General features: G+C 41.8%; 2 protein-coding genes and 1 long non-coding RNA gene across 5 annotated transcripts; 2 read left to right on the top strand and 1 right to left on the bottom strand.

Moving 5' to 3' along the window:
* The first annotated feature begins 12356 nt into the window (after positions 1-12356).
* On the top strand, positions 12357-418677 carry LOC126251401 (probable chitinase 10). Of its 2 annotated transcripts, none has more exons than XM_049951803.1 (2): positions 12357-12687; positions 417503-418677. In XM_049951803.1, exons 1-2 carry the CDS (start codon positions 12660-12662, stop codon positions 418621-418623), a joined length of 1149 nt encoding a protein of 382 aa, XP_049807760.1. In that variant the 5' UTR covers positions 12357-12659; the 3' UTR covers positions 418624-418677. The 2 variants fall into 2 exon arrangements, with proteins under 2 accessions (XP_049807760.1, XP_049807761.1); XM_049951804.1 differs by lacking the exon at positions 12357-12687 and adding an exon at positions 412983-413049.
* LOC126251402 (uncharacterized) lies at positions 381379-382195 on the bottom strand. The gene is made up of 3 exons (XR_007545729.1): positions 381880-382195; positions 381596-381797; positions 381379-381487 (listed from the first exon to the last, which is right to left on the bottom strand). It is a non-coding gene; the product is annotated as an uncharacterized LOC126251402 (long non-coding RNA).
* A 116767-nt stretch (positions 418678-535444) lies between the features above and the next one.
* Positions 535445-543144, top strand: LOC126251403 (mucin-5AC-like). 2 transcript variants are annotated; one of them, XM_049951807.1, is made up of 3 exons: positions 535445-535522; positions 539380-541793; positions 542493-543144. In XM_049951807.1, exons 1-3 carry the CDS (start codon positions 535480-535482, stop codon positions 542964-542966), a joined length of 2931 nt encoding a protein of 976 aa, XP_049807764.1. In that variant the 5' UTR covers positions 535445-535479; the 3' UTR covers positions 542967-543144. The 2 variants fall into 2 exon arrangements, with proteins under 2 accessions (XP_049807764.1, XP_049807762.1); XM_049951805.1 differs by having other exon boundaries at positions 539380-543142.
* The last annotated feature ends 33572 nt before the right edge of the window (positions 543145-576716 follow it).

Consider the following 576716-nt stretch of genomic DNA (forward strand, 5'->3'; position numbering starts at 1 on the left):
GGTGATATATATTTTTATAAGATGTGCATTTGATAAGCTTTCTCCTTCATAGATCTTCCTGTTCTTCCTGATGCTATTACTTCATCCTCAAATAAGGGTATGAATGTCGTGTACGCTATTTTCCGACGATGCAGATAATTCTGTAACACAAGATCTGCGTGTGTGTTCCAGTCCGTTTTATGGAATTAGTGCAGCAATATGGGTAAAAATGAAATGATCGTGTGGCATTGATGGTGATGAGGATGAAATGATGATGAGGACAACACTGTGCCCAGTCCACAAGCAGAGAAAATCTCCAGCTCGCCCGGGAATCGAACCCGGGCCCCCTGTATGAGAGGAAAGTTTGTTATCACGCAGCTTAGCAGGCAGACAGCAGTATGTGTAAAGATCAGAACCACTTCGAGTACGGGGCTAATATTGCGGGTTGCATACTTCCCAAATCAAGGTATCGGTGCTACATCAGTGTAGCAGGCTTGTATCGTTTCAACTATAGTTCACTCAACTCGTATTCTCTTACTTCAGCTTCAGAAGTGTACGGCTAGTCGCGAATTATTGTAAGTACTGACTACACGAAATTGCTGGTGTAAAGTAGCACTGACAAGGCGAAATGACCGATTGTCAGTATATGATGGCCCTTAAAGAAGCAGTGTTTTGTGTGATAATGTAGGCTGTAAGACGACAATTAATTAATGGATAATACCCACCTGTAAATATGTTCCATTAGAGAAGGAGTGGTATCTGGAATAAGTTTCATGCTGTAGTCGACACTTCAGACGGAAAACGTACACATTCGTCATAAGCAAACAAAACGGCAGTACTCTTCTCTATTACACCTCCAGAATGAGAAAAAATATGTGCTGCATCAACCGAAACCTGGTCAAAAAGCATCGTCAGTGTTATATCCCCGCGACAAAAAAATTCGCTATTTATGTATTTATTTGGTCATGGCAAGCTACGACTATAGGCTAACAGCGAGTTATGTAGCTTATCATTTATTTCTGTAATTTATTTTTATATTTAATCTCCATTTAGAGACCGCACTTCATCTTCATGTCATGTTTTCAGGTGCTACGGTTACAGTTTCGGTAACGCCTGGAAACAGTGTATATGCTGACGCAATTGTTAGGCATTTCCTAATTAGAATTTAACTATAAAAACAAATTTATAGCTGCCTTCGAAAAAGTTTTATCTCTATAGATGTATGTAGGAACAGAACAATATTAACTGCTAACCTATCAGTCACTGTATTGGTATGTAATTCACGCTCAGCGGTTGCTTCTGTCATTTAAGGGGGCCGAGAATGGCTATAAAACCGAAATCATGAGTGTGTCAAATAAATGAATAATCATTTACAGTTTAATGGCGAAAGTATCTTTCGAAACGGTTGTGTATGGAGCGGGAATGCCGCGAGTCCGTGATTATACTTGTGAACTCGTGTGCTCGATTTCATTTTTGACCGAGTCGAGTCTACTTGTGACCGACAACTGACTCATGTGACGAGTGGGCTGCGGCGGAGACTCACAAGTCTAGTACGAGGGTTGGAACTTTAACAGTGGAAACTATTTATTTACAGCTCGTACAAAATAGATACGTGTTACAAAGTTTTACTGACCTTCAAAGTAGTTAGCAACATTGTGTATAACCCGTTGCCAGCGATGTGGAAGTCTTAGGACACTCTTAGCAGTGCCAGTTGTGTTGACAGGTCGAGCGACGCGGTCTATTGTCCGACGAATTTGTAGCAGTTCTTAAGTGAATGCCGTGAAGTGTTTCCTTCAGTTTAGAAATCGAGTTGAACTTACGAGGGCTTAAGTCAGTGGAGTGCAGTAGGTGGTATAGCACATAGCAGCTGTTCATTTTTGGAACACAACCTACGACCAGCTTAGAGACAGAAGTGATGGCACTTGCAGCAGGTCCTGACCATCATTTTGCAGGACAATGCTCAAGCATGTACAGTGCAAGCTGTTACTGATTTGTTTGACTGATGGGGCTGCTATGTGCTATACCAACCACTGCACCCCCCTGACTTAAGCCCTAGTGAGTTCAACTCGATTTCTAAACTGAAGGAAACACTTCACGGCATCCTCTTCAGAACTGCTACAAATTCTTCGGGCAGTAGACTGCGCCACTCGAACTGTCAAAACAACTGGCACTGATAAGGGTATCCTACGACTTCCACATCGCTAGCAACCGGATATACATAATGCTGGTGACTACTTTCAAGGTCAGTAAAACTTTGAAACACGTATCTATTTTGTATGAGCTGTAAATAAATAGTTGCCACTGTTTAAGTTCCAACCCTCGTATATGGACACACGGAGATCGCGAGTTTGGAGGTGATGTCACAGGACTCGCTGGCGAGTTTAAAGCGATTATATGGACGAATGTTGAAAGTTGGGTGGACTGAAAAGGTAAGGAATGAGGAGGTTCTGCACAGAATCGGCGAGGAAAAGAATATATGGAAAAGGAGACAAAGAGAAGGGTCAGGATGGTAGGACATCTGTTAAGACAGTGTCAGTTAGACCGTCAGCGAGAGCAGCACCGCTAGTTCCTGCTACTAATAAGGTGCGTGCACTGTTCGCGTGTTACATATTTTTACAAGCTTCAAACAGAAACGACTGCAGTAATGGATAGGAACTGTGATCGTTGTGTACAGATGCGAACTGAGTTGGCGGCCTTTCGCTCACAACTCCAGGTTGCTTTGGCTTCCATCACACAGCTTAAGGCTGCTGCCAAGGGGCGTCACTGTGGGGGATCGAACGCCAGGATGGGAGATCATTCCAAAGTCTGTCAGGCAGCGAAAAACTTTCTGAGAGGCAGATCGTAGTACCTCCCCAGTTCGTTTCAGGAACAGGTTTCGGGTGTTATCTGTGGCTGACGACGTCTCTGAGCTGGATGCAGTCGTCCACCCTGTTCCAGAGGAAGTTCTCGGCCCACAAGGTCTGGGCATTCACAGAGGGTGTGTTTGCTGGTGGTTGTGAGCTCCAACGTTAGGCATGTAATGGGGGCCCTTAGGAACATGCCTGCCAAGGAGGGGAAGGAAGCCAGTTTGCACTCCGTGTGCATTCCGGGGGGAGGAGTCATTCCAGACATGGAAAGGGTGTTTCCAGATGCCATGAAGAGTACAGGGTGCAGCCAACTGCAGGTGGTAGTTCATGTCAGTACCAATGTCGTGTGTCGCTTTGGATCGGAGCAGATTCTGTCTGGTTTCAGGCGGCTTGCAGAAATGGTAAAGACTGCCAGTCTTGCTTCCGAGATTGAGGCGGAGCTCACCATCTGCAGCATCGTCAATAGAACCGAGTGTGGTCCTTTGGTGCAGAGCCTAGTGGAGGGTCTGATTCAGAGGCTCAGGCGGTTCTGTGACCGTGTAGGCTGCAGATTCCATGACTTGCGCCATAGGATGGTGGGTTTCCACGTTCCACTTAATAGGTCAGGAGTCCACTACACACAGCAGGCAGCTACACGGGTAGTGGGTGCTGTGTGGAAGGGACTGGGCAGTTTTTTAGGTTAGAGGGTCTCAGGGAACCACAGAAAGGACATCCGTCTAAAACTGGGCAGATAAAACACAGTAAGGTAGTTGTACAAACGATTGGTATTGTAGTTGTAAATTGTCGTAAATGTGTTGGGAAACAACCAGAGTTCCAAGCCCTAATAGAAAGCACTGAAGCTCAAATAGTTGTAGGTACAGAGAGCTGGCTAAAGCCGGAAATAAGTTCAACTGAAATTTTTTCAAGCGATCTAACAGTGTTCAGGAAGGACAGATTAAATACAGTTTGTAGTGGAGTATTTATTGCTGTCAGAGGTAGTTTGCTTTGTAGCGAAATTGAAGTAGGTAGTTCGTGTGAAATAGTATGTGTAGAGGCTATACCTGACAATCGGATTAAACTATTAATTGGATCGTTTTACCGACCCTCGACTCAGAAGATAGAGTTGCTGAACAGTTCAAAGAAAACTTGAGTCTCATTTCAAACAAGTACCCCGCTCATACAATTATAGTCGGTAGTGACTTCTATCTACCCTCGATATGCTGGAAAAATTATTCGTTTAAAGCCGACGGCAGACATAAAACGTCATCCGAAATTGTACTGAATGCTTTCTCAGAAAATTATTTTGAGGAAATAGTTCATGAGCCCACTCCAAGCGTAAATGGTTGCGAAAGCATATGTGACCTTTTAGCACCAAATAATCCTGGACAAATAGTGAGTATTGTGAGGAATACAGGGATTAGCGACCACAAGCCAGTTGCTGCTACGCTGAATACCGTAACACCTACAACCATCAAAAAAAACGCAAAGTATATCTATTTAAAAAAGCTGATACAAATGCTCTTAACACCTTTTTGAGAGACAGTGTTCACTCCTTCCTATCTGATCATGTAAGTGTAGAAAAGTTGTGGAATGTTTTCAAAGAGATAGTATCGACAGCAATTGAGAGATATATACCACATAAATTAATAAGTGATGGTACTGATCCCCCATGGACTCGCCAGGGTAGCCGAGAGTGCTAACACGCTGCTTCTTGGACTCGGGTAGACGCACCGGCCCCGGATCGAATCCGCCCGGCGGGTTAACGACGAGGGCCGATGTGCCGGCGAGCCTGGATGTGGTTTTTAGGCGGTTTTACACATCTCGCTAGGTGAATACCAGGCTGGTCCCCATGTTACGCCTCACTTACACGGCTCGCAGACATCTGAACACATTCGCACTATTCCATGGATTACACTCGACGCAGACAGTTGGGGTACACTAATTCCGTCCTGGGGGGTATGGGATGGCGGCAGGAAGAGCATCCGGCCACCCCTTAACCATTAACATGCCAATTCCGATTCACTGCGTAACTGCGGGACAAGACTCAAGCGATAGAACTGATCCCCCATGGTACACAAAACGGGCCAGATCGATGTTGGAGAAGCAACGAAAAAAGCATGCCAAATTTAAAGAACGCAAAATCCCCAAGATTGGCAAAGTTTTGCAGAAGTTCGAAATATGGCGCCTACTTCAATGCGAGATGCTTTTAATAATTTCCACAACGAAATTCTGTCTCGAAACCTGGCAGAAAACCGAAAGAGATTCTGGTCATACATAAAGCACACGAGTGAGAAGACGCAATCAATACCTTCACTGCGCGATAACAACGGTGAAGTCACTGATGACAGTGCCACTAAAGCAGAGTTATTAAACACGGTTTTCCGAAACTCCTTCACCAAAGAAGACGAAGTAAATATTCCTGAATTCAAATCAAGAATAACTGCCAAGATGAGAAACATAGAAGTAGATATCCTCGGAGTAACGAAGCAGCTTAAATCATTTAATAAAGGCAAGGCCTCCGGTCCAGATTCTATACCACTCAGGTTTCTCTCAGAGCATGCTGATAAAATAGCTCCATATTTAGCAATTATATACAACCACTCGCACACAGAAAGACTGGAAAATTGCTCAAGTCGCATCAATACCCATAAAAGGAAGTAGGAGTAATCCGCTGAATTACAGGCTTTTATCACTAACGTTGATTTGCAGTAGGGTTTTGGAACATATACTGTATTCGAACATTATGAAGTATCTTGAAGAAAACTATTTATTGACACATAGTCAGCACGGTTTCAGAAAATATCATTCTTGTGAAACACAACTAGCTCTTTATACTCATGAAGTAATAAGTGCTATCGACAGGGGATGTCAAATTGATTCCATATTTTTAGATTTGCAGAAGGCTTTCGACACCGTTCCTAAAAAGCGACTTCTAACCAAACTGCGTTCCTACGGAGTATCGCCTCAGTTGTGCGACTGGATTCGTGATTTCCTGTCAGAAAGGTCACAGTTCGTAGCAATAGACGGAAAGTCATCGAGTAAAACAGAAGTAATATCCGGCGTTCCCCAAGGAAGTGTTATAGGCCCTCTATTGTTCTTGATATATATTAACGACATACGAGACAATCTGAGTAGCCGTATTAGATTGTTTGCAAAAAAAATTGTTCAAATGGCTCTGAGTTCTATGGAACTTAACATCTGTGGTCATCAGCCCCCTAGAACTTAGAACTACTTAAACCTAACTAACCTAAGGACATCATACACATCCGTGCCCGAGGCAGGATTCGAACCTGCGACCGTAGCGGTCACGCTGTTCCAGACTGAAGCGCCTAGAACCGCACGGCCACAACGGCCGGCGATTGTTTGCAGATGATGCTGTCATTTACCGTCTTGTAAAGTCATCAGATGATCAAAACGAAGTGCAAAATGATTTAGATAAGATATCTGTATGGTGCGAAAAGTGGCAATTGACTCTGAATAAAGAAAAGTGTGAAGTTATTCACATGAGTAGTAAAAGAAATCAGCTAAATTTCGATTACGCGATAAGTCACACAAATCTGAAGGCTGTAAATTCATCTAAATACTTAGGGTTTACAATTGCAAATAACCTAAATTGGAACGATCACATAGATAATATTGTGGGTAGAGCAAACCAAAGAATGCGATTCATTGGCAGGTCTACTAAAGGGACTGCTTACACCATGCTTGTCCGCCCTATTCTGGAGACTGACGGATGACATCGAAAAAGTACAAAGAAGGGCAGTTAGTTTAGTATTATCGCGGCATAGGGGAGATAGTGTCACGGACATGATACGTGAATTGGAGTGGCGATCATTAAGACAAAGGCGTTTTTCGTTGCGACGGGATCTTCTCATGAAATTTCAATCACCAGTTTTCTTCTCCGATTGCGAAAACATTCTGTTTGCAACCACCTACGTAAGGAGAAATGATCATCACGATAAAATAATAGAAATCAAGGCTCGCACAGAAAAATTTAAGTGCTCGTTTTTCCCGCGTGCCGTTCTAGAGTGGAACGGTAGAGAGACAGCTTGAAGGTGGTTCATTGCCCTCTGCCAGACACTTTATTGTGAATAGCAGAGTAATCACGTAGATGTAGATGTAGAAGATATCAGGGAATGACTTCCATGTTACTAGAGGGAGCTGTAGAGAGCAGAAATTGTAGAGCAAGACAGAGACTGGAATACGTCCAGCAAATAATCGGTGAGGTAGGTCGCAAATGCTACTCTGACATAAAGAGGTTAGTGGCACAGGAGAGGTTTTCGTGGCGGGCCGCATCAAACCAGCAAACCAGTCAGAAAACTGATGACTCAAAAAAAAATGGAGCTCATTCCTGATCTTCAAAGATTGGTAGACGTTGAGACGTGACACAATGGCAAAATGAATCTAATGTGTTTGAATGTGCTCATGACCATACCGTGAATGGCATTACCTAATTTTTTGGTGCTTCAACGTGTACTTCCCGACTTGTCTACAGTGAACGATTTACTACTCGCACCAATGTAACACGACGTAAGATCTTGACCAACAGGTGATACCCCTTGTCAGTGACAATCGCTTTCAAACTCTCAGCAGTTGCTGCTGTCAGTGAATGCTGTTCCTCATCAACCAGATCCCGAGCGAACACTGCGAAGGGAACTGAATACAGTGGGCATTTGGAGTCGTGTGCGTCGCTTCAATGAGGCAAACTGTACAGAAACGTGGCAATAAGTGACTGGAGGAGTGTAGTATGGTCCCACGAGTCTTGATTTCGCCTCTTTTGAAATGGAGCAAGCTGTCGTGTGCACCGAGTGTCCAATGAGCCAATAAACCACAGTCAGTGGAGTGTGTGGCTCAGGCCAGAGGTGGTTCTCTGATGTTTTGGGAGTGTTTCTCGCACCATTACTTGGGTTCTCTCGTTAAGGATAACGTAAACATGAACCAGGATCATTATTTCAGCGTTCTCGCTGACCAAGTGTTCTTTAACATCTTCATGATGAGTACATAGTGGACATTCACGTCTTCCAGGACGACAACAGCTTTGATCACAGGACTTTACGCGTACGTTACTGGATTGACGAACACTCAGGCACCCGGTTACTCCTAGACTGACCTACTGGGACTTTTTGGAATAGCATATGAAACGTAGCGGCCAACATCATCGAAATTTGGTAGGTCTGTGGGTTGTAATCATCAATAAGTGCTTTCAGCTACATATGGAATATGTGAAGGTTCTGTGGACTTTCTTGCTTGTCGAAATAATTCCACTGTTAAAACTAGATGGAATGTTACTTGTCAGTGGCGTGAGGTCTCCTTGGGATGATTAATTTTTTTGACTGGTGTGATTACCTGTCATGTGTCACTTTCATATACTGCTGTCTGGAGAGACACCTTCTTACCAAAAATTTATTCCTGCTTTAGTCTTTAGATATTGTAGATGGAGGTAAAGCAATGCAATTTTCAGTTTTTCTAATCATCAATGGGTGGTAGATTTTCCCCCTAATTCAAATTGAAGTCATAGGTTGTATTGTTACCAATAATCCATCCAAACTTCAGCTCTGTCTAACTATTAATTACAGAGAATTTTACAATTTAGTTAAAACAAAAACTGCGGGGATTTACCCAACACAATATCCAACAGAAATGTCTTGGGAATTTGAACATAGTGGTTGAAAATAAGCAGGGTAACCTGACAGTGTTCAATTAGTGAGGTTAAGCTATTTATGTAGTTAGTAAACAGCGTAGTTTGATAGGTTCCCTGATTCTTCCTTGAAATCCCAGGCTCCTGTTCTCTTCCTTTTCTTCTTCTTATTCCGAAACGTATTTGCCAAATAGTAAGTCTATATCTATATGTGAGCTACTATCATGATGTAAGAAGTCTGAAGCTGACTCTGAAGAATAATCGAGTGGCTGTTTGATCTGATTTTTTCCTTTTTTAAAACATATAGTTTACGTCGTTTTGTTTGTATAGCACGCTCTTTTCTTTATTTAGCACGTCTTTCCTTCTCAATACTAAGCTCTTCTTTTCCCATGCATTCTTCTTCCATTCGTTCTTTATTGAGTGTCGACATTGGTTGTGTTGAACGTCATCTTTTGCCTGAGCTATCACTGAAAATTTGTCATCACGTTGTTAGAGCTGTTGGGACTTAAGCCAAAACACCTGTGAGGATTTGCCTCATTTCATCATTTTCTGACATATGCGCCATTTTTTATTTTGGGGACTAACTTTAACAATTTTTTTACAAGTGAAATTGAATCTTGATGCTTGAATACAGTAGTGTCAACGAGTAAATCGTGGGCTCTTCTTTTCACACACTACGTTATGCATTGTTTAAGTACAACATTAGAAAATGTACGTGTAAGTAGTATAAAACCACCTTTCCTCATTTTCTCACCGCTGGAGCGATCTGCCAGAACGAATTTTCTTGGAACAATAAGTTACAATAAGATAAAACTGCCACCTGGTGGAGTGTTGGAACTCAGTTCTAAAACTCGGTGTGGGTTTTTACTCGACGCGGGGATTATCACCACTACCCTACCTGTTGATCATTCGACATTTATTGTGGTGACTTTAAGTTAAAAAACATAAGAGCGTCAAAGTACAGTTCCTTGCAGAACGAACTACCGATAAAACAGAGTGGTTCAGAAGCTAAATATCAAAAGATGTGCCGTATCTACTTTAATAATGGCACATGTGATCTTAAATGAAAGTAGCTTCTGATAAGAACGAATAGAACCGAAACACGGTACATCGTTGCCACAGTTTTTGTAAATTACATACGGACTGGGAAGCACATTCACAAGAGAGGTAACTAAGCTTAAGACAGAAAAAGTCACTTCATTGTCACGATCACACTGACATATCTGATTTTCAATTACGTACCTCAAGAAGCAGAACAGTGGATGAGCAATGAAGACGCGGAAGAGAATGCAGGAGTTCGCATCCAGAGAGTGGCGCGCCCTCTTCGATCATGGTTTGCCAGCGTTGTTACGCTGCCGGGCAGCACTTGTTCTACAGAAAAAGGCGACAGCCGCTGTGGCGCATATCCGAGCGGCGGGATGTGTACCACTGCCAATCAGCACGTGGCGCTACTTTGCGAAACCGACTTCCCAGCTGCAACGCACTGGAAGCGGACTGGAACTTAGTTATCGCTCCGAGAATAGAAACGCGTCCGTTTTTGTAGAAAAATTCTTCCCGTGTACTAATTTAAGAGTTAAAAATTGTCATTAAACAACAGACAGCTCATGATTTTGAAGAAATATAAGCTGGCAGACCATATGAAACTCATTATTAGCAGTTGAAGGTGAATCATTGTAAATGCATTTGCAAGTTTACAGCAGGAAACAAGACTTACAATTAATGTGAAGAGATGCGTGTAAGTGTTGAAAGAGTGACGTGTATAATGTGATAATGATGGAAATGACAGGTCGCATATAAAATATGTGTTACATGATATATACCATGCATCAGTCATCAGTTACCTGAACCTCTTAGTTGCTGTTCTATAATCCTATCATCTAGTTTCATCTGGCGTAAACTTTTTATTGCAATGTTCTTTTACCTCCCTACGCAGTAGCAAAACTCCATTCTCTCTTTGTTACTTGACAGTTACATAACTGAACTTGCCTAAATTTTCATGTAGAAAAGTGTGGTAACTGAAACAGCCAATAGAAAATCCCCTTTTTCTTGTCTAATAATCACTTAATACAGTGCTTTGGACGACCACAGTGTGAGGAATTATTTGAAACTGCGTGATTATTACGAAGTGACTCACTCGGACCGTCGTGCGTGTTAAAGCGCCGATTCCGGGACGGGGAGGTACGCAGGTGCAAACCGAATCCTCCCGCCGGATTAACGACGAGGACCAGACGGATGCGGTTTTCAATCGGTTTCACCCATCCGACAGGGCCTGGCACCCAAGTCAGACACCTCAGTTGCACGACCAGGAAACATTTATAAAACTCTCGTACACTTTCACATGAATAACACTAGACGTAGACAGTTGGGGTCTAAGAAATGAAAACACTATATTTTATTACCGTGTGTGCCAGTAGTGTGTCAGTCCTAATATGAATTTAAGTATGTACATGTAATTTATTTTCAGTTTATCCGTGTCTCGTTCCGGAATGTGGTAACTTCCAGATCTGCATTGCTCAGTGCTCAAAAGAACTGCCGCGCGGTGTAGCCCCCGGTCATGGCGGCTTGTGACGGTTCGCGCGGCTTCCCCGTCGGACGTTCGAGTCTTCCCTCGGGCATGGGTGTGTGTGTTGTCCTTAGCACAAGATAGTTTAAGTTATATTAGGTAGTGTGTAAGCTTAGGTACCGATGACCCCAGCAGTTCGGTCCCATAGGATCTTACCACAAATTTCCGTTTTCCAAGAGAACTGATCCAATGGCAGCAAAATTAAGGGTGAAAAACCAAGTAACAAAACTCGCTAGTACGAATATTTGGATTTGACTATTGTTACCCATTGCTTCGATTTTCCAGATAATTTTAAAGTGTAGAACATTTTGCTGAATGGAATTGCATCACTTAAAATAATCTCACAATTGTGACACTGCGGCGCAGCATATTGCTTAGTGTACTTGACACGCTTATCTTCCGAATAAGTTATAGTTTTAGTCTCAGCTGTTTTAAAAGGAAATTATTATATGAATTTTTGGTGTTGACCGAGTAACAATAGATTTGGCAAGCAGCGTAATTACTTCAACCGTCGCAAGTTCCATACGAGTTATTTCTACATGAACGTAGAATCTCGTTGAAATGTACAAAATAGATGTCTTAGTTTGGTACCGCATCAGGAAGGAAGCAAGGAATGTAGGGGTTTAGCGTCCCGTCAACGACGATGCCACTGAAGTTGTAGCACAGTCTCCGATTGGAGAATGATAGGGGCAGCAATCGATACCGATCAAACCAATTCCTGAATATTTAAATAATTAAATAAAGTGTGTCTTACCTTTTTGATAACCTTACTCCCGACTGATTGCGAGTAGAGACGACGTTCAGCTCTGTTAACACGTGAATACTGCAACAGAATTTGCGGTGAAGAACACGAGCAAAGTATTAGATTTTTATAAGTTTGCGGTTAGACTGTAGAGCTGAGTACACAAACATGAGCTGTGTAAACATAAGTTTTACGTTAGACACAGTGGAAATAAAACCGTATTTGAATGTAAAGGGACTTACAGGATTTTGCTATACTCTTACCGGCAGTAACATACATCAGGTCCGTTTGTTATTTATCTTTCCAAGACATGCCATATATGTGAACTGTTTCCATTTCGAGTATGTTTTTTGCGCATCTGCGAAAGTGAAAGTATTTACCAACCGGTACGCTGAAAGCCGTCAAAAGACATTATTATACTGGTATCATCTGTCTGTGTGGGCACAACGTCCGACTGTCACTTCAGTAACGAGATGCTCCCTGTCTCTGTTTCTCCCGTTCTGGTACCAACCAACGAAACGAGCCAAGGGAGCAGACAGAGTGAGCTGTGACGCGGGCACGATGCACGGCTGGCGTGCTATTTACTGTCTGGCAGTTGGCACCGGGTGGCCGCCACTGCCGTGGGAGCTAGCCGTACGTGTACAAGTCTGCGGTCGTGCTGAGCACTGTGGGCAGCAGTAGCAACTGCACGACCGCACTCCGCATCACGACCGCTGGTGCAGTCTGGTAGTGGCCCCGTGTCCACACCTGCCGCCTTCTCACACGGGGCACATCGTTCTCGTCCGTATGCAAAAGTTCGCGCCACAGCTGAGAATACAACGCGTTGCTACTGCACCAGCTTTGCTACAGCTTCACTCGTTCCACCGCCGACAAGGATTAATTTAAATTTATTCGTAATTTCTTCCTGTCTACATGGAGACGATTGCAGCGCATACATCAGGTGACGCTGCTTCCTGCGAATGTTGTTTCCGCAGTTCTGCTTAGGTGTTTTCTTAATTTACTGTAATGCACGGTTCTGAAAGCATGGACTTGTGTGATTGCGCTTCACTTACGTATGCAGAATCTGAATATATTTGTAGCTTATATGTTTACATAGAAAATCAGAGTATCTACAGTATACGGTACTGATATCATTTGAGGAATACGGCATATTGTACGCTGGCAAAGTTGTTTGGGAAGTGTTAGTGTGCTCACAAAATTATGGTCATTTCAATTACGTATAGTCTGCCTGTGTGATACACAAACAGCAAAACACTGGCTCACTGTCTAGTATTTGTAACTATTTGATACTAACTTAGCGAACGTTACCCTTCCCATCACCTGCCTGTAGTGATTAGATGCCTATCTCAGAAACTAGTGAGTGATCTGTGCAATGCATTCAGTTAATAAAAGAGTCAACCCATTTGCAGAATAATTTTATGTACTGCTCTACTTCACGTTATAACTGCAACAGATGTTTGTAATCTGCCTACTATTGACTGTTGGTAATATAGTACACGGGTAAAGCTCTGTCGATGGGGTAAGAAACTTGTTTGTTTCGAGAATGTTACAGTCTTCCAGTTCGCACACGATCCTGTAAGAAAAACAGAAAGACCTACAATTCTACATTTTTACTCCGTGATTTCTTGTGAAAGATTATAAATAACCATGTCAGTGTGGTTGCCTCACCGAAAATACATGCTGTAGACACAGACCCAGTAATAGAAACGAACACAGTCCACGTTCTCGAACAGTTGTCAATATGTCGATCAATAGTTATCTTTGTTGGTATGTAATGAGCACTTTACACGCACACATACGTTTGTCTATAAAGAAACCTCGTCCTGGTGTCCGAACTCCAGTCTTATGAATAAATGGTATAAATATTGAAGCAAAATGTAAGCAACGCAATTTAAAAATACGTCTCTTACAAATGCGTAGAAAAGGAAGCACTGAGCAGTGTGATATACTTCTGCGTCGTTTCTCAGCAGTTACCTGATTCTCAGCATGGACTCTTGAGAGAGAACTATGGTTCTGATTTGGCTAACCACATACCAAGCTTTGGTTTAAAGTTACTTTTTGACTCGTCAGCCTTCCGATTAGTCTGACGCGGTTTGCCAGGACTACCATGGCTCTGAGCACTACGGGACTTAACATCCTAGGTCATCAGTCCCATAGAACTTAGAACTACTGAAACCTAACTAATCTAAGGACATCACACATAACCATGCCCGAGGCAGGATTCGAACCTGCGACCGTAGCGGTCGCGCGGTTCCAGACTGAAGCGCCTAGAACCGCCATGACTATCACTCCCGCGCCCACCTCTTGATCTCAGAAAGACACTTGCATGCTACGCTCTCAATTATTTGCTGCATCTATTCCAGTTCCTATCCTCTCCTGCAATTTTCACTCTCTAAAACACCCTTTTGTGCCTTTGAAATTATTCCCTGGGGCTTTAAGTCCAGTCATCCTGTTCCTTCTTCTTGTCAACGTTTTCCACCTGTTATCACTTCAGCTATTATTCAACGTCCTTTCATAGAATCGCAAATGCTTCGTTTCTCTTTATCCGGTTTTACCACAGTCCATAATTCACTACCCTACAATGCTGTACTCCAAAAGTATGTACATACTTAAAAAATTGTTTTCTCTGATTAGGGCCGATGATTAATACTAATAGACTTCCTTTGGCCGGGAATGTTTCTTTACATGTCCTAGACTCCATTCTACGTCCTCCTTGCCTTCGTCATTTGTTATATGCTTCCAGGTTCCCAAAATTATTCAACTTGATCTACTTTGTGGTCACCAATTTTGATGTTAAGTTCATCGAGAATCTCATTACTGCCACTCCTCATTACTTTCGTCTTACATTGATTTATTCTCTACACTTATTCTTTACTCTATAGACTTTTCATTTCATTCAATAGCTCCTGCAATTGAACCGCATTTTCACTGAGAATAGCAATGTGTTTAGCGAATCTTATCATTTTGATACATTCGCTTTGAGTTTTAAACCATTCCGTGACTGCTTCTTCGATGTACAGAGGAAAAATAGTGGCGAAAGACTACATCTCTGTCTTACACCATTTTTAATGCAACCACTTCTTTCTTGGTCTTCCATTGTTTTTATTTCCTCTTGGTTCCTGCATATGTTGAATATTTCTTGTTTTTCCCAGTACTTTACTATTCTTTTTGATCAGGATTTCAGACACCTTGCACGGTTTTAAGCATCCAATGCTTTTTGTGGCTGGACAAATCATATGCATATGTCTTAATTTTTCGTAAGCCTTGCTTCAATCAACTAGTGCAACGTCAGAACCCATGTTGGTGCATTTACCTCTGCTTCTGTACGTTATTCTTCCAGCAGTTTGGTACATAATCTGTTACGTTGATTGTGTGGTAGTTCACACAATTAACTGCACTTGCTATCTTCAGAATTGAGAACCTGATATTATTCCGAAAATATGTTGGTACGTCTACAGGCTCCTAGATTCTAAACATCAAGCTGAATAGTCATTCGTCTGCTACTTCCCTGAATGATTTTAGAAATGCAGTAGGATTGTTATCTATGACTTCCGTCTTATCTGATCACAAATCTTGCAAACCTTTGTTATACTCTTATTCTGGTATGGGATGTAGGCCTACTCCATACAGACTAGCATTTCCTCTTCTGTCTCATCAGACAGGTCTTCCCCATACCCGTACAGACCTTCAGTGTAGTCTTTCTATCCATCCGCTCTCTCCCCTGCGTTAACAGTGGGATTACCATTGCGCGCTTGATTTTGTCGCGAAGTTTTCATTTCACGGAATGGCGTTTCGACTTTTCTAAATGCTCAATCAGGCCTTCCTAAGATCATTTCTTTTCCTATTTCTTCACGTCTTTCGTGCATCCATTTCGCTTTGCCTTCCCTGCACTTCCGAAGTATTTCATTCCTAAGTGACTTATATTGCTGAATTCCCGTCTTTGCCTGAAGATTTTGTTCTTTCTTCTCTCTTCGATCTGTTGAAATTTTCCTCTGTTTTCTTTGCCTTCTCCTTCTTCATTTCACCTACGTTTGCCCAACTTCTGTGATTGCCTTTTTCCGAGATGTGGTCATTCCTCAGTACTTCAGTATCATACTTCGTTCCACACTGATTCTTCCGGACAATTCATTTACACTTGAATCTACTGTTCATCATTACTAAACTATCATCTGAGTCTATATCTGTTCCTAGGTACAACTTACAATCCACTATCTAATTGCGGAATCTGTGTCTCACGAATCAATCTGACGTCTACCCGTGTCTCGGGGCCTTTTCCAAGCATAATTATTACCCTTGTGATTTTTGAATACTGTATTCGTTACGACTATATTGACATGTATTGCAAAGCTCAATAAGCTTCTCTCTCCTCTCATTTCCTCTACCAAGCCCACATTCTCTCGTAACCCTTTCTTCTACTCCTTCCCCTATGACCACATTCCAATCCATAATGATTGTTAGATTTTCATTTCCCTTTACATACTGGATTATCCGTTCAATGTTTTTGTATACATTCTGTCCTCATCACCTTAAACTTATAACGTCGGTATGTATGCGCGAAATATTTTTGTAGTCTGTAATATCACGCCACGCACACAACTAGTAACGCTTTTGTCCTTGTGCCACCTTCACACTTGGATTTCTGAATATGGAAATAGTTCCGAAATACGACATGCATACTTTGTAATCAATAAAGTCATTCTTCACCTGTTGTATGACCTTTTATGTGACATAGCGAGCTTAACTACAGATCTACGCATATATTTAAGAAAATGGTCGTTTGTCCCTACGTGGCTGTACGTAACACGTTCATTATTTTTGTAGGCACTGGTTTGCTGTTGATTCTGACAGACTCCCGTAACTGAAATGTTCACTGTAACTCACTCTCTGCCCTACTTACATATTTAAACAAATTCTGCCACACTTATACCATTTTCTGCTACTATTTACATTACCTTACATTCGTCTGACAAGAACTGCTTATCTTCTTTCCATGTCATTCCACTAACTCTTACTATATCCAGATTTTCTAGCTCCCCTGCCACGCTCCTACTCATAGAACGTTACTCTTTCATTGGTTATTCAGTCTTTCCCCTATGGGTCTCTCCTTCTTATCAGTTCCCTTCTTGAGATGCGGTATCTTTTGCCAATGGAAAGATCGCCATGGCGCTTTTCGATTAAAGGCCACATACCTTTGGTTGGTTGGTTGGTTGGTTTGGGGAAGGAGACCAGACAGCGTGGTCATCGGTCTCATCAGATTAGGGAAGGATTGGGAAGGAAGTCGGCCGTGCCCTTTCAGAGGAACCATCCCGGCATTTGCCTGGAGTGATTTAGGGAAATCACGGAAAACCTAAATCAGGAAGGCCGGACGCGGGATTGAACCGTCGTCCTCCCGAATGCGAGTCCAGTGTCTAACCACTCCACATACCTTTGATTATGCATTGTATCTCTTTAATACAGTGGTTTCGATTGCCTCCTGCATCCTCATGCCGTTGACCATTGTTAATTCTTCCGCATTTTAGGGGCAGTTTCCCATCCCAGGGACAAAAGGGTGCTCTAAAGCTTTGTCTGCTTCTCCACCCTCTTTGGCAGTGTCGCTCGCAAGATGAGGATGACTCCTTACACGGCAAGTCTTCAAGCTCATTATTGATGATTCTTATTCAAAATATATTCAGTGTCTGTGATCGAAAGTAAGACTCAGGGTCTAACACGGTGCACTTACACAACGGGTGTAAAGCTGCAGGCGACAATTTGAGTACACAGAAGGTACTTTGGGAATGTAATTCATCGGAAAGTGTAGTAGTTCAAAGAGAAAAAAGTTACAACATTAGATGTAGAGACGTGCAGATTGACCTAAGGGAAATGTCTGAATTTATTATGTTCCCAAAACTCAGTTTTGAATGAAAGTTATCATTTTTTCGGGAAGTATATTTCAGATTTAATAAACGAGCAAACGAAAAAAGTAAAAGAAAAATGATAACGAGATTGGTTACAGTGTGTTACAAGATGACTGTGCAGCCAACCTCCACGGGCAAGAAATGAACTAAACTGTCCAGTTACTTAATGTGATTACCTGCCAAAAGCCTGAATAACTACCTTTTGCAGCGATAGATGTGCAGGAACAGAGTCAAAGAGGTTGTGGAAGTTAACGATAGGGATGTGGAGGCATGCCGATTCCACTGCCATGGACAGCTGCGCTAGGTTCAGTGGCACGAACAGCCCGAACGAGGTGGGCCCATACATTTTCGAGTAGGTTTCAACCCGCGGAGATTAGTGGCCAGCGGAGTACGGCAAACTAATCCTGGTGTTCTTCGAACCATTCATGTACACTGCGTGCTGTGTAACACTTTACATTGTCCTAATGGTAGATTCCATAGTGTCTACGGAAAATAAATGGCATTCAGGGGTGTACATGGTTCCCTAGGGTAGCTACATACTTCTAATGATCCTATGTGCCTCTCTAAATGATAAGATCATCCAGGAAACGTTACGAAAACATTTTGAGCAGACCATAGTGCTCCCTCCGCCAGTCCGGACCCTTCCGACGGTTGTTGCAGGAAGTTTGCTTTCAGACGTTTCACACCGCACACGCATGCGGCCAACTGTCCGCTCTACGTCTACATTTACATCCATACACGGCAAACCACAGTACGGTGCGTTGCGGAAGAAACCCCATATCACTACTAGTCGCTTCCTTTATTGTACCTCTCGCATATAGGGTGAGAGATAAACGAGTATCTAAATGGCTCATAAGGAGAGAGAGCGGAGGAGAAGACAGAGGTTGAGCGCACTCTCTTGCCACTGGGATGGGAAACTGCCCTAAAGGCGGAAGAATCAGCAATGACCAACGGCATGATGATGCAGAAGACAATGGAAACCACTGCATTAAATATACATCACGTGTATCCACAAGACATGTGGTATGTGATTGAAGAGCGTCATGATGATCTCTCCATTGGCAAAAGATTCCAGAATAGTCCCACATTCACATCTCCGAGAGAGGACTGCCAAGGAGGAGGTGACCATAAGACAAAGGTTGAATAACCAAGGGAAGGATTACGTGCTACGAGGCGTGGAATGTTAGAGTTCAAAGGTGGTAGCGAAGCTAGAAAATCTGAAAACGGAAATGCAGAGTCTCATTAAGTGGTTCAAATGGCTCTGAGCACTATGGGACTTAAAATCTGAGGTCATCAGTCCCCTAGAACATCCATGCCCGAGGCAGGATTCGAACCTGCGACCGTAGCGGCCGCGCGGTTCCAGACTGAAGCGGCTAGAACCGCACGGCCACACCGGGCGGCCAGTGAAGTGAAATAGAAAGAATACAAGGACTTCTGGTCACATGAGTATAGCGTAATATCAAGAGCAGCAGAAAATAGTATAATGGAAGTAAGATTCATTTCGAATAGGGAGGTAAGGGAGAGAATATGTTACTGTAAACAGTTCTGTGATAGGGTTATTCTCATTCGAATAGACAGCAAACCAACACCGATATAGTAGTTCAGGTCGAGACAATAGTTCAGATACAAATGCCGACGTTGCAAGCTGAAGATGAAGATACAGCGAAATTATATGAGGATATTGAACGGGTAATTCGGTACGTAAAGGGAGATGAAAATCTAATAGTCATGCGGACTGCAGTGCGGTTGTAGCAGAAGGAGTAGATGAAATGGTTACAGGAGAACATGGACTTGGTACTAGGAATCACTGAGGAGTCAGTTCTGCAGTAAATATCAGCAAATAATAGGCAATTCTCTGTTCAAGAATCACCAGAGGAGGAGGAATACTTGGAAAAGGCCGGGAAACACGGGATGGTTTCAGTTAGATCACATCATGGTCAGGCAGAGATTCAGATATCAGATACTGGATTGCAAGGTGTACCCAGGAGCAAATGTAGATTCAGATCACAATTTAATAGTGATGAAGATTAGCCTTGAGTTTTAGAGAGTAGTCAGGAAGAATCATCTTCAAAGAAGTGGCATATGAAAGTACTAAGGAATGAAGAGAAGCACTTGAAATTCTAAGGCTATAGGTATCGCGATAGGGTAGGTAGTTCGGATGAAGCCGAAAGGACATCTCTAAGAAGGGCAGTTACAGAAGTTGGAAAGAGAAACATAAGTACAAAGAAGGTAGCTGCGAAGAAACCATGGGTAGCAGATCTATTTCAATATTTTCAACATTTCGCGGCCCTGCCAGCAACTGTATAAATATTAATTTTAAATTAACAACAGCCTTAGTTGCAATTTTTACCTAGATTTACCTAGGTTTCAGTTGGGATAACCCAAACTTCTTCAGAATAAAAAGAACTACGATTTGTCAATAATGGACAACGTCAAAAACTAAAAACTATAATATAGTAATACATCGTCATATTGCAATAACTAATCTGGGAAACAGCCTCGGCCCCACTTCGCGACTGCAGTACGGCAGCAACGGATGTTGTACTGGAACTGGATATAGCCTCGAGAGCCCATGCCCGACAGTGCGTCATGCGTACTTGTTAACATTGGTACCAACATGTACTCCTAAACAAAAATTTTATGAATAACCAGGTGCGGCTAACGAAATTGACGTTTACGTTATCCTGTAAGGAACAAAAATATATCGACTCTCTAAACATTTGTAATAATTTGTTGGACGTCAAAAGTGAAGGGAGCAATGCGTTTACTTTTTAAGCCAACCTAGCATATTCGGGCTAATCATCGAACTTGACCGCATGAGGATAACTACGGGTTTGAAATACCAGATAATCCCAGCTATTCAGCAAACGGGAGTGCTAAAAACATGTTGGCAAGGGGTATAATGATTACTCCCTAAAATTATGGCGGATGGAATAACGGTTGAAAACCTTCAAAAATGTTTTTTTTTCGCAGCTGCAGTTGATCGTTAAGAAGGTTATTTTTGTCTTATAGTAAGTTTTTAGTTTTTAGTTTTTGACGTTGTCCATTATAGACAAATCGTAGTTCCTTTTATTCTGAAGAAGGTTGGGTTATCCCAACTGGAACCTAGGTAAATCTAGCTAAACATTGCAACTGAATCTGTTGTTAATTTAAAATTAAGAATTATTTCAGTTGATCGATGGCCTGAGGCGTCTTGTCACGGTTCGCGCGGCTCCCCCTGTCGGAGGATCGAGTCCTCCCTCGGGCATGGGTGTGTGTTAGTTTAAGTTAGGTTAAGTAGTGTGTAAGCCTAGGGACTGATGACCTCAGCAGTTTATAGGAGCTTACCACCACTTTGTTGATCGATGAAAGAAGGAAGTACAAAAATATTTAGGGAAAATCAGTAATACGGAAATACAAATCGCTGAGGAATGAAACAAATAGTAAGTGCTTGGAATCGAAGTTTAAATGACTATGTGAAAAATGTGAAGAAACCTAAAAAGAAATGATTGTCTCAAGAACTGAATCAGCACATAGAGAAGTCAAAACAGCCTTCGGTGAAAATAACAGCAAGTTCGGTAACATTAAGAGTGCAACCAGGATCCCACTGTTAAATGCAGAGCAGAGAGCAGATAGGTGGAAAGAGTACATTGAAGACCTGTATCAGGGGAAAGATTTGGCTGATGTGATTAAAGAAGAAACAGCGGTCGCAAGGAAGAGATAGGGAATCCAGTATTAGAGTTATTTTTAAAAAATATTTGGAAGACTTAAGACCAAATAAGGCAGAAGAGATAGATAAAATTCTATCGGATTCCTAAAATTTTTGGGGGAAGTGACAACAAAACGACTATTCACGCTGGTGTGTAGAATGTATGAGGCTGGGAATATACAATCGAACTTTCGGAATAATATCATCGACACAATTCCAAAGGCTGCAAGAGCTGACAAGTCCGAGAATCAGCATACCAGTTCATGATCCAAGTTGCTAACAACAATAACATACAAAAGAATCGAAAAGAATATTGAGAATCTGTTAGATGGCCATAAGTTTGACTTTAGGAAAGGTAAAGCCACCAGAGAGGCAGTTCTGACGGTGCGGTTGAGAATGGAAGCAAGACTAAAGAGAAATCAAGTCACTTTCATGGGATTTGTCGACCGGTAAAAATTGTTCGACATTGTCAAATGATGCAAGATGTTCGAAAATATGAGGAAAACATGGGTAAGTTAAAGTGAGAGACGAGTAATATACAACAAGTACAAGAGCCAAGAGGGAATAATAAGAGTGGAAGACCTAGAACGAAGTGCTCGAATTATAAAGGATGTAAGACAGGGATGTTGCCTTCGCCCCTACTGTTCAATCTGTACCGAAAAAGCAATTATGGAAATAGAAGAAAGCTTCAAGAGTGAATTTAAATTTCAGGGTGAAAAAATATCGGTGATAACATTTGCTGGTGACATTGCTATACTCAGTGAAAGCGAAGAAGAATACAAGATCTTCTGAATGGAATGAGCAGTCTACTAGGTACTGAATTTGGACTGAGAGTAAACCGAAGAAACACGAAAGTAATGAGAAGTAGCAAAAATGAGAACAACAAGAAACTGAACATTAGGATTGATGGTCATGACGTACATGAAGTTAAGAAATGCTGCTACCTACGTAGCAAAATATTTCCCGACTGACAGAGCAAGGAAGACATCATAAGCAGACTAGCACTGGCAAAAACGTATTTCTCGTCTATTAGTATCAATCTTAGGCCTTAATTTGAAGAGGAAATTTCTGAGAATGTAATGAGCAAAGAATTGTGTGGTAGTGAAACATGGACTATAGGAAACCCCCGAAGAGAAGAGAATCGAAGCGTTTGAAATGATGTGTTACAGCCGAATGTTGAAAATTAGGTGGACTGATAAGGCAAGGAATGAGGAGGTTATGCGCAGAATCGAAGAAAGGAATGAATATATGGAAAACGCTGACAAGAAAAAGAGACAGGATGACACCATGTCTGTTAAGACATCAGGAATAACTTCCTTGGTACTAGAGGGAGCTATAGAGGGTAAAAGGTGCAGAGGAAGGCAGAGGTCGGAATACATCCAGCAAATAATTGAGGACGTAGGTTGCACCTGCTGTTCTGAGGTGAAGAGGTTGTCACGGGAAAGAAATTCGTGGTGGGTCGCTCTGCAGTGAGCTTCGAATATAGGTTTTCTAAATTTTCTCAGTAGTTCCTGAAAAAAAAACGTCGTTTTCCTTCCAGGGGTTCTCATTTCAGTTCCCAAACCACCTCCGTAGCACATGCACGTTGTTCGAACTTGCCGATAACAAATGTAGCATCCCGCTTCTGAGTTACTTCCATGCTCTGCTTTAATCCAACCTCGTGTGGATCCCAAACGCTAGAGTAGTATTAACGAAGAAGTCGAACTAGCGTGATATATGTGGTCTCCTTTACAGATGAACCACATTTCTCTAAATTCTCTCAATGAACCGAAATCAACCATTCGCCTTCGCTACCACAAACCTCACCTGTCTTTGCAACGTCACGCCCATATATTTGAACGACGTGACTGTGTCAAGCAGGACACTATTACTGCTGTATCCGAAGATTAAGGGTTTTTCTACTCATCCCCATAACTTAAATTTTTCTTCAGTCAGAGCTGTCATCCTTCACACCACGTACGAATTTGGTCTACGTTATCTTGTATCATACTACAGTCAGTCCATCTTCCACACCCTTCCGTACATCCCAGCATCACTAGCAAATAACCGCAGATTGCTGCCCACCCTGTTCGTCCGACAAGAAAATAATAGCAGTCCTATCAGACTTCCTTGGAGCTATCCTTACGATACCCTTGTCTTTTATGACCATTCGCCGTTGAGATCAACGTACTGGGTTGTATTACTTAAGAAGCCTGCGAACCTCTCACAAATCTGGGAAACTATTACGCATGCTTGTACCTTCGTTAACAGCCTGCAGTGGGGTGCCGTGTCAAATATAGAAATGTGGAATCCTCCTGTTGCTATTCATCCATAGTTCGGAGTATATAACTTGAAGAAAGGGTTATCTGAGTTTCAAAACCCTTCTAAAACCGCGCTAGTTCGTGGAAGTATGATTTACGGTCTCTGGGAAATTTAATATATATTCGAACTCAGAATACGTTGTAGAATTCTGCAGCAACCTGATGTTAAGGATATTGGTCTGTAATTTTGAGAACCGTTCTTTTACCTTCCTTATATACAGGGGTCACCTGCGCTTGGGTCCGCAGCTCGTGCTCTTGCGGTAGCGTTCTCGCTTCCCGCGCACGGGCCCCGGGTTCGATTGCCGGCGGGGTCGGGGATTTTCTCTGCCTCGTCATGACTGGGTGTTGTGTGTCTTTCATCATCATTTCATTATAATTGACTCGCAAGTCGCCGAAGTGGCGCTAAAGGACTTGCAGTACGGCGGCCGAACTTCGCCGCATGGGGCCTCCCGGCCAACAACGCCATACGCTCATTTCACCTGCGCTTTGGACTTCGCGCTGGGCGAGACATTCGTGATAAATGCAAGCCAGGTAAGGGGCTGATGGCGTAGAGTACTCGTTGTAAAGCCGACTGGGTTCCATACGGACCTGGCGACTTATTTCTTTCTGGTGGCCGAGCGGTTCTAGGCGCTTCAGTCTGGAACCACGCGACCGCTACGGTCGCAGGTTCGAATCCTGCTTCGGGCATGGATGTGTGTGATGTCCTTAGGTTAGTTAGGTTTAAGTAGTTCTAAGTTCTAGGGGACTGATGACCTGAGATGTTAAGTCCCATAGTGCTCAGAGCCATTTGAATCATTTTTGACTTATTTCTTTCAACTCTTTCAATTGTTTCTCTTCGCCAGGGACGCTTATTACTATGTCGTCCAGACGAGAGTTTGTGCGATGGTCAAACGGCGGTATGTCTGTATGAATCTACTGCGTAAACGATTTCTTAAGCTCAAAGTTTAAAACGTCCTCTTTTGTTCAGCTATCTTCATCTGCCACACCAGTGTGGTCAACAAGAGACTGTTTAGCAATTTTAAGTAGGACCAGAATTTTCACGTGTTCTCGGGCACATATTTTGCTAAAGTATGATGGTGGCAGTTGTTGTACGCTTCGAATATATCTTTGCAGAGACGCACGGATCTCAATTAACTTTCGCCTGTCGTCATTTGCGGGTTCCGATGGATCATAAAACGTGATTCATCTGAAAAGGCCGCCTGCCTCCATCTCGTGGACTTCCAGTTGCGGTACCGGCGTGCAAATTTCAGTCTTCGTCGCCTATAAAAAGCAGTCAGCATGGGTGCATGAAGGATGTGCCTGCTGCGAAGGGCCATACGCAGCAGCATACGCTGAACGGTCAATCAGGAGACACTGTTCGTATCCTCTTGGTTTTTGTGGGCGGTCAGTTGCTCAACAGTTGCACGTCTGTTCGCCCGTACACATGCCTGCAGCCGTCGCTCACCCCTATTTTGCTATATACAATATGCTTCAATCACTGTGGCACGCAACAAGTTTACAGACTTAGCCGTCTCGGAAATGCTTCCAACCCTTGGCCCGAAAGCCAATGTTCATGCCCTTTTGTACATGAGATAAATCGTTCCGTTTCTGCATTACGATAACGATGCAATGGTTCCTCCCTACACGCTTTATATCCCCTCCATTGCTAGTGGCGCCACTTGCCGTCTGCGAGTGATCATTGCACGTTGACTCTGAACGTAGGTCGTGGTCACATCAAGTGATTGGCCCATGTATTCTACATCACCTGTTCTGCTATTTATTCTGTAACCTGACGTTTCATTACGGGCACATCGCTACAGAATACAGCTACAGTGAAGGCAGCTAAGTATATAATAAGGAGCCACTGGCAGCAAGAACGTTTAAATAAGTATTGGCTTTAGACCGTGGCTGTTCTAAGGAAATGAGACATTGAGACCAGAGATCAAAGAGACACTATTTTGCACAGAGTATGTCGTAATCTACAATATTGTGATCCTGCAACTATGAGTCAGTTCTTGAAACATATCTTGGATATAAATTTATCTGCTTTTTTACTACTCATAAACTTATGTGTCAATAAGAAATAGCAAACACAAAAAGAATAGAAGATATCAGCAACGCTACGCCTACGAACATGGGTAGAAAATGGCACTCATATCTTTGAACTGTTCTATGTAAAATTAATTTATTTATTTTCAGTAGTTTATTCATAAATATAGAAAAATGAATACTCAGATATGTGTAGAAATTGGCACACGTATCTTTGAAGCGTTATACAGTAAAATTCATTTATTTACTTTCACCAGTTTATTCGTGAATATAGAAACACTAGCTGAGTACCCTGGTTTGTCTCGTATATGTTTATTCCAATCTCTTGTTAGTCCATCTACTTCTTTACCGTCGACCCCTATTCTCTGCACTTCTTCCTGTCCATAGGCTCCTCCTTCCTCTCTCTGACCATCAGCTGCTCCCCTCTCTTCGTCCGCCACCTCCTTCCCCCCTTTACGTTCATATCCTCTCCCCCCCCCCCCTCTGTAAGTTCATCTCTTCATCCCACCCCTCTCCGTCCATCTCCTCCTCTCCATCTCCTCACAACATCACCAAGTTACCACCTCTACCACAACAGTAGGCTGGTGTTCCTACCCCCACAGTATTTGATTCCGGGCAGTAAGTAATATATGTACCAAGTTGGGCTGAAATCGATCCAGGGGCTTAGGAGGAATTTTTATCCGCTACTTTCTCAAAGAAAGCACATGTCACATATATTCCACATACATGCAACACATCTCACACTTACTGGTACATACCTGTACATTTCACCTGTATCTGCAGCGAATTTGTCGTGCACTTTCGTTTTTACGCAGCTCAATGATTAAGGCGTCAAATCTCTTAAACAACGTGTCGTACAATAATATAATTTTGCAGGTACATTCAGTAGTATATGTGAATAATGTACGCATAATGTGTCGTGAATAAATTAAATACTAAAGAAGTAATGAATTAAAACGTCATGCCAGATGCGGCAGTTTCACTACATGAACAGCGAAAATGTAATAAGCGGTAAACGGTGTTCCTTTCAGCATGTTATATGGGTTGTCAGGGAGAAAAAATTTCATAAAGGTTTGAAATTGTGTCTGAAGTTTATTGCAAGTCACTAAGTGCTCTCATTCTCAAATAAAGGATAAGTGAAGTGTGGGGATTCGGGCTTCGTGGGTTACAGCCATTTTTCACCCTCACGCCGCCCCTTTGATAGGTACGTCTTTCTGATCCCCTTAGCGATTCTTTACAGACAGTAGGCGGTATGTGTACCTAGTTGACTGAAATCAGTCCAGTGGTTTAGGAGGAGATGTGGATCATACATACATACACACATGCATACATACATCCATTTTTATAAACTGTGTGGATGGATATGGATGTAAGAATGCGGATGAATGGATATGGATATATTGCGCTAAGACCAGATTATTTAAATAGCAACGCATCAGACATACATCAAATAACATATAATACCTACATCTTAATTCCCGTCAAGCGGCCCATTTTTCATACATATGCAGAAATTTATTAGTTCCCTAGTGACTGACTAGGCTAGGAAGAAACATAACACCAATACCTCTCAAAGCGCGAAAAATCTTTCAGGGAAAGATCAAATAAGAATCCTTCTACCTCACGTTTATGACGATTTAGTAATGTAGCGGACAGTTTGAATCAACAAGGTCGGCGCTTCCTCAGAAGACACAGTTGGCAGCAGCGCTGATGACGTATAACCAGCGTGCTGTAACACGTGAAACGGCGCCTGTCCAAATCACTCCGGAAATAGCGCCTGGCAAAGACACTGAGTTCGTCCGCTGGTAAAGAGTGCTAAGTAAGCCACATCGAAACCGCACTCACCTCTTACTTACAAACACACCGCAGAGAAAATATTACTACGAAGGTCGGTCTTAAACATACATTTCATGTAACTTCTGTTCCAAAACATGTGATGAATGTGCTTCATGCTTCAGTCAGTTTCGTAGCAACTAAAGATGTTTATCTACATCTACAGCATACTTCGCAAGCCACATAAAGTTTTATGGTGGAGGGTTCTTCTGGTACCACTAACTGATTCCCCACATCCCCTTTCCCTGTTGTACTCGTGAATGGTGCGTGGGAGGAATGATTGCCGGTAAACCTCTGTATTAGCTCAAATTTCTCGAATGTTCTCGGTGTGGTCATTACGCGAGATGAATGTGGGAGGAAGTAATATCCTATCTGCCGGTTCCCGGTAAGTCGTCTCGTGAAGTTTCAATAGTAAATCTCTCCGTGATGCACAACGACTCTCTTTTAACGTCTGCAACTGAAGTTCGTTGAGCATCTCTGTAAAACTCTCGTGCCGACTAAACGATCCCGTGAAAAAACGCGCCGCACTTTGAAGCGTCTTCTCTATCTCTACTATCAGTCGTAAGGATTCCATATTGATGAACAAAACTGAAGAATCTGTCTAACAAGTTTCTTCCGTAGTAGATGAGTTACATTTCCTTGAGATGCTTTTGAATCTCAGTCCGGTATCTGCTTTTTCTACTATTTATGTGATCACTCTGCTTAAAGTCGCTCTGGATATTTATTCCTAGATATTTTGCAGGAGATACTGTTTCCAGCATTTCTTCACCAGTTGTGTACGTGTGCAGTAGTGGATTTCTTTTCCTATGTATGCTCAATATACTCCATTTACTTTGGTTCATGGTCAACTGCCAGAGCCTGCACCATTCATCAGTCCTCTGCAGGTCATTCTGCAAATTAATATAGTCTTCTGGCGGTGCTACTTCGTTACAGACAATCGAATCATCTGCAATTAGCCTTAAAGAGATGTCGATGCTTTCTACTAGATCATTTATATAGATGTAAACATTAACGATTCTGTCACACTTCCTGGTGGTACTCCGTAAATTAATACTCGGTAAGTCACGGAAAATTCACGAGAAAATGGAACTCAACAAGTAATTAACGTACCCAAAGAAGAGATGACACGTCACAAGAAAATATGAAAAAACTGTTTCAGACAAAGAATTTGCACTAATTTGATATTTTTCTTCGTTGTGGCGCAGGTAGTGTAAATACGAAATACGATTTCCCTGAGTAACAGCAGCGCACGTAGAGCAATGTGAGATATCACGAGAATCTTGCAATAAATAACGACCCACAGTTTTTTTCAGAAAATATTTACCCATCAGAGTTAGAATTTGGTGACAGTTTCCATCAACATTTCTTTTACATGTACTATTTTCCTACACAGTCTCCATAACGTTTTATAGGCTCACGTCAGCGTTGTGTTGTCCTGTGTTCACAGCTATGTTTTCACTGGCTGAATTACGCTGTTATCGCCGTCAAATTGTCTCCATCTCAGAAAATCTTTAAGTGACCCGAACAGATGGAGCCTGAGGGCGCCAAGTCTGGCCGATAGAGTGAATGAGGCAATGACTCCGAACCCAGTTTGGCAGCGTGTTATGAGACTTGTATGTGGCCGGGCACTGTCGCGCTGGAGCATAATTTCTTTTGGATTCTTGTCACAGACACGAGGATGACACAATCACTATCCCAAAAGACCATCATAACTTCGCCTGCATAGGAAGCTGTCTTCAATTTCTTCATTTTGTGATTGCGGGTGGTGCCATCCAGTGACTACGTTTTTGTTTCCGGCTCAAAGTGATGCACCCAGTTTTTATGAGCCGTAACGATTCCTGACAGAAAGGCCTCTCCAATTGCCGCAAACTGCTTTAACAGTTCAGATGAAATGGCTTTTATTTTAATCTTTTGGTCTGCTGTAACAATTCGTGGAATCCATCTTCTGCAAACCCCTGAAAATCCAAGAGCCTTAGTCATTACACACCCACGTTCGATGCTCAACGGTAGCTGTAGAGGCAACTGTCGATTTGTGACGCGCTGGTCTGTAAGAATGCTGGACGGCACCCGCGCGACTCACCACTTGGGGAGCAGCGATCCTGACGAGAAGTTCCGAGCGTTGCCGATCATGGAATTCAGTTTCTGCACTTTCTGACGCCTTAACTCCTTAACCATCGACCGACAGCACTCCTGTTAAGTGCTTCATTACCACAGACTGTACACAAACGTTTATGGTTGTTCACCAATGTTTTTTTCCCGACAACCGAGAATTCAATTACAGCACGTTGCTTGTAACGAGCGACTTCCTTAGACACCAGTTTGATGGTTCACTACAGCTGTGGTACATGTCAGAATTGTTCTACAGAATTCACACGAGTGCAGAAGAAATATTCAATTTTGAAGCCCCAAAAAGACGTTTTCTTGCCTATACAGATATTGCTAAACGACTAACCTGGTTCATGGTTTACGGGAACAGTTGCAGGTCACGTAGTAACCGGCTTATAGTGACAACAAGAATTTGGTTTCCGATGTTAGGGGAGCGACGCGGGAGAACTGCGCCGCCTTACTAGGCAAGGTCCTAGTGGGGGTGGTTTCCCATTGCCTTCCTCCGACCGTAATGGGAATGAATGATGATGATGAAGACGACACAATAACACCCAGTTATCTCGAGGGAGGAAAAATTCCTGACCCCGCCGGGAATCGAACGCGGGACCCCATGCTTGGGAAGCGAGAACGCTACCGCGAGACCACGAGAGGCGGACCGGCACTGTAAAGAAGTATGGGACTCATCATCATCATCGTCATCATGTTTAATGCAATCACTGGCGCGGCTTTAAAAATTTAAAATGCTGTCGTAATCCACTCATTAAAGGTTTAATACAATAAGACAGGTATTCAATGTAATTCGAAACCTTTAAGGAAGTCTTGCTCGCTAAGATGCCTCCCCGTCTCCCTCACCCCCATCCCTCACGAACACACAAAATAATGAAAGGAGAAAAGTTTATCGCTTACCACTGTACAGTACTGCCGTTCTTGGAGTAGAACTTCACCGTCTTTCATGACCTTTTAATTTATAATTTATTTACTACTAACTTTATTCGCAAACCAGTTTACAGTCCATGCTGACAATCACCACTGAAAGTAGCTGTAAAACTGTATAAGTAGGAAACATGTAGCCCCCGGCTCGTGGTGTTGCGGAAGCGTTCTTGCTTCCCGCGCACGGGGTCCCGTGTTCGATTCCCGGTGGGGTCAGGGATTTTCTCTGCCTCGAGATTACTGGCTGTTGTGTGTCTGTCGTCATCATTTCGTCCTCATTCACTTTAAAGTCGCCGTAGTGGCGTAAAAGAAATTGTGGAGCAGCGGCCGAACCGCCCCGCGAGGGGTCTCCGGGCCACCAATGCCATACGCTCATTTTTTTTTTTTTTTTTCATGAGACATATAGTTCAAACACCTCTGAATGTAGCTATAAAATTATATAATTATGAGACACATAGGAGTAGTTCAGGAGACAGGAAGTCATAGACATTGAGATGTGTGAGAAACCAGCTTGTGCTTAAAATATAACGCAGATTACCTAGACTACACTCATCCACTGTTTGATAACGAGAGCACGTAGCGACTTCCAAATAATTACACATAATGCCAAACCTTTTCTAAACTTTATATCGCTCGTATACTCAACGCCAAATATTACCACATTAACTGATATGTAATCACACGTCTGTAGCTGTTTTATGCGTGGTAGTCCGATTCTTTGAAGAGTGGCATTTTACTGGTTTATATTAAAGGGTCCTCCCCCCATGAACCATGGACCTTGCCGTCGGTGCGTAGGCTTGCGTGCCTCAGCGATACAGATAGCCGTACCCTAGGTGCAACCACAACGGAGGGGTACCTGTTGAGAGGCCAGACAAACGTATGGTTCCTGAAGAGGAGCAGCAGCCTTTTCAGTAGTTGCAGGGGCAACAGTCTGGATGATTGACTGATCTGCCCTTGTAACGCTAACCAAAACGCCCTTGCTGTGCAGATACTGCGAACGGCTGAAAGCAAGGGGAAACTACGGCCGTAATTTTTCCCGAGGGCATGCAGCTTTACTGTATGGTTAAATGATGATGGCCTCCTCTTGGGTAAAATATTCCAGAGGTAAAATAGTCCCCCATTCGGATCTCCGGGCGGGGACTACTCAGGAGGACGTCGTTATCAGGAGAAAGAAAACTGGCGTTCTACGGATTGGAGCGTGGAATGTCAGATTACTTAATCGGGCAGGTAGGTTAGAAAATTTAAAAAGGGAAATGGATAGGTTAAAGTTAGATATAGTGGGAATTAGTGAAGTTCGATGGCAGGAGGAACAATACTTTTGGTCAGGCGAATACAGGGTTATAAATACAAAATCAAATAGGGGTGATGCAGGTGTAGGTTTAATGATGAATAAAAAAATAGGAGTGCGGGTAAGCCACTACAAACAGCGTGGTGAACGCATTATTGTGGCCAAGATAGACACGAAGCCCACGCCTACCACAGTAGTACAAGTTTATATGCCAACTAGCTCTGCAGATGACAAAGAAATTGAAAAAAATGTATGTTGAAATAAAAGAAATTATTCAGATAGTGAAGGGAGACGAAAATTTAATAGTCATGGGTGACTGGAAGTCGGTAGTAGGAAAAGGGAGAGAAGGAACCATAGTAGGTGAATATGGATTGGGGATAAGAAATGAAAGAGGAACCCGCCTGGTAGAATTTTGCACAGAGCACAACTTAATCATAGCTAACACTTGGTTCAAGAATCATAAAAGAAGGTTGTATACATGGAAGAAGCCTTGGGATACTGACAGGTTTCAGATAGATTATATAATGGTAAGACAGAGATTTAGAAACCAGGTTTTTAATTGTAAAACATTTCCAGGGGCAGATGTGGACTCTGACCACAATCTATTGGTTATGAACTGTAAATTAAAACTGAAGAAACTGCAAAACGGTGGGAATTTAAGGAGATGGGACCTGGATAAACTGACTAAACCAGAGGTTGTACAGAGTTTCAAGGAGAGCATAAGGGAACAAATGACAGGAATGGGGGAAAGAAATATAGTAGAAGAAGAATGGGTAGCTTTGAGGGATGAAGTAGTAAAGGCAGCAGAGGATAAAGTGCTGCTAGAAATCCTTGGGTAACAGATGAGATAATGAATTTAATTGATGAAAGGAGAAAATATAAAAATGCAGTGAATGAAGCAGGCAAAAAGGAATACAAACGTCTCAAAAATGAGATCGACAGGAAGTGCAAAATGGCTAAGCAGGGATGGCTAGAGGACAAATGTAAGGATGTAGAGGCTTATCTCACGAGGGGTAAGATAGATACTGCCTACAGGAAAATTAAAGAGACCTTTGGAGAAAAGAGAACCACTTGTATGAATATCAAATGGTTCAAATGGTTCTGATCACTATGGGACTTAACATCTGTGGTCATCAGTCCCCTAGAACTTAGAACTACTTAAACCTAACTAACCTTAGGACATCACACACATCCATGCCAGAGGCAGGATTCGAACCTGCGACCGTAGCAGTCGGTATGAATATCAAGAGCTCATAATGGAAACCCAGTTCTAAGCAAAGAAGGGAAAGCAGAAAGGTGGAAGGAGTATATAGAGAGTCTATACAAGGGCGATGTACTTGAGGACAATATTATGGAAATGGAAGAGGATGTAGATGAAGATGAAATGGGAGATATGATACTGCGTGAAGAGTCTGACAGAGCACTGAAAGACCTGAGTCGAAACAAGGCCCCGGGAGTAGACAACATTCCATTAGAACTACTGACGGCCTTGGGAGAGCCAGTCCTGACAAAACTCTACCATCTGGTGAGCAAGATACATGAGACAGGCGAAATACCCTCAGACTTCAAGAAGAATATAATAATTCCAATCCCAAAGAAAGCAGGTGTTGACAGATGTGAAAATTACCGAACTATCAGTTTAATAACGCAATCTGCAAAATACTAACGCGAATTCTTTACAGACGAATGGAAAAACTAGTAGAAGCCGACCTCGGGGAGGATCAGTTTGGAATCCGTAGAAATATTGGAACACGTGAGGCAATACTGACCCTACGACTCATCTTAGAAGCTAGATTAAGGAAAGGCAAACCTAAGTTTCTAGCATTTGTAGACTTAGAGAAAGCTTTTGACAATGTTGACTGGAATGCTCTCTTTCAAATTCTAAAGGTGGCAGGGGTAAAATACAGGGAGCGAAACGCTATTTACAATTTGTACAGAAACCAGATGGCAGTTATAAGAGTCGAGGGACATGAAAGGGAAGCAGTGGTTGGGAAGGGAGTGAGACAGGGTTGTAGCCTCTCCCCGATGTTATTCAATCTGTATATTGAGCAAGCAGTGAAGGAAACAAAAGAAAAATTCGGAGTAGGTATTAAAATCCATGGAGAAGAAATAAAAACTTTGAGGTTCGCCGATGACATTGTAATTCTGTCAGAACACCAAAGGACTTGGAAGAGCAGTTGAACGGAATGGATAGTGTCTTGAAAGGAGGATATAAGAGAATCGTAATTCACAAATGAAAGAAATTAGTAGGGGAACTATTAGAGATATTTACTGTTGACTGACTATGCTCATAATGCTAGAAAGATAATTCTGATAAGCGGAAGCTTCATCAGATATATACCTTTCCTTTTTTGAAATGTTTCGGGTGATCTAATTTTTTATTGTACAACATTTTATTGCAAAGTTTTATAATGTAATTTCAAAATATTCACTGTGTTGATCATTCTTCTATATTTTTAAGAACAGTGCACTTCGACACACTCACCTATCAAGATTTATTCTTGTAACATTAAAAACATAGCTAATAAATATAAGAATGAAAATACACTGACCTACAGAAAACTTGCGACTCAGTCATATACTTCCACCAGTTCCACTTTATGCTCTTTAAGTGCCCTGGCAGCTGTAACATGATATATGGGAACAGATGTGTCTTACTTCGGCAGTGAAAATAACCGTTTCACGGGGGAAACTGTTCTCGATAAGAAAAGCTCGCACAGTTTACCTGAGATAAAAGTGATATAGTGCAGGACAAGAATTTCCTGGTAACGCTCCGTCAGGTAGACTGCTTCACGTTGTTACCGAACAAACAAGAGTTTTGTTAGAGGAACATATAATTTGACCGTTTGTAGGATTCTTAATTAAGCTAAAAGAGATATTAATTTACACAGACCACTACTAATTTACACAGACCACAAAATCACGATTTTCAGGTATGAAATAGTCATTGTCACTATTCCAGAAGTGTAAACGATACTATCTACGTTTATTTTCGTAGCAAATGTTAACTTACCAGCAAATAAATTCTCGAGTATTACATTTATTCAGAGAAGAAAAAGTTTCCTATTATACTGAGACTACCTTCAGAAATGGTGATCACGTTACGTTAATAAAAACTTGTTTGCTTTGTAGTGATAGGAAGCCAGAACATTTCCAGCAATGAACGTATCTATGCACGGATTGTAACATTTCTGCGAACGGCGAGCGCTATGCACATGGTGCTAATTTATCAGTGTGTGCCGTGGCCAGTTGCTTGTTTTACTCTAGTATGATAAGCAACGGAGGAATGTCGACGCAATGGACTAAATGTCGACGCCTGGACTATGGTCAAACAGATTTAGAATTTCTTTAGTATATTAAAGCAAGTTCCGGAATGGATCCTTTAAAAAGGATACGGTCGGTTCCTCACCCGTCACTGTATATCTGACACTGAGTTCTCTTTCCGGTAACTTCGTCGTCGTTAGAGCGTTGACTCCTAACAAATTTTCCTTCTTCCTTTCAGCACCAAAATTATTTATTCCTCCCACTGCCCCCACCCTTTCCTCCCCACTCTGCCCCCCGTGCACTCATTGCTCGGCTGTGGAACACAGTTGTTGATCCCCTTACGTAAAGACGAAATTTTATAATTTAACTTTCGTCGTGATTACACAAGATGTGCGTAAACTGTTTCAATACATGTCCTGTAACGTGGACTCAGAATTTTAAGAATAAGGTTCTTTGAAGTGCACAATGTCTTGGAGTTTGCTGAGCATGTCAGTGAAACTTATGTGGCGCATAAACTAATCCGTGAATTTTTGTTCGCATCTTCTCTCTTCGAGTAATCACTCTTGTAACAATACTGGTTCAATGATCAACACCCACAAATAGATTGAACGAAGGTTTTGCATGCGGCGGGTAAACTTTACTTGTTGGGGATTTCTTCAATACGTCATCTGTTTCTCCCAGTGTCATATTCAAGTGTCGGTGCCACCATAAATTGCCCCAAATAGATTTCCCTGGCACGTGATTGTAACAAATACCAGTAACTGGTCACCTATCATGTAGTGAAATAGTGCTTGGTCCATACTTTGATTGACATTGGATTTCATTTGTTTATGTTCACGGTCACTCTATGTAACGACTGTTGTTCGTATGAAACTGTCTACATCTGTTAACTGTAATATCTTCCAGAGATCATAATGCCACGTCGGAGTCGTCAGCACGAATAGATACCACAGACATCAGAGAGGGTTCGTTGTATCCACAACGGCGTATGTGGGGCGCGCCAGAAGACCACACCTCCCTCTCAGGAACAACAGCGCCCTCGCTCTGAGGTCAATGCAGTTTCGGACTTGCAAGAGCTATGCCCCAGTTCGAGGCCTTAGCTACAGCAGTCAACATCGTAGTGTAGGATGAACTTGTTCATTTAAATGTGGAACATTGCACTGCAAGAGAACAATTAGTTACTTAGAGCACCAAGTGATGCTTCGCTGTCATGGACTGTGCGGCTGGTCCCTGCGGAGGTTCGAGTCCTCCCTCGGGCATGGGTGTGTGTGTGTTTGTCCTAAGGATAATTTAGGTTAAATAGCGTGCCAGCTTAGGGACTGATGTCCTTAGCAGTTAAGTCCCATAAGATTTCACACACATTTCAACTTTTTTTTTATGGTTCGCTAGTTAGTGAGAGGTGTAAACTGTCCAGTACTCTTGAGGCAAAGAAGTGCGTCAAAGTAAACCTTTTATTCATTTATGTAATAAAGTGAACTAATATTTAATGTGTCCTCGTTTGATGAACCTTCTCCCACATCAACTGAAGAACACATATTTGTGGCCGGACGAAATTTGTTACGCTTGGTCGCAACATTAAAAACATCCTGATGATGTCACCTGCGACTAACCGGAGAGCCACAAACGTTAACTGCCAAACCATTCATAAGGGTCTCTCCACGTGGCACTTCGTGTATCAGTAGGTAAGCGCCAGACCCCAGGGGTCCGAGAACTTTTCCTGCCTGTTCCCGCTTGTTTCAATTCTGATACTGTTAACGTGAAAAATACCACGTTTCACCGTAGTTTTAACTTGTTCCACGGTGAGCTGCAGGTGCCCTTACAATAGGCCTGGTAACTGGATTTAATGGTCGGAGGAAAGCAAAGGCATACCACTTCCAATAACACCGTGTCTACTATGGCACTTGTGTGTTCAAACGGAACTTCCATTTATGGACAGTGCAGTGGCTTTGCTGCATTCTAAATGTGTTATTCCTTAGAGATTCTTTATTTTTTTACCTGTTTATATCTTTCGACCGTGCCAACATAAAGACTATGACAGACTTCTACGCAGACTTCCCCGAAACTGCTGCTCGGAAAATTTAAAACTACCATTGTAATTACTCGTGAATGACATACTGACTCGTTTCAGGTTAATAAACGGCATATTGACATTAACGATACCCATCAACCAAAGTGTAACATCAAACTTCTATCAAACTTCAGAATGTATCTTCTACATGGAACGGATCAATCAACCGGAATGTAAAATTTAATTCGACGTTTTTCGAGCGATATTTGTGTTATTGAAATTAACAGTTTGCCGTCCGCATGTGTCGTACAAATTTATTTCCTTGGCGCCGGCAACGCTAATTCAGATTACTCGGCTTGTCGCCGGCCGTTGATGACATGATCGGGAGATTATAGATTGTTACGTTTTACTAATCTCATCGTTAGTTCTCATAAGTTCTCAACCCTGTTCCCCCACTTTCATGAAATTTCGAAGATATGCATACGTAAATAAATACAAATGGTTGAAATGGCTCTAAGCACTATGGGACTTAACATCTGAGGTCATCAGTCCCCTAGACTTAGAACTACTTAAACCTAACTAACCTAAGGATATCACACACATGCATGCCCGAGGCAGGATTCGAACCTGCAACCGTAGCAGCAGCGCGGTTCCGGAGTGAAGCGCCTAGAACCGCTCGGCCACAGCGGCCGGCAAATAAATATAAAATTTGTTTGTTTCTTATATTTGTTTATTTGCATTGTCTTTGGTACTTAATATTTCTCTTTCACATGATATGTAGTAAAACAATCTCCAAGATGTAACGCAACTCCACAAGACTTGCACATTAAGTTTATTGTTCTTTTTTGTTTTTGTAACAAACATCGCAGTTTCTTCGTTTTCGTTTATTGGTTTCAGAAATCGGAAAGTCTGTCAGCCGGATCATGATGAAATGTACGCCATGTAGTGGCAACCTCCAAGTTTTTCTCCGCGTCTTCATCGTAAATAATCGGATCGTCTCTTTCGTCTGCCATGATGAAAGCGCACAAGTACTTATAAAAACGAGAAAACTTGTTGACGTGTGTAACTTACTGTTACCTCAACAAAACACCAACAGAATGCAAAAGATATTTAAGTGCTGTCGCCGGCCACTGCGCGATACTATGCTCACGACATCACCGTGCTGTCGCCGGCCACTGTCGTGTCGTCGGCCGTTGACCGCTACTTCGCGCACGACACCACTGTGGTGTCGCCGGACGGCAGAGTGTAAAGTGCTTTGTTAGTGCTTACGCGCAACTTCAAATAGGTCGGGGATCGTCGGAACGTATGTATTCGCAACCCAAGAGGTACTTCCTCCTGAGAAGTTGCTGCGATCGACGTCTCGTGACGGAATTTTTGTACTTCATCTGTCTGCATCTGGTGTTAACTCATGTTTAAGAGTAAGAATATGTTCCAAATGTTTGTGCACCGGTTATCTGAGGCAATATGTAGGTACGAACCCGGCAGTTAGCAAGCACGTTATGGGAAATCATCTAAAAACAACATGTAACCTGGTAGGCACATCTGGTCCTTGTCGTTCCGTTGTGGCCGCGTGGTTTCGGGCGTCATGCAATGGTTCGCGGGGCAGCCCCAGTCGCAGGTTCAAGTCTTCCCTCGGGCATGGGTGTGTGTGTTGTTCTTAGCGTGAGTTAGTTTAAGGCAGATTAAGTAGTGCGTCAGCCTAGGGACCGATGACCTCAGCAGTTTCGTCCCATAGGAATTTACCACAAATCTCCTATTTTCCAGAGGCCAATACGCCTCATCTATCCGGACAGGTCAAATGACTATTGATGTGTAACAAATATTTAGAATAACTACTTTTTAAAAACAGGTGACGAAATTAGTACAGAAGTTGTGATCCTTTAGCAAGTGATGTTCATAGTTACTTATGAACTCAACCGGATAACCGCCAGTGTTAACATGCCGCTTCCGTGATACGGTGAGACGCGCCAATGCTGGACGCGATCCGCCCAGAGGATTAACGACGACGGGACGGTTTGCCACATCCAACAACGTGCATACTGGGCTGGTACACGATAAGCACACACACAGCCGGCCGAAGTGGCCGTGCGGTTAAAGGCGCTGCAGTCTGGAACCGCAAGACCGCTACGGTCGCACGTTCGAATCCTGCCTCGGGCATGGATGTTTGTGATGTCCTTAGGTTAGTTAGGTTTAACTAGTTCTAAGTTCTAGGGGACTAATGACCTCATCAGTTGAGTCCCATAGTGCTCAGAGCCATTTGATGAGCACACACTTCTCACGCTTTATCTCGTGCTAACACTAGACACTGACAGACGTATTACACAAATTGCGTCCCGGGCAGGAAAGCGTGGCAACAGCAAAGGCATTATCAAATCCAGGTTGAAATGGCGAACCTTTGAAGATACGGGATAAGGGCAGAAAATAAGTAGTTCATAGTTACGTAATGCATCATTAATTCAGTGCATCTTCCCGGATAAACTAAAATATATGCTCTTAGGCACCTGTATACGAATTATTACTCCACAAATGTCGCCGGCCGTGGTGGCCGAGCTGTTCTAGACGCTTTAGTCTGGAACCGCGCGACCGCTACAGTCGCAGGTTCGAATCCTGCCTCGGGTATGAATGTGTGTGATGTCCTTAGGTTAGTTAGGTTTAAGTAGTTCTAAGTTCTAGAAGACTGATGACCTCAGATGTGAAGTCCCATAGTGCTCTGAGCCATTTTTTTTAGACAAATGTCAATAACTACTGGCCAGTGTTACTCCTTACATCATTTTCTAAACTTTTTCAGAAAGTAATGTGCTTCAGTGTTTCATCCATCTGTGTAGTAATGCAATACTTAGCCGGGCACAGGGTTACTCTTCTGAAGGAACTATTAATACATTAACCGATATCGTAATAAAATCTTTAAGTGGAATAATGTGTGACTTAAACATTTGGTTATGTCACTCATAATATAGGGTAGCTATAAATAAACAGTCGCTAGTTGAGCACGTGTATACGAAAAACTATTTGCTGTGAAGGTACCCAACTTTACAGGAATGATATTCAGGCTGTATGCTGCTGGACTAGCGTAGCTAGTTGTGTTAGTTTCATGACTTACCGTTGGGCGCCGGTACTGGTGCGGCGACGTAGGTATCAAACACAAGCGTCAGTGTGCACTACAGGTTTTCCAGCACAGTAATTAATAAATTTTTCTAAGGGAATGTTTCATATGGCAACCCTTCCAGGATATATGAAACATCCCCTTAGAAAAACATATTAATTACTGTGCTGAAAAACCTCTATGTTATTTGATTTTCAAACAGCTGAGCAAAACTGAACGTACTCAGACATTTCTCCATTTACTTATTCCGATCAACAGTAAACTGACACACAATATTTTTTCTTTTTTTTTTAGCATATCGCAATCTCACTTTCAATAATCCCTACAAAAGGTTGGCACTCACAAACAATAACCTATACCTTTCATGAATTACTTACCTCACAAAAATCTTCGTTACTCAAACTACTGCAATACAGCGAGAGCTCCAGAACTACCAGCTAGATAAAAGATTCTAGCTACTGCAGGCACTAACTACTGATAGGCGTAGTTCGCAAACGAAAGATTCTCATAGAGAACAAACAATGTTTTTACCTAAATAGTCTTCAATAATATATGCGCTGGCACGTCGATAGACACACAAACAAACACAAACATACACACAAAATTCAAGCTTTCGCAACAAACTGTTGCCTCATCAGGAAAGAGGGAAGGAGAGGGAAAGACGAAAGGATGTGGGTTTTAAGGGAGAGGGTAAGGAGTCATTCCAATCCCGGGAGCGGAAAGACTTACCTTAGGGGGAAAAAAGGACGGGTATACACTCGCACACACACACATATCCATCCACACATATACAGACAGAAGCAGACATTATATATATATATATATATATATATATATATATATATCAGTTCATGACATCCAGTCTTATGAATTTCCTTTTTCTGACGGACACACGTCCAGATCGTCCGCTCTCAAAACACTGCCGTTTCTCTCCCCACATCCACTACTGCTGGCGGCTCACCTGCAACCGCACAGCGCTACGCGCTGTTCACATCCAACTGCCCAACACTACAATAGCAAATATTCCAACAATGCAAACCAGCCACAGACTGCACACAGCACAGTCAGTGATTTTCATACAAAGCGCTACGTGGCGTTACCAACATAAAAAACTCAACAACCTACTTACAACACTCTTCAGTACATGTCTGGTGCAGAAAGCTACCTTAGGCTGTTTGAGGAATACAAATAAGGACGGAAAGTCATATGTATGCAAAGAAATTAGAGTTAGATCGTGGGTGCATCATTGTGCTTGCTTCATGTTCATGATTTATCATTTTATTTGAATCAGCAGGAAGAATGACTACTGTCTATAAATGATACAATCATTGTTGTGAAGCCAAACAAAGAAATATTAACAAAGAAAACAGAAAACACTGGTTTTGTGGAAGTTACTGACTGTTTCGCACAAATGGGTTAGCTTTAAACTTTTAAGAAATGTATCTCATTTAACTTTGTACTGTCAAAAGAATCACCAACAAGAATAATAATCAGGATAGAAAGCTCAGAGTTTTTAGGTTGAAATGCTTCGGACAAATGGTTGTCTGATTTGTTTTTTGGAAATTTGTGGTTAATTCCTATGGGACCAAGCTGGTCAGCTCATCGGTCCCTAGGCTTGAACACTACTTAATCTAACTTAAACTAACTTACGCTAAGGATAACACACACACCCATGCCCTAAGGAGGACTCGAACCTCCGACGGGGGAGCCGCTAGAACCATGGCAAGGCGCCCTAGACCGCCCGGCTACCCCGTGCGACTCTGATGTGTTTCATATTTATCTTTTATTGCCCCGATTTAAAATGGATAATCATATGAACCATGGACCTTGCCGTTGGTGGGGAGGCTTGCGTGCCTCAGCGATACAAATGGCTCTACCGTAGGTGCAACCACAACGGAGGGGTATCTGTTGAGAGGCCAGACAAACGTGTGGTTCCTGAAGACGGACAGCAGCCTTTTCAGTAGTTGCAGGGGCAACAGTCTGGATGATTGACTGATCTGCCCTTGTAACACTAATCAAAACGGCCTTGCTGTTCTGGTACTGCGAACGGCTGAAAGCAAGGGGAAACTATGGCCGTTTTTTCCCGAGGGCATTCAGCTTTCCTGTATGGTTAAAATGGTATGTAGTAGAATTAAGTCGGGCGATGCTGAGGAAATTAGATTAGGAAATGAGACACTTAAAGAAGTAGATGAGTTTTGCTATTTGGGGAGCAAAAAACTGATGATGGTCGAGGTAGAGAGGATATAAAATGTAGACTGGCAATGGCAAAGAAAGCGTTTCTGACGAAGAGAAATTTGTTAACATCGAGTATAGATTTAAGTGTCAGGAAGTCGTTCCTGAAAGTATTTGTATGGAGTGTAGCCATGAATGTAAGTGAAACATGGACGATAAATAGTTTGGACCAGAAGAGAATAGAAGCTTTCGAAATGTGGTGCTACAGAAGGATGATGAAGATTAGATGGGTATATCACATAACTAATGAGGAGGTATTGACTAGAATTGGGGAGAAGAGGAGTTTGTAGCACAACTTGAAAGGAGAAGGGATCGGTTGGTAGGACATGTTCTGAGGCATCAAGGGATGACCAATTTAGTATTGGAGGGCAGCGTGGATGGTAAAAATGGTAGAGGGAGACCAAGAGATTAATACACCAAACAGGTTCAGAATGATGTAGGCTGCAGTAGGTACTGGGGGTTGAAGAAGCTTGCACAGGATAGAGTAGCCTGGAGAGCTGCATCAAACCAGTCTCAAGACTGAAGACCACAACAACAATAAATAACTGGGAAGACTGAGATGCCAAGGCACATATCTGTTTTTTCACCTAATAATTCAGTTGCATGTTCTTGATTTAATGAGTTGCATATCTCCATAGAGAAAGTGGAGGAAACCGATACCAGGTGGCGTGAGAAGCCATTTGTGGACGCAGGACGCTTCACGAGGAACAGATCGACTTCTGAAGTGAGGCCGCGCAAGGCAGAAGGCAGCGACCTGAGCGCTGGCCACCAAGTAGGATCTCTGGCCACACCGTTTTGTGCATGGCGGCAGGAAGACGTCACGTGCATCTGGAAATCTTTAAAATTGCGAACTTCGTCTTGCGCGGCTTGGGATGACTTCCTAAGGAACTCAGGCTGGGAGTAATGCAGCGCATTAACTGTCTTACGAGCCGTTATCTCTGTTAAGGTTCATCCAAATCAGTCCTTCTTTTCTTTTCAACTTTGCGAATGCGCATAAATTTCCAACAGCGCAACTACGCATCTTCAGTTTCTTGGAAATGGACCCCGTGCGAAAAGAACATTGCTTCCTGCCTTCGCAGGGAATTTTTGTTCTTTTTAGCAGACGACAGGCACTTGTAATCGCTTCTTGCCCACATGTGTGTTGTCTGTACTCTGTCTTGCTTTTTTATATGGGCGATAACGATGTCGATTGATTCTAAAGAGAGGATGCTGAGGTTTGTCGAAGATTATCGGCAAAAGGATATTTTATGGAACTTGTCATCAAAAGATTATTCTGATAAAACTATGAGGAACAAAGTAATTACCAAAACTTAGAAGGCTGACATCTGAACAAAGGAAATTATCAGGTAATTTATCGGTAGCTCCTCAATAAACTACCAGAAACTGCATTGTAGGACGTTCTCGCTTCCCGCGCCCGGGTTCCCGGGTTCGATTCCCGGCGTGGTCAGGGATTTTCTCTGCCTCGTGATGACTGGGTGTTGTGTGCTGTTCTTAGGTTAGTTAGGTTTAAGTAGTTCTAAGTTCTAGGGGACTGATGACCATAGATGTTAAGTCCCATAGTGCTCAGAGCCATTTGAACCCATTTTTTTGCATTCTAGGAAACTGATGATGAAAAAAAAAAATACAAAATTTAAATGCCACCCCGTGTGTTAGTGGATTCTGGCGTATATGACTTTCCCGAATTTGAAGAGTACTACAATGTTAATCTACAATAATCTTTCATTGTTAAAGTTGTGTAAAAATCTTTTTTATAAAATAAAATATAAATGGCGCATAGAAAGTAATTAAACGTCATATAACGACTAAGATCCTTCTTTCAGTGTTTCTATTTTAGGAATAAGCACCGAAATGTTTTGTTTTGAAATGTGAAATACATATTTCAAACTGGTCCATAAGTCACCGGTTAACAGTTGACGAAATGTTACTAGCAGCCTTATTGCTGCAGCTTGTCAAGCCGAAAACTAAAATATAGCTATGACCTACTTCCGAAATTAGCAAACAAAATGTTGTGGTGACTTTCTATTCTCGTTCCTCCGTTAGTTAGATACCGTTCTTGTTGCCGTTTCATCACATTAAACGCAGTACGATCTCCCAAGCAAAGACAGAAATCCATAGCAGTCTGCCTACGCATTGATGCCATGCGTGGACACGAGGACGTCCATTCGTACAGCCGTTCGTTACTTAACTTTTGTGAGTTCGCTTTTATTGCCGTGCCTCTGCGAATGCGTCGGGGAAAGAGGCATCCTGTGGACTGTTACATTTTCCTTTGCATACTGTGTGGTTCTTCAGTGGATAAAGGCGAGAAGTAGATGCTGTTCATGAACATACAATTAAGATATTAAATTATTCTACATCTAATACCAAATAGTAAAAATAATATATAACTTTGATGCAGTATTTCCAGCGTCAGTTGCTAACAGTACGAGATCTGAATGTATATCGATAGAAAAGATTTGTAAATCTGTCACTCTTTAATACAATATTTAGAAGATGTCGAGCCCTGGCCACTTGTAAATGTTATTCAAGTGGCAAACACACAAAATGGGGTCAGTACCTGAATGTTAGACCTTAAATATACCCGTCGTTGGAGCTCCGCAGAGGGGATGCTTGCATCTCTTTGACAACGGCGTACGGTCCGAACGAACAGATACCGTCTACATATAGATAACGATTACCGGCCAATGATCTTCTTCAGTGCGGATGCGCTTACATTGCCCGAACTCTTACGGGAATCGGTAGATTGACTGCCGCGAGTAATGAGTACAGTGGGCAGGGGCACTACAAATGTAGAGTGGTCGTGCGGTAGCGTTCTTGTTTCCCACGCCCGGGTTCCCGGGTTCGATTCCCAGCGGGGTCAGGGATTTTCTCTGCCTCGTGATGACTGGGTGTTGTGTGATGTCCGTAGGTTAGTTAGGTTGAAGTAGTTCTAGGGAACTGATGACCATAGATGTTGAGTCCCATAGTGCTCAGAGCCATTTGATTTTTTAAAAAAGTAGTGTGTGGACACTAAGTTGAGAATGTGGGTCTCACGGAGAGCGTGCAAGAGATAAGTCCCTGCAGTCGCACTGTTCTCTGTGTCCTCGGTGGCTTAGACGGATAGAGCGCCTGCCGTCTTAGCAGGAGATTCCGGATTCGAGTCCCGGTCGGGGCACACATTTTCAACTGTCTCCGTTGATATTTATCAATGCCTGTAGGTAGCTAAAGGTCTGGATTTCATTGTAATCAAAGTCTTCGAGAGGTGCAGGATCACCAATGGTATCTGTTGTTTCGGACATGTCGAAACGAAAAGATACCATCTTCATATATTAATGTTTAGTTTCCGCAAGGCAACAGTTCAGGCGTTGAAGTATGGACGCGTGGATGCAAAAAGGTTAGTCTATACTGTGAGGCATAGCCCACTTAGTTGGTCAGTTACGAGTGCACATAACATCAGCTAGCAAATGATGTGACGTGTTAGTGGGAAGATTGGCCGACACAGAAAAAAAACAGCCAGCACTGATGTGTGTACATATTAGGGCAATACATATAAAATGTGCATTTATACCCGTTAAACCTTATATATTTGGTGCCTGGTCGTTTTGACAGAAAACGCACACACTGCTCGTCTGCCGGTCGCGGTGGTCTAGCGGTTCTAGGCGCTCAGTCCGGAACCGCGCGACTGCTACAGTCGCAGGTTCGAATCCTGCCTCGGGCATGGATGTGTGTAATGTCCTTAGGTTAGTTAGGTTTAAGTAGTTCTAAGTTCTAGGGGACTGATGACCACAGATGTTAAGTCCCATAGTGCTCAGAGCCATTTGAACTGCTCGTCTCAACTGGGAGATCCGGGTTCGGGTCCAAGTGTGCTAGAAACTATCATCTGTTACCATTTATTCATTTCAGTACTCAAATGCGGCTAATGCCATTGAAAACCTTTAAAAACTCTGGAAGGAGTCATGAAGGACCATAGATAAAGGGATGCCGCTTTTCACGTTGAAAACCTATATGGCATTTGGAATAGTGTCGTCTGGATGCAAAACCACACAAATATAATTCTTTCTCTCCCAGCACGGGAAATCACCTCATCGGGTAGCTGAAAGAAATATCGGCTGGTGATCTATTGAAATTGCATTTGTTAAAATTTGATCGTGTAATCGTGGGCTGGGCTCTGTCATTGGCGGTGGGAAGTTTGGGCAGACTTATGGGGGGAATTCAGCAGGACAGAGCAATCACACAAGCTATCTTGAGGTCGGAGCTCGAGGAGAGACGCAGCAGAGACGCTTGGACAAGAGGGGCAGACCTGCATTACAGAGCGATCTCGCAGTTCATGACCGATGAGCCGCTGGTATCAGGAGGCCGCAGAGTATGCAGCTATCGTCGTTCTGGACCTTTCTTTGGTAGGAAAAGCTTGCAACGAGGGCTGTCGTGAGAGGAGAATGATAGGGTTCAGTTTCGTTTCCTTTAAACATCGTTAGATAACGCGACATGGCGCTTCATCTTACAGTATGGGGCTCATCCATGACAGAGTACGTTTAGGTAGTTGTTTGTAAAGATTGCTGGTACGATCAGCGCACTTATTATGCACCCAACAGCAGATTATGCGTTTTAGCGGCGGAACTATTGACACGATCGTCAGTCTTACCTCATCCATTTCTTGTGAACTTGTTTAATAGATTTCACGGCAATCACTGTCAGCATTTCCGTTTCATGTTTTGTATTTGTAACTCATATTAATGTGTGAATCCTGTTGGTGTGCGAGCCCACCAAAGACAAAATGAAAACCAGTTCAGTAGATAGATAACCCTTCCCATTCCTCAATGATTTTGTAAGAACCAACGGACAGTCTCATTTACGAGAGCCTTTCCCTTTCTTAGAAGACGTTCTGTTGCACGACGAATTTGATTACATATCTGAGTTTATGGGAGACAATCTCTCTCCCGGAATAGTTTACAGAAACAACCTTACGGCTTGTTAGCTCGAGCCAGCGACTTGTAAGGTGACCATACAAGTGAAAACTTAAACGCTAAATACTATATAGCACACCCACTAAAACGTTTAAGTTCAGCTACAACTGAAAGTATTTGTATGGGGTGCAGCCATGTGTGGAAGTGACGATAAATAGTTTGGCCAAGAAGAGAATAGAAGCTTTCGAAATGTGGTGCTACAGAATAAAGCTGAAGATTAGATGGGTAGATCACATAACTAATGAGGAGGTATTGACCAGAATTGGGGAGAAGAGAAATTTGTGGCACAACTATGACTAGAAGAAGGGATTTTTTGGTCGGACATGTCCTGAACCATCAAGGGATCACCAATTTAGTATTGGAGGGCAGCGTGGAGGGTAAGAATCGTAGAGGGAGACCAAGAGATGAATACACTAAGCAGATTCTGAAGGATGTAGGATGCAGTAGGTACTGGGAGATGAAGAAGCTTGCACAGGATAGAGTAGCATGGAGAGCTGCATCAAACCAGTCTCTGGACTGAAGACCACAACAACAACAACTTTTTCCACAAGAATACATGTCGACATTGGGGATATAGAAGTCAGTAAGTTAATATGTTTTGAATATTTTCATTCAGGGATGTTTTATGGGATAATGTTCTGTGGTAACTCCTCTCTTAGGGACATGCACTTCGGCTACATTTGGAAGTTTGGGTTTGGCCGTGCGTCGTGCACGGACTGCCAAAGCAATTAAGGCGACCGCTCGCGTAATGCGGGAAATCCGTTTTCGGGTCTCGGTCGGGCGCAAATTTTCATCGAGGTCATTCCGTTGTACACCTGATGGTTGTTCGTATTCGCAACTGGGAATACACATCATTTATTTAATAACGGCTGTAGTCCCCGCAGTGGTTGTCCCTTCAGATATGCATCCACGTCCGAAGAAACATTGCATCGTTTCTCTTAACAACACAAGCACTGCAACCTCGTATTTTACAACAGTGTTCTATTTTAATTCACTTGACATATTTCATGTCATAGTGTTTATTGTTGAGTATGACACTTACCTAATTAACTTCAAAAATATTCCCTCCACCAGAGATCAGCTGTGGATAGCAATCTGTATTACTTGACCAAACACGGAGAACTGAATATCAAACGGTAGTTGCCACAGATTGCATGTTGCTTCCAACAAAGTTGTTCAATTCCTAAAAAAGTCATCATATGTGAGCACAGAAAGTAATTACCAGTACTGCGACAAACTGACCTCAGTATGTTCAAATGTGTGTGAAATCGTATGGGACTTAACTGCTAAGGTCATCAGTCGCTAAGCTTACACACTACTTAACCTAAATTATCCTAAGGACAAACACACACACGCGTGCCCGAGGGAGGACTCGAACCTCCGCCGGGACCAGCCGCACAGTCCATGACTGCAGCGCCCCTCACCGCTCGGCTAATCCCGCGCGACTGACCTCAGTATGATACGTCTGAGTTCTGACACCATTTTAAAAACTGAACCGAACGGTAACTTATTCCTACCACTCCGGACGCTTCGTAGCTTCACCAACTCACAATAAAGAGGATGCCACTCTTTTTACTTAATGTATTATATTCAGATGAGCAAAACCCTGGTTCTCTCTCTCTCTTATCAACACACTGAAACAGTCTTGCCTACGATACATTCTAAATACCTTTTATTTGTCCTGATCTTCAAGCAGAACAGTGCTATCGACGTCGAAATGGTTGCAACGTTATCTGCACGCAAGTAGCTGACCCATCGAAGTGAACTAAAATTAATCATCAGATATTTCTGCCAGATTCCACTATAACAGTTGTAGAATCATGTGAAGAATGGTTACGCTCAGTGGCCTAGCAGGACCACGACTATAATATATTGGTTGGAGACGATTGTAACATACTGAGCATAAACTGGGACATCTATGCAATCGTTGGCTCTGGTGCGAACAGACAGTTTTGCTAAGTAGTTCTTAACGCTCGAAAACTGTCTTAAGCAGCTAGTACGACCATCCATACCAAATGGAAATATTTAGACCTCGTCGCCGCCAACGGGTCTTATTGGTAGTGTCAGTATAGAGACAGGTATTAGCGACTACGATGTTACTAAGGTTGTTAAAAAATCCATCACAAAGACCAATGTTGGAAAGAGCATTTCTTGGCACCCTGTAAATCACGCTCTGGAGAAGTTCAGTAATAACAAAATAAGTAAAATGCAAACAAAACAAAGATTATTGTTGCATTCTCTGTTCAAAAAGAGAGCAGAAACATCGAGAACCAAATTTTGTAGAAATTCGTGCGTCTATAAAAAGCGCGAAGCTTACCACAACTTCTACTGTCAAACGTTAGCGAAAGATCTTGCGAAGAATCCTAGAAATTCTAGTCCCACGTAAAATCGTTAAATGGGAGAAAGCTTCTAATCAGTCAGTAGTTAAGTAGTGTGGTTTGGCAATCGAGGACACTAAAAAGAAAGATAAAGTTTTGAATTTCGCGTTCAAAAGGCTACTACGCCATAGGAGCTTTGAGACATACTGGTATTTTCGTTTGACCGCTTCATAAACACAATGGAGGACATAGAAACAGGCATCCTGGCACTGAGTAGCATCTGAAAACAAACTAGTGATAGGCCCAGATGGGATCACAAGCCTGCTTTACAGACTCTTCGACTTTGTCCCCTTCCTTACCTCGCATGTGTCGCGAATCCTAAGCGAATGGAATACTGGAAGGGTAAAAGAACGCACCCGCAAAATTACAGACGAATATGCTTAAGGGGAGACGGAAGGCAATTTTTATCCCTATTCTGCCAATGCTATTTTAGCCTTTGAATAGGTACATTTGTCAAAAGAACTAAAAGTGATAAAACAATGAAATTTTTACTGCATATATGTAACATATATGCCTCAATTTTCAATAAAATGAACATAATACCTATAATGGTCTTGAAGAAAAAAATGTTATTCTTTCACTAGTAAAATTTAACTTTTTTGTACATTAATTATTATAAAACAGTTTCTGATTGTTGGTGGTTCTCAATTTACTTGTAATAACTTTTTGCCATCGGCAGTACATATTGACCAAATTTCATGTTTCTGTCCCCATTAGTTTATCAAATAATGGTACCTGAAAGTAAAAAATGTAGATTTGAGAAAAATCCATTTAAAGTTTAATATTGAAATTCTAATATAGTTATTGATGATAATTACTTACCACTAATATTTTCCTGCACCATACTGAGCATCATCTGAATCATAGTGATCTTTTCTTCTCTTGGTCCCTCTTCTTTTCTGTCTGGCTTCTTCTGTGCATTTCAAATTAATAATACCGGCTTTGCGGATATTGCAGTATTTCCACTAGATTTTATGCCCAATAATTCCAGAACATGCACTTTTCTAATTACACCAGCATTGAAGCATAAAATAGCATCATTAACACCAAATTTGAGGGTTGTAAGCTGAAAAAATACAGTTTTCGGGAATCGGTTCCAAATGTCAGAATTCACACATTCATTTAAATTTCGAGTTTTCCCACGAAGACATTTCTTCAACAAGGTATCTGTAGACAGGTCTCTAAAAATGGGTTTCATTTCATTCATTACTGATGCAGGTAAAGAATGTTTGTGGTCATATCTGACACTTCTCCTGTACTTGCACCAAGTGTCAGGATCATTCGGACGGAGACCGTGCTCTGGATTTTCATTTGTGGATAGCTTATGGAAAAAGATAGCCCATACAGATTTTTTCATGTTCTCTAAATTCCCTACATTTCTTCTTATGGCCAAGCCATAATAATTCTGTAATCTATCTCAACGTTTGTCAGGCGACCTTTACCACCTATCTTCTTACCATCATCTAATACTATTTTTGTGTTTTCTTTCAATAATCTTCTCAACATGGACCCCATTCTCTTCTCGACGTGCCCAATGCACTCTAATTTATAAATTGTGACATTAGGACCATACGGTTGTTCTGCACACACCCGATCATAAGCCTTCTTGTCACCGTCCCCAGATTGCACAGAGAGTCAGGAAAACCATCATATCTCACTAAAAAATTGTCGTATTTATATAAAACGAAAACTGTTTCACGTAAGAAAGACCAGGCATTTCAAATAAGCTAAAATCTAAAAATCGAATTTTTGAAGCCCACTTGCCTTCCGTCTCCCCTTAACGTCGGTTAGCTAGAGAATTATTTGGCATAATCTAAGTTCCAGTATAATAAATTTCCTTAAAACAGAAAAGCTTACATCTGTGGATTTAACACGAATATACTCTGACGGAAGGAAAACCACAACACAAAAAAATAATTTATGTAGAGTAACGGAATTTTGGGAATACAGTTGTCTTGGTAACATACTTAACTGATTAACATTATTGCTACATCAGAGTTTAGTGCAACCGCGAGACAAACCATTGAAAGATGAAATGCTGGTACATTAATAATCGGTGTACTCGCCAAGATGTCGAATGTAAGCAAGCAAACGCTTGAGTGCATTATGCCGTACAGGTGCCAGATGCCAGTTTGTGGTAGGTAGCTCCATGTCTGTTGCACTTGGTCAATACAGAAGCGGTTAATGCTGTTTGTGGATGACGCTGTAGTTGCCCTCCGATGATGTCACGTATGTGCCCGATTGGAGACAGACTTGGTGATCGAAAAGGCAAAGAAACATGAAGACAATCAGTAGAGCATGTTGGGTTACAACAGCGGTAGTGGGAAAAAGTTATCCCCTTGGAAATCACCACCTGGAATGCTGCTCGTGAATGGCAGCACAACAAGTCGAATCACCAGACTGACGAACTCGTTTTCAGTAAGGATGTATGGTATAAATATGACAGTGCTCCAGCTGTCATTCGAAATCGCATCACAGACCTTAACTCCAGGTATATGTCCAGTGCGTGTAGCACGCAGACAGGATGGTTTCAGGCTCTCAACTGGCCTCCTTCTAACCAACACAAGGCCATCTTTGGCACCGAGGCAGAACCAGACTTCATCAGAGAATACAACAGACCTCCACCCTACCCCCCAATGAGCTCTCGCTTGACACCACTGCAGTTGCAAATAGTGGTGGTTTGGGGACAGTGGAATGCACGCTACGGGGCTTTTGTTTCAAACATGTCCTTCAGGTAACCGATTTGCAACAGTTCGTTGTGTTTCTGTGATGATAACTGCAGCTCAAATTACTGCTGGACATGCACCATAGGTACATGCCAAATACGATTCTCGTTCGTCTTGGTAGCGCCACGTGGCCGTCCATAGCTCGATCTTACCGCGGCCGTACATTCTCGTACGGCCACTGCCAGCAGTCATGTACAGTGGCTACATTGCTGGCAAATCATTCTGCAGTATCACAGAAAAAACATCTAGCTTTCCGCAACCGTATTACACGACCTCGTTCAAACTCAGTGGAGTGTTGATAAAGGCGTCTATATCACCTTAAAGGCATTCTTGACTAATATCAACTCACCACGTCCAATCTGAAACGCAACTAATGCTCATCAACGTTACAGCGCGTATTTAAAGCAAACCTGATTTGCATCCTCGTAGAGGCGGTACTAGCTCCAATATTACGAAGCTGCCGCAAAATTGGAATGGACGTCATCTTTCAGATGTACACTCCCGGAAATTGAAATAAGAACACCGTGAATTCATTGTCCCAGGAAGGGGAAACTTTATTGACACATTCCTGGGGTCAGATACATCACATGATCACATTGACAGAACCACAGGCACATAGACACAGGCAACAGAGCATGCACAATGTCGGCACTAGTACAGTGTATATCCACCTTTCGCAGCAATGCAGGCTGCTATTCTCCCATGGAGACGATCGTAGAGATGCTGGATGTAGTCCTGTGGAACGGCTTGCCATACCATTTCCACCTGGCGCCTCAGTTGGACCAGCGTTCGTGCTGGACGTGCAGACCGCGTGAGACGACGCTTCATCCAGTCCCAAACATGCTCAATGGGGGACAGATCCGGAGATCTTGCTGGCCAGGGTAGTTGACGTACACCTTCTAGAGCACGTTGGGTGGCACGGGATACATGCGGACGTGCATTGTCCTGTTGGAACAGCAAGTTCCCTTGCCAGTCTAGGACTGGTAGAACGATGGGTTCGATGACGGTTTGGATGTACCGTGCACTATTCAGTGTCCCCTCGACGATCACCAGTGGTGTACGGCCAGTGTAGGAGATCGCTCCCCACACCATGATGCCGGGTGTTGGCTCTGTGTGCCTCGGTCGTATGCAGTCCTGATTGTGGCGCTCACCTGCACGGCGCCAAACACGCATACGACCATCATTGGCACCAAGGCAGAAGCGACTCTCATCGCTGAAGACGACACGTCTCCATTCGTCCCTCCATTCACGCCTATCGCGACACCACTGGAGGCGGGCTGCACGATGTTGGGGCGTGAGCGGAAGACGGCCTAACGGTGTGCGGGACCGTAGCCCAGCTTCATGGAGACGGTTGCGAATGGTCCTCGCCGATACCCCAGGAGCAACAGTGTCCCTAATTTGCTGGGAAGTGGCGGTGCGGTCCCCTACGGCACTGCGTAGGATCCTACGGTCTTGGCGTGCATCCGTGCGTCGCTGCGGTCCGGTCCCAGGTCGACGGGCACGTGCACCTTCCGCCGACCACTGGCGACAACATCGATGTACTGTGGAGACCTTACGCCCCACGTGTTGAGCAATTCGGCGGTACGTCCACCCGGCCTCCCGCATGCCCACTATACGCCCTCGCTCAAAGTCCGTCAACTGCACATACGGTTCACGTCCACGCTGTCGCGGCATGCTACCAGTGTTAAAGACTGCGATGGAGCTCCGTATGCCACGGCAAACTGGCTGACACTGACGGCGGCGGTGCACAAATGCTGCGCAGCTTGCGCCATTCGACGGCCAACACCGCGGTTCCTGGTGTGTCCGCTGTGCCGTGCGTGTGATCATTGCTTGTACAGCCCTCTCGCAGTGTCCGGAGGGTGGGTCTGACACACCGGTGTCAATGTGTTCTTTTTTCCATTTCCAGGAGTGTAGAAACATGTCTGACAACTATCGCTTATTTCGCACAACCCCTTTTTGGTGTCGCGATTATCTTTACGTCATTGTTGAAAGCTTCGCTCGTGCAAAAATCAGCCTGCACTTTTCTCGTACGATATCGTACTTACCATGGATGAAGATTAACAGGCAAGTTCCACATTTCTAGATTTGTGGAATGTGTTTGACACAGTGACACAATGCGGAGTTTGACGGAGGTCAGAGCATACGGAATGGATTTGTACAAGTGGTTGAAGGTTTTTATGTAACAGAATCTCGTATGATGTTGTGGACGGTGGGCGTTCATCAGACATAAAGGCGCCGTAAAGAATGTGCTGGAAAAGTGTGACAGAACCGCTCGTGTTCCCTATATTCATAAATCATGTGACAGACAGGATGTGCACGTTGGTGACGCTTAGCGTACGGGAAAATGTGGTCTTTCAATGACATTAGGAGAATACAAGATGATTTGAATAGCATTTCTATATGGTGTAGCGAATGGCAACTTTCTCCAAATGTGGAAGAATGCTGGTTAATGCAGATGAGTGGGAAAAACTATCCTGCAGTGTTTCAGGGTAGGCATACAAATGAGTTCATAGAAAACCACTTAGGTGTGACTAGATATCCATCTTGCCAGCAGGTCAACAGTTGTGTTCTAGCAAGCAGAATGTTCTGGTGTTAAGATATGACACTGATTTTACAGATACCGGTGATTCAAGTATCTACTATCGGACAATAAATGCCCATTTATCCACCTGCATCATTGCACTGGTGATCTGTACGTGAGCCGTGCGTGGCTCGTGTTCCTGCCATCTCTTATTTAACATCCTGTTTTTGCCGTACTGCCACCTCGTTACGTTATGCTCTTAAGCCATAAAATTGTGTGACATATTCAGTCGATACTTAAGCTCGGAAATTTGCACTGTAATGATTGGGCAACTAAGTAAACTTATATGTGTTCGAGTGTAACTGACAGCCGCTGATTTTTGGCCCCTTTCCAGAATTCCAACTAGCTGTTCTCTTCTGCGGATTTAACCAGGCGTCTCAGTACGTTCAGCAGAACGCTATACCAAGTAATCATCTGTGAACTGTGCTCAATTGGTTTTCCATGGAGGTTGCGAAGCCTGTGTGGCTGCTAACCTTGGTTAAATCCTATTGAGCAAGAAAGCTGCTATCCATAGGGATGTGAACTTCCTGTGGTCTGAACCAGCCAGTTTATGTTACCAGTCTCTTTCCCGTGGATGAGCTAGGTTTATCGACGTTTTGTGAGTGACATGGATAAAGATATACGGAGATGGTATCTGCTCTTTCAGACATGTCCGAAAGAACGGATACTATCTTCATGCAGTTAAGGCTAACCGGCCATTGACCTTCTTCTTCTGTACTGGATGCACACGAATTGTCCGAACACTTACGGGACTCCGTAAGATTGTCTGCCGCGAGTAATGAGTTAATGGGTAGGGGCAATACGAATGTAGTGTGTGGACATTAAGTTGGGAATGTGGTTCTCACGGGGAGCGTGCAAGGGATAAATCCCTGCAGTCGCAGTATGCTCTGTGCCTTCGGTGGCTCAGGTGGATAGAACGTCTGCCATGTAAGCAGGAGATCCCGGGTTCGAGTCCCGGTCGGGGCACGCATTTTCAACTGTCCCCCTTGATGTATATCAACGCCTGTCGATAGCTTAGGGTCTTGATTTAATTATTATTGTAACAGTTTTCGTGGTGTTGTTTGGCAAGAATCGCTGATAATACACTGTAGATTACACATTATTGCCGATGGCGGCTGTTTGGATATATACTGGCCGCATAACGTGTGAATATTTACGGTGTAGGAGTCGGTTTGATAACGAACATCATGTCCAAAACTAGTCACAACAAATAGCAGTTTTAATAAATGTTGTTGATCCATTTTTTCGTGCATAATGCTTAAGGTTCATACAATGTAACTGTTTCCGTGTCTGTCTTTCCCGCAATCAAGTCATTGTTACTGACGTGAAACCTGGATACTGGAGAGTGCTGGATGAATATGGGCAAAGAAATAACGAAGATAGCGGCTCGCGAAGACCTGTATTGTTTACTTAAGGCATCGATTCGTTGCCTCTGCGGCAAGCTGCCGACGCGGCGAAATGTAAACACGGCCCTGACGGCGCCTGATAAAGGGAGACCGGTTGCAGCAGGCGCCGACGGACGGGGCCTGAGGCTGGCGTAGTGCGTGAGCAATGAGTGCTCAAGCGGAATATCACTACCAAGTTACGACGTGTCGCGCCATACTGGCTCCTATACGTCACGCCGTGTATCCATTTTGATACAAACAATTAAGACATAATAATAAGTTCCGCCAGAGTTTGGGCAACGTACAGCTATTAACTTGGAGCGTGACTCGCTATCATCAATAGAAATTTTTTGGAAATTTGTGGTAAGTTCTATGGGGCCAATCTGCTGAGGTCATCGGTTCCTAGGCTTACACACTACTTAATCTAACTTGAAGTAACTTACGCTAAGGACAACACACACACCCATGCCCAAGGGAGGACAGGAAACTCTGACGGGGGAAGCCGCGAGAACCGTGGCAATGCGCCTAAGACCGCACGGCTACACCGTCAGTCGTCAACTGTTGATATACATCCTTTCTATTTTTCAGGAAAGCACGACGTATGCTAACAGCGGCCCCATGCAAATAACTGGTCAGTATCTACCAGCAGTCCAAAATTTGGAATTACATTGTGCAGACATGGCATTCATGCTCAGCAGCATGTGCCAAATAATGACGTACAAGTGCCGTTGCACGAAAATAACATTCGCGGTATACAGGGTGAGTCACCTAACGTTACCGCTGGATATATTTCGTAAACCACATCAAATACTGACAAATCGATTCCACAGACCGAACCTGAGGAGAGGGGCTAGTGTAATTGGTTAATATAAACCATAAAAAAATGCACGGAACTATGTTTCTTAACACAAACCTCCTTTTTTTAAAATGGAACCCCGTTAGTTTTGTTAGCACATCTGAACATATAAACAAATACGTAATCAGTGCCGTTTGTTGCATTGTAAAATGTTAATTACATCCAGAGATATTGTAACCTAAAGTTGACGCTTGAGTACCACTCCTCCGCTGTTCGATCGTGTGTATCGGAGAGCACCGAATTACGTAGGGATCCAAAGGGAACGGTGATGGACCTTAGGTACAGAAGAGACTGGAACAGCGCATTACGTCAACATACTAACACCTTTTTATTGGTCTTCTTCACTGACGCACATGTACATTACCATGAGGGGTGAGGTACACGTACACACGTGGTTCCCGTTTTCAATTACGGAGTGGAATAGAGTGTGTCCCGACATGTCAGGCCAATAGGTGTTCAATGTGGTGGCCATCATTTGCTGCACGCAATTGCAATCTCTGTCGTAATGAATGTCGTACACGCCGCAGTACATCTGGTGTAATGTCACCGCAGGTTGTCACAATACGTTGTTTCATATCCTCTGGGGTTGTAGACACATCACGGTACACATTCTCCTTTAACGTACCCCACAGAAAGAAGTCCAGAGGTGTAAGATCAGGAGAACGAGCTGGCCAATTTATGCGTCCTCCATGTCCTATGAAACGCCCGTCGAACGTGTACCTCACCCCTCATGGTAATGTACAAGTGCGTCAGTGACAACGACCAATAAAAAGGTGTTAGCATGTGAACGTAATGTGCTGTTCCAGTCTCTTCTGTACCTAAGGTCCATCGCCGTTCCCTTTGGATCCCAACGTAATTCGGTGCTCTCCGATACACACGATCGAACAGCGGAGGAGTGGTACTCAAGCGTCAACTTTAGGTTACAATATCTCCGGATGTAATTAACATTTTACAATACAACATACGGCACTGATTACGTATTTGTTAATATGTTCAGATGTGCTAACAAAACTAACGGGTTCCATTTAAAAAAACGTAGGTTTGTGTTAAAAAACATAATTCCGTGCATTTTTTAATGGTTTGTATTAACCAATTACACTAGCCCCTCTCCTCACGTTCGGTCAGTGGAATCGATTCGTCAGTATTTGATGTGGTTTACGAAATATATCCAGCGGTAACGTTAGGTGACTCACCCTGTATACAGCGCCCATTACATTACCGACCTCGGACGAAACAAAGACGAAAAATACCTCACCAAAACTCCAGACGCGGTACGAGAGACGAAAGACCAAAGAGGAAAAGCAGACTACCTCATCCCTGCATGCTTATTTAAAGGATTACTCATCTGACGACTCCTCGATTCAGTGCAGATATTTTCCTTATGACCACCATTTGTGATGTTCACAACAATTACATATAAATACTTACGATAAAACCTATAGATATATTTGATTCATTTTGCAACCTCGCAATAAACTCTCTTATACAGTTGTAAACAAATTTCAAACCATAGACCTTGCCGTTGGTGGGGAGGCTTGCGTGCCTCAGCGATTCAGATAGCCGTACCATAGGTGCAACCACAACGGAGGGGTATCTGTTGAGAGGCCAGACAAACGTGTGGTTCCTGAAGAGGGACAGCAGCCTTTTCAGTAGTTTCAGGGTCAACAGTCTGGATGATTGACTGATCTGCCGTTGTAAAACTAACCAAAACGGCCTGGCTGTGCTGGTACTGCGAACGGCTGAAAGCAAGGGGAAACTACAGCCGTAATTTTTCCCGAGGGCATGCAGCTTTACTCTATGGTTAAATGATGATGGCGTCCTCTTGGGTAAAATATTCCAGAGGTAAAATAGTCCCCCATTCAGATCTCCGGGCGGGGACAACTCAACAGGACGTCGTTATAAGGAAAAAGAAAACTGGCGTTCTACGGATCGCAGTGTGGAATGACAGATCCCTTAATCGGGCAGGTAGGTTAGAAAATTTAAAAAGGGAAATGGATAGGTTAAAGTTAGATATAGTGGGAATTAGCGAACTTCGGTGGCAGGGGGAACAAGACTTTTGGTCAAGTGAATACAGGGTTATAAATACAAAATCAAATAGGGGTAATGCAGGAGTAGGTTTAATAATGAATAAAACATAGGAGTTCGGGTAAGTTACTACAAACAGCATAGTGAACGCATTGTTATGGCCAAGATAGACACGAAGCCCACGCCTACCACAGTAGTACAAGTTTATATGCCAACTAGCTCTACAGATGACGAAGAAATTGAAGAAATGTATGATGAGAGAAAAGAAATCATACAGATAGTGAAGGGAGACGAAAAGTTAATAGTCATGGGTGACTGGAATTCGATAGTAGGAAAAGGAAGAGAAGGAAACGTAGTAGGTGAATATGGATTGGGGATAAGAAATGAAAGAGGAAGCCGCCTGGTAGAATTTTGTACAGAGCATAACTTAATCATAGCTAACACTTGGTTCAAGAATCATAAAAGAAGGTTGTATACATGGAAGAAGCCTGGAGGTACTGACAGGTTTCAGATAGATTATGTAATGGTAAGACAGAGATTTAGGAAACAGGTTTTAAAATGTAAGACAGTTCCAGGGGCAGATGTGGACTCTGACCACAATCTATTGGTTATGAACTGTAGATTAAAACTGAAGAAACTGCAAAACGGTGGGAATTTAAAGAGATGGGACCTGGATAAACTGAATTTAAGGGAAAGTGTAAGGGAACAACTGGCAAGATTGGGGGAAAGAAATACAGTAGAAGAAGAATGGGTAGCTTTGAGGGATGAAGTGGTGAAGGCAGCAGACGATCAAGTAGGTAAAAAGACGAGGACTAGTAGAAATCCTTGGGTGACAGAAGAAATATTGAATTTAATGGATGAAAGGAGAAAATATAAAAATGTAGTAAATGAAGTAGGCAAAAAGGAATACAGACGTCTCAAAAATGAGATCAATAGGAAGTGTAAGATGGCTAAGCAGGGATGGCTAGAGGACAAATGTAAGGATGTAGAGGCTTATCTCACTAGGGCTAAGAGTAGATACTGCCTACAGGAAAATTAGAGACCTTTGGAGAAAAGAGAACCACTTGTATGAATATCAAGAGCTCAGATGGAAACCCAGTTCTAAGCAAAGAAGGGAAAGCAGGAAGGTGGAAGGAGTATATAGAGGGTCTATACTAGGGCAATGTACTTGAGAGCAATATTATGCAATGGAAGAGTATGTAGATGAGGATGAAATGGGACATTTGACACTGCGTGAAGAGTTTGACAGAGCATTGAAAGACCTAAGTTGAAACAAGGCCCTGGGAGTAGTCAACATTCCATTAGAATTACTGACAGCCTTGGGAGAGCCAGTCCTGACAAAACTCTACCATCTGGTGAGCAAAATATATGAGATAGGCGAAATACCCTCAGACTTCAAGAAGAATAAAATAATTCCAATCCCAAATTGGTTCAAATGGCTCTAAGCACTATGGGACTTAACATCTGAGGTCATCAGTCTCCTAGAACTTAGAGCTACTTAAACCTAACTAATCTAAGGACATCACACACATCCATGCCTGAGGCAGGATTCGAACTTGCGACCGTAGCAGTCGCGCGGTTCCAGACTGAAGTGCCTAGAAGCGCTCGGCCACCGCTGCCGGCCCAATCCCAAAGAAAGCCGGTGTTGACAGATGTGAAAATTACCAAACTATCAGTATAATAAGTCACATCTGCAAAATACTACCGCTAAATCTGTACAGACGAGTGGAAAAACTGGTAGAAGCCGACATCGGGGAAGATCAGTTTGGATTCCGTAGAAATACTGGAACGCGTGAGGCAATACTGACCCTACGACTTATCTTAGAAGATAGATTAAGAAAAGGCAAACCTACGTTTCTAGCATTTGTAGACTTAGAGAAAGCTCTTGACAATGTTGACTGGAATACTCTCTTTCAAATTCTAAAGATGGCACGGGTAAAATACAGGGAGCGAAAGGCTATTTACAGTTTGTATAGAAACCAGATGGCAGTTATAAGAGTCGAGAGACATGAAAGGGAAGCAGTGGTTGGGAAGGGAGTGAGACAGGGTTGTAGCCTCTCCCCCATGTTATTCAATCTGTATATTGAGCAAGCAGTAAAGGAAACAAAGAAAACTTCAGAGTAGGTATTAAAATTCATGGAGAACAAATAAAAACTTTAAGGTTCACCGATGACATTGTAATTCTGTCAGAGACAGCAAAGGCCATGGAAGAGCAGTTGAACGGAATGGACAGTGTCTTGAAAGGAGGATATAAGATGAAAATCAACAAAAGGAAAACGAGGATAATGGAATGTAGTCGAGTTAACTCGGGTGATGCTGAGGGAATTAGATTAGGAAATGAGACTCTTAAAGTAGTAAATGAGTTTTGCTATTTGGGGAGCAAAATACCTGATGATGGTCGAAATAGAGAGGATATAAAATGTAGACTGGCAATGGCAAGGAAAGCCTTTCTGAAGAAGAGAAATTCGTTAACATCAAGTATAGATTTAAATGTTAGGAAGTCGTTTCTGAAAGTATTTGTATGGAGTGTAGCCTTCTATGGAAGTGAAACATGGACGATAAATAGTTTGGACAAGAAGAGAATAGAAGCTTTCGAAATGTGGTGCCACAGAAGAATGCTGAAGATTAGATGGGTAGATTGCAAGATTGCATAACTAACGAGGAGGTATTGAATAGAATTGGGGAGGAGTTTGTGGCACAACTTGACTAGAAGAAGGGATCGGTTGGTAGGACATGTTCTGAGGCATCAAGGGATCACCAATTTAGTACTGGAGGGCAGCGTGGAGGGTAAAAATCGTAGAGGGAGACCAAGAGACGAATACACAAAGCAGATTCAGAAGGATGTAGGCTGCAATACGTACTGGGAGATGAAGCAGCTTGTACAGGATACAGTAGCATGGAGAGTTGCATCAAACCAGTCTCAGGACTGAAGACCACAACAACAACAACAAATTGCCAGATTCGGCAAACGAGTCAAAATACTAAGCTGACCTGTATTACAAATCACAACTATAAATTCAACATACATCGAAAGTTATTGGAATATTAAAGAAGCAAACTGTTGCTGATAAGATCATTTGCGTCTCTGTGGAGGAGTCCATAATTATAGCACTATTTACGTAAATAAAATATTGTTTACAAATTTTTATATTTTGTTATCTAGAAAAGTAAACTGTTCATTATATTGCAGGCATTATCCTCTTTCATCTGGTGTATCGAAAGTGTGACATCCGTGATGGGTTCTGTTGTTAGAATTTATTGTAAACGATGATGGTAACAATGTTAATAACTTTTTAACTATTAGAGTTTATGGGAAGGATTTATGTTCAATAAGCTCGTCACCATTGCCGCAGTTCCAAAACTGTCACTGTTTTTCTCTAGCTTGCTTCTAAAGAAATTTACGTATTTTCTTTGAAATTACATTAGTGACGATATTCTGAGTTACAAGGACCCTCCATCCTAGCTCATCCAGCGACCTTCGTGGCTTGTCAGCCGCCTTTACTTGCGCTGAGCTCGCCTGTCACAGTCTATCTGACAGCTGCCCGCCCCAACAAACATTCACGCCGGTCCACAGCCGACCTGTCAGCTTCAGTCCGTCCTGCGGCAGTCGAGCCAGCTGTTTGTGACGTTACAAAGTACATCAGATACATTTTTTCCCAGTGACTACGTTTATGCTAGCCACATAAGATCATTTTTAGAAATTGTTTAATATGAACTGCGAAAGCACTTCCCGGATTTGAGGATATAGCCCAATAACATGACCTTGATGTTAAAAAATACGATATTTTTATTGTGATATTATAGTTTAAACAATAAATTTCACTACTCTGCTGGCGTATAGAACTTTATTTACTACATTATTAAACTTCTAGGTCATTTGGGAGTGTATGGTATCCAAAATTGGGTACACTAAGTTGTCACCTCTGGCATACTAGCTGTAACCAGATTGAGCATCGGGTGGAACTGGGCTCAGCTGACAGATCCAGGAACGTCATTTCACGTTGCTTTAACTCTGCGATAAAGTTCTTCGTGACTAGTGTCTGGTGCCGTGACCGTTTTTCTCTAACCCACTGTGATCTGGAGAACTTGCTGGCCACGGTATCAGTGGAAATTCTTTGTGTGTTGGTACATGGTAGATCATCTTACCCCTGCATAGTCTGTGTGGATGTGCTGATATGCTAGGCACTTCCTTTCCAAGCACATAGAATACTTCTCACACCAATTTGACATTTGTTGCATGCCGCGTTCCATGTGTTGCCAGCAGTGTCATTATCGTAATCTTAGTTACAGACCCGCCACTGCTTCTTTTTCCGATCCATACGCCCTCCATTTCCTGGTTTCCCCATGGTCCTTCATCCAGAGTCAGCTCATCCAGTGTGTATTTCCATTCTGGTGGTATATATTCATAATGCACCACACAGAGTCATACATACCACAGAGACTACAATGATGTGCCCTGCGGTTAATACAGACTTCACTTTTGCGTTATGGCCACAAAATAGTCTTATTATTTCTTACTGATATTGTCTCACGTTAGTTGACAAATATTCTCAAACAAATTAATTTAGCTGTATAGCGTGAAATTTTTTCCTCAAGTTTTGCCAAATAATGAATACGTTCGAAAGGCTACTCTGCTCTAAATCCGTTTTACAGAAAGTTTGAATATGCGAAGGTTTTATTACTGCTAGGAATTCTGGAGGACGTTCCAACTTTTTTGCATCAGTATCACACAGAAGGAAAAAATCCGAAACTGATTGCGTAACTGTAAGAGTCGGTGGGCTGTGAACCTTACTGATGCAGAACAAACTCTGGAGCATGGTGTTGAGGACCTATCGGATGCCCCGTGGGCATTAATGAGACAGCATTAGCGAGCTAGACATTCATCAAGTTTCGCTTACAATTGGATAACTTTCACCAGGGCAGCAGTGAGGAGGGGTATGGGCACAGCAAGCAGAGTGGAATGCGCTGACACACACATCTCAGAAATCTCTCGAGGGTATCGACAAGGTCACAGCAGGCGAAGCAGCATGAGCGGCGTAGTTTTGGGTCGTCGGCAGAGCTGATGGCAGGCGTCTCTTGTCCAGCAATGACTTCCAAAGGCTTGACGATGCTTTTGACTAGACCACATTCGTGGATCTCTCAGGGAGTGCTCCAGAAAGCTTCCAGCAACTTTGAACAGGACAGCGATGTTAGTGAAGAGTTATGGGATTCCCTTTCCACCAGAGTAAGGCCATAGACACCAGTGTCCACTAATGCTTAGGTGTTGTGGACAACAGCAGCTAATACGCCTCGCAAATACAGCGATAGTGTGGTAGTGTGTCAAGCACCATCAGTTTGGCACCCAGTAGTGGAAGACCCCAAATCCTCACATCCTTCATGCCAACCTCTCATCAGCAGGTGAAAATCTGGCAGCTCACAGTGGTTAAGTCCAGCAGTCCAGGTTGGATGCACTCTCGAAGGTAGTAGTCATCTGACGAACGGAAATCAGCACAAGTCTTGGTTGATGCTGCCTCATTGAAGCTGGAAGATAGAGAGGCTCAGGAATCTGAGTATTTATAGTTGTCTGTTGGAGGCAACTACGAAATGTTTTGGTGAGGTTGGCTGACTGTTGCCTGGATTTATGGGTTCGTCTGTACTCTTCAGTGCAGCCTGGTATCTAATGTGTGGATTTCAGCTCTTCAGCTGGGAGCTTTCCTGGAATATCAGTGGGCAGAAAGGCGTCATCATGTAACATTTACTTTTTCTTACGGCACCTTGAAGTGCTGTCAGAATGACATTATGTTCCTTCCACGGTGAGCTCATCTTGCTGAATTGACGATTCAGACCTTCGCTCAAATGATGTGTGGCAATGGCCTCAGTTGTGTGCCGTGATATTACACTGTCAGCTTTCCTGTCTGTTTTTCATTCCAGTTGCAACACTTTGAGCCTCCCTTTGCTTGGTATGATACTGGCCCGAGAAAACCACGAAAATTTATTCCTTGACCCAGTACATCTTCCCGTGGCGTTAAATAACTAATGGATATTTATATTTATTTTGGCAATTTCGTCTAATGAAAAAAAATGAAGTCCCATGCTTCTTTACAGAGCGTAGGGGAACGCTGCGGGAGACCCGCACCGCCATACTAGGCAAGGTCCTAATGGAGGTGGTATGCCGTGCCTTCCTCCGACCGTAATGGGGATGAATGATGATGATGAAGACGACACAACAACACCCAGTCATCTCGAGGCAGGAAAAATCCCTGACCCCGCCGGGAATCGAACCCGGGACCCCGTGCACGGGAAGTGAGAACGCTACCGCGAGACCACGAGGGGCAGACTAAATAACTAATGGATATTTATATTTATTTTGGCAATTTCGTGTAATAGCAACACGTTTTCTCAAACTCTTCAAAGCGACGGTCACCACACTCCAAGCATGAAATATTGCAATACTTCCTCAAATATAAAGTTTTCTTATGAATAATCAGGCCCATCGGCAGGACCCTACAAGGAAGTTCATTTTCAGTTTATACTAGGACAGCCCAAAATTTCTATGGAACTCCGGCTGTCGTGATGGTTCTGGGGCATGACATCTCCTTTCATCATAGATAAGGGTACTTATTGTTCAAATTCCTTGGGAATTCATATCGGACTGAGACAGTGCACCATCGTTTAGAAACCACAACAGTAAAACCCACACCACCAGTTCTTTAAAGAACAGAACTCTCATCTATATAGCGGATTCAAATGATTGGTTACAAATGAGGTGATGTATTGGAAAGTATGTAAGCAAGAAAGTTTGTTGGAAGTCGCCAAATGCTCTCACTATCAAAAACTGGACGAGTATAGGCTCGATAATTCTCGCTCAATTTAAAGCAAAAGCTAGTTTCACACGATTCTCAATGTTTATGACGTCACATCTCCTGAAATTTGTCTAGTAAAGTGAGGAAATTTTGCAGGCACATTCAGGTGTGTATCAGGATACCACCTGCAAAATTTGTTGTGAATAAAGTTCTTAGTAATGAATTAAAAAATCGTAACAACATGCCTCATGATAATGAAGTTTTATTGCGTGAACAGTGAAAATGCAGCAAACTATAAACTTTTTTCCTTCCATCGTTTTGTGGAGGGGCCAGCCGTGTTGGCCGAGCGGTTCTAGGCGCTACAGTCTGGAACCGCGCGACCACTACGGTCGCCGGTTCGAATCCTACCTCGGGCATGGATGTGTGTGATGTCCCTAGGTTAGTTAGGTTTAAGTAGTTCTAAGTTCTAGAGGACTGATGACCTTAGAAGTTAAGTCCCATAGTGCTCAGAGCCATTTGAACCGTTTCTTTTTTTTTTTTTTTTGTGGAGGGTGTCTGCGAGAAAAGCTTCGATAATTTTTAAATTATGTTTTAAGGTTGACGGCAGCCGGTAAGTGCTTTCATTCTCAAGTAGAGGATGAATACAGTGTGGGTAATCTGTAATTTTACTGTGTTAGACCTTTAACATCGGATTATACCTCTTAATGCGTAGGTTATGACAATATTTTAAATTTTTAAATTCGGCTGACAATTTCATTAAATAGACAAAATCAATTTTTTCTTGACCCTGGAATCATTTAGACAGCAAAACTGCAACTGGAGCTCTGCCCTGGGTTAGCCTATCATTAATACAGAACTCCTTGTGGACAGTTCATCAACAACTGTATCAGCACATTACGAATAAATACCAGATACCGTGCAAAATTCAGTTGAGCTGGCATCAAGTGAAGTCTCATAAAATGATCACGTGCAGTTTCAGCCTATTTACTAATAGAGAATGGAAACATCCCCCAGGCTGTGGCTAAGCCATGTCTCCGCAATATCCTTTCTTTCAGGAGTGCTAGTTCTGCAAGGTTCGCAGGAGAGCTTCTGTAAAGTTTGGAAGGTAGGAGGCGACGTACTGGCGGAAGTAAAGCTGTGAGGACGGGGCGTGAGTCGTGCTTGGGTGGCTCAGTTAGCAGAGCACTTGCATGCGAAAGGCAAAGGTCCCGAGTTCGAGTCTCCGTCCGGCGCACAGTTTTAATCTGCCAGGAAGTTTCATATCAACGCACACTCCGCTGCAGAGTGAAAATCTCATTCTGGAAACATCCATATGGATTGTACCAGTCGAGTTGGCCCTAGTCATACTAGACATACTAATTAAAATTGAATATGCCGTTTTTCTGTTAATCAGCGTTTTTACAGAGAGATGTTCGATATGGGCTTCTAACAGGTGTCAGCTGCGTGCAGAGCAGAGTTGGCAGTAGTGGAAGCGGCTGCGCCTGCCGGCCTCGTGGCGGCTGCCCGCAGCACAGCACGGGATCCGGCTTCCGTCCCTGGCACCGCGTGACATATCGCCACCATCTTTCTTACCGTCAGCGTTGCGTTGATCGCGAGAACTCCGCTCCGTGCCGTCCACTCTCCGCCCGGGCACATGACCGTTCGTAGAATTCTGTAGGGACTCACGATCATGTGAGGTAGTGAACGTTTTTTAGTTGTCTGGTTAATAACTCATGGAGAAAAAAAGAGAGAAAGGTGCGGGAACATATTTAGAAAGACAGTGTCTCCATCAATAGGCTGCTCGCAGAAGAATTACTTCACGTGGTGGATAGTATACAAATGGAGTTTGATGTTAACGCTATCGGTAATAATTAATGTCTTTAGCAGTCATACTATCCAAGTAATCTGCATCTTGCTAATTACTATGGTAAAGGTACTACATATTAAAAGTTAACAAGTAAATAATACTATATTCCTCCGTGTTCATAAAAAATGGGCACTTCGAAATAAACAAGACTGCTTGAGTCATTTTCTTGTTCCAGTTGTCTCTGTTATTCCTGTCCACAACTTTTAACACCTTCTGATCCACTGCTCGATCAGTATATCACATTATATCTTCTTGGGCCATCTGTCATTACTCATTCTTTTAACATACAAAAACGAATGAAGACTGTTATTCTCCAGTCTGCGCTTTATGGATTGTATAACTTCCATTTTTTCTCATATTTTGGATCGTTTTATCTTATTTTCAAGGGCAAGCTCGAGACATTCTTTCATGAAATCTGATTCCACTGTCCTGAACTTGTCCCCGTCTTTTACTCACAAGTGGTCACATTTCTGCACAATAAGTACCTATACTTTCAATAATACTACAGAATATCTCCATTTTTTGGTCTGTTGGCTAATACTATTGCTCCAAATTGGTCCATGTAGGGAGTTCACCGCTCTTTCACCCTTCACTAATCTGGTCTCAATACCTTTGTCCCATGTGCCGTCACTGGATGTAACAGAACCTAAATATTTAATATTTCCACCTTCTTAAATTCTTTCATTTTTGAGAAATAAATCTTTTCCCTGTTTACCAGTGCACCTGTTTTTTTTTCTTTTCCAAATTAATTTTTAGACCGTAGTTTGTGTATTCGTTCTGCAATTTACCCACCGGTGTTCCACATTTTGTCTGCCGTCCACTATTTGCTCATCTGCAAAAAGTAGTGAATGTATTTCATTTCACCCAACTAACATACCCGTTTATGAACACTGCCCATTATTTGGTCATCCGCAAACAGTAGTGAATGCATTTTGTCTTGCCCATCTAACATATCCATTCCTGAACATATTTTGTACCACGCTTCCAGCTTGGCTTTCGTATATTTTAAAAATTTATAGCGATAGCCCGCACCCTTACTTAAGGTCTTAGGTGGTTTTTAAGGTTTATGTTATTTCGTTTTCCATCTTTAGTTTTGGTTCGGTCACTTGTATACCCTCATAACTACATTAACCCGTTCATCCAGTTCTTTTAGTCTCTTCATGTCATCTCAGATGTTGGGATGCTGACGTATGCTTTTTCCTGATCCACAAAAGTCACGTGCTCTCTTCTTTAATAGCTCTCTTCTTCTCTGTTGCTAATCTAAGGCAGCAAATGTTAACCAGACATAGTCTACCAACCCTACAGACACTATGTTCATTTGACAAATTTATTAAATCTTCTCCTTAAGGATAGCAGAGAGAAGTTTTGCTACTGAAAGAATTACACTAATTGCCCTGTAATTCGGAAAAGACTTATCGTCCCCTTTTTTGTAAATGTAACAAATAAAAGCCATGTTCCAATCTCTAGGTATATTTTATCTCTCTATTTTGTTAAATATTAAGCACAAGTACTCTACAATATTTTCACCGCCGTATTTCAAGAGCTCCATTCAACACTTACTGGAGCAAGTGTCTTGTTACATCTTGAGGTGTCGGGTGTTCTGCCGGATATCTGTGTCGTCAATCCACAATATTTCGAGAACGTGACTCGTTGTCAACATTAAGTGCTACGTGAGAGCCAGGTAGCACCTGATTGAGACAACGAGTCACCTTGCCGAAACGTTGAGTATGGGAGACGCTGATATCCGGCAGAACACCCGGCACCTCAAGATGGTCGGGAAGTACTGAAGAAATACAGCCTTGTAACTTTTTCCTCTCCTCAGAGCATTCTTCACATTTTCCATTGTTATTTACGTCTCTGTCCACTCGAATTCGCAAATCATCTCCTTTGTCACGTACTGCTATCTTTATTCTTGTAACAGTCCAGTGTAATGTGTTATCAACTGACCTGGTGATATAACGTATATCGTACCTCTGTCTTTTGTATCCTTTGGATATGCCGTAGCCAGTGGTATTATCTCTTCGTGTAGACACCTTTTCCCCATGGTTTTATTTCTCCTTCCTCGCCAGTCCTTTTACCCTATTCCTTAAAACAACGTATGGTTTTCTGTACTGAACAATCTTATCTGATAACCATCTGAGGTAGGGTTTCTTCTCCTCCATAGTCCCGTGTTTCAAACCCTCTCTGAGTTTTTTCACATATTTCCTCCTTCTTGTCTTCTGTGGCGGTACAGCAGACAGTGTTCTTCAAATGATCATATTAATGTTCTGGTATACCCATTCCATCGAGAACCAACTTGTTCTTCAGCTTATTTTGATATAACATCTTAGTACTATAATGCGTCATAGGCCCTTTTTAAATATTAGTTCTTGCAGTATTGTTTCATTTCGTGTTTTCTTACAGTGGACCTCGTTATATTAAGCGATAAATAATTTTAGCCATTTTTGGAATGTAGATTGTGTTGACACTCCAGTCTGTAGCGTAATTCGAGGTGTAAGATTGACAGTCGATATTTTGCTTGTGAAGTGAAGTAGTCGACGAATGTGAATACGAAACCTTAGTAGTGGTGACATACTGATATGATCTGTAGAGTAGCCTAAAGTCCAGGTCAGAATGAATGGTGAGTATATATCAAATTAATATTAACCTGTTACCTGAATCATTCTGTAAATAACCAAAATACAATGTCTCATCTCAGTGACACTTATAAGTATACTGTATGAAAACTAATGACAAATATTTATGTATGATTTTATATTTACGAGGGCCGTTCAGAAAGTAACCTCCGGTTGATTTAAAAAAATACACCAAGTTAAATAAAAATATTTTAATATATACATCTTACAACTACATCTTTGCACTATTTTTCTACATAGTCTCCATAGCGATTGAGGCACTTATCGTATCTCTTCACAAGCTTTGAAATTCCTTCTGCATAAAAATCACCCGCTTGTGCCTGGAGCCAGCCTGTGACCGCATCTTCGAGCTCTTCGTCGTCATCAAACCGCTGTGACCCGAGCCATTTCTTCAAATGCATGAAGAGGTGATAATCACTTGGCGCCAGGTCTGGGCTGTAAGGTGGATGGTTGATAACGTCCCACTTGAAGGACTCAAGAAGGGCCGTTGTTCTGCGAGCAGAGTGAGGACGGGCGTTATCGTGCAAAAAAACGATACCGGAAGTCAGCATACCACGGCATTTGTTCTGTATAGCCCGTCGTAACTTTTTTATTGTTTCACAGTACACGTCTTGATTAATGGTCGTACCACGTTCCATGAATTCAAACAACAACACCCCTTTGGCATCCCAAAACACCGTTGCCATCAGTTTTCTGGCAGAAAAATCTTGCGAGGCTTTTCTTGGTTTGGTAGGCGAATTTGAATGTGCCCACATCTTTGATTGTTCTTTTGTCTCAGGGTTCACGTACTTAAACCAGGTTTCGTCACCAGTCACGATTCTGTTTAACAATGGTTCTCCTTCGTCCTCATAACGTGACAGAAAGTCTAATGCAGAGGCCATTCTTTGAGTTTTGTGGTGGTCGGTAAGAATTTTGGGCACCCATCGTGCACAGAACTTACGGTAACCCAATCTTGCTGTCACTATCTCGTACAAGAGAGTCTTAGAAATCTGTGGAAAACCAGTAGACAACTCCGACATTGAGAAACGTCGATTTTCACGAACTTTTGCATCAACTGTCTGAACGAGTTCGTCAGTCACCAATGATGGTCTACCACTCCTCTCTTCATCACGAACGTTTTCTCGTCCACTTTTAAATAAACGTACCCATTCACGGACAACTCCTTCACTCATAACTCTTGGTCCGTACACGGCACAAAGCTCACAATGAATAGCTGCTGCAGAATATCCTTTGGCTGTAAAAAACCTTATGACAGCACGCACTTCACATTTGGCGGGGTTTTCTATTGCAGCACACATTTTAAACTGCCACAAAAACTAAACTAGCGCAGGTACGACGTTCACTCGACCACGGCTTGATGCCGACTGACCTGTTGAGTGCGTGAACGCACAGATGGCGTCGCTACTCCCCCCACAACCCGCACTGTGACCAATCGGAGGTTACTTTCTGAACCGCCCTCGTATATTACGGTGTCTGTCCTTTCGGATGTGGCCAAAATAATGGACACCACACATATAAGGATATGCACCCTTGGTGGCAAATGATGATATCTTCAGTGCGGAAGCATTGTTCGTTCTTCGACCTCTTGTGAGCATCAGGCGAGGCTGCTAGCAATGAGGATTGTGGACAGGGGACACTATGTATGTAGCTTGCAAGGTGTGGGCATTAGAGCTGGACGGTAAGTGTGCTCGAATGGCCGAGGTTCTTAAGGCGATCGCTCGCGATAAGCGAAAAATCCAGACTCGAGCACCAGCACCACCTATAGTGGGTCGATTCACGGTCGAGGACAAATTTCCACTTGTCGCCATTCGATTTATTTCAAGCTTGGTGGCAGCTGATGACGGAATTTCTCTTTCGTCAAATAATGTCATATATTGACATCCAAGGATTGCAGCTTTTGTAAATATAAATAGTTCCGAGCCAAAATTCGTATTACCTACGTAAGAGGTTAACATGAAACAACAGTTTTTCGGAAAAAATTGACAAAGTAACTCACTCCAAATGTCTGGATTAAAAAGTACTATAGAACGTCTTGCACGAAGCAAATTCCTGTCCAGTTTTACGTAATTTAGTTAGAATAAATATAGCGCGTATTTCTCGCACATTGGATTGCCATGAGTAGTTTCTGCCGTCATTTCGATCGTCAAAGCATGCGGATTGTATCGGAAGGTTCAATATTTTCTACTTTGAAGAGGACTCCTGTCCACATTCATGATGGACAAGACACCATACTGACCGAGACATGTGGCTCCAGGTTGAAGACAAAGCATTTGACCATGTCATCGGAGCATACGGAGCAACATATCGGAGAATTTCAGAACGGAGATGTACGAGCCAGAGGCTGCAAAGAGGTCCGTTGCCAGAAAAGGCACTCATTCGACTTTTTCTGCCACTTATGGCAAGGTAACGACCTTGGGTTGTGTTGCAGCACAAGTTCGCTCCACAGCCTTGAATTGACGCAACACATGGAAAGTGACTTCCGGCCTACGATTCGCTGCATGTCTCTATTCCGCTGCTCTGCTTCTGCGCTAATATTGCACAAAAATACAGAAATGAGAGAAAACTGAACCGATAATTTCAAGAAACTTTTCCTTCCGAACTGTAGTAGGGACGCCATGTCAAATGCTGTTATTATAGCATCCACCCTCCAATCCTCCAACAGTTCGTAAAGTGTCGTCACGGGACAATGTTTTTCTGTTAGTCTCGAATATTCCGTAACAGATGTGTACCGGGTCATTCATAAGTACATCCGCTGGTTTAAAAAACAACTCCTCGAAAACTACAAGACATACAGAAACTTGACACTTATCTGTGGACAGAACTTCTCCAAGTTTCGATTCGTATTACGCGCCATAGCCTACTTGCTGTAGAGGCAGGCGAGTCAGAACATGTGAAAAAAACTTGTGCTCCATTTTGTCCCATCCAATTACTTCGAACCTACAGACAGGCAAACCAATTAGCAGATTTATAAAGCGGGCAGCTGTCGCGTCTTTCCAGGCAATTCGTGTCAAGGACTTCAATGAACTGCACGCAAGTATTGACGTTTGCCGCATCACAAACAGTGCCGATACTGAGCACCTGTAAAGCGAGTTAAAAACCTGAAAAGGCGCTCTATCCACTGATACTTGTGTGTGCTGAAGCCTCCTATTTTTTATGTGAAAATTCTTATAGCTTTTAAAATAAAACCAACGTTACTGACATTGTACATCTTTATTCTTCATGTCTACTTATTTACAAGCCTCTGTAGCTAGAGGGCTCCGTACTGTAACATGTAACACTGCGGCGTGTAACGTGGCTTCGTCGGTGCGTGAGAAACAGCATGCTGTAATCGAGTTTCGAATTCGAAGAGATCTTCCACACATGTAGCACCCTCACCTCTATCCAGCATCGCAATGCCAGGCCACTCACGAGCGCTGCGACATTTGCAACAATCCGACACCTTGGGTTCACTGTCATCGATCATTCTCCACCAGTCCCATCTTGACACCATCCGATTTTCATCTGTTTCCAAAATTTAAAGAACATCTTCACGGACTGCACTATGATAATGATGAAACGGCGCAAACAGAGGTGAGGTTGTGACTCCGCCATCAGTGTCAAACATTCCACAGTGACGGTATCAAGAAACCTGACTCTCTTTGGGAGATATGTGTTCGTCGCCAGAGTGACTATGTTGAGAAATAATTCTGTAAACATGAAGAAAAAAGATGTTGTTGTTGTGGTCTTCAGTCCTGAGACTGGTTTGATGCAGCTCTCCATGCTACTCTATCCTGTGCAAGCTTCTTCATCTCCCAGTACCTACTGCAACCTACATCCTTCTGAATCTGCTTAGTGTATTCATCTCTTGGTCTCCCTCTACGATTTTTACCCTCCACGATGCCCTCCAATGCTAAATTTGTGATCCCTTGATGCCTCAAAACATGTCCTACCAACCTATCCCTTCTTCTAGTCAAGTTGTGCCACAAACTTCTCTTCTCCCCAACCCTATTCAATACCTCCTCATTAGTTACGTGATCTACCCACCTTATCTTCAGCATTCTTCTGTAGCACCACGTTTCGAAAGCTTCTATTCTCTTCTTGTCCAAACTAGTTATCGTCCATGTTTCACTTCCATACATGGCTACACTCCATACAAATACTTTCAGAAACGACTTCCTGACACTTTAGTCTATAGTCGATGTTAACAAATTTCTCTTCTTCAGAAACGATTTCCTTGCCATTGCCAGTCTACATTTTATATCCTCTCTACTTCGACCATCATCAGTTATTTTACTCCCTAAATAGCAAAACTCCTTTACTACTTTAAGTGTCTCATTTCCTAATCTAATTCCCTCAGCATCACCTGATTTAATTTGACTACATTCCATTATCCTCGTTTTGCTTTTGTTGATGTTCATCTTATATCCTCCTTTCAAGACACTGTCCATTCCGTTCAACTACTCTTCCAAGTCCTTTGCTGTCTCTGACAGAATTACAATGTCTTCGGCGAACCTCAAAGTTTTTACTTCTTCTCCATGAATTTTAATACCTACTCCGAATTTTTCTTTTGTTTCCTTTACTGCTTGCTCAATATACAGATTGAATAACATTGGGGAGAGGCTACAACCCTGTCTCACTCCTTTCCCAACCACTGCTTCCCTTTCATGCCCCTCGACTCTTATAACTGCCATCTGCTTTCTGTACCAACTGTAAATAGCCTTTCGCTCCCTGTATTTTACCATGCCACCTTCAGATTTGAAAGAGAGTATTCCAGTTAACATTGTCAAAAGCTTTCTCTAAGTCTACAAAAGCTAGAAACGTAGGTTTGCCTTTTCTTAATCTTTCTTCTAAGATAAGTCGTAAGGTTAGTATTGCCTCAAGTGTTCCAACATTTCAACGGAATCCAAACTGATCTTCCCCGAGGTCGGCTTCTACCGGCTTTTCCATTCGTCTGTAAAGAATTCGCGTTAGTATTTTGCAGCTGTGACTTATTAAACTGATAGTTCGGTAATTTTCGCATCTGTCAAAACCTGCTTTCTTTGGGATTGGAATTATTATATTCTTCTTGAAGTCTGAGGGTATTTCGCCTGTCTCATACATCGAGCTCACCAGATGGTAGAGTTTTGTCATGACTGGCTCTCCCGAGGCCATTAGTAGTTCTAATGAAATGTTGCCTACTCCCGGGGCCTTGTTTCGACTCAGGTCTTTCAGTGCTCTGTCAAACACTTTACGCAGTATCTTATCTCCCATTTCGTCTTCATCTACATCCTCTTCCATTTCCATAATATTGTCCTCAAGTACATCGCCCTTGTATAAACCCTCTATATACTCCTTCCACCTTTCTGCCTTCCCTTCTTTGCTTAGAACTGGGTTGCCATCTGAGCTCTTGATATTCATACAAGTGGTTCTCTTCTCTCCAAAGGTCTCTTTAATTTTCCTGTAGGCAGTATCTATCTTACCACTAGTGAGACAAGCCTCTACATCCTTACATTTGTCCTCTAGCCATCCCTGCTTAGCAATCTTGCACTTCCTGTCGATCTCATTTTTGAGACGTTTGTATTCCTTTTTGCCTGCTTCATTTACTGCATTTTTATATCTTCTCCTTTCATCAATTAAATTCAATATTTCTTCTGTTAGCCAAGGATTTCTATTAGCCCTCGTCTTTTTACCTACTTGATCGTCTGCTGCCTTCACTACTTCATCCCTCAGAGCTACCCATTCTTCTTCTACTCTATTTCTTTCCCTCATTCCTGTCAATTGTTCCCTTATGCTCTCCCTGAAACTCTCTACAATCTCTCGATCTTTCAGTTTATCCATGTCCCATCTCCTTAAATTCCCATCTTTTTCCAGTTTCTTCAGTTTCAATCTGCAGTTCTATAACCAATAGATTGTGGTCAGAATCCACATCTGCCTCTGGAAAAGTCTTACAATTTAAAACCTGGTTCCTAAATCTCTGTCTTACCATTATATAATCTATCTGATGCCTTTTAGTATCTCCAGGATTCTTCCAGGTATACAACCTTCTTTTATGATTATTGAACCAAGTGTTAGCTATGATTAAGTTATGCTCTGTGCAAAATTCTATAAGGCGGCTTCCTCTTTCATTCCCTCCCCCCAATCCATATTCACCTACTATGTTTCCTTCTCTCCCTTTTCCTACTGACGAATTCCAGTCACCCATGACTATTAACTTTTCGTCTCCCTTCACTACCTGAATAATTTCTTTTATCTCGTCATACATTTCATCTATTTCTTCATCATCTGCAGAGCTATTTGGGATATAAACTTGTACTACTGTAGTAGGCATGGGCTTTGTGTCTATCTTGGCCACAATAATGCGTTCACTATGCTGTTTGTAGTAGCTAACCCGCACTCCTATTTGTTTATTTATTATTAAACCTACTCCTACATTACCCCTATTTGATTTTGTATTTATAACCCTGTAATCACCTGACCAAAAGTCTTGTTCCTCCTGCCACCGAACTTCACTAACTTTAACCTATCCATTTCCCTTTTTAAATTTTCTAACCTACCTGCCCGATTAAGGGATCTGACATTCCACGCTCGGATCCGTTGAACGCCAGTTTTCTTTCTCCTGATAACGAAGTCCTCCTGAGTAGTCCTCGCCCGGAGATCCGAATGGGGGACTATTTTACCTCCGGAATATTTTACCCAAGAGGACGCCATCATCATTTAATCATACAGTAAAGCTGCATGTCCTCGGGAAAAATTACGGCTGTATTTTCCCCTTGCTTTCAGCCGTTCGCAGTACCAGCACAGCAAGGCCGTTTTGGTTAATGTTACAAGGGCAGATCAGTCAATCATCCAGACTGTTGCCCCTGCAACTACTGAAAAGGCTGCTGCCCCTCTTCAGGAACCACATGTTTGTCTGGCCTCTCAACAGATACCCCTCCGTTGTGGTTGCACCTACGGTACGGCCATCTGTATCGCTGAGGCACGCAAGCCTCCCCACCAGCGGCAAGGTCCATGGTTCATGGGTGGAAGAATAAAGATGTAGAATGTTAATAATGGTCATGGACTGTGCGGCTGGTCCCGGAGGAGGTTCGAGTCCTCCCTCGGGCATGGATGTGTGTGTTTGTCCTAAGGATAATTTAGGTTAAGTAGTGTGTAAGCTTAGGGACTGATGACTTTAGCAGTTAAGTCCCATAAGATTTCACTCACATTTGAACATTTTGTCAATAATGTTTGTTTTATATATAAAAATTTTCACATAAATTCGGAGGCGTCACTTTTCCGGACTTACTCATATATTCTCTGTGCGTCTTTTATTTTTCACACACTCATTTTCCGAAACTTTGGAGGTACTTATAAACAGCCTGTATTTTTATGTCATTATTTGCAGTGCTTGCGTCAAAGAGGTGATATTGTGAGAACCGACAAAGAAACTGTTCGATATCCTACACAAATAACTAATGGTTATGTTGAGTCGTGGAAGTTTCCCTTCATTTGTTATTGCTTCAGCTTCCATTTTTGCTTCTACGTTTTTGGAATTATAGTTATGTCGGTAGACAGATCTCTTGCATACCCGGATTTCTACATTAGTTGTGAGTGTGAAAGTTTGATTGTGGGTTGTAACAAAAGTTGGGCTATAATGACTGATGTGTGAAACAGCATAGCAACGGTTACTGACGTCGTGTGAAAATGCTTGACTTGTTACTGAACAGTACGGAGTGTGTTTTGCCAACACTGCATGAGCCAAAAAATACTTTTGTTGTTCAGAGGAGTATATTGTGAACTTACGGGATTACGAGCTTTGTTACAGCGTATACATCATGGATTTCGAGACGCTCGTCAGCATTAGGCACAATTCACAGCAACAAAACTCATCGTCTGTCAGCCGCTGTGTCATTGGTAAGCACAAGCAGCCATGAGCGCTGGCACCATTGCATCTACAAACACATAGGGACCAACAATACCTATTCTAGAAGCTGGAGACAAAAGGCCAACGACCAACTCCCTCCACTAGTGTCTTGTCCAGGACTGAATATCATATGTCCTGCCTCCCTTTTCTCACACCCTTTCACATCCTCTCACCAACAGCCTTTATTAGAAGTAATGTATCAAGTAGTACATTTTAAAATGTTCTTGTATTTCCCAGAGTATTTCAGCGCATTCAACTAATAGCGATAACGTGTTCCACAAAGTGCAGTACGTAAGCAGACACACGGTACAGCTGTAGTCCACTACTGAAGTTAATGAGCCATTACGAAATAATTTTATGATATCTCATGGCAGATGGAAACGGCCATGACTAGCACTTACTTGAGGTTAAACATCAAGAAAATTTCTACCTGAATTGTGGTGCTCTGACTGGTGAAACTAAATAGACAACCAATCAGTCCGCAAATTTACGTAGTTGTTATTCTTCTTGCTTCCTCATCGTATGGAACGTGAGAAACCACATTTATGGTCTGAATGAACAGGAATATTTTGCAATGGATGTCCCTTTATAAATTGAATTCAGGTATCCTTGACATAGCGTTGCTTTCTAATTAATAATTAATAATTAATTTAACATTTTGGAGCAATTTAAAGTTTCATTTTTTCAGACCACTGTGTCAACAAATGTCCTCAAAACAGCTTCAGGATGCAGAACACCACAATGGTTTCATGCTTACACACTCCAAAATACGAGACCATATACTGAGCCCTGAGGGCAATTCATATTTCGTAACTGCTGCATCTTGGGACGAAAAGCTCACTACTCTCAACTTCCAGTAGTCATACATTGATACAGACCCACACACGGTGTATTTCCCTTCAAAGGCAGAATAGTGACGGGTCCTAGCAAATGACAAAGAACGTCTTCAAAATAAGTTTCTGTGTAATAATATACTTGTGTTAACCAGGTTATCAGTGAGTTTCGTCATAATTTTGCTATTCCCTCATGTTTCTAAATATTCAAGAATTTACCCAGCTTACGAAATTCATTGCAAAGATTATTTAAAGTAGGTGATAACTTTCCTGGTGATATTTGCATATCTAAAACAGGAAACTTACTTAACCGGAATCTTTTGTCTGTCTGCATCTCCATCTGCATCTATGCTCCGTAAACCACCTTACGGTGTGTAGCGGAGGCTACTTTGTGTATCAGTATCACTTCCCCCTTTTACTGTTCCTCTCACGCGTGGTTCCTCTGTGTGGGCTCGAACAGCACTAATTTTATCTTCATGGTCTTTTCGAGAGATATACATAGAAGGAAGCAATACAGTGGTTGACTCTTCTAGGAATGTACGCTCTAGGAATATTAACAGTAGACCATAACACGATGCAGAGCGCCTCTCTTGCAGCATCTGCCAATGTAGTTGGCCAAGCGTCTCCTTGAGGTTTTCGCGCTTTCTAAATGAACCTGTAGCGAAACGTGCTGCTCTTCTTTGGATTTTCTCTATTTCCTGTATCATCCTATCTGGTACAGATTCCATACTAACGAGCTATATTCAAGTATTGGTAGAACGAGTGTTTTGTAATAAACGTTGTTGACGGATTACATGTACTGATGATTCTTCTAATGACTCTCAGTCCGGCATCCTACTTACTTCCGATTAACTTTATGGGTCGTTTCACTTCGAATCGCTTCGTATGCATACTCCTAGATATTTTGTGGAAGGAACTGCTTCCAACGATTATTCTGAAATTTTGTTATCATACAATAAAGGCTCTTTCTGTCTGGATATTCGCAATATGTTTCTATTTTATGTTAAGGGCCAATTGCCACTCCATGCAACAAGCATTCTCAATTGCGTAAATTACTCCGTGGAAAATTTCTATTCTGGCTTATAATGATTTGTATGATATTCTTATTCATGTGAATAGGAACAATTTTTTAAAATAATTTTAGACGTGGTGTGATCCACCTGTCCTTGCTAGTCCATCCTGTATAAGTTCTTTTATATCTTTCTAAGTACTGCAAGCTACACCAGTTTGAGCTAGCTCCATACAATTAAACCTTTATATCCCTCCATAATTACTATTCCCAACGCTTCCCTTCATTAAGAAACTCACTAGTTCTTGTTGCCTCAGGATGTGTCCTATCAACTGATCACTTCTGTTTTAACGAATATCAGATAATTAGCATTGTCTGTATGTTAACTCTACAAGCTACATCTATGCGAAGATGTTCTGTTACTGTAAAGTGTAATATCAATGTTCTTTATAACACCTGCACAGTTATACAATGTGGGTGTACGGTACAGTAGATTTATCACATGAAACCGAAGCAACCGTATCTTTCTCTAAGGTAAGGATGCAGCACTTCCTCTGTCCTATATACCACTGCACCACAAGAAACACTGGCATTTTACATTCATTATTATAAGTACATGCTGTCTCAGTAATGAATCTACAATATACGTAATGTGACTGTAATTGTAAACTATATTATGAGGATACTGAGAGTGTGCATTAATGTGGTACCAAGGTAACCCACCAACGCATAGTTGTAAATTACATGATCACTGCGGCACTGAGTAAGTGACGCTGAGTGGCTAGTTAAATACAATTGGAGGCATTGAGTTAAACTTCTTTTAAAACTTTGACGTTGTTGATGTGCTAGTATACACACCGACACGCGAATATGGTTATTACAGATCCACGACTTTACTCTCATGTGCTCAGACCTGTTGAAGTTCTTGGTCCAATTAACTGGCTGTTTCACAGTTTTTCTTATTCAAGTAAAATAATCATTTGAAATCCATTTGCTCATTACAAACCATAAAATTTGTGTTGGATAAACACTTGTAACCAGAAGCAGTGTTTCGTTCGGAACCTGTGTTGATACATTTGTTACCCCTGAGATGGGGTCGGTGGCTATTCAGGATCCCTGCCCTACTACTGTAATTCTAATAACTCTCAGATAAACAACACAGTTCAATATATATTCCTAGTCTCGCAGCAGAACCAAATTCGACATTACCCGACAAACTGAAAAGACCACTGCCATTAATTTAGACATCATCACTATCACATCGATCAGTGTTTTAAAACTGTAGCAAATATATATTCGTGGTTGTTTAAAATTTATTAATATTCGTTTCTTAGCAGAAGAAGGCTTTATGATCTATTGCTTCCATGACTTGGGCTATTGGGAACTTGAGCTGTTGAGCTGCGAATTGTTTTGTTATGAGTCATAAAGAATACTTTTACCATTATTTGCAATACATTTCTAAGCCTTTAGCAGCAAAACTGTACATAAGTACTTGAAGATGCATCTGTATAAGGCTCTGAAGTCAACTGCAAATAAAGCAAACAACAAATACAGCTGAGTGGAAAATTGGCTTGGAAATAGCATTTGTGCTCCCATAATAGAAACTTTAATGGGTTAAGAGCAGATACCATCATTCCGCACTCATGCTGAGGAAGACAGCTTCACCTTGATTGCGTAAAAGAAACATAACAAAGAAGTTCTGAAATACATTTGTGGCAGAGGCTACCAGTCACTAGGTAAAATGTTGATATTAGAAACTTTTGCAATTCTATACCATTTTATAACTTCAAAGGTAGAATAAAAATAAAAGAAAGTGATTGATTTGCGTTTCTAAAACGAGGCTAGTATACCAAATTACTTGCGACTGTTTTTGCCTGTGTTTTCCCGATGCTCATCGAGGAATTCATTGTTCGGTACGTTAGAGCAAAATCACATTCTAATATGAATGGTGGCTGGTGATCAAAGAATGTTTCTAAACTGATTTTAGCGTGTAATACTTTGAAAAGTATTTATTGCAATTATCTCCATGCCATAATGTATACATCAGCGTGGAAATATGCTAGTTATGTTTCCAATTTATTAATATTACAATATTCCATTAGAATTAACTTGTTACTGCACTTAGGACACTACAATGAGTATCATTTTCCAACGACAAAACGTAATTTCTGCTAATTCAAAAGGTTACTCCCTTGTGTTTCTTCTGGTAACTCGGCTACTGTTGTCTTTCTAATGGCAAGAAATACTTGAAAGACAATGTAGTAAATACCTGGGGGTTTGTTCTTCACTGTTTCGTAATTTCGGTACATAACACAGAACTGGATAAACTATGTTTGTTTATTTCTATTTTATGTTGCCCTGCAAGTACGCTTACCATGCCACATTTAACCTTATCTCTTCTGATCTCTCTGTGTACCATTAGACATTAGTCGTGTATCGTATTTTGTCCTCTGTTTCAGTAGTTGCTTCCCTTGTAGTTGCCTGAGTCTGTATGTGAAATTCTCTACAGCCTCTCGTTCTTTTAACTTATCCAGGTCCAGTCTGTGTAGTTTCCTATCTTTCTGTAATTTCTCAATTTTAATCTTTAAATCATAATCAATACATTATGTTTAGAGTTCATACCTGCCCCACGATTTTTTTTTTTCAGTTTTAAATGTCGTTTCGAAATCTCTGTCGTATCGTTATCATTATTATTTTATTGTTATTATTATGTAATCTATCTAGTTCAGTGTCCGTCGGTCTCTTCAATATGTACAACTTCCTTTCATGTTCCTTAAATCGATAGTTCGTAGTGATTAAACTATGCTCTGTGTAAAATTCTACCAGGCGGCTGTCCGTTTCATACCTTTCCATCCAGTCCATGTTCTATTACTATTTTTCGATCTCTTCCTTTTGCTCCTGTCGAATGCCAGTCACTCAACAAATATTTTCGTCTTTCTTAATTATCTGAACAATCGTATAATTTTGCAATCTTTTGGTCAACCGAGGAATTGGAATCATATATAATTGTACTAACGTGCTGAGCGTTGGTTTCGTATCGGTACTGGCTACGATAATGCGTTCGCTATGCTGTTCATAGTAGTGTACCCGAATTCCTATTATCTTATTCATTGTTACTTACAGTTCTGTGTTACGTCTTCACGAATCTGTGTTGACATTTATGTACCCACCTGACCAGAAAACCTTTGTTTCTGCCATCGCACTTTATTAATTCTCATTATCTCTAACTTGATCCTATCTATTTACGGTCAAAGACATATAGATCTAGGTTCACAAGTATCAAATAGGTTGCCTGTCTGCCTCGTAGAGTGCTTATTAATTTACCTTAAAAGGGAGTAAGTTTTAAACAAATCGACACATTTTTGTAGGGGATTTTCTACCTCAAGTGACTAATAACAGTACCAATAGTATCTTCACCTGTGGTATATGCCCATTTTATGAGGTGTCCTAGATAATTCCCACATAACCAATATTTCACACGAGTTCTGAAGAAAACAGTGCACAGTTGGCCTTCACCAAGTAGTAATTTTAGTAAAACATCGGTGTAGCAAGTGCCTTCTCGTTTCGGTGAAAAGTCGATTTGATATCAATTTAATTAAGAAATATTTATGACCAATCGTATTATTTATTACTTCTATAAACACTTACAGAAATGTAGATTCAGTTGCATAATGCATCGAGTAGTGAAAATGTTATTCTCCAATCCTCGTAGTGTAAATACGCATAAACTGACTAGTTACTAGTGACTGTGTGTTTCATATGACAAGATGTTGCTGTTGTACTTATATTGCTTGTCGTTTTCATAAAGGGATAAGACATGAATGAAAAATAAAATAAAGTTTCTGTTGGATTTAGGTTAAAAATAAATGTGATTCATTGTATAGGAACATTAAAGTCAATGGAGCACAAGTTTAATATTTCGATACTGGCAGTCTTCTTCAACTTTGAAGTTGATAGGCCACTTGTCAGGGTACCGCAGGAGTCTTAGACTGTTTGCTGGATTCTGAAGTAGGAAACAATTTTCATCACAAGTGTTTCATCGACAGAGCGTCATAGCCGTAGCAGGACACAGCTTCTGAAAACCAGATCGTGAACCAGTAGTACGGGCTGCATTCCAAACAGCTTCGTGGCGTATGGTAGAGAGTATGACTGTTGAGGTTAATCACCTGCGGAATCTGGCCCCAAAGCGAGGAAACCTGGAAGTGATATGCAAGAGCTGACTGTTTATCGGCACTTTTGGGTATGGAAAGCAGTGTATGTCTGCGGTAGGAACGCGTTCTTCAGAGGTCAATGTGAGACGAGTGGACCATGCAAGCCTCGGAGCCAAGTATGAATAGAAATGTCATAGGCCAGTTACGTCTTTTAGTTACTGTTATAATGTGGTTTCACCCGTTTGACTTTTCTACAGTGTTCTTCCGATTGAATTATAAAGCGACTGTTACAATTAATGTAAGGTAAATGTATTGTTAATGAATCACCATTAGCACCAGTCACATAGCTAAAATATTAACAGACCAAATGAAGTAAATAGACAGCGTTACATCAACTGCGGAAACAGTGCCTTATGTGTAGATTGACCCACAAAAAACTACAAAGGAAAATTCGGTACTCGGTTCCGATGTTAGTAGAGTTAATGTTAGTAGAGTTACTTTGCATCACGTTCCGACAGTCTGATGACAGGCCATACCCGAAACACAGTCTTTATTATTTAGAGACCTGATGCAGTCTTAAGAGAGCGCTCAATTTAACTATTTAGCACTGCCGATAAACAGAGAATACATAGGTGATACTATTGACAGAAGGCGATAATGTAGAGGGTCAGCAGAGTACTTAATTTTGGTCCCTAAACACATTTCCATTTATTTCTCGTGGTTCATTTATAGGTCTACATGGAAATATTTACTTTGGTTATAGTTACCTTTTTTGACAGATCAGTGAAAGACTTGAGTCGAAACAAGGTGGACGACATTCCGTCAGAACTAGTGATAGCTTTGAGAGAACCAGCCATGACAAAATTCTTCCATCTGGTGTGCAAGATGTATGAGACAGGTGAAATACCCGTAGACTTCTAAAAGAATATAATAATTTCAGTTTCAAAGAAAGCAAGTGATGACAGGTATGAATGCTACCATACTATCAGTGTAATAAGTAATGGTTGGAAAATATCAACATAATTTTTTTAGAGAAGAAATGAAAAACTGGTAGAAGCAACATCGGGGAAGATCAGTTCGATTCCAGAGAAATGTATCAACATGCGAGGCAATACTGGCACTACGACGTTTTCTAGAACGTAGGTTAAGGAAAGGCAAACCTGCCTTTACAGCTTTTGTAGACTTAGAGAAAGCTTTCGACAGTGTTGACTGGAATGCTCTCTTTAAAATTCTGAAGGTAGCAGGGATAAAAGACAGGCAGCGAAATGCTACCTACAACTTGTAAAGAAACCAGACGGCGGTTATAAGAGTCGAGGGGCATGAAACGGATGCAGCGGTTGAGAAGGAAGCGAGACAGGGTTGTAGCCTATCCCCGATGTTATTCAATCTGTATATGGAACAAGCAGTAAACGAAACCAAATAAAAATTTGGAGTAGGAATTAAAGTCCAGGAAGAAGAAATAAAATCTCTGAGGTTTTCCGATCGCATTGTAATTCTGTCACAGGCAGCAAAGTATATGGAGACCAGCTGAACGGAATGGACAGTATGTTGAAGAAACACTATAAGGTTAACATCAACAAAAGCAAAACAAGGGTAATGGAACGTAGTCGATATAAATCAGTTAACGCGGAAGGAATTAGATTAGGAAACGAGACAGTTAAAGTAATACATGAATTTTGCTATTTGGGCAGTAAAATAACTAATGTCGGACGAGCTAGAGAGGATGTAAAATGTGGACTGAGAATGGCAAGAAAAGTATTTCTGAATAAGAGAAATTGTTTAACATCAAAAATAGACTTAAGTGTCAGAAAGTCTTTTCTGAAAGTGTTTGTTTGGAGTGTAGCAATGTGTGGAAATGAAACATGGATGATGAACAGCTTAGACAAGAAGAGAACAGAAGCTTTTGAAACGTAATGCTCCAAAAGAATGCTCAAGATCAGATGAGTAGATCACGTAACTAATGACATACTGAATAGAAATGGGGAGAAAAGAAATTTGTGACACTACTTGCCTGCAAGAAGGGACAGGTTGATAAGATACATTCTGAGACAACAATGGAGCACTAGTTTAGTACGGTAGGGAAGTGTGGGAGGGGCGGGGAGGGTTGGGGGGGGGGGGTAAAAATCGTAGAGGGAGACCAAGAGATGAATGTAGTAAGCAGATCCAGAAGGATGTAAGCTGCAGCAGTTATTCGGAGATGAGGAGTAGCATGGAGGGCTGCATCAAATTAGTTTTCGGACTGAAGACCACAACAACAGCAGAGTTACTTATCCATTTCACCGATCATTAGTACTGTTAGTTAGTTAGTTTCATGTTCATCATTCTTTAATCAATAGAGCCCTGCAAATAAGAGTGCAGTGAAAATTATCTTTTCTGATTACTGAAACGTTTGAATGATTTGAATTTAAGTTTCGCGGATATTAAAAACACGGAGCGGAACCACACATATGAGCAACTCGTCTATGTCACTGTGTATCCATACATAAAAACATAATCACGTACAAAACTCTATTAATTTTTTGTTTGATACATTTTGTATCAGAACTAAGTGGCATTTCCCATGCTCTGGTTCTCACCAAGGTCTTCAGGACATTTTCCCTGGTTGTAAGGCCAATCCCGGGGCTATTAAAATCCCTCCCAGATATTCTCAATTGGGACTCCCTCTGCGCCACTAACAGGTATCCCGCTATTTGGTTCAATACTCCCTTATTCGCTGTGGGTCATCATTTGTAGGGTCTATTCTACGCAGAAAACCGAAAGTATTAAAAAAAAGAGGAAGTCTAAAAGCGTAAAAAATATTTAGAGGAAAAGGTTCCCCGTAGATAGTGATGGGGTTCTGTCAGTCGACGGGAGGCAACAGCTAAGCCGCCAGCCGTGATACCTGTTGACTGCCTCCAGCGCCGATGCGGCAGGAGCGGCCGTCGCAGGGCAGGGCAGCGTGGCGAGGCGAAGCGTGGCGTCGCGAGAGGTGGCGGCGCGCGCGGAGCGGAGCCGAGCTACTGACCCCGCTGCGCTGCGGCCTGGCGTCGCGGCGCTTCGCGTCGCCTCCGAGGGCGCGCCGCCCGCCCGCGGCGCATGCGCCGTGCACAGTAGCCGGCCGCGGCCGCTCTCCCCGAGAAGGACGCCGCCCGCTCAACAATGGAAGTGCTCATTCTGTTGTACTGAGTCAGATCCTGGAAGCCGTATACAGCGCACTTCCAATAGGCAATGGCCCCTTATTGCATAATATCTACCCGAATGCCCGTTCGGCGTCAAATAAACTTCCAAATACACTGAAGGAAATGAAAATCGCAACATCAAGGAAGAATTGGCGACATAAACGAAAAGTTGGTAGGCGCGTTTCTACATCTAAAAGATGAACTCTATTAAAATTTCATTCCCGTCGCATAAGAGAGGCGTTAGTAGCGCCGCTATGAGGATGCAGATCATATTTGCTGTAAATACACCCTATGATGATCGTGAGCGTTAGTTACCTTTGAAATTGGACGTGGTGAGTGCATGTCAGACGAGAATGGCTTTAAGGCGACAAAGACGCTGAAACCCAGCACAAGGATCGGGATTAATTTAAAGAAAATACGTGAAAGGGTGTCCCAACTAGATGCGTCATTTATCATTCCCAAACAAATGCTGTTACTTAATAATAATTCTATCGTAAGCCTACTAACAGTTACCAAGATTCTTGCCAAATACATACAAATAGTTAAGATTTTCAAAATAAAATTGAGCCGTCGTTGGCTCGTGTTATGCTTTGCATTAAACATTGGTTGCTACTCTGTGTATAGTATCCCGCAATTAAGCTGTCATCCTCTCTCTCCGCGAGTCACAGCAGCAGCGTGTACCGATATTCGTGTCCTTGTACTATCTTTGGCCTCGCGCTTCTAGTTTCCGACTGTGCCGTTTGCGGGCAGTTGGTCGGTTGGCGTGGAGCAGCGAGGAAGTCTCCGTGGCACATGTCTGGCTGGGCCCGCTGGCGGCATCCACGCGCGGTCGGAGTGTGAGGGCTGTTCCCATTGCTATGAGGTCCTTGGCTCACCGATCATGGACACGAAAGTTAAGTCTTTACTTAATCTACCAGCCAGACCCATCTGTTCACATTGTGTCGTTTGAAATTCATTATGAGCTGTTGGGACATTCCTGCAAGCAACAACATCTGTTTCAAGTTGCCGAGTTCTAGCCGCCCTCCTGTGGAGTTTAACTTGATTATTTTTGAACTGAAGTGCACCAGAGGAATCTTCTGCCCTGTGGCCGTTAACGTTCCGGTTACCTGCCCTGGCCGTTGACGTAAATTCAGGCAGTGTATTTTCCTCGTCGTGTTGTGGCTGTCCAGCATGGCTTGCAGTTTGACAGCTGATTGTGTAATTCGTTGTGGGCGCCGATACCTTCTGCGTTGTTCCGTTGAACTCCCTGCTTTGCCCTGGTCGGGTGAAGCGGAAGTTATCCTGTCGCTTGGTCCGCTGACTGTCTCTCGGTTGGGTTGCCGTCGGATTGAGAATTGTTGGACCGACTGCCTGTCTCATCTAAGCGAGCGTTAGTGTTTGAATTCCAGGCCGACCCTTGGAAACTTCTGAGCACCATTTGATGTGCTGCCTTTACTTATTTGTTCTTGTTGTTTGTTTATGTATGGCTTCTAACTGATTTTAAATTACAGTTGTTTTGGCCTTCAGCCTAATTTAGAGAAATGTTTTAAGAAGAGGCCTTCTGCCTTTTAAAAGTCAAATTCTTGTTTTGAGAATTAAGTCATTGGCCTTCAGCCAGTTTTAAATTAAAGTTGTTTTACCCTTGAGACGTGAGATTGAATGGCGCATTTAGCTGGGAATTAAGTTCTAAAATTATTGTTTTGCTTGCTCTGTTCTTAATGTTTTCTTTACTCTTGTAATGTTTGTCACATGAATAAAGTAATATGTTCGAGTGCAACTGACAGCCACTCATTTTGGCCCCTTTCCACATATTAAACTATCTGTCCTCTCCTGCGAGTATAGCAGGGGATCTCAAAAATCACAATGCATATGGACATTCGCATTATACATAAATTTACAAATGGTACTCGAAAAACATGTCAGATGTTCAGTACAATAGTGACCCGATTACGAACAGTAAATTGATTAAATAAACCTGCGGCGCACAAGTGGCGCCAGTAGGATCGCGTCCTCCCCTTCACAGAAGCCGCCCCACGGCTCTGACGCCATTGTCAACAACCCACTGGGTTTCAACGGGATCGTCAAATAGGGCAACGAGGAGCTGGGTGTTCCTTCTGCGATGTTGAACAAAAACTTGGCAGGAATGTAGCCACTGTACATGACTGCTGGCAGCGGTTGTCACGAGAAGGTACACTCGCAACAATACTGAGCTCCGGACGGTCGCGTGGCACCGAGAGGGAAGACCGTTGTATTTGTCTCTGGCGCATTCTAATGCATCTGCAGCAGTAGTTTGAGCAGTAGGCTCCATCACAGTGACACACAGCATCACAGTGACACACAGAACTGTTACAAATCGGTTCTTCAAGGAGAGTTCCACTGACCCCAAACCACTACCATTTGCGACTTCAGTGGTATCAAGCGAGAGCTCATTGGAGGCCTTGTGTTGGAAGGAGGCCAGCTGAGGGCCTGCAACCAACTTGTCAGGGTGCTAGACACACTGGACCCACATCCGGAGTTATCACCTGGGTTGCCACTTCGTTTAACAGCAGGAGTATTCTCGGGTTATTCCAAACACCGTTACCAAAAATGCGTAGGTCAGTCTGGTGATTCGACCTGTTGTGCTGACATTCATGAACAATATTCCCTGAGTGTTGTCCTCAGGTTAACACTCGCCCACATACCTCTGTTTAAACACAACATGCTCCACAGAGTGTCAACATGGTGCCTTTGCCTGCTCGATCTCCAGATCTGTCTCCAATAGAGAACATATGGGACACGAACAGACGACAGTTCCAGCGTTGTCCACAACCAGCATTAACCGTCCCTGCATTGACTGACCAAGTGCAATATGCATGGAACTCAGTCCCATAAACTGTCATCCGGCACCTATACAACACAAAGCATGCACGTTTTCATGCTTGCATTCAATATTCTGGCGGTTACGCCGGTCAGTAATGTATCAGCGCTTCACATCTGCAATGGCTTATGTCCGCTTACATTAACCTATGATCTTACAATGTTAATAACTTGAATATATTACTGGGCAAATATACTCCCGAATTCTCATTACTCTACATTAAGTGTTTGTTGGTGTTGCGGCTTTTCTCCGTCAGCATAATTCAGCTCTTGATTGGTTGAATCCTTACATTTTTATCTGGCCCTATTAAGGAAGAGGGAGCAAACTGGAAGGGCAACTAGTCTGAGAAACAGAAGTAAAACTTTATATACCTTCTAGCTCCGAAGATGTTGAAGACATTCAAACAATATTTGATAAGTCCTGGTCAGAAGTCCGAAGACTGTTTCGGTGCAGCTCTCCACGCTTGTCTATCCTGTGAAAGCGTCTCCATCGCTCCATTACTACTAGAAGCTACATCCATTTCATCTTGCTTACTGTATTCGCCCTCCATGAACCATGGACCTTGCCGTTGGTGGGGAGGCTTGCGTGCCTCAGCAATACAGATGGCCGTACCGTAGGTGCAACCACAACGGAGGGGTATCTGTTGAGAGGCCAGACAAACATGTGGTTCCTGAAGAGGGGCAGCAGCCTTTTCAGTAGTTGCAGGGGCAACAGTCTGGATGATTGACTGATCTGCCCTTGTAACATTAACCAAAACGGCCTTGCTGTGCTGGTACTGCGAACGGCTGAAAGCAAGGGGAAACTACAGCCATAATTTTTCCCGAGGACATGCAGCTTTACTGTACGATTAAATGATGATGGCGTCCTCTTGGGTAAAATATTCCGGAGGTAAAATAGTCCCCCATTCGGATCTCCGGGCGGGGACTACTCAAGAGGACGTCGTTATCAGGAGAAAGAACACTGGCGTTCTACGGATAGGAGCGTGGAATGTCAGATCCCTTAATCGGGCAGGTAGATTAGAAAATTTAAAAAGGGAAATGGATAGGTTAAAGTTAGATATAATGGGAGTTAGTGAAGTCCGGTGGCAGGAGGAACAGGACTTTTGGTCAGGTGATTACAGGGTTATAAATACAAAATCAAATAGGGGTAATGCAGGAGTAGGTTTAATAATGAATAGGAAAATAGGAGTGCGGGTTAGCTACTACAAACAGCATAGTGAACGCATTATTGTGGCCAAGATAGACACAAAGCCCATGCCTACTACAGTAGTACAAGTTTATATGCCAACTAGCTCTGCAGATGATGAAGAAATTGATGAAATGTGTGACGAGATAAAAGAAATTATTCAGGTAGTGAAGGGAGACGAAAATTTAATAGTCATGGGTGACTGGAATTCGTCAGTAGGTATAGGGAGAGAAGGAAACATAGTAGGTGAATATGGATTGGGGGGAAGAAATGAAAGAGGAAGCCGCCTTTTAGAATTTTGCACAGAGCATAATTTAATCATAGCTAACACTGGGTTCAAGAACCATAAAAGAAGGTTGTATACCTGGAAGAATCCCGGAGATACTAAAAGCTATCAGATAGATTATATAATGGTAAGACAGAGATTTAGGAACCAGGTTTTAAATTGTAAGACTTTTCCAGGGGCAGATGTGGATTCTGACCACAATCTATTGGTTATGAACTGCAGATTGAAACTGAAGAAACTGCAAAAAGGTGGGAATTTAAGGAGATGGGACCTGGATAAACTGAAAGAACGAGAGGTTGTAGAGAGTTTCAGGGAGAGCATAAGGGAACAATTGACAGGAATTGGGGAAAGAAATAGAGTAGAAGAAGAATGGGTAGCTCTGAGGGATGAAGTAGTGAAGGCAGCAGACGATCAAGTAGGTAAAAAGACGAGGGCTAATAGAAATCCTTGGGTAACAGAATAAATATTGAATTTAACTGATGAAAGGAGAAGATATAAAAATGCAGTAAATGAAGCAGGCAAAAAGGAATACAAACGTCTCAAAAATGAGATCGACAGGAAGTGCAAAATGGCTAAGCAGGATGGCTAGAGGACAAATGTAAGGATGTAGAGGCCTGTTTCACTAGGGGTAAGATAGATACTGCCTACAGGAAAATTAAAGAGACCTTTGGAGAGAAGAGAACCACTTGTATGAATATCAAGAGCTCAGATGGCAACCCAGTTCTAAGCAAAGAAGGGAAGGCAGAAAGGTGGAAGGAGTATATAGAGGGTTTATTCGAGGGCGATGTACTTGAGGACAATATTATGGAAATGGAAGAGGATGTAGATGAAGACGAAATGGGAGATACGATACTGCGTGAAGAGTTTGACAGAGCACTGAAAGACCTGAGTCGAAACAAGGCCCTGGGAGTTGACAACATTTCATTAGAACTACTGATGGCCTCGGGAGAGCCAGTCATGACAAAACTCTACCATCTGGTGAGCACGATGTATGAGACAGGCGAAATACCCTCAGACTTCAAGAAGAATATAATAATTCCAATCCCAAAGAAAGCAGGTGTTGACAGATGTGAAAATTACCGAACTATCCGTTTAATAAGTCACAGCTGCAAAATACTAACGCGAATTCTTTACAGACGAATGGAAAAACTGGTAGAAGCGGACCTCGGGGAAGATCAGTTTGGATTCCGTAGAAATGTTGGAACACGTGAGGCAATACTAACCTTACGACTTATCTTAGAAGAAAGATTAAGAAAAGGCAAACCTACGTTTCTAGCATTTGTAGACTTAGAGAAAACTTTTGGCAATGTAAACTGGAATACTCTCTTTCAAATTCTGAAGGTGGCAGGGGTAAAATACAGGGAGCGAAAGGCTATTTACAATTTGTACAGAAAGCAGATGGCAGTTATAAGAGTCGAGGGGCATGAAAGGGAAGCAGTGGTTGGGAAAGGAGTGAGACAGGGTTGTAGCCTCTCCCCGACGTTATTCAATCTGTATATTGAGCAAGCAGTAAAGGAAACAAAAGAAAAATTCGGAGTAGGTATTAAAGTCCATGGAGAAGAAATAAAAACGTTGAGGTTCGCCGATGACATTGTAATTCTGTCAGAGACAGCAAAGGACTTGGAAGAGCAGTTGAACGGAATGGACAGTGTCTTGAAGGGAGGATATAAGATGAACATAAACAAAAGCAAAACGAGGATAATGGAATGTAGTCAAATTAAATCGGTTGATGCTGAGGGAATTCGATTAGGAAATGAGACACTTAAAGTAGTAAAGGAGTTTTGCTATTTAGGGAGAAAAATAACTGATGATGGTCGAAGTAGAGAGGATATAAAATGTAGACTGGCAATGGCAAGGAAATCGTTTCTGAAGAAGAGAAATTTGTTAACATCGAGTATAGATTTAAGTGTCAGGAAGTCGTTTCTGAAAGTATTTGTATGGAGTGTAGCCATGTATGGAAGTGAAACATGGACGATAACTAGTTTGGACAAGAAGAGGATAGAAGCCTTAGAAATGTGGTGCTACAGAAGAATGCTGAAGATAAGGTGGGTAGATCACGTAACTAATGAGGAGGTATTGAATAGGATTGGGGAGAAGAGAAGTTTGTGGCACAACTTGACTAGGAGAAGGGATCGGTTGGTAGGACATATTTTGAGGCATCAAGGGATCACAAATTTAGCATTGGAGGGCAGCGTGGAGGGTAAAAATCGTAGAGGGAGACCAAGAGATGAATACACTAAGCAGATTCAGAAGGATGTAGGTTGCAGTAGGTACTGGGAGATGAAGAAGCTTGCACAGGATAGAGTAGCATGGAGAGCTGCATCAAACCAGTCTCAGGACTAAAGACCACAACAACAACATACTGTATTGGAGTCTTGGTCTCCCTCTACAATGTTTACCTCCCAACACTTCCTTCGATTACCAAATTCATAGTTCCTTCTTGCTTCCAAATGTGTCCTGCCAACTGCAACAATCTTTTATTGAAGTTGTGGCATAAATTTCTTTCTTTCAAAATCCGATTCCATATCTCATTGTTATTTACTCAATCTACCCACTTACTATTAAGCATTTTCTGTATCACCACATTTCAAATGCTTCTGTTCTATTTTTGGGCTGAACTTCCCATCTTCCATGTTTCGCTTCCACCCAAGGCCACACTCCATGCAGATAGTTTCAGATCCTAACAAAATAATTGTATTATAAGTCAACAAATCCTTCTTTTGCAGAAATAATGCTTTGATATTGCCATTCGGCATTTTATATCCTCTCTACTTCGCCCATCCTCAATTATTTGGCTGCACAAATAGCAAAACTCATCTACTACTGTTAATATCTCATTTCCAAATCCAATTACTGATTTAAATCGACTACCTTCCATTCCTTTTGTCGATATTTACCTTATAAGGCCTTTTTAGGACAGTAACCATTCCGATTAACGACACTCTCGCACTCCCTTCAAAAAAATGCATTTCATGTCCTTCAACTCTTAGACTCGCAGTCTGGTTTTGTACAAGTTATAAATAACCTTTCCTCCATTTATTGTGTCCGTGCTACCTTCATAATTTCTTATAATCAACTGCAGATAACATTCTCAAAGTTTTTTCTAAATGCTATAAGCGCAGGTTTGTCTTTCTTTAAACCTCATTATAAGATATTCCTAAATCCAGTATTGTCTCATCTGTACCTACATTTCTCCAGAACCCAATCTCAACTTCCCTGATATAGACTTCTACCAATATTTCCATTGTTTTCTAAATACACTGCCTGACAAAAAGTCCGATGCTCGCATAAGACATTGATGAATATGTAAAGGATTAGAGTGGCAATTCTCTGTGACCAGTAGAATGGCCACAATACTGCATTTATGTGAGGAAGTATTGCAGGCCATAGGGAATAACAATAGTTCGAAACAGTTTAGACTTCGAACTTGTGGGATAATTCTTCCGAGCGCCTTGCAGGTGCCGACTTATTGTCAATATGGCCCTGAAAATGCGACATATGAATGAATATTGAATTGTGTTGAGCGAATTAAAGGGAGCTTTGAAACTGGTATACTATAGGCGGACTAAACTCTGAGAGTAGACAGCGAGTAATATTTTATCATGATCGAAAAACGGTGGCTCAGTTAGATGAGGTTGCTGTGCAAGTCCAAGCTGCAGAGCTGGTTGATTCGTGCAGTGGAAGCGGAATGCGCCTATAACGCAGATATCCATGGATCGTAACCATGCCCTGCTACCATTTTTATGTGCCATAGGGCCCTTAGTATGAAAAAGTGGAATCGATTGATTGAGTTTCACAGCAATATAAATATATTTATATACGACTTTAACAAAGAGCACCTTAGACATACAGATCCGTTTCATTGAACAACCTGCCAAAACATATGATTTAGTAATTTGGCACAGCAATGAAGTGTTAGTAAAAGCTCAAATTGAATAAAATTTAATTTAATTCAGGACCATAATAAAATAACAAGCATAAACAGCTAGGCTGAGGTAAACAACTACCAGTTCATACTGAGATTAAAGTTAACTGATTCAAAAGGATACTACAACCAACACTGACAATCATTTATTTGTTCAAAATAAAAATAATTACATTTTAAGTGAATTTAGCTCATGATTAAGAATCAAGAGATAAGTAGACAAGTTGGAGCAACACAACCTCATAAAGATCAGAGTTTGCATAAAACAAGAATCATCAATAAACTAGTAGATTACCGTATGTAGTCGTGGGACTCATTAGAGGGTCAGAGTATGTTCTGACCAGAAAAGTGCTGACATCAGCATCAGTGTTCCAGTAATTGTCATGTCAACACATTTGGACCACGGCCATGATTTCATCGTTTCCAGCCTTCTTACATCATCGCACCATGCCTGTGTCACTGCCCTGTAGAAATCATCCTCATCCTGCACCCCCCCCCCCCGCCCATCCCCCACGTCCCCCATGCCCCGGAACCCTCCGTTACCTAATACTCCCACTCGTCAAGGAATTCATTTGCATGCTGTGTATTTTACCACCGCCACCACTATATTGTAGAAAAGCTATGGGTTGAAGCCTAAGACTATGACATCACAAGAATAACTTGTACATATTTTACTTTAATATGTATGTAAAGACATAGATATTGTAAACACATAATGCTTGCATGCATGCAAGTTCGGCCGCTCCCCCCCCCCCCCTCCCCCAATGCGTTATCTAATCCTACAAGTGTAACAGTCAGCACAATGATCGAGTGGACGAAACAGCCTTGTCAAGAGGGTCTTATAGTAAGTGGCAGGCGATGCAATGACACTGAAACTGGGAGAAGAAGAGGAATGGCTTGCTACTTCCTGGTAATACACTTTGATGAGCCAAAACATTATGATCACCTGTCTTATAGGTTGTTTCTCCGTCTTTCGAACGAAATACGTCACTGATTGCGCGTATCAGAGTCCGACAGTTTGTTGGTAGTTTTGTGAAAGTATGTGACATTAGATGTCCACGCACAGATCATGTAATTCGCGTAAATAACGGGCCGCAGATTTGCGTACGCGGTGATGGAGTCCGATAGCGACTTAGATGGATTCCATTGGATTTACATTAGGCGAATTTGGTCGCCGATACACCAACGTGAGTTCACTATAATGCTCTTCAACCCATTTTAGCGTAGGTCTGGCTCCGAGACAAGGACAACTATACTGCTGAAAGATGGCTCTGCCGTCCAGAAAGACATCAAGCGTAAAGGGGTGCCGGTCAATCGCATCTGTCAGCATGTCTTAGATCACAACCACAGGTGCCCTGCAAGCGCAGCAGAATGCCTCCCATAGCACAATACCGCTCCCATTAGCCTGCGTCCGTGGCGTGTTGCACGTTTCGATCCACAGTTCACATCGATGACGGCGTTTGTGGAGATGACCAGCGACCTAGTGTAGCTAAAATGCGGTTCACCCAAAGAGCCGACATTTTCCACTGATTCATCGTCATATCCCAATGGCCCCGTGCCCACTGCAATCGTAACTGACGATGTTTGGAAAACATTTGAACACATAGCGGTGACCTGCTACGGAGCTCCATGTTCAGCAACCTATCGTGAATGAAGTGCTCCAAAACACTTGTGCGTGCACCAGGATTGGTAGAGATGAAAACGGATCACCATATATCCTACTGCAGAGCAGACAGGCCTCCGAATCTCACGTTCTGTGAAGAGTCGTGGACGTCCAACCATTTAGCGCCTAGTGGTAGTTCCACTGTCCTTCTTTCTGTAGATGCTCACGAGAGTAGCATGTGAACATTCGACCAGCTTCACTGTTTTCGAGACACTCATTCACAGGCTCTACGCAATAACAACATGTCCTCTATCAAAGTCGCTTACCTAAATGGATTTCCCCATTTGCAGCCCCTATCCTAGCTATGGTGATCCCCCATCCGTTCTGCTCCGCTTACATACTTTTACCATCGCGTCTCGTGCCCGCAACGCCAACAGGCGCCATCCAACGCCGCGGTGGGCAATGGTCATAATCTTTGGCTTATCAGTGTATATGCTTCGCATGTCGAGCCAGTTGATTATGGGAACACTAATCTTATTATTAACACATCCAGAGGGGATTTGTTTTGAGCATGTCTATATATTTTATAACTCCTATTTCAACTTAGATATCGACTGTCACAGGAAAGATGGCATGGCGTCAAGCGAGTAACCTACCAGAAAAAAACTTGCAATGAGAGTTGATGTTCTTTATGGCAAAAACATTTCAGTGTAAAAATAGCAAGGGAATTATTCTTTATGCACTAGGCAGTTGAATGTCATATCTGTGGGCCGCCATCATACAGAAAAGCGGGAAATCCACATAGTAATCACTGTCATACAACACAGAAATTCCACGCACCCAGCTTGAAGAACCAACTGCTATGACATGCACAGGTCATAATTTGAGCAGGTACATTGCTCACTTTATTGTTGAGCCCTTGGGTGATTTATGGATATAGAATGGTAAGGACAATGTCACACCTGACAATGGAGAGAAATACATACCATTCTCCAAGCGGATCACACCAAGAATATCGCTCCGCTTCCTGGATTCATTATTGTTCATGAATGCACCTCTTCAGAAACTTGCTGAGATAATGTAACGGAAGGTTATGCATATCACCAGAGCTGCATGTCCTGATAATGCAAAATTTCAGCTTGTGACGAAAAGGGGGTCTTCCCACATGTGTGTGTGGATTCGATAGAGAGACATTGCACTATATAACTGCATTCACCAGCAAACTCAAAGCCGTTGTCACAAAGGATGCGGAGTATAGGTATGGGGGGGGGGGGCGGCGTTTGGCAGGAGTTCAACATCTCTAATTTAGAAGTATATGATGGAATGAACATGAAGACATCTGCACTTTCTAACAGACATTTTGTGAGAAATTCCAGAGTGTGTGTCTGGACATGTACACTTTAAATTCTGCCTTCTATACATGGAGTCAAGACGTTCCTGGGAGGCGAAAGGTGGGAGGCAAAAGACATGTATCAAACTATTGACGGATTTGATTTGTTGCTTCTTTTTTAAACATGAGACTCGTGGCAGACTTTGCCAGTTTTTCGACAGTATGTCAAGGTGAATAACCTGTGAATGAACGTGGAATGCAGGTCATCTGACGATTTAAGTTAAATTCTTTACTTGGATGTACAAAATCTCTATGGGCATTCCATGCAACAGTTTGCTGTTTAGAAGATTGTGATGGCTGTCCAAAGATGAAATCGTCAGATTGGAAATAAAATATCCATCGTATGGCTGTTGATGCTGGTGTGCTGCAAACCTGGAATATACAGCTAGTTTGCATAACGTGCACAGTGGCTTATTGCTGTAATCAGAGCGCCTACTCCTGCAAAATGCTCCCGTCACCAAGCTGATGATAATGTTGGGGAATAGCAGAGATATAGTCTACATTACAGAACTGTCCAGCAATGTCTCAGGTAGGGGATCCGACTTATTAGAACACACGTTGCATTTTCTTTGGCCAGCGTCTCTAGTTGAAGGAGTACACTGATATTAATACAGAAAAGAGTGCTCTTGCAAATAACGATTTTCAAAAAAGAGTTTTATAAATTAATGAATAATTCAGTTTTTGATAAATAATGTTTGATACTATTGATAAATTAATTTTGTTTACCGTTGGAAAGGGTTTTACAGGTCAAAAGATTACATCGCCAGGTCATATTTCTAGCAGGCAATAATCTTTAAAGAAGGACTACTCCTTTGCAGATGCTGAGATTTAGCGTTGTTCACAAAGCCTGTCAGTATTGGTATGTGTATTCTGGACATCCAAAAACTCCACATGCATCAATTCCATTAAAAGTTTGCAAAACTAACTTCACTGATCTCAATTTATTTTATACAGAAACAGCCAGTTCCATCTGCTATGTGAAAAGGTGTGATCAGAATGAAGTAATCGGGTACAATCTCAATTTGTTCAACACATCTCTGCATGTGGCCAATAATCCTCACAATGTAACACCACAGAATATGAAGGTTGTCGGTCTGGTGAAAGACGAGGCGAATGGCCCACATAGTGTGTAATCTGTGGGGCTCAGATCAAAAATGTATGCATGCAATACATTGATCAGCCAGAACATTATGACCACGTACATAATAGCTGGTATGTCCTCTGGAACAGATGACAGTGGCGACGTATCACAGCATGGAAGCAATGAGGCCTCGGTAGGTCGCTGGATGGAGTTGGCACCACATGTGCACATTCAAGTCACCTAATTCCCATAAATATGGGAGGGGGGCGATGAGCTCTGACGCCACGTTCTGTCACATCCCAGATGTGTTTGATCTGGTGCAGATATGGCGAGTTGGGGGACAGCAAATCAATTGGACTGGCCACTGTGTTCCTCTAGCTACTCCACTACTTCCTGATCTTGTGATATGGCGCATTATCTTGTTGAAAAATACCACTGCCATCAGGAAACATGACACTCTTGAAGGGGTGTAGGTGGCCTGAATCCAATGTACGATACTCCTTGGTCGACATGGTGCCTTGCACGAGCTCCACCGGAACCATGGATGTCTACATGAATGTTCCTTAGAAGATAATGGAGCTGCTGCCAGCTTTTCTCTGTCCCAGAGCATAGGTGTCAAGGACCTGTCCCGTGGAAGACGACGGATTCGCGTCCTCCTATTGGCATGGTGGAGAAGGTATTGGGATTCCTCAGACAATCCAACACTCTGTCACTGTACCAACGTCCAGTGCCAATGGTCAGGTGCACATTTCAGTCGTAGTTGCCAATGTCGTGGTGTTAACATTGTCACATGCATGAGTTGTCAGTTGCGGAGCTCCATCGTTGTGTGTTCAGACACACTTGTACTCTGTCCAGCATTAAAGTCCGATGTTAGTTTCACCACAGTTCACCGCTCGTTCTCGCTCTGAACACTATAGGACTTAACATCTGAGGTCATCAGTCCGCTAGAAGTTAGAACTACTGAAACCTAACTAACCTAAGGACATCACACACATCCATGCCCGAGGCAGGATTCGAACCTGTGACCTTAGCGGTCGCGCGGTTCCAGACTGAAGTGCCTAGAGCCGCTCGGCCAAAGCGGCCGGCTCACCGCTCGTTCTGTTTTACCAGTCTGTGCAATGTCTGATATTTATAATGAGGGGTGGCTGTCCAACCCCACGACATCTGGATGTGGTTTCACATTGGTTTCGCGACGTATTGAAGACACTCGCCACAGCACTCTTCAAACACCCGAAAAGTCATGCAGTTTGCTAAATTCTCGTGCTGAGTTTCCAGGCCATTATAATCTGCCCTGAGTCAAGCTCAGATAGCTCGCATGCCTTCCTCATTCTACAGACGGCCAACATACTCACTGATGCTACATGCGCCATGCATGTGTCTGATTAGCAGTCATTCCTTGTCAGATGATGCTTCCATCGCCTTTACGGATTTATATCGATTGTTGGTCAGTGTTCGTAACATTCTGGCTGACCAGTGTATAGATGCAGGTGCTACTTAATGATGGGCTAAGGATGTGCAATGGGCAGCCTCACAGTTACTTATGATCAAAGAGTGCAATGAATGTCTGTGTGGTGGTGATGCATCTTCAAATACAATCATTTGATAGTGGGGACATGAAGTGCATACTGCACTGCAACTGAAAAATCTGTGTTTTGCACAGCAACTGAAAATCGATCTGTTGCACATGATGACCAATGCTTCATCTGAGTAGATGGAACTGACATCTTTCAATTCTCACACTATTTGCTCATGAGTGATTGTGTATGTGCATGTTTGTGGGGGAGTGAGGGCGGGGTGGATATGTGGATTAGATAGCTGAAACATTTGTCATTGCTGTGTGTTTGTATGTGAATCACTGTGTATTATGTATGCTTGCAAGTTGTATATTACTGTTATGTGTACTATGCGCACCTTTTTGTGCACTCTGTATGTATGTGTGGTTCTTTCTTTTTCACTTGTAGCTTCTGATTGTCAAATATTGTAAATACTTTACGTAAAAATCCATGGTAGTCCTATTAATATGATTATCTCAGCATTCAGCTGCTACTGTATAAGTATTGTTCAAAATAATGAACTGTATTAGTATAATATATGTCAGCATATAAGTAATCAGATGCTGCTAGTCACGTATAAAAATGAATGCATCTTATTACTATGAGTTATCTCTACATACAAGCAGCCTCTTCTTTTGAAAGAAAATAATTTTTACTAAATATTGTAAATAACTTTGAAAAATAGAATGTTAATGGTAATATACCATTAGTTAATTTGTCATGAGTTATAAAATGCCCACCCACGGCAGCTGAGTGGTCAGCACGACAGAATGTCAATCCTAAGGGTCTGGGTTCGATTCCCGGCTGGGTCGGAGATTTTCTCCGCTTAGGGTCTGGGTGTTGTGTTGTCCTAATCATCATCATTTCATCCCCATCGACGTGCAAGTCGCCGAAGTGGCGTCAAATCGAAAGACTTGCACCCGGCGTACGGTCTACCAGACGGGAGGACCTAGTCATATGACATTTACATTTTAGTTATAAAATATCTTAATCCATTCCTCATTGGACTTTTCATAGACTGGAAACAACTAAGAACATTTCGTTTTGTAGAACGTTTTTTGTTTACACATATACAGTGTATCTACACTCACCATCATTCAATTTTACAGCGTTGTCTAAAAACTCTTTTCTTCATGCCTAGAATACAGTATGAATTGTATTCAGGTCTAAAGATGCATTTACATACATGGGCATTCATTTAGTACATTCAGCCTCCACAGATTTAATGCTTAAAGGGTTTCAGATGTATATTTTGGTATTGGATGAACAATGTCATTTTTACACTGATCTAATTGATTTATATTCACATTGTGCAGGCACGAATATTAAAATGCCACCATACCAGTCTATCTGCCAGAGTCAGTAAAGCATTGTACAGGCTTTTTAAATTGAGTGTTAACTTGAATTCTAAGGTATACTTGTATGACTGTACCCTCAGATTTTATCTTAATCACCGCCTCTCCAAACATATTGACAAGTGACATCTCACTCCTTAACAGGCTAATGTTAACATCAGTTATGATGTGATCTATTCAGTTGCCATCTTTATTTCTATGAACTTCATCACGCTACACAGATAGTACTATTTGCACCGCACATACTGAACTCTAGCGTGAAGCTGAACATTCTCTATCTCAATCACAACATCAAATTCACTATGTGCTGCTAGAGCTACATCCACATTTTAAAAAAATGGTTCAAACGGGTCTGAGCAGTATGGGACTTAACATCGGAGATCACCAGTCTCCTAGACTTAGAACTACTTAAACCTAACTAACCTATGGACATCACACACATCCATGCCCGAGGCAGGATTCGAACCTGCGACCGTAGCAGCGGCACGATTCCGGACTGAAGCGCCAAGAACCACTCGACCACAACGGCTGGCTCACATTTTTAGATCCACTTGCAGCCAAATAGCATGCACTGGTGAATAGATGTATTCTGCTAGCACTTAGCTGAGACTCTAGTTCTGGGAGCTGTTATGGTTGTGCTATACTACAGTCGAACAAGACTAGGTACAAAAGGTTGGGAAGTGACTACTGTTGCTGTTGCTGTGGTGGTTCAGGAAGGAGCATATGTGTGTCCTCATCTGTATCAATAATCAAAACCTAGGTATAGCAGAAAACACACACAACTAATTGTAATAATTTGAGATGAATGGGCAAAAACCTGATAAAATTGTGTAGGCTTCCATGATCAGAGTCAGTTGACATTAAAGTTTTCTGAACACCATACCACATAATAATGTAAAAAAAAATCTATACTGGAAGAACGACTGTTTTGATCATAGTTACAGCGGCCTTTCTCTGGGTGTAGACGTTTCAACCCCTGTTACAGCGGTTTCCTAGGATAGTTTTTTACGCTATCACGTGGTAAAATATTCAGAAACCTTTTATGTTAAAATACTAACAGTCTTCTTCTTCCCAGCTGACTGCTGCTGCTGCTGCTGGTAGCACTTCACATTTCTTATAGAGAGCAAATGATGCCGTTCTCGCAATCCAATTATAAAAATTAAAAGTGGGGGCTGCACTTGCACACCATTGACGGACAACACATTGAAGTCGACGAGCGGTGGCGCGAGGTGGGGGTGAGGAAGGGAGCTTGAGGGTGGGGAAGTAGCTCTGGGCGTCGAGAGGGGGGTCCTCCACATGGCAGTGACTTGGCCTTGGAAATTGATCATGTCAGAATTCCAGGAGCAGTGACATCCCGGCCTTGTTGCAACTGTAAGAATCTGATGACGTCAGAACTGCAGGAAAGCTGATGTCCTGCTATCCTCTGCCATTGCATCCTCCCATATACTTGTACCTTGGTATTTGAACGTTTGTCCACCTTACAGAAGGAAATATGACACACCAATGTGAAACAGTTTAGCAATAGAGGCAGCAAACAACCTTTCATTATTCTACTTAAAGTTGCTTCTAGTGTTCACGACCAATTTTACAGCACCATTAATTGCAATGTACCAAATATCTAATCCGACAATCTACTTAATCACACTAACTCAGAACATGATCAGTATCATTATACAGCAAGCTTAAGACACTGCGGATAGCCAGCTTAATATCATCATTTCTAAATATTATCTAGAGAAGAAATGTTCATGGATAGCTACCGTATTGTACCAATTTCACAAGGAGTTGACTACTGACTCTTTAGAAGAGAATGTTTTAGTAGCAGATAAGTTTAGATGGTTCAAATGGCTCTAAGCACTATTGGACTTAACATCTGAGGTCATCAGCCTCTAGACTTAGAACTACTTATACCTAACTAACCTAAGGAGATCACACACGTCCATGCCCGAGGCAGGATTCGAACCTGCGACTGTAGCAGCAGCTTGGTTCCGGACTGAAGCGCCTAGAAACGCTTGGTCACAGCGGCCGGAGGATAAGTTTCGATTGTAAAGTTTTCTTCCCAGTTCATATAACATACACAGACTGTTGTAAATCTGCATTGTCTTTTGTAATATACTTACATCATAGGCATACAGCACAACATAGAGATGGTAGTTCCTCCTCAGCTATGTGCCTTCGTGGACTTCCTTCTTCTTATAAGGTATTCAATCTACATGTTAAAGAAAAAGAATTAGTGAAATTCTATATGCTTTTGTGACACCATGAATTATTACTATCTGATCTGTTTTTCAAATGCCTGTATTCATCAGTATTTTGGTGTCATCATATTTGATTTTGATTAGATGTTTATGGTATCTTCTCTTGTTCGTTAATTTGCACAGTGTATTAATAATCTATAACTATTATTTTTATTATTTTATTACAATTACTATTTTCTTTTCTAATAGTAGTGTTACCTGCGAACGAAAACTGTCGTTATCCGCACAATGACAGTTTCTAACAGCTCTTGAATGTACAATTTTAACAAGGAGTGATAACTTTAATCAGAATGAGATAACCTTTATTGTGTGAAGAACCATATTTTTACACAGCAGTCTTCTGAATGTTTTAATAACAATTAATTCATCTGACTAAATCAACGCATTTCCTGGGCGCAGTACTTTCTGACATGCAATGCATAAAATCACTAAAGCCGCTACCGATGAATGGAGTTACGGCGCTTATCATTTATACGAATTATAGTTTCCCGCATATTCCTTTACTTGACAGTTCTGTGTAGCATCCTTCTGTTCATTTCTCTTAATTTTCAACATCTTTCTGTAACACCACATCTTAAACGTTTCGATTATCTCCGTTTCTGAATTTTTCTACAGTCCACGATTGACTTACATACACTACTGTGCTCCAGACGTACATTCTCAGAAATATTTTCTTCAAATGAAATCTTACATTTGATACGAGCACACTTATCTGTGCCACTCTGTTTTTATGCCCTTTTTGCTTCGTCGGCGAAGTGTTAATTTGCTTCAAAGCCAGAAGAACTACTTCACTTAGTCCAATACGTGGGTCAAATTTTGCTGTTTAGTCTGTCGCTTATCTCAATTTTCCTGTTCCTCATTACTTTCATCAAAATGCTTTTTACTTAAGTCCATATTGAGAGCTCATTAGCCTGTTCACTCAGTTATCAAATACTTTAATTCTTCCTCACTTTCACTGAGGATAGCAATGTTGTCGTAGAATCTTATCGTTGACTTCATTTCACTCTAAAATTTAATCCTACTTTTGAGTCTTTCTTTTAGTTCCGTAACTGCTTCTTCGATGTGTAAGTTGAACAGTAACGTAGAAAGATCTCATACCTGGCTTGCACTCTCTTTAATCCGAGTACTGCACCACTGATCTTCCATTCTTATCGCTCCATTTGGGCTCTTGTACGTACTATGCTGTCCAACAGCTGATACTCTTTTTATCAGAATTTAGAACAATCGGCTCCAATTTACGCTGTAGAACGCTTTTCGTGGACAGAAAAGTCTTAAGAAGCACTCTTGAATTTACTTGAGTTTTGGTTCTCTTGTGTAGCACAACATCATAATAGCCTCTCTGGCTCCAGTACTTGTCCTGAAGCCAAAATGATAGTTATCCAACTTATTCTCGATTTCAGTTTTTTTCTTCTGTATATTATCCTCGGAAATTTGGATTATGAGTTATCAAGCGGAGTCGGCGTTAGTTTACGTATTTGTCTGTGATATCTTAGGGATTAGGGTCGATGATATTCCTCCGAAAGTCTGACAGTATTTTAGAAGTCTCATTGACCTTATGTGTGTCTTTTCGAATGTCACGAATGTGAAAAACTGTATCTCGCAGTATAATTGTACCAATGGTTATTAGTATTGTTGTTATTATTAAGGTAGTTCAAACTTCTTCGTTATTAATCTATGATCATCTAAGAAACATAAACACTAGTTGTTAAGATTAAGCTGGCGACGAGTAATCGAATAATCGCACAGAGTATGACGCTAGGACTAGTCAGTTGCTAATGAGCATTTCAGCCTCATTTTAAACGCGAAGAAATGTGAAAAACAAAACGATTTGCCAAGACTGAGAAACGGATAGATAGTGAGAGACCGGACGGTTCGAAGCTATGAAGGGTTGCATTTTCTGAATGTTCGAGAGCAGCAATAGTTGAAGTGTGCAAAGCCAACATGAGAATAGCGAAACGACGAATATTTGATAGCAATATGGGTGACAGCGAAATGTTAATAATTGGACCGGGGCACTGGATTTAGCGACAGGTGCATCATGTTAAAGAACGCAGTAGACACTGTGGAGCAGCTGAGTACCTATTACGACAGCACTCATTACGACAAAATATAATCATCTATATCTGCATACATACTCGGCAAGCCACTGTACGGTGTGTGGCGGAGGGTTCCCTGTACCACTACTAGTCATTTCCTTTCCTGTTCGACTCGCAAACAGAGCGAGGGAAGAATGACTGTGTATAAGCCCCAGTGTAAACCCTAATTCCGTTCTACAGTCAGCTTTAAATGCTGGCTCTCTAAATTTTCTCAATAGTGTTCCTCTAGAAGAATGTCTCCTCCTCTCCACCGATTCCCATTTGAATTTTCGAATAATCTCTGTAACACTTCCATGTTGTTCGAACCTACCCGTAATATGTCTAGCAACCTACCTATGAATTGCTTTGATATCTTCCTTTAATCTAAGCTGGTACGGATCCCAAACACTAGAGCAGTATTCAAGAATAAGTTATACTACCGTCCTACGCGTGTATCTCCTTTTCAGATGAACCGCATTTTCTCAAAATTCTCCCAATAAACCAGACCATTTGCCTTCCCTACTACAATCTTTGTATGCTCATTCCATTTCATATCGCTTTGCAATGTTACGCCTAGATATTTAAAGGTGACTGTGTCAAGCAACAAACTACTAATACTGTACTCGAACGTTACAGGTCTGTTTTTCCTAATCACTCACATGAACTTATATATATTTTTTTCATTTAGAGCTAATTGCGATTCGTCACACCAACTAGAAATTTTTTCTACGTCATCTAGTCTCATACTAAATTCACTCGACGATGACACCTTTCCGTACACCGCAACATCATCAGCAAACAATCGCAGATTGCTGCTCATCTTGGGGCCACTCACATATCTGAGGATATATTTCATATGCTCGCACCTTCGTCAACAATCTGTAGTGGGGATCTGTGTCAAATGCTTTCCTGAAATTCAGAAATATGGAATCTTCATGTTGCCCTTTCTCCACCGTGTGAGAAAAGGGCAAGCTGAGTTTCGCACAAGCGATGCTTTCGTAAACATAATCTTCTCGGTCTCAAGAAAATATTCATACCGAGAATATATTCAAGGATTCTGCAGCAAACCGATGTTACGGATATCGATCTGTATTTTGCGGTTCCGTTCTTTTACCCACGGAGTCACCTGAGCTCTTTTGCAGTCGCTTGGGGCTTTGCACTGGGCGAGAGACTCGCGATTTACGCAAGTAAGGGGCCAATGACGTTTAGTACTTTTTGTAAAACCGAACTGGAATTCCACCCGAACATGGCTACTTATTTGTTTGCAATTCTTCCAGCCGTTTCTTTACATCAGTGTTGCCTATTACTGCGCCGTCCATAAGGGAGTTTGTTCGATGTCAAAGGGCGGTATGTTTGTACTTGCGTGAACGATTTCTTAAACGTGAAATTTAAATCATCTTCAATTTTTGTACTCCTGTCTTCCTCAGTTGCGTGTAATATTACGGTATATTGATAACTTTTACGTTTTGGACCGTCTAACTACAACTGAATGAAACAAAATTTTCGTGCCATACGCGTTTCGCCTGCAAGACATCTTCAGTGGCCTGGAATATTACTACACCATAGCAAAAACCAACCACCAGATCTGTTTTGTAACCTATAGGTACAGTGCCTCAAAATGTAAACTAAATAGTCAAAATATGTACATATTCCAAGCCACTGAAGATGCCTTGCAGATAATAAAGGCGTAACGCGTATGCCACGAAAATTGTGTTTCTTTCACTTGTAGTAAGACGGTCCAAAAATTAAAAATTATCGGTACAGCGAAATTCACGACTTCGTCCTTGACTTTTGTGTTCTCAGCTGCCACACTAGACTGGTCAACGAGTGACTATGCGCAATCCTTAGATCCTCTTACCGATATTACGTACGACCAGAATTTTCACGAGTTCCTGGCCAGATCTGTCGCCAAGGTACAAGGTATGATGGTGGTAGTTGTATGCTTCGGGCGTAGATCTTTTCACAGACGCACGAATCTCTACTAGCATTTGCGTATCGTCATTTGCGCACTCTCTTTTAAGCCGAAAGCGCAACAGCCTTTGGTTCCTCAACATTTTTCGAACCAGAACAACTTGTCAGTTAAAAAAGTTTGGAACCTGGAAAAAAATACCTTATATCGATTATATGTATAAATGTGATGTTGTGGTGTCACCGCTAGACACCACACTTGCTAGGTGGTAGCTTAAATCGGCCGCGGTCCATTAGTACATGTCGGACCCGCGTGTCGCCACTGTCAGGATCGCAGACCGAGCGCCACCACAAGGCAGGTCTCGAGAGACGTACTAGCACTCGCCCCAGTTGTACGACGACATTGCTAGCGACTACACGTACGAAGCCTTTCTCTCATTTGCCGAGAGACAGAATAGCCTTCAGCTAAGTTAATGGCTACGACCTAGCAAGGCGCCATTAGCCATTTGTACCATTGCATGTATCTCAAGATAGTCTCACTTGTATCATCAAGAATGCTGTATACCAAAGGACGATATAAAAGTTAAGTGTTCTAGTAGCTACGTTCTTTTCTTTATCACATTCATTACGAATCCTGTTCCAGACTTAACGCCAGACGGCGTGAGTTGACGCGTGCCCTTTCGGCTACTTCACTGTGGACTGGCTGCCTTAACAGTCCACTACAGATGTGATTCTGAGGATGAGGCTGGTAGTCCCGAAACAGTTCATGACGAAAAAAAAAATTACAGTAAGAGTAATTTTTGCCAAATCTCAGCTTATCATACGACTGAGTTTCCGCGTTCCATAAACGATAGAAATTTGTAACATATATATACGTTGTCACTTACTGTTTCTTTCGTCTCTCGTCTCTGATTCCGATTGTTAATGTGAAAAGTCCACGTTTAACTGAAGCTGAATTAGCACAAGGGCCAGAGAAATGTAAGGACATATCACCTCACAAAAAAAAAAAAAAAAAAAAACATGCCTAGTAAAGCAGTCTGGAGTTCAAACCAGACACAGGGTTGACGACAACATTAACAAATGCCTACGCAATTCAGAAGTCACTTCATTAATGTTAAAGGACTACGGCAAAGTATTTGATAACGTTGGATTTGACATTCTACTTTGAAAAATGCCAGAGCTAAAATTTTGAGGTAAGTGCACTGAAGTGGCTAGAAAGCTATTTAAGAAAATGATGGCATATTATCTGTGGGAATGAAACGTTGCGGGGAAGCATGTTCTCTCAGCAGTGCCACAGAGGTCAGTCTGTGCCCACACATTTGCCTTCTTGTATGCCAGTGACAACTCATAGGTTCTGTCCCCAAGTAAATGTCATTTCTATGCACGCGACCTCGAGCTTTATTTAAATGCCTTACTGAAAATTTCAGTACGGCCATAGTGCAGATGAATAGTGATCTCTGTTCAATGTTCAGATGTGCTCGACACCTGAGAGCGTTCAGATGTGCCCTAAACCTGAGACTAAATGTGAAGAAGACACGGGTTATTTTAGTAACCCATCAGAAATATATTCTTGTGCCATGCTGAAGCAGACAACTCGCTGCTGACCAAAACATCGATATAAATGGAAATATTAAGAACCTGAAAATGTGCATGGTAGCTTGGAACCGGTTATGACACTGAAATAAAGCATTTTAAAAGTATTTGTCTGTAGTTGTATTATTCATCAACAGAAACCCAATTAGGTCTGAATTCCGTGACCAATTACCCCCTATTTTTATCAACGAAAATCGCAATACCATTTCAGAAAAAATGAAGAGCTGGGGTCTAACATTAGAAGATCACCTGAATAAAATAGTGCCGTCAGCTGCAGGAAGACTTGCACTTACTTCCATGCCCCCTCCTACTGTACATGTTAAATAATATATTTCCACGAGACGTGAAACGTAAACTTATGCAAGCACTCGTTCTGCTGTAACTCTATAACTGTGATGCAGAAAACAGGGCATGGCCGGTGGAAAGTCTAGACGATTACAACTAATAATGGTTGCATGCGTTACTTCTTCAACATCTGCGTATTTGACTATGTCTGTGTTTCATGCGTTAAGCGAGTATTATTACGGCTGGAGAAGTTCAGTGACTACCATACGGTACGCCGTGTCTGCTTGCATGTGCATGTTGACTCCTGTACCTCGTGTCACAGATCAGATACTCGTCGTATCACATTCGCAATGACATTGCTGTGACTATCCATAAAATAAAAAAGTTTGCAAACTCTTTCCCCGCTGCTGTTGGTTGGCACTGGAACTAGTTACCTTGCACTGTGCGCAGAATTCAGAGCCATGTTGCAATTTTTTTAACGAACTTCCTCTTGCGACCACACACGTTATCCTTTAAAGAATTAACGTGTATGTCAAGTTTATCTTTGTCAAACCGCAAAGCAAGTGCTCACATTTTTTCCCAGGTAAGCTTCCTTCTCTTTTCGGTTCTCAGCCACATACTTTTTTTCCCTCTCCATTCTATCACGTTCCTCTCCCTCTCAGATCATTTATTTTGCGTCCACTGCTGCCAGTACCCTCTGTTTAAAAACTATTTGCGTATAATCTGTTGTTCAATCTTTCATGGACTAATTCAGAGTGTGTTTTATCTACTATAGCTATTGATGTTTTCCATTATTTATGTTATCCCATATTTAACGTAAATCTTCTTATAAGTGAAGTAATAAACATAATGCAAAATATAAAGAATATTTGGTTACAGGTAAGAGAGGGCCTAATGGCAATCAGCTTGACAGGATAAATAAATAAATAACTGGCTGAGTAACTCAGTTTCGATATCGTAACAAGGAAAGTTCATATCACGATATGAACATAGCAGTAACGCAACGCGGTTTTCAAATTATCTTGGAGTTAAAGACCGTATTATTTTATCTTGCAAAGTCTAAATAGGCATGAAGGTGAACTAAAATGGAAACCTGCGGGCGCCCCTGCTGATAAGGTAATTACTGAATTGTTTAAAATTACCAACAAGTAATTCAGACACTTTAAACATAAGAATACTTTCCCTTAAAAGGATGTCTGTGCAGCAGAGTTAAATTACTTCAGAACTAGTAACTGACAAAATTACAATAATCAGAGTTAAATTACAATCCATAATTTAATTACAATGCCAAAACAGTAGACTGACGGCCAAAGAAGGACGTTAAAGTATCATCATGAAAGATTTCGTTCAGAAGCCGCTACTACAATTAGTCACATTCACCACAGGTGAATCTGATTTAGACAAGTCTAATAAATCAGTTAGGTATTAGAGCTCTGAAAGAGAAAAACCAATATCATCACACATGCCATAACATTTTAAAATAATAACATGCAATTTATGCGAAGGTACCAGAGTTGCACCTTACTCACAAATCAACAGCTTAAATTATTTTGTTATATCAGTGTTCCCTCAACTCGGTTGACTACACAGTCCCTTTGACCCAAACGAAGCCTGCGAGAAAAGTAATAACGCAGATTTTTTATCTACCAAAGCTTTAATTTTTCAAACAACAATGTTGTCTCCTTGAAAGTAGTTCACTTCGGCAACTCCACGCGAGCGGAGTCGTTGTTCCCAGTTCTGGTACCAGCGCTGAAAGGCTTCAACTGGTAGCGCGTTTTAACATGTCCGTCATATTCCTTTGATGTTCTCCAGAGGCCTAACGTGACGTCCCATTAAAACATTTTTCAGTTTCAGGAAAAGACAAAAGTAACAAGGATTCAGGTGTGTTGCATAGGGGGCTATGTAATAACAGCAATGCCTTTTAAGGTAAAACATTCAGTGATGTGTAGCATGAGGTACTGTCATGATGCAGTACCCACTTGTTTGGTCTGGTTTCACTTGATTCGCCTTTTTTATGAGCCTTTCAAGGAAATCTTCATAAAACACCTGGTTGACAGTTTGTTCTGGAGGAACAAAATTTTTTTGCACGATACCCCTACTGTCAAAAAAAAAAAAAAAAAAAAAAAACAAATCAGTATTCTTACTATCTTTGATTTGTATATTCGAGCTTCTTTCGATCGAGGAGATGTCTCAGTGTGCCACTCCTCACTTTGCCTCTTGCCTCAAGACTACACTAAAAAATCCAGGATTCATCACCTGTGATCACAGTACTGAGCCATTCGTGGTCATTTGCAGTCCTCTGAAGAAGATCAACGCACATATTCCTTCGATTGCCCTTCTGCTCAATTGTGAAGTTGTGAAGTTGCTCGGCACCATTCTGGCACAAACTTTCGCATGCGCAAAACTTTGGTCAAAGTGTTTAAGTTTAATAGGTTACCCAACATTCTTATTGTCAAACGTTGGTCTGATCTCACAAGAGCACACACACGTTCGACATTTTCGTCGGTGTTCGAAGCTGAGGGTCTCCCTGAGCGAGGTTCCTCTTCAACGTGTTCTCGGCTTTCCAAAAATGACTTATACCATCGAAAACTTGCGCTCTTGATAAGGAATGTTCCAGTAGTCCTGTTTCAATTCCTCAAGGGTCACACTCGCGGATTCCCAAAGTATAACGCAAGACTTGATCGCATAACATTGCTGTAAGTTCCGCCGTTCCATTTTCATAACACACAACAAAAACACATCACTGATGATTGATGATGCTCCCAAAGATCGCACTGAAACCCGGACGGGGCATCTTGAAGGGATGAACACCAGTATACACAAGTAAAACAACACAGCGATGCCAGATAGCTCGCAGTGTTGCCAGTCTCATTACTTCTTACGTTTAAACCCAGTGTCAGCTGATACCTCAGGTACCACGCCTGGAAAATGTACTCTTAACTGATGTATTTAAATAAATTCAACCCCAGTGACAATCCTTGCCCATAAAATAGGCGATAAGAAAAATCTCAACGTCCCCCTAAGGCATTTTAAAACAAAGCGAAGTTTGCAGTAAGATCCCACCCAAGGGTGCAATATTTACACATTAAATAAAATCATAGGAACCAATAAGATACTGTTGGTTCTTCCCTTGAAATATTAAATAAAAGGAACACATAAATTTAACATACTGAACTGCAGTAGTTAGCACCTGATTTTTAAGCATCAAACACAGAACCAATTTTCTTCGACACGCAAATGATGGCGTACCCGATTTCGCACGCGCACAGCCCGTTAATGGTAAATTACGCCGTACTGTCCAACGGTCCTACGGATACGTTTTTCGTACGTCCCACATTGACTTCCGCGGTTATTTCACGCAGAGTTGTCTTTTAGCACTGGCAACTCTACGCAAACGGCGGTGCCTTCGGTCGTTATGTGAAAGCCGTTGGCCACTGCATTGTCCGTGATGGGAGGTAATACCTGAAATTTGGTATTCTCGGTGCACTATTGACACTGTGGATCTCGAAATATTGAATTCCCTAGCGATTTCCAAAAAGAAATGTCCTGTGGATCTAGCTCCAATTACCATTCCTCGATCAAAGTCTGTTAATTCCCCTTGCGCTGAGTCCGCAGCTCGTGGTCGTGCGGTAGCGTTCTCGCTTCCCACGCCCGGGTTCCCGAGTTCGATTCCCGGCGGGGTCAGGGATTTTCTCTGCCTCGTGATGACTGGGTGTTGTGTGCTGGCCTTAGGTTAGTTAGGTTTAAGTAGTTCTAAGTTCTAGGGGACTGATGACCATAGATGTTAAGTCCCATAGTGCTCAGAGCAATTTGAACTATTTGAAGCCCTTGCGCGGGCGTCATCACCTCAGAAACCGTTTGACACAAAACACAAAAAATGGCACCTCCGCCAATGCACTGTTGCTTCATACCTTGTGTACGCGATACTGCCGCCATCAGGATACGAGTATGTGCACATCGCTACGTCATGTGAGTGTATAACGCTGCCACTGTGACAACATTTACTTGCCAGCCTGCGAGATATCGTTACTAGAGCACACATTGTTCCTATACTCAAACGGCAAGCAAACCAAAATACTATTTTTATGAAACCACCACGACCCCCTGATCGTAAAGCCGCAACGCCCCTGGGAGCCGCGAAGGCCTGAACCGCTGTTCATTTTATATCTCACTATACATGTGTTTTATGTCATTTTTACGTCGTTTTATCGATATTTTCATGTAATTTTAGTGATATTGTTCTTGCGGCAATGGGTCCTTTTCATATTCACTGTGAATTCTTTCCGATCACCCTGCTTACGAGTATTTCACTAATCAAGTGTTTGATGATGATGTTTGGCTTGTGGGGTGATGCTCAACTGCGCGACCGTCCCAATTTTTACACAGGCCAATCTAGCCACTGTCACGGATGATGATGATGATGATGATGATGTAGATGAAATTATGGACAACACAAGTACCCAGTCCCCGGGCAGAGAAAATCCCCAATCCGGTCGGGAACCGAACCCATGACGCAGTGATCCAGAGGCAGCAACGCTAGCCACTAGACCACGAGATGCGTACAATAACGAAGTGTGCTCAGGTTATCATCGTGTGACTCTTGTAAAATTATTGGTCTGATATAAATCGTGAAATTTTACTTTGCTGATGTGGGCTTTGTACCTTACCACACCAGGATCATTGCATTCTCAGCATTTCAAATTTCAGAGACTATTGTTACGAAGCACCATTCAAGGAATTCTGCTGGACAAGCCATTTCTCCTGTACTAAGTACAGGAGCCTCTTCACTACGCATTAGCTAAAAATTAAAATAAGAACTGCAAAATGACAATATTTTGTGAATTACGCCAGATTTTCGACGAGGATATACATCATCACGTACATTCGTGGATTAGGTTCGAGGAACCTGTTCCGTCTTCAGCGTCTTATCTCCAACGAATGCTGTTAGAAAACAGTTTAGGATATCTCTCTCTTGTTATATTCTGTCTACAGTCGTCTACATGTTGCTTGCATTTATATGTATCGATTTTTCCGTTATTGCAAATATTTTAAGCTCATTTCTAATAACTTCGTTTGTTATTCTAGCTTACATCCTTTAAATGATCTGAGGAATTTCATTTCTGACGTCTTATTCGATTCATGTCTCCCTTGTTTCTATCCAAGCCTCATATCCGTAAAGTAGCATTGCGACAGATAGCTTTTTATACAAATTCAGTTGCGTTTCTTTAGCTGTCTTTTCGTTTAATGTTCTTTTCATTGTTTTACAAATGCGCTGAAATATTGCTGTTTTATTCTTTATATCTTTGTCAAAAGTCCATGTAGTTCAAATGACCTATTTGCTTGTTTATGATCGTTATATAAAAATATTAATGTATGCCGACGTCCAGAATGTAATAGCCGCTACAGAATAAGAATTGCAGAGAAATATTTTTAAATTAAACCAAGTTAGCCAAAAACATAATTTCAAAATACCTACAGAAAAGACAAAATTAATGGCGTTCCGAGGTAATCAACAGGTGTGCTGAAAAGGAGTGACAAAAAAACAAGGATATACAGTACATCCTAAATAAATGAACGTCTCCTTCTCGGTTAGACTTCATTCGGAGAGCAGTCATAGGGACGTAAGTTGGGAACCCCCTTCTCTGTTTTCCGACGGTGCTGAGACGCACAGCGTCTGACGAGAAGACGTCATTGATTTTACTGGCACTTACCCTCGTGTCCCTGGCCCTTTGGGGCTCGTCGCCAACATAATTGCCCTTTTTTACGAGCAGCGAGGAAAACGTCGTTCGATCGATGGCTTCCCGTGGCGAAGGCATAAGCCTCAGTATAGAAGAGCGTTCTGGCGTCAGGCACGCCGCCAAATAACCCGTTAGCATGTCGGTCTCAGCACGTTCGTTTCAGCATGTGTCACCAACTTATTGCATTACTTATCATACGAACCTTTTAGTGATAACCCATGCTCCTTTCCTTAAGAAAACCTATGCACTTATGCTCTTTGGGTTCACAATGACCCAAGTGGAGTTCGACTGCATAATAGTCATAGGTTTTTGAAAGCTATAACAACTCTAAATTTACACACTGTTAGCTCATCTACGGTTATTTTTGTGCCAGGATTATATAGCTTCGAAAGTATTTTCACTTAATTTCCTACAGAAGTCCTAAATGCGCCAACTTGCCATTGCTATTTGTCAGACCTGTCATGGAAGTGTAACACTATATGCTCGAAGTGTAATTCGACCGAATTCTTCGCAACTGTCACCATAAAGGATCGGACCCTCAATATTAGTAGTCATTTCCACTACAATGACCTGAATATTATCGTTAATGAGCGCTTGGAAACAGAACTTTATATCACTTGCTCTGCATATAGTGTGTCTCGTTTGATCAGGAGTCAGTTTTATAGCCCTTGCACTTAATACTATTCCTATTTCCGGAAAAGGTTCTAAATTTCACACGTATTTCAGCCTTTTGACTGAACCACTTGTGACGCTTGTACGTTGCTATTCAATGTATCAGTGCCTGAAGTGTCTCCTGATTCAGATATAGGATGATGGTTTTTGTCACTATATGATTTGCGTCTTCAGAAATATTTTTCCCTGTGTCAGGTTATAAAATAAATAAATAAAATAAAATAAATAAATATTGTATATGTATGACAGTGATTGGTTGTAATTAATATTTGCTTATCTGGAACGTAGACGTTTAATTATTTGGTATCAGACGCTCGACAATGGCTTTTTCGTAAATGCAATGTTGTTCGTAGTTGACCGTGAAATGTGATTCAAATAATCGGACTTCGTATTTAAATCGTTTCCAAAGACTGCTGCGGTAGGTGCGGACTCAAATCTAAATCTCAATATTAGAATAATTTGCCAGCCATGTCAATACGTCGTACAGAGGTGACTGTCTACTAAACATAAAAAAGTTTACACAGTTAGTTAAATCAGATATATTCAACGAATAAGCCTACAGTTAAATAATTCTACTTACTTTCATAAATATAAATTCTTTACAGAATCGAGTGCCTAGTAAGATTGCAACTCGCAGTGTTCTTATATAACTTCAAATATGGCGGTGTGCCAGTTAATAAAATACACGTGCTTCCCGCACCAGTTGTTCTGCAAGACCTCCTTCTTCTTAATCAAACATAAGAGTGTCATAATTGTATTTTGTTTTATCAGCGGCATAGCGCTGTAGTTCTGTGTCATAGGCTTTATTTATTTGTCAGAGATTAATTATTTAATTAAGATTTCGCGTTTCCGAGGAAACTCACGCACGGCATGCAAATGTGCCTTTATAAGGTGCACACCAAGGTAGGAATTTTTTCTTAGACTAATTTTATAGGCTTAAAATTTTTTCAGAGAGTCTGTTTTTAAGATTCGTTCATATAAATTGTGCCATAAATGTTACAATAAGTTAAAACCGCAATTTACTTGAGGGTAGGCTGGTGTATCCGAGCGCTTGAATAGAACCGATGTTATACTCTAATGGTTACCGGCGGAATAAGGGTCCTGTTAGTTTCGGATAGTATCACAGAGGGCATTAATATCAATTAAAATGCTGTTCTAAAGACGTTTTCTCTTCGTAGCATGATTCATTTATCCTAAACGTTTTGAAAACACATGCTTATCTCGCATCTGCTCAATTTGTCATTTTGCTTGCTTTTCATACGAAGTAAAACGTGAATGTTTGAAAATGACAAACAAAATTATTTAAACGGACAGAAAAGGTTCCAAATGTAATCCTATAAAAACGCTTCGTTTGATAAGCGGAAGCCAGTTCATCGATATAACTTCGTCAAAATGAGAGTGTTTCGAAATCGGCGAAAAAAAGGCGAAAAGGTATTTTCATAAAAAACACAACTTGAAACTTCAAATGCTTGTTTATTTCAAAACAACGTTTTTGTAGTTGGCGCGGGCTACAAGTCATGAAATGTACTTCTAATTACATTATACCTTTTTAGTAACTTCTGAGTGGGTTTTTCTCTACTGTAGTACGAAAGATGTTTGCGGTATATTTTAATTTATATTTTAGATGCACGTCTTTACAACGAATTTTTTTATCGAAAACATTGACTTATTTTACAGTGCCAACATTTTAAAAATATCCCTACATACTACGTTAGGCAATATCATCAGTTTCAAAGTTTTTGAAATTTTGTTCTTGGCCGGAAATTGTGGCGTTCAGAGCTCGCACAGTATTCGCACTCGGCGGAGGCCTTTCGTCGATGACGGGTAGTGCCCTCCGGGTGCAAGTTTTTTACTTAAAAAATACATAACACAATACTAAGATCTAAATTAAGTTTTAATTTGTTTGTTATTTTATTTAAAAAATAGTGAATATCGGTTCCAAAATCGAGTGTCACCCTGGTCTACCCCCTTAAAGCGCCCAGCTGGTCGTCACAAAGAAATCGTCGGAACCATCGTTTCATGATGATAGCCACACATAAATTACTTCATTTGATACATTATGGGCGGCCGCAGAAAACAACTGATAGTGCATTATTGGTACCGAAAACGTACTGATAATTTCAACGTGCGTGACAAGCGACCTCCTTGTTGTGTAATTCCACACGTTTCAACAATAAGCAGGAAAGACCTGAATTGATATTTAAAAAATTATACATGTATATCGGACACGTAGATTATGGATTGTGAGTGTTTAATTCCTTGGGACATATGAATCCAAGTGTCGCAAATGTAGCAAAGTAATAACAATGGAAAGATAACCTCTTTTTTCACACGGTCTTTAAATTTAGAACGGTAGCGTTTACACATAAAAACATTATGGAAAAAGAAACTTCTTTCCGGGTCATATTCATCCCAGATAACAGCAGCGTTAAACGTTGAGAGCATTGTTTATACTCTTCAATAGCTATGTTACCGCTAGGAGAGATGGTTCTGTTCTCCACAACTCAGGAATGACATTACGTTTAACTGCCATAAAAGAAATATTTTAGTTAAAATCCTTCGATAAAACCTTTGTTACGTGACATGTTTAGAAGGAAGTAATTTTAGTAGTCATGAAGAGTAAGCTGAAGTTTAAGAGAATATACAGGAAGAATCAGGGCGCAAAGAAGTGAGACACGAAAGTACTAAGGAACGAAAGGGTGTGCTTGAAAATCTCTTTGGCTATACTGCGATAAGGAATGGCTCAATAGGCAGTTCAGATGAAGAGGAATGGACATCTCTGAAAAAAAACTATTACAAAAGATGAAAAGATAAACACCGGTACAAAGAAGATAACTGCGAAAAAACCATGGGTAAAAGATGAAATAGTATAGCTGATCGATGAAAGAAGGAACTACATAAATGTTCAAGGAAATTCAGAAATACAAGATACCTAGGGATGAAATAAATAGGAAGTGCTAGGAAGCTAATTCGAAATGGCTGCAGGAAAATTGTGAAGAAATCGAAACAGAAATGATTATCGGAAGGACTGACTCAACATAGGTAAGCCAAACCAACCTTCGGTGAAATTAAAAGCAAGGGTGGTAACTTTAAGAGTGCAATGGGAATTCCACTGGTAAATGCAGAGGAGAGAGCGGATAGGTGGAAAGGGTACATAGAATGCCTCTGAGTGGAATTCCTCTATTAAATGCAGAGGAGAAAGCGGATAGGTGGAAAGAGTACATTGAATGCATCTATGAGGAGTGGAGATTCGTTTTATGTGGTAAAAGAAGAAACAGGAGTCGATTTAGAAGAGATAGGGGTTAAAGTATTAGAATCAGAATTCAAGAGGGCTTTGGAGAACTTAAGGTCAAATAAGGCAGAAGGGATAGATAAAAGTTCAGCAGAATTTCTAAAATCATTGGGGGACATGGCATCAAAACAACTATTCATGTTGGCGTGTAGAATGTATGAGTCTGGCGACATAAATCTGACTTTCGGAAAAAAACATCATCCGCACAATTCCAAAGATAGCAATAGCAGACAAGTGCGAAAATTATCACACAATCAGCGTAACAGCTCGGCCATCTAAGATGCTGACAAGAATAATATACAGAAGAATGGAAAAGAAAATTGAGAATCTGTTAGATGATGATCAATTTGGGTTTTGGAAAGGTAAAGACACGAGAGGGACAGTTCTGATGTTGCGGTTGATAATGAAAGCAAGACTAAGGAAAAGTCAGGTCTCGCTCATAGGATTTGTCGACCTGGAAAAAGCGTTCGACAGTGTAAAATGGTGTAAGATATTGGAAATTCTGAGAAAAATAGGGTGAGCTACAGAGAAAGACGGGTAATATACAATTTCTACAGGAGCCTAGAGGGAACTATAAGACTGAACGACCAAAACGAAGTGCTCAGAACAGAAAGGATATAAGACAGATATGTATTCATTCGCCCCTATTGCTCAGCCTCTACATCGAAGAAGCAATCACGGAAATAAAAGAGTGGTATTAAAATTCAAGGTGAAAGGATATCAAGATTCGCTGATGACACTGCAGTCCTCAATGAAAGTGAAGAACAATAATTACAGGCTCTGCTGAATGGAACGAATAGTCTAATGGGTATAGAATATAGGTTGAGAGTAAATCTAAGGATGACGGAACTAATGGGAATTAACAGAAGCGAGACCAGCGAGAAACTTTTTGTAGTTGTTGTTGTGGTCTTCAGTCCTGAGACTGGTTTGATGCAGCTCTCCATGCTACTCTATCCTGTGCAAGCTTCTTCATCTCCCAGTACTTACTGCAACCTACATCCTTCTGAACCTGCTTAATGTATTCATCTCTTGGTCTCCCTATACGATTTTTATCCTCCACGCTGCCCTCCAATGCTAAATTTGTGATCCCTTGATGCCTCAGAACATGCCATACCAACCGGTTCCTTCTTCTTCTCAAGTTGTGCCACAAACTCCTCTTCTCGCCAATTCCAGTCAATACCTCCTCATTAGTTACGTGATCTACCCATCTAATCTTCACCATTCTTCTGTAGCACCAAATTTCGAAAGCTTCTATTCTCTTCTTGTCCAAACTATTTATCGTCCATGTTTCACTTCCATACATGGCTACACTCCATACAAATACTTTCAGAAACGACTTCCTGACACTTAAAGCTATACTCGATGTTAACAAATTCCTCTTCTTCAGAAACGCTTTAGTTGCCAATGCCAGCCTACATTTTATATCCTCTCTACTTCGACCATCATCAGTTATTTTGCTCCCCAAATAGCAAAACTCATTTACAACTTTAAGCGTCTCATTTCCGAATCTAATTCCCTCAGCATCACCCGACTTAATTCGACTACATTCCATTATCCTCGTTTTCCTTTTGTTGATGTTCATCTAATATCCTCCTCTCAAGACACTGTCCATTCCGTTCAACTGCTCTTCCAGGTCCTTTGCTGTCTCTGACAGATTTACAATGCCATCGGCGAACCTCAAAGTTTTTATTTCTTCTCCATGGATTTTAATACCTACTCAGAATTTTTCTTTTGTTTCCTTTACTGCTTGCTCAATATACAGATTGAATAACATCGGGGAGAGGCTAAAACCCTATCTCACTCCCTTCCCAACCACTGCTTCCCATTCATGCCCCTCGACTCTTATAGCTGCCATCTGGTTTCTGTACAAATTGTAAATAGCCTTTCGCTCCCTGTATTTTACCCCTGCCACGTTTAGAATTTGAAAGAGAGTATTCCAGTCAACATTGTCAAAAACTTTCTCTGAGTCTACAAATGCTAGAAACGTAGGTTTGCCTTTTCTTAATCTATCTTCTAAGATAAGTCGTAGGGTCAGTATTGCCTCACGCGTTCCAGTATTTCTACGGAATCCAAACTGATCTTCCCCGATGTCGGCTTCTACCAGTTTTTCCATTCGTCTGTAAAGAATTCGCGTTAGTATTTTGCAGCTGTGACTTTTTAAACTGATAGTTCGGTAATTTTCACATCTGTCAACACCTCCTTTCTTTGGGATAGGAATTATTAGATTTTTCTTGAAGTCTGAGGGTACTACGCCTGTCTCATACATCTAGCTCACCAGATGGTAGAGTTTTGTCATGACTGGCTCTCCCAAGGCCGTCAGTAGTTCTAATGGAATGTTGTCTACTCCTGGGGCCTTGTTTCGACTCAGGTCTTTCAGTGCTCTGTCAAACTCTTCACGCAGTATCGTATCTTTCATTTCATCTTCATCTACATCCTCTTTCATTTCCATAATATTGTCCTCAAATACATCGCCCCTGTATATATCCTAAATATACTTCTTCCACCATTTTGCTTTCCCTTCTTTGCTTTGAACTGGGTTTCCATCTGAACTCTTGATATTCATACAAATGGTTCTCTTTTCTCCAAAGGTCTCTTTAATTTTCCTGTAGGCAGTATCTATCTTACCCCTAGTGAGAGAAGCCTCTACATCCTTACATTTGTCCTCTAGCCATCCCTGCTTAGCAGTTTTGCACTTCCTATCGATCTCATTTTAGAGACGTTTGTATTCCTTTTGCCTGCTTCATTTACTGCATTTTTCTATTCTCTCCTTTCATCAATTAAATTCAATATTTCTTCTGTTACCCAAGGATTTCTACCAGCCCTCGTCTTTTTTCATACTTGATCGTCTGCTGCCTTCACTACTTCATCCCTCAGAGCTACCCATTCTTCTTCTACTGTATTTCGTTCCTCCATTCCTGTCAATTGTTTCCTTGTGATCCCCCTCAAACTCTGTACAACCTCTGGTTCTTTCAGTTTATCAAGGTCCCATCTCCTTAAATTCCCACCTTTTTGCAGTTTCTTCAGTTATAATCTACAGTTCATACCCAATAGAGTCCAGAGTCCACACCTGCCCCTGGAAATGTCTTAAAATTTAAAACCAGGTTCCTAAATCTCTGTCTTACAATTATATAATCTGTCTGATACCTTTTAGTATCTCCAGGGTTCTTCCATGTATACAACCTTCTTTCATGATTCTTGAACCAAGTGTTAGCTATGATTAATTTATGCTCTGTGCAAAATTCTACCAGACGGCTTCCTCTTTCATTTCTTACCACCAATCCATATTCACCTACTATGTTTCCTTCTCTCCCTTTTCCGACACTCGAATTCCAGTCACCCATGACTAGTAAATTTTCGTCTCCCTGCACTACCTGAATAATTTCTTTTATCTCATCATACATTTCATCAATTTCTTCATCATCTGCAGAGCTAGTTGGCATATAGACTTGTACTACTGTAGTAGGCGTGGGCTTCGTGTCTATCTTGGCCACAATAATGCGTTCACTATGCTGTTTGTAGTAGCTTACCCGCGCTCCTATTTTTTTATTCATTATTAAACCTACTCCTGCATTACCCTTATTTGATTTTGTATTTATAATCCTGTATTCACCTGACCAAACGTCTTGTTCCTCCTGCCACCGAACTTCACTAATTCCCACTATATCTAACTTTAACCTATCCATTTCCCTTTTCAAAATTTTCTAACCTACCTGCCCGATTAAGGGATCTGACATTCCACGCTCCGATCCGTAGAACGCCAGTTTTCTTTCTCCTGATAACGACGGCCTCCTGAGTAGTCCCCGCCCGGAGATCCGAATGGGCGACTATTTTACCTCCAGAATATTTTACCCAAGAGGACGCCATCATCATTTAACCATACAGTAAAGCTGCATGCCCTCGGGAAAAATTACGACCGTAGTTTCCCCTTGCTTTCAGCCGTTCGCAGTACCAGCACAGCAAGGCCGTTTTGGTTAATGTTACAAGGCCAGATCAGTCAATCATCCAGACTGTTGCCCCTGCAACTACTGAAAAGGCTACTGCCCCTATTCAGGAACCACACGTTTGTCTGGCCTCTCAACAGATACCCCTCTGTTGTGGTTGCACCTACGGTACGGCCATCTGTACCACTGAGGCACGCAAGCCTCCCCACCAACGGCTAGGAAAGGTAAGGAATTCTGGTACCTAGGCAGCAAAATAACTGTGACTGACGGAGAAGGAGGTCATAATAAGCAGACTAGTACTGGCAAAAAGGGCATTCCTGGGCAAGAGAAGTTTGATAATACCAAACATAGGCCCTAATTTGAGGAAGGAACTTCTGAAATAATACGTTTGTCGCACAACATTGTATGGTAGTGAAACATGGATTGTGTGAAAACCAGAAAAGAAGAGAATCTAAGTATTTGAGATGTGATGTTACATAATAAATTTGAAAATTTGGTGGACTGATAAGCTAAAGAATGAAGAGATTCTTTTAGAGAATCGGCGAGGAAAGAAGTATATGGAAAACACTGACAAGAAAAAGGGGCAGGATGATAGGACATACGTGAAGACATCAAGGAATAACTTCTATGATACTAGAGGGAGCTGCAGAGTGTAAAAACTATAGAGAAAGACAAAGATTGGAATACATCCAGCAAATAATTGAGGATGTAGGTTGCAAGTGCTACTCTTATATTGGATCGTACGGGAGCTCCCAGAATTGTATGAGTGTGTACCCCACCATATTCCGTATTGCCTCGCCCACTGGGCTTTATTCAACATTTATGCAAAGCTACCGATAGCGAATCGAACAGCAAATTTTTGAATTATGATGATCTTTGTGTCGCAGTGCGTATGGTCTAGTGTAGACTGCATCTTTCTAAGGTTCATATGTGGAAATTATTATACATCATGAAGAAGCCTAATAGTGTTGATGTAAAAGCTTCAACTAGCGCTACTTGTGTAACCCCCATTTACATACGATTTATACACGCCTGGAAATGGAAAAAAGAACACATTGACACCGGTGTGTCAGACCCACCATACTTGCTCCGGACACTGCGAGAGGGCTGTACAAACAATGATCACACGCACGACACAGCGGACACACCAGGAACCGCGGTGTTGGCCGTCGAATGGCGCTAGCTGCGCAGCATTTGTGCACCGCCGCCGTCAGTGTCAGCCAGTTTGCCGTGGCATACGGAGCTCCATCGCAGTCTTTAACACTGGTAGCATGCCGCGACAGCGTGGACGTGAATCGTATGTGCATTTGACGGACTTTGAGCGAGGGCGTATAGTGGGCATGCGGGAGGCCGGGTGGACGTACCGCAGAATTGCTCAACACGTGGGGCGTGAGGTCTCCACAGTACATCGATGTTGTCGCCAGTGGTCGGCGGAAGGTGCACGTGCCCGTCGACCTGGGACCGGACCGCAGCGACGCACGGATGCACGCCAAGACCGTAGGATCCTACGCAGTGCCGTAGGGGACCGCACCGCCACTTCCCAGCAAATTAGGGACGCTGTTGCTCATGGGGTATCGGGGAGGACCATTCGCAACCGTCTCCATGAAGCTGGGCTACGGTCCCGCACACCGTTAGGCCGTCTTCCGCTCACGCCCCAACATCGTGCAGCCCGCCTCCAGTGGTGTCGCGACAGGCGTGAATGGAGGGACGAATGGAGACGTGTCGTCTTCAGCGATGAGAGTCGCTTCTGCCTTGGTGCCAATGATGGTCGTATGCGTGTTTGGCGCCGTGCAGGTGAGCGCCACAATCAGGACTGCATACGACCGAGGCACACAGGGCCAACACCCGGCATCATGGTGTGGGGAGCGATCTCCTACACTGGCCGTACACCACTGGTGATCGTCGAGGGGACACTGAATAGTGCACGGTACATCCAAACCGTCATCGAACCCATCGTTCTACCATTCCTAGACCGGCAAGGGAACTTGCTGTTCCAACAGGACAATGCACGTCCGCATGTATCCCGTGCCACCCAACGTGCTCTAGAAGGTGTAAGTCAACTACCCTGGCCAGCAAGATCTCCGGATCTGTCCCCCATTGAGCATGTTTGGGACTGGATGAAGCGTCGTCTCACGCGGTCTGCACGTCCAGCACGAACGCTGGTCCAACTGAGGCGCCAGGTGGAAATGGCATGGCAAGCCGTTCCACAGGACTACATCCAGTATCTCTACGATCGTCTCCATGGGAGAATAGCAGCCTGCATTGCTGCGAAAGGTGGATATACACTGTACTAGTGCCGACATTGTGCATGCTCTGTTGCCTGTGTCTATGTGCCTGTGGTTCTGTCAGTGTGATCATGTGATGTATCTGACTCCAGGAATGTGTCAATAAAGTTTCCCCTTCCTGGAACAATGAATTCACGGTGTTCTTATTTCAATTTCCAGGAGTGTATATTTGCATTTTAATGTGCGTAATATATGTATGTTTTCTGAACTGAATAGTACGTTTCGCTGAACCACTCTGAATATACTTCTGTAACGGTCTATATTCCTAAATGTACTCATCTTGAGCTAACTATTCAGTAGCTACAATATAAAAAAGAGGTTTCCTTATAATAATTAAATAGATTATCTCGTGAAAGATGTCTGTTTTCAGATTTGTGGTAGCCTATACAAAGAAATAAAATCGATTAACGTCAACCTTATTGTTTCTCAAGGGTTCAAATTTTGTAAGTTCTGTCATCTATCAATGATTTATAATCTAATGATACTCATTGCAGCAAAATACTTCAAAGCTAGAAAAAAGCCCTTCTGCGGTTGAAATTAACTGCAATTAATTGTAAACCTAAAGCTTGTGAGTTTTCCAAGGTTGGCAGGTTGCTCTAGTGTCCCTCACATGTAGTTACGTCTTCTACGCTGTCTGCGCCGGCGTAGCTCCGTCCACTGTGGGTTTGAATTGTGCAGCACAGACAGATCACATTGTATTCAGCGTCCTTTAAATTGTGTGTAGTTTGTCTTTGGAAATGTAGGCTGATTTGAAAATTTCATGAAAATTCAAATTGCTTACTACTGAAAAATTTCGTTTTATGCTATTTATCTAGGGCACCAAGTCCTGCGTAAAGACGTAATATTTATTACTCTGATAGTGCTCAATCTATAGTGGACACCAGAAGATTCTGAAGAAGATCGCAGCAGACGGGTCGAAACGTCGATTGTATGAAGAGATATTACGTGGCCTAACAACCCAGAAGATTTCAACTTCGGCTTCAACATTTATTACAACTCATAGATGTCGCCTTACTAAGAGTTATACTTCCCGGAATTGGAGGTGAGTAGGCACAAGTGGTAAATGAAGTACATTGCACTTGCGGAGTATGTATGCAGTTGGAAAAGTATGTTCACAGATTTCCGTTATTAACATGATGTTCGTTAATGGTTAAGCCCAGTGAAATCATCCATTACCTCATTTTGGAGCGGTCAGCTTTGTTCACTAAATGTTTTTACAGCTAACTCTCAATTTAGAAAGTAGGTGGCTGTGCAAGTCAGTCTCACAACCAAGCCACGTTTCTAATAATGTCGGTGGTTGCCACAATCTAATATGATAATTCGATATACAACGAAACAATGGTCCAGGGTCCTGCCGTTCTGCACACCTTCTTACTCTCATGTTCTGAGGTGCTATTTCCGGTTCTCTGGTAACGTTCAGTTCGTAGTCTCTGACACTGACTGTGGAAATAGCTTTACAACGCTGAGTAAACTCTGTATAATAATTCTCGTATCAGATGGAACATGCCGAAGTCGGACCTCTACATATCATGAAAGCGCACTGCTTATAATTACTGCAAATCCATAGCTGTACCTACCAGAGCCTCTGTACCACATATGCACGGCTCCCTGAAAAGGTAATGTAATGGTAGTAGGTAAATTCTTTCCCTTTAAGATCTTTCTGTTTGTTTGTTGCGTAATAAGTAACGCAGCTATATAACCTTTGGAACGTGCCAGTTTTGAATCGTCTCAAAAGTCTTGGTCGCATTTGAGCAGTTTAGTCCTAGGTTATGTATAATGTGCCAGTTTTGTCCCGATGTACTCTATTTTGTAGAGTCCACAGCCGAGTGTTCTACGTATCCGTAGCCACACCTCTGTATTCCTCTTGTCACCTGGTCTTGATGATCCGGTTACTTACGAGGATTGCCCAGAAAGTAATGCACTGCATTCTTTTCTTCAAAATTCTTTATTGAATATAATGAGAATTACACACACAAAAGAATGGCGTTCTACCTACAAACCCTATATTTCCACGTAATCTTCATCTTGTTCTATGTCCTTCCTCCAGCGCGAAACAAGGGTATGTATGGCCATCTTGCACACGCTTTTGAATATCCAAGAATGCAGATAATTGCATCCAAACTTCCTTTGCTGACTGACAGCTGCAGGGCCAACCGCGGAGTCGTAATGCGTATGTTCTCGCGAACGACAACATCAGCTCGCTGCAACATGTCATGTATGACAGCCGAGGACGGTCTCCCCGACCGCTGCAAATAGTGGAGCTCCGCCAAACCGCCTTCTGATGACATCACCCTCCGTGCCCAGTGACACTCTGTACTTCTGTCGATAGAATATGCTCCATAGACTTTGCAGATGCGTTTGTGAATATTTCCACAGTTGCTTGTAACGTTCATCACCTACAGACGCCATTTTGAAACTGTCCTGCAGGTACGCCATCTGTCGGAGATGACGGAAACTTGGCACGCTCACTAAGGAGACATCGAATAATACATCGTAATGTTTCGCATTCGTAGAATTGTTTTCGGCTGAGAAAAAGAAAATACGGTGCATTACCTTCTGGGCAGCCCTCGTACGTATCTGCACTGAGGTGGTAAGTCATGGGATAGCGATATGCACATATACCAATTACGGTAGTATCGCGAATACACGCTTTAAAAGGGCAGTGCATTAGCAGAGCTTTCATTTGTTATCATGTGATTCACGTGGAATGTATCGGACCTGATTATGGACGCACGACGGAAATTAAAATACTTTGAATTTCCAATGGTAGTTAGAGCCACACACATGGGAAATTTAATTTCGGAAGTCATTAGGGAATTCAATATTCCGCTATTCACAGCGCCAAGGGTGTGCCGAGAATAGCAAACGTCAAGCATATTCTCTCATCATGGGCAACGCAGTGGCCGACGGCCTTCGGCCTTCACTTAACGGCCGAGAGCAGCGGCGTTTGTATAGAGTTGTCAGTGCTAACAGACAAGCAACACTGCGTGAAATAAAAACGCAAAAATCAGTGTGGGATATGCAATGAACGTTTCCATATGGAGAGTGGCGTTAATGGGCTATGGTAGCAGATGACAGACTGGAGTTCTTTGCTAACAGCACGACATCGTCTGCAGGACCTCTCCTGGGCTCATGACCTTATCGGTTGGACCTAGACGACTAGAAAACCGTTTTATGCGCAGATGAGTCCCAATTTCAGTTAGTAAGACCTGATGGTAGGGTTCGAGTGAGGTGGAGAACCCACGAGACCATCGACCCAAGTTTTCAACGAGGCACTATGCAAGCTGGTCGTGGCTCCATAATGGTGAGGGCCGTTGTACGTGGAATGAACTGCACCCTCTGGTCCACTGAACCGATGATTGACCTGAAAGGGTTATGTTCGGCTACTTGGAGACCATTTGCAGCCATTCATAACTTCGTTTTCCCGAACACCGATGGCATAAGAAGCCGAAAGCAGGTAAATAACGAACTATTAAATAATTAACTGTGAAGGATTAATAGTGTGTATTCACGTTATTAATGTTTAAGTTATTAATGATGGAATTTTTATGGGTGACAATGCGCCTTGACACCAGGCTACAACTGTTGGTGATTGGTTTGAGGAACACTCTGGACACAATCGAGTGGTCAGTTTGTGCACAAAATACTGCAACGGTAACAATTTCTCAGTTATGGACGGCTATAGAAGCAGCATGGCTCAGTATTTCTGAAGGGGACTTCCAACGATTTGTTGAGTCCATGCCGCGTCGAGCAAAAGGAGTTCCGAGAAGGTATTGGGAGGCATCCCATGACTTTTGTCGTGTGAAATTTTTTGGTTTTTGCAAGTTCTGGAATCTTGGAGGTATCTGTTATAAGTGTTATGAATATTTATCTCATCGGAAGTAGGGAGTATTTCTGGAGATTCACCACATCCTGATTCTGTGTGACAGGGTAACACTCGATTTATCGACTTGCTTCAGTTCATCAGTATGTGTTAGTATGTGATTCTGAAATATACTTTAGAAGAAAAGTTCCACATTTGATATCCGACACTGCACAATTTCAGTTTGTGCTAGTGTGAGTCGCAGGTACACGATTCTGGTAAGGTGAAACCCAGCGCGCGGGTACCCTTAGACAGTTTTGGCTTATTTTACTCCAGTCAAACGAGACGTGCAAGCCTTGTCACCCTCGTTTGAAGAACACTCTTGCAGATGAGTGTGGCGTGAATGAAGCCAATGGGCTGACCGGAACCGCTCTTTTCCCAAATGTATGTGTGAAATTCCACTTTAGTTAATATTAGTTTGCTAAAGTTCGCAGAGAAAGGGATTATGTACGAGTAAGCAGACACATATCGTAACTAATTTCGGTAGCCATAGGGCACTAGGCATTTTTAAGAACGAGCGTCAACGGCATGCATCTCCAAACAGACAAACTATCTCATTATAAGTATTGGGACACATATTAGTGGTGATTAATATGGAGTGGATGCCCTTTTCACCTTCATGACGGCTTGAACTATGCTGAGAACACTTTCAATGACGTGTCTGAATGTCTGTGGAGAAATTGCTGGTCATTCTTTCTCAAGAGGGGAAACCAGAAATGGTAGTTATCTTGGACACTGGAGTCTGCAGTGAAGTCGGTATTCTGGCTCACCCCAAACACGTTCCACTGCGTTGATACCGGGAACCTGGGCAGGCCAGTCTATGTCATGAATGTTATTGTCCACAAAGCATTGCGTCACTGATGCTGCTTTACGATTCGATATGTTGTCATGCTGATGCAAACAATTGTCGTCTCCGAATTGTTCCTGTACTGCACCTGGTATAAATGCTGTAAAATGCTTTATATCCTTCCACGTTTAGCTTTTTCTGTGCACAATAACGTGACTACACCCTAAGCACGAAAGACACACCCATACCGTAACACCATAACTCCGTACTTCACTGTGGAAGCTACAAATGATGGTATATAGCATCCTGCAGACACTCATCACACCCAAATGCTTCCATCGGATACCCAGGAGTATAGCGTAATTCATCATTACAAATCAGTCGCTTTCAGTCATCCACTGTACAGTGGCGTCATTCTTTATACCAACTCATTGACTACAGAAATGTTTGCCTTACGAGGGGTGCTAGTTCACTGTGTACCGTTCTTTTTAACTCCCTACGCACTGTCATTATTCGTCCTGGACAGCTGGGAGCGCTGTGGAACTCACGAGTCATTCCATCCTCTGATTTCATGCGATTTTTTACAACTATTCTCAGCAATATTCGACGGTCCCCCTCTGTCAGACATGAGGTCTGGCTGGTCTTGGTTTAGCTGCGCTTATTACTTCACGTTGCTACGTTACAGTCACATAATCAACAGTAGACGTCGGCAGATTTAGAAAGATTGCAATGTCGCCGATGGATTTGTTACTCAGGTGACATCCAACGCCTAGTCCACGTTCGAAGCTACTCAGCTGTCCTTACCGACGCAGTCTGCTGTGAGTGCTTCTCACTGACGAGACTTTTTTCAGAACTTTTTATTCCCGTCTCTTAGGAAAGAGGGAGGGATGTTCGAAGATGTACATTTGTCCTTTGCACTGGGGATTTTTGCAGATATATTCAGTCTCTTTATTTTCAATTTCTTGTACTAAGTGCATTAGGATTCTTGCTTAGTTATGATTGTACTAAATGGTAATGTAATATAATAAATACTCATATCTCTAGTTTAGAACAATGAATACCTAATGATTTAGTTTATTTCTACAAAATGAGCTGAAATTAATATTGGTGAGAGTAGCTTATAATGTATGTTTAAATTTTATCTTGGTGTGTGTGTGTGTCTGTGTGTGTGTGATCTGTTGAGACTATAGTCTATGTCTTACGATGTAACAGTCTGGTTCGATGGGTGCGTCGAATATGTGTTCTGTTAAATTTTGCACTGCCGAATCTGAAGCTGTATATTGCGATACTACTACTGTGGTCCATTGCGCGTGTTTTGTGTTTGTTACGTGTGATTCCCTACCTTTCTTTATACCGTCATGTTCTACTCTCTTGGCATCTACTGGTCAATTGCGCAATACATAGGAGTCTCCGTATACTTTTGATTAAAACCTTCAATATCTCCAGTGCTGTTGTCAATGAAAATGCAAAGAAAACCCCAATTTCATGTAGTAGTTTAAAAAATAGACCTTGTTTATCCGTTGAGCCATAAAACAAGCTCGTAACTGTTATCTCATGCACAATCGAAAATTTCATCAAAATTCATTGAACATTTTTTCTGAGAATCATGCGCTGTGTAACGACTCAGTTATCCAGTAACGCTATTAAAAATAAATTAAAAGTGTTGGGCACTTTGTTTCTGGATTTTGTGTACAAGGCAGTGCAGGTACCGCGAACACTTAGAGGTGCCCATTATCGATCAAAGAAGCAGAATATTCTCCGAAGTGACCATCCAGAGAGGAAGAATATTGGTGTTAGGAGGATTTTCCCGTGAGCAGCAAGGACAGCTAAGGATCATTTCGGATGAGGCTAAGAATAAAAGTGATACAAAAACAGAGATAGTTAGGGTGATGCAAATACATATATAATCAACTTTTTTATAAGAAAGAAATAGGATCTTAAGATCAAGGAAGATGGACAGGAACAAGAAAGAGGAGAGAAGGACTTGACTAAAATATGGGGTTGGTTGAATTACATCGTAAGCCATCAAGGAATAATCAAATACTAAGCCCACTAAAACTTAAAGAAACTAAAAAGTAAAAACAAAACGAGGCAGCATCATGGGAGTAGCTGTCCTTTGATTTGCTGGCACTCCTTACTTAGCAGATCGTGCCATCTGCCTGTGATTCTGAGTCACTTCCATTAGAGACGTGGTAATGGTAGCTTCTAGCGGAGACATGTAAGTTTCGTGGACTGCAGATAAAATGTGTAGGTGCAGACAAATGCCACTTTGGTAGCTAGTACTCGTGTTGCAATTCTTTTCTTCCAGCAGAGCTTAAGATACTTGTATATTTTAGTTATAGCTGTAATTTTTTTGTGTATAAGCCTGCTATGTGGCATAATTATGTGTTGTAGCGAAACACGCATTACACGTGCAGACGACTGTAATGCTATGTTAAAGCTTATTAAAAGAGTTAATAATGCTAACATAATGGACCTAAACGGACGTAATAACTCGTTTTTCATAACATATGAAAATTTCATTTTCGTAATTTCAGCCGCCGTCCTTTCCCTACGTATTGGCTGTTGCACACAGTTGCCAACGCATATACAGTATAAGCACATGTACTCATCGCAGTATTACGTTACAGTTTGCCACCAGGTCCCACTGCAATATAGTAGCAATTAGAAGTTATATGCAATGGAACTGTATGCAAATTTTCGTCGCTCATACACTTCGTTGTTTCAGAGTGATCACTGTTCAGAGATATTTTCTCTGTAAACTTTCTTCACATCTGTATTCCTGATTTAATCTCGTCACTCATTAATCAGTTTTTTGTTAGGCTATCGTACCATTAAACGGATGGGAGGAGGAAACATCTTGTCTTTGAAAATATTCTTTTCGTCGCATAGAGTTTTCTGTACCTATGCAGAGGTATACCGATTCTCTCACTTTGCTCGTCAAGATATTACATAGACCATACACTGCAGCCGACGTATTATTAATGAATTTTGGTTCATACAAATTTCATTATTGATTATAGACCTTGCTTGTATCTTGGTACTTCCTATGTACCTTTGGTTAAAACTGCTTTAATCGCGGTAAAGTTATTTTACTGGTCATGTCAATTTACGTAACACACTCAGTGTTCCAAAAATGTTCATTAAAACTGTTACGAACTTGTTTATAATAAATTTTTAAGTTTTCCAACATGTCCTTCACTAGTCAAATATTCTAACAGAAATTTGCGAATCAACTTTATTACATTCTTTACAAGTGATTAAACAAAATATGTAACAAAACTATCTGCCATAATCAAATGTAATACTTCCATTGCTGTGGATAGCTTGGCAGAGAAAAATTTTACAGCTCGGCAGATGGGCATAGACTGCGTAATGTACAATCTCACAACACCTGATGCGTTTAGAATAATACATTTATTTTTTTACAGTGTACAATAATTAAATGTCAGCGTTGCAGACGAGTCCATAGGTTTTCCGCGACCGGCGCAAACCATACACGTTACAAATAAAGTATACAGCGGTGGTCTCCTCTGCTCTTGCTTCATGACAGACAACAGACAAAATAAAAACAGATATGTAGTTTCATTTATTACTTTGACCCGAATGTATTGAAGGCATTGCTTCAAAGTAACACAAATTTACCTAACGTCATGTAGTTCTCCGGGGAAGTTGTGCGCCTAAAAATATGACTACCGCATCAGGTAACTGGCTTTTCTCAGCAATACCACATGCGTTTATAACTGACAGTCAGTTTAAAGTGCAAGACTGAACTGGCAAGCGTCAATACCCACTTTTTTGTATTTTAATGTGTAGCGATTAATTTCCTATACTTTTATTGTAAATGTGGCTCTCTTATTTTCTGGAAAGAAACACACGAAACGATGAATCTCTTTTTTCCTAATCTCATTCAGGCATTCCTCCTAATATAGGGTGAGACAGAAAGGGCAGTTAGCTTTCACGCTCAGGTAGTAGGAAAAGGGGGTGGAGGGGAAACTGTTGTGGTCACGTGTTCGGTAGCTCCGGCAAATTTGTTTAGTCGAGGTCACTGAACAGTGGACTGTGCAACATCGTGTGTTTGCTTACGATAGTTTTGTGCGTAATAATGAGTTCATCGTTGCAGTTCAGCGTTGAGTTTCGTCCCCATTTCAATCTTGCGAGACATGATGGTATTCCCACTCGTAACACCATTTTCCGTTGGGCTGAATCATTTCGTTTAGGAGAACAGTGATGAGCAGAAAACAGCCAGAAGCTCCTCGCTCAGTACGCACTGCAGAAAATGTTGAAAGAGTTCGGCAAACCATACTCCGTAGTCCTGGTCGATTTGCTAAGAGACATTCTGCTTAACTGCGCCTCAGTAATCGTTCAATAAGGCGTATTTTGCTTGTTGATCTAGTATTTCTTCCCTACAGAATGGCCATGGTCCAACAATTCAACCCTAGAGATTTAATTTCTTCATTTGTGTGGCCAGTGTCCGTAGTTGCTTTACAATTCTTGAGGGTATTTTGCTCCGTCGTTGCAATTACAAAAATGCGACGATGTGCTAGCAGACGGCATTTCCCGATGTAACCGAGAAATCTTCCGAAAATCACCACCGATGATGATGTTTTAGTCCAATAAAGCGAAACGCGTCTGGTGAAAAAAAATCACGCATTTTTGTAGTTGCAACGACAGAACGAAATACCCTCGAGATTTAGTACAGCGGCTAAAATTTTCTCGAGAAATGGAGGCATAATTGAGCAAAATGACAATATTATTTAGTTTACAAATGATGAAGCCCATTTTCATTTGAACGGCATGGCAAATCAGTAGAACCCTCGTTACTGGGCCAGTGAAAATCGGAAACCAGTGCATGAGAGTCCATTACATAGTCCCAAGGTGACTACTTGATGTGGTGTAACTCGTACAGATGTTACTGGTCCATACTTTTTCCAAGACGATAGCGGCAACACTACCTGTAACCACGGAATGATGTAGAAACCGATGATCATTGAATCCTTCCCGCTTGAACCATGAAGAAAACGAATTCCTATCCGGCGAGTTTGATTTCAACAGGCCAGGGCCACCGCTCACACAGCAAGAATGTCAACGGAAGCTGTTAATACTGTTTTTCGTGGTCGCGTCGTTTCCCAGTTTGGTGACAGTTGGTTTCCTCATTCCCCAGACTTGTCCCTGTGCGACTATTTTTTGTAGGGGTAACCTCAAGTCAAACCACGTGCTCTTCAAGAACTGAAGGAAGCGATTCGTGTGGGAGTGGAACATAACTTCCGATAGCGGCTTCAGAAGTGCATCGCTGAAAATGGCCGTCACGTGGGAGATGTTGTTTTCAAGTATTAATTTTTTAAGATGGCAACATTCTTTGGGTATTATTCTATAGATAATTATGTTTGAATCACAATTAACGATATACATATTTTTTAAACGTCCATTCTTTATGCCTCATACTGTGTAAGCGTAGTTTTTTAGCGCAACGCAATCTGACTTTCAAAAATCCCTACAAAAGAATGGCCCTGATTATAACATTAACGTATACCTTTCACAAATCACTTACCTCACAAAAATCTTCGTTACTCGAACTACTGCAAAACAGCAAGCGCCACTACTGCCAGCTAAATAAAAGATTCAAACTACGGAAGGCACTAACTACTGTTAGGCATAGTTAGCAAATGAAAGATTTTAATAGTGAACAAACAATGTATTTACCTTAATAGTCATAATATATATAGCAGTTCATGACAACCAGTCTTACAAATTTCAAAACTCCGCCATTTCTCTCCCCACATCCACCACTGCTGGCGGCTCACCTCCAACTGCGCAACGCTGTGCGCTGTTCACATCCAGCTGCCGCTGCCCAACACTACAATGGCAGACAACAATGCAAACTAGCCACAGACTGCACACAGCACAGCCAGTGATTTTCATACAGAGCGCTACGTAACGTTGCCAGTAAGAAAACATAAACAGCCTACTTACAATTGTGTATGAAAGCTTTTGTACTAGCCTTGTTGCGAATACCAGGGACACGACGATTGGCTTACTTTAACACATCAAAAAGCAGATAGAAAATTCAGAGAAATGAGACGTGCAGAGAAAATTTTAACGGGAAAAACCGCCGGCAGGAGAAATGCCTGTACTTGGCAGTTACTCGCTTTGGAGCGTTATTACGGGATCTGCTGGGCAGTAACCCACAAAACTGCACAATTGGTTCATAAAACGTCTCTTCAGCACGCAATTTCCCCGACAACTGTTCTGCGTGCGTAAGAAAAAAAAACTATGGCAAGCGAACAGTCCCCTTCCGCAATTTTCTCCAATAAATGAAACTCTTTTCTGCGTCAGTCACCCCAGAATGACTTGGGTCATTCCATCATAAGTTTGAATAATGAAAAATTAATATAGCAAGAACATCGAGGCATGTATACTATTAGCCCTCAAATATCCGCGACACAGTATTACGTGTAAATATAGTTTACATTCAAAACTGACATACTGCCTGTTCGCCGGCCGCAGTGGCCGAGCGGTTCGAGGTGCTTCAGTCTGGAACCGCGCGACCGCTACGGTCGCAGGTTCGAATCCTGCCTCGGGCATGGATGTGTGTGACGTCCTTAGGTTAGTTAGGTTTAAGTAGTTCTAAGTTCTAGTGGACTGATGACCTCAGAGCCATTTGATACTGCCTGTTCACATTTACTTTTCCGGCTTTTTTGTGCACAATATGTATTTATTGTTCTTGTTTATTGTGGGCCATAATCGTATTGTTAAGCTTACAACTGATTACGAGACATTGTGTTGTGTCAAAGCTGGTTATCGCTTGCGTTTCGACTTTTTCTGAGTATTGGTGGAAACCCCTCCTTTGCTTTCTGTAGTTTGCTGAAATGTATTGTGGTCGTAGTTGATCTCCTTTAAACTACGTTAATTGTTCATTGCTGTTTCATATACAGGGTGGTCCATTGATAGTGACCGAACCAAATATCTCACGAAATAAACATCAAAGGAAAAACAACTAAAAAGAACGAAACTCGTCTAACTTGAAGGGGGATACCTGATGGCGCTATGGTTGGCCCGCTAGATGGCGCTGCCATAGGTCAAACGGATATCAACTACGTTTTTTAAAAATAGGAACCCCCATTTTTTATTACATGTTCGTGTAGTACGTAAAGAAATAAGAATGTTTTAGTTCGACCGCTATTTTCGCTTTGCGACAGATGGCGCTGTAATAGTCACAAACGTATAAGTACGTGGTATCACGTAACATTCCGCCAGTGCGGATGGTATTTACGTCGTGGTACATTACCCGTGTTAAAATGGACCGTTTACCAATTGCGGAAAAGGTCGATGTCGTGTTGATGTATGGCTATTGTGATCAAAATGCCCAACGGGCGCGTGCTATGTATGCTGCTCGGTATCGTGGACGACATCATCCAAGTGTCCGGACCGTTCGCCGGATAGTTACCTTATTTAAGGAAACAGGAAGTGTTCAGCAACACGTGAAACGTCAACCACGACCTGCAACAAATGATGATGCCCAAGCTGGTGTTTTAGCTGCTATCGCGGCTAATCCGCACATCACTAGCAGACAAACTGCGCGAGAATCGGTAATCTCAAAAACGTCAGATGAGAATGCTACATCAACATCGATTGCACCCGTACCTTATTTCTATGCACCAGGAATTGCATGCCGACGACTTTGAACGTCGTGTACAGTTCTGCCACTGGGCACAAGAGAAATTACGGGATGATGACAGATTTCTCCCACGCTTTCTATTTAGCGACAGAGCGTCATTCACCAACAGCGGTAACGTAAACCCGCATAATATGCACTATTAGGCAATCGGAAAATCCACGATGACTTGCGACAAGTGGAACATCACCGACCTTGGCGGGTTAATGTATGGTGCGGCATTGTGGGAGAAAGGATAATTTGCCCCCATTTAATCGATGGGAAACTAAATGGTGCAATGTATGCTGATTTCCTACGTAATGTTCTACCGATGTTACTACAAGATGTTTCACTGCATGACAGAATGGCAATGTACTTCTAACATGATAGATGTCCGGCACATAGCTCGCGTACGGTTGAAGCGCCATTCAGTAGCATATTTCATGACAAGTGGATTGATCGTCGAAGCACCATACCACGGCCCACACGTTCACCGGATCTGACGTCCACGGATTTCTTTCTGTGGGGAAAGTTGAAGGATATTTGCTACCGTGATCCATCGACAACGCCTGACATGCGTCAGCGCATTGTCAATGCATGTGCGAACATTACGGAAGGCGAAATACTCGCTGTTGAGATTAATGTCGTTACACGTATTGCCAAATGCATTGAGATTGACGGACATCATTTTGAGCATTTATTGCATTAATGTGGTATTTACAGGTAATCACGCTCTAACAGCATGCGTTCTCAGAAATGATAAGTTCACAAAGGTACATGTATCACATTGGAACAACCGAAATAAAATGTTGAAATGTACCTACGTTCTGTATTTTAATTTAAAAAACCTACCTGTTACTAACTGAATCACCACAGTCTTAAGAAAGGTAATGGCAAAGAAATTCAAGCAAATAATCACTGGCGTGGCAACAGAAGATTGTCACGCTTTTCATCAGCACAACAGTTTACGAGAAAATAAATGAATCAGAAAGCACTGAGTTTGCAGTTACTTATTCTGAAATACTATCCTTTGAAAGTAAAGTTAAATGGAGTTACTGGTAAAATAAATGATTGGCTTTAGTTAGACATTATCATGTAAAAAGTTACTTTCAGTAACCTCTGTGTAATGTAACGCAAAATTTAAAAAAAGTCAAACAATTTACTTTTGATTACTGAAAAATCGTCTGCCCGTGATAGCTGAGTGGTCAGCGCGACGGAATGTCATTCCTAACGGCCCGGGTTCGATTCCCGGCTGAGTCGGAGATTTTCTCCGTCCAGGGACTGGGCTTTGTGGTGTCCTAATCATCCTCATTTCATCCCCATCGACACGCAAGTCGCCGAAGTGGCGTCAACTCGGAAGATTTGCACCAGGCGAACGGTCTACCCGCCGGGAGGCCCTAGCCACACGGCACTTCATTTCCACTGAAAAATTGAATTGAATTTATTTAAAGCAAACGAGCAACTGATTTTACTTTTAAAGTAACAACAATGAAATACATACGAAGCCGGCAGAAGTCACTCGCTAACCTAAATACAGAAAAAATGAAACTGCGCACTCTTAATTTGTGCTGTATCTTTAGTTATTAGTTTTGCCAGTGACATTTTACGTTAATTTAATTTAATGAAGTTAATAGATTTAGAAATTAGTTAATCCTCTGTTATGCACCGCAAGAATGAGCAGTTACTGAGGCAGAAAACTTAGGCTGAAACTGGTCATTAGCAAACACTCAGAACTAGCAGTAAATATTTAATCAATTTTCATATGCTTACGACATTCTGTGATTGCGTGGAAGGAAGGGACCTTGCCTGTCTGAGGACAATGACAATACAAGTGTCCTACAAGTTTTAAGTATTGTAAGTTATTATTCAGGTTAGTATACTTTGTGAAAGAAATGTAACCGGGTAAAGCCTCTACATTCCTATATCTGTCAGTTAACAATTTACGATGTTATAGCTGTGCGGACGACCAAGAACGTAGCCGACGACAGTGCTGAGCTGCCGTTGTTGCTGCTGCTGTTACTGTACGAGAATCCCGAGTCGCCTCCAGAGCCACGGACAATTACGGGACAGGCAACAGTTAGAATTGCAGCTTCCTTCGCCTGTCCACTGCTACCGTTCTCTCTATACGCGAAGGTTAACAAAACAGCCGCGTCTACACAGACGCATGCATAGCTGCGCACCGAGTCGGCGGGAGCACTCATCAAACACTTCCGCACTCTTTCGTGACTTAAGCTCCTTTGCCTCCTCTCTGCTCGCAACGCGACAAAGAATCTCCACACGCAAAGATAAACAACGACACAGCTTCATGCCATTTCGACGTTGCTATCGATACATTACATAAAGTTCCCTTGGCTATTACTCAGCAATTTACAATATTTTCATTATAATTACAATCAATTATATATACAGGGTGTTACAAAAAGGTACGGCCAAACTTTCAGGAAACATTCCTCACACACAAATAAAGAAAAGATGTTATGTGGACACGTGTCCGGAAACGCTTAATTTCCGTGTTAGAGCTCATTTTAGTTTCGTCAGTATGTACTGTACTTCCTCGATTCACCGCCATGATTTCATACGGGATACTCTACCTGTGCTGCTAGAACATGTGCCTTCACAAGTACGACACAACATGTGGTTCATGCACGATGGAGCTCCTGCACATTTCAGTCGAAGTGTTCGTACGCTTCTCAACAACAGATTCGGTGACCGATGGATTGGTAGAGGCGGACCAATTCCATGGTCTCCACGCTCTCCTGACCTCAACCCTCTTGACTTTCATTTATGGGGGCACTTGATAGGGTACCAAATGTAGAGACTGTTCGTGCTCGTATTGTGGACGGCAGTGATACAATACGCCATTCTCCAGGGCTGCATCAGCGCATCAGGGATTCCATCCGACGGAGGGTGGATGCATGTATCCTCGCTAACGGAGGACATTTTGAACATTTCCTGTAACAAAGTGTTTGAAGTCACGGTGGTACGTTCTGTTGCTGTGTGTTTCCATTCCATGATTAATGTGATTTGAAGAGAAGTAATAAAATGAGCTGTAACATGGAATGTAAGCGTTTCCGGACTCATGTCCACATAACATATTTTCTTTCTTTGTGTGTGAGGAATGTTTCCTGAAAGTTTGGCCGTACCTTTTTGTAACACCCTGTATATTCAGAAATAAATACAATATTACCTCGATTACTTATTAAATATATTCTCTGTAATACAGCTTACTGCTTTAGAATCAGAAGTACAGCACGAGCTTTGAAGGGATATTAAATGCCGAAAATATTTGGATGGCGCGGAAAGTATTTTATCTGCATCTTCTGTGTTACAGTAATACCGGACATTCTGCAAAACTGTTTTTTACGCACCAGTTTCGTCTTTCTGTTTATACGTATTTATGACGAAAATACCTAATGAGGGTGGTTTAGTTTGTTGAACAAATGATACGTTCCAACCAGATCACTGATTTTTTTATGTCCTTTTCTGTTACGCGGGCTTTCTACGATTTGTATGTACTGTTCTCTCAATCTACTGTATTTTTTAAAATAATTTTATATTCTAGAACTGCTGTAGAATTTACTACAGTTTGCAATGCAGTTGCTGACATAAAACAGTACTTGTAACCTGTTTTCAGGGATAACATCCTGTACTTTCCTCTGCGATAGCGATTACATAATAATTACTCTGTTCTCCTAGCTTCTCTTGAAATTTTCTTTGTAAATCCTGGATTCTCCTGGATTTCACAAGCTTCAAACGTTTTATTAACGTCTGTATTACTTAATCCTTTATTTATGTACTCTAAATCTTTTTGTTGAGACTGTTAAGTATATTGGAACAGACTTCTTAGACTGCACAAAGGAGACACGTTTATACACATGTAATTGCTGCAGATGCATTTCCCTGTTACGTTATAACTACAGCGATAAAACGTTAGTTAAAAGTGATAAACAATATCAAGGGATAAAAAGGAGGTGAGAGGTAGAATTAGGAGGAAAGAAGGAAGCAAGTTAACTTGTGGCTAAGAATTTGAGTAACAAATTATTAGAGACTGCAGTAAGGTGGTGTATACAACAGAGGGACTTATCATTACAGCAATACATGACACACTAGTTAATTTTGGAGAAGTATTTAAGTTCTTTGTTTGGCGGAGAAGGTTATTCCACAGTTGAATGTAACTGAATCTGTATAGAATTATTATTTAGGGAGTGTAACTGAAGCAGAATTATTTCTGTTTTGGAGAGTTTACAGTTTTCACTATTTTTAGTATTAGCATATTACACTAGACTGTCCTGACTATAAATTTTTGGTGATAATAACAGTCAATCAAAAATTCGAAGACATAAGAAAACATAGATTTAAAATTTTATCAGCATTTTTAAAGACTCCCAACAATTAGACTTACATACAAGATTTACCATATACAAGAAAATTACAGAATATTCGATGCATGAGTCTAAAAGGTCTTGGAGATAGGCCTCATAAAAACAGTGAAAGTAATAGGCAGTAACCTCTTCAATCGAAAGGTTAACTGTTGAGTGGTACAGACAGAGAAGATGTACCAAATGTGCCAAGTGGAGTGAAGAAAGGAAAATAATCCATGGATAGAGGGCCAGAGCCGTATGGGAGATCAAGAAACGGAATCAAAAATTTCTGCTTGATCCAACATTATCCGCACGCAGACACTGATAACAATTCATACTGGTAGTAGTAAGAAAAGCATATCTGAAAAGGAGGAAACTGTTAAGATCTAATATGTGTTAGGATGTCTTGCCTGTAGTTCATTCTTGTACGGAAGTGAAACGTGAACGATAGGCAGTTGTATTAAGAGGACGATAAAAGCTTTTTAAATGTGATGGTATAAAGTATGCTGAAGTTTATAGGGTGTATCGAATAACAAATGAAGAGATACTGAATCTGATCGGGGAAAAACAGAACGTTGTGGCCCAAATTGACGAAAAGAAGATCTTGTTGAATAATTTTCAGTTTGGTAATGGAAGGAAGTGTGGGCGTAAAAACTGTAGAGAGAGAGCAAGCTTGAATACAGCAAGAGGGTTCAAATGGCTTTAGGTTGCTGTAGTTATGTAGAGGTGAAGAGGCTTGCTCAGGATACAACAGTATGGAGTGCTGTATGAAACGAGTCTCTGGACTGAAAGCTACAACAACGACAACAATATACATTCATCCACTTTTCTGCCTTAACTACTTTATTCGGTTCACATATAACTTGCACACAGAAACAAACACGTTTACACAATAGTGTTATCATCTTAGTAGTTGTATCACAGTTGCTTTAATGACAGTTTCCACTTGAAATCCAGACAAAAGAACAATATGAGGGTCTTGACGTTTTTTATGCACTAATACTTACTGTGAGACGCGATTTTGCTTACATATACTGTACGTATACATTAACTATAGTTAATGCTGAAACTTTCCGCCCTGCAAATCAGTGCAAAGGGCCGACTCGTTCTTTGTCTAGAATCCCATTCATGATTTTTCTAACCGTAGTAGCGTGGGTAAGCTGATTTATCAACACGGGAGACGTATACAGATGGCGTTAATATCTCGTACGCAAGGTATAAAAGAGCAGTGCGTTGGCAGAGCTGTCATTTGCAACCAGGTGATTCATGTGAAAAGGTTCCGACGAGAGTTAACGGACTTTGAACGCGGAATGGTAGTTGGAGACAAACGCATGAGACTTTCCATTTCGGAAATTACGTCTCACCACGGAGAAGGCAGTGGCCGACGGCCTTCACTTAACGAACGAGGGCGGCGGCGTTTGCATACAGTGGTCAGTTCTAACAGACAAACAACATTGCGTGAAACAAGCGCAAAAATCAGTGTGGGACGTACGACGAACGTATCCGTTGGGACTATGCGGGGAAATCTGGCGCTAATGGGCTATGCCGGCAGATGATCGACACCAGTGCCTTTGCTAACGACATCGTCTGCAACGCCTTTCCTGGGCTCGTGACCAATCGGTTAGACCCCAGACAACCGGAAAACCGTAGTTCAGACAGGTGAGTCTCAATTTCAGTTAGTAAGAACTGATGGTAGAGTTTGTGTGAGGCTCAGACCTCACGAAGCCATGGACCCAAATCGTCAACAAGGCACTGTGCAAACTGGTAGTGGCTCCATAAAGGTGTGGGCTGTGTGTACGTAGAATAGATTGGGTCCTCTGTTATGTTCAGCTACTTAGGGCTTCCAGGGACTTGTTGAGTCCATGCCACGTCGAGTTACTACACTAACCCATGCAAAAGGAAGTCAGACACGGTCGTAGGAGGTATTCCATGAGTTTCGTCACCTCAGTATAGAACTCCTACCATAAACTGTAAGAGCTGTTATTGTATGATCTAACTGCTACAGACTTGGTACTGTCTGCTTGTTGCAGCTGTAGGAAATTCTATCATGAAATATTATTCCCATACAATAATACGAGGTGCATTCAAGTTCTAAGGCCTCCGATTTTTTTTCTCCGGACTGGGAAGAGATAGAAACATGCGCATTGTTTTAAAATGAGGCCGCGTTCATTGTCAATACGTCCCAGAGATGGCAGCACCGTATGTCAGATGGAATTCTACCGCCAGCGGCGAGAATGAGAACTGTTTCAAATACTTAAAATGACGAGGTTTTCCTTACTTGAACAGCGTGCAATCATTCGTTTTCTGAATTAGCGTGGTGTGAAACCAACTGAAATTCATCGACAGTTGAAGGAGACATGTGGTGATGGAGTTATGGATGTGTCGAAAGTGAGTTCGTGGGTGCGACAGTTTAATGAAGGCAGAACATCGTGTGACAACAAACCGAAACAACCTCGGGCTCGCAGAAGCCAGTCTGGCGACATGATCGAGAAAGTGGAGAGAATTCTTTTGGGGGATCGCCGAATGACTGTTGAACAGATTGCCTCCAGAGTTGGCATTTCTGTGGGTTCTGTGCACACATTCCTGCATGACGAGCTGAAAATGCGAAAAGTGTCATCCAGGTGGGTGCCACGAATGCTGACGGACGACCACATGGCTGCCTGTGTGGCATGTTGCCAAGCAATGTTGACGCGCAACGACAGCATGAATGGGACTTTCTTTTCCTCGGTTGTGACAATGGATGAGACGTGGATGCCATTTTTCATTCGAGAAACAAAGCGCCAGTCAGTTCAATGGAAGCACACGGATTCACCGCCACCAAAAAATTTTGGGTAACCGCCAGTGCTGAAAAAATGATGGTGTCCATGTTCTGGGACAGCGAGGGCGTAATCCTTACCCATTGCGTTCCAAAGGGCACTACGGTAACAGGTGCATCCTACGAAAATGTTTTGAAGAACAAATTCCTTCCTGCACTGCAACAAAAACGTCCGGGAAGGGCTGCGCGTGTGCTGTTCACCAAGACAACGCACCCGCACATCGAGTAACGTTACGCAACAGTTTCTTCGTGATAACAACTTTGAAGTGATTCCTTATATTCCATACTCACCTGACCTGGCTCCTAGTGACTTTTGGCTTTTTCCAACAATGAAAGACACTCTCCGTGGCCGCACATTCACCAGCCGTGCTGCTATTGCCTCAGCGATTTTCCAGTGGTCAAAACAGACTCCTAAAGAAGCCTTCGCCGCTGCCATGGAATCATGGCGTCAGCGTTGTGAAAAATGTGTACGTCTGCAGGGCGATTACGTCGAGAAGTAACGCCAGTTTCATCGCTTTCGGGTGAGTAGTTAATTAGGAAAAAAATCAGAGGCCTTAGAACTTGAATGCACCTCGTATTTTCCATTTTTGTGAACCAAAAAGTTCATCGTAATCTACTTAGGATACAAGCCCCTCCCGCTTAGTTAGAGCTAATAGTAGGGTTCGAGTGTGGTGCAGACCCTACGAAGCCATGGACTTAAATTTACAACAAGGCACTGTGCAAACTGGTGGTGACTACATAACGGTGTGGCCAGCGTTTTCATGGAATTGACTAGGTCCTCTTATGCAACTTAACCGATCATTGACTGTAAATGATTACATTCGGCTTGTTGGAGATCAATTGCAGCCATTCATGGACATCATGTTGCCAAACAACGATGGAATTTTTATGAATGGCAATGTGCCGTGTCGTCGGGCTATAATATTTTCTCGGTAAGTTTGATGAACATTATGGACAATTCAGGTAAATGACTTGGTCACTCAGAGCTTCCGATATGACATCCATTGAACATTTATGGGTCTAATCGAGAGGTAACTTCGTGCACATAATACAGCACCTGCAACACTTTCGCAGTTATCAAAAATGGCTCTGAGCACTATGGGATTTAACTTCTGAGGTCATCAGTCCCCTAGAACTTAGAACTACTTAAACCTAACTAACCTAAGGACATCACACACATCCATGCCCGAGGCAGGATTCGAACCTGCGACCGTAGTGGTCGCGCGGTTCCAGATTGTAGCGCCTAGAACCGCTCGGCCACCCCGGCAGGCTCGCAGTTATCGACTGTTATAGATGAATCCTGGTTTCGTATTTCTGGAGGGGACTTCCAACGACTTATTGAGTCGATGCCATGTCCAGTTGCTACACTACACAGAGAAAAGTAGGTCAGACACGATCTTAAGAATATCCAATGTCTCCCATCACGTCAGTGTAGAATTCCTATCATCAAATGGAAGAGTTGTTATTGTATCATTTAATTGCTTCAGACTTGGTCCTGTCCGTCTTTTGTAGCTATAGGAAATTCTATCACGACATTTTATTCCCATGCAATAATATTTTCCTCTTTTATGAAGAACTAAGTTCGTTATAATCTACTTAGCATACGAACAGCATTATTCGTAATCCCCTCCTGAGATCAGACGATAACTGCGCCCAAATTACAAGACATACATAAAAAGACGCATATAGGTGGATTGAGTATCTCTCCAAGTTTCGATTCGTAATACAGGCATTATGGCGCATTGGCACTAGGGGGCAGACGTGTCAGGATATGCAGACAAACTACTACTGTGTATTGTCACGTAGTATTAGTGTGCTCCTGCAGATAGGAAACCCTAAGAGCACATTGTCAAAGCGGACTGCTGTCATGACTTACTGCCTTCGTGTCAAAGTCTTTAACCAGTTACATTCACTTACTGACGTTTGCCACGTCACAAACGGAGCGCATATTGGGCACCTGCAATGTGAGCAAAAAACCTGAAGAGATTGTGTTCAATGATACGTGTCATATTTCTGTAAACCTATAAGTTTTCAAGTAGAGTTTTTCAGAAACCGCGGAAGTACATCAAATATCCGTGTATAACTGAAATTCCAGCGTCCACTTTTTTTAAAAGTCGCTCTTTCGTAAGTAAAAGACTGAAAATGCAGTTGCTGTGGTATTGTATTGTTTTTTACGTCGCAACTGAAATCTGTGAACATTTTATCTAGTGTAAATGTGACAACGTATCTGCTTTCTTCGAATGATTAAAAACTTTTTGCGTGTTTTTGTTCTTCATCTCTACCTTTTGTATCGTTTTGTATGCATATCTATTCCTTGTGATAATTCACTATGACAGAACCGTCCAGGGGCCGAATCCTGCCGTAAATAACCACCTAGAGAGAGAGGTTGATATAGTTTCCTTAAATTATCTGCTAATTAACGGTTGGTTCTCCTCGTAACTGAAAGTGAAATCCGCATGCTTTCCGAGTAGTACGCACCACTCATCTACGGAAGGAGAAAAGCGATTTTATGGCTCCTTAAAAGGGATCGTTTCGTTAATGGAAAGAAAATCCGGCAGTAACATCCAGCGTATCCGGACTCAGGTAAAAAGACGAGCCATTATCGGAATTAACTGGCACCTGACTGGTAGCTTCACCTACGGTCGTGGAGGTAAGTGGAAAATTGAAAGTGTCGGGAGGCTATTCAAATGAGACCGCATTTATTTTAGAAATAAGAAGTAGCTCTCCCCCTGCTTACGATATGGCCCATAAAAATAGAAATAATAAGTTATCTACCGAGTTTCGCTTACACCTAAGACAAGAAATTATATATCTATATATTAGGATTGTAGTGTGACAGGTCACATTGTCATCAATGCCCACTGAGCGACATAAATATTTCTTTAGAAAATATACTTAGCAAATTTTGGCCAATTAGAATCTCTAAACGGTTGCAAAATGGTTATTTTATTTCCGTCTCATGTTATACGAACGGAGATCGGAGCAAATACAGATTCGTATATTTAGTTGGGAGCGGACCACTGTCGCGCCTTTGCTCAACTATATGGAGACATCGCTGATTTGCTTTCATTACCTGTGATCATTACCTAAAATATTTTAATTGTAAGGCAACGGGAAAGGATGTTGAAAATTACTTGTATTAAACATGTTGAACTACTTACTAGTGTCCAGAAAGGTTGTTTGCCGTATGAATTAACGTGGATTACAAGAGTAATTCATGTAATTATGACTTTAATTTCCGAACAAGAGTCTTCTGTCTCAAACTAGTACATTCGTCATTCATCACTATCCCTGAAATAATTTGAAGCCACGTTGACTGTTAATCGACAGTGAATGTTTCAAAATAAGATGAGGTTTTCGAATACCACTACCAGTCATTTTATGTGCAATATTAGAAGGTATCAGATAGATTATTTAATGGTAAGACAGAGATTTAGGAACCAGGTTTTAAATTGTGAGACATTTCCAGGGGCATGAACTGTAGATTAAAACTGAAGAAAATGCAAAAAGGTGGGAATTTAAGGAGATGGGACCTGGATAAACTAACTAAACCAAAGGTTATACAGAGTTTCAGGGAGAGCATAAGGGAACAATTGACAGGAATGGGGGAAGAAACACAGTAAAAGAAGAATGGGTAGCTCTGAAGGATGAAGTAGTGAAGGCAGCAGAGGATCAAGTAGGTAAAAAGACGAGGGCTAGTAGAAATCCTTGGGTAACAGAAGAAATATTGAATTTAATTGATTAAAGAAGAAAATATAAAAATGAAGTAGGCAAAAAGGAATATAAACGTCTCAAAAGTGAGATCGACAGGAAGTGCTAAATGGCTAAGAAGGGATGGCTGGAGGACAAATGTGAGGATGTAGAGACTTATCTCACTATGGGTAAGATAGATACTGCCTACAGGAAAATTAAAGAGACCTTTGGAGAAAAGAGAACCACTTGTATGAATATCAAGAGCTCAGATGGAAACCCAGTTCTAAGCAAAGAAGGGAAAGCAGATAGGTGGAAGGAGTATGTAGAGGGTCTATACAAGGGCGATGTACTTGAGGACAATATTATGGAAATGGAAGAGAATGTAGATGAAGATGAAATGGGAGATACGATACTGCGTGAAGAGTTTGGCAGAGCACTGAAACACCTGAGTCGAAACAAGGCCCCGGCGGTAGACAACATTCCATTAGAACTACTAACGGCCTTGGGAGAGCCAGACCTGACAAAACTCTACCATCTGGTGAGCTAGATGTATGAGACAGGCGAAATACCTTCAGACTTCAAGAAAAATACAATAATTCCAATCCCAAAGAAAGAAGGTGTTGACAGATGTGAAAATTACCGAACTATCAGTTTAATAAGGCACAGCTGCAAAATACCCCCCGGAAAACGACCAGAAGGGTACACTTCCACCTCCCGAGGCCCATGATCATATGTCGACGGCGTCGGCTGCAGTGGTGTGGACGCGTCCAGCCCCATCGGTAGGAAGAGAGGAGGCGGTGGACGCGAAGGCTCCGTCTCCTAGGGCTGTACCGCGGTGTCGTGATGACACCTTCTGGCGGCTGCTGAGGCCGCGATATCCTCGGGATCCGTGAATCTGGTGAAGAGAGACAGAGGTATCACCGTGCACATGACAGCGGCGAAGTTGATTGTGATGTCGGCGCTGCAATCCATCCTGAAATGAGATATATGCAAGTGCCAAGTCGACCGACGATCTCGCCTCGTGCCCACCGTCTGCTGCCGCTAAAAACCCTGAAAAAGACAATAGCATGCGGCGTAGAGTGATACTTGCGGCCTTCATTCGGCTCCGGTTGTTGACGAGGTTGGATGAGGTGGAACAGTGTCCGATGGCGGAGGTGGAGAAACAATTCCGCCAGCGATTGGCCATCTCGTTTGTGCAAACGATAGAAGGCGAGAAACAATTTGATCCCTTGTGTTTGCGGTGCGAAGTTTGGCCATCTGGTGCTTGAAGATTCTGACAAAACGTTCCGCTTCGCCGTTTGACTGAGGATGAAACGGTGCACTAGTTCGATGCTGAATGCCGTTGCGTCCACAGAATGATTCAAATTCATTTGACGTGAACTGAGGGCCGTTGTCCGACATTAGGACTTCAGGTAAACCTTCGAGGCAAAAAATTGAGGACAACACCTGAATTGGGCTACGTGACGTTGTCGAGTTCATAGGCACAGCAAAAGGAAACGTGCTATATGAGTCAACCACAATTAACCAACGAGTGTTCCAAAAAGGTCCCGCAAAGGCTATGTGCACACGTTGCCATGGTGATTGCGATTTAGGCCAGCAGAGAATGTTTGCGGCGAAGCGGACTAATTTGCCGCACATGCGTGACACTGTGAAGTCATCTGTTCTATTTGGGTGTCCATACTCTGCCAAGTACAGTGTCGACGCGCTAACTGATTCGTACGAGCAATCCCCCAGTGTCCTTGGTGAAGTAACAGCAACACTTCTTTTTGCAAAGCTTTAGGGATCAACGCATGTGACTGTCCACTGTTATCTGAACAAGAAACACACCTTTCTGTATAACGAGGCTATGGCAGCGTGCAAAGTATCGGTGCACTACAGAGTCCTTTATCCTATACAAGGAAGACGTGAAACTGTGTCCATATTACCATGTTTAGCAGTCGGACAATACGGAATCTCGTACTGGTATTGAGACAACAACGGAGTCCATCTTCGCAATGTTTGGGCAGTTCGTACAGGAACCGGCTTCGTCGGATGAAATAATGACTGCAATGTCTTGAAACCTGTTACTAAGTAGAATTTTCTGCCACACAAATAGTGGTGGAATTTGGTGACACCATACACAATAGCCAATGCCTCTTTCTCTATTTGTGAATAGTTACACTGAGCTTTGGACAACAAATTTGATGCGAAAGCAATAGGTCGGTCTTTATCACCAATTCTGTGCGAAAGCAGTGCACGGATTCCGTAAGAGGAAGCGTCAACTTGCAATACAACGGGCTTGGCAGGATGAAAGTGAACCAAACATCGATCACTGAGCAAGTAAGGGAACATTCAGGCGACGCAAGCGATGCAATGGGCCTGCGATATGTGCAGCATTCGGTATGAATCGAATGTAATAGATTATTTTCGCCAAAACTGACCGCTGTTCTGTGACATTGCGAGGAACTGCCAAATCTCGTAAGGCCAACAAATGCGACTGAAGAGGATGTACACCTTCACTGTTTATGACATGACCAAGATACTGATGGATTAAAAAATCACACTTTTCAAGTCTACACCTGAATGCTGCATCAAATATTACGCGAAACAAAGTACGCAAATTTGCAATGTGATCTTTAGGCGTACGAACTGCTACGAAAATATCGTCCAAATAGTTAGAATAGTTTGGCACTTTAGCAGTCAGCTGTTCCAAATACCGTTGGATAATGGTGGACGCGGAAGCACTGCCAAAAGGCAAACGCAAATAATTAAACAAGCCCAAATGAGTATTCACTACACACACCTTTTGAGATTATTCAAATGGTTCAAATGGCTTTGAGCACTATGGGACTTAACATCTGTGGTCATCAGTCCCCTAGAACTTAGAACTACTTAAACCTAACTAACCTAAGGACATCACACAACACCCAGTCATCACGAGGCAGAGAAAATCCCTGACCCCGCCGGGAATCGAACCCGGGAACCCGGGTGCAGGAAGCAAGAACGCTACCGCACGACCACGAGCTGCGGACTTCAGATTATTCATCGAGCGGTATTTGACGATACGCGTCGAACAGGCAGAACAAGTGCTCTCGATCACTGAAAGCTGCGTACGCAACGACGACTTCCTACCCAGAGGCCAGTCCAGAATGGTGTAAGTTCGCTACGGTTCAGTGCCTAACTGTTCTAACTATAAAATCTCCTGAGAGCAAAGACAGCAAGTCTGTATGTACCAACAAAAGCTGATAATGAGTGTCCATCAAACTCGGCCGCTCAAAACGGAAGACTTCTTTCCTCCACCGCTGGCTTCCCAGTAAGGCACGGCTCCCCTCCCTCGTAACTCAGAAGGCGAATCATATCCTCGAAAACACGGAATATTCTCCCTCTCTACAGATTCTACCGAACGCCGACCAACCATATTTTAGTCTTTTTTCGTCCAGTGCGGAAAGTTTGCGAGGAAATACCTATGCCGGCCGGTGTGGCCGAGCGGTTTTAGGCGCTTCAGTCTGGAACCGCGCGACCGCTGCGGTCGCAGCTTCGAATCCTGCCTCGTCTAATTTGTCCATGAGATCCTCTGGACGTAACAAAGGGTAAGTATCAATTACAGTTTGTGGGACGACCTAGACTTACAGTCAACACAGAGGTGAAGGCACCCTCAAGGTTTGGGGAGCAAAACCAGTGGACTTGCCCATTCACCTGCTTGTATGGGTGCCACAGCGCCGCTGTCTTGCAATTCTTTAAGTTCAGCATCGACTTTGTCCCGTAGTGCAATGGGAACTATTCTGGCCCGGCAAAATTTCGGCTGAGCGTTCTCTTTCATGGTAATCTGGGCAACAAATTTATTAGCCTTGCCTCAACGTTCAGAAAAGAGCTCAGGGAATTATTTCACCAAACTAGCTGCACTGCTGACAACACATTGTACCGAATGTTAAAGCCAAGCAAAACAAATGAATCAAGACCAAACATGTTCTCACAATCAGGTGACTGTAGCACAGTAAAAGTCACGATTCGCGTACGCGAGCGATACATGGCAGGCAACATACATTTTCCAAAAACGGGAATGTCTTGTTGATTACAGGCGGTCAGGTGCATGATAGTTTTAGACCGGCGTGGGAAGCCTAACAGTTCACATGTGTTGTAAGGAGGCTATAATTTCGCACATTACAAGCACTCATCTACCTACTTTGCTGTGATTTACAATCGGAATTAGCTATCATTTGGTAGGTTGTACATCGTATATAGGAATATTTAAAGAAGACTGACATTGTCACGTACACCTTGTAAATAGTTGTTAACACTTTTAGCCTGAAAGGTGATGGAGTGTCAAAATGGCGTAATGAATGATTGCCTGTAGTAGTAGAGGTTGGAATGCCAGTGGAAATTAAATGGCAGGCGTAACTCAAGCCCGGGTGGAAGATCCCGCACAAGTGTGTTGTCCCTGCTTGACATAGGAAGTAGCCAAGATGGACGGGACGGTCGGGGCACCTGAGCGCTGAAGCACAATACAGCGGCGGCCGGCCGGGGTGGTAGAAGGGGGCAGAAGCATAACCGGATAATACAATGGAAACTCTGAAAATCTTGGATGCAGCAGAGAGGAACGAGGAAGCATTACCTCGGAAATCGCAGGCTGGGTTATTTCCGAGGATTTTTACTCTGAGAGGCGTACCATTACATGAGTATAGGTATTTCAAAAATGGTTCAAATGGCTCTGAGCACTATAGGACTTAACATCTGAGGTCATTAGTCTCCTAGAACTTAGAACTACTTAAACCTAACTAACCTAAGGACATCACACACATCCATGCCCGAGGCAGGATTCGAAGCTGCGACCGCAGCGGTCGCGCGGTTCCAGACTGAAGCGCCTAAAACCGCTCGGCCACACCGGCCGGCATAGGTATTTCCTCGCAAACTTTCCGCACTGGACGAAAAAAGACTAAAATATGGTTGGTCGGCGTTCGGTAGAATCTGTAGAGAGGGAGAATATTCCGTGTTTTCGAGAATATGATTCGCCTTCTGAGTTACGAGGGAGAGGAGCCGTGCCATGCTGGGAAGCCAGCGGTGGAGGAAAGAAGTCTTCCGTTTTGAGCGGCCGAGTTTGATGGACACTCATTATCAGCTTTTGTTGGAAAAATACAGACTTGCTGTCTTTGCTCTCAGGAGATTTTATAGTTAGAACAGTTAGGCACCGAACCGTAGCGAACTTACACGATTCTGGACTGGCCTCTGGGTAGGAAGTCATCGTTGCGTACGTAGCTTTCAGTGATCGAGAGCACTTGTTCTGCCTATACTCACGTAGAGACGTTATCTGAATTCCGTCCTTGTCGCTGGGATTTTGCGTTTTTTGGCTGTAGAACACAGAAAGGAGAAGACAGTGCTAGATTATAATAGTCAGAGGACCGCTGTCCTAGTGTTTGAAAGAGTTTTATTTTGTTGCTGGGGTCCTTCCGTCGTCGCAGACGAGAACCATCACTCCGACACACCGGATACGGTGCTATTGCTAATTGGTTCGGCTTATTAGGGCTATAAAGCTAACCAGTTGTGATCACGTAAATTTTATTTCCACTGAGGTTGCACCTCACTGTAGATGATCTTCGAAAGTGGTGTCTTCTAGTGTTTGGTACGTAGATGATGTCAGTTGTCTCACGTTATTTATATTAGATCGCGTAGCCATAAAAGGGGCAGATTCGGGCAATTGATGAATCGTATTAGTTCGGAAATTCATTTGTATCTCTTTACGTCGATTGGACATTGATACATAAACATTTGTAACATAAAGGGGTTTTAATGTACAATAAATGTATAAGCAGAAACAGCATTTATCATTTGGTAGTTACTAGTTCCGTTAATCATTCATTTATGTTTATGTTGTAATTTATATGTTAAAGACCAAGAAGGAGGTAATCACCATTAATAGATCCTAAGATCTGCTTCAGGGGGTAGTCAAACAGGGCCCAGTCTTCATTTTCGCGTTCAGTATTTCCGTTGTGCACATTCATTTTACACCCGCCTGGAGTAGCATCTTGATGTGTGACAATTTGCAGTGTAACAGAGGCACCCGTATACAACTGAAATTTCAGACGTTTTCCACAAAGAAGCAAATGAACAAAAAGTTTGTTAGACTGGCATGGCACTGAAGAATCTGCTCGCTTGGTAGTTTTGCTGATGCCTGTAGCAGGCTTTGTATACACTGCATTAATTACGTGGGCCTAGTGACTTGATTTTTGTGAGTAGGCCGAATTCTTATGTTTGGTCCGTTGCAAACACACGGATTGTACATGTCCTTTCTTGCCACAAGCGTAACGCTGTGCTTGTCGGGAGGGACAGTCGTGGCATTTGTGCCGTGAATAGCACTGAGGGCATAACTTAATTCTGTTCACCTGTTAGCCGCCTGTTTAGCGAGCTGCTTACATGGCATGGAAAATTGTTTACGTGGCGTAGCACACCCTAGCTCTTGCTTAATGGGCTGGTCGCTAGCAAGGTGCGACTCAACCCAACAAATTGCTGGCTGCTTAAATTTGTCAGCTAACAGGGCACCTGAATCGTATTCATCTAGTATTTGCACTACTTTTTGAAATGTTGGATCGGACTGTTTCAAAATCTGTTCTCTGAGTTTGACATCAGTTACATTGTACACAATTGCATCACGCAACAGAACATTAGACTTTATAGTCTGATGTTATGTTGCACAATTGAATACGCATTTCCTCGTTATACCTTGCAAATCTGTTACCCACTCCCGATAAGTTTGTTCTTACCGTTTCTTGCAATCAAATAGTTGGTACCTAGCCACTATAACATTCACTTGTTGGTCATAATAATTAGTGAATCCACAACCTGATCATCCGGAAGTTCACTCGCAGTGGCTTTAGGAAAGAGGTATTGAATGAGGCGGAACACTGCACTTCCTACTGTGGACATTAAATAAGGCAATTTCACAGTAGCTGCTACGTTGTGAGCAAGTACATGGGCTTCAAACTGTTGCAATCACTCGTGCCATTCCTATTCTTGTTCATGAAACTGACGGAAAGCCAGTATAGCACATGGAGCTGCTGCGTGTGTTGCTTGTGCTGCATTAGTAGTTTGTTTCACCAGGAGCTGCTCTACCGTGTGTAGCAGCGAGGATATTTGCTGGCTCTGAAACTGAAACATCTGTATTAGCTGCACTGCATCCAACGCTTGCAGCGGTGGCGCCTGAGCAACGGGTGGGATAGGTGGGGTGGAGATGTTGGAAGAGACAAATGAAATAAACAGACAAGGTAAGCAAGAAAAATAAGTACAAAAGCAAAGAAAATTTCTGCAACGTACACCTGAAAAGATTGTTTAGCAAAAACACGATAAGGGGCTGTTAAAGAAAGTAAACACCCTGCGAAGAAAAGACAAGAGAGAATTAAGGCGCCAGCAAAACAATAGCCCACGACGTCGAAACAGCGAAACAGTGGTGGCTGTCGGCTCGTGATTCTTGGTACACTTCGTTTCCAATGTGTTCCGCCCACTCGTCTAATATAGGGTGCCTAGGAAAGCTGAGCTCTCAGATAGTTAGACGACAATTCAAGCAAATCGTATTATTACAGTTTATTACAGTAAGATAAATGACGATACTTAAGTTCGCGTATTCACAAAGGTGTGTCGCAAGCAAATAGCTACAGGCGAAGAGTACTTCGGTATATAAAATTCCAATGCAAGCAAAACAATACAGTTCATAAGCCACTGCTGTAGCGTTCGGAGGGCGGCTCGTCTTCAACTGGGCCCGCGGCTAAGCGTCGCGGTGCTTATAGTCTCTTCGTGTCCATGCCGCTCCTGTCTCGGTGTTGGCTCCTGGCCGACGCGCCCGCGCTTGACGTTACACTGGAACACTTTCATTATCATTTATAAGAACGTTGTTTACTTTGCCGCGGTTTTTGTTCGTTGCTTCTTCCGGCAAAGCAGCCATCTGACAGGAATCCTTCAAATCATTCCAATTTTTCATCCTATTATTCCGTATATAGCGTACTTTTCTTTTAACAACAAATATGCGAAAAATATGCATATTCAAACAGCGATAATCATAAACATATCCATTTTTTCTGTGGTTACTGATAGAGTGTACTGTTCCCTTTGTAACAAGCGTGTTTAAACTTCCGACTTTTAAAAAGTGGCCTTCATTAACAGCATTTCCGTTTTTATTCCTACGGTTACTTGTAGTGAATAGTATTCTCTTAGTAGCAAATTTCCGGAACATAACAATTTTCATGTTGTGGTCTTCTTTGTTAACATTTCCACGATTAGTTCTCGATTTTGAATTTAACTTGTTTATTTTTTATTTTTTTCCTTTTGAGCAGAAAGTTCAGTGTCTATGTTAGTAAAATAACTGAACTTAACGTGGAATAACAACTAACCTCGCAACCACCTACATTGTATTGCATGCCTTAACAGCAACTACTTTAACAGATAGTGTTGTTTGAAGCGATTCATCTGGGACGAACTTATTATTTACGTCAGAGTCTTCCCTGTTGCCCTGTTACGAGGCGTGTTTTTTAAGTAAGTACCGTTTTGAAATTAAAGAAGGACATGCTAAGATGTCTCAATAATTTCATTTTTACATGAAAGCCTCCTCGGACATGGATGTGTGTGATGACCTTAGGTTAGTTAGGTTTAAGTAGTTCTAAGTTCTAGGGGACTGATGACCTCGGATGTTAAGTCCCATAGTGCTCAGAGCCATTTGAACCATTTGAACATGAAAGCCTGTACCCTAATCTACGCACTGACGCCATTACAGTCTGATTCTTCCTTGTTTACGTTGTGTACTGAGTGTTTAAGATGCCTCCAATAATCGTGAGTCCCGCCGACTGTGAAGTACGGGCTGTTACAAGATTTCTAGTGCTAAAGGCCTAAAAGCGATCGATATTCATCGTGAGATCTGTGCAGTTTACGGAGAAGACTTTTGAGTGATGGAATGGTAACAAAGTGGGTGAGAGCATTTAAAGATGGCCGCACAAATGTGCTTGATGAACAACGGAGTGGGCGTCCTTCGGTCGGTAATGAAAGTTTGGCTCATGAAGTGGATAATAAGGTGAGAGAAAACAGACGCTTTACGCTTTCCTCCTTGCGGGATGACTTTCCTAATGTTTCTCGTAGTGTTTTGTATGGCATTGTGCCCGAGCACTTGAATTGCCGAAAATTGTGCGCACGTTGTGTACCGAAAATGTTGACGGTTGTGCACAAAACCAAACGTTTAGATAGTGCATTGACTTTCCTTGAGCGGTACCACAACGACGGTGATGATTTCTTAAGCCAAATTACACACCAGAATCAAAGCAACAGTCCCTGGAAGTTGAGCAAGGGCATCGTTTTGCTGCAAGACAATGGCCGTCCGCATGTGGCGAATCAGACCAAAGATCTCATCACATCTTTTCGATGGGAAACTCTAGATCATCCTCCGTACAACCCCGATCTTGCACCCAGTGACTACCATCTGTTCTTGTACTTGAAGAAACACCTGGGCGGTCAGCGTCTTCAGGACGATGACGAAGTCAAAACAGTGGTGATGCAGTGGTTAACAAGTCACGCGGCAGACTCCTATGATGAGGGTATCCAAAAACTGGTACAACGTTATGACAAGTGCCTCAATATTGACGGAAATTATGTAGAAAAGTAGATTAAGGTACAGGCTTTCATGTAAAAATAACATTATTGAGATATCTTAGCACGTCCTTTTTTAATTTCAGAAAGGTACTTACTTAAAAACACGCCTCGTACATTATTCAGTCTCATCACTGACAGTAGCTTGGAAAGGATTAATAACTTTCTCATTTTCACTTATATCTTTATTAAGCTGTGCAGCACAAAGGATCGCATTTCGGAACCCCATAATTTTCTCCCAGTGCGACACAGAAGTTTGAAATATACCACAAAGGTGCCTACAAACATCCTTTATAATGCTCCAAAAGCGTGTCGGCCTACGACATCACTATCGGGCTTGACGAAGTTTCAAATAAAAAGGTGTCGACACATGCGAAAAAATGGCCAGAACTAGGAAGTTCATGAAAGGTGTAAGGGGGGATAATTATGTCATACTGACTCCAAATTTCACTAAAATTGTACCCAACACCATATTGGACTTGTCACACGATGGGAAGGTCGTTATACCTGATCGTACCCACATTTCACCCATTCTTTTGACGCGAGTGAGATGAAGGTGAGAACCGCGACGCATAGCGTAGAGAGCGCGTTATTTTCTTATGGGTGGCCGAGGAAAACATTTCAGACACACCGCCGCTCACAACTGACACTAAAAGGCTTCCTCAGGAGGCATCAATTTTCATTGAAGTGCCGATGGCTACATATTTCGTTGTCGAAAACGACAGTACGCAGTGCGATGAGCAGCAAGACGACGTACCCGACAGCCTTTGACACTGCTGACACCGCAGGACGTTTCAGCCGTTCTCTGAGGGCATTTCGGGGCTCCATCCCCACTGAACGTGATCGCGCCGCTTTTGAATGGAACACGACAGCAATTTTTGCTCTTGTTTAGAGGACAGAAACCACTAGTGACCGTTTAAAACCATTCGACGAAGTATTAACGTGATCTGAAGTAGCAGAGCGTGCTTATGCACTTTCAGCCCTCTTGCTTTGTCCCCTCCTATGTCGTGATTACCCGAGGGAGCAGCATTGACACATGTGTGAGTAAAATGGCCATCGGTCCTTGTAGGACATCCGAGTCCCATAACATCCTCAGTGGCACACTCCCACTTTTATAAAGGATTTTAAAAATGTGCATGTACTGAGACAACGTATAAAGTAGAGTTAGGCAGCTGATTGCAAGCACCTAGGTCCATCGGACGGGTATCGAAGGGTTCCCTGATTCCAGGTGGCTTCTGCTACTTCGCAGGTTGTCTTAGTACAGCTACATTTTTAAAATTATGAATAAAGGTTGGTTTCAAAATTCTACAGATAGGTTGACAGGTGTCACCGACGATGAAGCCGACCTGGGAGGCGTTAGAGGGACCCTTAGCCATTTTATTCACGCATATGTCCATTTCGCACCCTTTGGTGATCAGACTAAAGAATGGTGCGAAACAGGACGGCTAAAAACTCATAATCAGCTTTTGCTGCTTCAGATCTCGTTCAGAAGTCGTCCAACGGCTGTGAACGGTCTCTACTGACTGCAAACTGTAGACAAGAGCAGAAATTGCAATTGCGCTGCATTCCAAATAGGTGCGATCACGTGAGCAGGGATGTAGCCCCACAGTGTCCTCAGAGAAGAGCTAAAACGGCCGGTGGTTTCGGCGGTGTCAGAGGCTGTCAAGAGTATCGCCCAGCTGCTCATGTGTTCTGTGAGGGGGAGTGCGTACCACCATCTGCCGGATACACAGTACACATGATGAGAAGTGTCCTAGGATTCTTCACTATTTCATATCTCTTCGAGAACGTCAGTGGTGAGCATACAGGCACTGTGCGCTTTCAAATGTATTTCAGATATCTCCTTGCTTATATTATGTAGCACTTCCGCTTGCATTAGAGTCCCGCATACAACATTTTACCAGTTTGGTCTCGACTAAAACAACACCATGTTCAAAAAATAGCCTATTATCACCTACTTCGCGTAGGTAAGTGTAAAGTCTCTTTCTGTTATAGTCCCACGAACTGGAAAAGTTTCCTTTATACTATTTGGGTCAGGTAATATTTACAAAAAAATGGTACAAATGGCTCTGAGCACTATGGGACTTAACTTCTGAGGTCATCAGTCCCCTAGAACTTAGAACTACTTAAATCTAACTAACCTAAGGACATCACACACGCCCATGCCCGCGGTATGATTCGAACCTGCAACCGTAGCGGTCGTGCGGTTCCAGACTGTAGCGCCTAGAACCGCTCGGCCACTCCAGCCGGCTAATATTTACAATAGTTATCTGAATCAAACGAAGTAAAGATCTCCCTTTTCCAATTATTTCCCAAAACTTTTGTCTAATTTTTGTGGCCATAATTCTTGCACGGTACTCAGTGGCATGCTATTTATAAGTAAATCCTGTTTTTTTTTTTCTTTTGTGAGCAATAGAAGTATGATCTTGAGTACTCAGGATACCACAATTTTACTCTCACACACAACGAATCTTCACATACATAATTACAAATCGGATAGGACAAGGAAACAAAATAATAAAAACAAACCCAATGTGATCACAAAAGAGAACAAGAACTCAAAATGATGAAATACTCGATGAACAGTTCATAGCTTTCTTACATCGAGTGCTACGACGTTGTACCATCCATATACCATGAAAGTACTAATAAAAATAATTGCTTACCTTACTCATGACGTAACAAGATGTCAAAATATTTCTTTCAGGTTTCAGCTTCTCTTACAGTTATTCTCTCTGTATGCACATTTTCCGAATTAGCCTGATATGTATATTTAGCCGTCCGCTGTGGCCGAGCGTTTCTAGGCACTTCAGTCCGGAACCGGGCTGCTGCTACGGTCGCAAGTTCGAATCCTGCCTTGGGCATGGATGTGTGTGATGTCCTTAGGTTAGTTAGGTTTAAGTAGTTCTAAGTCTAGGAGACTGATGACCTCACATGTTAAGTGCTTAGGGCCATTTGAACCATTTTGAACTGTTCATTTCAGCTCCACTGTCTACTCAGCTTGTATAGCAAACACTGTTTATGCTACACATGGCGCCACAGTATACTATTAAGCACATTTCAAGTAGTCATTACTTCACTTTAACATACAAGCCTAATACTTAAAAACTATTCTCTTAGGAAACCATCCTCCATTGAAGTTTTAAAACAAATACCTCTTTCCACTTAGCACTTAAACAAAACATATAATGTTCATAGTACAAAGTAAAATAGAATTTTCCATACTAATTATGAATCAAATATATTTTGTATGATGTAAGTTTGATGATGTGTATTAGTACGCACACACACACACACACACACACACACACACTCACACACACAGTTTAACACTAGTGTAGTGAGCATTTACTCCATATCTCCAGATGGCGGGTAAAACAACATACTAAATACATATGGGTAACAGAACTCTCTGAAAAAACCTGACAGCCTATCTACAAACCTCCTATTGTACATATTTCTTTAAGCCTCTTTGGTTATATGACTTCTTAATCTTATTATATTCAAGCTATGAGCCCTCATGTCGTACTGTCGTATTCAGATAATTTTATATGGTCTTCTCTATCAAAATCTTTCATTTGCTAAGTATGCCTATCGGTAGTTAGTGCCTTCAGTAGTTAGAATCTTTTATTTAGCTGGCAGTAGTGGCGCTTGCTGTATTGCAGCAGTTCGAGTAACGAAGATTTTTGTGAGGTAAGTGATTTGTGAAAGGTATAGGTTAATGTTAGTCACGGCCATTCTTTTGTAGGGATTATTGAAAGTCAGACTGCGTTGCGCTGAAAATATTGTGTGTCAGTTTAGTGTTGTTCAGAATAGGTAAAGAGCGAAATGTCTGAGTACGTTCAGTTCTGCTCAGCTGTTTGAAAATCAAATAATGTAAGAGGTTTATCAGCACAGTAATTCATTAATTTTTCTAAGGGGACGTTTCAAGTGGAGGATGTGGATAGGAGGGGCGTGGGGTCAGCACACCGCCCTCCCGGTCGTTATGATGGTATTCTTGACCGAAGCCGCTACAATTCGGTCGAGTAGCTCCTCAATTGGCATCACGAGGCTGAGTGCACCCCGAAAAATGGCAGCAGCGCAAGGCGGCCTGGATGGTCACCCATCCAAGTGCCGACCACGCCCGACAGCGCCTAACTTCGGTGATCACAGGAACTGGTGTAACCACTGCGGCAAGGCCGTTGCCATATATTCAGAGGCAGGCTGAATTTCATGACTTTGGGCGTGACACCTTAAAATACCTTGATAAACAAAACAGGGTGTGCAGACTGCTTTCCGTTGTAAATAGCTGGAATAGGCGATGATTTAATAAGCTTTCATTTAAAAGTATCCCAGACAAGGTGGATAATATCCCCTACTGGTTCACTAATGTACTCGTATTATGGGCACGGGCTAACTTGTCCTGCCACACTACGTTAAGTTTGGTTGTAAGAGCTGGTCGTCTCATACATTTCATGAATATAATCAGCGACTGGTGACCCCTCATACGGTGATCCTTTTAAAGCCGCGACTCGGTTATGTCGGTGAATGACCCTGGCAGAAAGGCTGCTGCGCCACTTAGGGATATCGTGATCTAACAAATGTTTTGTGTCTTCTGATTAACTCCGAATAGTTTCACATATAGCATCTGATGAAGGTGATGCTTCAGCACTAGCTTGCTGGCCGGCCTGAGTGGCCGTGCGGTTCTATGCGCTACAGTCTGGAACCGAGCGACCGCTATGGTCGCAGGTTCGAATCCTGCCTCGAGCATGGATGTGTGTGATGTCCTTAGGTTAATTAGGTTTAATTAGTTCTAAGTTCTAGAAGTTAAGTCGCATAGTGCTCAGAGCGATTTGAACCAAATAGCTTGCTGTACAACAGCTTTCCACTCAGTTTTTTTCCATTAGCATATTTATCCCTTTCTTCGAATCGTTTTGTAAATTCCTTACTAATTCTTTGCCCTTGAGCATCTGGACGCTCTTGTGACACATCTTCTGGTTCAAGCGCTAAACTTTCAATCCTTTTAGACAGCTGCTTGAAGGTACTTCCCTTGTAGCCTAAGCTGTTTTCGATGCCTGTACATCACTGGCCAAACAGCTTCAGATATTCCCTCATAAGTTTTCTTTAAATTAGAGATTTCGTTTGAAAAACCTGATAGCCCAGTATTTAGTCGCTTAGCTACTTCTTTGCTACGTTCTTCAAGTGTAGTATTTATTTGCAATTAAACTGTTTTTTCGTCCATCCCAACAGCAAATCCTTTGTGTCACACACATATCGTTGTTGCTATTTTGGAAAACAAGTTTGTAAACTGATATGCATTGTGACTAGTTTTGGAACTTTGCTCACTACGTGATGACTATGTGCTTATCTACTTTTCATAAGTACCGGGGTTCATTTCGTATGTTGCCCTATCGGCATTGCTGTCGCCATCGACATCAGGTGCGGTATTCATTAAATCTACGGGATCTATTTGTGCTTTCTTTCCATTTTTGGTCATACCACACAACAGCCATAGTTATTAAATACTAATTTTCCTTGTGATACAATTAGTAAATGTTTCTATTGCAAGCAGTAAAAACCATTTCACTGAGTAATGAAACAAGATGGACCTACATTTTAAAACAGTAAAACGTCATCTACTGCAAATATGTGTGCACTCTGCCAGGAAGCTGTCTGTTTTTGGTCATTGTTTCGCAACAATGCAATTTAAAGATTTTAACATTTTTGCAGAACAAAATTTGCTACTAATTAACTTAAGCTATTAATTGCTAAATGAGGGGTTTGAAAATAAAAGCCATGGCTCGCGAAATGCAAGCAAACGATGATATCCCTCATCTTTATTTTTTTCTGTAATGGATTGCTGGTCTCATTTATGAAAAATACTTCTCTTATAGTTGTCGTTATTTTACTCTTTAGTGCATATCTGCTCTCCAAATAAGATGAATGTTTGCTCCAATTTCTTTTACCATATATGAAATAAAAAAAAGACGCAATATTTAACTTCAATCAGTAATGGAAATTTACAATATCGAGCCCCACGTCAGGTGCCAGGTTAGGAATTATCTCCAGTTTCGCAACGAGAGGTTTACTGTGAAGGTTTCTCGAAGGTGCGACATGGGGTTAACGATTTGCGAAATGTACAGTGTTATCTATCTTACATCTGCTCATTTAGAGCTTACACGAACGAAAGACGACAAATGATCAGACCACTATTATTTACTTCAATGGCTTTACATTTATCACCTATACAGTTCCCGCAAGTATCGATGCATAAATTTCTTGGTTCTACGTTGATTATTGTCTGTATTATATGAGTTTTTCAAATTAATTTTCTTTCTCTTATTAGGTATCATCACATCATCCATTACAGGAGAAAAAACTGGAGAGAGGGAAATATAGTAAGGAACATTTCAGTGTCACGTCTTTGCACCGTTACAGTGTAAGACTGTAGACACTTTTGAGCCAAATTTCAAACCTTTACGTCGCAATGGGAGACAATGACCTGGTTTCTAAAATGTGAGACTTTAATTCTGTTGTACAGTGTAGATTCCACGTTAAGGTTTCACTTACTCTATGGGATGAATCGTCCGTTATTAAATTTATTTTTTGTCTCAGATTAGCAGACTCTTCTTATAAACCTTCATTCCTTCGTCGTTATCTGTCATATTGTTATTATTTCACTTCCTTTATTGTTAGTATCCCTAACAGAGCCATCCTTGCCGTAAAATCTTTTGTCAATATTATCCATTTAACTTTTGCTGTCTCTAGGTGTTTTTGTTACTCTTCTCATTGTTTGTAACATTCCTTCCACATTAAAGAACATTCTGTAATTTCATCCACACTATTCATTACTGAATTACTAGCTTTAGATACCTACTTATCGAATTCATGTCTACTTCAGCCATCTCCTGCTCCTCAATTTGTACAAACAACACTCAGACTAACGTCTTGGTATTATCATATGTTTCCAAAAGATATTTTGCAATATAGTTTCCTCCTCACCATGTGTTAAATGACTCGTTCTGGTTAGGACTTCCGAACAGCCTTCTTCAAAATTCCTACCAGTTTCTTCTGTTTCTCCGAAACATCCTCTTTGAAAAATTAATGAATTACTGTGCTGATAAACCTCTTACGTTATTTGATTTTCAAACAGCTGAGCAAAACTGAACGTACTCAGACATTTCTCTCTTTACTTATTCTGATCATCACTAAACTGACACACAATATTTTTAGCGCAACGCAATCTGACTTTCAAAAATCCCTACAAAAGAATGGCCGTGACTAACAATAAGCTATACCTTTCATGAAGCACTTACCTCACAAAAATCTTCGTTACTCGAACTACTGCAATACAGCGAGCGCCAATACTGCCAGATAAAGAAAGGATTCTGACTACTGAAGGCATTAACTACTGATAGGCATAGTTAGCAAATGAAAGATTTTGATAGAGTACAAATAATGTATCTACCTTAATAGCGTTCAAAAATCATAATATATATGTCAGTTCATGACATCCAGCCTTCAAATTTACTCTTTCTGATGGACACACGTCCAGATCATCCGCTCACAAAACTCTTCCATCTCTCTTCCCACATCCACCACTGCTAGCCGCTCACCTCCAACTGCCCGACAGTACAATAGCGAATATTTCAACAATTCCAACCAGCCATAGACTGTACACAGCACAGTCAGTGGTTTTCATACAGAGCGCTACGTGTCGTTACCAACATTAAAACCTAAACAGCCTACTTACAACTCTTTGTCAGTAAATTCTATTTTACTTGGAGTACTCTTACTACATTCTCCTACCTTTGCATTTACATCCTTCATCAACTTATCAGTATTCCTAAAGACTATATCCTATCCTTTCATCGAGAGTATTTAGGTTTTCTTTAATGTCACCCGGTGTATGGAACTCAACCGCAAGGTTCTATCCATTGATAGAATTCTTTCTGACCATGACTGATAATATCCCACATTTCAGTAACATATTTACCGATATGGTGTAATTTTTCTTTATTAGCCTCCGTGGTACCATCCAGTATAATCCTGTTAATATGTATTATGTATCTCTGTACTACATCAATGTTAATACTAATAAAATATATTCTAAAACTCGTTTTTTCTCTCATGAACCTCAGCTAGTTTTCCTCCCACCTTTGCATAATAACCCTAATATCTTCACATTGCTCAACCTGAAGGGCCTCATCCTCTCTAGAATAACATTTTTTTTTAAAATCTGTAGTCCTTTAAGTTCTTCCGGGCTCCTCACGTAATTCTAACGTACTCACTTCACCTTATATTATTTCAACCATTTTCAAAGAAAATATATGCTACAGAGCTTAAATACTAAAATTCAAGCACCCTTATCACTAACGTAAACCTCGAATTACTTTATGTAATTTTCTGCACTGTCCTGACGAAGCAGCTGGTTGAAGATTGTCCTAAGCCGCGACCGTACGTCGAACTCCAGACCTCCATGTGTGCGCTTCCAGCGCACCCCCTCTCTGCTGAGGTGACGCACTGGTTCCCTCGTGCTCACTACGCGCAGCGATCTCTCCTCTGGATACATGACTGGAAGCGCCACTACTGCTGCCTCTGTCTTCTTTCTTCTTCCTCACAATGTCTTCTTAGTAGTCGACTGTTACGTTTCACTCGCGAAATGTTCTTTACCTTTGGACGTGGTTTAACTTCTCCACGGTGCGACACACTTCTGACATTCTTTAGCACATATAATTGTAATTTGTTGTTACAACCCGCATGCTACACATTTCAGGTTTATCAACAGAATAGCTTATTTTCGGTGCAAGATTATCCCCAGCATAGGAATGCCATGTGCAAAATTTCCTCGTTGTACTAAATCGATGAACAAGTTTCTCAGAGTAACCGGGTTTCCGTAGAAAGTGATATAGGTGTCGTACAATATAACTGGTCATTTTAATGAAATGGTATGTAGGATTAATTTCTCGCTCGTTTCTGTGAATCTCTCGTAGATGTTGTCCCTCGAAGTTGTTCTTGTAGTGCATTAGGTTATTCAGGCGATGCAAGAAGGATATCTGTCGTCATAAACGGACATGCGGATTTCCTTGACATAAGCAAACACGATAATACAGTAACAATTTAATAGTCTGCAACGATTCAACTCAAAAAGTTCTGATTTCGAGAACATGGTAAGGGCGACCACATAAGAACAGGATACGAGTACATCCTGTCACTGACTGGCGGGATTGGCGTGCAGCCGATAACTCTTGTTTACATTGTAGAACTTCATAGTTCTTTGTGCATCTTTGGTTCAAAATGGTTCAAATGGCTCTGAGCACTATGGGACTCAACTGCTGAGGTCATAAGTCCCCTAGAACTTAGAACTACTTAAACCTAACTAACCTAAGGACAACACACACATCCATGCCCGAGGCAGGATTCGAACCTGCGACCGTAGCGGTCGCGCGGTTTCAGACTGTAGCGCCAGAACAGCTCGGACACCAGCGGCAGGCTACATCTTTGGTAATTTATCAACATTCATTTGTCTACTGAATTAACTGGGTTACTAGATAGCAATATGGTGCTATTAAAGCCCTGTGTACCGTTGGCTCCTCCTAATATTTCGTATGTCAAAAGTAGACAATAATAACTAATATTTATCACTGGAAATTCCGAATTTCGCAACAGAAAACTTGTGGTTCCCTACGTATTCACTGCCAAGCTAGATCAGCTCTCAATGATCGCGTACTTCTCCCCACGAATCAGCTTTTTCTCTGCCCGGGACTGGGTGTGTGTTGTCCTCATCATAACATCGTCATCATCATCTTTCGTGACAGTGGCTAGACTGGACTGTGAAAAAAATTGGACTGTGAAAAATGTGAGACTTCTTACGGGCGCTGATGACCACGCAGTTGACTGCCCCACAAACCAAACATCATCATCATCATCATCACGAACCAGCTTCCTACTCGCTGTCGTCGTATTCTCCAGCGCTGCCTGAGGTAGCGAATTACTTCTGCTGTTATCCGAGTTCTAGTAAATGTAAAATACATAAAATAAAACATATTACATAAAAAGACGAACCTCACAGTATGATTATCTCAAACGGAAAGAAGAGGGGGCGGAAAAGGAACACGACATGGTCTAATCGAAGGAATCAGTTTCTAAAGTAATCACATTTCTTCCTCGTCATAGATGATACACAAGAAGCTGCGAATAGTGGGAGCCTTAACAATGAAATATTTGCATTGTTGGAAATCGTAAGTATTCATAAAGGGTATTTAGTCAGAGCCAACAAGTGATTCATTGTTCTGTAAAATGTTAATCTTATGTTTTGTTTACCGCAAACAGACTGTTACTATCTGCAGACGAGTCACGAATACATTCCTCCTGCGCTTTCTTTCCGGTATGCATTCGTGAAAGACTTGGATTGGGTCTCTGCTTTACATACTCCGTTACTCTAAGAAAAGTTTAGCTACTATGGGTCGTTCGTTCTCGCCTAGCAAGTGCTTGAGTAACAAGTACATAGCTTGCGCTAAAGGTTAATGGATTTGTTTGTTATCGCAAAAAAAAAATTGTTCGATTCTTGTACACCATATCTTATCTACATCATGAAAGGCAGAAACGTTTAATACAGTAATTCCAAATTAGTTACAAAATTTTTGATCAGGTGTACATCAGTAACTGAGAAACAGATTTGTAGAATAAAAATCCACTTTAGTTGCCAAATTAGGAAAATTGCTAGCAGCTGAATTCCGATGTCGTTTACGTTCAATAATATACATGTATATAAACAATGACAGATGTCTTGGAATTTTTTGCAGTGGGATTAGGAGGATCCTGAGTTTTGTTTGAACTCTACGATGTTTGTGCAGGACGGAAGATATTGCATCAGGTACCTTGAACGAGCTCCTCATCCATCGAGGAATCATACACGCAGTGAGAATAGTAATAAGTTTCCAGAATGAGATTTTCACTCAGCAGCGGTGTGTGCGCTGATATGAAATTTCCTGGCAGATTAGAACTGTGTGCTGGACTGAGACTCCAACTCGTGAAAGGTAAAGGTCCCGAGTTCAAATCTCGGTTGGGCACACAGACTTAACCTGCCAGGAAGTTTTTCACAATAATTTTATTTAACAGAGTTCAGACAGGATCGAACGCGTCGTCTCGCAGGCGTGCAATGTCCTCAGGCAGCAAACCTGCACCAACATGACAGTCGCGTACTGGCTGTGCACGGACGACAGCTGTTGGGGTCGATTGCATCAGTGGCCTTATGACCGAAGCAGCACCAGCAGCCAAAAGCCGAAGGTGGGAAACAACGAACGCCAACAGCTGGTGAGAGGCATGTTCGGGTGCAGTCGGTGAGCCAAATTGCCGGGAGTCGGCAGAAGTCACCACCAGTAGGCCCCAGCTGTAAGGTACCTGTTGTGTACATACACTCCTTGAAATGGAAAAAAGAACACATTGACACCGGTGTGTCAGACCCACCATACTTGCTCCGGACACTGCGAGAGGGCTGTACAAGCAATGATCACACGCACGGCACAGCGGACACACCAGGAACCGCGGTGTTGGCCGTCGAATGGCGCTAGCTGCGCAGCATTTGTGCACCGCCGCCGTCAGTGTCAGCCAGTTTGCCGTGGCATACGGAGCTCCATCGCAGTCTTTAACACTCGTAGCATGCTGCGACAGCGTGGACGTGAACCGTATGTGCAGTTGACGGACTTTGAGCGAGGGCGTATAGTGGGCATGCGGGAGGCCGGGTGGACGTACCGCCGAATTGCTCAACACGTGGGGCGTGAGGTCTCCACAGTACATCGATGTTGTCGCCAGTGGTCGGCGGAAGGTGCACGTGCCCGTCGACCTGGGACCGGACCGCAGCGACGCACGGATGCACGCCAAGACCGTAGGATCCTACGCAGTGCCCTAGGGGACCGCACCGCCACTTCCTAGCAAATTAGGGACACTGTTGCTCCTGGGGTATCGGCGAGGACCATTCGCAACCGTCTCCATGAAGCTGGGCTACGGTCCCGCACACCGTTAGGCCGTCTTCCGCTCACGCCCCAACATCGTGCAGCCCGCCTCCAGTGGTGTCGCGACAGGCGTGAATGGAGGGACGAATGGAGACGTGTCGTCTTCAGCGATGAGAGTCGCTTCTGCCTTGGTGCCAATGATGGTCGTATGCGTGTTTGGCGCCGTGCAGGTGAGCGCCACAATCAGGACTGCATACGACCGAGGCACACAGGGCCAACACCCGGCATCATGGTGTGGGGAGCGATCTCCTACACTGGCCGTACACCACTGGTGATCGTCGAGGGGACACTGAATAGTGCACGGTACATCCAAACCGTCATCGAACCCATCGTTCTACCATTCCTAGACCGGCAAGGGAACTTGCTGTTCCAACAGGACAATGCACGTCCGCATGTATCCCGTGCCACCCAACGTGCTCTAGAAGGTGTAAGTCAACTACCATGGCCAGCAAGATCTCCGGATCTGTCCCCCATTGAGCATGTTTGGGACTGGATGAAGCGTCGTCTCACGCGGTCTGCACGTCCAGCACGAACGCTGGTCCAACTGAGGCGCCAGGTGGAAATGGCATGGCAAGCCGTTCCACAGGACTACATCCAGCATCTCTACGATCGTCTCCATGGGAGAATAGCAGCCTGCATTGCTGCGAAAGGTGGATATACACTGTACTAGTGCCGACATTGTGCACGCTCTGTTGCCTGTGTCTATGTGCCTGTAGTTCTGTCAGTGTGATCATGTGATGTATCTGACCCCAGGAATGTGTCAATAAAGTTTCCCCTTCCTGGGACAATGAATTCACGGTGTTCTTATTTCAATTTCCAGGAGTGTAGTTCCGCGTAGTCAGCGCGTACTTTCCCACTAGAGCGAGCCCCGCTAAGCACAACAGCGCAGGGGTAGCTCTCATCCGTCTTCGCACTACGAGATGGCACTGTCTTAGAGACGGACCAAATTCTGCTTCCGCCGATCCGCGTATTAATATGTAACGCAGCCAATGAGATTGCTGTTAACGTGGAACCTTTTCTCCTCGCGGATCACACTCGCGCAGTGATACCTGAACGCTCGAGGTATTACAACGGGTGTACAGACCTCCGATCAGTCAGTCTGCATTAGTTTATAGTCAAATTTCAGTCTGCGCCTAATAATATTATCATATTCCTGTACATAGCCATGAAGAGAAATGGATAGACACTTTGCCAAGTATCAGAGATATATGAGAATAAGATTAACGTACTAAGACCAAAGAAACTTCAGATTGTCAATTGTAAATAGCAGTAAAGGTTTATGATTATTATTATTTTAATAAATGTGTGTGAAAATTAATCAAGTTCTGTTTAAAGTTGGTCACCGTCAATCTGCTACTCTAAGCGTGCAAGTGGCATTTCTATCGTCTGACCCAACGGCAGAAGATAAACACGCTACGATAAGACCACGAGACATATTGCTGACACTCGCCTACTTCGTTAGAGCGACAAGTCAAATAATCTCATGGTGTGTGTACCGAAGATCTTACAGTACGCACACCACAGTACCAGTCCACCTCCAAGCAGGATCAGGACTAGGTGCAGCCCAAAAACCCACGGCTAGCAGAGGCAGCGCTAGTGGTAGTTGAGGCTGGCAGGAATACGCTTATCAGGTCGACGGCCAGCGTTGAAAGCTTCCAGGATAGGCTCCTGTCGATGATAGATATCTATGGCTCGAGTGAGCAGTGTTTATGACCACTCGATTCGGCCTTGTTGTGACCTGCCGTCACTTTCAATCATATAGACTGCAAAAGATACAGCGCCAGTCCCTGGACGGCATCATGTGAGTTACCACTGCAGTGGCCTGGCCCTCGCACCATGCTGCGCCAACGAAGTTCCATCCGGGCCGCTTCAGTGCGTAAAATGACCTTCGTCATGTCAGCTCAGCACCCTTACGGCTTTAGGCCGTCTTCTGGCTCGCTTGGTCGCAAGTCACGGGTGGTGGAGTGGGTAGGTAGTGGCGTGGCATTCCTACCCTCTTCAGAAGATTTGATCCACCGACCGACAGACGTATTAATTCTGAAAGTCATTTGATAATACATCTTAAATTCTGTACCTATATGTACACTTCTTATTCTAGTCGCTTTTATGCTACTCCAGTCCAGTTGACAATGTTCAGTGACTTAATAACTACTTATTTACTAATAGTAACCCACTCGGTTGGTATAACCGGTACAGGGAGTACGTGAGGTTGGGTAGTTTTCTGCTGTAAATATACAATTAGGTGACTAAAATCATGGGGCAGCGATATACACGTACAAATGACAGTAGTATTGTGTAGGCAAGGTATAAAAGGGTAGTGCATTGGCAGAGCTGCCTTTGGTACTCCCGTAAAAAGATTTCCGACGTGATCAAGGCCGCAGGACGGGAATTATCAGACTTTGTATGCGGAATGGCAGTTGGAGATAGAAGCATGGGACATTCGATTTCGGAAATCATTAGGGAATTCAATATTCCGAGTTCCACAGTCTGAAACGTGCCGAGAATACCGCGTTTCAGGCATTACGTTTCACCACGGACAACGCAGTGTCCGACGGTCTTCACTTAACGACCAACAGCAGCGGCGTATGCGAAGAGTTGTAGCTAGTAACACACAAGCAACACTGTGTCAAATAAAAGCGCGGCGAAATTTTGCGCCAATGAGCTATGGCAGCAGACGAGTGACGCGAGTACCTTTGCTAACAGCACCATATAGCCTGTAGCTCTTCACATGGGTTTGTGACCATATTGCGACCCTATCGGTTGGAACATAGAAGACTGGAAAACAGTAGCCTGTTGGATTAGTAGGAGCTGATGGTAGAGTTCGAGTGTGACGCATACCCCACAAAGCCGTGTACCCAAGTTGTCAACAAGGCACTGTGCAAGCTGGTTGTGGCTCCAGAGGGTGGTGGCTGCGTTTACACAGAATAGATTGGGTCCTCTGTTATGTTCAGCTACTTGGAGACCATTTTCAGACATTCATGGGCTTCATGTTTCCAAGGAACGACAGAATTTTTACGGATGACAATGCGCCATGACACTGGGCCACAATTTTTCGCGGTTGGTTTGAAGAACATTCTGGACAATTTGAGCGAATGATTTGGCCGCCCAGATCGTCCGACATGAATCCCATTGAACATTCATCGGACATAACCAAGAGGTCAGCTCGTGCAGAAAATTCTGCACCGGTAACACTTTGGGAATATGTAGGCTGCATAGATGAGACGCATGTTGACATGACTTTGTATTGGTAATTTCTGCTGTTTTGTTCCAACATGATGAATAATTTGCCCTGCGCTAATACGTCCCTTCTGTCCTTCAGTGCTACTATCATCTCGTCCAGAGAGTTAATGAGGTTATGTTCCAATGAGCTGTTCAGATAAGTCAGCTTCTCGGGAAAGGTCTCTCAGCCAGTACAGTAGCAGATGTGTTACGCTTCGAATCGTAGTCGCTGTTACGTATGCTGGAAAACAGTTGGCCCTGAAATTTCACAAGCCATATCATTTATCAGTATACCCTACCCTTTAATTGGCCTGAGCTCCCAGTTGGTGCACATCGACAGCGCAGAAAGATACGTATATAGCTTCTTTTCTGTGTTTACTTCGTAGATTCTTACATAAATTGCGTGTGAGTTTCGTATAGGAGGTGTAATTTCGAGTTTTAGTTACTGTAATAGTAATTCAGGCAGATTGTAGCGCAGTCGTTAGACATTTGTTTTATTTTGGTACGTCAGTGGCACTTGTTTGTCTAGTAGGCTCTCAGAGACCAGTGTGGCCTGAGCTCCCAGTTGGTGCACATCGACAGCGCAGAAAGATACGTATATAGCTTCTTTTCTGTGTTTACTTCGTAGATTCTTACTTAAATTGCGTGTGAGTTTCGTATAGGAGGTGTAATTTCGAGTTTTAGTTACTGTAGTCGTAAATTCAGGCAGACTGTAGCGCAGTCGTTAGGCATTTGTACAGGTTAGTTCATACATTCTTTGCGTGTTTCCCTTGCGTTATCTGGGCACGGACTCGTGTTTCAGTAACTGTTGTTCAACATCGATTAGAATGGACAGGGACTGTGATTGCTGTGTTCGGATGAGGGCTGAGTTGGCATCCCTTCGCTCACAGCTGCAGGCGGCGCTGACTTCGGTCGTGCAGCTTGAGGCTGTTGCCAATGGGCACCACTGTGGGGAACTGGATCGGTCTGCTGCTGTGGTTGCCCCGGTTGCTGCCCACAGTAGGGCTGTGCTCCCACCTGTGGTTGATTGGGAGGTCATTCCAAGGCGTGGCAGCCAGCGAAAGACGTCCCCGGAGGCTGATCAGAAAGCCTCCTGGTGCGTCTGACAAACAGGTTTCAGGTACTGTCTCTGGCTGAGCCAGATGCAGCTGCCTGCCCTGTTTCAGAGGATGATTCTCAGCCTTAAAGGTCCGGGCAGTTGCAGAGGGTTGGCTTATTGATAGTTGGGAGCTCCAATGTTAGGCTCGTAATGGGGCCTCTTAGGGATATGGCGGCTAAGGAGGGGAAGAAATCCAGTGTGCACTCCGTGTGCATTCGGGGTGGAGTCATTCCTGATGTGGAAAGAGTCCTTCCGGATGCCATAAAGAGCACTGGATGCAGCCAGCTGCAAGTGGTGGCACATGTCGGCACTAATGACGTGTGTCGCTTTGGATATGAGGAAATTCTCTGTGGATTCCAGCGGCTATCTGATTTGGTGAAGGCTTCCGGTCTTGCTTACGAGATGAAGGCAGAGCTCACCACCATCTGCAGCATCGTTGACAGAACCGACTGCGGACCTCTGGTGCAGAGCCGGGTGGAGGGTCTGAGTCAGAGGCTCAGACGGTTTTGCGACTGTGTTGGCTGCAGATTCCTTGACTTGCGCCATAGGGTGGTGGGGTTTCGGGTTCCGCTGAATAGGTCAGGAGTTCACTACACTCAGCTGGCGGCTACACGGGTAGCGGAGGCTGTGTGGCGTGGACTGGGCGGTTTTTTAGGTTAGAAGGCCTCGGGAAAGTACGGGGTGGGCTGAAATCTCAAAGGGTGCATGGCAAATACAGGACGTGCTTGGATCAAGGAACAGTCGGAATTGTAGTTGTAAATTGTTTTAGTTGTGCTGGGAAAGTCCCTGAGCTTCAACCGCTAATAGAAAGCACAGACGCTGAAATCGTTATAGGTACAGAAAGCTGGCTAAAGCCTGAAATAAGTTCTGCAGAAATTTTTACGAAGTCTCAGATGGTGTTCAGGAAAGATAGATTAGGCAGAATTGGTGGTGGAGTGTCTGTGTCTGTCAGAAGTGGTTTATCTTGTAGTGAAGTCGAAGTAGAAACTCCGTGCGAATTGGTATGGGTGGAGGTTATACTTAACAGCCGAACTAAGTTAATAATTGGCTCCTTCTACCGACCCCCAGACTCCGATGATATAGTTGCTGAACAGTTCAGAGTAATTTTGAGTCTCATAACAAATAAATACCCCACTCATACGGTTATAGTTGGTGGGGACTTCAACCTTCCCTCGATATGTTGGCAAAAATACTTGTTAAAAACCGGTGATAGGCAGAAAACATCTTCCGAGATTGTCCTAAACGCTTTCTCCGAAAATTATTTCGAGCAGTTGGTCCACGAACCCACGCGAATTGTAAATGGTTGCGAAAATACACTTGACCTCTTAGCCAGAGCTAATAGAGAGCGTCATGACTGATACAGGGATTAGTGATCACAAGGTCGTTGTAGCTAGGCTCAATACCGTTTCTTCCAAATCCACCAGAAACAAACGCAAAATAATTTTATTTTAAAAAGCGGATAAAGTGTCACTAGAAGCCTTCCGAAGAGACAATCTCCATTCCTTCCGAGCTGACTATGCAAATGTAGACGAGATGTGGCTCAAATTCAAAGATATAGTAGCAACAGCAATGGAGAGATTCATACCTCATAAATTGATAAGAGATGGAACTGATCCACGTGATACACAAAACAGGTCCGAACGCTGTTGCAGAGACAACGGAAAAAGCATGCGATGTACAGAAGAACGCAAAATCCCGAAGTTTGGCTAAAATTTACAGACGCGAGAAATTTGGCGCGGACTTCAATGCGAGATGCCTTTAATAGGTTCTACAACGAAACATTGTCTCGAAATTTGGTAGAAAATCCGAAGAAATTCTGGTCGTATGTAAAGTACACAAGCGGCAAGACGCAGTCAATACCTTCGCTGCGCAGTGCCGATGGTACTGTTACCGACGTCTGTGCCGCTAAAGCGGAGTTATTGAACGCAGTGTCCAGAAATTCCTTCACCAGGGAAGACGAATGGAATATTCCAGAATTTTAAACACGAACAGATGCTAGCAAGTTTCTTAGAAGTAGACACCTTAGGGGTTGCGAAGCAACTCAAATCGCTTGATACGGGCAAGTCTTTCAGGTCCAGATTGTATACCGATTAGGTTCCTTTCAGATTACGCTGATACAATAGCTCCCTACTTAGCAATCATATACAACCGCTCGCTCACCGATAGATCTGTACCTACAGATAGGAAAATTGTGCAGGTCGCACCAGTGTTTAAGAAGGGTAGTAGGAGTAATCCATCGAACTACAGACCTATATCATTGACGTCGGTTTGCAGTATGGTTTTGGAGCATACTTTGTATTCAAACATTATGAATCACCTCGAAGGGAACGATCTATTGATACGTAATCAGCATGGTTTGAGAAAACATCGTTCTTGTGCAACGCAGCTAGCTCCTTATTCTCACGAAGTAATGGCCGCTATCGACAGGGGATCTCAAGTTGATTCCGTATTTCTAGATTTCCGGAAAGCTTTTGACACCGTTCCTCACAAGCGACTTCTAATGATGCTGCGGGCCTGTGGGGTATCGTCTCAGTTGTGCGACTGGATTCGTGATTTCCTGTCAGGAATATCGCAGTTCGTAGTAATAGACGGCAAATCATCGAGTAAAATTGAGGTGATATCAAATGTTCCCCAGGGAAGTATCCTGGGACCTCTGCTGTTCCTGGTCAATATAAATGACCTGGGTGACAATCTGAGCAGTTCTTTTAGGTTGTTCGCAGGTGATGCTGTAATTTACCGTCTAGTAAGGTCATCCGAAGACCAGTATCAGTTGCAAAGCGATTTAGAAAAGATTGCTGTAAGGTGTGGCAGGTGGCAGTTGGCGCTAAATAACGAAAAGTGTAAGGTGATCCACATGAGTTCCAAAAGAAATCCGTTGGAATTCGATTACTCGATAAATAGTACAATTCTCAAGGCTGTCAATTCAAGTAAGTACCTGGGTGTTAAAATTACGAACAACTTCAGTTGGAGAGATACGTAGATAATATTGTGGGGAAGGCGAGCCTAAGGTTGCGTTTCATTGGCAGGACGCTTAGAAGATGCAACAAGTCCACTAAAGAGACAGCTTACCAGGTGGGATTGACGGAGGACATCGAAAGGGTGCAAAAAAGGGCAGCTCCTTTTGTATTATCAACTAATAGGGGAGAGAGTGTGGCAGATATGATACGCGAGTTGGGATGGAAGTCATTAAAGCAAAGACGTTTTTCGTCGCTGCCAGATCTATTTACGAAATTTCATTCACCAACTTTCTCTTCCGAATGCGAAAATATTTTGTTGAGTCTAACCTACATAGGTAGGAATGATCATCAAAATAAAATAAGAGAAATCAGAGCTCGAACAGAAAGGTTTAGGTGTTCGTTTTTCCCGCGCGCTGTTCGGGAATGGAATGGTAGAGAGATAGTATGATTGTGGTTCGATGAACCCTCTGCCAAGCACTTAAATGTGAATTGCAGAGTAATGATGTAGATGTAGATGTACAGTCGTTCTGTACCCTTAAGTCATCTGTGCTCACGACAGTTAGCGTTAACCACCACCGGAATGTGCGTGGCATATACCCGGTGTGGATTTGCTTTCTGGAAACACTGTTGCGATCTCGGGAAGTTCCCTGAATATCTTTCTCCTCATGTTCCTCCTAAGAATAATTCTATTTCACATGTTTGTGTGGGATTCTGAAGTACCAGTGACAAGTATATTGTAGCTTGCTGTAGCTGCAGTGCGAAGTTTGTCTACCGACAGTAATTCATGGTTCTTACATCCTGGTGTAGCCAGTAGTCCTTATTTTGTACTGATTTTAATGAGAAAAAATAAAATATTTATTATTATGTAAAAAATGAATGGATGAAAAATGGGGAAGAAATGGCTTTTAAATATTTTTGTTATTTACTCTTTCAGTACGAACTTTGTTGTAGAACCCCTTATTTACGTGTGGTAATAAAAATTCATTTAGACAGCATTAAGCACATTTAAAATTACGTGAACTTAGTCAACCCTCTCATGCTGATAAATTCATATTAACTGATTAAGAACATTTAGTTGAAAATTGTATAAATTAATTTTTTTTACGTATTTCGGCCTTGGCACACATTTTCTAAATGCAGTGGTTTTTTTAAATATTTACTGAATTCTTTCCCGGCGTTAGCTATGGAACACAAGACTGTCTCTGTTAGCAGAAAATGGTTAAATATTGCCAAGCCGACCTGAACGTTTAATTATCATTGATAAAACACACTTCACTATACGTTTAAGTTAATTGCTTTAGAAATTGAAAGAACCAACAGATTGTTAAACTTCAACGTTAACTATCCGCCTATTAATGCACAAATGTGAAACCAGTAATAAATTCCGTCAGTCTCGGGATTGCTGTAAAAGAAAAATATTTTCGTAATTCACTGCTAATTTTATCTGCTCCCGATTTACAATAATAACGAATGTCCTTTATACAAAATTAAATAATATTTTTTTGCTAAACAATTACAGTCATACGAATTGCTTCATAGTGTACATAGTAAAATCAAATGTCATTTCCTTTGATTAATAGTGTGTGTGCTGCCAGGGAACGTTACATTGCCCCCTGGCAGCATTTGGCAAAGAGTTTCTATACTTTGACACAATGGTGCCAGTAACGTTCTTTACAATTCTGTATTTTTTATGGAATGGCTCTTTTTGTGGTGTCACCGCTAGACACCACACTTGCTAGGTGGTAACTTAAATCGGCCGCGGTCCTGTAGTACATGTCGGACCCGCGTGTCGCCACTGTGTACTCGCAATCCTAGCGCCACCACATGGCAGGTCACAAGACACGGACATGACTTCGCCCCAGTTGTACGGACGACATAGCTTGCGACTAGACCTACCAAGTATTCCTCTCATTTGCCGAGAGACAGATTAAATAGCCTTCAGCTAGTCCATCGCTACTACCTAGCAAGGCGCCATGTGTATCATTGCTAATTGCTTACTACTATGCAAGAGATGTATTTCAACAAGAACAAGACTACATTAAAGTTAAGTATATTAAAATCTCTCTTCTTTTCTTTATAGTTTTCATCCAGTCTCCTGTTTCAGAATTTACGCCCGTCTGCGTTAGTTTCGCGTGCACCTAGCCACTCATTGTGTCGAGACCTTAGGGAATCGACACAACACTTTTAATTAGTCCCAGGGTTACATATGTTCATGGCTCCCCCATTTGGGCGAAGGCAGACAGGAAACGTGGGCAAAACTGTGCTGGAGCCCAGCCATCCCTGTTGGTTCATGATTAATCTTGTCTCTTTAACAGTCATTCTTTTGAATTGATTTAGCAGTTTGTCATCAACGGTTACGTAATATCACAGTCACATACAGTTCAACGAAAGTTTGTTGTGTGTGATTAACAACTCGTAATTATCATTTTTGCGATATACTGCAAGGTCACTTGTCCTAGGATATATCACTTAGTTTTTTGAAATCATTTAGCACAACGTCACTTTTCATAATGTTCCCACTACCTACGTGTTACAAATTCATTTCCTACACTTGTTAGTGTTCATTTTCTCTCGTCAATTTACGAGTATACATAATAAGTGTTCAATGTTTGTCAAAAATCGAGTTCATTGACATGTTATGCAGTTTGTGTAAATATTTTGGAATATGTTAATAATGCTGTAGTCGGTGAGCGGTGCGGAGTGATTGTTGAGCGGCGCTCTGCGCGGCGCGTCGGCTCCGTGTAGGTCACCGCCCCCGGTGTTGACAGCTACGGCGCTGAGAGGCGTGTGGCTGTCTGGTCTGCTACGGGCTGCTGCGGCCGCTGCATGACTGAAGTAGCCGTATGCGCGTTGTATATCAGCTCGCCTGTGTGACATCTTCTTGCAGTGCTCCAGCAAACATGCAACAAGTTCACAAACAGTGTACTATCCTTATGGGCATTTTTTCCTGCTAAGGGAAAGAACGCACACAGTTATTGGCAGTTATCATTCAGTAGGCCTTCACTAGTCTGGTTTGCACAATGTTTCGTTGTCACAGAAACACGTTTTATGGGCACACAATATTTTTTCACCATGTCATGACTTGTCATTAGTCACACGCAAGTTTTCACCTTAGGATAAAATGTATCTCTGTAGTCAATGCGCTTTCCTGGCGTCCCTTGACACACAGAGTTATAGTTTGACACTAGCTTGGTCCACCGTCTGTTATCGGCTCACTGTTCGTGTCGTGCTAGTTCCTTGACCACTTGCACACACGGCGATGATACAGTTTCTTATTTCTTGTTCAAAACAACCTCGTGACGCATTGCTGCAGGTTTAACAGTCACTGTCTGTCTCTGCCACACAATACTGCACTTATGTTTAAGTTTTTTCACTTACAATGTCCGTTGTGCAATGTCTTGTAACAACACATTCGTAACTTCTTTGTTCGCTCTTTACCAAGGTGTGTGACAATTGCGTACATGTTAACAAATATTAAAATTTCGTATTAGTTTGCCCAAAAATCATCTATATTTATGTTCGAGTATATTTTATTTGTGCATTCCAGCCGGATTCAGGCATATTGTTCAATAACTCCTTTGAAATTATGTCTCACTTTACTTGCAAGGTCCTGCGTAACTACAGTGTAGTCTCTGTAGGCTAAAATTGACTTAGACTGTATCGGGCTAGCTCTTTTAACTGATTGGATCTCCACATGCTTCAATTGAAGCTTGTTTGTGCGTAACTTTGCGTTACTTAAATTTGCAATAAGTTTGCCTCCCATGGTGCCCTCGGGTCACTACTGGGTGCATTATTCTCTTTGATAACACTGGTTTGAAAATAAAGTTCTCAGGGTCTCATATTATTGATATTATTCTGGGTTCGAATCTGTCAGTCTGACAGCTACACATAATAGAGAAGATTGTACCAAGAAATATTTCAAGTTTGACACACATATAGAATATTATGCAGTACACAAACTAATCACTACTAAAATGTTCCTCCTGACTGATCTCTGTCACAATTTAACACTACAAATAATTGCACTAATCAGGTTATCTGTGCAGACATTTAGAGCATGTTTAAGCTAACACTAATTAAAAGGAAGACATAACACAGATAATCATAAACAAAAGAGAAAGTCAATCATATTCTTATAACTAAATACTTCTACACTAGTACATTATCTCTACAGATCACACATCATTAATGTTCATTCATTTCCAAAAGAATGGTGCACCTTTTTTACACGTAACACATAGGACTATTAGTCATTTACTGTAGGAATATTTTCACATCCTTACGCGGATACAGTCCCCGTACTCTTCCTGAGTGGGGATCTGCTAAGAGATAGCTACTATTTCCTTCTTGGACCAAGGAATGGAGTATGAGGCTCGACAGTAGGTTTTGTGAGGCTTCACCTCGATATTGTATTGATATCCCTTAACAATTCCTGGTCGTTCTGAAAATACATTTGCATTGTTAGATAATAGCTGTACCAAATCCTGCTGTTGCATTGAATTCAAATTTTATGACTGTGATACTTTGTTCACAAGTGCGTCCACATATGCTTTTAATTGATCACTTTGTACGTCTGGATAATAGAGATTTTGTCCTAGAGAATGATTGTCTAAATGTAGTATCCACTGATTCCTACATTTTATGTTAATAGCATTACAATTGGGCAGAGGTACCTCTTCAGATCTGAGCATGGACAATTCTATCCTCCTACCCGCGTTCATTAAACTTAATTTTCCCCGAGAAAGGTCGATTACTGCGTCCCTTTCTCTCAAAAAACCTACCCCCAAAATGCAGGCTACCCTTAAACCCTTTACTACCAGGAATGAGCACGCTATGGCTTCTTCCCCTATATACATCTCTACCCGCACTTGGAGTTTAATTATTTGTCGCTGTGCACTTATGGCTCCAGTGACTTTACAATTGTTCACAGGAAAGGTCAGCATACGCCTTTCTTTCCCCAGTACTCTGAATAAGTCCATACTCATGACACTGACAGTAGCACCTGTATCTACGATTGCTTGCACATCAATATTGTTAATTTTGACCTCTATTATCGCCTGTACTTCGTCTTTGTGCTCCTTTATGCACGTGGGTGGTTCAGTTATTAATTCATGTCCCATCTGTACCCCGTCATTATACCTGAGGATACAGATTTCCGATGTTTTGTTCTGTGTCGGGCTGCTCTCACTCCAAACCTCAGCCGACGATGGAGAGCGTATCTCGGCTGAATCTAGTTTGTTGGATTATTACTGGTGGATGGGTGTGGCTGTTCTGTGTCGCTGACCTCCACTATGTGTAAGTTGTGTTGCGTCGGCCGCCACGGTTGCGCAATTGGCGCATTTTGTGGTGGCGGTCGGTTATTGTCATATCTTTCACTGTTTTGCCGGTCCGGACTGGGCCTCTGGTTCTGTGGCCAAGTTCGGTTTGCATCGTTATAGGTATTAGTGTTCCACGGCCCCCTGGCATTGCTTGGCATTGTTTGGTGGGCCTGTTTCATATCGGTCATCGGACCTCCTTTTCCGTTCATTATTCACCGGCGGACTATTGCCGTTCCGGTCGCTACCTCTATTCCCGTTTTGTACGTAATCTTGTCTCCTATTGTTACCTCCGCCGTTTCCATTATTTGGTGGAGGCGTGTTATTTCGACCATTTCTGTAACCGTTTCCGTTACTTCTAGCCTGTTCAGAGGCTGCCTCAACATCCTCCTGAATCAGGTCAATTGAGTCCAGAACAGACAAGAAATGTTCCATGTCGTTCTCCGGTACGTGTATAAGTTTTTCCTTTACGTGTAGCGGCAAGTGTGATTTCAAAAGTCTGATCAAATCCCGGGATGAAATCTGCTCGTCCCAGTAACGGGTCTTATTAATGTATTTCTCAAAATATTTTCGCAAATTGCCTAATCGTGGAGAATAAGGCTCTGGATTATATACTTCTTTCCCTAAGCTCTCCTGAATACATGTTGGCCAATATTTGGCCAAGAATGCCTTTTCAAATTGCTCATATGTGTCGCAACTGTCAGCTGCTTCGGTTGCCCATAATGCAGCATCTCTTTGTATGTAAGACATAACGAACTGTATTTTCTGTGTATGACTCCAAACGCTAGGCAAAATGTTTCTAAATCCCTTGATAAGTACTACAGGTTGAACAGATTTCTTCTCCGTTGTAAAGACCTGAAACTGTCGGTTTCTAATCAGGCTTTCTTCAATCACTATTTTGGAGTGACATTTGTTTGTTCCCCCATGAACCATGGACCTTGCCGTTGGTGGGGAGGCTTGCGTGCCTCAGCGATACAGATGGCCGTACCGTAGGTGCAACCACAACAGAGGGGTATCTGTTGAGAGGCCAGACAAACATGTGGTTCCTGAAGAGGGGCAGCAGCCTTTTCAGTAGTTGCAGGGGCAACAGTCTGGATGATTGACTGATCTGCCCTTGTAACATTAACCAAAACGGCCTTGCTGTGCTGGTACTGCGAACGGCTGAAAGCAAGGGGAAACTACAGCCGTAATTTTTCCCGAGGACATGCAGCTTTACTGTATGATTAAATGATGATGGCGTCCTCTTGGGTAAAATATTCTGGAGGTAAAATAGTCCCCCATTCGGATCTCCGGGCGGGGACTACTCAAGAGGACATCGTTATCAGGAGAAAGAAAACTGACATTCTACGGATCGGAGCGTGGAATGTCAGATCCCTTAATCGGGCAGGTAGGTTAGAAAATTTAAAAAGGGAAATGGATAGGTTAAAGTTAGATATAGTGGGAATTAGTGAAGTTCAGTGGCAGGAGGAACAAGACTTTTGGTCAGGTGATTACAGGGTTATAAATACAAAATGAAATAGGGGTAATGCAGGAGTAAGTTTAATAATGAATAAAAAATAGGAGTGCGGGTTAGCTACTACAAACAGCATAGTGAACGCATTATTGTGGCCACGATAGACACAAAGCCCATGCCTACTACAGTAGTACAAGTTTATATGCCAACTAGTTCTGCAGATGATGAAGAAATTGATGAAATGTATGACGAGATAAAAGAAATTATTCAGGTAGTGAAGGGAGACGAAAATTTAATAGTCATGGGTGACTGGAATTCGTCAGTAGGAAAAGGGAGAGAAGGAAACATAGTAGCTGAATATGGATTGGAGGGAAGAAATGAAAGAGGAAGCCGCCTTGTAGAATTTTGCACAGAGCATAACTTAATCATAGCTAACACTTGGTTCAAGAATCATAAAAGAAGGTTGTATATCTGGAAGAATCCTGGAGATACTAAAAGATATCAGATAGATTATATAATGGTAAGACAGAGATGTAAGAACCAGGTTTTAAATTGTAAGACATTTCCAGGGGCAGATGTGGATTCTGACCACAATCTATTGGTTATGAACTGCAGATTGAAACTGAAGAAACTGCAAAAAAGTGGGAATTTAAGGAGATGGGACCTGGATAAACTGAAAGAACCAGAGGTTGTAGAGAGTTTCAGGAAGATGCATAAGGGAACAATTGACATGAATGGGGGAAAGAAATACAGTAGAAGAAGAATGGGTAGCTCTGAGGAATGAAGTAGTGAAGGCAGCAGAGTATCAAGTAGGTAAAAAGACGAGGGCTAATAGGAAACCTTGGGTAGCAGAAGAAATATTGAATTTAATTGATGAAAGGAGAAAATATAAAAATGCAGTAAATGAAGCAGGCAAAAAGGAATACAAACGTCTCAAAAATGAGATCGACAGGAAGTGCAAAATGGCTAAGCAGGGATGGCTAGAGGACAAATGTAAGGATGTAGAGGCTTGTCTCACTAGGGGTAAGATAGATACTGCCTACAGGAAAATTAAAGAGACCTTTGGAGAGAAGAGAACCACTTGTATGAATATCAAGAGCTCAGATGGCAACCCAGTTCTAAGCAAAGAAGGGAAGGCAGAAAGGTGGAAGGAGTATATAGAGGGTTTATACAAGGGCGATGTACTTGAGGACAATATTATGGAAATGGAAGAGGATGTAGATGAAGATGAAATGGGAGATAAGATACTGCGTGAAGAGTTTGACAGAGCACTGAAGGACCTGTGTCGAAACAAGGCCCCGGGAGTAGACAACATTCCATTAGAACTACTGATGGCCTTGGGAGAGCCAGTCATGACAAAACTCTACCATCTGGTGAGCAAGATGTATGAGACAGGCGAAATACCCACAGACTTCAAGAAGAATATAATAATTCCTACCCCAAAGAAAGCAGGTGTTGACAGATGTGAAAATTACCGAACTATCAGTTTAATAACTCACAGCTGCAAAATACTAACGCGAATTCTTTACAGACGAATGGAAAAACTGGTAGAAGCGGACCTCGGGGAAGATCAGTTTGGGTTCCGTAGAAATGTTGGAACACGTGAGGCAATACTAACCTTACGACTTATCTTAGAAGAAAGATTAAGAAAAGGCAAACCTACGTTTCTAGCATTTGTAGACTTAGAGAAAGCTTTTGACAACGTTAACTGGAATACTCTCTTTCAAATTCTGAAGGTGGCTGGGGTAAAATACAGGGAGCGAAAGGCTATTTACAATTTGTACAGAAACCAGATGGCAGTTATAAGAGTCGAGGGGCATGAAAGGGAATCAGTGGTTGGGAAAGGAGTGAGACAGGGTTGTAGCCTCTCCCCGATGTTATTCAATCTGTATATTGAGCAAGCAGTAAAGGAAACAAAAGAAAAATTTGGAGTAGGTATTAAGATTCATGGAGAAGAAGTAAAAACTTTGAGGTTCGCCGATGACATTGTAATTCTGTCAGAGACAGCAAAGGACTTGGAAGAGCAGTTGAACGGAATGGACAGTGTCTTGAAAGGAGGATATAAGATGAACATCAACAAAAGCAAAACGAGGATAATGGAATGTAGTCGAATTAAATCGGGTGATGCTGAGGGGATTAGATTAGGAAATGAGACACTTAAAGTAGTAAAGGAGTTTTGCTATTTAGGGAGAAAAATAACTGATGATGGTAGAAGTAGAGAGGATATCAAATGTAGACTGGCAATGGCAAGGAAATCGTTTCTGAAGAAGAGAAATTTGTTAACATCGAGTATAGATTTAAGTGTCAGGAAGTCGTTTCTGAAAGTATTTGTATGGAGTGTAGCCATGTATGGAAGTGAAACATGGACGATAACCAGTTTGGGCAAGAAGAGAATAGAAGCTTTCGAATCTGGTGCTACAGAAGAATGCTGATGGTAAGGTGGGTAGATCACGTAACTAATGAGGAGGTATTGAATAGGATTGGGGAGAAGAGAAGTTTGTGGCACAACTTGACTAGAAGAAGGGATCAGTTGGTAGGACATGTTTTGAGGCATCAAGGGATCACAAATTTAGCATTTGAGGGCAGCGTGGAGGGTAAAAATCGTAGAGGGAGACCAAGAGATGAATACACTAAGCAGATTCAGAAGGATGTAGGTTGCAGTAGGTACTGGGAGATGAAGAAGCTTGCACAGGATAGAGTAGCATGGAGAGCTGCATCAGATCAGTCTCAGGACTGAAGACCACAACAACAACATTTGTTTGTTTCGCTAACATTGGTTGCCTGTTCTGTCTCGCAGTCGCAGTTTTTCACTGCTGTATTTATATGCCTATCATTGTTGGACCTGGCTGGCGTGACACACGCCTGTGCGTCGACGTGCAACAAGCTGTTTTCCAGCTCCGCAAGACGTCGGTTGACATTCCGCTACCACAGCGGAATGTCAGTGTGCACCGCCCTTTTTAGGTTCCGCACTAGAGCCCAAGTCTTTGGCCTCAATCGCGGCGTGCACCTTCTCGTCTATTTTTTTTATAAATTCGTTTTCAATTTTGTGCACTTGTTCGGACATTTTCTGCTCAATTGCTTGTCTTGTGTCAATTTCTAATTGTTCCATCCTGTTAGCCAGTGCACTGATTTCATCTACGATACTGGCGTTAGCCACCTGGATATTAACTACACTTTCGCTCAGTTCTTGCACCGCTTTGGTTATGGTTTCATAGTTTTGTCTCAAACTATCAATCTCACTTTGCATACCTTCCAAAGATTGCATTAACTGCAAGTCTCTCTAATGCTGGTATCGATCACGCTCTGCTTGTTTAGCATCACGTTCAGTTTCTCGTTCTGCATGCATAGCATCACGTTCTCTATCGCGTTCTGCTTGCATACGTGCAAATTCAGCTACCAATCTCTGGTCACGCTCTGCTTGTTCATGCACAAACGTAGCTTGGAAATTGAGCATGCGTTCGAACATAACCCTTAATGATGCACTTCTGAAACCTCACCACTCACTGGTCCGTGTCTAGTGCTTGTAGGTGGCACAGTATTTCTACTTTCAACTGAATCACTGGCTGGCAGTGGCAACATTTCTTGCCCATCTGCCCCCAGATTCTCACATTGTACTTCCTGAACTACGCCACTAACATTACTTTGTGCCCCACTTTCTAACTCGGTATCACTGCTTGCTAACTGTTGTTCATTATCCATGTTTATATCTTTCTGACTACGCAATCTAACCATAGTCAAGAAAAGAAACAAAATCTGAACTAAATATCCTAACACTCAGGTTTCACTGACATAATCACACAAGAAATGGTCGTTTGTTGAAACACACTTATTATATACTACGATGACTAACTACTCAAATGTCCTGTTATTTAAAAAAAAAACACTAACAACAAGCACACCACTAATGATCCGAGAACACCGCACTGAGGCTACTTTACTACCCACAGGACAACTACACTGTAGCTTTACCTTTTGGTGATCTATCTTGGGTGCAGCTGCCCCCTGGTATTGTGGTAGGTAATTAATTTTTTGATATAATGAGCTCTCTTCTTCAGCTTGCCTCTGGGTATATAGTGTTCTCATACAAAAAATCATATACAGGTATTACCACACAATATTGGTTAGGCAATACATACAATACATAAAAAAAATTATTAATTGTTCTCCAACAAAGTTCGACTACAATAATTCCCTAGTTATCTCATGGGTATTTTGTGGCCACTGGTTATTCGAGCCCCACGTTATTGGGCGCCAATTTAATGAAATAAAAAAAAGAAAATATTTATTTATTTATTATGTAAAAAGAATGAAAATTATGAAATGAATCGAAAATGGAAATGCAAATGTGGGGATGGAAATGTTGCTTTATGTATTTTTATTATTTTTTCTTTCAGTACGAACTTTGTTGTACAACCCCTTATTTACGTGTGGTAATAAAAATTAATTTAGACAGAATTAAGCACATTTAAAATTACGCAAACTTAGCCAACCCTCTCATGCTGATAAATTCATATTAACTGATTAAGAACATTTAGTTGAAAATTGTATAAATTAATTTTTTTTACGTATTTCGGCCTTGGCACACATTTTCTAAATGCAGTGGTTTTTTTAAATATTTACTGAATTCTTTCGCGGCGTTAGCTATGGAACACAAGACTGTCTCTGTTAGCAGAAAATGGTTAAATATTGCCAAGCCGACCTGAACGTTTAATTATCATTGATAAAACACACTTCACTATACGTTTAAGTTATTTGCTTTAGAAATTGAAAGAACCAACAGATTGTTAAACTTCAACGTTAACTATTCGCCTATTAATGCACAAGTGTGAAACCAGTAATAAATTCCGTCAGTCTCGGGATTGCTGTAAAAGAAAAATATTTTCGTAATTCACTGCTAATTTTATCTGCTCCCGATTTACGGGTTTGGTTAATTTTTCTTAGCGGAACAATTTTTCTAAATGTGCCGTCACTGCAAATCGCTCGGCCGTGGCACAGCCCAGCAACACCAGCGATAATTGCTAAAAATGCTGAAAATTCTTTAAAGAAATATTATAGATGACATGGGCAAGCTAATTTACATTAGTAATACACAATTTTGATAAATTATAATGTATTTAGACCACAACAATAATTCAGCTTACATTAGTGAGTAATTTCTCCTCTAATGGCGGCTAAAGATAGATACAGACAAATGAAGTTTACTCATTCATAAAATACTACGTCACAGGTTCCGCTCTCTCTCAGCTCTGGAGGAAGACGACAAAGAATGCACACTATGTTTCCTATTTATACCACTGCCGACCGTTAATGTCTCTTTGCAATCTTACAACATTACTCCCCTCTGTGGCTGTATTTTACATTTTTCTTATCGCAGATATTGACATATTTCGTAATTACATTATGAGTATAGAAATATTACAATCATAAATACATCGAGAATATTATTACAGAAAATATTACAATAATAACGAATGTCCTTTATACAAAATTAAATAATATTTTTTTTGTTAAACAATTACAGTCATACGAATTGCTTCATAGTGTACATAGTACAATCAAATGTCATTTCCTTTGATTAATAGTGTGTGTGCTGCCAGGGAACGTTACATGATCTACACGAATTTTTAGAAGCCCTCTATGGTATAGGATGAGATATATAAAGAAAGAGATGCTAAAGCCAAATTCAATTTATTTCGTAGTAAATTTGTCTCAATATTTGAAAGCAGCTTCCCTAAAAGTCGCCCAGAAAATCGATTAAAAACCAAGTAACTCATGGATATCTATCGGAATTACAGTCGCATGCAAAGGAAAGAGATAGATTTCAATGAAGGCCAGAATGTGTCTACATAAGACATTTCTTGCATAGTACAAAAATACTTCTATATTTTAGGGAAAGTAACTATCATGTCCAGAAATATTCATGTCTGCATATAATAAGATTAAAATTACATGGGATACTGACAAATAAGAGACAAGACGCCTCTCAGTGTACAAGATAACATAAAAAGCTAAATGAGAATCGTGTGACTGATAATTCGCAAGTTACAAACACCGTAACAGTCATTTTCTAAATGTAGTGACATAAGTAGGATTAAATGGGTAATTTGAAGTACAAGAGAATATATTAAAAATGTCATTCCGTTAAACTTACAAAAAATACCAACATCCTCCACTGAAGTTTATAGAATTGTGAAAATTCCAAAATACAAATACTCGTATTTGATGATGGAATTTTAAATGTAATTCTGAAAAGTTGTTCTCACGTAATAAGTAATTTCCTTTATGCCTTTAGTAACGTGAGTAATGCATCGCTGGCACAGTGAATTTTTCCAGACAAGTAAATATATACAATTGTTAAGCCATTATACAAGAAAGGTTACAAGAAAGAAATAATTATCACCCATTTTCCTTTCTGTTATCTATTTCCAAATAATCTAAAAAGTAACACAATAAAAGGTAGTTTCAGATTTAAGTAGAAACAGTTTACTCAGTATCTCACAGTTCTGATTCCAGGAGGATTACGCAACTGTGAAAGCTATTTACACATTCACCCACCAAATATTACAAGCCGTAAATATCACCAGTTGGTATTCATTGTGGCGTTTGGTTGTGTAGATCATGTTACACGCTTACAAAAACGTAAATGTTATGGAACTGATGGTATTATATATAAATGGTTTGAATCATACTTAATAAATAGAAAGTAAAAACTTGTGCTGAATAATACAGACAATGTTGAAAAGGCAGTAAACTTTAGTGAGTGGGGAGAAATCGCAAAGAGACTGCCTAGGAGTTCAAACTTGGGTTCTCTTCTACTGCATATACATGTGAATGACCTTCCACTTAAAATTGAAAGACAGTACTAGTATTATAGTAAGTCTTCTTAGACAGTAACAGAAGAGATTGTTAATGATGTTTTACAAAGAATTATTAAGTGGATCCCTGAAAATGGTCTCTCCGTAAACTAAAAAAAAAAAAAAAATACAGTTCTGTAGAACAGTCTAGCTACGGAACAAACGAATCAACCTCTTAATCTATTTTGCACATTTCCACTCAATATTGTCTTCCGAAATAATTTAGCATAATTCATCTCTTTGATAGGAAGTATTGATTGCACAAAAGCGAGCAATAAGAATTCTATGTGGTGTTAACGTGCGGTCGTTGTGTCGGTACCTCTTCAAGGAATCGAGCGTTTTAACTAGCCGGCCTTTGTGGTCGAGCGGTTCTAGGCGCTACAGTCTGGAACCGCGCGACCGCTCTGGTCGCAGGTTCGAATCCTGCCTCGGACATGGATGTGTGTAATGTACTGAGGTTAGTTAGGTTTAAGTACTTCTAAGTTCTAGGTGACTGATGACCTCAGCTGTTAAGTCCCGTAGTGCTCAGAGCCATTTTTTTTAACTAAAGCATCACAATACAATATTCGGTAATGAAGTTCATAATAAATAATCCATCCCATTTTGAAAGAATAGTTCCTCAATAACGGAAAATGTCTGACAGTTAGAAAATTAAGCTTTAAATGCAGCCTACACTCATTTTTCCTGGACAGTTCCTACTACACAGAGCAAAAAGAAGACAACCAATTCTTTTTTATTTCTAGCTGAACTAAAAATAATGTGTTCATTGATGTTGACATTGATCGTGTACGGAATCCAGTAAATTCCATTGTTTCGATGAAAATCGTTCAGATGATCGTATTATAAGTAGGCTGTTTAGGTTTTTATGTTGGTAACGCCACGTAGCGCTCTGTATGAAAATCACTGGCTGTGCTGTGTGCAGTCTGTGGCTGGTTGGCATTGTTAGAATATTTGCTATTGTAGTGTTGGGCAATTGAATATGAACAGCGCGTAGCGTTGCGCAGTTGGAGGTGAGCCGCCAGCAGTGGTGGATGTGGGGAGAGAGATGGCAGAATTTTAAGACAGGACGATCTGGACGTGTGTCCATCAGAAAGAGTAAATTTGTAATACTGGATATCATGAACTGATATATATATATATATATATATATATATATATATATATATATATAATGACTTTTGAACACTATTAAGGTAAATACAATGTTTGTTCTCTATCAAAATCTTTCATTTGCTAACTATGCCTCTCAGTAGTTAGTGCCTTCAGTAGTTAAAATCTTTTATTTAGCTGACAGTAGTGGCGCTCGCTGTGTTGCAGTAGTTCGAGTAATGAAGATTTTTGTGAAGTAAGTGATACGTGAAAGGTATAGGTTAATGTTAATCAGGGCCATTCTTTTGTAGCGATTATTGAAAGTCAGATTGCGTTGCGCTAAGAATATTGTGTGTCAGTTTAGTGATGATAAGAATAAGTAAAGAGAAATGTCTGAGTACGTTCAGTTCTGCTCAGCTGTTTGAAAATCAAATAATATAAGAGGTTTATCAGCACAGTAATTCATTACTTTTCTAAGGGGACGTTTCAATATAGTCAGCTATCTAATTTAATTCCGTACAATATCCCGCTGACAAATGTAGAACACCTACCCTATGTGTAAATGTAGAGACATACATATCATCCGTGCACATACCAGGTCCTGTATAGGCATCAGAGCTTCAGTTTGACACATGGTTACAGTTTTTCAAAATTTCAGACCGTTATTTGTTACGCAGCGGTTTGAAACTGATGATTCATAAGCCCACGTTATCTACACTCATAAGTCACTTGTGTTCCCTTAGTTTTGGAACGAGGTGGTCTGTAATCCTGTTCATCACCGGACCCATCTTTCTTTTATCAACTAACATCTCGATTTTCATTCAACATCGGCTATGTCGTGCCGCATAGGTTGCACGTAATGATTTGTTACGAAAGTAAAGCGTAACGAATGCTCTCCAACGGGTAGTTGGATCGACAGTACAGAAAACAGTTCAAGATTTTGTTGTATGGTGCGAATGAGCGGCAGACAACGTTCGTTATTTTCTACTATTTTCTACACCTATGGACGCAGGTGCTGGGCTGAATCGTATCTCTCCCTTTCCTCACATGTTCTTCGACTTCTTCATTTTGTAGAGTATGTGCCCAAATGTTGTTGTTGTTGTGGTTCAAAAAAAAAGTTCAAATATGTGTGAAATTTTATGGGACTTAACTGCTAAGGTCATGAGTCCCTAAGCTTACACACTACTTGACCTAAATTATCCTAAGGACAAACACACACACCCATGCTCGAGGGAGGACTCGAACCTCCGCCGGGACCACCCGCACAGTCCATGGACTTCTTTCATTGGCAGATGATACAGATTTCCTTTTTGTGACCGGATGCATGGACTGTAACTCTGTCCTTTGACGCCTATTTCGTTTCTCTCTTGTAGCGGTGAACCCAGTTATTATCTTCAGTAGCAAATCGTCGTAAAAAATCAGTCCAATTTTTGCTACAACATTCGCGATAACACTTTATTATCCAACTTCTCTTCAGCATTCAGTACATTCGGTACCCGTTTTGCATAAAGTTTTATCACACTCAAAATTTCGTGAAAATGTACTGTACCGTTTATTCCGAGGTTGCGGTTTGGACATTTCTAACGAGGATCATATGTAACAGAAGAATGGCAGTCGTCGATTTTTTAAATGTAGGATATAACAAATGAGAGTGCTTAGAAAGCATCAACGGTTCCATCAGCAGTAAATCATCTACATACGTATCTGCAGGGTGCAGCTACTATGTACGGGACAAATTGCACCACACATTCCTCAAACACAGACGAAGAAACTATGTTATATGAACATGTGTGTGGAAACACTTTGTTTCCATGTTGCAACATTTTCTCCAACTAATCAATTATGTGAAACACACGAGAACAGAACTTTAGAATCATAGGGAACATGCACTCTTGGTGACGTCTGGTTACGTTGTGCACCCCAAGTGTTTTGTTTTAGATGTCCCTGTTGCCATGCGACGTACGTCATTGCTTGTTTACAGGTAACATCAGCTGTTGCAGCGATCAGTATGACCGTTGCAAGCATACAGGTTACTACGTAGAGTTAATCACAGACTCGTGCAACGGCTATGTACATAAATGCAGAGATGGAAGATGCCCATTTGATGTATGGATTAGCTGACGGCAATGGCACTCGCGCTTAACGTTTGCACCGGAAGAGATTTCTAGAAAGAAGGTGCCCCGACAAGAAAACGTTTGAAGCCATTGATCATCGACTTACGGAACATGGGCCATTTAAACCTGACACTCGTGGCCGTGGGAGGTCTAGAAGGACGAGGACACCACACTGAATGTTGTTGACCACATTAATGTCTGGCGAGTGTTACCCGAGAACCAGATGTACCCACACGATTAACAGCGTGTGCAGGCACTATCAGCTGCTGATTGTCCCGGCACAGGTACTCTTCTGCGAATGGTTTATTCAACAAAGTGTCAACTCTTATTTCAGCGTAACGGTGTTGTTCGCAGATGAGGCGTCGTTTCAAAGAGATCAGATTGTAAATTTTCATAATCGGCATGTATGGGCAGACGTCAGTCCTCACGCAACTGTTGAAGCAAGTAATCAACAAAGATATTATGTCAATGTTTGGGCCGGCATTGCTGGTGACTGTCTGGTACGCCCTCATTTTCTTCCATCCAGGCTCAACGGACCAATTTATCACAGTGCATTCGTACAGAATGTTTTATCTGATTTATTAACGGATATGACCTTAGCTGTGCGACAAAACATGTACTTCATATCTATTGGCTTCTAAATAACATTCGTTGACACATGGATAGATGGAGATGGACAAATAGCCTGGCCTGCACGCTGTCCGGACCTAAACCCAATGGACTTTTATTGGTAAAGTCTTTTGAAACCTCTTGTGTATGAAACCCCAGTACAACATGTTGAGAGTCTCCGTGTCCGTATTATCGAAGGCTGCGAAGCGATACGCAATACTCCAAGGGATACATCAGCGCATCGGAGATTCACTACGACGGCGGATTGTTGGGTGTATCAGTGCCCATGGAGGGCATATTAAACATCTCCTGTGAGAAAGAGCTGCGTGAAGTGTGCTGGTGCGTTCTGTTCCTGTGTGTTTCCCACCATCAATGAGTTGGAGAAAATAAGTTGTAATGTGGAAACAAAGCGGTTCCAAACCCTTGTTCATGTAACATAATTTCTTCGTCTATGTGTGAGGAGTGTGTCCTGCAATTTGTGTAGCACATTTTTGTTACATGCTGTACATCAACGTCGATACAAATGTCAAATGTTCTGCAAAACTCGGTGAAGGCCACAGGAGAGGGTATTTCTCATTCTACACTTGTTAGGGCTTCTCTCCGTTCCATTAGCATATGGAGTGGGGGAAGAATGATAGTTTAAGCGCTTTTGAGTGAGCTGCAATCAGTCTAATCCTGTCTTCGTGATCCTCATAGGGGTAACACGTAGGGGTTGAAATATATTCTTCGATTCCTCATTTAATGCTGGTTCGTGGAACTTATTAGGCTTTTGGGGTATAGTTTGCGCCTAACTTAAGGACATAGGATACGTTTGAGATACGGAAAAACCGAAATTTTTTATCACTTTATTAAATTCTGTAGTCATGCTTGATTACATTATACTTTATTGGGTTCAGAATGAAAAATGACCGCTATATACTACATTTTAGTCTCACCGACGTGTGTACTGCGATGCCTGCATTATTTAAATTACAGAAAATCATTAGTAGATCGAAAAGCAACTGAAAAATTTTTGCCTCCAGGGATTCGGTTAGGGCGTATTCTGTATACTGGTAACACTGGATCTGTAGATGATCATCTTTCCTCCGTTTAGCTTTCCTTTGGTGAAGCGTTTTGTTTACCTCCTACTGATAGTTTATTGGCTAAATAGCACACATTTTTGTGATCTAGATGTTAATTAAAATGCAGTAAATACTAACAATGCCGCAAATGAAGAAAGTCGAAAAAAATTCAAGGTTTACAAACGAAGCAGTCCTTACTATTGAGGGATACCTATTTACGTGTTAGTTCTTACGGGATAGTTGAAATTTGTGTATTAACAATGATTCTGTTTCTAGTGGACTACAACCTTCCTAGTAGTACGTTGGTCGGTTATTTTCAAGGTAATCCGTGCTATCACATTGTTTACGTTTCACAACTTCCTTTATCAAAGAAGATGCTTCGATAACCAATAAACTGATTATGAAATTATATTACAATACACCCCACAATTTACTCATAATGATGAATTAAACGTAGAATTCTGTTGCTAGGCAGATATAATTTCTTTCAAGTGATTATATATTCATTCATGTAAACTGTATTTATCTGCCTCTAGTAACTGTACACAACAAAAAGAATTTGAAACTTATTTATGCTGAATTGTATGACACAAATATCGTTAATATACGTTTACCAACACTAACATGAGGAAACTTGAAGATGCAGAAATGCAGGAGGATGAAGGTTATGCTTCACTAATGTTCTGAGGCACATTTTAACATGGCTAAAATCTTAATTCACAATCTTTCAGAAGTGCGACTTTTCTGATTTTAGGTACACATATCTCCTTAAGTTTACAAAGCAGTGTACTAATTTTGTTTTGTAACTTGCAGTTGTCTATACCTTTCTAGTAAACCAAAACTTTATTGTTATTTCCACTAAATTACAGAGATATAAAGATTTTAATTAGGAAAAATATTCTAAAAATTAAAATGTAAGATATTACTTTTGTTCCGGTTAATATTCTTAATGTACTGAATTAAAGTGATCTAGTATCTCAGCAAACTTGTCATACATTCCTGGCAAAAATTTGGTTTCCTTACATGTGTATTATTGGATGAAATGGTAGCTGAACTGCAAGATGCATTTTAAACAATACTGCGCATCACTTTTTTAATTACTGTCTTTTTTAAAAACAATACTATGTCCAAAGTTGTTCAAAATACTTGCATATTGTTTAGGCATTAATTATGATGATCAAAAGAAATATTGTATAAAAGAAAGAGGTACTGGTTTTCACAAAAAAGTACGAAAAAGTAACGTATGTCCATAAACCATCCTCCAGTTCAGGTTTTTCGGCACATCCGAGACGCTCGCTCACGTTACCATTCGTACAGGTCTTCTTTGTATGTGCTGAGTTCCATACACTGTAGCAACATTCTGGGATGGGACCTAAGAGTATTTTGTCAGTTCTCTGTAATTGATTTGTTTGAACAAGACATTCTCGACACGATTACTTTTCTTCTTTGTACGTGTTTAATATCAACTGGAGCAAAATTCTAAGAAGGGACCCAAGAGTATTTTGCCACTTCTCTGCAGTTGATTTGTTTCAGTAAGACATATTCGAGGCGACTACTTTAAAATCCTGTATCAATACAACTGCTGCGGAACAAGATGAAATATAACTGTTTATTTCTAAAATATACACAGATAAAAATTAAAATATCTTTGACATAAAGTATAAGTTTGCGTCAGGCCGATAAAAAGGCGTTGTGTGTTTTATTTACTTTGTCATACTTAAGTGGTTTCCTATAGATAGATTCCATACCACTGTTACAGACTTTATTCTGATTTTAAGTTTGATTATTGTTTTATACCTTAAGTTTTACTGTTACACACCCACACTTCAGTCATGTAATATTATTTTCTTTAATTGCCATGAACATCTGTTGAATCTGTAATTCCAGACACTTAGGTTACCTCGTCACTAGCGCTATCTACCGACTACAACTCGGGTTTGTGTAAGTGTAGGACGCTATATAGATTTTCTTCTTATAACTCCGTGTACAAAGGATTTGATCCGGACCTAGTATCAGCGTACTCTAACGGTACATGATGGCCGTCCGTCACTATATGCTTATTACGTATGGGAGAGAGTTTACCTAGACGATTGTGTACTTAGGTACACACGACTTTTTTGGTCGGTACTTCATTCTAAAGGCTTCCTTGAGAATCATATGAAGGAATGCGCACTACAGACCGCCATAAGCAGTTTCTGCCATTTTCTACGCTTTGTTGTAGTGAGACATGATCTTGTGTTTTGTGTAGCGTTTGTAAATATTTAGCGTTCTACACAATTAAGGTCTGTTTAATATAGCAAAACTATTTGAAATACACTGCTTGTCATCTGCTAAGGAACAGAGGCGTTGTTGTACAGGAATAATCACAGGCAACGATGGACAACATGAAACACAGTACATACGTGTTAGAGGTGGATTCGTATATTTATAATGGAAAATGGTACAGTTTTCGCCACATGGGAAAGCAGGATAAAAGACTTAAATAACGTTCATGTTTGATATAGGCCAGACTCCCAACATTAAGATCGATATCGGACTGTCAGTAAGGAATATGCCCTCCTCGGGCACTAATGCACATTTGGCACCTGTTACCCATGCTGTCTACCAAAGTATTGACGAGTTCTTTGGGTATATTGTCCCACTCCTCTCTCAAGGCGGCTTTCAGTTCTCACACGGTTTGGTGAGAGTGTGTTCGTTGTAAACACATCTGCCAAGAGCATCCGAGGCATTATCTATAGGATTTAGGTCCGGTGAGTACGCAAACGATTCCGTAGTTCAGTATCTTCAACCTTCACTTTCCAGTGTGTCCGACACCTCATCGGTCCTGCGTGAGCGGACATCGTCGACCATAAACAGAAAGCCGAAACCTACCGCACCACTAAACAGACCGACATGAGCCAGAATAATCTCCCTGCAATACCACTGTGCTGTAACAGTTCACCGCAGAAAGAAACGCAGCTGTTCGGCCATTGTGTTTAATGCCTGCCCACACCATAACGCCTAGATCATACCGATGACATTCATGAACATTAAGTGGTGTGACTAGAATCACTTGTCACAGTGAAGCGGGATTCATCGGCGACCATCACACTTGAACTCTGTTGCTACACTCAGCAACATGCTCCCTACACCAACGAACTCAATCTCGTAGATGGCGTGTCGAAGTGGGATGGATTTAATAGGACCCTGAGTATAGAAGCCAGCCTGATTCAACCGCCACAAAATAGCTCTGCCAGAGACACGTTTACCGGTAGCGGTTGCAAGGTCTGCAGCGATCTGTCTAGGAGTGAATTGACTGTTCCTTTTAGCCACTAGGACTGTGTATCGATTCTCTTGCGGCGTGATGGTCCGACTACGACCCCTCGCATACTTTCGTTTAGCATTTCCAGCTTCAGCGGCCTTTTCAGTCGCGAGGTGACACTTTTCGACACATCCGTTACTTCGGCCGCAATAGTGATACTTTGACCGGCTTTGAGCTATTCAACTGCTCGTCCACAATCGTAAGCACTCAAATGATGATATTTTTAGATTTAATTAACATTATGGTAATTAATACATACTTCGTTGGTAGTGTAGGGACTTATTCCTCAAAACAGAAAAGTCCTATGCAATCGAGCATGTGAATACCTGCTAATGAACTGAGTTTCTTTAATGTCTTAATAATTTTACCAGACTTGAAAATGGAAAGTTGCTAGCTTACAATAGCTTAGAGGCGAAAGTCTGAAATGTTGAAACACGTATGTATTAACAGCGATGGCGAGGCATGACAGAATCTCTGACCAGAGAGTTGTTTATCGTTGCTAGTCAGCGCTTGACCGCGCGAGAGTTCAGTTGCGAGTAGGATGTTGTGTGTAGCGAGTCGCGAGAGGAAGTTGCGAGTTGTACTCAGTCGGAGTGGTGTGTGTGGAGTCGGCGGGCGACGACATGGGTCTCTGGTCAAGGTTCGGGACGAGGTATAATGTTAAATAAGGTAATGAAGCAGCATTGCGCACATCTGATAATTTAATGTATGTTAATTGTAATTAATTTGTTCAAGAATTGCCCCAATAATAATTTTGTTTTCAAAGAAATCGTTTTTAAGAAAAGAATCATTCCAATAGAAACAATATTTCCTATGATTTCCCTCCCAGAATCAATTTAGCAGATTAATTATTGCACAGGGCCTAAGGTCAGCGATGCTGCCCTATTATTGTGGGTTTAATGATTAATGTTCATTTCTCAATTTTTGTGTCGAGTTTACATTGGGCCATTATTTTTCAATATTTTTGTAGCGAAGGTACAGTCGCTTTTATTTCAATTTAACGATGTTTTGTGGGAGCTCAACAACATTTGGCTATATTCCCATTAACATTTCATTATTGTCATTTCAAAATTCTGCGGGGAGGTTACACTATTTAAATAATTGTCTTTAAAATTTTGCGGGGAGGTTACACTTGGCGACATCCGGACTAGGATCGTATTTCTTTGAGAATCTTCTGAAAAATAGTCAGATATCTGCTCTTATTTACTAAAATATAATTAGCATTTGGCGCAACGCTTTTACTAATTTTGTGACTTTCTTTCCTCAGATCATCGGCAATTCGTTGCTCTTTGTTGTACTTGTATTTGTTGAATTTTGCATTGTCTTTGTTTCATTTGTGAATAAGTGTGATTTGTGTAAAAATGCCGCGAAAGACCATTAATAGTGAATCGTGAGGTATAATGAATGACATTACTGACTTAAACAACTTCACCGATAGTACTTGTGACACGCAGTGTAATGATGACAATCCTGCGTTCACTGACAATCAGTGCGTTCCAACCACTAATGATGATTTTTATCTTAATGATGAACAAACGAACTCAATTGTGTCCTCTGTTAATTTGACGACAATTGATGACGTGGGGCGCTCTATTGTAATGAGCGCTGCCCAGCTTAACACACCCGGTTTGGAAAATTCAAGTAACGTACAGACAAATTTTTCTAATGAAAATGAACAGTGTACTGAAAGTACGACGGATTCATTTAATTCGGAGGTAGTGACTAAAAGTGCGCATCCGATGGGCAAACTTTTTGGTGAATCACAGAATGACCAAATGGTCACACAAAACGTGACAATTGCAGGTACGTCATCAAACAGCACAGTGAATAGAGTAGGTAATAATGGCTTGGATCAAATTATGGCAATATTGCTACAACAAATTAATGAAAATTTCAAACAACAGAATGAAAGACAAGACAATAATAATGAAAATTTCTAACAACTTAATGAACATTTCATACAACTAGATAAAAAACAAGACAATCTTAAAGAAGATCTCAAACAACAACTTAATGAAAATAACGAAAATCTCAAACAACAGCTTAACGAAAAATTAGACAACAATTCGAGACAGCTTAGTGAACAGATTAGAGCTGTTGCCGCGCAGTGTCATGACACTAAGGAACAATTACGTGTGGAAATTGAGGCTTGTGCTAGGAAAAGTAGCGAAGTAATTAGATCTGTTGCTCAAGAATGAAGGGATATGCAAACAACTACAACAGAAACACTTAGAGAGGAAATTAGTACAGTCGGTAAACAATGCTCTGAAAAAGCTACACAATTACGCGACGAGTTTAAACTAATGACAGCAGAACTTTCGCGCACAATGGATGCAAAGATAGACGCGAAATTCGACCAACAGAACACTCAGATTGACGAACGTTTTAATCACCACATACAAAACAGTGATACGCGTTTCCGCAAATTTATACAGGATCAAAATAAAGTAAAACGTCAAGTCATGGAAACAATCACTGCACAGAGACAGGAAGACAAACGTAAATTGTTCGCGAAAGCAAAAACATACGTAGACAACAATATTGCTACAGTGTCCGACGAAATTAATACCATCAAACAGTCGAACACAGAATTACGTGACGAAATTTCCGATCTTAAATCGAAAACAGACAAATACACAACAGACTTTCTGACAGTGATAGACAGACTCGAACAATTAGAACTAACACATGATTCTGATGTCATTAAAGCAGACGTTAAAAAATTGAACGAAACCACACGTAAAATACAAAAACAAATTAATGCTTGTGACACTAAAACCGATGATCAGGTAAAAATACTGACTGAAAAATATGATGATTTGGCCAGTCGTATTGACGTTATTGAAAGTAATAATGACAGCAAATCAGACGACACCTCACCGGTTTCATTTAATCAAACACCTGAATTTCAAAATCTACAACAGACAATCAATGAGATCGATTCATCTAATAACACCTTACTTAGAAAATTGTCATGTTTACAGCAAGAGGTAACAGAGATAAAAAATCTTTCAGGGTTTAACACATCACAGCAGACGCCACTTAGTGAACATTTGTCAGACTCACGCAGCGCGTATAACTTGTGCAATCTACAGAGAGTACGGGACTTAGATTCAGAACAGACACAGACAAATAGATTCTCTTACAATACAGAACCTGTTCCGTCATACAGAGACGATAATTTCGATTACAAACATTTTCTATCAGTGAGAAAATTTAAAGTATTTAAAAATGAGAGAACACAGATTCACCCACTGGATTGGATACAACAATTTAGCTTTGCTTTTCCACCGACTTGGCCCGTAACACATAAACTTGAATTTATTTGTAGTTTTTTGGAAGGCGAACCGGCAACTCGTATGAGACCGATCGCGAGACAATGTTACTCGGTAGAAGAGTTTCAGAATGCTTTTCTGTCAGCGTATTGGTCGAAGACGACACAGCGCGGAATTAAAGATCAGTTAATTAGTTTACCAAATTATGAGAACTCAAATTTTCCCAGTGTGACGCAATTTTTTGAGCACATGTTGCAACAAAACCAGTACCTAAGTGAACCGTACAGTGAATCTGCACTTATTCAATTATGTGTCTCTAAATTACCACGATCATTAAGAGTGTCACTTCTAACGGGTCAGCAAAAAGAAAACATTTCGGCATTCAGAGATCTGTTACAGCTTTTGGAAGTACAGCAATCGGATTATTCCTTTGTAAACAAAAATTTTTCATATAATAACCAAGGTCAACATACATACAGCTATTACGATCAGCCACGTAATTTCAATAGTAAAGGTATTAGACGCTCCAGGAATGACAACCACCAGAACTTTAATAACAGACAAAATTTTAATTATCAGTATCGTCAAAATTATCAGCAGCAGGAACCATATTTTAGTAACAATAGAGGTTTTTCACAACAACAGCAACAAAACCAGCCGGTTAGCATACCTAACCAACAATGTAATGCACAAGGTCAACCTAACTTTAATGTTTCGCCGCATGGACGTATAGTCCCTGGTACAACAAATAGTAACGCACGGCAGCAAAGGAACAACTACGTACAGAAAACACAGTATTTCAATTCCTATCGCAATGCACCGTATAGGAATGACTATTACGACAGACGTAAAAATAATGAGGACAATTTTCAGCATACGTTTAATAACAGTCGGTCTTACCAGCAGCAAAATGATCAGCAACAACATATTCTCATGAATGAACCCGACAGTAGGTATCATCCAGAGCGTAATACGTCTGGAAGAAATAATAGAACAGTTCAAATAGTCGAAATGCCACAGAATCGTCCTGACAATAATAACACGTCAGATAGAATTTGACTAGATACTGTACAGATCGCATCTTCCAGTAACACAAGCACTACCTTTGACACACAAAACGTTGTTCACGAAAATGTAATTACTTTTGACGACATGAGAGACACTCTTTTACAGGAAAGACCAGTTGTTCAGAAAACTATTTCACACCCTGTCATCGAAATTAAAATTGGTTCATCGAAATTTTCAGCAGTAATCGATTCTGGGTCACCTATGTCAGTAATAAATGAAGAAACTTTCAACGAGTGTAACAAAGAGAATACCTATCCTACATTACCATTAGGCAAAACGAAAGTAAAAGGAGCAGTATCGAGTAAAGGAGTAGACGTTAAATTACAGACACATTTATCATTTTGTATTGCAGGTCATACTTTTCACTCAAATTTTTGGATTGTTCCTTTATTGACAACAGACGTTATTTTAGGTACGAATTTTCTGGTACAACACGGCGTAGTTATTGACTTTCAGAATTCCTATTTAATGTTGAAGGATGAAAATATACAATTGGCTATAGAATTTCAGCACTCACTATCTGCGGAAGAACAAACAATTAATCGCACAGAGGTCATTTCCGTATCACGTAACATAAACTGCAATTCCACATTATTCACAGATACGTACGTACACAACTATAATATTCCAGACGAAGCTGATTATGATGTAATGCAGATAATTTCTGACAAGGTTAAACAGAGCAGTGCAAATACAGACGACGAACGCACTCAACTACACAAAATTCTTTTACAGCAAGCTCCAGTTTTTGACAACATTCCTGGTACTATGTCCGGTTTTATGTATGAATTTCAAGTCAAACAGCATGATACATTTAAAGCCAAGCATTACCCCATTCCATACATAGAGAACAGGTTAAGAAAGAATTGCAGGATATGCTTGACCAAGGAATTATTGAACCAGCAGTTAGTCCGTACATAAACCCGCTACATATTGTTAAGAACAAAGATGGCTCACTTCGCCTCGTACTTGATTCACGTCACATCAATGACATAATTATTAATGAAACAGATCGACCACAGACATTAGAGGAACTTTTACAGAAATTTCACGGTACTGCTATTTATTCTACATTAGATCTGAAATCGGGATTTTGGCAAATTCAGCTCCATCCGAACTGCAGAAAGTACACAGCTTTTCTCTGTTTTGGTGACTGTTATCAATTTTGTAAATTACCATTCGGCTTAACTATTTCTTCTGCAGCTTTTATTCGCGGTTTAAACACAATACTTCCGACAGAACTTAAAGACAGAATCACGACGTACATAGATGACATTCTTATCGCAGAAGCTAACTGGTCTGAACACAATATGATTCTTGAACGACTGTTGCAAACTTTTCGTGCGCAAGGACTCACAGTTAATCTCAGTAAATCGCACTTTGGTAAAACTTCTATAAAATTTCTTGGACATGTAATTTCAGCAGAAGGCATTGCGCCTGATCCGGAAAAACTTCAAGCTTTACGTGATATTACTGTTCCTACAACGAAGAAACAACTACGCAGTTTTTTGGGATTAATTAACTTTTCATAAATTTATTCATCACTCTGCTTTAGACACACCTAGATTATGTCAATTGACAGGTAAAAACACTATTTGGTCCTGGGATAGGCAAGCACATTCTGAATTTATGAACCTGAAACATGCTTTGTTGAATGCACCACTTTTATCACACCTAGATCTTACGAGAAATTTTTCCATTGCCACCGACAGTTCCAACACCGCTTTAGGCGTACATATTTTCCAGGAAATTGAAGAAGATGGCTCTACAGTAATTAAAAACATCGCATTTGCAAGTCGCATTCTGTCACCTGCTGAACGAAATTATTCTGTTACAGAACTGGAAACATTATGTGTTGTATGGGCATTTACGAGATTTAGGCACTTTCTTTATGGCAGACATACCACCGTATACACAGACCACAGAGCGATACAATTTTTACTTTCAGCTAAATTTACTCACGACAGATGAAGCAGGTGGAAGCTTTATTTACGGGAATTTAATTTCACAATTGTTCATATTCCCGGCACACAAAATGTTATAGCAGACGTACTATCTCGTTCTCTCAGCAACAATCAGCAAGACATCGCCACCAACTTCTGCAAAGCAAATTTCAGCGTCATGTACATTCAACAAGTTGCATTTGAAAATTTTATTTCGTCGTCATTACAGGACATAGCAAAAGAGCAGAATAAAGACAACGTGTGGAAAGAAATTAAACACCTTTGGCAAGATAAGAATAATGTTACGATTAGAAACCATTACACTGTACGCAATGACATTCTGTTTCGCCGCTCTCATCCTGACAGCAATAATTGGTTATTATGCATTCCTGATGAGCTTGTTAACAAATTAATCTGGTATACTCATTTAAGTTACGCACATTACGGAACCAGAAAATGTTTTCTTATACTGAGACAAAACTGTTATTTTGCCAACATGGAGAAATGTATACGACGAGTTTTAGCGTCATGTAAAATCTGCCAGAAAGCTAAGTCAGACACAACTTCACATATTCCTCCATGATATCCCATTGTACCTGTTAAATTAAGACATATGGCCGCTGTAGACATTTTTGGTCCAATTCCGAGAACTAATAGAGGTTTCTGCTACATCTTTGTCGCTGTTGAACTCACTTCAAAATTTGTTACCTTCACTCCGTTACGCAAAGCTACTGCTAAAACCGTTTCGAAAGCATTTGTAAAGCATTTTCTATTTCATGTAGGGCATGTGTTGAAAGTAATTTCCGATAATGGATCACAATTTCGTTCTGCTATATGGACACGTATGTTACGAACTAGAAACATTTCTCCGATCTACACTCCTGGAAATGGAAAAAAGAACACATTGACACCGGTGTGTCAGACCCACCATACTTGCTCCGGACACTGCGAGAGGGCTGTACAAGCAATGATCACACGCACGACACAGCGGACACACCAGGAACCGCGGTGTTGGCCGTCGAATGGCGCTAGCTGCGCAGCATTTGTGCACCGCCGCCGTCAGTGTCAGCCAGTTTGCCGTGGCATACGGAGCTCCATCGCAGTCTTTAACACTGGTAGCATGCCGCGACAGCGTGGACGTGAACCGTATGTGCAGCTGACGGACTTTGAGCGAGGGCGTATAGTGGGCATGCGGGAGGCCGGGTGGACGTACCGCCGAATTGCTCAACACGTGGGGCGTGAGGTCTCCACAGTACATCGATGTTGTCGCCAGTGGTCGGCGGAAGGTGCACGTGCCCGTCGACCTGGGACCGGACCGCAGCGACGCACGGATGCACGGCAAGACCGTAGGATCCTACGCAGTGCCGTAGGGGACCGCACCGCCACTTCCCAGCAAATTAGGGACACTGTTGCTCCTGGGGTATCGGCGAGGACCATTCGCAACCGTCTCCATGAAGCTGGGCTACGGTCCCGCACACCGTTAGGCCGTCTTCCGCTCACGCCCCAACATCGTGCAGCCCGCCTCCAGTGGTGTCGCGACAGGCGTGAATGGAGGGACGAATGGAGACGTGTCGTCTTCAGCGATGAGAGTCGCTTCTCCCTTGGTGCCAATGATGGTCGTATGCGTGTTTGGCGCCGTGCAGGTGAGCGCCACAATCAGGACTGCATACGACCGAGGCACACAGGGCCAACACCCGGCATCATGGTGTGGGGAGCGATCGCCTACACTGGCCGTACACCACTGGTGATCGTCGAGGGGACACTGAATAGTGCACGGTACATCCAAACCGTCATCGAACCCATCGTTCTACCATTCCTAGACCGGCAAGGGAACTTGCTGTTCCAACAGGACAATGCACGTCCGCATGTATCCCGTGCCACCCAACGTGCTCTAGAAGGTGTAAGTCAACTACCCTGGCCAGCAAGATCTCCGGATCTGTCCCCCATTGAGCATGTTTGGGACTGGATGAAGCGTCGTCTCACGCGGTCTGCACGTCCAGCACGAACGCTGGTCCAACTGAGGCGCCAGGTGGAAATGGCATGGCAAGCCGTTCCACAGGACTACATCCAGCATCTCTACGATCGTCTCCATGGGAGAACAGCAGCCTGCATTGCTGCGAAAGGTGGATATACACTGTACTAGTGCCGACATTGTGCATGCTCTGTTGCCCGTGTCTATGTGCCTGTGGTTCTGTCAGTGTGATCATGTGATGTATCTGACCCCAGGAATGTGTCAATAAAGTTTCCCCTTCCTGGGACAATGAATTCACGGTGTTCTTATTTCAATTTCCAGGAGTGTATATATATCCAAGTACCATGCTTCTTGGAACCCTTGTGAACGATTAATGAAAGAAATTGGTAAACTGTGTAGAATATACTGCCACAAAAGACATATTGATTGGGACACACACATATTCTCATTCCAAGATGTAATTAATTCCATTCCAAATGAATCCACTATGCTATCTCCGTCTGTTATACTGAAAAATATTGAACCACCTAACAAAATTACAGAATTAGTAAACTTTCCTACATCTCGTCGATTACGACACCACGAAATAATCGACATTACGCTGAACAACATCAAACGTGCCGCAGAGAGCCGGAGAAGACAGCAAAAACAGGTTTGTACACACCGTGACTTTCACATTGGACAGAAAATATTAGTACGTACACACTATTTATACAACAAAGGAAAAGGTAGGTGCAGTAAATTTGAACTTCTATACGCAGGTCCATATCGGATTCGCAGCATTCCTCACCCCAATGTTGTACACGTCGAAACTTTGAGAACCAGAAAATCCAAAGGCAACCACCATTGGTCAAACATCAAGCCTTTTATTGAATGAAGACACTTTATGATTTAACATGCTATAATGCCATTTTGCTAGTTTTATGATCACTTATGCAATTATATTCACATGTCTAATTACTGATGATTATCGTATTTTTTCTTGGCAAGCGCCCGGCAAGGTAAGGTCAGCAGGTCGCTCTTCTTGTCGTTACACATCAGACCGTGCATATTTTTCCAGATGAATTTACACATTTTATGACCACTTATGCAATTATATTTATGTGACTACTTATTGATGATTATCGTATTTTTTCTTGGCAAGTGCCCGGCAAGGTAAGGTTAGCAGGTCGCTCTTCTTGTCGTTACATATCAGACTGCGCACATTTTTTCCAGAGAAACTTACGTATCTTATGAATAATTATGCAATGTTATCTAGTGACATATTAATTTTATTAAATTTTGTCTCCATTAAGGTCTTTAATTCTCGCCTCTATTAACTACACAGCATACAAGCTGAACACAACGAACGTCACATTTTTTGTCTTTCTTAGGTATATACGATTGTTTCATGTTTTGTTTGTATGCACTATGAAATAGTTAAGATATAGCAAATACCAGTTGACTTTGACATTTTGCCTTATGATATCTCAACATCGTGACTACTTTACTGTTACACTGTGATACACTGAGTACATTTTTTGCCTCTGAACACTGTATAAGTTTTTCACATATTACGTTTTCTGTCATGTTATGCTGTATGCTTAATTATGTTACCATAAACCAGTCATTATTAAATGAGTATATGATTTAAATGCAAGACATTAATCTCTGTTCATCAATTTCAGAAAGAAATGATGCGTGAAAGAAATAAATTAAACAGAAATGGAATTTCACCTTCGGAATGATCGAAAGAAAATGCAAACCTCGTGAGGAAGAGTAAATGGATCAGGATTAACAAGCATTAACAAGAATATACTATACACATCGTTGAATAGCAGTCTTAACTAATTTTTTCTTTCAGAATACAAGGCGATTGATGCAGGCTGTCAGACAGAACTACACATCTTAGTTTTAGTGATGGAATACGCTAGAGATAAGGAATAGTTTTGTAATGAGTAATGAAGTGATTTTTTCTTGCAGATGATAATGAAGAATAATGATGAAGAATATGCTACTATAGATAATGAAGTCTTTTTCTTTACAGGTGATGATAATAATGGAGTTATGATAATATAGATAATGAAGTGATGGATAATGAAGTTTTTTCTTTACAGATGAGGATAATGTGGAAGTTATGTATTCATGCTATGTAGTTATTTAAGTATTTGTTGCAGTTCGCTTTGACAGCAGGTGTTACATTGCATAGTATAATGACTGACGGTTTTGGAAAGGACAGCTATGGAACACATCTTTATACACATTTCACTACCTGTTAATTCGAAGTTCACTACTTTTCAGCATAAAATGCGTTTCTTCTTTCAGCTTAATAATCCATTTTTCTTATATATTTTTGCAGGAGAAATTATTTATGAAATTAATGTGCTATAAGCAGTTGTTCATTTAACCCATGTCATTTATGAATGTGCTCACATATACTCTACTTGTCATAATCTTGCTACAGCTGACTCATGACGAATGACGTTACACATTTTCATTTACTGCAACAACCCAAAAGCAATTTTTTTTCTCTTTCCCTTGTAATTACCCAACGCAATGCATTGCCAAAAAAAAAAAATAAAAAAAGTATTACCAGTCCCAAATAATGCTACTGGTTTAAGAGAGTTCTGAGTAATACTGATTAGCTCTGAATAGTATGTCACTTGAATAATGAATGCATAAATACTATGCACATAATTTCATTACTGTATTGAGATGACCAATGATTAATTAATAATGCTTTGTAACTGGGAAATGAATGCTACTGATTGCTATATTGAGATGATCAATGATTAATTAATAATGCTTTGTAACTGGGAAATTAATGCTACTGATTACTATATTGAGATGATCAATGATTAATTAATAATGCTTTGTAACTGAGAAATGAATGCTAATGCTACTGATTACTGTATTGAGATGACCAATGATTAATTAATAATGCTTTGTAACTGGGAAATGAATGCTACTAATTACTGTATTGGGATGACCAATGATTAATTAATAATGCTTTGTAACTGGGAAATGAATGATTAATGAATAATGCTTTGTAACTGAGAAATGAATGCTAATGCTACTAATTACTGTATTGAGATGACCAGTGATTAATAAATAATGCTTTGTAACTGGGAAATGAATGCTACTAATTACTGTATTGGGATGACCAACGATTAATTATCAACATTATTCTGTAATACTATGTTATTGACTACCTCCTGTTTTAAGTAATGACTTCTGATGATTTGTAATTATGCAATGAATTTGAATGTTCTCTGTAAAACGAATGACTTCTGATGATTTGTAATTAGGCAACGAATTTCAATGTTCTCTGTAAAACGAATGATTTCTATGATTTATAATTAGGCAATGAATGCCAATGTTCTCTGTAAAAGAATTAATGAACATTTTTCTGTAATACTACATACATGGTACAGAAATGTTCAATGACTGGGCTATGAATGCAGCAAACTACTAATGTAATTCCCAATGAAGACTAGTATGTGACTTAATGTCCCTCACCTTCTGACCTAACTACGCTGAATTACTGCAATATCCATTTGTCCTGTATATCCTCTTGATCATGGAGCACTATATTTGGTTTTTGCCCTAATTCTACGTTGGTGTTGACACGACATGCTGTCCACCACCGTGAGCGATGGAGACGTTATTATGGTCCCACTGTTTGGTGTACCTGATGTACTGCCAAAATGATAACATGGAATATTACTACAACATTTCAGTGTCTTGGCTACGCTGATGAACACTTCTGGGAAAAGAACTTCAGATTGTCTCACTTGGTATTGTACTTCTGTGGAAAGATATGGACTTTCAGTGCAGCTGCGTGCAACCTAAAGTGCTACAACCATGATGCAATCCTTCCATTTCCTATCCTAATTCTTGTAACATAGTGAAAATCAATTTTGCTAACATGATTTATATCCATGGCCTATACATTTTTTTCGATATATTCTGAACTACAGTGCGAGTGCACTTTTGTCATTTTCTAACATGATTTCTACTCATTGTATGTGCATTTTGATTTGCTGATATGTTCTGAACTACAGTACATGTGCACTTATGTCATTTGTCAATGAGATTTGTACTCATTATGTTTATTTGTTGTGAAAACGTTGAAGAATTTTTCAGTGCATGTGCACTTATGTCATTTGTTAATATGTTTTGTACTCATTGTATATAGATTTTGTTATTGCCTAATATGTTTTGTACTCGGTGCATGTGCACCACATTTACTTCATGTTCTATATCTGTATATTCTGTGATTGTAAAGTTAATTAGTCAAGAAAAAATTTGTTGCTCATGGCAAGTCCAAATGACTCACCATCGCTGCCAAATTTTTGCCCCCCCCCAGTGGAGGGTTATGAAACACGTATGTATTAACAGCGATGGCGAGGCATGACAGAATCTCTGACCAGACTTGTTTATCGTTGCTAGTCAGCGCTTGACCGCGCGAGAGTTCAGTTGCGAGTAGGATGTTGTGTGTAGCGAGTCGCGAGAGGAAGTTGCGAGTTGTACTCAGTCGGAGTGGTGTGTGTGGAGTCGGCGGGCGACGACATGGGTCTCTGGTCAAGGTTCGGGAGGAGGTATATTGTTAAATAAGGTAATGAAGCAGCATTGCGCACATCTGATAATTTAATGTATGTTAATTGTAATTAATTTGTTCAAGAATTGCCCCAATAATAATTTTGTTTTCAAAGCAATCGTTTTTAAGAAAAGAATCATTCCAATAGAAACAATATTTCCTATGCTTTTCCTCCCAGAATCAATTTAGCAGATTAATTATTGCACAGGGCCTAAGGTCAGCGATGCTGCCCTATTATTGTGGGTTTAATGATTAATGTTCATTTCTCAATTTTTGTGTCGAGTTTACATTGGGCCATTATTTTTCAATATTTTTGTAGCGAAGGTACAGTCGCTTTTATTTCAATTTAACGATGTTTTGTGGGAGCTCAACAACATTTGGCTATATTCCCATTAACATTTCATTATTGTCATTTCAAAATTCTGCGGGGAGGTTACACTATTTAAATAATTGTCTTTAATATTTTTGCGGGGAGGTTACAATGTGTAGCAAGATACAACACTCTCCCCTACTGCCACATTTTTGCCACACACCCGACCTGCAGTCAATAAAATCTATTATTGACACAATAGGGTCTTCCAGTTTTGTTTCTAACACATTTGATCATAACAGAAAGCCGAAACCAGTAATGTTATGAATTATACAATAAAGTTCGATCAAGACATACAGTCTATTAATAAAGTGGCAATTATGATCGCCTAACCAATATTTAGACTTTACCTTTTCAGCCGATAAGACCGATACTGCTTGACATGGTCCTCGCATGCAGCAGCACAAGTGTCACTTGCGGCCACCCGCAAATTCGTCAGATAACAGGTTTATTGGAGTTATTCAGAATACCGCAGGGCAGAGCGGAAACTTCCGATGATGAAATTGGCGCTAGCTGGCGGTCATTTCCGAGGCAACCGGCGTCGCTGAGCGACACGTGCCGGTAGTGGTTACTTCCTGGGAGGGGCTGGCCGGGCCGGCACGGCAGCGCAGGGCAGGCGGTGTGATTACCGGCCGAGCTCATCTGGGCGCGCGTCACACCGCTGATAGCCTGACGCACCGCATCTGCACGCCCCGCTTCACACGCCGCCGGCAGATTCCATGGCGCCTACCGCAGCGGCCGCTCGCAGTGCACGTCCGGCAGCAAGGTGGCGTTACACGCACAGTAGGCGCAATTTAAAAAAAGTGTGTATCGGCCTGAAATCCACAGTTGCTTCTTCTATAGCAGATAGACAAGTGCTGGTATCTTACATAACTTGTCAGTTTCAAGTTATGGAGTAAGCGAGCTGGATTTTTGACAGTATGCATAATTGTCTTGATCGCAAATTTGAGTACCAGTTTCAACTGTTAAACTAACATGTTTACGTCGTAATAACCTCCGAAAATTTGCTAGACTCTCGCTAATTCTACCATTACTTGCACATGTGGGTGCCGGATTATTGAGAGTGCCTGAAATTTATTTTAAAAACAAAGGCGATACATTTTGTTAAATCCAAAGACGTAATTTTAAAAACACAGAGGATAGAATCTACTCTAACGACCTCGGTGTCAACGGGACGTTAAAGCCGATATACTTTATTGAATCTTAATTTAAATATTTGAAAATACAGGGGATATACTTTACTGAATCCGAAGATACATTCATTTTAAAAGAAAACTTTGACCTTGAGGGTGTGCATAATTATACAGTAGTATCACTCACTATGAAACGTGTCCTGAATTTTTAGTTATCACAATGGTGACACGCGACGGCAGCAAGGTTTATCATGCAATCGCTTTACAAACATCAAATCCGTACTGCATGTATCTGGTTGTTGTATAACGTATTCCAGGAAGTTGTCTGCACCTTCAGCACCAGCAGTGCGACAAACCATCATGCTCTCTCTTCACTAGTGCTGTTCTTCATCACTTTCATCAACACTTTCCTGCACGCTTATGATTGTTTCTTCATGTCTTGAAGTTTTGTTTGTCTCATTGCTTTTCCCATTCAGCCACTTAGCAGTACTTTCATCATCAATTTCTCCTCCTCCTGGAACCTTGTGGAACATATCAGAATACAAAGTATCAGCAATTGATGATTCCGAATTCGCTGGCTCATCGCTGTCACAATGTACTGAAATCAACCCTACATCAGTGGATAGTCACACTTTTCTCCATATCTTCATTACAGTAGAGCTGTTTACTTTATCCCTTGATTCGGGTGCTTGGAAAACGACATCACATGAGCTGATTGCTTCCCATACATTCAGAATAGTCTCGGCGCAGTTGTTTAGCAAGGTGGCTAGAAGTGCAACTGATTGCAAATTTCCCTGGTCTATGCACTGAATCAGGCCTGCCACATTGGATGGAAAACAGAGTGCTTCTGTGTCACTAGACATTAGAGTTACATCAGAAGGATGACTAGGAACATTATCAACAATAGGGATAGCTTTCAGTGGAAGCTAGCTATTTCTTCTAAGCTGTTTTCTCACTGCTGGTGCAAACGTGTCATGCAATCGCTGAGAGAATATTTATCTCTCCACTCACGCGTTCTTCACAACGTAATATTGCATTGGTAGAGTATTTATGTAACTGCGGTAAAAACAACGTGGATGTTGGGATTTCCCGGTCAACACGAGCGGTAGTTTATGACTCCAATTTCCGTTACAACATGTCATTAACACTACGCGCTCTTTCTGTTGCTTTTTGTCACGAGGTTCTTCACTGTTCTTGGCAGCAAATGTTTACCAAGGAAACATTTTGTAAAAGATGTCCCATATCATCAGCATTGTACAAGGTATCAGGGCATCAGGAATTAAATCTGGTTTCTCTATTGTCTTCCGTATATTGCTTACCCCGCCCCCCCCCCCCCCCTTCCCCCATGAACCATGGTTCAAATGGCTCTGAGCACTATGGGACTTAACATATGAGGTCATCAGTACCCTAGAACTTAGAACTACTAAAAACCTAACTAACCTAAGGACATCACACACATCCATACCCGAGGCAGGATTCGAACCTTAGACCGTAGCGGTCGCGCGGTTCCAGACTGAAGCGCCTAGAAACGCTCGACCACACCGGTCGCCTTATGAACCATGGATCTTGCCGTTGGTGGGGAGGGTTGCGTGACTCAGCGATACAGATAGCCGTACCGTAGGTGTAAACACAACGGAAGGGTATCTGTTGAGAGGCTAGACAAACGCGTGGTTCCTGAAGAGGGGCAGCAGCCTTTTCAATAGTTGCAGTGGCAACAGTCTGGATGATTGACTGATCTGGCCTTGTAAGACTAACCAAAACGGCCTTGCTGTGCTGGTACTGCGGACGGCTGAAAGCAATGGGAAACTACAGCCGTAATTTTTCCCGAGGGCATGCAGCTTTACTGTATGGTTAAATGAGGATGACGTCCTCTTTGGTAAAATATTCAGGTAAAATAGTCCCCCATTCTGATCTCCAGGCGGGGACTACTCCGGAGGACGTTGATATCAGGAAAAAGGAAACTGGCGTTCTACGGATCGGAGCGTGGAATGTCAGATCCCTCAATCGGGCAGGCATATTAGAAAATCTAAAAAGGGAAATGGATAGGCTAAAGTTAGATTTAGTGGGAATTAGTGACGTTCAGTGGCAGCAGGAACAAGATATCTGGTCAGGTGACTACAGGGTTATAAATTCAAAATCAAATAGGGGTAATGCAGGAGTAGGTTTAATAATGATCAGGAAGATAGTACTGCGGGTAAGCTACTACAAACAGCATAGTGAACGCATTATTGTAGCCAATATAGACACGAAGCTCACGCCTACCACAGTAGTACAAGTTTATATGCCAAGTAGCTAAGTACATGACTAAGAGATTGATGCAGTGTATGATGAGATAAAAGAAATTATTCAGATAGTGAAGGGAGACGAAAATTTAATAGTCATGGCTGACTGGAACACGATAGCAGGAAAAGGAAGATAGGGAAACGTAGTAGGTGAATATGGAATGGGAGTAAGGAATGAAAGAGGAAGCCGCCTGGTAGAATTTTGCAGAGAGCATAACATAATCTTAGGTAACACTTGGTTCAAGAATCATGAAAGAAGGTTGTATACATGGAAGAAGCCTGGTGATACTGGAAGGTCTCAGATAGCTTATATAATGGTAAGACAGAGATTTAGGAAACAGGTTGTAAGACATTTCCAGGGGCAGATGTGGAGTCTGACCACAATCTATTGTTTATGAACTGTAGATTAAAACTAAAGAAACTGCAAAAAGGTGGGAATTTGAGGAGATGGGACCTGGATAAACTGAAAGAAACCGAAGTTTAGAGAGCTTTAGGGAGAGCATTAGGGAACGATTGACAAGAATGAGGGAAGAAATACGGTTGAAGAAGAATGGGTAGCTTTGAGAGATGAGATAATGAAGGTATCAGAGGACCAAGTAGTTAAAACGACGGGGGCTAATAGATATCCTTGGGTAACAAAAGAGATATTGAGTTTAATTGATGAAAGGGGAAAATACATAAATGCAGCACATGAAGCAGGCAAAAAGGAATACAAACGTCTCAAAAATGAGATCGACAGGAAGTGTAAAAGAGCTAAGCAGGGATGGCTAGAGGACAAATGTAAAAAATTAAAGAGACCTTTGGAAAAAAGAGAATTACTTGCATGAATATCAAGAGCTCAGGTGGAAACCCAGTTCTAAGCAAAGAACGGAAAGCAGAAAGGTGGAAGGAGTATATAGAGGGTCTATACAAGGGCGATGTACTTGAGGACAATATTATAGAAGTGGAAGAGGGCGGAGATGAAGATGAATTAGGAGATATGATACTGCGTGAAGAGTTTGACAGAGGACTGAAACACCTAAGACGAAACAAGGCCCCCTGAGTAGACAACATTCCATTAGAACTACTGACAGCATGGGAGAGCCAGGCCTAGTGAGCAAGATGTATGAGACAGGCGAAATACCCTCAGACTTCAAAAAGAATATAATAATTCCAATCCCAAAGAAAGCAGGTGTTGACAGATGTGAAAATGACCGAACTATCAGTTTAACAAGCCACGGCTGCAAAATATTAACGCGAATTCTTTACAGACGAATGGAAAAACTGTTAGAAGCCGACCCCGGGGAAGATCAGTTTGGATTCCGTAGAAATGTTGAAACACGTGAGGCAACACTGACCCTACGACTTATCTTAGAGCCGGCCGGGGTGGCCGTGCGGTTCTAGGCGCTGCAGTCCGGAACCGCGGGACTGCTATGATCGCAGTTTCGAATCCTGCCTCGGGCATGGATGTGTGTGATGTCCTTAGGTTAGTTAGGTTTAAGTAGTTCTAAGTTCTAGGGGACTGATGACGTAAGATATTAAGTCACATAGTGCTCAGAGCCATTTGAACTATTTTGAACTTATCTTAGAAAATAGATTAAGGAAAGGCAAACCTACGTTTCTAGCATTTGTAGACTTAGAGAAAGCTTTTGACAATGTTGACTGGAATACTCTCTTTCAAATTCTGAAGGTGGCAGGGGTAAAATACAGGGAGCGAAGGGCTATTTACAATTTGTACAGAAATCAGATGGCAGTTACAAGAGGCGAGTGGCGTGAAAGGGAAGCAGTGGTTGGGAAGGAGTGAGATAGGGTTGTAGCCTCTCCCCGATGTTATTCAATCTGTATACTGAGCAAGCTGTAAAGGAAACAAAAGAAAAATTCGGAGTAGGTATTAAAATCCATGGAGAAGAAATAAAAACTTTGAGGTTCATCGATGACATTGTAATTCTGTCAGAGACAGCAAAGGACCTGCAAGAGCAGATGAACGGAATGGACAGTGTCTTGAAAGGAGGATATAAGATGAACATCAACAAAAGCAAAACGAGGATAATGGGATGTAGTTGAATTAAGTCGGGTGATGCTGAGGGAATTAGATTAGGAAATGAGACACTTAAAGTAGTAAAGGAGTTTTGCTATTTGGGGAGCAAAATAACTCACGATGGTCGATGTAGACAGGATATAAACTGTAGACTGGCAATGGCAAGGAAAGCATTTCTGTGAAGAGAAATTTGTTAACATCGAGTATAGATTTAAGTGTCGGGAAGTCGTTTGTGGAAGTATTTGTATGGAGTGTAGCCATGTATGGAGGTGAAACATGGACGATAAGTAGTTTGGACAAGAAGAGAATAGAAGCTTTCGAAATGTGGTGCTACAGAAGAATGCTGAAGATTAAATGGATAGGTAGATCACATAGCTAATGAGGAGGTATTGAATAGAATTGGAGAGTAGAGAAATTTGTGGCATAATTTGACTAGAAGAAGGGATCGGTTGGTAGGGCGTATTCTGATTCACCAACGGATCACCAATTTAGCATTGGAGGGCAGCGTGGAGGGTAAAAATCGCAGAGGGAGACCAAGAGATGAATACACTAAATAGATTCAGAAGGATGTAGGTTGCAGTAGGTACTGGGAGATGAAGAAGCTTGCACAGGATAGAGTAGCATGGAGAGCTGCATCAAACCAGTCTCTGGAGTGAAGACTACTACAACAACAACATCTTGCTTACAAACTCATCTGCATCTTTTTTGTTAGCTGAGCGGCTTTTCCCAGTGTCTGTCAGCTACCGAACACTATTTTACTTTTTCCAGTTTGGTAGCCAACCCTCGTTTGCTGTAAAAAACTTAAACCACCATGTTGTTTGTAGAATATAGCTGCTTCCTCCTTTGCAATATGGCCACTGAACTCTTTCGCATAACCTTCCGTTTCCTAGCTCACTAGCAGTTTAAACTGCGTATTGTCAAATAATATCTTCTTCCTTTTTGATTGCATAAATAGTTTGTCGTCCAACATTTCACTCAACACCAATGGATTTTTTTTTTTTTTTTTTGCAAGAACCTCGGTTCAACGTATCTAATAATTCGAATTTATGCTTGAGGGTTAGATAAAGTGTTTCCTTTTAGAAGACACGATATTTAATTGTAAAGAATATCAGAATTTGAAACCCGTACAGCATTGTTTAACTTCATAATTTAGTAACAACGTTGTTGCACACAGTAATTACTGTGGTACGCCATTGCGGATGTGGGCCGGATTGCTAAGAGGCCGGGCAACTGAGGGCCGGATTAGCAAGAGTTTAGTGTACATGTATGGGGTCAAGACACAACAGAACAATTACAAATGTTAACTGATAGATCATCTCTCCAAGTTTTGATACGTAAAACGCGCCGTGACATAGTTGCACGAGGAAGCAGCAAGATCAGAAAGTTAAGACCAGGGGCGACCAGGTATTCGGTCCATGAGCTGTGCCCTAGTACACATGCCATAGCGCCTAGTCTCTTTCCACGTTATCCCTTACAATACTGCTCAACGTATGAGCGTGACGAGTGGAAAGAGGGGAAAACTGTGAACGTACTGGATAATTTTTATATGCTACAACTGCCGGCATGCGTACAGACGTAGACAGTTTTACAGATTTTTGCACTTAGGTTGCCACGTATATCTACATCTACAGCTACATCCATAGTCCCCAACCCACCTGACGGTGTGTGGCGGAGGGTGATATATTTACTTTCACAGTCGAAAAAAGGTCTTTCACACAAATATGTCGATCGATATATTACAGCACTTTTGCACCCTCATTATGGAGAGGTTGAAACTCTCCCTGAGGAATGCAATGTCGGCGTTATGGACAGTTTTAATGTAAAATGGTTTGTCATTAAAACGGGAATTACCTAGCAGGTCAGTCAGTTACATTTGCACATGCACAGGGGAACTTCCTATTGAAACAGCAAACGGTCTCGACAGCTCGAAAATAGATTTAAGACTGACAGTGTCCTCAAAGAGTTTAGAAAATGTAGTTCTTTCAAGGTGACAATGAATTCTTCAAACCTCGCATTTTCTTTTACGACAGTGACCGCAGAGAAACAGACTGTGTTTGTCAGAACGTGTCCCTTCTATAATGCGGTTTTCTTTTTAAATGGACCTCCTTCAAATCACATAGATACCTTCAAAATATTGTTTCTCACTGTGCAATGTCTTACTGTAGGCAACAGCACTCAAGTCCACTTAAAATGCAACGTCTGCAATACATTTCGCATATTCTAATATTCGTCCATGCTCTGCTTTTTCCTCCATAAATTTAGCAATACCGAGTTTTAAATCGAAAAAATGCTCCAGGTGTGAACTTTGAATTAACCAATTTACACTGCGCACGTGTACCTCTGTAATGTATCTTTAATTCCATCGAAAACTGTTGCAACAGACAGTGGAATAAGGTGTGAGACTTCAGAAATTTTCCTGTTCATAGCAATTTCCTCACATGCTGCATGCCTGCTAATTTAGCACAAAGTGCTTCTTTATGTACAGAGCAATTAATCCCGTCTGTCGACCATTGTAATTTTTTGCTCTTTCATTATCAATTAAATCCTTAAGTTCTTTAGCATGGCCTTGTACTATTCCACAGCACATTTGCGGTACCTGTCGCTTATGTGACTGTCACATATGTGCTGAGGATTCTCATCCTTCTCTTCAGTCATTTATGTTCATTTTTAAAGGCTTGTGACGATAAATCGCTAGATTACCTCTTTTTGTGGGAACAACCACTGGACACTGGAACGTTCTTGACAGCAAGGGTCAAATAGCGAAGGATAAACGTCGCTGCCACAACGGTCCTGCCGAACTGAATAGAGTTAAGCTGGCCGAAAAATGCCATATCGCTGTAATAAATGAAATGATGAAATGTCCCGCCATACCGAGTACTTCCTGGATGAAACGAGCAAAGCCAGCACAGGCCGAGCGTTGGCCCGCAAGCAGCCCGCACGCCCAACCCGTCTGAAGTTTGCACGCCGTGGCCGGCCCTGGTTTAGACAGTTCATCCGCTCCATAGTACTGAATAGAATTAATTCGAGCCTGCAGATAGGCAACACAATGAATAGATTTCTGAAGCAGGGTGCCATCAAATCTTCCCAGCCATTTCATGTCACCGACTTCAATTAATTTGCACGCACGTATTGATGTTTGCCGTGTCAGAAACCTTAGCCATATTGAGCAACTGTAATGCGAGTAAAAATTTGAAGAGATGGTCTTTTCACGGATGTGTGTAGCTTTTCTGCGTGTCTTGTAGGTTTCGTGCAGTTACCTTCTGAAACCCTGGAGGCACTTATTAATAAATCCTTACACATTGCTTAGGACGGGTTACGTGTTTTAAATTTCTTATGATGAGAAGACGATCGTTTGGCCATGATAATGATGATGTGTTGTACCTGTTAGGTAGGTACATCACTGAACGCCCTCGTTCTCCAATCCTACCGGTTTTCCCGATATCCTTTTCGTATGATGTAGTCACCTTCATGCCGTCAATTTGCTGGATCTTCTTATTCTTCCTCTAGTTCTCTTCCTGGTCACCCCCATTTATTATGTAGTACTACTCATCCAATGTTCTAATCAATTTCTTTCCTTTCTCTTGTTTCCAGTATTTGTCAGTCCTCTTTCACACAGTGTAACATAACTTCATACTTTATTTCATCTGCCCATGTCACACCTTCCAAATGCACATCACAAAAACCTCTAAGTACATATCCCCTCTCTGTCAAAGTGACCATGTCTCGGAACTATACAAGGCAAGACCTAATACCACTGAAAAAATAACTAATTTTTCCTTAATTATTTATTTCATGGACGATAGACACTCCCTTCTGTAAAGTACTTATTTTGAAATAGAAATCCTTGATAACATTTCACCTTACTGGTTATTTTGTATCCTAGATATTTGAAACTAACTAGTTGTTTCACAAATCCTCACTTTTATCTGCCTTGGTTCCCTTGTAAAAACTATTGCTCTAGTCTTGTTCAGTCCACTCGTGCTGTTCAGTTTTTCAAGATACTTGTAACTACCTTTGCAGTTCCTTTTAGTAATACCTTATCTTCAGTTAACCTGATACATCTGATTACCCTTCCTCCTACTGACACGTCACTCTTTTGTAGGAACCAGATTTTATCTATAGAAACAGGTAATCTGAATTATAATTTGTGATGAAGACAAATAAAAGTTGCATTCAGTGTCGACTCAGCGATGCTATATTCAGTAACAGTTTCTTTTCCTTCTGAATGCGTCACGTACACTTTATTGAGATACAGAAAGCAGTTTTCATATTACACTGATACTGTACAGACTCTTCGTTTTTACCATCGTAGTAGCTGTACTGATGAAGTATTAATACAGCTGGTATAGATTACTATCTGTTAGTAAGTAAGTTTATCCGTTGCTACAAATATTCCCCATTACCAATTAAAGGTAACTTGTGGTAATGTTTCCTCCACTGATTCATCCTTAGTCGGATATTCACACTATTGGACTGACATTGGAGCGCAAAAGACTCTCATACCTTTCATCAGTGGTACAGGTACAGGCCGCGGCACCCATCTCCACGAAAAATGAACAAAGAAATGGTACTGGCAGATGTGCGAGGGAATTGTCCGTTGGCTATATTTGTGTATTGACATATCCTTGGAGATGGATATGGACTTCGTCTGTCCACAGAACATTCGATGGACTTTCACTATCTACCCCCTTGCGAGCAAGACATTCTAAAGAAAAATGTCGGTCTTACTGGCAGGTCAGCATGAAGTAACTCCTAAATATGGGTATATTTGGCATGGATAGCAATGCAGGATGTTTCGTAAATTTTTATGCACCATGCTCACAGGAATGTACAAAACTGTGCAATTCCCAGGGGCCAGAGCTAGCTATTAATGCGGTCAGGTGTTGGAGAGTGGACGCGTGGACCCAAAATGGTTACACTGTACTCAGAGGTGTAGTCCACTTGGTGGTGCTGCTACATCCGTGCAGAAAACATCAGGTTTACAACTATGTAAACTATGTGACATGTTTGCGGGAAGAGGTTACACACAGAGAAAAAACAACTAACATACTGAAGTGGTGCATATTAAAGTACCAATGACTACTTCGATAATAATATATAAAGAAATATGTAATGTATAATGGGAAACCGTTGTTATCAAAAGTGTCGAAAAGAAAAGTTCTTGTACACGGTACTCCAGAAATCATTCAGATGGACATCAGGTAAATATTTTCTTAAACAATAGTATACAGGTTTTCTATTAAAACAGACTGCGAGAGAGAAAATGCTGTGCTGTGCTGCGAAATGGTGTTAATTACGACAGCACAGCATTAGACAGATTGTTTCTCCCACAAATATTCTGTTTTGTCCACATATACACATCAAAAAAAGTTTTGCATCACCCCAGTACCCAGAACTCCTGAAGATAGACATTGACTGTGGATATTGTATCACAGACACAGTCCCTTTGGCTGTTCAGAGATGGCCACGCGGGATTAGCCGAGCAGTCTAAGGCGCTGCAGTCATGGACTGTAAGGCTGGTCCCGGCGGAGGTTCGAGTCCTCCCTCGGGCATGGGTGTGTGTGTTTGACCTTAGGATAGTTTAGGTTCAGTAGTGTGTAAGCTTAGGGACTGATGACCTTAGCAGTTAACTCCCATAGGACTTAACACACATTTTGTTCAGAGATGTCACTAAACCCGCCCAAAGATATATACAACCATGCATGAGCAGCTCCTATTAGACGGAGGGGGTCCGACAACCGATCAGTTCCAGTCATTCCACCAGGAAGGAGGTACACAGCTCGTGTTGTCTGTAGTTCAACCATGCCTAGACGGTCAACATCGCGGTTCGATCGCGTCCACGTTGTTACTTTGTGCCAGGAAGGGCTCTCAACAAGGAAGTGTCCAGGCGTCTCGGAATGAACCAAAGTGATGTACTGGCACAAGTAAAGCTGTGAGGACCGGGCGTGAGTCGTGCTTCGGTAGCTCAGCTGGTAGAGCACTTGCCCGCGAAAGGCAAAGGTCCCGAGTTCGAGTCTCGGTCGGGCACACAGTTTTAATCTGCCAGGAAGTTTCATATCAACGCACACTCCGCTGCAGAGTGAAAATCTCATTCAAAGTGATGTTGTTCGGACATGGAGGAGACACAGAGAGACAGGAACTGTCAATGACATGTCTTCCTCAGGCCGCCCACGGGCTACTATTGCAGTGGATGACCGCTACCTACGGATAATGGCTCGGAGGTACCCTGAGAGCAACGCCACCATGTTGAATAATGTTTTTCATGCAACCACAGGACGTCGTCGTGTTACGACTCAAACTGTGCGCAATAGGCCTATTGCGCACAGTTTGAGTCGTAACACGACGACGTCCTGTGGTTGCATGAAAAACATTATTCAACATGGTGGCGTTGCTCTCAGGGTACCTCCGAGCCATTATCCGTAGGTAGCGGTCATCCACTGCAATAGTAGCCCGTGGGCGGCCTGAGGAAGACATGTCATTGACAGTTCCTGTCTCTCTGTGTCTCCTCCATGTCCGAACAACATCACTTTGAATGAGATTTTCACTCTTCAGCGGAGTGTGCGTTGATATGAATCTTCCTGGCAGATTAAAACTGTGTGCCCGACCGAGACTCGAACTCGGATGCGCAACTTCACTCCCGACGTCCATGGCGAGCTCCATCTTTGCAACCACGACACCATGCAGCGCGGTACAGACGGGCCCAACAACATGCCGATTGGACCGCTTGGGATTGGCATCACGTTTTCTTCACCGATGAGTGTCGCATATGCCTTCAACCAGACAATCGTCGGACACGTATCTACTGGCAACCCGGTCAGACTGAACGCCTTAGACACACTGTCCAGCGAGTTCAGCAAGGTGGAGGTTCCCTGCTGTTTTGGGGTGGCATTATGTGGGGCAAATGTACGCCGCTGGTGGTCATGGAAGGCGCCGTAACGGCCGTACGATACGTGAATTTCATCCTCCGACCGATAGTGCAACCATATCGGCAGCATATTAGCCAGGCATTCGTCTTCATGGACAACAATTCGCGCCCCCCACGTGCGCATCTTGTGAATTTCTTCCTTCAGGATAACGACATCGCTCATCCGGAGTGCCAGCATGTTCTCTAGATATGAACCCTATCGATCACGTCTGGGATAGATTGTAAAGGGCTGTTTATGGACGGCGAGACCCGCCAATCACTCTGAGGGATCTACGCCGAATCGCCGTTGAGGAGTGGGACAATCTGTACCAACAGTCCCCTGATGAACTTGTGGATAGTATGCCACGACGTACACTCCTGGAAATGGAAAAAAGAACACATTGACACCGGTGTGTCAGACCCACCATACTTGCTCCGGACACTGCGAGAGGGCTGTACAAGCAATGATCACACGCACGGCACAGCGGACACACCAGGAACCGCGGTGTTGGCCGTCGAATGGCGCTAGCTGCGCAGCATTTGTGCACCGCCGCCGTCAGTGTCAGCCAGTTTGCCGTGGCATACGGAGCTCCATCGCAGTCTTTAACACTGGTAGCATGCCGCGACAGCGTGGACGTAAACCGTATGTGCAGTTGACGGACTTTGAGCGAGGGCGTATAGTGGGCATGCGGGAGGCCGGGTGGACGTACCGCCGAATTGCTCAACACGTGGGGCGTGAGGTCTCCACAGTACATCGATGTTGTCGCCAGTGGTCGGCGGAAGGTGCACGTGCCCGTCGACCTGGGACCGGACCGCAGCGACGCACGGATGCACGGCAAGACCGTAGGATCCTACGCAGTGCCGTAGGGGACCGCACCGCCACTTCCCAGCAAATTAGGGACACTGTTGCTCCTGGGGTATCGGCGAGGACCATTCGCAACCGTCTCCATGAAGCTGGGCTACGGTCCCGCACACCGTTAGGCCGTCTTCCGCTCACGCCCCAACATCGTGCAGCCCGCCTCCAGTGGTGTCGCGACAGGCGTGAATGGAGGGACGAATGGAGACGTGTCGTCTTCAGCGATGAGAGTCGCTTCTGTCTTGGTGCCAATGATGGTCGTATGCGTGTTTGGCGCCGTGCAGGTGAGCGCCACAATCAGGACTGCATACGACCGAGGCACACAGGGCCGACGCCCGGCATCATGGTGTGGGGAGCGATCTCCTACACTGGCCGTACACCACTGGTGATCGTCGAGGGGACACTGAATAGTGCACGGTACATCCAAACCGTCATCGAACCCATCGTTCTACCATTCCTAGACCGGCAAGGGAACTTGCTGTTCCAACAGGACAATGCACATTCGCATGTATCCCGTGCCACCCAACGTGCTCTAGAAGGTGTAAGTCAACTACCCCGGCCAGCAAGATCTCCGGATCTGTCCCCCATTGAGCATGTTTGGGACTGGATGAAGCGTCGTCTCACGCGGTCTGCATGTCCAGCACGAACGCTGGTCCAACTGAGGCGCCAGGTGGAAATGGCATGGCAAGCCGTTCCACAGGACCACATCCAGCATCTCTACGATCGTCTCCATGGGAGAATAGCAGCCTGCATTGCTGCGAAAGGTGGATATACACTGTACTAGTGCCGACATTGTGCATGCTCTGTTGCCTGTGTCTATGTGCCTGTGGTTCTGTCAGTGTGATCATGTGATGTATCTGACCCCAGGAATGTGTCAGTAAAGTTTCCCCTTCCTGGGACAATGAATTCACGGTGTTCTTATTTCAATTTCCAGGAGTGTATATAGGCATGCATCATGCAAGAGGACGTGCTACTGGGTATTAGAGGTACCGGTGTGTACAGCAGTCTGGATCACCACCTCTGAAGGTCTCGCTGTATGGTGGTACAACATGCAATGTGTGGTTTTCATGAGTGATAAAAAGAGCGGAAATGATGTTTATGTTGATCTCTATTATTCCAATTTTCTGTTCAGGTTCCGGAACTCTCGGAACCGAGTTGATGCAAAACCTTTTTTGATGTGTGTACATAATTTCAAATAAAAACTGTATACACAACAGTGTGCTGATTTGTTTCCTTATTCGCAGTCTGTTTCAACATAAAACGCGAAAGTTGTATTTATCGGATTATGTTCATAAGACTACTTCGGAATCTAAATAATCCGATACTTGGCAACCGTATGCATTCCCAGATTAAAATTAAGCCAAATACTACCAGCTGCTGCAGAGCTCCCTCTCACTCCGTATTCCAATTATCCCAACCGACTTACACATTCGTTTTAAGCAGCAACACTTTCGTCATATATCCAGCTGCTGCAGAGCTCCCTCTCACTCCGTATTCCAATTATCCCAACCGATTTACACATTCGTTTTAAGCAGCAACACTTTCCGATCAAGGTTTGTTTGCAATAATAAAAGTCAATGCTCAAGGTCGGAGAGATAGGGGTGAAGAGGTGGTGGGCAGAGATACAGGAGGAAGAGGAGATGGAGAGAGATAGGGAGCAGGAAGAGATGGAGAACGAGAGGGGACAAGATGAGGAGATGGAAAAAGAGAGGGGGAGAATATAAAAAAAGTGAAATGAACACTTGGGATTATTTACTATTAAAAACAGTCTTGATCACTATTTATTTATCAAGGTGATAGGTTTCGACCACTACTGTGGTCATCTTCAGACCTACAAGTTGTATACAAAGCTTTAATTAGAGGGCTACATACATTAAAGAAAATACATAAAGCTATAAAACGATGAATTACCATTGAGTAGGAACCTCTTTCTGTTGGAGAATCACTACTGGAGAAACCAGTGCACGTCTTACTATATATAATGGAAGCTCCGCCCACCTCTGACGGCATTATGTCATTACTAACCAATGAGTTATACGTCGAATAACAATTTAAATTTTCTTAGTTACAAGAACATTGTCAAGAATTAAATTTAAATACACACTAAACTTAGCTTATTACAAAGCTATTGTCAATTAAGAAGCGTTAAAAATATTTAAATATGCAGCATAAATGAACTTCGGTTTGGCAGTACAAGGGTTGCCCTCTCAAGGCCTGTTAGTGAATCATTTAGAACCACTGGTTGCCATGGTGAAGTTGGACGCCGTTCCAAAGATGAGGCAGCAGGCTTCTTTCCACTGAAGTTGTTGCAAAGTCGATAGGCGAAATAGTGGTTGCCATGGTGAGGACAAACGCCAGTGGAAAGATGTGGCAGCAGGCTTGTTTCTAACGAAGTTGTTGCGCAAGTGGAACGGCGAAGACTGTCACGTCAGACGATGTATTATTGAGCAGCAACATGTCTTTATTGAAACGATGTAAAAGGATTTTAGGATTTGATTAAGCTTTTTGTTCAGGTTATAAGAGGGACTGTTGGTATTACTAACAATTGGACGAATAGGTAAATTTGGTTTGTGTAATTTGATTTGTGATCTCAACTTATGAAATTTATGAAGAAAATTATAGTATTAAAACAGTTTTGAATTAACTAAATTAATTTATGATGTGGATATTCCAAAAAACGCAAGGTTCGCATTGTTGGACATCACAAATCTTTACACGAATATATCTATTCAAGAGATCTGTATGATTAATGATAACGTATCGCAAAATCATGAGCCCGGAAGAAATAGTAGAATTCATTGAACTGTTAAGAATTACTCTAGATTTTAATTATTTTTCATTTAATAATAAAATATACATACAGGAAGTTGGACTTGCAATGGGGAATTCCCTGGCTAGCACTATAGCAGATATCTTCGTCAATTATGTTGAAATTCAATTTTTCAAAAATAATCCAGAAATAACAAATAAAATTATATACTACAAAATATATGTTGACGACGCATTGTTATTATATAACGGTTCTAAGGAAGAAATTGATGCTTTCGCTAACAACTTAAATAATTTACATCTAAATCTTGTAGTTACAGTAGAACATGAAAGTAACAATAGTATTAATATCCTGGGCCTCACAATTGCAAACAAGATTGGAAAACATAATATTTTTATTTATAGAAAACCCACATCAACCGACGTAATAATAAATGCTACATCATGCCATCCATTAAGTTACAAAATGGCATTTTTAAAACTATGATACATATGATACTGAAATTACCTATTCAACTTGATGCAATCCAGAAAGAAATTGATATGTTAAAACAGATATCAGTTGCTAACAATTATAATTCCCATCAGGTTGATCTGTTATATCAAAAATTACAAGAAACAAATGATGCTCTTATATATTCCAAAAAGAGATTTACAAAAATGACATACATGGGACCTATTTCAGATAAAATAAATAAATTATTTAAGAATACAAGCGTGACAATAGCATTTAAACCTAATAACCCCATACAGATGAAAGTGAAACACACAACTGGGGACTCAAATATATACAAGTCAGGCATTTACAAAATAATGTGTAATGACTGTGAGAAACAGTATATTGGCGTAACATTCTGACACGTTTTAAAGAACATACTACTGGTACTGCACGTACCAAATCAGTATATGGTCAACGTGTTGATGGATACAATCATTCTGAGGGTTGCATTTCTAACAATTTGAAAATATTACATACTGTGCCAAAAGGACCACTACTAAATATTTTAGAAGAAATTGAAATCTTTTCACTTCACAAAAGTAATCCATTATCTGTTTTAAACGAACAACTTCAATTCAAAGACAAACATTTCTTTAAGCTTTTCCATGATCTGCTTTAGAATGTTTACTCTTCTGTCCTTTGTTTTTTTTAAATTATTAAGATTTTTAGAAAATATTTTATCTTTACATTGTAATTTTATTTCACCAAACATTATTTTATGACTGACTATCTGTTTTGGAATTTTTGCTTATATGCTTTTAGACTGCATATTGCTAATTCACATCCTTTTATTTTTGACACTATGGCTCATAGTATTATAATTTTAAATTCCTTCCATTTTCATTTATTTTTGTTTGATTATAAGACTGGAATATAACTTAAGGAATAGCAATGCCTTTTAAAAATTGTCACATGTAACTTACATACGAACCCCGTAGACAATATTTCATATATATGGACAACTACTTCGTATCAAATTTGTGCAGCATGTAGTATACATGTCAGCTAAAGATTATTGCAGCATACTCATTGAAAATCGTTTCAATAAAGACATGTTGCTGCTCAATAATATATCGTCTGACGTGACAGTCTTCGCCGTTCCACTTGCGCAACAACTTCGTTAGAAACAAGCCTGCTGCCACATCTTTGCACTGGCGTTTGTCCTCATCATGGCAACCACTAGTTCGCCTATCGGCTTTGCAACAACTTCAGTGGAAAGAAGTCTGCTGCCTCATCTTTGGAATGGCGTCCAACTTCACCATTGCAACCAGTGGTTCCAAATGATTCACTAACAGGCCTTGAGAGGGTAAGCCTTGTACTGCCAAACCGAAGCTCATTTATGCTACATATTTAAATATTTTTAACGCTTCTTAATTGACAATAGCTTTGTAATAAGCTAAGTTTAGTGTGTATTTATTTTTAATTCTTGACAATGTTCTTGTAACTAAGAAATTTTAAATTGTTATTCGACTTATAACTCATTGGTTAGTAATGAGATCATGCCATCAGAAGTGGGCAGAGCCTCCATTGTATATAGTAAGACGTGCACTGGTTCTCCAGTAGTGATTCTCCAACAGAAAGAGGTTGCTACTCAATGGTAATTCATCGTTTTATAGCTTTATGTATTTTCTTTAATGTATGTAGCCCTCTAATTAAAGCTTTGTATACAACTTGTAGTGGTCGAAACCTATCACCTTGATAAATAAATCGTGATCAAGAGTGTTTTTAACAGTAAATATTTGTAAGACATTGATCACTGGCACTCAAAAGTATGTATTCAAAAGTAAACATGGGATTATTGGCTGGGAGACCTCATCTGGCGTTTTTCGGCAGCCTAGTGCCAGTCTTTTTATTTGACGCCACTTCGAATACTTGCAAGTCGATGATGATTAGGACAATAAAACACGCAGACCCTGAACGGAAAAAAATCTCTGCGCCGGCCGGGATTCGAATTAGTGCATCCCCGCGAGACATTCAATTACACTGACCAATCAGCTGCGGGGGATGGACGGAACACAAGCAGATGGACAGACAGACGAGGCAAAAGTAGATTAGGACGTAATCCAATTCCAATATATATTTAGTAATTGCGAAGTATTGCCGAGTTCGCTACTCTTGCACCAAAACCAGACTGCATTTGTGCTTCAAATGACGTATGAAATGGAAGAAGGCAGTGAGACAGAACTGTAGCTTATTTCTGTTATTATTGCATCTGCACATTGAGCAAACAGTAAAGGAAATCAAGCTGAAATTTGAAGAGGGAATTAAAGTGTGAAGAGAAGAAATAAAAACCCCGAATTTACCGGTGACATTGTAATTCTGTCAGAGATGAGAAAGGCAAAGAAGGGAGGATACAAAAATGGAGATTGACTATAGTACGAAAAGTATTTCTTTTAAAAAGGAACTTGTTAAAATCCAGTACAAAATTAAATCTTAGGAAATCTTTCCTGAAGGTATTTCTGTAGAGAGTAGCCTTGTACAGAAGTGAAACGCAGACGATAAACGACTCAGACTACATTAAAATACGAGTTTATGATATGTGGTGCTACAGAAGAATTCTGAGAATTAGAGTGGTAGATCGAATAAATAATGAGGAACTACTGGCTCGAATTGAAGGAGAAAAGAAATTTATGGTAAAACTTGACTAGATAAAAGGGGTCTGTTGATAGGACACAGTCTGAGGCATGAAGGAAGTGTGGTACAGGAGGGAAGTGTGAGATGGATTGTAGAGGGGATCCAACGGATTATTACCGTTAGGCGGTTCAAATGGATATGGGTCGCATTAGTTATCTGGTGATAAAGAGAGATACACAGGACAGACTAGCGTGGAGAGTTGATCGAATCACTCTTCAGGCTGAAGACCACAACAACATATAAAGATGCGAGGCAGTATTGTAGCTTACAGATACCTTGAAATTTCTAACGTAAGTTTGTGCATATAAGATGGATCCAGTGATGAGAAATTAATTGAAATATTGTAAACATAATCATACAATACTGACGTAATTTTCAGTAATTATCGTGTATCTATGGTCGTCATTTGCTAAAAAGAAAAAAGTCATCATTTGGTACATACATTTGCCGCCCACCATTTGTCCACGTCGTAGTATTCCAGCCCGACTGTGAGGTGACGCCCATGAATTTTTGAGGCAGTCAGTACACCGAGAAAACCTTAAAATTCATATGCTCCGAAGAGTTCAAGTCTAAAATTCAATGCAATGAATACCAGGTCGTACAGGCAGATTTTATCATTCTCAGAAAAGCTATAATAACCTCTTCCCACAAGCAAATAACTTTGAAATTGTGAGTTAACGAGCATTTCGCTCTCATTCAAGCATATGGCCGAAAGAGTAAGCCTTCAGAAATTGTGAAACGAACCCTGTTGTCCACGACCGTTTGCCACAAAGGGCACAGATTCACCACAAGATGGGGAAACTCACAGGCGTCTATTGCCTATTGAGGCCTAAGCACTGTAGTATGCAAGTGAGACAGACGAGAACCTACGTCATAGGGAAACCCAGTAGAAGGCGTTTGTGGCCAAGGAGAGGTATCAGTGTTAAATATGGCGGGCCTAAGATCGGCCATAACGGAAAACAGGAAACTGTTTCGTTCTGTAGTAATTCAGAGCATTAAGCCACAGTAATTTTAAACTAGCATCCTTCATAAATTTTCATGGTGATCCCAACAAAACTTGAGTATCGATCATATCTATAATGGTTTAGGATTCGCTGTTAAATTGAAATTCACAAGTTTTTTAACAAAGACCTGAATGCTAAAATCTGAACGCCTTAGTCGATCTTAACGATCGACGTTTCATACATAAGCGCATCATTAAAATGACAAATGTTGTAAATATCAACTCTTGTAACTTCATTTGTTTAAAAGATACAGTACATTTAAATTGCCAGTATTTTCAGTTAAGCATCAGATCATCATTTCCTCCACACAAAACATATTGAACGATGACAGCATGACGCCTTATTGAATCATTAGGTAATAGAATATTTGTTGTAAAGTTTAGTGCATAATAGTTACTTTTGTTCTTCATTTATTTATCAGAAAGCACACTGGTGCAGCCGCACGCCTGGTGTGAACTCTAGCTTTTCTCGTAGATGGCTTGTATTTCGCGATGAGATTGTCAATGATCGAACTGTGTCAAATGAATATGCGCTCGAGTGTAACAGTAACTCTAAGTACGACTACTTTCGCTATTAGATTTCTTTCTGAATAAACGTTCTAACCAAGCCGCAACTGTGAGACCTACATCATTTATGGGTCGTTAATTTAGTTCCTGATATTACTATTCCTGTTTTTATATGTCATATTAACCTCATACAATTTCGCGCCATCAGCCAGACAATTTAACCAAAGGGTCACAAGGTCTAATTTATGGCATGTAATGCGACACGTTCGGTTCAACCCCTAGACAAGTTTGAGCCAAGACATTTGGACGAAGAGGAACCGCATGTAGGCTCGAACATCTTTGGGGTGTTAGCTCGCAAAATGCAGTTTCTGAATGAGTAATACCCTGTCTGATCTTTCCTTATATACATAATACAGGACCTGGTGTTCACTAGCTACAGAGTGGTACGCAAGGTCTAGAATTTACCAACAATTTCCCCTCCAGGAAGCTACGAGCACGCTACATATTTCAGCGTAACCAAGTTCCAAACAGATACGAAATACGTGGCTGAGGACCGACACCCAAATAACAGCATTTGAACTCAGACAAAAGAATGCGGTAAGAAACTTCGACCAACACTTTGGCACGCCAATTTACGAAACATTACATATGTGGGACCCCATTACGGTCGGAGGAGGGCAATGGCAAACCACCTCCACTACGACCTTGCCTAGTTGGCGGTGCGGGTCTCCCGCATCGTTCCCTACGCTCCTCGGATTATGGGACCTTGTATGGAAGCAGCCTACTCACGCCATAGTAAATTCACATCAGTCTTTCCATTGTGTGCCAGCCAGTCCGCTGTAACTAGCTCTGACGTCATAAATGTTGCGCAATACTTTAAAAATCAAGCAAATAACCTAAAACATTTCTAGCATGTCAGGAGTAATACTAAAACAACATGTGTTGAATATCAGTTCGATAATTTTAGCCATTTTCGAAATTTGGACGTTTTTCTGTAAAAATCATTGGCGCAATAGAAAAGAACTAGAGAATTAAAAATTTAAATTTAGATTCCTCTTTCATAGTAATTTAATAAAAACAGTACTTTGGATTTCACAAATTAAAATTTTTGTGGAAATTCATGATTTTCTGGTTTTCGTCTCAAAACTTAAGGAAGCAAGATAGATTAAGTAGGCTAATAAATAAGGCTAGCATGTTTATATTTAAGTAGAATGGAGATCCGCTTTCACCATAAGGATGTGAGAAGTTTCACTTGAATACCTATAAAACTATAGCGATAGTGTATCTCCAAAGGGCCAGTTCAGAGCTCGTCTACTGTGTGCAGTGTAATTAAAATAATTCTCTCGCCCAAAATATTTAACTTAGCCACGTCAAAATTTTACTATGATTACTTACCTGTGTGCTGAATGCACATTTAAATTAAGAGCTTCATCGGCCATCAGCAAAAGAAGCTATGATTTATTCGGTAACCTAAAGTGGTGCATTACTAGTCCAGCGGCTAGTCGGGAGAGCCGATTTGATCAGGCGTTCCCTTAGCCGTCCGCACCGCGGCTATACAAGAACGCTGCGCGAGAAGGCAAGGCCCCAGTTCTCTCCAGACGCTGATTAGCACGCCATCTGTGTCGGGAGTCGCGTCGTGTCGGTATCATTGCTACAAACAGCCTCGGATGCCGTATTAAGTTACTCGAGATACGAACCATGAAATCATTTTCGAGTGAAGTGTTAATTCTGGGATGACTTTAATTATCGATCTTCAGTTTGCGTATTGTCGTATTTTCACGTGCCGCCGCGGGACAGACATTCTACCATTATTTAGCGTGGCGTTTGATGAACCTAATCATCAAATTATGGCGAGCATTCATTTAAATATTTAATTTGGACAGTTATAGTTGCATCAGCGCATTAGACTCTGAACTGCTCTGTTAGTTAGATTGTGTGGATTCGTTTGTTTTCATCTGTGACTTTCAGAATACAGGACTTTTTTTTCACGACTGTTTTTGATTATAAATCCCGGACAATCTCCTAATTCCTCAGAGCTATAAGCTGTAACTATAAGTGTATTCTCAGATGAAGTGGGCACTAGGAATTCTAATTACAGGCTTCACGTTTTGCTAATCACTTTCTGGTAGCCAATATTGTAGTTAGAGAGCCAGTGTTGAGAACGGCGAAAGACAGCATAAATAACATTCAAAAAAAATTATATGACAATAGTATTTTCCAACCTGCCACCCCAAATATGGTGCATCGGCCGGGAAATGAAGTGTTTCTCCATTCAAACAAATTTTATATAACAGCAACATAAAATTCCACCCGCCTCCCCACATATGGTGCATCGGCCGGGAAAGACGACTGAGTAAAAGTGAAAGTGATTTTTAAATATTCGTATTCGCGAGTGAAATGCGACCTGCAGCTGAGTAATAGAACAGTGAATGTGTTACGTGTGCTTGTGGATGACGCAATTGGATTAACGACGCATCTGGATTGACGGAGCTGGCACTGAGTCGAGCGGCGCTGCCGGCATCGCGAGAAGCCAGTTTCGCCACACCGATTTGATCAGGCGTTCCCTTAGCCGTCCGCACCGCGGCTATATATATAAGAACGCTGCGCGAGAAGGCAAGGCCCCAGTTCTTTACTAACCTGCACTAAAAGACTGTCAGCGATGGAACCGTCAAAAGAAACTGGGGTTAAACTTAAATCAGAACCTATGTCTGTTGAGGGAACTGTAAATCCAGACAACGGTTCAAGTGTAAATATGCATGAAAGTAGTAATGTTAAAGTGAAAAATGAAGTATTGTCTCCTGGCAGTAGTGTAAAAAGGGGCAATGATTCAATAATAGAAACCCCTGTAGTAAAGCAGAAATTAGAAATTGTTAATTTATTGGATGATAGTTTATCTGATGAGTTAAAAACGAAACAGTCATCAGAGATGGTAGAGTTTAAACAGGAGAAGTTAGATATGACTGATCAATCAGAAGTTTCATTTAGTTTTGATGATTCTGGTGTTGGAGCTAGTTTTTCATCACCTGAGTGTGATAAAAAGCCAGCTAGTGAGCAACCCAAAGATACTGGGGCTATTGATTTAAATGTTATATTACAAGCAATAGCTGCCAGTAATGCAAAATTGTCAGCCAGTAATGCTGAATTAAAATCTAATATAATTGAGGTAAAGAACAGGATTGTGGCCAGCCAGACCAATTTTAATAAACGGTTTGAGGCAATGGACAATAAATTAGAATCCAATAAAGCTGAATTAGAAAATTCTTTCAAGGCTAGTTGCAGTAAGTTGAAAGAGGATCTGGACAGTTTGAACTATAAAATTGATTACAATCATGAGGATATTAAGAAAAAGGTTGCTCAACAGTTTTCTGAAATGTATAAAACAGTAAAAATCCACAATAAATAAGGAAGCGGGATGGGAGGAGATCAAAAACGAAATAGTTGAAATAGCAAAAGAAAATTGTCTCGTGAAAAGAGTAAGAAGACATCCATGGTGGGACAATGAATGTGATGAGAACCTGGAGAAGAGACAGAAATTGTGGCAGAAATGGAACTCCACAAAAGATCCTCAAGATCTTGACAATTTTAAAATCCAGAGAAGAGAAACAGCTAAGCTTTTCCGTAATAAAAAAAGAAGACAATTTCAGGATAACCTAGAACAGATTGAGGAAGACTTTAAAAGAAATAATTCTAGAAATTTCTACAAAACTTTTAGAAAACAGCTAACCAAATACCAATCCCCAAATTTATGTTTTAAAGATGAAGAGAACAAGCTAGGTTTGACAAACAAGACTAATTGTGAAATATTAGCAAAATATTTCGAGGATCTACTAAATTGTGAACCCCCCAAAGATAAAATGAGTTTTGAAAACCACCGAAATACTAATACCGAGTCAAAACCTCCAGACGCTGAAGAAATAAAACACATAATACACAGTCTAAAAAACAATAAAGCCCCAGGTGAAGACTCCATAGTACCAGAAATCCTAAAAATAATGGATACCAACCTCCCACAAGTTTTGGAACATATGTTTAAGAAGATCTGGGACGAAGAAAGAATTCCTGAAGACTGGCAGTGTGCCCTGATACACCCACTACACAAAAAGGGGGATAAGATGAATGTTAATAATTATAGAGGGATCTCGCTACTACCAGTAGGATACAAAATTTTGTCAAGGAAATTACTTCAAATCGTGGAGCCAGTTCTGGATAAAAAAATAGGTGAATATCAAGCAGGTTTTAGACAAGGTAGATCCTGTGTTGAACAAATATTTAACCTGAAAACACTAATTCGTTACAGAATCTCAAGAGGCCAGAGATTTGCAATAGTATTTGTAGATTTCAAAAAAGCATACGACTCGGTAGATAGAGAAACATTACTGAAAGTATTGGAAGAATTTGGGGTCGATAAGAAAACAATTCAAATTATCAAACAGACGCTAACAAACAGTAAGGCCAAAGTTAAATTTATGGGTGAAATTTCAAGGAAGTTCGAAATTAAAACAGGTGTTAGACAAGGTGATGGTTTATCCCCAACCCTCTTCAACTGCGTACTGGAAAAGATATTGAGAATATGGAAAGAAGAACTCAAAGGCACCAAGAATGACATCAGAATTGGAACAAAAAAAGAAAAAATAGAAGTGGACTGTTTAGCTTTTGCAGACGATCTGGCAATAATTACAGAAAACGAAGAAACAGCTCAGAATTACTTGGAGAAACTACAAGAAGTTTCGGCCAGAGCTGGACTGCAGATTTCATTTGAAAAAACCGTGTATATGTCTAATCATCGAAATAACAAGAAAAATCTTATTACTAAATACGGCAATATTAAGAGAGTAGAAAAATTTAAGTATTTAGGTGAAATAATTCAAGTGAATGGTTTAGACAAGAGTGCAAACCAGGCGAGAGCAAGGAAAATGGAATTTGCTTTTCAAAAAACCAAAGACATATATAACAAAAAAACATTTCGATTCAACCTAAATTAAGACATTATAAAACTGTCATTAGACCAGAATGCCTGTATGCATCGGAGTGCCTAACTCTTAACAAAAAGGGGGAAATAGAAAACATGGAAAGGAAAGAAAGGAAAATTTTGAGAAAAATATTAGGACCGGGAAAGATTGGAGAAGAGTACAAGCTAAAGAGTAATAAGGAAATATACAAAACTATTGAGAAAGTGAGTGATGCAATGCGTAAACGCAGACTAACGTTTTATGGTCACCTGTCGAGGATGGATGGAAACAGACTAACAAGAAAAGTGTTTGAACATAGTAACAGGAACGAAAAAACCAACAATAAATGGATACAGATGGTGAAAAAGGATTTGGCCTATTTTAATGTCACCCGTGAGTCAAGCAGGGACAGGAAAAAGTTTAGACAAATAGTGTACGAAATTAAGTGTTTTCCAGAAGAAACGAAACTAAAGAATAATAACAGGAAATGGTCGGAAGAGCGGAGGAGGAACCATTCGAAAATGATGAGGAAATATTGGGAAGAGAGAAAAAAGATCAAAAAGCCGGGCAAGTGAATTGTTGAACGTGGTCCAAAGATGGCCGAAATCGAAAGAAGAAGAAGAAAATCCGAAGTTGCTGACGTTCGCAGAGACTTCCAAATGGAAGATGCGAAGCTGGAGTACAAGTTAACAGAAAAGATCGAGGCGGAATCTGAACTGTGCTCAGATAGATTTAAAGATGTTAATATAAAAGTAAAAATATGTCAAGCAGAAGTAGACGCAATCAAAACTGATACTACTCATATTGTGCAAAGAGTAGATAATGTTGAAATGAAAGTAGAAAATATTAGTACTAACATTGCTAACATTGAGAGTAAAGTAGCTTCAGTAACTTCTGGTAATGGTAGTATACAACAAGTTGTAGCTGCAAACGCCGCTTTTATCGGTTGTCGGCAGTTCTTGCGGTTCGATCCAGATAAAAATATCCACCCGTTAGATTTCTGGAACGATTTTGAAGATGTGATTCCACCAACTTGGTTTGAACGAGAGAAAATCTCATTTATTAGAAGCCATTTAGCAGGTGACACCATGCGTTGGTCAGCTGATGTTATGTTGAAGTGTAAAACATTAGCGGAGTTTAAAACAGCTTTCATTAATGAGTATTGGTCTAGCAATAAGCAAAATGAAGTGTTGAGAGAATTTTGGAGTGGAAAACGCTTCAATGCAGGAAAGGAATCTATTAAAGAATTTGCTAGGTCATGGATCTCACGTTTGTCACATTTGGGCGAAAAGCTAAAACCGGAAATGATTATACTAGGTCTTGAAGCCAAACTGCCATGGTATTGGCAAACTAGAATTATATCTGCCCCTAGAGACAATCTGGATCGTTTCATTGAATATTTGGAACGTGTAGAACGTGTTGCTGCCAATGAGGAGCAAGCACGTAATAACAGAAATGCTAATAACAATAGTAGTAATTTTAGGAACGAGTAGAATGGCAATGTAAACATCAGAACAGTAGGTGTTCGCCATCCTAAGAGAGGTAGGAATTGGAGAAATAATAATCAGAACCAACAATGGCAGCCAAGTGATAATAATTTTGTTCCAAACAGAATTATGCATGTAAACAACAGTACGGAAAGTAATGCTGTGCCAGTTAACTATAATGAAAATAAAGGAAACAATAGTAGGCCGAGGCAGGAAAACTAGTTCCCGTCTATGAGGACACTGGCGCTCACCAGGCGGTTACTTTTCCTAAGCCAGTAGTTACGGGAATTGGTAAGACAGATCAGAATACTCAGACTGAACATGTGGATGAAGTGTCGGTAGAATCTAAGGATACAGCAGAAATATTACATCACTCACAGTATTTGATAGATACCGTGTTAGAGACGCTTTCTAAGTGGGAAGAGAAAGAGAAGGCGCAGCAGTGTAACGATAGGGAGGAGCTACAAAATACTGAATTGTCAGGTGAAGAAGCAGAAGAAATTCATGCTTATATTTACGATGAGGATGATGTGCTCTTATCTAAAGTGCCTGTGCAAGATGTTGATAATGTACTAATAGATTTAGGACAAAAGATAAGTGAGAATGTAGAGGGTAGCCTGTTGGGGGTCGATGAACCCAGTAGCTGTGACCAGTTGTCACTTGAGAAGGAAACCGACGATAATAGTGAAAGTGGTTTAGCTGTAACTAGTGTTATGCCCGGTCTGGAGGCGCAGAATCGCTCAGACTACAGTAATTGGGTCATGTTCAGCAAACTAAATGGAATGAAGTCGTACGGTGTTTCGATTTGAAATTAATAGACTGACTGGAAAAGGCAGCTGAAAATGTAATTCAGGAAACCCCTACACACTGTGACCAAAATGTAATGAAGACAGATGTCGATCACTTTAGTTGGAGACAAATCCAAAAGGAACTATTGGATGAGTTTGAGGAACCACCTGTACAAATTCGAATAAGCCACCCTATAATAATAATGAATATGTTGGGTATCAATGTGCGTTGTCTCTTAGACAGTGGAAGTGAGGTGAGTGCGATATCTCAGTCCTTCTTTGAAGCATTACCTGGTAAAGACAAGCTTACAGTAATGAGGGTATCAGGACTAATAATAATTGGTGCTACTGGCAAGGTGTCAAAAACAGTAAAGCAAGAAGCTTTGCTGCCCTTTAACATTAATGGTAATTTAATTGATCATCCATGTTTAATTGTAAACAATCTCAGTATTGAGGTTTTAATTGGCATAGATTTCTTGTCAAAATATCAGAGTGTTGTTGACTTTGAAAGAAGCCAGTTAAAAATGGCCTTGCCAATAACCGGAGTAATTACAGAACCTTTTAGTGATAAACATGTAGTAACTAATAATGCTGAAACTTGGGAGCTGCCTATACGAGTTCTGAAAAATAGGAGGTATTGGGATGAAGGTGTTAGTCTTAGTACAAGTAAGCTAAACACAGAAGAAGAAGAAGCAATTATTTTGGACAAAATAGAAGCTAAATTGCAGGAAATCGATAAAATTTCAGCTAATCAGAAGGAAGAACTGAGACAGGTTCTAAAAAGGCATCATAAGGTATTTTCAGATCGACGTGGCGTGGTCAAAGGTTATGAATGAATGCTGTAGGGAGGAGGTTGTTCTGTAACCTCTACACAGTGTGGCAGCTGTGCAGTCCCAGCTGTGTGAGATCTTCTTTCCATTTCAGGTCTCACTCATTCTTCATCTTTCATGTCCACAAAAATTTTCGACCCCTTCTTTCCAATATGAAAAATTTACTGAAACCAATGAATGCAGTAGGGAGGAGGTTGTTCTGTAACCTCTACACGGTGTGGCAGCTGTGCAGTCCCAGCTGTGTGAGATCTTCTTTCCTTTTCAGGTCTCACTCAATCTTCATCTTTCCTGTCCCCAAAAATTTCGACCTCTTCTTTCCAACACTAAATTTTCCGTTATGATTATCAAGCCAATAATAAGCTAATGAATGCTGTAGGGAGGAGGTTGTTCTGTAACCTCTACACAGTGTGGCAGCTGTGCAGTCCCAGCTGTGTGAGATCTTCTTTCCATTTCAGGTCTCACTCATTCTTCATCTTTCCTGTCCACAAAAATTTCGACCTCTTCTTTTCCAACACATTAAATTTTCCGTTATGGTTATCAAGCCAATAATAAGCCAATGAATGCTGTAGGGAGGAGGTTGTTCTGTAACCTCTACACAGTGTGGCAGCTGTGCAGTCCCAGCTGTGTGGGATCTTCTTTCCATTTCAGGTCTCACTCATTCTTCATCTTTCCTATCTACAAAAAAAAATTTCGACGCTTACTCTCTAATAAAAAAATTTTCCGTCATGAATATCAAGCCATGAGTTCTGTAACCATTCTATCCACCGATTAGTGAAGAAAAATACCTAATGTGACAAATCTAACAGTGACGTAAACAATAGAGGAGTATGACGTACGCAATGGTTAGCACACTGGACTCGCATTCGGGAGGACGACGGTTCAATCCCGTCTCCGGCCATCCTGATTTAAGTTTTCCGTGATTTCCCTAAATCGTTTCAGGCAAATGCCGGGATGGTTCCTTTGAAAGGGCACGGCCGATTTCCTTCCCAATCCTTCCCTAACCCGAGCTTGCGCTCTGTCTCTAATGATCTCGTTGTCGACGGGACGTTAAACACTAACCACCACCACCACCACCACCAGAATGACGTAATTAAGATAGAAATGTATTTGAGTAACAAGTATGTATAGAACCCTGGTAATATTGTAAGTACAAAGTGTTGTTTTATTGGAAATGGTCCCACAATAATATTTTAAAAAGATGTACAAATTCGTGTTCAAGCCAGATCTGAAATGGCAGTGAGACCTAGTGTATGCATTAGAGCTAACTACTAAATAGTAAGAGAGAGTGCTAAGTGTTATGAAAAATATGCAGATAAGTTGTAAGAATAAACTCACCTTGTGTAGCAAGGAATGGCCGTGTAATAGAATTGAACAGTGTTTGTGGTTGAGACGTGAAGGACACGTCCCTGAAGTATTTATAAGGTTGGAGCTGGCCGTTATTTGGTGTAGTGTGTGACAGGACACACCTACATGTATTGAGGTTATGAGTTGAAGGCGTGAATGCGACCATAGGTACCCTTATGTTAGATGAGACAGAGCAGCTCATGGTGTCCTATAGGTTTAAGGAATTTAGCATTATGCTCGTCCATAATTACTTGATGCACTTTAGTGGTAGGTCGAGAGAGACTACCTGTGGTTTCAGTGTCCGATCGAGTGGAAATGAATTGCCACATGAGCAAACTGATCAGCTGCAATACACTATGGATAAGAAAAAAAAGTGCTATCCTATGCTTTAAATGTTAATAGAGTGAGTATTACTTAATTTCATACACTAGCAAAGTAAATAAGTAACATAATGGTAGACGTGAAACATTATTGATAGCTCAGCATAAATACACTTCAAAGTAAGTAAGTACCTAATTGCAGATGTGGAACTGACACAGCAGCAGAGGACCTATAAGTGGATTTTGTAGTCAACTAAACGTAGTTTGTATTGAACACTCAGAACTGTACTATTACCAAAAGTTACTCACATGTACAAAGAAGCTGAGAAAACAACTACTAATCAGATATACTCATACTATCTCTAAGAATAAGGTAATCAAAGATGAGTCAGCTAAGTGAATAAAATACAAATGTATCAAGAATGTACCGAGCATTGGTTCAGTGTTCCGGCCCAGAAATAATAAATCGATGTTAAATAGGATTCATGATTGTATGCCTTGAGCATAAATTTTCTCTAGTAAGTGACTAACGGCGTTTTAAGCCATTTGTTTACCGATTTTATGACAATTAAGTAAATTGAAAAAGTTCTGTTAACTTTGTTCCAGCAAAATATTGAAGGATAAAATGTATATATCCCCATTTCATTGTGATCCACCCTTAGATATTAAGTGAACAGAGTCTGAGGCACTCTTTTTGTTTGTTCTACAGGACAAACCAAATAATGGCAGCCTGGTAGCTGCGTGAAAGCGTGGAATGACTTGGACACAACTCACAGTGACCCCTCCCCTTTCTCCATGTAATTTAGAGTGAACGTGAAGAACGCACACCATAGCAACTTCCCCTCCCTACTCTTATGAATGGAAGTGTAGGACACCAGCCAAAGCGGCTACAACCACGTGTGTAAAAATCATTTGTAAAATTCTCTTTCAGGTTTAGAAAAGACTGCTAAGATATAATCATCTGTTTATGTATCATGAATAACTTATTTTCTTTGAATTTGTGTATGTAAACATGTATTTAATGTATTTAAGATTGTCATAATTTTTCATATTTTATGTGTTTGTTTGTCTAAAGCAATATGTATGCTAAAGTGTTTCATTGACTTTGCTTAAAAATTTGAGTAATAATGTTGCTTAAGAGGCAGTGGACATGCCCGCAATTTAAATAATTAATGTAGGTAATCAGTTTTCTTTTAATGTTTCTACATGTTTACATTTCAATTTTAAATTCTCATAGGAAGTTAAGCTGTACTCTTGCTTCCCTTTTTGTAATTAATTTTTTTTTCGTTCATTAACATTCATAAACAAAAAATTTAAGTAGAGGGTGATGTATGGAAGCAGCCTACTCACGCCATAGTAAATTCACATCAGTCTTTCCATTGTGTGCCAGCCAGTCCGCTGTAACTAGCTCTGACGTCATAAATGTTGCGCAATACTTTAAAAATCAAGCAAATAACCTAAAACATTTCTAGCATGTCAGGAGTAATACTAAAACAACATGTGTTGAATATCAGTTCGATAACTTTAGCCATTTTCGAAATTTGGACGTTTTTCTGTAAAAATCATTGGCGCAACAGAAAAGAACTAGAGAATTAAAAATTTAAATTTAGCTTCCTCTTTCATAGTAATTTAATAAAAACAGTACTTTGGATTTCACAAATTAAAATTTTTGTGGAAATTCATGATTTTCTGGTTTTCGTCTCAAAACTTAAGGAAGCAAGATAGATTAAGTAGGCTAATAAATAAGGCTAGGATGTTTATATTTAAGTAGAATGGAGATCCGCTTTCACCATAAGGATGTGAGAAGTTTCACTTGAATACCTATAAAACTATAGCGATAGTGTATCTCCAAAGGGCCAGTTCAGAGCTCGTCTACTGTGTGCAGTCTAATTAAAATAATTCTCTCGCCCAAAATATTTAACTTAGCCACGTCAAAATTTTATTATGATTACTTACCTGTGTGCTGAATGCACATTTAAATTAAGAGCTTCATCGGCCATCAGCAAAAGAAGCTATGATTTATTCGGTAACCTAAAGTGGTGCATTACTAGTTCAGCGGCTAGTCGGGAGAGCCGATTTGATCAGGCGTTCCCTTAGCCGTCCGCACCGCGGCTATATATATAAGAACGCTGCGCGAGAAGGCAAGGCCCCAGTTCTCTCCAGACGCTGAATAGCACGCCATCCATGTCGGGAGTCGCGTCGCGTCGGTATCAGTTACTCGAGATACGAACCATGAAATCATTTTCGAGTGAAGTGATAATTCTGGGATGACTTTAATTATGGATCTTCAGTTTGCGTATTGTCGTATTTTCACGTGCCGCCGCGGGACAGACATTCTACCATTATTTAGCGTGGCGTTTGATGAACCTAATCATCAAATTATGGCGAGCATTCATTTAAATATTTAATTTGGACAGTTATAGTTGCATCAGCGCATTATACTCTGAACTGCTCTGTTAGTTAGATTGTGTGGATTCGTTTGTTTTCATCTGTGACTTTCAGAATACAGGACTTTTTTTTCACGACTGTTTTTGATTATAAATCCCGGACAATCTCCTAATTCCTTAGAGCTATAAGCTGTAACTATAAGTGTATTCTCAGATGAAGTGGGCACTAGGAATTCTAATTACAGGCTTCACGTTTTGCTAATCACTTTCTGGTAGCCAATATTGTAGTTGAGAACGGCGAAAGACAGCATAAATAACATTCAAAAATAATTATATAACAATAATATTTTCCAACCTGCCGCCCCACATATGGTGCATCGGCCGGGAAATGAAGTGTTTCTCCATTCAAACAAATTTTATATAACAGCAACATAAAATTCCACCCGCCGCCCCACAATCTCATCATCATCATCATCACATATATGGGAAAACATCATAACAAAGCATTACAGGACACAGCATGTAAACAGCAAATGAGCAAGGAACAGTAATGACTACCTTTCTGAGGGTCACGTGGGCTCGGAATAAGCCTCACGCAAGAAAGTACTATCATTTGCATGAACTGATTTACAGAAAGTGACTTAATTAATTACACAGAGATAGTTATGTACTGATAAACAGGACATATCACCCAAGTACTACAGCAGCGGCAAGCTCTGTCACAGGCAACGTCAACGACACCAGTCCATCGACGAGTATCTATCCACAAGACAGCGAGCCAGCTGCCCTTCACTCCTCGTTGCCGCTCTAAGAAGAAACATCACTAACTTCACATAGTTTGACGAGAAAAAAAAATGCACTTGCAAGGTATCAGCCGCAGCAATGGATCCCCTGCGAAAATTTGGCCTAACTGTGATACTACGCAGTAAAGAACTACTGAACGTAAAGCTGTTAAAGATGCAGTTTGCCATTCGCTCTGCCCAACTGCAGCCACCTAATGACCAAGCGCGAGGTACTGCACAATTGAGTGAGTAAGGGAACTGTGTTCATAACGTCGGTGAACCAACAAGCAGTAGCGCGTCAATGCATGACGAGCACGGAGCACAAGACACTGCAGTTTCTGATTTACCGACACCGCCTTGAGGAATAAGGTATTGTCAGTCGCTGTGAAACGTCCCCTTTGAAAAATTACGAAAATGACATTGCTGGAAAACCTCTTACGTTATTTGATTTTCAAACAGCTGAGCAAAACTGAACGTACTCAGACATTTCTCTCTTCACGTACTCTTATCACCACTAAACTGACACACAATATTTTTAGCGCAACGCAATCTGACTTTCAATAATCCCTACAAAAGAATGGCCCTGAATAACAATAACCTATACCTTTCATGAATCACTTATCTAACAAAAATCGTCGTTACTCGAACTACTGCAATACAGCGAGCACCAATACTGCCAGCTAAATAAAAGATTCTAACTACTGAAGGCACTAACTGCTGATAGGCATAGTTAGCAAATGAAAGATTTTGATAGAGAACAAACAATGTATTTACCTTAATAGCGTTCAAAAGTCATCATATATATATATATATATATATATATATATATATATATATATATATATATATATATATATCAATTCATGACATCCATCTTTACAAATTTCCTTTTCCTGGCGGACACACGTCCAGATCGTCCGCTTGTAGCAACTCTGAAAAATCTGGCATCTCTCTCTCCACATCCACTACTGCTGGCGGCTCACCTCCAACTGCACAACGCTACGCGCTGTTCACATCCCACTGCCCAACACTACAATAGCGAATATTCCAACAATGCCAACCAGCCACAGACTGCACACAGCACAGTCAATGATTTTCATACAGAGCGCTACGTGGCGTTGCCAACATAAAAACCTAAACAGCCGACTTACAGCTGGATGTATTTGTCTTACACATATTGATGATTTTTGTCCGGTAAGTCTTCTTGGCGTTGAAATTAGCTTCGCCCAGCGTAACAACGTCCACCAAATGCAATGTCTTCTTTACAGTCATTTGTTTGCACCAGTATTTCGGCCGGTCATCTAGTAGGCTTCTTACCGAAGCGGCTACAGCAGTGTGTGGTTGGTTCATTTTGAACATCCACTGAATTACTGTTTTGTCACTGAAAGACTTGCGTTGTTCATTGTGTCGAAGTGTGCCGTCTCCAACCTGTAGCTGGAGTCAGAGATTTCTTTGCTTTGAACATCTATATGCTGCGATCCACAAATGCATTGTATATGAAAGGAATGCCTGAGTCTCTCATTAAGAAGTAGTGTAGCGCTATTTAAATATTCCTGTAAACCGTCATTGGGTTTTGATTATAAAGCTGACTCTGTTGAAGTGAAGTAAATTTGCAGAAGTTGCTCTGTTCGTCAACGTTATTAGCTTGATAAATAATAATTCTTCAGTTTCTTAGATTTATACAAAAACATTGTTAAAATATATTGAACGTGTACATGCGGGAAATTGACATGTTACATTCTCGTATTACTCACCTCTTTCTCGTGCAGAATAACATGTGTTCTCGAACAAAATTTCAAAACAAGGTGAGCAGACGTCATCCTCTCCACTGTCCTCTTCCTTCTCTTTCAACATGCCGCGAATATGCGAGGTCTTCTTGTCACCCCGCTGTACACTTTTTCGCGCTGGGGCTTTAGGCAGTTGCACTGGAGCGGATCGAGTGACATGCAACCGACGCTGGCTAATGATTAAAAGTTGTACGTTCAGAAGGACGTAACTGCTTATACCATAACTGTGTTCATACTTCGCGCTGAATCAACTTCTTAAAATGTGGGATCAAGTTGGTGTTCTTACCTTGCAAGTCCTTCACCTGAGAAGCTAAGAGAACCTACTTAACTTCTGGTCACAGATTGCGCTCAGTTCTACAGTCATTTGTGTTAGTAAACCAAAGCTAACGTGATATCTTTCATCTACTAAAGCCAAAGTGCACGGAGAAATGGAAAAAAACGTTAACGATGCACGGAAAGATCTTAACTCGACATGTAGTATATACATGCGAGCTCTATTAAAACTGATATGAACACTATTATGTCACATAAAAATCTAATTACACACTGTCACCGAGTAAGCCCCACATAATATGAAACTTTCAAGATCAATGAATGGGAGGCGGGCGACGGAAATTCTTTCTAGATCCTAGCAGATAACGTAAGACGGAAACGACAACCCAGTTGAAGGTGGATGGATGCAGGAGCGTCCCTGAAGATGATCATGAACAAATGAACCCTTCGGAAGAAAACTTTCTACATCAAGTTATGTCGAAAGTCTGATGACGGAGTCTCTACGCATGAAGAATTCATAGTTCATTGATGCTATCTAAAATCCTGAAGCAAACCATTGGAAACTCAAGATACAAGGAATTTACACCATACGAATTTATCTGGAAAAGGAATAAATAGTGGACAACATGGAAGAAGCGAAATTCATAACGAACAACAGCCCTGTATCCTGCAGCGGACGTCAAATATCACACAATGATTAATCCTCATCGAAAGGTTCAATTCATCAAGCTAAGCTAAAGTTTTCCCAGTCCAAATGCATGTAATATAGATTACTTGCGATGTGAATTCACAAATACCCAGCAGAGATCTATTCAAGGAACTGGGAATACTAACAGCTGCTTCACGGGAAAAAATCCCAGCCCCAAGAAGGAGTTGTGCGACACAAACGAAAGTTGGTAGGCGTGTGTCCACATCTGAAAGATGGCCTCTATTAAAATTTCGCGCCAGTTGCATAAGAATGGCACTAGTAGCGCCACTGTAATGATGCAAATCAGCCAACGTCTTGCTGCATCAATAGAGTCCCAGAAGGCTGTCGCCTGGAATTTACCAGCTGAGGGTGCGGCTTTGAACTTTTTCTTCTGAGTCGGTAGGGCGCCAATCCTTTTGTTTCCGGTAAGAAGTGATGAACCCATGTTTCGCAGCCTGTGACGATATTAGACTGAAAATTTTCATCATCAGCCTCGTAACGAACAAGCAATTCCGCACAGATGGTCTTTCGTTCCTGTTCGTTATTTGGCGAGGAATCCAGAGCGTACACACCTCCGAGTACCCCAACTGGTGGACGGCTGTGTCAGCACAGCCAACAGAGATTTTGAGTTGATTGTGATCCGTCGGTGGCCTCGAATGATAGTGTCGGCACGTTCCAACACTGCAGGAGTGACTGCTGCATGCCGGCACAGGGGAGATCGGACAGGTTCGAACGACCTTGTTGCGATCTTGGCAGCCGCCTCGCACAACGGCTCACCGTACGTTTGTTCACTGTCAGGTCCCCGTAGATATTCTGCAAGCTTCTATGAACTCGATGCTGTGGTTTTCCGCCAAACAACACTCAATGACAGCTCTCCATTAACACAGCGCCACCACCGATCGGAACTTCATGAAATTATAGGAGCTGAAGCGGGAATATTCCACGACGTTCTTCAACAAATTCCGAATTTTCTCAACCGAAATTGGTGGAGAAAAAAGTTTTCGCATTACATCTTGAATGTACCTCCTACTTCTACATCATTGTCAGGAAGGTAACAGATGTGTTTAACATTTTAAAGAACATAGTTCTTGTATAGGAAAACAGCGATCTGTAATTGTTATAAATAAACTGGAAGCAGTCTTGATCGCTTAACTTTTTTAATGCTGACCGGTTTCGATCTTTTTATCAGATCATCTTCGGACCATGTATTTCTGCTTCCAGCACACCACCAGCCACAAACAAGAGGACTGCCATGCGCCACCGCCTCCGGCAGACATTCATGGTCCAAAGATGATCTGATAAAAAGATCGAAACCAGTCACCATTAAAAAAGTTAAGCGATGAAGACTGCTTCCAGTTTATTTATAACAGAAGTGTGACTGTGAAAAACGTCAGTAAGACAGTGAACCCGGAAGCAGCCGTCAACGTCCGCTCGCCGCGTCGAAAGATTTTACTAATACCCTTTACAGTGTGGTCGTTCACTGGCAAATAAGCGATATTCTGAAACCAATAACTCGCCATGGCCTCCTTCGTTATCAAGTATTGTGCAGGTAAGTATCATACACTTCAAACTATGCGTTTCGTTGTCGAGGTAGCAAAGACGGAGATTCCACTGCAGCAAGAAAGCTGCATAAATTGGCACCGTTTCACTACTTTTTCCATAGCTGCTGAAGATTAGACGGGTAGATCACATAACTAATGAGGAGGTATTCAATAGGATTGGGGAGAAGAGGAGTTTGTGGCACAACTTGAATAGAAGAAGGGATCAGTTGGTAGGACATGTTCTGAGGCATCAAGTGATCACCAATTTAGTATTGGAGGGCAGCGTGGAGGGTAAAAATCGTAGAGGGAGACCACGAGATGAATACACTAAGCAGATTCAGAAGGATGTAGGCCGCAGTAGGCACTGGGAGATGAAGAAGCTTGCACAGGATAGAGTAGCATGGAGAGCTGCATCAAACCAGTCTCAGGACTGAAGACCACAACAACAACAACAGCTTCTTCTTTGTCAGGCGAAGTCACAGAACATTTTCTACTCTCCTTAATGAGGGTATCGTTCCTCTGTACTGTGTGTGTGTGTGTGTTTTGGGGTTTACGGGCCCTCAAAAGCGAGGTAACGTTGGAGGCTCCGAGAAGCTGTTCGTGGGCGATGCTGTTCTCTTAGCAGAACGTTGTAACGTGAAACGACTGCGGTGAAATGCAAACTAGCTGAAGTTCGATGACTGGTACAGGAACTGACAGTCAACCGTGGCTGTTAATAAATGTTACGTACAGCGCATAAAGAGGCGAAGACATCGGCTGCTTTTCGACTACCGATCAGCAATACGTTACTGGTAAGAGTGACAAGAAGCCGTCCGGAGCGACATAACTTGGAATGACTACTAAAGCTAGCTGTAGGAAACGCTGATGCCATGTTAATCCTCACTGGAAGAATCTTAAGGAAATCTTATTCATCAATGAACGACGTAATTTATTAGACACTTTTCGATAGATTCTTGAGTACTGTTCTTAAGTATGGAACCCTTAACAAGGTAGGGTCAATACCCGAATAGGGAGGACCCGAAGAAGGACGTTTCGTCGCAGATTCGTTTTCAAAGCGCGACAGTGCTAAGGAGATGTTCAACAAAGTCCAGTCACAGACGCCACAAGAGTAATATGGTAGCGATATGACAACGGTCTGTGGAAATAATATCGATTTTCCACAACGATATTACGCAGTTAATATGTCGACAGTACCCTTGAATTTTCCTGTTTAACAAGCTTTCATAATTCAATTTTCTGTTTTCCTTTACTGGATGTTGGCTATAAGTAATCATTGTTCTTAATAAACCCTTTCAAATGGACTTAACAAAACAGATACCGCAACATTAACATATACAGGTGCACTCACTGCACTATTCTGGAAGAAAACACGGAAAAGTGAAAAGTAAACAAAAGAATTACGAAACAAGAGAAAAAGAATTACACTCTTCTTGTATTTAAAGATGTTTTGATAGGCATTCCGAGTCATATTAACCGCGCAAAACACACAGTTCACATTTAATTCCTTGTATTGTCAATCGCGTTTGAATTCCTACTGCTGCATACTCTAGTATGAAAAAACAAATAAGTTAAATATATTTGAATTTTTTTTGTAAATTTTAATCTGAATATTATATATATTGTGTTTCATACTAGAATGTCGTGTTCCCAGTTTGGCACAGCTTTGCCACAGGAAACACGAAAGCGGTCGAAGACGTCCATCTTCCGGTCGGCTCCTGATCGTTGTCAGAAGGAGGCTAGTTTTTGATTAGGCAAAGGCTTCTATTATTTGGAAAAGAACAACCCGGATTTCTTTACGTAATCAGTATGAATTTTATAATTATCTAAGGGACCTTTAACAATGAACAATAAAAAAATTGCATTTTCAAATGAAATCATTAATAAATGGGGCAGCTATGAGTTGTATAGAAGACAAGGAGCGGCCTTCTGTCAACGATCAGGATGCCGCAGTATTTTCTGCTGTAGTAAAGGCTGTTTGACATTTATAAAAATAATATGACATGGAGGTAAAAAAAAATAAAGGAAAAGAATAGAATAAGAAATCTGGTAAACACTAAATATATTCTAATAATTCTCACAAGCGATTAGAGCTTCTTTACAAACAGTATAACTTACATGAGTAATTTTCTAACTGAATGGTGCGATCAGATTTCAGCCTGTCCTGTACTAGCTCCTTGGTTCACGGTTTCGTCACAAATTACAGTCATTACTTTTCTCCTTCCTTCAAGACAATTCTTGCACCGTTCAACACCTTCATAACAATAACTCGCCGGTTTACAGTATCGAACTTAAATTACTCGAATTTTATTAATTAATAATGTTGTCTGCACGCTGGCAAGACCGCTCACTTTTATGGCTTAAAGTCGACCTTCTTTACGCTTTCACATTACAAGCAGAAGTACATTAAAATCTGAAGATCTACAAAGGTTTTTTACTGTCATCTTTTATTTAGATCGAAGCGGAACCTCAGTTCAGCTTCTGTTAAAATGTTTCTTTGACTGCGCAATCGATATATTAGCGTCCGCGCTAGATGCGCATCTTTACAGTTACGTAAATTATATAAAACAAATGTCTTTCAAAGAATATGTCTCATCTCATACGTTGATCATTTAATGTACAGATAGGTGAATGCTTTTCCAAGGGTAGTCACGGCTTTCATACTACGGAAACCCCAATAATATTACAATACGCATGCCTAGATAAATAGTTCGCTCCTTAACTGCGACATTGTTAGCAATGTGAATTCCTCTCATCTGTCAACCACCGTTATAATTAATGCTATCCTGATCGATAAGCGGCGTGGAATACCCTTTGCTCAATGTATGTATTTGTCATGTTTAATTAATCGCGCGCTGTATGTTCCATCGTTGGTCTTGTATTTCTGATATTTACACATACACATAGCGAGCATTTAATCTTTAAAAATGAAGTAAATAAATGTACTTTTATTGACATGATTTATTACAAAAACCCCTCCCTCCTCACACACACACACACACACACACACACACACACACACACACACACGAGCAAGAATTGCAGAATAGACTGCATTGATGTTATAAGCGGGCTCGTGGTTTGTCACAGCCGCTTTCATATGTTTCCTCAAATTAATTAATTTCGACATCCATCCCGTAAATTTCCGCTGAGTATATTTCTTCTTGGCCAGAAATTGCCCGTGGCTTGCGCAGATCGCGAGCAGAATGTGTTTCACGCAATATCTTTGACTTACATCCTCATCGCCTTCAATTAGACATGCTGCAAAACATGAAATATTGAAAGAAAAGCTGCGAACAATCACAGTAAGAGATTTAATCACTCCATATTTCAATAGTTAAATTAATTTTCATATCAAATTCTCAATTCACTACAGTTACAATCAACTACACTTGCTACATTCAAGACACTACCTCTGAGAACGAACAAAGAAAACCCTTTCTAACAGGTAGTATGTCTGTTTCTCAGTGTCCGCCAACCAACAATGCCGTAAGACTTTCCTCTTCCTTTTATTGAAATATTACAAACATAGTGACAAGTTCTGTTTACGATGATGAAGGTAGATAACGGTCATGCGCTGTTCTCTCAAAAGTGAACCAGAAACGCTCAATAATAGTGATACCTCCCGACTGTGGTGACCAGGAGATCCTATAATTCATACCCGTGCTCACGAAACACGTCCTGGACGATGGGAGCTATTCGGCTTGGAACACAGCATCACCATTGGGGAACCGAAACTGTACCATGGGATGGATGTAATCAGCCAATATGGTCACAAGATGCAACAACTATCTTCCACCGCTCCTTACTCCAGATTTTACGACTTCGGCAACACGTTTTCCTGTTACGGGCTTTTGTATCGCTGACGAAAATGGCTCTGAGCACTATGGGGCTTAACATCTGAGGCCATCAGTCTCATAGAACTTAGAACTACTTAAACCTAACTAACCTAAGGACATCACACATATCCATGCCCGAGGCAGGATTCGAACCTGCGACCGTAGCGGTCGCGCGGTTCCAGACTGAAGCACCAAGAACCGCTCGGCCACCCCGGCCGGCATCGCTGACGAACGGTTTTGGAATTTCAGCTCGCCCAGAAAATTCTCTGCTTCATGTTGTTTTGGTGCTGACAAGGTTTACGAGTGCGACATTCAGTTCCACAGAGTATTTTGCAGGTGCCGTCCTCTTATTTTTCGTCGCAGTCCTCTTCAAAGACCGTCTCTCACAATCAGTCAACAGACACTTTCGCCCGTATTGTGACTTAGAAAATACCATTTTTGTGCTTTCCCTGCATGCGGTGTAAATCTTTGATATGGTTCCTCGAACGTCCAACACTTCTGCTCACTTTGTTACTTCGTTACAGAAGAATCCACCATACGAGTACCAACAATTTGCACAAGTTCGAATTCACTTAGCTGCGCTGTAGTACTATCACAACCTCACAGAACACTTTTCTGACCACGACTGACATTTGCGACGTTTTTAAGACATCGAACAAGTGTCGTTCGTAGTCAAATGGAACAGCACAACCTGCAGGCTTGGGTATCATCCGTATTTATGTTCAAGCATCCATTTCTTGTGGTGTTCACATTCTTTTGTTCAACCCCCGTATTTCTGATCAGAGTATTCGTATTTAATACCCTCTACAAATATGTCGCCTTAATTTCTCTAATATCTTATGCAAAATATCAAATATGTGTTTCTGCGCCCAGAATGCAGAATTTATAAACAAAATAATTTTTTCAGCGGGAGGCAGCTGGAATCCACGCATACTCTAGAATTGTCCTGTTTCTACATCTACATCTACATCTACATTTATACTCCGCAAGCCACCCAACGGTGTGTGGCGGAGTGCACTTTACGTGCCACTGTCATTACCTCCCTTTCCTATTCCAGTCGCGTATGGTTTGCGGGAAGAACGACTGTCTGAAAGCCTCCGTGCGTGCTCTAAATCTCTCTAATTTTACATTCGTGATCTCCTCGGGAGGTATAAGTAGGGGGAAGCAATGTATTCGATACCTCATCCAGAAAAGCACCCTCTCGAAACCTGGCGAGCAAGCTACACCGCGATGCAGAGCGCCTCTCTTGCAGAGTTTGCCACTTGAGTTTATTAAACATCTCCGTAACGCTATCACGGTTACCAAATAACCCTGTGACGAAACGCGCCGCTCTTCTTTGGATCTTCTCTATCTCCTCAGTCAACCCGATCTGGTAATGATCCCACACTGATGAGCAATACTCAAGTATAGGTCGAACGAGTGTTTTGTAAGCCACCTCCTTTGTTGATGGACTACATTGTCTAAGCACTCTCCCAATGAATCTCAACCTGGTACCCGCCTTACCAACAATTAATTTTATATGATCATTCCACTTCAAATCGTTCCGCACGCATACTCCCAGATATTTTAGAGAAGTAACTGCTACCAGTGTTTGTTCCGCTATCATATAATCATAGAATAAAGGATCCTTCTTTCTATTTATTCGCAATACATTACATTTGTCTATGTTAAGGGACAGTTGCCACTCCCTGCACCAAGTGTCTATCCGCTGCAGATCTTCCTGCATTTCGCTACAATTTTCTAATGCTGCAACTTCTCTGTATACTACAGCATCATCCGCGAAAAGCCGCATGGAACTTCCGACACTATCTACTAGGTCATTTATATATATTGTGAAAAGCAATGGTCCCATAACACTCCCCTGAGGCACGCCAGAGGTTACTTTAACGTCTGTAGACGTCTCTCCATTGATAACAACATGCTGTGTTCTGTTTGCTAAAAACTCTTCAATCCAGCCACACAGCTGGTCTGATATTCCGTAGGCTCTTACTTTGTTTATCAGGCGACAGTGCGGAACTGTATCGAACGCCTTCCGGAAGTCAAGAAAAATAGCGTCTACCTGGGAGCTTGTATCTAATATTTTCTGGGTCTCATGAACAAATAAAGCGAGTTGGGTCTCACACGATCGCTGTTTCCGGAATCCATGTTGATTCCTACATAGCAGATTCTGGGTTTCCAAAAACGACATGATACTCGAGCAAATAACATGTTCTAAAATTCTACAACAGATCGACGTCAGAGATATAGGTCTATAGTTTTGCGCATCTACTCGACGACCCTTCTTGAAGACTGGGACTACCTGTGCTCTTTTCCAATCATTTGGAACCCTCCGTTCCTCTAGAGACTTGCGGTACACGGCTGTTAGAAGGGGGGCAAGTTCTTTCGCGTACTCTGTGTAGAATCGTATTGGTATCCCGTCAGGTCCAGTGGACTTTCCTCTGTTGAGTGATTCCAGTTGCTTTTCTATTCCTTGGACTCTTATTTCGATGTCAGCCATTTTTTCGTTTGTGCGAGGATTTAGAGAAGGAACTGCAGTGCGGTCTTCCTTTGTGAAACAGCTTTGGAAAAAGGTGTTTAGTATTTCAGCTTTACACGTGTATCCTCTGTTTCAATGCCATCATCATCCCGGAGTGTCTGGATATGCTGTTTCGAGCCACTTACTGATTTAACGTAAGACCAGAACTTCCTAGGATTTTCTGTCAAGTCGGTACATAGAATTTTACTTTCGAATTCACTGACCGCTTCACGCATAGCCCTCCTTACGCTAACTTTGACATCGTTTAGCTTCTGTTTGTCTGAGAGGTTTTGGCTGCGTTTAAACTTGGAGTGAAGCTCTCTTTGCTTTCGCAGTAGTTTCCTAACTTTGTTGTTGTACTACGGTGGGTTTTTCCCGTCCCTCACAGTTTTACTCGGCACGTACCGGTCTAAAACGCATTTTATGATTGCCTTGAACTTTTTCCATAAACACTCAACATTGTCAGTGTCGGAACAGAAATTTTCGTTTTGATCTGTTAGGTAGTCTGAAATCTGCCTTCTATTACTCTTGCTTAACAGATAAACCTTCCTCCCTTTTTTTATATTCCTATTAACTTCCATATTCAGGGATGCTGCAACGGCCTTATGATCACTGATTCCCTGTTCTGCACTTACAGAGTCGAAAAGTTCGGGTCTGTTTGTTATCAGTAGGTCCAAGATGTTATCTCCACGAGTCGGTTCTCTGTTTAATTGCTCGAGCTAATTTTCGGATAGTGCACTCAGTATAATGTCACTCGATGCTCTGTCCCTACCACCCGTCCTAAACATCTGAGTGTCCCAGTCTATATCTGGTAAATTGAAATCTCCACCTAAGACTATAACATGCTGAGAAAATTTATGTGAAATGTATTCCAAATTTTCTCTCAGTTGTTCTGCCACTAATGCTGCTGAGTCGGGAGGTCGGGTAAAGGAGCCTATTATTAACCTAGCTCGGTTGTTGAGTGTAACCTCCACCCATAATAATTCACAGGAACTATCCACTTCTACTTCACTACAGGATAAACTACTACTAACAGCGACGAACACTCCACCACCGGTTGCATGCAATTTATCCTTTCTAAACACCGTCTGTACCTTTGTAAAAATTTCGGCAGAATTTATCTCTGGCTTCAGCCAGCTTTCTGTACCTATAACGATTTCAGCTTCGGTGCTTTCTATCAGCGCTTGAAGTTCCGGTACTTTACCAATGCAGCTTCGACAGTTGACAATTACAATACCGATTGCTGCTTGGTCCCCGCATGTCCTGACTTTGCCCCGCACCCGTTGAGGCTGTTGCCCTTTCTGTACTTGCCCAAGGCCATCTAACCTAAAAAACCGCCCAGCCCACGCCACACAACCCCTGCTACCCGTGTAGCCGCTAGTTGCGTGTAGTGGACTCCTGACCTATCCAGCGGAACCCGAAACCCCACCACCCTATGGCGCAAGTACACATTGAAATATTCCTCTTGTACAGTATACGTCTGACATTGTATCTCTAACTGATTCAAGTGTAGGATGTGATTAATGCTTGTGGTAAATAGTGAAGCTTTTGTGCTATTGATGGCTGCGAAAGAGCAAGGAGGATGTAATTCCTGGCAATGACAGCGTCCTCCTGTCTTATAGCAGTAAGCTCGTAACCGATGTTTTCCCCTTTCGACGGAAGGATCATCATAATGTGTATCGTACATTTGCTGCTTTACACAAGGCATAGAGTTTATAGTCCATGGCTCTCTCTGTCTTGTGGCCAAATGCTGTCAATGAAAAGTTCTTCCGGCACCAGTACACGTTTGCCTCGGACATCACTACAGCTACATGCATGTAATGACCATTGGTTCGCTAGCAAGTATCCACAATTTCATCTAACATTTATGCTTTACTGAGCGAGATGACTCAGAGGTGAGACAATGCAGTCGATTTCAGGAGGACGGTGGTTCAATTCCTCGGTCGACCATCCGCGGTTACGTTTCCACGGTTTTCCCTTAAGACAGGGACGGTTCCTTTGATAGAGCACGACCGATATCCTTCCATAGTCTTCTCAATTCCAAGTTGTACTACGTCTCTCCCACGACTCCGTCTGTCCTATGTTACGCAGCGCAGCGTCAGTCGCAGAGATAACAGTGCGTAAACAAATACTTATCTGTAAACTGCCTTTTCTCAGTTATGTGAAGGTTCACTAGAATAACATAATTTTTCAATGATAAGTGTACATCGGTGTCAAGGAAACGTGCTTGCTCATTTACTCATATCTCTATATTAAATATCGGTAGTTTCTCATAAGTGTGCAGTATATGTCTCATATTAATAACGCAGAAGGACCCATTAGGAGAAGTTGTTGTTAACGGGAACTTCACTCGTGCATTATACAGGGTGGTCTATTCATAGTGACCGGGCCAAATATCTCACGAAATAAGCATCAAACGAAAAAACTACAAAGAACGAAACTCGTATAGCTTGAAGGGGGAAACCAGATGGCGCTATGGTTGGCCCGCTAGATGGCGGAACCCCCATTTTTACTACATATTCGTGTAGTACGTAAAGAAATATGAATGTTTTAGTTGGACCACTTTTTTCACTTTGTGATAGATGGCGCTGTAATAGTCAGAAACGTACAAATACGTGGTAGCACGTAACATTCCGCCAGTAAGAACGGTATTTGCGTCGTGAGACATTACCCGTGTTAAAATTGACCGTTTACCAATTGCGAAAAGGTCGATATCGTGTTGACGTATGGCTATTGTGATCAAAATGTCCAACAGGCGTGTGCTATGTAGCTGCTCGGTATTCTGGACGACGTCATCCAAGTGTCCGGACCGTTCGCCCGATAGTTACGTTATTTAAGGAAACAGGAAGTGTTCAACCACATGTGAAACGTCAACCACGACCTGCAACATATGATGATACCCAAGTAGATGTTTTAGCTGCTGTCGCGGCTAATCCACACATCAGTAGCAGACTAACTGCGCGAGAATCGGGAATCTCAAGAACGTAGGTGTTGAGAATGCTACATCAACATCGATTGCACCCGTACCGTATTTCTCAGCACCAGGAATTGCATAGCGACGACTTTGAACGTCGTGTACAGTTCTGCTACTGGGCACAAGAGAAATTACGGGACGATGACAGATTTTTTTGCACGCGTTCTATTTAGCGACGAAACGTCATTCACCAACAGCGATAACGTAAACCGGCATAACATGCACTATTGGGCAACGGAAAATCAACGATGGCTGCGACAAGTGGAACATCAGCGACCTTGGTGGATTAATGTATGGTGCGGCATTATGGGAGGAAAGATAATTGGCCCCCATTTTATTGATGGCAATCTAAATGGTGCAATGTATGCCGATTTCCTACGTAATGTTCTACCGATGTTACTACAAGATCTTTCACTGCATGAAAGAATGGCGATGTACTTCCTACATGATGGATGTCCGGCACATAGCACACGTGCGGTTGAAGCGTTATTGAATAGCATATTTCATGACAGGTGGACTGGTCATCGAAGCACCATACCATGGCCCGCACGTTCACCGGATCTGACGTCCTCGGATTTCTTTCTGTGGGGAAAGTTGAAGGATATTTGCTATCGCGATCCATCGACAACGCCTGACAACATGCGTCAGCCATTGTCAATGCATGTGCGAACATTACGGAAGGCGAACTACTCGCTGTTGAGAGGAATGTCGTTACACATATTGCCAAATGTCTTGAGGTTGACGGACATCATTTTGAGCATTTATTGCATTAATGTGGTATTTACAGTTAATCACGCTGTAACAGCACGCGTTCTTAGAAATGATAAGTTCACAAAGGTACACGTATCACATTGGAACAACCGAAATAAAGTGTTAAAGTCTACCTACGTTCTGTATTTTAATTTAAAAAACCTACCTGTTACCAACTGTTCGTCTAAAATTGTGAGGCATATGTTAGTGAGTATTACAGCGCCATCTACCACAAAGCGAAAAAAGTAGTCCAACTAAAACATTCATTTTTCTTTACGTACTACACGAATATGTAACAAAAATGGGTGTTCCTATTTAAGAAAACGCAGTTGATATCCGTTTGATCTATGGCAGCGCCATCTAGCGGGCCAACCATAGCGCCATCTGGTTTCCCCCTTCAAGCTAGACAAGTTTCGTTGTTTGTAGTTTTTTAGTTTGACACTTATTTCGTGAGATATTTGGCCCGGTCACCATCAATGGACCACCCTGTATATCCTTGATTTTGTATGATGTTTAGGGACACTTCAAATTTTGTACGTTCAGATTATTTAGAGCACTTTGTATATACTACATTTCTACCTGATTTACCTTTTCTGCAGAGTAATCCTAAACAATATTATCGAACTACATTTATGTAATCAGGCTTGTTTCATATACTCAGAATAAAAGCATGAAATCCTTATTTATGTGATGACTCTTCACTGAAATTTCCCTTGTTTCAAATTGTTAGAAGACTTCTCATTTCAACCTTCACAATATGGCAAAGTATGTCCCGCTTGCGTTGATAATGTCCTAAATTATACATTTTCATAAACATTCAGGTAACAGTCAGAGGGCTGTACCAATCCGTACCGTTTTTATCAATTTAATGTCAGGAAAAAAATGTTCAAGGTTTGAGATTAGCAAAAATATAGACTTTACTACGTCCATCACTACGCGCATAGGAGGAGCACATGGCAAAGATTTTCTGTACACAGAACACGCTTTTCATTAGAGACAAATCAATTACATGCTAATATAAGTTGTCGTCTTTGGTGTTTGGCCTCTTTTTTCCGCAGTCGCAGATATACAAAATGTATAGGCTAAATACCGTCTTTCGCGACTGTAATAAAGTCTAATTAAGACAAACGCGTTTCACTTTACTCTACCCTAAAGCATCTGCAGTGGTCCGCTTTTTTGTTTCTTACCCCATTCTTCACGCTCTTCTAGACATGTATGATAGATTTCAGTACACAGCTCTTTCAGTAACTCCAAATATATTCCAGTTAAGTATATTCCAGTTTTTGTGTCACGAAGACTAGCTGTCATTTCGTCATTTCGTGCACTTTGTTTAGATGTTAAAGTACACTGTATAGAATGACGAGATGGCAGTTGCTCTTCACGACGAAAAACGTGAACATATTTAGTGATAGTGAAAGTGGTGTGTACTGAAATGTGTCACAGATGTGCAGAAGAACGTGAAGAATGACGCAAGAAAAAAAAAAAGCCTGACCGCTGAAGATGCTTAAGAGAAAAGCAAAACGCATTTGGTTTTAATTATAATTCATTAGAGTCGAAACAGAAGATATTTAACCTACATAACTTGGGCATACTCATAGCTAATACAGCACGTCTGTAGTTACAGGATGTACGTTTTAAAGTTGCGAAAGATCTAATTCCTCAATTTCTAATAGGGAACCTCTGCAGCTACAATGGTAATTTCATTATATAACGTGTTTTCCTGAAATTACCGTCCACGATAGTCTAGTGTCTGATGCAACGGCAAAGAGTGATATTGAAATGATTCTTAGAATATGATTTCACTGTGACCCATATTCTTTATCTGATCATCGACAGGTATTACCTTCCTGATTAGATCAATGCCAGACGAAGATTCATATGCTGAACATTTTTGCGGGATTAAAAGGTAACTGAAGCTTATCCCTAGGAGACATTCATGTCACATAGCGCTACGTATGGGACGTACCTACTCTTTTTGAAATCCTGTCGGTAATGTGTTCAGTATTAACAGAGTGATGAATCTCTTCCATCTTTGCTTTTGGGTAACTCGTTCTTTGTTTCATACATGGCCATGACGTTTACAGTATTACTTCTTTTCGCCAGAGGTAACCCGCTATGGTTCTGTGATGAGGATAACATGAGAGATTAATTAATGAAAAACAAAAATCACTCTCCCAAGAGACTAGGATCCTCGGGCTCTCCTTACTGAGCAACACAATTGGACTCGCTCCACAAAACACTTTCAATCCTCTTTCACTTAGTGACACTGTTCATAAACAGTTAACGTTACTGTTGAGACGACCAACAATAACCATTCAGTACTGATTTATAGGGATCCTACACATGGTGTGGAGCCCTTATACCTCATTTACGCTAAATTATACACAATGTTTATAATTAGTGAAAGTACGCCACATGGTAATCTGTATTTCACCCTATAGTTAGTACTCTTACATTATTAGGAGAATGTGTGGTTAAGTGCACCAGGGCGAGAAATGCAGCCGCTGCATATTGTTTTTTGCTGAACAGTGCTGTTGCCTACCGATAAGTGGTCAGCCTTTTGTATCGTACATCTCAATTGTCAACATGTTGGCAGAGGAACCATGTTCCGTTACTTTTTCCTAACAACTTTTCTGATTTCCAGTTGTATAATGAAATACAAGACATTTATATTATCCTTGTTACGCAGTTGCCTGTAGAGTATAACTTTCTTTTACAATATCAATTATTATATTATCTTTTTACCTAAAAGTGAAGTTACTTGCGGTTTTCTCGGTTTCATATTTTCATGTCTGAACCACTAATGCCGACCTGGCATCCTATCGGGAAAAGCTGTCACTCTACTCGTCGTGAAAGTTGTCCAAGTGATTTATCCCCATCTACAGGTCAGACTTACTTATACACAAAGCTATCTCCCGTCATTCTGTCCCTTTGTGACGATTTTGAAGTAATGAATTAATTTTATTAAAACCACCTCTTTCCTATTCTAATTGACCTAATACAAAAGCCGCTTAGTATCGTTTCAGATGGTAGTGCATCAAGACACCAAGAAAAGCCGACCGGTGTGGCAGAGCGGTTCTAGGCGCTACAGTCTGGAACCGCGCGACCGCTGCGGTCGAAGGTTCGAATCCTGCCTCGGGCATGGATATGTGTGATGTCCTTAGGTTAGTTAGGTTTAAGTCGTTCTAAGTTCTAGGGGACTGATGACCTTAGAAGTTAAGTCCCATAGTGCTCAGAGCCATTTGAACCATTGGAACCACCTAGAAAAAATGTCCGACAAACATGGTATCCTGTTGGAGCCCAATGGCCACTTGCCCCCTTAGGTAGGAAGAAGTGGTTACTACTTAAGCTTTCAGAAAAATACTTAAAGTTTCTGTACATTATTTCCTTTCTCACTTATAAATATTTGGTGTGATGCCTTACTACACTACTGGCCATTAAAATTGCTACACCACGAAGATGTGCTACAGACGTGAAATATAACCGACAGGAAGAAGATGCTGTGATATGCAAATTATTAGCTTTTCAGAGCATTCACACAGGGTTGGCGCCGGTGGCGACACCTACAACGTGCTGACATGAGGAAAGTTTCCAACCGATTTCTCATACACAAACAGCAATTGACTGGGATTGCCTGGTGAAACGTTGTTGTGATACCTCGTGTAAGGAGGAGAAATGCATACCATCACGTTTCCGACTTTATAAAAGTCGGATTGTAGTCTATCGCGATTGTAGTTTATCATATCGCGACATTGCTACTCGCGTTGATAGAGATCCAATGACTTGTAGCAGAATATGGAATCGGTGGGTTCAGGAGGGTAATACGGAACGCCGTGCTGGATCCCAACGGCCTCCTATCACTAGCAGTCGAGATGACAGGCATCTTATCCGCATGGCTGTAACGGATCGTACAGTCACGTCTCGATGCCTGAGTCAACAGATGGGGACGTTTGCAAGACAACAACCATCTGCACGAACAGTTCGACGACGTTTGCAGCAGCAGGGACTATCAGCTCATAGATCATGGCTGCGGTTACCCTTGACGCTGCATCTCGGACAGGAGCGACTGCGATGGTGTACTCAACGTCGAACCTGAGTGCACGAATGGCAAAACGTAATTTTTTATAATGAATCCAGGTTCTGTTTACAGCATCATGATGGTCGCATCCGTGTTTGCCGACATCGCGGTGAACGCACTTTGAAGCGTGTATTCGTCATCGCCATACTGGCGTATCACCCGGCGTGATGGTATGGGGTGCCATTGGTTACACGTCTCGGTCACCTCTTGTTCGCATTGACGGCACTTTGAACAGTGGACGTTACATTTCAGATGTATTACGACCCGTGGCTCTACCCTTCATTCGATCCCTGCAAAACCCTACATTTCAGCAGGATAATGCACGACCGCATGTTGCACATCCTGTACGGGCCTTTCTGATACAGAAAATGTTCGACTGCTTCCCTGGCCAGCACTTTCTCCAGATCTCTCACCAATTGTAAACGTCTGGTCAATGGTGGCCGAGCAACTGGTTCGTCACAATACGCCAGTCACTACTCCTGATGAACTGTGTTATCGTGTTGAAAAAATGGTTCAAATGGCTCTGAGCACTATGGGACTCAACTGCTGAGGTCATTAGTCCCCTAGAACTTAGAACTAGTTAAACCTAACTAACCTAAGGACATCACAAACATCCATGCCCGAGGCAGGATTCGAACCTGCGACCGTAGCGGTCTTGCGGTTCCAGACTGCAGCGCCTTTAACCGCACGGCCACGTCGGCCGGCTATCGTGTTGAAGCTGCATGGGCAGCTGCGCCTGTACACGCCATCCAAGCTCTGTTTGACTGAATGCCCTGGCGTATCAACGCCGTTATTACTGCCAGAAGTGGTTATTCTGGGTACTGATTTCTCAGGATCTATGCACCCAAACTGCAGTGGCAAGCTAGTATCAGCCAACATGGTTTCGTGAAAATTCAATTTTTGATAGAGTGGCCGCCGTAACGCACCTTTCCCTACTTAGCGCGATACCGAGACATCTATTATTTTGAAACAGAAATGCACGTTCTTTATAAACATACAGGACTTCTTAGAAAATAGTTGTTTAATCAAATGACATTTTATACAGTTTTTAATGTATTTTTTTTAATATACAAGGAAAGCGTGCAATATGAGACGTAAGGGGCTGCCAGCAGAAGACAATATTTTCTCAAACGCTTTTACTGCAACTCTTATCCTTGTGCGAGTAGTTTTATGGCAGACGTAATCAGACTCGATTTCATTCCACCTTTTCATAACACTTTTGGTATGTTGTTAACATCTGCTAAGCCGTTACACTCAACTTTATTATTTCCGTATTAGAGAAATATGGTTGAAATGGCTCTGAGCACTATGGGACTTAACATCTGAGGTCATCAGTCCACTAGAACTTAGAACTACTTAAACCTAACTAACCTAAGGACATCACACACATCTATGCCCGATGCAGGATTCGAACCTACGACCGTAGCGGTCGCGCGGTTCCAGACTGAAGCGCCTAGAACCGCTCGGCTACCAGCGGCCGGCACGTATTAGAGAAGACTGATAACTGAAACAAAGAACCAAATTGAAAAATACTGCGATATCAATGAAATATCACTTGTAGAACACAGTATACTCATATCCCGAACTATAATGTGTGATTTGGCCGTCCCTACCAATGTGGTTTATGCAACCCAATATCTGCCCTTCAAAAACCAAGAGCGGGATTTTTATACTATCGTTCCAGCTACAGAGAAAATGAACAGGGCATTTTTGTAGGAAATTAAACATAGGTAAAATTTGTACTGAGATACGCCTTCGCTGGAGGTCACGGTTTTCGAGTCAGTCAAGAAAGGAAGAAAGTCTCTGAATCACAGCTCCACATCTACATTGATAACTCAACAGTCAGGATCTCTGGCGTGTAGTTCGTGGCACTCCCTTCTATTAACGTACAAAAATTTCCAACTACATGAACTATTCCCGATGTTACACCTTATTTGGTCTCCGTTGATTGGGCTATTACGCCACCAGCATAGTGGGCTATTTAGTTAATTTTATTATTTTATACGTGCCCGTCAGAGAAATTAAGAAAACGACATCTGTAAACGTTACGCTAACAATTCGATCCAGACTTAACCCTTATAGGTACATACTTACGTAATACGAATACAACGACGCAATCGTTTATTTTATGCTGTTAAAACTTACAAAAATCTTATGTAAAATTTTCAAAAACGTCAATTTGTAAGTACTCGACTAAGCGGGTGGCCTAATAAGGCTAGTCAATGAGCCCAAAAATTTCGATCGTGGTAAGTAATTCATGTACTCGCAACTTTTTGGCAATGGTAGGAGTGCCGTGAACAACATACTGGAGGCTGACTGTGGGAATGAGAGTGTATTCTAAGGGCACTTTCGTATGTTTTTCTCCAATAACTCGAAAACTACGGACTCTAGTGAAAACATATCCCAGTACAAAATGTAACTACATTAAATTTCCTACACCTAGGTCCTTGACTTATAGTTTGCGTGTAGCGAGGAGAGAATATGAAAAACTCGGGCGCCGTTTTTGTTGCACAAAACGACATCGGTAGGGGCAGCTGAATCACCAGGCATGTGAAGTATAATCGTTGCAGTTTAGTCCATAGACACGGTATTTTTCACGAATAATATGAGTTTGCTGCACTGACTATTATTGCCAGGATTAAACGATACTTTTATTTTATGCAGTTCTCAACTACATAGGATGTTTAATTCTAACAATGACGGCCGGTGTTCCAAAGTAATATCATTCAACGTATGTGAAGTATTAGGGGTGGATATTTTCGGTCGATTAACATGTAAGGGATGCAATACTGAGACAAGAATTAGGCAGATCACTGAAATATCATAGTTGAGACAAGACATAAAGAGAAAATGACATTCCTTGAGAATAAGATCCTTGGGAGAACCAATAATGTCCAAATTGTTGGATCTGCTATGCAAGATATATAGACACTCTGACTTATATAAAATGTAATAGCTCCCTCAAAGAAAGCACTGTACCGAATATTACCGAACCCTCATTGTAATAAGTTAAGATTGTAAAATTCAAACACGTCTTATTTGTAGATAATGAAAATACTATTTTCTATGCCAAAGATAGGTTAAGTAGAGGATAGTGTAAATCTTTCTTTTTTCTGGTACTGTAATCATGGATGTGTCTGTTGTTTTTAAACTGATCCACGTTGTTGAAAACAAATTTCATTACTGAGTAAATGTACTTTACTGTGAGGCTGTAGTAAAAATTTCTGATCTTTTAAATAGATGCCTGTAAGATGAGCCCCACACATTCTAACCACTTTCTTTTGAGCAGAGGATACTTTCTGCCTAGGTGTTGAGTTACCCCAAAATATTATTCCGTATGACTTCAGAGAGTAAAAGTATGCAAAGTATGTTAGCTTGCTAATTTCTATATCCTCAGAATTAGCAATTATTCTGACTGCAAAAGTTACTGAACCTAGTCGCTTTAGGAGATTGAAAACATGAACTTTCCAACAAAGATTCTCATCCATATGTACACTCAAAAACTTAGTATGCTTTTCCCTGGCTACAGACTTCTCTTGATGTTATATTTATTGAAGGAACTGTTTTCCTTGCAGTAGAAAAGTTCAGACAAGCACATTCTCAGAAAAACAATCAATAACTTTTCCATAGACATTATTTGTAGCATTTTCTATTGGAGTTTCTTTTGCTTGATTAATAATGATGCTTGTATCATCAGCAAACAGAGTCAGTTTAGCTTCTTGTTTCATATAAGAAAGGAGGTCATTCACATATGTCAAGAACAGAAGGGGACCCATGATCGAACCCTGTGGAACACCTAATGTAGTTTCATCCCAGTAAGATGAAGTGGGAAACATCTTTAAATCACTTAAACCAAATAAAGAAACTTTTTGCTTCCTGCCTTGTAGCTATCACTTAAACCACTCATATGCTATTCCATTTATACCACTGAATTGTTATTTCTGTAACGTAATCTCATGGTTCACACAATCAAGCGCTTTGAATAAGTAACAGAAAATTCCTATTGGAGACATTTTACTGTTTAAAAGCCGGCCGAAGTGGCCGAGCGGTTAAAGGCACTACAGTCTGGAACCGCACGACCGCTACAGTCGCAGGTTCGAATCCTGCCTCGGGCATGGATGTGTTTGATGTCCTTAGGCTAGTTAGGTTTAAGTAGTCCTAAGTTCTAGGGGACTTATGACCACAGCAGTTGAGTCCCATAGTGCTCAGAGCCATTTTTGAACTGTTTAAAAACTATTATGTTGGCAGTAAAATTATATATTGCTGTTCACTGGAACAGAATTTTCAAATTCCAAAATGTGATTTACTAAGTATCCCATTATTGTTGAGATGGCTGACCACTCTTGAGTACATTACTTTCTCGACGATTTTTGAAAATGCTGTAAGCAAGGATACTGGCCAGTAATTATTAATATCTGTGGTGTTCCCTTTTTCGTAGGGAGGCTTGACAATGGCATATTTTAACCTGTCTGGGATAAGACCTTGAGTTAGTGATGCATTACAGATGTGACTCACAACATCAGCGGTAACTGCTCCACATTGTTGTAACACCTTGTTAGAGATGTCATCTACTCCAACGGAACGTTTATTTTTCAAAGATTTAATGATTTTCCTTATTTCACAAGAGGTTCTTAGATGAAAATTAACCTGACTAGGATTTCTCAAAACTTACTCTTCCATGTACTGCTTGGCTTTTTCTTTTGAACTACTCTACCCATTTTTTTCACCTACATTTAAGAAGAGGTTGTTAAATACATTAGCTACTTGTGTAATGTTGGTTAAGATGGTCTCATTCTCTTTAATAGTAATATATCTACCCCAGTGGTTACTTTTCCTGTCTCTCTTCTAACAACATTCCATACGATTTTTCTCAAAATGTCGACTGTCCAATAACGTAATCGAAACTGGTTGCGACAGTTGTCATTTATTGCGATTTGGACTGTATTATCAGTAAAAGTTAAATACACTAAAAAATTAACTTCAAACTCGAATCGAAATCATTATATATGCTTGATAACTGTTTGTACTCTATATAATTTTTTACATGTGTATAATTTGTGTATGTGTGTGTGTGTATATGTGTGTGTCAGACTGTAGTTAAATGTAAATTACTGTGAGCAAAAGGGAATTACTGATAGCAAATACTAGTGAAAAAGACTATCATAAGAATTGTCAGTATGTTGTCATATTCTTCGCTGTCAATAGGCATTATGAGTGGAAACTAACTCGTTCAACACTACAGCGAGAGAACACATTTATGATCCACTGTCCAGGCAAACAACTAACCATCTTCCATGAATAACTCGAGGAAATTCTGACCGGTAACGTCGAAAACAACCGATATCTTGACAGGTAACCCTTTCTGTCATACTGAGGTATTTTCCAGTTCGTGTCTTGAAAATGACAGGGGCTTACTCGTCGCAATATCGGAATTTTTGACGAATTTATCCAGCCGCATTCTCGCGAGTAATTAGAGCATACAACACACTGGGCAGAGCTTAACTTCTCCTTAGGACATATATGGAATTTTATAGTCTACATACTTCATGAGAGACAAATTCCTAATCAATAACGGCTAGGAAATTATCGTATACCCTGTATACAATTGATATGTAGGAAGATTACTTAAACCATGAGTTCTTAAAACAAAAAAATCATTACTTTACTTTGTTCTAAACTTTACATAGAAATACAATAGTCACTGCTATCTGAGCCCGTATCTGAACTACCTGACAGTAAATTTAGGATGACAGGTTCAAGGCTTATATCGATCTTCATCCTGTCAAAGTCTTCTTTCTGAAACTTTTCAGCTTGCCGCACACGGTGTGCCCATGCTCGATGGGGATGTTGTCTATTGCTTCATGCACAAGCGATTCAGTGTCTGTTATACTGACTGTTTTGTTTTTCCCCTAACGTATATTTTAACCTGTGTCCAAATTAATTCTATCGGACTGTAATGACAGTGATATGTCGGTAAACGCGAAACTTTGTGACCACATTCACGTACATGAAAGTCAAATTTGTATGTTCGGTCGCGTGACTTGTATTAACACTTCCTGGAGATCAAGCCGGAACACAGTTCGCGCCGCGGCTCTGTCACGAAGACCGCGCCCCAGTAGATGCCGGGCCGCCAATTTTATAGACGCGCGAGCCAACAGTCGCTTTAAAACTGTACTCACTTCATATAACAACAATGTACGGAAGTTTCGTAACCCGCCTCTTGATTGGTGCTGCCTTGTTTAGCTCATTTATAGAATTATTTCGAAAGAAACATTGAACGTAATAGCTACTGTCGTTTATGTCTGAGCCAATATGATCACTGACGTAATTTTTTGCTTGTACTCGATACGTTCCGCAGTTCTCTGTAATTCTGCTTCAAATGGGTCGCGTTTGTTGAGTGAAAAAGTAATTTTGGAAGCTCAAGAGGAAGAATGGTTCAAATGGCTCGGAGCACTATGGGCTCAACTTCTGACGTCATCAGTCCCCTAGAACTTAGAACTACTTAAACCTATCTAACCTAAGGACAGCACGCACATCCATGCCCGAGGCAGGATTAGAACCTGCGACCGTAGCGGTCTCGCGGTTCCAGTCTGTAGCGCCTAGAACCGCACGGCTACTCCGGCCGGCTCAAGGGGAAGAAATTTGCTCAATAACTCGCCTCGCATTTTTTTTTCTTGGGAAGATAATTATACTTTGTCATTATTTTAAAATTGGTAATCTATCGAAGAACTAAAGTAAATATTAAAAATAAATCTTGAAGCGTGGCCCCTTTTTAGTAAGTTTTACTCTTTAAGATCCATCAATTACAAGTGTGCCAGTAACGCTTTAAGTAACAGCAGAAATGGCCGGTTTCCTTGGCCCACTATTCCTCCAAGTGCATGGTTCCCGAAGTGTTAATTAACAAGCTGCAGAAGTTCAGCACGAGTCTGACTTATAAGTGCGGGATATTTTTATTTAAGCTAGAGAACTACTCCGCTTTCCTCGTCTTTGTATTTAGTGTTTTCTCTGCAACAACTGAGTGATAACTAGCATGGTAATCACAATAGACGACTTCGAAGCAAGGTATGAAAATAATTGTTCAGTGAACCACTTCTTGAAGCTGTCAGTGTTCATTTCCGAATGGTAGCCACTGCCGTTGTTCTTAAACTTGCATACAAGCTCTCAGAAACAAAACCAGAAGAGCAGTCATCATGAAGAATAATTATTCGAGAACATATTCCAATGGAAACTTCAAAACCGTCTTGTTCCAGCAGGTATTCACGGAATGAGTCTGATTCACCCATGTTTCATCAAGGTAATACATTTTGAACTACGTTCTCCTCTTGTATCGTGTATTTTTTATTAGGGATATGGTTCGTGCTGCACCTATGTTACTCCTTTCAATCAAAAACGCTCTTCTTAACATCTTTGAAATCAATATCTTTTAATATTATTTGCGTTGACGAAGTGCTATCTCTGAAGCCAATTTTCTCATGCATAACTGTAATAAGTTTTTGTGATGTCTCGTATGCACTACTTTACACATTTCAAACACGAAGCAATTTAAAATATCACTGTCAAAACCATCCATTAGTGTTCCAGGTTTTCTGCGATTTCGATGCTTTCCCGGCGACACGAAACCAAATTTTCCAGAGGTATCTAAAGCTCTGACACATTCGTTTACTATTCTCTGTGCAGTTCTCTTGCCGACACATGCTTCTGCAGTTCGCTCTTGTGTCTTCAAAACGTCAAGAGTAGGAGTTCCGCTTTCAGATCCACATTCGAAAGAGTTGTAAATGTGGAAAACAAACCTACTCGCCTGTTTGTGTAGCACTTCACGTTTATTGCCGTCATTTGATATGTTTATCTGCCAGTCACACTAAAACATTTACAAAGACACACTCATAGTTACACTGGTACAAGAAAGTAACACTGAGAACTGAATGATAATTCGGTCGTTCCATGAGTCAAATTCCATTGTCTCGAGTTACGGCAACAACGCAACATGCGTCGGAGTGTTTCTCGCAGTCTAGTTGTAAATTGTGGGTAGCAGTTCAGAGAGAGAATGAATCTTACTGGCTGCTTGCAGTCAATGGAGGGGGATGCGCAGAACGGCTGAAAATTGGGCCGCCATCCTTCATGAAGGGAACTTTAATGTAATAAGAGTCGGAGGTGAAAGTGGAGCAGCAATTGGGAAGGGAGTACGACAGACCTGTAACCTACCTCATGTTATTCAAGCAAGCCAAGGACAAATTTAGAAAACGAATAAAATTTCAGGGAGAAGAAATAACAATTTCAAGGTTTGCTAATGCCGTTGTAATTCATTCGGGTGTACGTCTAATAAAGGAATTATAATATGCTAAACAAGGTGTTTATGGAGGAATAGCAAATATTTTAGAACGCTGTAGTACAGACTATTTGGAATGAAATTTTCCATATAACATGTGTCAAATTCGTCTTGTTTACGGATATACGCTGGTTATAGAGATAAGTTTTCGTTTTGCGTCTCGATACTACAGTTGATATGGGTTTACTTATCTGTTATAATTTTACTGTTGGAGTTAAAGGTGTGAAGTTACTCTTGAGTTCACATAATTGAATTGTGAGTGTGATTTCTTGACCAATTCTACCGTATCGTTTAAATATGCCGCAAGTATTCACAGATTCTGTGTGTGCCTACATGGTATTTAAGAGAGGGGTTACATAGAGGAAACGTTCCTTCTGTTAGTAGAGAATCTGGTGGACTATTTCCTAACAGTAGAGTACCAGATTATGAGTGTTTACTTGTGTTTTCACTTAATTGCATCAGATTGGAACAGTGTCCATCATATTTTATCTGAAATCGAAAAGAATGGATTGTGGATGAATAATGTGACATTATTCATTTGATAGAACGTAGTCCTTCAACAAACCAAGGACAATGTTGAAGTTACAAGAATATAGCTGACAATAAGTATGTATGAACTTTACCTTTCTCATTTACAACAGATTCCACACATTCGAGGAAGGGATGGAGGTAGACAATTGGAATTTTGTCGTTGGCTAATTCGAAATCGCCGAGCAGTCCCATTAATCGCCGAGCAGTCCCATTTACGCTGTTCACTGGTGTTTAAAACTACTTTTTCCTGTGACAGTGTCACCAACTCTTGTAACACACATCGGTGGTCCTACTAAAATCGGCATGCCTTACAAGAAAGCTTCTTCGTAAATTTTTGGTGCAGTGTGGTAGATAATCGGTTGAACAGGGCTGTTGAAAAAAATGGTTCAAATTGCTCTGTGCACTATGGGACTTAACATCTGAGGTCATCAGTCCCCTAGAACTTAGAACTACTTAAACATAACTAACCTAAGGACATCACACACATCCATGCCCGAGGCAGGATTCGAACCTCCGACCGTAGCAGTCGCACGGTTCCAGACTGAAGCGTCTAGAACCGCTCGGCCACACCGGCTGTCAGGGCTGTTGAGTTACAAAATTTATTAATGATCTCTTTACCTAGACATTTTTGTAAATGATCTTCAAGCCATTATTAAAAGAGGTTTCTTTGTCTATAAGGACGTCTAATATGTTCCAGCATGATGAGATCGTTGAGCAATCAAGTCAGCAGATGACACATCAACTAAATGTAACATTTCCCTGAAGATGAATCCTCAGAAATGGTCACGTTTCTTGGCCACCAAGGGCTCTCAACCCTACCCGCTTTAGATTTGTTACGCATCAAGAATGTAAGGGAACGAGAAAGTGAAATTTCCTGAGTCTAGACAGAACGGCGTTGCTCCACCATACGGAAGTGTCAACATAAGGCAGCCTCCAGGTCTTAACATTTCGACACAGTTAGTGGTCACTAGAGTGCGGCGTCAACAGTTCTGTGTATGAGTGCGAACGAGCTCAGGGGAAAATTGTTAGACCAGTGCAGACTAACTTGCCTCCGTTCCTCTTGTAACATTATGTAAGAAACGCTAAGCGGGACGCAACAGTGCATATCAGATGTTTGACAAAGCATTTAAGACTTCGTAACAAATTGTTTAAGCAAGTGTAGCAGAACGGAAGACCGCTGAGAACTAATAAAGAGCGGAACCTATAATGTCATGACGAATTATGTGAAAAAGCAGAGCCTCTCACCGACGCTTTAAATACTCCACTTCGCTAGGCTAGTGTCAGTTGATCAGTAGGATCGATGGCATTCATTTATCTCGCCCTCGGGTCTCTGATTATTGTTTTCTAGCATCCTGTCTGTGAGACTGTAAGCAGTACTGGTCACGCTCCTAGCGCCTTACGAGGTGACCGCTGATGCGTAGCCACGGACGATAGAAGACGCCCTCAAGCACGAGCCGCCGCTGCTGGGCAGTCAGGGGTCTACCAACACCGTTTCAGCCGGGGACACAAACCCTCTGAACTCCAACGTTGCTTGGGGCAGACGGCCTACGGAACCGAGGGCCAGAATAAGTACTCAACACGACCTCATACCATCCGACATCGCGGTCGGTCTGATGGGTCACTATACTGGGAGGAAGACAGCCCTCCCAGAAAGGCGTGTGAGAGACAGCACGCACGCGCCCTGGCCACCACCATCTCCGCACAGAGCTTCCGCCGCAGCGTGTATTCAACAGCACGGGCGACAACCCACTTACAAGAAGTCACCGGCGTGAGCACAAGACTGATGCATCAAGCTTAAGCATCCTGAGCCAGCGGCTCTGTTCAGCAGATTCTTGGCCGGCCTGCTAAGCCACCAGCTGCCGACGAAGATACATCATTAAGTTGTACACAGAATAATTAATGAAGTAACATTTAATTCTGTTTTACTGCGTCTAGCGACGCCATACATGTTCCTCGGCCTTCATTACGGCAAAGCAGTAGGGGTTTCAAACCGAGGAGTGGAGGAGTTGGCGATCCCTATAGATATTTGCCTATGGAAATTGGTGACAGACGAAATCCGCAAAGAAAAAGTAGGAAGCACAGGAGACGACTTGATTATTCGGATTACAAATGGTGCTGTCCCAGTAAAAGAACGTCAATATGACCTCAGAGGGCTACACGTGTTGTTTGCAAGAGAATCTGAAATTGCTCTGAAATTGGAGACTTTGAATCCCATCATTTGCCTTTGCTTCACAAGTGTACGTTGTTTGATTTATATTCTATCAGCTGCCCTTCTGAAATTAATAAAAATTGGACGTCTGTTACATATAACGTTCTATTCGAATTGGTGTATTCTGCTACCTACTAAAACGTTTGCAATTCCTTCTGACACTCTCTGTATGTACGAGGACATGCTGCAAAGTAATGCCTTCGAAATTTTTTATTCCTCAATATCGCTTGAGGTGTAACACGCCAAGCATATTGTTCGGCCGAATTTCCCGCTTGGCCGATGTAACCGCACTCCTCTGTAGCTAGAGGGCCCCGAATTGTTACATGGTGGTAACATGGTGGTGCGTAACGTTAGTCTGTCTGTGCGTGATAAACAGCTGCGACACCATCAGAAAACTCAAAGCATGAATCTGAAGGGTTGGACTACTTCTTCAGCAGGACAATGTCAGGCCAGGCACGAGCGCTGCGACAGCTGCAACAATTCGACGCCATAGGTTCACAGTCATAGAACATGCTTATACAGAACTGACATGGCCCTATCCGATTTTCACCTGCTTCCAGAACTTAAAGAACGCCTCCAAGGAGTTCACTTTGTCAATGATAAAGTGGTGCAAGAAGAGTTGAGTTTGTCCCTCAGTCAAAAAATCCAAAATTCTACTCTGAGGGCATCAACAAACTGGTCTCTAGTTGGGTGAAATACGTTCGTCGCCAGGGTGACTATGTTGAGAAACAAATATGTAGAGACGAACAATGAAGATGTAAAATCTTAATAAAGTTTGTTTTATTTAAAAGGTTTTAAAAGCTTTGACATAAAACATTCGGAGTCTTTACTTTTCAGCATGACGTTGTACATTCGGTGCATTCACTCAGAAATCCGCGCAGTAGAGCTAAATTCAAAAGCGTGCTACGTGCCTCGGGGACGGAAGTTTCCCGGTGACAGCGACATTGAGTGCTGGTCGCGGAACCGCCGTAGCCACCGTTACACAAAAGAGCTCCTCGCTTTCCGACAACAGTGCCAGGGGCGCGCGCGCAGCCGGTAGTCGCTTGGTGGGCCGTTCGGTAGATTTCCATGGCCCGAATTGCCGTATTAAGCACGCTATTAACTCACTTTGTTTGTACAGCTGCCGCCATTCCTTCTGCGCGATCGATGGCAAACCTCGGATTCCATTTCGGTGTTTTTCCGCGCTGCCTCTCGATTTTCGTTCCCGCTCACGACGTTATCACACCGCGCCCAACATTCTTTTTATGAACCAAAACAGATACTGTTGTAGGTCCTTGCATGTAAAAGGGGAATGTAATGCCTATTCATTAGCCATATGCAGTTAATAGATATTTCTTGTTCCCATTAGCCTTAAGTGTTTTCGTCCTTACGGCGAATTTTCTTCGCAGTCTCGATGACTTCTCCCTCTATTTCTGTTCGGAGACAGTGTTATCGCATTCGGATGCACTGTAATCCCAAACACATCGATTATGTGTGTTACGCATTCTTGCTTGAGTCTTCCCCATAGTGCTCGTTGCATTCACTATCGCCAAAATCTCAAGATTAAATACTGAAAGTACTACAAGAATTTTTAATATATATGATTTACGGTCAACCTTCTTTAAGAAGGTCAGCTCCTTATTTTCAACAGCATTATTTCCGCATGCAATCCCATTTCAGCAGTTCTCACTTTCAACTTATATACACTGTTGTGATCTAACTAAACGTTTTCATATAATTTGAGTCCCGTTCTAGGCAAATATTCAAAATTATTACATATCACATATGATAACTATAACTGAAAAGCAATCCAGTTAAGAAGACAGGGAGAAAAGACTATTACATATATGAGTTTAATATATCTAGGTAACAGTAATGCTGGTTTGTACAAAAGGCATGACACAAGAAATTCCAGTATTGTCAGTAGATAACTGAGAATTTCTTCATGCTTCACTTATTTAGGTCCCATTGTGTCCTCAATCTTAGCTTTTCCCTGTGGGAGGTATAATTGATGCCGCTATTTATAGTTGTGTGGGAATCAGGATTTCTTACTGCCGAGATAAGGTACATGCGAACAGCGCCGATATCTCTGACAGCACTATTTAGTGTATACTGTAATAAAAACCTCTAGTCCTCGAAAGAGTATTAAAAATGAACATGAGGGTTTCCTGTCTACGTGGAATAGAGGACTGTTGACCATTTCTTATACAGGGTAACTCAGCTTCCCCTACCGATACCTTTTATGCAACCCACAACACCTCAATAATTACTCCTGAGATTTTCACATTCTCTCGCTTTCTATGTGCAAACTATTAGGCCTACAGAAAAAATGAAAAGGATATTTTTATAGAAAATTAAATATAGTTAAATTATGTGCTGTAATACGGTTTTCCTGGAGGCTACAGTTTTCGAATTATTGAGGAAAGGCGCATTTGGAGGTCACTTTCGTACGTTATTCTTGAATAATTCGATAACTGCTGCCACTAGCGAAAATGTACTCCAGATTAAAATTTAACTACAATACATTAAATGTCCTACAAAAAAGTACTGTTTATTTTTCTGTAGGTCTAACAGTTCGAGCATAGTGAGCGAGAGAATACGAAAATCTTGCGCATAGTATTTGAAGGCATTGAGAGTTGCATAAAATCCATGCGTTCGGGTGGCGGAATCACTCTGTGTATTGAAGGTATGACCCAGACATAGCGTTTTCCGACCATAACTCTAGCTCACTGTACTTCACAACTGTAAGCGATCAAACACGTGCGGTCATGCCTGGAGTTAACGTTGTCGTTGTCCGTAGATCCATAAAGGTAAAAAGCGCGTGTAAATTTATTTCAAACAGACGATATTGACAAGAGTGTTGTAGCTATTCAAAGTCATAAGTCAGTTGAATTTTATATCACTTTATGCTTTGTCGTTAAGGAGAGACTGATAGAAAACACGGACGTAAATTTCATGGACCAAGATCTTTGAAGATGAATTGGATTCAGAGGTGTAAGTTTCTGAAGTACGCCGTAACATGAAAATGGACTCGAGAATCGGAAAAGTTACATATTTGCGGACATAGTCATTTACAATTACTTTCGTTGGTCAAAGACTTCCGGTGACTACCCATTACGAATACTAGGCGCACTGCAGACCTAATGTTAAGCATTTCGTACCATGCTGTAAATGTCACACCCAGAAATAGCATCGCAGCGATGTGCAAAGTTTACCAGTCCGCACAATAGAAACTAAAGAAATTTTGAAGTAGTTGGTACGTTTACTGAAGGAGTAATGGCTAGCCACAGAAAAAATCACACCGAATTTTTAATGCAGACGCGTTTGCCAGCTCTCTGTAGCACCGCGCCGGTAAATCGCTGGACGGCCCGACACGCAGCTACAAGCTTGACCGACAATGCGCAATAATTCTGTGTAAGCATGCAAAAATCCACTTCACCTCCACTCAGTCAAAGAACGCTTGTACACGCATAAGTTCGGGCAATGAATTCGTGGAGCTAGGTACGGCGACATTTCACTTCCCGTGGTCGGTTCTTTCTCTGTGGTGTGAGGAAAAGAGGAAACGTGGTATCTGAGGTAAGAAGTGGTTAATCAAATTAAACATGTTTCCCTACATTAAGTTACTCTGTGAGTTGAAGAGATACTCGTATGAGTGATGTAACGATTTCAGATGAATGGACAAACGTTAATGTAATTTAACGTCCTATCTCTAGGAACAACATCGATTAAAAAGCAGGATCAGTCATAAGAAAAACTAGAACACAACATGAAAGACTGAGAGCAAATATTGCAGTTTCTCGCGAACTGAAACGCAGGCCTCATATTGCATCGAATGTATACAACTACCTATTAGTCGAGTGTTCACGTTGTAAGACGTGTATATTTCTATTGTCTATTGTCAAACCACAGTTTATGAAAGATGTTTATATTTTATTAATAGGATTAAGTAGGAATAATTAATATTTGTCATGTTGGAAATAATTGTGGTAGCAGGGAATGTCTGCACCAAAGTATTGTTGGCAAGAGAGACCGCACATTGATATAATTTTAAAAAGGCCGGAGAGACCGCGTATGGATACATTTTAAGAAAAGAGCGGGAAAGACCGCGCATTGATACATTTTGTAATGGTAGCAGGGATTGTCTGCACCAGAAAGCATTGTTGGCAGGAGAGACCGCACTTGGCGTTCGTAGGAAGTCAGTAGTGATGGGCTAAACTGCGATTTTCCGATATCAGTGATTTCAGTGAATGCTATTTTTCAGTATCTGTTATTCTTAACTGCGATTTGTCGCAGTTAAGAGTCGCAGTTAAGGAACATACGTCGTGTATCCCTCCGCCACTGCTATTTCTGCGATTTCTGCTACTTCCGCGATTTCTGCGACTTCTGCTACTTCTGTGACTTCTGCGATTTCTGCTACTTCTGCGATTTCTGTGACTCCTGCGATTTCTGCGACTTACCACCATATGAAAAAGTTACACCTGTCAACACAGAAAATTGCATCGTTACAAACCTGTCATTGGCAAGTATGTTTTACGTTTTTTCTTCCGTTGGCTTTAATTTTGTATTAAAGAAACAACTGTGAAAATATTAATAGTGTAATTAATATGTAAGTAGCCGTACAGTGCCGTAATAGTTCGTGTTTAGAAAATGAATTCTAACATATTGTAATGTTCACAGGTACCTGACCTACATTTCAGTCACTCAGTAAAGTGATAACTCAAAATACCATTGTCAGCAGAGCTGAAGAAATTTGCCACTGCGTCTTTAGACCGTTTTCGTCAGACAAGAGGTTAGTTTCTAAGTGTTTCGATGGACTTAATTACTTCAGTGAGATCGTTCTTGCAAATGTGACATTCATTATATCAAATATTAGCAATCTACTCTGTCAATTATATTGCTAGTAATTAGTGACAGCAAAAATTGTTTAATAATCCTTGTGTTTTTGCAGACGCAGTTCTGACTCTGATTACTGGTTGCTGTACGTATCTATCCACATCGAGGCTGTTGAGAGAGATTCGTGAAGATTCAAGACAGCTCTTAGAGGATTTGCTGTTTAAAAGTGAAATAATTGTGAAATAAGTGTGTGGATGATTAAACTGTGTTTTATTGAAGTTGTTGTGCGATTTTAAAGGCATAATAAATGTTAAATACAGTGAGTGAATAATAAAAATCTCATTTTCCACATGTTAAGCCGTCCAATACCCGTAATTTTCCGCCACTTACTTATTGGTAAACACTTGTTGGAGAGTGACATACCCCCCCCCCCCCCTTTCACCACAATCTTGGTGTGACACTGACCTGTAACATATCCCGAAGTCTACAATATGCATTTTGAGGCTTTTGATGTGAAAGTGGGAAGTACAGATCTTCCAGTTAAATCGGGAATAGGTGGTAGTAGTGTCGGCAAAAAGTTCTTGTGTGTGAAGTTGCCATGTAGAACACCAGGTGTAAAACTTTTCTCCCGAGTCTTGAACTGTGTCGGAACAAAAGTGAGGCATTCGTATGACTGTTTTCATTTCACTACACTTATACAGATGTCTGAGTTCTGCTGTGTTAACATTGCAAAGTCCTGTAGGCATGTGGAGTATTAACCAAAACTGTCATATTGGAAGCAGAATCAAACACATTTGTTACGTTACTTGATATTTTCAGGAGAAAAAGGCAATGTTGCTTCTTATTAATATAATACATTCAGAGTCACAGCAGTATTTGACCAGCTATAACTGATGCTGAATGTGCATGCATGTCGTCATATAATATGAAAGGCTTATTTCAATAGTGGTACAAGTCCATCACCTCCACTTTTCTGTCTATAATGCTTCTGAAATTAATGATCCAAGCAAACATAAATAAAGGTTCATCTCTAGCAAGAAGCCATATGCTTGAATATTTCTGGTATCTCAACTGCAGATTTTTCAGCGCTCATTTAACTTTACGACTCTGTATCTCAAAATGAACAAAAATGAACTTGTACCACTATTGAAATAAGCCCTTCATATGCACACACAGCACATCGATCTCGTGAGGCAGGAGGCTCTCATTACGAAGTACGTCCGTCGGTCAACAGATGGCACTTGGAAAAGTATGTTAACTGCGCTTTTAAGTTGCTACTTGCGACTCTTAGTTGCGATTTGTCACAGAAATCGCAGTTTGACTCGGTAGCGAATAGCGTAGTATGAACTTTGCTCAACAGATGGCAGTGCTAACTGCGCTTTTTAGTTGCTACTTGCGACTCTTAGTTGCGACTTGTCACGGAAATCGCAGTTGGACTCAATAGTGTATCGCAGAGATGGACGTAGTACGAACTTTGACCCACAGATGGCACTGTTAACCGCGCTTTCTAGTTGCTACTTGCGACTCTTAGTTGCGACTTGTCACGGAAATCGCAGTTAGACTCAATACCGTATCACAGAGATGGACGTAGTACGAACTTCGGCCAACAGATGGCACTGTTAACTGCGCTTTTTAGTTGCTACTTGCGATTCTTAGTTGCGACTTGTCACTGAAATCGCAGAAAGCAGTGCTAAATTCGACCAATAGATGGTTCACGTCTTTGAATGTGAAATACTACTTGCGACTGCTAACTGTGACTGAAATCGCAGTTAGATTTTGTAAAGTTGCTACTGTGATATCTGTGACTTCTCAGTCACTGTGATTTCTAACAGATACGCGATTTCCTGCCCACCACTAGAAGTCAGTAGTAAGCGATATGTGAGGCGAGTTGGTAGCAGGTCTGAAGCGAGAGGTTGAGAGGAGCAGTGTGCCTGCCAGCCACCAGCTATGATTTACAAGAGATTATAAACGGATAGACAGAGACATCAACTAACTATTATCATAAGAGGAACTAATATTACTGAATTATATTCTTTGCGAAACTAAAGACTACTGCAGGTATGTTTGCGCAATGCTAGTTGTAAGATTATTGTAAAAAGTAAGTCCCATTTGAACGTTTGTAAAATCATTTCATCACCAACAGTAAATATTTGAAGCGTTTTCAGAATGTAATTAATTTTTGCCAGCAATGTTGCATTACTGATTATAATCCATCCAAAAAACCATCAACTTAAAACTTTGCAAAAAATAAATTGTTGTCAAGAAAAAGTGTAACTATGAATTACGTAACTTCAGTGAAATGAATTAAAGAATAACGTCAGCTTTGCTATTAAAGAATAACGTCAGCTTTGGTAATAAATACAGCCACTTATTATGACATCCCACCAGCAGTTAATAGAGTATAGTAAACCAGAGTAAGTATATTCATGTCGCAGTTCTATGTAGCAGTCAGATGGCGATCCAGTAACAGTAAAAAAGGTAAGGGACAGTTTTGGGTTATTGCAGATAACGACTGAGGGCCACGACGACGACACATTCTACGTTTCGTCGAAATAATCAGAAAATCACTTTTAATAAGCAGCAATTAAATTTGTATGCGAAGATTGAGAAAGAGAATAAATTTCAAAGGGAAGATTTCATTTGTTATTACTAAGCAAGAGAGAGAAATCCTAAGGAAAGGTTTCATAGGTTATTGTAGAAGGGAAGGTTGCGTAAAAACAAAAGAGATATAGAGGAGACGGGAAGGTTTCAACGTATACTCCTACCTGCACTAGATTAAAAAATACTTACTACTTTTTTACTTCTGTGGTGGATTATGAAAGAATGTATCTTTTCAAAAACGATAAGTCTGTATGTGACAGGGTCAAGTGCTTTGTACTTTGTTAAAATTACCAGGAATGTAACATCCATTTTTGCCTAACGGTGGTAGAATCTCACGCAAATATTTTCTTTTCCAACAATTTGCCGAATGAACTGCTTCGCGTCGATCGACATAGTCCCATTACGAAGATTACCTCACAGCTGACATTTGCTTGTACAAGCTGAAGGGCGGGCGCGTAGGTATCCTTGCATGAACTTGCCCAGTTAAAATGTTCGATCAAGCTTCAGCTCACTTGAACAGCCCGAATGCTTATGTAAATAAAATTAACCCAGACACTAAAGCACGTCTGAATAAACTACTGAATAAAGCATGCTTGTGAAGCTTCTATTCGAGACCAGTAAGAGCGCATACGAGTAGCTGCCGCTGTCCACTCGCCAGGTATTGTAGCCTCCAAGGTTCTCTCAGCCCAGCAGCAGTCAGCACATAGCACCGGTGGAACTACTTGTAAGAGAGAACCAGCGAACACAACCAGCGGTTCAAGTAGCCAGCGAGCTGTCTGTGTGTGTTTTAACGTGACTCTGAAACATCAGGAATAAATTCAACCATAATTGATTTGTGATCTTGGGGATAAAATAAAAAAAATGATGAAAAGACAACAGACACTAAGGAGTGGATTGCTGGTCCGTCAAAAATAATCAGAAACAAAAGTTTATTAAAGTGGACGGAACGAGTGGTAACATCCCTAATGGCTTTAGCGTATGGAGCTGGAATGGCTGGGCGGTAAAAAGGCGTGGCATTTAAAGCATTCTGGAACTCTTGTAGTAATTTGAAGCAAACTTGGTAGACTTATAATTAGTATGGAAAAAAGAATTATTAAGAGGCTAGGAAAGTCTTATCACTCCAAGAACAGGAGGTGGGGATAGGGAATGGGCAGTGACATTGAAGCATAGCTCTGGAACATCTCAAGATACCTGAATCAAAGCTCCACAAATATTCAGTCATATCGTGATCAGATTTCAAATTAGTGCAAAGATTGGTAAATTGCTTAAATATTCAGAAATAAAAATAGCGCATTTCACAAAATCCAAAAAGACGATGTCCTATGGCTAAAATATCAGTGAGTTACAAATTGAATCAGTCAACTCAAGCAAACACTTGATGATAACAGTTTATAGAGATAATAACTGAAGAATCCGGCATTTCCCAGTTACTCATTTTGCCAATGTTCTACTAGAAACGAAAACAAAAAAAAAATTACCTGTGTTTGCAGTGTACTATAGAAAAAAGAACGTTATTTCCATGTATTCGTGCGAACACCGTTGAAATTGTGCAGTAGATTTCGTGTGAGATGACAGAGAGTTTCTGCACGCTGTGCGCAGCTGCCTCGCGTGTGTACAACGCGATTTTGTAAACGTCGCTATGGTAACGCCTCTTCATAGCTCTATAGGCGGCTATTGTTCTCGCCTAATGCCGTTTTGCGTTTCCCAGCTAAAAGCTGTCAACACCGCTGCCAGGTGTCATGGATTTCCTTCAGTTGACTCGTCTGTAGGGGTGTCTTAGTAGTAAAGAATAAACGTATTAAAACGTGGTGCGTAATGCGGCATTTTTTATGACGTAGTTCACTTGAACTATGTATCGCACAATGACATATTTGTGTAGGTAAATTCAGCGGCATAAGTGGATACTCCTTGTGAAATATGTAGCGATCAGAGTTAGTAGTAAATAAGTAATAAATTTAAAGGACATACATGATGCGGCCAGTTTTTAATTCATCCCAGTGTTCATGAAGTCATATTTCCTGGACTATGTGTGGTATCATGTTATAATTTTGTAAGTGCACTTAGCGGCGTATGTGAATACTGTCTGCGAAATTTATTGCGAATTGAATTAGGAGCACATAAGCAATAAATTTAAATGCCGTGTATGATGCTGTAGGTTTTCACACATCTCATACTTTGTGGCATCATATCTTCTGGACTTGGATAGTAGGCGGTTCTTACCCGCACAGCAATTGTTGTCTGACACTAAGGGATACGTGAATGAACAACGTTTTGTTGAAATCGGTTCAGTAGCTTAGGAGAAGATATGAAGCATGCACACATACGTACAAAACAGCCATACATTTTTATAATATGTATGGATGAAATAGAATGTCATATAGGCCCAGTTACAGGTGAAGCAGATGGTAGATGGTAGATTTCGGTTCATTTCTAGGATACTGGTAAAAGAATATACACAACAGATTACTTACAAAACACTCATGCAATGTATTTTAGAATGCTTCTCAAGTGTGTGGCGTTCGCGCCAAAAAACTAACAGCGTTCAAAAATTTTGCACAGTCATCTCTATTTTTTTAATTTTTTGCAGGAGGAGAATGAAATTTTTTGTGAACATACTTGGAACATTTAGCTATAAGTTTGTGTAGAAAAGTTTCTTCTTTTATATACAGGTGAGCCATAATGGAACCGTGAAGTAGATGTCATGTTGCGACAACGGTCGGTGACAGACTTCCTCTTCACGACCGGCGATGACTAACACATCGATTCACAGGAAATTGGTCCCTGTTTATGTGAGGACACAGTGGATCGCAGCAGTATCCAGTGGTGGTTGCAGAGGTTTAAAGAAGGTGATTTCTCTCTACTATGCAATCCACGATGCGGTAGACCATCGACGGCAGTGAGTGATGTGAATAAGGAGACTCTTTGGAACTTGGCTCCACAATTAACCGGAACTGTTACTGTTTGTCATTGGACAAGCAGCGACGTGCCATCAAGACCCATAGACCACAGCTTCAGAGTCAGCTCATCAGACTACACCATGACGATAACAAACCCCATACAGCCCTTATGACGCTGGAGAAAATCAGGAAAACGGGTTGGAAAATTGTTCCTCGTCCTCCCTACAGTCCGGACTTGGCTCTGTCTGATTTTTACCTCTTTGGTCGTGTGAAGGCCCACCTGCGCGGTAAAACATTTGATAGTGAGAAAGACCTTAATTCCTGTGTCAAGCGATGGTGTAAAAGTCAATCCCCAGAATTTTAACAAAGTGCATTTACATCATGGAAAGAACGTTGGGTCAGATGCGTCACAGCTGACGGAGGCTACACTGAGTAGGCTCAATGTATAGCTAAATGTTCCAAGTATGTTCACAAAAAAATTATTCTCCTCCTGAAAAAAATAGAAACATTAGAGACGACTGTGCGAAACTTTTTGAACGCCCTTTGTATGATTAATGTGGGACCTTTAATGTATACAAAGAACGAAAGTACGGCTGATCGCATGTTTGTTTGACACATTCTACAAAGTCATGGAGATACTCACAAACCTGAACTGGGAGCAGCTAGAAAACAGACTACTATTCCTTGAGGGCCTACACAGAAAGTTTCAGGAAACAGCTGTAAGCAGGGCAACTAGTGGTATACCAAATTCTCTTACATATCGCTACTGTAGAATCGCAGAGACAATTTCAGACTAAGTACAGCGAGCGGCGAGGCATACAAGCAATTATTCTTTACAAGCTCCATATGCAAATGGAATGGGAAGGAGGCCTAATAAGTAGTACAATGGGAAGTACTCTCTGCCATGCAGTTCACAGTTGCCTGCTGAGTGTGGATGTAGATGTAGATGTATGGATCCCCCACCACCCCGATTGTACCGAAAATATTGTGACAGCCGCCGTAATTGTTTTTCCAAGGGAAAATGACAATTTGAGGCACGTTCCGTCAGTATAATATAAAACAGTGGTTAGCAACCAATCGAATAAAGTTACAAAAAAAATTGATATTATGTATGAAAGTCAGCGACAACGATAAATATAAACAAAATATATCAATCCACATCGCTTTCGTCTTTCCTGTAGTAACCGGTTTTGGTTATTCAGTATCCACTTTCAGGTATACATGAGGAGCCAATACATCCGTTTGTAAACTGTGGTGGAACCGTAGTAATCACTCACATAGCTAGATTCAATGTGTAAATCATACTAACAATCAGGAAATAAATTTTATTACGTTGGATACGATGATGACTGATAATTAAATTCCAAACAGTGTCATCATGTGGATACAGAGGCAAAATAAATCGACTCATCAAGTGCAGAAATCATTGTGCATATGAAGAAAATTATCTAGACTGGACAACGAAACTTACAATACGGTTACTGACGATGGACTTGGTGCAACTTCCATCATACACTGAAGCGAAAAAGAAGCTGGTACAGGAAGGCGTATTCCAATACAAATAGATGTAAACAGGCAGAATACGTTGCTGCAGTCGGCGACGACTGTATCAGACAACAAGTGTCTGACGCAGTTGTTAGGTAGGTTACTGTTGCTACAATGTCAGGTTATCAAGAGTTTGAACCTGGTCTTATAGTCGGCTCACAAGCGATGAGACACAGAATCTCCGAGGTAGCGATGAAGTGGGGATTTTCCAGTACGACCATTTCACGATTGCACCGTGAATATCTCGAATCCGGTAAAACTTCAAATCTCCGACACCGCAGCAGCCGGTAAAAGATCCTGCAAGAACGGGACCAACGAAGACTGAAGAGAATCGTTCAACTTGAAAGAAGTGCAACCCTTCCGCAAACTGCTGCAGATTTCATTGCTGGGCCATCAACAAGTGTCAGCGTGTGAACCATTCAACGATACATCATCGATATGAACTTTCGGAGCCGAAGGACCACTCGTGTACCCATGATGAACACACGACACAAAGCCTTATGCCGCGCCTGGGCCCGTCAAACCCGACATTGGACAGTTTGATGACTGGAACGTGTTGAATGATCGGACGAGTCTCGTTTCAAGTTGTATCGAGCGTATGGACGTGTACGGGTATGGAGAGAACCTCATGAGTACATGGACCCAGCATGTCAGCATGGGACTCTTCAAGTTGGTGGAGTCTCTGTAATGGTGTGGGCGTGTGCAGTTGGTGTGATATTGGCTCCCTGACAGGTGACACGTGCGTAAACATCCCGTCTGATCACCTACATTCATTCATGTCCATTGTGCCTTCAGACGGACTTGGGTAATTCCAGCAGGACAATGCGACGCGCCAGACGTCAACAATTGCTACAGAGTGGCTCCAGGAACACTCATCTGTGTTTAAACACTTCCGCTGGCCACCAAACTCCCCACACATAAACATTATGGCGTACATCTGGGATCCCTTGCAAAGTGCAATTTAGAAGACATCTCCATCCCCTCGTAGTCTCTCGGATTTATGGACAGCCCCGCAATATTCATGGTGTCAGTTCCCTCCAGCACTACTTCAGACATTAGTCAGGTCCATGCATCGTCGTGTTGCGGCACTTCTGCGTGTTCACGGGGGCCCTACACTCTATTAGAGAGATTTACAAGTCTATTTGGCTCTTCAGTGTATGTTCACCTACTAGACAAGTTATCGAAGAAAAATTAGAGGAAAAATATGTGTAACCCCAAATTTCTGTTCAGTGGTAGGAGGAAGTTCCATGAACAACATGCTAAAAATCCTGACTGATGTGGTGTGAGCGTAGGACTGTGGGCGGTTGTTTGAAGATCACTTTTCTTTTTTATTTGGAAACTCGAGAATCGCGTCTTCTAGCTAAAATATTCCTGTGCAAAATTAAATTTCCTAGAAACAAATTTCTGTTCATTTCTTCTTTAGGACTAATAGCTACCGCAGTGTAGTGGATGCAGAATCGCCGACAAAAAAAAATGCTTTCACGGTATAAAGTTAATATTTATCTTTGAATGAAGTGGGTTAAAAACAAATATTAAATGTGTGTACCACGTGTAAGTGTAGTAGAACCTTATTAATGGGTAAATCGTATTCTGGGTTGAGTAACAGGATGGAGGAGGAGAGATTGTGGTGTAGAAGCGCAAGGATAGGTAGATCGTCCGACTGTGTTTATGCACTTCCCTCTGCAAACTGAAGACCAAGCAAATGTTTCCCCACTCACTCTATGTCACTACGTCACAAGGAGCAACTACAGGGTGTTTCGCAACATTACACCGTCGCATCACACCAGGCCTTATGACTCACTGGCGAAGCAATGTTTATTTTCCACAAAACGAGTTAACGCTGCATGGGCTGCGGATATGAGTTACTAACTAATAATAGAAACGCAAGACATGCATATGGACAAAATGTACGTAAATCTCTGCACACTATTCTATCCTGCCGGAAGGGATATTGTCCGCCCCCGGTAGCTGAGTGGACAGTTTCCTTTCCGCGGTGACGCGGCACGGACCTGTTGTCCCGGCCGCGGGCGCGCGTGGACGAGGCAGTGTTTACACCGCCGGTACTCGCGCGTGTTGTTGTCTGACTCGATCGCCATGACACAATTTTCGAAAGATTACGATCCAGTTTACGTTCTACAACGAATATGCCAGATCCAAAGCTTTCGAAATAGAGCGTTTGTTGAGGGAAGAAGTTCGTTTACCTGCTGCAGACATAATTGGAATACACCTGTCCATTATAAGCAGTATACCGAGCGAGGTGGCGCAGTGGTTAGCACACTGGACTCGCATTCGGGAGGACGACGGTTCAATCCCGTCTCCACCCATCCTGATTTAGGTTTTCCGTGATTTCCCTAAATCTTTTCAGGCAAATGCCGGGATGGTTCCTTTGAAAGGGCACGGCCGATTTCCTTCCCAATCCTTCCCTAACCCGAGCTTGCGCTCCGTCTCTAATGACCTCGTTGTCGACGGGACGTTAAACACTAACCACCACCACCATTATAAGCAGTACAATGTACGTAAAGATGACTGATGAAGCTGCGTGTGAAATAACTCTCTCCGCTGCTCAAAGAGGATTTAAATTTCGACACTCCGATGGCCATATCAGCGATGTAACAGTAGCTCCTTCAGGATTGGGTGTGAGGGTCATTCGGATCTTTGAATTGCCGTTTGAGGTGCCACAATCGATGGTTACTGGATCGCTGCGACCATATGTAACGGTACTTAGTCATACGCCTGAACGCTGGGCATGTTTTAGCACCTATCCTGTGCTAAACGGCTTCCGACAGGTGCGGATCGTCCTTACTAAACATATCCCTTCTTATTTATACATTGGAGGATGTCGAGCTATTGTGATCTATGATAGCCAGCCACGCACATGTTCTGGCTGTGGTGGAGAAGGACATATCCGCTCAGAGTGCATACAACGCCGCGTCGTGCAACTGCCACACGCAGAAGCGTCACAGCGAGAAGTTCCCACGCATCTGCCGATGACGTACGTGTCGGTGGCCCGCCGGGAGGTGTTGCCAAGTTCGGAGCGTGACAAGAACGTGTTTATGCAAGAGCAGACCGAGTTACGGGAGCATGGAGGTGACTCGGAGAATGTCCCTAGACCCACGTCACGTCAGATGAGGGAGGAACCCTCCGAAAACTCACATATGGCACGCGGCGTGGAAGTAGAGGTCGAGACAGTGGCGCCGGCAACGGACCAACGAACGATCGACGAACACAGTGAGGCAACAGAGGGCAGGGCACGCAAACAGCGATCGCCGAAGCGTCGCAAAAAGCGTCGCCATAGTTCGGGTGACACGTCCCCCCCCCCCCCTAGCCTGTCTGACACGGACCACGTCAGATGGTGACCGGATGTCCTGCCTTTCAGATGGTCCCTCTTCATTGACACCGACTGACCCAGCGCTGCCGACGAAGGTGTCAGGGACGCCAACGTCCCGGCAGCCACATCGAAATACATTAGAGGACGTTTCTCGGACTGATGACCACTGCGACTGGGCGGAACCAGTCGAAGACATACAGGAATTGCCACCCCCAAATAATGACATCTCACTTACAGGATGCACACCACGGAACGACAACAACGGAGGGCAACCCGTTGGCGGGCACTCCTCTGAGCACGAATAGTGGACTAAAGCCCTTGGAGTTCTCAATGACATGACACGAGCATGACAACGACAACGGACCAAGCACATAAGGTGGGCACAGTGAACATTAACACCGCACGTTCGCTTGCAAAGATGCAACTTCTCCGGGACATGAGGAGGAAACCTGCAATGCTGCTTTTCCCGACGTGCATGGATACAACACTTATCTAGCGCCGACTCCAGATGGAGGACGTGGCACAGCGATACTAGTCCGGGAAGGGATTCCGAAGTGTGACCTCGATTACCTTCCTTCGACTCGGGGTTTGGCTATGACCGTGAACGGCATTCGTATCGTCAACATCTATGCACCCTCCGGATCTGACAATCGACAGGCGCGTGCACGATTCTACTCGGAGGAGATTGCCCCCCCCCCCCTCCCCCTATTCCATGGGAGGTATGACCACATCTTGGTAGGGGGAGATTTTAACTGTCTACTCGCACCGAAGGATCAAACTCCTAATTTCAGCTCCTGCCACGCTTTGAACACAATCTGCCGGGACATGGCCCTACTGGACACATGGGAAAAGATCCATGGACAGCGAGAGGGCTACACGTATTTTACTAGCCACTCGGCGAGCAGGCTGGATCGGATTTATGTTTCTGACAGATTACGGGCTCACGTGTTGGCTGCTGAACGTTGGCCCACAGCTTTTACGGATCACCTTGCATATTTATGCACGTTACCCTCCCTCGGCAGCGGGTCTGGCGGAGTCGTAGCTCCTGGAAACTTAACTCATCGTTATTGGTGGATCTCGAATGTCGCCAGCGGATCGAAGAAACATGGCAGACATGCACTCGCCGTCTGCCGCTGCACCGTACGGTTCTTTCTTGGTGGCTACAATGTGCAAAACCGGCGATACGAAGAGCTCTCATAACGTATGGCAAGGAAAATGCGACATCGCTCCGAGATACACTTGATTATTACTACATGGTGCTCCGCGACCTGTCCTCCAAGGCCCCATCGCACGAGCGTCAAGCGGAAGTCCATCGCATTCAGGCCTGCATTTTATCGACCACGAGACGTCGACTGGAGGGACTTTCGATCCGTGCTCGGTGCTTAGACTACGTCGATGGAGAACGTATTAGCATGCGTCATGTGTCCAAGGGACATGCGAGTAATCGCCTATCCCTGATCACAGTGCTCCATGATGACGATGGTCGGCCCTTGACGTCACAACAGGACATTGCTGCTGAGTTTCTGGAGCATTACCGCCTCCTTTTCACTGGGACGCCGACAGACAATCGGACAGGAGAAGAAATTTTGCGACAGATGCAAACGGAGATGGATGGTACGGATGCAGAGGCGCTATTGGAACCCCTAACGGAAGATGACATCCGGGGCGCACTCAAGAAGGGTGCGGTGCATAAATCCCCTTGGCCAGATGGGTTGACACTCGAATTTTATCGCGCATTTGCGGATTTAATGATGTCCCAGTTGGTATTGATGTATAATGAGTTATTGAGCCCTGACACGGACGTTCCGTCGCAGTTCACGGCGGGACTGATTATACCAATACCGAAATCGACAGCGAGTGTCAGCCCCCATCAATTTAGAACGCTCACGATGCTCAATACTGACTATAAGATCTTTGCGCGAATGTTGGCGGCGAGGCTCAAGACTGTAATATCCAAGACAATACCACCAGACCAGGCTTGTCTAGGGGTTCGGAGCAACATACATTCTATCCTAGGCGAATACCGTGGCGTAATTTCCCTGACGGACGCTTGTCGGATGCGAGCGGCGTTCGTAGCGGTGGATTTTGATCGTGCCTTTGACAGGATCAACCATGATTTCCTTGACTTGACCATGCGCCGCATGGCGATACCACAGGATTTTATTACCGTCCTCATACGCCTCCTTCGCGGCGCTTCTTCCACGGTGAGAGTCAATGGCAGGGAGGTAGGAACGATTCCTGTTCGCAGCTCGGTTAGGCAAGGATGTCCCTTGTCGATGATACTGTTTACAATAGCGCTCGAACCATTGATGCAGACTCTTAGACGGACTCTAACAGGCGTCCGACTCCGTGCGAGCTCCTTCACGTGTCGTGCATATGCCGACGACTTGATGATACTCGTCCGGTCGGAGGACGAAGTAAGTAAGGTGGTTACCCTTCTTACTACGTACGGAGTAGCTGCGGGAAGCAGGGTCAACATGAATAAAACCAAGATCCTGCACATCGGTCGAGGGCTGGGCTGGACGCTCTGCACAGTCCGTTTACGACGGTGGACGGTGCTTAGGTGTCTTATTCACCCGATCGCTACGGCAATCAGCGGCGGCGAGCTATCGACGTCTCCTCCACCACGTCCGACTGCACATACGACACAATTCACTCCGAACGCACGACCTGCTCCAAAGGGTGGACTACACCAATGTTCACCTGGCCTCGCGACTGCCGCACCTGGCACAGGTACTATGTCAGCCAAGGAATGTTGTTTAAGATCGAATACGAGACTTTAACTCTCCCACACCATTCTGGAGGACTTAACCTCACGGATGTGCGGAAAAAGGCTCTAGCTCTATACCTGCGAGCAACGTTACGAACTTGGAACCAACGGCAACACGCCACACATCGGCCATCCTGGATGTGCTTCTTCCCACGTCCTTTGAACCGCCGATGGCGGTAGGCACAATTTCGCCCTCTTTTTCTCACGTCAAGCGATTCTTTGTTGATTTTAGTTATGTTCAGTTACAGATACCTTCTACAAGAATCCCCACTACCTGTGAGATATATCGATACTTGCGGCGTCATCATGGCAGCAATGTTGTCGAACTTAAATATCCAACGCGAGACTGGCGACAGATTTGGCGAGCTGTCCATACGCCTCTCCTCACCACGGAAGCGAGATCGTCATGGTATACATTCATCAACCGCAAGATAGTCAAGCGCCAACGATTGCACGACATTCGCATGGTAGATTCCCCACTCTGCCTTATATGTGGCATGCAGGACACCGACGAACATTCTCTGCAGTGCGGTGAGGCAAAGGATGTTTGGCAGCTGACGCGACGCATCATGTCCCTCATCCGACGTACCGACGAATCCACGATCACGACGGACGCTTTATTTTTCCCTGACGCTGTCTGTTTCATCTCACAAAAAACATCGGCAATTCGATGGATTGGAGGACACGCACCGCACTACGTCCTCTCGCGGACCTTGATATAGGGCATGGACTATGGGCATTATCTACTAGAACAACACGAAGTCATCCGACGCCACTCTAAATATAAAACGCGTTTTGCGAACTTTCTAGGCAGCATGTTTCATAACCCCCCGAAGTGGTGGGGAGTCCCAGGTTTACGTTGTTTCGAGAGATAGGATTTACTCCCAGTGAAGTGTCGAGGATGTCACTTCGTCCCTATATTTCTTTCCCTTCTTTTTCGCATATGATTTTTCTTTTGGGACACTAAAATTAAATGAATAAATAAAATATTATTGTTACTAATAAAAAAATTACATAATTGTACAATGTTTCCTTCCCGCTGCCTCTCCCTTATCCGGTCAGGAGACGGTACATATAAAAAAGTAAAATAAAAAAATAAAAAATAATAAAAAAAGATGGATAGAGCGTCTGCCATGTAAGCAGGAAATCCCGGTTTCAAGTCCCGGTCGGGGCACTCATTTTCATCTGGCCCCGTTGACGTAAATTAAAAAAAAAAAAATTAAAAAAAGTGGTCAGCGCGACAGAATGTCAATCCTAAGGGCCCGGGTTCGATTCCTGGCTGGGTCGGAAATTTTCTCCCCTCAGGGACTGGTTGTTGTGTTGTCCTAATCATCATCATTTCACCCCCATTGACGCGCAAGTTGCCGAAGTGGCGCCAATTCGAAAGACTTGCACCTGCCGAACGGTCCACCAGACTGGAGGCCCTAGTCACACGACGAGAAGAGAGGGGATATTGATTCTTAGGCATCCTGTACTGCAGTTGTAGTGTTCTTCCGGGGAAACGTAATTTCCCCCACCACGAGTGCCACTAACTTTTCGATTTATAGACAGGCTGCAGCTTCCCAGCATCTTCTGTACAATTACCTTACGTGAAGAGACAAGATAACTTCACTAAGTACTTGTTTATCTTTTTTATCAGGATTTTATGTATGTTGTTCTTGGCATTCCCACCTACCATTGTAGAAAAATTTGCGACAACACGAGTTTTTTCCCCCAGTCGACCTTTTTTAGTCTGGACTGGGGTATACGGAAAATCATATGCTTTAAATGTGCTTTTGAAAAAACATATTCCCAAGCTAAATGACGATTCAATAGGGACACACACTGCCACTCGGAATTCTCGGGTACTTTCACAAAAAAATTGCTTCATTATTTTGAAGGCCCGTGTTGACATTTCAGAATATTTCAAAATCTACGTTTCACATCATTGAGCAATAGATGAAGAAGGGCCATCCACTGCTGAAATCACGTCTGCGAGACAATGGTCTGGGCTGTAGAAAAATTATGACGGCTAGAGGTGTACGGTATAGTTACGGTTAGTCTGAGAGCTAAAACGAAGCGGGAGCGTAGTGCCAGCCCTTCACCTGTTCTGTGATACTGAGGTATTTGTCGATTATACTGATCTCGCCTGATTACAAATACCTTAATCCGTCTTTTCCTCGCCTTATCAAAACTCCTCCGCCAATAGCCATTTGATTAGTGGTCTCAGGAGGTGTTTACCTATACCTCATTCTCAAGATAGGAACTTTCGACTTAACATGCCTTCCGATATTGTCTGTTGTTATCATTGTGAGATGTATGTCTGCAGGACATATGTGCGTCACTTCTCTACTCTCAAAGCGGCTCCGTGTCACAGAGAATGACTCACCTTCCATAGGTAACTCGTTTGACCTGAGTGCATGTGGTTCAGAACTTCAACGGTGTTAGAAATCCCTGAGAGGTATCACCGTTAAGTCAACATATCGCTAATTTCCTTATTAAATTGTTGTCAAAATATATACGTTTCCAAGTTTTAAAGTAACTTGACAAAAGCACGTTTAAGTGCCAAGACATGCACCCACTTTCGGAGCCGTTCTATTCACAATGGCAGAGAAAAGTTGAAAAATAAGAACTATGGGAGGAACACAAATTTGTTTACAATTCAAAGAACTACCCATTTCCACCAGCCTCCTTGAATAAACAAATACATCACAAAGCATTGTTGGCAAGGAGAAGTCACTTTGTCTATGGTTAATGCTAGTGCACAACAACTTAAAGTGCTTTTCTTCGTGTATAGCCCAAGAAACTACACATCGTCAGCGATATAACGGCACCTCGAAGAAATCTGCCACTTACGTAGTTAGCAGCCGTATTCAAAAGTTCAAACCTGCCATCCTGAACGTAGAGTGCGAATCTACATCTTTCATGGGTTCTAAGACAGCCAAAGCCTTTGAGGGATATGAAAACTCGTTTGACACCATGTTTCTGCAAGACACGGTCAATCTCGTTTGCAGTGCTTCCTGTACATGGCACATAAGATTGGATTGCAAGGAATGGGAAGAGGAGAATCTGCAGTCATTATCATAGTTTCTGCAAGCACGAAGCATTTCAGTTAGGACTGGAAACATGATGTTAAGAGCGTGTTAGGAACTCTCTTCAAGTTTCCCGGCTCTTTCAGCGTATGGGAAGACTCCGACATCGCATTGTTAAAGCTATGAATTCGATAATGAGAGACCATCTGCTTCGTCTGTGGCAGAAAATGAGGTACCGTTTGAAACGTCCCCTTTTGAACAATTTTACAAGACTGTGCTTAGACTGATGCACAATATTTACAGCGCAACGCAATCTGACTTTCCACACACAATATTTTGTTAACGCAACGCAATCTGACTTTCAAAATTCTCTACAAGAGAATGGCCCTGACTAACATTAACCTGTACTTTTCAGAAATCACTTACCTCACAAAAATCTTGGTTACTCCCACTACTGCAATACAGCAAGCGCCACTACTGCCAGCTAAATAAAAGATTCAAACTATGGAAGGCACTAACTACTGATAGGGATAGTTAGCAAATGAAAGATATTAATAGAGAACAAACAATGTATTTACCTTGATATCATGACAAATTACAAAACTCCGCCATCTCTCTCCCCACATCCACCACTGCTGGCGGCTCACCTCCAACTGCCCAGCGCTACGCGCTGTTCACAGCCAGCTGCCTAACACTACAATGGTTGAGTATTACAACAATGCAAAGCAGCCACAGACTGCACACGGCACAGCCGGTGATTTTCATACTGAGGTGGCGTTACCAATAAAAAAAACCTAAACAGCCTACTTACATAGCCCCCATGCCCCCCACAAAAAATTTTACAAATTGGGTTGGGCAGTGGGCAATACATATTTGTTAAAATTTTTCATAATCGTAATTACAATAACAAAGAAATCAAATGCACACACTTATTGATACAATGTTGGTCAAAAGCTAAAATTTTCTCACAGTCCATAAAGACAGTCCTGATCATTCATCACATTGCAGTGTTTTTCTCAAAGTCTGAGCAGTAAAAGAAAATGCACATGGAAGTAGTGGATTTCCATGCAGTCTTGAAGAAGTATCGTTGTCCTTCCAACGGAAAGACAGTGCTGACTCTCGACATGCTGACAGGTAATGGGCCACAAGAGAGCAAACCCACAGCGGAGTCAGTCGAAGTTTTGAAGAGTATTGGTGGGTAGGTCATCACAGAGCAGACCCACTGTAGTCCTGGTAGAGATTACGGTATTGGTGGGCCACCAGAGGTGCAGACCCACTGCAGTCCTTGTAGAAATAATGGTATTGGTGAGTCATCAAAGGTGCAGACCCACTGCAGTCCTTGTAGAGATAATGGTACTGGTGGGCCACCAGAGGCGCAGACCCACTGTAGTCCTTGTAGAGATGGCCAGCAGCCATCTGTTGTGACTGTGCAGGTACACAATCACCATTGAAGAGTCTTGCGGATAATATAACAAGTCCATAACCACCACTTGTGCACTCACAAAGTTGTTGGAATTGTCCTTAGAACAAGCAATGCTGTTATCCAGTCCCTTGCTGAATTATTAACACACGTGCAAACACTAACAGTCCCTACTCCTCTCATATTGTCCATATACTATGACCAATAGAAACGTGTGCAGTGAAATGTAACTTACAAGTTACTTAATTTGATGACCTGGTGTCAATTACAATTTTATAACATAAGAATACAATAACAACGGTATAAAATACATCATTAAAAACATAATAATACAGATAACATTTGTAGGAATAGGGGCTTTACAAAAGAATAGAAATAAACAAATACATCAGTGTTACAAAAATAATGACATAAGTACATACATAAAGATCAGAATAACTTTTGGAATATCAACTTCCACATGAGCATTAAAACAAAACAGAACAAATACTGTTTAAACATGTTTACAAAGTAAATAACATGGTATTAGAAAAATTCTACAACATAGGTCTTATCAGATAAACAACTAAAGACAGGAAGTACACAAATACACAAGGTAACACAAACACATAGTGGGATAACACAAGGAAAGGACAGGGTTTCTTTTACTGCAGTATCTTGCGAACAAAACTTTTTTTGTTCTTGGAGATCTCCCTTCGTTCCTCATTATTTCCAAAAGTCCTATCTGTACCTCTTATCTGTATTCCAACCATAATTCTTTCAAAATAAATATGGCTCATTGTACAATACTCATTTTGGCCCTATCTGTTTCTTGCGGCTTCTCAATGCATTTCTTCCAATTCATCATAGTTAGTTTCTTATATAGTCTACCCCCTCTTAAGCTAACTTAAATCTACTGAGCTCAGATATATATACCAAGGGACGAGGCAATGCAGCATCACATAAAACAATAAACATCAATGACAAATATTTCAAACTGGCAAAGCAAGCTACAGTAAATCTAAATTACCAAGCAATTCAACATTACAACTAATATAAGGCAATGCGCAGCAAACAATAAAATAATCATTAGTAAAACTGGCTTAACAGCGTAATACAAAATCAAATTCAGTAACATTATGCCTGGCAAACAGCAGAAGCAAAAGCAATAAATTATATCTAAACATGACAACGCTCAAGCAGAAAAATATTACAGTAGAGACAACAATGCAGATAAGGGAAATGTATAATCACATCTTAATGTCTATGTAATTAAAGTGGTGCACCACAACAACTTATTGTAAAAAAAATATTACCATGTACTTGAAAAGAAAATTATGTGTGCAGTAACTGTTACTAGTCCCTTCTTATTGTTCTTTCCATTCCAAGAGCTCCTTTTTCGAAGAATGTGGGTCATAAAGTAATTATTTAATAGATCTGTTGACAGAAAGTGTTCACATTAGCAAATGAATTTTTTTTTTATGAAACCAATGCTGCAACACAGCTGGAAACTAGATATCAAATGAAATAAGCAACTATGTACAAAGCAAAGCATAAAATAATCATTCAGTAGTCATGTGACATTTCATAAGTTAGAAATTCTCTCAACTCTCGTAGAAAGACGCTTGTCGTAATCAGGTGTGCAGATGTAAAAATATTTCTCGTCATTTCATTAGGCATTTCTGTCGCCATATGGCATTTCTCTCAACTAGCACGACAATAGCCGTGAAATGTTGCGATGCTTTCTACAAAGGAACGTCAAGCGAGGATAATGGCCCCCCCTTTTTTTTTTTTTTTTTTTTCCACCTAATGGCTGTTTCTCCAGGTGGCTGGCACAGGTGGCCGCTCACAACGAATTACGTCTCGGTCACTTACCTCTCATCCCGGAATATTTACGACAGCAGTTTTCACTACAATGGCAGTCTTATATTACAAAAATTCACAGGGTGAGAATTTGCGTTACCAATCTGTAGAAACAAAATCTTATTGATATAACAGTGTCCAAAAAAATTTTCGTCGGCATTGTGATACATTCACGCATTTACACACATTTCATAACTCTTAAAGTACGATCTTGGTTTCCAACAACCTTTTCCACAAATCAGAGTGCCCTAATCACTATTCATTATTCCTTACCTTATTACACATATATAAATTCGTCGACGCTTCTTCAATACTTCATCATATGAAATACGTAGCATAATCAAATTCCTCATATAGCATCAGCTTCTTGACCATAAACATACCTCAGCAGCATAATACACATCGTCATCATAACATCATAAAACCTCAGCCAAATCTCAAAATCGTCGTAGCTTCCTGGAATAATTTCAAAACCCTAAAAAATATTCTCTGCTCATTTCAATAGTGTCATCTACCTCAAACGTACCTTCAAAAATCATGATCCCATACCAAATACATCATTCAAAGCTCTCATAGTATCACAATGGTTCCGAAAAAAATATGAACATTTCACGAAGTACAGACAAAATACAATTTCGTAAGTGTGGAGTTATCCACCTGTGTAATTACGTAAACATGTGTCACTGATGCAGTAAAATAAATGTTTGTCTCTCTCAGGTAAATAATCAGATAGCTGTGTAATTCTGTGTTAGAGAAATATGGTACCGATGTGTAAAGTTGTATAAGCAAATACCATATTAGCTAGGGCTCCTTGTGCGTGCTAAACACATGATACACAAAGTAAGCGTGTACCCCCCTGAGGATAAATGTAATTATACCCTCAGGTGTTACAGATTACAACAATGGAATGAAATGTATGACGGAAAACTTTCTTTGCAATTTAAAAATCTTAAAAAATAAATGTTTGAAGTACAAAATTAATCACTCAAATACGTGTCCTGTAGCGCTAAACTGTGCGTCATGTTGTAAGATAATCTCTGTGGAAGTGTCGTAGTTATCGTCCTCCGAAAGCTAAGTTCTGCAGAAGTCAATGTACTTACCTGATGATACACAAAAGTGAAATGCTTTGCGTATAGATATCTTAGTTATTACGCTTATTGTTGTGATGAAGAAAGTATTGTGCTGTAACGTATTGTTGTGCTACGGAAAAGGCTGTCTCATTGTTGCTATACCACAAAAGTTACTACTAAAACATGTTTTACTTTTCAGAATAATACAGAAAAATTGTGCAGATATGAAACAGATACACCGCAAAAGCAACAAGGTGAATTGTGTCACACATTAGTAGCGTCGTGATATAGTCGTGTAGCTGTCAAATAGACTAACCACTGTGTCACCTGGTATCTCTCAGAAAGCACCTTGAATCCATAATGTATTTGCAAGTAAACCAATATGTTGCATTAAAATCTCAAGTTAAAAAAGCACATTATCTCTCAATAAACGGTGTTACATGTGAAATGTGGTGTAAACCTTTGCTCTTCCTAGTACGCAGAGTTTCAACTTTAACGCAATTATCAAGTGGTATACGTCGGTAAAGAATGCTAAATCTTTTCTCAAGGTTAGCGTCTGTGTTATTTTTCTCGGAGCCAGCGGGCGCACGCGGCTGCCTGCTGTGCGAGTCATTGTCTGTTTCTTTGCTGGCGCGCGTCGTTATTCGGATTAGGAGACCGAACTTCTACAAATTCGCCTTGCCGAGAGGGCCCAGCTCTGTTTGAATCCCGCCAGTTCTGATGCAATTCAGGTCTGTCGTTACGATCACATCGTCTGTCGTCATGTCGGTAGTTTCTGTGGTTTCTTTTTTGTCGGTTAAGTGGTGGAGAATTTCTCCCTGAATCGTACCTGCGCGCTGGACCGTTGCGTCTAAAGTTATTCTGTCTCCCTTGATAATAATTATTTTGGTTCCCATATCGTCTGTGTCTCTGGCTGTCTCTGTGATAGTCATTACTATGGAAATGCAATCTTTCTCTGTAATTATTACTACTCTGCCAACGGTTGTTATACAGGTGGTGTCTGTTTCGGTCACGATTTGTGTTGTGAGAATAGCCTTGTCGCGTCCAGTTATTATTTCTTTCATCGCGGAATTGCGACGGATGTGATCTGTAATTGTTGTGCTCGTGCGTTCCGCGATTGTCAGTGTCAATTTCTAGTTCTTGTAAGAGTCCTTGAAATGCTTCAATGTCGTCTTTGCAACGTCCTGCCAAAATAATATGTCGCAAATGTTCAGGCAGTTTGATTAAGCAAATGCGGATGAGTTCTGAGGGGCTGTATGGGTTTGACAGGTACTGATTCTTGTGCAACATGTCTTCAAAATATTTCACAAGACTGGAGAATTCAGATTGTTCGAAATGTTTCATCATTATGATGCCATGTTTTACTCGGTCTTGTGTGGCTTGAGACCAATATGCTGAGAGGAAGGCATGGTAAAATTCTCCTTCACTATGACAATCGTGAATGACCGAACGCATTCTTACAGCTGGTTCATTCTCTAAATAGCCACACATAAATTCTAATCTGTGTTCTAACGACCAGTTAGGGGGAAAACAATGAGAGAATTGATGGAGCCACGCTTGTGGATGAATGTCGTTGGCAGAATTTTTAAACGTTTTGAATTTACGTGTAGTAATGAACAGCTTATAGTCAAAGTCATCATGTCGGCGAGTCGCATATCGGTCATTATTACGTCGTTTCGGCGGTTCCATCTCAAAATTCGGTGTGCCTTGCCAATTTCTGTCATAATTTCCGAAGTGTCCTGTGTTATTATTTTGTGGCTGTTCCATATTGCTAAGTCCCTCTTCCCGTATTGGGGCGCGAGTGTCCTCCGAAATACGTAATTCTTGTACTACCTGTGTCAGCTGATCTTGTACTTCGCGGATTTCTCTTTGGTGTTGCGTATTAATTTGATTCTGATTTTGTTTGAATTTCCTAATTTGTTCGCACTCTTCTGTGTCATTAAAGACTACCGGTTTTGTGTCATTCAGATTATCATCTACCTTCGTAGATAAATTATTTAGCTGATCCGAAAGTTCAACTACTTTCTCTGATAATGTACTAATTTCCTCCATGTGTCTTTCTACTGTGTCTTTTAAGTTTTCCTGGGTTTTTGCAAGTTGCGTAACCGAATCGGTAGATGCAACTGAGTCAAATTTAGCTTGCAAGGTCTCATGATTTTCATGAACAGTAGTTTGCAGTTCTTTTATGGCTGCTTCGTGACTCTGTAGTGCATTTTCATGCCGCGAAAAAATAGGTTGGAAATGCTCACAAATTTGTGTTTTTACGTCGTTACAGACTTTTTGACATTTCGATTCAATGTGATGTAACTCATTAGTTAAATCCTCACGTGTTTGTTCAAGAGTTTGCTCCAATGAGTCTAACTTTTGAAGCTGTTGCTGTGTTTGACTCTGATTTTGTTCCATTTGTTTCTGATTTTGTTCCATTTGTTTCTGATTTTGTTCGATTGTGTCTAATTTTTGAAGATTTTGTCCCATTTGTTTCTGATTTTGTTCGAGCGTTGTGTCTAACTTTTGAAGCTTTTGTTGTGTTTGTCCCATTTGTTGTATTCATTGTAATAACAATGCACTGGTGTCTGGAACATGTTCCTCAGTGCTTTTCGGCAGTGAATTTGCACCGGAAACATTCACATTTTGACAAGCAGAAAATGTGTCTTGACTCATTTGAGAAAACGGTGAGGACCCAAATCCTGAATTCACAGCATTTGCGAGATTGTTTCCTGTCGTTTCGGATTCCTGAGGCGAGCTGTCGCCGACCGATCGATCGATAATGCTTCCCTGTTCTCTAATTGTTTCGCTGTCTACACCATTGTTTGCAGCCCGCTCCATTTCCCTATGCACAGCTACCAAATTATTACTTTGAACATCTGTTAATTCATTATACAGTGGTGCTGGCAAGCTACGCTCGTCGTCACTATTATTTCTCAGTTTGCTTTGGAGCCTAGTGTTACGTTTTTCACACGCCATTATTGTCACAGTATTTCACACGACAACACAGAAAAACACAATTTGAAGAGCAAAAATAAGAAAACACATTAACATAGCACTGAAAATAATATCTAGTTAATTGCAAGCGCAGCTGCGAAATACTTGCTGCAAATCTACATGCATGCCACAACTGTTTTACTGTACAACAATGAAAAACTACAACTACAAAGGAAATTCTCTCTATAATTACGCGCTAGCAATAAACAAAATCTACACTAATTACACAAACTACAAGGAAAAAATCAGAAGATTCCAGTGAGGTATCCTCGGCTAAGGGTCGACATATGAAACGTCCCCTTTTGATCAATATACACGACTGTCCTTAACCTGACACACAATATTTATAGCGCAACGCAATCTGACTTTCCACACACAATATTTTGTTAACGCAACGCAATCTGACTTTCAAAATTCTCTACAAGAGAATGGCCCTGACTAACATTAACCTGTACTTTTCAGAAATCACTTACCTCACAAAAATCTTGGTTACTCCCACTACTGCAATACAGCAAGCGCCACTACTGCCAGCTAAATAAAAGATTCAAACTATGGAAGGCACTAACTACTGATAGGGATAGTTAGCAAATGAAAGATATTAATAGAGAACAAACAATGTATTTACCTTGATATCATGACAAATTACAAAACTCCGCCATCTCTCTCCCCACATCCACCACTGCTGGCGGCTCACCTCCAACTGCCCAGCGCTACGCGCTGGGTCAATCTCGTTTGCAGTGCTTCCTGTACATGGCACATAAGATTGGATTGCAAGGAATGGGAAGAGGAGAATCTGCAGTCATTATCATAGTTTCTGCAAGCACGAAGCATTTCAGTTAGGACTGGAAACATGATGTTAAGAGCGTGTTAGGAACTCTCTTCAAGTTTCCCGGCTCTTTCAGCGTATGGGAAGACTCCGACATCGCATTGTTAAAGCTATGAATTCGATAATGAGAGACCATCTGCTTCGTCTGTGGCAGAAAATGAGGTACCGTTTTGATATTTGTCGTGTAACACACGGTGCTCACATTGAATGTATAAAAATTTGAACTTTTCTCTTTCCAGAACCGTTGGAACTCTGCTTCTGTCTTTCGTACTTTGGAAGCAATAAATGTTTGAAATCTGTTCCTTCTTTTTGAATTTCCCTGCGTTGGGAAGTATCCCATGACTTCTGCCACATCAGTGTAAGCACAAAATAAATTGTCAGTGGCCAGCCTAATCAAACGCAGCGCAGTTGGAAGAATGGTGCAAATGTGCTTTAGCAGTATCTTAACGTCTCATGTTATTTAGCTGGACCAGATACACCATATTGATTGCCTTTCGGAGCCATCCTTGTTGTAATGATGGCGCAGTTTTTGTACCACCATACTTTGCCGGGAAATATCTTGAATCTGCGGCTACAATTTACGTGAGACGACTTACGACAGCAAAAACTCTTAATTATCGCTTTCTTCCGTAAATGGAACCACTGGTAGCACGAAATATCACAATATTGTAGAGCACACTGTACCGTGGAACTTACTGAACCACTGTTCACTGGCTGTAAACTGCACTGCGCCGCACACTTTTCCCAAAGAAAAGGCGTACCAGAAATTAGGGAAAGACAAGGCCACCTTTTATCCCTATAACGATGCTGTCCTCTGGGCGGGCTTAATACGCCTTTCTCCCAATGAAAAGGCGTTCCAGAAACCCAAACGACAAAGGAAAGAGCTTGGCAATTAAAAGGCATAATGACTGTAATGGCTTCCCTATTTCGTCAGTTGAATACCAACCTCTACTTTATAATGAATTATTCCTTCCTCTGGAAGACAATAAACATTCACAGCTATAACAGTTGCAAATCCATAAGTGCATAACAGTAAAATAAAGTGATCAACTGATAACTTCAAAATTACAATAATCTTATGACATCTCACTCCCAATCACAGACACACTGAAATAGTAATTTATCAATTACGTATGTTACGGACAACACATAAGTAAATGCAATGCTGTTCCATTACATGATGTCTATCGGATCCCTCGTTGTTGCGGCTTGAGATATGTTGGTCAGTCTGACACGACAGTTTAAAAACCGTCACTTCGAACATAAGCATTAAAACATCCTTACAATAGCGCAGCGACTTGGCAGTTACTGAAGTGTGTTCCGATACTGCTCATCACCTGAAGTGCAGCAATACTAGGATTTTAGCATCCACTTCCAGTTAGTGGAACACTAATACAGGGTGGCCTTAAAGTAACAAAGGGGCTTTAAATGCGAACATTTTTAGGTTAGGCTTTACTGTGACTGTTACCGTGACTGTTAACGTGAATGTCAGTAACAGTAACGGTAAAGCCTAACCTAAAAATGTTCGCATTTAAAGTTAATCTGCCCAGTCAGGCAATCAAGGCTATTTTCAATAACAAAGGGGCTATAACTGTGAACAACTATTTAATTTATTATTAGTTACCACTGACATTTCACAGGCGTAAACGGCAAAGCATGGAAGATTTCTTGCACTTATGGTTGTCGTAATCTGCAACAATTCAAAGTAGAAAAGGATAAATAAAAAAGTTATTCTAAGTTATAGCACCTCCATGACTTTTGGCCCAACCTGTACAAATGAATCTGTAAAAATGAATGTAGCAACAGGCATTATCAATGTGACGGGTTTTGTTTGAATTTTTCATTGGGTGTTGTTGTTTCTCTAATGGAACAGCGTGGGGCTAAAGTAAACACTACACCGTCAGTTCGATAGCGTTTATCATTGATACACTTGTTTCTTCCCACTGTTCCCAAGCATACGCGTACATCACATATATCACCCACACCTCACCCTCCTCTCTCTCTGTGTCTATCTCCTCCCCTCCCTCTCCCTGTACATCTCCACCTTCCCTCCCTCTCAATCTGTCCATCTTTTCCTCCCCGTCCTCTCTCTGTCCATCTTTTCCGCCCCCCGCCCCTCTCTCTGCCATTCTCCTTCCCCATCTCTGTCCATCAAACTTTTATCGCCCCCACTCCCAAGGTAGGTTATGCTTTTTACCCTAACAGCATTTCTTTCCAGACAGTAAGTAATTTGTGCACCAAGTTTGCTCGAAATCCATCTAGGGGATTAAGAGGAGATGCTGGACATAGGTGCATGTGACTTATATTGCACACAGATATGTCTGGTCCTTTGCTGCTTTACGCTATACCACACCAAATGAAGTACGCATTCTCTGATATTCAGCCATATGGCTTCGTCTTAAGCCCTAAATAAAATTATTGGCTCACTGCATTACCTATTCTCACGACCTGGTTGACGCAATTAACAGCACAAGAAAGAGAAAAAATGCATTTTATTCTTTTAAAAGTATTCCAAGTAAAAAAATACAGAAAATATACAAACAGGCCATATTCGAACATTTTTACGTCACCCCTTCTCAACCAGACACCCTCCCCCCCCCCCACAGTAGTGGTAGTGGGAAGTCTTACTACCACAGAATTTTTTATACGAATGATAAGGCATATTCTTAATAAAATTGGTTGAAATTGTTTCATGTATCCTGAGTTAGGCTTTAACGTCACCCACTTTTCATCCCCACCCCTATGGAATGTAGGTGATTCTTACCCCCACGGTATTTCTGTACAGTTAGTAAAGTAAGTAGAACCCCTTTAATCCGACCTTGGATGGTCCGTCACTCCAGTTAGTCCGACCACGCTCAGGCTGGCGAGCCCGTGCCGAATTGTCACTGACTGGACGCCAGCCGGGCCATTGTTGCGGTGTCTATCGCTGTGCATATTGTTATACTGTACGTTATTGTGCAGAGCAGTTTTATCCTTTGTTGGGATTAAAAAACGTCGTTGTTTGCTTTATTCCGTGTTCTCCACAGTACTTATTACTGTAGATTCATTGTGTGTACAGTTGTCTGTTTTTCAACATGTCTGGAGTCAAACGTAAACACGTAACTCTTTCACTAAATGAAAAATTAGCAGTGCTACAAAGACTGGACGAAGGAGAATCACTCCAAAAGTAGCAAAGGAACTGAATGCAGATGTTACGACAATTAAGGTTTGGAGGAAGAATCGTAAAGACACTGAATCCTATACAGTTACGATTGATGGTGAAAACACTCCGAAGAATCGCAAAACATTAAAAAAACCTTAACTTTAACTGCTTGATAACGCATTGTGGATGTGGTTTTGTCAAGAAAGAAGGAAAGGAACTCCAATATCCGGGCCAATTCTCAAAGAAAAAGCGATAGTTTTGCACAAATAACTGGAAGCTGAAAGTAAATTAGCTGCCAGTGAAGGCTGGATTGATCGTTGGAAAACTCGTCATGGTGTCCGATTTGTTTCTATTTCGGGTGAAAACCTATCTGCCGATGCCGCAGCTGCTAAGGAGTTTTCTGTTAAGTTTCAAGAAATTGTACAAGAAAATCAACTGTTACTCTGCCAAGTGTATAACATCGACGAGACAGTGCTGAACTTTAAAATGTTGCCAGCAAAAACGTTCGCAGCTTCAAATGAATCCGTGGTAAGAACTAAACTTATAAAAGATAGAACAACAGTCATTCCTTGTAGCAACCCAGATGGTACCCACAACCTCCACTTGTAAAGCAAAAAAATCTGCCTGTTTGTGCTCTACTGCTGTTGGATAAGGCACCATCACATCCATCTGAGGAAGATTTGATGAAAGGGGACATAAAAGCTCTCTTTCTGTCTTCTAATGTGACCTCACTCATCCAACCAATGAATCAGGGCATTATCAAATGGTTAAAAAGGCGATATCGCAGATATCAGCTCAATCTTGGAAAAATCTGGAGGTCATAGCTTATTTGAGGCAATGAAATCCCTGAACATCAATGAGGCTATCTACACAATCGCTGCAGCATGGTATGAACTGAAACCTGACACACTGCGGAAATCGTGGCGTAAGCTTTGGCCACAAGTTATAATTCCAAATGAGCATACATAAGATGAGCAAAACAATGACGCACTGGAAATCGTTAAAGATCTACAAAATCTCGAGCCGAACGTCCCTGCCAATGAATTTGAAGAGTGTATCAACTTATGTGACAAAGACTGTGATACTTTTGAAGAGCTCAGTGACGACCAGATTGTGAATGAGGACTGGACGGTGAAGACGAACCCCCCACCCGGATTTCACACAACGATGCAAAAGCTTTTGACATCGCCCTTCAATACATCGAGCAGAATTCAACTTCAGCTCCAATGGTCGTTTTGTGGATAAAAAAATGGAGGGACACTGCTGCTAAATTTAGAAGAACATCTGCTAAACAAAAGTGTATCAATGACTTTTTTCCAAGTAATTTGTTTTCGTTTTTACTGTAAAAACAATGCATAAAGTATAATCATTTCTTAGTTTATACATACAGTAGTTTATTTCTTTGTAAAAAATTTCTTTTTTATATACAGTGCCATAAGCATTTTTTAGTTTACAGTATATATTGTTTATGCGTTATTAAGTACAGTACAGTTCTGTAATTTGTTTGCCGTTTTTCCTTTTAAAACCAATACATATTATAATGTGTGTAGACGTTTTTTAGTTAATATATTGTTTCACTCTGTGTAAAAATAATTTTTTTATATTACTGTAGAAGTCTTTTAGTTCTTAAATCGTTTAATGTTTTGTACTAAATGTCTTTTTATATTTTTTGCAATAAATATTAGTTTTTTGGGATAATCCGACCTTTTTTTAGTTCCGACCACGGTTCCGGTCCCGAAGGTGACGGATTAGAAGGGTTCTACAGTAATTAAATTTTCCAATTGAACCCCCCTGTATTAAATATCTGACGTTAACTACGTAAGCGAAAAATAATTAGAAAATATTTCAAACTATGTTAAAGCCGGTTAGAAATCGATAAGTGCTCTCAATATCAAACACTGAATGGGTATAGTCTGGATGATTTGCCCTCCGTTTTAAGGAAAGCTAGTTTATCACACATTTTTATAATTATGGAGTCATATCTCCTGAATTACGTGTTGTCCAACAATATAACTTTGCACGCACATTAAGTGGTAACAGTATACACTGTCTGAAAATCGTTTTGCCGGTAGAGTTCGTAATGAAACAGTAATGAATTAAAACGTCATGGCCGGCCGCGGTGACCGTGCGGTTCTAGGCGCTTCAGTTCGGAACCCCGGGACTGCTACGGTCGCAGGTTCGAATCCTGCCTCGGGCATGGATGTGTGTGATGTCCTTAGGTTAGTTAGGTTTAAGTAGTTCTAAGTTCTAGGGGACTGATGACCTAAGATGTTAAGTCCCATAGTGCTCAGAGCCTTTTGAACCAAAACGTCATGGCTGATGTGGCAGTTTTACAGCAAGAACAGCGAAAATGTAACAAGCGATAAACTGATTTGGGAGGGGGACGGGCGGTGTCAGTAAACAAAAATTTCATGAAGTTTGGAAATTATATACACTATATAAGGTTGGTTGCAAGCCGCTCTGTGCTCTCATTCTCAAATACTGGATGGATACAGTCTGCTTGTTTCACCCCCCCCCCCCCCCCCCCCCACTTGTTTGAGAGACAGGTAGTTCTCTCATCACAGTGCTTCTTTCTTTCCAGGTGGCAATTCATACGTGTACCAAGTTTGTTTGACAGCGATTCAGTAGTTTAGGAGATGTTGAACATACATCCATGATGCCCACATACATTGTTGTAATATGTAAATAAGAGATATACAGATTTTTGGCGTCTTTACCTCAGTTAGGCAGTATCGCTAATCTCGATCAAATATATTCTATCGTCCTACGTGTCACATAATATGGTCCAGGCCTGCGCTCCACAGCCCACCGTGCGTTTTTATTGTAGAGCAAGCTAGGTGCCTTACCACCCAACATAAAGCCCGAAACAGACTTAACTAGTAACAGGCCGTCCCTTGGGTCTCCATCCTTCTCTCATTGTCCACATCTGTAAAACGCTCATCCAATCCATTGTTATACCAATGTTACATGGAACTCAGCGTCTTCTAAAGTGTAGATATATTTCCTGAAATCCTATAAAGACATGCACTTCGCCTCGCCCCCCGCAGCCGTCTACGTTCCCCAACTCGCACCACATACGAACTCATCAATGTCTCACATCGTCTTCTCTTGTTAGTTTCGGAACGAGCACGTTAAACCTTTTCCCAGGAGTCAATATGCTACCCAGTAACCACCAATCCAGATACTCTGTTGCTCCGCTGTATCCATACCCACCTTCCATGCGCCTCCTCCTCCTCTTCGTCCGCTCCCGCGGTATTTCAACCATCTCCCTCTACCAAACGACGAAATTCGTCCTGATATATTATCTTCTTCCCAGTCTTTAACGACGCTCCTCCTTATCCCATCCTTCCATTTTCTCTCTCCTCAAAATCTTGTTGAACGAGTGAAACTTTTAGAGGAAGAGACGTCTTATTCACTGACAGCGCTCTCCTCTCATAGAGAACTGAAACAACGACAACACCAAAAGAGAAAAAGAAAATAAAGTAAATTCGTGCCTTGATTATAGAAATGTCGGCGGTTTTTGTCAAGTACACCCGGTCACGTTCTCGTGAGTTATACGGCCATTGTATACCATGGAAAAAGCTTAATGTTCACAGTGCTTACCTCTATAGGTAGAAAACGCATCAGTGCTCGCAGAAGCTACTCGAAAAATGTTTCTGTCAAACGTTGATTATAATCGGGTCGGATTCTTCTTCTGAGTTGTATAGAAAATGCAGTGAAACCAGTGCTGTACCGTATAGTCACAGAGAATCGATTTTCGGGAAACAAATGCCAGACTGTCAGTCGTAAGACGCGTTCCGGGAAATCCAGATTTATCGGCGACGTACTACGCTTGCAAAACTGCCACAAACCATTTCCTGTAAAGCGTTCGAGTATATATATCCCACAAATTAAGGTGTTATCTGATGTGAATGAGTTAACAGACTCACAGTGCCTATAGAGAAAAAGTAGCGTAAGAGTCACAGATATGATTTTCCCGTCGTGGAGACCACAAAGATGTAGAATTTTTTGAAAGTAATTTCCGCCATTTGACTGTAAATTACTGTTCATTTATTTCACACAATCATAATTTCGGCTTTATAGGCATTCTCAGGTACATGATGAAATGTTACAATATTTCGGACATGTCTGCGTGACATGTAATCGTCGAAAAAACGTATATAACACAACTGGTTTATAAGAACAGAAATTAGTTTTTTCGGCGATGACATATTACGTAGACAGGTCATATACAAATTATAACATTTCAGTAAGCACTAGAGAATGGCTATAGGCCAAAAACATGATTATGTGGAAAAAATGAGCAGTAATTTACAGTCAAATGGCGTATAGCTCGAATGCGAAGCATAAGGGATAGTCAAATGAAAAAGAGCTACATGGGAAAAAAGTTAGTAAACTGTTTATTGTTTCAAAAGTAAACGATATAGCTGTTAATACATTTATCCCACTGCGGGACAAGGCAGTTAATACCGTCATGGAGAAATGTTTGAGGTTACCTACGGAGCCATGTTTATACTCAGGCACGCATCTTTTTAGTCCGAAGCAAATCCATGGGCATGAACGTCTTTCTCCAGGACTAAAAAACTATGGCTGTCATATGAGAAAGGTGGGGACTGTGTGGAGGATGTGTAAGGGCTTCAAAACGATACTTCTGCAACGTAGTCGAAACAATCTTGGCAACATGGGGGCCCATACAGTCCTCTGCTCTTGCGATTTCCATATTTTTGGAGGCTTGAAGAAACACATTCGTAGCTGTCCATTTGCTTCGCTCGAAGAGGTGTACGCCTGGATGAAATGATCGTATGGCATTTATAGGCCGGGATATCACCTACGGGGTTTGGCCGCCGTATTGCAAGTCCTTTTAGCTGACGCCACTTCGGTGACTTGCATGTCAGTGATGACGAAAATGAGTGACGCACAACACCCAGTCCCCTGCCGGGAATCGAACCGGGGCCCCCTTGTGTGGCAGGCGGTAACGCTACCTCTGCGCTACGGAGGCGGACTACGTCGGAATATAATCATGGTTTAGTAGGCAACCGCGAACACTTTTGCATGAAGGCATTGACCTCTTGTAGTTGGAATATACGAGACGTCTGAGAATGTACACAATCTCTTACAGTATTAGAAACGCTCTGTTACAACAGGAAGAACAGGAATGCTAGCACTGAACTTTGTTCGACAACAGAATATACGAAGTGTTGTTATAAGACTGTGCTACATGTTGTCTTGTACAGAGCTCTACGATTTTTTTATGTAAATGTAGTAATTTTCTTCTCTGTGTCCAAAACAGAAGAGAAGATTACATCGGAATTGTCTTATATCACTAGAGAACCAATGTGTAAAGAAGCTGGAGACTGAAATAATGGATACCACAGAATGTAGATCATTTCAAGGAGAAAAAACGTCCCTAAACTCGGTACTCGTAGAACTGGGACGGATAAATTGGAGTATAAGTTAAGTAACTGTAAAGAAAACTTCGGTAAAAGAAGAAAATGTTCAGGTGATAGACGAGAGAAGGAAGTACAAAAATGAGCAGGAGGAAAAAAAGTTCAGCAACAATGCTTGATTTGTAAAGAAAGAGGTTCCGGTAATGTGACCTCCCGTGGCATTCTTTTTGCAGTTTAGCTTCTTAAAAGGTTATTTTAACGCTTTTCTGAGAATTTTAAAATTGTGAATACACGTTTTCTATGCTAAAATGTAAAAGTCCAATGTGTACCAAGAATCTTTTATTACAAGTTTTATTAATTAAGTTAAACATTGATTTTCAGTTTACGAATTGTTACAAAAAGAAATTACATTAACGTGAGCACAAAATTTTGAAGGTACTGAAAAAGGGAAAACAGCAAAATTAAATGTAGTTTTTTTTTTCTTTTTGGGGGGGGGGTCTCCTTCCTCCCCTTCAACCCATCCTTGCGCTCGCCAATTTCTGCCTTCTCGGCCTGGCTTCTATGCCATTAAAAGAACGTTGAACACAAAGGACGATTCTTCTGCATCAAGAAAGGAAAACGTGTTGTCACTGCAGTGGAAAGTTCAAGGTGCGTTGCTTCTGCAGCAAAGGAAACGTTTCATTCCTTGTTGATGACTCTTTGCTGCAAAACTTTTATTTTCATCGTGTTTTGTTGGTTTTTTTGTTTTTTTATCTTTTTTAACTTTTTTAATATACAACAAGTTTTCTTTTTAAATTGTTTGTTTCCACTATTCTTTGCGTGAGACATCTCGGCTCGTTGACGGCACTCAACGCTCGTCTTCTCGAGGGTTGCCTATTATGGTATAACCCAAGCATATAGCTTGGTCTCATTTCTTTCTCCCCTTTTGTATGTGATCTCCTATGTCGGCAGTTGTCTTCTCTTAGCACTGAGTGCCCAATGGCCGGGCGCCACACACTGGTTGTAATGTGGGAAAAAAAACTGCCATCAACGTTATTAACAGTCGGACGCATTGCATTCATCTTACATCTACTTCGTTGTTCCTTGTTCGTTTTTGTTCATCGTCGTTGTCGTTCATAGTGTCGTTATTCTCAATGCTGGTATATAGTTCGCGAACTTTTGTCTGTATTTGTCATCCTTCATCAGCAGTTGCGCTTGTGTGGCTAGATATACTCTGTAGCCCTGGTAAGATGGCGCATCTTCGGCTTGAATTAGGTAATGCAGAGTATGTCCTGTCAGCCATGTCCATATATTTTTCTTCGTGATGGGGTAGTAAGTGCCATCAGGTTGCAACACCGATGTGATGGAGATTGTCTGTCTAGCTGTCCTGCAGATAGAGGCAAGGTTCATTCTGCACCATTCCCAGACCAATTTATTTTCTCTGCAAACACATCTGTGTAGCAAGTTGTCTTTCAGGGCACACTCTCCACATCTGTCAGTTGCCGACAATCGTATTCTGTGTAATTTTTCTTTCGTAGGTATGGTCTCATTAACTATTTTATACCACGTTGATCTGATATTTGTTCCGAGCACTTTGTTGTGGATGTTCTTCCAGATTTGAGCCCAATCCCGTAGGGGATATTTCGTTTCCATGCGGTTTACTCTTCCACTAGTATTCATTATCCGGTATAGTTGGGCGGTTGTAAGATCCTGTATTGGTGCGCTCAGTTTCGCTCGGAGGTAACTAACTTCGAGGAGAAACATCCTGATGTGGTTGGCTTTGTAGTGGGTTTCCACCAGGTTTATCGGTATTGCCATATTAGTAGGTGTATACATCCGTAGGGCCATATGGAGCGCGCTGTCTGGGTAGTCTTGAAACAGCTGAATAGTTCTCCGTATAAGAAGAGCCTTGCATTTAAGTTCAACATCTATTAGCCCTAGGCCCCCTTTCTCTGGTGGGAGAGTAATAACATTTATTCCCACTTTGAATATTTCACCCCTCAAAATATACCAACCAATTGCCGTCATTATTTGCTTGGAAATGCTGTTGACCACAGGGATTGTCTGCCCTACATACCAGATTTTCGGAAGTATCATTTTATTGATAAACTGCACTCTTTGTATGAGGTCCTGTTCTCTGCCTTTATTTTGCTGGAGACAACCTCTCGTCATGGCCAGAAGCTCTTGCCAGTTGTCCGTAGTAGTTTTCAGAGGGCAGCGGCTCATTCGTAGTCCCAACAGCTTGATACTCTCGTGTACTATATATGGGCAGTTATCATCGATTCTAAACCCACTACCGATCGGCATTAGTTTAGTCTTGCGATAGTTGAGCTTCGAGCATGAGGCTCTTTCATACTCCCGTACACTATTAGCGACTTCTTGTAGGTCTCGCTCCGAACGTACGATGACACTTATGTCATCCGCGTATGCCACACATTTTACAGTCGTCGAATACAGGGTTAAGCCCTCAAGCGTACGGTTCAGCAAACGAAACAGTGGCTCAATGGCAATGACAAAAAGAGGCATTGACATGGGGCAGCCTTGTCGTATAGATCGCTCAATAGTTATCTGCCGGGAGAGTTGGCCATTGATGACGATCCTAGAGCAAGCAGAGGTGTACATATTTTTGACCATCGTAATAAAACCGTCACCAAAACCTAAATGGTTCATAATTTGAAAAAGGTAGCTGTGCGAGATCCTGTCAAAGGCTTTGCATTGATCTAGAGCTAAGATTGCAGCCTCCGTTTGGGTAATAGCACTAAAGGAGATGATCTCCCTATAATCTGCCAGACTTATAAAGATCGTTCAACCAGGGACGGCTGCTGTCTGGCTATCATGTATGATTTTATGTAAAACATGTTTAATTCTCGCTGCTAGAACGCGGGCCACAATTTTGTAATCGGAGTTGAGGAGGGAAATAGGACGAAATTTATTGACATCATCTGGTGGGTATTCTTTGGGGACGAGTACAATTAGACTATCACTGAATCCTGCTGGTAGTTGCCGACCTGCTTTAATTTCGTTACATATGTTCAGAAAGCAATGTTCGAATAAATACCAGAATTGTTTGTAGAATTCAATGGGTAGGCCATCGGCCCCGGGCGATTTATTACCCTGAGCCTTCCTCAAAGCCTCCCGAAGTTCTTCCTCAGTGACATCACACAGTAATGGTTGTCTGTCCGTCTCGTCGAGGGTCGCTGTAAGGTAGTTTTTCATGGTCGTAATTGCCTCGTCATTCGTGGGCTCTGACATGTACAGCCGTCGGTAATAGTCGGTTATATATTCCTTTATCTCATTCTGAGTTGTGGTGACACTGCCATCTTCTGTTTTTAATCTGTGAAGCAATTTCTGTCTAGCGCGGCGTTTCTCTTTCGCAAGATGGAAGGAGGATGGGCTTTCGTCATTAGCGCTGTTACCATCGCGAGAACGTATTTTAATTCCTTCCAGTTGTCTTCGTTTCAATAGTGTTAGCTTCGCCTTAATCCTTTTGATCTGATCAAAGTTCTCCTGTGTGACATGAGGAGCAGAATACAGCTCACGGAGACATCGAAAATAAAATTCGAAAAGCTCTTTCTGCTGCCGGCTCCTTTCACAGCTGTAACCTTTCAAGCAATTAATAAGCTTGGGCTTTGCGCAGCGGCACCACCACAGCGTAACCGACGGGAAAGTTTGTTGGCGGCGTGAGCAGAGATCCCATACTTCCTGCACCCGTTCTCTTAAACCTTGATCATTGAGTATTGAAACATTCAGCTTCCAACCTGCTCTGCCACGGTACGTTCCCTGCCGTACCATTCGGATTGTACAGTGATATGCCTCGTGGTCGGAGAAGTATAATGGCCACGTCTCCATTGCAGAGATCTTGTCCCGCAGGCGTTTTCCTACATAAATTCTGTCTAGTCGGCTGGCAGTTTGAGCGGTAAAAGACGTAAAACACTGTCGGTCCCCGTTCAGGATTTCCCAGGTGTCTTCTAGGTCCATCAGTCGAACAGTTTCGGCAAGTGTCGCACAACCGTTAAAGTTCGGCCATTGGTCTTTAGGCTTTAAAACACAATTAAAATCCCCGCCGACGATCACGTCCTCCTCATTCCTCCGTAAAAGATACAATAAGTCAGTAGGGTAAAAATGTGCTCTGGAAGCTCTATTTTGATTCCCCGAGGGAGCATAGATGTTTATCAATCGAACTCCATTAATAAGGCACGAGATTCCTCTGCCAGACTCTAGTCTTTCCACGTCCGAGACAATAATACCCTCTTTGAATAACAGAGCTGTGCCTGAGGAGCTATCTGGGATGGTATTTGTTAGTACGTTCAAATGGTTCAAATGGCTCTGAGCACTATGGGACTCAACATCTTAGGTCATAAGTCCCCTAGAACTTAGAACTACTTAAACCTAACTAACCTAAGGACATCACACACACCCATGCCCGAGGCAGGATTCGAACCTGCGACCGTAGCAGTCCCGCGGTTCCGGACTGCAGCGCCAGAACCGCTAGACCACCGCGGCCGGCTGTTAGTACGTCATACCCAGAAAAGTCAGGTAGGAAATGGTGAGCCACCTCTTGCAGCATCGCGATGTCTGCATCACAGCTATACAAATAATCGCGGAGACTGTGTATCTTCAGCTCTGAAGTTATTTTGTTTATGTTTACAGTGACTATCTTGTAGTCCTTAAAAGTAGGCATGAAGTTCTCTATGTTAAAAGTCGCTGACCAGTCAGCAAAAGCATGATGTCGGTGAGGAAATTAATACGTATCCGAATCATCATCTTTTCTCAGGTTCGTTGAAAGCTGTCGTGTCACAAGTAATTCTGCTCTCCCGGCTGGCATAGCCTCCTTTGGTGGTTCAGGCGTAATCAGTCCTCGATCCACCGACATGTCCTCGAAATCATCAGCCCAGCTGCCTGCATTTGACATGTCCATCTTCTGATCTGAGCCCTTTCCCGTTGGACACTTTTCGCCCCTCTCTCAGGAGCTGCTGAGAGACCCGATCCTCGTCTGCTGCAGCTTGATTTCCAACCCCAGAGTTCGGCGTGGTCACTTTTATCGCCTGGTCGTGGCCACTCGATTGCTTCGCATCTGTCCTGCCAAGAGTTGCGTCCGTTAATTCTCGGGCAATTTACGCACCTTTCTCGCGCAGCAGTGGAGCTGTTTTCTCAGCATCCTTGTGAGCGATCCGTCGCTTTTTGTGTTTTTAGGAGAAATGTCAGCCCTTTCATTTGCCACAGTCACTGAGGAAGAGCTGCAGATTGGTAATCCGGTGTTGTCGTCGCTTCCCATTGATTTAGAATCCGCTCCTTTGTCGGTGCGCGGATCATTCTCAACTTCTTGGGTTTTCTCGCCAACCTGGGCGCTAACCAAACACGTAGCCTCCGGATCGGTCAGTTTCATCGTCACGTCGGGGGTGGTGTCAGCGTTGCCCTCTGGGGTGGCAGTCTCCATTGGTGTCTGGTCAGCTTCGGTGGTGTTGACAGTTGTGTCCATGTGAGTGACCTCCGTCGCTGCCATCGTCGAACGGACTGCCGCCACATAAGTTAGAGGCATTGATGACATCTTGTTACTAGGAACACTTTCGCCTGGTGGCAACTGTGTCACTCGTCTCTGTACGCATTGTGCGCGAACATGATCAGTTGCACCACACCCAGAGCAAGTGCGAGGCTGTCCATCGTATATAACAATTGCCCTGTATCCACAGATCGTAATATATGATGGAATGTGTTTCTCCAGTTCTATTTTCACCTGTCGAACACCGTTCAAGACAGGAACTTTGAAGGACATCCACCTTTCCGCAATATTGCTGATAATCGTGCCATAATTTTTCAAAACTGCATTTATTTCGTCGGCAGGAACTTCAAAAGGTAGTTCGAAAATTCTAACTGTGCGGACACTAAATCCTGCACGAGATACATGAGCTTCGCCAATATTACCATCGCTGTGAGTAAATTTAAGGCTATCACCGCATGACTGAACAATTTGATCGCATATTTCAGCAGTTTTAAACTTTATGTGCGCAGTACTGCTAAAGATCGAAAGATGTAAACCAATTATTTCGTCAAAAAATCGTTTCAAAACATTCTCAATCCATGCTTTGAGTTCGTAAGCTTTAGGTCGTGCATATTTCGGATCGAAACTTAATTTCAAAGTATCTTTTCGTGCTAGTTCATTCATAGTCAATTTGTGGCATTTTACACACAATAACCCTTAACTGTGTACGCTACAATAGCATCAACTCACCGTAAACAGCGCTCAGCCGGCAGCAGCAGAGACGTAAACACCAGCGCGCGTCCGCTCGCCACGGCCGCCGAGGGCCGACAATCTGAGCCACCGCGGTCACAGAGGATAGTGCGTCTGCAGGGACTTATCCCTTGCACGCTCCCCGTGAGATCCACATTCCCAACATGTCCACAACACTACATTCGTAGTGCGCCTAATAGATGTATTGTGGACATGTGTAGTATTGTGGACATGTTGGGAATGTGGATCTCACGGGGAGCGTGCAAGAGATAAGTCCCTGCAGACGCACTATCCTCTGTGACCGCGGTGGCTCAGATGGATAAAAAACAGCTAAAACCATGGCAGCCGGCACGGTAGCTCAGCGTGTTCGGTCAGAGAGCTGGTTGGCCTCTGTAATAAAAAACTGAGTCGAAAGATCAACAAACGAACTTTAACGGATGTCATGCTACGTCCGCAACGAACAAACACAAAAATAAAAAAAATAAAAAAAAAAAAAGATGGATAGAGCGTCTGCCATGTAAGCAGGAGATCCCGGGTTCGAGTCCCGGTCGGGGCACACATTTTCAACATGTCCCCAATGAAGTTTATCAACGCCTGCTTGCCGCTAGGGTGTCTATTTAATTATCATTTCATTTCGAGCAAAGCTGCATGGTCATCGACGGTAACTGTTCTTTCGGGAACAGATACTACCGTCATATATAGTTAAAATTAAATGTTTTAACTTTTAGTTTATAGAACGGTGCAAAGCTTTGAAAGGTTTTCGTTGTAAGTTCCTCCCCTATCTCTGTCTCCGCTGTTTGTGTCCATAGTAGTATGCCGTCCGCGAAGTAAGATTCCCGGTACTTGGAAGGATCTTAACCAGTCAGTGGCGGGCCATTCAACCTCAGAAAAAGTAGTGAGGAAGCATTTTTCGTTAACAGAGAGACTATACCGTCAATAATGATCAGATTCAATAGATTACATCGGAATTGTCTTGATGGTACTCGTCAAAGGAAACAAATTTATGCCATATTTTCTTTCGTTTCACAATTTCCACCACAGTTGTCACAACTGTTGAAAATATGCTCACGTAACGCTTTAATCGTATCTCGTTTGTTTTACTGAAAGAGAATTGCAAGTGATTCAACACCTTTTTCCCGGAAATTATTGTGTTTAATGTCTTTGGGCCAAATTCTTGTGTCAACTACGCGGGCTGAATTGGCCAAAGCTGCATCTTCCCCACTCAGCATTCTCTTTCCAATTACTTGCGAAAGATTGTCATAAAAAAGAAAAGGATTAATTGGCAGTTCTTTAGTTTCTACTTATAGTTTGATTATCATATATCTTTTGTTGTTGACAGATGTCACAACCTGACCATAAAAAGTTCCCTCACTACTTGTACGAGCAATAAATGTATTAACCAACATATGAAGCCTTTCTATTACCCCGCAATAAGTCTAGATCTCGTTATTTCCGAACCTCGCTAACTTCTGAAAGTTCCTAAAGTCCATCACCCGTCAACAACAAATATAAAACAAAGCACGTAAATAACAGTTTCTTGGTTGGTCTTTCTCTTCATACTTGCATATGTCCGAGGCATTAAGTACTGGATCTTCTTTAGCAAACACAAAATAATTTATAAGAACCTTTTAGTTCCCCACTCAACTGAAACTGCATGAAAACTGGGAGCTACCCATCTTGTGTCAAACACCTTTCCAATTTTCAGCAGTTGAACACCAAGTCCGTCTACAATCAAATGCAACTCTTGGCTGTTCTTCAGTGAGGCGTGGCACAGAAAACAAAGCTTTTTGTGATAATTCTACATCGATTGAAACTTGCCATTTTCTTTACTACGTCACTCACACAAAGTTCAAGCCTATGAACACAACAATACCAAACAATAATAGGTGAAAACCTTTCTCAAAAGCAGTCCCAGGTCCAGATTATCTGCCAATCACCATTTCCAGCACCGTCGCACGCCACAGGAATTAGCCTAATTTTCACTTTTTTTGGTCTAATTTATAGCCCTCAAGACATCGAATCACAGCATGAAAAATGCCAAGAGACATCAGACTTTTGAGTTCAGTCAAGTCCAGAAATGAATGAGCCGGCCGAAGTGGCCGTGCGGTTAAAGGCGCTGCAGTCTGGAACCGCAACGCCGCTACGGTCGCAGGTTCGAATCCTGCCTCGGGCATGGATGTTTGTGATGTCCTTAGGTTAGTTAGGTTTAACTAGTTCTAAGTTCTAGGGGACTAATGACCTCAGCAGTTGAGTCCCATAGTGCTCAGAGCCATTTGAACCATTTGAACCAGAAATGAATGAACTGGGTATCCCTTACTCACTGTTGTGAGACAAACTCTAATGTACACAATTAGAGATGATTTTTTGCTTAAAATAATTGATTTGTTCATAATGATTACAAACTTATCGTCTGTTTGTACTACTTCCTATACAATACGTTTTCTCATATCTACACTGATTTGGCTAACGATATTCGCACACGCCTTACTCGAATGTAGAAGTTTCTCCACATTAAGCTTTTGAACATCAATTTTTGATTCAAAGTTGATGGACGATTGGCACTGATTTTCAACCTTGTAGGCAGTATGGAAGATTCTCACTGTAACTTCTTTCTCTTTGGACACGATTTTCATACAACCGATTTCAGTGTTCCTTGTTGGGACCCTACAAAAAGTTTTTAGTTGCTCCGTGCACAGAACTGTCTTTGTGATAAAACGTCTTTTTCCTCATTGCTGTTTCTTTGCTGGGCTCGAGTTTCCCCAAAACTAGTGATATCATGTACACAACATTGCTTAGACATTTTCATACCATCTTTGAACGCCCAGAGATCCAACTTCCGGCAAACATAACAGTACAGTTTTTTGTTGTGCATAGTGAGCCAAATTTATTTTTTTCAAAACTTGCTCTCTTTCCTTAAATGTCAAACAGTCTGGTCACTGCCTGTCACCTTCTTTGACGTCCTTAACAGAAGATGAAATGAAGCTAGATAAAGCAGGAAATGGTGATTCCGTCTGAACTGTTTCCATTGGTGGCGGCGGGTATTTTTCAGCTTCTTCGTCTACTTTTTGTTTCTTAGTTTTTTTTTTTTTGCTGAAATAGCTAGTCATTTTATCCAGTGAATACGGCAAGTAAAAACTTTACGAGCTTTGATTTTAGAGCATTGCTCGAAAGAAATGACTAAGCACAAAAGAACAGTGACAGATAGGTCGGGCACTTGGCAGACCAAACCGAGTCGAATCGAATAAAGTGACTGATGACAGTAGTGGAGCACATGCAGATCGGTGGACCAGGCAGGAGGAGGAAACTGAATCAGCTGGCCGTAAACATCTACATAAAGTGCAGTCTCGTCTCACAGCAAGAAGCATTATCTTACATCGCTCCAACCGCGGCAGAAGTTCTGTCGTGCTATATCTCAAAATCTTCGGTTCTGGTTTTTGTCAGATGTACGAGTACAGGATACCGGTGCCTACCGTCACAAAACAAGCACTGTACAGCAATATAAGTTACTTGCGAATACAAACAGTAGAGAGAGCAAAAGCTTAGGGGAAATGGCATGCAGTAAAAATGTGAATATATCGAAAAGGTAGTGGTCATCGAAAGGAGATATTTAGCAAAAAAGAAGTACGAAGCAACTTTCGTTGAAATTAAAAGCAAAGGCGTCAATAACAGGAATGCTAAAGAATAAATTCCAATGTTAAACGTAGAGGAGCAAGCTGGCATCAGGGAATAGCACATGGAGGTTGCTTAACGGACTACTGACTTGATACAAGAGGAGATGTGTGTGGATTTGGAAGATACAGTTGATCCACCATTAGAGTTTGATAGAGTTTTCGAAGAGTTACGACTAAACGCGGTCGAATGGTTGAATTTACTTGTAATTTCTGAAACTGGCAACCAAATGCTAATTTAAGTTAGTGTAAAATCTAAGAGACTGGAGACATACCATCGCACGACATAGCAAAAGACAAAAGAAATGAGAGAACATCTGGACTCTGGCCACAATTTATTGGTTATGAACAGATTGAAACTGAAGAAACTGCAAAAAGATAGAAAATTAAGGAAATGGGAACTGGATAAGTTGGGAAAACCAGCTGTTGTTGAGAGTTTCTAAGGGTCCCTAAGGCAACAGTTGACAAGAAAATGGGAAAAGAATACAGCAGAAGACGAATGGGTAGCCTTCAGAAATGAAACAGTGAAGGCATCAAAGAATCAAATACTTAAAAAGACAAGAGCTAGTAGAAATCCTTGGATAACACATGATACATTGAATTTAATTGATGAAAAGAAAAACTATAAAAATCCAGCAAATGAAGCAGGCGAAAGGGAATACAGATGCTTAAAAAATGGGATAGGCAGTAAGTGCAAAATGGCTAAGCAGGAATGGCTAGAGGACAAAAGTAAGGATTTAGAAGCATATTTCAATAGCGGGAAGATAGATACTGCCTACTGGAAAATCAAGACGCTTTTTGGATAAAAGAGCAGCAGCAGCATGAATATCAAGATATCAGATGGAAAACCAGTCCTAAGCAAGGAAGGGAAGTAGATGAAGATGAGATGGGAAATATGATACTGTGAGAAGAAACTGACAAAGCGCTGAAAGATCTGAGTCGCAACAACGCCCTGTGAGTAAACGATATTCCATCAGAACTATTGACAGCCTTGGGAGAGCGAGCCATGACAAAACTCTTCCACTTGGTGAGCAAGATGTATGAGAGAGACGAAATACCCTCAGACTTCAAGAAGAATGTAGTAATTCCAGTTCCAAAGAAAGTAGTTTCTGGTAAATGTCATGGTTGCCAAATACTACTACGGTACGAATTTGTTACAGCAGAATGAAAAAACTGTAGAAGTTGACCTCGGAGAAGAACAGTTTGGATTATGGGGAAATTTAAGAACGTGTGAGGCAATATTGACCGTACCTCTTATCTTAGAAAATAGTTTAGGAAAGGCGAACCTGCTTTTATAGTATTTGCAAACCTAGAGAAAGCTTTTGATAATGTGACTGCAATACTCTCTTTGAAATTATGAAGGCAGTAGGCGTAAAATACACGGAGCAAAAGGCTATTTACAACTTTTACAGAGAGTTATAAGAGTCGAGGGGCATGAAAGGGAACAGTGGTTGAGAAGGGAGTCAGACAGGGTTGTAGCCTATCGCCGATGTTATTCAATCTATGCATTGAGCTTGTAGTAAAAGAAACCAATGAAACATTTGGAGCAGGAATTAAATTTAGGGAGAAGAAATCAAAACTTTCAGATTCGCCAGTGACATTGTAATTCTGTCAGTGGTAGCACAGGACTTGGAGAAGCAGTTTAACGGAATGGATAGTGTCTTGAAAGTAGGAAATAAGATAAACATCAACAAAAGCAAAACAAGGAAAATTTAGTCAAATTAAATCAGGCGATGCTAAGGAAATTAAATTAGGAATCGAGACATTTAAAGTAGTAGCTATTTGAGCAGTAAAATAACTGATGATGGCCGAAGTAGAGAGGATATAAAATGTAGTCTGGCAATGGAAAAGCAAGCATTTATAAAGAAGAGAAATTTGTTAACAGCAAACATAGATTTAAGCGTTAGGAAGTATTTTCTGAAGATATTTGTCTAGAGTGTAGTCGTATGAGGAAGGGAAACATTGACGATAAACAGTTTAGATAAAAAGAGAATAGAAGTTTTCGAAATGTGGTGCTTCAGAAGAATGCTGAAGATTAGATGGATAGATCAGGTAACTAATAAGGAGGCACTGAATAAAGACAAGAAATCTGTGGTACAACTTAACCAAAAGAAGAGATCGTTTGATGGGATCATTCTGAAACATGAAGGGATTACCAATTTAATATTGGAGGGAAGTGAGGGGCGAGGTGGGGGGAGGGGGATCGTAAAGGGAGACCAAGAGATGAATACAGTTAGCAGATTCAGAAGGATGTAGGTTGCAGCAGTCATTAGGAGACGAGCACGCTCGCACAGGATAGTGTAGTTGGGAGAGCTGCATAAAACCAGACTTCTGACTGAAGACCACAACAACAACAACAATTAATTATTTGCAGCCTGAAGTTAATTATTCACAATAGTCAGAAACAATCTGAAAAGCTTGTAAATGTGTTGCCGAATAGGTTGTGCTGAGAAATAACTGTTAACAAAAAAATCGATACATTGCGACGTTCCTGAGTTAATTGGCATTGAAATTAACAAATCAGACCGTTGCCCGCACAAATATAAGCGGACTGCATGAGACGATGTTAACAAACGTGTTCTTCATTAGGTTTCCTAAAAGCGAGCAAGAGTGCGATACAAAAATTGGACATGGGACGGCAGTAAGGATCAAACCCAAGTCAAAGGCTGAGCAGTCTCGTGCGCTATCATCTACTCTTTTAGAACAACTGACACTGCCGGCCGGTGTGTCCGAGCGGTTCTAGGCGCTTCAGTCTGGAAATGTGCGACCGACCGCTACGGTCGCAGGTTCGAATCCTGCCTCGGGCATGGATGTGTGTGATGTCCTTAGGTTAGTTAGGTTTAAGTAGTTCTAAGTTCTAGGGGACTGATGACCTCAGCAGTTAAGTCCCATAGTTCTCAGAGCCATTTGAACCATTTGAACCAACTGACACTAATTGTACCTGGTGGACCATTCGAATCTGCGCGCACAACGACCTGACTCAGTAAAATCGATGCTAATTTACTCGGAAACGGCGCAACGTATCGAATTTTTTCTTAACAATTATTTCTGAGTACAACTTACCCAGCAATATCCTTGCAAGGTTTTCAGACTGTTTCTGATCACTTTGTGTAATTCAGAATAACGCACCACGTCCCAGAATAAGCATTTATAAATTTAATGTCAAAGCGTCGCTGGAAAGCAGCTATACGAGCGTAATTAGACTCACCTTCCCGTAACACGATATTCTAAATTTCAGTAACATTACATCCAAAACACATTTTAATAATAATGTCTCATTTGAGTAACAAGTTCAAAAATTAAGTAGCTGTGTTCCGAAAGCCACATTTTTTTTTACTTTCAAGCCAAATGTAATTTCAAAGAGTCTAACGTAATGATATGGCCATATCCGAAGCACATTAAGACTGATGATTTCGCTGCTTGACTGTGTAATGTTTTTTTTTTCTTTCAGAACACTAAAGAAATAACTTTAAAGTGAGCTTGCTGATTTCTTTTAATTTCTGACCTGTTATGCTATAAGGAATACAGGTTTCCTTTAAGAAGTGAAGCAACTGACACTCAAGATATTTGGAAATTAAAAGTCTCGAACTTTTGTTTTGTCTAGGTTATGTTCACTAACAAACGCTATGACTTTGTAATATTTATTTAACTTACCAAGATTAAATTCATAAGTCCCTCTCTTATATGTAACCAGGCATACTATATATTTTAGCTCATATTACGGCAATTTGAGGGCAACCAGAAACATAGCACACTATCTCCTGAGAATTGAGACCAGGAATCTGAAGGGGATAGGCAGATGGGAGGAATGGAATTCTGATAATACAAATGGTGACGAGAGCATTTTACTCGTTACGATTTAGTAATTACTGCAGTGCGGAGAGAGGAAAAAAGTACAGTTCACATACATTCATGAATACGACAACAAGGAGGTAGTTTTAGTTTAGGCGCACATGAGTGAAGGGGCGGAAGAGAGATAAACAAGAAAGTTATGAAACACAGTATTATGAAGGTAGGGGAAAAGAAAGTGACTGAGAAAAGAAATGAGCAAGAAGCGTGAATCGGAGAAAATAGTAGCACTAGCTTTACTATTACAAACAGGCAAAACTGGACATACTCGTTAATTTTTGAGGAAGCGATGTGAGGGTGGCAGAAGGAAGTGTTTCAACTTTCGTTAAAAGAACACGGCATTGAACTATGCGCAGAGTGGAGAGCAACTTGTTCCAGAGGTGGGCGGCAGGAACAGAGAAGTAGTATGCGAATGTTTTGTTTTAAAATTTTGTATTTGTGGGGATCCACAGCCTCCAGATATTTAATAAACGTAAACGTGGTCCGTAGTAGACTGTGATGCGATTTTTATTTAATCGTGCGATCAGCTAATCTCGACTACTTGTTGTTGTCAAGCAATTGTAAAACCAACATGAGAAGGCATTACATTGTCTGCATACATCGCTATAACACTTTACACACCCCACATTAAGATGAAACATTACTACAGAAATTTCTTTTTGAGCTACTATCAATATGGAAAGGCATTTTATTTCTTGGCATGAAATAAAATGTATCTCGTTTTTCAAGCAGGGAGACAGAAACCCACTCTCTTCCTTCAAAGCGAATTAGAATAATCTACACTGACATTGTAAGAAGTCAAAACCTCGAAAAATGAAAGGCAAGTTTAATGTCACCCATGATGTTTATTTACTCAGTGACAGTGAATTAAAGATCTGTCGTTTTTTGTCAAGTACAGTAAATTAGCGCAATATGATTTATTGATAATGCAGAAGCGGTAGTTGTAAGTGAACAGGAATTGAGTTTGTGGTAAATGTAACGGAATATGTGTTAGCTGAAGGTTGAGGTAAGCGCATAAAAAAGAAAGCGTCACAGGCGGACATCCTAGAGGACTAAATTATACATCAGGAAAAGAGAAACTTGATAGGTACACGCAAGTCACAGAAGCAAGGACAAGATCAAAAGGTCCTTTATAAAAATCAATAGCAGTTAATGTGCAAGAATATAAAACTCGTGCCTAGTTTTGAATGCATTAAAATGAGCCTGAAACCAGTAAAGAAAGTCGCGAAACGAAAAACAATTGGGGTAAGGCATCATAACTTACTTAGCAACACGCGGATATACCTAAACACACCAGATCACAAATCAATTCTCCTCTTAAAGGATTTTCGATGATAAAATTACGACTCGGCTGCTGTGAATTGTACACATTATATTGCAGTCAGATTTTATTGTTATACTTGTACATTAATATTAGCAAGAGGTGGTGAAATATTTTAATTACATTTCGCATTCGTATAGAAGAAATAACTGCCTGGTTTGGTGACTGGGAACTGCGAAACTAATAGCATTAAAAATATTAATTTTTCGGTTGATGTCATGTGGTTCCTTATGCTATTAAATACTGGTCGTTTTTGGAGCATCACCTGCGACCAGCTTTGCGAAAGAAGCGGCGACACTTTCTGCGCAACCCACCCATTATTTTGCAGGACAATGCGCGGATGCATCAAGCGCAAGCCGTGGTTGATCTGATCGGTCGATGGGACTGGGAAATAGTGTACCATACACCATACTCTCCGTACTTAAGTCCTTGTGACTATGATTTGATTCCGAAGATGAAGGAACCACTTCGTGGCATTCGGTTCAGAACTGTTCCAGAGATTCGGCAGGCAGTAGACTGCTCCATTCGCACCATCAACGTAACAGGCTCTGCTAACGGAATACTACGCCTTCCTCATCGCTGGCAACGGGTTCTACACAACGCTGGTGACCACATTGAAGGACAGGAACAGGTGCAAACATATAACTCTTTTGTATCGGTGCTGGCCGCGGTGGTCTAGCGGTTCTAGGCGCTCAGTCCGGTTCAAATGGTTCAAATGGCTCTGAGCACTATGGGACTCAACTGCTGAGGTCATTAGTCCCCTAGAACTTAGAACTAGTTAAACCTAACTAACCTAAGGACATCACAAACATCCATGCCAGAGGCAGGATTCGAACCTGCGACCGTAGCGGTCTTGCGGTTCCAGACTGCAGCGCCTTTAACCGCACGGCCACTTCGGCCGGCGCTCAGTCCGGAATTGCGCGACTGCTACGGTCGCAGGTTCGAATCCTGCCTCGGGCATGAATGTGTGTGATTTCCTTAGGTTAGTTAGGTTTAAGTAGTTCTAAGTTCTAGGGGACTGATGACCACAGATGTTAAGTCCCATAGTGCTCAGAGCCATTTTTTTTTTTTTTGTATCGGTTGTGAATAAATAGTTGCCACTATTAAAGTTCCAACCCTCGTATAATGTAAACATGACGCCATAATCGACACACACACACACAAAAGCGCGTGCGCACGCACGCACCTATTACAGGCATCCACACGTAACAGATTAACAAATACACTCACATGTCAGACTTCACGAAGGAAAGATGCCAGTGTGCGCGAAGGATAGCAAAAACTATTCCAGTTTTGTCAACACCAACAGCTCCCGCACCATCTACAGCAGATTCTTTAACAAGCTCAGAGTGGAAAGAAAGTAATGGGATAATTAGCAGGGCCGATGCTGGCAGCAGAGGAGGATAATAACAATAAGAGGGTTGGGTTGTTTGGGGGAGGAGACCAAACAGCGAGGTCATCGGTCTCATCGGATTGGAGAAGACGGGGAAGGAAATCGGCCGTGCCCTTTTCAAAGGAACCATCCCGGCATTTGCATGGAGCGATTTAGGGAAACCACGGAAAACCTAAATCAGGATAGCCGGACGCGGGACTGAACCGTCGTCCTCCAGTGTGCTAACCACTGCCGCACCTCACTCGGTATAACAATAAGACTAGCATTGAAAGCTACAATTCAGTTAGAAGTTCGTATAATGACACTGAATGTAATTTTTCCAATTAAGACTTAACAGACGTGCAAGAAAGGTAATCAAGGCAAACAGCACTAATCACACTGCTGCTATTACAAAGAGACAGAGGATTTTAGGGTAAAAGAAAAACAGAGATGTTAGCAAAATAGTATTTCACAGACTATACGACATTTGATTAATATAGAAGCAAATCAAAACAAGTAATATTAAATTTAAAGCTTGGCTAAGATAGTTTTACTTATTATTATTCAGCTCTGCCGTATCTGTAACTGTCTTCCTTCCATCTGCAATCTTGATAGTTACACTGCCAACCTGGATCGATATGTTCTGGAGGCCGAAATGGCATATGATATTATTCAAAATCTTTTGCTGTTCTCATGTCAGATCTTCTCTTATTGTAAACCCTGTCTTTGCGAGATTTTTCTTCTGCCTACATGTCTTCACTCTTTTACGGTAAGAGAAAAATGTCCACCTTCCTTACTTTCACGCCTATGTTCACATGCGCAGACTGCATCAGGAGGTTTCTGCGTCTTCCGCCTCATTTTCTGCCACGACTGATAGGCTCAGGCTATTGTGCCTTTGATACTATTGTAGTTCGTCAGTCGCAGCACAAAGCTATTCTTCCAAATTTCGAGTTTTTACTGATGTTAAGACACCGACTTTTTTAGAGCACTAATTTCTGCAATACTCCTCGCTCAGTTTCACAGAGGCTGACTAAGACTGCTACTTTTGATTTTTTATAGTTTACACAGTATGATCGGGAGTGTCTTTATCGTGGAGCATCAAACTTACAAGTGGATAATAATAACTTCCCTCAGAGATTTGATTCGTATTGACAGGGTGTGTAATGCACGACTAGGATTTCGACATACCTAAACAGGAAGACGCAACTCTCAACAGTTTTCGAGAAAGTCGAGTCTGAAAATTTTAGGCGTACTTGTACCCTTTGTAAGGGCGCTAGTATTTAAACGCTCAGCACCCGAGCGATTAAGCGCTTAGTTTTAATAAGCGCGAGGCTTTTGTATTATATATCTCCGCCGCTGCTTGTTTCAAAGACAGGTGAAAATTGCACGTATAGAATCGAACACAATAGAGCGACAACTTGTAGAGAAGACTGAATGAAAGTTCAATTAGTCGTATGCTATCAGTTATCACGTTGAAAAACCATGCACAGACAAAAATTCGGCGTTCATTACCTGTGCTGAATGTCGCAATAATTATTTGTCTTCCATGTTTCTACCATTAGTATCATCTAGATAGGTGCAGTGCCCCGGAGTTTATACATTGCTTTTCACAAACATAGGTACAACAATATAAATGTGATGACTACACTGCCGGCCGGTGTGGCCGTGCGGTTCTAGGCGCGTCAGTCTGGAACCGCGAGACCGCTACGGTCGCAGGTTCGAATCCTGCCTCGGGCATGGATGTGTTTGATGTCCTTAGGTTCGTTAGGTTTAAGTAGTTCTAAGTTTTAGGGGACTGATGACCTCAGCAGTTAAGTCCCATAGTGCTCAGAGTCATTCGAACCATTGATGACTATACTGATTTGATTGAAAATTCTGGGGTATACTTTTTAATGTCCTTACGAAAAAAAATTTCTCCGTTTTTCTGAATAAAAGATATTAAAATAAAGAATGAATCATTAAATATTAATAATTTATACAGTCATAATAAATCTGTTGTTCAAATTACGTGGGAATGAAGAAAAAGCAATCTCAACGAGATTCTATCCGAAGACCTCACGCTTTTGAAACTAAGCACTTTCTCGCTCGACTGCAGAGTCTTAGGACAGCAGCGCCCATACGAAGTATGTCAGAACACCGAAAATTTTCAAACTCGATTTCTAGAAACCAGTTGAGAGTTTCGTCTTCCTTTTTACATACGTTGAAGTCCTAGTCGTGCCCTACACACCCTGTCAATATGAATCAAATCGGCGGGGGGAAGTTCGTTTACTGAGGAGCCAAAGAAACTGGTGCACTTGGCTAACATTATGTAGGGCCCTCGCGAGCACGCAGAAAAGCCGCAACACGACGTGGCATGGATTCGATTAATGTCTGAAGTAGAGGTGGAGGGAAGTGACGCAATGAATCCTTCAGGGCTGTCAATAAACCCGTAAGAGAACGAGGGGTTGAATATGTCTTGTGAATAGCACGTTGCAAGGCATCCCAGATATGCTCAATAATGATCATATCTGGGGAGTTTGGTGTCCAGCGGAAGAGTTTAAACTCAGAAGAATGTTCCTGGAGCCACTCTGCAGTAATTCTGGACGTCTGGGGTGCCGCATTACCCTGCTCAAGTACCCCAAGTTCGTCTAAATGCACAATGGACATGAATGGGTGCAGGTGATCAGTCAGGATGCTAACGTACGCGTCACCTGCCTGAGTCTTATATGGACGTATCAGGGGTCCCATATCACTCCAACTGTACAAGCTTCACACTATTATAGAGCCTTCACCAGCTTGAACAGTCCCCTTCTAATATGCAGGATCCATGGATTCATGTTATCTACATACCCGTATACCACCATCCGATGGATGCAATTTGAAACGAGGCTCGTCCGACCAGGCAACACGTTTCCAGTCATCAACAGTCCAATGTCGGTGTTGACAGACCCAGGCGAGGTGTAAAGCTTTGTGTCGTGCAGTCATCAAGGGTACACGAGTGGGTCCTCGGCTCTGAAAGCCCATACGGATGATGTTTCGTGGAATGGTTCGCACGTTCATACTTGTTGATGGACCAGCATTGACATCTGCAGCAATTTTCGGAAGGATTGCACTCCTGTCACGTTGAACGATTCTCTTCAGTCGTCATTGGTCCCGTTCTTGCAGGATATTTTTCCGATGTCGGAGATTTGATGTTTTACCAGATTCCTGATATTCACAGTACACTCATGAAATGGTCGTACGGGAAAATCCCGACTTCATCGCTACCTCGGAGATGCTGTGTCCCATCGCTCGTGCGCCGACTATAAGACGACATTCAAACTCACTTAAATCTTGATAACCTGCTATTGGAGCAGCAGTAACCGACCTAACAACTGCGGCAGACACTTTTTGTCTTATGCAGGCGTTGCCGACCGCAGCGCCGTATTTTGTCTGTTTACAGAACTCTGTATTTGAACACGCATGCCTATATCAGTTTCTTTGGCGCTTCAGTGTACGATCCCCTTGTTAACTTCGAGCTAGGTCGGGAACCGGCGCCTCGCCTTCGGTCACAGGCCGGGCCACCGCATCTGCTGCTGCGCCGCCACAGGACATTCTGTAGTTTCCTTTCTTGTTTACTGTTTCTTCTAGTGTTGCTGTTGGTGGAACACATAAAATATAGCACTACTGCGTAGCACTATCGTTTGCACAAGTACCCCTTGTACTAAACAACGACACGCAAGAGAACACCTTCGGTTTCGACTAACATTTTTAGAGCCGAACTTAAGACACGTTACACGACAGAAAACATCTGCTCTAACCTGTAGCAGTAATATGCTGTGGTAGTAACATCCGACAAATGGAAGTAATATACACTAATACTTAAACAAAGGCTGATAATCGTTGTGTTACATTATGCTGTGGAAGGTATAACAGCGTATCTCGTCAGTATACAGTGTACAACTGGTACACGTGCAGATATTTCTCTTGGTGACTGTGGGTGATGTACTGTATTTACTTCGTTTGCAGGCTAATAATCGTAGCTATTAGGGTTAGTATGTTTGTAGGTTGGTTAGTATCTTCAAGTATATGTGGCAAGAGGGAACCACTAAAATTGTATTTCACATTTTGAAGTGTGGACAAGTCGGTACAAAACGGGTAGTCTATACTGACAGGCGTTGTCCATTTAGTAATGGAGTTACGGTCATGCAGAAAACATCTGATCGTAAAGGTTTTGACGTGTTTGTGAGAGTACTGTTCGACGCAGAGAAACAATAGCCAACGTGACTGATGTCGGTACAAAACGGGTAGTCTATACTGACAGGCGTTGTCCATTTAGTAATGGAGTTACGGTCATGCAGAAAACATCTGATCGTAAAGGTTTTGACGTGTTTGTGAGAGTACTGTTCGACGCAGAGAAACAATAGCCAACGTGACTGATGTGTGTACGTATTAAGGCACCACACATGAAAACGTTTGCACTTATACCCGTTACAACCTATACTTTTACACTGAAAGGAGGAAGAACTGTGCCAGATGTGTACGTTGAATCACACTTCCACACACAGAACAGCTACACTTGTGCCTTGTTGTTTCGTAGCTTTCATAGTTGCTGGGGACTTAATTAATTAATTGTGTTAACGGAAATTTCCTTTCATTCTTTGTTGTTGTTCTATGCAGTCAGATTGCGTACTAATACTAGTCAGGGCCAACCGGTTACGAGACTTCGTAGCCGGACATACAGCGACTAAAATTAAAAATATTTGCATTCTAATCAATTAAGCCCCCATGCACTAGATCAAGAGAACAGGTAAGACACTTTGTCGTCATAGAGTTAACATCCTTAAGAAATGTCAACTTGCAGTCGGAATCTCATTTTGTAGTTATTTTCAGATTCTATGGGCATTCGTGAATTTCAACCATTGACTGGAACGTACAGAGCAGTTAAAACTGAAAACATCACCAAGCCCTTCCTTAACGCTACCGTGGTTACTGCAGCCCACCAGGCTGCATCGCGCAACGGCGGAGAGGTAAAATGCAAAGTAAGTTGATCTAGAGCCCCATCTGACGTAACAAATTACATTGATCCCTTCTTATCGAATTTAGTGAGAAAAGGAATCACATGACACACTGATATTTAAGTCTTTCATTTAGAACAAAAAAGTGTGGTTTCCGCAAGTAACAGCTGATCGTTTCTTTCTATGACGAGCACGCTCTTTTAATGTCCAGTATAAAAAGACATCAATTGATTCAGTCGTTGAAAAACAGCTTGACTTAATTGACTTTATCTTATGAATACACTCCTGGAAATTGAAATAAGAACACCGTGAATTCATTGTCCCAGGAAGGGGAAACTTTATTGACACATTCCTGGGGTCAGATACATCACATGATCACACTGACAGAACCACAGGCACATAGACACAGGCAACAGAGCATGCACAATGTCGGCACTAGTACAGTGTATATCCACCTTTCGCAGCAATGCAGGCTGCTATTCTCCCATGGAGACGATCGTAGAGATGCTGGATGTAGTCCTGTGGAACGGCTTGCCATGCCATTTCCACCTGGCGCCTCAGTTGGACCAGCGTTCGTTCTGGACGTGCAGACCGCGTGAGACGACGCTTCATCCAGTCCCAAACATGCTCAATGGGGGACAGATCCGGAGATCTTGCTGGCCAGGGTAGTTGACTTACACCTTCTAGAGCACGTTGGGTGGCACGGGATACATGCGGACGTGCATTGTCCTGTTGGAACAGCAAGTTCCCTTGCCGGTCTAGGAATGGTAGAACGATGGGTTCGATGACAGTTTGGATGTACCGTGCACTATTCAGTGTCCCCTCGACGATCACCAGTGGTGTACGGCCAGTGTAGGAGATCGCTCCCCACACCATGATGCCGGGTGTTGGCCCTGTGTGCCTCGGTCGTATGCAGTCCTGATTGTGGCGCTCACCTGCACGGCGCCAAACACGCATACGACCATCATTGGCACCAAGGCAGAAGCGACTCTCATCGCTGAAGACGACACGTCTCCATTCGTCCCTCCATTCACGCCTGTCGCGACACCACTGGAGGCGGGCTACACGATGTTGGGGCGTGAGCGGAAGACGGCCTAACGGTGTGCGGGACCGTAGCCCAGCTTCATGGAGACGGTTGCGAATGGTCCTCGCCGATACCCCAGGAGCAACAGTGTCCCTAATTTGCTGGGAAGTGGCGGTGCGGTCCCCTACGGCACTGCGTAGGATCCTACGGTCTTGGCGTGCATCCGTGCGTCGCTGCGGTCCAGTCCCAGGTCGACGGGCACGTGCACCTTCCGCCGACCACTGGCGACAACATCGATGTACTGTGGAGACCTCACGCCCCACGTGTTGAGCAATTCGGCGGTACGTCCACCCGGCCTCCCGCATGCCCACTATACGCCCTCGCTCAAAGTCCGTCAACTGCACATACGGTTCACGTCCACGCTGTCGCGGCATGCTACCAGTGTTAAAGACTGCGATGGAGCTCCGTATGCCACGGCAAACTGGCTGACACTGACGGCGGCGGTGCACAAATGCTGCGCAGCTAGCGCCATTCGACGGCCAACACCGCGGTTCCTGGTGTGTCCGCTGTGCCATGCGTGTGATCATTGCTTGTACAGCCCTCTCGCAGTGTCCGGAGCAAGTATGGTGGGTCTGACACACCGTTGTCAATGTGTTCTTTTTTCCATTTCCAGGAGTGTATTTCAGAGATGCGATTTGTCGGTGCTTTATTTTTTAATATCAATATAGGCGGTAAAGATGTTGAATCATTAGGGAGTTCATTCAGAATGTTTTGAAAAATATGAAGATACTGATCCCACGTTCTGTGATTCTGATGACAATAAAGACGACACAATTTATTGATTTCCTTCATCCATCTCTCTGAAGCGTTAGATTGAGGGTGAAAAAGTGAAATGAAAATTGGTTTAATCTTACGACGCCGTAGAGTACGATGCCAAATTTTAGAGCGAAACTGTGACCCATTATCTGATATAACCTTATCAACGTGACCCACTTCTTTAAGAAAATGTTTGATGAAAGCATTAGATACTGAACGAGCTGTTGCTTTGCGTAAAGGTGTAAAACACACATATTTTGATGTCGGTTCCACTGCTACCAAAATATACGCAAAACCATTAGTAGAACGAACCACTGGACCGAACAAATCGACTGCAGTCTGTCCTTTAATTTCGCTGGAATGATAGGAAACAACGGTGCTCTGTGAGAAACAGTTGGCGGCTTAGCCTTTTGACATAATTTGCATTTGGCAAGAACAGATCGAATACGTTTTTCCATATTACTAAAGTAGCAATTTTCTCGTAATTTATGAAAGCATTTTCTGGGACCAAAGTGTGCATAACTGAAATGTGTATACCAAATCAATTTATTAACCCACTCATCAGGAATGCAAACTAACCAAACAGAGTTGTCGACCGATTTTCGTTTAAAAAGAATATCATTGCGAACTAAATAATACTGTCTAATCGCTACGCTTTCCTTTCTCCTCCACTTCTCCTTAATGTCCTTCCAGATTGGATCCTTGTTTTGCTCCTTAGCGATGTCCTGGAGCGAAGACGAAATAAAATTTTCAAACGCAACACCTTGAATATACATCAAACAATAATTGTTTTCCTTGCAGTCCTCCTCAGCACTTTGTTTCAAACCCATAGGTGCACGTGATAAAGCATCAGCAATAATACTTGAAGAACCCTGTATGTAAACAATACTAAAGTCAAATTCCTGTAGATACAGCGCCCACCGTGACAATCTTCCATGTGTTAATTTAGTTGACATAAGAATGATCGGTGTAAACCTTAGTATGTGCCAAACAAAAATGTCCGAAATTTTGTGAAAGCCCAAATAACAGCCAAGGCTTCAAGTTCTGTAATCGAATAATTCTTTTCTGATTTAGAGAGAACACGACTTCCAAATGCAATAGTCTTCTGTACTACGTATAACGCCGTTTTCTTCTATCTCTTAAAATAAGTGTGCACCTAGGCCTTTGTATGATGAGTCGGACGCGAAACAAAAATCTTTAGATAAATCCGGATGTGAAAGAAGTGGAACAGCAACTAAAGCATCACGAAGTTGTTCAAATTCTGATTGAGCTTCCTCATCCCAACACCAATTAGAATTCTTTCCAGATGGTTCACATAAACAAGGTGTGGCCAAATTGTCCAATCTAAAAAAGCGTCTAAGAAAATTACAGACATCAAGGAAACTACAAACATCACGTTTTGTAGTAGGAACAGCATAATTATGAATAGCGTCTAGCTGCTCTGGATCAGGAAGAATACCTTCTGTAGAAATAATATGACCAAGAAATTTCACCTGAGAACGACCAAATTCAGATTTTTCCAAGTTCACTGTAGTGCCAACTCTTGCAAAAATACGTAATAATGAATCCAAAATTTTGTTGTGCTCACTCCAAGAACGTTTAGCAATAAGAATATCGTCAACATATGAAGTAATATTGTCACGAAGATAAACAGGTAAAATTTCTTTTAAACTACGAATGAATGCTGCAGAAAATATAGTAAGTCCAAACGGTAACTTCCGAAATCACTTTTGGATAAAATCGTCATATCCGGTTATTCTTTACCGACTCTCTAGATAGATTGATAGTCGAAGAGTTGTTTTGATAGATACAAAGAATAGTAAAAGAGTAGGCAGCGGTGCAGAAAACTAAAAGGGAAATAGCACTACTACAGCTCGGGGCCCTGTGCACGCTACGGCACATATTCACTTAGTGTTGCGAATCCCCTGAGGACGTAAATAGCCACACATAAATTCCAGTTTGTGACTTAGTGGCCAATTTTGCGGAAATACGTACATAAATTGATCTAACCATGAACATGGATGTATGTCATTCTTAGAATTGCGAAAGATCTTAAATTTCCAAACAGTTAAAAAGTGTTTATACTCAAAGTTTTCGCCTCGTGGCGACAAAGACCTACCGCGTCTGTCCCAGTCCAAATGTCGATTACTGTCAAGTTCGCGCGCCTGGCACTCTCTTCTTGCATCTCGTAAATGAAATAAATTACTTTCTTCAAAGCCCTCTGCTATCTGTGATTCTAAATTTCTTCTGCTGTCTTTTCCTACGATTTCGCCTTCAATTTGTTTGACTTGCTTTCGTAATGCCTCAAATTCCCTTTTAACGCGTTCATTAAATTTTCCCTGATTTTCAACATGCTTATTTATGCTCTGGTACTCTTCTGTTTCTGCAAATGGCAATGGAGCTGTATCATCTGAATCTCTGTCCCCACGTAAACTAAGATTTGTCAATTTATCTGAAATCTCCTCAACTGTTTCCGATAAGTCACCTATTTGTTCTTTCTGTTTATTTACGTCTTCCGTAAGTGTCGCGACTCGGGTTTCAGTATTGACACATTTAGTAGTTATCTGTTCATATTGTTGTGTTAGGTTATTTATTCTGTCATTTGGTACGGATTCCTCGATTCTTTCAAATATTTCTTCTTTATCGTGTGCACGTTGTAAATTCAACTCTGAAAATTTTTGTACTATCACATGATCTCTTTCTTCCTGTTCTCTATCCTGTTCCTTTTGTCTGATTTGTATTGAAATTAATCTATTATTGTGAGCATTCAAAATCGGTTGTACTTCTTCTCTAATTTCTTTCTTTAATTCATCTTTCATGTTTTTGAAACATGTCCCTATTCGTGAGTCTAACCGTGTTGCCAGTGTACCCATCTCGATTTTTAATTCAGATCTTAACTGTGTTTCCATTGTTCCCATATCAGTTTCTAACCGTGTAGCCACTGTTTTTAATTCAGATCCCAAATTTAATACTGCTCCATATTAACTGGTTCGAAATTTTTTCTCGCCCCTAACATTTCCCGCAAAACCAGCTTCCTTCGTCATAGCTGTAAAGCTATCTGTGTTCTATACTATTCCAGAATCTTCTGTCGTTAATCTCGTATTCTGAAAATTATTTTATTGTGAAAAATTTTGAACTGGTTCCGGACTATTTTCCCGACTTATTAAATTGTTTTCAACTTCATTATTCATCATACTGTTCTCCTGTGTTGGCGAGTTCGCCATGTCAACAATTTCGTCATTCTGACTATCCATCATTTTTGCCTTTTTCATCGATCATGTAATCATTTACAAAACATACAAAACTCGTCGCTATACGAAAATTACACACAATGACACTTTATCTCCAACAATACCATTCACACGAAATGCTTTCCGACAAACACGATTAACGAACAATTGAAATCTTCATAATTGCACAAAATTGTCAAACCTGTACACAAGACATCAAAAATTAAATTCTGCAAAAATACCATTAGAAGAATGACAAGACAACTACAAATGTTCAATTACCAAATCTACACATGCAATATAGACTACAATTACTAAACTACGAATTACTACAACAATACTAGTGTCTGCTATTTTCACTATCAAAAGAATTCCAAGGGACGATCCTGGCAGGGTCGCCACGTGCATGGGGGCTTAATTAATTAGAATGCAAATATTTTTAATTTTAGTCGCTGTATGTCCGGCTACGAACTCTCGTAACCGGTTGGCACTGACTAGTATTGGTACGCAATTACATTAGATTAGATTAGATTAATACTAGTTCCATGGATCATGAATACGATATTTCGTAATGATGTGGAACGAGTCGAATTTTCCAATACCTGACATAATTAGGTTAATTTAACAACATACTTAAGTTAATATAACAACTTTATTTTTTTGTGTTTTTTGTTTTTCTTTATTTTTATTTTTTATTTTTTTAATATTTTTGTTTTTTTCTTTTTTTTTCTTAATTTATATCTAAAAATTCCTCTATGGAATAGAAGGAGTTGTCATTCAGAAATTCTTTTAATTTCTTCTTAAATACTTGTTGGTTACCTGTCAGACTTTTGATACTATTTGGTAAGTGACCAAAGACTTTAGTGCCAGTATAATTCACCCCTTTCTGTGCCAAAGGCAGATTTAATCTTGAATAGTGAACATCATCCTTTCTCCTAGTATTGTAGTTATGCACACTGCTATTACTTTTGAATTGGGTTTGGTTGTTAATAACAAATCTCATAAGAGAGTATATATACTGAGAAGCTACTGTGAATATCCCTAGATCCCTAAATAAATGTCTGCAGGATGATCTTGGGTGGACTCCAGCTATTATTCTGATTACACGCTTTTGTGCAATAAATACTTTATTCTGCAGTGATGAATTACCCCAAAATATGATGCCATATGACAGCAATGAGTGAAAATAGGCGTAGTAAGCTAATTTACTAAGATGTTTATCACCAAAATTTGCAATGACCCTTATTGCATAAGTAGCTGAACTCAAACGTTTCATCAATGTGTTTCTTCCAATTTAATCTCTCATCAATGGACACATCTAAAAAATTGGAATATTCTACCTTAGCTATATGCTTCTGATTAAGGTCTATATTTATTAACTGCGTCATACCATTCACTGTACGGAACTGTATGTACTGTGTCTTATCAAAATTCAGTGAGAGTCCGTTTACAAGGAACCACTTAGTAATTTTCTGAAAGACAGTATTGACAATTTCATCACTTAATTCTTGTTTGCAATCTGACTGCATAGAATAACAACAAAGAATGAAAGGAAATTTCCGTTAACACAATTAATTAATTAAGTCCCCAGCAACTATGAAAGCTACGAAACAACAAGGCACAAGTGTAGCTGTTCTGTGTGTGGAGGTGTGATTCAACGTACACCTCTGGCACGGTTCTTCCTCAATAAGACAAGATATTTTAAATTCCATTTACAGTGAATTAATTAAATAAAACTGAAATACTATAATTGCACATAGAAACCCGAATTACAAAATGGTTCAAATGGCTCTGAGCACTATGGGACTCAACTTCTGAGGTCATTAGTCCCCTAGATCTTAGAACTAGTTAAACCTAACTAACCTAAGGACATCACCCACATCCATGCCCGAGGCAGGATTCGAACCTGCGACCGTAGCGCCCGAATTACAGTCTAATACAGAACACAAGCCAGATGCTTTGTTGACTGAACCTGTGACCAAGAGGCATTGTTAAGTTAGGAAATTAAAAAAAAAATAAGAAAATGTTTTCTTCCCTTCATATATATTGACTAAAAATACACTCTAATCATTACAACATCTCCATTCGAACAATATCTGCTGTCTAGCTCATCAAAACAACTGCACACGACATGGCCTCAAATAATACAGCTATCAACATCCTCGCAGCAAAGCACTAACCACCACCACTTCTGAACAAGCACTGCCAGTGGAGGCGGCGGAATAAAACTCTTTGGCGCGATCTCTGGCGCTGTGAGTCAGTGTAGCCACCTTTCACTAGACACCGCGTTGTTCGTATCCAGATCCTAAGATGACCGTTTAGGCGGCTGAAACGAGTAATCACTGCTTTCTACATTGCGATCTTGGCCAAATAGAGGTTTTAATAAAATCTACAACATTTGAAGTGTACAGGTTACTATCTCCATTACTTACAAAATTAATTACTTCCCCTTTCGCTTTCTAGGCCGGTACTTCTGCTAATGTATTCTGAAGTTCTTCTTATACTGGTACCTGCGAGCCGGCCGGAGTGGCCTTGCGGTTCTAGGCGCTACAGTCTGGAACCGAGCGACCGCTACGGTCGCAGGTTCGAATCCTGCCTTGGGCATGGATGTGTGTGATGTCCTTAGGTTAGTTAGGTTTAATTAGTTCTAAGTTCTAGGCGACTGATGACCTCAGAAGTTAAGTCGCATAGTGCTCAGAGCCATTTGAACCATTTTTTTGCTACCTGCGAAAGAATTATTTTAAAATGTTTCATGTTGTTCTACGTAAATGAAGGTAATCACTTCAAAAAGCAGAACTGAATCTTTTTCTTTGGAGCATCTCTCAAAACATGTCCTTCACACATTTTTCTTATAATGGCATTCAATCCGTTTATATTTCTTTCCTACTGACATTACTATCGTTTTGGAGAAGCTAATCTTCATACCATAGTCCTTACATTTCTGATCTAGCTCTGAAATATTACTCTGCAAACTTTCAGTCGAATCTGCCATCACAACTAAAATTGCTTATTTTGTGTTCACATATCTTAATCTCAAAAAATGGCTCTGAGCACTATGGGACTCAACTGCTGAGGTCAGTAGTCCCCTAGAACTTAGAACTAGTTAAACCTAACTAACCTAAGGACATCACAAACATCCATGCCCGAGGCAGGATTCGAACCTGCGACCGTAGCGGGCTTGCGGTTCCAGACTGCAGCGCCTTTAACCGCACGGCCACTTCGGCCGGCCTTAATCTCACCCAGCCAGTCCATTGTTTTCAACAAATGATCCATAAATAATATGACCAACTTTGTTGTATGGGAGCGAAAGCTTGGTGTATTCAGGTTACCTTATCAACAAGGTCAAGGTTACGCATATGAAAGTAGCTAGGATGATTGCAGGCATTAGTAGATGGGAACAATGGCAGGAGGGTGTCCACAATGAGGAAATCAAAGAAAAACTGTGAATGAACTCTATAGATGTAGCAGTCAGGGCGAACAGGCTTAGATGGTGGGGTCATGTTACACGCATGGGAGTAGCAAGGTTACCCAAGAGACTCATGGGTTCAGCAGTAGAGGGTAGGAGGAGTCGGGGCGGACCAAGGAGAAGGTACCTGGATTCGGTTAAGAATGATTTTGAAGTAATAGGTTTAACATCAGAAGAGGCACCAATGTTAGCACTGAATAGGGGATCATGGAGGAATTTTATAATGGGGGTTATGCTCCAGACTGAACGCTGAAAGGCATAATCAGTCTTAAATGATGATGATAATGATGATGATGACAAAAAAGTGCTAGATAATTTTATGGGTTTGTATATAAATAACTTTTCTGCTAACAGTCATGATTTTCTTTTATTTACAGTTTGCACGACGCACTTTGGGAAATGTTTATATTTTCAAGTGCGTTTCTCTCTATGTACCTTGCTGTTTTTTCGTGATGTATTCGATGTGTGACGTTATATTTACAAACAAACCCTTTATTTTAACAATCGCAAGTTTTCATAAACCATTGATAATGGATCAAATCAAGATAATTTTGTTTCAGTGATTTTCCTCAAACCAATTTTGACGTTTATTAAGTTAAAACCACGATGGGATAATGAAAGATCATCAGTAAGGTTTATTTTTTCTCGCCAAAAGCGAATCTGATGCCTTGCTTCCATGACTGTTCGAGGGTTAGCATCTGCCCACCGGGGGTAATAGTGGTAATTTAATGTTCTACCGTTTCTGAATCCCGTCATGTCCGTAAATGAAATGAAAGTAGTGAACTCGGGACCATGACCGTTTCGTCTTAGAAGCCATTAGTAGATTGATACAAATATCTAGGTCTATCAGTTTTTGGGGATATAAGATCGAATGATCACATATGCCCAATAGCAACTGAAGCTGGTTATAGACAGCCGTTCATTGATAGGATACTGAGAAAAGGCAGTCAGCCTACGAGGGAGACTTCTTGCAAAACAGTCGTGGGCACCGTCATAAAATATCCGTGCCACATATACTGACAAAAGATATAAAAATGTTCAACGTATACGAATAGCCACAGGTTTGTCACACTCACAGGATAGCGTAATGGGGAAAAAAATGATGCGGAAGACTGCTGAAGATAGAAACGAACTATCCCGCCAAAGACTCCTTACGAATTTTCAAGATCCTGTATTACTGCAAGAGAAGAATCTAGGAATATACTACGTTACATATGTCGTTCCTACAGGTTCCAAGAAGAAAAGGTTACACTAATTACAGCCCACTCAGAAGCATTTAAACAGTCATTCTTCTCGCAGATGGAACGAGGAGGAACAGTTATATATGGTGCAATAGGAACACCTCCTGCCATATATTTCACAACAGGTTACAGAGTATGCCAGTTGAAATAATTCCTCTGATATGATTTTTCTAAGCACAGTGTTGTTCAGTCCAAGAACGAGATAACGCATTAGAAAAACACAGCATTCGTATTCCACAGGATTCAGGATGCAGATTCGAATCCTACTGAAAAATCGTGTGAGGCAAATGCCGGGACGGTTCCTTTCGCATCTTATTGCATTAACTCTAATGAGCTTGTCATCCGAAGCGACAATGAGCCCAAATATTCCCTCATTCAAATTAATTCAATTTATTTATTCATTGAACGAAGTTCTACGTTCCATGATTACTTTGAGGTGTTTCCATGACCCTATAGATTAAAATTAAAATCGTAACAAATATAAATATACCTTTACGTAGTTAAAATTTCACACAAATCAGAACCGACTAATTCTTTCAAAATTGTCACACTGACAAGGATCTCTCAAGAGTTATCGGGCACAAAACGTGTAACTGTCAAACCGGTAGCACTGATTACTGCTGTTGTAACTAAATGATTAGGTGAACATGTGATGCGAAAGTATTTTGGATTACCTGACACGTGTTCCACACCGTCGCCTCTTCAGGTGATATGCAGCTTGAAAGCAAAGAGGTCCAAAGACCACTGATTACATTTGCTTTTTCCCGATAATATCAGTTTCTCGCCGCATGCCCTGATACAGCTTCTCTGGTAGACGTTACTGTCTGTTGAGCAACTGTGTCTTTATGCTCGACGTACCTGTTTCGCCAAGAGCAGATAATTTCAACAGATACTGGAAGAACAAAAGGTACGGATTTAGCATTTTTTGCGACGACAATGTCACTGGACATGGAGAACGAGTTCAGACTGGCCATGGGTGGGGAAGAAACTCAGCCGCGCCCTTTCGAAGGAACCATACAATGGACAAGCTAAACCTGGATGGCTAGATGGAGATTTCCACCTCCCCCTTCCCCCCTCCACCAGGATGCGAGATCTGTATCTTGCCATTGTGGCACCTCGCTCGGTAATTGTTGGTTATTTGAAAGATGTTATTTAGTTAACTGCAATACTGATGGCGATGTGGTCTTCAGTTCGAATAACGTTTTTAAGCGGTTCTGGTCGCTAGTCTGTTCGGTGCAATTCTCATCATCTCTCTGCATATCTACTGCGTTCTACACTGCGCTACAAAATAAAAGGATTACTTTTACGAAACCCCCTAGTTGTCTCCAGTTACGACTCAAAAGTTTAAAATTTGGTTCAAAGCTGGCTACAGCCTTCCTCTGTAATGGTGAAAAGCGTGTCGCCCTGTGACGTCAGCCTCGGGCACGACGACTCTTCAAATAGCCAAATAGCAAGGTGTCGCCACATGTGGACAGAAGGCCAGAGGTCATAAGTTCATATGACGCGTAAGATGGGTTAGCTGGCGCCAAATTTCACAACTATTCTGCCACCGTGAACGTGTCGTTTCATGGAAAGGTCGTCACACTTGCACTAACCAGCATTTCACAGCTACTTTTTACGCCTCTGGTACGAAGGTCAGAGCCGCGACGCCCAGCAGTGGAATCACGCGGTTATCTTTTGTGTGATCGAGGAAAGTAATTCAGACACATCTCCGCTTAGAATCGGCATGGAAAGACCTCCGAGGGCGGCATAAATGGAGGCAAAAAGGCCACTCCTTTCCTTGGGACGCTGATTAACTCACCTTTCCGGTAGAAAATGACAGCTCGCAGCGGGATAAGAAACATGATGACGTTTTTGACAACCACTGACGCTGCTGACACCCTGAAATGTTTCAGTTCTTCTGTAAGGGCGTTGTAGGTCTGCATCACCATTGGAGGTGATCGCACCCCTTTTTAGGGCAGCAAGTTCGCAATTTTTCTCTCACGTACGGGGTGGAACAACTATGGACCGTTCAAACCCATCTGATGAGATTAGACTAGATTAGCTTTACATTCATTCCAACTGATCCATAGTGAGAAGGTCCTCCAGGATGTAAAACATCCCAGAAAAATAATAAGACATAATAAATATTTCCAACTAAAACAAATATGCTAATGTACCTTCCACAGGCCCCAAGTGGAATGATCGTCATTTTTTAATGAACACTATATGAAAGGATCATTTTAAAATACTCATTTACTAAGATTGCATTCATGCACTGAATTTAAAATTTAAAAAATTTTATTTATAAGGTAATAAACATATAATATAACTAATACAATACTTATTTACAATGAACACTTTACTGCACCGAAATGGTGCAGAAGTTAGACTATATTTTATGGTTCTACTGAGAAATTCAGCAGTGGAGCATAAGGAGTTGGCCACCAATATATCCTTTAGGCTTCTCTTAAACTGAATTTCATTTGTTGTTAAGCTTATTATGGCTGCTGGCAAGCTATTGAAAATGTGAATAATGCACACCTTTTTGTAGAAGAGTAAGTGACTTTAAATCCTTGTGAAGATTATTCTTATTTCTAGTATTGATTCCATGAACTGAGCTGTTGGTTTGAAAAAGCGATGTGTTTTTAATTACAAATTTCATTAAGGAATAAATATGTTGGGAAGCAGTAGCTAGTATCCCTACTTCCCTACAGAGGCCTCTGCAGCAAGTTCTTGAGTTCACACCACATATAACTCTTGTTGCACGTTTTTGTGCGTGGAAAACTTTTGTTTGGCTTGATGAATTACCCCAAAAAGTAATCCCATATGACATTATGGAGTGAAAGTAAGTGTAGTATGCCAGCTTTTGCATTTTCATATCCCCTACGTCTGGCAGAATTCGCATTGCAAATAGAGATTTGTTACACGCTTCAGCACTTCTGTGGTGTGCTCCTCCCAGTTGAATTTATTATCAAGCCGTAATCTCAAGAATTTAATACTGTCCACTTCTTCTATCTGCTTGTCATCATATGTCAGGCATATATTCGTGGAACACCCATTACAAGTTCTGAACTCCATGTAGTGTATTTTTTCAAAGTTTAGTGACAAAGAATTGGCTAGGAACCGGTGATTAATGTCCACAAATATTTTATTAGCCGATCTTTCTATGACTACACTTGATTTAGTATTTAATCTGACGAAATCAGAACGTGTTCCAAAGCTGTAATGGGTGCTCATGCACTTTCAGCCATCCTGATTCCCACCCGCCTGTGGCGTGACCACGGTGGGATGCTGTAATGATATATGTGTGAATAAAACAGCATAGTATTCTTCAAAGAGCTCCCCTCGTCCCTCCTAACCAATTCGGTAAAAAACTCGGTGGTACTCGCTAACCTTTATTGACAATTTTACAAATATGCCATTACAGAGGCAATCAGCGAGGTTGTCCTAGGACTTCAAATAGGTGTATCGATACAGGCACATTTTTAAAATTCTCTATAATGGTCGTGAGTAGTTTACCTTGTAGTAAAACTGAAGTAGATATTTCTTGTGAGTTATTATGGATAGAGGTTATACTTGAATAGGAATAAATTAATAACTAGTTCCTTCTAAGGACCTCCCGACTCAGGTGATACAGTTGCTGAACTGTTCAAAGAAACCTTGAGTCTTATTTCAAATAGCTATCCACCTCATACAACTCTAGTTGGTTGTATTTCAATCTACTATAGATATGTTACGGAAAATACATGTTTAAGGTCGGTGGTAGGCATAAAACGTTTCCCGAAATCGTGCTGAATGCCTCCTCTGAAAATTACTTTGAACAGCTAGTTTAGGACCCCACTCGAAATGTAACTGATTGCGAAAACATACTTGACCTCTTAGTAACAAACAATTCTGACCAAATAGGGAGTATCATGACAGATACAGGGATTAGCGACCACAAGGTTGCTGTAGCTAGACTGATTAACGTAACATCCAAACCTACCAAAACTAAACGCAAAGCCGGCCGGTGTGGCCATGCGGTTCTGGGCGCTTCAGTCTGGAACCGCGTGACCGCTACGGTCGCAGGTTCGAATCCTGCCTCGGGCATGGATGTGTGTGATGTCCTTAGGTTAGTTAGGTTTAAGTAGTTCTAAGTTCTAGGGTACTGATGACCGTTGATGTTAAGTCCCATAATGCTCAGAGCCTAAACGCAAAATACATCTACTTAAAAAAGCAATCAGAAGTCCATTTGACACCTTTCTAAGAGACAGTCTGTCGTCCTTCCAATCTACGTAAGCGAAGACGAGACGTGGTTTAAATTGAAAAAAATAGTATCAACGAGAATTGAGAGATGTATATACCAAATAAATTTATAAGAGGTAATACAGATCCCCCATGGTACACAAAAAAAGGTCAGAACACTATTGCAGAAGCAAGGAAAAAAGCGTGCCAAATATGAAAGAACAAAAAACCTCCAAGATTGGCGGTGTTTTATGGAAGCTCGAAATTTAGCACAAACTTCAATCCGAGATGCTTTTAACAGTTCCCACAACGAAACTCTGTCTCGAAATCTGGCAGAAAACACAAAGATATCCTGGTCGTATTTAAAGTAAACCAGTGGCAAGATGTAATTAATTCCTTCACTGCCCTATGAACAATGGCGATGATACTGATGACAGTGCTCCGAAAACAGAGTTTCTAAACACGGTTTTCACGAATTCCTTCGCGTAAGAAGACGAAGTAAATATTCCATAATTCTAATCAAGAATAACTGCCAAAAAGATTAATTTAGAAGTAGATATCCTTGGTATAGTGAAGCAGCTCAAAACACTTAGGAAAGGCTAGGCTTCCGGTCCAGATCGTATACCGGTCAGGTTCTTTCAGAGTATGCTAATAAAACAGCTCCATACTTAGCAATCACACACAACCGATCGTTTGTAAAAAGAACCGTACCCAAAGACTGGAATGTTGCACAAGTCACACCAATACCCAAGGAAGTAAATAGGATTAATCCGCTGAATTACAGACCCATATCACTAACGTCGATTTGTAGTAGGATTATGGAACATATACTGTGCTCGAACATAATGACTCACGTCGAAGAAAACGATTTATTGACAAACAGCCAACATGGATTCATAAAATATAGTTCTTGTAATAGACAATTAGCTCTTTATTCCACGAAGTAACGAGTGCTATTGATAGGGGACGTCAAATTGATTCCAAATTTTTAGATTTCCATAACGCTTTTTACACTGTACTCCACAAACGACTTCTAATTAAATTACGTGCCTATGAAGCATCGTCTCTGTTGTGTGACTGGACTCGTTATTTCCTGTCAGAAAAGTCACAGTTCGAAGTAACTGACGGAAAGTCATCAGGTGAAACAGAAGTAATATTTGGCGGTCCAAATGGTTCAAATGACTCTGAGCACTATGGGACTTAACATCTGAGGTCATCAGTCCCCTAGAACTTAGAAGTACTTAAACCTAACTAACCTAAGGACATCACACACATCCATGCCCAAGGCAGGATTCGAACCTGCGACTGTAGCAGTCGCGTTGTTCCAGACTGAAGCGCCTAGAACCGTAAGGCCACTCCGACCGACATTTGGCGTTCCCCTCTGTTGTTCCTTACCTACGTAAACGAATTAGAAGACATTTTGAGCAGCCCTCTAAGATTCTTTGCAGATGGTGCTGTCATCTACCCTCAAATAAATTCATTAGATGAACAAACCTAATTGCAAAATGATTTAGACAAGTTATCTGTATGGTGTAAAAAGTGGCAATTGACTCTAAATAATGAAAACTGTAAAGTCATCCACATGAGCATCAAAAGGCATCCGCTAAATTTACATTAAATCCCACAAATCGAAAGGCTGTAAACTCAGCTAAATAACAGGGATTATAATTACTAATAATTTGGACTGGAACTATCACAAAGATAATGTTGTGGGGACAGCAAAACAAAGACTGCGATTTATTGGCAGAAAACTTAAAAACTGTAAGAGGTCTGCTAAAGAGACTACTTACACTGCACTTGTCCGCCCTGTCCTGGAATATTGCTGAGCAGTTTGGTATCTGTATCAGAACTGTCGTGGGACATCGAAGAAGTTCAAAGAAGGGCAGCTCGTATTGTACTACCGCGAAATAAGGGAGCGCGTGGCACGGATATGATATACGAATTGGGGTAGCAGTCATTAAAACAAGGCGTTTATCATAGCGGCAGGACCTTCTTATGAAATTTCAGTCACCAACTTCCTGCTCGGAGTCCGAAAATATCTTGCTGGCGCGTTGGCAACACTATGCGGAACAAAGTTCAAGTTTAACCCACCATTAATATCAAAAATGGTTCAAATGGCTCTGAGCACTATGGGACTCAACTGCTGAGGTCATTAGTCCCCTAGAACTTAGAACTAGTTAAACCTAACTAACCTAAGGACATCACAAACATCCATGCCCGAGGCAGGATTCGAACCTGCGACCGTAGCGGTCTTGCGGTTCCAGACTGCAGCGCCTTTAACCGCACGGCCACTTCGGCCGGCCCATTAATATCAGCCCTAGTATTTATTTTCTTTTCACTATTGGGGATTAATAGGTTGAGTGTTAGCAAATTCATCGAGATTTATTTAGGGAGGAATAATCATCATAAAGAAATAAGATAAATCATAGCTTGCACAGAAAGTTTTAAGTGCTCTTTTTCACTACGCGCTGTTCGAGAATGGAACGGTAGAGAAGTAGCTTAAATGTTGTTCGATGAACCCTGTGTCCGGCACTTAACTGTGAATTGCAGAGTAATCATGTAGATGTAGATGCGATGTAGAAATGGAGGAAATAGGAGGAAGCTAAAATAATCACAAATTAAATGCATCGAACGCTACGATGAGTTTTTTTTTGGTAATTCCTACAACAGACTGGGCGTTTAATTAAAGGGTTCTTTGTTATACAGTGAGGTACTTCCATGTTTCATTGAAAGTGTATGTGAGATTTCACTTTCAGTATTTCGTTGATTAAAGTAGCCTAAAATACGCTTTGTCAGCCAATATATTATTACATTCTTCATCTTAACTCTCACACAGGCACATACGTTAAAGGCAAAATCTTTCTTTTTTTCAATCGAACCATCCTATTTTACAGGAGGTATTTATTTTACATCCGTAGACATTCGAAACTGGAGTACTTTTAATAATTACGTTTATAAATAAAATTTTCTTTTACCTTCCACAAATATTCCGATGCTTTCCAGCGGATGCACGATAAACACACACACGATAGTCAAACTCTTTCCGTGCTTCTGCGAGCTATTTCGAAGTCATCGCTAGGCAGTGATGCAGCTTATCAAGAGTTGGTGAAAGGTGAGATGCAGAATATTTCACAACCTAAAATAAAAAATCAGATACCGTAAGATCTGGCGCGGTAGAAAGCCAGTGCTACAAAGCGAGATCCGTACGCACCTCATGCGAAATCCATCCTTCAGGCAGCTCATTTTTAAGAGAAGCCCTTACATGTTGGTGCTAGCTCGGTGCGCTCCAGCGTGTTGAAAAATAAAATGATCAGCATGCACTCGTGATAGTGGGAACGTCAGATTCGTGAGAAATGACGAATTGTAGACTTTGCAGAGTACGTGAAAGTCTCCGGTGAATGCACTCAACGTCCCAAGAGGGGGGGGGGGGGGGGGGAGGCGAGGGGGACCTATGGGTTTTGTCTTAGATAAATGATCAATGTCTTGAAACTGCTGGCATCGGCATCAAATGCTTTGGAAGTGCAAGCACCACAGTGGCTTTCCCTCCACACAAATAACATCACACCGATTTAACTGAATTACAGGTACTGAAACGGAGAACGTTGACAGGTACTGAAACGGAGAACGTTGCGACTGAGCAACTTACAACTGATGTTAAGGACAACTTTCAGTTTAGATGTGTAAGCTAAACTTAATCCTACGTTTCTATCATCGTTCATCTAGAACAGTGCCCGTCAAACTGCGGCCCGAACCAAGTATTCGAACACCCACTGTTTTCAGCCATATTTTACGATAATGGCCATTAAAATTGCTAGACCACGAAGAAATGCAGATGATAAACGGGTGTTCATTGGACAAATATATTATACTAGAACTGACATGTGATTACATTTTCATGCAATTTGGGTGCATAGATCCTGAGAAATCAGCACCCAGAACAACTACCTCTGGCAGTAATAACGGCCTTGTACGCCTGGGCATTGAGTCAAACAGAGCTTGGATGCCGCGTACAGGTACAGCCCATGCAGCTTCAACACGGTACCACAGTTCATCAAGAATAGTGACTAGCGTATTGTGACGAGCCAGTTGCTCGGCTACCATTGACCAGACGTTTTCAATTGGTGAGAAATCTGTAGATTGTGATGGCGAGGGCAGCAGTCGTACATTTTCTGTATCCAGAAAGGCCCGTACAGGGCGATCGTGCATTATCCTGCAGAAATGTAGGGTTTCGCAGGGATCGAATGAAGGGTAGAGCCACGACATCTGAAATGTAACGTCCACTGTTCATATGTGCCGTCATTGCGAACAAGAGGTGACCGAGACGTGTAACCAATGGCACCCCATACCATCACGTCGGATGATATGCCAGTATGGCGATGACGAATACACGCTTCCAATGTGCGTTCACCGCGATGTCGCCAAACAGGGATGCGACCATCATGATGCTGTAAACAGAACCTGGATTCATCCGAAAAAATGACGTTTTGCCATTCGTGCACCCAGGTTGGTCGTTGAGTACACCATCGCAGGCGCTCCTGTCTGTGATGCAGCGTCAAGGATAACCACAGCCATGGTCTCCGAGCTGATAATCCATGCTGCTGGAAACGTCGTCGAACTGTCCGTGCAGATGGTTGTTATCTTGCAAACGTCCCAATCTGTTGGCTCAGGGATCAACACGTGGCTGCACGATCCGTGACAGCCATGCGGATAAGATGCCTGTCATCTCGACTGCTAGTGATACGAGGCCGTTGGGATCCATCACAGTTTTCAGTGTTACCCTCCTGAACTCACCAATTCCATATTCTGGTAACAGTCATTGGATCTCGTCCAACGTGAGTAGCAATGTCGCGATACGATAAACCGCAATCACGATAGGCTACAATCCGACCTTTATCAAAGTCGAAAACGTGATGGTACGCATTTCTAATCCTTACACGAGGCATCACAACAACGTTTCACCAGGCAACGCCGGCCAATTGCTGTTTGTGTATGAGAAATCGGTTGGAAATTTCCCTCATATCAGCACGTTGTAGGTGTCGCCACGGTCGCCAACCTTGTGTGAATGTTCTGAAAAGCTGATCATTTGCATATCACAGTATCCTCTTCTTGTCGGTTAAATTTCGCGGCTGTAGCACGTCATCTTCGTGGTGTACCAATTTTATTGGCCAGTAGTGTATAATAACAGTAGCTGAATAAAAGCATTGGCCGGGTACGTATTTATTCCCGTCTTCTATTACCCCGTCTCCTCATTCCCCTTGTCATCCTGCGCCGCCTCTCTGTCTATATTCTCCTCCCTCTCACTGCTGTAACTTTCCGGAACAGTAATATGTGAATTTGTTGTGTTGTGAATTAATCCTGGAGTCGTTCCGCATCTCAGACTTCAAGTGTGTTTCGGTATGGTTGTGCTGAACAATGCAAGTAGTGTAATTACACAAACGCTATCTGATAAAATTAGTCGCCAAACTATCTGAACATATATTAATGTATACCTGTGTTGTAGTTGGTTTCTACTAATGTAATTAGAAAACCAAAACTGTAGACTAAGTGAGCTGTCTTGTGTACTCTGTCTTGTGTAATGCAGTGAACAATGATGAAGTGCGAGACGTCACAATACGTGACTTGCAGTTTCAATCCGCAAAGTTAACAGAATAAAAATGCTACATAGAATTACCAATCGAATTTGGAAAGAACAAATAACCAAAACGTTTTCTTTTAGAATGCCCTGTGAATTTACATGTACAAAATGACTAAATAAAAATCCCAACATTGAATAATGCACATGTGAATGTAACACTGCGCTGTAAGCGCAAAACGTCTGCATATGAAATGAGATCTGGAATGAACTTTACCTAACCTGACACTGATCTTAAACTTGTAACGCAATACCTAATAATGAATGATCGTACTGTTTTCTAACTGATGTAAAATTGTCACAAGTAAATTTATATGGATTACCTGCGGCAACGGAAATTCGGTACTGCTCGAAGTTATGAACATAAAAAAAATACAGTGCAGCAGCAAGCTCACGAAAAGTAAAGAAAACCTTGCGCAGTGCAATGTAAGGACATACAAGTGTTCTAAGCAGATCATGTTTTGGTTTTAGCCGCTGTGTTCCGTTCAGTGCAATGCGGCGACACACACAACCGCCGTGTCAGTGGCCGCGTGGTTTGAGGCGCCATGTCACGGATTGCGCGTCCCTCCCCGCCGGGGTTCGAGTCCTCCCTCGGGCATGTGTGTGTGTGTGTGTGTTGTTCTTAGCATAAGTTAGTTTAAGTAGTGTGTAAGTCTAGGGACCGCTGACCTCAGCAGTTTGGTCCTTTAGGAATCACACACATTTTCAACACACATAACCAAATAATGACCGAAGACAAGTAAGGTTTTTTTTCAAATAACTATATTGTGCTTAATGATACTGTCTGACTGTTACAACCATCTTTACAAAAATTACTCCTTATTTAGAGCTGTGACCTTGCCATATCCTTAATTATTGAAATAGTGAAGGTTTCATAAATCTATAACTTTCCTCATTCTCGTCTGAACAATGACTAACTAACCTGGATCAATAAAGAAAAATCGTACTAAAAACTTTCCGTTATCGAAACACTTGATACATTAAGCACCTGCAAGCAGTGTTGCAACAACATTATCTGTAAATCTTCACTTCTCAAATCAGTTATTACCAAATCATATTTCCAAAATTCCACTTCCGTAGTACCTTTATCTCTGTGATCTGCAAACTACTTCCAGACCATCCAGTAGCATCACCAATGACCAACATTCGTCTCCCTTCCTAGCTTGTTTTCGAAATCTGCAACAACGACAACGCTAATGGCAGCTCTAGATCATATTGCTTCTATAGAACGTCTGTCCCTCCTCTTTCCTTTCTCTGTCCATCTCCTCCTCTCCTCTCTCTCTGTCTATCTCCTCCGCTTCTCTTTTTCTTCCCATCACCTTCTCTCCCTCTCTCTGTTCAGCTTCTCCTTCCCCCTCCCTCCATCCCTTTCCCCCGTTTCACTACGTCATACTCTTTCCTGTTTCTGTCCATCTCCTCCTCTCTCCTCTGTCCACTCTCTGTCCATTTGCACCTCCCCCTTTCTCTGCCCATCTCCTCGTCTTTCTACCTGTGTTCATCTCTTCCTTACGACTCTCAACCCAACAGGACACAAGTGGTTCTTACCATCACAGTATTTTGTTCCAGATTGTAACTAGTATGAGTACAAAATCTGGTTGAAACATTTCAAGGTTTTAGGATGGGATTTTGAGCCGTGACTTTGTCTACGCACGCACATGTCAAATATATTTCTCCTTTACTTAATATATTTCACGTATTTATACATATATTTCACCTGAATCTCTGGTGAATTGCGCCCTGCAGTTTCATTTTCGCGCACCTAAATGTTTATGACGACTTATCTTCTGATACTACATCCTGTACAATGATATAATTCCTCACGTATATCGAGAGGTATATTAACTACTGTCTGCGAAATGTTTGTGAGTAGAGTTAGAAGTGAAGTAGTAATAAACTGAAACGTCATGATGATGCGGCGGTTTTTCACGACTTTCAGTGTTTATTACGTCGTACCTCCTGAAATTTGGATCGCACAATGATATATTTTTGTAGATATATCCAGCGACATATATGGATACTGTCTGCGAAATGTGTTGCGAATAAAGTTAGTAGCGATGAAGTAATAAATTTTAGCAATTTGCGACAGTTTCTCACGCATCTCAGTGTTTAATGACGTCATATCTCCTGAACTAAATGACATACCATGATGTAAGTTTTATGTTACATTCAGTGGTATCGTCAATACTGTCTGCAAAATGTGTCGCGAGTACAGCAAGAAGTAAAGCTAATTAATTAAAACTTCATGCCTCATCGGGCAGTTTTACGGATATCTGACCGCGAGAGCCATATCTACGAGTCTAGCATACGAACTGTGCATAGTTACAATCTGGCATGCGCTGGCAACTATAGGTGCGCCGCGACAGATGGGAAGCCAGCTAGTCCCTTTTGTCACCAATCAGGTGCAAATTAATATTAATCGCACTGTAATAAGAATATTGTGTCACATGATAGTGAAAGATTCCGCCTGTAGAAGACGCAGTGAGGATATGAGTCAACTGAATAGCTGCACAGAACGAGAAGCCATAAAAGTATATGACCTGGCCACAATAAATCTTTTTATACTTAATTTAACCTGTAAAGACAAATACTTACCATCTGTAACTGTTGTCTCTGCCTTACTCCCTCGTCAAATAAAATATATGCTGGAAGAATAATTATAGGCGCGCGAAAAGTTGGTCGGTCACCTCAGCGACGAATCTGCGCGCTGAGGACAGACAGATTTGTCTTTACGAGCCGAGGGAGAGTGACGGAGGGAAGGTTTCACTGTTTGTCTTCCAGTGTTGAGAAATCATGGTCATGTGCGCCTCATACCGATCACCTGCAATGGGACAAATTTCAAACTGAATTATGATGGATTCGTGATTGTGCACTATAGAGACGATCATCTTCAAGTACGGTACATATTTGTAGCGAGGCATATAAAATTAAATTAAGACTGTAGAAACACAACGCAAACAGTAGAAGAAAAATTCCATTCTTAGCAAACATTTGTGGCGTGTCACATATTGCACAATGCACTGAAGTATAAGAAGTGCAGTTACTGTTACTAATCAACTAATCATACACTAAACCAGACAAAACAACATCATTTCATCAGGCAACTACAGTATCACAACTGTGGCGTCAGTGAAGGCGGGACAGACAGACAGACAGAGGACAGTCGACGCGAAGTCTTCGGAGTCGTGCCGACTTTTGAAGACCAATACTTGGGGCCATGGGGGGGGGGGGGGGGGGGGGGCAGCGGTTGCTATCTTAGCGCGCCATTTATACTGTTGGTATGTCGATGGCTGATGACACTAATTTATGTCGGTTAGCAGATCATTAAAAAATATCGGTACATACGCGGCCCGCTTCGCTGCCGCACAGTGGCTCTTTATCAAAAAAGTTTGACGACCACTAATCTAGAAGATACATTTGTGCGAAATCTTATGAAATTTTTGAAACACCCTATATTTTTGTGTGAACGAATGACTGTGGGTCTAGAGACCTTTTTGCGAATTACAACAATCTTCAAGTAAAGTTTAATTTTAATGACCCAGCGATGAAGCGTTACGGACCACGCGATGCCAACAAAACGGTATCATCTTTTTCCAATATCGCCATTGGGACTTATTATTAGAAAATATCGTCTGGCCTTCACAGCAACTTTTTCCTAACTAGAGTTGTGATTCAGTCCACGAAAACCGTATCACACAACCATGAACCGTCCCTCCGCGTGGTAATCTGGGCAGATGGGCTAGATTCGGTTTATCTGAGAGCATTTGTTTCGTGTTTAACTCTACAAGTTTTTCATTTGGTTCGTCACGTCCTTCCATGCACGTTTAAGCAGAACCAGTTATTCTTTGTGTACTTGTCAAAGCACATTTTCAAATGAAAATACGGTGTTCCAGAAATTATCAATGTTTAGCACAATGGAATTAGCAAGATAATACATAATTTTTGGAAAAATAAATGAATTTGTGCAGAAAAATAAATTATCTTTTTCTTAATCTAGGTGGAAATTTGTACAAGAACCGTGTATCTGTTCTTGTTAATGTAATAACTGCTCCAGAATGCAAATGATTTTGAGGAACTTCCTTTGAAATCCTGATGTTACAGAGAAAAACTTGTCTATGGAGCTATTGTTATGATTTGTGTTCGACACTCAATATATTTTGTCTTTATCAGTTGCAAGAATCATTGTTTTACTGTTAAATATTTCCATCACTTTAGCGACGCTAACTGTGTGTTTCCGATGCAACACGGGCCACAAATGTCTGCCTTATTCGTCACCATGTTCACGTTAATACATTTGCAGTTATGTGAACATTTATTTTCTAAACCTGGAAAACTAATACCTCAAAAACTAACCGTTCCTCTTTGTCCTCCACACCCATCAAATTCCCCTCCTCTTTGAGTTTTTTGTTATTCTCTTATTTCTTAATGCGTTAGCTTCTGTAACATTTCTCGACGGCGACTAGAGTCCGCCATTAAACTAGCATATGTGTCAATTAGCAAGACGTTTGACGCGTCAGTTCGCAGGAGGTGACTCATTTCTTTCCAAGAGATACACACTCAGGAATTTCTGCTGTCAAGATGTTCTAGCCAGTTCGCATTCTTTAAAAATGCAAGTCCAGATAAACATGAAAACTGCCACGTAATCAGATAACTCACAACTTGATTTTCAACTGAGAATAACGCACAAAAGAGCAGGTTTAAGAACGGCAAATACGTTGTGTAGTGAATTCTTCCGGGAATCGTTATCAAAAGCTTCGTAATGGAAAGGAGAGCCAAGAGAAACCAAGGTACGTTCAAGAAGCTTCTGGTCTTCTTCAGCAACGTAAAATGGAATACGAGGTATAGAAAATAACGCAGATAAATACATAGATACACAAGCGATAATCTTTATAAAGTAATGCAAAATGATACAAGTGATAATACAAACAAGAATTAATCGTTACAAAATTGTTTATCACCTGCGATCTTTAGTTTGTATATCAAATACAGAATAAAGAATTTAAAAAGGAAATACATTACGGGCATAAAGCTGACAGATAACTGAACGAAGGATTAGATTCGTAGATGAGTTAGCTCTAGTGCCGGAAAGAAAGTAAAATGTAGTAGAGTTTCTGAACGATAAGAACGAACTGTCCTCACAGTGAGGGTTAAAGTAAACGAGATGTTAAATAAACGTACTGGGGGCTAACGCAAAGGAGAATTACAGCTAGTTCGACATCAAAATTGAGAAAATACAGCGTAAACTTATTATCCTGCAATCAAGCCACATAGAGTAGAAAGCAGCAGGAGAGTAGCTGAACGCCGTTTGTAATAGACATTTGATAGGAGCAAGGGAGTTTGACTCGTGCCGGGCTATGAACTGAATTAATGCGCAGGTTGTGGAAAAACCGGAATAAATAAAAATTTTCAAAGATCTCGCATCACGTATAAAAGCGTAGGCGTCAAAAGAAAAGAGTTCCAGGTGATATCACTACTCTCTGCGGTGTATTATCGTGTAGGTCCATTACCTGGTAAGAGATAACAGCTGACGGAGTCTGTTAATGTACAATACAGGCAGCGGCAACATGAGAGAAAGCTCTGTGGCTTAGACATTAACAGACGTTGCTGCTGGTCCGAGAGCAAATCCGTCTGGTTGCCGTTAATTTGGTTTCGCGAGTCTCCATTACCGACCTCTTTCCTTGTGAAAGGCCAAATCCGACACATTCGACTACTCGAGACGAAACATTATTGAAGTAATGTCGACTGTCGACTGGTCTTTAAAACATGCAAAAGAAAGTATTGGCTATCCGATTACGAAACAGTGTAGCTCTCTTAAATTATTGGACCCATGTCAATGAAAGGACTGTAGTTTTTATTTACGTTGGAGATTTTCTTTTAGTTCTAAGCGGCAGTCAAACGAAAACGAGACAGATGGAAAAATTAAGTAAACTGTATTTTATTTCAAAAAGTAACCGCCATAAGTGTTAACACATTTATCTCACTGTGAGACAAGACGTTCAATACCTTCACACAAAAATATTTGCATTTCCTACGAAGCTGTGATTGCACCCAGGCATGCTCTCTTCGTCCGAAGCAAAGCCACGAATGTTTTTCTTCAGGGCTCCAAAAGTAAGGAAATCGCGTGTGAAGAGATCGGCACTGTATAGAGGTTGTGTAAGGATTTCCGAGCAAAACTTCCGCACCGCAGCAACATGGGAACACTTCCTCCGCAACCCCATGTTCAACAACGCGAGCGCGAAGATCTGCTCCGGAACACCTCTAACTGCACCAGCATTACAGTCTGTCGTCAGATCTGCCATCTGTTCTGCCTCCGACCTCCACTTTCTTGCAATGAAAAGTAGACGTCCCATATGTTGTTGCCTACTCATGGTTTTTTTTCTTTTCGGAACAGCAGCTCGTTAACAGGTGACCATCTTCACCGTTTCCGACATGCTCGTTCCCAGCCTCCGAGTCACAGAAATCTGCCCTTCGTGAAAATCGCATTTGTCAGTAAAGTGTTATTGTTTCAGTAGCATGTTGTCAGATTGCCAGAAACAGCCCTCCATGTGCTCAGAGCAGCTTTGTGCTCGCAGACTGCATTTTAGGTAGCACGAAGTCATTGCTAGCAAAACCTGAAGAAGAGCACTTAGTTAATCCTTGGTAAATGATGTGCAAGATGGAATCATCAGCTAGACTATACATTACAAACATTATCGTAAGTCTTACCGAAAGTGTCGGCGAATTTATCCACTTAAACAACAATCCATAAAAGATCGAGCTTGATGATAGGGCAGAGGTCATGAGGTACATTTCACTAAGAAACTGCAGTTCATCTACAGTTTCTTACACAATTACTTTTCTAAAGACTTTGGTTCCTCGAAACTGTGAAATCATTAGTCACCTTCACTGGACCTAAGATACGGAATATGGAAGGTAGAACTTATTCTAACTGCAACTGGATACTAGAACATTACACTTAACAAATTTGTTTTTACTTAGTATTTTACGTAAAATTTTATACCCTCATATCTTTGTGAACGGAATAACACTGCCTTCTAATTTACCATGTATCAGTAAGTCTTATTTTTCTTTGTTTGGATATGTTTAATGGGATCAAATGAAATACGTCATTTAATTTATTGGGCAGTTAAACATTAATATCATAGGGTCTTCAGAGCTAATTTTCGAAGGAATATGTTTCAGCTTCATTAGTGAATACGTAAATTTCGTTTAGTTTATTATCCTGCAGTACTATTAGCTTGATGTAGCTTTGTGCAGTATATCAATTGTTAACAACTCTCCAACTACTTTAAGGATTTCGCGGCTCCTGAAAGGATAAGGGGAATCCGAAATCTTCCGACAAAATTTCAATTGTCATTAATTGTTATTTCTTATTTTAGGGTAAAGGGCCCTTGATAGCCGGTGGTTCGATACTATTTTCATTTCGCTCCAGTCCTCTCACATTGGAAAAGCCTTCAGAGAGTAGATTTTGCCTGCAGTGCACCACCGAATGCGAGACATTTCTACTCCTAAGCAGACTGCAGGTACCTTATAGAGTGGAGTGGCAGCAGGCACGTGCTAAAGGCATTACGCGGTGGCTAAGGTCAGCATTTTCTTTCTCGGAATATATAAACAAGTGGAATGTTCACCAAACATAGAAAATCAACACTTAATCGAGATACGTCAGCGAATTCGTATCTACATCTGGATTCAGGGAACTGTTCATTGCTGAAACTGCAGTCTAAAGGTCTCAGGTGTTTACTTAGTTTCACAAGAGCGTTGTAGCTGCCCCTCATTTCGCGTTATCGGTCTCCCGGATAATATGTACAAACAATTTACTGATCAAAATTTCCTCCGTCTTAGACTTACCTGCATATCTCTCTTACATAAGGCTACTTACTGTACCGCCAACGAGAACTCCTTTACCGATCTATAATCGGACTTGCTGATTGATTCTCAAGTAAAACACGACACCTTACGAAGCAAAACAGTACGTACCTGCTACCATGCATTACTACAAAGCACCAAGGTTAAAATGTTTCTGATGTGAGAGACTACCGACGCTGAAGAAATCATACTACTTAGATCGCTGCAGGAATCGGATGATAATCACATTATATGAATGTGGATGCATGGGGGGAAAACATAATAAATCCGCATAATGGTTTGACCTTATTGGATTAACTGAACAGTTTATCGCATTTGATACCACTAAAATATAGGAACAATACCCTGAATCGACAGTTGTTGGTGCCTTCATTATGATGAGAAAACTAGTTTCGTAAAATTTTCGGGATATATTCACCCAAGTAGACACTATCTACTGCTCGGTATTACTCATTTAATAAAAGTAGTCTTCAAGAAAATGTGAAGAACTCGGAAAAAAGAATGGTCATCTGGATACATTCAGCGTATGCAAAAGTCTAAACTTTAGAAGAATTTAAAAGAAAAGGCGCCACGATTATACTGTTAAATGTAGAGAGTGGATATTTGGAAAGATTTCATTGAGCACCTTTAAAAAAAGAACCGTTTTATAACGTGGCAGAGGAAATAGGAGTCGAATTGGGGCGGACATAAGAGGATCGAGTATTAGAGTCAGACTTTAACAGAACTTTGGAAGACTTGCGAACAAACAACGCAGAAAGACAGACAACAATCTTTCAGAATAAGCAGTATCTTAGAGGAAACAACCAAAAGATTATTTAAATTAGTTTTTAGAATCTATGAAATTGGAGACATAGTGTAGCGTCTTAGGCTTCTCTGTTTAGAAATTCGTCTGGAAATAAAAGTGAAAGAGAGCATATGAGAAAGTGTAGTTTAGGATCCAGTAAGCTGTTTAGTGGATTCTAACTTTTTGATGTTCATCAACAGTGCTGATTATATTATTCAGTATTCAAAATGAATATTTCATAAACATCAACTATGAATGGAGCTGAGAATCATAACTAAGGAACGTCGTTTCTTAATCGGGACTGAATAAGAAAATCAAGCGCTATTTATGTTGTGCAATGCAATGTTTCAGAGACTTTTGATGCGAATTGATACAGATGGTAGTGTTTACGCTTATTTAATTCTGAACAAGGGTCTGATAAGGTATCATCAGAATATTCTACCAAGAGAACTGGTGCAAGCTACTCTAAATTCTCAGGAAAATAATTATATGCTACAGAGAAAAACGGGAATAGTCTATCATGTACAGAAACCATGAGGGAACAATAGAAGTGGAAGACCGTCACCTCAGGATTATGTCAGTCTGTTTCTTCTACTGTCTACCCGGTATATCGGAGGAGCAATAAATAAACAAAAAGTCGTATTCAGAAGTGCACTCAGAATCACGGCAAATGGAGGAGATTCGCTAATGACATTGCTGACCTCTGTGAATGCGTGGAAGAATTACGCTTGACCTGTTGAATGAAATGAACAATTTATCCGGCACAAAATGTAGCGTAAACTAAAGAACGAGGGACGACATAGGAGAGGTAGTAGAAGAAGCGAAGGTACCCTAACACGTCGGAAGCAAAACATGAATGACTGACGGAAGAAGGAGATTATAAGGTACATGTGAAGAGGATATTTATCACCAAAGGAAGGCTGTTAGTATCAAACATAAGCTTTCATTTAAGAGAAAAAAATATAAACATAAATTTGAGTCATAACTTTACATGGAAGTGATTCATAGACTATGGGTAACCTGGAAAACACGAGAAGAGTTTGAGAGGGAGCAGCTTAAAATTGAATGGAGTCACAAGATAAGTGAAATGGACCTTTGGGGAACCGGCAACGAAAATAGTTTGAATAGAACACTAATTAGATGAAGATGTGGGATGATATGGCATGTGTTATGACATAAGGGAATCATTTCGTGCTACTTTAGGAAGTAATTCGGTAAGGGTAACTTCCAGCGCAATGATAGCGATGTCTTGCGACTAGAACTCAGTTATAGAGGAAGGAGAAGTGCAGACAAAGTCACAAGAATTTGTTTTGCTTCTGAGTCCGTTGTACTGAATTGACACTTTATGGAATTTCGCCATGATCAAGCTTCAATTTTTTCTAAACATTTTCAGGAGAATTTCTCTCAAACTAGGTCTCAAATTGTAAACAGTTAAAAATCGTTTTATACCGCGTGAACTTGTAAAATACTCTAATGGTCTATTGAAATTTCAATAAAAACATCTTTAATAATCAGTTTTAATAGCAATTATAAGCATCACAGTCTTTTTATATTTCGGATCAAATAGATACCGATAGTGGGAAGAGGCAGTAGAATAGCAGCCTACATATTTGGTTTAACATTTGGGTTCCCGCGTACACAGGTTATCCAGTATTCGGTAGAGTTCTTATCGATTCTTGGCTTGGTACTAAAGTCTATTCACCGAGAGCTGGGACGAAACATAAACAGTGTCACGTGAGCGACTACGCTCGTTTCCAGAGAAAGCATTCGGTTTTCACGTGATACGTAGGGGTGTGGAAAATCCTTGGCGCACGCTTTGCAGCTGGCGGCGTTCGGCTGGCTGCCGTGCTGTCACAGCGGACCGTGAGAAACCTGGGCAACAATGTACGAAATAAATTTAACAATAATGTTAAACTGAGTTCATTCTGTCGAAGCAGATTATTTTCAATCAGGTTGCTAACAAAACGCTCTATTCAAACACAATTAATTGTTAATTATAATGACAATACCAGTAATAATAATGATAAAGGACGAAACAAGGTTCACTCTGTCGAACTTGAACTGTTTTCATTGAGGTTTATAACAAACCGCTCCTCTCTCTCCTCTATAATGCAGTCTAATTTCCACATTTGAGTTTCCACTTTTTCTACGACATGGAGGACGCACTTGTTCAAATTCTATGCAGTCACTGTTCTTACAGCTTCTTCTAGCAGTAATTTAACTTCCGGCATTTTGTATGTTTTGTTTTTCGCTGCAACATAGCCTTTGATTCTGGCCCACACTAACTCGATGTCGTTTAACTCACAGTGGTACGGAGGAATTCTAAGAACAGTTTCCCATGCATTCTTCGCCATTTCATCTCTTGCGTATTCGTTGTGCGCTGTTCTGTGATTTTTAACTATATCTAAAAGTTCTTTCTTCAACATACCGTCTTAGAAATCGATGTTTTTAGATTTTAGCCACTTTTCGTGCTTATTGGAATTCGCATTGGGGACTTTTTCTTTTCTCCGAGAATGGTACGGTGCGTTATCAAGAACAATAACTGCATTTTCCTGAAGCCAAGGAAGAACATCTTGAAACTACTTCTCGAAGGTTTCGGCGCACATCTCCTCATGATAATCTCCACTTCTCTTGGATTCGAAAGTCCAAAAACATCCTTCAACGAACCCTGCTTTGCTGCCAATGTGTGCGATAATCAGACGTTTCCCTTTACCTGATGGGCCCTTGCTTCCGGTGGATAATCCGGACAGAAACGCTTGTTTTGAGGAATTTATAGTGTCATCTACCCAGACGTAACTTCGGGTATGTCCTGCGTTCACCCACGTCTCGTCCAAATAGTAAATGGGTCTGCCTTCATCTCTCAACCGTTTAATGGTTCGAAGATAACGCTGCCTCCATAAAATGATGTCATCCCTGTCTATTAGCATGCAATCGCGCCCATGCCGGACATATTTGAAATTCATTTCTCTCAATAACTTATAAAATGTAGTTCTCCGAAAATTGCCCAGATCTGCATCTTCGTTCACGACTGTAAGCACTTCGTCAATTGTTGGCAATTCGTTACGAAAAAAAAAAATTCGAGTACTTTCCTTCGTATCGCATTTCTATCGAAGTCATCAAAACTTTCCGAAAGTTTCTGTCGTTATTTTCCTTTCTTGGGATACTTCAAAGAGTGTGTGGCCTTGTACTCACTTATAACACGATACACTGAAGAGCGTCCAACACCTGTAGCTGCAGCTGTTTTCGAAACTATGTCACTCATCGACTGCTCTGGATGTAACAGTTCCATTTTATACACATTAAGCACCATGTGCTTCTCAGAAGAACTTAATGATTTCTTCTTTGCTAGCTTCTTTGGTGGACTCAGAACTGACACGTCGACCTCGCTCGCTGAATCCGTGGATGACATAATGAGGACAGCCGTATGTGATGCTAATGAAATAGGTGAATATATAAAATAAGAAACCATGAGATGCTATTGGATGCGCACTTAAAAAGTGAATGCTACAAACGCATACTTACTCTAATAATCAACAACTAGTCTTTCAAGCGCCTTTACAGATGAACTTAAGATATGTTGAAATCGCCGCTGTACAACACCCACTAACGAGCTCACATCTGCAACGGAGACGGCCGCACTGACTGAGCGCGGCGCCTGCGAACTGTACAATGCATAGCTCATAAAGGACAAACGGTTGCACCAATCGCATTCGAACAAACTACTAAATTAAATTCAAACCTTTCTGTAACTTTTCTCGCATACACCCTCAAAAAAAAAAAAAAAATTACAGAGCAAAAGTTTGTCGCTTACTATATTTCGGGTGATTATTTGGTAAAAGTTCTGCATCAGACGTGAAATTTAATTTATTTCTTCACTATTACTGACTCTATTGGGCAGAAAATTTGCAGACATCATCAACATATAGTACTGAAGGCACGTATACAACTATTTTGCTGTGCGACAAAGCTGGCGTGATAAATATAGAGTAACGCGAAAAAACAACTTTTCCTGAAAGCTTAAATATTTCTCTTTTTCAGTGACAATAAATTTTAATGTAATGTAAAAAAAGGTGTCGGAAGGTAGTACTAGGATCACTTTATCATGTTCAGGTGCCAAATTATAAAAAACACGATTTTCATTTTTTAATTTCTGACGCGCCTGCCTCGTACACCCCTCGACGGCAGCGCTGTGGTCACGCGACTTGCCTTGTTTACAGTACGTCTCTTGTTTCGATGCTCGTGTTGTCGGTCATGACGTCACCACCGCGTAACCTCGAGCATCATGGCATTGTTTTCATTCTGGCGCGGCTTCACCTTCGCGGATACGATGTTTCATGCCTCCCTCAGCTGTAAGCCGCACTTTGATCTAGATTCTTACGTGTGTATATGATTTATCGCTGTTTTCATCGTAGTACCACGCTAGCCGTTGTTTACCCAAGTACCTATTTTATGGTCAGTGTATAATACTCGACATCATATAGCTTATAGTTCGTCTGAACACAAAACACAAACTCACATTCAAAGGACGATAAAGGACATACGTGCAAAATGATAAAATATTTTCATTTGTTCTGCTGTTGCTGTCGTTTAGATGTGATACAACATTTTTTGCATCTGTTGGAGTGTTGTTTCACTGACAATGTGATAAGTAATATTTATTTGTAACATCCTCGTATTTGATCAAGTAATAGTATCTTAACGTTATGTATCACTACTTTCGTTGCAGTTCATCAACCACGGCTCCACAGTTAAGTTTTGGAAATTTGTGGTAAGGTTCTTTGGGAACAAAGAGCTGACGTCATCGGTCCTTAGGCTTACACACTAATTACTCTGTCTTAAACTAACTTACGCTAAGAACAGCACACACACACACCCGTGCCCGAGGGAGGACTCCAACCTCCGACGGGGGGAGGGGGGTGGGAGCCGCGCGAACCGTGACAAGAAGCCCTAGACTGCACGGCTACCCCGCGCGGCACACTGTGAAGTGATGAAGCGCGAGTACAAACTGCTGTGATGTACGATGTGCGGTAATCCACAGTGAAAAACAGTGTTGATGGTGAGTCGCAAAAGAAATGCAACGCTCCAATTCAAATTCATCAGAAGCTGCCACTATAAATTACTGAAGACATGTTATTTTTCTACTTTTCACATTCAGGTCCATCTCCGACGTCAACTTCGACAGACAATGTTGGGTAATGTTCGAAACAAGACCTAAAAAGACCACATTGTTCTGTATCCAGAGGAAATGTGCTAAAAAATGAAAAAAGAAAGCTTTAACATAGTTGTACCAGGGAGGCACATTCTTTCTAGGACCTTCTTCCCTGATATTGAGACCATCGTTTGGAATTCTCAGATAAGAAGGAAAAAAGAGGGTCCTGATCTGTTTGATAAAATCGTTTGGTCTTGTACCACAGTGTTCTATGTGTGTTTCTTTTTTGCTGGTAAACATCACTGCTATTATTGAGTTTACTCTAATTCAAGTGCCACTGTCGAAAAAATATACAGTCATTTCCAAACGGTATAGTCCGATGATGTACGACGTAGAGTTTCAAATGGGCCCATGCTAAATTGATCTACGAATGGTAAACGTAATATGAGTGTGTCAGAGAACAATGCTGACTACCGTTGCCAAACGAACTGGTGTCTGAGAACACGTATTAATACTAACATACGCTTCGCTATTTTAGACGGGCGTTTGCTAAGTAATGCAACACACTTTTTTTTCTGAAAGCAGGTTGGTCTTTCTCAGGATACCAATACACCATATTATTCCCCAGACGTTCGGCTATATAACCCTATTCTTCCACATAAAATCCGCCCAATGCAACGGCCGTACGCTTCCTTGCTGGGAGGGCTCGTACGTCCGCATGCTACCACTCGAGTGGTCGACGCCGGAGACAATGTCTTGCATCACACCATCAATAACCTCCCAATCAAACGCGTACTGCTCCCGCAGGGTGCATTCATCGTTGGGCGAAACAGATGGAAGGCGAAAGGTACGAGATCCGGGCTGTAGAGTGAATTAGGAAGATCAGTCCAGTCAAGTTTTGTGAGCTCCTCTCGAGGGTGCAAATTTGTCAGGCGTCCCGTTGAGCGGTGAGGTCACTTATCCGTCGAATGAGGGTAACTGCACGTTCCAAGATTGAGGAGTCACAGCTTCGTGCAGGCGGCTAGCATGCGAAGGTCGGACAAGTTTGCGACACTACTTTTGTTCACTGCCAGGTCTCCGTAGATATTCTGCGTCTGTTTAACGTCTACGATGCCTCGGTTTTCCGCCAAAGGAATCTCAATGACAGCTCTCCTCTTGGACCGCACCTCCGTTACTGACGTCATTTTGAAGGCTACGTATAGAGCCGCCACCTATCTAAATCTCATGAAACTACAAGGGCTGAAGTGGGAATATTACACAGCGTCCCACTATACATTCCGCATTCTTCAGTCTAAACTGTCCAAGGAAAAGAAGTACTGCATTACTTCTTGAGCGTATCTCGTATATTCGCAATTAATTTCACATTCACAATCCAAAACGAAGCTTCTATCGACGTGAATCATCAAATGTCTTCCTGGAAGCGGACTGAGGAGTTGTCCAAAGGAAACATCTGCAATACTTGGTCAAAACATCTCGTCATATTACAGAATGAATCTGTGACATACAATATTAAGCATAACTGCCCGTAACGTCCTGAGAGAAATTGTAGAGCATTTTCTAAGACGTTTACGTAAGTGACAAACCTCACAATTTCATTGAGTTTAATTTACGACGGTAGTAACTATTTCACAGACTGTATGTTTAAAAGAAAGTCAGGTTCTTTTATTTTCTGGCCAGGATGTGCTCAAAGGTAGATATTCAATTGACGAACACATTGTACGTCAGCATAAACTGTTCTGACGCATTTTTTAATTGACTTTCGTAAAGTGAATAGTGTTATTTCTTTAGATCACATTTGAAGAAGTCTGTGATTTTTTAATGTTTCAGTTGTTTGTTGTCCCTTCCACCTTCTTCCTGTTCTCAGGTCAAACACATGGGCGAAATAAATGTCTTGTTGAAGAAGCCGGTGATTTGATCTACACTTCGTGCATTCATTTTAAACACAAAAGGGCAAGTATTAGAATAAAGACTGAATGTATTGAATATTTTAACGAGCAGTTTGAAGACGACGTAGCACTTCGTTATATTTTACGATTTTGTGTACATCGAACATCGAAATCTATAAGCAGCCGCTAAAAGGATTCGTTGAGGGGCTTGTAGCTTCACCTTAAAAATGTGTGATGTTACTTGCGTCTGTACTCCATAATCTTTCAAAATCTTTTACTTTAATACAATTTGCAATTTTGGTCTGTTACGCGAAAAAAATCTGAAAGCCTACGCTATAATTTCTTCAGGCTGGTTTACAGATCGGGTTTCATATCCACGCAGTCTGAGAGAGAGAGGATAATTACAATCTCAACTTTACATCATAGATAGATAGTGTAGGTACAGAGCTGTAAATAATTTTTGTATTTAATGACACACTTCATTTGTTAACTATCTGCCAAATCAAATGATTTCTTACCAACGATCCATTTACAACATGGTGCAGATAGATTCGGATTGCATTTCCGTTTTCTAATGCCATAGAGATTAGAAAACAGTGTAGAGCCGCATTCGAAGTCGTTGCGGTCGATAATTTCTATTGCATGTATCGCTTCATAATTTAAGACCCGAGGTCACTGTAAAACAATGACCACTATCAGCACCACGAAAAACATTTTATGCATCACTCACTACTATGTAACAAAGACCAGTACAATTCCGTAGATTACTGCTACATTCTCACCTTGCTGACAAACTACGCTTTATGGTACTAGTTGGGATCTGAAGCTAAAGCTTGTACAGGGGCTAAACCTGTTCCCTAAAATGTCAAAGACGGTATTTTTTATAGTGTAAAAGTCATCTGTCTCCGTCATTATTCCAATGCAAAGGGAATCCGAATGTTGTGAATAAACCAAAGAGATCAATGACAACTCTTTTCTGTGATCACATAACATACTTCAGACACACGGAAAAGAAAAAACGTTAAGTGACAAAATATGAGTTTCACAATCCTATCTGTATCCAAGCAAGGTGGAAGAAAGAGTTACACAAGAGGAAAACCTGCGTTCAAACCTACCTCTGACTCAGCCAGATCTTTAATCGGATCTTGCATTCCTCCCATTGTTATGTGAGAATGATCGTCAGTGGGACTGATCTGAAGTTATGACGCACTGCTTTTGAATTTAGACTTTAGATGGGCATTGGCTGCTGCGTGATTTGCCTCGTGTTGTTCTTACAGACGGCATTACGTCAAGGACATGACGTCAGAGAGTTGCGTGCAAGCCTATCTTATCTCCTCCACGAAACCACTCGACAGTCATATCGGTGCTACGTGACGAGGCTGTGTCTCTGCCCGGCTTTTTCGTTCATTCGCTTCGTACGGATTATCTCTTCTGCGAAGTTAATCTGGCCCACAGCTGCTACTACTACCCCAATCTACTAGATGTCTGTTATTACGCCAACTTTCTCGTATATTTTTGAGTTCCACTTACTAACTTAGTGTCAGGAAACACGTGGTTTACACACACAATTTTCAGCTTAAAAATTTCCTGATGTGCTGCCTTATTTTCCCTGTTTACTAACCTCTAGAATAATGTTACAACAAATTTTAATTGTGTGGCCGTCCAGAAAACGTCCATAATCTTGAATGTATGATATTTATACTGTAGAAAGCGGTTAACAACTTGGATGTAAGCAGTTGTGCCTCTAGGGTCACTACCGAATAAAAGTGTTTCCAGTAAAGTGAAAAATAGTGCTTATTTGTACTTGTTTTTCCAGTTCTCATGTAGTACGTGTCATGTTGCAAGAGCAGATTCTTTCTGAGACACTATGATCGACCTCATTTCAATTTTTCTGGCAGGAGAATTAATTTGAAGTCCGAACAGCTGGCTGTGTCTGGTGCAGAGTTACCTATTGGCGTGGGGTGTGGTGCGAAAAGTGGCAATTGACTCTGAATAAAGAAAAGTGTGAAGTTATTCATATGAGTACTAAAAGAAATACACTAAGTTTCGATTACGCTATAAGTCACACAAATGTGAAGGCTGTGTAAATTCTACTAAATACTTGGGGATTACAATTACGAATAACCTACACTGGAACGATCACATAGGTAATGTTGTGGGTAGAGCAAATCATGACTGTGATTCAATGGCAGAACTCTTAGAAGGTGCAACAGATCTACTAAAGAGACTGCTTACACCACACTTGACCGCCCTATTCTGGAGTATTGCTGTCCAGTGTGGGATCCGCATCAGGTGGGACTGACGGATAACATCGAAAAAGTTCAAAGAAAGGGAGATCATTTTGTATTATCTAGAAATAGGGGAGACAGTACCACAGACATGATACAGGATTGGAGTGGCAATCATTAAAACAAAGGCGTTTTTCGTTGCGACGGGATCACCAGTTTTCTCCTCCGATTGCGAAAACAAGATCAGTAACACTGCCTCTGAAAACATGTATTATACACAAGAAATATTTTATGATAATTTTGTAAGTATCGAAATGATTGCAAAAGGTTTTATACTTGGTTTTATACAGTTTTATTGAAATAGTTACTTTACGTAATTTCTTGGACAGAAAGTTCCAATAAGCAAATTCACACATTAAGAAGAATTGTTATTTACTTTACGTACTTTCAATGCAATCTACAATTCTCCACATTTACTTCAATTGTTGCACTTGAGTGACGATTTAAATTAAATTTGAAGGAAAACACTCAGTTGCGCAATAATATTTCACACCAATGGAGTCTCGGTTCCTTTCTCTTGAGTATAGGAAAGGATCCCTACTCGGAACAGTTTTGGGTAAATGAGTCGTTTTGCATTTAAATAACAATTAAATGATTGCCCGCATCTCGTGGTCGTGCGGTAGCGTTCTCGCTTCCCACGCCCGGGTTCCCGGGTTCGATTCCCGGCGGGGTCAGGGATTTTCTCTGCCTCGTGATGGCTGGGTGTTGTGTGCTGTCCTTAGGTTAGTTAGGTTTAAGTAGTTCTAAGTTCTAGGGGACTTATGACCACAGCAGTTGAGTCCCATAGTGCTCAGAGCCATTTGAACAATTAAATGATTACTGAATGAAAGACACAAAAACTAGTCAACCCAGCTCATATACAGAACTATGGACGATTAATTTTAAGTATTGTCATCGTGAGCACATTTGCTGGAGGTTTAGGTGCTTAGAAGACACGTACGGTTTTGCAGCGACGGAGATGATTACTTGTCTTCGTGGCGTCGAATTATGCGACTTATACCAGCGCAGTTACGAGTTGGGTTTTCCTGGGGACCTGCGTCGGTCTAACTAATGGATGGCTTAGACCTTTCCCATCCAGGAACCAACACTCGCTGCAGGCGTAATTTTGTATCTCCTCTAAAGCGCTGCAAGCATGTAGCTTAGCACTTCCGCTTCACTCACGTCTAAACATTTGTTAATTACATATAAACATTAAACTTCACATAGTCAAAGTCTCCTGCAGGCACTCTTATACACTACCTACTGTACAATTCTCATTCTTTGCTTCATTAACGCAAAATCTCTCGACTCTCAAAAGGTCGATAGTCTTACAGGTAGAGACAGCTTGAAGTTGGTTCATTCAACCCTCTTCCAGACACTTAATTGTTCAAAAATGGTTCAAATGGCTCTGAGCACTATGGGACTTAACATATAAGGTCATCAGTCCCCTAGAACTTAGAACTATTTCAACCTAACTAATCTGAGGACATCACACACATCCATGTCCGAGGCAGGATTCGAACCTGCAACCGTAGCGGTCGCGCGGTTCCAGACTGCAGCGCCTAGAACCGCTCGGTCACATCGGCCGGCTCACTTAATTGTGAATAGCAGAGTAATCACGTAGATGTAGATGTAGATGTAATTCTGTTAGTAGATGCAATTGTTCTAGGCATAGCCTTCATCTCAGCAGGAAAGGGAAGGGTAAACTGATTGGGCCAATGGAAGAAAATTTAGGGAGACAGATTGGGGAAGGGCACTATCGTGAGTGGAATACCAGTGGTTACAGAAACATGTTTTTTAGTATACGGTGGCTAGAAAGAAACTAAATTTTGAGGGATGTTAAGATTGAAACAAACGATAAGTAAACGAAACCACACACGCCAAAAAGAAAACGACGCACCTCGACGAAATTATGTAAATTTGTCATTTCTACAGGTATGGAAGGCGAATGCTAAATTGTAAGGTTTTGTGGCCGATCGATGAATGCGTGACACTGCGGCGCACTTTTACTGTGCAGATGGGAAGGATAGTAAACAGGGGCATGTCGATACAAGGGGGTAAACTCATTTCGTGCACCCAAACGGACAGTAATTATGCCTCGCAGACGAGCCTGTGACTAATTACGCAGATGTTAGCGTTTGAGAGAATATGTGTAGTTGGACTCAAAGAAACCGTTTGGAGTAATCGGCGAATCGCTCGACATTTAAATAGGAGCGATGCCCCTATTCGAAGTTGTTGCCAGGAATATGTGAATCATGGCCGGACACAGCGTCAACAAGGAATCGGCCGACTTGGACAGAGGAACGAACATAACAACAGAGCAGTTGTCAGAGATGCACTCAGAGCCCGGGATTCATCAATATCATCGATACAACGTGAAACTGATTCTTCAGTGAATTCAAGGACCACTAACAGCGGCTCATAGAAATGGGGCTGTGCTCACGGTGTCCCTTGCGCCGAGCCGGCCGCGGTGGTCTCGCGGTTCTAGGCGCGCAGTCCGGAACCGTGCGACTGCTACGGTCGCAGGTTCGAATCCTGCCTCGGGCATGGATGTGTGTGATGTCCTTAGGTTAGTTAGGTTTAAGTAGTTCTAGGTTCTAGGGGACTTATGACCACAGCAGTTGAGTCCCATAGTGCTCAGAGCCATTTGAACCATTTGAACCTTGCGCCGATTACCAATTGACCTCTGTACATAAGCAAGCCCGTTTGCAGTGGTTTAGGGTACATTCGGCCTGGAAAATCATGGACTGGTGTAGAACTGTCTTCAGTGATGAGTCTCACTTCGAATTGAGCCTCATGACAGGTCCGGAGAGGCCAAGGACAGTGATGGTATACCATCCAGATTGTCGCCCGCCATGTGTCCCAACATCCATGAATGATGATCTGGAATGCCATTTCGATTCATAGCAGGACCACTTTGTTTGTCATCCTAGGCACCATAACAGTGCAGCGGTACGTCGAAGATATTCTACCCTCACTGTTTTGACCTTAATGGCAAGTCATCCTGGGCTTTCATTTCAGCAGGGCAATGCCCGCCCACACACGGCGACTGTTTCTACTGCTTATCTTCGTGCTTGACAAACCCTACCTTGGCCTACAAAGTCACCGGATCTCTCCCCGGTTGAGATCGTTTGGAGCGTTATGGACAGGGCCATTCAACCAGCTTGTGATTCTGACTATCTAATACGGAAATTAGACAGAATTTGGCACTATGTCCCTCAGGAGGACATCCAACTGTACCAGTCAGTGCCAAGTCGAACAACAGTTTGCATATGGGTGGACCAACACGTTACTGACGTGCCCAATTTGTGAAGCTCTTTTTCTCTAATAAATCAACCAATTTTTCTGAAATTGTAATCATTTCTTTGTCTGTACATCTACATCAAATCTTCTGATTACCTTCACATTCGGAAAATTCCTTCGTGGTACGTCATTTTTTTTTATCTTAGAGTGTATTTGTGGCAGACTGCATCCGCACGAACAATCGTTAGTTAAAAAGTTTCAGAAATCAGCAGAAATTTTATTTCCATGCAGTTTGATCTCAGTGCGAAACGCTAGTTGTATTTAGTGCATCAAAATAGGACTGAGAAGTAAAATTAATTGCAGATCTGCATTGATGAATGAGAATCGTCAAATCTAACTAACATAATCTGGCTCACTGAACATCATATGAGCACTGGTACAGATGTGTTAAGCGTTGCAGGATTTAGATTAACATTTCGCGTTTGTCGACCAAAATTTGTGACGGTACAGGCCGTCACGTCTGCGAACCACTTTGAAAACCCGCCTATTATCTTCGATGCAGTGTTGAAGTCGGACGCAGCTGACGAGAGGGCGCTTCATGGCACCTTTCGGCGGTGCTGCTTTCCCTGGCGGTCTCATTTCTGTCGAGCGGCAAACAGGCAAACATGTGATGGATAACACGCGCTGCACGGGCGCAGTTCGCTACGTGTCTCTGCCCAGCGGCAAGTGGGACCCATCAACAGATTGTCCAACAGGCATATGATCTCCAGCCGTGGTTTCATCTACTGGGTTTCAAGTGCGTTGAATTTTTGGCTCACAGGAAACATGTTGCGTGCTGTGATGTTCTGGACTACGAACGTGCGACGAACTTTACTTTTGCCAAGTTGAAAAGGTGATGGAGTTTGCTACGAACGCTCCATCAATTATTAATTGAAAGTGAGGAATTCTTTGTTAACTTATGTGGCCTGTTGAATGGCCGTTGCTGTGGGTTATTTTCAAAACGACTGATTTCTGGTTACTATTTTGCGCCCCTTGTTTGACTACTGTGGGTCCCAATCAGACTGAAGCGTTCCCTTACTTCTCAGGTGGTTAACTTTTGAAGCTGTTTTTGTGTAATTGCCAGACCGAATTGGAACTGTACGTGAATCTTTTAATATTGATGTCGTCTTAAAAGGGAATGTAGATGATTATCTAAGCTTATGATTTCAATACTGTTCCTTCTAATCCTGATTATTGTCACAAAAATTAATCACCGATAAGATAGTGATGTCTTTTTTTTAAACGTTGTATGTTGGGGTTGTTATACATTGCAATAAAATTGCAAGTCTAACTGTGGCTTCCTCTCTTTGTTGAATTTTGTTTCAAGAGCGTGCTTTTGTGAGGAAAAAACACCTTTTTTAATGATCTCGCACATACCTCTCAATTCGGCATCATCACTCCCATTTACCGTCAAAGGAATGAAGGTAGGAGGAGTTGCCACATTGATCATCAACTGTCATAAATTTAAGATCATCGACATTACTAAATTCTGCCTAGAGTACCAAATGAAAGCATTCGCAACAGAAGTAGAATTTCCTATAAAATACTTCATAAAAGTAAATGTAAACTGAGCACCTGCTGGTAACATTAATCAGTTCATAAATCACCTTGAATCTTTGCTGGCCCATTTAATAGCAAAAAAGCAAACAAAGAAAAAGTGATTGTTGGTGATTTTAATGCAGATTTCCTAAAAATTCTTCCAGTAAGAATTTACTACATTCGGTAACACTGTCGTTCAACTTTATTCCTACTGTAAACTTCCCAGTTAAGATACCTAATGGCCAATAAACAGTGACTAATAATGCCTTTGTAGAAAGGTCTAATGAGCAAAAAATAGTCAAAGGCGCCTCAGACCATGACATGAAACTCCTTTTGTTAAATGTTAATGTTTAACAGGGAATAAAATATACTAAATCCGTATTCAAGAGGATGTTCTGTAGGCCAAACATTGATTATTTTAATGCACTCCTTCAAGAAATTACCTGAAATGATGTATACAATGCTAATGGCCTGAATGAAAGTTACAATAATTTATTAATAAACTACTTACTTCATTTGAATACCGTTTTACCGTAAAACTAACTGAGATTGGACCGAAGCCAACAAAGAAGGCATGGGTTACTTAAGGAGTAAAGACACCATGTAAAACAAAAAGGAAACTGTATCTGTCAGCCAGAAACATGGCTGATTTTGATGCTGTAACTCATTATAAGGCATACGACAACATATTAAAGTTAATAACAAAGTTCGGTTAATCAAAGCAAATACACTACGAGGAAAAGATAATCGCAGCAGACCACAAAATCAACATGGGACATAGTAAAGGAGGAGAATCAGACATGAAGTGGAGCAGATAGGATTACGATTATATGATGCATTGGTAACAGATGTGTGCAGAGTTGCAAAACGTTTTAACAAGCATTTCATAACTGTTATTGAAAATATGGGGTTGTCAGGTTCAGTAGATGCTGCCATGGAATATCTCAGGCAAGTTGGTACAAATAACTTCGGTGATATGAATATGACCTTCACTGCAGCAGAACTCATTAAAATCAAAAAAATCTAGTGATTACGATAAAATATCAGTAAAGTTAATTAAAGAGTGTGCTACTGAATTTGGTAGCATATCCAGTTACCTTCACCAGTGGAACATTACCTGAATGGTGGAAAAAAATATGCTGACGTTACTCCTTTGTTTAGTACGTTAACTGCCGTGTGGTCACCAGCGGTGAAACATCCCTAGCGTGCAGTTTTTAACGTGTCCAAAAAGGAGGTAAGAAATACCGTAAAATTTCTGTCCGATTTCTCTTTTGCCTGAACATTCGAAAATTTCAGAAAACTGCAATATACTGTCGGTTTCCCAATCATCTTACAACAAACAATATACTGTATATATGAAGATGGTATCTGTTCTTTCGAACATGTCCGAAAGAACAGGTACCATCTTTATATATATATATATATATATATATATATATATATATATATATATATATATATATATATATATATATATGAAGGGGTCGGAGAGATATAGTCATAAGCCACATCGAACTAGTTTTGAGATACAGCGAGTTTAAAGTTCCACGGACGTCTGAAAATGTTTAATACAAAATAGAAACTTTATTTCTACTGCAAACACTTGCTTAATACTTGCGAGGCATGTTGTTAAATAGTCAACTCTCTGCATGCTATAAAATATTAATTTTAGTATGATTCTAATTAAGATGTAGTCAATGGTGGCTTATGACTATATCTCCCAAACAATTGTTTAAAACATAAAGTACGAATTTGTAAGGATTTATTTTAACTACTCTTACACAGCAAGCAGAATATATAATTTTTACACCTTAATATATACAGATCAGGTATCTGAGATGTATAAATTACTTTTTCATTGATACAGTTACATCAAGGAAGTTCCTCTACCTCATCATTGTACACATTATTTCCAGTACATGACCGAAAGAAATCTTTATTTGCTTCAGGTATGTATGGCATAAGAGACAGTACATCATAAATTTTTTTCTGGTTAATTGGTAGTGGCTTTCTGTACTTTATTGGCAGCTGATATGGATTTGGTTCGACTAGCCTTCCTTTCTTTTTGACATGAATATCCACTGACATGTAAGCTCCTATGTCTGAATAAGAGTGCTTTACACTTAGCTTGAAGGGATCTTCAGACTCAAACTTAAATTGAGTAGCTTCACTGAAATGGTGGGGATCTCCAGACGTGGATTCTGTACGCTTTGAGATCAATGTCTTCAGGCTTTCCAAACTTCTGAAGTCTTCTCTTTCCATTTTAGTTACAATGAAATGTTTTGGACTCGCACATTTTATTACTTCTGCCCATTCATCTGGAGTGTACACTATTGGACGTCTGTTTCTTGCATACCGTTCAATGCGACCAAAATCACGATTGCAAGGTAGCATGGTGCGACCTACCACAGGGAAGTAATGCTGGACAGAATCAAATCTTTTGGTAGCAACAAGGGACCTTTCCAAAGCAATAATAGTCCAATTCTTTGTCTGACCCTTGCAGTTATCTGTGATTATGTGGAGATGTTTTGTCTGAGGATTAGTTATCTCCAAGTACTTCAATAAGCAGCTCCCAACCTCATCTGAACCCCGTCCTCCATCTTCCTCGCTCCACAGAAACATATAACCCTTATTTGATCCACAGTCATGGATACCATATGTCCATATTTTCCTCTTGTAAAATGCTGGACCAACTGTTAGTTTAGGTGTGGGGAACGTTTGCTGCATATCCATTGCTATCACATGATGCTCTTTCGAATTTTCTTTAGCCGGAGCAGTTAAAGACGCAATCATATTTTGTCCTCTGTCAGCTTTTTTGAGATGCAGTTCATATTGTTGTTTCTTTTCTGTGACTTCTTCTGCACATAATTCTGGGTTATTTATTGCAATTAGAAATCCATCACATTTTGAACAGGTGTCTCTTTTTGGTAATTTGAAGCCTATGTTAAATTCAGATACGAAAATTTCTCTGAATTTACTTTCAGATACTGCAGGAACCTGCTTTTCCTTGCAGTATTCTGAGTATTTATCTCGAAATAAGGAAGCAGTTGTGAGATCACAATCCAAATACACTTTATTGGGGTTATGTTGCCTACTGTAATGACATATTTCGGTATGGCGTTGAGAAATTCTCTAACACTTTGTACCGCTTCGTCTTGAAATTTATGTGGGTAGTTTCCATGTTTTCCTGAAAGAAAAAAAAAAGATGAGCTTACATCCTCTTCCTAATAGAAATATTTGTATAGTACTCAGTTTGAGTACATCCCTAACTTATAGCACAGAGTAACATACATACCTCTTCCATCTTCTTTTGGCACTGCAAATCCCTGCTTCATTTGATGTTGCAAATTCCTCACTCTTCATGCATGTATCTGTAAGCCATGAACCCTTAGGGAAGCTTCCTTGCAGATCATGACTTCTATTCCGCATACCCTCACATTATAAGAAAATGTAACATCCCTGGATGATATTTTCTTGGAAGCCATTTTTGGATAGCTCTGAAAGAAATTATGACAAATATAACAAAATGAAATAAATAGGCAAAATATTAAACCAGTTTTATTTAAATAGTGAACAAACCTCCGCTTTTTCGGTTTCATTTTCATACAGCTCATCAGGTAAGTATTCTGGGCATTAAAGTTTCCTATGTCCCAAAATGAATGAAAAATGTTTTCTTCCTCTCCAAGCAGTTTTGTGAAGCATTTATTTAAACAAGTACAGGGACTTCCTATAGTAGCAGCCTGAACAGTCTTGTGGGTTTTTAAAGACTTATACTGCTAACCAGCATTTCGTCGACGTTTTGCTTTATTTTTCTTCCACTGATCAATATTTCGCTTTCTTTTCCGTGAAGGCTTTGGTTTTTCGGGTGATTCTTCATTTATTCTACTTATTTCAAGCTATAATATGAAGAGCAAAATAGTCTAAGAATTTGTGTGAGATATAGTCATAAGCCACACAAAACATTAAATTTCGCTAAAATCACATTAATGAGAAAATATTTTTTACACATCTTTTGCCTTTGAAACTACATTATTGCACCATTAAGCAGTAATATAAATGTGCCCATCAAGTTGCATCATTAACACACAGGATGGCTGTCAAATGCGTTGGCAATGTTGAGAGAAACAGTCACAAGCCACAGAAAATTAATCGCCAGAAATAAACCGTTTTATATACTTACCGAAACATCATCTGAGCTGGATCTGCTGGTCGATGGATGCCAAGATTCATCACTGACAGGATCCAAAGTGTAAAGCTCTTTACTTCCACTACTGTCTGTGTCAAATATGCGTTGAAGACCCGAAGACGCTTCAGACGTTCCTGACCCACCTGTCATCTTGCCGTGGCTTGTGACTATGTATCTTCTGAAACTACTACCAGATGGCACATCATAGAACTGCACTCCATCATAGCCTGCCATCTGTTGCAGTAAAATGGAACTTTTTCAACACATTGTGAAGAAGACATTGTTAAGAATGCCGCAACATGAAAACTCAATTTCGTGAAAGTTGTGGCTTATGACTATATCTCTCCGAGCCCTTCATATATATATATATATATATATATATATATATATATATATATATATATATATATAAGGCTCACCAGCCATTTGACCATCTTCTCCTGTGCGGATGCACCAACATTGCCCGCACTCTTACGGGAATCGGCAGTAAAGCAGCGAGTAATGAGTATAATGGGCAGGGGCACTACGAATATAGTTCGGGACAATAAGTTGAGAATGTGGGTCTCACGGGAGGCGTGCCAAAGATAAGTCCCTGCAGTCGCACTATCCACTGTGTTCTCGGTGGCTCAGACGGATAGAGCGTCTGCCATGTAAGAAGGAGATCGCGGGTTCGAGTTCCGGTGCTGGCACATATTATCAACTGTCTCCGTCGACTTATATCAACGCCTGTATGCAGCTACGGGTACTCATTTCATTGTAATTTCAAATTATATATTGTCACAATACGGATATACACTGCTGGCCACCGTAAATGCAACACCAAGAAAGACAAGAGGTAGCACAACAAAATTTATTTTGTAGATAACACGTTGACCAAGTATCAAATGATTACGTTTACAGACGTCTGTGACATGTGGTTCCTGCCAGAATCAGTAGCCAGAGTAGCCGCCATTGTTGGAGATCACCGCTGCCACACGTCTCGGCATTGAGTCAAAGAGACGTTGGATGTGTTCCTGGGGTACAGCAGCCCAAGCAGCTTCCACACGTTGCCAAAGATCATCTGGTGTGGCAGCTGGGGATGTAATCTGGGTCACTCGTTGAGCAACCATGGACCACATCTTTTCTATCGGCGAAAGATCCGGAGAGCGAGCCGGCCAGGGAAGCAATTAAATCTGGTTATTGACGAAGAACCTTTGGACAATGTGTGCCACGTGTGGTCGCGCATTATCCTGTTGAAATATGGCTGTGGCCGAGCCCTGAAGGTAAGGAAGGACAACTGGCTCCAGCACCTCGGATATGTAGCGTCGGCTATTTAAAGTACCGGCAATGCGTACTAGAGGCGTGCGAGAGTAATATCCAATACCGCCCCACACCATAATACCCGGTGCAAGACCAGTGTGGCGGTGCATAATGCAGTTGTCCAGCATCCTCTCTCCACGGTGTCTCCACACTCGAATCCGACCATCGTGGTGCTGCAGACAGAAGCGTGCCTCGTCAGTAAAGACAACGTCATTCCATTCTGCCGTCCAAATCCGTCTGTCATCACACCATTGGCGACGGAGAAGTCTGTGGTTCTGCGTCAATGGTAGACGAAGCAATGGACGTCTTGCGGACAGACCACTTTGCTGTAAACGGCGTCGAATGGTACGCGCAGACACTGGATGGTGCGTTACAGACGCAGTGTGCTGTGCTATGGTTCGGGATGTCACTGAGCGATCCGTCACTGCCATGCGCACAATTTGCCTATCAGCACGTGCAGTGGTGCACCGAGGTGAATGCGATCGACCACGTCGGTCCGTCGTACCCTCCTGCATCCAACGGTCACATATCCGCATTACAGTTGTTTGGTTTCGTCCAACACGACTAGCGATTTCTCTGTATGATAATCCACAATCTCGGTAAGCCACTATCCTTCCTCTGTCGAACTCGGATACTTGATCAAAAGATGTTCGCTGTTGTCTACGAGGCATAACTGATCGTCTTGTGAAACAACCACAAGGTAAACACACGTGCCGATCGTACACTCGTCGAAATCGTCAAGCCTTAAATGGCGCTATCAGGTGGCGCCACAGGCGCGCGTGATGTGCGTCTGCGCTGAAATTCTAATCAGTTGCATATCTCATCGCTGCAAACCCATAGTGTAAATTTCACTTGATTCGGATGCTTCCTTCAGGGTGTTGCATTTACGGTGGCCAGCAGTGTATATATAGGCCTCTGATACTGAAAGGGCTGTCTGTACATGCTGCGAGAATGCACTTAATTCATCATACAGCAAATTAAGGGCTTCCGGCATATAGGGTGTTAAAAAATTCTGTGCCCGGACTAACAGCGATGATACAGGAGACAAAAACAAATGTACTCTGTCAAGCAACCATGTGTCGGAAACCCATATTGTGTGGGTACTGAGCATGTGGAGGTAATACAACGAATGGAGAAGAAAAGAGTCGTTCTGTCTAATGTTGTTACAACAAATTCGAGTTTGAGATGTGTAGTATGCCCTGATGTCATGCTCTTTGACACTGAGTCAGCAAACAGCGGGCAGTAATAGCGCCTTCATGACAGCTGCAGTGTCAAGATGGAACATTACACACGGGCAGAACGGCGAGATATTCACTTTGTCTACGTTGCGATTGAAGGCAGTAATCGAAGAGCTCAGCGACTGTACCGCGAAAGTTTCACTGCACGCAAGTGTCCACATTATCTCACATTTACTGCAGTCCCAGCTCGAACGAGAAATACTGGCACGTTGAAGGTAAGCAGGGATAATGCTGGCAGACCACGGACGGTGCGTACACCTAACGTTGAATAAGGACTGTTACACTTTAAGGACAATCTAAACAAGTACGCGAATAACTGCTACTGTTCTCGGTATTCACCGTAGTTTAGTATGGGCTTGTTGCTTGAACAGACGCTTCATCCTTTTCTTCTTATGAAAATACAGACCATGGGACCAGGTTATTATCCACCTTATCTTCAATACGTACGCTGGTTCCTGCAACAGGCTAGTGAACACTCTCATTTACCTAAATTGTTATGTTTACAGTTGAGGCTGAATTTACTTGAGAAGGCATTTAAAATAGTCACAAGTTGCATGGACTGTCAAATGAAAACCCACGTATTAATCTTGTGCCAGGTCATCAGAGACGTTTTGCAGAAAATATGTGGGCCAGTGTCGTGGCCGAGTACTTACTTGGGCCTTACGTGTGGCTTGTTCGGCTCAGATGTCCAATGTTTGAGTGTTCTTTGGAGTTCAACTGTGGACTTTGGGAGGTACCCCAGATGTCAGGAGGATAGTGATATTTCAGCTTGATGCGGCCTCGGCGCACTTTGCAGAGCCAATCCGAGCAGTAATAACCAGTAACGTCCACAACGTGGCCGGCCGCGGTGGCCGAGTTGTTCTAGGCGCTTCAGTCCGGAACTGCGCGACTGCTACGGTCGCAGGTTCTAATCCTGCCTCGGGCACGGATGTGTGTGATGTCCTTAGCTTAGTTAGGTTTAAGTAGTTCTAAGTTCTAGGGGACTGATGACCTCAGATGTTAAGTCCCATAGTGCTCCGAGCCATTTGAACCACAACCTGTGATTCGGCCACTGAGGACTTGTACATTGGCCTGCATGATCCCCTGACCTCGCCCCATAAGACTTCCTTCTACGTCTGTTGTCTCGAAGGCAGAATTTGTTGCAAGAATTCTAGCAGCAGCCACACAAATACAGAATACACCATGCATTTTCCAGCGAACACAGGACACCCTAGTACGTCGATACCGGCTTTGTGTTGAGGTTGGCGGTGCTCATTTGGAACATTTATTGTAATGAAATAGTGATAAGAACAATAAAACAATGAAAAACTTTTAACATCGTTTTATTCTGAATCACAATAGTCTTCTGCATACTCTACTGGAATAATATCCGTTGTCAACACATAGTTGCTTTACGAAATAAAATATTTTTTTTGTTTCCGTCATCACCAGTATTAGACTGGGAACTGAACTTTTGATCTGTATTTTGTGATCTGTAAAATCACAATACCCTTTCAAATAAATTAGAATATTACGAGGTAACAGGAAATGCAACTAAATGGTTCAAATTCCATATCTCTGAGAGGAAACAAAGCGTGTCATTAGAAAAGAGACATGTATAAAGCTATCAGAGATCATCCAACTGGGAACTAATTACATGTGATATACCGCAAGTTTCCATTCTGAGAACACTTAGTTTTTCTTGCGTATATGATTGCATTAAAAGCCAAATCACGTATAATCTTAGACTGATCGGTTGATGAAATTTTCATGAAAATTAGTAAATGATTCCTAGAGAGTTCTTTGTCATTAAACTTTGAAAAACACACTATACGCAATTTAGAACTCGTAAGAGTTTTCTCACCAGTATACAAATACGACGACAAATAGAAGTTGACTGTGGCAGTCTTGGGATTACAGCTTGTTAATGAAAACTGGTAGGAGCTTACTACAGAAATTCTGAGGCGCCCAAACAAATATTTATTTTTACTGCGAATGTTGTCGGTATAGGTGATATAAAAATAAAGGGGCTAGCACACTATGCTTACTTTCATTCCATGTCATACGGTATTATTTTTTTTAGTAACTCAACAAGCGAAGCTAACGTTTTCCGCGTCCAAAAACGTGTAATAGGAAGTATTTACGGTGAAAGCTCGTGAAAATATTGCAGAAGCCTGTTTAGGGAACTAGGGATACTACATACTGCTTTGCAACATATTTATTAATCAATGAAAACTTCCATTAACATGCATCTTTTTTTTAAATAAACAGCTGACTTCATTGAATCGATACTAGATGTAAGAATGATCTCCAAAAGATTTAAAGTCGCTTACTTTGGTTTAGAAAGGTGTCCACTACTCACGAACACACATTTCCAATAGCTTACAAGTAGCCATAAAAAGTTTAACTACTGATAAAGTTCAGTTTTAGAGGAGCCAAGGGAGTTCTCCATTGACGACTTTCTACGTAGAACCAACTGATGTTGTTCCCAGATGATCACACGTGGCAAAGGCTAGAACGTTTTATTTCACTTTTGACTTGAGCGTAGCTGCTCTAAATTCTGACCATTGCTTTTTAGCAGTGTAATTTTACGATTTATCAAAATTTCATTCTTATGAAGACCCGCCGGGTATGTGTCGAAACCTAGGTTAATGTGCCTACCAGTTATATGAAAAAGGTTGGCTGTATAATCCTATGTTGAAACTAGTATACGGTTCCTGAGTAGCAGCCATATTGAAAACCGTTTGTCTTGCTGGAAAGTCAGCAGGAGGCATCTCCTGAACATGGGTGATTTTGTACGGATTGAAATACAGGTTGTTTCGTAGGATTTTGTGTACCATCCTCGCAGGCTTGTCCAACGTGCGGGCAATTCCTCGTGCTCTGCATGTTTGTGCATCACCTCTCGATCACTCTTGCAGTGTTGTATCCACATCTTCGAAGATGTCAGACCAACTCTTCCCTCTGCCACATCGTACTTCAAAAGAACCTGCCTTTTCGAATTTTGCAATCATTTTCCGTAGGCGCATAAGATGTATTGGACCAACGCCTATTTTCATACCCTTATATGCCCGAAACTTCTGCAGGGCTAACGGCGTACAGTCGCCGTTCTTGTAAAACTGGGGAACAACCGTGAGCCGCGCGACTGTTCAAATGGTTCAAATGGCTCTGAGCACTATGGGACTCAACTGCTGAGGTCATTAGTCCCCTAGAACTTAGAACTAGTTAAACCTAACTAACCTAAGGACATCACAAACATCCATGCCCGAGGCAGGATTCGAACCTGCGACCGTAGCGGTCTTGCGGTTCCAGACTGCAGCGCCTTTAACCGCACGGCCACTTCGACCGACCCGCGACTGTTGGTGTGCATATTATAGTACCATCTGTTGGTCAAATTTATAGTATTTTTTTTGTTCCATGACGTTTCCCCTGCGTCAGCAAAACGCCGTGCAAATTTAACGTCATTCTGAGCAACTGTTCCCTTTCTAATGCGTTTAGAAACTGGAACTTTAATTACGGACGCCCTGTAAATATAACCTAATCTAATCTATAATAAAGGTGATTGTAGCTTAACGACTGAAATGATAGTTTACTGGTTCTAGCTCTGTAGTCCCATATTTCATTATTTTTCTTTTCATTCTTCTTACCATGTTTGTTTGACAGATGTCAAACGGTATATTTATCCTTAGTGGAACGAATAACTCCAGTAATATTGGAATAGAAACCGAGAAGACATGAATATTATGGTCAGAAGCACTACATGATCAACTGTTCAGAATGCAATTATTGCATTATTAGAGAACTATATTGGAAAATACGATATGTGACGATCAAACAGTTCACAGAATTTTCAACTTGTCACTACGTTCCGATCATGTTCAAAATTTTGTAGGTGCTGCAGTTGCTGGCATGCAGGAACAAGTAAACCACTTACAGTTCTCTGTTCAATAGGTGGTCGCCGGAATGTGGACTCTCGGTTGGTTTTCTTCCTATTAATACTGTCTTGAGCTATGTGTCGGTATAGATACATAGTTTTTTGACATGCATAATCTTCATAAAATAAGAGACAGAGTTCTGCAAAGTAAGAACAAAATATTCCATTTCCATCACTCAAACTCAGGAAGGGACAGCCACAAATAAGTGACTTTCGCTCAATGAACACTTTACAATGTGTCGCCGTCCTCCAAGTTATTCTCACAACAGCAGTCCAGAGTGCCTTGAACTAAAACGCAACATTGTTGCACAAACTGGAGAAGTTTTGTGACGACATTAAGATATACTGGCACCAAAGGTCGTATATTTCTGGGCTGCGGCATTGACCGTCAAAGCAACGTATACTTCGGAATTGTGCTCTGAACCGCTGACGTGGTCGAAATTTGATCACAGTTGTTAGCGGAAATTTGCCTGTTTACAGTATCGAAGCATATTGTTTGAGATTACTGTCACGTATCGTTACGCTGTATTGATTTATTTTTACCACCACTTCTTGGTTAATTTTATTCGGAGTGTACTAGGCACATTTGCTAGGAGAAAACTTGGCGTTTTTCGCACTGACAAGCTGTTCTCCATGTGTGATTTCCAGTCCTCTTTGTTGGCAGAAGGCGGTCAGTAATTCTTATTAGCAAGGCCGACGGTCCCCTGTGAGTTGGGCGGTCTTTATGGAAGTAAGGCTGTGGCGTGCTTCGTGCTTTTGTCGGCAGAGCCGGTTCGTCTGCTAGCCCTGAGCGGAAGGCTCCATGCGCCTCTGCCATCTCCAGAGAATAATTGAGCACGACGTTTCTCCGTGTTCTGTTCAGACTTCAAAGGACGAGACACCGAGATGCAGCCCAACCAGCGTGGGAAGGTTCGTTGCTTTCGCTCAAAATTCGATGTACTCAATCGAAGCGACTCGACCCGTTACAGTGCTTGGCACGAATAAGTCAGGAAAGTGATGGGACACTGATCCATTCCAGTGCAAACTTCTTATTTGTTAAGGTACTTTTTGTACGTCAAGAGTGGAAAGTTTCTGCAGCGTTCCCCAGTCTTATTTCTTTTTTCATGATGTAACTAATATTCTCTTCTGTCACATTGCCAACCATATTGAGTCCTCCTTTCGATATTGACATTTTTTTAACAGAGAGTTGTGGAGGGAGATCTATCTTTCGTGGCCATTCGATCGCCGCCCGCCGTGGGGGTTACTCGTCTCACCACTGCCGTTTGTGCCGATGGGCGCGCGGCTTGCAGATTTTGGGAAATGTAAGTGTCGCAATTGCGGCAGCGTGAGCCATGTTCTGAACATCTTGTTTCTGCTTACTTGCATTGCTTTATTATGTTATAAAACATGGTGTCTTGCTGTATCGTGAATTTAGTTTTCGTGAGCTGCCCAGATTAGCAAATCTTGTTGCTCTTTCTCCATACAGTCTTCCACAAGTTTTGATACTTCCCTACAGTGTTCACGTCATTTTTAATTTGATTTGAGCTTTAGAGAACTTAGTTCTCTGTTAATTTTTATTGTGATTTTGTCAGCCATTAAAGCAAATAAATATCTGTTAACCACAGCCTTGACTTAAGAGTCCAAGAGCCTTTACATTGTCCTACATCTCTGGCATAGTTGGGCGACCCACTAACAATAAATTTAACCCAGTGCATCACCTAAGCTTGTTATTCTCGCTGTGACGGCGTTGGCGTTGTATATAGCGGCCAAAGTCAATGACCAGTTGTGTTAAGAATTTAGAAAAATGAACGAGCATTGCATTCAACTTTCTAGTATGTCAAAGATGTGTTTTATAACGAGTATCGCATTTTCGATACTCAACAATGATACTGAACATGGCCTCAGCTTCCAATTGTTAAGGCTTCCAGGTAACTGTTCAGAACCTTAAAATGTGTTGTTAGCATCCTCACGCCGCGAATCACTAGTTATTGTACGAGGGGTGTTCAAGAAGTAATGCGACACATTCTTTTCTGAAAGCAGCTTGATATCAGTAGGAGTCCAATACACCACATTATTCCCCACTCTTTTGGCTACAAAATCTTATTTTTCAGCACTACCTCCTATTAACGCGTTGGATTTACGCCACCTATCTAGGAGGGTCTGTATGCCCATTTGGTACCGCTCTACTGGTCGACGTCGAAGCCAACGTCTTGCTGCATCAAAAATAACCTTCTCGCCGTGTGCATCCTTCATTGCGCCGAACAGATGCAAATTGGAAGGTGCGATGTTCGGTCTCAAAGGTGGACTAGTTTTACGAGCTCCTCTCGGATGCGAAGATTTGTGTGAGCCGTTGCGCTGTCATACAGAAGGAGAAATTCGCTTGCACCTTTGTGGCGACGAACACGCTCAAGTTTTTTGCGTAATTTCCTGAGGGTAGCACAATACACTTCAGAGTAGATCGTTGCACGATGAGGGAGGGCCTTAAACAGAATAATTCCTTTGGAGTCCCAGGAGACCGCCGCCATGACATTACCGGTTGAGGGTGCGGCATGGAACGTTTTCTTCGGAGGAGAGATGGTGTAGTGCCATTTCATGGATTGACGTTTTGTTTTCGGTTCGAACCCATGCTTCAGCGCCTGTAACGATGTTCAACAAAAATGTCACGATCAGCCTCCTAAGGTGCGAGCAGTTCTGTACAGATGTCCTTCGTTCCTCTTTATAGTCGTCTGTTACGTGGTGAGGAACCCAGCGGGCTCACTCCTTTGAGTACCCCAACTGGTGGAAGAGTTGTGTCAGCACTGCCAACAGAGACGTCCAGCAGAGCAGCGAGGATTTGTGATCCGAGTTCACCTCGAGTGAGAGTCGCCGTACGTTCCAACATTGCTGTGTGCGGCCGGCCAGCACGTGAGATATCGGAGAAACCTTGTCACTATGTTGCTAGACGCCTCGCTGAACGACATACCGTGATTTTGTTCAGTGCTGGGACTCCATAGGCATTTACTTCCAGGTCTCCGTAGACATCGAGTTGCTGCACTACGCCAACACGATATTACCTCAATGTACTACAGCTCATTCAATTGCGAATGAATGCGAGACAACAAGCATAGACAAAAGTTAAAACATAGCAAAAGTCAACAAAACTAGTAGGCTACTTACGGATGTAATGAGATCTTTTAAATACTTAGATTAACAATGATGATCGATAATTTAGGCCAGTAACCATCACCATCATTAGTTTACTGTTTTGAGAAGACAAAGCTGATTCCGTATCTTGCGAACCGTCGCATACTTGTTCAGTTTGTAACATGCACTCCTACGGTATCTTGAAACCAGATAATTCGAAGAGATCAGTAAGGCGGCTTAAAACAGCATAAATTATAGGCAATAAAATTTTACAACGGCAATATAATATATCAGCTGGCTTTGATATTTTTTTTATTAGCTATGCTTTCTATTGACCAATCTGCTTCATCAGTAAAATTAAATTCATGTGACACTGTTGGCAGCTGGAGCACGAGTGTAAGGGTCAGTCACCTGATTAGAAATGTTCTCTTCCATCACGTACGTTTGAATTTTTTCCTTTGCGATGTATGCCTATTACATCACAAGTATACACGTTGAGTGTAAGTGACTGTGATGAGTGCGTGTGAAGTATTAGTTTTATGTTCATTTTGCTGATGAAGATATGGCGATGAGCTGGAGCGAACTGCAGTACACAGACCCTGCCGAACTTAACGTGAACATCTGACGGTCGGATCTCTGTGAACAGTGTCACACGGCATCAGTCCCTGAGACATTGGAAAGAAGTTTGAGCGTTTTCCCGATTTCGGCTTGTTCTCCTCCCTTTGCCGCCCAAATGATGGCGCTGAAAACTACTTTCAACACCAGAAATCGAAACTAATATTGCCGCCGCATGAGCAATTGTTAGCGACTTTGGCAATGAAGACGGACTGATTTAGCGGTGAAACGGTATCACGTCATTCATGTGGAACAGGATTCAGATTATCTTTGGTTTTCCGAAAAATGTTGAAGCTACTTTTTTTGCTTTTAAATGAATAACAGATTGTTTCAAAAATGTCAGTTTCTATATAGTTGTTTCCATCTCATCATCGAATACCACATATCTACTGCAGTTTCTGTCATCATGCTTCCCAAATTATTGTTTTTCCGAGATACATCTATTAAACGAAAGGAAAACACTACGTTGGGAAAGTTCTACATTTTATTTTCGTAGGAGGTGAGCTTAAATTCTTCACACATCCAGGGCTCGTCAGTGATTACGAGTAACATACAATAGGGTTCTGCGTCACCTTAAACACTGTGGTGAAAATGCAACGAATGATCTACATAAGTAATGATTATATGGTTTTCTTCTTTTTAGTAGAATATAAGCTTCAGTTTTGTTACTTATTTACGGGATACGAGGTGTGATCCAAGCGCACCAAGAGTCTGTCTTAACGTCAGCGAACACATAACAAAGGGAGACGGTATCCGACATCAGTGTCTTACTGAAACATGCGTGGTTTACGGAAGACAAGTTCTTAATGAATATTAAAGGATTAACTAACAGCTATTTTCTTTAGATTAATTGGCATATTAGGCGCCTCTCTTCACTCTTGTCGGATATTCTGAAGACAAATACACCGCCAGAAGCTATCTGTAGATTCTGCAGTGATTTGCTGCCAGCTACCATTGCACCGTATTTCAGATTCAGATCTCATTACTCCTTATTTTAGTGATTAGGGACACTCCAGTATCCTAGCAAACTGTTTCTCAAAGGCGGAGAATCGTCAGTTTTATATGGACTGTTGCATTGCTAATCGAAGAAGGATAGCAACGAATGATTCATACAGTTGCAGTGAAACGACATGATTTTGTTTCATTTCTTGTCAATATTTCCTATACTACACAGTATCAACTGTATGCACCAACGGCTGCTGCTTACTACAATACGACATTTATCAATCACGATTAGCAGCTTAGAAAATTGTCCGTGGAGTGTCCTGCAAGTGGTCCCAGTAGTATCTGCCTGGCAGTCAGCAGGTGGTAGGAATATGCCAAGAAAATAAAAACTACTTTTCAGTACATAGTAAAGTCATTTACGGAATACTTCAGAGTGTGTTTTAGCACCTGTTTCATTCCCGATTCTTATAAATGATGTACCTTATCCTTAATCAGAGGCAGAACCAGCTCCCTATATATGAGACGACCAAAGGAAGCTGACTTAAAACAGTTTTCCATGACAACAGAAGGAACAATCGGTTGCTACATACACAAATACGAGGGGATAATTTTGAAGAAAACGGTATGGATAAACATTTGCGGTGTAATTAAAAAACGTCAGAAGCAAATTTTATCGCTATAGTTAGCGTCAGTTGCAGTGAACAGAAGTCGTACAGCAATGGGAGACCTGAATTTCTCCCGGGGTGTATAACGTTCAGATAACTTACGCGAATGTAGCCACGTGACGTTGTCGATGACGGCCGAATTTACGACTGGTGCACACCTTGCCATTTTCAGGGCAAAACTGAAGCAAGTAAGCGCTGTGCAAACGAACTTAACACCACGGTTTTCAAAGGAATTCCGTAAAGATAACACACACACACACACACACACACACACTGTAAACACTAGTGCCATCACAAATCAAAGATGATCGACATCAGAAGCTATCGATAGTGAAATTAGTAAGTGAGGTAGCATAAACTGTGTCCCTCTGGTTTTTGAGAAGGAAGAAAGCAGGAGTCCACGCAGAAATTAAACACAAACAACCATCTCAATACACCAAGTTACTTGCTACTTCAATTCCAACAGCATCCTTAATAACATTATGCTAATAGCTGGAAGTGCATATCAGAATCTGCGTGTTGTTGTATTTCATAGGATGATCAGTGTCAAGACAGTGTTCTGCAGTGGAGGATTTGCTCGACTGTTGTAAGCGTGTGTGCCGCTTACACCAAGTACGCCGGCCATCCACAGTCCTGATAACCTGATCAATATGACATGCGACAACTGCAATGAATACGGTAGACACCAGCCTTACGCAAACCAAGATCATCCTTTACGGAACCTTAAAGGACCCTGATCTTAGACTTTGGTCGAGAAACACACTAAACATTATATTTCCACAAAACACGATCAGTCCTATTCGAAATACTTCCTGCGTAAGGCAAAAAAGCAGGACTTTGTTGCCACCTTGTTATTGTCATAATTTACCCGGTTCACACTTGGCCGATAACATGTCTTTCACTATAACCATTCTGACGAAAGGTAGTTTCGAGATGAGCTAACTCAGCTGACAAACTCTCAGGGTCCGAGATGGCGCCATGTGAACCAAGGTACGAAGTACCCTTCACGTAGAGACGGATGGTGATAACTATCAGCTTGCCGATACAAGTCAGTGTGAGTAGGTTTCCTATAAACGACATGTCCCAAAGTACCATCCACCTTACTGCTGACCAGCACATCACAGGAGGGAAGATATCCGTCTTTTCCCACTCCATCGAGAAATAAATATTCGAATGAATTCAGATCTACATCTACATCTACATCTATACTCCGCGAGCCACCTTACGGTGTGTGGCGGAGGGTACTTATTGTACCACTATCTGGTCCCCCCTTCCCTGTTCCATTCACGAATTGTGCGTGGGAAGAACGACTGCTTGTAAGTCTCCGTATTTGCTCTAATTTCTCGGATCTTTTCGTTGTGATCATTACGCGAGATATATGTGGGCGGTAGTAATATGTTGCCCATCTCTTCCCGGAATGTGCTCTCTCGTAATTTCGATAATAAACCTCTCCGTATTGCGTAACGCCTTTCTTGAAGTGTCCGCCACTGGAGCTTGTTCAGCATCTCCGTAACGCTCTCGCGCTGACTAAATGTCCCCATGACGAATCGCGCTGCTTTTCGCTGGATCATGTCTATCTCTTCTATTAATCCAACCTGGTAAGGGTCCCATACTGATGAGCAATACTCAAGAATCGGACGAACAAGTGTTTTGTGAGCTACTTCTTTCGTCGATGAGTCACATTTTCTTAGAATTCTTCCTATGAATCTCAACCTGGCGCCTGCTTTTCCCACTATTTGTTTTATGTGATCATTCCACTTCAGATCGCTCCGGATAGTAACTCCTAAGTATTTTACGGTCGTTACCGCTTCCAATGATTTACCACCTATGGCATAATCGTACTGGAATGGATTTCTGCCCCTATGTATGCGCATTATATTACATTTATCTACGTTTAGGGAAAGCTGCCAGCTGTCGCACCATTCATTAATCCTCTGCAGGTCTTCCTGGAGTACGTACGAGTCTTCTGATGTTGCTACTTTCTTGTAGACAACCGTGTCATCTGCAAATAGCCTCACGGAGCTAGCGATGTTGTCAACTAAGTCATTTATGTAAATTGTAAACAATAAAGGTCCTATCACGCTTCCCTGCGGTACTCCCGAAATTACCTCTACATCTGCAGATTTTGAACCGTTAAGAATGACATGTTGTGTTCTTTCTTCTAGGAAATCCTGAATCCAATCACAAACCTGGTCCGATATTCCGTAAGCTCGTATTTTTTCACTAAACGTAAGTGCGGAACCGTATCAAATGCCTTCCTGAAGTCCAGGAATACGGCATCAATCTGCTCGCCAGTGTCTACGGCACTGTGAATTTCTTGGGCAAATAGGGCGAGCTGAGTTTCACATGATCTCTGTTTGCGGAATCCATGTTGGTTATGATGAAGGAGATTTGTATTATCTAAGAACGTCATAATACGAGAACACAAAACATGTTCCATTATTCTATAACAGATTGACGTAAGCGAAATAGGCCTATAATTATTCGCATCTGATTTATGACCCTTCTTGAAAATGGGAACGACCTGCGCTTTCTTCCAGTCGCTAGGTACTTTACGTTCTTCCAGAGATCTACGATAAATTGCTGATAGAAAGGGGGCAAGTTCTTTAGCATAATCACTGTAGAATCTTACGGGTATCTCGTCTGGTCCGGATGCTTTTCCGCTACTAAGTGATAGCAGTTGTTTTTCAATTCCGATATCGTTTATTTCAATATTTTCCATTTTGGCGTCCGTGCGACGGCTGAAGTCAGGGACCGTGTTACGATTTTCCGCAGTGAAACAGTTTCGGAACACTGAATTCAGTATTTCTGCCTTTCTTCGGTCGTCCTCTGTTTCGGTGCCATCGTGGTCAACGAGTGACTGAATATGGGATTTAGATCCGCTTACCGATTTTACATATGACCAAAACTTTTTAGGGTTCTTGTTTAGATTGTTTGCCAATGTTTTATGTTCGAATTCGTTGAATGCTTCTCTCATTGCTCTCTTTACGCTCTTTTTCGCTTCGTTCAGCTTTTCCTTATCAGCTATGATTCGACTACTCTTAAACCTATGATGAAGCTTTCTTTGTTTCCGTAGTACCTTTCGTACATGATTGTTATACCACGGTGGATCTTTCCCCTCGCTTTGGACCTTAGTCGGTACGAACTTATCTAAGGCGTACTGGACGATGTTTCTGAATTTTTTCCATTTTTGTTCCACATCCTCTTCCTCAGAAATGAACGTTTGATGGTGGTCACTCAGATATTCTGCGATTTGTGCCCTATCACTCTTGTTAAGCAAATATATTTTCCTTCCTTTCTTGGCATTTCTTATTACACTTGTAGTCATTGATGCAACCACTGACTTATGTTCTAAAAGGTCGTTCAGATTCTTACTGCCATGACACTAAATAATAATAGTATCATCCACGTGTCTGAAAAAAAAAAACATGCAGATTTCAAAGCCACCGACTCTAACGCATGTTCCTCGAAATCTTCCATAAGCAAATTGGCAACAATAGGTGACAACAAGTTGACACATGTCGAAATAGGTTTTCTAATTTAGCACCAAACCTAACTCCAGTCAACCGTAACGAATCGGACAGAGGAACGAGAGTGAAAATACAGACCACATTAAAACTTAATAAAATATTGGAGTCATTCAAACGCATACGTTCCAATCGACGTAAGAAATACGCTAATTTCTTAATGTTGTGCTCACACCGACCTACTATAGGGCTCAAAGAAATCGCAAGGTGTTTTGCTACACGATTTGTCGGAGCACCAATGTTACATTCGGGCGAAGAGGAACCATTTCCTTGTGGACCGTAAGGCGGCCATATAACCTAGCGGGTACAGCACAATAAGAATTAAGATTCTTGACAGTCTCCTGTGGTAAGGATTTCTTCTTCAGGAGGCTGTTAGTCTTTCTCTCAACACTTCTTCTGAGGTCAGCACCGATCTTGCGATACGGCAAATTTGACAGTAAACACTGCATCTTATGAAAGTACTCCCGCTTGTCCAAAACAACGGTAGTATTGCCCTTGTCCGCAGGCAAAATAACAACATCCGGATCAAGTCGAAGTGAACATAAAGCAGCCCTCTCAGCTGCTATGATATTACCCTTGGGTGGACGTGCACCAGTCAAGACACGACATCCCTCCCTCGTAGCCTCATCTGCAACATCAGGAGGTAGTGTAAAAGCAGCCTGTTCAACAGGACTAAAGTTAACAGAAATAATGAAATTAACCACTGATATATGCTTGGGAGCCAGTGCAAAATTTAAACTTTTCCCTAGCACGGATAAAGCTGTGTCATCAAAAGCTTTGTCCGGGAAATTTGTCACATAGACTCCGAGCCAGGGAGACGTTCAAACGTCGTCAAATGTCAGGCAGTTACGGAATAAAATTCCTAGTCAGCTTCCTTGAAGGTCGAGTTTTTAATTCCCTTACGCAGGGTTCACTTGTTGCAGTTTTGCCTTAAAACTGGCAGGGTGTGTTCCTGTCGAAATATGGGCCCTTGCAGGCGACGTCTACTGGCTGCATTCGCATCAATTATTTGAAGCCGGCCGCGGTGGTCTCGCGGTTCTAGGCGCGCAGTCCGGAACCGTGCGACTGCTACGGTCGCAGGTTCGAATCCTGCCTCGGACATGGATGTGTGTGATGTCCTTAGGTTAGTTAGGTTTAAGTAGTTCTAAGTTCTAGGGGACTGATGACCACAGCAGTTGAGTCCCATAGTGCTCAGAGCCACTTGAATTATTTGAACGTCGTACAGCAAGTTTAAAAGTGTTCGATCATTCAAAGCGAGCAAAAACGATTGGAGTACCGAACAAAAGCTAGAATAAATACTATCGTGTCGTATGAATGCTTAGTGACATTGAAGCAGTGACATTTTCTTACTCTGAAAATGTTCGTAACATGTTACACTGTGGTGTACTGTCGAAATAAACTTTTTACGAGAAACTAACTAAAAATTAAAAACTATCAGTGAGGATAATGCAAGCGTTTATCAGTAGGGGATCATGAGGGAACAAAGTGAAATTATGTGTGTGTGTGTGTGTGTGTGATTCTCTTTAATGCGTAAAAATATTACGACCATTGCCCACCGCGGTACTGAAAGCTATCACGTTGCGTTAATAAGCTGAGCGGAGACGAACAGAGAATCATACTATGAGGGTCGTTTCGAAAATAATGGCTCTGAGCACTATGGGACTTAACATCTATGGTCATCAGTCCCCTAGAACTTAGAACTACTTAAACCTAACTAACCTAAGGACATCACACAACACCCAGCCATCACGAGGCAGAGAAAATCCCTGACCCCGCCGGGAATCGAACCCGGGAACCCGGGCGTGGGAAAAGAGAACGCTACCGCACGACCACGAGATGCGGGCTCGAAAATAATGCCTCCTATTTTTTTGTAGTGACTTTGGATGTCCGCGCCAGATGTCGTTGGTGTAGTGCTAATGCTTCAACCTTTCTCTTTCATTTGCAGGTGGTTCCACTGTTCTACGGTAGTTGGTACTATCAGAAGAGTGTTCGAAAATGGAGTCATACGGACGCGCGTATAAACAGCGATGTGTGATTCGATTCCTAACTCATAAAGAAATTGCGCCGATTGAAGTCCATCGACGCTTACTAAATGTGTACGGAGACGATACAGTAGAGGCGAGCAATGTGAGGCGATGGGTACGACATTTTCTAGGTGGTAAAAAGGGCGTGCACGACAAGCCACGCCCCGGTCAATAGTGCACAGAGGTCACTTGCAATGTAGGGCGTCTTGATCAACTCATCCGTGCTGATCGGTGGATAACGACCAGAGAATCGTGTGCAAAGCTGATAGTCGACTGTAATGCCTTCAAAACAATATCGGAATACCTTGGTTAATGTGTCTATGCGAAATGGGTGCAGCGGATGCTTACAAAAGAACAAAAAACTCATCGAATGGAAATTTGTCGGGATCTGCTGTACCAATATGAAGCTAAAGGTGGCAGTTTTCTAAATAGTATCGTCACCCGAGATGAGATGTGGTGTCACCACTAAGAACCGGAATCCAAAATACAGTCCATGGAATGGCGACGTGCGAGTTCTCTGTCAAAGAAAACGTTAAAGACACAGCCGTCTGCAGGAAAAGTGATCTGCACAGTGTTCTGAGATAACCAGGGCGTGGTTCTTTTGAGTGCTCTGGAGCCTGGAGTGACTATCAATTCAGCACGCTAGAAGACGGCACATTGACTAAGCTGAAAGCCCGAATTTCCGGGGTAAGGCCAAAGAAGAAGATCAACTTTCACTGCAACACGATAACGCCACACTCGCACAAGTTCTGAGACCACGCAGCTCATTGCAAAATTCGGCTGGACTGTCTTACCACATCTACCGTACAGTCCCAATTTAGCGCCTTCAGACTTCCATCTCTCTGGGGCTCTGAAAGGTGGACTACCTGGCGAACGTTTTTAAGACTCGGATGCTGTTGCCAAAGTTGTAATGAAATTGTTAGCCTCAGCTTGTTCAGATTCTTACAAGTGCGGTATGTTGGCAAAAGTGCATAAAGAATGGTGATGACTATGTGGAAAAATGACAGTCTGTATCAGAAATATTGCTCTATTTAGCTGTGCTGTTGTAATTTATGTACCTCCTGCAGTCTCCATGAATAAAAATAGGAGGCATTACTTTCGGGAGGGCCCTCCTAAGAATGATACAGGTTGGAAATGGCGAAATGCACTGTCATAACTGACTCTGAAGAATGGCAAATTGTGATGGCCAAGTGCCTGAGAACAAGCAGCTAGAAAGCAGACGAAGCTAGTCGGCTGTTGACGTGCTACTGTTGTTAGCAAAAGCGGAAAGTGGTGAAGGTCGTTGGAACCACGAGTACGCGACAACGTGTTACACGTCCACGCCTCGTCATAGGACGTGGAGGTTGAAGGCTTGCTCTCCCTTTGAAGCATACCAGGTGGCGCTTAGTGGCGGAAATGACAGAGCATATTACCAGTGCAGGCTAAAGTGTTTTGGAGAATACTACACAGCGCACACTGTTGAACACTGTTGTGTTCCACCATTGAGCCGCTAACGCCATAGATTACGATTGCATTGGGAACGAGATCATCGAGATTAGATCATAGATCAGTTTTTAAAGATGTCGTCTGGCCGAATGAGAAACATTTCTTGTTAAACGAGGTTGACAGTCGTGTCCAAATACGCTCTCATCCAGGAGAACGACTGCTTGAATCATGCACTGCGCCACGTACAAAGGCCGCCGGGCCAATATTTTGATATGGGAGACACTGACCCCAGCTTCCATGGGACCTGTGGTAGAATCGAAGACGCCATGACACCTGTGGACTACGTCCTCGTCACAAAAGACCTTCTGTCTCCCTTCATTCTTGATCTCTTCTCCAACGGCGACGTCATCGTCTAGCCATATAACTATCCCTGTCACCAGGCCATAATCCTGCAAAAGTAGTTTGAGGAGTACGGTAACGAACTTACGTTGATGTGTTGTCCACTAACCGATGTAACACAGCTGACACGCTGGCAGGCGCCACCTTCACCCTGGACTTTGGTTTACTGGAATTACGGGACTTGTGCTTAGACGTCTGGTACCATATGCCTCTGTTGAATGCATGCCACGCAAAATCGCTGCTGCATTAGGTTCCAAAGTCGGACCTGCACGCTATTAAGCTGTTGGTGATAATGTTCTGGCACTTCAGTGTATGTACACTACTGGCCATTAAAATTGCTACACCAAGAAGAAACGCAGATGATAAACGGGTATTCATTGGACAAATATATTATACTAGAACTAACATGTGATTACATTTTCACGCAATTTGGGTGCATAGATCCTGAGAAATCAGTACCTAGAACAACCACCTCTGGCCGTAATAACGGCCTTGTACGCCTGGGCATTGAGTCAAATAGAGCTTGGATGGCGTGTACAGGTACAGCTGCCCATGCAGCTTCAACACGATACCACAGTTCATCAAGAGTAGTGACTGGCGTATTGTGACGAGCCAGTTGCTTGGCCACAATTGACCACACGTTTTCAATTGGTGAGAAATCTGGAGAATGTGCTGGTCAGGGCAGCAGTCGAAACATTTTCTGTATTCAGAAAGGCCCGTACAGGACCTGCAACATGTGGTCGTGCATTATCCTGCTGAAATGTAGGGTTTCGCAGGGATCGAATGAAGGGTAGAGCCATGGGTCGTAACACATCTGAAATGTAGCGTCCACTGTTCAAAGTGCCGTCAATGCGAACAAGAGGTGACCGAGACGTGTAACGAATGGCACCCCATACCATTACACCCTGTGATACGCCAATATGGCGATGATGAATACACGCTTCCAATGTGCGTTCACCACGATGTCGCCAAACACGGATGCGACCATCATGATGCTGTAAGCAGAACCTGGGTTCATCCGAAAAAATGACGTTTTGCCATTCGTGCACCCAGATTCGACATTGAGTACACCATAGCAGGCGCTCCTGTCTGTGATGCAGCGTCAAGGGTAACCGCAGCCATCGTCTCCGAGCTGGCAGTCCATGCTGCTGCAAACGTCGTCGAACTGTTCGTGCAGATGGTTGTTGTCTTGCAAACGTCCCCATCTGCTGACTCAGGGATCGAGACGTGGCTGCACGATCCGTTACAGCCATGCGGATAAGATGCCTGTCATCTCGACTGCTAGTGATACGAGGCCGTTGGGATCCTGCTCGGCGTTCCGTATTAACCTTCTGAACCCACCGATTCCATATTCTGCTAACAGTCATTGGATCTCGACCAACGCGAGCAGCAATGTCGCGATACGATAAACCGGAATCGTGATAGGCTACAATCCGACCTTTATCAAAGTCGGAAACGTGATGGTACGCATTTCTCGTCCTTACACGAGGCATCACAACAACGTTTCACCAGGCAATCCCAGTCAATTGCTGTTTGTGTATGAGAAATCGGTTGGAAACTTTCCTCATGTCAGCACGTTGTAGGTGACGCCACTGGCGCCAACCTTGTGTGAATGCTCTGAAAAGCTAATCATTTGCATATCACAGCATCTTCTTCCTGTCGGTTAAATTTCGCGTCTGTAGCACGTCATCTTCGTGGTGTAGAAATTGTAATGGCCAATAGTGTACGAAACCTAAGCTTACAACTGGCACTTGCGTAAAGTTTTACTGCGTAATTTAGAACTGACAGCAAGGTGTTGCCTACACTCACGTAGAAAACACAGTATTGTGAATCGGAGTTTCTGTTTTCATTCATGCAAAAGGTATACTCTTGTGTAATAAGGGAAATCTTTATCAAAATGAAAATTATAACGTATTCAGTTACTAGAATGTTACTTTGTTGCCAGTTGTAAGCTGACAGTTCATGTTGTTGCTTGTGAGTTCATGCCTGGTTCAGTTGGCACTTTCGCTCGGTAGTTCGTTAACCAACGTTTGTCGAGTCGAGGTGCCAATAACATAACAGCAAAAGACCTTCTTGCATTCTTCGTTCAAACATGAACAATTCAGGTGCAACAGTGCGACGCTATTTTCGCCGAGAGTGCGCCACTGCAGTCCGAGCATACTTCACGGATAGACTCAAACTTCCATATGTCGTCAACCATTCTACAATCTGCAATCGTGCATCCAATATGTGCTCTTATAGTCCCGTACGGAGGAGACATTTTAATTGAAAGTCGATAGATAAAGACTATATTGCAGTACCTGTGTTGCTCATAAGTACGATGAAATATCGTATTTGCTTCCAAGATCGCCTGAGCCTAAGGCATATGATTTTATGCCGTTGGGGTTTGCGAAAGACTTAGCACCTCCACTTTGGTGAACTGTTATGACGTATAACAGCAGCAGTGATCGCAGCAACTTCAGACGTGGTCGCCAGGCAATTGGCGAGTTTTACTCTCGTCTGGAAGATTGTTGCACATCCGGGGGATATTTATAAAACACAAAAATTAGCTCCATCTACATCTGTGTCTACACCTATACTTTGGAAGCCACTTTGCGGTGTGTAGCGGGGAGATACTTCTAGTACCACTATCTTTTGCCTTCCTCTCTTGTTCCATTCACGAAGGGCGTGTGCTAAAAATTACTGTCGGTAAAGCGCCTTTATGACATCCAATTTCTCTAATATATTAGTCGTTACCTTTTTTTGCGGGACGTATGTGGGAAGTAGTAGGACTAGTACGTTGCCCGACTCTCCCAGGAATCCAAGCATTCGGAATTTCTACAGTAAACTATTGCGCGAAAGAAAACGCCTCTCTTGTAGCATCTGCCTCCACAGTTTAGTGAGCATCTCCGTAACGCTCTTCGGCCAATCAAACGAACCAGCGACGGAACGTAACGCTCTTATATCTTCACCATCCCTTCTATTAAACCTACTTGATAAGGGGCCACACTGATGAACAATACTAAAGAATCTGTCGGTGTTTTGTAAGCCACTTGTTTCGTGGATGAGTTATATTTTCTTAAGATTCCAAGATTCTCCCTATGAATCTGAGTCGGTCGTCTGCTTTTCCTACTTTTTATTTTATGTTGTCATTCCACTTCTGTCACTCCTGATGGTTACTCCTAGGTAATTTACGGCAGTTACTGTTTCCAGTGATTTGTCGTCAGTACTGTAATCGAACAGTAATGGATCTCTTCGCCTATTTATGCAGGATACACTACATTCATTTACGTTCGGATTCTAATGCCAGTCCCAGTACCAGTCATAACTCCTCTGGATGCCTTTCCGCATTTCGCAACCGTCTTCTGGTGTTGCAGTCTTCGTATAGGCAACAGAACCATCCGTAACTACCTCACGTAGTCACTAGCGTTATCAAATATATCATCAATATAAATTGTAAATAGTAATGGCCCTATAAAACTCCCTTGGAATACTCACGAAATTATTTTTGCAGTTGGTTTTGTTCCGTTAAGAACGACGTGTTGTGTTTTGTCTCCAAGGAAGTCCTGTACCCATCACAGATCTGTTCCGATACTGCGTACGCTAGTATTTTGTTCACTAAACGATCGTGTCAGACTGTATCGAAACCCTGCCGGGAGTCAAGGAACACGGCATCAACCTGAGTGGCTTTGTTTAATGCGCTCTGGATTTCATGGACGAACAGAGCGGCTGACTTTCACACAAATCCTATTTGCAGAGTGCATGCTATTAAAATAAAATAATACAAAATGAACTGCTTGCAGAAATAAATAGTATGAATTCATTTTATTTAAGAGAGAGCTGAAAAAGATGCTAATATCTAATAGTATATTTCAAATAGAATCCACGTGACACGTGGATAGTACACGGAGAAAGTGTCATGATGATCTCTCCACAGGCAAAAGATTCCTGATTAGTACCCCATTCGGATCTCCGGTAGGGGACTGACAAGCGAGGGGGGGGGGGGCGAGAGAAAAAGATAGAATAGCCAACGACGGGATAACATTCTAAAAAACGAAGAATGGAATGTCACAACTTTCAGAGTAACAGGAAAGCTAAAAAAAACTGAAAATTAAATGCTAAGGCTCGATCTAGATGCAGTGTGGTCAATGAAATGAAATAGAAAAAAGTCAGACGTGTATAGGGTAATATCAACAGCAGCAGAAAATAGTATATCGTAGTATACCGGGATTCGTTATGAACAGGAATGAAGAGCAGAGGCTGAGCTACTGTGAACAGCTCATTGACATGGTTGTTCTCATATGATTCGACAAGAAAGCAACACCGACAGTGGTATTTCAGATATACATGCCAACTTCGCAAGCAGAAGAAGAAGAAGAGACAAAGAAAATATATGAGGATATTGAACGGGTAATTCGGATGTAAAGGAAGACGAAAATCTAATAGTCGTGGGGTACCAGAACGCGGTTGTAGAAGAAAGAGTAGAAGAAATGTTTTAGGGGGGTATGGGCTTGGCGTTAGGAATAAGAGAGAAGAGACACTAACTGAGCTCTGAAATAAATTTCAGATGGTAATAGCAAATACTCTGTGCAAGAATCAGAAGTGGGGGAACTATAGTTGGAAAAGACCCAGATGCACAGGAAGATTCCAGCTGGATTACATGGTGTTCACGCTAAGATTCCGATTGGATTGTAAAGAATACCCAGGTGCAGATACAAACTCGTATCACAATTCTGTAACGATGAAAAATAAACTGAAGTTGGAAGAGATACTGAAGTAATGAGGAATGACGACACGCTTTCAAAGTTTGCTAAGAATGAGGATATTGCGATAAAGAACACTACAGTAGGTAGTTCAGTTGAAGAGGAGTGGAAGTCTCTAACAGAGGGCAGTCACAGAAGTTGGACAGACAAAAATACGTTGATCAGCCAGAACATTATGACCACCTATCTAAAAGGCAGAATGTCCACCTTTGGCACGGATAACATCGACGATGCGACTTGGATTTAATGAGGTTTTGCTAGGTTGCTGTAGGGAGTTGTCTCCACATCTGCACACACAAGTTACTAAATGATGAGCTATCATGCCACGTTCAATCGAATCCCAGATGATTTCAATTGCGTTCAGATCCGGCGAATTAGAGGGGGGTAGGGGGAGCAGTACATCAATTGGAACTCGCCACTGTGTTCCTCGAAACACTCCTGGCCTTGTGGCATGGCGCATTATCTTGTTGAGAAATGCTACTGCCGTCGGGAAACACGATCGTCATGAAGGGGTGTTTGTGGTCTGTAACTAGTGTACGATACGCCTTGGCCGCCATTGTGTCTTGCACGTGCTCCACTGGACCTATGGATGCCCATATGAATGTTCCCCAGAACGTAATGGAGCCCCTGCCAGCTCGTCTCTGTCCCGCTGTATAGCTGTCAAAGAGCTGTTCCCCTGGAAGGCGACGGATTCGCGTCCTCCCATCGGCATAATGAAAAAGGTATCGTGATTAATCAGACCATGCAACGCTCTGCCACTGCGCCATCATCCACTGCCGATGATCAAGTGCCCATTTCAAACGTAGTTGCCGATGTCTTAGTATTAATATTGGCACATTCATGGGTCATCGACTACGGAGGCCTATCGTTAGGGGCGTTCGGTGCACTGTGTATTCGCGAAATTTGTACCCCCGCTCAACCCCACGACGTCTGGACATGGTTTCACCTTCGTTCCGCAGCGCGTTGAAGATACTCACCACGGCACTCCTTGAACACCCGACAAGTCGTGCAGTTTCCGGAATGCTCATGCCAAGCCTCCTGACTATCACAATCTTCCCGCAATCAAATTCAGATCGTTGGCATACCTTTCCCACCCTACGCACGGACAGCACGCTCACTGATAGAAATGCACTGCGCGTGCGTCTGACTAGAAGTCAAGTGATGATGCTATTACCTGGACAGGCCTATACAGATAGTAAGGCGATGGTCATAATGTTCTGGTTTATTACTGTAGCTATAAGGAAAGTAATTACGTAGAAACCTTGGGTAACAGAAGAAATATTTCACTTTATTAACGACAGAAGCAAGTATAAACATATTCAGGGAAAGACAGGAACACAGCAATATAACAACCCTTAGGAATGAAATAAATGCGAAGGGGAAATGGCTGCAGGAAAGATGTGATGAAATCGGAAAAGAAATGATCCTCGGGAGAAGTGTCTCAGCACACAGGGAGGTCAAAAGAACCTTCGGTGAAATTAAATGAAAGGGTGCTACAATTAAGAGGGTAATTGGTATTTCACTGTTAGAGGCAGCGGTGGGAACGCATTGGTGGAAAGAGTACGCTGAAGGCTTCTACGTGGTGGGGGGGGGGACTTTTCTGATGACGTGATAGTTGAATAAATTGGAGTCGATATGGATGATATAGGGGATCCAGTATTCCAGTCGGAGTTCAGAGGGGTTCGGGACGAGTAGAGATCAATTAAGGCAGAAGGGAGGGATAACAGTCCATCGGAATTTCTTAAATAATTTGGGGAAGTGGAAACGAAACGACTATTCAGTTTTGAGTATAAAGTCTATGAGACTGCCGACTACCATCAGAGTTTCTGGAAAGTATCATCCACAAAACCCCGAAGATTTTAAATTGGTAGGCATTTCCAGGGGCAGATGTGGACCTTGACCACAATTTATTGGTTATGTACTGTAGATTAAAAATGAAGAAACTGCAAAAAGTTATCAATTTAAGAAGATGAGATCTGGATAAATTGAAAAGACCAGGGGTTGTCGAGAGTTTCAGAGGGAGCACAAGGGAACGATTGACAAGAACAGGGGAAAGGAATACAGTAGAAGGTGAATGGGTAGCTTTGAGAGATGAAATGGTGAAGTCAGCAGAGGATTAAGTAATTAAAAAGAACGAGGGTTGATAGAAATTCTTGGATAACACAAGAGATATTGAATTTCATTGATGAAAGGAGAACATATGAAAATGTAATAAAAGAAGTAGGCGAAAGGGAATACAAATGTCTAAAAAAGGGGATTGACAGGAAGTGCAAATGGATAGGCAAGAATGGCTACAGGATAAACCTCCGGATTTTGAAACGTATATCACTAGGAGAAAGATAGATGCCGTCTAAGCAAAGAACGAAAAGCAGAAAGGTGGGAGGACTATGTAAAGGGTTTATACGAGGGAGATGTACTTAAGGGCAGTACTAGGGAAATGGAAGAGGACGTAGACGAAGATATTGGATATATGATACTGCATGAAGAATTTGACAGGACACTGAAAGATCTAAGTCCAAACAAGGACATGGGAGTAGCCAACATTCCGTTAGAACAACTGGTACCCTTGGGAGAGCCAGGCACGACAAAATTCTTCTATTTGTTGAGCAAGATGTATGAGACAGTTGAAATACCCTCACAAGAAGAACATAGGAATTCCAATTCCAAAGAAAGCTGGCACTGACCAGTGTGAAAATTACCGAACTATCAGTTTAATAAGTAACGGTTGCAAAATACTAGCTCCAAGCCTTTACCGTAGAAGGCGACCTTGGGGAAGATCGGTTTGGATTCCAGAGGAACATAGGAACGAGAGAAGCAATACCGAAAATTTCTACAAAAACCAGATGGCAGTTACATGAGTAGAGGGGCATGAAAGGGAACAGTGGTTGAGAAGGGGGTGTAACAGGGTTCTAGCCTTCCCCCGTTGTTATTTAGTCTGTATATTGAGCAAGCAGTAAAGGAAACAAAAGAAAAATTTTCGGTAGGAGTTAAGTTAAAGTCCAGGTAAAGGGAAAAGAAAAAGCGTTGAGCTACGGCGATGATATTGTAATTCTGCCAGGGACAGCAAAGGACTTCGAAGAGCAGTTGAACGGAATTTACAGTGTCTTGAATGGAGGATATAAGATGAGCATCAACCAAAGCAAAAAGAGGATAATGGAATGTAGTTTAATTAAATCAGGTGAAGCTGAGGGAATTAGATTTGGAAATGCGTCACTTATAGCAGTAGATGAGTTTTGCTAATTGGGCACCGAAATAACTGATGATGGTCGAAACAGAGAGAACATAAAATGTAGACTGTCAATAGCAAGAAAGGCGTTTCTGAAGAAGAGAAACTAGTTAACATCGACTATAGATTTAAGTGTCAGATAGCCTTTTCTGGAAGTATTTGTATGAAGTGTAGCCACATACGGAAGTGAAATTTGGACAACAAACAGTTTAGACAAGAAGTGAATAAAACTTTTGAAATGTGGTGCTACAGGAGCATGCTGCTGATCGGATGGCTAGGTCACGTAACTAATGAGGGGGTACGGAATAGAATTGGGGAGAGAAGAAATTTGTGTCACAACCCGACTAGAAGAAGAGATTGGTTGGTAGGACATCTTCTGAGACATCAAGGTATCACAAATGTAGTACTGGAGGGAAGCGTGGAGGTAAAAATGGTAGACGGAGACCAAGAGATGAGTACAGTAAATAGATTCAGGAAGATGTAAGTTGCAGTAGTTACTCGGAGATGAAGTGGCCTGCACGGCAAAGAGTAGCATGGAGAGCTGTATCAAACCAGTCTTCGAACTGAAGACCACAATAACAATTCCGAAGATAGTAAGGCAGGTAAGTGCGAAATTATCGCACAATCAGCTTAACAGTTCATGCATCCAAGCTACTGACAAGAATAACATACAGTAGAAATGACGATCAGTTTGGATTTAGGAAAGGTAAAGGTACCAGTTACTGACAAGGACAACATACAGTAGGAATGAAAGAAGAGGTTCCGTTAGATGACGATCAGTTTGGATTTAGGAAAGAGGAAGGCACCAGGGAGGCAATTCTCATGTTGCGCTTGATAATGGAAGTAAGGCTGAAGAAAAATCGAGACACGCTCTGTTGGATGAAACGAACAGTCTAATGAGAACTGAATATGGATTGAGAGTAAACAGGAAAAACACGAAGGTAAAGGAGTGCATTAGGAATGAGAATAACGAGTAACTTACTTCAAAACTGGTGATCTGCTACCTTGTATGCAAAATTACCCATGACGGACGAAGTAAGTAGAACATATAAAGCAGACTAACACAAGCAAAGAAGGCATTTCTCGCCAAGAGAAGTCTACTGATAACAAACATAAACTTTAATTTGAGAAAGAAATTTCTGAGAATGTGCGTTTGGAACACAGAACTGTATGTCAGTGAATTATGGACAGGGGGAAAACAAGAACAAAAGGGAATCGAAGCGTCTGACATATTGTACTAAAGACAAATGATGAAAATTAGTTGGGCTCATAAGATAATGAATGAGGAGGTCCTCCGCACAATCGGTGAAAAGAAGAACTTATGGAAGACACTGACAAGGAGTTGGGATTGCACATGTGTTACGACATTAGCGCCGGAGAGGAATTCGCGGCAGGACGCATCAAACCAGTCAGAAGACTGATAACTAAAAAATTTCATTAAAAATATCATTATTGGATTAATTACCCACACTGAACAAGGCCTTATCATTTTTCAAAAATACGTCTGGTGCTTTTTTCTATGTCTCTCATATAAAGAATATTTTAATTGTTGTTTTCCTTTGTTTATTGTTTCAGTGCAACTGGTTTAATTAAATCTTTATATAGGTTAGTTATTAATTTTTCACGATGTTTGGATGTGAGACTGCATAATGGATTAAGAATTATTTATGCATAAAAGACTGTTGAATCGTGATTACGTCTATAATAAAAATAAATGATTACCCCACATAAAACTTCCGCAGTCTTCACTTTACTTTTAACTATGCCACAATGACATTTCGGACAGTATGGCATTATTTTCAAGTACTCTGCAATGTCTACATGAGTTAGTTCATACTGTTTATATGTCCATTATTATCATAGTTGTGTTATATAGAAGATGTACAGATATAATGTAGTGACAGACTCAATTTGATGCTAAGTTCCATAACTGTTAGAGCACAGTAAAAGCTGCTAAAAATCACAACACTTAACCTAAATATGCTACACGATGTAAACGTTGCTTGAAAAGTAATTAGAAGCCCAAGTGTAAATTTCATAAATTGGATAAGGTATATAACGTACTTTTAGCACGAAGAGTAAATTTTGAAATAACTGCTAAGAAACAAACATGCTCAGGAATATATCAGTACTAACCTTCTAAGTAATGCCCCTATAAGAGGCCTGCCGTGAATTAGGAGATTCACGAAAACTGTAGATAACCATGTTGTTCAGTTTGACAAATGATATTAATCCTAGTATTTTGCCTTACACAGACTATATGCAGAAATCTTCCACGTAAAGTAGCTCACAGGCGAGCTACTGCTGTTATTGAAGATTATCTTCTGAGAATGAGATTTTCACTCTGCAGCGGAGTGTGCGCTGACATGAAACTTCCTGGCAGATTAAAACTGTGTGCCCGACCGAGACTGGCAGAAGTAAAGCTGTGAGACCGGGCGTGAGTCGTGCTTCGGTAGCTCAGATGGTAGAGCACTTGCCCGCAAAAGGCAAAGGTCCCGATTTCGAGTCTCGGTCGGGCACACAGTTTTAATCTGCCAGGAAGTTTCATTATCTTCTGAGCTCAAAGTTGGGTAGAAACATTATTTAACAAAGTAGATCCCTTCAACTGACCAATAAAGACTCCCGTTGAATGAGACATAACACGAACGATGGAATGGAAGTGGACACATTTCGTAGCTGCTCGCCACATATTGCTATGTTAACCATATAAAATAATGGTATGATGACCATGGGTGAGGTACATGTATGTTTGGAACTATATCTGATAATTAATGGAAATCAGTATGATGATCTTCTTCAACATTTGATTAAACTCTACTAACAGGGACGTTCGTTTCCTGAAAAAAAGTATCAGTAAGTAATTTGTCTTCTTACTGTATGCGATTTTTACATAACCCGAAGAAACTTCACAAGATGAACTAAAAATAAAAATTTTATTTGTAATAACCATGTTTTTCATAGCTGTCAACGCTAACATAAGTCAAGTATCTACTCTTCAAACAAAGCGCATCCGAAACTGTTCGCTGGTCTCATTACCTTATGTCGAAATCCAAACCGCTTAATCTAAAATACCAGAGGAGGATAGCAAATTTATGAGCTGGTGGCCCATATTCCTGCAATGGATTTTTTTTTGTATTAAGAGTTTAATTCTGTTTCACTGTCGTTGCATCCAGAGCCATAAAACTTCCTGCAGCCACACCTGTGAGAGCCATAAAGCTATCTAAGCTGCCAGCTCACACTTTCCCGTAATTCGCTTACGCGAAGCGATTATTAGAGGGTAATTCGGATAAGGCTCTCGCACAACACGTCTCAAAACGATAGCACACAAACCCTCTGCAATATATAACGATACGCCCAAGTCGCTTCAACACAGTCGCTTCAGTGGTAGGGCACAGAAAGTAGTCGTGAAAGGAATATCAACAGGCGAGGCACGATGATGTTGCAGGGTAAGTGGTGACGTAATTTAATGGAGTAAGCTTGGAAAATAATAATCCTGTTCTTATGGCACTTCTTGAACCAAAAGTTCGTAATTTTTTTTTAAATTCCATTGTAATACTAACCGCATTATTCTCATACCTGTCAAAGTGTTCCGGAGTCACAATTGGTATGGTAAGAGGTTACATTATTTCATAATCCTGAAGCATACGAATCATTAAGTCTTTTACTGCGGTGTGTGAAACATCACGTCCGCTACAGTAACGAAGTTATTCTCTCTAAATTTAGGTATTTACTATTGTCTGGATGCAACGTTTCATGTTTCGAAGTAGCTCTGTTCGAAATAGTATCGCCATAGCTTCTTAAGTATTCGTCCTCTATAGTCAGCAGTACATCTTTTAAATACCTATCTAAGTACGTTGTATGCTTCAAATGTGTAATTATCTGCACGCCTAGTAGCACACTAAACCTAATCATGATGTCCCACATTATAATATAGTTACTGCTCTGGGAACATCAACATACTGTGTATTAGTCCCATCAAAATTCTCTTAGGTATATGGGTACTTACACCATTGTTCATAATTATTAATTGCAGTTCTCGATAATCCCATTAATGCAAGTTTTGGCTATATCAAGTTCTGAATCACTATTGTTATATCACACGAAAATATGTGGAAGATCATCATTCAAATTGAGTTCCTCTTTCTTACTACTATACTGTGTTCTGGCTAACGCCAAGGCCAAACCACCTGAAGGAATGTCCATAGCTTCTATTCTATTAATTGCCCTTACCACGATCAAGGACCATCTATCAACTGCCAGACTTTCGTTTCTGCTCTCAGTGCTTTGAAACCCTTATTTGGTACCATCACATCATTTGGTTTCAATTCCTCAACTTCCCTCAGTAATACAATGTCCCCAACTAATAAATTTGTTGTTGTAACATTATGGCTTAGGAAGAGCAAAGGACTGCTTCGTCCTACTCTGACCAATAAAACATTTAAAATCGAGTTCCCGTGGGAAACCTTTCGAAATTTAGCGCTGAGACACGCTCTATCCCCTTACGCTTATCTTAGTTACATTTTTGTCACATAAGAAAGTGAGAAATGGGAAAGACTGAGCTTTATTCAGTAAGGATTAGAAAACTACTACCAAATTATGTTAAGCTGCATGGCAAATCCTAATTTAAGCCAAATCATCGCCGAAAAAATGGGATCACTCATTATGGCACTGGAATGGAAGATGGCAAAATGAAGGTTTGAACTCTAAATTATTTCTTCTGTTGTGGTTTCAGCACAGGGAAATTACGACTCTCAACAGAGAAAGGACAATGGACATTCGACACTGCTCCTTAGATTCTGCACTGGAAAAACTCTGGAAATATCATACAGCGTTCAGTGTGATAGGAAGAAGAAAGGGTCGTTGTTACGTTCCAATAATTTAAATTAACTTGTACAACTCGGTAGCTGTCTCTACAACTAGTTTTGCAGCTGTTAGTATTTTTTTAAATTATTATTTCTATTTCCTTGGTGCTCGGATCTGTAACGCAAAACGAACCGTGGAACAGCATCTTACTTTGACAATGTTTCCTGCAGTAAATATTTCGGGATTGCTAATGCTGTTCTTGACAAGATTCAAAGTAATAGGCATATGCAAGTTGTTCCAGAAAATGTAGTAAATATTTACAGACATAACAGGAATGCACATTTGAAGAAAGAAAGGTTCACATTCTAAATGGTTTCTGAGATAACTCATATATAATGTACATTGTTATTTATGGAATTGATGCATTTAAACACTGAATCATACCTAATAATCAGAATGCAAAAAAGGAGACAAATTTTGTGATGGAGGAGAAATCACAAAGGGAATCCCACAGATATGAATTCTGCATTTACTTCTAATGCCTTGGCAGAACGACATCTCTAGCAAAGAGTCTGAACGCAAGGAGATAGACTGGGCTAGAATAAAATGTCAATGAGTTTAGGTGGGTAAGACACACAGCGTGCGTGCCACTAGCCAAAAATCAAATATACGTTAAGACTTATATCTCGGAAGGAAGGAAGGAAGGAAGTTTAACGTCCCGTCGACATCGATGTCATTAGAGGCTGAGAACAAGCTTGGATTTACGGAAATCACGGAAAACCTGAATCAGGATGGCCGGGTACAGGTTTCAACCGTCGTCCTCCTGAATGAGTGTCCAGTTTTTTAACCACTGCGCCACCTTTCTATCTCGGTAAATATTCGGAATAGTGCTTACGTCGCTACGAGGTTTTTTTTACTCCAGATCAGCGTTCCTGTCACACGCCTGAATGTAGACTATTTTTTTTGGGACACCCACCGTGTATATATAGTTGATTAAAGGCTCATAAGTGTCTGACATTGTATTACATAGTCGCCTATTTCACGATTTCTTAAGAAATTCCTGCAACGGATCACAATCCCCATCTTTTTTCCTGCGGGTTGCGGAAAAGAGAAAAGGAAAGTGTTTAAAATATGAGAATAAGTAATTTACTTTTCTTATTAACACAGCTACACAGTGATAGAAATTGAACCAGCCACACTTATGTCTCGTTCTATTAGGCTCATATATTGTATTATTAACTCGAGCAGCCTCTATTCCTTGTAGTTACAAAACTTAGTTAATACATACGTTTACATTAGAATCTAATAATAAATTCTATTTCTGTTCCAGTACTGTTTTCCAAACGGCCGGCCGCGGTGGTCTCGCGGTTCTAGGCGCGCAGTCAGGAACAGTGCGACTGCTACGGTCGCAGGTTCGAATCCTGCCTCAGGCATGGATGTATGTGATGTTAGTTAGGTTTAAGAGTTCGAAGTTCTAGGGGACTGATGACCACAGCAGTTGCGTCCCATAGTGCTCAGAGCCATTTGAACCATTTTATTTCCAAACGCTAGCTGACAATAACTTTGCCTATGAGAACCAAATTTATATTACACCAAAATAAGGGACTGTACATACTCCAGGACGCACAATAATGAACATAACAACAATACCAGAAGGAAAAATGACATTCATTACTCCACGTTAAGGTTGTCTTTAGCACAAAAAGAGGTGCACAATCCTGCAACAAAAATTTTAGATGACTTACCCAGTCATGTAAAATGTCTGACACACAGCAAAGTAACATTTGATAGCAAACTGAAAAAGTTCCTCATTGCCAACTCCTTCCATTCAGTAGAAGAATTTCTGTTATTTTAATGTGTGAGAAGTGGTGGGTGCAAATTATTTTGCGATGTGAATGTCAAATGACTCGTTGCACATCAGTGCGATTTATCGTGAAAATTGACCAATGCAATATGAAAATAAGTGCCTAACCAACTATGTAACAGTACAAACTAAATAACCAACCATGTAACAGTACAAAAGAAACTTCTCGTATTCCACTTTCTCCGATCCTGCCAGTCTCCTAGTAGGCCTCCGGCATCCATCGGGTCACTGACCTCTTGCCTTCAGCTCCTCCTAGGTCGTCCACGCTTTCTTTTATGTCCATACTACTTTAGCCGTTTCCTCTTTAATAACCTGGTCATCATTGAAGAGAAATGTGTACACCATTTCTTGCCCCACAGGGACGGCTTCATATTTGCTCCTCTAGGCCTTAAGTGCCTCTTCCACGTAGATTTTGAAAAGTGCCGGCCCTAAATCACATCTTTGGCGTAGCCCTTTTCTAACAAGAGACTCCGGAGGCACTGAATTTCGTACTTTGACAGCACTCACAAAGTCCGTAAAACACTGTTTAACTGCTTTGCTGTAACTAATGGACAAGCCACCATTCTTCATACTTCTCGACAGACTGTTTTGTGGTAACATGGGGTCTTCTACAAATCCATCAAAATTAAATACGTCTCCATTCCTCTAGAAATTATCTCCTGTTTTAGATTTCTTAATGTGAATATTCGATCAAAACATGAGGGCCCTGATCTAAAACCATTCTGTGCTTCAGATATTGTTTCTTCTCCGGTGTAATCGTGCTAATGATTGCATCAGACTTATGCCCTGGTAACTGCCACAGTCCTGCCTATTCCCTTTCTTGTAGACTGAGGTAAAATGGACTTTTTGCAACTGAATGATAATAACAATAATGATTAGGTGTGGTTCAACAGCCGGATACTTGTCCTTAAATTCGACGCCACTTCGGCGACTGGCATGTCCCTAATCCACACCAGTTATCCAAACGGGGCGTGGGAACCACACGTTAACGTGGTAATCCAAGCCATGTGTCGTTCCTGGTTACTCCCCACATCGATGAGAGGTGAAGGCTGTATTACAGGTCGATTGCAAATTTCCGTGTTTCAGCCGGCATTCGCTACCGCGACCTCTGTGTTCCCAGCACACACAAACCCACTGGACAAGCAGTCCCGACACGTAGTTGATGAAAATGTTAATTAAATTTCAAATAATTTCAGATTTCAGTGCCAATTAATCTGAAGCTTTGGTTTCAGGGATCACAATAATCGTTTGTGGACTTCTCACTGCATCAGTCGTCCATGGAACACCTCTGGGAGACTGTCGACGGAGGCACATTCTGAGCCGAGCATACCATCTCGCAGATGATAAGAACTGTACCATATTCTACAAGTGTGCCCACGCCTCGCTAGTTAAACTCGTGTGTCCTGAGGGCCTTCACTTCAACAGAAGGCTGGAGGTGTGCGACTGGCCAGCGAGCGCCGGTTTCTCCGACTCCAAACACAATGCGCCGACAACTTCTACAGCAGCAGATGGCACGCGTAGCCCGATGAAACAGCCTCCTGAGCGTTGTCCAGCCCCTGTAGCTTGTCCAGCAAACGAAGATGAAAAATCGAATACTAAACACTTTCCTCACGCTTACAACTGTAGCCAGTTCTGCAAATGTGATCATGGAGTACCCATCAAATTTGATTGTCCAGTAGGACTTCATTTCAACCCTGTTCTAGAAGTCTGTGACTGGCCACATAGTTCAAATTGCTCCAGTATGATATCAAATATTCCGAGCACCACTTCTGAACCTTCTCCAACGTTTACCGAACTCACTACCACGACCGTAGAGCCACTGACTGATGTTCCAAGTACCACATCTGAACTGTCAGCTGAGAATGTGTACGAATCCACTACTAAATCAACTGAAGAAACTAGTCCTGATCCTGCTACTCTAACTATAGAATATACGACTGGCGCACCAACTAATTTACCAACTGACACGACTGAATCATTTACTATGGAAACTACCATAGTATTTAACGTTACTGACGATACCACTGTTGCCCCAGAGAGTACCACATGGCAAGAAACATCCACTTCTAGTTCCGCAACGTCACCTCCACCCGAGACAACTACGGTAATAACGACTGCCTTCACTGAAAATACAACCGTGTTATATGGAGATAAAGATTCTTGTGACATCATTCAGTCGTGTCCAAAATACCATCGGCACTCCGTTGTTAAACATTTTCCTCATCCTAAAAACTGCAGTCTGTACTGTAGATGCAACCATGGAGTAGCTATCACTGAGAAATGTCCTGTTGGATTGCATTTCAATTCAAAGCTTGAAGTATGTGATTGGCCTTCAAATGTAAATTGCAAATAGGAAATCGTTGATCATATTATTTAAATTTTAGATCTGGATGTTAATTCAATAAATTGCCTGTCTTATTTGTAAGATCTTTTATCTGCTGGAATTATGCATTATAAATAAATTGTGGAACCCCAAATCTATAATGATTGTCTGTAAATCATTTACTCCCCTCAGTTGCTTTCGAATATATATATATATATATATATATATATATATATATATATATATATATATATATATATATATCGAATTTTTTCTGAAAAGTTTTAAAGCTGTTTAAATGAAACAAACATCATTAATTTTCTCAATCTTTATTCTTTATGTCTACATACTGGCGACACGTAAATTACAGCTTTCTGGAAAGCTAACGAAATAATCGCGTCCTTAGCGTGTCGTAAAGTAGGAAAGGACTTACAGGTAAAACGCTCAAAGAAGGAAACGCTATCCAATAGTAGTTACTGTGAAACCTAAATGAAGACTGTCTGACAAAAGAAGTGGAGCAACCAGATGACACTGTTAGACGTCAATGTAACTTTGTACATGCACACAACACAACAGAGGGAATGCAAATGATTAGACTTGCTACTGTCTATGACAAGTATAACGGCCACTAGAGTGTATTAGTGTCGGTTGTTCTTAGTGTTGTTACCAGCCTTGGTAGGGGATACAAGGAGCGTGGACAGCGTCCGATGAGCTATGGCTGTGGGAGACAAGGAGATGATGCACACTCGTGTGAGACAGCTTTGTCGGCACCTGACAGAGTTCGAAACGAGCGGCATTGTGAGTCTCCATCTGGCCGACTTCGAATAGTGAAATATCTAGATTTGTGGGGCATTCAGATGTGAGAATGTCCATGATGTTGGACCACAAAGCAGGCATAAATCGTCAGTGTTTCCTTGGGCTGTGTCTAACCACCAAAAGGAGGATTGGAACTCATCGTAACCCTGCACATCTGCACCTGTCGCCCAGAGCAAGTAACGGTCTCCCTGCTACATTCTGTGCCGTCCTGCACCACTGGTCTAAGACTAGGAGCAGGAGGACTAGGGAATTAAAGTCACATATATAGGATGCTGTTAACACCACGCGTTGGCCTGACCTGCTGAAGGATTAAGTTTTACTAATCCCCCAACAGAGTGTGTTTAGTTCGCCCACAGGTTTCCACCAGCAAGGGCGAATCAGGAAGACAGGTTGTATTTATTCTCTCCCCCTTAGGAACTGCAGGAATGACAATTCTGTCTAAACTGCACCATCTCGAGCCAATGACCGGCCCGTCATATAGTGTCAGCGTCAGCAACCACAAGGCAAACAGTTGCTTTTGGGATGATCCCTTTACCGAGAAGCACAGACTGCTGATGAAAGTCATCAGATTGTGTTCAGTAACGGATCTCGTTTCTGCACTATCCCGGGTGACCATCGTCGGTGAGTATGGCGGCGACCTAGAAAGAGGTCCCATTCTTCCTATGTTTTGGAGATGCACAGCAGTGCATTCCTGGCATCATGGTTTTGGGGGTTCCGATCACTACTGGTAGTGACTGAGGAAATAAGGACAATACAACTGTATGTCACGAACAAATTGAGTCCTCATGCGTTACCTATCATGCGAGAGTATCGTAGTACCATTTTTCAACAGGACAATACTCGCCCACACATGGTGAGTTTCTCTATGAACTGTCTGTATGATGACGCAATATCCCCAGATCTGTCTGTGATATAACATATGTGGGACCAGCTCGGAAGTCAACTGTCCTACTGCAGTTAAAAAGGATATAAATGATCAGGTACAACAGTCGTGGGCCAGCTTGCCTCAGGTTAGGACACGAAGTCGTTTTGACACCCTTACCAACCGATTAAGCTCATACTTCCTGGTCAGAGGGACTTGGGGGTGGGGCGGCGTTTTAATTATAAGTTGGTTTATACTGGCAAGTTATCTGTAAATTAGGTTTGATATTGTAATTACTGAAGTAATATCAGATACATTCGCAGACCGTGAAGTTTCAATTAGTTTAGTCTTCCTCTTACGGGTGCTCCACATTTTTGTCTTGCAATGTATTTCCGAGAATACGACAAGTACCTATTACCAAATGTCCCAAACATGGATGAATGCAGGTTTTGAATGAATGCAGATGGAACGACAGAACCTTGCAGTTAGGTAAATTGTGTGTCACACACAAGTATATTCCGCATGTCGTGTCACTGCCAAGTAATACAGCTCAATGAAAACTGGACTGTATATAGAAAAAAATCTGCAGCATTATAGTACAGAAGATAACTAAAAGAAATATGCAGTGACAAACGGGAACAACCCTTTCACTCAAAGATAGTAATTACACTGATGTGAGCGCGATTTATGATGGTCCTCTGGACGTTACAGAAGGCGGTAAAAGTGGCCGCTTGTGTCATATCAAAGCTCACTTAATCTGATAACAAGGATTGTAGCTGAGTGCTAACTGTGCACAAATACCGTTGTTAATATTATTTATTCGGTCCTGAGTGCCAAATCATCTTAAGTTACATAAGTTTTAATTGACCATTAGCTCTGGTCTCTCTCCCAAATAAAAAAAAGCAACTTTTTGGGTTTGGATTTTGTATACTGTTTATAATTAGTGAATTCCAGAAGGGTCGATCAGGGTCGCATTTTGTTAAACATAGTAAGTAATTTTCTCTCACACGGTACAGGAATAAAGGGCACAGGGCGGGGGAAATGAGCTGATATGCACTTTGGGGCAACGTTCCATGACTTAAATAGCTGTGTTATTAACATTTATTTCACAGACAGCGTGTACTCCTGAAATCGCATTTACGTGGAATAGACAAACAACTCTAATCGTGTGGTTCCACACAATACCAACTTAACGACTATTTGTCAGCAAAGGGTTGGACGGAACAAGGAATCACAACATGGACAATTACTCACACACAAATATTCGGAGGGAAAGATCAGCACTTTCCACTACTAAATGAATCATCAATCGCAGCGAAAACAATCGTGACAATCAACTGGGCACATATTGCGTGAAGCGCTTCGTTGAACTCTGTTCCATATGAGTTTAGATCATACGATAATGATATCATTTATCACGAGAATTCTGACACGTTCCACATCATTACGAAGTGTCGTATTCAGGATCCATGGAACAAGTACTAATCTAATCTAATCTAAGCTCTAATCTACACTATTCCTGAAGATGAACTTGCATCATAACGGGGAAACCCAACTTGAAGTTGATCTAATTCTCATTCATAAATCACTGATTACATGATCACGGAGGAGCGACTGTTTGCTGTGACTGAGCTCTTCTACATCCCGGCAAATCATCCCCAATCAGAAGACGGGAGAGGAAACGCCCGCTTCTCTCGACATACAATTTTCTATTCCGCTCTAATGCTAAACTTTTGATGAACGCTTCGGTTTGAAAACAGCCAACCGCAAAGGTCCATCCCTGGAGACACGCTGACGCATATGGCGACAGTGCGTCGCACCAGAATATCACCACCAGTTCTGGCTTCAAACATAATGTTCAGCTGGCTTCCCAGGCAACTTCTGCAAAGCTAAATCAAGACCTTGCACCTGCAAGGCTCTGTCGTTACATCTACATTTGTTCAAAACGAGCGGTCATCCATGTTTGGAACATTTGGTAGTAGATACTTGTTGCACTGACAGTTACAATTAAGGTGAGAATAAAAACACACAAATTCAGGTTCCCAGCGTGACCTTCCTCCCTATCATGGAAAATAAGAATATGGAAAATATGTGCAAATGCTGACAGAGGAAAGATACTCTGCCGCACTTGATAAGGTAAGATCCTAAAAATGATATGTCAGGCTGACTGATTGATGCTTTTCGGCGAGATATGGTCGTTAACAGAGTGTGTGATCACTACGGACGCAAGGCCACAGAGCTAATAAGGAGTTCCTGTTTCGCCGGCCGAAGTGGCCGTGCGGTTAAAGGCGCTGCAGTCTGGAACCGCAAGACCGCTACGGTCGCAGGTTCGAATCCTGCCTCGGGCATGGATGTTTGTGATGTCCTTAGGTTAGTTAGGTTTAACTAGTTCTAAGTTCTAGGGGACTAATGACCTCAGCAGTTGAGTCCCATAGTGCTCAGAGCCATTTGAGTTCCTGTTGTAGGACGTTCCTCTGTTTCACCAGTACTATTAACGACTTGTGGATGGCCGTTGATGCATATGGACATGTTGAAATACATCTCCCCGACGCATCCCACACGTGCTCGATTGGATTTAGGTCGGTTGACCGGGCTGGCTAGTTCATCTTCTCGTTCCAAGAGATCCTCCACCTAAGGTGTTCGTTCGCTCAACCACTGTCGTCCTAAAAATGAAGTCTGGGCCGAATGCACCTTTGAAAATACACACATGGGGAAGGAGTGCAGTGTCGCAATGATGCTTACAGTTGAGTGTACCGTTGTCAAATATTTGGAGGCCTGTACGCCCAAGCAACATTATGCCTCGCCACACCATAACATGTGGACCACCAAAACGATCATGTTCCACAGTGTGCACCCACGGCATATGAGTGTACGTACAGCATCACTACTAAGACTGAACCTACTCTCATCTGAGAAGAGCACGTGACGCCTTTCCTCGTTGGTCCTGTTTGTATTCCCTTGACACCATCGCAAACGGAGCCACCGATGCGCGGCTGTCAACGAAACACAACGTACTGGTCGTCAGGCAAAGACACCATCGCAATGCAGTCGCCGTGCCACTGGGAAATGCCTTGCAGTCCTATTACACACTATAGCGGTCGTCTGCTGCTGTAGATGACCGTAGTCAACGAACTCCTCAACTTCCGGTAGAAGTGTTCATGGTCCGGAACGGTCCCCAGGCCTATGAAACAATGCAGTCAGGAATACCAAACTCCTGAGCTACACTCGTTACATGTCGCCTTTCTTCAACTTTCCCAACGATTCTTCCCCTCGTGAGATCCAAATGAGTGCGGATCATGTTTTGATGAAGACCATCTTCACAGTTCACAGTAACTACACGCTGATTCACATACACTCACACACACACACACACACACACACACACACACACACACACACACACACACACACACACAAACGTGCACTCGCGCGCGCGGGCTGCTACACGTTACTTTAAGTGCCTAGTGCTGAAGGCCTCATTTGTTGCTACAGACACGCTGATCCCATGCCATGTGACGTCCAGCTTTCTGTGTGCAACTGGGAAACCTCTGGTAACATACTCCCACATTTTCATTCGTTTCCATCGATTTGTTATATCTCGTCCTTATGTTTTGGAGAGCAGTGTAGTTAAGTTGGTCGCTGGCAGTGGCTTTGATACAAAATTAATTAGAATTTACTGCATATGACGGCCGCAATACCAATTGATGTGGTGTGCCACCACTGATGACACCTCCGACTGTGGCATTCGCTCTTGTTTTTAGTTGTGTACAGACTATGGACTTAATGACGACCCCTGTGGCGAACACATAAACTTGAGGAGACTTATGCCACTGCTGTAAAGGTCGCAGGACAACTTGTCATCGCTGCTCAAACATTCTTATTTATTGACATGTTTCGGGTGCAGCCCATCATTAGAACATCAGAAAATGAAGTCTTCACACAACGTATGCAGCCACATTCGTCAGCCTTCAGCATCAATTTTCATTTAAGTAATGATGATGACGGTTGACACGCATGACTCCATACTTTGTATGAAGACTACTTTTTCATGTTTTGAGGATGTGTTGTGCCCAAAATGCGTCAACAAATAAGAATTTTTTAACAGTAGCGTGCAGTAGTTCTAGCGAGTGTTCAGCAGTGGCATAAGTCTCCTCATGTCAGTTTGGATTAGGTAGTCAGTCATAACCAGACCTCACAGTATAGGGAATCTGTTCGCCAGATTCATAATACGAGGGTTACTCGGAAAGTAAGTAACGATTAGTCGCGATGGAAACCACAGTGAAAATCCGATGACATTTTGCACAGGTGTATTGGGCAGTGTCTCTGGTATGCCCGAGGATCGAGTTACGTCGTTCGTTTTAGTTCTGAGCACGCAGGGAGCACACAAAGATACCAAGAACAGTAGTGTCTCCCGCCAGGTACAGGGGCCTGAAGCTGTGCAGCCAATATTATATAACTGCCGTGTGTTTTCTTCTTCAAGACAATTCTCAGCCGCATTCTGCAGGGGCATTGAAGATGCTCCTGCATCGTTTTCAATTGGAAATGTTCGATTACCCATAATACAGCCCGTTATTGTCTCCTCTCAGTTTCATCCCTGCTCACATGAACCGCTGGCTATGAAGACAACATTTTGGCACAGACAACAAGCTATAAGCCAGTGTAGAGAACTGGTCGAAAGCACTGACGGCTGCCTTCTAAAACGAGGGTATTGGGTAGTTGGTACAACGCTACGACAAACGTCTACGTCGGATCGGCGAATATGGAAATAAGTAGCTGGAAGTTGTAGCTAACTTGCAAATATAACAGCTTAGTTTTCACTGTGGTTTCCATTTCGCGACTTATCGTTCCTTACTTTCCGAATAGCTCTCGTAGCAAGGATAAAGTCGCTACGGTAGTTAATGTCAAAGAGTTCGCTGGTGAAGTTTCTTGATTTCAGTATCCTAAATGTGATGGCGAGAACTGTTGCCGTGAAAGAATAAAACGCTGGCTCAGTTTACAGAAGAACGTAAACGTTTTTGAAGCGAATAATGCGTTCCAGGCAAGATATCAGGTATTCTTTAAGAGTGGAGAAACTGTATCTACATACACACTCCGTCACTGTGAAGTTGGTCGCGGAGAGTAATTCCTAAAAATAATACACTCTTTCTTACTCCAGTCACGTATGGAGCGAGGTAAAGAATACTGTGGTATGCTTTCGAATGCGCCGTAATCTCTCTTATCTTATTCCGCTAGATCCTACCCGAGGTATATGACCGAGGAGCAGAATTAATGCACAATGTCCCTCGAAGAATGATTTATTACGCGACAATTCCAAGCGATTAAAGTGACTGCCGCGACATCATACGTGTAAGAAAAGAGATTAACAGAGGAGTCCTTGAAGATGCTGGATTTTCGGCATATTATTGCAGCATTAATTTTCGGTTTTTCCCATACCGAAGGTGTTCACGCATGTTGTATCTGTAATATGTCGAGCGAGATGCCCATCTGACACGTTTATTTAGCCGGCCGCGGTGGCCGTGGGGTTCTAGGCGCTGCAGTCCGGAACCGCGGGACTGCTACGGTCGCAGGTTCGAATCCTGCCTTGGACATGGATGTGTGTGATGTCCTTAGGTTAGTTCGGTTTAAGTAGTTCTAAGTTCTAGGGGACTGATGACCTAAGATGTTAACTCCCATAGTGCTCAGAGCCATTTGAACCATTTGAACACGTTTATTTCAACTACAGTCTAAGGAATTTCGCACCGATGTATCAGATTCATCCGTGTTTCGTAGGGAGAATATCGTTTTCAAATCTACGCTGATAATGTAGGGCCCGGATAGTTCAAAGAAATTCCGATTATAGACAGGGTTGTAACTCAGTAACTTTTGTCATTGGCCACTCATACAGAAATTCAGAGCTGAAGGACGTTGCTCCTATGTGTAGACACTATGAGTTTATTTACACAGGAGATCCGGACTTGAGTATGTCATCAAGTATAGCAAAGTCGTTTTTAAGAATGTATCGGTAAACGGAGATTCAGATAGTATAGGCTACTTGGTTTCTTGAACAGTGGTAGCAGCTGACAAATGTTGATACACTTTTCAGTCACTATATGTTTTGAGGAAACAAGATATTTATAGTTAAGGAGTAACTCAATCTATAGATGAAATGACTGTTCCCTGCAATGGTAGAAGCATTGCAAAACAGTATACAAAATTCAAACTCAAAAAGTATGGATTCAAAGCATGGGTAAGCTCTGGCTACGAATGATATGAGACATTTTTGAGATGTACCAAGGGAGAAGGCAGGAACACACTTTGCCCTGCCTTTAGTTCTGTTGACAACACTTTTGTAAGAAAGTGCCAGAGGCAAGAAGGAAAGAAGCACAAGCTAATTCTTGACAATCTATCCACATCAGTCCACTGCTTTCATATCTGAAGCAAAAGAAAATTAATGTATTGAGAATCATAGGGTCGAAAAGACTACAGGGTGCAAAGAGTAAAGTGACGAAAGCAAAATTCTAACAAAATCTGGCAGAGGCTCAATGTCTGTTGCTACATCTAAGGACAATATAACAGTTGAGTGATGGGTGGTCAGAAGAACTCTCCACATGGTATTTACTGTTGCTGGAGGGGAACCAACTGATATTGTCATAAAGATGGCAAGTAAAGAGCGATGCTCACAAAGACATGGAGGCCATATAAGGCGTAACATACTACAATAAATTTATGGGTGCAGCAGACATGATTGACCGAATGATTGACTCGGTCGCGAGTTCGAGTCTCGGTCTGGCACATTGTTTTAATCCGCCAGAAAGTTTCAGCACAAAGAGCTATGTGAGACAAATTTTTTCACTTTTAAAACGTTGCACTGGTAAACGCATGGAGTCTTTTCAAAAGAGACACAGCAAAAAATATTTCTTCTGTGGAATTCAAGGCATCATTTGCTACTACAACAATTATAGAGCTAGAAGACTGCAAAGGAAGTGTGGCAGACCATAAACCACTCTTGACCACGCTCACGTGAAGAAAAACAACTTCACGGTTGATCGGCAGATATTGGGCGGGATTGAATAGCCCATTACCTAGCAAAGAATGTAAGTAGCAACTCCTCTGGCTGCAGGGATAAAAAGTGCAAAATAAGAACGAGATATATTTGCAAAAAATTAAAGTGCCAGTTTGCGCCGAATGTATGTAGTTATTCTATAATAACTAATACAAATAATTTCAAGTTCGGTGAATTTTGCCTATATTTATAGCACTTCTTACACTATGTACACAAACGTGGCCATTTCTTATATTCATTGTTGAACAGTAAATTGTTGTATTTTTACCAAAATATATTTGTAGTGACTTCCTAATGTCTGAAATATTCTGTTCTAAATAATTCTATTAATTGGAATTATTAAAAAAATCGCCCATGAAGAGATTAATTCCCTACTCAAGTTATTGTGCTGGCAGAACTGCCGATAATAATTTCTTACCCTGATTTCGTGCGATTTTTTACAAGTAACCCCCCCCCCCCCCCCCCCCCCGCCGCCGCCGCAATTTTCAACGACCCCTGTTCGTCAGGACACGAGCTCAGCCTTGTCTTGGTTCAACCGTGGTTGTTACTTCACGTTCGTTTCCACTTCATAGTCACATCACCATTACTCGACTTGGGCGGGTTTAGAAGAACTGAAATATTCCTGTTGGAATTGAACACGGGTGACATCCAACAGCTAATCCGCCTTCGAAGCCGCTGAGCTCTCCTGACATATCCTGTCTGCTGTTTCTGCTGTTTCATACTACTGGTTCGGCTTCTCGTGACATATACTGATAAAATCTACACTACGCAGGGATGTCCGGATATTTTTGATCTGATGGTTTATTGGCTGACCGAATTGCAGAGAACCGCTCATTGAAATACTATTGCCGTCTCAGTTTGTTATCATAGCTGAAACCGCAAGCAAATTCTTACAACGTTGGTGTTCAGCTTTATCACGGCACAACAGAATCGTCCTTCAGATATGATGAGTGGGAGCGTCACACTGATAACAGTGATATCACTGATCTCTTAAGAGGACACTAAAGATAACGTAACGTAGCGATGGGCAACAGCCTGCTCACATCTGAAACACTTGTAGGTACAAGCGATGGTGAGAGTGATTCGACGTTCTTTCCCGGTAGCTAAAACAGATTTCACACTCTAATCTCTTCAACAAAAATAATAAATTAATTGTACGCGTCTCATACTTGTTTGAACTATCACCATATTAGCTGGGAAACAAAGATTTTGGTGCACAGAAATACTTACAAATAAAAAGCAGTGAAATATATTAATATTTTGATAATAAGTAGAGAAAAAGTGCAAATTCGGGATATCGTCAATACAAGAGTCAGCTGCAAAATAATGTTGAAATTTAATTTTGTGCATGAAACCGCTGGTATATTATTAGGAGCTTTTACCACATTGAACACTGCCACAGATAACCGCAGATACGATGACTCCTCCTTTCTTTGGCATTAGTTTGGATTTTTTAGCTGCTGTACTTAATGTACACTGGCTAATTTTGAATTTACTGCCAATTTGTTTGTGACGGCGCAATGTCATATTAATGGACTGAGACGTACTTATACAGTTTGGGCAGCAATCGTTTATTTTTTCTCGTTGTTGTCATATGGAACTGAGTTATATGGTTCTTTGGCAGACACATGGAACAAGCTCAACATTTTTCCCGGCTTCTTAATAACATACTGCGGGGTATGCAACTAGTTTGAAATAACTGCAGATTTGTCGTAGCACCAACCATTCCGGTGACAAATACGGCCATAAGAGCAGTAGTGGTCCAACTCTAAATATAGCAGACTTAAGTACAGGAGATACTGTATAATGTCCTGTGTTTCAATGCAAAGATTTTTTTTATAAATTTTAGTAGTGCTCTGTAGAAAGAAGTTTGGTTCAAATAATTGAGGATGGGAATTCTATACAAATTTTATTCCCATCATCTACACTAATATATAAATGGGAAACGATATAAACAAAAATCTCGATTATTTCTTGACCAATTTACTTCAGATGTTTATACGACACTCCAGTGCTTAATTTGCAGAGGTTTAGGGCCGAAACGCATCTCTCCTTCATATCAGCGCACACCCCGCTACGGGATGAAATTCTTATTCTAGACTTCAATTTTCGATTTATGAAATCTCGTGACAAAATTTACTATTAAAAATAACTTTTTTACAAAATGGTGTTCTGAAAATCATGCTACGTCCGTGCCTGCTGCAGTGTCACTCTGCTCCCTATTTCTGCCCGATACATACGGGAAGTCGTTGGTCTTCGTGACTATGACGTCAAGTTTTCAACTGCAGCCAGCCCCTGCTTTCAAGCAACTGCACTGTAGCTCTGCTTCCGTGAACTTAGCTTCGGTATACTGTATGCAGTAACTCGATCCAACCCCCTGCCCATCACATCACGTTGCTCTCCCACAGTCATGTTCACTGGTGTCGGCGCAGAGCCGAACAATGGTTACTTTGCTATTAATACACAGTAGTATTTTAAATGTCCGGTGACGACTTGGTCCACCGAGTTAAAAATCTCTCTGGGAGGTGTGCGTTCCGGCCGAAATGAAGCCCCACGACATTAAAAAGAAATCGAAAAGCCTAGGTATAACAGTGTACAGATTTTCCGTGAAAAACGATCGTGAGAAAGAAAATGTTATGTTGTGCTTTGAAATTATTTATTTTTCCCTCTCGCAGGCCGCGTTAACTACGATAACAGGGAATTTAAACCGTTACACAAACTGTTTAAACTCTTAACAAACATTGGGGACAGGTTCCTTACACTAAAACAAGAAAGAAAACTTCGAATATCAATTATTAATGAAAATTTACTATTAAGGTGATTTGAGTTCATCAACACAAACTCTTAATAAATGCTCCACATGTCCTCCTCTTGCTTCTAAACACAAGTGAACTTGTCAAATCATAGACTGTGGCACCGTTTCAAATCGTCTCCGGCAATCTAGAATGATTTCGCACCCTTCCATGACACTTCGGTGAAGAGTTTCTGCATAGGGTGGTCTGCTGCATAGACCAACTGCTTCAGGTGCCTCCAAAGACAATAATCCAGTGGATTGAGGTCGAAGGAACTTGCAGGAGATGGGACTGGTTCTCGACTACCTATCCATCTGACTTGGTAGATACCAGGCACTGTAAAAAAAATGATTCAAATGGCTCTGAGCGCTATGGGACTTAACATCTGAGGCCATCAGTCCCCTAGAACTTAGAACTACTGTACTTAAACCTGACTAACCTAAGGACATCACACACATCCATGCCCGAGACAGGATTCGAACTTGCGACCGTAGCGGTCGCGCGGTTCTAGACTGAAGCGCCTAGAACCGCTCGGCCACAACGGCCGGCCCAGGCACTGTATCTCGAACAATGAGACTGAAATGTGCTGGAGTTTCATCACGCATAAACCAATATTTCTTCTTATTTGCAGGGGCCCATCTTCTAATAGGCCTTGGAGGCTGTTATGAAGAATGTCCCTGTAGACAGCACTTCAAAAATGTGCTGGGAGAACGTACGGTCCTACCAAAAAGTCATCTACAATTTCAACCCATACATTAATTATTCCAACCCATACATTAATCTTAAACTGATGCTTATGTCTAGCCTATACTGTAACATGAGGATTGTGATCGGCTCATATATGTTGGTTGTGGAAATTTGTCAGTGCATTTTATTCAAACGTTGCCTCGTCTGTAAACAAAACTGAAGAGACAAACAACGGATTAGCAGTTTGTGCAATAAACCATCGTCAAACATTCTCCGATTATGGGTAAGGACTTGCACATTTTGAAGATGATACGTATACATGAGCTTCTCGTAAAGTAGCCTTCATGCTAAACTTGGCGATGTATAACATGCCAGGCCGCTTGTCTTGGCTGATACCTCGCTCTTCTTGGACAGCCGGTAGAATGTGCTCTCCCTCGTCAGGCATACGAGCAACACGTGATCTTCCTCGGTCAGTACACTGTGGTGCTACAGATCCTGTCCCGGCAACTCGACGATACACTGCACCAAAGGCTGGATGGCTCGGAAACGCCGTCTGATACAGTCTGCAGCCTCGTGTCCATTACCATCCGTGCGGCCGTACGTGAAAGTCATGTCAGCCTACTCATAATCAATATCTTGTCACGTTTCAGCGGAACAGTTTCAGTTAACTGACTATCTGTAGTACATGTACACAATGGACTCTTTGAAGACTGACAACACTAAGGATGCAATGAGTCAAACGGGTGCTGTAAGTGGGAACGTCAACTTTTGTTATTAGTAAATCGAAAATGATGGAATTTTTGATATATGTTTATGCGTATGTTTTTTCTTGTTGTAGCGTAAGGAACTTGTCCTCATAGTCCGTAGAAATATTTTTGAAACACATCGTATAATTTTAAACAAAAATTGTATACAAAAGAACATAGTTTTGTTTTCTTTCTCGCAGTAGATTTTAACATGAAACCAAATTACATTACGAAAGGCGTACCTATCGGTCTGTGTTTACAATACCATAACACAGAGTGGAACGTGTGAAATTTTGTGATGCTAACTGTTCGCAGATGAAAACTGGAAATAACTGCTAAGGTACCAAACTGTTGAGGCCATCGGTCCCTAGACCTACACACTACTTAGCCTAACCTTAACTAACTTACACTAAGGGCAATACACACACCCATGCCCGCCTCCGACGGGGGTGGGGGGGGGGGGGGAGCATCGCGAACCGTGGCAAGGCGCCTGAGATCGCGCGGCTACCCCACGTGGCAGATGAAAACTGTGCGAAATACTGTGATTAAATCTACAATCTTCACAGATCCGGGAATTGAAGAGGTCGATCTCAACCCGCGTATGGGCTTATACCAGTAATCCCAGCCGATTTATCCATTCATTTAAATGTCCAGAAAGGGTTTCGTTTGCAATAACAATACTAACAGTCTTTTTCGAAGGATCATCTGACTATTGCCCCTTCACGAACTGGTAGTTTAGAAAACCAATTCATACTCTCATCACACAGCATTAGAAAAACTGTATATTCTGAAGTTTTGTACTTGTACTATGACAAAAAATTTTAAAAAGCATTCCTGTGATGAAACTTCCTGGCAGATTAAAACTGTGCGCCCGACCGAGACTCGAACTCGGGACCTTTGCCTTTCGCGGGCCAAGTACTCTACCATCTGAGCTACCGAAACACGACTCAGGCCCGGTCCTCACAGCTTTACTTCCGCCAGTACCTCGTCTCCTTCGGTAGCTCAGATGGTAGAGTACTTGCCCGCGAAAGGCAAAGGTCCCGAGTTCGAGTCTCGGTCGGGCACACAGTTTTAATCTGCCAGAATGTTTCACATCAGTGCACACTCCGCTGCAGAGTAAAAATCTCATTCTGGAAACGTTCCTGTTATATCCTTGAATACTGACCATTCCTCAAGGCGCACCTTGTATTTAGCAACTGTGAAGCATTGCCGGGTTCGCCAGTATACATAATAAATGTTCATTGCCGATACGAGTCTATCCAAGAATAACAATAGTTTCTCTGTTGTGTGACCTCAAAAGCCCGAATGATGGCATGTTTTAGGAAAAAATGTATAGCAACAAAGGATGGATTTTTCAGCAGCAAAAGAAAACCAGATCTGATACTATAAAGCTACTCACAGATGACAATTCAACATTTAATTTCCACAATATGACCTAATTAGTAGGATAACTGGTGAATTATTGCGTTGGGTGTGTCCCGCACACCCATGTTGCTGAATAGTGGCTTAGTCTTTTGTGATAGGCAAAGAAGTAAAGGAGCTTGTATTCGAAGTTATGCCATAGCAATACCACCTGTTGATTGCTCTCCTAATCGAAGTCTTCTGTTGTCTACAAAGACCTTGTAAAAAATAACTAGACTCACTGATGGCGCTGCAGTCGCGGGATAATTTGAACCTTCGGCTGGACGCCATTATAGTGGTTGTAATCTGATGTGTTGTGTAGTACTGTTGTTTATGAAGACCCTGATTCAACGTTGTATATTTGTTGGGACGTACATACAGTATTTGTTACTCGTAATTCTACTGTCTGTACGTTCCAATCAAAAGAAGTACAATGATGAAGAGTCGTGCAGCGACTAATTGTGCAAATAAATTCGAGAAAGGAACGAATATTACATTTCACAGGTAAGTGAATATTTTAAATTGTTTTGTATGTCGGTGCACTTGCTTAATAAATGTTTTTGTAACACGGTATTAGTATAATGTCTGTGCATCTATTTGCAGGTTTCCTTTCTCAAAACCATAGCTGTTACAAAAAATGGTTACACGCTGTCATGGGGCAACATTTCCGACCGACAGAGTACCATTTTATATGTTCTGATCATTTTGAAGAAAGTTGGCTGATCTGTAGTGTTTTCGTGGTCTAGGTTAGGTTGAAACTTGATAATTTGGTCGTGAGTTGCCAAAGCACTATGCCATATATGACGCACTTCTCGTCATAAAATCTAAACCAAGGTAGAGTCAGAAAATATCTATTAATATAGTGGGCAAATCTTCGAGTATTTTGATGCATTTTGCGTACATCTATCGTAAATGAACTACGAAAAATGCTAGGTGTCCAGTACGTAACTTTTAGCTACGGCAGATTCCATGTAGTACGTAAGATAAATTCATAAACAGTGACTAGTTGCTGTTTGTTCATAAATTAAAATGTATATTGTAGTAACGTATTTAAATGAGGCATTATGTTTGTGACCTAACTCAAGGGAAGACGTTTTATAACCAAAAGCGATGTATAAACATTCGAACTCCGCGCGTCAGTTTACCACTCTAATGGCCGCCGGCCAGCTATTGAATTTGTCCGCTCTTCACAGTCGACCACTCGTGCGGTTGTTGGGGCCTGGTTGTCTAGCTATAACGTGACATGTCCACAAAATACCAAAACATAGATCAGTTGAGCACAATGTGAACGTTGGGAATGTGTTTATATGTGAGTGTTTGTGTATATGTTTGCCTGTGCATGTGCGTGCTCGCGCGGGCGTTCGGCAGTTGTAGAAAACAGAAGAAAAGTTCAGAGCGACACATGTTTTCTTATTCTGTTCTATCTGCGTTTTCAGTGAAAGCTGGGCATTAGCTGGAGGTAAATCAAACCAGTGATCAGAGATGCAGATATGAGGACAGATGACACGAAGGAAAGATGACTAATAGCGAACCTGACTAATTGAGACAAATTAAGAAATTATTAATTTATATTTTCAATAACTCAAGGACGCTAAACAGTTTCCACGTGTAGCTGTGGAAGATTTTTATTTATGTTAATTAGCCGAAGAAAGCTTAAAAATTGCTCACTGAGCGATTGATTGAAGAGTAATGTTGCGTCCAGTGACAGGCGAGAACTCCCCGTCCATAGTGGAATCAGTCAGGCCGCCGGCCGCTATGGCCGAGCGGTTCTACGCGCTTCAGTCCGGAACAGCGCTGCTGCTACGGTCGCACGTTCGAATCCTGCCTCGGGCATGGATGTGTGTGATATCCTTCGGTTAGTTAGGTTTAAGTAGTTCTAAGTCTAGGGAATTGATGACCTCAGATGTTAAGTCCCATAGTGCTTAGAGCCATCTGAACCAATCAGTCAGGCCGCCATAAATGTATCAGTTGGGGTATTCGTTCGGTGTTTCGATGCGATAAGCAAGTGAGTGTTGCATGATACCACAAACATTCGACCACCTTTCGTGTACGCATACCATTCTAAGTCTACCATCTTGCATACCTTCTACTGCATCAGTTTACATTTGTTTACGTGCATTTGGTCAGAAGTAAGACCTGACTCTGGCAGCTCCAGAAGCTGTTACTGTTCTTGAAAGGTGCTTGCTTCCCCACATATTGTTAGCGCCTTTGTATCGCCCTCACAGTTCATTGGATTTCACTTGGGCGTCTAAAATAAGCACAATAGATGTTTTCCATCAACTCGCAGGAATTATGTATGCTGCTCTGAAACAAGAGTCTTTCTCGTACTAATGCCTCCTATTTATTTTCAAGGAAACTACAACACAAATAAACAGAGTAAGATTTGAGATACACATTGTAATTTTTCCAGACGCTACCAATCGTTACCCATTTTTGTCAACGAACAAGAGCCACACTCATAAAAATCAGAACTGGAAGAGGCTAGCCACTATATCACAGCTCTGACGACTTCATCTGAGTCTGAAAAATGTTGACCATTTAATCAATCTTCCATGGGCCCAAAGAGATGGTGAGCTGGTCCGCAGCAGATCCCAAAGGTTTACTTCCACCTCGTGGATGCACCACATCGCTACCTGCTAAGAGGTGGGCGAATCGTGACATCGATAGGAAAAGTTGGTATGCGGGTGGGGAAAGTTGGTACGCCATAGAGCTCGGCGACAGTCTGTTGCACACTCTGCCTTGCGCCTTGGCTGAAGTGTTGCTTTTAATGCTTTCGTTTTGAGTTGATGAAGTTCTACCGAGCACGCTGTGATGTGGGGCCTGTGCTAGGGCAAGGCGTGCTGTGTATCCAGTCACACGGTACAATGCTTCCCAGGTTCTCAATCACCCTTCCACTACTTTACGAGTACCACAAACTAGACTGCGAATGCTGATAGATGACTGTGAAGTACGTCCATTCAGTCATATACACCAAAGTATACCAGACAGCTCCTATACCGATGCATTTCTGTTAGCACATCGATCATAGTGCGGAAATTACGATTTTGACTGGCCCTCTTTCCCTGTGTGGATGGTAGTCGTAGATTATTCCCGCATTCATAGGATAAACTCGGAGATTGAAAGACTTTCCTGCATTGCCCTTGACCAACCCTCCCTGCAACATGGTCGCTTGTTTATCCTGCAACTAACCAGAAGTAGAAGGGTATTATCATTCCACGTCTTGTGAACGAACAGAATGAGCTGAGTCCGTAACTGCTGTTCAGAAAATACTGTTCGGCACCCACCCAAGTGCACAGTATCTCTCCAGGTGCATGCATGTCGAGGAGGTTAGCATTCCTCATCGGTGTATAGCAGACATGAGAATGAGGTGGTGATGTAACAGCCGATTACGAAGAAATATTTGTTTTATGCATAATGAAGCTCCAGAGGATGGAGTTTGAAACATTCTACGTAAATTAACTGTGCTATCAATTCTGGATTATTATTCCAGTGTCTGGAGTAAGTACCAAGAACTTACCGGCAAGAGAGAAATCATCGTACTGTATAAACATAAACATAGCGAAGGTTACAAATGCTCTGTACTAAAAAGCGCTATAATATTAAAACCATATGATTTCTTAAGTATTTAGTCATGTGGAATGCAACGCTCTTAATACCCTAATGCAGGACACATATGTCCAACATCTAACATACAACCACCATGCAAGTTTTCTAACACAGTCACTATGGTGACAAGCTTTAAAGCGATGAAACTACTTCCTTCCACACTGTTCTGGTGTCCTAGGAGGTGACCAAGCTCTTCCTCACTAGAAAATTATAGTCACTATCCGCCATTCGAACTGCTTATAAACCAACGAGAACGAAGTCAGGAGACTTCTATTCTGTCTCTAAGAAATTGACGTCTACTTAAGTCAGAAACGCATATAACCTCATATATATTTTCATGTTAGTTGTGCTTATTAGCAGTAGTAGCGGTTTTGACGGGTCCATGCCTCACTAGGAAATAAGTGGGGAAAAACAATAGGAATATTTTCGTTACTTGATACATTGAGTTACCAGCCTTGTTCTGCTGCAAGAAAATTGACACAAAGAAATAGCGACTTCTTATGAGGGAGTAAACACCACGATCAGTATCCAAACGAGATGTAACATCTTACTGCTGTTTACAACAATAGCACCAAAGCCCTGGTAGCATTCGTCTTGCACACAGAAGTCATGGTCTGATGTTAGGTTGCGCATTCAAGCATTGTGTTACACTGTATCACCCGACAAATGTGCTGTTCTATCTCATATGTAAGAATAACACTCACAAAGGACTGTCTCCCTCCATTCATTCAACAGCCATCTAGCACACAAAATAACGGAATCATGTGCTGTCATCATTGATCTTTAAGAGTATAAAAGGAGATGTGGTAGGCGCATAAGGATGCCTTGATTTGTTGTTATTACTGGGGATTCTAAACAATGGCTTGACAATAATGTAGAAATAGCGGAGCATTTTGCTGCGTGATTGGCTGCCGTTGAAATTACGGAACAACTAATAAAATTGCTAAAACTGATCACGCTGTCAACCGGGTTGCTTGTTACAGTACATTGTCCCATATCGCTGGTGTCTTTTCCATCCCCGCCACTGGTATACTGTTGATTACCACTTAATGATTGACCGACACCACCTGTTTGAGATGGAGAGAGCCTTGGCGGAACACTGGACACCTGCTACTTGTCACTGTGGAACATGGAATTAAATGTAGAGGTCATCACATTGACGGCTATTTGGGGACGTTCCTCAATGCTGCAGGTTCGTCCTATTTCCATATGCTGTGATGCCCACCACATTATTTTTCACGAACAAGATAACATGATCTCTTTTTATTTATACTACCCTGCACGTGTTGTGAACAGGACCTTCTGGTGATGGTCACCATGGGAACAGTGCTCATGTAAGTAGTTGCAATGTGAGGAAACAATGCTCTTGATCTCTTTGAAATGGAACACCGACACATCTGCAATCCGTTACTTTGGAAGATGAGATTAAATGTATAGGTCGTCACCTTCGGACAACTGTTTGGAAACGCTCCACAATGCTGCAAACTCTTCTGGTTTCCATTTGTTGTGATGTTTTCCACATTTTTGTCAAAAAAGCATCATCTCTTAGTTTCTTTTCTACCATCCTGTGTGTTGTGGGAGTAGCATAGTTTACACCATACCATTCCCAGCTTTCTGTGAGAGCCAATGGATGAAAATATGTTAATGTCAGTTTAGCACCTGACACAGACCTCGATGATATGAGAGGGAAACGAAATGTATGGCTGTGTACAAAGCTATAGTCATACAGTGCTTTGATGTGTTACAGCAGAAAAACAATGTATCAAACTGCTTATGAAAGAACAACAGAGGAACCCTCTCTTGTGATTAATAGACTGTAGGATATTGTCTTCCTCCAGTACCAGTGAAAAAGCATTACACAAGTTTGTGCAAGCGAGTTCGATCATTGATCACCTGCTCCAACAGACCAGTGACAGTATACGTAACATGGTCGATGTCAACACGCAGACAGCGTTTGTTTTTTGTTATGGTTCAAATGGCTCTAAGCACTATGGGACTTAACATCAGTCCCCTAGAACTTAGAACTACTTAAACCTAACTAACCTAAGGACATCATACACATCCATGCCCGAGGCGGGATTCGAACCTGCGACCGTAGCAGTCGCGCCGTTCCGGACTGAAGCGCCTAGAACCGCTCGGCCACCGCGGCCGGCTTTTTTGGTATACCGGAAGGGAGACGCAGTAAAATTTATAGGAGATTCTAGCAGAAGGAGAGGTATGACAGGTTAAAGTTTCGATTCAGATAGTTCTCAGCTTTTTTTAACCTACTCTGGGTGTGACAAAATAACGCTGAGGAGCGCTCTCGGACATAATAAATAATTGTATAGGTGCCGATCAGTATCGGCACTCTATATGTCTAATATGAATGTAATGTCCTCATGCATGACAATTTGTGATTTGAAAACATGGAATGCTCTGAAACTCTATACCGATTTTGCTCATAAAACTAACAGAAATCGACTGTGTCGATGCTCATGGAATCATGATTGTGTGTTTAAAAATATGTACACTATGTGATTAAAAAGTATCTGAGCACCTGGCTCAAAATGACTTAAAAGTTAGTAGCACCCTCCATCGGAAATGCTAGAATTCAATATGGTGTTGGTCCACCCAAAACCTTGATGTCAGCTTCCACTCTCGCTGGCATACGTTCAATCAGGTTTTGGAAGTTTTCTTATGGAATGGCAGCCTGTTCTTCACGGAGTACTGCACTGAGGAGATGTATGGATGTCAGTCAGTGAGCGCAGGTGCGAAGTCGGTGTTCCAAAACATCCCAAAGGTGCTCTATAGGAATAAGGTCAGGATTCTGTGCAGGCCAGTCCACTACAGGGATGCTCTTGTCGTGTAACCACTCCGTCACAGGCCGTGCATTATGCCCAGGTGCTCAGTCGCGTTGAAAGATACAATCGCCATTCCCGAATTGATCTTCAACAGTGGTCAGCAAGAAGGTGCTTAAAACATCAATGTAGGCCTGTGGATTGACAGTGCCACACGAAACAACAAGGGCTGCAAGCCCACTCCATGAAAAACACGACCACACCGTAGAACCACCGCCTCAGAATTTTATTGTTGGCTCTACACACGCTGGCAGATGACGTTCACCGGACATTCACCATACTCACACCATGCTATCGGATCGCCACATTGTTTACCGTGATTCATCACTCCACACAAAGTTTTTCCACTGTTCAATCGCCTAATGCTTACGCCCCTTACACTATGCGAGGCGTCGTTTGGCATTTACGAGCGTGATGTGTGGCTTATGAGCAGCTGCTCGCCATGAAAGCCAAGTTTTCTCATCTTGCGCCTAACTGTCATAGTACTTGCAGTGGATCCTGAGGTAGTTTGGAATTCCTGCGTGATGGTCTAGATAGATGTCTGCCTATTACACCCCTCTTTAACTGTCGACGGTCTCTGTCAGTCAACATACGATGTCGGCCTGTACGCTTTTGTACTGTATGTGTCCCTTCACGTTTCACATAGGAAACAGTGGACCTAGGGATGTTTAGGAGTGTGAAAATCTCGCGTACAGGCGTATGACACAAGTGACACCCAATCACCTGACCGCGTTCGAAATCCGTGAGCTCCGCGGAGCGCCCCACTCTGCTCTCTCGTGACGTCTAATGACTACTGAGGTCGCTGATATGGCGTACCTGGCAGTAGGTGACAACACAATGCACCTAATAGAAAAAACGTAGGTTTTTGGGGAGTTCCGGATACTTTTGATAACATAGTGTAGCTATAATAACTAAACTAACGGTTAACTACTCTTGTAGTTTTCTGGTGCACTTTTGATGTCAAATTGATATCAGATTAATTACACAAAATAATTAAATCGCCCCTGATGACGTCATGAATTTTCCCAAGTCGGCACATTGGTTCCCGCCACCTCCCCTTCTCTTTCCTCTCGTCCCATCTTCCACCGGCCCTGCTGGCGGAAATTTTGAATGTTGGCAGGAATTTCGAATTTTGGAGGGAAATCCAAAAATAGTGGGAACTTCAAAAATGGCGGGAATTTCTTTGTCCGAAGGGTTTGTGAACGTCTCAACACGTTCCCCACCCGGAATTGACGAGAAATTCAAATTGGTTGTACCCTTTCCAGAACTCGAACTCCAGTACCTCTGTGCAAAAAGCCGAAGTGCAGCTCCGTACACAGCGAAACTGTCCAGCTGCAGGAGAGGAAGATTAGGTTAGAGTATTTTATTTATTTTGGGTAGAAAACAGAAGTAGATATCGGATATGGAAAAAAAGAATTCACAATACCACTCGAAACTAGTGGCAGACATACTCAAAATAAACTCTGCATAGGATAATCCATTCATCTACAAGTCGAAAGAAATCTCTCTGCTCTACTTGTGAACTGGTGGGGAAAAGGATCAAGTGGAAGCTACTATCTTTATTTTAGGCGGGAAATGTGTTCAGCTGACTTGATGTTAGTGTTGGACAGAGGAGTTTAATATGAATGTTACCTGTAAGCATACAGCAGAGGACTGTGTCTATCGCAGTTTGATATCGGGGTTCACTACAGATGACTACAGCTACATTGCTCGACAAACACCCTGGTGCTCAAAATTTAAACAAACGGCTCTCTGTTTATTTCTCGACAACATTATCTTGTTCCACTGCCCCCAAGAGGCAACCTTCTTATAGCTGCTATGTAACTTGTACATAGTAAGAACGGATAGGGCAGCAAACCATCACTGAACTATAGGAAAGCCAATAACCGCTGCCACAGCGGTTGGAAAGTGTTTCACTGTTCTAATTACACCGAAATTGTAAAGCAAACAGCACTCGTAAACAATGGGTCATAATCCAACACATTTACTGGGACTTGAGAAAAATTTTTGTAATAACAGAACTACCGCAAAAACCGACCCCAAAATATCGCAGTATGAGAGAGGTCGGCAGCTGCACAAGTGCTCACCTCAATGAGCAGTCACGAACTAAGCAGCTTAGAGCCAATCTTAACTTCTCTCCTACCACCGCTCATTGCCCCCCCCCCTCTCCTCATCATAGATAGGAATACAGGCCTGTTCTATCCCGTCACTGGTGGTACAAAAAGAGATCCATCTGGTGACAGTGATATAATGTCTCCAGTCTGCGGAAATCAGTCACAGATGGACAAAAGACCAAAGAACAGGACGCTTCCTGCAAGCTGTTAAACGTATTTTGCGGACGGACAGGACCCCCTGGAATAACAACGAAATTTCAGAGAACTCTCCAGAACGCTTTTTCTAACATCTGCTGGTTGGGAAACAGGCATTTTCCCCCGCCTTTGCTGCTCGCAGCCCCTGTCTCAGGTCGAGCGGGCAGTCCGGACAGCCACAGAACAAAGGGAGATAAATGGCGGCTATACAGACCACATGTTGTTTGCCTGAAAGTGCAACTGCACTGCACTCTCCCTGCCACAGCCGATAGCAGTTGCAGTTAATTTTCTTTAGTTTTATCAGCACAGTATCATTTCAGAGCATTCATTGTGTTCAAATTATAAATTGTTGTGCACAAATGCATTGAATTATGAATATAGAACGGCACAAATACAGTCATTCTTTTACATTCGACTGCAGGATTCAGTTCACATCTCCCCCCCCCCCCCATCTCGTTGTTTTGTGACATCCAATGACAAAAAAAAAAAAAAAGAGATACACCACGTCTACCGATCACCGGTGACCACACTGCATAGGTCGAAGTTCTATGGCGATACATCTGGTAGATATGTTAACTGATCTCACGTCTCCTGTACATGTCTACCCTGCGTAAAATAGAAAAAACTTTCTGTATTTGCTGCAAAAACTACCAATCAGTGCAGGATGTTCTTGTTATTTTTTTGAAACTTTCATTGGAGCAAAGAAAATGTAAGAATATAGACTCTGAAAAAACAATACAGTCTGACGGTACGTCTATGTTAAGTTATTTCTTTCAGTTTGATGGACAAAATGACATGCTCTGAGAGGATCCCTGGTGATCAAATCAGTGTCCCTAAATAAATAGTCATGCACATGTATGTTATAAACATTTCAAACACGTGCAATAACATTACAGAATATGATCTTGCACACTGTTTGCTTACATGTTCGAAAAATCTCAATCACTTAACGTTCAGCAACAACAAACAATAATTCAAGATGCTATTGTTTTGTACGCTACGGCAGTTCCTGTTTTACTAATGCAATGCTGTATTGCGGCAGTGTTTATGAAACGTAAAAAACAAATCACGAGAGCTTGCCTTGTAATAGAACCGCCTAACATCACCTAGTAGACAAACCTATATGATCCCACCAATACATCGAAAGCAAATACAGTCTGCGTGCTGACATCAGACATTTTTGCTCCGTAACGCGCCTCTACCAATCTGTGTGTAAAGTTTCTGTCACCCAGCAGACCACCAATCTAAATAGCAGCAGATTCTTGTGTTGTACTTTTGTAAGCAATTTGGTCATCACAGACCAGCCTGTTTCACGCGATCTACTCACATGTTGGGAAAAACACCATCATTTCTAGTTTCCACAACGAGCTATAATTCAAATGGTGGCTAAATTATAATTAGATGTTGAAATGAAATGTCGTGTGGCTAAGGCCTCCCGTCGGGTAGACCGTTCGCCTGGTGCAGGTCTTTCGATTTGACGCCACTTCGGCGACCTGCGCGTCGATGGGGATGAAATGATGATGATTAGGACAACCCAACACCCAGTCCCTGAGCGCAGAAAATCTCCAACCCAGCCGGGAATCGAATCCGGGACCTTAGGATTGACATTCCGTCACGCTGACCATTCAGTAACCGGGGCCGGACATAATTAGATGTTATGAAGTACGAAGTAACTCAAGACTTGGGGTAATACACTACATGATCAAAAGTATCCGACCACCCTAAAAACCTACGTTTCTCCTATTAGGTGCATTGTGCTGTCACCTACTGCCAGATACTACATACCAGCGACTTCAGTAGTCATTAGACATCATGAGAGAGCAGAATGGGGCGCTCTGCAGACCTCACGGACTTCGAACGCGGTCAGGTGATGGATGAGTGTCACTTGTGTCATACGCCTGTACACGAGATTTCCACACTCCTAAACATCCGTAGGTCCACTGTTTCCTATGTGAAACGTGAAGGGACACATACAGTACAAAAGCGTACAGGCCGACATCGTATGTTGACTGATAGAGATCGTCGACAGTTGAAGAGGGGTGTAATAGGCAGACATCTATCCAGACCATCACACAGGAATTCCAAACTGCCTCAGGATCCACTGCAAGTACTATGACAGTAAGGCGCAAGATGAGAAAACTTGGCTTTCATGGTGAGCAGCTGCTCATAAGCCACACATCACGCTCGTAAATGCCAAACGACGCCTCGCATTAGGTGACTGAACAGTGGAAAAACGTTGTGTGGAGTGATGAATCACGGTAAACAATGTGGGGTCCGATAGCAGGGTGTGGGTATGGTGAATGTCCTGTGAACGTCATCTGCCAGCATGTGTAGAGCCAACAATAAAATTCGGAGGCGGTGGTGCTACGGTGTGGTCGTGTTTTTCATGGAGAGGGCTTGCACCCCTTGTTTCGTGTGGCACTGTCACTGCACAGGCCTACATTGATGTTTTAAGCACCTTCTTGCTTCCCACTGTTGTAGATCAATTCGGGGATGGACTGGCCTGCACAGAATCCTGACCTTATTCCTATAGAACACCTTTGGGATGTTTTGGAATGCCGACTTAAAGCCAGACCTCGCCGACCGACGTCTATCTCTCTCCTCAGTGCAGCACTCCGTGAAGAATGGGATGCCATTCCCTAAGAAACCTTGCAGCACCTGATTGAACGTATGCCTGTGAGAATGAAAGCTGTCACCAAGGCTAAGGGTGGGCCAACACCATATTGAATTCCAGCATTAGAGATGGAGGGCACCTCGAACTTGTAAGTCATTTTCAGCCAGGTGTCCGGATACTTTTGATCACATAGTGTATTTACGTATGAGACATTAGTTTTGACTGCTGTACTCGCCATCATGGGTTAATATTTCAAATTGTTTTATAGATAACTTTGTTAAGATGGATTGGGTAATCTATGTGTTTTATCACTTCTAAGTGTTGTTAATTTTTTATCCATTTGTTGGTTAAAAGCCACATATAGCCCTCAGGCTTGATGCGTTTAAGGGTGTTTTACATTAACTCAACTGTTTATCGAAATATTTCATGTGTGGTAATAGTTTTGTTATGTGTGTTTTAAGAAGTTCTAGTCCGTACAGCTGGTTGCTTCAGCAACTAGAATCATTTGTTGAATGCAGTGTTATAACGATTTAATTCCCTGAATTTCCATTTTTAATTATCTCTGTATATATTTTATGTAATAATTTTTTTTACATTTAAAGTTCGCTTTCTCTGAGTGGTCCGTTTAAGTACCTTACGCTATCGAGCCTGAGCGTTTATTTCTGTGGATCTTTACTGATTAATTCTGTGTTTCTGTTAATGCTGTTCACTCGTTGCATTAAGTAATTTGGTTGTACTTGTGATTAACTGAAGGTAGGGAGTAATTTGAGTAATGTAATTAAAGCACGACATAAGATGGTTTTAAAGCTAAAGTAAATCGAACATAGCTCAGATGGAATTGTGCTAAATTTAGACCGTAGGATAGATGTGGTAGGACAGGTCAGCCAAATTGGAAATGAGTTCCACGGTTGTAAAACCATTTTCGGACCTGCCGTTGTCATGTCACAAATGGAAGTGTGTGTCATGCCCGGCCTGACTCTGGAAGTCCAGGTTTTTAACGTAGTCATTGTTGTCTTGTAGCATTCCGAATTTACAGTTGCTTTAAGTGGCAAGACAACAAAAGGAAAACACCCCGCTACCCATCCCTGAAGACTGTGAACATCATTCTTCCTGTAGATGGCTGTGTTTTGAACTTCTTTGTTAGTGAATGTCGCCACCCAAAGTCTGATTCCGACTACAGTCTGTTTAAAATTACTTGATAGCTGACGTTTGTCACTTGCAGCGACAGCGATGCCACATCGACTGCCTGCTGCATCTCTATTACAGGCGACACATGACGCATCACTTCACAGGTGCTGTAAACAGACCTGCAAATGTTCAGTATTTATTGACAATACTAGTGTTTCATACGTTTAAAAAATTGAAGCGACCCTTGTACCATGAGTAGTACTGTCAGTATTGTCAGGGGGCAACGCGATTTAACAAGGTCATAGATGCTTGACATTATTACATGTATGGGGTGATGTATACTGATATGAAAATAAAAGTAACAAACTTCAAACTGCCATGTGCTATTTAGTAGACCGTTTATTTACATTACCGGTTTGGGCAAACCATGTTGCCATAATCTGAATATATGCTTTGCTAACCCGATGGTAGCTTTTGAAGTTCGTTACTTCTATTTTCATCATTTTACAATATTAAGATGTCGAACCCCCACTGAAAGCCGGTCGGAGTGGCCTAGCGGTTCTAAGCGCTACAGTCTGGAGCCGCGCGACCGCTGCGGTCGCAGGTTCGAATCCTGCCTCGGGCATGGATGTGTGTGATGTCCTTAGGTTAGTTAGGTTTAAGTAGTTATAACTTCTAGGGGACTGATGACCTAATATGTTAAGTCCCATAGGGCTCAGAGCCATTTGAACCAACCCACTGAATGCTTGTTCCGCAATTATTTTAGCTATAGCTGGTAAACAATAGAAAACAACGAAAATTGGGCAATACGTCCGAGAATGGGTGTAAAGGAAGGTACTTGTGTATGTTAATTTAGTGATTAAAATCTTAACCACGGAAACAAAAAGGGTGAAACCACTTTCGTATTAGTCCTCCATCTTACGACGAATTATTAATGTCGATACGACGTAAAACAGAAAAGCAAAGTTCCCCAATGGGAGAGGCAGTCGCAGGAGACGGATTTCACGTGTAACTGAGATTTCTGGCAACAGGTAGATCATTCGAATACTTGAATTTAGTGCTGTCATATCATCAAACAGTTACCAAAATGTTACTGAAACCCATTAAGTAATACTATCTGTATTGTAATGATATATTCAGGTAATTAACGTAAATAATGTGACGAGACTGATACGTATTTCGTAGCCATTGCATACACTCTACATGGCGAGGCCTGCTACGTTTCCTAATTAAAGAAGAAAACCATGCCCCAGAGAATGCTCAGTTGATCACTGTATGGTGATAAACAGTATAGTGATGAACAGTCCCTTAAAAGTGTTTTCTGTTAAAAGACTATTATAAAAATTGAATCTAAGAGATGTTCTGCTCAAAGACTGATAACCAGAAGAGTGTACATTACTGTTGTGTGGCTGGTTCATGAAGCTGTGCCAACATCTTAATGGCAAATAATTTCGAACCGTCAATTGTCGACACTACACGCAGAGTAGGCATTGAGAACATTTTTGGGGCCATCAATACTACTCGTCAATATTTCTGGTATTGACAATACGTCAATGCGCGCCCTCAGCCAGACTGATAATATTATTGAACGTGTGACGCCCCATTCTCTTACGTGTAATGCGATGCAGTGTTGGCAGTGACCATTTTGAGGTATGATAGGAAACCAAGATGCTTCGTCGACATATGATTTTATGTGTCTGAACTGCTAACATAACCACAACCTCGTGACATACAATGTATCCGAGGTGACAGCGGTCAACAAATTCTGCCATAAACTATTCATCACGCTCACTTTATTCACAGCGATTAAAGCTAATCTCTGCGAGCAAACTCAAAAGAGAAATCAGTGCCAAAAGCAAATTGTAATTTCTCGTTTTCATTTATTACGTGGAACTAGCCTCACACTGCTTCAGGAGCTGACACGTTACACGCTATAGGCCACACAAGCATAGAACATAGAAATATTGTACACTATTTAGAAGCAATGAAACTTTTTTGTGTACATACCTCTACCGACTGCTAGCTGCAGGCAGCTGCACTGTCTAAACGATGGTGGGTACACTCAGGAGAGAACCACTTGAACTTTCCGAAGTGAATGAGCAGTTGGAAGTAATAATAAGTTCCGTAACACTATCTTTGAGTAGACTTTCATTATTGCACTCTTCGTCAATTACTCGCTTCTTATGCATGTCGCGATTGTCCTTTAGGCACGTTCCTTGCACGGATTTCTTTTCTGATATGTTTGCATCCCAGGTCTGCCCCTTTTCTTTCGGATTTCATCAGACATGATAAACCACACGAAAAAAACACGCACAACCAGGGAAACGGAATACGCACGTTTGATGCACAGCGCGCGCCAAACAATGGTCGTCAGCTGAACATTGTTGTGGCAGTTTGGCCACGGCGAACGGCTCGAGCGTGACGCTAAGCACTTTCATTGGAGAAACCCAGCTACAGTCCGTGAAGTGTCGACTATCAAGGAATTTAAAATGAACTATAGCAGTGGTGACACAGTGTCTCATCTCCGGTGAAGTGATATCCCGAAAATTGTCCCCTTCAGCTTCATATTGTTTCCCGAAAAATTTCCAGTCAGCGCTTTTTTTCCTGTGTAGGCATTCACGGGACCCATCTCACACACACTCTGCGATAACTAACGTTAGATAGTCTGCCTCCATAACTGAGTGGCCAGTGTAGATGGCTGCTATGCAGAGGAACAGGTTTGATTCCGAGCCCTGCCAAGAGTTTTTCCTTGGTGAAAGACTGTTACGGTGTGCACTCAACCTTGTGATGCTAACGGAGGAGCGACTTGACCGAGTAGCAGCGGCTCACACGGTCTGGGAAGTCTGCAAAATGGCCTGGAGAGCGGTGTGTTGACCACACGCTCCTCCACACCGCATCCAATTGACATCGCAAAGCATCGGCTGACCTGGCGGCCGGTAGACATATCTTGGGCCTTCACGGCCTGGCGAGGAGCTCGCTGAAGTTACGTAACTACTTGGTTAAGGCATTGCAGCACAGATTCAGCTGTGCTCACAATTCGTTTGCAGTAACCTGCCGATCACCATTGATCGATTGCTCGAGATGCTGTTCTTTATGAGTGATAGTAGCTGAGCAAGGGTGGACCAGACCATGGCTTGCTGTGAGCATCGTTTTAATCTCTACTGATAGGCAGTACCCATCTCCTCACATTACCCACGTCTAGTGCACCGCCAGCAAATTCAGAAGTGGCCATGAATTTCATTTGGTGCAATCTGTTCAGAAGTGAGTAGTTTTCTACTACATAACTCAGTTTCATACCCGCATCAAAGACAAACATTTTGAAACGCTCCAATCTATTGCCATCAGCCTTAGGACAATGAAAGCAGTTGGACATTCATGGGAAGATATAAAAGTTAGAGGAGAGTCATGCAGCACTGGCAAAGCTAACAGTACCGGCCACCACAGTGATTCCGCTTTCCGCCATCAAATGGCCGAAGTATACAGCAAGAAGGAGGTAGCTTGTGAATCCATGTACACTGGCGTCGGATATCTTCTTCCTCTCTGCAGAATTTTGTCTGCTTTGAGTGCCTGATGTTGTTGCAGCAGCACATGTAAGATATTTTGTGGCCTGTGGCATCCGTTTTAAAGGTAAGCCATTAATTTTATTGCCATATTTAGACTATCCCCCCATGAACCATGGACCTTGCCGTTGGTGGGGAGGCTTGCGTGCCTCAGCGATACAGATGGCCGTACCGTAGGTGCAACCACAACGGAGGGGTATCTGTTGAGAGGCCAAACAAACATGTGGTTCCTGAAGAGGGGCAGCAGCCTTTTCAGTAGTTGCAGGGGCAACAGTCTGGATGATTGACTGATCTGGCCTTGTAACATTAACCAAAACGGCCTTGCTGTGCTGGTACTGCGAACGGCTGAAAGCAAGGGGAAACTACAGCCGTATTTTTTCACGAGGACATGCAACTTTACTGTATGATTAAATGATGATGGCGTCCTCTTGGGTAAAATATTCCGGAGGTAAAATAGTCCCCCATTCGGATCTCCAGGCGGGGACTACTCAGGAGGACGTCATTATTAGGAGAAAGAAAACTGGCGTTCTACGGATCGGAGCGTGGAATGTCAGATCCCTTAATCGGGCAGGTAGGTTAGAAAATTTAAAAAGGGAAATGGATAGGTTAAAGTTAGATATAGTGGGAATTAGTGAAGTTCGGTGGCAGGAGGAACAAGACTTTTGGTCAGGTGATTACAGGGTTATAAATACAAAATCAAATAGGGGTAATACAGGAGTAGGTTTAATAATGAATAAAAAAATAGGAGTCCGGGTTAGCTACTACAAACAGCATAGTGAACGCATTATTGTGGCCAAGTTGGACACGAAGCCCACGCCCACTACAGTAGTACAAGTTTATATGCCAACTAGCTCTGCAGATGATGAAGAAATAGGTGAAATGTATGACGAGATAAAAGAAATTATTCAGGTAGTGAAGGGAGACGAAAATTTAATAGTCATGGGTGACTGGAATTCGTCAGTAGGAAAAGGGAGAGAAGGAAACATAGTAGGTGAATATGGATTGGGGGGAAGAAATGAAAGAGGAAGCCGCCTTCTAGAATTTTGCACAGAGCATAACTTAATCATAACTAAAACTTGGTTCAAGAATCATAAAAGAAGGTTGTATACCTGGAAGAATCCTGGAGATACTAAAAGGTATCAGATAGATTATATAATGGTAAGACAGAGATTTAGGAACCAGGTTTTAAATTGTAAGACATTTCCAGGGGCAGATGTGGATTCTGACCACAATCTATTGGTTATGAACTGCAGATTGAAACTGAAGAAACAGCAAAAAGGTGGGAATTTAAGGAGATGGGACCTGGATAAACTGAAAGAACCAGAGGTTGTAGAGAGTTTCAGGGAGAGCATAAGGGAACAATTGACAGGAATGGGGGAAAGAAATACAGTAGAAGAAGAATGGGTAGCTCTGAGGGATGAAGTAGTGAAGGCAGCAGAGGACCAAGTAGGTAAAAAGACGAGGGCTAATAGAAATCCTTAATTGATGAAAGGAGAAAATATAAAAATGCAGTAAATGAAGCAGGCAAAGAGGAATACAAACGTCTCAAAAATGAGATCGACAGGAAGTGCAAAATGGCTAAGCAGGGATGGCTAGAGGACAAATGTAAGGATGTAGAGGCTTGTCTCACTAGGGGTAAGATAGATACTGCCTACAGGAAAATTAAAGAGACCTTTGGAGAGAAGAGAACCACTTGTATGAATATCAAGAGCTCAGATGGCAACCCAGTTCTAAGCAAAGAAGGGAAGGCAGAAAGGTGGAAGGAGTATATAGAGAGTTTATACCAGGGCAATGTACTTGAGGACAATATTATGGAAATGGAAGAGGATGTAGATGAAGACGAAATGGGAGATAAGATACTGCGTGAAGAGTTTGACAGAGCACTGAAAGATCTGAGTCGAAACAAGGCCCCGGGAGCAGACAACATTCCATTAGAACTACTGATGGCCTTGGGAGAGCCAGTCATGACAAAACTCTACCATCTGGTGAGCAAGATGTATGAGACAGGCGAAATACCCTCAGACTTCAAGAAGAATATAATAATTCCAATCCCAAAGAAAGCAGGTGTTGACAGATGTGAAAATTACCGAACTATCAGTTTAATAAGTCACAGCTGCAAAATACTAACTCGAATTCTTTACAGACGAATGGAAAAACTGGTAGAAGCGGACCTCGGGGAAGATCAGTTTGGATTCCGTAGAAATGTTGGAACACGTGAGGCAATACTAACCTTACGACTTATCTTAGAAGAAAGATTAAGAAAAGGCAAACCTACGTTTCTAGCATTTGTAGACTTAGAGAAAGCTTTCGACAATGTTAACTGGAATACTCTCTTTCAAATTCTGAAAGTGGCAGGGGTGAAATACAGGGAGCGAAAGGCTATTTACAATTTGTACAGAAACCAGATGGCAGTTATAAGTGTCGAGGGGCATGAAAGGGAAGTAGTGGTTGGGAAAGGAGTGAGACAGGGTTGTAGCCTCTCCCCGGTGTTATTCAATCTTTATATTGAGCAAGCAGTAAAGGAAACAAAAGACAAATTCGGAGTAGGTATTAAAATTCATGAAGAAGTAAAAACTTTGAGGTTCGCCGATGACATTGTAATTCTGTCAGAGACAGCAAAGGACCTGCAAGAGCAGTTGATCGGAATGGACAGTGTCTTGAAAGGAGGGTATAAGATGAACATCAACAAAAGCAAAACGAGGATAATGGAATGTAGTCGAATTAAGTCGGATGATGCTGAGGGAATTAGATTAGGAAATGAGACACTTAAAGTAGTGAAGGTGAAACGTCCCCTTTTGAACAATTTTACACGACTGTCAAACTGACACAATATTTTTAGCGCAACGCAATCTGACTTTCAATAATCTCTACAAGAGAATAGCCCTAACATTAACCTGTACTTTTCACTAATCACTTACCTCACAAAAATCTTTGTTACTCCCACTACTGCAATACAGCAAGCGCCACTACTGCCAGCTAAATAAAAGATTCAAACTATGGAAGGCACTAACTACTGATAGGGATAGTTAGCAAATGAAAGATATTAATAGAGAACAAACAATGTATTTACCTTGATATTATCATATATATATATATATATATATATATATATATATATATATATATATATATATAGAACAGTTCATGACAAATTTCAAAACTCCGCCATCTCTCTCCCCACATCCACCACTGCTGGCGGCTCACCTCCAACTGCGCAACGTTACGCGCTGTTCACAGCCAGCTGCCTAACACTACAATGGCGAGTATTACAACAATGCAAAGCAGCCACAGACTGCACAAAGCGCAGCCAGTGATTTACATACAGAGGTGGCGTTACCAATAATAAAACCTAAACAGCCTACTTACAAAGGAGTTTAGCTATTAGGGGGAGCAAAATAACTGATGATGGTCGAAGTAGAGAGGATATAAAATGTAGACTGGCAATGGCAAGGCAAGCGTTTCTGAAGAAGAGAAATTTGTTAACATCGAGTATTGATTTAAGTGTCAGGAAGTCGTTTCTGAAAGTATTTGTATAGAGCGTAGCCATGTTTGGAAGTGAAACATGGACGATGAATAGTTTGGACAAGAAGAGAATAGAAGCTTTCGAAATGTGGTGCTACAGAAGAATGCTGAAGATTAGATGGGTAGATCACATAACTAATGAGGAGGTATTGAATAGAATTGGGGATAGGAGAAGTTTGTGGCACGACTTGACTAGAAGAAGCGATCGGTTGGTAGGACATGTTCTGAGGCATCAAGGGATCACAAATTTAGCATTGGAGGGCAGCGTGGAGGGTAAAAATCGTAGAGGGAGACCAAGAGATGAATACACTAAGCAGATTCAGAAGGATGTAGGCTGCAGTAGGTACTGGGAGATGAAGAAGCTTGCACAGGATAGAGTAGCATGGAGAGTTGCATCAAACCAGTCTCAGGACTGAAGATCACAACAACAACAACAATCGGTCAAAGAAGAAACTGAAAAGTGCATTGTGTGTTTAGAGTCATTTAAAGAAGACTTGTGCTGTGTAACAAGTGTAGTGGCTGGGCACATGATCGATGTGTGGATCATGAGAATATTTCATATTATATTTGCAATTTGGGTAAGACAATGAGCTAAACTTTGTTGAACTCAACTGAAACAGTTACAGTAAGCTCGCATGCTTATGTGTTCTACCATTATTCAATAAGTATCGGTGCAATATATATTGTTAACTGCCGATCTAATAACAGAAAACTCAATGCAAGACACATTACACAAGCCTTGTAAAGGTAGCTCTTTTACTTTCGATGTAATTACCTACTGTATACAACAAATAGAAATCATTATAATGTCCTATTCATAAGTGACTTAACGACAGAGACTAGTATATTAATACTCCGATTAACCAGCACAGTTACACAGTAAAGTCATAGACCTTAAGCCAGTGGATACTGCACGACTCTCCTTTACACTAACATAATCTATCTCAGACACTCATAGGCAACACAAAAAGTAGATAGCTTTAGTTTCGGGAAAGGCTGTCGTACGCGTTGCGGTCAGTGTCGGTTCAGGCAATTGCATATTGCCGACAAGAAACAGGCTTGGCTTTTATTTTCAGCCTGCAACGACTTCCGGATATCTCTTCATGCTAGTAGCAGTTTTAATAGGAGAAGAAATGTTTGCAGTGTCTTTTTTTGTCGAAGGGTTAATGGGAGGGCAAGCGCCGCTCAACGAAGTAGGCTCTCTTCTCTGATAAGAGACCTCCTAATACTACTTGACCAATAGTACAACATCAGATGGAGTGGAATGTGACATTATCAGAGCCGCTTTCATGTCAACAAATGTTTTAACATCTTACAGACGTCGCACCGAATTTAATGTCTTGTATGGCTTGACTACAAGAGCAATAGTAGCTAACAATGGCTATCTGGTGCTCTTCCACGTTTATTATAGCGTCACGTTCCTCACAAGCGACTTCTTATCAAATGGCATGCCTATGGAGCTTCGTCTCAGTTGTGCGATTGGATTCATGATTTCCTGTTAGAAAGGTTACAGTTTGTAGTAAATGACGGAAAGTCATCGAGTAAAACAGAAGTAAAATCAGGCTTTCCTCAGGGAAGTGTTATAGGCCCTCTGTGTTCCTGACATACGTAACGATTTAGAGGACAATCTGAGCAGCCCTCTTACTTTGTCTGGAGAAGACACTGTCATTTACCTCCTTAGAGTCCGTCCCCGGTAGCTGAATGGTCAGCATGACGGATTGTCAATCCTGTGGGCCCGGGTTCATTTACCGGCTGGGTGGAAGAATTTTATCCGCTCAGGGCCTGGGTGTTGTGCTGTCCTCCTCGTCATCCTATCATCCTCATCGACTGCAGGTCGCCGAAGTGGCGTCAAATTGAAAGACCGGCACCCGGCGAACGGTCTGCCCAACGGCGGGCCATAGCCATACGATTAAAGTAAATAAAACGTCCTTAGGAGGTCGTCATATGATCAAAACGAATTGCAAATTTAGATAAGCTATCTGTAATATGCGAAAAGTGGCAGTTGACTGTAAATAATGAAAAGTGTTATGTCATCCACATGAGTACTAGCAGGAATCCGCTACATTTCGGCTGCAGGATAAAACACGCAAATTTAACGGCTGTAAATTCAGCTACTTACTTAGGGATTACAGTTACGAATAGCTTAAATGGGAATGATCACATAGATAATGCTGTGGGGAAAGCGAACCAAAGACTGCGTTTTCTTGCAAGAACACTTAGAAAATGCAACAGTTCTACAAAAGAGACTGCTTGTACTATCCTTGTCCCACCTATTCTGGAGGATTGCTGTACGATGTGGGACACGCATCAGAGAGTTCAAAGAAGGGCACGTCTTTTATATTAACGCGAAATAGGGGAGAGAGTGCCACGGATATGATGCTCGAATTGGGGTGGCAAAATTAAGGCAAAGGGGTTTTTCGTTGCGCCAGGATCTTGTCATGATATTTCAATCACCAACTTCCTCCTCAGTGTGTGCGCAAATTTTGTTGGCGCCCACATCATATCGAGGAACGGCCATCACAACAAAACAAGAGAAATCAGTGCTCGTACGAGAAGATATAAGCGTTCGTTTTCCCTTCGTGCTATTCGAGAATGGAACGGTAGAGAAACATCTTGAACGTGGTTTGAGGAACTCTCCTCCAGACACTGAACTGTGAATTGCAGAGTAATCGTGTAGAGGCAGATGTAGATGTAGATGTGGACATTGCTCTGTAAGCCATGGCTGTGCGAACACGGCATATCCTCCTGTTCCGAAACATACTTATTAAGATCTTGTGACAAAAAGAGTGCTGCTTAATTGCTTTAGAGGATTTTTTTTCTCTAGACGCGAACCAGTGTTGTAATTCAGGAACTAGAAATGGAATTACCGACACTGCAGTGCAAATTTCGCCAGACATGCAGGATGCCACAAAGCACACGTAGTAACTATATCTTCTTCTATTTCCCGTTCGTCTGCATCCTTACACCTGGTGCTAAGGTAGAATTATCTGCAAGCACGACATCGAGGTTTCTGGTGCACTGTCACTTCACTGTTCCTCAGGAAGGAAAGGAGATTTTTGTGGTAATTGTTTTTTATTATGATGATAGGCACAGTTTTCTCATACTCTCGAAGCCTGATTACGTTGATTAAAATGAGATGCAATGCTTCACGTATCTTAGAAAAAAATTAAATTCACTCCACTTCTCTGTGACTGACTGAAGTGTATGAATAGCAGAAAGATGATGATTTTTCTGCATATCTTCATTAACAGCATTTATCATATCTACAGCACTGCCAGTAACGAGTACTAGGATTACCTTAACAGTTTTTATCGGAGTTACAGTACAGCCAGTAACGACTTCTGCGAGTATAATTTGAATACTCAACGCTGTGAAAATCGTATTCAGCAACTTACACAACTCTACTGACGAATGTCAAGAGGCCGTACTGTAAGTCGATGCACGGCCTAGAGACACATCAGCCTGTAATATAATAATGCAGGTGACTGCCACGAACTGTTCAGATCTCTGCCAGAAGCCCTTCTGTCTGTGGTGCTCGACGCGACATTCATTTCGGTCAATATTCACTTACAGTGCTCTTGTCCTCTTCATAAAACAGAAGCAACAACGCTTCTGTAAGCTGTTTGACAGTTTCTCTTAGAGCTTAGTTTAGAAACTAGCTGACGAAACACTTAATTCTCAACAACAAACAATAATTAATATTCTGTAGCTGTTGTTTTCATCAATATATGGGAAATGTCTTAATTGTCTTGCAAACTTAACTGTATCTTCAGGCCACTTGAATTGGCCCGGGCAACGGCCTGATTAGCTAACTTCAGTCTAATTAACTGAGAAATGTCGCAACGTATCGATTTTTTTCTTAACAGATACTTCTCACCACAGCCTACCCTGAAGCACGCGTACAAGGTTTTCAGACTGTTTCTGACCACCCTGTGAAACCAGAGCAGAGAGGAATGAGAACGTGGAGGTCGCAAACTTCCCTGCTCCACAGAACAGATCTGACGATACTATACAATGCTGGTTTCGCAACTGACTGTTATACATCTAAATACGTGCTCTGCAAGCCACCGCACGGTGCGTGGCGGACGGTACCCTACTGTACCCTACTGTACACTTGCTTTCCTGTTCCACTCGCAAACAGAGTGAGGGAACAACGACTATCTAACGTCTCTGTAAGGGCCCTAATATCTCGCATCTTATCTCCCAGCTACTTACGCAAAACGTGACAACAGCACAGTCGTTACACAGTCAGCCTCAAACGCCGGTTCTCTAAATTTCCGCAATTGTGCCATCCAGGAATTCCCAGTTGAGTTCATGAAGTATGTCCGTAATAATTGCGTGTTGATCGAACCTGCCAATAACAAACCAAGCAGCCCACCTCTGAATCGCTTCGATGTCTTCCGTATATCCTACAAGGTAAGGATATCCCAAACATTCCAACAGTACTCATGAACAGGTCACACTTGTGTTTTATATGCTGTCTCCTCTACGGATGAGCTACACATCCTCAAAATTCTTCTCATAAATGGAAGTCTACTATTCGCCTTCCCTACTACCAACCAGGCGTGCTCACTTCATAGTAGCACTCTACTAATGCTGTATTCGAACATTACAAAATTGCTATTTCTATTCATCCGCATTAACTTACATTTTTCTCCGTCTGAAGCAAGCTGTCATTCATCATGTCAACTAGAAATTGTAAGTTAATTTGTACTCTTCTACAGTCGCTCAACGAGGGCACCTCCCCGTATACCGCAGCACCATCGGGAAACAGTTTTAAATTTCTACTCATTCTGTTCGTCCGTCAGATCATTTATTTATAATAATAGCGATCCTAACACATTTCCCTGAGGCACTCTTCACGATACCCTTATCTTTAATGAGATGTTCGTCGCACACTATTGAACACAAGGCCTTTACGTGATCCCATGTTGACACAACGACGTCGTCGATTATGAGTGAAGTGGAAACGGGATACTCGAGATTGGACCGTAGATTACTGTAAAGAGTCGTCTCTTCGGATGAATCACCTTCGTTACGAAGTGTCTACGGGTGTGTCCAGATATGTCTTCATACAGGCGACTGGTTGTTGGGATGAAGCACTGCGCAACGGATCCCTGCTGTGGGGGGCACTATTATGGTATGGCATACATTCATCTGGGCTTCTATGGCCCTTGTGATAGTAATCGTAGTCGTCATGCTAGCTAAGTACTGCGTGAGTATTATTGCTCACCGTCTTCATTCTTCGTGTCTTCCATGACGACGATGGCATCTTCCAGCCGGATAACAACTGTCCTTGTGGTAAGGCTGGAATAGTGCTGCAGTGATCAGACAATCGTAATAATGTACTCACGTAAATGTCTTGGCCACAAAATTCCCCTGATCTAAACACTACGCCACACAAGTGGGACACTGTCGGGCGCCAGCACCCTCAAACCATAGGCCCTTACTTCACCGGTATTGCTTGACGTTTACGCAGACAACTGGTGTGACATACATCTGGAAAATTTTCAAGAACTTTTCAAGTCCGTACCACACATGATCACTCCTAATTGCGTTGCAGAGGTGGCCCGACACGCTATAAAACAGGCAGCGATAATGTTTTGGCTCTTATTAGTGTGTAAAGCCGACCATTAAAATCACAGCGCCAGGAGGATAGCAAATAACGAAGTTTTACTCACTGTGCCTATACAGTACCCTACATAGACAGGCGACTGCTTTACGTTGGTGGGTGATTTGGGGGTACATACGGTTAGTAAATTGGTACACACCTGATCATGGGTCTAAGTCCGCTGAGCATCAAGTCGTACTGAGCTTCTTTGCGAGATGCGTGGCTTTTATTCGCTGCTGCTACAAGTCTACCCCAGAGTTAGCGAATCGTACTTTCGTATTCTCAAGAGGAGAGAGATATGAAGACTGTGGTGCCAAGGTCAATTGTTCAAAACCTTCAACACCTCCTGGACAAATAGTGAGTATGTGACGAGTATAGGGATTAACGACCACAAAGCAGTAGCTGCTAGGCTGAATACCGTAACTCCTACAACCATCATAAAGAAACTCAAAGTATATCTATTTAAAAAAGCTTATAAAAATGCTCGTAACGCCTTTTTAATAGATAGTCTGCACTTCTTACGATCTGATCATGTAAGAGTAGAAAAGTTGTGGTATAACTTCAAGGAAATAGTACCCACAGCAACTGAGAGATATAAACCCCATAAATTAATAAGGGACGGTACTGATCGATCCCCCATGGTACACAAAACGGGTCAGATTGCTGTTGCAGAAGCAGCGAAAAAAGCATGCCAAATTTAAAAGAAGGCAAAATCACCAAGATTTGCAACGTTTTGCAGAAGTTCGAAGTAAAGTGCATACTTCAACATACTTCAATGCGAGATGCTTTCAGTAATTTCCACAACGAAACTCTGTCTCGATATCTGGCAGAAAATCCAAAGAGATTGTGGTCATGCATAAAGCACACCAGTGGTAAGACGCAATCAATACCTTCACTTCGCGATAACAACGGTGAAGTCACTGATGGCAGTGCCACTAAAGGAGAGTTATTAAACACGATTTTCCGAAACTCCATCACCAAAGAAGACGAAGTAAGTATTCCTTGATTCCAATCAAGAACAACTACAAAGATGAGAAACATAGAAATAGATATCCTCGGTGTCGCAAAGCCGCTTAATTCACTTAATAAAAGCAAGGCTTCCGGTCCAGATTGTATACCAGTCGGTTTCCTCTCAGAATATGCTGATACAATAGCTCCATATTTAGCAATTACATACCACCGCTCGCTCACAGAAAGATCCGTACCTAAAGACTGGAAAATTGTTCAAGTCACACGAATACCCAAACATTATGAAGTAACTCGAAGAAAACGAATTGTTGACATGTAGTTAAGCACGGATTCAGAAAATATCGTTCTTACGAAACCCAACGAGCTCTTTATACTCATGAAGTAATGAGTGCTATCAACAGTGGACGTCAAATTTATTCCATATTTTTAGATTTCCAGAAGGCTTTCGACACCGTCCCTCACGAGCGTCTTCTAACTAAACTACGTGCATTTGTAATATCGCCTCAGTTGTGCGACTGGATTCGTGATTTCCTCTCAGAAAGTCATCGAGAAAAACAGAAATAATATCCGGCGTTCTTCAAGGAAGTGTTGTAGGCCCTCTATTGCCCCTGATCTGTATTAACGACAAAGGACACAATTTCAGTAGCCTTCTTAGATTATTTGTAGATGATGCTGTCATTTACCGTCTTGTAAAGTCATCAGATGACCAAAACGAATTAAAAAATGATTTAGATAAGACATCTGTCTGGTGTGAAAAATGGCAATTGACCCTCAAGAAAGAAAAGTATGAAGTTATTCACATGAGTATTAAAAGAAATCCGCTAAATTCCGATTACGCAGTAAGTCACACAATTCTGAAAGCTGTAAATTCAATTAAATACTTTGGGATTACAATTACAAATACCCTAAATTGGAACGATCACATAGATAATATTGTGAGTATAGTCAACCAAAGACTACGATTCATTGGCAGAACACTTAGAAGGTGCAACGGGTCTACTAAAGAGACTGCTTACACCACGATTGTCCGCCATATTCTTAAGTATTGCTGTGCGATGTGGTATCCGCCATCAGATGAGACTGACGGATGACATCGAAAAAGTAAAAAGAAGGGCAGCTCGTTTTGTATTATCGCGAAGTAGGGGAGATAGTGCCACAGACATGGTACGCGAATTGGAGTGGCAATCATTAAAACAAAGGCGTTTTTCGTTCCGACGGGAACTTCTCATGAGATTTCAATTACCAGTTTTCTCCTCCGATTGTGAAAACATTCTGTTGGCACCCACCTATATAGGGAGAAAAGATCATCACGATAAAATAAGAGAAATCAGGGGCCACACAGAAAAATTACGTGCTCATTTTTCCCGGGCACCGTTCGAGACAGCTTGAAGGTGGTTCATTGAAACCTCTGCCAGGCACTTTATTGTGAATAGCAGAGTAATCACGTAGATGTGGATGTATAGGGGAAGATCAGGAAAGCATCAGAAACACGCGGTCTTGAGTTATGTTGTCAAAGATAGCTTTACTGAGGCCACGAAGGGAGAACGTAGCCACCGACATTCACACTTCAGAATGTAATGGCTGTTCTCCAAATTACCAGCTACTGGAATTGGAGATTATCACGCGGCGCAGCCAGTGGTATCTCAAACCATCATGCCTGACCATCGACCCATACGGCTATGATCACACATGGATAAATTCAGAAATGGGACTCAGAAAAGACGACATGGAGCCACTCGTATGTCCAGTGCTATCGTTGGCCGAACCGCTGTCGCACATCTCTCTTTGGTGCCGCTTGGAAGGAAGCCGCAACCTCTTGTTGCCTTCCTGACAGTTTTTGGTTCTCCAGACATCGCTGCGCTGTCTGTGTGGATACTGATATTGCTGCAAACAAGCTCATTCCCTGACTCAGTGTGCGTCACGATCCTGTGCGGCTGAGCGAAAGGAAGTGTCTCGGGCGCTAGTCGCGTGAGGCCGTTGACACCCTGCATGGCGTTGCGTACGGCCGTTCTAAACTAACAGAGTCTACATTTGTATGACAGTCGTGCCACTCTGATGAACACGAGCAGAAATGTCGCGGAACAATAAACCGCACTCTCGATAGGCAGCAATCTTGCCACTGTCTAATTTTAATTTCGACAAGGTCATTTAAAATTTCCTCCTTCTTACACGAGGCACAACACGATCTTCTGACAAACATGCAGCAGTAAAATGAGAATTCTGAATTAGAAACCCACTATGTAATCATTCCTTACACACAGAATATCGACTGTGTTACTCGTACTTTCTTTGTGCGGTTGTGCTGAAATTTACAGCATTCGAGTATCCACGCATGTGCTACAGTTGACATCAAGTGGCCGTTTGTCGCACCCACCTTCATGGTGTTGTAGTTTTAATGGCCAGTAGTGTAGACACAGGTGCGAAATTCGTCAACTGATACTCGTAAATTGTTGTACAGACATCTATGAACTGCAACTAGTCCATTCAAGGATTTCAGTAGGGCCACGCTCTATTTCCTTCGTAAGTGCAATACAAAACGAATGCAAATTCTGCGTCGGAACGAAAAACAGACTGAGGATCCGAGTTGCAGTTGTTAAAATGACACTAACAATGTAAAAATGATAAATTAACAACAAAATTTCTGCGAAACACAATGTCGTGCGCAGAACTGGAGGAATTTGAAACAAAAACTATTAGCTTACCTCGGCATGTACGTCAGACGCTCTACACAGACAAAAGTAATCAAGACTGGAATGTGTATCACAAACAAGACTCTCTCGAAGGTCACAGCACTGCTTAACAATTTCCAAGAAGAAAGATACGTGCGTCAGCAATGCTTTTAAGACAATATTCCCCGCCACTTAAAACTGACCCAGCTAAAATGTGTTTCACATTTCACGGACAGAAACGATAACCTTATCTACAATGGCGTGTTATTGCCACTTGGGAAAACAGTTGTTACACGCTCTGCGAGACAAGTTTCTCGACACTGATCGCTAATTTCAATAGTCTTGCAGTATGATAAGTAATGTGCCTTCCTGTGCATTTGTGGGGCATGGACTGTATAGATTTGTTAAGCAGAGTTGTGTGCTATGTTAAAGTACAGAAGTGGTCTTTTCGATGAGTTAGCGTTGCCATTATTAAATTTGAAGAACAAAAGTATGTCGAGAATATTTTTTAAATTTGCTGACATGTTAATGAAACCATAGAAAAGTTGATGAACTTCATGTACTTAACCACAATACGATTACTACATCGGAGTGCTGTCCCCAACCTGTTCCCAGACTTTACTGATCAATGAGATCCGATAAGTTCATAAAAATGATAAACAGTTACACACTGCCAAGAAACTACCTGGAAACACCGAAAGTGATGCCATAGTTACTTAATGATATTAATGAATGTATCATAATCAACAACGAAAACTGATATGCGTGGAAGCATACGATGAAAGAGACAAAATATTTTCAGTAAACAAGGATCTGAAAAAGAGCCGTTTCCGAAATAACTGCCGTCACTGACTCCAATATGAAGTAATGTGCTAGTTCGTACACATGTATATGAACTGCAAACATTTCGAATAACTCTTCATGTAATTCGACTCAAATTTCAAGCGTGCCCCATAATTTGGGAATTTAGTGCAAGCATTACAGGGTACACGCTGCTGTTGTAAAACTACATCACATACGCCAATTTGGTCCACGGTGGGCAGTACGAACAGGGTCTGCACTCTGGCTGGCTTCCGAAATTACTTCACCTCAGTCCACAGGGATTTGTCTGTCGTGGATCAACTCAGAACTGAAGTGTGCAGCACACCCATAGATACAGTTAAAGAAGGGAATCAGTCTTTTTAAGATTCAGGAGGTTATCCGGCTGTCAGGGTGCCTGAAACAATTCGTAACTCATTGCAGAGACGGAAACAGTATTGCATGCAAATGTGAGGGTGACGCATAGACACCTTCTTTAACATGTACGCGTGCTGAAGTCGATTTGTATTGCTTGTTAAAGTTGAGTCCGATTAAATGGGGACTCTATCAACACGTTGACATATCAAATATATATTTACTAGCTAGGATAATATTTCACAGGGGACTCAGTGAAAGCTCATGGTGAAACATTCGCTGTTATCTCGCCAACAGTTCGTTCGCGTACACATTTTTACTCGTGGACGTATGTTCCACCTTTGCAACTAAGTGAAAGGTAATTTGTTTTTTGCCAAACGCGTTCCACTTGTTTCCAAAGTTGTAAATCGTCTCTGAAGGTTCTTCATAAATAAAAGAAGCGAAACGCTTATGACGAAAAGACAGAACATACCTCCTTGAATTTTTAAGCAACTATGGAAAGACGGCAAACAGAAAAATGACATTTTTACTGTTTCCATTAACCTATACTTTCAGCTACATGAGTCTTCGTTGTTAATTATGATACCTTAAATGAAACAAACTTTATTAACATTCTACATGTATACATATCTATTTCTGAACATAGTCACCCTGGCAACGAACACATTTCTCCCAGCGAGAGACCACTACCTCACCTACGTTTGAACGCTTCATCATTATCCATATACAACGACCGTCAGTCGCTTTAGTGGAGGTGGGGGGGGGGGGGGGGAGGGAGGGAATGTTACGTTCTAACGTTAGCGCCGACACGCCAGTCGGAACGACAGAGAAGAGAAGGCTGTGAGATGAAGTCAGCCAGTCGCACGCTGACCGACCTCCCTTTCCAGGACGACACCATGACAGCAGCGGGCCCTAGGTGCAGAGGACAAGGGCCGCGCCCGACCGGTGGGATCTACTTCGATAGCAGCTTCAATGTTAGCCACTTCGTTAGCTCTCTCCTTGTAGGACATACTTATATTTGGAAAAGAAAAATTCGGAGTTGGTATTAAAATCCATGGAGAAGAAATAAAAACTTTGAGGTTCGCCGATGACATTGTAATTCTGTCAGAGACAGCAAAGGACTTGGAAGAGCAGTTGAACGGAATGGATAGTGTCTTGAAAGGAGGATATAAGATGAACATCAACAAAAGCAAAACGAGGATAATGGAATGTAGTCGAATTAAGTCGGGTGATGCTGAGGGAATTAGATTAGGAAATGAGACACTTAAAGTAGTAAAGGAGTTTTGCTATTTGGGGAGCAAAATAACTGATGATGGTCGAAGTAGAGAGGATATCAAATGTAGACTAGAAATGGCAAGGAAAGCTTTTCTGAAGAAAAGAAATTTGTTAACGTCGAGTTGTTGTTGTTGTTGTGGTCTTCAGTCCTGAGACTGGTTTGATGCAGCTCTCCATGCTACTCTATCCTGTGCAAGCATCTTCATCTCCCAGTACCTACTGCAACCTACATCCTTCTGAATCTGCTTAGTGTATTGATCTCTTGGTCTCCCTCTACGATTTTTACCCTCCACGCTGCCCTCCAATGCTAAATTTGTGATCCCTTGATGCCTCAAAACATGTCCTACCAACCGATCCCTTCTTCTAGTCAAGTTGTGCCACAAACTTCTCTTCTCCCCAATCCTATTCAATACCTCCTCATTAGTTACGTGATCTACCCACCTTATCTTCAGCATTCTTCTGTAGCACCACATTTCGAAAGCTTCTATTCTCTTCTTGTCCAAACTAGTTATCGTCCATGTCTCACTTCCATACATGGCTACACTCCATACAAATACTTTCAGAAACGACTTCCTGACACCTAAATCTATACTCGATGTTAACAAATTTCTCTTCTTGAGAAACGCTTTCCTTGCCATTGCCAGTCTACATTTTATATCCTCTCTACTTCGACCATCATCAGTTATTTTACTCCCTAAATAGCAAAACTCCTTTACTACTTTAAGTGTCTCATTTCCTAATCTAATTCCCTCAGCATCACCCGACTTAATTTGACTACATTCCATTATCCTCGTTTTGCTTTTGTTGATGTTCATCTTATATCCTCCTTTCAAGACACTGTCCATTCCGTTTAACTGCTCTTCCAAGTCCTTTGCTGTCTCTGACAGAATTACAATGTCATCGGCGAACCTCAAAGTTTTTACTTCTTCTCCATGAATTTTAATACCTACTCCGAATTTTTCTTTTGTTTCCTTTACTGCTTGCTCAATATACAGATTGAATAACATCGGGGATAGGCTACAACCCTGTCCCACTCCCTTCCCAACCACTGCTTCCCTTTCATGCCCCTCGACTCTTATAACTGCCATCTGGTTTTCCTACAAATTGTAAATAGCCTTTCGCTCCCTGTTTTACCCCTGCCACCTTTAGAATTCGAAAGAGAGTATTCCAATCAACATTGTCAAAAGCTTTCTCTAAGTCTACAAATGCTAGAAACGTAGGTTTGCCTTTTCTTAATCTTTCTTCCAAGATAAGTCGTAAGGTCAGTATTGCCTCACGTGTTCCAACATTCCTACGGAATCCAAACTGATCTTCCCCGAGGTCAGCTTCTGCCAGTTTTTCCATTCGTCTGTAAAGAATTCGCGTTAGTATTTTGCAGCTGTGACTTATTAAACTGATAGTTCGGTAATTTTCACATCTGTCAACACCTGCTTTCTTTGGGATTGGAATTATTATATTCTTCTTGAAGTCTGAGGGTATTTCGCCTGTCTCATACATCGTGCTCACCAGATGGTAGAGTTTTGTCATGACTGGCTCTCCCGAGGCCATCAGTAGTTCTAGTGGAATGTTGTCTACTCCCGGGGCCTTGTTTCGACTCAGGTCTTTCAGTGCTCTGTCAAACTCATCACGCAGTATCTTATCTCCCATTTCGTCTAATCATACAGTAGAGCTGCATGTCCTCGGGAAAAATTACGGCTGTAGTTTCCCCTTGCTTTCAGCCGTTCGCAGTACCAGCACAGCAAGGCCGTTTTGGTTAATGTTACAAGGCCAGATCAGTCAATCATCCAGACTGTTGCCCCTGCAACTACTGAAAAGGCTGCTGCCCCTCTTCAGGAACCACATGTTTGTCTGGCCTCTCAACAGATACCCCTCCGTTGTGGTTGCACCTACGGTACGGCCATCTGTATCGCTGAGGCACGCAAGCCTCCCCACCAACGGCAAGGTCCATGGTTCATGGGGGGGACGTCGAGTATAGATTTAAATGTCAGGAAGTCGTTTCTGAAAGTATTTGTATGGAGTGTAGCCATGCATGGAAGTGAAACATGGACGATAACTAGTTTGGACAAGAAGAGAATAGAAGCTTTCGAAATGTGGTGCTACAGAAGAATGCTGAAGATTAGATGGGTAGATCATATAACTAATGAGGAGGTATTGAATAGGATTGGGGAGAAGAGAAGTTTGTGGCCCAACTTGGCTAGAAAAAGGGATCGGTTGGTAGGACATGTTCTGAGACATCAAGGGATCACCAATTTAGTATTGGAGGGCAGCGTGGAGGGTAAAAATCGTAGAGGGAGACCAAGAGATGAATACACTAAACAGATTCAGAAGGATGTATGTTGCAGTAGGTACTGGGAGATGAAGAAGCTTGCACAGGATAGAGTAGCATGGAGAGCTGCATCAAACCAGTCTCAGGACTGAAGACCACAACAACACAACATTCTGAAGAAGAGTAATTATTTTGTATGAGGCATTTATCAAAGTTAAGTATTGTATCTGTCTTTAGTAATAAAAATCATTAATACGAGTTGTTTGATTTTTTGTCCGGCGAGCCGAGAATGCAGGATTCGTAGACATTACGATTTATGCTATTAACAAGGGATAATCAGGTAGTGCATGGTTTACACACCAAAGAATTTTTTCAAACGATTGTAACATTTATTTATTATTTTATGTGTCCACGACGTGAAAGTATTACAACGCTGATGGAACGCTTATAACAGACAAAAGAGGAATTACCTACAAAGTTGAATTAGACAAAATTCAATAAAAGAAAGACAGAAAGGAACAACAAAAATGATTATTATGTACAACAAGAATTTATAAAATACTGACAGGAAGATTTTTTAAAAATGAAGAAAAAAAGGAACTGCTAAGTAATTTTCTTCATATTCTGTGGAGAGCCCAGTATCAGGTGGTTTTGACTGGCGTTTTGTTATCTGTAGCAATATGACCAGTAGTACATGTATCCGGGAGGTTCCCCCAGATTAGCAATGTGATTGATCCTGCAGGTCAACAAGCTGGCAAATTTCATCATCACTGCTGAACCCTATTCCGTGACGATGACTTTGACACCCCAGTTCCAAATATGTTCAGGCACAGAATCTCGCCAAAGTTTCGTTCGGCGAGTTCGGGAGCGGAAGGGATAAATTTAGTCTGCAAGAAGCCCTTGGTCGTTGAGGCTAGCGTACGAACAAAGGATGTCTGAGATTACTTTCCTGTTCCGTTTTCTCCATTTCTGAAGCTGCTTTCCTGCCAATACTTGGTGGTCCTATACCCATACTTTTTATTAACAGCAGTTGCTTGCAGACAGCCTGTCACAAGGCGTCCAGTCTCGTTCAAAATTGTATCAATCTGTTTGGCAAGTATAGAATTTTGCCAGACTAGTCCGGACTGTTCTGCTATGGAGAATATTAGTGCCAGAGCAGATGCTCCAAGCACACTTGATTGAGCGTCCCAGGTAGTTTCTGTAAGTTTACGGATGATGTTATTCAGTGCAGATGTTTTGAGCTTTATTTCTTCGCTGTGGACACTGAACGTACTTTACTCCAAAGCATTCTGGAGACTCGCACTGGAATAGTTGTTCTCGTGTCCAAGTGATGTTCTGTTTTCTTTTAGCTTCCATATTTCTTAGATTAAATGCACCAATTTGTGTTATTCTATGATTTGATTTCAGATGGTTTCCATCATGGAAACTGCCCAGGTCTTGCAGACCTCTTATCATCTTTATCTCCACCTCCTCAAAGATTTTTCCTTAGGCAGAAATCGCTGTACCATCAGCATAAATAAATGCTTTACTCTTAGAGATTATTAGTTGGTAACTTGTGTAGGTATCCAAAGACGTGGACAACACTCTTCCCTGACAGAAGCCATTTTTTTGAAACCTCCATCTACCTTTTTTGTTTTTCCGCGTGAAAAAGTATCTCCTATTTTGCAGCAACCAGAGGATCAACTGCGCTTCGTGGTAATGCTTTGTAACCAAATACATTTTTCTAAACAGCTTTTGGTAGTCAGTACAGGTGTTCATAAGATTTAATATCCACTATTTTATAGTCGGTCCAAATATTTTAATTTGTTCAGTTCGTATATTGTCTAGGCCTGAAGCTTTATTGTTCTTCATAGATGAAAGGAATGCCGAGGTTGTCTTTCTCATCAGCTTACCTCAGAGATTGGAAGATTTTAGATTTTCTTTGGTCTTACCATTCTTAAGTAACTGACGAGCAATTTGGTCAGGAGACATCTTCGAGAAATCAGGAGGAACGGTGGCTGGGTTGTGGGTGAGGCTCATCGATTATTTCCATATCATTAGGCTGTTCTGTTTCGCATCAATATTTAATACAAGGTCACCTCATTTTTTTACTTATGGAAGCTGCTACTTTATGAAGCAGGTCTTCGTCTGCTTGGATATTTTATCAGAGAATGGATAACTGTGAACTCACCAAGAGAGACTTGGAGTCTGCATCCTCTTGGAAAAAATTTGCATGAGATGGACTGAGTCAAAAAATTCATCATACAACTCTGGAGACGGATCGAGTTTTAGGACTTATATGTCAAGTACTTGTGTGAAATTCTGCCACTGTGCGTTCTTGAAGCTACATTGTCTTTTCAACTGGACAATCTCTGGTTTCACAACTGCTTCAACAATACAAATACTAGGTCAATTCTGCGTACACGGGATTAGCTCGACAACAATCTCCTTTACTTGTTGGGCAATATGTTCACAGACTCAAATGTTGTGTGGATTATATCCATCACCCAGTCTGGCACTGTTGAAGGAAATTTGTGGTAAGATATTATGAGACCAAACTGCTGAGGTCATCGGTCCCTACGCTTACATACTACTCAACCTAACTTACGCTAAGGACAACACAGACACACACCCATGCCCGAGGGAGCACCCGAACCTTCGACGGATGCAGCCGCGCGAATCGTGAAAGACGCCTAAGATCGCGCGGCTACCCAGCGCGGCACTGTTGAGGGATAGGGCATCTTCGGGACATGGATTAACACCGATCCCATCAATTCAGTTTCCCAGTTCGTCTCCGTCTGATCGGTTTCCTTGTAACCACATGATGTACTGTGGTAGTTATTGTCACCTAATGTAGCTTAGTTGACTGAGACTTGAAGTTAGGTGGTTTCTTGAAGCTGAATTTAGTGCTACGTGGTTTCTGTACAGCTGTCACTGTAAACGCCTGGATTTCAACCGTCAGCACCTCTGTGGCATTATTTGACGTAGGATATACTGAAATGGTGTTAAGACCGGGCTTTGCAAACACTGCACTACCAGATGTCGTATGTAGTCTTTCAGTGATCATATTCATTCTAGAATGAGATTTTCACTCTGCTGCGGAGTGTGCGCTGATATGAAACTTCCTCGCAGATTAAAACTGTGTGCCCGACCGAAACTCGAACTCTGGACCTTTGCCTTTCGCGGGCAAGTGCTCTACCATCTGAGCTACTCTTTCAGGAGTGCTAGTTCTGCAAGGTTCGCAGAAGAGCTTCTGTAAAGATTGGAAGGTAGGAGACGAGATACTGGCAGAAGTAAAGCTGTGAGTACCGGGCGTGAGTCGTGCTTCGGTAGCTCAGATGGTAGAGCACTTGCCCGCGAAAGGCAAAGGTCCCGAGTTCGAGTCTCGGTCGGACACACAGTTTTAATCTGCCAGGAAATTTCATATTCATTCTATTTATTTTCGGTTTTCGATCGTTTTAACCTCTATGGGTCTCTTGGATTAATATAAAATCACAGGGTGTTTGTTTACAGATGTCATACAATAAAACTTCTTTATCAGATGCAGCACTCCTTCAATGTTAACTCATTTATTCTCAAGGGCTGTTTTAGGATTAGCCGTTGTTCTTTTTGGTTCTGCTGGTGGAAGGATCTGCCGCTAGGATTCCTCCTATCGTTCCTATGGTGCACCTGATCGTCTTAATATCTCATTTTTTTCTTTGAGAATAATATTCCATGCACGATCTCCGTGGAGGCTCCTTCAGTTAGTGCCTTTTCTGTCAACGTGGAAGATGAACTTTTGCTGGGAATGACTAAAGATTCTGTAGGTACGGCAGCGGCCGTAACTTTATTCATTGGTTGGAATTTAACTGAATGTTTCCTTTTAAACCATTTTTCATAGCTGAAATCCCCATTAGACAAAAAATATAGCATTTACTTTAAACTAAGTAACCTATTTTCTATTACTTTGATCATTGTTTTTTATAACTTCGTTCCACAGAAATATCCGCACATCTCTAACAAGTCCAATTAAACTGAGTAATATTCGATAAACTGGTACCTACTTAACGACATTTATCATCATACCCTGGGACAAACACTTACAATGGGAGGCCGCCAATTGTGAAATTCAGATTCGATTCATACTGCGCATAATAAAAGCTCATGGCCAGAGGTGTAATGTGGCAAAGCACCAAGATGCACTTCTCAACCGTTGTCGAGAAAATCGACAGTTAAAAGAAACCGTTGCGGCGAAATACTCTCTACGATTAATAGTTTTCTACAGCGTCGTGGCGCAGCGGTAAGCGCTCGGGTTCGTAATCCGAATATATATGTAAAATTCCGGGCAATCAGTTGCAACAATTATGCATATAATAAGTTGTTGAAAGTCGTTTGTCGTGGAAAAACTGGCGACTTCGAACATCATTATGTTTTCCGCAAACAAAGTTGTATTTCGCAAATTAATTGTCTTCATAATGGTTACCACATATAGTTAACGGAAGACGTAGAAACGATATTCCGAAACGAATACGTATAGTGTAAGTCAAACGTTCGAATTAGAATAGAGACCCAACGAACACAAATTTGCCGTGGCAGGTATGAAATATAAACTCCGTTACTCGCTCGTTACACTTGAAGGACAGATGTTGAATGGGCCGAAACGAGCCGCCGCATAACAGCGTAGTTGCCTGATAACTTCGAAAGAAGGTAGATGCGGTCCCTAGCGCAACTTACAGCATCGTCGAAAATCAGTGCGTACGTGAGAGCTTTGGTACACCCTGTTAAACAAACGGAAAAATGGAGGCGGTACAATTGGAGAGCGATCTGGGCCCTTCGCATGAAAGTGATGTGATCGAAGAAGATTCTATACACAGTGAAGTGGCGAAACAACAATTGAAAGATGCGTTGGTGTATTTTGAAAGCCTCCTTTGTAACAGTAATCGCATTGCAGCAGAACCGTCATCATCAATCAACGAAGAAGCCATCGTAATTGGGGAAGAAATGTTCCAGAATACGCTGCAAATGCTCGCCGAAAAAACCCTCGTTCATGATGAGGAACTGATAGACATTAATGAAATCGACGATAATAATGCCTACGAAGACGTTGAAACGAGTCCCATTGCCAAAGAATCATCAGACGAATACGAGCCGGACGAGAAGAAAAAGAAAAGGGCACGACTATTATTCTCAGGATTACAAAATTAGAGCTGTCAATCTGGCCAAAGAACATCCAGGCTGGAGTCTCAAAATTCTACAAAAAAGGGGTGCTCTCGTTTGACAAATATGGGCTATTTATCCAGGTGGGAAGAGCAAATCAAACGTGGCGGTAGCAAATTTGATAAATATTGTACCATCGATTCATGGGTGCATGATCGCTTCGTAGAAGCTCGACAAAACTTCCAGCAAGTTTCTACCAGAAACCTGCAGCAGTGGGCCTTTTGCGCTGCATGTCAGTTCCCAGATTTCAACTTCAAACCTTAAAAAAACATGAGTCACCGAATTTAAAAAGGAGCATGGGATACGGCAACGGAAAATCACAAAATTTGTTTTGCGGAAAGAGACGGATACCCAAGACGAAATTTTGGCCGCTGCGGACACATTTCGGATCCAGACGCGGACGTTGATAACTAACTTCGACAAAGATTTCATACTTAATACTGATCAAACAGGTACATAAAGAGCTGTACACAAATGTCATATGACATTAGTAGGACTAAGGACACTCTCCATTGTTGCCAAATTTATTCAAGATGGCGGCGATGACGTCATCCAAGATGGCTTCATGTAGACTTGGCAACATCGGATTTTGGCGGGAAAATAGGCCAATTGTGCTATATCCACTAACCTATCCTCAAGAAAAAATGGTGGGAATTTTGAATTTTGGCAGGAAAATAGCCCAATTGTGCTATGTCCACTAACCTAAGCCTCCAGAAGAAAAAATGGCGGGAAGTTTAAATTCCAACAGGATAATGCATGCAAAAACCGTACTTGTCTTTATTATTATTGATTATCATTTATTAACATTCATTATCATTTGTTATTATTTATTATTGTTTATATCATGCACGTGTGTATGCAATCCAACTGTGTTAGTTCATACCCTTGCCACCAGAGAGCGCCACTGTGACATCATTAGAGATGGTTGATTTTGGCGAGAAGAAAGCCAATTGTGCTACCTCCACTGAACTACCATTACCGTTCTCCTGCACATTCAGTCTTTGCTGAGCTGTCGTTGCCATGTGTTCGATTCCAGCAGGATAATGCATGCAAAGACTTTATTGTCTTTATTGTTATTATTGATTATCATTTATTAATATTCATTTTCATTTATTATTATTTATTATCATTTATTATTATTGACCTGCCTCGACTGGAAAATTCCATCCAAATCGAAATTCCAACAGGATAATGCATGCAAAGACCGTACTCTTTATTATTATTTATTAACATTCATTATCATTCATTGTCATTTATTATCATTTATTATCATTCATTATTATTATTATTATTTATTATTATAGGTCTACCTCCACTAGAAAATTGCGCCAAATTCAAATTCCAACACAATATTGTCTCGAAAACTGTACTCCTATTTCTTATTATTTATTATTTATTCAAGATGTCCGATTTTCTCGGTGAGAAAGCCATTTATTCAAGATGTCCGATTTTCTCGGTGAGAAAGCCATTTTCCTTACATCCATAGCAAAAATTTATCACAAGTTCAAATCCCAAAACCATAATTGATCACACGTATGAGCTTTTTCCGTCACTTATCTTTTTTCACTGCTAGCCTATCATAATTGCGTCAAATAATCAACTGCATTTATAGTAACGTAAGTCATGTCCTTTGATTTTGCGGGGGGGAAGGGACTGAAGACTTTATTTCAAACAGTACGGTCATCACTTGTTCTCCAACACAGTCAGCACATACATCTTTGATATCGCAGTGCAGTCACCACGACGTCCGCGCTCCAACTGAATTAGTTCAAATCCTCGCCACCTCCTGGCCAGTGCGCGGAGACACTGCCGACGCCTGCCACGTGAGGCGGTCGCCCGCGCTGGGCACGCTGGAACTTGCCGAGTTTGACGTCACAGCGGTCCCTTTTCTGCTCACCACGTGTATTCGTCGCCTCTGGAAATCCGGGTAAGTACCTTCAAAATGACGGCGCAATTTAACTGGAACCATTGAACTGCTCGGAAGGACTCTCGCACAAATTACACATTGAGCTTTACCCTCCTCTGTCTCCATAAAGCCCATTTCTAAATAGCTTTCGCTGTACTTATGCTTCTTGGTTATTCCACTTCCACAGGATATTGCAACCAATGGAATACTTGCGGCGTTTTTACATAATAAATCCGGCTGTGGAGCTTCTTGTGATTGTTCTTCCTTTGGTCGTCCTCCCTCCTCATTCAACTGGAAACTTCCCTTATTGTGATGGCCATGGAGTAACTGCACCCTTCTTTAATGATCCTGACTTCAGCCACTGATCCATGTTAGAAGTAATAAACTGGACAAAAATCGACTTATGAAATAGGTAGTGCACTGACAAAGCAAGTTTAACATTATAATGATGCCTGGGGTCGCATACGTGCCAGCAAACGCTGTGATTGGTCGACAAAGCTCGCTCCGCGCATGCGTAAAAGGTTTCAACGCATCTAGCGCCGTGAGCCGGCGCACAAACGACCCCCGTATTGTTGTGAAACAGTCGATCAGAAAAACCGCATTCTCCGGCACTAAACTGTGTATGCGTTCTCACTTAGGAACCGCAAAGGCTGCTTGGGAATAACAACTGAAGTTAAAGTACACATGTTTTTCAAACGAAAAAAAAAATTGTGATGAATTTGATTTTCACATTTTTATTCAAAATTTTACTCATTATTTTACACGATTTGGTGAAAGGTGCCTGCGGACCCCGTAGAAAGAGCCGGCGGACCCCTAGGAGGTCCGCGGACCACACATTAGGAAGCCCTGCGTTAGACAATAGCTGGAGAGCAGGTATAGAGAGAGAGACCACTACGGCCTGCTGGTCCTGGGGCTTAGTGGACGGCTAATTAGATGGACAGATATGTGGCTTTGACATGCCGACGGCGGCGCTTGCAATTCAGGCGAATGGTCAACACAAGGTGCTGTTGCAGCAACTGAGGTCATTCTGCTTGTAGACAGGCTGCAGAAGGTAATTGATATGTCTTTCCCCGACTTAAATTGCATATATCAGATGGGCAAAGTTCTGGAAATGGGATCAGCTGAACGATGTGTAGGGTGTGACTAAAGCCAAGTAGGAATTTTAATGTAGCATGCAGGTTTGGGAAAGGCGACACGTTTCGCACTGGGTGCAGCCGTCTTGAATAATGGTAACTGCGTAATCAACTGACGTGATGACAGAGCGCTCTGGTGGTTGTCATAGGAGCTAAACACAGTCGAACTTGGGGCCATTTTTGTTAGGTAACATGATATAAATAATAATAAATAATAAATCATAATAAATAATAATAAATGATAATAAATAACTGGAGCAGCTGTCCGAATGCAGAGACCTGTTGGAGTATATGGATCTGTAAGAGCGAACTTTGATGTCCGCTAGACGACCGAATAGCGATGTAATAGTATGTGTTGGGCGGCTTTGGTGGTCAAGTCAGAATTTGAGAAAATGATTGATTTGGGTTGGAGTGTTATTAGATGGGATGTAGATTGTTCTGTTGACTACTACTGCACATTTGCTTCCTTTATTTAGCTGAGTGAAGATCGATTGTGGTGTGTTGGATACATGTTTGCCTGTTCTCTAGACCTGGGACAGACCTTAGTTGAAGTGTAAATTATAGCCAAGATCTCGAAAATGTTACATGACTGAGACTGGTATTCGAGAGTGGAAATATCATTTTGCGTTTGTTTCTTTCTAGTTAGTCAGTGGTTTACAGCATGCTGCACATAGATAAAGTTCGGCGTTTGTAGAGAATTAATTTGAAGTCTACATCTTGGGAATTATGATGAACAAGTGATCGGTAGGTTGTAGCCTAGTGCATGATATTGAGAAGTACAGCTAAAATGGTGTGATATTATGGAGAAAGTACATGTGTTCTTGCAGTCTGTGAGTCAGAGGATGTTTGTAGGAAAAGCGAACAGATAAGGAAGGAGAGACAGTAAGGCGTTTCTGCTGAGGGTGGGGGGTGGGGGGTGGGGGGCTGGGGATGAGGGGGACTTAGGTCCGCTGATGTAAGAGGGAAGATTAGCTCTGAGTGTCAGGTCTGTAGAGAGAACAGGTTGACGGTGCTTTCCTAGGATTGGGGAGCATTGCTGTGTATAGAGGCTGTAGGAATAGGATATTTTTTTCGCATGCTGTAGAGATATAATGGATAAGTGCACTGTTTTGTGTCAAATGTGTATATACTGTATTGTGAAGTTAATGTGGTTTACATTGTGTAGCGTTTTTATATACTGCACTGTAAAGTTAATATTGATTATGTTATGTGACGAGTAGAGAGGAAGTCGTAAGGACGGTAGAGATATTTCCAGAGTGACAGCGGTCAAGAGAGTGTATTTCCGATACTTAGCTCATTGTGGAATGTCAATCAAATGAGACCGCGATCGTAAGATTTAACTGTATAAGTATAATGAGATCAACGACTATGGTATTCGAGAGTGCGAATATAACTTTTTGGTTTGTTTGTTTCTAGTTATTCAGTGGTTTAAAGGATGCTGTTCTTAGAAAAAAATTGGTGTGTTTTTGTAGTCTATGAGTCTGGATAAGTTTGTAGAAAAAAGGCGAGCTGGCAAGGAAGAAGAAGAGAGAGTAACGTATTTGTGTTGAGGGGGAGCGATCGCCGAATTTGTGGAACAGTTCTGAGAGGGACTTCCATCCGTTGATGCAGAAGGGCTGATTACCGCTGAGTGTGGCGTGTGGAGAAAGAATGAGCAGCTTCACAGTGCTTCCTTAGGAGTTGAGAGAATTGGGGCATGTAGTGGGTATTGTAAAGTTAATGTCGATTACATCGAGTAGGGTTTGTATATAATGGTTTGTAAAGTTACTATTGCTTATGTTATGGGATGAGTAGTGTGTGTGTGTGTGTGTGTGTGTGTGTGTGTGTGTAGATTGAGGGGGCTGTGGAGGTAATTTAGAGCTCTCTGTAAAAGTAAGCACAGGAAGCCTCAGAAAGAAAAGTAGGATAGTACTTCGATACGGGTCCTTAGGAAATTACGCCAGTAAATTCGATAAGATGGAATAAGAATGATTAATCGGCTGTGCTGAGATGTAGGAGGGTTGAGAACATTTGCGTGTGTTGAGAGCTGGAAAGGTAGGAGAGGGGGGGGGCGCATTCAGTATTATTTTGGTGAACAATTTCTGTTAGGGTAAGAATTTGAATTTACAAGTAAGCTGATAAAACACGAAAGCGAGCGTTAACTATTTTTGGGGGCACTATACAATTTAGGAGAGGTTGACTGGGCTCTTATTTTTTTTTTTAATTTTCAAATGATAGTTTTAGATTGTGAGGGGAGAGAAGCGCTGGGATGTGTGCGGATGGTGTGTGTGTGTGAACTCGCTCTCGGCTATTCTGACAACAGACGTGAAGGTTTAGATGTGTCGCATATAGGCCGGCAAGCAATGGAATGCGGCTTTAGCATGTGTGTTTGACCGCACTGAGTTGACGGTGACAGACGACTCGCGTGGCCTGGCTTGGATAGTCATGTTCGGCGTGTAGGTGATATGAATTTCTCAGGTGTTAGGTGTGAATGCGGCTGTCATCAAGTCATGTTTGAAGGGTCGAACAGAGGCCTTTGAGCAAATTGAGAGCTGTCGGACGTGTGACTTAGTGTAGGACAGGTTGATTGCGCGCGTCTGTTGAGTTATTTCGCTGTGCGTTATTTGGACAGATTACGAGTACTAATCGTGTTTACAGTTATGTGTACTGCATTATTTAGGAGCAGTCTGCATGTCTGCCGACTGTGCAACATGACACCAGGTGTATCAGGACGAGTTGGTTGTTATTTTTTCTACTTGGAGGGTTTGTTAGATCGAATTGCAGAGGCGAGTAGCTACGAGAGCGCGAGGGGTGTGATTGCAGCATATCTCCGTCTCTCAGTGGTTAACTAAAGATTGGTGCGAGCAATGTTCTCGGCTTAGGTACTGGGGGTGTGCTCTGGCCATGTGCTAGACCGTGTGGATTGAACAACAGTATTAGGGTCATTGTTTAGCTAGAATATTTATAGAGGAGTATGTCCGACGCGAGTATAAAGGTCCAGACAGTGATGTGCGCGGACTCCCGCTCGTGGTGTGTGAGAGAGGCAAAGCAGACGATTTTGAGTCATCACAGGTGACTTAGGTTAGTGGCTTCGTTTGCCACAATTTTCTTGTGTTTGGTAGCGAAACATGAACTGACCATCAGAATTGAAGCTTGGCTTATTTGTATAGACAGAATGTGATATAAGTTAATGTAGGTTAGTACACGTTAGTAAACGGAAGCGAGCATTAGTACATGTTAGCCAACGAACATGGGTCGGTAAAAGGACGTGGTGGTCGGTAGGGACTTTCACTATCTCATTTCAAGTCCAGGTGGGTGTGGCAATGGCGAAAATTGATCCCAAGTCTAGGTGGACATGGCAGTTTTCCGCATCAGAGAGGTTAATTAATTGATCTGATTCATTAAATAGTGATGCGGACTTTGTTACATTCACTTGCGGAGGTAGGTACGAGCGATGGCTCATGTGTACGGACGTGTGTTTTCGCCAAGATCCTGGATTAGATAATCGAAGCATGTGGGCTGAATAATGAGAATCGGGTGATCAGTTACCTTAGTGAGCGCGTTCTTTGTCCGACAGAGCCACGTGGTCGATCGCGTGTTGTGACGTCAAGGAAGTTTCCAAATGGTTCAAATCGCTCTGAGCACTATGGGACTCAACTGCTGAGGTCATAAGTCCGCTAGAACTTAGAACTACTTAAACCTAACTAACCTAAGGACAACACACACATCCATGCCCGAGGCAGGATTCGAACCTGCGACCGTAGCGGTCGCGCGGTTCCAGACTACAGCGCCAGAACCGCTCGGCCACCAGGAAGTTTCCAACTCGGTAGAGAAAACATTCAAGTTCGAGCGTGTCGGTTCCTGTCTATCGGTCTTGAAGTGGAAATTTTATGGGGTGAGAACGTCCTTCGTGATCCATCACACGTGCTGGTGGGGCGGTATGTGGCGTGAGGGTGGTTTGGACAGAGCAAGCGTGTCGGTTCCTGTCCGTCGGTGCTGAGAATTTGCGAACTTTAGCACTGATACAGCTTTTAGCATGTCACGTGATAGAACTTTCCAAACATCTCGGGCGGTTGTGTGAGGTAGGTATTGGCAGGTTCGAACCCGTTCAGAAAAATAAATTTGAGGTGGAACGTGTCCTTTGTCCAGCACGTGGTCGACAGGTTCCATCCTGGCCACCGTTAAGTGCTCGCGGGTGTGGAAAGATGTTTTCGTAGTCGGAGTCTGAGGTGAGCGCGGCTGACCGTTTGTGGCCGGACCCTGAGGCGCTGCTCGCCGCCTACATGGCGCGCTGGCCGTGGGGCTGTGTGGGCACCACTGGTCGCTTGACGTCAGCCGGCCAGGGAGCTGCCGATGGAGCAGGCTCAGCCGGCCGCGCGTCCGTCAGCTGCACTCTGGAGTTTCGCTGTGTGAGCATGGAGAAGTCATTTGGGACACGCCTGCATGACCGTAATGTCTGAAATAAAGAGTCATTTCCAGGTATTTACAGAAGAATACGTCCGTCTCGTGAATGGAGGGAGTGTTACGTAAGTGGGGCGGCGGCGCAGCGATTGTACAGTTGTTACGCACGTGCGAGAGTGAGTCAATTAGCGAGTATTCTAGTGCGGACCAAACGTGCTGTTATATAGTCATGGCAGATTCCACTGTCGAGCAAACTTTGCCACCAAAAGTGTAGCACTGCGTTCTCGATCGCACAAGGACACATGGTGGACCGTGAGCGTCGGCTTCGACAGGGATGAACGTGCCCAGGAAAACAACTTTGGCGCCAAAAGTGTAGCAGGGAACAGCTGACCGTTGTGTGATTCAGCTTCGATGCATACAATTTTGGCGGGAAACGTGCGGTGGCGACGAATACACGTGGTGAGCGGACAAGGGACTGCTGTGACGTCAAACTTGGCAAGTTCCAGCGTGTCCATCGAAAACATGTTTACGACGTGGGAGCGATCGCTGGGCTCGCCCCCAGCGCAGGCGGCCTCCTAACGTGACAGGCATCGGCAGTGTCTCCCCGCGCTGGCCAGGAGGTGGCGAGGATTTGAACTAATTCAGTTGGAGCGCGGACGTTGTGGTGACTGCACTGCGATATCAAAGAGGTGTGTGCTGACTGTGTTGGAGAACAAGTGATGACCGTACTGCTTGAAATAAAGTCTTCAGTCCCTTCCCCCCTGCAAAATCAAAGGACGTGACTTACGTTACTATAAGTGCAGTTTATTATCTGACACGATTATGATAGGCTACCTGTGAAAAAAGATAAGTAACGGGGAAAGCTCATACGTGTGATCAATTGTGGTGTTGGGATTTGAACTTGTGATAAATTTTTGCTATGGATGATATTAATAAATAGAAGTACAGTTTTCGAGAGAATATCGTTTTGGAATTTGAATTTGGCGCAATTTTCTAGTGGAGGTAGGCCTATAATAATAAATAATAGTAATAATAATAAATGATAATAAACGACAATGAATGATAATGAATGTTAATAAATAATAATAAAGCGAAGTATGGTATTTGCATGCATTATCCTGTTGGAATTTGAATTTGGATGGAATTTTCCAGTGGAGGCAGATCAATAATAATAAATGATAATAAATAATAATAAATGATAATGAATGTTAATAAATGATAATCAATAATAATAATAAAGACAAGTATGGTCTTTGCATGCATTATCCTGTTGGAATCGAACACATGGCAACGACAGCTCAGCAAAGACTGAATGTGCAGGAGAACGGTAATGGTAGTTCAGTGGAGGTAGCACAATTGGCTTTCTTCTCGCCAAAATCAACCATCTTTAATGACGTCACGGTGGCGCTCTCTGGTGGCAAGGGTATGAACTAACACAGTTGGATTGCATACACATGTGCATGATATTAATAATAATAAATAATAACAAATGATAATGAATGTTAATAAATGATAATCAATAATAATAAAGACAGGTACGGTTTTTGCATGCATTATCCTGTTGGAATTCAAACTTCCCGACATTTTTTCTTCTGGAGGCTTAGGTTAGTGGACATAGCACAATTGGGCTATTTTCCTGCCAAAATTCAAAATTCCCGCCATTTTTTCTTGAGTTTAGGTTAGTGGACGTTGCACAATTGGCCTATTAACCCGCCAAAATCCGCCATCTTGGATGACGTCATGCGATGTTGTCAAGTCTACATGAAGCCATCTTGAATAAATTTGGCAACAATGGAGAGTGGGGTGGCACATACTTAGTCCTACTACTGACATGATGATAGAATATGATAATCTGATACATGATAGACAACACAGATTTCGTATATTTCTTATATAAGCGATATTTTTATATTTTGTTTGCCAGGATGCCAGTACCAGTACACGTTCAACAGAACTCCGGCTGAAAAAGGGTCAAATGCTGTCCTGGTAACCCGACACGACATGAACAAGGTGACGCATTCGTATACGTCACAATATTCAATCTCGATGTCTGGACGAGTCTTGCCTCTTGTTTTCGTATACCTCCAAGAGCCCACAGGTACGTTTGGACCCAGAGTACAGAAGACAGTCGACGAGTACGCCAAGAAGTATACCAACGTTGTTACTACATCCTCCAAATCCGGTAAACTAACAACGCTGTTGTTCATGGACTTCTTGTGTAATGCTTTGCAACAATACATACAAAAGAAATAATTTCTCCTTCTGATCGACTCTTGGGGTGGGCAAACGAACCCGGCGTTATACGATGAGATGTTCCAGGACGATAAAAAGTTACCAACGTGCACTATAAAAGTCATTCCTCCAAAGTGCACTCCTCTCGTCCAACTGTGTGACGTGTATTTTTACCGGCAGGTAAAAAATTTGATCAAGCGCCTTCAAAATTGTGCTTTTTTAATCGAGCGAAACCGTGACATCAACTCCACAGACGATTGTATAAAAATCCAATCCATCGTCCACCACCAATTGTCTTCTCCGATTTTTGCCGAAATGATATGATACGCGTGATATGCATCAAACCTGACGAACGATAGAACAATTTTTCAGAATGTCAATCAGATGCGTTTCCCAACACAATTGTTCTTGTAAAAACGCATTGTTTATCAGATGTGCTCGATGGCGTGCTGTTTTCTGCTTTCCATGTTTCTATGATAACTATCACTCTGGTTCGTGCGATACTGCAGCTACTTCTGGTCACTAATTGTTAATTATGTGCGAGTGTATACCGAACTTTTCAATAAATTGTATCCACTTGAATATTATTTGTGATATTGTGTTTGTCCGCAGCTCGTGGTCGTGCGGTAGCGTTCTCGCTTCCCGCGCCCGGGTTCCCCGGTTCGATTCCCGGCGGGGTCAGGGATTTTCTCTGCCTCGTGTTGACTGGGTGTTGTGTGATGTCCTAAGGTTAGTTAGGTTTAAGTAGTTCTAGGGGACTGATGGCCATAGAGGTTAAGTCCCAAAGTGCTCAGAGCCATTTCAACCAATTGGATATTGTGTTTTATTTCAAGTATTATTTTTCCACGACAAACGACTTTCTATATGTATAATTGTTGCAACTGATTGCCGGGAATTATATATATATGTCGTGGAAAAATAATACTTGAAATAAAACACAATATCAAATTGGTTCAAATGGCTCTGAGCACTATGGGACTTATATATATATATATATATATATATATATATATATATATATACACGTGTGTGTATACATTTGAATTACAAAAACAAATAATAACAAAAAGTTGCATGGCGCGAGATTCGATCCGGCGACCTTCGGATTACGAACCCGAGCGCTTACCGCTACGCCACGACGTGGCGTGGACCCACAAGTCGTTGCAATTACGGTGCAGAAACACTGAGCCACGCTGCCTCTACAGCCGCCATAATTGCGGAAGAGTTGCCAGTGCAGAATTTTGTGACGAACTACTTCTCGATTATGTCCAATAAATGTTCGATGGATTCACGTCCGGTGATATTGGTGGCCAAATCATTCGCTCGAACTGTTCAGAATTTTCTTCACAACAGTCGCAAGCAATTGTTGACTGGTGACATGTTTGGGAACATGAAGTACATGAATGGCTGTATAACGTCTCCAAGAGGCGGACATAATCATTTCCATTTAATGATCGGTTCGGCTGGACCTCAGGACCCAGTCCATTCCATGTAAAAACCGGCCACACATTATGGATCCCCCACCAGCTTGCACAGTGCTTTGTTGACTTCTTGGGTCCATGGCTTCTTGAGGCTTGCGCCACACTCGAACCCTGCCATCAGCTCTTAATAGCTGAAATAGGGACTCATCTGCCCACGCGACGGTGTCCCAGTTGTCTATGGTCCAACAAATAAGGTCGCGAGCACAGGAAAGGCGCTCTAGGCGATGTCGTGCTGTTAGCAAAGGCACTAGCGCTGGTCGTCTGCTCCCATATCCCATTAACGTCAGATTTCACCACAGTGTCCTAACGGATACGTTCGTCGCATGTCACACTCTGATTTCTGTGGTTATTTCATGCAGTGATACTTGTCTGTTAGGACTGACAATTGTGCGCAAACTCCACTGCTCTCGGTCTTTAAGGGAAGGCCATCGGCCACTGCGTTGTCCGTGGTGAAAGATAATGCCTGAAATTTGGTATTCTCGGCGCACTTGAAACGGTCGATCTCGGAATACTGAATTCGCTAACGACCTCCAAAATGGAATGCCCCATGCATCTAGCTCCAACGACCGTTCTGCGTTAGACGCCGATTAATTCCTGTTTTACGATCATAATCATGTTGGAAACCTTTTCACATGAAACACATGAGTACAAATGAGAGGCCTGCCAATGCACTGCCCTTTTATACCTTGCACGCGCGATACTACCGCCATCTGTATATGTGGATATCGCTATCCCATGACTTTTATAACCTCAGTGTAAAAGAAAAGCCAATGCTTTGGTACATATATGGATTTTTTCCTTCTCCGCGAAGTTCAAAAATGGCTCTCAGCACTATAGGACTAAACTGCTGAGGTCATCAGTCCCCTAGAACTTAGAACTACTTAGACCTAACTAACCTAAGGACATCACACACATCCATGCCCGAGGCAGGGTTCGAACCTGCGACCGTAACGGTCGCGCGGTTCCAGACTGTAGCGCCTAGCACCGCTCGGCCACTCCGGCCGGCTCTCCGCGAACTGAAATTTGAACTCGTCGCAACAAACGGCAAACTAATTTCATAAAAATATTGCCAGGGTCTTTTTTCGTAATTTATCTTGCAATTAACAAATAATTTTCAGTATTAATCTTGAATAACAACAAGTGAAGGTGATCGTCATTTGCAACAAAGCATATACTCAAGTCAGTTAGTATATTATTCGCTCACTTAACCTCATGAACGGCTACGTCCGAATTTATCCCGATCTGTCTGATCATCTGCACCTGACCTCCGTGAGGTCGCTCAGACCTTAGCAGTTACGCATCATACGGTTACATTATTTTGCTGTATAATTTATTTTTTAATTTCACTACATACGCTTGTTACTTTGCCAAGAGTTTGTTACTTAGTGAGACGAAATTCATTCCGTTGTGTTTATTAAGATATGTGTAGCACGGGACTAAGAGGTCTTACAAATTTCTAAGAGTACGCCTGTGGGAGGAACGCTATTTATCAGTTAAATATTTTATTAGGTATCACAGCTTTCTTTTACTAATGTCTAATCACTAAGCACTGTTGAGTTATTTATTCTTGCACTTCATCAACGCTTCAACTGTTACAGAAATGGACTGTTGTTGGTTATTTACTAAGATCTTTTATTCTTGCACTTCGTTAACGCTTCAACTGTTTCAGAAATGGACTGTTAGTTATTTATTAAGATCTTTTTATTTCAGTGCTGGGTAGTGGCTTGTGGTCCACTTCCCAGAGATATTTTGCTGATATTAAGTAGATAGAGTAAAATTCTTAGTTGAATGTGTCTTATGTGCATGTGAATGCTGAAGTTCATCTTGCCTGCTCCAAATAAAAAATGTTACAGTTACAAGATGTGTCAAAATCAACAGCTTTCCTGAAGAGATTCCTGTCAGACGCGCGAGCTTGAGTTTTTCCTGCCGAAATTCTGTGGCTGTGTTACCACCCTGTCGTTATGGGCATCTGCTAAAGTTTAACATTGCGGCTATATGTGCTCATTTTTATCATTTTATCCGCCTGTTTCTTTTAATATTGCGTGATTGAAACGAGGGGTAATTGTTGCTAAAAGACATTTTCGTCCCAAAGTATATTTCTAATAACATCCACGACTTGCTAACGGAGAGATCAACAACGGCGACAGAGGGCAGAGTAAATAGGGAAGAAATGATGGTTAACATCCTACCGATGTCAAATATCGGGCAAGGATGGCGGAGGAAAGCGAACGAAAGCAGCTGTTCCCTGTATTTGAGGACCTATCTTAATATAAAAGAACTTATTTAGAAGGGTATGTAATAGCGGTAATGACTTGAGTGTTCAAGAAACTGCAGAATAGGAGGAAGAGTACATAAAATGTAAAAAACTGATACTACATAAAGCTACCCGAACGACGCAAGACGGAATCGAAAGAAAAAGCAATGTAACGCCTTCACAAAAAGAAAGTCGTCAAACTGTACTGTAACCACACGTTTGAGATGTCTGACGCAGTAGATTGCCCGGGGGAAACTGAGCGTGCTATTAATGCTGTTGTGATAAGGTTAAGTTTCCAGAAAAGTGAGATATATCTCTTCCATCCGCCGAAAGGAAATTTTATTACTGATTGTGCAAGTACATTTGTTCAAGCGCTAGTGGAATTAGATAACGGGAAAGTCACGAGTGGCTGGCCGACAGCCTGTCTTCTAGAACAAACGTCTTTCTATTGTCACCGTCAGCGCCATGCAAATGAAATAGACTCCACGTGGCAGTTGTTATGCAGAATTTTACTACCATATCGTAGTTGTTTCCAGCTGTCAAAACTCCCGCGAACAGAACAAACGTGACGTTGTATGTAAATAAAGGACACTGGCTGTTACACACTGATGACAGAGCTATATGGGCATTACATGATGGTAGCATTGTTCGCAAATGTCTGTGTGTGTACACCGCCTCCCTGAGAATCAATATTCATTCCTAGAAATTTTGTGTTCGTTATTGCAGTTTAGAGAGGTAAAAAGCAATTTTTTTAACACTGTCAGTTCATGACATCAGTTTTGTTCATGTTGAGCGTCATTTTATGCATATTGTGAACATCCTTGAAGGTTTCATTAGCTTTCTCTGCAAACGGTTAACTTCTTCTCAAAGTGACAATTGAAAAATGACCTAGATACGGTATCTAAATTGTGCGAAAGTGGCAATAAGGAAAAGTGTGCGGTAATCCACATGAGTGCAAAAAGAAGTCCGTGAAATTCTGATTACACGTTAAATCACGCAAATTTAAAGACTGTCAGCTAGACTAAGTACTTAGGAATTACAATTATGAACAACTTTAGCAGGAACGGTCACATAGATAATGTTGTGGGGAAGGTGAACCGAAGACTACGTTTTACTGACACAACACTTAGAAGATGCAAAAGATCTCCTAAACAGACTGTCTGCAATACGTCTGTTCGTCCTCTAGTAGTGTGTTGCTGTGCTGTATGGAATCATTACCAGATAGGATTCGTGGATGACATCGAGAAAGGTCAGAAACCGAGAAATTGCTTTGTATTAACCCAAAATAGGGGAGACAGTGTCTTGGTTGTGATAAGCCATTTAGTATGGCAATCATTAAAACACAGGTGTTCTCGATGCGCCGATAACTGTTCACAAACTTTAATCACCAACTTTCTTCTATGAATATGAACATATTTTGTTGTCGTCAACCTATACAGGCAAAAACGATCATCATAATAAAATAAGAGAAATCAGAGGACGTACAGAAAGATTTAAGTGTTCTTTCTTCCAACGTGATGGCAGAGACTGTGAAACGTCCCCTTAGAAAAATTAATGAATTACTGTGCTGATAAACCTCTTACATTACTTGATTTTCAAACAGCTGAGCAGAACTGAACGTACTCAGACATTTCGCTCTTTACCTATTCTGATCAACACTAAACTGACACACAACATTTTTAGCGCAACACAATCTGACTTTCAATAATCCCTACAAAAGAATGGCCCTGACTAAGATTAACCTATACCTTTCACAAATCACTTACCTCACAAAAATATTCGTTACTCGAACTACTGCAATACAGCGAGCGCCACTACTGCCAGCTAAATAAAAGATTCAAATTACTGAAGGCACTAACTACAGATAGGCATAGGTAGCAAATGAAAGATTTTGATAGAGAACAATGTATTTACCTTAATAGTGTTCAGAAGTCATAATATATATAGCAGTTCATGACATACAGTCTTACAAATTTACTGTCTCTGATGACGCATGTCCAGATCATCCGCTCTCAAAACTCCGCCATTTCTCTTCCCACATCCACCACTGCTGGCGGCTCACCTCCAACTGCGCAACGCTACGCGCTGTTAACAGCCAACTGCCCAACACTACAATAGCATATACTCCAACAATGCAAATCAACCACAGCCTTCACACAGCACAGTCAGTGATTTTCATATAGAGCGCTACGTGGCGTTACCAACATAAAACCTAAACAGCCTACTTACAATTGGAATGATAAAGAAATAGTGTGAAGATGGTTCGAAGAACCCTCTGCCAGGCACTTAAATGTGAATTGCAGAGTAGTCATGTAGATGTGGCTATAATATTGCTGTCAACACCAACCAGAATTGTTTCCCGTCACTAATGGTATTCGGAAAGTCAGTGATGTATATCAGGAAAATTATTGATCCTAATATGTTACGTCAAATAATTTCTATATTAAAAGATTGCCCTAATTTGAGGTTAGAGTTGTCTCCCTAGTTTGAACCCTGTCTGACAGGTGTAATCAGAACTAGTCATAAACTGTATCTCTTATTCCTAATAATTCTAGATTTTTTAAAATAAACTTATGATCAAAATTATCAAAAACGTCAGAATGGCCGAAGAATAAGCCTGTGACAGTAGTTCTTCTCAGGAGCATCGAGTACGACTTTTGTGACTTCTTCTACAATTATTTTTCAACTGTAGCAGAAATGTAAGAATTCTGGATCATTATGACTCTTTTTCGTGTAACTGAAGTACTTATATGTTTGGGGGTATTAATACTGCTGATAACTATTAGGTTTTGTAAGACATTGCTGGTCATGCGGGTACTCGCGGAAACGTCTTTTCAAAAGTCAATATAAATAATGTTGACAACTTAGAGAATTTCGCATTTACGTTAGTTTTTCTACGTACTTTACTTCAACTTTGGTTTCCCAGTTCTCTTGAAAAATCTTGCTTTTTAACTTCTGATAAAAGACTTGTAACTAAGAGATTTAGTTGCCAGAAATGATTCCCTCTTCGTACTAATGGCCACTTAGTCAATTACTGATGCTGTCATTTTAGTTACCCTTGTTACACTATTGACCAACAAGGGCTTGCTACAACTGTGAAGCACGTTTTTGGGTGTGCTATTAGCTACGCTTATGATGTTTTTGTTTATGTTTATGTCATGACACAAAACTAACTGATCGGTACAAAGACAAAATTATAAATTTCTTGCTGCTGTCAAGCTCTGTTAAGTCAATAGCTGATATTTAATGGCGTATGTCTTCACTTACTGCAGCGGTGTGGAGTCACAGAAATCCGACATGTAGTAGAGTCGTTGTAAGAAGAACAGGCTGCAGGAGCGCTTAAAATGGCAGGAGGTTATGCATTTATATTTGAAACGAGACAGTGTTTAAATCGAAACGCGGTCTAGAAAGTCCGTGTTTCGATTTAAACACTGTCTCGTTTCAAATATAAATGCATTACCTCCTGCCATTTGAAGCGCTCCTGCAGCGTGTTCTTCATACAACGACTCTACTACATGTCGGATTTCTGTTACTCCGCACCGTTGCCAGACGACACAAAATACCGTAGAGTTCAAAGATTAGGACTAAAATTCCGAGTGATGTATTTTAGTTTCTTTATTTGTATGTTCTGATAACGGATTGTAAGTATGTGAAATGTCCCACGTTACTCGTGATTTCAGACGTCTAGTTAGTTCTCTACTTGGTGTGGCAGAATGTATCTCGTAAGTGTTTATTAAGAAAGTTCTAAGCTGATGCAGCTGCTATTTATGCACCGTAACTGGTTTCTGGATTTATCTTAAAAAAGATCTACCAATCGCCGGCCGTTGTGGCCGAGCGGTTCTTGGCGCTTCAGTCTGGAACAGCGCTGCTCCTACGCTCGCAGGTTCGAATCCTGCCTCGGGCATGGATGTGTGTGCTGTCCTTAGGTTAGTTAGGTTTAAGTAGTTCTAAGTTCTAGGGGACTCATGACCTCAGAAGTTAAGTCCCATAGTGCTCAGAGCCAGCCAGATCTACCAATCATGCCCATGACAAAAGGTATTTGACCATTCGTGGTCCGAGATCCATCCCCTATGCTTTCATGAAACAAATTTACCAATTTTCACTTTTCAGTCCTGTTTAGGTGTAGTCCATGCCCAGTGAAACCCTTTCTTGCAACAGTCAGGATCAATACGAAATCAGCAGGCCCGAAGTAAGCCGCAGAGATGTCATATCTCAGCCCCCCCCCCCTAATCTGCCTCACTACTCTATTAATACATGACCTATCATGACGCTGGAGCAGCTCGAAGAAGTCAGGTCATCTGTCATGTCCAAGTCACCACAAACATTTTATGTACCGCTCCTGACCTACCTGTTCCCCGTCCACTCACTTTCACTACATGATTCTCTTTTGAAACATACAGCCATAAATCCTCTATCTCCTGACTTAGCCCTGTATGTGGTTCGAACATGCTGGTAACATGGCACGCTGCCCCTAAGCTTTCCTGGAACTGACGTCCTACTCCACGCTAGCAGCAGTACTTTATTCTTCGAATCGTTTTGCACACTTCTAGGCTTTCTGATCACGGTTGAAGTGAACTACACATTTCCTACTCCTAGTCCTACCTGAGGCCCTTCTCCATTTAACTCTGTCAGTTGTTAGTACTTGCCCCTGGTGTTTATACTGAAACTATCACATCAAAGTCTGTCTCTATCCACCTACCTACCAAATGCCAGTTTCCAATCACCCACGTCCCCTCTGTCTCCCTTGATTCCGATCAGTTCCTCCGTTCGTATCTCCTACTGGGCCTGAAGAAAATTGATTTTCCCTTCCTGCTCCTCAGTCAAAATGTTCCTGCAGCATACTACGCGGTTCCAGGAGAGAGCGTCGTCAGTTTTCTCAGTGTTCTCCCCGCTACATCCAACCTCCCGCTTCCCTCCCCCACAGGCTTTCAGTGAAAATACATCCAATAAGATCGTCAACAAATCCCCATATTCACTAGACTATAAAAGACCCCACGTTTCTTACTCATTGTCGAAATAATTTATAAAAAAGAATTCAATTAACATATAACATGAAATAATGTATGAAGATGGTCAAGTAGGTTAATTTGGCTGTGTGTTAACAAAAGCGATACAAACGTGTTTAGTGCTATTGCAGCGGCTTTTATACTGATTTACTGATGTAATGATAGAAGAATGAATTAGTAGTTGCTTTGATTTGAGACATTTTGCTTTCGCAAAATTGTTTGGTTATGTTTCTAAAATTTAATAACTGGAAAATCTTGGTCTGGGTTGAATCCATCCAGTTAGTATCTAACACTAACTCCGTTCATAAATACGATTTGTAAGGTTAAATTGCATTTTAACGGAGAATGTAGACACTATTGAATTAACAGCTATTGTTTTATAAAATTTACACTATTAAGATAATTTAAATAGCATTATATCTGTTTACAGCACGCAGAATATCGGCCTATGTAGCGATTATTGGGACTTCAAGTAACACGAGCTGTTTTTAAGAACAAATACTATAGGAAAGCTAAATATTGACTCGTGTAACAAAAACACACGCTACAGGAAGTACGCAACATAAATAAAACTTAAATGAAATACTTTTGCAATTAAATAACTATATTTTAAGGAAAATATACAGGGTTTTAGGGATTTAAGTGTTGATATTGTGACCATTGGTACATCAGTATGTACCCACTTCAGTGTGTTACTTGTTTTCTCTCTGCGTCTAACAGTCTTCCCGCAGACATGACACATACTTTCCTACCTGATGGTTTCTGCAGTCTTAACTTGTCAGTATCGCCTAACAGTTTCGCGTCCATACATCCACACTTGAACACCTGACCTGCTGCCGTTGGGAAAATAAGCATTAATGTACTTGGAGGTACTAAGCAACCTAAAAACATGGTACTCCTAACAGCTATGATTATTAGTCCGCAAATGGATTTAGTACTGATTTAATCTTGTTCAGTACACTATCCTCATTCACCAGTAAAAATAATTGCACTTTTATACCCCTAACACTCCGCATACCTGTGTGTTTCGCTCGGCGTCGTTCTTCTATGCGCGTTTAAAAAACGATGTTGAAAATCATTACCATGTTTCTCTTGATGAAGAAAAACTGTGTTACTTATGTCTATACTTTTATTTACATTTGATGAGATTTGACTTGCGGATCTATTGCAGCAACTCCAAGAACCACTGTTTCTACAGCTAGATTGGTAGCATTCTTCTTTTATGAATGGTATTTTCTTTTGCGGCTTTTAGTCTCACAATGTCTTTTGACGGGATTAACGAAGGTATGACGAAATGGAAAGCGTTTGGCTAGGAACAATTCTGCACACAGTTCTGCTTTTGATTATTTTGCTAACATTTGCCATAAATCAAGAACATGTCTAGTAAATGTCATTAGTAAATGACACAATACTCAAGTGAATGGTTTATGCGTTACTAACGATTCGGAAATGTGGATGTTTTACAACCAACACAATGTAAGCGAATTTCTGCATTACTAACAAAAAACCTCATCTACCAACACAATGGTTTTTCTGTTCTTCAGGGAGCACAAAAATTGAGGAAATATCTGGTGGCCCGACAGCAAAAGTTTCCATCCAGAGTAGCTTAACATCATGTTCCTATTGCCTCAGCAACGTCATTTCCTTGGAGAGTGGATAATCAAATGGTTCAAATGGCTCTGAGCACTATGGGACTTAACTTCTATGGTCATTCAACAGCCCCAACAACATAAAATCCCTATATTAAGTGTATTTTACTCCGTGATTAGTTTTTAGATCTACACAAGCTGTAAATCACTCTATTTGTCTCCTCGGGAAATGCTATTCCGAATGAAAAAGTAGAGTAGTTGCTGTTTAAAAAATTTGGTACTTGTATCTCGGTTATGAATGAAGTTCTTTTACTGCGTACTAAGAAATGTCTAAGCAGTTAATACGGAAATGTCTCTCTACTTTTCAGTACTAATACTGTTAATAATTAATCTCCTACGTGCGCCACTCCACAGGGTTCGGAGCTCGTGGTGGTGGGACTGCGCCATATTGCGCAGCACCTGGTTTCATCGACCTACGGTGCTCCCGCACTTAAGGTATATAAAAGGGCAGTGCATTGGCGGAGCTGTCATTTTTGCTCAGGTGATTCATATAAAAACAAAAAAAAAATGGCTCTGAGCACTATGGGACTCAACTGCTGAGGTCATTAGTTCCCTAGAACTTAGAACTAGTTAAACCTAACTAACCTAAGGACATCACAAACATCCATGCCCGAGGCAGGATTCGAACCTGCGACCGTAGCGGTCTTGCGGTTCCAGACTGCAGCGCCTTTAACCGCACGGCCACTTCGGCCGGCCATGTAAAAATATTTCGAACTTGCTTATGCCCGCACAAAACAAATTTTGCACACAGAATGGTAGTTGGAACTAGACGCATGAGATATTCCATTTCGACATCGGTAGGGAATTCAGTAATCCGAAATCCACATTCTCAAGAGTGTGTCGAGAACACCAAATTTCAGTCATTATCTCACGATGACTTAAAGACCGAGAGTAGCGGCGTTTGCGTAGAGTTGTCAGTGATAAGAGACAAACAATAATGCTTACAATAACAGCAGAAATCAAGGTGGACAACACAACATCGCCTACAGAGCCTCTCCTCTGCTCGTAACCATATCGCTTGGACCCTACACGATTGGAAAATGGTGGCCTGGTCAGGTAAGCGTCGATTTCAGTAGGTAAGAGCTGATGGTAGGCTTCGAGTGTGGTGCAGACCCCACGACCTGTGAACCCAAGTCGTCACCAAGATACCTTGTAAGATGGTGGTAGCTCCATAGTAACGTAGGCTGTTTTTTTAAGTGGAGTACACTGGATCCTCTGGTCCAATTGAACCGACCAATGGCTGTAAACGGCTATGTTAGGCTAAATGGGGACCATTTGCAGCGATTCACGAACTTCATGTTCCCAAATAACCATTTTTTTATGGATGACAATGTGCCATGTTACCGGGCCACTATTTTTCGCGATTAGAGAACGTTCTGGAAACTTCGAGCGAATGATTTAGCCACCGACATCGAACGACATGACTTCCACGAACATTTACGAATCATAATCGAGACATCATTTTGTGCACAAAATCCTGCACCGGCAACACTTTCGCAGTTGTGGGCGCCTATAGAGGCAGCATGGCTCAATATTTCTGCAAGGGACTTCCAACAACTTGTTGGCGAGACGCTTCGCTTCAGTTTCCGGGCACTATTAAAGCTCAAGTGAGGTTTTTGGCATAATCTTTTGTTGATTGTACTCACAACTGTCCCTAAAATATTTTTAGTAGCCCAAAAGGTGTGTGTGGAAGGGGGAGGGAGGGGGGCAGAAATGAAAACAGAGGGCAGAAAAGCAGATGGATTTTTCGCCATTACTCTTTAAACTACTTCTGGAAAAAGTCATCAGGATATGGCAGAATGAAATGATCCCATGGTGTTGATTTGCGGGTTCCCACCGGGGCTAAGCTCGCCGAACGAGGTGCAAGTCTTTTCAGCTGATGCTACATTGGACGAGTTGTATGTCGACAATGATGAAATGATGATGAGCACAACACAACATCCTGTACCGGATAGTAGAAAATCTCCGACCTGGCCGGAGATAGAACTCCGGCTGCTGCATGGCAGTCAGACGCAATGACCGCATATTTTTTGGGCAAAGTGGCCAGGGTTCGGAACCAGAGGCCTGGTCACCATCATCCGTTTCCTCCCTCCAGGAAACAAGGAAAGCGACTGGAACGTGGAATAGAGGTACAAAGAATATCAAAGAACATCAGTGATTTAGTTATTTATTTATTTTTTTGTTTTCCTTTAATCGAGAATAGTAGGAAACCGACGTCGCTTGGAGGAGGAAGTGTCAAGTCGCCGGACTCGATGAGACTATAGACGCGTAGTTTTTTTCAGAAAAACCGATCGCCAGACGGCACGCCAGTCGACGTGGGGGGGGGGGGGCTTTCCCTCAATCACACTCGATGTTCTGTTCCGATTGCCTTCGTGGATGACAAGCGTGTTGACAATATCGCAGTACGATCGTAGCTCAGTTCGAGGAAATGGCAGAAGTAAAGAAGGGACGGCAGGACGCCCGAAAGCTAGATAGGGGCTCAGAGATGGCGTAGTGCAAGCGCCACCAGCAACAGGCCGGTAACGCACGTATTACAACGGCGCCACAGCACAAACTGACAGCTGACGAAAAGGGCTATCGCTCTGTCATGGACATGATACAGGCCTAAACAGCCCCTGCACCGCGGGAAAGTGAGGGTCTCGCACCTTATCTTGAACAGCAAGCTGGGGCAACCCATTGGCGCTAGCATATTGCGGGCCATGAACGGAGGAATAGGAAATTTGTGTGCCAAGTGGGGGATACGTGATGCCAAATATACATTTACATATCGTGACCACTGCAGAAGATCGAGGGCTCGTAAAAGATGATCCACGAGCCCAGCTCGTAGTTGGGACAGTAGGCGCCCTCAATGAAGGGCAATCGTGCGCCGCAGATCACTTCCGAAATCGAGTCCCAAGCTACACGCAATGGAGCGGCACTGTCCGCAGAAAGCCCTGGGCCTATTGCCATAGCGCTAGATTTGTGGACGTTAAGGCAGCTACCAGAATCTTCGCTGCAGATGGTAATCAATGCCAGTGACTCCCTCACCTCAGCAACGCTACGAAGAACGATGGAGAGATCCTTCTCATACAATAAGTAGTGCAGCTGAATACATGGCCACCGAGAGACATCCCAGACAGGCGTTGACATAGGCTACAGAGCAGTGGTTCCATGGCGGAAACGTAAGAGAAAACAGTGAGCAGCCTTGATCCACTTAAAGACGGATGAAGATGGCAGAAGTGAGGTGGCCATTATGGAGTACACTGGACGTTATTCCACGAAGGATACGCATTACGACGTCGACGGTAGTTTCAGGGTATCCCATATTGCGGACCTCCCTTTCCAGGCAGTCGTGATCGACCCTGGCTGAAGTTGAAAGTTGCCAAAAGTCCCGGAACACGATGAGTCTGAGCAAGAGCGATTATGTCTCTATGGCGTCAGAGAGCGGTCCAGATGCTACGGCCACATCCCAAAGAAGTTTGAGCATGGAAAACCGTGTACTGGACCGTCTGTTCAAATAGTTCAGCCAACAGCCAGGTAAAGGTCTTCGTGTAGCTGTTGAACAAAGTCAAGGAGCAGTAACCGCATACTCAAGAGGTGCTCTGAGGTTTGTGGGTGGGAATCATGAGACCATCGAGAAAGCCGCTGGGATCAGCACGAAAGGCGACATAAGGTGCCGACAAATTTCCATCCACACTGTCGCCATTAGGGGACGAAATGACGGACAAACCTCTAGTGGGACACCGTAAGGGCCAGTCTACTTATTCATAGGACCCTCCTTGATAACATCGTGGACTTTATCCTTCGTGACGTCGGCAAGCAGATCCATCGTTGCATCCACAGGAACCGAGCCAAAGGAGGGTTGGGAGGCCACTTGAATGTCAGCAGGGTGATGTCGTTGTACAGCATAACGTAGTGTGCATGGAGGGCAGACCCTATATCGCACCTGACATCTAAGAACCGCCCATCATCAATCATATGAATATTAATGAAAGTCCTCCGATGGTGGCGCCTTCTGCTATCACATGGTACATAGACAGATGCTCCTGTGCTAGGCCTTTGTGTGTGCGTGTCCTGACCGAAGCTCCTTCAAGGTGACGTCGAGAGAGGGATATGAGCTGTTCCTTGGCATGCGTCACCGAACTAGAAATCTTGGGTTCGTCGCCGCCAGGTCGCGACCTCTCTTCTGTAACCAGTCAAGTCCTTTCGAAAGGCAGACTTTGAGTGTAGGATCCACCATGACAAGGTAGACTGACATGCACTACGGCGCTGACAACAAACTGTCCACTTGCCTCGATGAGCTGCCAGCAGTCGGGTGTAGTAAGATGGATCGTGTTTAGTTTCCATGGTCCCCGGCCGCGCCACACCCTTTGGCGGCAGTTACTGATGGCACATGTGTCATGGTCAGAGAACGCAATGGGCCAGATCTCAGCAGCCTGGATCCCACCGACAGTTTCTCAAGAGATATAAAGACTATCGAGGCGACAGGAAGACATCCCCCAAAGAGTCCACGAGGTTGTGGTGCTGGAGAATTGTCGCTAGCGCTGCTCATGCAGACTGCGGCGGCGGCTGGTCTTCGGGGGCTTGGGTGGAGTTGAAGTCGCCTTCCATGGTCAGTGCATCCTGCCGGCACAGGAAGAGAGGCGTGAATGCCACGAGGAAGAAAGTGGAACGCTCGCGGCGGCGACCCGAACCAGATGGCGCATAGACTGTGGTGATCCACCACAACATTACAAGGTACCTCAAACTGGAGTTCGAAAACCCTCAATGTTCGGAAGCCAAGACCTGCATGATCAACCACGACAGTCCCTACATGGTCGTCAGACTATCGGAACGAGCTCATTTCGTGGCGCCGCACAACGTCGGCACACAGCTCTTCATTCGTCAGCGTTTTGTACATAGTAGATCTGAGAATCGGAAAACTAATTCCGAGAACATCTTGCGGCGGAAACACATTTCATCCCCCATAAACAGTTCTTTATACGCCTTGGGTCGTTAATTTAATCGTGGCTTGACGGTACGAAAACGTTATGATTGTCGATGAAGTCAGACTCTTAAGACAAGCTTCTAGGCAGTAGTAAACAAACGCATGCTCACTCGCAAGCAGCACAACAGGCGACAAGCCAGAAAGGCGTGCTCACTACTGCCAAAAGTAGACTGACGACTCAGCTACGGAGTCGGACAATGACACAATGAAGTTAAAGATATAAATACTCTCAGAAGTCTCCAAAATACAAGTCTACTACAAATGTTTCATACGTTTCCAAAGTTCTACGTTTCCCAAAGTATTACATACATAATCACAACTGATGCATGAACAGAAGCTTAAACTCACCGAGTGTGCCTTGTGCGCACTATTTGGTGTTACGAGCGCTGAAAAAATTATGCTAAAGGAAGAAAAGGATTTTGAGTGTTGGAATGTGATGTTCATTTATTAAAATAGTACAGTGTTCATTCAGAAGGAATTATGAAAAAGAACAATTATGAAAAAGAACAATTATGAAAAAGAACAACAAATCATTGCGTGTCGATAGTTGTTCCTGTGAACAGAAAATTACTGGTCGACCGTGTGTGCCGGATGCAGTGTGGAGAGAGTGAGGGAAAGTTTCGTAGGCAGTCCAAAGAAATCAATCGTCTGCGCAAGCCAAAAATTTGCTATATGCCGTCAAACTGTGCGGAAGCTTTTGCAACGGCGGTTACATTTCGCACCGCCCACAGCTCGTGCAACAATTAAAACCGGAAGAATTTTCCGATTTTCAGAGATCTGACGGGCGATCTGTTTTAACTGTTAAAAACCATTTAACAACCAAGATCCTAGGAAATACTTCTTTATTTAAGACAACCGGTTCCAACACACTTATCTGTCATCTTCGGGTGTTAAAATTTTTGTTACAAAATATGTTAATTATACGCTGAACCTCATGCTGATTTTTATACACTTGACATATTGTGCGTGAGGTTCAGCATATAATGAACTTGTTTTACAACAAAACGTCTAACACCGGAAGATGACAGTTGAAACGTCACCTTAGAAAAATTATACATGACTGTGTTTAAACAGACATACAATATTTTTAGCGCAACGCAATCTGACTTTCAAAAATCCCTACAAAAGAATGGCCCTGACTAACATTAACCTATACCTTCCACAAATCACTTACCTCACCAAAATCTTCGTTACTCGAACTACTGCAATACAGCGAGCGCCACTACTGCCAGCTAAATGAAAGATTCAAACTACTGAAGGCACTAACTACTGATAGGTATAGTTAGCAAATGAAAGATTTTAATAGAGAACAAACAATGTATTTACCTTAATAGTCATCAAAAGTCATAATATATATAGCAGTTCATGACATCCAGTCTTACAAATTTCGAAACTCCGCCATCTCTCTCCCCATATCCACCACTGCTGGCGGCTCACCTCCAACTGCGCAACGCTACGCGCTGTTCGCATCCAGCTGCCCAACACTACAATGGCAGACAACAATGCAAACTAGCCACAGACTGCTCACAGCACAGCCAGTGATTTTCATACAGAGCGCTACGTAACGTTACCAATAAGAAAACATAAACAGCCTACTTACACAGTATAGTCTGTTGAATCTGGTTGTCTTAAATAAAGAATTATTTTTTGCAATCCTGGCTGCTGAATGGTTTCTAGAACCGGAAGTTAGGGCCGGCGCCTTCAGTTTTGTTTCACACTGCAGGGGGCACTTGCCGATGACCAACTCGCCTCCAAACTGATACTTAGCTACAATGCAACCCACCTTATATGTAGAAAGGGCAATCACTGAAATGTCAGAGTGTGTGTCACTGAACATCCTCGCGAAATTGTGGCGTAGCAACGAGATACGCCAAAGGTAAATGTTTTCTGGGCAATGTCACAGACGAAGCTGTATGGGCCGCTTGTCTTGTGTCAGAAGACTGTGATGGGTACCTCTTACCTTGACATGTTACAGCTGTGGTTGTTTCCATAACTAACTGAATTTCATCTTGCAACAAGACGATGCACCCCCGCATTCTAGCATCAACATTCGTCGTTACCTAAACGGCGAACTACCGAATCGCTGGATTGGGCGTAATGGTAAAGATGATGTGGCTCTGTCTCCTTGGCCAACCCACGTCGTCTAGCCTGACGTCTTTGTGATATTTTGCTTTGGAGGTACATTAAGGACGACTGTGTTTATGTAACCAAACTGCTAACACCACTGAAACAGCTCAAACAATGCGTCATTGCTGCTGCGGTGACCATTGACAGAATCTTGCTACACTGGGACGTACGTCGCTCGATCAGAGCGGCACTCATACAACATTTTTAGGCAGCAGAATGCAAACTTGGTGCGTTTAAGGTTCTTTTCAAGCATCAATACCAGCTGTTCCTGTAACAGTTCGCAAAATGTTGAGCTTTGGAAAAGAATGAATCATATACAGTAACCTCCAATTATTGTCCTTCATTGTCTGGTACTTGCTGACGACATTGTATCGTCTCCAATAACAGACCAGAAGCAAACGAAGATGTTCAAAGAGTACTGATATTGATTAATTCTTGCAACGTAGGAACAGATAGGTCATCGAACAAAATTTGAGACAAGACTTAGTTGTTGGTACTGAGGCCGAAACATGTTATCTAGGATGGAAAGCTACCGTGCATCATCGGCAACCATGTCCGCAGCTCGTGGTCTAGTGGTTAGCGTTGCTGCCTCTGGATCATGGGATCCCAGGCTCGATTCCCGGCCGAGTTGGGGGGGGGGGGGTTCTCTGCCCGGGGACTGGGTGTTTGTGTTGCCCTTATCATTCCATCATCGTCAACATAAGCATTCGTGACAGTGGCTAGACTGAGTAAAAATTGGGACTATGTACGGGCGCTGATGATTGCGCAGCTGAGAGCCCCACAAACCAAACATCATCATCATCATCAGCTAGCATCATCCTTCCTTTCCTGAATCGCTTGAGCCACGTCTTGCTGACTCTCGCAACGGACACGAACTGCTCTTCTCGCCCTCCCGTTCCACGGACCGCTTCAGCTGTCCGGAAATGCATTGTACCTCTTTGTTTCTTTTTTGAAGCCTCGATTTCACTGTTTTCAGCGTGACTTAGTACAGCGGACGGTAGATGTGTGTGCGTCCTCGCTCTGTCGGTACGTCGAAATGCGTCTGTGCTCCTTTTTCCACAGGAAATGACATCACGATCGTTTCAGGGGCCAGCAAGAAGTCCTCCCCCCCTTGCAGATATGCCAGAGCGACACAGAAATGCTGAAATGTCTACGCAGACCGATGCTTGATGATAGTCATCAACTGTCCTGCAAAGGCTACCTACAAAGTGGCAAGAACCAATGTTGAAAGAGGAAGCTGGAAACGTACTACAGATCATATGTATCAGTCACTCCAGTAGAGACCAAGCAGGCAAGATTGCATTAATTCTAGAGCACCCAGAAGTTCTCACGCTCTGAATATAAAGAAACCTTAAAAATTGGTAGCATGGTAAGTACCATCCGCTACCCGCTTCACAGTGGTTGCATGGGTGTATGTGGTGTGGGTGTAGGTGAAGAAGTGATAAATGTTTCCTAAAGGATCACATATTACCAGACTTTTTTTGTGGAACGGAAACTATAAAAGGTGAGCTTCCACTGACTAAAATTCAGTGTGACATTATTGAAATAAACAAATATGTTAACTTACTGACTTCTGTCTCAAGAATATTTTTAATGCCTCGAAATTCAAAAACAACTGACTTGAGTTCTGTAAGATACTGTAAATTGTGTTTCATTTCTATCTTACGTGATTCTCATCATCAGTATATACTTAGGGAAAAAGGAAAGTTGGTCCACCTGGAAAGACGACGTCGATTTTGATCCGGTGGCGGCATATGCCACTTCTGAAATGGCAGACGGACTGATAATTGTCTCCGCGTCGTCCATCAACAGACAGCGTAGACATAGCGGCCAGAGCGACATTTGTGTCTCACCTTTAATAGGCAATTCTCACTGCGAGGAGGATCGGTGTGGTGCAGACGTGTGAAGCACGCAGGCAACCATGCCACGGAGACGCACTCGTGCTTCCTACAGGCAAATGAGTCAGTTTGAAAGGGCTCATATTTTGGCTTCCGAGTGGCGGTATGGTCCTTTAAAATTGCTGCACAAGTTGGATGTGCTTTGTCAGTTGTGCAACGATGCTGGTACCAGCGGTCACGTTAACCTTCTCACACCCATAGACGATGGTCTGGACATCATGCAGCACAGGCGCGTACTAGTATCGCCGTATCGTGAGGACAGCAGTGGCAGATCATACAACTACCATAGCACAGATAAGAGGGCTTGTGAGCCCAGGCGTGTCAAACGAACTGTTGCGAACCGGTTATTAGCAGTGGGATCACGGACATGCACACCTCTAGCTCGTCTTCCACTCACGCCACAGCATCGACGTGTACGGCTCGACTGGTGCCGTCAGAGAATCACTTGGAAGATGGAATGGCGCGCGTTGGTCTTCAGCGATGAAAGCAGATTCTACCTGTACGCAGGTGATGGTCGTATGTGCGTACGACGTAGACCTGGTGAGCCCCACTCCAGGTCTTATGGTCTGGTGTGCAAGAGCAACAACAGTCGTTCACTTCTGGTGTTTCTGGAAAGCACGTTAACCAGAGCTTGGTACGTGCATAATGTTGTTAGACCGCTCTTTTGTCGTTATTGCAACAGGGAGGTGATGTGTTGTTCCAATAGGATAGCGCTCGCCCGCATACTGTCTATGAAACTCAAATTGTTCTGCAGGACGCACAGCAACTTCCCTGATAAATACGATCTCCGGACGAGCACGTGTGGGATATGGTCGGACAAGAAATGACTCGCACGACTAGTTAACCGAAAACTCTTACAATTTTTGGAAATGTGTGGTAAGATCTTATGGAACCAAACTGCTGAGGTCATCGGTCCCTAAGCTTGCACATTACTTAACTTAAACTAGCTTACGCTAAGGACAACACGCACATCCATGCCTGAGGGAGGACTCGAACCTCCGACGGAGGGAGCCGCGCGCACCGTGACAAGACGCCTAGACCGCGCGGCTACCCCCGCGGCAACTCTTACAGAAATATGTGAACAGGTCCAGCAGGCGTGGCATAACGTATCACAGGATAGCGTTCGCCATCTGTACTATCGACTGGATGCGAAAGTGAGCGCCTGCATTTCCGCCCGAGGGTGCTACACCACGTAATAATATGAATTTTGCTGCAGGAGTCGATATCTGGTACCTTACAACCGATTGCACTATTGACCTGTGAATGTGATAATTTAATATACTCCCACATGCGCAACAATAAATCTTGAGTGAAATGGAGTGTGCACTAATTATACTACTTTTTTCTTCAATGTATTTCGGATATATCTTCATAGACCTACAGGATATTATTGATACGTTGCTTAACTTCTCAACTGCTTCATGTCGCTGGACGCTTGTTTGTATTTTTACATACATGGCCGCTGACTTTCGGTTTTAACCTCCGTCATAGTTGGTGACGTTGCCGATGTGGTGTCCGAACTTTAGGCAGCATGCCCTGGCTCCCGTTGACAGGCACTGTGTCGTCACAGGCGATGAAATGCTGACACCGTCCATCGCCTTCGCTCATCACAGAGTCTGCGACTCATGGTGTTGCAGAATATCTTCGCAAATGCACCTGCTGGCTTCATGTCGCCCTAACAGCGTCCTTACGATGTTGCAAACATCTTTTGGGCCAAGTCATGTTAACTGTTGTTCCTTTCAACAAATATAACAGTTTTAGCATTACAAACATTTTCCGTGTCGTTTATGGTGTGGTTTTAGTATTATGTGACCGGTTTATCCATTTCCTTTATTGTTCCTCTCCAAATGTAGGAGCGGCTAGCAGCAACCGTGTTGCTGCTCTTCAGCCAAATGCCATAATAATACAGCACTTTTTTTTCGTTCAGTCATTTGACAGGTCTAACGCCGCCGCCACGAATTTTTCTCTTGTGCCAACCTCTTAATCTGTGAGTGGCACTGACAACCAGTGTCACCAGTTATTTGTTGGATGTATACAGACGCAAAAAAAAAAAAAAAATCGCAACCCCATGAAGCAGTTGTGCGATATAATGAACCATGGACTTTGCCGTTGGTGGGGAGGCTTGCGTGCCTCACCGATACAGATGGCCGTACCGTAGGTCCAACCACAACGGAGGGGTATCTGTTGAGAGGCCAGATAAACGTGTGGTTCCTGAAGAGGGGCAGCAGCCTTTTCAGTAGTTGCAGGGGCAACAGTCTGCATGATTGACTGATCTGGCCTTGTAACACTAAACAAAACGGCCTTGCTGTGCTGGTACTGCGAACGGCTGAAAGCAAGGGGAAACTACAGCCGTAATTTTTCCCGAGGGCATGCAGCTTACTGTATGGTTGAATGATGATAGCGTCCTCTTGGGTAAAATATTCCGGAGGTAAAACAGTCCCCCATTCGGATCTCCGGGCGGGGACTACTCAAGAGGACGTTATTATCAAGAGAAAGATAACTGGCATTCTACGGTTCGGAGCGTGGAATGTCAGATCCCTTAATCGGGCAGGTAGGTTAGAAAATTAAAAAATGGAAATGAATAGGTTAAAGTTAGATATAGTGGGAATTAGTGAAGTTCGGTGGCAGGAGTAACAAGACTTTTGGTCAGGTGAATACAGAGTTATAAATACAAAATCAAATAGGGGTAATGCAGGAGTAGGTTTAATAATGAATAAAAAAATAGGAGTGCGGGTAAGCTACTACAAACAGCATAGAGAACGCATTATTGTGGCCAGGATAGACACGAAGCCCACGCCTACTACAGTAGTACAAGTTTATATGCCAACTAGCTCTGCAGATGATGAAGAAATTGATGAAATGTATGATGAGATAAAAGAAATTATTCAGGTAGTGAAGGGAGACGAAAATTTAATAGTCATGGGTGACTGGAATTCGAGAGTAGGAAAAGGGACAGAAGGAAACATAGTAGGTGAATATGGATTGGGGCTAAGAAATGAAAGAGGAAGCCGCCTGGTAGAGTTTTGCACAGAGCATCACTTAATCATAGTTAATACGTGGTTCAAGAATCATGAAAGAGGGTTGTATACATGGAACAATCCCGGAGATACTAGAAGGTATCAGATAAATTATATAATGGTAAGACAGAGATTTAGAAACCAGGTTTTAAATTGTAAGACATTTCCAGGGGCAGATGTGGACTCTGACCATAATCTATTGGTTATGAACTGTAGATTAAAACTGAATAATCTCTAAAAAGGTGGGAATTTAAGGAGATGGGACCTGGGTAAACTGAATAAACCAGAGGTTGTAAAGGGTTTCAGGGAGATCATTAAGTAACAATTGACACGAATGGGGGAAAGAGGTACAGTAGAATAAGAATGGGTAGCTCTGTGGGATGATGTAGTGAAGGCACCAGAGAATCAAGTAGGTAAAAAGACGAGGGCTAGTAGAAATCCTTGGGTAACAGAAGAAATATTGAATTTAATTGAGGAGAAAATATAAAAATGCAGTAAATGAAGTAGGCAAAAAGGAATACAAACGTCTCAAAAGTGAGATCGACAGGAAGTGCAAAATGGCTAAGCAGGGATGGGTAGAGGACAGATGTAGGGATGTAGAGGCTCATCTCACTAGGGGTAATATAGATACTGCCTACAGGAAAATTAAAGAGACCTTTGGAGGGGAGAGAACCACTTGTATGAATATCAAAAGTTCAGATAGAAACCCAGTTCTAAAAAGAGAAAGCAGAAAGGTGGAAGGAGTAGGTGTTGTTGTTGTGGTCTTCAGTCCTAAGACTGGTTTGATGCAGTTCTCCATACTACTCTATCCTGTGCAAGCTGCTTCATCTCCCAGTACCGACTGCAGCCTACATCCTTCTGAATCTGCTTAGTGTATTCACCTCTTGATCTACTTCTACGATTTTTACCCTCCTCGCTGCACTCCAATACTAAATGGGTGATCCCTTGATTCCTCAGAACATGTCCTACCAACCGATCCCTTCTTCTAGTCAAGTTGTGCCACAAACGTCTCTTCTCCCCAATCCTATTCAGTACCTCCTCATTAGTTATGTGTTATACCCATCTAACCTTCAGCATTCTTCTGTAGCACCACATTTCGAAAGCTTCTATTCTCTTCTTGTCCAAACTATTTATCGTCCATGTTTCACATCCATACAAAGCTACACTCCATACAAATACTTTCAGAAACGACTTCCTGACACTTAAATCAATACTCGATTTTAACAAATTTCTCTTGTTCAGAAACGCTTTTCTTGTCATTGCCAGTCTACATTTTATATCGTCTCTACTTCGAGCATCATCAGTTATTTTGCTCCCCAAATAGCAAAACTCCTTTACTACTTTAAGTGTTTCACTTCCTAACCTAATTCCCTCAGCATCACCCGACTTAATTCGACTACATTCCATTATCCTCGTTTTGCTTTTGTTGATGTTTATCTTATATCCTCCCTTCAAGACACTATCCATTCCGTTCAACTGCTCTTACAAGTCCTTTGCTGTCTCTGACAGAATTTCAATGTCATCGGCAAACCTCAAAGTTTTTATTTCTTCTCCATGGATTGTAATACCTACTCCTGATTTTTCTTTTGTTTCCTTCACTGCTTGCTCAATATTCAGATCGAATAACATCGGGGAAAGGCTACAACCCTGTCTCGCTCCCTTCCCAACCATTGCTTCCCTTTCGTACCCCTCGACTGTTATAACTGCCATCTGGTTTCTGTACAAATTGTAAATAGCCTCCCTGTATTTTACCCCTGCCACCTTTAAAATCTGAAAGAGAGTAATCCAGTTAACATTGTCAAAAGCTTTCTCTAAGTCTACAAATGCTAGAAACGTAGGTTTGCCTTTCCTTAATCTAGCTTCTAAGATAAGTCGTAGGGTCAGTATTGCCTCACGTGTTCCAATATTTCTACGGAATCCGAACTGATCTTCCCCGAGGTCGGCTTCTACTAGTTTTTCCATTCGTCGATAAAGAGTTCGTGTAAGTATTTTGCAGCTGTGATTTATTAAACTGACTGTTCGGTAATTTCTTTGGGATTGGAATTATTATATTCGTCTTGAAGTCTGAGAGTATTTCGCCTGTCTCCTACATCTTGCTTACCAGATGGTAGAGCTTTGTCAGGACTGGCTCTCCCAAGGCCGTCAGTAATTCTAATGTAATGTTGTCTACTCCCGGGGCCTTACGACTTATCTTAGAAGAAAGATTAAGGAAAGGCAAACCTACGTTTCTAGCAACTCCAGACATAGAGAAAGCTTTTGACAATGTTGAGTGGAATACTCTCTTTCAAATTCTGAAGGTGGCTGGGGTAAAATACAGGGAGCGAAAGGCTATTTACAATTTGTATAGAAACCAGATGGCAGTTATAAGAGTCGAGGGGCATGAAAGGGAAGCAGCAGTTGGGAAGGGAGTGAGACAGGGTTGTAGCCTGTCCCCGATGTTATTCAATCTGTATATTGAGCAAGGAATAAAAGAAACAAAAGAAACGTTCGGAGTAGGCATTAAAATCCATGGAGAAGAAATAAAAACTTTGAGGTTCGCCGATGACATTGTAATTCTGTCAGAGACAGCAAAGGACTTGGAAGAGCAGTTGAACGGAATGGACAGTGTCTTGAAAGGAGGGTATTAGATGAACATCAACAAAAGCAAAACGAGGATAATGGAATGTAGTCGAATTAAGTTGGGTGTAACTGAGGGAATTAGATTAGGAAATGAGACACTTAAAGTAGTAAAGGAGGTTTGCTATTTGGGGAGCAAAATAACTGATGATGCTCGAAGTAGAGAGGATATCAAATGTAGACTGGCAATGACAAGGAAAGCGTTTCTGAACAAGAGAAATTTGTTAACATCGAGTATAGATTTAAGTGTCAGGAAGTCGTTTCTGAAAGTATTTGTATGGAGTGTAGCCATGTATGGAAGTGAAATATGGACGATAAATAGTTTGGACAAGGAGAGAATAGAAGCTTTCGAAATGTGGTGCTACAGAAGAACGCTGAAGATTAGATGGGTAGATCACATAACTAATGATGAAGTATTGAATAGAATTGGGGAGAAGAGGAGTTTGTGTCACAACTTGACAAAAAGAAGGGACCGGTTAGTAGGACATGATCTGAGGCATCAAGAGATCACAAATTTAGCATTGGAGGGCAGCGTGGAGGGTAAAAATCGTAGAGGGAGACCAAGAGATGAATACACTAAGCAGATTCAGAAGGATGTAGGTTGCAGTAAGTACTGGGAGATGGAGAAGCTTGCACAGGATAGGGTAGCATGGAGAGCTGTATCAAACCAGTATCAGGACTGAAAACAACAACAACAACCCCATGAAGCAGTTGTGGGATATAATGAAAGTTGTTAGCGTGTTTCTACATCTGAAACGCCCAAATTTTGCGCCAGTAGCATAAGAGTGGTGCCCTACAGATTTGCTTCAAACACACGCTGTAACAGTCTTGTGTTTGTTACTTTTGAGATTGGAGGTAGCGAGTTCAAGTTAGTCAAGAATGCCTTTAAGGTGACAAAGCCATTACCAACACCTCATTGAGTATAAAGTAGGTAGTGAAACAGGGCTACGAGAAGAGGGACGTTCCTTCCACGATATTGCAGAAAGACTAGGCAAGAATGTAGCCACTGTACATGATTGCTGCCCGCAGTGGTCACGATAATGTACTGTCGCAAGGATTCTGGACTCCAGACGGCCACGTGGCACTACCGAAATTGACGACAGTCGTGTTCGGCGTGGGGCTCTGGTGCAGCGTACTGCACCTGCTGCAACAACCCGAGAAACAGTTGGCACCACGATGACACAATGAACTGTTAGAAATTGGTTACTTCAAGTGCAGCTCCGAGCCAGACACCCTGTAGCGTGCACTCCACTGATCCCAAACCACCGCCATTTGTGACTTCAGTGGTGCCAAGCGAGAGCTCACTGGAGGGCAGGATAGACATCTGTTGCGTTTTCTGATGATAGCTGGTTCTGCCTCGGTCCCAGTGATGGCCATGTGCTGGTTAGGAAGAGGCAAGTTGACGGCCTGTAGCCACACTGGATCTGCACCTGGAGTTACGCTCAGGGTACGATTTCGTACAAGATCAGGAGACTCTCGTAGTTGTTCCACACACCCTATCTGGACGGTCCAGTGACTGGACCTGTTGTACGCCCATTCATGAACAGTATTCCACAGGGGCTTTTCCAACAAGATAGCGCTCGCCCACATACCGCTGTTTTAACCCAAAATGCTGTACAGATTGCCGAAGTGTAGCCTTGACCTGCTCGATCACCCGATCTGTCTTCAGTCGAGCACATATGGGACATAATCGGACGGTAACTCCAGCATCATCCACAAACAACATTAACCGTCCATATACTGACCAAGTGCAGTAGGCATGGAACTCCATCCCACAAATTGACATTCGGCATCTGTACAACACAGTGCATGCACGTCTGCAAGCTTGCATTCAACATTCTGGCGGTTAAACCGGTTATTAATGTACCAGCATTGAACATTTGCAATGGCTTATCGCGCTCACATCAAATATGGTCTTGCAATAATAATCACTTAAATATTTTGCCTAGAAAAATGTATTTCCGAAATTTCATTACTCTACATTAATTATTTTTTTAGTATTGCAATGTTTTGAGCATTATCATCAAAAATATTTGTAGTCCCAGTAATAAGATATTTCGACATCAAAACTAAAAACTCGAAAAGGTGTATTAGTAATTACAGCAAATATTACCAGCATCAGAATAGTTTAAGTTCGACTGTAAGCAGAACGAACAGTGTACCGTCCCATGCATTTAAACGTTGTATAAACAGACCTCCATATGACGCATGTTAAATTAACGACGAACACCGTGTTCTTTTCTCCGTGTTCTGGTATTTACATTCTACATCGGTCACAATAGGCAGTCCCCCTAGTTTTACACAGGTAGAATAAAAACAGTTAATTTTTAGAGGTATAAAACAGAAAAAACAATGTCACCGCACATACAATAGTATCTAAAAACAATTACATACCATATAAGAGAAGGAATCAGTTTTGCATCTTACCCATCACTCGCAACATGAATGAAGTTCACAAAAGAATGATCACTTACCAGGCGACCCCTTTGGCCGAATCGCACACTTCGAACGGAGATGCTATTAAACAACCTGCAGTTTATGACGAAATGGTGTCCAGGCAGCGTGATTGTTACAGCTGAACTCAAATCACCAAAAGCACACCCCAGTTAGCCCTGGCACTCCTACTGGAATTTAGAATAAAAGGAACTGACAAATGATAGCTGCAGTCGAACTGGCCTTTGGCGCAACTCAGTAATTATGCAAGACAGCAGACGGGGGCTACCATTTTCCGTTGTGTGACGGCACTGCTGCACGGCTTTGCAGCCGCTACACCTCGATGGAGCATTTGTGTGGTGGAATAGCATCTGACTTCACCACATTGAAAGTTCAATAACAGCAATGGGAATGCCACGAAAGAAGCGACGACTTTACATGTGGCTACACCTCACGTAGCCAACTCCAAACAGGAAAACCTGGCGCCTTTCAACTCAACAATAACCACTGACCTGGGCAACCTTGACGTCGTCCCGATGTCACCTACGTAACCCACAAGCCCCTCTCTTCTTTCACTCTTGCGTGACGTCGCAAGCCGACCGTCTGGTAGTCACGCGCTCTTGCGGGCTGCCAAGGGAACTCCAAGGACCGCAACTAGCTTACTCAAAAAATATACAGGGCTATTACAAATGATTGAAGCGATTTCATTGACATATGGTCACGACACACTACAGATACGTAGAAAAACTCCAGGTTTCTGCCGCCAGAGCGCTCGAGAGCGCAGTGAGATAAAATGGCGACAGGAGCCGAGAAAGCGTATGTCGTGCTTGAAATGCACTCACATCAGTCAGTCATAACAGTGCAACGACACTTCAGGGCGAAGTTCAACAAAGATCCACCAACTGCTAACTCCATTCGGCGATGGTATCCGCAGTTTAAAGCTTCTGGATGCCTCTGTAAGAGGAAATCAACGGGTCGGCCTCCACTGAGCGAAGAAACGGTTGAACGCGTGCGGGCAAGTTTCACGCGTAGCCCGCGGAAGTCGACGAATAAAGCAAGCAGGGAGCTCCGACGGTTTGGAAAATCTCACGGAAAAGGCTAAAGCAGAAGCCTTACCGTTTACAATTGCTACAAGCCCTGGCACCCGATGACAAAGTCAAACGCTTTGAATTTTCGGCGCGGTTGCAACAGCTCATGGAAGAGGATGCGTTCAGTGCGAAACTTGTTTTCAGTGATGAAGCAACATTTTTTCTTAATGGTGACGTGAACAGACACAATGTGTGAATCTGGGCGGTAGAGAATCCTCACGCATTCGTGCAGCAAATTCGCAATTCACCAAAAGTTAACGTGTTTTGTGCAATCTCACGGTTTAAAGTTTACAGCCCCTTTTTCTTCTGCGAAAAAAACGTTACACGACACGTGTATCTGGACATGCTGGAAAATTGGCTCATGCCACAACTGGAGACCGACAGCGCCGACTTCATCTTTCAACAGGATGGTGCTTCACCGCACTTCCATCATGATGTTCGGCATTTCTTAAACAGGAGATTGGAAAACCGATGGATCGGTCGTGGTGGAGATCATGATCAGCAATTCATGTCATGGCCTCCACGCTCTCCCGACTTAACCCCATGCGATTTCTTTCTGTGGGGTTATGTGAAAGATTCAGTGTTTAAACCTCCTCTACCAAGAAATGTGCCAGAACTGCGAGCTCGCATCAACGATGCTTTCGAACTCATTGATGGGGACATGCTGCGCCGAGTGTGGGAGGAACTTGATTATCGGCTTGATGTTTGCCGAATCACTAAAGGGGCTCATATCGAACATTTGTGAATGCCTAAAAGAACTTTTTGAGTTTTTGTATGTGTGTGCAAAGCATTGCGAAAATATCTCAAATAATAAAGTTATTGTAGAGCTGTGAAATCGCTTCAGTCATTTGTAATAACCCTGTAGATACGAACATATCAATAATGTTATAAGCGAATGCGATCACTGATATCCTTTCACCCAGAATTTTAATCACACTACTGAATCTTTCATTTGTATCTGCCGTGGCTTCTTCGACATGGGGGTTGAACGGTAGGGGGAAACACTATATGCCTGTCTAGTAACCTCTGTAATCCGAGAACTTCAATGTAGATCGTCCATTCTTATTTTTCCCTCTTGGTTCTTGGGCATATTGTGTCTTACTCGTCTTACCCTACCAAGCTTAAAACGATAGTCTTGAGGAATTTGTACATCTTACATCTTATAAACTATTGATCACTTTTTATAGGTCGACAGATCCTATGAAAGTGTTTTAGTTTTTCTCGAGTCCACTGAGAAGCGCAATGTTAGAACTGCCTACCAGTTGCCATTATCTTTCCTGAAGCCAAACTGATCGTTATCTAACATATCCTCAGTTTTGTTTCTCATTATTCTGTTTATTATTCTTGTCAGCAACTTATCTGCATGACCGCTGAAGCTAATTGTACATACAGTGTCTTTTTTTACAGTTAAAGGATTAAAGTAACTGGTCTTAAATACAATAAACTGGTTCCTTCTGATTATTTTTCTGTAAAACATATATGGCAATGGTGTGGCTAGTGCACACAGTGATGGTGATGGTTACACATTCAGTAAGTGTCTTGAGTTCAGCACCCCGTAGATACCGTGTGTATAAGGACGGAGAAACATTGGAAGAATGTGAGAACAATGTAGGTACATGGCTCGTTGTGTCTGGGAGTCGAGTCATAATGCACGGCTACGAAGTGGGATGTATAAATCTAGGCCAGAGCAGGAAGCAATGAGGGCGGGACAGCAGACTGAAAGAAGTACAAGAACCTTGATGCAAGGAGAGATTATGGGGAGTGGTGTTGTACCTGGATCGATGGGGATCTCTGGTCAGGAACAAGGCTCCTACCGACGTTAGCTTGGTATAGGATGTGGACAGTGTGGAGATGGAAGGTACTTGGGACGTGTTGGTATGGCCAGATAGTAGGTTTGGACTGGAGATGATGGCGTGAAAATTTGGTTGTGATAAGTTTGTGTATTGTATAGGATTTGCAAGATGTTGGAGGAATTTAAACAGAAATGGAAATTTCATCAATTGGAGGAGAATATGTAAAGGAGAGGAAAAGCCTACACCTAACGCAAGGCAGAGTGCATGTTGCTCTAGTACTTGTAAGAAATGGCAAAATTTTGGGAGTGCGGAGATCTACATCTATATCTATACACCGCTAGCCAACATAAGGCGTGTTGCGGGGGACACTTTGTCTACCGGTCCCTTGCCCTGTTCCGGTCGCGAACGGTTCGCGGGAAGAACCATTGCTGGTAAACCTCACTGTGTACTCCAGTCTCTTTAACTTTATGTGGATGATTTTTTCGCCAGATATACATATGAAAAAGCAACATTTATTGCCTCAGTGTTCTAGGAACGTACGCTCTCGCTATTTTAACAGCAGACCATATTGTGAAACAGAACGCCTCTTTTGCAGCGTATGCGACCAGAATTTGCTAAGCATCTGCGTGACGCTTTCGCTCTTTAACATGGTACTCTTCTTCGGATCTTATCTAGTTCTTGTATCAACTCTGTCTGGTACGTACAGACCCATACCGCCGAGCGATTTGCAAGTACGAACATGTGTTTTGTAAGATACTTCCTTTGTTGATGGAGAATTGTTAGCAGCTCAATCTGACATCTGCCTTGCCTGAGACTAGTTTATGTGGTTGTTCACTTCAAAGTGTTCCGTACGCATACTCTCAGTCCTTTTGTGGAAGTAACTGCATTCAGTGATTGTTCTGCAATCGTGTAATCATACAATTAAGGATCTTTCTGTCTATCAATACGCAGTACGTTACATCTGTTTATGTTGAGGGCCAACTGCCACTCCCTGCACCAACTGCCGATCTTATGCAGGTCTTCCTGCATTTCGCTACGATTTTCTACCATTGCGACTTCTCTGTATACAACAGCATCATCCGCATAAAGCCTCATGGAACCTCCGACGTTATCTGCTAGATCATTAACACTGTATAGCGTGAAAACTGGTGATTCCATAACACTCTCTTGGGGGACGTCCGAAGTTACGTTGGCATAGGTAAATTCTGGACGAGTTTTGTAGGTGTGGAGGGTTGGATGAGGATGTAATTATCAAGTAAGTTCTTTTAATAGTTTCTGTGGATTGAATCTATTGTGGGCTTTTTGTTAGATCCTAAGTAGATGGTGGTGCCACGTTAGCCTCCGGTCGAATGTGTGTGCAGCATATTGTAACGTGTAAATCGGGTTTCAGGGTCGTATGCAGCATCACCAGATCTAAAACAGTGAAATACCAGGAAGCGGTGTTGGAATAACCTGACAAGTTGCAGGTCTATGAAAATATGAGATGAACAAAGAAAGGCTCTATGAAATACTCGACATGATTAGTTATGACACCGAGAACAAGATTACAAACATCTGCACAACTTCGAATAAATTCAGCAAAGCATACAAATATCAGTCGACCTTCAGTAATTGTCATTCAGTATATGCGACAAAGACAAATATAAATTTCAAAATAAAATAATCTGAACACCTAAAGCATTAAAAAGTGGAAACTGTCATATAAGAGAATCTCCGCCGTTCTGAAATAAAAACACCTGTAAGCAGTCAAAATAATTCGCAGGCAGCTAATGACACCTAACACAACCAAAAAAAGATGCACTACAGTAATTTGAAGCATCAAAACTGACACATACAATCTTTTTCGCTTGAACAATTTTTCGACGTTATAATCTCCTAAAATTTCTGATTTGAATTTTCTCTGCATGATTTGCTGCATTTTAATTACAGACATGATGCTTAAATGGTTAGAGAGCCACAGAACATGCACAATGTAATATAAAGTAACAATCAATTAATTATTATCAAATGTTTAAATTGTTCGAAACTTGTAGTCTCCAGTATAGTAGTGATTTCAGGCCATAGATTCCAAGACATGTACCTGTTTTTATACTTCTCATCCTCAAGGAAGGCAGAAACTTTTTTTTCCTGTATTAAAAATTTATCAGAATCCGTGTTTTGCGACGGGAACATCAGCCGACACGACCGAAGAAAAGAAACTGATTTGAATTCCACCAAACGTCGGCCGAAGTCTGTACCAGAAAATAAATTGTTGATGATGTACAGCATCCAGCCACAAATTTGGGGCTGGTTGCTGTACACCATCAACAATTTATTTTATATAACAGCCACGCAGTAGGAATTAAAGTCCACGGGGAAGAAATAAAAACTTTGAGGTTTGCCTACGACATTGTAATTCTATGAGGGACAGCAAAGGCCTTGGAAGATCAGTTGAACGGAATGGACTGTATCTTAAAAGGAGGATATAAGATGAACATCAACAAAAGCAAAACGAGGATAATTGAATGTAGTCCAATTAAATCAAGTGATACTGATGATGCTCAGGGGATTAGATTAGGAAATGAGTTTTGCTATTTGGGAAGCAAAATAACTGATGACGGTCGAAGTAGGGAGGATATAAAATGTAGACAGGCAATGACAAGAAAAGCTTTTCTCGATATGAGAAAAAATTTGTTAACATCGAGCATAGATTTAAGTGTCAGGAAGTCCTTCCTGAAAGTATTTGTATAGAGTGTAGGCATGTATGGAAGTGAAACGAGGAAGATAAATAGTTTGGACAAGAAGAGAATAGAAGCTTTCGAAATGTGGTGCTACAGAATAATGCTGAAGATTAGATGGTCAGATCACGTAACTAATGTGGAGGTACTGAACAGAACTGGGGAGAAGAGAAATTTGTGGTACAACCTGACTAATAAAAGAAGAGACCGGTTGGTAGGACACATTCTGATACACCAAGAGATTACCAAATTTAGTACTGGAGGGTACCGTGGGAGGTATAAACGTAGAGAGAGACCAAGAGAGAGGGATTCTGAGCGATGTAGGATGCAGTAGTTACTCAGAGACGAAGAGACTTGCACAGGTTAGAGTAGCATGGAGAGTTGCATCAAATCAGTCTTTGGACTCAAGACCACAACAACAACAGCCACAGCCTCCAACCATGTCTGTATATGACAAAATTGCACAAAGTTTGTACGTTCGGGCACTGACGTCGGTTGCGCCGAAACCGCGCATGTACTGGTGTACTGTTTCGGATATATGGGAAATCTTTGGCCGATGTCAGTCGTCGACGGAATACCCGGATGTCAGTACCACTGCGACCGCAGCCTCAGATGCAACAACGAAGTGCAAGCATATAAATGTGTATAACATGTTCGTATAGTTAGAAAATATAGTAGCTGTAAAATTATATCTGCATGAGAGATATTTTTTTCCGTATACAAATAATAAAAAGCCTGAACTTCCAGGCTCCTTAAATACATACAGTGATACTGATGTATGCAAGTAATGGGAACCATTACGGCTGTATAAAGTATTACCGACATTATATGAGTTTTCTCCAAATTCTAATACAACGTAATACGGTATTTATCCCTGAAACAAAATCCTTAGCGATCGCTACAGCTCAACGACAATGTCCCCTCACTTTATTCAGAATAAAGGTTGAACAGTACGAAGGGCTGAGGGTGCAGTTTCGTTTGCACACTCTCTGTTATCCGATTACAGCTACTTGCTATCACCCAGAAGGTCTACATTATCGTTTATACTTCGTACATCGTGTAACGAAAACAGCTCTATTAGGTAACTATTCACGTACACCACAGCGTCTTAGAAAAGGTTACACATGGCAGGAAGGCATGTAATAAATGGTACTTATCCAGACAGTAATAGGATACTCCAATTACGGAAGGAACAAAAGCGAAGAAAATCTGAAATAGTAGCGGCAGCAGTTAAAGAGAAGAAGAGGGTGTGTAACAAGCTATAAGAATAATAATATTTTGAAAGTTTCAAAGTGGTCTTAAAATTGATTACAAAATGACTAAATTAATGCATAATCAGTCTGTCATAAAGGATATAGTACAAATTAACAATCAAGTTTGTATTTAATATAGCTGGAGGCAACGACTGAATAGACAACAAACGAAACAAATAGAAGGTTGAAGATGTCTTGGATTGGCTTGACTTCCAAAAGTAAACTTCAGATGAATCTGAAAAGGAAAGTTTACAACAGGTGTGTTTAGCCAATTTTGTCCTTGCGCGACACTAACATCTAAGACAAAAGTCTGAGGATTACTCTGACAACAACGCAGCGATGCATATTGCGTTTTATTAGGAGAGATAGGGAAACAAATAAAATGGAACAGGGAAAAGACGGAAGTGTTGAGGAAATGCCGTTATGTGAATGAATGTCAGTTGAGGCAAGGAGCTTCTTTGCTGAAGTTCTAACAGACAGGAAAATATTTAAACGACGAGGGATGGGTAGACGACGTTGCAAAATATGCAGGAGCACAGCGTACGCATGTAAACGTTTAGAACCATCCTTCACGCAGCAGGTGATATACTGGCAAGCAAAGTCCCTAGAAAAAAAGTTGAAGATGAGTTAATACTTAACGATGATACTGTAATTTATCAAAAGACATTTGCTGACACTTAGCGATTTATTTTCCTTGATGTTCCGACGTGAAACAGGTTTAATACAAACGTATGATGTGTTTATATGAACACTTATAGTAAATACACGGAAGTATGTACTTACTGTAAACGACACGAAGCTCAGACGTAATGATATATACGTATGAATCATGTTTCTTAAAATGGAATACCTTTCTTGTCATTCAAATATACAATGCCTCTTTGCTAATGAAACGCTATCCAACGTGTACGGAAAAAATTGCTGGAGATGTATTTTATTTATCCATCTACACGAATGTTACCCGCTTCTTTGCTAATGAAACGCTATCCAACGTGTGCGCAAAAAATAGCGGGATTTGTATTTTATATATCTATCTACGCAAATGTTACCCCGCCAAAATAGTTCCCTTCAGATTTTTTTTCCTTTTCCTTCCGAGTTTGGCAAATTATGGACCGCGTAGAACTTAAGGCTTTTTGTCTTTCTTTTCCTCTCCACCCAGAATATCTTCATTCATTCACTTCTTTTCTTTCCCTCCTCTCTCAGCGATGTGTTTTCAATATAGTTTGTGCTTGAACAATGTTGGCCCTGTAAGGTCTTACAAATAGCGGCACTGGAGCATCATTATAGTATTGTTTTTGGCCAAAACTTCACGAACAAACAACGAAGTGTGAGCAGCTGCATCATTGTGGCATAATGACATAAAAGCCACCAATTGCTTCACGCAAATGGCCTTGAATGAGTAAGTAGTCCTCCTTATCGATTGTCTGACCTTGTGGCAACAACTCATGGTGCACTTAAAACCGAAGACGACAGTGAGCGTAACCTTCATATGTGACCGCTCTTGTCGAGGTTTTCGGTCTTGGCCTTCTAGAATACGTCCACTGGGTCGATTGAGCCTGACAAGCGAACATTTCGAAACCTCAATAAACGTTCTTGATTAAATTTGGCGGGCGTATAGATGGGGAAAAATTGTGAAATATTTGTTATGTGCCCTGTTTCACTTTTAAGGAGTCAAACACACCCCGTAACATACTTTGGCGTTGTAGGTTTAGCGAGAATATTTTCGAAAGCATATAAAAAATGTTTGTCGTATCAAACTTCATATGTGATTAATTTCCTTGAAAAACTCTGTAATAATCTAAAATTTTGTAAAATGCTCCACCACTATTAATTAATTTTGAAAAAATGAAGACTCTTGTTACAACATAAATTAAACAAACTTTCAAGCCACTTATGTGCTTATGTAATAAAGCTGTTTTCTGAAATACCATTTTTGTAAAATAAGCTGTACACAATGTGCTGTCGGAGTATTTCATCATACCTAATTACAATATCTAAACATATATTACAATTCTATTTATTTTAGTTATATCTGTTTTATGTTTTAAATTGTTATTTTACTTTTTTTTATATTTTTAGTTTATTATTCCACGTATGTGTAGTTTGGTTACTGATTATTACGACAGAAAATAACGACAGTAATAATAACCTGTAGAACGAAATTTCTTCATGTAATATACGCGATGGAGACGCCAACATAAAACAAAATTCAGCAGGATTTCGAATTATCGTGGGTGATACTAAATAGAGGTATATTTCGGTACATGGCCTTGTCGAGGAGAACTGATTATGTATCAGTGACTTCAGCTTGATTGTATTGTTTCTTAAGTGGAGACTGACATCATAATCATTCAACGTGACTATGTCTGGAAGCCTTGTCACAAAGTTCCTCCAACATCGATAGTTGTGTACGTCCCACTGCTGTACTTGCGTCGTCGAACCCTTTGGATTTATCAGATAAACAAGTTCCTTGTTCTCAGGTCTGGTCCTCTAAATAGTTCTCTCACGCTGACCCCCGCAAGAATCTAACAGTACTACAGACATTTCTCCCTCACTGGGAAAGAAAATATTTTTCAAATCACTTTTGAACTCGTCATGTTTACCAGTTCTAGATGCTGTCACAAGGGCATTAGGGGCTTCAATAATAGATTTTCGAATAGTCGGTCCAAACTCACCAATAGTTTCTTTTAAAACTATAAAAAGGTTGATGATCAGTGTGAATAAAACCATTTTGAGAGTCGTGCCTTTCGGAGTGTGTTTTATCTCTTAAACATGAAACTGGGCACAAACACAAAAAATACGTATCGCACTATTTTTCCCTTCCACACAGCAGCTAAGTTCCAGCAAAATCGTTTATTGGCACTTGTGAATGTTTCCTTGTTAATTATGTGTGTAAGCCCATATTCCGCATGCGGCCCGCCTTTGATCTGATGGCGGCTTGTCCCTCACCGTCTGTCCTCCTAATTTTTTCATTTTTTACTTGTCTTTCAATCCCTTCCAAAATGGAGACAACGGACCCTTGTAGAGCCTAGTTGTTTCGAGCCGAGTATAGCTCTGGTGTTGGCTCGGGGGGGGGGGGGGGGGGGGAGACATCAATTCGGAATGTATCCGACGCCCACATTGCAATAATTTATCATGTGATTTCAGAGTAATATCAAACTTCGTAGCAACCAATCTGAAACGTTATCAAACCTTTTTGTCGATGGAGAAACACGCTTTATTTCTGTATCCTGTAAGTGCCGACGGACGCTATCGTAAGTACATCGCTGACGGAAAACATTTGCATAGACAAGATGGCACTGAAGCTCTGGATGTATTTTATGAACATGTTAATCAACATACACTCCATAGTTCTGTTTCATCCCTACTTTAGACTCTCCTTACAAACCATAACCCAAAACAGCAATCACAACGAGGAAAAACTACTTAATTACCATCGAATTAAAATTTTGACCCCTTATTTCACAAGAAAACGAGTCATCGGAGGTCAATGGTATGTCGTGAATTAAATGACAGAAAAGTGATAAAATGCTGTGTCCTACCATAATAATTATGGCCCTCCAGCTTGTTCAGTCATTTAATAGGACTTCGAAAGGATCGAAAGCATCATCTGAGCTTTTAGGAACAGAAAATTTGTGGTACTTTCACAAGGAAAAAACTAACGAGGAACTCTGAAGTGAACACAATACTTCGAGTTTAGGAGCACAGGTCAAATATAGGGCGTGTTTATCGGTATATTAATTTCATGAATAACCACTCTAGACTGCTTGCAGGTAATTTAGAACACTAACATTAGAAAAAAAACACAAGAATACAGAGGCTACTATTCCTTTTAACCTGCCTGGCAGTCACATACCAGCATAATCATGAATTCCTTGGACGCCCCACGTTGCTTCCTGGAACACGAACAACAGAAGAATATTTTCCTGTATTTATAGTTATGTGATACTGTTCGTGGAGCAGATGCTGTTGTTCGTTATAGTAAAAGCAAGATATGAAAGAAGTGGTGACCTACTGTTAGCAGTAGAAAGCGGAGTAATAAGGGCTTTTCATACTACACTCCTGGAAATGGAAAAAAGAACACATTGACACCGGTGTGTCAGACCCACCATACTTGCTCCGGACACTGCGAGAGGGCTGTACAAGCAATGATCACACGCACGGCACAGCGGACACACCTGGAACCGCGGTGTTGGCCGTCGAATGGCGCTAGCTGCGCAGCATTTGTGCACCGCCGCCGTCAGTGTCAGCCACTTTGCCGTGGCATACGGAGCTCCATCGCAGTCTTTAACACTGGTAGCATGCCGCGACAGCGTGGACGTGAACCGTAGGTGCAGTTGACGGACTTTGAGCGAGGGCGTATAGTGGGCATGCGGGAGGCCAGGTGGACGTACCGCCGAATTGCTCAACACGTGGGGCGTGAGGTCTCCACAGTACATCGATGTTGTCGCCAGTGGTCGGCGGAAGGTGCACGTGCCCGTCGACCTGGGACCGGACCGCAGCGACGCACGGATGCACGCCAAGACCGTAGGATCCTACGCAGTGCCGTAGGGGACCGCACCGCCACTTCCCAGCAAATTAGGGACACTGTTGCTCCTGGGGTATCGGCGAGGACCATTCGCAACCGTCTCCATGAAGCTGGGCTACGGTCCCGCACACCGTTAGGCCGTCTTCCGCTCACGCCCCAACATCGTGCAGCCCGCCTCCAGTGGTGTCGCGACAGGCGTGAATGGAGGGACGAATGGAGACGTGTCGTCTTCAGCGATGAGAGTCGCTTCTGCCTTGGTGCCAATGATGGTCGTATGCGTGTTTGGCGCCGTGCAGGTGAGCGCCACAATCAGGACTGCATACGACCGAGGCACACAGGGCCAACACCCGGCATCATGGTGTGGGGAGCGATCTCCTACACTGGCCGTACACCACTGGTGATCGTCGAGGGGACACTGAATAGTGCACGGTACATCCAAACCGTCATCGAACCCATCGTTCTACCATTCCTAGACCGGCAAGGGAACTTGCTGTTCCAACAGGACAATGCACGTCCGCATGTATCCCGTGCCACCCAACGTGCTCTAGAAGGTGTAAGTCAACTACCCTGGCCAGCAAGATCTCCGGATCTGTCCCCCATTGAGCATGTTTGGGACTGGATGAAGCGTCGTCTCACGCGGTCTGCACGTCCAGCACGAACGCTGGTCCAACTGAGGCGCCAGGTGGAAATGGCATGGCAAGCCGTTTCACAGGACTACATCCAGCATCTCTACGATCGTCTCCATGGGAGAATAGCAGCCTGCATTGCTGCGAAAGGTGGATATACACTGTACTAGTGCCGACATTGTGCATGCTCTGTTGCCTGTGTCTATGTGCCTGTGGTTCTGTCAGTGTGATCATGTGATGTATCTGACCCCAGGAATGTGTCAATAAAGTTTCCCCTTCCTGGGACAATGAATTCACGGTGTTCTTATTTCAATTTCCAGGAGTGTAGATTAAGATACGTAATTCATTTCATAAGAACACGCACTAGTAATCGCAGGTGACAGAAATCTGAATACAGAATATGGAAGAACAGTTAGAAAAGAAACAATTGAACCCTAATGGGAACTGAAAATAATGTTTTAGGATTTGTGTAGAGTCTATTTTACTAAGTGCAAGAGAGATGCAGAAACAACTAAATAGGAATGTAGTAGTCTATATGATCAAGAACGGAAATTCTATAGTGCTGACACGAAGATAGTACATTAAAAACTTTCGTCATGGAAACATGATATATAAATCTAAACACGAACTGTTATCGCACAACTTCTTCTTAAGAGACTGTAGTGTTACGTATAAATAAACATATTAGAGGATGATATGAACCAGTAATGAGTGAAGTTGCCAAATTACTTTCTTTCTCTGCACTCTGCGAAAATCTCATCTTAATTATTTAAAATCACTCTGCTTCCAAAACCAAAATACAAGAGGAAATTATGCACTTACTATGAATAATGTAAATGTATTATGCACCATAATTTAAAATTAAAGATCTCTTTGTTTTTTATGTTAGAAACTGTAGACTGAAATATGTTCGTACTGTTTCTGTTGATCCTGTAAGTGGTGCAGCCAAATTTTTTATTTATCACCTGAAAAACACGAAGTTCTGTGATTAATGTTTATTTTTATAAGAGACACAAATTTCTATTAATAATCTTTTATTGCAACCGCTTTCGGTATTCTACCATCTACTCAGTATCGTCATGTAGTGTGCATATATCAAAATTTTTAGAACTAAATACGATTGTTTCAAGAAACCACACAAAGCATAGTTATAACTCATACTACTTTATATATACAATATGCACGGTTAGTACAAATCTTACAACAATATTTGGCACATTATATAATTACAGAAGAAAGACTGACAATGAATTTGCATCCCAGTTTAAATACACCACAGGGGAAAATAAAAAGAAAAATGAAAAGAATATTAGGACCATAAACAAACATCTATAGTATTAAAAAATATATTAACATATGAGCTCCAGAAATCCAAACCAAGTCCAGTGAGAGTAAAATATGACTACAATCAAGTTAAAACTAGTATGGAACGTCATAAAAGTGCAAGACATGCACATACAGTACTTATTTCAATATCATACTACAAAATTATCATATGAACTGTCATGGAAAAGATTGTCATCACTGGTCAGAAAAATGTTTGACATCATAGAACACAGGCTAGCAACTATAAAACCAAAATCAGAGTGCACAAACGAAAAAGTTAAACCTGAGTAAACAACTTTTTTGTATGGAAGGATACATGCATTATGTAAGTGCAAAATACAGGCGCAACTATGACTCTGTATCAAACAGTCGATCCCTTAATTACAAATAAGATCAAGAATAAGTTAGCACGTCACGTCATATCTTACAATCATAAGCATACAAAATTACAGGCTTGTCATTGACTGTTTTGTTGGATGTCCTCCTACGGCGTATCGTGACAAATTCTGTCCCACTGGTGCGCTAACGTGTCAAAATCCCGAGCTGGTCCGAGTGCCCTGCCCATAATGCTCCAAACGTTCTCGATTGGGGGGGAGACTCGGCCAAGGTAAGGCTTTGGAACGACGAACACGAGCAGTATGTTTGGGCGGGCACTGTCTTGCTGAAATGTAAGCCCATAATGACTTGCCATTAAGGACAACAAATCAGTGAGCACAATATCGTCACGTACTGTTGTGCTGTAAGGGCGCCACGTGTAACAACCAAAGGGGTCCTGCTGCGAAAAGAAGTGGCACGCCAGACCATCACTCGTGGCTTTCGGACCGTACAGCGAGCGACCGTTAGGATAGTGTCCCACCGCTGTCTCGGGCGTCTCCAGACACGTCTTCGCTTGTCATTGGGGCTGAATTCGAAGTGGGTCTCATCAGAAGACAATTCTATGCCTCCACTACAAGAGGATCAGTTGTATATGGTGTTCAGTTGGGTATCACCATTTTCTGTGTTAAGATACTTGTTGACTTTCTGCATGCGTGCAACTATGGCGATTTGACATACATTGTTAAGTATCATTTTATGTATTGCCTAAAAGAAATTGATTAATTTTCGTATATTTCTGTATATGGTTTTGGATTCTTTCGGTTGATATAATACCAAAAGATGGTGTACTACCGAATCTGGTTGTGTTAAGAGATTATTAATGCAATTGTCTGTCGTCCGTAGAAAAAGTATATTACCGGTGTAGGAAATCAACTGCAGTTTCTTTATTTGTGTGCAAGTACCTATTTGCAGTCCTGGTACATGTTGAAATGCCGGGTCAACTGTACGGCAGCATATTACTAGGAGAGCTGAAACGAAATGACTCAGCTCAATTATGAAGTAGAAAAGGGTTGCCGTCTTTTATTTTAGCTGCCTTACTGACGTGCTGCGGTACTATTGCTCGGGTGTTTCATTGAGAAAAAGGACTGCATTCTTACCAGTGCAAACAAACAACTTTCTTTGTGGGTAGTAATTAAAAATATATGCCTACCCAAGTATAATTCCTAACCTAGAGAAGGCCACTGTTATGGACGTATTAAGAAGAACATTAACCTACATCTTAGCACCATTTCAGGCAGAATGTGAGGGATAACTATCTTATGCATCAGCATAAAATTATTTAACTCATATATACCGTAGGTTGAGTTCCATTTTTTAAAGTATTTGGCTGTCAGTTTCTGTTTACTAATTGCTTTGGCAGTTTTATCATGAAAACAACAGCAAAATACACTGACACAGAAAGATAAGCATCCAGGGGGGAGGAGGAAACGAAATGAGATTTCGTGGGTTGACAGGGTAAGTGATTTTATTTCCGTGATTAAATACCGAGTCAAATTTAGAAGGAATTTGGCTGTAAGTGCCCATTTATCTGTATAACGTTCCACCCCATCTACCCTGGACGCATCAGTTCATTCGGTTGTTAAGGGTGTTATAAAGAGGTAAACTGCCATTAGTATCCAGGATATTAGCAATAGGACAGAGTTGACGTCCGAGGTGGCGTCTCACATGTTTCATTTAAGACAGATTGAGAACCATGCTGGCCATAGAAGTACCTCAACACCACGGAGATATTTCATAGAGAGAGGTGTAATGTGCTGACGAGCATTGTCCTGCAGAAAATTGGCACCATGATGCTGCCACAGGAGGGCACAGACAGGCCGTGATGTACCGTTGTGCCACAGAGTTCCCTCAGCCACTACCAACCGAGACCTGAATTCATACACGACGCCTTCCCGCACAATGCCACCAGGACTAAGACGGCTGTGCCTCTCCGAAACATCGGCTGAAAGGGACTTATTTCCAAATCTCCGCCATACTTGCAAACAATGGTAATACGGTATATTGCAAAATTCATCGCTAAACACAGTGCGGCCCCAAAATCAGCAGTCCATGCTTCCCGATGACGGCGATACTCCAGAGGCAGCCAGTTGTGTTGTACTTTTAATGCCAGCCTACGCTTGAGACGGTAATTCACTAGTCCAGCTTCTGTTAAGTCTGTTAGTCTCCGATCAGTGATGTGCGTGTGGGCTGACACGACTGTTGTTAGTCTCCGACCAAAGGTGTGGTGTGACACAAGCAGGGAATCCATTAGATCTTCTCGGATGACAGGCACAGATGTGTAAGGGTTACAGTGTGCTTGGTGCACAATACGGCGATCAGACCTGCTTGCTCGGGACCTTCACGACTAGTGTACCTGCCCTCACGCTCCGACGCGGTCCAACACCGGTTCACTGTCACAAGCAAATGCCACTCAAATCTTGATGTTGAACGATTTGTCCAGGCGACCAAAAACAGACCCACCATGAAGCCGCTTTAAAATAACGTCGTCTCACACGAGAAGACGGAATCTCTGTGTCCACATAACCATCTTGTGAATGTTTCATTTCTTCTTATGTCCGAGCTTGCTAAGAAAATTGGAGAGGAATACCGCTTTTGTAGTTTTCTTTCCACGCAGACATGTTTCATCAGTTTTTGTGCTTTCTTCAGTGGGTTTATTTGTTCATTTTTCTTCTGCAAAATTGTGGTAGCATGTTAACTTTTAAAGAAACTTTAGTAGAAGTATTAACATTTGTAAAATGAGCCATTATTGTGAAATATTTTACACTACAGTACAGAGCTATGTGTCACTGTGTTGAAGCATTCTATGTTTATCTGCAACATGTCTAAGCGTTGTAGTTTTGTGATACATGTGGAAATAAAGTGGAAGTATGCATTTGTTTACAATCCTCACATGAAGCTATGCATGTTACTGCTAGCAGCTCTAGGTCTAATACGCCATCTACAGCATGTCATCTGCAAACAACAAAATGTTATGTTATTTTTCTGTTTCTTATGCATTACCGACTGAGAATCACTGTGTAACGTGTAAATTACCGTGTTACTTACGGTTTTTGATGTTATGGTGGTTTTACATTATTTTTGTCATGGTAACACGCTTATTTATTGCGCTTTGGTCGATATACATGCATTTCTTAAGATTTGCTCGCCAAGCACAGAGTTTTCGTCGCCATTACGTGTCGTTCTCCCTATGTAGTCTTCATTTGTTTCGTGGCAAGTTTGTTTGGTATGCGGCGCGCGAATTTGGATTATTGTTGACGTTTGGGTATTACTTGCATAGCTCTTCTACTGCGGCAAAGAGCGTTGGGCTCTGCCTGGCGAACAAATCGTAAGAAATGCGTGTGTATCCAAAAATTAACAAGAAATAAGCGAGTTACCTCGACACAAACAAAGTAAAAACACCACAGCATCAAAACCTGTATGTGACACGCTAATTAACACAATACACAGTAATTCTCTGTCGGAAATACATTATAAACAGCAAATAAAACAATGTTTTTCTGTTTGCAGATTACAAGCTGTAAATTGCGTAGTAGACCTGGAGGTACTAGCATAAAAATCCATAGTTTCAAGTGAGGTACGTGAACAAATGCATACATCTACTTAATTTCCAAATGTACCACAAAACTAGAGCAGTTGGACATATCGTAAATAACAGTATAGAACGCTTCATCACAGTGATACATATCTTGGTTCTGTACTGTACGCTTAAGCATAGAGACTTCTGTCGCCATTAGGAGTTGTTGTGTCTGTGCAGCGTTCATTTTTTTCATGGCATGTTTGGGATGTGGTGCGCGGATCTGAAGTGTTGTTGATGTTTGCGGTGTTTAGTTCGTGTGTGTCTGCATGTATGTGTGTGTGTGTGTGTGTGTGTGTGTGTGTGTGTGTGTGTGTGCGTGTGTGTGTGTGTGTGTGTGTGTGTGTGGAGTAGAGAGTGAAGGGAATTTAATTTAAAGGCTGATTATAAGCAGTTCTGTTGAAGGTATTATTTGTGTAGTTCTTCTATTTTGACCAAGAGAGTTATGCCGTGATTGGGGAACAAACTGTAAGACCGACATGTCTATCGATTAAAACGCAAGGAATAAGCCTGTTACCTCGGCACAAACGAAATAAAAGAAACTATAAGTAACGCGATAATTAACCTAATTTATAGTGATTCTCAATCAGAAATTCACAATAAACAGGAATATGAAATAACGTTTTGTTGTTTGTAGATGACAGGCTGTAGATTGCGTAGTAGACATAGAGCTACTAGCATAAATATCCATAGCTTAGTGTGAGATATATGAACAACCCCCCCATGAACCATGGACCTTGCCGTTGGTGGGGAGGCTTGCGTGCCTCAGCGATACAGATAGCCGTACCGTAGGTACAACCACAACGGAGGGGTATCTGTTGAGAGGCCAGACAAACGTGTGGTTCCTGAAGAGGGGCAGCAGCCTTTTCAGTAGTTGCAAGGGCAACAGTCTGGATGATTGACTGATCTGGCCTTGTAACAATAACCAAAACGGCCTTGCTGTGCTGGTACTGCGAACGGCTGAAAGCAAGGGGAAACTACGGCCGTAATTTTTCCCGAGGGCATGCAGCTTTACTGTATGATTAAATGATGATGGCGTCCTCTTGGGTAAAATATTCCGGAGGTAAAATAGTCCCCCATTCGGATCTCCGGGCGGGGACTACTCAAGAGGATGTCGTTATCAGGAGAAAGAAAACTGGCGTTCTACGGATCGGAGCGTGGAATGTCAGGTCCCTTAATCGGGCAGGTAGGTTAGAAAATTTGAAAAGGGAAATGGATAGGTTAAAGTTAGATATAGTGGGAATTAGTGAAGTTCGGTGGCGGGAGGAACAAGACTTCTGGTCAGGTGACTACAGGGTTATAAACACAAAGTCAAATAGGGGTAAAGCAGGAGTAGGTTTAATAATGAATAGGAAAATAGCAACGCGGGTAAGCTACTACAAACAGCTTAGTGAACGCATTATTGTGGCCAAGATAGATACGAAGCCCACACCTACTACAGTAGTACAAGTTTATATGCCAACTAGCTCTGCAGATGACGAAGAAATTGAAGAAATGTATGATGAAATAAAAGAAATTATTCAGATAGTGAAGGGAGACGAAAATTTAATAGTCATGGGTGACTGGAATTCGAGTGTAGGAAAAGGGAGAGAAGGAAACGTAGTAGGTGAATATGGATTGGGGCTAAGAAATGAAAGAGGAAGCCGCCTGGTAGAATTTTGCACAGAGCACAACTTAATCATAGCTAACACTTGGTTTAAGAATCATGATAGAAGGTTGTATACATGGAAGAACCCTGGAGATACTAAAAGGTATCAGATAGATTATATAATGGTAAGACAGAGATTTAGGAACCAGGTTTTAAATTGTAAGACACTTCCAGGGGCAGATGCGGACTCTGACCACAATCTATTGGTTATGACCTGTAGATTAAAACTGAAGAAACTGCAAAAAAGGTGGGAATTTAAGGAGATGGGACCTGGATAAACTGAAAGAACCAGAGGTTGTACAGAGTTTCAGGGAGAGCATAAGGGAACAATTGACAGGAATGGGGGAAAGAAATACAGTAGAAGAAGAATGGGTAGCTTTGAGGGATGAAGTAGTGAAGGCAGCAGAGGATAAAGTAGGTAAAAAGACGAGGGCTAGTAGAAATCCTTGGGTAGCAGAAGAAATATTGAGTTTAATTGATGAAAGGAGAAAATATAAAAATGCAGTAAATGAAGCAGGCAAAAAGGAATACAAACGTCTCAAAAATGAGATTGACAGGAAGTGCAAAATGGCTAAGCAGGGATGGCTAGAGGACAAATGTAAGGATGTAGAGGCTTATCTCACTAGGGGTAAGATAGATACTGCCTACAGGAAAATTAAAGAGACCTTTGGAGAGAAGAGAACCACTTGTATGAATATAAAGAGCTCAGATGGCAACCCAGTTCTAAGCAAAGAAGGGAAGGCAGAAAGGTGGAAGGAGTATATAGAGGGTCTATACAAGGGCGATGTACTTGAGGACAATATTATGGAAATGGAAGAGGATGTAGATGAAGATCAAATGGAAGATACTATACTGCGTGAAGAGTTTGACAGAGCACTGAAAGACCTGAGTCGAAACAAGGCCCCCGGAGTAGACAACATTCCATTGGAACTACTGACGGCCTTGGGAGAGCCAGTCCTGACAAAACTCTACCATCTGGTGAGCAAGATGTATGAAACAGGCGAAATACCGTCAGACTTCAAGAAGAATATAATAATTCCAATCCCAAAGAAAGCAGGTGTTGACAGATGTGAGAATTACCGAACAATCAGTTTAATAAGCCACAGCTGCAAAATACTAACACGAATTCTTTACAGACGAATGGAAAAACTAGTAGAAGCCGACCTCGGGGAAGATCAGTTTGGATTCCGTAGAAATACTGGAACACGTGAGGCAATACTGACCTTACGACTTATCTTAGAAGAAAGATTAAGGAAAGGCAAACCTACGTGTCTAGCATTTGTAGACTTAGAGAAAGCTTTTGACAATGTTGACTGGAATACTCTCTTTCAAATTCTAAAGGTGGCAGGGGTAAAATACAGGGAGCGAAAGGCTATTTACAATTTGTACAGAAACCAGATGGCAGTTATAAGAGTCGAGGGACACGAAAGGGAAGCAGTGGTTGGGAAGGGAGTAAGACAGGGTTGTAGCCTCTCCCCGATGTTATTCAATCTGTATATTGAGCAAGCAGTGAAGGAAACAAAAGAAAAATTCGGAGTAGGTATTAAAATCCATGGAGAAGAAATAAAAACTTTGAGGTTCGCCGATGACATTGTAATTCTGTCAGAGACAGCAAAGGACTTGGAAGAGCAGTTGAACGGAATGGATGGTGTCTTGAAGGGAGGATATAAGATGAACATCAACAAAAGCAAAACGAGGATAATGGAATGTAGTCGAAGTAAGTCGGGTGATGTTGAGGGTATTAGATTAGGAAATGAGACACTTAAAGTAGTAAAGGAGTTTTGCTATTTGGGGAGCAAAATAACCGATGATGGTCGAAGTAGAGAGGATATAAAATGTAGACTGGCAATGGCAAGGAAAGCGTTTCTGAAGAAGAGAAATTTGTTAACATCGAGTATAGATTTAAGTGTCAGGAAGTCTTTTCTGAAAGTATTTGTATGGAGTGTAGCCATGTATGGAAGTGAAACATGGACGATAAATAGTTTGGACAAGAAGAGAATAGAAGCTCTCGAAATGTGGTGCTACAGAAGAATGCTGAAGATTAGATGGGTAGATCACATAACTAATGAGGAGGTACTGAATCGGATTGGGGAGAAGAGGATTTTGTGGCACAACTTGACCAGAAGAAGGGATCGGTTGGTAGGACATGTTCTGAGGCATCAAGGGATCACCAATTTAGTATTGGAGGGCAGCGTGGAGGGTAAAAATCGTAGGGGGAGACCAAGAGATGCATACACTAAGCAGATTCAGAAGGATGTAGGTTGCAGTAGGTACTGGGAGATGAAGAAGCTTGCACAGGATAGAGTAGCATGGAGAGCTGCATCAAACCAGTCTCAGGACTGAAGACCACAACAACAACAACATATGAACAAATGCAGACATCCACTTAATTTCGAAATGTGTTACAAAAATAGAACCGTTAGAAACGGTTAAACAGCACAAAATGTATAACACAGAGATACATGTCTCAACTCTATTCTTTATCCTAACGAATGGCTGGTAGTGACATACGGTACCCTCCGCCACACGCCGTACGGTGACTTGCGGAGTATCGATGTAGACGTAGATGTAAAATATTTGACAATAAGTGGTCATTTTACAAATGTAAATATTTTAAGAATATTTCAAAATAACATATAACGGCAATTGTTCAGAAGAAAAATGAACAAGTAAACCCACTGAAGATAGCACAAAAAATGCTGAAACATGTCTGTCTGGGAAAAAAAACCCTACACGTGGTTTTCATTAGTTGGAATTCCTCGCCAGTTTGTGTCCATAGTGATTACTCAATATCGGACACAGTTTACGAACCTAATAATTATACTCTAACAGGCCTAGTAACAACACTAAACACGAACAACACTAAACTCGAACAACACTAATGCACTCTGATGGCCATTCTACGTTTCACAGGAAATTGTTACTGAAATTATTTACATATACGCCGTTGGTGTGTATGAAGTTCCATTGATCTTTTTTTGGGTGCTTCACGATTTTGTCAGGCAGTATACACTGATGAACCATAACATTATGACCACTGCCCACCGCGAGGTTGAATGCCTGCTGGTGCGTACGTGACGCAGTGAGGGAAGAATGTAAACGGAAGAGAGACGAATGGGCAGTCATTATAGCGAAGACACGGGCCGCAAATGAAGAAATCCACTGATACACTCCTATGCGGTTTTGACGAAGGGCACATTGTTGCGGCGCTGCGGCTGGAAACAAGAATCTCTGAAATGGCAAAGTTGGTCCCTGTTAGCATACTACTGTCCCGAGAACCTATGAAAAGGGGTTGAACGATGGTGAAATAACCAGAAGGACGTGTGGTATTGGACGAATACGTCTCATCATAAAACATAGTAGTCAGAGCGCCCCCCCCCCCCCACACACACACACACTGGGTATTCCAGGATAAGCAGTGATCTGCCTAGAAAAAAGAATGCAACGCTGGTGCAGGCACAAGTGTTTTGGTACACACTGTTCAAAGTCTATTCTTGAACATGGAGCTCACATCACACGGCCCCTACGTATTCCTGTGTTGACTCAACGACATCGTCAGTTATGTTGCAGTGGGCCCATAATCACTGAGTTTTCACCGTGGATCAATACGAGTGTGGTTTTTTGAAAAGTTCTCGGAACGGAATAGAAAAAATGTACTTATATCACTGAAACATTTTTTTTATTTTTCAATGTAGTCTCATTGTAGATTAAAGCAATTGGTCCACCGATGTTCCAGTGACTTGATCCCATCTCGAAAATGAGTTTCCTCCAGGCCTGCAAAATAGTTGTCAACTTCGGCTATCAATTCTTCGTTTGAAGTGAATCTTTGTCCATTAAGAAAAATTTCAGTTTTGGGAAAAGACGGAAGTCTGACGGAACCAATCAGATGAATAAGGTGGCTGTGGTAACAATTCATGCCTTAGTTCGTGTATTTTCGCCATGGCGACGGCACATGTGTGCGGGAGCGCATTGTCTTGATGGAAGATGGCTTTCTTCCTTGCTAAACCTGGCCTTTTTTCGGGTATCTTTTGTTGCAGTTTGCCCAGGAGGTTAGCATAGTATTCTCTAATAACTGATTGCCCAGTGGGGAGACAATCTACAAACAGAATCCCCTTCATATCCCAGAACACTGATGCCATGACTTTTCCCGATTACCTTTGCTTCCTTTGGTGGTGGAGAATCAGCATACTTCCACTGCTTTGACTGCTGTTTTGTCTCTGGGGTATGGTAGTGCACCCAAGAGTCATCTGTGGTCACAAACCGGCGCAAAAGAATTGTTCATTTCTCCTAAAACGGACCGCACATTGTTCCGATATGTCCATTCTCATGAGTTTTTGATCCAGCGTCAAAAGTCACGGCACCCATCTTGCAGATAAATTTTTCATTTCTAATCTTCCAGTTAAAATGTGATATACACTTTCAGATGACCTCTGGCAAGCGTGAGCAATTTCACGCACTTTCAATCTGCGATCCTCCATGACCATTTCTTGCACTTTTGCAATGATTTCTGGAGTAGTGCCCCATCTTGGCCGACCACTGCGAGGATCATCATCTAAGCTCTACTGACGAAATTTAAACTCATTTGTCCACTTGGCAACAGTTGAATATGAAGGAGCAGAGTCCCCTAATGTATTCTGGAAATCAGCATGAACGTCCTTTGCTTTCATACATTTCTTTACGAAGTACTTAATCACTGCCCGAATCTCGATTCTTTCCATCTTCGCAAATCACTACGCGGAAACAACAACACAGCCACGTCACCACCACAGCTCTGATACAAGAGCACTGACGTGGCACGTGTTTACAGGCAACAGTCCAATGAATATCAAGTGAACAAATCGTTGCGCTAGCGCCGACCTCTCGTGGTGATTCCGAGAACTTTTCAAACCACCCTCGTAGAAAATGTCGCCTGTCGAACTAATCGCGTTTCTTGTGGCACCAGGTCGATGGCTGAGTCCTTACACGCCGTCATCCAGGCGCGTGGCTGCGCGAAACATGCACCGCGCCACAGATACAGGCCACGGACAACCTGCATCGCTTCATGCTTGAAGTCCCTCCCCCCCCCCTCCCCCCCCATGGCGATGACATCTTCCTGAAGGATAACTGTCTATGTTGCAAGGTCATTATTGGGCTACAGTGGTTTGAGGGGCACTATAGTGAACTCGCATTAATGTCTTGGCCAGCAGATGTGCCTGATCTGTACCCATATGAAATAGTACCGAGCGCCAGCTAAGTGCCCGTAAGCCACCATCCTGTAATTTGAGGGAATTGCTTGACCTTTGCCCAGGCATCTGGTGCCACATACTTCTGGAATCCTTTCAAGGACTTGCAGAACCCATGCCCAGCAGAATCGCTTCTGCATTGTGTTTGCGTAGTGGACTAACACGCTATTAAACAGGTGGCCATAATGTTTCGGCACATTGGTGTATAAACGTGTATAAACGCTGAATGGTGTTCATTAAAATTTACAGGTATTTTATTTGTCTATGTATAAGAAGCAGATTATCAAGAAGAAAAAGAATCAATAAATCCGTCGTACGTAGATTTCCTTTTCACTTTATTTCAACTATTGACCTGTAGGTCTGGTGCTGTCTAAATAAATCACGTCTATCGCTTTTTTTTCCGCTTCGTCTCATTCGGCCACAGTTGAATAAGGAAGAACACTATGAATCGTAAATTTTCTGTCGACTATCTTCTGGTCATCAGAACTTTGGTCAGAACAAACCAAAACGACGGCGTCAGTCGATCGTGACTCCAGGAACCATCCCTGCTAAACTACATTAATATAAGTAAAACAGAAGTAATATCCGGCGTTCCCCAAGGAATTATTGTAAGCCCTCTATTGTTCATGATCTATATTAACGACATACGAGACAATCTGAGTAGCAGTCTTAGATTGTTTCCAAATGATGCTGTCATTTACCGTCTTGTAAAGTCATCATATATCAAAACGACTTGCAAAATGATTTAGATATGATATCTGTATGGTGCGAAAAGTGGCAATTGACGCTGAATAAGGAAAAGTGTGAAGTTATTCACATGAGTACTAAAAGAAGTCAGCTAAATTTAGATTACGCGGTACGTCACACAAATCTGAAGGCTGTAAATGCAACTAAATATTTACGGATTACAATTACAAATAAACTAAATTGGAACGGTCACATAGATAATATTGTGGGTAGAGCAAACCAAAGACTGCGATTCATTGGCAGAACACTTAGAAGGTGCAAGAGATCTACTAAGGAGACTGCTTACACCACGCTTGTCAGCCCTATTCTGGGGTATTGCTGTGCGGTGTGGGATCCGCATCAGGTGGGACTGACGGATGACATCGAAAAAGTACAAAGAAGGGCAGCTCGTTGTGTATTATCGCGAGATAATGGAGATAGTGTCACAGACATGATACGTGAATTGGAGTGGCAATCATTAAAACAAAGGGGTTTTCGTTGCGACGGGATCTTCTTATGAAATTTCAATCACCAGTTTTCTCCTCCGATTGCGAAAACATTCGGTTTGCACCCACCTACATAGGGAGAAATGATCGTCACAATAAAATAAGAGAAATCAGGGTTCGCACAGAAAAATTTAAGTGCTCGTTTTTCCCGCGTGCCGTTCGAGAGCGGAACGGTAGAGAGACAGCTTGAAGGTGGTTCCTTGAACCCTCTGCCAGGAACTTTATTGTGAATAGCAGAGTAATCACGTACATGTGTAGATGTAGATATTTTTCTTTCTGTAGAACGATGCTGATGATGAAGAGGTTTGTAGTTTATTAGTCTGGGGTCATAAGAATGAGGGTATGAGACGGTCGCGGACTTGCTGGTGGAAATCAACACTGCTTCTCACCATCTGTGATTTAAATACATTAGTGGATATTAATATCATGATGGTCAGACGACAATTTGTAATGCGCTTCAATCACATATGACTGCAACGGGCCGGCCGAAGTGGCCGTGCGGTTAAAGGCGATAGGAGCGCCGTGGTCTCGTGGTAGCGTCAGCAGCTGCGGAACGAAAGGTCCCTGGTTCAAATCTTCCATCGATTAAAAAGTTTAATTCTAAGCCGGCACGGTAGCTCAGCGTGTTCGGTCAGAGGGTTAACAGCCCTCTGTAATAAAAAACTGAGCTAATCGATCAACAACGAACTTAAACGGATGTCTTACGACGTCCGCCCCGAACAGATGCAACGAACAACAGTGAACAAAATGAGATTAAAAAAAAAAAGGCGCTGCAGTCTGGAGCCGCAGGACCGCTACGGTCGCAGGTTCAAATCCTGCCTCGGGCATGGATGTTTGTGATGTCCTTAGGTTAGTTAGGTTTAACTAGTTCTAAGTTCTAGGGGACTAATGACCTCAGCAGTTGAGTCCCATAGTGCTCAGAGCCATTTTTTTTGACTGCAACGTCTCCACGACCACACCGTGTTGCATGGTGTTCCCATTCGATCAGTCACCTAACTATATGAGTTAGGTTTTTAAGAGTGTATTAAAATATTTCTCCTTTTTCTCGACCATGCTACTAATATAGAGGTTTGCAGTTTACGTCTTTTTTTAAGTTGTAATACTAAATCCGGCGATTTCTGTAGCCCTGCACTCTCTACTTCTCAGTAGCATAAAAGAAACAACGGTATGACGCAAAACGTTATCTATAACGCACTTCCCACTGATTGCGAAATTTCTACATTTTCGTATAACTCGATAAGATATCGCAGATAACACGGATTTAGGAGCGATAATCTGCACATCGTCTCGCTATATAAAGCGTAGGTGGTTCTGGAGGATGCACAGTGTGTCAGCCTGGAAACCAGATGTTTGAGACCCGCGATTACAAGAGCGACATGACGGTTCAGAGTAAGTTGTTTTGAAATAAGTTATGCTGTAAACAGTGTCAATTTAAAATATGCTGTCAGTCATAGACGTGTCTGACGAAATAAGAATGGTGCGGATGCAGGCTTTCTCGGCAAAATGCACATCTAGATATTTCTCGGGAAATCAACCAAGTTGTACCTTCAATTCGGAACAACATCTCGGCAAGTTTCTTATTCGTGATCTTCTGCCGATATCAGAAGAAGACAAGTATGAAACTCGTAGAAACAGCGTTCCGAAATGGAGATATTACTCGGATGAGTTAATCAGATACAAGAATAGATTTTAATTCGTGAAAATAGATTCTCTGTTTCATATACCAAACCATGAAGATTTTTTAATGCCTGGAACTCCTTTATTACTAGAAAGTTATACAGAAACGTTCATTTTTTTTCTTCGCAACCTAGTGCAGAGACAGTTATCAATTTCTTTAATTTGCATTGCAGATTGCAACTTTATAAATATGGAAAGCTTTTTCTTTAGCTACATAAGAGTTTTTTCCATTACTGTCAGTCTTTAGATTGATTTTACATCCCCCTTTATGATTTCCCTCTGCCCAATTTTTTTTTCAGTGTTATCATGTCACATAGACGTGCTACATGATTACCATTATATACTCCAGCATGTGCGTCATCGGCAGTATTCCACAACTGTTGTTTTCTATTTGAACACTCGAAATAATTCTGCATGCAACTGTACATTTAGTATCATCAAGGCCATTCTACTCCGAATGGATTTTCGCAAACATCGATTCCTTTCTATGTTAATAATTCCTCAGTACCCTCTCTACATCTGCACTACATTTTTAACATAATTCTGTAACAACATATTTCCAACGTTTCCAATTACGACTCAGTCGGCATTCCTGTAGATTACTTCTATGTAGTCCCGGACGTTCAGCGAGCAGAAATTTGTTTTTCTGTTATAGGCAACAAATGGCTCTGGAAGGTTTTCTATCATATTTTCCTTGCAGGTACCTTTCTTTGTCTAACATAATCTGCTCATTTGTAGCCCTTCCTTCAGCCTTCCAAAGTACTGTCACATATTTCTGTGATGTACGGCGGCGCGTACTTCTATTCCGAATTTTCCTTTCACATCCATTATTATGAGAATAGACCTGTTCTTAACTGCTCGTTCGCTTGTACTAAGTTGATAGAGCGAATGGAAACCTGTTACTGTGCACACGAATCAGAGTAAAAAAGCCGTCGAACACTAACACGCCATGCTTAATAGTTCCTAAGTAATGTGACAACTCTCATATGTTTGATGTACCAAATATTCAGCTTTCCCGTTGCGTTTGTAAATGCTTCAAGAAGCATAATTTCCTTTTAAATTTCGTTCATAGTTCGGCTTGTTACACCTTTTAACAGTGAAATTTATTATCCGCAGTGACAGAATTAGCTCTAGTTGAACATCATTACATGATATTCGAGCCTAGTTAACACTGTGAAAATAGAGGTCTACACTATAGTAAGTTTTCATGCTAGATGACATCAATGTCTCTTCGAGAGGAAAATCGTTATACCGACGGCGATTATTCTGATGCAGTTATGTCAGCGTTAGATCGTATTTGGGAACAAATCGGAAAGGGCTACGCACTTAATTCTACAGATCCGACAGGTACACGGTGTCTACAATAAAAGATACGAGGGTTGGAACTTAAATAGTGGCAACTATTTATTCACATGTTTGTAACGATTTATTTACATGTTTGCACCTGTTATTGTCTTTCAAAGTAGTCACCATTGTTGTGTAGAACCCGTTGCCAGCGATGTGGAAGGCGTAGTATACCGTTAGAAGTTCTGTTGATGGTGTGAATGGAACGGTCTACTGCCTGTCGAATCTCTGGAACAGTTCTGATTCGAAAGACACCAAGTGGTTATTTCATCTTCGGAATCAAATCAAAGTCACAAGGGCTTAAGTCCGGGCAGTATGGTGGGTGGTACAGTTCTTCCCGGTCGCATCGACCGAACAGAGCAGCCACATCTTGCGCTGTATGCGCCCGTGCATTGTCGTGCAAAGTGATGGGTGGGTTGCGCAGAAAGTGTCGCCGCTTCTTTCGCAAAGCTGGTCGCAGGTGATGCTCCAAAAAGGAACAGTAACACTGTGCATTTACTGTCTGCCGTAGAGGAACGTAATGTGGTAGGATAACACTATCACAGTCGTGCACGAGAATCACCATAACTTTCACCATAGGGGGCTCTGACGCACTTTCGACTTCCGCGGCGAAAGAAGCGGCGACGCTTTCTGCACAACCCACCCATCATTTTGCACAATGCGGGGGACGCATACAGCTTAAGGTGTGGCTGCTCTGTTCGGTCGATGGGACTGGGAAGTACTGTACCATCCACCATACTCCCCGAACTTAAGTCCTTGTGACTTTGATTTGATTCCGAAGATGAAGGAACCACTTCGTGGCATTCGCTTCAGAACTGTTCCAGAGATTCGACCGGCAGCAGACCGCTCCATTCGCACAATCAACTGAACGGGCACTGCTAACTATATACTACGCCTTCCACATCGCTGGCAACAGGTTGTAGACAACGCTGGTAAGGACAGTAACAGGTGGAAACATGTAACTCTTTTGTAGCGGTTGTGAATAAATAGTTGCCCCTATTTAAGTTCCAACCCTCGTATCTTTTATTATGTATATATAAATGCGGAAAAGGCTGTGGCAGAAAGCACAGAGTAAAAGAGACGTCATCCTCCCCTACTTGCACCATATACACTGCAAGTGTCATTAAGCAGCTCAGTTGTTAAGAAAGAATAGTTAGTAGTTGTTATACGCAAATTTCTCTGGATCACGTCTGTTTCAAGTATGTGGCAGGTAATGGACTATAGTGTATTACTGCTGAAACGCTACTTCTGTTATGTTGTACATGATATGTAAACAGCGATACATTATATTTAATAAGTTACTTAACATTTTTTACATGGAATTTACCTACAATGACAGCTCATGAATGGTTTCTATATTGATCCTTTTGACAAACGTTAATACTACGTCCCCTTCCAACAGCTACACGTTATAATGTCAGTGATCAGTAATGTGTTATTGTGGCACGACCTAAACTCGTTTTTCCTTTGAAAGGTATTAGTAGGCTGCGATTTAGTTTCCCATCAATATCTATCGGAACATGAAATTGTCGAGGGAACGCTAAACACTAATATTTCTTCTTTTCGTTCTTGTTGCCCGACCGTCTATGTGTCGGATAAGCGTTATGAAACAAAGAGGCGATAAATAGACCAAACTGTGGAGAATATAGAATAGAATTGCAATTACAGTACCCCTGTCGACACCAATTGCACTCGCGAGAAATGGAAGTTAGAGGTTCAAAACGAAAAAGATGAGCAAAATTTTACACGAGCAACTGCATCCAAAATAAATCATGTAAAAAGAAACTACTGTAAAAAAAGAATGCAAAGTATTCACACGAAAAGAAAACCGTTCAAACATTATTCCCAAATACTAAGTTACTGTTTCCTGAACTCTAGGCTCCTTTAGCTTTCTCTACTCAACGATCAAAAACAAAACATACATGTTATATTATTTTTACCGACCCGGTGTCACCGAAACTTCATTAAGCATAAGTGATTCATCAGCAGCGACTGCCTGACTAAGAAACGTTAGACGCAGCTATTTGGACAAGGAATGCAACACTTCAGATTGTTATGGCTAAATAACAGAGACAAATGGATATTAAAAATATATAGAATAAATTAATGTCATACTCCACGAAAATCACTATGGAACTAGCTGTGTACAATGACATAATAATTAAATATTAATTATATATTACTGCAGAGATTGAAAATATAATATTGCCTTGTTCATGTTGCAGGATTTGTGTTGGCAGTGGCCTACCTATTAACAGGTGTGATACTAGTTTCTGGATCACCCGTGGGAGAATGTCCACCAGTGGATCCGCTGGATCACACTGACCATCTACCGGACGACAAAAACTGTTCACTGTTCTATAAATGCGATCATGCAGCTCCAGTGTTATTTGTGTGTCCTGACGAACTTCATTTCAATAGAGTACTAGAGGTATGTGACTGGCCAGATGTAGCTGGGTGCACTGCGAATACAGGCTCTAGTTCCACTGCAGTGCCAACTGCAGCTCCAACTGATGGATCCACGTCTGCATCAACTTCAACTGATAAACCGCAAACCGATGCACCTATCACGTCATCAACATCTAGCCCAGCGGAGGCATGTCCAGCGGTCGGCACGTGTCCACAATATGAAGATGAAAACTCGATTGCTAAGCATCTTCCACATAGTACAAACTGCAGTCAGTTCTGCAAATGTGATCATGGTAAACCTGTCACTATGGAGTGCCCTGCTGGACTGCACTTCAATGCTGTTCTGGAGGTCTGTGACTGGCCACAAAATGCTGGATGTTCTGGTGGCTCTGGAAGCACGTCAAATCCTACTAGTTCCACACCTTCATCAAGCAGTGCAGCCACCACTCAGGCTCCTACTTCAGCACCAAGTTCAACTGCCAAACCTACCACAGCTGCACCAAGCACAACTGCAAAGCCTACCACAGCAGCACCAACCACAACAGCTCAACCAACTACAGCTGCACCAAGCTCTTCGTCAACTGCAGCACCCAGCTCACCAGCAACGTCAGCCCCATCTGGCAACTGCCCAGCAATCGGTGTCTGTCCTCAATATGAAGATGAGAATTCAATAGCAAAACATCTTCCCCATGCCTCAAACTGCAGTCAATTCTGCAAATGTGATCATGGTAAACCTGTCACTATGGATTGCCCAGCTGGACTACACTTCAATGCTGTTCTGGAGGTGTGTGATTGGCCACAAAATGCTGCATGTTCAGGTGGCTCTGGAAGCACGTCAAATCCAAGTAGCTCCACACCTTCATCAAGCAGTGCTGCCACCACTCAGGCCTCTACTTCGGCACCAACAGCTAAACCTACCACAGCTGCACCAAGCACAACAGCTGACCCTACCACAGCTGCACCTAGCACAACTGCCATGCCTACCACAGCTGCACCAACCACAACAGCTCAACCAACTACAGCTGCACCAAGCTCTTCGTCAACTGCAGCACCCAGCTCACCAGCAACGTCAGACCCATCTGGAAACTGCCCAGCAATCGGTGTCTGTCCTCAATATCAAGATGAGAATTCAGTAGCAAAACATCTTCCCCATGCCTCAAACTGCAGTCAATTCTGCAAATGTGATCATGGTAAACCTGTCACTATGGATTGCCCAGCTGGACTACACTTCAATGCTGTTCTGGAGGTGTGTGATTGGCCACAAAATGCTGGATGTTCTGGTGGCTCTGGAACAACATCAAATCCTACTAGTTCCACATCTTCATCAAGCAGTGCTGCCACTACTCCAGCTCCTACTTCAGCACCAAGCACAACAGTCAAACCTACCACAGCTGCACCTAGCACAACAGTTCAGCCAACCACAGCTGCCCCAACTACAACAGGCCAGCCAACCACAGTAGCACCAACCACAACAGTTCAGCCAACCACAGCTGCACCAAGCACTACAGCCAAACCTACCACAGCTGCACCAACCACAACAGCTCAACCAACCACAGCTGCACCAACCTCTTCATCAACGGCAGCACCTAGCTCACCAGCAACATCAGACCCATCTGGAGATTGTCCAGCAGTTGGTGTCTGTCCTCAATATGAAGATGAGAATTCAATAGCAAAGCACCTACCCCATGCCTCAAACTGCAATCAGTTCTGCAAATGTGATCATGGTAAACCTGTCACTATGGATTGCCCACCTGGACTACATTTCAATGCTGTTCTCGAAGTGTGTGACTGGCCACAAAATGCTGGATGTTCGGGTAGCTCTGGAACGACGTCAAATCCAAGTAGCTCCACACCTTCATCAAGCAGTGCTGCTACTACTCAGGCTCCTACATCAGCGCCAAGTACAACAGTCAAACCTACCACAGCTGCACCTAGCACAACAGACGAACCTACCACAGCTGCACCTAGCACAACAGCCAAGCCTACTACAGCTCAACCAACCACAGAGGCACCAAGCTCTTCGTCAACTGCAGCACCCAGCTCACCAGCAACGTCTGTCCCATCTGGTGACTGCCCAGCAGTCGGCGTCTGTCCTAAATATGAAGATGAGAATTCAATAGCAAAACATCTTCCCCATGCCTCAAACTGCAGTCAATTCTGCAAATGTGATCATGGTAAACCTGTCACTATGGATTGCCCAGCTGGACTACACTTCAATGCTGTTCTGGAGGTGTGTGACTGGCCACAAAACGCTGGATGTTCTGGTGGCTCTGGAACCACGTCAGATCCTACTAGTTCCACACCTTCATCAAGTAGTGCGGCCACTACTCCAGCTCCTACTTCAGCACCGAGCACAACAGTCAAACCTACCACAGCAGCACCTAGCACAACAGTTCAGCCAACCACAGCTGAACCTAGCACAACAGTTCAGCCAACCACGGCTGCCCCATCCACGACAGGCCAGCCAACCACAGTAGCACCAACCACAACAGCTCAGCCAACCACATCTGCACCTAGCACCACAGCCAAACCTACCACAGTTGCACCAACCACAACAGTTCAGCCAACCACAGCTGCTCCCAGCACCACAGCCAAACCTACCACCCCTGCACCAACTACAACAGTTCAGCCAACCACATCTGCACCTAGTACCACATCCAAACCTACCACAGCTGCACCAGCCACAACAGCTGAACCAACCACAGCTGCACCAAGCTCTTCATCAACAGCAGCACCTAGCTCACCAGCGACATCAGACCCATCTGGAGATTGCCCAGCAGTTGGTGTCTGCCCTCAATACGAAGATGAGAATTCAATAGCAAAACATCTACCTCATGCCTTAAACTGCAGTCAGTTCTGCAAGTGTGATCATGGTAAACCTGTCACAATGGATTGTCCAGCTGGACTACACTTCAACGCTGTTTTGGAGGTGTGTGATTGGCCACAAAATGCTGGATGTTCTGGTGGCTCTGGAACGACGTCAAATCCAACTAGTTCCACACCTTCATCTAGCAGTCCTGCCACTACTCAGGCTCCTACTTCTGCTCCAAGTTCAACAGCCAAACCAACCACAGCTGCACCTACCTCAACAGCCAAACCTCCTACAGTTGCACCAACGACAACAGTTCAACCAACGACTGTGGCGCCTAGTACAACAGCCAAACCCACCACAGCTGCACCTAGCTCTACTGCGAGTCCTGATGTAGAGCCTTGCGATGCAGTTGGATCTTGTCCTGTGTATGACCAGGACTCTATTGTAAAGCACCTGCCGCACAGAACAAATTGTGGGCTGTACTGTAGGTGCAACCATGGTGTACCAATTACGGAAAAGTGCCCAGATGGCCTACATTTCAATGCAAGGCTGGAAGTATGTGACTGGCCATCTGATGCTGGATGTCAATAAGTCAGATCTTATCATCATTGCAACCTACATGAACTGAAAACTGATATGATCATCTGTAATGTTGTGTTATGCTACTCCCTGTAACACTTCGCTCTTCATATTCATTTATTTATTGTGTTCATGTTGCATAATCATTTTTGTAATGTAATTTCTTTCTGTATTAAAATTTTGGATTAAAATTTTTACAAAAACTTCCATTTGCATGTGTGAACTTATCCAGCCAACCTCATCTTTGCAAGAGTTGCAAACACAGAAAGTATGCTGATTCAGTAGATAAAGTTCTCACTATAATAGGTTCGATTTTCCTTTCCATCCAAGTGATGTCTCATATTTTGCTACGACAAATGCATAAGATCTAGTTGAAAAAGTAGTTCGTTATAAGAGCGGCTAAAATGTGCTAAGACTCATTTTTGCATGAAGTGAATAATAGTTTTTGGAATCATAACACCAAAAATATCACATTTATCAGACATTGTTTATAAACAGAGCATTTTTCTTTTGATGCAAGTTTCCTGTTGTTATATTTGTGCTGTTTGATCCATTTCTAACGGCTACACTAGGGATTAGAAACTGAATGGTAACATAAATCGATAATATTTATAATTTAGTGTTTTTATTTGAAGAATTATATGTTTAATTCAGTCAGCAATTTTTCGTGGCCGTTGTCGTTGATATCAAGATCTTCTTAATCGTTAGTCCACGTCACATTCGTCTTCATGCCTCTTCAATGAGCACTGAATAAGTCTGAGTGCGAATATATGACGTGGCCTATCGTATCGGAAAATTTTAACATCAATTTTGCAACTGGTTGTACCAAACATGGGAATTATTTTCGTGAATGCCCTAAACAATCGTAAAAGTAGGTGCTATAATTTTGATTATTTGCCTAAAGAATAGCACCTTGTATCTTCAAATCTTTGTGGGCGAATATCGGTTGAATATGGACACTCTACGTGGAAGAAACACGGCGATGTGCTATTTCGTGCTATGCAGAGTACTAAATGACTTACAGATTGATATCGTAGTATTGGAATTGGCTCTTGCAATATGCCTTTCGCTAAACTTTATTGTACAGTCCTTCACCAGCCATCCGTGTGCATCTTACTTGTATCTTTCCTAGTTAACAATCTACAAACAGTGGTATTCAGTTATTAGTAAACTGATCAACATGCTACTACTAAGGTCCACTAAACAGCACAAATGTCAACTAATTAAAATACGTATGGTATGTTGCTTGATTTAGGGGAAGGGACCAAGCAGCGAGGTCACCGATCATATCGGATTGGGGAAGGATGGGAAAGGATATCGACTGTGCACTTTCAAAGGAACCACCCCGGCTTTGCCTGAATCGGTTTAAGGAAACAGAAATCAAGATGGACGGACGTGGGTATGAACCGTCGTCCTCCCGAATGCCAGTCCATTGCGCCACCTCACTCGATAATTTAAATCTGAAGTAAACACTTCTCTGATAGGAAAAGTTTGACGATAAAATACGAACAGGACGAGGATATGGTTCTGTTCACTAGGCACCACATACGCATAATGTGGAGGGAGCTGCCGCACAGTCCTGTAGAACATTCAAGCACACAGTTTACCTGTACGTCATGTTCACGCATCACATTATACATGATAAAAAGCTAAATAGATAAAAGGTGCATATTGTTTCTGTTCACTGTAACATAGTATTAAGGTTTCAGTACCAGCAAGTAATATCTACTTAAAATATAATAGTGATTTTCGCAGAAGAAATGAAACGAATGAAATTATGAACTTTGAATTTATATAAAATAAAAAGATCACTAGTTATACCTCCATTGAAATAGAAGAAATTATACTTTGTAAACACGTATAGACAAGAAAAGGTGAATGTAATTAGTCAACTTTGCTTTTAACTGTCTATTAGATGTATGAAGAATCTAAACTATCAACGAATCATAGCTCACCTTGGGGCTACAAGCATAATTGTACAACAGCATTTCAATTATGGTTTTTACATGTCATTAATATCATACTTAGAATAAAAGAATAACTTTTTTACGGTTATTGTTTGTGGGTTTCATCATAATGAGAATATTTCTTTGGATTAGGCTCTGGGCGTTAATGAGGCTATAAGAACAGCTAATACATTATTACATAATGACATTTATAACAGAATCTTAAGTCATTTGGAGAAGTAGTTAAATCTGTTCATTGTGGCATTACTTACTTGCTACTCCCCTCCTCAACTTGGATACCTACTCGTTTCCCGTACATAGCGAAATTGAAGAACCTGAACTTCGTGCAACTAACTCTCTACAAGTATCAGGCGGCTGTTGCCAACTAGCTTTCTGTCACTTTCAAAAAACCAAGTGACTGATATCCGACCGCAGCTGAGTACTGAAAGCGACAATGTTGATTCGCCACTACTAGGGCTGTGGTAACAACAGCTTAGTGGTACTTTACTAAATACATTAATCCTCTCTCTCTCTCTCGCACTCCCTGTCCCTCTCCAATAGGGAGCAACATTAGGTTCATATAGCATGATCGTAATAGCCTTTTTACGTGTTTAGTGTTCTAGTATTTTTCAAGTGGTTTAACTGCGCTGTGTGTCTATATTCTTATCTGTGTTTTTATACTATTTATGAAGACGACTCCTACATTCTCCCACTAACATCTTTTTTAAAGTAATTTTAAATTCATGGGAAATGTCTCCTCGTTGTGTGTTTAGCATTTAAGTTAGAGAATCATGTCTACTGGTTGAAGAGCGGGTTGACTGTACCGCTCCCACCCCAACATCCCTCCACGTGGGACGTGGGGGGATGTAACAATAATAAAAGAAAGGAAAACAGCTTTATTACATCGGATACAACCTCATGTATAGTTTTATACAGTTATTCTGTTATTATATATCTTCACATCATGAATAAAACACAACGAGAGATATGCCACCAACAACTTTTAGAGCAACCGAACTGTAATTAAAAGAGAAGAAGAATACGAAAGGGGTTCAGTAACTGGTAAGGGATTGAGACATGATTGCGTTCCGTCCCACACTGTTCAAGTGGTAGACTCTGCACACTGAAAGTGAAATTTGGAGTAGGTAACTGGAAGCTCAGTTGAATTGAACGGATGACATCTCGAAATGAATTAGTATGTGAAGGCATTCAACAGTTATATAAAGTAAAAAGAAAATCGAATAATCATGTGGGACTGGAACGCTGTTGTATGAGATGAATTAGATAGCAGATTTACGAAATTTGCGATTGCAAATAAGCTAGCCTCTTGCCTTAAGGATAGTTTCTTTCTTTATCGCGTAATCGATTTCGGGACTGCCAGCCCATCTTCAGATGCAGCTGTCCAGGTAGAAAAAATTTCCAAAAAGTACATTATAGCAGTGCATGTACTGTATGCTACAAGCCGTCAAAACTCTACCGTCATGAGATCAGATTAAACTTATTGTGCTTTAATCATTATACATGACATTACTATTACTCATAGTCACAGACCAAATATTAAAACAACAGTATTTTCTGTCTTACGTGTGTAAAATGTCATCATATATTGTTGGCATCGAGCGAGGTAGCACAGTGTTTGTAGCAGAATGGGCTCGCATTCGGGAGGGTGACAGTTCAAATCAGCGTCAGACCATCCTCAACAGAAAACGTCTGTCTTTCTGCTCTGTAGCAGGTTCGAGTGGGAATCAAGATGAGTGGATTTTACAATAAAGTAATCTTTTGCGTGGTATGGTTTCAGAGGTCTTTTAGATGCGACTTTCTGACTCCCATTCAAAGAAATGCCCAGCCTTTCACTCAAGTTTCCGTGATTTCCTAAATCGCACCACACAAACGCCGAGATGGTTACTTTGAAAGTGCACAGCCGATTCCCTTCCCCATCCTTGAAGCACTGCGAGCTTCTGCTCCGTCTCTAAAGCTTTCGATGTCGACGGGACGTTAGGCCCTAATCTGCCTTCCTTTCATTTTCATAACATTGGTAACTAATTTGCATCTTAATTCAAACCATTTAAGTGGGAGCGTGTCTATCACTCATTATAAATATAAACCAAGAACAAACCTTTACCACAAACCTAGCGATCATTATTCTGAAATGGCGCAAGGACTCAACAAAATTTTATTTTCTATCCCATGGGCTACATACTCTTGGGTTATATTACGTAATTGTTCACCTGTTAGAACGTCATAGGATAGAACAACAGTTATCAATGTCAACAAGAACTATTTTGCTTAAAACACGGTATAATTATCTTATTATGCAATGTATTCAAAGTAGACTATTAGCAATTAGATAACAGAGTCAGACAGGCATCGTTACATAGCACTGAATAGGTTTTATCGTAAAAGTTCGTTCTTAACTATATAAATGGTTTATGTTTATAGAGAATGATAAACGAACTCCCATTCTAAATGGCCCCGAAGTTAAAATGTTTCCAGAATTATATGAAGACATTTCACATACAAAAGATACGAAATATGCCTTAGTATTTGGACTATGTCTGAGTAACTTCCAGTATAATCTGACTCAAGAATATGAACTTCAATCTGATCTCATGACTGGTACAACTTGTAACATGGCGTTCGTGAATAATGGTGTTGTGTTCCACATGCACTAATGTAATGTAATTTTCGAAAAAATTATCTATGTGAACAGGTACATTTGAAGATGAAGCTGGTTGTCTCGAAATCGGTTATGCCATAAATAAATTTTACAAAAGAATGCTTGCAGCGAAAGGCTAATTTATGTACTCGTATTTATGATTCTAAACGATCACACGGCTGTTTTCGCACCATCCACTATGATGGAATCTTTAAGTTCTACAACAAATTTCCGCTATTAATAGCAAATACATTGTTCAAGAATGTAAAGAGAAGAAGTAAAAAGAAAAAGCCATGGAAGTACTGCAAGATTCCAGCTCGAATGCATCAGATTCCTTGCAAAGCGTTCCCGGAGCTGATGTACACTCAGTTCCCAGTTTCCTAATGATGAAGAATAAGCTAAAGTTCAAGAGAATCGTCAGCAAGACGCAGTGCTGTGACGCACATGATCAGAAAATAAAATTCTTTCGTGAGGAAACAGTGATGGAATTTGAACCAGCCAGAGTGAATGAAAACAATTTATCATTTAAAAAACTTTACTACGAAAACTAATAGGCATTTCTCAACAATTACAATAATATTTACAAAGCTGGTTCTTTTATAACAAGTATTCGGCCATGAATTTAATTATTAAATTAGTAAAGGAGCGGTAAAACTGCAACCTAAATGAGTCTGAACAATGAATCTAACTATCCCAAACTAATAACGACAAATTTTCACTAAAAGTTTCACCAAAATTTTCTGTGTTTCAACACAATTACGCGTAAGCAAGCAGTGCAGCAGCAGTTTACCTCAAAAACCTTCACTTGTTAAGTTAATCTTTACAGATAAATAATTCATAATTCATCCTTCTCCACATCTTTACCGTTGTCCTCTGTAACTAGCACAGAACGCCCAACTGTCTTATTAGCTGCTCCTAGAATGCTTAATCTAACGACACTGGTACTGGCAACCAAAGATCACAGTGCTTGAACTCAAAACCACTCGGCGTAACAAATGGATTAACGAAAACAACTTTTTGAAAAATGTTTATCGTACAAATATGAAATCTGACACATCCAGTGAAAATTCGCTAATGGAAAAAATCGCAGCATCAAGAATGTGTTGTGGGACATAAACGAAAGTTGGTAGGCGTGTGTTTACATATAATAGGTAGCGTCTTTTCCAATTTTGCACCAGTCGCATGAGAGTGGCGTCAGTAGCGCCACCATGAGGATGTAAATCAGGTTTGCTTCAGACGCACGTTGTCACGGTCGTGAGCGTTAGTTAGCTTTGAGATTAAAGTGGTGAGGTGATGTTAGTCAAGAATGCCATTAAGGACACAAATACTCCATTATCAACGCCTCACTACTCAGCGAGGTCATGTACTAGGGCTACAAGAAACTGGATGTTCTTCCTGAGACAGTGCAGAAAAAGTTTGCACGAATGTAGCCACTGTACATGATTTCTGGCAGAGGTGGTCACGAGTGTGTACGGTTGCAAGAAGACTGGTCTCCGGACAGCCACATATAAACTACGGGACGGAAGGCCGTCGTGTTCGGCGTATGGGTCTAGCGCATTGTACCGCATGTGCAGCAGCAGTCTGAGCAGCAGTTGGCACCACATGACACAACGAACCGGTACCAACTGGTTACTTTAAGAACAGCTCCGAGCCAGACGCCCTGTAGTGTGCATTCAACTGATAGAAAGCCACCGGCCACCGCCATTTTCGAGTTCTGTGGTGTCAAGCGAGCGCTCGTTGGAGGGCAGGATGGAGGTCCATTGTGTTTTCTGATGAGAGCTGGTCCTGTCTCGGTGCAATTGATGGCCGTACGTTGGTTACATGATGATGATGATATTTGGTTTGTGGGGCGCTCAACTGCTCGGTTATCAGCGCCCGTACAAATTCCCAACCTTTGCTCAGCCCAGTCACGCCACTTTCAATGAATGATGATGAAATGATGATGACAACACAAACACGCATTCATCTCGTGGCAGGTGAAAGTCCCTGACCCCGCCGGGAATCGAACCCGGGACCCCGTGCTCGGGAAACGAGAACGCGACCGCGAGACCACAATCTGCGGACTGTTGGTTAGAAGGAGGACAGTAGAGGGCCTGCAAACAGCCTGTCTGTGAGCTAGACACACTGGACCGACAGTCAGGGATGCGATTTTACATGACAGCAGGAGCACCCTAGTGGTATATTGGACACCATCAAATGACAACGCTAGCGTCATTCATAACCAACGTGAACCGTCCATGTAATGACTTATCAAGTGCAATTGCCTCGGAAATCCATCCGACAAACTGACACCCAGTACTCGTACAGCACAATGCATGCACGTTTGCAAACTTGCATTCAACATTATAGCGGTTACACTGGTTATTAATTACCAGCATTTCACATTTGCAATGGCTTATCACGCACCTACACTGACCTGTAGTCTTGCAATGTTAATAACTCCAATAATGATGTTATCTAGACAGGCCGGCCGGAGTGGCCGTGCGGTTCTGGCGCTACAGTCTGGAACCGAGCGACCGCTACGGTCGCAGGTTCGAATCCTGCCTCGGGCATGGATGTGTGGGATGTCCTTAGGTTAGTTAGGTTTAATTAGTTCTAAGTTCTAGGCGACTGATGACCTCAGAAGTTAAGTCGCATAGTGCTCAGAGCCATTTTTTTTTGTTATCTAGACAAATGTATTTCCGAAATTTCATTATTCTACATTAATTATTTTTTGGTGTTGCGATGGTTTTTTCGACAGTTTATGAAGCTCACATCACTTTCCTTGAATGACAAAAACAAACTAGAATCCTTAAACTCGCACACTGGACTCGCAATCGGGAGGACGACGGTTCAATCCCGCGTCCGGCCATCCTGATTTAGGTTTTCCGTGATTTCCCTAAATCGCTGCAGGCAAATGACGGGATGGTTCCTTTGAAAGGGCACGGCCGACATCCTTCCGTAATCCGATGAGACCGATGACCTCGCTGTCTGGTCTCCTCCCCCAAACAGCTTAACCTAAACATCCTTAGACTCGGAACGTTTTAGGTGCAAGCTGGATAACGAATGTTTAGGGGACGGGCATATGCTGATTATCACCATCTTCCAGACTTTTGAGAAGGATCAAAGGCGACGAGGTGGACTCAGGAAAGCACTGTGGCAGTACGGTATGGGTCTTTCCAGAAATACTGCAAATTGAGGAGATGGCATGATCGTATGACTGGCTCTGACGAATAGGCGGATGGCAACAGCGTAATTCTAATCAGAGATTACGCTTAGTGTGCCACCATGAACCGACGGGAAAAGGATTTCTGAGTTGATATTGCGAAATTTTATGCGTCGTTTAACGCTGACACCAGACATCACAAAGAACAGAGACTAGGGTGGTGTAGGGAAAGAACTGCGACGTAGAGTGGCATTCCAGTGTGTTCAGCAGTGCCCGGCTTGTGTTTCTAGCAATCAGACTGACACCAGTGTTTCAGTAGACGAACTGGTGAATGGTCACAGAGAGCAGCGATTCTCGAGACCTATACGTCTCCAATTCCTGGAATGATGGGATTCGAAAATAATGGATATGACAGCAGAGCTGTTTTCCAAATTGCTAAAGAGAGGCTGAATGCTCCCAAGTACGTGAAAAGAACGGTAAATCTATTTGTCATACCATTCATGACCAGTGTACCAGATTGCATAGTCCAACAGGCTAATGCAAGACCCACACTGCAGTTGACACCACATATTCCTTGCGGAAAGTGTGGATCATTGACTGTTCTGTCTGGCCTCCTAATTTTTCACCAACAAAACATCACCTGGATATGATGAAAACACGTCTACATTCATATTAGCCGGCCGAAGTGGCCGTGCGGTTAAAGGCGCTGCAGTCTGGAACCGCAAGACCGCTACGGTCGCAGGTTCGAATCCTGCCTCGGGCATGGATGTTTGTGATGTCCTTAGGTTAGTTAGGTTTAACTAGTTCTAAGTTCTAGGGGACTAATGACCTCAGCAGTTGAGTCCCATAGTGCTCAGAGCCATTTCATATTAATCCCTAGGAAACAATCTACATAAACCGTCATTGCGCGTGTTTCCGGCGTGGCGATATATTCGACAAGATGGCATTCGCTGGTTGTTTGCTTCCGTATCACAAAAGAATGCAAGATTATATTCGTGCCTGTGGAGGTCGAACCTCATACAGATGTTGATGAAGGATATCTGTTCCGAACTGTACGACAGTTATATCTTTCATTTCCTGTTATGTAAGAAACATCTCCACAAATATTTGAGGAACGTAGGACTGATCCGTCATGATTTAACACTTATCATTTCCGACGATGTACTTGAACTGATCGACGAAGAAAGGAAATATAAAAATACTCAGAAAAAGGAAGGAATACAACAACACTATTGTATGTACATTCAGTTGCCTTTGGATGAGGAAATCCACTATTTGAAATTAAATTTTCAACCGTAACTACAAAGTCTTCGTGATGAATACTGGGGCCACGCTTTACTAGTGACTGTTGAACTGTACGTGGAGAGGTTTCGCCATGCGGCCGAGTCATGTCTCGATCGGAAGGAGTATGTCGATCCATCATCTCCTCCGCAGAAGACAAGCCCGTACAATTTGCTGATTAATAGAGAGTTACGTCACGTAGCAATGGGGAGATTATGTGCTGCGCCGTCAACAGAGGCGTTTGTTGGTGCTACCGATCGTTTGCGAACTCGTTTAGTTATTTCGTGCTTCTCAGTAGCCTCTTGAGTTTTTTACTGTTTTTAGCAGTCCCGTATTAGGTGGGTGAAAAAGTGTCACGTTCCTGGCTTTCCTAGTAAGTACGGACAACAAAATTAACATTTTCAGATTGCCAACTGGTGAAGATATGGGTACGAAGTGAATAACCTAGCAAACTGACTGTGGTACGTAGATTCACTTTTAACCATTTGTTGATGTCATTAGTTTCACGGAAATATATGACACTTAAAGTTTAATTCACAGTAAAAGCTACAGCTGCGGGAGTATATCGTATTTTTCTTTAGTTATTAGCCTTACCATTCGCATTTTATCAAAGGCGGTAGAATGGAGCAAACACACGTAGTAGATTGGTAAAGTGTGGCTATAATATCTGCACCTAATAGCTAGACAGACGTCGGAAAATCTGCACTTAACATATCAGCTTACCTTTAGTACCTCTATAAAGCAAAGCTCCATATCAGACGCTTAGCAGGAGCTAATACAGCAGTGTGGAAATCTGTTATGTGCACAAGTTTCATAATTTTGCTTAATAACTACTGTAAATTGGAAAACGAGGAGGTATGGAGATTATTAACAAAGAAAACTCCTCTTTGGTTCAAAACGGCATATTTTAAGCAGAGAAAATAAAAAAGTGTACTCCCAGTTACTAGAATTTTGCTGCTTAGTATAAAAAGTTCACAACTTTATTCGACCATATCTACGTAGTTCACAGGGAACTGTTCATGCTGTGTTTTTGTTTTTCGGCGATTCCGAAATTCTTGCTACAAAATGTACTGGTGCAGCAGCTGAAGCCCCGACCACAGATTCGTTTGTAGTCCCACGTGTGTTCCCTGTTCGTGAGTGTCGTATTTGCTTTAAACATTCCACTAATGTCAAAAGGTTCTTAGTGTATTCTTATGTTAAAAGTTCTGTAGATCATTCGCAGATAAATACGATAATTTAATTGGTAGATTCCTGATGTCTAAATTTTGGAACGCGCTTCGGTACCATATTTCTAATTTTGTAATCTGTATCAATACCTCATGATACCAGTATATCTCCGTGCGTTGTTTTCGTATGTTGACCTGTTTATTGTTTGTGGTTTCACTTTTACTGTTCTAGATTTTGTCTGAAGTATGCTATCAGTGTGTATGCACAGTTATTTTGGTTGTTACCTCTCGGAGGCGACTGACCTCTTGATAATCCCCTTAATAGTGAGGAAATTAAGCGTCATTGTGTATGGTATCCATGCAGAATTCAGAACAATAAACATTTCATCAGTTTAGTTATTGAATCTATTTGCTGTTAGTACAACCTTATCAGTTGGCTCTAACTACAGTGTCTCAGACATACAATATTTGTTCTCAGCAGCAAGTGTTAGAGGTGTTGATGGGACTGACATGACTCTCATGTGGCTGACAAGTTGAATAGCAGTCATTGTTACGATGTCACTGTGTAATTTCTCATGAGAAGCCTTAGCAAATGGAACGCCAGGTAGTATGTGGTAGCTATTGGTCTGATAAGAATGTATTGTAAATAGTTTCTGAAATTGCATGGTTTTGGAGTCTCTTGAGATATGTTCTTTCTCCTTCCTGTTTCTTTGAATATTATGATTGTTTTCCTCTTGATTGCACCAAAAGGATTATTATTCTACCCAACTGCCTAAATAAACTAGAATACTACTGAACTAAGCCTGAATACTGTTGTTTCACTGATACAGGTAGGAAGGAATGGCTGTTGGGTTACTGACACCGTCGTTGAATAGCTGTCATTGCTGTAACTTCACTGTGTGGCAAATGTATAACCAGGTGGTATGTGACAGCTGCTGGTCCGATAAGAATGTCCTGTACATAGTTTTGCAAATTGCATCGCGTAGCAGCCTCTTGAAATCTGTTCTTATTTTTTGTGTTTGTCTGAAAACAGAAATTGTTTCTCGCTACTTTGTGCCAGATAGTGTTAGCATTCTGTCTGACAGAATAAATAAACTGGAATGCCACTTAAGAATGCATGAATGCTGTCATTTACTTAACACGGTTAGCAAGAAATGACATGGATTGCTGTCACTGTTGATAAAAAATACTTGTGTTACCTCCTCCACAGTTTGTTCAAAATTACAAAGATACCTTGTCTTACCAGAGCAAATACTTTATTATTTTAATCCATGTTACATGGAAATTCAAACACAATAAGTGTGTACGCCTGGCCGTCCTCCGTAGCAACCACATAAATATTTATTTTGTAAATAACAAAAGCCTTGTCTCGCAACACTGTATTTTATTCTCCCAGACGCGTTTCGCCGTTTTTCACTTTAAGGCATCATCAGTGGGATCTATAATGATAGATGTATGACACACTTTCATTTTGATATGCATTATTCGTAGATTATAGAACAGTTCAGCTAGCTTTTTCTGTAAATAAGTGATTACTTATTGTTCTTCTCGTTTTTAGTTGGCATCTGCGTTTCCTCTCATTTGGTGACGTATTGGAGGTCGCACTATCGCTCAATTTACGAAACATAAGCGTGTGTTTATGTTTCGACCATATTTTTTCCACTTTTTGTTTTGTTTGCCCTTCTTGTTGTAATGCACTATCAGTGTTATGTCACTACTATAGACATCTTATCGATAACTGTAACTTCAAGATGTAACTTTTTGAAGTCCACTGTGTATCTCATCCTTTTTGGTTTGTTTACGTACATGTTGCCAGCCTAACGAAGTATGTGCTGAAAACTAACGCCCAATGCCTATTCATTTCTGTTTAAATATATGCACACACGCATACACAGCGAGAGAGAGTGATGCACGATTTTTTTTTGAGTAAAATGTTGAATGTGAATATAGTAGCTGCCAGAGAATGAGTGAAAGTTTTTGTGCTCAGTTAATTTGGGTTTTGGTTTAAATGTTTGGTGGAGAGGTTCATGTACAAGTGAATGGAAAGAGGTTGGGTAGAATTATTTTATTACTATTGTTACGATAATAGTAGTATTACATTATTGTAGTGTTGTTGTGGTGCTGGGAGTCTGTGACTGTTTGGTTCTGTTGTGATGTTGTCAATGGTTTTATGCTTTCTGCTTTTATTTTACTCTTAATTTTGTTCTTAACTTTGTCATTATGTTACTATAGTACCCATTGTTTTGGGCTAACTGCATTATTAGGTATTGCAAACAGCCAGTACCATAACAACTACACAGAATAATCAGGGAAATACAACAGAAAACACATGATGTCACACAATGCCGTACAAAAGCGCACTCACACATAAAATCACCAACATTTTTAAAAGACAGGGAATAAACATAGAATACACAACAGACAAATCTAACCATATATACACTCCAAAGCTGACCAAAAACAGAGATGTATACCAGAAGAAAGTGCTCATCAATTGCAGGTAACATTTACGATGGCAGATAAATAGGACAAACAGGCAGAACATTTGATGTCAAATACAAAGAATACATGAGAGCCTGGACATATGGGTCAAACCACTCCACATTTGCAGAACACCTAAGACAACACATCACAAACCAACCACTAGAGAAGAAAATTATAATCAACAATAGAAAACACCTCCTAACCCTGCAAGAAAATTACCACATACACAAAGCCAAAGCAGAAAAGAAAACTCTGTTGAATGATCAAATACATATGTCATACAACTCATTGTTTACACTAATAGATATAATAAAAGTGTAACACTACTACTATCATAATAATAATAATATAAATTATACCATCTAACCCTCTTTCCACTCACTTGTCCATGAACCTCTCCACCAAACATTTAAACCAAAATTAAATCGATTGAACGCAAGTCCTCAGTTCGTGGTATAGTGGCTAGCATTGCTGCCACTGGCTTATGGGGTACCAAGTTTGATTCCAGGCCGGGTTGGGGATTTTTCTCTGCCCAGGGACTGGATGTTTGTGTTGTCCTCATCATTTCATCATCATCATCATCATCATCATCATCATCATTCGTGACAGTGGTTAAACTGGACTGTGTAAAACAATTGGGCTGTGTAAAAATTGGGACTTCGTGCGGGCGCTGATGACCGCGCAGTTGAGCGCCCATAAACCTGACATCACCATCATAACCAATTGAACACAAGAACTTTCAACCATTCTGTGACAACTACAACATTCACATTCAACATTCTACAGAAGAAAAACATATTTCTCCTACACACTGATTAAACATAACAGAAATGAATAGGCATTAGTTTTCAGCATATACTTCGTTAGGTTGGTAACATGTACGTAAACAAACCAAACAGGATGAGATACACAGTGGACTTCAAGAAGTTACATCTTGAAGTTACAGTTTTCGATAAGATGTCTATAGTAGTGACATAAGACTGATAGTGCATCACAACAACAAGGGCAAACAAAATGAAAAGTGGGAAGAAAAATGGTCGAAACAGAAAAAAACGCTTATGTTTCGTAAATTGAGCGACAGTGCGACCTCCAGCATGTCACCAGATGAGAGGAAACGCAGATGCCAACTAAAAACGAGAATAACTGTAAGTAATCACTTATTTACATAAGAAGCGGCAACTGACCGGTTCTATAATCTACGAATAATCCATATCAGAACGAAAGTGTATCCTAACTGTATCATTAAAGATTCCACCGATGATGCCTTAAACTGAAAAAAGGCGGAACACGTCTGGGAGAATAAAATAGATGCAGCAGGAGAAGGCGTTTGCTAATTACAAAACAAACAAAAATATATGTTTACAGATAGCACTAAACTCATTTATATTTATATAAGAAACATAATTTATGTAAACTATACAAGGGAAAGGAAAAATACATTTATTGCATCCGGGCTTCTACTACAATTCTGAACTACGAATACAAAATACCACATTATTTACGATGGAGAAAACCCCGTCACATCTGCCTTACAAAGTTCTAAGAGAATACAAATTCTTTTAACAAAATTTCTCACATTTTCGTCAGTATATTACAGTCACATTTACTCGTTTGAAAGAGCTAACAAATTTAAGTCGCACGCACAGTCCTACTTCTCGCATACAATTGACTTCACCCGAAATTAGCGTGACCACGCCCGTTTGCTAGACCACTGAACATTATCCTCTTTATAAACTCTGCGTGACGTAGCCTTGCTTCAGATGTCAGCGCTAGCTCTCGGTAGCACGTGACTCTGAAACTAGGATGCTTTGTTTATACGCATCAGCGGCTGTCTTTTGAAGTTCTCCCCTGGCAGACAAACCACTCCTTCCGCCCCCAACACTGGCATCAGGCTCCTCAACACTCACTGGAGTACTACTTACAAGGGAACCTCCCCATCGCACCCCCCTCAGATTTAGTTATAAGTAGGCACAGTGAATAGGCCTTGAAAAACAGAACACAGACCAATCGAGAAAACAGGAAGAAGTTGTGTGGAACTATGAAAAAAATAAGCAAAATATACAAACTGAGTAGGCCACGTGCAAGATAGGCAACATCAAGGCTAATCTGAGCTCAGGAGCTCCGTGGTCCCGTGGTTAGCGTGAGCAGCTGCGGAACGAGAGGTCCTTGGTACAAGTCTTCCCTCGACTGAAAAGTTTACTTTTTTTATTTTCGCAAAGTTATGATCTTTCCGTTCGTTCATTGACGTCTCTGTTCACTGTAATAAGTTTAGTGTCTGTGTTTTTCGACCGCACCGCAAAACCGTGCGATTAGTAGACGAAAGGACGTGCCTCTTCAATGGGAACTGAAAACATTTGATCGCAAGGTCATAGGTCAACCGATTCCTCCACAGGAAAACACGTCTGATATATTCTATACGACACTGGTGACGTCATGTGCGTCACATGACAGGAATATGTTGTCGACCCACCTAACGTGTACACTTGGCGAATGGGTAAAAAGATTCTTCTATGTTGCCCGATTTAGGTTTTCTTGTGGATGTGATAATTACTCCCAAAAAAATGATGAAAACATAAGAGTTTGTCACATAAACTGCAACAGATGAATACAAAAGTCACACAGTCACACACTTTTCCCTGTGCTCCGTCAAAACATATGTTTTTAACGTTTTCAAATTTTTTCGTGTGTAGACCGTCAAATCCTGCATATGTCCACGCAAATCTGAATATGTCCTGGAATTTTGGAGAGCGAAGCTGATTATGTGTGAGTGCCTGAACTTTGATAATTGTCTGAAAATAAAAAATTAAACTTTTCGCTCGAAGGAAGACTTGAACCAAGGACCTCTGGATCCGCTGCTGCTCACGCTAACCACGGGACCATTGCGCTCCTGAGCTCACACTTTCCTTTATGTTGCCTATCTTGTGCATGGACTAATCAGTTTGTATATTTTGCTTATTTTTTCATAGTTCCACACTTCTTCTTTCTGTTTTCTTGATTGATCTGTGTTCAGTTTTTCAAGGTCTATCCACTGTGACAACTTATAACTAAATCTGAGGGGGGTGCGATGGGGAGGTTCCCTTGTTAGAGTTAACAGTTGTAATACAGCTCCACGTCGATCTCACAGGATTCCTTACGCTTTCACGCGTAAACACTGCTACGCAGAATTAAAATTACGTAACAGTTAGAACAAACAAAGAACACAACACTGTAAAACACCTTCTTCTTAACATACTCAATTAGGAAATAGTTTTTTAAATGTAAATTGACCTACTTAATTGACCTCTTTCCCTTGTTATTTTTTCTTGTTTATCTGGTGACTACTTGCTCCTTGATTTAGTACCTCCACCAGCATTTTGTCTTATCGAAGATATTCTCTGCTGTTCCTTCGCTTCCTCTCGCTCGCAAATTCATTAAGCAAAAAATTCTCGTGCTCATTACAATTCGGATCAACCTAGAATTTTGGACTTCTACGATTATTTGTTTCTTATGAGGTAAATTATCATTGACTGATTTTTCAAGTGGTACTAATGTCTTCCCTACAACGTCTCCTGTTTGACTGGGCTGCGACTGCTCTACCTCCTCTTCACCTCCATTGTTCTATTCTTGTCCCGGCCGGAGTGGCCGAGCGGTTCTACGCGCTACAGCCTGGAACCGCGCGACCGCTACGGTCGTAGGTTCGAATCCTGGCTCGGGCATGGATGTATGTGATGTCCTTAGGTTAGTTAGGTTTAAGTAGTTCTAAGTTCTAGGGGCTGATGACCTCAGAAGTTAAGTCCCATAGTGCTCAGAGCCATTTGAACCATTTTTTTCCATTCTTGTCTTCTGTCTTCCTTCTCCTCTTCTTCATCATTGTCTTCTTCCTCTTTGCCAACATCTTCTTGCCCTGAAAACAGTCCCCTTTGTTTACTTACCTTACTAAAGCGCTCACATCAAGTTTAGTGGGGATGCAGACTCACAATGTGCTTAGCGAAGGTTTGAAACATCCGATGGCTCCAACAATGCCAAAGATTGTCAAGGATTTCCTCCTATTGCTTATCGCACTGTGAACTGTTGTTTTCGACCGACCACGATATATTTGGGAATCAACGCCCCCGATAACGCAGTGGTTTCATTGACGCTCTTTACCCTACCCCCCTGGGGCCTTTTCGTGCCGTTGAGCGGCGGTGTGTCTGGAATATTTTCCTCGGCCACTCATAAGAATACCGTGTGATTTCAACGCTGTGTGTTGAGGTTTGCATGTGTTGTCGACAACTTGCTGTTTGACCCCGAATGTGACGTCGCAGGGCGCCACGCTTTTGCACCATTACAGAGGAATGACATATCCACCTTTGAGCCAAAATTTCAAACTGGGCGGGGGGGTGGGGGGGGGGAGGAGGAGGAGGAGATATTGTGGGATTGGAAAAAGCGATCCTATAATTAGGTGGCACAATGTACATTTTGAACCCTTCTATTTCATTTCTCGGCTAGTTTCTATTTTTCTTCGACCTATTTCGATTTATCTCGCTTGCTTTGACCTATTTCGATTTTGTTTATCAGCTCTTCCTGGCTTGTTCACATCTCTGTTTTTAAACGTATCGCTAAATTCTTACGAGTGCTGAATAATTTACTAAATAAAAGATAATTATTCTTTCCTCCTGAAGAACCTTCCTGTACTGTGACTTTAGTTACTGATGGCTGAACTTCAACTCTTTCCCCTTTCTGAGAAATGGTGCTTCTGACTACCTGTTCAACCGGTTATCGACCGACGCCATCTCATTTTCCTGTAATTTAGCCTGCATTCTTTCAATCATAAACTCTTACTTAGTAAAAGCTCCGTGTCTGAAGATTTCTGCACTGGTCTATAATGCGCTGTTCGTTGTCGTAATAACAGCGTTTGCGTTTTGGTCACCACTGTTATTACTAAGCCTAACCGTCTATATACACTAGAATACTACTGAAGTACGCTTGAATACTGTTCTTTCGCAGATACGAGTAGGGAGCAATGACTGATGGACTGCTGTCGCTGTCAATGACCAAGACTCAAATTAATAACTCTACACTTATTACTGTTTCGTCAAAATAATTCACATATGACCAAATGCTTTCGTTGCACTTGTATGTGGCTATACTTCTGTTCTGCCCTTCCAAATAAAAGATCGACCTAAGTCCACACACAATCAGTCATACATACATACACACATACAAATGAATCAAGATTTGTAAAAGAGGGTTAAGTCATAGTTTTTCTGAAGTGGAGTTAGTGGTAGTATGAGACACTGCAACACAAATGCGTCAGCCTGTAGAAGCAGGAGGCAGATCACGGGGTTATACATGAGGTATTCATCATGAGTAATTTTTATGTCATTTGACGAAGGATACAAGTCCATCACAGAGTACGGAACTGCCACCTTTCTTAAAGGACACATCTGTAGCTCAATATCGCAAGTTGACTTCCTGCTGTTGTTCAGTAGTAAGGTAACCACAAAACGCGTAGAGTTTATACTACAAATGAATATGTAGAAATGATGCTTTCAAAACAACTCAAGGAAAAAATAGTGTTGCTATGATGGATGCAAGCGACAATTTCAACTATAAAACAACATTCCTGTCTTTAGATACTGTCCCTGGAAGTGCTCCTAAGGATAGAAAAGTCAGCTTCAACGGTGCCCCATTTTTATTCTTCAAGTAAAACTCAGAAAACCCATCAGCAATAGTAACGAGAGAATACAATGATGGAGTTTTTAAACATGTCTTTCCACTTCAAATGCCAGTGCTCCGAATTAATACGACTGTATATGCCACCAGCGTATCCGCAAGGACATGTACCGATTAATGCAAAGAAGCTTGAATATATTAGCAAAGTAATGAAATACATGAAGTGCCTGACTCGAATCCAAGTTTCTTTCTGGCTATGAGCTAACCACTACGCTATCCTGGCACAGAGGCTTTTCAAAGATGCACGGACGATAACTCCTCAATCCAAATTCCCATTCATGGCTCACTTCACTTAGTATTCCACCTAAACTCGAACAGCATTGCAGAGTCTCGCCAACTACTGGAATAGCACCTCCGCATGGAACGATTTATTTCGAAACTGACATACCTGCTCAATTTCTTTGGAGAAATACTGATATCCTCGACTTGCAAAGCAAAGTGGTAAATTTATTTTGTGAAGGTGGTGCGGGGGGGGGGGGGGAGGGGGGGGCAGTGGAGGAGAGGGTTGCAACAGTCTTCGGACTGTTTTTATGCAGCCCTCTACGACTTCCTCTCTTGCGCCATCATCTTCACAGCACTCAGCGTCCTCAGTTATTTGTGGGATACACAGCAAACTGTCTTCTCCTACAGTATGTACCCCCTACGACTCCCTCTAGTGGTCCGCAGCTCGTGGTCGTGCGGTAGCGTTCTCGCTTCCCGCGCCCGGGTTCCCGGGTTCGATTCCCGGCGGGGTCAGGGGTTTTCTCTGCCTCGTGATGACTGGATGTTGTGTGATGTCCTTAGGTTAGTTAGGTTTAAGTAGTTCTAAGTTCTAGGGGACTGATGACCATAGATGTTAAGTCCCATAGTGCTCAGAGCCTCCCTCTAGTGCCATGGAGGATATTTCCTGATATCTTACCACGACCACATGCCCTGTCGCTTCTTCTTCACAAATTTTTCCACACCTTTCTCTCCTAGATGATTCCAGAGAAAATCTCCTCATTTCTTATATATCATTACAACATTCTTCTGTAGCACAATCTTTCAAATACTTCGATTACCTTCTTTCATGATTTCCCCAAATTTCATGTTTACTACCATTCAAACGTATATTCTCAAAAATTTCTTCCTCAAATTACGGCCAAAGTTTGATATTAGCAATCTTCCTTTGGCCAGGAATGATTTCTTTGCCGGTGATAGTCGCTTTTTATGTTCACTTTACTTCGTTCGTCTTACATCGTTTTGCTTCTAAGGCAGCATAATTTCTTCACATCATCTACCTAGTGGTGCACAATTTTGGTCTTAAGTTTCTTACTATTCTCATTTTTACTATTCCTCGTTACTTTAGTCTTCCTTTGGTTTACGCTCAGTCTATATTCTGTACTCAGTATTTACATCTTCATTTTCAATGAGGATATGAAGGTCATCAGTGAAACTTGTCGTTGATATCCTTTCACTCCAAATTTTGATCACACTCTAGAAACTTTCTTTTATTTCCGTTATTGCTCCTTTGACGCATATTTTGAACACTGTGGGTGAAAGGCGGAATCACCGTATTATTATGTTTTAAATCAGATCATTTCATTCTTGGTTTTCCACATTTATTGTTCCCTTTTGGTTCTTGTGCTTATTGCATATTACCCGCCTTTCCCTGTTGCTTAATCCTATTTTCCCCAGAATTTCGAACTGTTTTCACCATTTTACATTGTCGAATGCCTTTTCCAGGTCGACAGATCTACAAAATTGTCTTGATTGTCCTTCATTCTTGCTTCCATTATCAACCGCAACGTCGAACTGCCTCTCTGGTGCCTCTACCTTTCCTAAAGTCAAACTGATAGTCATCTTACAGAGCCTGCTTCCTTATCCATTCTTCTGTACATTATCCTTGTCAGCAGCTTGGATGCATTAGCTCTTACTCTGACTGAGCGATAGTTCTCGCAATTATCTGCGCTTGCTATCTTTATAATAGTATGCGTGACATTTTTACGAAATCCGAATACTGTCTCCAGGCACATAGATTCCACACGCCACCTTGAATATTCATTTGGTTGGCGATTTTCCAGACCTTGTTATTAATTCTGAAGGAAGTTGATTGGCGGTCTTCCAAAGCTCTGTAACATTCTGACTCTAACATTGGATCCCCTACGTTTTTCTTAACTAAATTCCTTTCTTCTTTCATGACGTCATAAGACAGTTCCTCCCCTCCTGCAGTGCTCGTACTCATACACCTATCCGCTCTCTCCTCTGTGTTTAGCAGTGGAATTTCTCTTGCACTCTGCCGTTGCCGATCTGGTTTTTATTTAGCCTGAGGTAGTTTTAACTTCCTACGTGCTGAATCAATCTTCGCGAGGGACATTTCTTTTTCGATTTGTTCGCATTTTTCCTGGACCCCTTAACCTCGGATTCCCTGCTCTCTCTATTTATTTCACTCCTAATTGACTTATATTCCTGTCTTCTGCTGAACACTTTTCTATTTCCTCCTTTCTCGACCAGTTGAAATGTTTCTTCTGTCTCCCAACATTTCACCGGTAGTACTTTCCTTCTACCTATATTTTGTGTTCATCTTCTGTGATTTCCCTCTTTAGAGAAGCCCATTCCTCTTCAACGGAATTTCTTAGAGTGTTATTCATTACTGCACTAACTAAAGCCCCAGAGAATGTCAAACAAACCTCATCATTTCTCAGTACTACAATATCTCACTTCTTTCCACATTGATTCTTCTGGACGACTGTCTTAATCTTTAACCTACTCTTAATTATTACTAAACTATGATCGAGTCTACATCTGCTCCTCCTTACGCCATAATATCCAATACCTGATTCCACAATACCTCTCTGACCATGTTGTAATACAGCTGGAATCTTCCCGTATCTCCAGGCAATTTTCGAAGTGTACCTCCTCATCCTCTCTTAAACAGTATATTCACTATAATTTTCCTAAATTTGCTCCAGAACTGAATTAATCTTTCTGCTCTCACTCCTACTACCGAGCCCACATCATCCCTTAATCCACTCTTCCATTCCTTCCACTAATACGGCATTCCAGTTATATACGAGTATTACATTTTTGTGACTCATAATACTGAATTAACCGTTCGGTATCTTCATATACTTTATCTCTTCCTCTTGCAGCTTGTGACGTATGAAAATATACCTCATTGTAATTGGTGTTGATTTGATGTCTATTATTACGAGAATAGTCTTATCATTTACTTGTCCATAGACATTCACTCTCTGCCCTGCCTTCCTGTTCGTGACGAAAACCTACTCCCGCTACACACCATTTTCTACTCCTGATGGTATTACACTATATTCGTCTCACCAGATGTACTTATCTGCATTACATTTTACCCCTGACGAAGATGACGGACGTAGTCATCGGAAGCTCGGGATTTTATCCAAATTTGACGCGGCAAGTAAACCGAGAACTTTTTATGCATTACATTTGATTTCACTAAACCCCACTCTATCTAGACTGAGCATTAGTATTTGTCTTTATGTTTACTAGATTCACTACTACATCCCGAGTCTTGACATTCCATTCTCTGACTCGTTGGTTATTCAATCTTTTCGTCATGATCAACTACCCCTTGAAAGTCGGCTCCCAGAGATCAGAGAGATGTTCTGATGTGAAATCTTTCATCAATGGAGAGATCATCTTGAGCCTTTTCCAGTTACAGGCGACACGTCTTGCGGGTACACATTACGTGTCTTTTATGCAGTGGTTTCCATTGCCTTCTGCGTCCCAGTGTCGTTGATCACAGCAGATCCTTCCGCTTGCTGGGGGCAGTCTACCACTCTAAGGGCATAACAGCACCTTGAACCTGCGTCCACTTCTCCGCTGTTTTGACAATGCTGTTGTCGAAATGAGGGTTACTTCTTATACCAGAAGTCTTGGACCGTCATTACTCATAACTTTTATTCAGAATTTCAACAGACGCTAAACGGTAGTCATCGTGATTATTTTGAAAAAACAAAAAAACAGCAGAAAATTATAAGTTCTTCGCAGATTGGAGCATTACCAAAGCAGAGCTGCATCTGAGGTAGTTTAGACGTTTCAGGAACTGAAAATGATGATAAATTCGAACAATAACCATTCACAGAGTAATACCGAGGGTTGTAGAGTTTTATTTATTAGCCACAACAATAAAGTTACGTAATTAATTGTTTGTCTGTATGCAGTTATATATCTGCACTCCTGATAGACACTGGAATCCCCATGGAACGCCGCTGGAAGAGTGAAAAAGGAAATCTCGTAACCCATCTCCAGTTTATCGAGAAAAAAGGTATCTGTATTTTTTTTCAGTGTAAATTATGACATACGTCTGCATTCGCCATAAGTAAGAAATTGCACGCCGCTGGAAGAGTGAAAAAGGAAATCCCGTAACCCATCTCCAGTTTATCAAGAAAAAAGATATCTGTATTTTTTTTTCAGTGTAAATTAAGACATACGCCTGCATTCGCCATAAGTAAGAAATTATACCATCACCTGTTTTCCTGATATGAAAAATCTTGAATGCTTGAGTTATGAGACAATTTTCAGTATACGAAGGAATATTCCCTGATAATGAAATATAAGCCAAAGTATATTTTTGGGGCTGTTTAGAAGAGCAGAGGAAACGTTTGCATTCAATACCCGCGCAACTGCGAAGAAAACTATGAAAATGGTTTTGATAGAACTGGCAAAGAATCGCTGAAAAGGTACTATCCATCATTATAAGAAAAAAGACTTAAGGGTAATTATTACATTCGTCACACCTTACGAATCTGAAAATGAATGACGTGTGCGAGATGGACGCCGTTGAAGATTTATCGTAATATCAGCTACTGATACTGATTTCGTGCGAAAGAAACAGTGCTCAGCTGAAGCCATAGTATGTACAGTGACTTAAGTGCCAGTATCTCGTAGTTAGTGGTTACAACGTCACGCTGAGGCGTTTGATTCAAAGCAAACAACTTTTAGATTTACTATTCTTTTCTGTGGTGAGTCAGTTCGTCCCTCTAAGTAGCGCTACACGAGCCGCGATGTGCTGACCGTTCGCAGACAGCAATAACAGCAGGGGTAGGCACTGCGTCACGCACCAGGAGTACGACGTCAGCTGAGTCACGAAGCACGGCGGCGGGAGGTATGTTACGACATTTACTGCAGCGAATGTCACAGAGGTCTCACGGAAACTGGTAAATAAATAAACACAAAGAGAAACAAACGAAAAAACGCATTACAACTAAGAACCTGGTTGCGGCAGCAGTGAAAGTTGTCAAAAAGTTAAATGGAACTTTACAAATTGAAAACGTACGGCGCCACCAAAGCAGATAAAGAAAAATTTGACACCCTGGAGCCCAGAACTTACAGGGCTAAGACGACAAGTTCGGAAAACAGAAATAACATGTGAAATAAGTTAGAGATTTTACATTCATGGAATACATGTACCTAAAAGAGCGGTATAAACGTTATTGAAAGTCTGTCAGACGACCTACGTGGCAGAGTTCGTGAAATCTCGCTTTATATCCCTCACTACTTTGTCCACAGTCCAGAGTCAGCTGTGTTTACACAATTCAAAGCGATAGCTGTAGTAAGCGTTGAAGCAATGAACATTGTCAGTCAGATGAACTATGATTCATTCGACGATGTCGTATTTGAGCCAAACAATCATGTTCAAGTACCCACGACATGAACCTTGTTTTTTACGTAGAAGCAGCCAGTATTTTATGATTTTGATTTCACAGTGACCTAGCACTTTCTTTAAAATGCCTGGCTGACAATTAAATCGTTTTGCCCATTTGTAGCATTGAACGGAAGAGCAGTCGGTAGTTCTTTTTCTTTAGTAAGCTCCGCCCCCCAGAATGCGTCCTACTGAGTGATCCCTGGCCAAAGTTCCTAGTAGGAACCATTTCAATTCAGGTACATTTTACCTGAGAGGATGCCATCATTATTACATCATTCAACGGCTGTCTTTTCCCCTTGCGTTCAATCCTTGGCAATATCAACATAGCAAAGTCACGTTGGCTATTGTTACAACGCCATATTAAACAATCATTCGGTATATTGCACCTGCAACTACTGAAGAGGCTGCTGCCGTTCTTCACGAACCACAGTTTAGTCTTGTCTCCCCACTGATATCACTATTATTTGGTTCCACCAACGGTACGGCAACTTGCATCGTTGAGGCACGCAAGCCATCGCATCTCGGTAAGGGCTATGGGCCAACTAGCATAATAAAAGTGGCTAGAAATAAACCCCTCGTTATCTCCTGATCCCTCACCTGTGGTAGAGTGGGAGGTCGTCTCAAGGTGTGGCAGGGGGCGAAAGACATTCCGGAGGGCTGAACGGAAGGCCTCTCCAGTTTGTCTGACGAACCGGTTTCAGGCTCTGTCTCAGGCTGATACTGATCTTCGGCCTGACATGGCTGTTTGTCCTGTTCCAGAGGTTGCCCCTCAGTCTGCAAGATCCGGGCGGTCGCAGAGAGTGGGCTTACAGGTAGTTGGGAGCTCCAACGTCAGGCGCGTAATGGGGCCCCTTAGGGAAATGGCAGCAAGAGAGGGGAAGAAAACCAATGTGCACTCTGTGTGCATACCGGGGGGAGTCATTCCAGATGTGGAAAGGGTCCTTCCGGATGCCATGAAGGGTACAGGGTGCACCCAACTGCAGGTGGTCGCTCATGTCGGCACCAATGATGTGTGTCGCTATGGATCGGAGGAAATCCTCTCTGGCTTCCGGCGGCTATCTGATTTGGTGAAGACTGCCAGTCTCGCTAGCGGGATGAAAGCAGAGCTCACCATCTGCAGCATCGTCGACAGGACTGACTGCGGACCTTTGGTACAGAGCCGAGTGGAGGGTCTGAATCAGAGACTGAGACGGTTCTGCGACCATGTGGGCTGCAGATTCCTCGACTTGCGCCATAGGGGGGTGGGGTTTCGGGCTCCGCTGGATAGGTCAGGAGTCCACTACACGCAACAAGCGGCTACACGGATAGCAGGGGTTGTGTGGAGTGGGCTGGGCGGTTTTTTAGGTTAGATGGCCTTGGGCAAGTACAGAAAGGGCAACAGCCTCAACGGGTGCGGGGCAAAGTCAGGACATGCGGGGACCAAGCAGCAATTGGTATTGTAATTGTCAACTGTCGAAGCTGCGTTGGTAAAGTACCGGAACTTCAATCGCTGATAGAAAGCACCGAAGCTGAAATCGTTATAGATACAGAAAGCTGGCTGAAACCAGAGATAAATTCTGCCGAAACTTTTACAAAGGTACAGACGGTGTTTAGAAAGGATAAATTGCATGCAACCGGTGGTGGAGTGTTCGTCGCTGTTAGTAATAGTTTATCCTGTAGTGAAGTAGAAGTGGATAGTTCCTGTGAATTATTATGGGTGGAGGTTACACTCAACAACCGAGCTAGGTTAATAATTGGTTCCTTTTACCGACCTCCCTACTCAGCAGCATTAGTGGCAGAACAACTGAGAGAAAATTTGGAATACATTTCACATAAATTTTCTCAGTATGTTATAGTCTTAGGTGGAGATTTCAATTTACCAGATATAGACTGGGATACTCAGATGTTTAGGACGGGTGGTAGGGACAGAGCATCGAGTGACATTATACTGAGTGCACTATCCGAAAATTAGCTCGAGCAATTAAACAGAGAACCGACTGGTGGAGATAACATCTTGGACCTACTGATAACAAACAGACCCGAACTTTTCGACTCTGTATGTGCAGAACAGGGAATCAGTGATCATAAGGCCGTTGCAGCATCCCTGAATATGGAAGTTAATAGGAATACAAGAAAAGAGAGGAAGGTTTATCTGTTTAGCAAGAGTAATAGAAGGCAGATTTCAGACTACCTAACAGTTAAAAACGAAAATTTCTGTTCCGACACTGACAATGTTGAGTGTTTATGGAAAAAGTTCAAGGCAATCGTAAAATGCGTTTTAGACAGGTATGTGCCGAGTAAAACAGTGAGGGACGGGAAAAACCCACTGTGGTACAACAACAAAGCTAGGAAACTACTGCGAAAGCAAAGAGAGCTTCACTCCAAGTTTAAAAGCAGCCAAAACCTCTCAGACAAACAGCAGCTAAACGATGTCAAAGTTAGCGTAAGGAGGGCTATGCGTAAAGCATTCAGTGAATTCGAAAGTAAAATTCTATGTACCGACTTGACAGAAAATCCTAGGAAGTTCTGGTCTTACGTTAAATCAGTAAGTGGCTCGAAACAGCATATCCAGACACTCCGGGATGATGATGGCATTGAAACAGAGGATGACACGCGTAAAGCTGAAATACTAAACACCTTTTTCCAAAGCTGTTTCACAGAGGAAGACCGCACTGCAGTTCCTCTCTAAATCCTCACACAAACGAAAAAATGGCTGACATCGAATTAAGTGTCCAAGGAATAGAAAAGCAACTGGAATCACTCAACAGAGGAAAGTCCACTGGACCTGACGGGATACCAATTCGATTCTACACAGAGTACACGAAAGAACTTGCCCCCCTTCTAACAGCCGTGTACCGCAAATCTCTAGAGGAACGGAGGGTTCCAAATGATTGGAAAAGAGCACAGGTAGTCCCAGTCTTCAAGAAGGGTCGTCGAGCAGATGCGCAAAATTATAGACCTATATCTCTGACGTCGATCTGTTGTAGAATTTTAGAACATGTTTTTTGCTCAAGTATCATGTCGTTTTTGGAAACCCAGAATCTACTATGTAGGAATCAACATGGATTCCGGAAACAGCGATCGTGTGAGACCCAACTCGCTTTATTTGTTCATGAGACCCAGAAAATATTAGATACACGCTCCCAGGTAGATGCTATTTTTCTTGACTTCCGGAAGGCGTTCGATACAGTTCCGCACTGTCGCCTGATAAACAAAGTAAGAGCCTACGGAATATCAGACCAGCTGTGTGGCTGGATTGAAGAGTTTTTAGCAAACAGAACACAGCATGTTGTTATCAATGGAGAGACGTCTACACACGTTAAAGTAACCTCTGGCGTGCCACAGGGGAGTGTTATGGGACCATTGCTTTTCACAATATATATAAATGACCTAGTAGATATGTATTGCGAATACATAGAAAGAAGGATCCTTTATTGTATGATTAAATGATAGCGGAACAAACACTGGTAGCAGTTATATCTGTAAAATATCTGGGAGTATGCGTGCGGAACGATTTGGAGTGGAATGATCATATAAAATTAATTGTTGGTAAGTCGGGTACCAGGTTGAGATTCATTGGGAGAGTGCATAGAAAATGTAGTCCATCAACAAAGGAGGTGGCTTACAAAACACTCGTTCGACCTATACTTGAGTATTGCTCATCAGTGTGGGACCCATACCAGGTCGGGTTGACGGAGGAGCTAGAGAAGATCCAAAGAAGAGCGGCGCGTTTCGTCACAGGGTTATTTGGTAACCGTGATAGCGTTACGGAGATGTTTAATAAACTCAAGTGGCAGACTCTGCAAGAGAGGCGCTCTGCATCGCGGTGTAGCTTGCTCGCCAGGTTTCGAGAGGGTGCGTTTCAGGCTGAGGTATCGAATATATTGCTTCCCCCCACTTATGCCTCCCGAGGAGATCAAGAATGTAAAATTAGAGAGATTAGAGCGCGCACGGAGGCCTTTAGACAGTCGTTCTTCCCGCGAACCATACGCGACTGGAACAGGAAAGGGAGGTAATGACAGTGGCACGTAAAGTGCCCTCCGCCACACACAGTTGGGTGGCTTGCGGAGTATAAATGTAGATGTAGATGTAGATGAAAAGAGGGGCATATTCCCAACTGGTACCGAATTCGATCATTTTTCGGAATACCGTAGCACACACATATGTGTAACATACGATATAGTACGACGCTCGTCTCAACCATTTCCGAAAAATCGAAGTTAAAACTTTCATTTTAGCGCCTCGTTGTAGGGATAAAAGCATTTGCTGGAAGATTAGAAAAAAACTGATGGGACTCGAGCCGAGTACTGGCAGATTTCTAGTTTGCCGCCTTAATTGGTTGTGGAAGCGTAGCTGATCGAAGAGTGATGCTGATTATGTTATGCGTTGAATCTTGAATTCTTGGAAATGCTTGATAAGTGCATACTAAAGCAGCATCTTCCTTGTCAGATGGGGCAAGGACCTCAGAGGTTTCCAGCAAATATTATTTTCCCGTAAGAGCAATTCACCCCGTCACAACATATCATAAATCCTATTCAATTGTTTTTTTATGTATTGATTCCTAACTTCCTCAAGGTCGTTTTCGGTCGGTCAGGATTCGTATTCACTTGTGATTGCCATATTTATGGTTGTAGAGGGCTTGCCGTGGTCAGCTGCCTGCTCTCTGGAAGTTCGGGTTCGCCAATCCGCACCCAGACATGACTATTCGAGAGAATATGTCACAGTTGTGTAGAATGACACTTGTGCGAAAGTGGAATGTGTTGACATTTATGGGGAGCCCAAGATATTTCTGGCAGTTTTCTTTTTCTCATTTTTTTCCATTAGCTGGCTTCACCAATTCATAACCAAACTATCACATTCCAACCTAATGTAGATCTCTGGCTAAACTACAGATCAGCCTGTCATCGTAACCAATTTTTTTCTTCCACAGGTTTCGGAATTCAGCATTCCGAGAATGACTAAGTCATTACCTCTCACCACAGTGTGGCGAAATTCAGCGATAATGGGCTATGGCAGCAGACGACGTACGTGAGTGCCTTCGGTAATAGCACGACGTCATCTGCATCGCCTCTCCTGGACTCGTGACCATATCGGTTGGACCGTAGACGACTGGAAAACCGTGGCCTGGTCAGATGAGTCCCGATTTCAGCTAGTAAGAATTGATGGTAGTGTATGAGTGTGGCACAGACCCCACGAAGCCATGGACCCAAGTTATCAACAAGGCACTGTGCAAGCTGGTAGTGGCTACATAATGGTGTGGGCTGTGTTTACATGGAATGGCCTGGGTTCTCCATTCCAATTTAGCCGATCATTGACTAGAAATGGTTATGTTCGGCTACTTGGAGGCCATTTGCAGTCATTCATGGACTTCATGTTCCCAAACAGTGCGCCATGTCACCGGGCCACAATTGTACGTAACTGGTTTGAACAACATTCTGGACAATTCCAGCGACTCATCTGGCCACCCAGATCGCCGGATCTGAATCCCACATGGGAGATAAGCGAGGGGTCAGTCCGTGCACAACATCCTGCACCTGCTGCAGGGGCAGCACGGCTCAGTATTTCAGCATGGGACTTCCAACGACTTCTTGAGTCCATGCCATGTAGAGCTGTTGGACTATGCTGGGCAAAAGGAGGTCCGATACGGTATTAGGTGGTATCCCTGACTTTTCTCACCTCAGTGCATAATGAAACCAGTTCCTAGCAACTCGTGTCGTACAGCACGTTGCGCCCCACTGCTAGACAGGAAACAAATTCTTATTGTATCTGCACGCTATCTGCGAAATGGCGCTTATATCAGCAAGGGTACGACAATGTCTTTCCGACAATGTGTCACTCTGCTTAAGTTTTCCAACCCTGTCCGAGTTCCGTGACGTGTCCCGTGGTAATTTTTGTGTTGGTTTCTGCTGGAGAAGCGAGTTCTCCCCAATAAGAGACTTGGAAAAAAGGTATGGGTGCATCAGCTTAACGAACACAGACCTGCAGGGGAGTTTTCTGAAATCTGCCGATTGTTGCTTATGGAATTCCACGAGCGTGACGACCGTTTCCCCTTTTCATTAATATCATAAAGATACAGATACTGAACTTTTTACTCTGATAAGATATATTCCAAGTAAGAATGTTATCGACGTACCAGCAAATTCAGTGGTTCTCGTTAACGCTGCAATAATATAATAAGAATCTGCTATCAATCGAGGAAGTATTGAGCGCAGCCTTCTTCGAAAGAAATATCACCATTGCCTTTTCTCACCATGTTAACAATTGGACCGCAATGGTTTTAAAATACTACGAACCATAGTTAATATTTTGTAGAGAATATACTGTAAATGTATTTCGGCGCTGTAACAAACATAGTGTACAGTAGTTTCACTATATTTGATTCAAACTCTCCCCATAACAACAAACAATTGTTTAAATAACATTCGCATCTTAGGCAATGAAGAGTCCCGAAATGGTAGATATCAGAATATCTCGAAATTTCAAAGCAGACTGTAAAAACGGATAACAAAATCTGAATAGGCACATGTATTGAAAATCTAAAAAATATGAAGAAATTGGATGCTGTTTGAATTGTCGAGACAAAGCAACAAGATGTGAATGTAATATTACGGAGAAACTCACCTGACACCAACACGGTTTCACAAACAAATAGGGTGTCTCTCTTAAAAGTGGTCAGGCATTTCCTCTGGTGTTTCGGCAGATACCTGCAATTTCGTTTTAGCAGTGTGTAGCGGACGTCAGCCGAAACACGTACGGCTCATCACGTCTTTCATGCGACGCCAGTGTCGACGGAAAGAGTCAGTTTATTTACCGTTACAAACAAAATTACTTTTAAAACGGAATTTTACATGCCAATGCGATAGAACGATCCCAGATTAGCATGTGGAACATTCGTTTATCAATACGTATTAAAGTGGACAACAACAATGGACGAATTAACAGAAGCGGCTGAGTAGCATTACTGCATGCCGGTAACAATCAGCGCGGGTCAAGGCGGTGCTGTTCTTTCTGAGATACCGGTTAATCTTCATGTTTTACTGATCCTGTAATACATATCGATAAAACTAATATTGCACTAGACTATTCTGGGACCGTTGACACTGGACGTCGCATAAAAGACGTGATGTGCAGTATCTGTTTGAGCCGACTCCAACTACACATTGCAAAAACGAAACTGTAAACATCTGCCGAGATACCAGAGAAAATGTACCTGACGGCTCCTAGGAGTAAACCCGGTACGTCAGGTTACCTCAAACTATGTAAGGCATATACAAATTAATGTAACTGATCGCCTTTGAACTTGGAAGATTCTATTTTAAGTGACATCCGTAAACTTATACTCTGCCAACGCTAAGTATTTAAAGTTCCATATTTGCTATATTTCACGTTTCCCACCTTGACAATCGTTTATACGGCTGTACGGCTATTCTCACATGAAGAGACTACACCAATTACATCTCCATATGAGGGACTACATATCTTAAAGAGAGGTTCCACTTGTAAGACGTGTATATTTCTATTGTCTATTGTCAATGCACAATTTATGAAAGATGTTCATATTTTATTAATAGGATTAAATAGGAATAATTAATATTTGTCATGTTGGAAATAATTGTGGTAGCAGGGAATGTCTGTACCAAAGTATTGTTGGCAAGAGAGACCGCACATTGATATGATTTTAAAAAAGGGCGGGAGAGACAGCGTATGGATACATTTTAAGAATAGAGCGGGAAAGACCGCGCATTGATACATTTTGTAATGGTAGGAGGGATTGTCTGCACCAGAAAGCATTGTTGGGAGGAGAGACCGCACTTTAGCGTTCGTAGGAAGTCAGTAGTAAGCGAGATGTGAAGCTAGTCGGTAGCAGGTCTGAAGCGAGAGGTTGAATGGAGAGGTGTGCCTGCCAGCCACAAGCTATGATTTACAAGAGATTATAAACGGATGTACAGAGACATCAGCTAACTATTATCATAACAGGAACTAATACTATTGGATTATTTTTTTGAGAAACTCAAGACTACTGAAGGTATGTTTGCGCAATGCTAGTACTGTAAAAAGTCAGTCCCATTTGAACGTTTGTAAAATCATTTCATTCAGAATATAATTAACTTTTGCCAGCAGTATTGCATTACTGATTATAATCCATCTCAAAAACCATCAACGTAAAACTTGGCAAAATTTTATTGTTCTCAAGAAAAAATTTAACTATGAATTACGTAACTTCAGTCAAATTAATTAAAGAATAACGTCAGCTTTGCTATTAAAGAATAACGTCAGCTTTGGTCATAAATACAGCCACTTATTATGACACTCCACCAGTATCTAACACAGCATAGTAAAGCAGAGTAAGTATATTCATGTCGCAGTTCGATGTAGCAGTCAGATGGCGATCCAGTAACAGTAACAAAGGTTAGGAACAGTTTTGAGTTATTGCAGGTAACGACTGAGGGCCACGACGACACATTCTGTTTCGTCGAAATAATCAGAAAATAACTTTTAACAAGCAACATTTAAATTTGTATGCGAAGATTGAGAAAGAGAATTAATTTCAAAGGGAAGGTTTCATTTGTTATTATTAAGAAAGAGGTAGAAATCCTAAGTGAAGGTTTCATAGGTTATTGCAAAAGGGAAGGTTGCGTAACAACAAAGGAGATATAGAGGAGACAGGAAGGTTTCACACTTTGCCACTAATAACATTAGCAGATTTTTCAGGAGGGTAGGAAAAGTGAAAATGGAACAGAAACAGGGATGGACTAGATCATTAGTCTCTTCATCGTATAGAATAAAATCTGAAACAATTTGTTTCTACGATATCAGTAGCAAGGATTTATTCGTATTCATTGCCGTCAGAGTGCTCCTTTTACCCTGACCAAATATTATTGCACGATCAGCCAGAAGAGAGCGAAAACGTAAATTTTTGTAACACTTCTGTAACAGATCCAGTATTTTCAGAGAACGGTTAGGTGAGTACGTGGGTCGGAGTATAGTAAAGTATTGCTATAAGTTAGATATCGGGTACACCTTCTTCATATCTTTGGATTGTATGACAATTTAAAAGGAATCCGTTGGGATGACAGCTGCTGTAACAGCTATGTCGAAGCCAGAACTCGTACATCACTTTATGATAAATGTTACAGTAATGGTGGCATGAAAAATTCCAATATAACAATGTGCATCTCATCGCGAGGGACGAATGAAATTCTATCTATTCACACCTGAAGATAGGCGTTTTCATAACGTAAAGAGGGGCGGAAATGATGTTTATGTTGATTCCTATCCCAATTTTCTGTACAGATTCCGGAAATCTCGGAATCGAGGTGATGCAAAAATTTTTTTTTTATGTGTGTATAGTATAATGTTTGTGTGTGCGCGTGTGTGCTTCTCTTGTGCGTTATTTCCCGTCTTAAGTTTGAAACTTCGGAGTTAATATTATTTGCCTCATTGTTTCATTCATTTAGTTTCTATACTATCTACATACATCACTTCTGGCTTATCTAATCTCGTCCGTCCATACAGGAACATGCTGTGCCGAATTAAGTTTACAGTTTAATGTATCATGTGCTTGTCTGTGATTACGGATGGGCCATTGGCAAGTAGTTAGAATGAAGAAGAGACAGTAATCGATGCAGGTAATGTAGGAATCCCACCGATGCTCACGTTGTGGCATTTGGAAGAAACATGAAAAATTCTAAATGGTCCTGGTTTGATAAAGTTACAGAGACATGTAGACTACTTTTCTCAAATGTTACGCAACGAAATATAAGCTG

The sequence above is a fragment of the Schistocerca nitens genome, chromosome 4, assembly GCF_023898315.1.
Source record: "Schistocerca nitens isolate TAMUIC-IGC-003100 chromosome 4, iqSchNite1.1, whole genome shotgun sequence".
NCBI classification, from domain to species: Eukaryota; Metazoa; Arthropoda; class Insecta; order Orthoptera; family Acrididae; genus Schistocerca; species Schistocerca nitens.

Bases quoted from the DNA above. Each gene is read 5' to 3' on its own strand.
- LOC126251403 (XM_049951805.1), top strand. From the start codon at position 535,480: ATGTTTGAGACCCGCGATTACAAGAGCGACATGACGGTTCAGA. The intron at 535,523-539,379 runs GTAAGTTGTTTT...TTCATGTTGCAG, and splicing joins GAGCGACATGACGGTTCAGA to GATTTGTGTTGGCAGTGGCC.
- LOC126251401 (XM_049951803.1), top strand. From the start codon at position 12,660: ATGGAGACGATTGCAGCGCATACATCAG. The intron at 12,688-417,502 runs GTGACGCTGCTT...CTTTGGTTTCAG, and splicing joins GATTGCAGCGCATACATCAG to GGATCACAATAATCGTTTGT.